General features: G+C 39.3%; 31 protein-coding genes and 3 long non-coding RNA genes across 75 annotated transcripts; 19 read left to right on the top strand and 15 right to left on the bottom strand.

Moving 5' to 3' along the window:
- The first annotated feature begins 2,170 nt into the window (after nt 1–2,170).
- On the top strand, nt 2,171–21,174 carry slc16a5a (solute carrier family 16 member 5a). 2 transcript variants are annotated; one of them, XR_010925018.1, is made up of 6 exons: nt 2,171–2,394; nt 9,088–9,557; nt 14,192–14,335; nt 15,651–16,490; nt 18,720–20,527; nt 20,564–21,174. XR_010925018.1 is itself a non-coding variant. In XM_067577257.1 (5 exons), the coding sequence occupies exons 2-5, from the start codon at nt 9,191–9,193 to the stop codon at nt 18,989–18,991; spliced, it is 1,623 nt and encodes a 540-aa protein (XP_067433358.1). In that variant the 5' UTR covers nt 2,171–2,394; nt 9,088–9,190; the 3' UTR covers nt 18,992–21,174. The 2 variants fall into 2 exon arrangements, 1 of the variants encoding a protein (XP_067433358.1); XM_067577257.1 differs by having other exon boundaries at nt 18,720–21,174.
- A 3,342-nt stretch (nt 21,175–24,516) lies between these two features.
- Nucleotides 24,517–41,482, top strand: tap2t (transporter associated with antigen processing, subunit type t, teleost specific). Its single transcript, XM_067576063.1, has 12 exons — nt 24,517–24,637; nt 25,601–26,149; nt 27,870–27,984; nt 28,109–28,239; nt 29,651–29,856; nt 31,016–31,213; nt 31,864–31,992; nt 32,112–32,303; nt 32,428–32,601; nt 34,820–34,979; nt 36,131–36,267; nt 39,909–41,482. Exons 2-12 carry the CDS (start codon nt 25,645–25,647, stop codon nt 40,101–40,103), a joined length of 2,142 nt encoding a protein of 713 aa, XP_067432164.1. The 5' UTR covers nt 24,517–24,637; nt 25,601–25,644; the 3' UTR covers nt 40,104–41,482.
- Nucleotides 41,483–42,776: 1,294 nt separating this feature from the next.
- acsf2 (acyl-CoA synthetase family member 2) lies at nt 42,777–80,589 on the top strand. The gene is made up of 16 exons (XM_067576064.1): nt 42,777–43,131; nt 47,744–47,939; nt 50,801–50,929; nt 52,255–52,308; nt 52,400–52,518; nt 53,571–53,733; nt 54,422–54,517; nt 54,994–55,145; nt 60,481–60,572; nt 60,757–60,833; nt 72,750–72,857; nt 74,006–74,157; nt 74,332–74,473; nt 77,640–77,750; nt 77,861–77,929; nt 79,935–80,589. Exons 1-16 carry the CDS (start codon nt 43,010–43,012, stop codon nt 79,995–79,997), a joined length of 1,845 nt encoding a protein of 614 aa, XP_067432165.1. The 5' UTR covers nt 42,777–43,009; the 3' UTR covers nt 79,998–80,589.
- Nucleotides 61,136–70,360, bottom strand: chad (chondroadherin). The gene is made up of 4 exons (XM_067576065.1): nt 69,313–70,360; nt 66,210–66,373; nt 65,326–65,483; nt 61,136–64,203 (listed from the first exon to the last, which is right to left on the bottom strand). Exons 1-3 carry the CDS (start codon nt 70,096–70,098, stop codon nt 65,342–65,344), a joined length of 1,092 nt encoding a protein of 363 aa, XP_067432166.1. The 5' UTR covers nt 70,099–70,360; the 3' UTR covers nt 61,136–64,203; nt 65,326–65,341.
- A 1,371-nt stretch (nt 80,590–81,960) lies between the features above and the next one.
- armc7 (armadillo repeat containing 7) lies at nt 81,961–87,077 on the bottom strand. Of its 2 annotated transcripts, XR_010924826.1 has the most exons (4): nt 86,863–87,077; nt 84,279–84,422; nt 83,191–84,147; nt 81,961–83,004 (listed from the first exon to the last, which is right to left on the bottom strand). XR_010924826.1 is itself a non-coding variant. In XM_067576066.1 (3 exons), exons 1-3 carry the CDS (start codon nt 86,939–86,941, stop codon nt 83,801–83,803), a joined length of 570 nt encoding a protein of 189 aa, XP_067432167.1. In that variant the 5' UTR covers nt 86,942–87,077; the 3' UTR covers nt 81,961–83,800. The 2 variants fall into 2 exon arrangements, 1 of the variants encoding a protein (XP_067432167.1); XM_067576066.1 differs by having other exon boundaries at nt 81,961–84,147.
- A 2,419-nt stretch (nt 87,078–89,496) lies between these two features.
- On the bottom strand, nt 89,497–101,847 carry LOC137172136 (protein NLRC3-like). 5 transcript variants are annotated; one of them, XM_067576408.1, is made up of 9 exons: nt 101,743–101,847; nt 99,436–99,610; nt 97,738–97,979; nt 95,752–97,654; nt 94,689–94,862; nt 93,481–93,654; nt 92,280–92,453; nt 91,520–91,693; nt 89,497–91,232 (listed from the first exon to the last, which is right to left on the bottom strand). In XM_067576408.1, exons 2-9 carry the CDS (start codon nt 99,564–99,566, stop codon nt 91,187–91,189), a joined length of 3,018 nt encoding a protein of 1,005 aa, XP_067432509.1. In that variant the 5' UTR covers nt 99,567–99,610; nt 101,743–101,847; the 3' UTR covers nt 89,497–91,186. The 5 variants fall into 5 exon arrangements, with proteins under 5 accessions (XP_067432509.1, XP_067432510.1, XP_067432508.1 ...); XM_067576409.1 differs by having other exon boundaries at nt 99,436–99,574; nt 101,637–101,814; XM_067576407.1 differs by having other exon boundaries at nt 101,637–101,813.
- Nucleotides 101,848–107,683: 5,836 nt separating this feature from the next.
- On the bottom strand, nt 107,684–125,796 carry ndel1a (nudE neurodevelopment protein 1-like 1a). Of its 3 annotated transcripts, XM_067576030.1 has the most exons (10): nt 125,694–125,796; nt 122,183–122,279; nt 118,005–118,158; nt 114,206–114,354; nt 113,607–113,743; nt 113,245–113,418; nt 112,324–112,418; nt 112,022–112,167; nt 111,767–111,801; nt 107,684–108,908 (listed from the first exon to the last, which is right to left on the bottom strand). In XM_067576030.1, exons 2-10 carry the CDS (start codon nt 122,266–122,268, stop codon nt 108,895–108,897), a joined length of 990 nt encoding a protein of 329 aa, XP_067432131.1. In that variant the 5' UTR covers nt 122,269–122,279; nt 125,694–125,796; the 3' UTR covers nt 107,684–108,894. The 3 variants fall into 3 exon arrangements, with proteins under 3 accessions (XP_067432131.1, XP_067432128.1, XP_067432130.1); XM_067576027.1 differs by lacking the exon at nt 111,767–111,801; XM_067576029.1 differs by lacking the exon at nt 111,767–111,801 and having other exon boundaries at nt 107,684–108,905.
- Nucleotides 125,797–126,804: 1,008 nt separating this feature from the next.
- Nucleotides 126,805–166,393, top strand: tex47 (testis expressed 47). 4 transcript variants are annotated; one of them, XR_010925021.1, is made up of 12 exons: nt 126,805–127,024; nt 128,977–129,049; nt 129,572–129,675; nt 129,775–129,839; nt 131,195–131,273; nt 131,671–131,805; nt 131,925–132,072; nt 132,238–132,295; nt 143,508–143,616; nt 144,499–144,534; nt 160,759–160,847; nt 166,077–166,393. XR_010925021.1 is itself a non-coding variant. In XM_067577258.1 (9 exons), exons 1-8 carry the CDS (start codon nt 126,812–126,814, stop codon nt 132,273–132,275), a joined length of 855 nt encoding a protein of 284 aa, XP_067433359.1. In that variant the 5' UTR covers nt 126,805–126,811; the 3' UTR covers nt 132,276–132,295; nt 133,548–133,670. The 4 variants fall into 4 exon arrangements, 1 of the variants encoding a protein (XP_067433359.1); XR_010925019.1 differs by having other exon boundaries at nt 143,536–143,616; nt 166,077–166,392; XR_010925020.1 differs by lacking the exon at nt 144,499–144,534 and having other exon boundaries at nt 143,536–143,616; nt 166,077–166,392.
- Nucleotides 133,772–242,930, bottom strand: LOC137172686 (rho GTPase-activating protein 44-like). Of its 5 annotated transcripts, XM_067577256.1 has the most exons (22): nt 242,581–242,930; nt 177,927–177,966; nt 177,219–177,338; nt 175,661–175,737; nt 174,315–174,426; nt 173,762–173,838; nt 169,817–169,934; nt 168,988–169,056; nt 168,793–168,874; nt 166,745–166,872; nt 163,817–163,928; nt 158,764–158,845; nt 158,588–158,668; nt 155,804–155,917; nt 154,281–154,372; nt 153,225–153,405; nt 149,872–149,889; nt 148,458–148,649; nt 146,424–146,954; nt 145,362–145,477; nt 143,515–143,898; nt 133,772–139,052 (listed from the first exon to the last, which is right to left on the bottom strand). In XM_067577256.1, the coding sequence occupies exons 1-22, from the start codon at nt 242,631–242,633 to the stop codon at nt 138,895–138,897; spliced, it is 2,937 nt and encodes a 978-aa protein (XP_067433357.1). In that variant the 5' UTR covers nt 242,634–242,930; the 3' UTR covers nt 133,772–138,894. The 5 variants fall into 5 exon arrangements, with proteins under 5 accessions (XP_067433357.1, XP_067433356.1, XP_067433355.1 ...); XM_067577255.1 differs by lacking the exons at nt 146,424–146,954; nt 148,458–148,649; nt 149,872–149,889 and having other exon boundaries at nt 242,581–242,927; XM_067577254.1 differs by lacking the exons at nt 146,424–146,954; nt 148,458–148,649; nt 149,872–149,889 and having other exon boundaries at nt 154,281–154,375; nt 242,581–242,926.
- On the top strand, nt 191,659–195,488 carry LOC137172331 (uncharacterized). The gene is made up of 2 exons (XR_010924945.1): nt 191,659–192,219; nt 195,033–195,488. It is a non-coding gene; the product is annotated as an uncharacterized lncRNA (long non-coding RNA).
- Nucleotides 242,931–247,760: 4,830 nt separating the features above from the next.
- Nucleotides 247,761–256,122, top strand: stx4 (syntaxin 4). Of its 2 annotated transcripts, none has more exons than XM_067576925.1 (10): nt 247,761–247,967; nt 248,371–248,475; nt 250,016–250,115; nt 250,417–250,491; nt 250,573–250,643; nt 252,085–252,193; nt 252,710–252,783; nt 253,250–253,387; nt 253,467–253,577; nt 254,650–256,122. In XM_067576925.1, the coding sequence occupies exons 1-10, from the start codon at nt 247,938–247,940 to the stop codon at nt 254,725–254,727; spliced, it is 891 nt and encodes a 296-aa protein (XP_067433026.1). In that variant the 5' UTR covers nt 247,761–247,937; the 3' UTR covers nt 254,728–256,122. The 2 variants fall into 2 exon arrangements, with proteins under 2 accessions (XP_067433026.1, XP_067433025.1); XM_067576924.1 differs by having other exon boundaries at nt 248,368–248,475.
- Nucleotides 256,123–256,312: 190 nt separating this feature from the next.
- On the bottom strand, nt 256,313–291,189 carry srcap (Snf2-related CREBBP activator protein). 3 transcript variants are annotated; one of them, XM_067576916.1, is made up of 34 exons: nt 291,137–291,189; nt 289,490–289,567; nt 286,053–289,096; nt 285,228–285,269; nt 284,589–284,858; nt 282,805–282,990; nt 282,562–282,702; nt 282,253–282,445; nt 280,475–280,644; nt 279,663–279,756; nt 279,404–279,493; nt 279,015–279,188; nt 278,621–278,862; nt 278,233–278,410; nt 277,976–278,112; nt 277,600–277,769; nt 274,618–274,947; nt 274,102–274,288; nt 273,813–273,982; nt 272,672–272,823; nt 272,219–272,434; nt 271,902–272,066; nt 270,517–270,672; nt 269,919–270,233; nt 268,394–268,560; nt 267,114–267,427; nt 266,825–267,027; nt 266,410–266,579; nt 266,037–266,233; nt 265,075–265,189; nt 264,510–264,635; nt 263,902–264,078; nt 263,531–263,614; nt 256,313–262,830 (listed from the first exon to the last, which is right to left on the bottom strand). In XM_067576916.1, exons 3-34 carry the CDS (start codon nt 288,855–288,857, stop codon nt 257,902–257,904), a joined length of 13,065 nt encoding a protein of 4,354 aa, XP_067433017.1. In that variant the 5' UTR covers nt 288,858–289,096; nt 289,490–289,567; nt 291,137–291,189; the 3' UTR covers nt 256,313–257,901. The 3 variants fall into 3 exon arrangements, with proteins under 3 accessions (XP_067433017.1, XP_067433019.1, XP_067433018.1); XM_067576918.1 differs by having other exon boundaries at nt 270,174–270,233; XM_067576917.1 differs by lacking the exon at nt 285,228–285,269.
- Nucleotides 289,503–296,890, top strand: LOC137172478 (uncharacterized). 2 transcript variants are annotated; one of them, XR_010924989.1, is made up of 3 exons: nt 289,503–289,590; nt 296,556–296,632; nt 296,804–296,890. It is a non-coding gene; the product is annotated as an uncharacterized lncRNA (long non-coding RNA). The 2 variants fall into 2 exon arrangements; XR_010924988.1 differs by lacking the exon at nt 289,503–289,590 and adding an exon at nt 291,396–291,483.
- On the bottom strand, nt 292,221–313,639 carry fbrs (fibrosin). 4 transcript variants are annotated; one of them, XM_067576920.1, is made up of 18 exons: nt 311,840–313,639; nt 307,176–307,352; nt 306,541–306,567; nt 306,426–306,455; nt 306,105–306,153; nt 304,768–305,122; nt 304,423–304,658; nt 302,816–303,111; nt 302,644–302,688; nt 302,327–302,425; nt 301,536–301,604; nt 301,284–301,322; nt 300,729–300,800; nt 300,457–300,610; nt 300,013–300,093; nt 299,642–299,725; nt 296,716–296,932; nt 292,221–295,274 (listed from the first exon to the last, which is right to left on the bottom strand). In XM_067576920.1, the coding sequence occupies exons 1-18, from the start codon at nt 312,140–312,142 to the stop codon at nt 293,681–293,683; spliced, it is 3,927 nt and encodes a 1,308-aa protein (XP_067433021.1). In that variant the 5' UTR covers nt 312,143–313,639; the 3' UTR covers nt 292,221–293,680. The 4 variants fall into 4 exon arrangements, with proteins under 4 accessions (XP_067433021.1, XP_067433020.1, XP_067433022.1 ...); XM_067576919.1 differs by having other exon boundaries at nt 301,536–301,619; nt 311,840–313,638; XM_067576921.1 differs by lacking the exon at nt 301,284–301,322 and having other exon boundaries at nt 301,536–301,619.
- A 3,442-nt stretch (nt 313,640–317,081) lies between these two features.
- On the bottom strand, nt 317,082–319,574 carry mrm1 (mitochondrial rRNA methyltransferase 1 homolog (S. cerevisiae)). Its single transcript, XM_067576923.1, has one exon. The coding sequence runs from the start codon at nt 319,348–319,350 to the stop codon at nt 318,199–318,201; it is 1,152 nt and encodes a 383-aa protein (XP_067433024.1). The 5' UTR covers nt 319,351–319,574; the 3' UTR covers nt 317,082–318,198.
- A 1,724-nt stretch (nt 319,575–321,298) lies between these two features.
- On the top strand, nt 321,299–325,792 carry chmp2a (charged multivesicular body protein 2A). 2 transcript variants are annotated; one of them, XM_067575986.1, is made up of 6 exons: nt 321,299–321,455; nt 322,507–322,674; nt 322,772–322,951; nt 323,043–323,173; nt 324,660–324,721; nt 324,827–325,792. In XM_067575986.1, the coding sequence occupies exons 2-6, from the start codon at nt 322,507–322,509 to the stop codon at nt 324,946–324,948; spliced, it is 663 nt and encodes a 220-aa protein (XP_067432087.1). In that variant the 5' UTR covers nt 321,299–321,455; the 3' UTR covers nt 324,949–325,792. The 2 variants fall into 2 exon arrangements, with proteins under 2 accessions (XP_067432087.1, XP_067432088.1); XM_067575987.1 differs by lacking the exon at nt 321,299–321,455 and adding an exon at nt 321,458–321,591.
- A 1,080-nt stretch (nt 325,793–326,872) lies between these two features.
- msl1b (MSL complex subunit 1b) lies at nt 326,873–338,122 on the bottom strand. 4 transcript variants are annotated; one of them, XM_067575982.1, is made up of 9 exons: nt 338,101–338,122; nt 332,519–333,194; nt 332,194–332,393; nt 331,049–331,410; nt 330,887–330,951; nt 330,690–330,757; nt 329,920–330,044; nt 329,747–329,819; nt 326,873–328,768 (listed from the first exon to the last, which is right to left on the bottom strand). In XM_067575982.1, exons 2-9 carry the CDS (start codon nt 333,137–333,139, stop codon nt 328,678–328,680), a joined length of 1,605 nt encoding a protein of 534 aa, XP_067432083.1. In that variant the 5' UTR covers nt 333,140–333,194; nt 338,101–338,122; the 3' UTR covers nt 326,873–328,677. The 4 variants fall into 4 exon arrangements, with proteins under 4 accessions (XP_067432083.1, XP_067432082.1, XP_067432085.1 ...); XM_067575981.1 differs by lacking the exon at nt 338,101–338,122 and adding an exon at nt 333,723–333,856; XM_067575984.1 differs by lacking the exon at nt 338,101–338,122 and adding an exon at nt 333,723–333,855 and having other exon boundaries at nt 331,091–331,410.
- gip (gastric inhibitory polypeptide) lies at nt 334,006–340,230 on the top strand. Its single transcript, XM_067575988.1, has 5 exons — nt 334,006–334,209; nt 334,556–336,570; nt 338,132–338,269; nt 338,347–338,437; nt 338,524–340,230. The coding sequence occupies exons 2-4, from the start codon at nt 336,485–336,487 to the stop codon at nt 338,435–338,437; spliced, it is 315 nt and encodes a 104-aa protein (XP_067432089.1). The 5' UTR covers nt 334,006–334,209; nt 334,556–336,484; the 3' UTR covers nt 338,524–340,230.
- snf8 (SNF8 subunit of ESCRT-II) lies at nt 339,992–347,036 on the top strand. Its single transcript, XM_067575985.1, has 8 exons — nt 339,992–340,298; nt 341,484–341,534; nt 343,252–343,390; nt 343,515–343,619; nt 343,786–343,858; nt 344,739–344,880; nt 345,197–345,271; nt 346,345–347,036. The coding sequence occupies exons 1-8, from the start codon at nt 340,245–340,247 to the stop codon at nt 346,480–346,482; spliced, it is 777 nt and encodes a 258-aa protein (XP_067432086.1). The 5' UTR covers nt 339,992–340,244; the 3' UTR covers nt 346,483–347,036.
- On the bottom strand, nt 346,881–356,561 carry calcoco2 (calcium binding and coiled-coil domain 2). Of its 3 annotated transcripts, none has more exons than XM_067575977.1 (15): nt 356,450–356,561; nt 355,223–355,427; nt 355,030–355,132; nt 352,772–352,932; nt 352,428–352,553; nt 352,216–352,341; nt 352,019–352,135; nt 351,834–351,931; nt 351,660–351,729; nt 350,201–350,371; nt 349,931–350,119; nt 349,698–349,814; nt 349,416–349,605; nt 348,373–348,398; nt 346,881–348,082 (listed from the first exon to the last, which is right to left on the bottom strand). In XM_067575977.1, the coding sequence occupies exons 2-15, from the start codon at nt 355,412–355,414 to the stop codon at nt 347,918–347,920; spliced, it is 1,851 nt and encodes a 616-aa protein (XP_067432078.1). In that variant the 5' UTR covers nt 355,415–355,427; nt 356,450–356,561; the 3' UTR covers nt 346,881–347,917. The 3 variants fall into 3 exon arrangements, with proteins under 3 accessions (XP_067432078.1, XP_067432079.1, XP_067432080.1); XM_067575978.1 differs by having other exon boundaries at nt 346,881–348,079; XM_067575979.1 differs by having other exon boundaries at nt 355,238–355,427.
- A 3,489-nt stretch (nt 356,562–360,050) lies between these two features.
- On the top strand, nt 360,051–378,671 carry ttll6 (tubulin tyrosine ligase-like family, member 6). Of its 2 annotated transcripts, XM_067575411.1 has the most exons (17): nt 360,051–360,232; nt 364,271–364,455; nt 368,198–368,359; nt 368,607–368,644; nt 369,926–370,044; nt 370,491–370,621; nt 370,717–370,873; nt 370,958–371,101; nt 372,498–372,583; nt 372,684–372,909; nt 373,984–374,162; nt 374,325–374,513; nt 375,751–375,910; nt 376,262–376,645; nt 376,774–376,839; nt 377,318–377,453; nt 377,916–378,671. In XM_067575411.1, exons 3-17 carry the CDS (start codon nt 368,199–368,201, stop codon nt 378,137–378,139), a joined length of 2,400 nt encoding a protein of 799 aa, XP_067431512.1. In that variant the 5' UTR covers nt 360,051–360,232; nt 364,271–364,455; nt 368,198; the 3' UTR covers nt 378,140–378,671. The 2 variants fall into 2 exon arrangements, with proteins under 2 accessions (XP_067431512.1, XP_067431513.1); XM_067575412.1 differs by lacking the exons at nt 360,051–360,232; nt 364,271–364,455 and having other exon boundaries at nt 368,274–368,359; nt 368,604–368,644.
- Nucleotides 378,672–379,368: 697 nt separating this feature from the next.
- On the bottom strand, nt 379,369–410,879 carry LOC137171489 (uncharacterized). 6 transcript variants are annotated; one of them, XR_010924768.1, is made up of 7 exons: nt 410,354–410,879; nt 407,218–407,313; nt 403,488–403,646; nt 388,916–390,135; nt 382,580–382,744; nt 380,202–380,261; nt 379,369–379,720 (listed from the first exon to the last, which is right to left on the bottom strand). It is a non-coding gene; the product is annotated as an uncharacterized lncRNA (long non-coding RNA). The 6 variants fall into 6 exon arrangements; XR_010924766.1 differs by having other exon boundaries at nt 379,369–380,261; XR_010924767.1 differs by lacking the exon at nt 380,202–380,261.
- LOC137171484 (homeobox protein Hox-A3-like) lies at nt 380,845–399,368 on the top strand. Of its 3 annotated transcripts, none has more exons than XM_067575421.1 (3): nt 380,845–380,983; nt 397,473–397,860; nt 398,779–399,368. In XM_067575421.1, exons 2-3 carry the CDS (start codon nt 397,566–397,568, stop codon nt 399,360–399,362), a joined length of 879 nt encoding a protein of 292 aa, XP_067431522.1. In that variant the 5' UTR covers nt 380,845–380,983; nt 397,473–397,565; the 3' UTR covers nt 399,363–399,368. The 3 variants fall into 3 exon arrangements, with proteins under 3 accessions (XP_067431522.1, XP_067431524.1, XP_067431523.1); XM_067575423.1 differs by lacking the exon at nt 380,845–380,983 and adding an exon at nt 393,415–393,518; XM_067575422.1 differs by lacking the exon at nt 380,845–380,983 and adding an exon at nt 396,248–396,422.
- On the top strand, nt 382,743–385,282 carry hoxb6b (homeobox B6b). The gene is made up of 2 exons (XM_067575425.1): nt 382,743–383,911; nt 385,014–385,282. Exons 1-2 carry the CDS (start codon nt 383,458–383,460, stop codon nt 385,277–385,279), a joined length of 720 nt encoding a protein of 239 aa, XP_067431526.1. The 5' UTR covers nt 382,743–383,457; the 3' UTR covers nt 385,280–385,282.
- Nucleotides 385,305–387,909, top strand: hoxb5b (homeobox B5b). Its single transcript, XM_067575420.1, has 2 exons — nt 385,305–387,177; nt 387,632–387,909. The coding sequence occupies exons 1-2, from the start codon at nt 386,544–386,546 to the stop codon at nt 387,877–387,879; spliced, it is 882 nt and encodes a 293-aa protein (XP_067431521.1). The 5' UTR covers nt 385,305–386,543; the 3' UTR covers nt 387,880–387,909.
- On the top strand, nt 400,745–402,336 carry hoxb1b (homeobox B1b). The gene is made up of 2 exons (XM_067575424.1): nt 400,745–401,300; nt 401,611–402,336. Exons 1-2 carry the CDS (start codon nt 400,745–400,747, stop codon nt 401,919–401,921), a joined length of 867 nt encoding a protein of 288 aa, XP_067431525.1. The 3' UTR covers nt 401,922–402,336.
- A 675-nt stretch (nt 410,880–411,554) lies between the features above and the next one.
- skap1 (src kinase associated phosphoprotein 1) lies at nt 411,555–443,934 on the top strand. 3 transcript variants are annotated; one of them, XM_067575419.1, is made up of 13 exons: nt 411,555–412,871; nt 414,573–414,678; nt 415,221–415,246; nt 415,389–415,502; nt 428,516–428,596; nt 429,422–429,505; nt 429,597–429,721; nt 430,369–430,432; nt 432,089–432,292; nt 434,788–434,838; nt 434,990–435,099; nt 443,134–443,237; nt 443,633–443,934. In XM_067575419.1, exons 1-12 carry the CDS (start codon nt 412,832–412,834, stop codon nt 443,224–443,226), a joined length of 1,098 nt encoding a protein of 365 aa, XP_067431520.1. In that variant the 5' UTR covers nt 411,555–412,831; the 3' UTR covers nt 443,227–443,237; nt 443,633–443,934. The 3 variants fall into 3 exon arrangements, with proteins under 3 accessions (XP_067431520.1, XP_067431519.1, XP_067431518.1); XM_067575418.1 differs by having other exon boundaries at nt 411,559–412,871; nt 415,392–415,502; nt 434,785–434,838; XM_067575417.1 differs by having other exon boundaries at nt 411,560–412,871; nt 434,785–434,838.
- A 578-nt stretch (nt 443,935–444,512) lies between these two features.
- On the bottom strand, nt 444,513–453,623 carry snx11 (sorting nexin 11). 2 transcript variants are annotated; one of them, XM_067575415.1, is made up of 7 exons: nt 453,437–453,623; nt 451,669–451,708; nt 451,024–451,110; nt 449,208–449,308; nt 448,273–448,368; nt 447,888–448,112; nt 444,513–447,693 (listed from the first exon to the last, which is right to left on the bottom strand). In XM_067575415.1, exons 2-7 carry the CDS (start codon nt 451,690–451,692, stop codon nt 446,397–446,399), a joined length of 1,830 nt encoding a protein of 609 aa, XP_067431516.1. In that variant the 5' UTR covers nt 451,693–451,708; nt 453,437–453,623; the 3' UTR covers nt 444,513–446,396. The 2 variants fall into 2 exon arrangements, with proteins under 2 accessions (XP_067431516.1, XP_067431517.1); XM_067575416.1 differs by having other exon boundaries at nt 451,669–451,703.
- Nucleotides 453,624–454,658: 1,035 nt separating this feature from the next.
- Nucleotides 454,659–460,919, top strand: cbx1b (chromobox homolog 1b (HP1 beta homolog Drosophila)). 2 transcript variants are annotated; one of them, XM_067575426.1, is made up of 6 exons: nt 454,662–454,861; nt 456,568–456,650; nt 456,999–457,173; nt 457,412–457,565; nt 459,648–459,742; nt 459,889–460,919. In XM_067575426.1, exons 2-6 carry the CDS (start codon nt 456,596–456,598, stop codon nt 460,028–460,030), a joined length of 621 nt encoding a protein of 206 aa, XP_067431527.1. In that variant the 5' UTR covers nt 454,662–454,861; nt 456,568–456,595; the 3' UTR covers nt 460,031–460,919. The 2 variants fall into 2 exon arrangements, with proteins under 2 accessions (XP_067431528.1, XP_067431527.1); XM_067575427.1 differs by lacking the exon at nt 456,568–456,650 and having other exon boundaries at nt 454,659–454,861.
- Nucleotides 460,920–461,384: 465 nt separating this feature from the next.
- On the bottom strand, nt 461,385–472,499 carry nfe2l1b (nfe2 like bZIP transcription factor 1b). Of its 2 annotated transcripts, none has more exons than XM_067575413.1 (6): nt 472,323–472,499; nt 470,550–471,354; nt 469,227–469,448; nt 465,634–465,723; nt 465,367–465,525; nt 461,385–465,168 (listed from the first exon to the last, which is right to left on the bottom strand). In XM_067575413.1, exons 2-6 carry the CDS (start codon nt 471,105–471,107, stop codon nt 463,801–463,803), a joined length of 2,397 nt encoding a protein of 798 aa, XP_067431514.1. In that variant the 5' UTR covers nt 471,108–471,354; nt 472,323–472,499; the 3' UTR covers nt 461,385–463,800. The 2 variants fall into 2 exon arrangements, with proteins under 2 accessions (XP_067431514.1, XP_067431515.1); XM_067575414.1 differs by lacking the exon at nt 472,323–472,499 and adding an exon at nt 471,445–472,316.
- A 1,958-nt stretch (nt 472,500–474,457) lies between these two features.
- Nucleotides 474,458–481,719, bottom strand: cdk5rap3 (CDK5 regulatory subunit associated protein 3). Its single transcript, XM_067576339.1, has 14 exons — nt 481,560–481,719; nt 481,286–481,331; nt 480,435–480,566; nt 479,599–479,699; nt 479,408–479,456; nt 478,770–478,948; nt 478,501–478,637; nt 477,849–477,993; nt 477,397–477,504; nt 477,168–477,249; nt 476,986–477,074; nt 475,193–475,398; nt 474,866–475,037; nt 474,458–474,596 (listed from the first exon to the last, which is right to left on the bottom strand). Exons 1-14 carry the CDS (start codon nt 481,563–481,565, stop codon nt 474,531–474,533), a joined length of 1,518 nt encoding a protein of 505 aa, XP_067432440.1. The 5' UTR covers nt 481,566–481,719; the 3' UTR covers nt 474,458–474,530.
- Nucleotides 481,720–484,419: 2,700 nt separating this feature from the next.
- Nucleotides 484,420–492,457, top strand: prr15lb (proline rich 15 like b). The gene is made up of 2 exons (XM_067575699.1): nt 484,420–484,590; nt 490,658–492,457. Exon 2 carries the CDS (start codon nt 490,685–490,687, stop codon nt 491,018–491,020), a length of 336 nt encoding a protein of 111 aa, XP_067431800.1. The 5' UTR covers nt 484,420–484,590; nt 490,658–490,684; the 3' UTR covers nt 491,021–492,457.
- Nucleotides 492,458–493,460: 1,003 nt separating this feature from the next.
- On the bottom strand, nt 493,461–497,866 carry pnpo (pyridoxamine 5'-phosphate oxidase). Its single transcript, XM_067575697.1, has 7 exons — nt 497,460–497,866; nt 496,356–496,480; nt 496,162–496,261; nt 495,306–495,359; nt 495,075–495,203; nt 494,926–494,996; nt 493,461–494,818 (listed from the first exon to the last, which is right to left on the bottom strand). Exons 1-7 carry the CDS (start codon nt 497,679–497,681, stop codon nt 494,653–494,655), a joined length of 867 nt encoding a protein of 288 aa, XP_067431798.1. The 5' UTR covers nt 497,682–497,866; the 3' UTR covers nt 493,461–494,652.
- Nucleotides 497,552–503,370, top strand: mrpl10 (mitochondrial ribosomal protein L10). The gene is made up of 6 exons (XM_067575698.1): nt 497,552–497,610; nt 499,150–499,244; nt 499,474–499,646; nt 500,910–501,074; nt 501,494–501,638; nt 502,778–503,370. Exons 1-6 carry the CDS (start codon nt 497,567–497,569, stop codon nt 503,002–503,004), a joined length of 849 nt encoding a protein of 282 aa, XP_067431799.1. The 5' UTR covers nt 497,552–497,566; the 3' UTR covers nt 503,005–503,370.
- The last annotated feature ends 2,321 nt before the right edge of the window (nt 503,371–505,691 follow it).

Raw genomic sequence — 505,691 nt, 5'->3', positions numbered from 1 at the left:
GAAAATGTCATCATGAGTTTAAACCACAAGCCCGCCTTGGGTTTCTGTTGCCGTTGCTTATTTGCATATATTTTCATTTTCCTGGGGTGAAGTGAAGGGCGAAACCACTAAAACTCAGTTTAAGCTAACTGCAGACACTATAGTGAAAAAGATGGAAACTTATTCAGTTCATGAAAGTATAGTTATACCATATATAATATTAACCACCACTCCGACACAGTGAAAATGGTAAATTATCTGCACCTACAGAGCAGAAGCTAGTACAGAGAAAAGTCTAGAACTGCAAAGATTAGTCAGTGAATCGATTGTTGAATTAATCGCCAACTATTTTGATAATCAATTAATCATTTGGAGTCATTTTTTAGGAAAAAAAAAGTCAAAATTCTCTGATTTCAGCTTCTGAAATGTGAATATTTTCAGGTTTCTTTAGTCTTCTATGACAGTAAACTGAATATCTTTGGGTTGTGGAGTGTCAGTCAGGACATTTTTCACCATTTTCTGACATTTTATGGACCAAATGACTAATTGATTAATCGAGAAGATAATCAACAATTAATCGATTATGAAAATATTAGTAAGTTGCAGCCCTAAAAAAGTCAGAACTAATCAATAATAAAAACAGTCAAAATAATGTATGTAGTGAACTCTATATAAGCAAAAGCATGTGGGCACCCAAATATCTCAACCATGTGACACTTCAACATCAGTCCAAAACCATGAAAATCTACATTGTACGGCGCATGCTCACAGCCAAAACACACACAACTACCGAGGACTGTAAGCTGCCTCCTAATGGGGTCATGTTTACCGTGTTCACGACAAGAATCCATACGAACGCCCTCCTCTTGTAGTATTCACGACTTCAGAAGTTGAAATTTTCTGAAAGCTGTTGAGTTTATGAGTTGTGACGTGTTGTTGACGTTTTCCAAAATGGCGGAGGTCATGGAAGTTCATTTTTTGGTGAATGGTAAGTTAATATATTGTAATTTTAGACATATTTTTTTCTCAGTAATTGTCTGAGGAAAATATATATGAGGAAAGTGTTGATATTCCCAATGGCCTCATCTTTTCCCTTGCCCTATGCACCCAGAGTTTCTAGCTACATTGATTATCAGTTAATTTATATGTATATAAAAATTTGTCACCTTTGTCGTCTCATTTCTTGTTCCTCCACATGATGTTGAAATACAAAGTGAGTCAACATTTCCTGGAAAGAAGCGAAGAATGACAGAAGAACAAGGGGTCTTTTGGCATCCATGTTTCCTAGCAGCGGTGTCCTCACGACTTAACCACTTGAACGCTTATTGTGTACACGACTTCCTGTGTCGTAACCACAAGCTCAGGAGTTCCATGTCAAGCAAGCAGGTAGCTCCGGGTCTGAAAAGTGAAGCCATTGCAGAAGTGCCTTAAACCTGCATTCTCTCTAATGGCTATCAGGGGACGACTCCACTAGCTCCAAAAAGAAGTCTAATTGTATGGAAGTCTATGAGAAAATGACCCTACCTCTCACTTGATTTATTAACTCAGTAAACACTTTCCTGATGATAGTATCACATCTTCTTCAATATATCATTGTACTCATTTTGTAAATTATGGTCCCATTTAGAATAAAATAGATGATAAAACAGGGTATGCTTTAGGGCATAGCTATGTTGTGATTGACAAGTCGCTGCCACAGCCACAACATTGGTTAGGTAGCATAACTATGGTGTAACCCCAGATTCATAGAGTATAGGCATAGCTGTAGCTGTCACTATTGCAGTGTGTTTTCAGTTCATGAAAGTTAATTGTAACATTTTGTTTTGATGGTGTTAAGCCTGTTTTTTGCTAGCGAAAATTAGCATTAGCATTATCACAGTTAACTATAGAATGTAATGCACCTTGCTAACCAAGCTAGCAGCTAGCATTACCGTTAGCTCCACCCTATCGTCCAAATATGGTCGCTTCTGGCTCCCAAAATCGATATGTGGATATTTTTTTACAGTCTATGATTTGAAGGCTAGGGGAAAAGTGACGCCACACCACCGGGGCCCCGGGGCCCCACAGGAGGTTAATGCGGCCATGCTACTGCTGCATACAGACTGTATTGCTGCTGTTAGAGACCAGCTGCCTTTAACTTACCACAGACCAGCAGAATAACAAGTGTCCACCATTAGGGCTCATTAAGCAGAGTCTCAGGCCTTATAGCACCTCTTGGCTGCCTGTATTGTGGTGCCGCAGGACTCGGGCCTGCACAGCATAGCCCGCATCCCGCCCCTCCCAGCCGGCCTCACCAGTCTCCTCCCACCGTGAGCTGGAGTTCCATGACGAGCAGACCCCCGACCCACCGCCTCTGCTCCGGCAGTCATCGAGGAGCGACCGCGCCTGGACGACCACTACCATCATAAAAAAAAGGTGAGAGATTAGTGTATTTTTTAAACTTAGAGACTCACGAAAGAGGCTCAAATTACAGATTCACATCGTTTTCATCGGAAAGCGCGGATCAGGCAAGTAAAAATTGCTGAAATAAAATATTTATGGACATTTATGAATATTTTTAGAGCGGTAAAGGACTAGGAAGATGTTGTTTACGGAGCTCCGGTGATGTGGGGACTGTATATCCGTGTTTATTTGGGCTTTTCAGCTGTAAACAAATCGATATAATTTCGAGTAGCTACATGTGCGTGAACGTGTAAAAAAGGGGGCTTCGTGTTTATGCAGCTGAAGATATGTACAGATATATTTAATGCTGATAATGCTAATTATGTGCTGTATGTGCTGTGTACAAACCACATTATTGACATATAAAAACAGGCGCTCTCATCCCTCCATGGGCTGTCCCACATGAAAGATCAGCGGCTCAGCATCACTTTTATTTGATAACAAGGGAGTAATATAGTCTTCCTTACTGATTCCACCATCAGGAACAATTAGACGTGAATAACAGGAAACATGTGTGCAGTGTGCACAGAGGTGAAACAGAAAATAAAACAAGATGCTATTGTTCAGAGGCGGATTTAGTCATTTGAGGGGCCCAGGCAGACCCTTTCTCTAACTGGGAATGTTGGTATTGGCAATGGTAGAAGAAAACTTTTTTCTTAAGTTGAATTACTAATACAGTAAAAATACTGTGAAAGTACTGCTTTCAAATTTTTACTTAAAAGTGAAGGGTGAAAGAGAGGTATTAGTACGACAATGCACATAAATCTACTTAACATCTGTTCAAGGTGGAGCTTTTAATTCTTACCAGTAATATTTATCTGTCAGGTATATGTAGTAGTACAATGTTTTCCTCTGAGGTAGAAGTAGAGGTATACAGTTGCATATTTTTTAAATGCTTTAGGGGCCTTTTGTTAGTTATTTCAGGGTAGAATGAGTTAGAATTAGGGCTGGGTAACATATCAATATATCGATATATTGATTTCATGATACGAGACTAGATATCGTCTTAGATTTTGGATTTCGTAATGTTATGATATGGCATAAGTGTTGTCTTTTACTGGTTTTAAAGGCTGTATTACAGTAAAGTGATATAATTTTCTGAACTTAACAGACTCACAATATCGATAGCGAGGTATTTGGTCAAAAATATTGTGATATTTGATTTTGTGCATATCGCCTAGCCCTAGTTAGAATAGTAACATAATTCAGTGTTTTTCACATCTAAACATCTTAATAAATCTATAGCTGTTTGGGGGCCTTTTAGTTGGGGGCCCCAGGCAGCTGCTAACCTTACCTAATGGTAAAGTCCGCCCCTGTTGTTGCTGTATTTGTGGCTCAGACTGCTCAGATATGTGAAGTCTTTCCCTCACTGATCTGTTGCACACTCAGCAGTAAGAGCAATAGAGGAAGAGGAAGAGAGTGACAGGACAGAAGGACAGAAGTATGTAGATACCCTTGTCCTGTTTACATAGGTTTGTCAATGTTTGTGCTGTTTTTCAGGTTTTTTATTTTCCTGGAGTAGACCAGAATCTCCCTTTGCAAGATCTGCCATTCTCAGTGTTTTTCCAAATTAATAAACTTCAGGTTGTTGAGTGCATGTAATTATATTTAAATTATGTATCATTAATTATCTCATTATTCTAAAAAAGAAGCTTTCTCTCCTTAAATTATCATTTTAGTACATTTAGCACTATTCACAACTATGAAACTATGGAGCCTTCAGCAGCTTCAACCTGCATTTTCAAGAACTTCAGACACACAGTTTCTAATAGATTCACTAGAATCTGAAAGTCAGCTCCCAGTAATTTTGTAAACTAATCCTCAGATAAGAAATTCCTCAGTTAACTTTTAGTACTTTTCTATTTTTCAAACAACTTGTAGATTCTGGTTTACACAGATGAGCAGATGAAAGTTGATTGTTGACATGTTGTTGTTATGATGATGTTTGATAAGCCTTTTTTTTTTTTTTTTAGTTTTTTGGCTCTGCCTGCACATCTCTTGTGACTGTATGGATATTTCTTTGTGTTTTAACCTGTTGTGAATATGATTTTTTTATAATTTGTCTTCCAGTTTGATATTCTGATTTCATGTTAAATTTCCAAATTTCGTCAGATTCTTTTAACCATCTGGACGAAAACATATTCTGTCTGGGGCTATCATCTTTGTTTGGATGAGGAAAACAAAGTGCAACTTGGGAAATAGGTTAACAGATGGAATATTTTTTTCATCCAGATGTTTATATGAGTCTTGAGAGTTTTTAGTAACACTTTCAGAACAGTTTTAAGTGTTGTTTAACAAGATTCTGGGTTTGTCAAAGGTCACCGGTATTTATTTTTCAGAAAATCAGACACTTAGCTCTGCGACTTGGAGGTAATGCTGATACATGAGACACACAAACTGGTCCCAGGTTTCAGTTAGGCCCCTTATTTCAAGATAAATGTTAATGCTATAGAACACAATGATATTTTATACAAAAAGAACTGGTTTTCCCAGTTTGGTGTGGAAGAACTTCACCAACTTCAACGTCATTCAACAGTCATTCGTCTCCCAACATCAGTGTTGGACCTCACTAATGCTGTTGTGGCTGAATGGGAGCAAATCCCTGCAGCCAGGTTACAAAATCTAATGGAAAGTCTGAAACTAGAAGAGTGGAGTTTTCATACAGCAGCAGATTACAGAATCTTACTGTTGCTGCAGCTCAGTTTTCACTGTTTCAATTTACAAAACTCTTAACACAAAACAGTATATTTCTAATATTAGCCTCAAAATCTCACATAACACCCAAAATGAAAACATCTGTATTAAATAAGGTAACGTATCATGTAGTAAGTCTGTTATTACTGTACATGAAAATAAAATGGCCATTATCAAATGTTGTCAAACAGTAAATAATTCTCCTAAAAACAGTCAGCAGTGGTAATTTCCTCAAGATTATACAAGTAATGATAAAAAATGTGTGCAATCGATACAAAAGTCAGTATTTGAAATGATGTTGAATAAAAATTGCTTTTGAAAACTTTAATGTTATTTGACAAATATTCAATAGCTGTAAATATAGACAATGCAGTTTGACTTTTACACAACAGTAAATCTTATGTTCATGCAAGTCAACATGACTAGTTTTACTTCACTGCTTCAGTTTCTGTTCCGTATTCAAATCTGAGATACTTCAGTTATATAACGTACAGTAAATCTGTAATAATGCTGGAAAGAATAATACAATAACTGTTTTTACTGTGATTACTCACAGTATCAAATGCCCAATACATTGCAACGTTTTGACTGTAATCAAAAGAAAATAAGATGCATTTCTTTTACCCTAATTAGCTGCTATATTACTGCTGACCAGTGTAATGTTGTTAAAGTAAGAAAAAATGTACTGATTCAGTGATCTGTACCGTTATCAGCACTGATACTTGTGGTAAAATGAGGTGTCTGTATTCTGAGCACTTTGTGTTTCAGAAGGTAAGAATTTCCCAGTAGTCAGTTTGGATCTCTTTGGAGTTTTTGTATATTGAGACATTTAAGCATTTGTAAAATACTGAAATTCCCATGTTCAACAATAACATAATGGTTTAATTTTCATATGTTTGGCCACACACTGTGGTGCAAATGGCTGAGTGCATTAACATTAGCCAAGAGTTATATTTTCAGGAACATAATCTCAGAGGATGTTGCTCTGCTCAGTAGTCGGTGCATTTGGAAATGATATTAAGTGTCTTTGGGGAAAACTCTGCTGGAACATTTGCACAGAGGGCTATTCATTCTCGCGTTTTCACAAGTGCATGCAGTCTCACGCTTACTAGATTCCCTTCGCTAGATTCCCTCCCACTTCATTCGTCCTTAAACCTACCAGACCTCTCCTTTGTTAACTCGCTCACAGTCTGACTTGCAGACAAAGACCTTGACGTCTGGCTTTCTTTTAATTTAAACTGCCGATTGAACCAAAATGATGGTTTTTAGTCCTTAAGTATACACAGGAAATATGTGAGGCATGCTGCAGCACCTCAGGGCTTTCATTCTGCACAGGAGACTAGCAGTCATTTTATCAAAGATTAGATCATTTTTTTCATTTTAGGATGCACAAAACCTCATTCACGCCTTTGTTTCCAGTCAGCTAGATCACTGTTACTCTCACTTCCCCCAGAAATTAATTTAACTTGAGCTCATTTCTGTCATTGTTCCATTCACTATTTTTTATATAGCTCCACATACTCCTGTTTATGAGGCTGCTGACCAGCTGACTGTCTCAGGCTGAAGACAGAGGCCAGTGAGACATTTGGCATTTGGACTCCAAACTCGAAATACGAAGAACATCCTTAATGTCCTCCTTTAAAACTCTATTAAAGCTGTTCTGATCAATATTTTTTTATATAACATTGAATGAAGTTAGTATGTGTAAAGGGTCACATGTAGAGAGATATCACCTCAAACTGCACTTCCTCTCAGCTTTACAGAGCATTTTAGTGTCTTTTAGCTCATTGTTTTGGTTTTACGGCCCAAATGTTTACTGTTTTGGGTTCACTCCCACCTCTCTCATCGACCTCATGTTTATAGCTGCAGCAGTCAGCTGTTTTCAGTAACAGAAAAACCCTGATATGCCCTCTGTACATTATCTGACCAGCACCAGACAGCAGACAGATAAAGTTAGCGACTAACTGGTAAACATAGTGGAGCGTTTAGCGGCTGAAGAAATAGTCAAGTCAATTTATTTGTAGAGCACATTTAAAAAACAACAAAAGTTGACCAAAGTGCTTTACAGAGACTGAGAAATACAATTAAATGAAAACACAGACATAGTTATGAGGATTTACATCTTAAAAACACAACAGCATTGCACAGAGAACAAATCCTTCACAGAGAGTAAATAAATAATAAAATGAAAACACAGTGTGACCATTCATGACTTCCTGATGAATATTAAAAGGCTGAAGAAAAGAAATGGGATTTAAGACGGGTTTTAAAAATATCAGTCGAGGGGCAGGATCTAATAATGAGAGGCTAACTGTCAAGTCAAGTCAACTTTATTTATATAGCTCAATATCACAAATCACAAATTTCCCTCAGGGGGCTTTACAGTTTATACAGCAATACGACATCCTCTGTTCTTAGACCCTCAATTCAAATAAAGAAAAGTCCCTAAAAAATCCTTTAACAGGGAATAAAATGGAAGAAACTTCAGGAAGAGCAACAGAGGAGGGATCCCAGAATACAACATAAATGACAGAATACAGCACTGAACAGGATAACATGATGGATTTATAATATATATGAAGAATGTCATGAAGATGACACCAAGCAGCCTTCAGGTACCACCAGAACAGAATAGGACCTGAACCACATGACCTCTATCAACATGAAGACCTGGCAAGACGACAGACTACACATGCACACACAGGAGAGACTCACATCACACCGTTCACATACACAAGAGAAGAGAAATTACATTATTCACAGAGGAGAGACAGAAGGATAAAGACGTTCAGAGAGACAGACATGAGGTGGGGCTGAACTCCTGCAGGATTGCGAAACCAGATCTAAAACCTTAGGAAATGCCATCGATATTGCTGGTCCAACAAGAGATGCCTCAGAGACAAGAGAGGACAGGAGTAGAAAATAGAGAGAGAAGAGAGAGGAGAACACAGCTTGGACTCTCATGTGCACGTGGAACAAACAAACAGAATATCAGAGAGATGCAATAGTTAAATTCATTGAGACAGAAGCCGACCTGCTGTGCAGTACAAGGTCATGAAGTACTCAGTTAAATTTAGGTTAAAGCATTTCACTGGCAACCAGTGAAGAAAGACCTTGTTTTGAGCCAGCTGCAGGTGACTGATTATTTCCCATTTACAGAGAATTACAACAGTCAGTGTGGGAGGAGATAAAAGCATGTGCTAAAGTTTCCCAATCCTTAACAGAAAGAAATGGTTTTAGTTTTGTAAGTGGTCCAAGATGGAAGAAGCTGTTGCTGATAACAGAGCTGATTAATTCATCAAATTTTAAACCAGAATCAGGGATAATGCTGAGATTTCTTGCATGGACATTAACATTCAATTTTAGAGGCACACGAGTGTTTACTGTGGTTTTGAAAAAGCCTGAAGGGCCAAAAATGAGGATTTTTCAGTTTTATTCTGGTTTAGCTGCAGGAAGCTTTTTGCCATCCATGATTTTATATCGTCAGTGCAGCACAGCAGGGAGTTAAAACAGCTTGGATCACCAGAATTGTGGGGGCGGGGAGTGGGAGGTATAGCGGGGTGTCATCTGCAATAGCAATGATAAGAGATATTAGAGATATGCAAACACCACCATGCTAATATGCTCACAAGGACAATGCTGACATACTGATATTTGAAGAGGTCAAAACTACAGCAACACTTTGAAGTAGTATAAAGAACAGCTTGTGATCCAGTGTTGATGTTTAACAAGTTTTATGTTCACCATGTTCACCATATTAGTTTAGTGTGTTAGCATCCTAAATATGCTAATAAGCGCTGAACACAAAGTACATCTGAGGCTATAATACGACCTGATGTTGGTGGCATGGTGACAAGTCAGGTGAACACCAAAGTTATTCATTGACCCTGAATGTTTTTACCAAATTTCATGCCAATCCATCCAGGTTTTGTTAAGATATTACACTCAGAACCTCTAATGTTGTCGTTCCAGGTGTGCTTAAAGGTCGCTGCAGTTATAGTGACATGGACAGCAGGAGTCATTACACACCCTGCAGAGCTAACACAGGAGCCTCGCCTGACCTGCCAAGCAGAAAATGACTCAGAGAAATGGAATCAGAGGGACGAGTGATCACTGCCTCCACTCGGAGGCCTCCATGGTCCGTGAGCGCGCCAACGGCATGGAGCACGATAAAGTTCAAGAGGCCATCGACTGTGAGTTGGAGGAAGGGGGCCAGGGAGGTGAAAACAGAGACTCTGTGGCTGTAACGGGAGCAGTAACAGCTCCTGATGGGGGCTGGGGGTGGGTGGTGCTGGTTGCCACTATCATAGTCCTGGCTTTGACCCTGGCGTTCCCCTCCTGTGTGGGAATCTTCTACACTGACTTGCAGAATGAGTTCCACGCCTCCAACAGCGAAACCTCCTGGGTGCCCTCCATCATGACGTCAGCGCTTCATGCTGGAGGTAAGATGGGCAGACCAGGAAAAAAACTAGGTCTCTATTTAGTTAGTTCTCTATTTATTTAATGTGTGACCTCAATTACTGCACCGATTACATCAAATGACCTTAAAGGAGGAGTTCAAGTGTGTCCTGAAACAAGTCATACACTCAAATGAGTTCTTATTGACCCTTGTGTTACAGTCTTTTTTAGTTTTTAGTGCCAAATTCCCTCTTTTTTCAATTCTTGCACTGCAGCTGAACAGGAAAACACTCCACTTTATTTGACTCAGATGACTGAAGATATTATTTCATTATCAAGTACAATACTAGTGTATTACAAGGTGTAAAAGATGCCCGTTAATGCCCCCTGATCTGGAGGTAATTTGAGTTTCTACCTGCTGGTTTTGCATTGTAAAGAACCCTGACAGAGGGAGGTTGGGTTTGTTTTACTGTCTTGCTGTTTTGGTGTTGATTTAAAGCAGATTATTACATGAGAAAGTGTTGCCTGCTTCTTCCCCACAGCCCTGGGTGACTTTGAGTAATCGACACATACAGAATAGGGTTATAAAATTAATAATAATCCAAGATTTTAAAGTGACTTCATGTAACTTCAAAAACATAACACGGCACATTAATTCTTTTTCAAATGTAATTTGCACTCATAAGAAATTAAATGCACTCTAGCTTAAATTAATAGACTCAGGGGGTTTTGCTGCTGCAGCCTGACTTGGTCTGGTATGACCAGAAGCTTATGCTAATGTTAGCAATGTTGTTTGGCCTAAAATGTCAGAAAATGATTTAAAAAAATTGTCAATCACTGTTTCCTAAAGCCTTAGATGCAACCTTAAAGTCTTGTTTTGTCCCGACCAACAATCCACAACCCAAAGATTTTCAGTTTATTGTCATAGAAGACTGAAGAAACCAGAAAACTTCACATTTGAGAAGCTTGAATCAGCCTTTCTTGGTCTGTATGACCGGAAGCTTATGTTAATGTTAGTAAACCTTTCATAGATATGTCTGGTTACCTACATTATTGAGTTTTCTGACCACCGAGCCACTGACTTTATGACCCTTCATTACTTGTGCTATTGTTGAGCTGTGTTTTAGCATTTACCATTACCACATAACTACCACTTATGACTGCTGTAGACGCTGTTACGAAAGTCACACGGTTACACTTTATTTTCAGTCTTCCTGTTGAGCATTTATAAGCAGTATATAAACATTTAACAAATGTTCATAACACACCATAATGCAGTTATAAACTGATATAAAGTGTTTATTAATCTACAGTATTTGTCTGCAATTTATGTTTTTTATATTATTACAACTGTTTTACAATATTATCATTGATTGATTGATTGACTTTATTCAATACTTTAAAAAGAAAACATGCAGCAGCCATCTTCTCTTACACATCATTCATTATCTGTTTATACACCACTTATAGGGGCCCACAGGATGAGGTATTGTTGTTGACAAATACATTAAATACATTACACTTAAATGTACTTACAACTACATGTAAGTGTGTTAAAAACCATCTTTATGTACCTCCTTATAAATGCTAAATAGGTGGACTTAAAATAAAGTGTTCAGTACTTATATTATATATGTATCTGTATGTGTACTCCTATAGTACTATAATAGATATTTTTATGGTTTTATGTAGGAAATTATGAGACTTTAAGATTTCAGTTAGGGCTCTTTCGGATGTTTTCATCTCTTGTGTATTATTCACACAAATGTCAGAATCCGATGATCATAAAGACGTCTTTATCCTCTCATGGGTTAGGGTTAGGGTGCACGTGCCTTCAGTGTGGTTCACAAACGGTCTATCTTTACTGTCAGTAATGTGGTCTTCCTTCCTCTATGACGCAGTCTTATCAACATTATTTAACAGTCATGAAAGAGGGAAGTAGTGTGTTCTGTGTAAAAGTCAATATACAGGATCGAGGTGCATGTCTGGCTGCTATACCAGTTTTGTGTTTATGATTTTATGATGTTGCATCCTGAATATTGTATTTAGTGCATGTAAGGGGTTTGTTAATTTCCTGTCTAAACTAGTCAAAAAGAGTAAGGAGATGTTGTTAGTCTGGCCATGCAACTCAGTCCATGAGACTGATATAATATATCACAGGGATCAGAGACAGGGTGTTTGAGATGTTAATCCAAACACTTGCTGTCAGTTTTAAAGTGCAAAATCAACAGTTATTCTTTCAATGTAAAAACAAAAGTGAAGTGAGTCAAAGTCATGCAACATTCTGCAACGTCTCTATCTTATCAGATTGGTTTGATAATGTTCCTCCCTCCTCTTTCCACCTCCCCTCCACTTCAAGTTGAACCGCAGCTCTCTGGTTGTTGTTCACTAACTTTCCAAATGTATGAAAAATAACCTACTGCACCCTCTTTTCTTTTTAATCAAAAGATTAGGTTACGTTAGACAAAAACACTTATTACTGGTCTGTGACTTTGCAATGCTGTCAAACTTCAACTCCTCTTGAAAACACAGCTCCAGGCTATGTTTACACTGCCTGGATCTCTGTTTCCTTTAGTTTTTTGTATCGTATGTGGAACAGATCAGTTATGTATGTAAACAAACAGCTGCACACATCTCTGATTTTCCCAGTGATAAATATAATGAAGTGAAAATGAAATGACGATTCAGTTTGATTATCAACTCTGGGTAAATATTTTATTTACAGTATATGTGGAAATATTTCTGAAAGGATTTTGATTAAACAGATTAAGAGAAAGATGCTAGAACTGTCCTGCTGTGGGCTTCAGGAACAGCACTACTGTCCCAGCCAACTTTAACTATTTTCTTGATTAATCGATTAGTCGATTGGCCTGAAATAGTAAAAAATGGTGAAAAATGTTGATCTCTGTTTCTCAAAGCCTGAGCTGACATGCTCAAATGTCTTGTTTTGTCTCGACCAACAGTCCACAATCCGAAGATATCCAGTTTACTGTCAAATAAACCAGAAAAAAGATAATTTTTTTCTTTAAAAATACCTCTAAATGATTCATCAACTACTCTTTGCAGCTCTAATCAAAATGATAAATTATGAACAGTTTGAAAGATCATGATCTCTAAAAGGCACAACAAATTATTGCATAAAAGTTGGCCCATAAAATTTGTTTGTGCAATTTTAAATGAAAAATCACAATGCCAAAAAGTCACAGGTAGTCACTAAAGGGGTGCAGGGTTTTACATCATACATCCTGCTGCTGTAAATACTTTTACATAATTAAACTGTGTGTTGAAAATAGTCCCCAATAAATGCACTATTTACTCCTGTTTAAGTAACATTTGCTACAAACTACAAGTTTTAGGACATTTATGAGCCTTAAAAAAATAAATCGATACACTTGTGACCCATTTTCAAAGATTTACATAGATTTCAGTAGGAATTATTGGACTTGAGTGCAACAGACAGCGTAGGAAAGTTGTAAAGTATTGAAAGACAGACTAACACATTGTCGGTTTTGGTCTTTTCATGCGATTTTTTTGACAATAAGAAAAATATAGAATAACACAAGACTCATCTTTAGGTAGCTGTATTTTGAACAAACTAGAGATATGTGGAGGGACTTTTCTACCACTTTAGGAGTATAGACAGTTTCAACAGTGTGGGGGAGAGATGTGGGTATTGTACTCAGTTCTCAGGGTGTTTTTGGAGACAGGAATGCTTTGATCTTAGAAATTTCCCCTGAGCTTACGGAAATATGACAATAATCTCAGGTTTATCTTCGTTCAGCTGCTCACAGTTCACAAAGGACATCTGCGAAAGTCCGGAAGTGATAGTGTCCAGTGTGAAGAATCGATTCAGCTTATCAATTGAAACTAATGTTATATCTGCATAGAGCTGACCTCAAGGTAATAACCAAAAACAAGCCGATAAAGGATAGTATAATTGTGATGTTTTAAACTGTTTGCAGAACATGTTTTATCTGGCGTTGAAGCTACTTAAGGGGACATTTAAGTGAAAAATTGCAAATGTTAGGGTTCAAACACTTTGATTAAATGCTTCAAGCTCTTTGACACCTGTGTGTTTGGCTTACATAAGCTCATATAAGTCTCAATATTATCCCCATCAGTACACTGCAGCCCTGTTGCTGAACAACAAAGCAAGAATGTGTTGAATTTACTACCCTTTCGTAGCAACCTTTAACCAATATACACCACTGTATTTAGTGTCGAACCTTTAGAATACACAAAGTGAAACTTCCTCCTCCGGTAAAAGTTATTCATTGCCAGTAGTTAAGATAGTTAAGTAATTAGATGGTGGGAAAATTTGTTCTGTAGCATTAATTGTGTCCTGAAACGTTACGTCATCTTTAGAATATATTGACAGTTTGATGGGTCAATAAAAAGCTGCAGCACAGACTCAAACAAGAGCAACTTCAGGTACACACCATGTGCACACATTGGTCTTTCATACCATAATGTATAGTGTAAAGGACTAAGTGAGAGAGCATATTTTCAGCTTTTAGTACTTAAAAAGGTCATTCAGACGGTACGGATTACCGCCTAGCACAAGTTATGTGAAACACGTTGCAGGATTAAGAAAATGACCTCGCCTCTGCGAGCATAAGCCTTTGCTCATTTCACCTCCAGTATGCATTAAACTAAGAGCATTACATTTCATCCACAGGTCCCTTTTGTAGCGTGTTGGTGGACAGACTTGGTTGCCGGGCGACAGTCATGTTGGGTGGAGTCCTGAGTGGACTTGGAATGGCTGCCAGCTCATTTACCCAGTCCATCACGGAGCTCTACATCACCGCGGGGGTTATTACAGGTCAGCAAACATCCAACAAAGATTTATTGTACCAGCTGACGCTTGATGACTGTGGTTACACACAACTGTGCACTTCCTGCCCAACAGAGAGCAGCAGGCAAATTTAGCAACTAGCTGGTGAAGAAAGTGGATCCATCAGCTGAGGAGAGATTTCTTTCTCAGGAGTTGGTGGAGACCAAAACAGAGACATTGAATGAATGAAAGCTAATGTTGCAACTCATGTAGACAGGCAATTATTAGCTAACACAATAGTAATAACAGCTTTATAAAGCAATAATATGAAGAGTTTTTCAGATTATTGTGCAACTCAGCCTCCAATTAAATCAAAATTTTAAAAGTGATTTCTAGTTTTATTACAATCTGGGTCTCATTTTTGTAGTTTTGGACATCATTTCTATCAGTTCTTTACTTGGTGGGAGCAATCATATAATTTTAGCCAGGAATCATAGCCAAAAAGTGCGAAAATAAAACCCAAGTTGTAATACAATAAACCAGATTCACTACATCCTAGAAATCATGGATACCCCTGACCAAAGATTTTCCTATTTGACTAATAGTCGTTAGTTCAAGCCATTAGTTGACTAGTCGTTGCATGTTTATGATATTAATTTAATTATTTATATATATGTTTTGTGGGGCATCAGAAAATGGTTTGAGTTCCAGGGTTGAGAAAGATGTTATAAATAACATTGTTAACAAAAAATATATTAAAATATGTTAAGATATAAATTTAACAAGCGCACACACAAAGTGAGCCAAATGTTAACGACAATGCTAACGGCAAAAGGATAAAGGCAAAAGTTAACGATTCTGAATGTGTCGCAACAACCTGCAAGGAGACTGAGTTACCTTTTCTCAGTCCTGTTGGTCAGTTAGTTTCATTAAATCCTCCCGTCTATCATTTTAGGTGGTTTCCCAGCTGTTATTACAGCGGACCCGGCTCACTGACTGAGTGATGAAGTTACATTGCCACGTGTCTTCTAGGGTTTTATACACTTTCCTGCCGTATATTAAGTTTTTACCTAATTATGACAAGTCGTAGCTCACAAATTGAGTTTGAGGGGTTTCTTTTCCTGCAACTAACCGACCAATGAAAACTTGGTCGACTAAGACTCTCTCAACGGTTGGTCGACTATTAGGCGGCAGCCCCACTAGAAGCACAGCGTTGTACAGACTACTTCATATTGGGCTGGGAAGGATTAGTCTGAAAATTACACATCTATATAACTACTGCACAACTATTCTACACCTAATTTTCTAAATCAGTTAACACGATACTACATGTGATGATAAAACTCTTCTTTCTTCGTTACAGGACTTGGTTTCTGCTTCAGCTTCCAGCCAGCTGTGACAATCCTTGGGCACTACTTTGTGCGTCGACGTGTGTTTGCCAACGCCATGTCCTCCACAGGCACCGCGCTGGGCCTGTGTACTCTCCCTTTCCTGGGTAACTACCTCCACACAGAGCTGGGCTGGAGGGGAAGCTTTCTTGTTTTGGGGGCCGTCCTGCTTAACTGCTGCGTGTGCGGAGCGGTGATGAGGCCCCTCCAGGCCCCCAAACGTCGAGGCCAACCCCTGATGAACCACGGACCCCCTCCGCCAGAGGTGGAGAGTGTGAAGAAGGGGAAAGGAAGGGTGAGGACGATATGGAGCTGCCTGGCGGCTTCCCTCAGCAAACACATGGCCTTTGATCAGCTCCGCAACAACTCACGTTACCGTGTGTTCGCTATAGGCATCACCTGGATGATGCTCGGGTTTGTGGTGCCCCTGGTGTATCTGGTTCCTTACGCCACAGCCCACGACATGGAGCAGGGCCGGGCCGCGATGCTGCTCTCCATCCTGGGCATCGTTAACATCGTGGTGCGGCCGCCGTTCGGCATCATGTTCAACATGCCCTGGTTCAAAGGGCGACACATCTATGTATTTGCCTCGGCTTTGTTGGTCAACGGGCTCAGTAACAGTATCTGCTGCATCGGGCCCAGTTTCTCTGTACTTCTGAGTTATGTGACGATCTATGGGCTATCCATGAGCGTTGTGGGATCCCTGATGTTCACCGTCCTCATGGATACAGTGGAGATGAGCCGCTTCCCCTCAGCTTTGGGTCTAATCGCTATAATGGAGAGTGTCACACTGCTCATCGGGCCTCCACTGGCAGGTAAAGTAAACCCACAGAGAGCGAGGAGAGCAAGAGATTGAGAGGAAAGATATGGTGATAATGTAGGACACAGTTATACATTATAATTGTATAATATATAATCACATTATAATAAAAAAATGTTTTTTGATGATATACTAGATGGAAACTGCCTCAGTGTGGTTTTACAGGCTTCAGGCAGATTGAACTTTTAGGTGTAAACTGTTTTATTCATGGAGAAGCTGCCCTGGAGGTAAAAATAACCTTAGTGGTTGGGACCCCTAAAACACAGTCCCATACAACATAGTCATAATATACAGATTTCACTACAGTATACACTAATTGTCATAATATATTGTTTTCAGTTAGTGTGCAAGAAATTACTTTTACTAAAAGGAAATGAGGCAATACATGCACAGATGGACAATGTTACACGACTGCCAATTCAACAATTACATTTTCCCAAAGATTCTTCAAGTTACCATCTACAATTTATTTTTATGTTTTGCAGTTGTGAGCAGCTCCTCTTTTCATCTTGTGCATCACGTTGTAATTTGATCACACTTCATACTCATAGCTGGCTTAGAATAAACACAGCCAGAGAGGAGATAAAGCTCGCCCTCTTTTCCTCTGATTAACAAATCAAACATCCTGAACAGGAGAAACTTTCTTAGAACTGTTAGCAGTCTGTTACTGGGGGGGTTCGGTAAGTTCAGTTGCGGGTTGGTTAGTCCCTGTAGTGGAAAAGGCTTGTTAGAACAAAATGTACCAGTATCAGTATCGTTGGCATGACCTTGAAGCTCAGTCCAGCTTCTTGCTGCATGTCCGTCTTTTCTGTCGAAATCTACCATAGACTATAAATCAGAGAAGAACATTGAAATAGACTCAAAAACAATGCAAAATTGTGCAAAACACACACGTGTAGTCAGAGGAGTCTGCCCTGCACATATGTTTTCGTGTGCTGTGGGGCGCTGATTCTGCTTGTGTGAATTTGAATGGCAGAACTACAGGAATAGAAGGTTCAGCCACTCCTGCTCCAGGCGGTTGCAGTAAATAACAGCTTGCTCTCAGTCAATCTGGCCGCTGCACAGAGAACAAAAGAAGCCAGTCTGTGCTCCATTTTGGAGGAGTGGAGGTTAGCGGCAGCAGAGTGGTTGAAAGGGCAGAGGCTCTCTTTCAGGGCAGCTTCTGTCTCAGATGACAGGTATGCTTCCCCCGTTAATGTGAGGGTATATAACCGGACACAGTGAGAAGTCCCAACAGAGTTGCTTTACACACGCAGCCAGTGACCCAGTTTGCTTCCCACAGTATTTATATAATTTAAAAAAGGGCTGGGTTATCAATATAGCACGCAGATGAGTTGCTTTTGGAGCTTAACTGCTTATAATCATCTGAATAAATCATATTTAAAAAGGGGTAATTTTCTTATTGTTTATTTTACAGGGTTGTCATTTTCTAGGAGGTTTACTGAAAATTACTGTAATTTGGTACTCATTATAGGGAAAATAGAGACGGTTCAGACAGTCGTTTGAGTTGAGTTTATAGTTTCCTTGAAAGACCTGCTCTATTTAAACCAAAGTAAATCTTTATTCATTGTTATTTATTATTAGAAACTTTATTCTTCATATTTGTTGCATTGTATATTTTCTTGTAGACAAATTTCACATTTTTGCATGTTCGAGTCAAGTCAATTTTATTTTTATAGCCAAATATCACAAGAAATAGAGCAAAATGACAAATATGTTCCACTGACCTACTAAAGGACTTAAAGTCTGTGGTCACAAAATGTTTTGGTTTGTGACCCCTTAAACTGAAGGAATGTGTCCTTGCGACCCTTCTTCAATGGTTGCACCAGCTGTGACTTGTTTTTTCCCTCCTTGTTTTATTTGGATAATTTCAGTTTCATCAAATTATTCAAGAAATGTGTTTTTTCTTGACCTCTAAATTTTTGTCTTGCAACCCCTTACTGGGGTCTCGACCTCCAGACTGGGAACCACTGGTCTAGGTTACACTTGCAATTAATTGGAATTAATTATTTTCCAATGTACCAATCATCACTGTCTCAATTTTTCCTATAATTAGTGCCCAATAATGTGTCTTTTCTACAAAGTTTCAGTTGAATTTTACTGTCAGATATCAGTTCCTTTCTAATAAATTACAGGAAAATATGAGGCCTGTAAAATAAAGTGTCATCCAAAAAGATAAAACCTAAAATTTTGACGTTATTGATGATTTTTCTTGTTGTTGCAGGAGCCCTGGTTGACAGAACAGGCCAGTACTTCCATGTCTTCTTTGCCTGCAGCGCCGTTGTTGCCTCATCTGCCGTGTTTCTCATGGTGTCATTTTGCTGGCTGGATAAAAGGGACAGGAAGTCATCCAAGCAAGGTCAACCCTCCGCACTGCCCGACCCAGCGAGACCTGCTGTCGACGTCGCCCCTGGCTGCCAGTACAGCAGCGTGCCCACAGAGGGAGACAAAGACAAGGCCTCGGCGAACGGGGCAGAGTATATCACCAGCCTCTGAACCTGCTTACACACTGTGTGTCACCCTTAACACACATCACACTCTGGGTCTGACAGGTCTGCAAATAATTCCTAATGTTTGCACCAGCTCGCTCGGTGTGCCAGATGTTCAAAATTGACTCTTCTGTGGTTGACAGCACACCTGATTCGGTCTGAACTGTCTCCATGCGATGAACCGTTGCCATCTGGTACGCCATAAAAGTCAAAACAAATACTACGAATAATTTGCTCTGTTTGACCCAGTTTAAACACTTGATCCTATATACCAAAATGAACAGATGTGCACTTACAACTACAATGTGATTGTACTGTTTATTGTAATATGCTGCTGATCTTATCTATGTGATCACACAATCTATCATACATGAGGTATCTCACTCTATCAAGCTGCAAACATGATCCTTTGTTGAGGAAATCTCACAAAATCCTTTCTAGATGTTTGCTAAAGTCGTAGTTTTTGATGATTTATCAGTATATGGTGAGCTTACAGACGAGGAAAAGCTACACCCAGAACAACGTAAGCCAGTCATATTTCTACAGCAGTGGTTGTGATGAAATAACAAGCACATTGAGCAGTAATATCAGCGGGTGAAATCAAAGTGATGAAAGCAAAGTGAGAATAAGCATTGGCTTCCAGATTATCAAGAGTTAAATGATAAGAATGGTGTTATTCTTCTAGGCTTTTCTTATTGTCAACAAATCTCAAAAGACCAAACTATGTGTTAGCATGGCTGGAGTAAGTGTGTATCAGGAACCGCGCAGTGCTAACACAGCTGACTACACTAAGGCTGCAACTAACGATTATTCTTGTATAGTCGATGAAGTTTTTTTGTCTCTATGATGCCAGAAAACACTGAAAAATGCTGTTACAATTATACCAACCAGTACTGCTATCTTGGAACATAACTGGATCCAGGTTTGTAGTGCGCACAATTACTTTGTAGTAGTTTTGTTTAAATTTATTTAGGAATAAATACCTAGTAAGCACAATATTGTTTGAAATGATAAACTGTATTTTGACACAGGGCACCTCTTCAACTCCGTACCTCAAGATTAGGTAATAATCACCAGATCCTCACACAAAATAGCACATGCCGCCTGCGCTGACCTGACTTGACAGCTCTTTGCAGCACGTACACAAAATGTTCCACCAGCATCGTGAACCATACAAGCTGATAAACACACATTTCACAGGGCTTGTCGTGACTGGATCCAAATGTTAAGGGTACTGTCTCTGCCAACGCTTAAAAGTTGTGAAAAGATTAAATTAAAGGTTAAAGCACAGCATCTTCATTCTTTGATGCTGTTTGATTATCAGCTGACAGAGATTCAACGTCATACCTGATACCTTGTTTGCAGGGGAGTTTTCCTGCACCTTAAAGTCTGAGGCCCCAGTGTCTCTGAACTTTTCACCTTCCCTACCCCGTATGTGGCGCTCAGGTACAAGCCTGCTGGTTCCTGTTGCAAAATCTTTTAAAAATGGGTCACAAACTTATACTCTCCATTTTTTTAAAAAAAAAAGCCTAAAACAGCTGTAGTTTTTAGCAAATGCTACTCAAACAGGAGGAAATAGTGCATTTGTTGGGGACTATTTTCAGTGGCGGATTAATACACAGGACAATCGATTTGCATTGATTGTGTATTTTTAATATAAATTTACTGTGTTAAAGTGAGGTGACATTGACATGTTACATTTTCAGATATACTAAAACAGAAGAAGATTTAAAAAGTCAAAATAAGCTACAGTGTGTGTTTTCATGGTAATCAAGTGCAACAGTGCTGCTCATTGATGTGTTTTTATCAGTTTTTGGACAACAATGGAGCTCTAAGGCACAGAGGAATAAGCTATATCAAGCTTTGGATGCACACACAATACTTGTTAGTAGGTTAGGGGCTGCAACTAACAATTAGCTTCATTATCAATTAATCTGTCGATTATTTTCTTGATTAATTGATTAGTCGGTTGGTCTATAAAATGTCAGAAAATGGTGAAAAATGTTGATCGCTGTTTCCCAAAGGCCGAGATGCAACGTAAAATGTCTTGTTTTGTCCCGACCAACTGTCCACGACTCAAAGATATTCAGTTTACTGTCATTGTCTTGGTGTTTTGGTGCATTAGAAGAAAAAATAGAAGATAAGAAAAAATTCAAGTGCCACAAAGACCGGTGATCATAAATATTTTAAGTGGGTGAAAAGAGCTGTTTGAGTTTAAAAAAAAAAAAAAATAAAATAAAAAATTTATATATATATATATATATATATATATATATAAACAATAATAATAAAGTGCTTTACACCAAAAAAGACATAAAAACATGTAAATGTACATAAGATGGAAAATGAAACCCACTTGATAATATTACTAAACATAAGATAAAATAAAGTGAAAATACGATATATAGAATACATACGTCAGTGGTGGTAATCTGTAAATCTGCACCTCGGTCTCTGAAGCCATGATACGATATTAAGATATTGACTGAGAATGTGCGAATGTTCACACTATACACAGTACATATAATGTGAAAATGTAATTATACAAAGAATTGAATGTAAGAAGCTGGAACGAGAGAATTTTAGCATTTTTTTTCTTAAAAATTTATTCAAAACGATTGATCGATCATCAGAATAGTTGGCAAAATCTGCTGACCGATTAATCGACTAATCATTGCAGCTCGGTAGTAGATCAATTCATTGTTTGTTTTGGTCTTTTAACGAGATTTTTGACAATAAGAAATATGTAAAATATCAGCAGTTTTCCTTCAAAGAGCTGTTACAGAAAGTATTTAATCAGCCAGAACAGGATACAGCGAATTATAGATAATATGTCTTCTTGACATCTTCATTATCTTCGAAGTAGGACTATAAGTTTTCAATGTCCTGACCGTTGTTCGGGCATTAAACGCAGCATGCCGAGTATTTTACAACCATTGTTGATGAGTATTTGATGCCTGAGGTCATATTGAAGGTGGATATAAAAATACTCACTGTCACATGTAAGAAGATGAAAATGTACTGTAGCAGTAATTAATCAAGTTGTTTTTTTTCCGGCATGCTTTTCATTCCTTAATGGAACAGTGCCTTTTTATATAACTGATGTATTTGAATAAGATAATCTACAACCACGAGATGATTTCAAAAACCCTTTCAGGGACACGGAGGACAGAAGCAGATGATTTCATACTGTACGCCAGCTTGTTGGTGGTTTTAAACATTTTGTGATGTGAATGTTTCGAAGGCACTGAGATTGACAGGATTTATTACGCTGTTTACCTTCAGTTCCAATGAGAGATTTCGTGTGACTGCCTTATCTGTTGAGTAATTTAAGATATCCAGTGAGAATATCACACTAGTACAGGTTTGAACAAAGCTCTTTTATGACAGATGTGACTGAAAATAAAATAATATACTTTTCAGGTACAGTATAAGCTGTTTTGCAAGTGTAACCAGAGGATTTATTAGTCATTTTCAGAGGCTGTTTTGCTTTGGGCCAAATTATTATTATAAATTCATTATTTATACATTGTGAACGGGGGGGAATAAATGTTTAAATATCAAAAATGTCTTCATGTGTTCATGCATCCAAATGTTTCTTTTCTTTTATTTAAACTTACACTGAAGCTGCAGATGGGATATTAAAGGCATGTATATGAGTTTTACTCCAACAAAGCAAAGCAAAATTATCAATTGTGGGAAAGCTGGTAATTCCCTCGGGAACCCAAATGCAGCAGACTCACTGTGCGGAAATTACTGTACTTTGTGGTGATCTAATTTTACATTTGTTCAGGAATATGTGCCACCAAAGCAGGATATGAACTGAGTGTAAGGGCCTAAAGGCAAGTCCTGCAGGTTAATCCAGACCCACAACAGGGTCATAGGATACTAACGCATCAATGACATACAGTAGTTTCTCCTCTACAGTGAAAGAGTGCATTGTACATGTGATAAGTTACTATTTGCATGGGTCATTGATCATTCTATATATTTCTGCTTCTCTAATGATCAAGTCTCTGCTGTTTTAGTTCTGCATACTCAAGTGTTAAAGGTAAAACAAATAACAAAAACCTTGTTTCTCATATTTTTTTGTGTTATCAGACTATTCTTGTTTTTTTAGAATAATGCAAAACAGGGAAATATCAGAGAAAATAAATACATAGCAGCTATGAAATTACAAAACATACAATTGAAATATATATATATAAAATGGGTCTCACAATGTCTTCCAACAGGATGGCAGATTTTCATGCTTTGTTGTTACAAAGATTGGTTTAAGGATACTTAAGTCAATATATATTTATGTTATCTAATATCACGAATTTGCGTCAGGGGGTTTTATAATCTATACAGCATTCAACATCCTTTATCCTCAGACCCTCAATTAGAATAAATTAAAAAACCCAAAAAAACTCCTCTCTCCTCTCTCTAAAAATTCTGTTTGACTTTGGAACCAATCCTACAAGATAAAGTTTAAAGAGACTTAAGGACAGGTTCACAATTTTCAAGTCGGTTTAAAACAACAGTCAGGTGTCCATATGAACAGTGAAAGAGGTTTTCCTCACTGTAATCATTCCTCCTGTTCATACATGGCTATTAAAAGATCCTTCAAATGTACTTTCGGTGTAAGTGATAGAAGCCAAAATCCACTGTGTGTCCACACAGTCCTTTAAAAGTTGATGTGAAGCTTATATGAGGCTTCAGCAGTCTGAGTTAGTCATATCAAGTGGATATCTGACACATTTACAGTCTTTTTAGCATCAGATTCCCTCTTTGTGTTTCCACGGACAGTGTTTCCCTGTTGAGCTGCAGTGGAAGTATAGTAACAAAAAGAAGGACTTTGGCACTAAAAAGACTGTAACGTTGAAAGATATCTACTTGATATGACTCATTTGGACAACTAAAGCTTCATATTAGCGTCAGATAAACTTTGCACAGAAGGAAGACTGTGGATTTTGTCCCCCATCACTTGCGCTGTAAGTGCATTATGAAGGGATCTTCTAATGGTCAGTATGAACAGGAGGAATGATTACAGCTAGAAAAACATGTTTCAATGTTCATTCGGGCTCCTGACTGTTGTTTTAAGACAGACTTGAAAATTTGTAAACCTGTCCTTCAAATTCAAAAGGCCCACTATATCATTATAACAAAATAAATATTTTAGAAAATATATAACAATAACAAAATACAAATGATAACATAAATAATAAAATACATAAAACATGTAAAAAAAAAAAATTTTTTAATGAGGAAATTGAGTTAAAATATGATTGAAACCATAGACAGTATGGACTATATGGTTTAAACATGTACAGTCCGTGTCTTTTTTTTTTCTTAGGAAGTCATGACCCGCCCTACTCCGTCTCTGATTGGCGTACCCTGATATTCTTACCCTATCTCTAACCAATCTCAGTCCTCATGACTAAACCTAACCAATCAAACAAACGAAGGCAACGAGAAGTAGCCAATCAGAGGCAGAGTAGGGCGGGTCATGAGTTCGCCACCCTAGGACAAAAAAATATGGCTTACACCGACATCAAGTGGTCATAAACGAAACGACCGTTACTGTTACTGATTTGTCTTAACTGAAAATGAAACTAAAAGTAAAGCCAGTAGCAGCTAACCAACCGTCGACTGAAAGGGGAAATACTCGGTAAGACACACAAATTATGTATGATAACCGTAAGTTTATGGACATATTAATGTGCCACAGGTTTGTCCAGTTAAATGTTAAACAACAGGAAGGACAGTAGTGACCTAAAATGTTTTTTACGAAGTGATATTGAAGTTGTAACACCAGCTAAGTTAGCTTGCTACAGTATGTGCAAAAAGCTAAACAGATGTTAGCTTGTGATTCATTCTAACGTTATGAAGTTATGATAGTTCAAATGATATCATGTTACAGGTGTAGTTGATATTTTAACATGTGGAAAACGTCACAGGTGTAGTTGATATTTTAACATGTGGAAAACGTCAGCTAAGACGTCAAAAGCCAAAAAGGTTGGAAACCACTGGTTTCATCTTTAACAATGTGTTGTATTTTAAAAGCTTGTTATATTATCTATTGTGCCAAATCTTCATCTGAAAAGTAACTAAAGCTGTCAAATAAATGTAGTGGAGTAGAAAGTACAATATTTCCCTCTGAAATGTGATGGAGTGGAAGTATAAAGTAGCATCAAATGGAAATACTCAAGTAAAGTACAAGTACCTCAAAACTGTACTTAAGTACAGTACTTGAGTAAATGCACTCAGTTACTTTCCACCACTGCCTACAAAGCATAATAACCTCAGAAAATATAATGTATTGTTACAGATTAAAAACCCCAAAGTATATAAATTAGGTAAAATTAACATTATCTCAAACAGCTGCATCATTGAAGTGCTTCTTACACATTGTGTCTCACACACCTCCAATGAGTACTTTTACTTTTTTATGTTTAAGTACATTTTGCTCCCAATACTGCTGTACTTCTACAGTTTGCAGGACTTTTGCTTTACTTGCAGTATTTAGTATAGTATACTATGCAGTATTTGATGCAGTACCACCAGCATAAAGTGATCACTAGGATGATCTATGTAATCAGTAGACTTTATAACTTTAATATGTGTGTTTCAGGATCAGATTCAGCTTCTTGCAGTCTGTCCGTCTACCAAAGGAAAATGAGGGAAGTGGCAGTATGCGGATCATTCATCCTTTTTTTTGATATGGTGCTGAGTTCGGCACTGTGGGCTGGACTGGTGCTGCTGGAGTGCTCCAGCTGTGGTGGACTGGCAGGTGTGTGGGCCTTTGGGGCGGTAAAGTGGGCCGCTCTGCATTTTTTCACTCTTACACTGACTGATGGAAAGCCCGAGGCTGTGCTCCGCAGGTTGGTAGCGCTCCTCTGCCTTCTCTCTCCTGCGTTTGAAAGTGGACGGATACTCATGGCGCCTCCCTCGGAGCCTTACACCGGACCGACTCCTAACCTCAGCATGCTGCTCCTGGGCCCCTTGTCCTCGTTAATGGCCTGTATGATTTGGGAAAAAGGCCTCTGCGGTGATGGAAAGATGAAAAAGGACGACCAGAACCTGGATACTAGGCGGTTGCTTATGAGGGTGTTAAAATACTTCAGACCGGATGTCCTTTACCTGATTGCAGCTTTCAGTTTCCTCATCTTAGGTGTCATCTGTGAGTGTGAAACATTGACATTCTATAGTATATGTTATGGTTTACCTGCATACATGACCTGATAGCATTTTACAAAGCATTAACTTTACAGTTATACATTTGCAAGATAATAGAAAAACCGTTAAAGGATAAGGACGACATTATTCTGTATTTTTCTTACTGTCAACAAATCCCATGAAAAGACCAAGACCAACAATGTGTTCGTCCGTCTCGAGATATTTTCTCCTGTGTTAGTAAATAGTGCGTTTGTTCGGGACTGTCTCCAGCTGTGGACTAATATACATTTAACGTTCTAGTGAAGGAAATCCTCATTGAGATTAAAAATCTCTTTTTCAGGAGCGTCCTGGCAAAGAAAGGCAGCTATAACAATGAATACAGACAAACAACATAAAACAAATTACACAAAATATGTCTCAAAGTACATCACAATATCACAGTGAAACATGGCAGTCATAAAATACAATTCATTCCAATACAATCATACAACATATTACATCGTAAAGACACTTAGAACTCCTTAAAACAACCCAGTAGCTGTTAAATCCCCAAATAAGTGAAATAAAACGAATAGGATCAGTCTAACCACAATTAACACATGCAACTAACACATGTAGATTCTAAAATACCCCAAAACATCAACATTTTAACCTGTTTAACCAGGAAGTCTCTTGAGATACATCATCTCTTTTACAAAGGAGACCTGGCCAACATGGCAGCGAACAACAGGTGTCACAAAGTTACACAAAAACACATTAATCAATCAACAATCACATCCAACACAACAGAAAAAGGTACATATGAACCAATTAACATGTATAAATTACAGTGATGAGGTTATATTCCTGGGTCAAGCCTAGTAACTAAAGTGGTGAGTCTGATACATGCATATATAGGTTATATAGGTTGTCTCTATAATCTAATACAGTTAAAAATGTGGGCTGAACAGGATTTTTTCTTGCAGCAAAGGTTAAAACATAATTCTCAAAGAGGAACCAAATTTCGCCTAATTAAGTGCAGAACTGTTAATAAATATGAGTCCAGAGGAATGGAGAGCCTCGCTGTTCACACACTTCTGTTGGATAATTTTACAAAAGTGAGTGCTTTCAGGATGAGCAAAGGTGCTGCAAGATTTGTTCATTGACATTATTTATTGTATATTTTAATACGGTTTTAAAAAGAGAAAAGTTATGTTTTCAGACACATCCAAAAAACTTCAACACGCTGTGATTTTCCAGCTGAGTTTTCAGGTACAAGGTGAAGTCAGAAATGTCAGCTGTCAGATCAAACATTGGAAATATTTGTCAGTGTAAACAGAGCTCAAAGAAATGCCGATTTGTGATAAGCAATACTGTGAAATTTGAGTTCAATGTGACATCAAGAGACAAACAGATAAGACAGTTGGATCAATTCATTGTTGGTTTTTTGATCTTATCATGGAACATTAAATAAACTACAGAATATCCCCAGACTAGTCCTAAAAGGTGAAAACCGTGAAAAACATGATTCTCTTCTGGCTGAGAAAACGCTTCAAGCCTTGAATTTAAAAATACATGGTGGTTAAAGTAAAAACAGCTCTGATATTTTTGAGGCAACAGAAATAATATGAGATATTTGTTAGAAAGTTTAGCGATTACTTCAGTAAGAAGTAGGATTAACATTGTACAGTATATAAGTTATCATTCCTATTCACCTAATCAGTGTCATTCATCTCTGCTAACAGGTGATACATTTATCCCGTGGTATCAGGGGAAGGTCATCGATATGCTAAGAGGTCAATTTCTTCATTCAAATTTCTATTATGCGATCGGACAGCTGACTCTTGTCTCTCTTGGAAGGTAATGAAACCAAACTGTTTGTATATTTTCCTTTGTGTTCTCCTGATAACAACAACAACATAATGACTAATCAATCACCTGTCTGATCACAAAAACATAATTTTCACTGTCTCCATATGAACAGCGCTCTGTTCTCTGGCTTGAGAGGAGGCATATTTATGTGCTCCTTGGCTAGACTGAACAAGAGATTGAAGCATCTGCTATTCCACACCCTCCTGCAGCAGGAAGCTCACTTCTTTGACGAGAACAACCCTGGTGAGACGGACACAGTAAACACACGTCACTGTTATTATATTTCAAGAAATATAATAATGGTGGGTAAAGAAATCTGTTTTTAGAAGGTGCCCTACACGGCCATTAGTATGTGGATACATGAACAGTACATCCATATGTGGTTGTTGAACATGTCATTGCATATTAATCTGCTGCTATGAGATTTTGAAGCCTGGCTACAGGGATTTGCTTCCATTTAGCCACAAGAGCATCAGTGTGGTCCAATACTGATGTTGGGGGGATAAAGCCTGGCTCAAGTTCTTCTACACCAAACTGGGAAAACCATTTCTTTATGGAGCTGGCTGTGGGCACAAGGGCATTGTCATGTTGAAACAGGGAAGAGCCAAACAAAGTTGGAAGCTCGCTATTGTCTAAAATATTATTGTATGATGTAGCATTAAGATTTCCTTTTATTGGAACTAAGGGGTCCAAATCAAATCAAACAGCCTTAAACCACATACATTTGGCCAACGTGGGAACCCAAAAGTTGTTGTTATTAGAGCTGCAACGATTAGTCAATTAATTGGCAACTATTTTGATAATCAATCAACAGTTTTTGTCTTTTTTTTTCTTACAGTTTCTCAAATGTGAAGCTTTGCTGCTTTTCTGTCTTTTTATATAATTGTACATTGAATACTTTTGGGTTTTGGACTGTTGATCAGACAGAACAAGACATTTGAAGATGTTACCTTGGGTTGTAGGAAATTATTAGTATATATACTAATAGTATATATAGAGGCATTTTTCACTATTATCAGACGTTTTATAGAGTAAACAATTAATCGAGACAATAATCAGCAGATTCATCGATAATGAAAATTAAAATAATTGTTAGTTTCAACCCTTAATCGACAGAATATTTATCAGCAACAATTTTTAGCATCTTAGTCATTTTTTTAAGCAAAAACGCAGAAAACAAGCTGGTTTCAGCTTCTCAAATGTGATAATTTAATGTTTCTTGTGATACATGATAGTAAACTGAATATCTTTTGGTGATTGGTAACTATAGGTGGACAAAACAAGACGTCTGAAGACATCGCCTTTGACTCTGGGAATTTATAACAGTCAATCTTTACTATTCTCAGACATTTTATAAACCAAATGATTCATCGATTAATGGAGAAAATAATCGGCAGATAATGAAAATAATTTAATTGCCCTAATTGTTATTAATGGCTATTATAACTGATCTATAAAGCATCATTTAATGATTTAGTAACCATTAATAAAGTACAAATTATAAACCTCTCATGAATGGTAATTAAAAAATGGGACCAATTTGATAAACAGTTTCGACTTTTACTCCACAATCTCTAACAAATGTTAAAATATTGAGACTTAGCTGCCAGTTAATGTTCTTGAACTTTAACCTTTCCTCCATCTCAACACGCAGGACGTCTTTCCTCCCGCCTGCACTCAGACGTGGACAGGATGGGCCGCACAGTCGCGCTGAACGCCAACGCGCTGGTTCGCAGCACAGTCAAAACCCTCCTCATGCTCACTGTGATGTTACGCCTGTCCTGGGAGCTCACTGTGCTCACCTGCATAGAGATGCCACTCCTGGCCATAATACAGAACAAATACATCACCTTGTCCAAGGTAGGTGTGATGAGATTGGACTCCTCTTAACAGTAGAAAAAGTTGTATTGTGTTGCTGACATCATTCCTCTGTGAAGTACAGCAGTTTTTTCATCATCACAAGTCAAGCGTGCTTTTCTTCAACAATACATTCAAACACAGTTCTCCCAGCGAAGGTTGAGATTATGAATCACTTTGCTGATTGGAATTGTTCAGTTCAGCTTAAAGATTCATAATCACTATGTAGCTTGTTCATTGTTTCTAAACTAAGCAGTCACATCATCGTTTATAATGTCGTCTATAGTGAGGTCAGCCTGTTTACATTCAGTTTAGTGCCAAACTAGGTCTAAGCAGTGTTTATAAGGTTAATAGCTCACAGTATCGGTATCAGCAGGTCATGAAAAGTCATAAAGTATTGAACATGTGGTATTTAAAAGGCTTTAATTTAACTTGGCGAACCCTTCAGAAACCCTGAGCTCAGCAGCAACATATCTGCAACAGAGTTATCATTCGCCTGCTTGTAATAAGCTTTTAACCAGACTAGGAAGTAACTTACTGTGTACCACAACTGAGCTGACAAGAGTTCTGTCATCGTCCAGTAAGGGGAGTTCTAACACTGAAAGACGCTGCTTCGGTCATGGGATGCTTCTCATTTGCCTCCTAGTTTTGCTTACTTATATCCTCGTGTCCTCCTGTTTCCTTGTGTCTTTTAGTCTAAAAATTGGGAGTTATATGAGAGTTGGTTTTGTTATGTATTTTATCCTCTTCTGTATAAAACTGCATTGCTGTTGTGATGCAGTTTCAGACTTCTGTGAAGGATTGTATTGGTTTGTTCTCGCTCAAGCCTCCTTAGGGATCGCTCCTCACTCCTCCCTCTGAACAGAGATAAGGGAAAGTCCTGAGCTGATTTCCTGATCACCTGAGGAGGCATGAGCAGCACCCCAGGTGTTAAAGAGATGTTCCCACATCCACTTAACACCTCATATTCCCAGATGGAGGTTAATGAACTGTACCAAACAATATGAAAGAACAGCAAGTGAAGAACTGAATTGAAGAGTGACATGAAAGATGGAAGGAAGGAAGAAGGAAATGACTTGCAGCACATGTCAAGAAGAAGCATCAGTCTGCTCATGTGCAGCTCTTTGTCCACTGAGTCCGTCTTGTTTTCTTTGTGAAACAGGAGCTGAAAGACCAGATCCAGGAATGCCACGCTCAGAACAAAGATCTGGCCCACCAGACCATCAGCGGGATCCAAACAGTCCGCAGCTTTAAAGCAGAGACAGATGAACTGAGGAGGTATAATAAGGCTCTGGACCAGATGGGCTCTATCAAGAGACAGTCAGGAATCTACAGTGCAGTTTTCCTCTTAATACGGAGGGTAAGATTGTTAAATGACTTATCAAGGAAGTTAAAAGACAGCTTTTAATTAATTGTAATGTCACAAGTATGGAAGCCCATTTCAACCAAGAGGACAAAGAGAATATGAAAAATTAGAAATGGTGAAAATAAAAATATGCATGCAGATCATGAAATAAGACTTTGCATCAAAGCAGTTATTAAGTCAGTTTATTTGTCCGTTTCACTTTTTTCATTTTATTATAAATTTATTATATTTCATCATAGTTCTGATTTTCAAAGGTTGCTTTTTATTTAGTTTTAGTTTGTTTTTTTGTTGTGAAAAAAAGGTTGTCAACAAATATTTTTTGTCATGGCTTCCATTGATGAAATGAACACTGCTGAACATGAACCGGACCAGAATGAAAATGCAAAAGTGTTTATTTTTTTCCTTTTTATTCAGACCAAATGAACTAAACTACAAAGAGACCTTAGAGTAGTAGTAATAGAGTATTTCATAATTTTGACTTACTGTATGTGAGTTCTTTTCTTTCTTGGCAGGATTGGGCCTCCGTATCTTTGTGCTGCTCAAATCATGTTTCTATTTGGTGTTTTCAGGAGCATGTGTGATTTCTGTCGTTTAGTACGTTTTGTAAGTTGATTCATTTCTGTCTCTGTGCTCTTTTAATTCAGATGGTGAGTCCGGGGATAAAGATAATTATGCTGTTACAGGCCCGCAGTCTCATCTCCTCCGGTCAGCTCAGCATCGGTAGTCTCGTGTCCTTTTTCTTGTACCAGAAGCCCATGTCAAACAATTTAAGGGTGAGATGAGCTACAAATATTACACACTGCAGAATCTCCTCTTTGTATTTGAGTTGTAAAATACTGTGTATATATATAATGCTGTTTTTATTGATGAAGATTGCTTGTTTTTGTCACAGGAAATTTTGTATTGTATTGGAGAGACCGTGTCAACAGTTGGAGTCATTTCCAAAGTGTTCGGCTATCTTGACAGAACACCGAAATGTAAGAAGGAGGGAGATTTGGCTCCTAAGACGCTGCAGGGAGGAATTGTTTTCCAAAATGTTACCTTCACCTACCCGTCATCTCCTCAAGATAAACCTGCACTGAAGGTAACTGTTTAACAGGCTTTAAGTTTAACACAGTGTCCTATTCTATCATTGCATTTAGAGTAGTGTTAAACATTAATCCACAGTTGGTCAGTGGATCATTACATTGTTAACGTGTTCTGTGCAGTCAGTTTCTATGGAGCTGAAGCCAGGGAAGATGACAGCACTGGTGGGTCCATCGGGCAGCGGAAAGACTTCCTGTGTCAGCCTCCTGAAGAGGCTGTATGAACCTCAGGAGGGACAGATCCTGCTGGATGGAGAGCCACTGCACCATTACAAACACAAATACTTCCATCGAAAGGTACAGTCGACTCGGTGGAAGGAGGCTTAAATCACTGCCCCAAATAAAATCATGTAGGAATTAGAGAACAACCAGTATTTTGACTAATTGGCTCATCGCAGATATATTATGTTGTGTCGGTGTATAAACCAGCCAATAAATTACAAGAAACTGAATCACAGAAATGCTGAAGATATGTCTTGAAACAGCGTCACCAGTTTTTTAACTGTAAGACTTCCTGCCCAGCACATTTTACAGCCACCATTGTTAAAAAAACAAATTTAAAGGAACCTTATCAAAAAATTTTTATCAAAAAATGTTTTTGGTTGTTTAAAGAAAATGTATATCGGTCAATATTTCATCATATATCAGATTATTTAAACTCTCAAATTTGGAATCGCTCTCAAAAATCTTGTATTTCGTTAAATCTGGCACAAACATCCACTTGAACTCAAGGATGAACTGATTAGAATTTGGGGAGTCAAAGGTCAAAAGGTTACCATGACCTCACAAACCACGTTTTTGGCTGGTTAAGGTTAATAACTCAAGAATTCAAAGTTTCACACAAATGTCTAATAGGATAAAATAATGAAGTGATGATATTTTATATCCAAAAGGTCAAAGGTCAACTTCTCTGTGACATCATAATGTTCTGCAAAAACACTTTTCTGGCCGTTATTCAACGCCATAACTCAGGAGCTGAGGGGGAGATCGTGACCATATTTCACATTTGCTCAGATACTGAACTGTTGACACTAATCTCGGGTTCCCATCTTGAAACTGTGGTGATTGTTTAGATCTTCTGTGCTGCCGGGTTGAAGATGTGTGTGAAACATCCTCGTTTTAGAATTTGTAGTTTCTTTGCAGCGACATCCATATCTGAAGCATCGTCTACTGTCATGGCTACAACTATGTGTTCTGTCAGAATCAACTTTATTGGCCAAACATGTGAACACATAGAAGGAAAACACACTTAATACCTTTTTATTAAATTCCTTCAAAGTCTTCACTACAAATATTATATGAGTCTGGACAGACATGGATGTAAACTGCAACTTTGGTTGGCAGAAGAATACCACCAGGAGGCAGTATTTCTACTTTTGTCTTTTTTTTGTGTAGATTGTCGTAAGTGAAGTTTATTTATTAAAAACCTTTCTAGATCAGTCGTCACAAAATGCTTCACAATACAAACAAGACATAAAATACAAACACAATTTAACAGCAATAGATAAAGTATAGATGAAATACATTAAACTAAACAATGACAACTGTTCCATTCACTGTATCATCATCCAGCAGTGTGTTTATATGCACTTCAGTAACCAAGTTACAGTCGGCTTTCTTCAAAAAACTGAATTCTTAACTGTTGTGTAAACGAGAAACCCGGTTACAAAAGCACTGCGTCATGTCTATTAATCCAAAGCTCATACTGGTACCAGTGTTGCACGAATGTTGCATTCAAGTCATGTATATATAGATTGTAATTACAAGCAGCCAAGTGGGAAAAACTGTTCCTGTCAGAGTTGCAATATCAGGAATTTCTGACAGCTGTGATATCTCCCACTCTGCAAAAAGAAACACAGATGTGTCAAGAAACAATATTAACACTAATACAATTCAGATAAAAAGGAGCTATACACTGTTTATTTGCATCTGGTTTTACTTGTTAACAAACTGCTACAAACATTATAACATAACAAAAAAGCATATTTAGTGTATTAATCTGGTGTTACTCGTCATAAGAGGAGGTTTCTGTTGGTTTTCTGTTTCTATGCCTAAAGGCTCGTCTCATTTGAAAAGTTCTCCTGCTAATTTATTCCCTTCTCTCGGCCTCAAGGCTTCTTCAGTGAGCTTCTCAGTGTGAGAATATGAAGACTGAAATGTTTTTGGCTGTTTTAATCCCCTTTGTTCAAATGTATAAAACACTGTGAGTTTTGTGAGTGCAGATTATTTCTTCCACTCCTGTAACAGTTGGTTCAGTTAGATGCAGCGATCTGGAAAAAAACCTGACATAAGGATCAGCTTGTTGAACACGTTTCCTTCAATCAAGAGACTTTGTGCTAAAAATGAATTGAGAAATACAAACCTGCAGATCTGTGACTCAGGCAGTTGGTCTTCACCAAATCTGATTTACATTTGCTAAAACATCATATTTGCACTATATTTACTCCATAAATAATGATCCTGTCCACCAGCGCTGCACTGATGCTAATATGTGTTTCAACTTCATTTCTTTTAGGTGGCCGTGGTATCCCAGAATCCTGTGCTGTTCTCTGGCTCACTGAGATACAACATTGGATACGGCCTGAAGGACTGCACTATAGAGAAGGTGAAAGAAGCTGCAAAGAAGGCCAACGCTGATGCCTTCATCTCTGAGCTGGACGATGAATATGACACAGGTACACAGGTGTCACACACATAAAGAGTACAAATAGATTACTATAGTTGGGCATTAATTGTGCTAAAATAAAACTTTTTTAATGCAGGAACCATTAAAACCAATCAGTTCTGAATGCTACAAATAGTTATATTTTTTAATCATCATTTAATCTAATAATTCATTTAATTTAATCATTCTAGGATAGGAGTCTAAGATAAAGTTAACTGTCTATTGTCATTGTTTCATTACTGATTTTATTGTCCATTTAATCTAATTAAGGTGCCTTAGTATGTAGGTGTTTTGGTGTGTTAATAGTCCCTTTAATGCAAGAGTTAAGTCATTACATATAATGTTTTTGGACTAATGTATAAGGACATTTAAACAAATGAAAATACACTTATGCTAGAGATATTTTCATATGTTTAATAAACTTACTTTGTAGGAATTTGTTGATTTGTAAACATTACACAGTAAAAAAACAGCAGTTAACAGACAGAAAATACTTACTGTAAGTCTGTAAATGTACAACAGAGATAGTAACATCATGTGTGGATAAACACAGACAGCTGCATCAACCTTAATCAACCTTACAGCAGCCATACAGCCCATGGCCTTAAAGTGACATGTTAACGTGTTTGTTATACAACCAGTTGTTTCAGGGTAAGTGCTACTATGGAAGCGAGATGTTCTGTTTTTTTTACTGCGGAGTATTTTACCTGAAGGGGGATGATTGAATAGAAGGTTTGTTGGGTCTGAGGAGTCCTTTAAAATGTAAAAACCTGTCCGCTGAGTGTGGATCCTTATCTGTCTTAAAAAGAATAGTCTTTGGTTAGCTTTTTTCAAGTTGTCCTCCCATTTCAGGGGAGAGGAGATTGTAGTCCCGAGGAATGTGTTATGACCCACTCTGATCCACCACTCATACAATAACAGACAGAGTTGGAAAAGTAGTTTAACATTAACTTTTAACAGACATGGTCGTGGCAGACGTGATTCGATGAGGGGAAAGTCTTTGTTTATAGCTGACGGGCAGCGATGAAAGGCCACAATGCAGAAAGTAACTGTTTTGGTGATAATTTAATGATTGACTGAAAAACGGGACGGCAGGAATGGGTTCATGCTTCAACAGTTTGAATAATCTATAATCAATATATCCATTGTTATCGTTCACAGATATAGGAGAATGTGGTGGCAAGCTTTCAGGCGGACAGAAGCAGTGCATCGCCATCGTCAGAGCTCTGGTTCGAGATCCGCAGGTCATCATACTGGACGAGGCCACCAGCAAACTGGATGTTGACGCACAGCACACTGTAAGTAAAACATGGTCATAACATAACAGGAGCTCATTGATTATTATATTTTTCCATTACAGTTATCCTATTTACACCAGACGCAATCTGAATCTGGATACGTTATGAAGTGTTATCTCAATTCAGTCCATATTGCGATCGGGTCTCAATATGCAGATTAGGTAGGCGGAGCTGCCGGACTTCTCAACAAACGTGTTCCAACACCTTGAACTAAGCAGCACATTTCCTTCTTGCTACAAGGACGTACATCATCTATTTTTAAGTAACATCTTACGAGGGAAGATACGCCGCCTACTACCTGTCGCTTTTTTACAGATAGCAGGAAGAGGTGGAGTAAGATGACCTTTAAACTTGTTTTTTTGTTGTTGTGGCCAAACTCTACAGATTGCATTCACACCTGGCTGAGATCTGATGACAAGCCATGGTATTAACATGTGATTTATATCTGGATATATTATCTAGATAAGGGGGGAAAAAAGCACCAAAAAAACTGAATTTGAAAGTTTATTCTTGGAAATATTAACTGACAAAACCACCGCAAGGTTTATTTGTCCCCAGTTGGTTTGGGAATATACAGTGAAACATAGGACACCAATACACAAACAGATTATATAAATACAAAGTAAAAACAGGTGAAAAACATAGAGCACAAAAGTTAAAACAATTAAAAAATATACAAATTATTAAATATTTAAAATATAGATCTTGAGTGGATATATTTGCCTCTGTTATCTTTTCTTCACAGAGTTTATATGAGAGATGACAGAGAGGTATGAAAGAGGTTTTATAGATTAAACTGTATATTTAGTTTTGGCTAAAGGAAACATTGAATAGACGGAAAAAACTGTTAAACAAAACAGACTTTTCTGTTGCGTGCCAGTGATTTTGCTGCAGAAATGTCTCTTTAACATTAAACATTCAGGACTAAATAAACAACAATTTAAGTTTAAGTTTGGAGAAAGAAGAAACTTCTTTAACCCTCAGAAAGTCAGTCAGTCTGTTCTATCCAGACTGCCAGATTTGATGGATGGTGGTCGGGCAACATCAGCAGATGTAAATACTGCTGAATCCTGATTGTTGCATCCTGTTGTTGAGTCCTGCCTACTTCAAACCAGTGAGCAGAGCACAGAGACAAAAAGAAATAAAGAAAACTCCTGTTTTCCGTTTTGCATAAATTTAAGCCTCCAGGGCTTTGAATGCAAAGTGGGAATGCTATCAGACCACATCTGGAGGTGGTCTGTGTCGCTTTGTGATTAGATCTTAACCAGGTGTAAATACCATCTGCATTCCCAAGAAAAAAACCCCACCGAAAAGGTTAAAAGGTCACTCTCTCTCTAACCCTTCCTTGGCTAAAGATATCTGAGTGCAGACCTTACAAGAACACTGCATTTTTAAATGGGGTCCAGATTAGAGCCTTTATACCATTTTTACACTAAACAATACCTCAAACCATTTCCATTAGTCATTACCGTGTTTACCGCCGTTTTCAGAGGACATCATGAACACAACACAGTTCTCCCGTCTTTATTAGCTGTTTTATTTTGAGAAACCACAAGAAAATGCGCCTTTTTAACGCATCAAACAGGGACAGCAGAACCAGACAACCAGCTCCTCTGTGGTGTTTGTTAGTACTCATGTGGAGGTGGTGTACAGACAGGCGGGTGGTGCTACAGTGTTTATGTTCTAATGTTACTGTTTTTTAACTATTAACATTTTTGCTCTTCAGAAAGTATTATAAACAGATGGTGGGATAACAAACTCTGACTGTGAAAGAATCCAAACATGTCACACACTAAAATTCAATTCATGAAAGTCTGAGAGGTGAAATATTGTAGATACAGTGATTACAAGTGCAGGTTCTTTAACAATTAATATCCAACACAAATCAGGATATGCATAGAATCTCAGAGAAAGAGACATTTAAGTCATCTCAAGTCAACTGTCTCAAACTTTAAACAACCAGCCGGCTTTTGTTTGTGGTGTTTTTTGTGTTTTTGTGTCACTTAATTTGCAGGATGCAGCAATATATAGTACTCTGTTCAGTTTGTTCGGTTTGATTAAGCCCAAAGCAATCATTGTGAAAAGTAATTTAAGGTAATGCTTTATTTTACAGGTTCTTTAATTTTATACTAATTTCCTGGAAGTGTTTTGTGTAATTTGCAGATATTTAAAGGCACATTTTAGGACATTTTACAGAAAGGGTGGTGCAATTTGCTAAGAGAAATGGGGAAAAAAGTGTTAAGTTGGTTTATATTTGGGTTGTAGTTCTTAATTCATAAAATCATTAATAACTTAGATTCTTAACACTTCATCAACAGAGGTGTAGTTTTGTGTGTCAAACAATATATAAGCATAATAGGTTGTTATAGCAATGTAAGTAATAATTTTACAGACAAAATTTCTTCTTAATGACCATTAAACAATAGAGACCAGAGCCGAAGCATCAAAATTTAACAGAATTTATTTTCTTGTACAAGAAGGAACGTTTCACAATGCAACACACAGGATGAGGTTACAAAGAAAAAGGCTCCCAGAGGAGCGCCTACAACAGGGTTTTATACACCTTAAGCGGGCGTTACAGTTCTTTTCTTAATCTATCAAAATACAGACTTATAGATAACGTCATGTCTGTTTTCAGTTCTCCTGTCCAGGAGCCATCTTGCCCAACTGATGCCCAGATGACATGTCTCACCCTTTTTTCCAACGAATTTTCATTTCTACATCTTCCTCTCTACAAACATAATTTAAAACTTCCTTTAACTGTAGCTGATGAGTCTGCTGATGTTGCAGAGTTGCAGTACAAGACAGGAACAATTCATCATGATCTATGTAAAATAGTAGCACACATATACAGTGTAATCATCATTTTTATATCAGAGACCCCTTACTTTCTACTAATGTCCAGGACATTTTTTCAACAATTTCCTAAAAGTAGCTGCTGTGTAACTGTTAATTCTTAAGACATTTATAGTTTGACACAAAACTACACTGAGTATTTTGTGTCTGCTTCAGAATTGTTAAGAGTCTAATTTATAAAGAATTTTTTGAAAATTAACATGATCATTATTATTAATATGAATCCAAATATGAGTTGGAACTTAAATACTAAACCATTTCTTAGAATTTTTACCAAATTGCACCACCCTTTCTATAAAATGTCCTAAAAATCAACCATTTAATACTTTCAAATTACACAGAAAATTTCCAGGAAATTTGTATGAAATGAAAGAACCTGTGAAATAAAGCATATCCTAATTTAACTGTATTGTAGCACTAATAGTCAGAAAAGTTTGATTATTATTGTGATAATACCATTTACTGTGATATTTTTGGCCACAAATGTAGCATGAAAATTTGATACCAGCATCAAAGTAGGGATTACTGGCACAACTTCACTTAAATCCAACGTGCACGGAGAAGAGAAATAATCTGAAGAAGTCAAAAAGCAACACTTAAAGAACATCTTTTCATCAGGTCAGGTGTTGGTTTTATGTATAACAAGTGTTGCAGGAGTTTTAACCTCCTCGATCTGACAGCGTTTTTGGTGGTGCATGTAGACCTCCTTTTTTACATTTCCAGACAAGATATCCAGATACAGATATCCGTAACTTGGCATTTCACTGTTGGTTTCTGTATCTCAGGTGCTGCAGGAGTTTCTGTCTTGTGGTCGGACAGTTCTGGTGGTGGCTCATCAGCTGAAGACTGTGGAGAAGGCAGATCACATCATCTTCATGGAGAAGGGCGTAGTCGTGGAGGAGGGGACTGACGAACAGCTCATGGCCAAGAGAGGACGCTACTATCGTCAGAAAGAGGAACTGTTCTCTTCAGTCAGCTGAGAAAAAGGCTCAGTTTGTGCTAATTTCGGTTAGTTTTGCTTTCGACGGGCCGACACCCATTAACCGATGACTAACCGGTTAATTTTTAAGAAAAGTTGTGACGTATTTTTCGTTTGTGAGAGCTGTCCGACAGTCGGCGGTCAGAGCTAACGTTAGCCTGACTTTTAGCTCATCCTTCTTCTCCTCAAAGTGTTTTAAATGAGTTTAGTCACAGTAGCTCTCAATGGCATAAGGTACTCGGGCTCAAGGTATAAATATAAATGATAATACGACCCTGCTTATAAGATGACTCCCCCCCTTTTCCACCAGCTGTTTTTTTAAAAATAACATTACTTTTTGAATATAACTTACATCATAGCATAGTTACATACTGACACACTCTCCTGCCAGGCTCTTGGAAGTGGTAAACAAATTATTTTCTCCGGCAGTTAGCATTTACAAGGCTGCTTGTTTATCTTTTTGAGCTCCCTATCATCTGTCCGGTGGTATTTGGCAGCTTGACATATTCCGTTTCTGCAGTAGAGACGTCTAAAGACGCTTTGGATTTGTTTTCACTTGTCATGAATTTATTTCCTCCGTGGCAGAAAAACATGTGACACGAGTCTTCAGAAACTCCTGCGGGTTAAACTGGACTAACAAAATACTTTTAGGGGTGACTGACCCTAACACTCTCACTGTAAACAGACTTTAGGACACTTTCCTAGCAACATTAATGCTACACACAACCCATAATGCAACACTCCATGTAGAAGAAGATATTGTGAACAAATCACTGTCTAGCTGTTAGCGGAGTGTGTATGCAAATTAACCTGTAGACTGACATGAGTAACCGGTCAAAAACATTCTTGGCAGTTAAGCGATTAACTGTTGACATCCTTAGTTTGTACATATGCTTAAAACTGGGTGACTGAAATGTGTAAATAATTCTCCTCACCTGGTAACCTGCTTGTTTTTCATCATGTGCGGTGTGAGGATATTTGTTTGTGCAAAAATTATCTATATGAAGGGGTAGGAACATGCATGTTTCATGTTTGCCAAATATGAGTATTATTTATGTTTTTACTTGTCTGTCGTAAAGATCTCAGAGTTGGATGTCATCAGACTGACCAGAGAACAGTTATGTCACCATGACAACAGACACATCAGATTGATGTTAAAAGTTTACTTTAAATGAACCTCTAATGTTCCAGTGAGTTCATCAATTATGAGTTTTCTTTTAATGCACTTTTGTTCTCAGTCATTAAAAATGTGTTTTTTGTCTGTAACAGAAAAAAAGATTTAAATTTTGCAGGTGGAGGAATGTCTTTACCATCATGATGTTGTTTTAAGATGTTTTAAAAATGTTTTAAGACATATAAACACTCTACATTGATTATTAATTTGTGTCTAATATGGTTTTTCTAGTTTAATTATGATGTCTCCACCTTCACTGTAAAGTCAATTCTCAGTGTTTGTGCTCTGGAAGTTTCAAGTTTCCACATCACACTTGTTTAAGTTGCATAATGAACCAGGATTGGCTCCAAACTAGTTGTGATGTCACAAATCATGCTCGTAGGTCCACGTGTTAATCTGAGACTTTAAAGTGAGCTCAGAGAAACGTTCCTCCTCCAAACTGCACAGAGAAGCTCAAACACCCAACAGAAGGAACAAGAAGAAAGACACATTTTTGAATGGAGGCTTTGGATACAATCTTAATAGTAGAATCAATTTGTTATTGGTTTTGGTCTTTTCAAGGGTTTTGTTGACAATTAAAAATATATAGTATATCAGACTTGTCCTTCAAGGTCCAGACTTGGTATAATAACTTTAGTGGTAAAGAAGCTGTCAGCTGTAGTGGACATTGTGCATGAAACCTGCCATGAGCTAAACTTCACATACTCAGGTCAAGTTTGACCCATTTTTACGTTGAATAGCAATAAAAACACTAAACACCTCCTGAAAGTTTAAACTTTTCCTAAGTGACCCAGAATATAGAAGTCTGTCTTAAAATTACAGTCAGGAGCTCAAATGGACATTGAAACGTTTTTTGGTTTTTCTTGCTGTAATCATTCCTCTTGTTCATACTGACCATTAGAAGATCCCTTCATAATGCACTTACAGAGTAAGTGATGGGGGACAAAATCCACAGTGCTTCTGTGCAAAAATGTATTTAAAAGTTTATCTGAAGCTAATATGAAGCTTCAGCGTCCAAATAAGTCAAATCAAGTAGATATATTTCAACGTTACAGTCTTTTTAGTGCCAAAGTCCCTCTTTTTGTTACTATACTTCCACTGCAGCTCAACAGGGAAACACTGTCCGAGGGAAACACAAAGAGGGAATTTGATGCTAAAAAGACTGTAAATGTGTCAGATATCCACTTGATATGACTAACTCAGACTGATGAAGACTCATATAAGCTTCATATCAACTTTTAAATCCATTTCTGCTTAAAACAAGGACTGTAGTATTTGTGTCCCTTCAGTTACAATATAAGCACATTTGGAGGGGATCCTTTCATGGTGCGTGTGAACAGGAGGAATGATTACAGCAATAAAAACCTGTTTCAATCTTCATTTAGGCACCTGATTGTTTTAAGACAGACATGAAAAATTGTGAACCTGTCCTGATACGGTGTGGATGTAAGCTGTTTCCTTGCAGCGCTTGGCGCCACCTACAGGACCTGTAAGCAGGATCTGCTTCATCAGAACACATTGTGTTAACACCGGTGACGGATCAAGGTCCGAGCACGGAGATAGTCAGTTAGTATTTTTCCCCAAAACAAGAGGAGCTTCCTGCCGCATTATCAGTCTGGTTGTTTCCTTCAGTGCACAGCAGACGACCTGAAGGATCTCCATCCGTTGACTGAACCAGACTAGCAGCTGAAGTTTGTGCAGAGAGGCGCGGTGATCTGCGGCAGCTACACACAATGATCCTCAACACTGCGCTTTGCTCCAGATCTCTGCGCAACAACTTTGTTTTTTCCAGAACTGTAGATGTTTTGCGGAGACCAAGGACACGTCATCCATTGGCATTAGCTGCAGCAAGTCGGTGAGTTGCTTAAATTAGACTAATTTCTGGACAGAGACCTCAGATGTTGTACCTGGAATCTGCTGGAGTCACTGTCCCAGTATGTGGGTGGCAGCCCCCAGTGTTCCAATTACCACTAGCACCACTGTTGCCTTCACTCCCCACAGTTTTTCTAGCCCCTCTTTCTGCCCTTGGTATTTTCTCTCTCTTCTCGTGTTCCTTCTTCTTCTTCATATATATATATATGTATATATATATATATATGTATATATATATATATATATATATATGTGTGTGTGTGTGTGTGTGTGTGTGTGTGTGTGTGTGTGTGTGTGAAAAAAACAACCCAATATATTCCTTTAGACACACATTATGTGTCACTACTCTGGTATGTCTGTGTAAAGTCAGTGTGGGAGTGATGTCACAGTGTGAATCACAGGAAGGAAGGGGTGAAGGGGTAAAAGAAACCCTAGTGCGGTGTTTTTGCAGCAATCACTGCTGATTGTTTTTATGTAAATTAACCGAATTGTTTTCTCAGATTGCATTTATTGATATTGTGTAAATGTTCAGATTATTGTGTCCACCCCGTTGCATTATTGTAATACCTTCAACAATGAGTGCATTAACTGATTGTATCGGTTATCTGTCAGTTTTGCAGCCTGCAGATCTGCACACTGAACAACACTGAGATGACAAATGAAAGTAAAAAAAAAAAGTCAAGTGTTTTTATGTCGGAAAGCTGCCACAGGAGTCATTGTGACCTGGCAGTAACTGGCAGAGCTGGCAGAGAGATTATTTTTGACATTTTGTCTTTATTGTTCTCAAGTACTTCGCTGTGGTATTGTTCAGATTATTGTGTTCACCCACTGCATTATTGTAATACCTTCAACACTGAGTGCATTAAGTGATTATATCGGTTATCTGTCAGTTTTGCAGTCTGCAGATCTGCACACTGAACAACCCTGAGATGACAAATGATAGTTAAAAAAAAGTCAAGTATTTTTATGTTGGAAAGCTGCCACAGGAGTCATTGTGACCTGGCAGTAACTGAGAGTTTATTTTTGACATTTTGACTTTGTTGTTCTCAAGTACTTCGCTGTGGTATTTGCACTTCATGCTACATTATACTTTCTTTCCACCAACTTACATTTATTTGACAGCTTTAGCTACTTTTCAGATGAAGATTTGACACAATGGATAATATAACAAGCTTTTAACATACAACACATTGTTAAAGATGAAACCAGAGGTTTCATTTCAATAAATGTTCAAAGATCCAATATTTCAGCAAAAATCAAAGAATAGAGAAAAAGTCCAAAAAACTGAAAACAGATTTATGTATCAGAACTTTGTTTTTTCTTTTTTCTTCTACAACAGTAACATGCTGCTCTAACACTGATGCTTCAGTATTAATAATCTAATGATGTCATATATAATAATATATCAGTCAGAGGGACCAAACCACTACTTTTACTGCAATACTTTAACTACTTCAAGCTCATAATACTTATGTACTTTTGCTGTAGTAGGATTTTTCATGCAGGACTTTTACTTGTAATGGATTATTTTGGTACTTTTATTTAAGGATCTTAATACTTCTTCCACCACTGTTTCTGCGCAATTATCCAGTACTTCCCCATGTGTGTAAAGTTGTATTAGAGTATTCCTCATAGTAGTGTGTATAACCCACTGTGAGCTGTGGGGCATCCTGTTTTTCTGCAGTGGTAGCCCTCTGCTCCATCACCTCCCTGAACATAAAGCAGACTGAGCAACTCGTTCACATCATAGTGAATGTGAACGCTCCCTGTGTAGATATAGAGGACTCATTCTGAGGTAATGAAAACATGATTCTTATTTTCACAGGATTGTATATTAATTAAAACATACTTATGAATATTATATTCCATTTCTGCTAGTAGATCCCTCTAAATCTTACACACTGGTCCTTTAAGTAAAGGATCTGAGTACTTCTCTCACCACTGATGATCACTGCATTGTTATAGAGGCTATAATAGTAGTGTTCACTTTAACACAATTAAAATACTACTTACATGTACACATCAATGAATCAGTATTAATATCAACACTCTTACCCTATTTTGAGTCTCTGTGTTGAAGATGGGTCCTGGGTCAAATATAAATTTAATAACTATAACATTTAAGGTCATATTGCTCTTGCAAGGTACACATTCCTAAATGAATTTGTAATTTAAGCAGCTATAATTTTTTTATAATAACATTGTCTGAGCTGACAGTGTGTAATGTGTTGGTTGTGACTTGTAGTGATGAACCTACAGAGAATTATCAGTGACTCTGCAGCTCCCCTCGGCTTTATGGATCATGCCAAACTAAGGGAGTGTTTGAGATCAGTCATTATTTGACAAGCTAAACATAGGTGTGTGTTCTGAACTCAGTTGACAAACACCCCTGTTTACATTCCCAGAGTTTTGTTGTGCTTTGATTATTTTCTTCCTCATTCTTCTCCCACACTAAATAACATGTGTGAGGGAGACACTCTAACTGCTGTTTGATTGAGCCTTCAAAGGGGTAAAATTGGTCAAAAGTGATGCAGCAAGTGGACCAAGACATCCTGACTTTTATCCTCCAAAAATCCAGGATCCTACTTTTCCCATAATGCAACAATAATAGCAGTATTTCGATAGGTTTCCCTTGTCTGGTAAACGTCTGAGGCTTTCAAACTTCATGCTCAAGTTTGTAAAGCAGGACTTCTGTTAAAATGTGTAGTCTCAGAGCTTGAGCCATGATCATCAAGTTCACATTGTTTCAACTTTATATCTGAATTGTACATAAAAATCAATTTTCAGTGTTTTATGAACAGCTGATTTTGAGTCGTATTGATTCTTCACAGTTTGCTGTCAGAGTTAAGAAGTCTTAATGTTACTGATGCAATGAAAATAAAGGATTTTTTAGCATTATAAAGATACAGTTTGAGGTTGTATCTCTGTCACACCATTATTTGCAGTACAAAAACAAGTGTCCCTGGTCATTTTTTTATGTCTGAGAGGTTACATAACAGCCAAACCAGTTTGAATCCATAACTGAACCTTTATCATTTCCTTTATCACTTAGGCTATCAGTTCAACAAATGATTAGGTCACATTGCACTTCATTACAGCGACTCTTCCTCCTGATAATTGTTTTTAGAAGAGGTTTAAAGGAATTCAATGAGGTTGCAACCTCATCAACAGGAGTTTGAGGGCCCTGATAGCAAATAAATAATCTCTTTGTTTTAAGTCTAGATTGGGGTAAAGATGAAAGAATAAGTAAAAATTTTCTTCAAGTCAGAGAACAATGTTTTTTCTGAAAAAATATAAAGTTTATAAAAACAATTCTGTATTCTTCATTAACATGATAATCAAAAGTAAAACTTAATTACATTTTTGGCAATAAGCTTAAAGGTGCAATATACGACATTCAGCCCCACTAGATGTGGCACTGTAACACCAGCATTGCAGACCAAAATAAAATATGTGTGTCGTTTATTCAATAAAGTTGGAAAAAAAAAAAAAAGCGATCCCTGAACCAAGAGCTCACGAAACTCAATTCTGTCACTGCATTGCCTATTCCTCGCCTGAAATGTTCAGAAACATATTTTAGTGTACTGGTTAGCTGTAATATGAGAAAGTTTGTGACATGGCAGCCATGTTGAAATTGGACATAGAGGACAAGGAGGGACTAACATTTACACACGACGGAACCGGCTATCGGTTAGCGATAACAACATACACAGAGGGAATGTGACTTAATTCTCTGTTGTTTGCTGTTATCTAGTGGGGCTGAATGCGGTATATTGCACCTTTAATGGAAGGGTGGTATCAGGTTATCGGATTAATCATTAACATCTATTTATACTACTTTAATGATGCCAACAAGACTGTTTCTGATGTTTGATCATGCAGTTGCAGGAAGATACAATCTTGGGTAGCGCCTAATGATTATTTTTATTGTTGATTGAGCTGCTGATTTTACTTATTTATTTTTTTGATTAATCAATTCGTTTTTAGACCACAAAATATCAAAAAATAGTTTTAAAAATGTCTGAGTCAGCATTTTTAAATCTCTTGTTTTGTCCAAAACCAAAAGACAATGAAATTACCATCAGAGAAGACATATATTTTTCACATTTAAGAAGCTGAAACCAGTGAATTTGGCATTTTTTAAATAAAAAATGACGAATGATTGATGGATTATCAACATTGTTGCTACTTTATTTTCTGTTGATTAATTAACTAATTGTTTCAGCTCCACATCCAGGTTTTACGTGTCCGTTTTTCAAAAATGTCAGATTGTTGACTTGATGCGTAAAGTGGGGTGTCATCAGCATAGTAGTGAAAAGAAATGTCATGACTGTGTATTATTTGGCCAAGTGGAAGCATGTTGATTAAAAGATTGAAAGGGATCTGATATAGAGCCTTGGGGTATTCCACAATTCAATTATAATATTACTATACTGTAGTTCTTCCTTATTCAAACCTGTCATACATTTACATTTATTCAGAATTATGCTTAATTTTGTTAAACTAGCTTACAAATAGTTATATCTCTATATGACCTGTGCCTATGGCTAAGCTGCCATTATCTGAAACCTCTTCTAACTCCTGTTTCCCTGCAGTGGCATTCATGTGGACTATCCGCCCATCATCCCAACTCTAACTACCAGCTATGCCCACGGCACCTCTTCCTCAACTTTGCTCCACACCACAGTAGGAGAGACCCTGCTGAAGACTGTTGAGCGATGGCCTGACCGAGAGGCCATGGCCTTTCTACACGACGGAGTCCGCAAGACGTTTGCACAGTTTCAGCAAGATGTGAGTCCTTTCTTCAAAAGCAGATGTGTCCAGTTAATGTGCCTAACCCTAAGTGATAAAGACCAAAAAGACCACAACATAGCATTTTAAGTAAGAAGTACGTGTTAACATAAATGAAATCTCATTTGAGATCTGGGTTCTTTCTGTACAAGATATCTAGTTAGGATTGGTTGATGTTAGATGCCGAAAAACCTAAAAGCAACCTACAAATTGTGGCCATGTTTACATGTTTTACACAAAAGCCAAAAACCTTGACTTAGCTCTCGATAATATAATATTGAAGTCTTGGTGTTGTCGTCTTCTGGCTGTCTACTGAGCAACTTGTTAATTGAATTATGGCCATTAATCTAGATTAATGGCCATAAATCAATTAGAATTATAAGATATATTGCATGTTTTGGTGTGGCTCTGGGGATGGCAGTTTCAGCCTGCTCGGTTATTCTTTTGTCTAGACTGAACTATCTTAACAACTATCAGATAGACCGCCATGAAACTTGGTTCAGATATTCACTTCCTGCTCAGGATAAACTGTAATAACTTTGGTTGTCCAGTACTTTGGTTTATGACCATCAGCCTCAGCTGCATGTCGTGTGTAGTGGTAATTAGCCAATGCTAGCATTCTTCATGTTAGCATGATCAGCTGTGCTTACTGTAATTACAGTCTCACAGAGCTGTTGGTGTGGCTGTTGACTATTAGTCTTGTTGTGTAAAAAGGTACAGTCTTCAAATATCTCCTCATCTGGTGAGTTCAATGCTGTGCTTTATGAATATATTTATCAAAACTTGCAGCAAAATCTAAATCCTGGTTTTGGAAATGAGAACATCTCCAGGCCCGTACAACTTTATGACCTATATAAACTTATAGGAAGTTATGAGTTTATGGTTTGCCTCACCTGCTCCTAAGAACAAACTCCAAACCTATAAAATGTCAACACTGGAGTCCAAAAATGCCTGTGGAAAGACAAAAGCCAAATTACTTTTTACATTCTATGGTTTATATGATAGTGATCTAAAAATAAACCTTAAATCTCACTTAACTAACTAGCTGCAACTCTGTTTTCCCCTTTTATCTATGAAAACAAAAGTCAAAACATCACAAACATGCATTGTGGTATTCTAGTAAAAATTAAACAATCTGTGTCTAAATCAAGGACAGGGTAGCAGGCAATAAGCTAACTTGCTGTCATGCTCTCCTGCTTTGCTTTCAGTATGATCAAAAGCTTTTGCACTGGGTTTCACCTCTCAGGCAACATAGAGATTGGCCTATATCACTGTTTGCAGTTGTTGGGGCCATATGCAACCTGAGAGGAAGCCTGAAGGCACTACTCATGGCTAAAAAAAAGCACTGCCACCTCCTCTGCATGTTTATTGTGTGAAAGAAAAATATGAAACCCTTTCATAACATTTCATTTATGTGCAAGCAGGGACACAAAACCACGAAACCAAAATGAGAAACTTATGACAAGACCATCATGTGAAGTTGTTTTTGTGTCTTAAACTGCAGGAATCGCAGAAGCATATTCATGACTGTTAAATGAAGAGTGCAAAGAGTGATCAGTGCTTTGTGAATCAGTTTGATTAGTGTTTAGAGTTTAATGTGCAACTCGTAGACAGCCGGATAAACTCATGGCTTTGGATGGAAAATGCATCACGTTGTCACGCTTGTAGGTTTTCAGAGAAAAAAATCCAACAGTCTCCTGCATGTTCAGACCGTGAACTTTCACCTATAAACCCAAAGAAATGTGGAACACAGCGTGGAGATTTCACAAACTCAAAGTGATAGATTGGTGTTCTTGACCCCACTCAAGGCCAAACAATGTTCAGATATCAGGTGTCATATAAAACATCTCATTACCTGAGTATATGATATTATAATTTGTATAATCCTTGCTTTGCTAAACATAAGGTATACATGTTCTGTTTCTCCTTCTTACTTTGTATTTACTGAAGATTTAATTTGTCTTTTTGTTGTTATTATTATTCCTGCACAGTGTGGTGCTATCTCTACTCTACGTGGAGGCATGATTAGTTGTCCCTCGTTACTGATTAATGGTTTATTGGTATCAGTGATTTTCTTTATATATTGCTGAACATCATAACTGTTTTAAGAAAATAACCATGCTATTGGAGAGATTTTATTCTGTATTTTTGTAATCATGAGCTTTGTTTGGAACAAAACATTTTCTTTGTAAAAACATATATTTGTTTCAATATCTCTAAACTCACTTAACTCTGTCTATGTTGAGTTGTTAGACTTTGCTCTTATGAGGCAATAATTTGATAAAAATGATTCACTGTAATTCGGAGCAGTTATAAAACCAGGTGTTTTATTACAAATATTTTTGATTAAAGGTGATTTTTCTGAAAATGTTCTTTAGCATAATTTGGTTTTAAAATAGGAAAACACGTGATGTTGCTGTTCTGCAAACTGGAATGAAATGTTTGTGCTGTTTTTAAGAAAAATATTCCAGCAGTAAACGGAAATTATTCAGAATTGTTACCAATCTGAACAAGTTTATTGTGTACTGGTTGAGCTCCATGAGATGACTCATCTGATTTTCATGTGACAAGTCATCACATGTCAAAAACTTTTCTGTACTGTGCCAACAAAATGCCCAAGCAAAACAAACACACAAGAACATTGCTTTAAAGAATGCAGTAAGAATTATTTATGAACTTGGTATAATCCTGGGTGACAAGTTTCTCTCCTTACAATAACAGAAGATAACCTATTAAGAATACCTAGACCTTGGTTTACTATTAATTATGTATTTGAAATATCCGTTTGTGTACTGTCGTGATCTCCTGCAGCTCCTGTCAACACACAAGTTTAACCTGTTTGTGCGTCGATGTGTCTGCAGGTGGATCAGGCTGCAGCCGGGCTGCTGGCACTTGGACTGCAGAGAGGAGACCGGCTCGGCATGTGGGGACCCAACTCTTATGAATGGATCCTGATGCAGTTTGCAACAGCCAAAGCTGGCATCATATTGGTGAGTCAAGGCTGCAGTAGAGTGTATGCACATCCTAATATTTAATCAGGTGTTAGCAAAAAGGTGAAACATGTTTTAGAGAAAGACACTTGCACTTTGGATAGTACTGATGCTGTTAGAAAGATTTATTTAGTACAGCTGTGACGTTTCAACATGACACCTTCATTTGTTACTCAGCAAGTGACCCAGAAGGCTCATATATACTTCTTCACCTGACTCAACTCAGATGTGAGTCCCAGATTAAGGCCCCACCATCAGCTATGTCACCATATAATTAATCCAGAAAATATTTACAATATTTACAATATACAAAGTTTGAAATCCAAATCAGTTAAATTAAAAGTCTGGTGATATTCTGTATTTTTCTTATTGTCAAAAAGTTCCCATAAAAAGACCAAAACCAACGATAAATCCATTCTACTAACAAGGGGATGAAAATTAAGTCAAACTAAACTTTACTGACTCTAACTACCTGTATCATTAGCTATAGCAATTTAAATAGTCCAGAACTAAAATGTTTAGAATAAAAACAATGGAGGAGTTCACTAAGAAATATTGGTGACTTCTTTCAAGAAGTCGCTAGATTTGTTGCTAGGTGCTTTTTTGGAAAAAAGTCACTAAAAGGGTCTTAAAAGTCACCAAATGTGGTGAGAAAGTTGCTAAGTTTACAACACTGATAACACCGTCCAGCTGCCAGAAATACTCACTAGAGCACCAAAAGTGTATTGATCTGCAGCTGAAAATAGTACCCCAACAAATGAGCTTTTTACTCCTGTTTGAGTAAAACTACAGTGCCCAGCTGTTTTAGGAAATTATTGAACCTTTTTTGAAAATGCTTATTTGCAAGCTATTTTTAAACTTTTACATTGAGAGACGGACTAACACATTGTTGGAATGTGTTGACAATAAGAAATATATAGAATATCATTAGTCTTATTCTTTAATATCAATCAACTGACAACATAATAAATCTGTCTTGTTAAGAAAATATCACTCAAAAAGATTTGGAGACGGTTCGTAATGGGACAAAGGGGATATTTTTTGTATGTTGTTGCTTTTTGGGTCTTTTTCTTACAAGTTTCTGAGAAAAAACTTCATTAAAATATTCAAGAAGAAAGAAAAGAATTGAAAGAGTAATGAAATTAATTAAATGACAACCAATCACCAATCAAATAGCTACGCAAAATGGAGGACAAATAAGTGTACAGGTCATAACGTTGCATCATATCTCATTTGTGCTTCGTATATTGTCTTTGCTTCGACTCTGGTCCAGTTTTAAGTCAACCTTTATATAAGTAACTCTTTATAATTTCACCACCCAACAGGTGTCTGTGAACCCAGCATACCAGCTGCAGGAGGTGGAGTTTGCACTGCAGAAGGTGGGTGATTTAACATATCGATTTGCTGCTGTGACATATAGAGATTGTATCATATTAGGAAAAGGTGAATCCTCTGTCTCTCTCGCCACAGGTTGGGTGTACAGCTATAGTGTGCCCTTCGCAGTTTAAGACTCAGAAGTACTGTGACATGCTGAGAAAGATATGTCCAGAGATCGAGTCATCCACCCCAGGAAACATCAAGAGTGCCAGGTACAGTCACAAGGTGTTCACCTGTCATTGGTCTTAACTTTCCAGTAATCTGCATGTTTAAGTGATGGAGGACTGGAGGTATTCAGATCCTTTACTTAATTAAAAGTACCAGTACAATAAGTGGGAATATATCCAAAACAGTAATTCTCAAAATAAATCATAGAGGTCATGAGATGATTAACGAGAGAGTTTTTGGACTTTTTCTCCAATCTTTGATTTTTGGTGAAATATTGGATCATTTGAACATTTATTGAGATGAAAGCATGTGAGAAGTTTAGAGGGAAAAATCACTATTTGGTGGAGCTGTTAACAACTCATAGACATGTGAAATGTGACCCCGACTACACGCTGCTTTTTGTAAGACGTCAAAAGACAAAAAGGTTGGAAACCACTGGTTTCATCTTTAACAATGTGTTGTATTTTAAAAGCTTGTTATATTATCCATTGTGTCAAATCTGCATCTGAAAAGTAACTAAAGATGTCAAATAAATGTAGTGGAGTAGAAAGTACAATATTTCCCTCTGAAATGTAGTAGAGTGGAAGTAAAAAGTAGCATCAAATGGAAATACTCAAGTAAAGTACAAGTAAATGTACTCAGTTACTTTCCACCACTGCCCAAGTACCTCAAAACTGTAACAGCCAAGGTGGTTTGCTATTGGTGACCGAAAAAGTTTACCAACATGATACTCAAGTGATCTTGGCGATTCCATTGAAATGAATTTGTTTCATTACAAAATTCAGTTTTTTAAAATGCTGGGGTGACTGTGCCTTTAATTTTTATTTTATTTTTTTTTTGTGGTCTGTGAAAAATTTCTTTGAGGGTGGACGATGTCTCTGGGGCGATTTGACCTCCAGCTACAGCATGTTATTTATATGCATTTCTTTCAGTTAAGATAAACAGAATATGTTGATTGAGCAACAAACCATGCTGGTTTAACATAGAGAGACAGAGTCAAAGCTGTCAGATGTTACAGTATAACTTGGGGGTGTGAAAGGTTAGCGTTATAAAACATGATCTACATTTGTGTTTGTTTGCTCCCCCCCCCCCCCAGACTCCCAGATCTCCGCTCTGTGATCGTTCTGGACACCCGTCAGCCAGGAATGCACCATTTTGAAGACGTGATGCAGGCGGGCAGCAGCCAGTACATGCAGCAGCTTCAGGATCTGCAAAAGAAGCTCTCATTTGATGACCCCATAAACATCCAGTTCACTTCGGTAATTGTTGCATAATTCCTGATAACCTTAAGGAACCTGAAAAGCCCTAAGGAAAGTCTGGCTTGTAATGTAATGTAATTTGAGTCCCATGATTTGAGTGCTGAGGTGTGGCAGGTTTTTCTCCTTTCTGGCTGAATGTCCAAGTTTTTCCCAAGCCTTGAGGAAGTCTGCACAGTGGATTATAGCTCCCTGAACCTTATTAGACTGAACAGGCAGCCTCATGACCCTTAATTAGGAAAAAAAAGGCCTGTACTTAAAAGTTGTGCTGATCATTGTTCCATGACTGAAATGTTCACTTCTCTTTTTACATTTTTCACACTTTGTCACATTTTGGACATATTAATAAAGTAAGTAAATGAGCATTTTTCCTATGTTATAAAGTATTCTACTACTTCATTGTATACTGTATACAGTATAGGTACAAAATGGAAGACATCACAGTCACAGAAATGATAGAAATAAAAGAAATAAAGGTTTGGTTTAGTGGGGCAAGATGATCCCATCTTACCTGACAGCTCTAATTCAAAAAGTCCTTTACTTTTAATTCTCTTTTTAATCTGTATTTACAAAGGAAGAATAAAATGTTTACTGTATAAGATCACTGACTGTCTGTTGGCTTCATCGTGTTTAGAGAGCAATAATTATGTATTTCTAAATACACTAAGTTATTCCTAATATCTGTCACCAGGGCACAACTGGGGCTCCAAAGGGCGCAACATTATCTCATCACAACATCGTCAACGATGCCTACTTTGTTGGCCAACGAGTGGGATACACCTGGAGGGTGAGTTTGACTCAAAATGTTTCATTAACCTCTTCTGACCTGTGAGTGTCTTTTTAGGCCCCAAAATTCTTCATTCAGAGAGTTGATGAGTGGAATAGGGATAGGAGTCCTAAATTTAATATATAGTATATCCATGAAATTGCAGAATTGTCTTAGTAGCCAAAGCTAAAATATAGTTTATTCCTGTGCTATAGGGCTCCATTGTTGTCCAAAATACTGGAAATACTCTGCAGAGCACCAAATGTGCATTAATCCACATCTGGAAATAGTCCCTGACAGTAACATTTGCAAAAAATTACAGTGTCTAAATGTATTTTAAAAAAATTAAACTATATATTTTTGAGCCATTTTCCATATCCACCATTCTCTCAAAAGAGAGGGAAAATCAGTTGCACAGTTTTCATTTAGTACGTGATTCCTCGGGTGCATTTGACAATTTGTTTTACCCTTTTTGTCTCCTGATTTTGTCCCTTTAGCCTCACACTCGTGTCTGTCTGCCTGTGCCTTTGTACCACTGCTTCGGCTCTGTGGGTGGTGGGTTGTGCATGGCCGTGCATGGCCTCTCCCTGGTCTTTCCCTCTCCTGGGTATGATGGAAAAGCTAACTTGGCAGCTATGGAGAGTGAAAGGTAACATCAGAAGTCATTAGCCAGTTCCATAAATTTGTTATTAAACTAAGAGTAAAATAAATATGATCAAAGACTTGAAAATGTGCTAAGACCATCGCTCGCCAAAGACGCCGGCATCCTCGGCCGACATTACCGTCTTTCAGAGGCTGTAGTGAGCTCAGTTTCATGCCACAGTGAAGATTGGTATCATATGAAACTAGAAGAGCTACGGCATCCATTGGTACCAACTGTGTCATGCTAGCTTGTCGGGAAGGGGGCTAAATAACGCTGCAAAGTTAGACTAAATTTTGGCGAGGGAAAATTTTGGCATCGCCATTTTCAAAGGGGTCCCTTGACCTCTGACCTCAAAATATCTGAATATAAATGGGTTCTGTGGTTACCCACAAGTCTCCCCTTTACAGACATGCCCACTTTATGCTAATCCCATGCAGTGGGAAATGGTGTATTTGAATATTTCTGCACACTGGGGTCCCTAGACAATTGTGGAATTGCATAAATTTGGTCTGACTGGAAAGCTCTTGTGGATTCAATGAGCCCATTGTATTCATGTGTGATGATGTTAGTCCCCACAGTAGCCATTTCATTGTAGTGAGACTGTTTTCTGAGACTTGACCGCACTGTATAAAATGATTTTGACCTCTAGGATAATCACAACCTCATGAAACTTTACAACCACAAACTAGAGACTGAGGGCATTCAGAGGATGTATATTGACGTATATTGACAATAAGGGGATTTCTGAGCAATTTCAAGAACAGAAGTCCAATCAGCAAAAAATGCAATTCTTAAAGAAATCTCCAAATATCAATCTTGGTGTCTTAATGTGGTATTTTGGAGGGATTTTTGACCATTCTATCAATTCTTGAGTGGTCAAAAATGGTTACATTTTGTACTATATCTGTGTAATAATGGTGTAACAACGCAAAAATTGCTGCAAAAATGTTCAAAGCTCAGGCTCCCAGCTTTCAGATGATGTGTATCACTTCTATGTGGCATATCCTGTTGACTTGCTTTCAAAAAAAGGGACAAAAGGTGGAGGGGAGTGGAAGAGGTTAATCCTGCACTAGGCAAATGGTCATGAGCTTTAATACACTGTAACAAAGGATTAAATGAGCCTTGAATATAATCACCAATTATGCTGGTGCAGCATTGTACTGTAATACGTAGTTTAGAAAGGGACGCTTTGTGATTTAGGCTTATTTCAAATTAAATACCGATAATTAAATCCAAAGGAATTCAGTCTTTAAGCTTGGTCTGACTGCACAGAGGTTGAAGGTATGGAAACCGGTTTTCACACATCTCATGATTGAGATTGAGGTTACTTTTACTTAATTAAAAGTAACAAAGTCCATATTATAAAAATACTAAAAGTCCAATATTTATAATGTTACTTAAAGTGATTGTAATCAATATTTTTCATGATAACAATGTATGAGCTGTGTGTATGTCAGTGTGTAATGTGTTGGTTCTGGCTCATAGTGATGAATTTACAGAGAATCATCAGCGACTCTGCAGCTCCCCTCAGCTTTACAGAGCTTTAGAGTGAGTTTCAGCTCATTGTTTAGCTGTCTGGCTGCAACTCTCAGCGCTGTCACGGTGTCATTTTTGGCATGAAAGGTCTAAAAATACTGTACACTACCTGCTCAGCACCAAATGGCAAACAGACACAGTTAGCTGTAGACTAGCTGGTGAATATAGTGGATCATTTAGCAGCTGAGGAGCCAGATATTTCCCTCAGGAGTTGTTAGAGAGCAAAAACAGATGGACAGATTCACCAGGTGGACAGAAATACGACTCCAAATGGATGATAATGTTGCTCCATAACTGCTGGATATGGAAATAAGCAACTGTTTGCTAGAGATAGATTTCACAAAGAGAGTATTTGTCTATTAAGAGTTTATTCTTGAATCACACAGCCGGATTCAATACCTTTACTTAGACCAAGAACAAATTATTTAGTGTAACAGTCATCTTTATAGTGCAAGCCGCAACCATGATAAATATAATGATAATATTGAGTCACCCTCAGATTTGTCATTCAATTAATACAAAGGTCTTTCTTTGTCCAATTCTTTATCGGTGGCTCTCCCTGTGGGCTGAGGGTGTTCTTTCCTGTTTCCTGAGAACAAATTGGACACTTTCCCAAGGAACAGATGACATACACATCACATGCACGACAAGTGAATCATGAAAAATCCATCAGCTTAAAATATGATGATATGTCAGTGTTGTGGTTACAGCCTGTTTCTGCTGAAAACAAGTGGACAAAAAAAATCAGTTGATGCAGATTTAAGTAGCAGCACTGACATATTAGCAACACTGTGTACTTTAAGTATCAGAGTTGAAGAAATTTAGTCACAAGAGAACATGAGTAACTAGTGTGTGTAGTTCCAGTTAGAGTCAAGGGTCAAATTGCTGTATGCTGTTCCAGTGCAGTGTCTGGTAAACATTAGTGTTGGATACTCTTATATGGACATGTCCTGAGTGGAATCAGATATGGCAGACAAAGAGGAGGAATACAACATCTGCATTTCTCTACTCAATCTTATGAAAGTAGAAAACACTTCCAGTGGTTAAATACTCGCCAACAATCAATCACCAGCTTTTAATATTTTGTTTCTTTACAAATAATATAAAGTCCTCAAGAGAATATTCATATTGCTATTGGATCTTCAGCCTTTCATTGAAGTTAAATGCGACTCTTATTTATGGCAGCCTCACTTCTAAGATGTTTTTATAGTTTTACCTGCTGCAGAATTGAAGTGAAGAAAAAGTTTCATTCTGAGAAAGAGAAATGTAGAAAAATCGCATGCTTCCGTTTGTTTTAATGAACTTACCGTCTGTCGCAGTGTAAGCAGTCAGTAGTTTTATATCTTCATGTATTCTTAATTAAAATGTGTTGTATTCTCAATTTTAAGTGATATTCTAAGACGTATTGCCAGTCTATAAGAACAGGGATATTTTAAGTAGTAAAAAACATACAAAACAGTATAAATGGTATAAAATAAGTGGTCAAATTTGTGGATTTTTGTGTGGATGAGGATAAAAAATAAAAGTTTTCCATTGTTTTTAAAATCATAAATAATGTTGTTTTTTTTTAAATTTCTATACAAAATAAACCATAGCATTAATAACAGTCATTATAAACAAGGATTTTCATAACTCTGGAACAACCCATTAGTCCGAATAGGGGAAAAAAACTAATCTGTGGGAATCATGGGTGGATAAGAATATTGGAAAAGTTAGTGTGTAGACAGAGCATTTTTCGGTCCTTTAAGAGCTTACAGATGATTTTGGCTCAGTGGACAAGAGAGAGTTTTGGAGGTATCTACAAATAAGGAGCTGCATAAATAATAATGGTATTATTATACACCAGTTAAACTTTAAAGAATGAGACTTGTAGATGACAATTATTGTTGGTAGTGTAAAAATTAAACAGATACTTTTCTTCATTTAATGTGGGAATATTCTTTAGTTTCTCCTTTTTGTAAACAAATAATGAAAAGTATTGGCGAGTGGTTGCAGAGGCCATTGCCAGAATCCCCCCCGGTGTGCTTAGCAGGAGACCGGTCTCTGGGTATATCTAAAGTAAATTTTGGCTTACATTGACGGGTTTTATTACTGCTTCAAGGATTGCTCTCCACCATTGGAAGAGCCAGACAAAACCAGAACTTGCTGGTTAAAATTAATGACAGACATTGCCTCTTTTGAATCTCTAATTGCAAGGACTAATAATTACCAAGGAAAGTTTTATGAAGTTTGGTCTAATTTTTGGTTGTCAAGTCAAATTTATTCATAAAGTACATTTAAAAACAACCCATGATGACCAAAGTGCTGCACAGACCAGAGCAAGTAGGTAAAATCACAAATACGAGACACATCGACATAAAAAACAAGGCACACAGACAACACAGAGGCACAAAAATCAGCCACATCATGAGGATTCAAACACTAGCGAATCAAAGTCAGTTTGAGTCTAGACTTAGAAGAGTCGATGGAGGAGGCAGATCTGAGCTGTTCCACAGTCTAAGGGCTGCAACTGCAAAAGCGTGGTTACCCCTGAGCTTTAGATTAGATCGCGGGGCAGCCAGGAGTCCCAAATCAGCTGACCTGAGGGACCTGGAGGTAGAATAAGAGGTTAGAAGGTCTGCGATACAGGAGGGAGCCAGCCCATTAAGGGAGAGAGGACAAGATAGGGGTAATATGGTCCCTCTTCCGGGTACCTGTCAGGAGCCTGGCTGCGGTGTTCTGGACCAGTTGCAGGCAGGACAGGGATGACTGACTAATCCCAGTGTACAGGGAGTGGCAGTAGTCCGAGCGGGAGGGTATAAAGGTGTGGATGCGTTTCTCGTGGATATGATGTATATAAAAGGAAGTAACCTCACAGGAAGTAAATATTCCTACAATTTGTTTTTTTTGTTGTTTTTTAAAGGAAAATGTGCTACCTCACGTATTGATACATGGTGCCCCCTTATTTTTTATTTTTCATTTGTCTCCACAGTTTACTGTTTGTTTTGTTTTCTTCTGTTTGTTGTGTTACTTATTTTTCATTGATTTACTTCAGCAGCTGCATCATTATGTTTGTATATATTGAAAAAGTTAATAAAAACTTTTATTACAAAGACAAAACAAACCACAAAAAAATAATCAGGTTTTGTTTTCTTGACAGTTTTCTCCTTGTTACGAGGTATCAGCTGCTGCTTTTTGCGGTTATAAGGACCGTTTCCTTTTTTTTGTCAGAAAAGAACTTGCTTTCCGTGAATGAAACTCACCCACAAACAGAGCCGAACAGGTCGCCTCATGTGGACATTTTAAGGGTGTTGATTATGTGAATGATCAAATCTCACAAACAAGCGAGTTACAACAAGTTTGTGCAGTTAAGAGAGTTTGTTGAATCTGACTTGGAACACTTAAACCTCACAGTTTTAGGGTAAGAATACAAAAATGTTCTTGCATGAGGCCCAATGTGTAGACTGTCTCCTAAACAGCAGCACAATGAAGACTCTATCTAGAATAAGTTGTACTCACCTAACCCTACATCTCGTATCTCTTTCTTGTAAAAGAAACAGAAGACATCATGTTATCTTGACTGTGGAAAGTACAGACATAGCAAAGAGATAGTGTGTGTACATCCCATAACAGTTTAGATCAGGTGCAGGACGACAAATGACATGAAGGAAAAAAGCAGTGTAGCTTTTTGGATTGTACGTTTCAACCTCACCAAGTCTTCATCAGGCCTAAATACAGATATACACACACAAAAATTTTTTTTTTGCAGGTTTATTGTTGCCGTTTATCAGATGCACTCTGTTCATTTGTTCCCTTTTCCTCACAGGTGCACCTTCATCTACGGTACCCCCACCATGTACGTTGATATGATCAGCCAGCCGGATTTTGATAAATATGACTTGTCGTCAGTGGAGGCAGGTGAGAAAAGGCTGAAATGCTGCTTCTGTGAGACATAACAGCTGAATGCTGAATAATTATTTGATTACTTAAAATTAAAGCCTTTGGTTTCTGCTGTTTTTTATGTCTATGTATATATTTCCCTCCTGTAGTATAGAGTTTATTCCATATGTCCAATGCTCTTTTGTTTGTTTTTGTGCTGTAGGAATCATGGCGGGTTCCCCTTGTCCTCCAGAGCTTGTGAAGAAGGTTGTTTCTGTAATGGGCATCAAGGGAATAACAGTGAGTGGATCTTACCATAATAACTTCAATATTAGTGTTTTTAAATTTATACAATCAAAATAAAAATAATCTAATTTATCCCACCAAACAACTGTGGCTTTGCATTATAACAAGATGCAATTCAGTTTTGAAACACTAGGGGGAGGCAAATCTTTAGAATAACATCCATTAGATTTAGCAACACCAGACTATAAACCCTGTTTTTGAATTTGGATTAATTTTTATAAGATCTCAGACTTTTAAGGCAGATATCCAAAGACATTTGACATTTTGTAATGAAAAGTCAAAAGACAAAAAGAAGGCTTAGTTTAGTAAAAGGTTTATTGGATGTGAGCAGTTACCACTTCCAAAAGTCCAGGAAATGTAAAAATATTGAATAAACATAAGATATGCTTAAAGTCTACACTCGTCAGTAACCCTCATATTTGTTTTATATTTGTGCAATAAACTTTTTCCTTCTGTTTAAATCATGTTTTTAAATGAATTTTAAAATGTTAAGTGTGATATGAAGAATTTGCATGACAGTAAAGACAGTTTCTTTGTATAAATCATCTTTTTAGGTTTAAAGTCCTGAATTCCCATGTGTGTTCTTTCTTAGCTGTGTTAAAAAATGAACTAAATGCAGTTTTATAGGTCTACTATGTGGGATGATGAAATATTTTAATAAATGGAAAACGTATTAAGCTATGAAATGTGGGTAAGCTATTAACTTTACCCACATTTTCAAGTCTTTACTGTCTTTTAAATTTCTTGGAGAAATAGGTCTTCAGTCACTCTATCCTTTCTGTAACTATATCGGGTGTTTTCTCAGTTGATGAGGGGGTAAAACTGACATCATAAAGCAGAAAAGAGGGTACACAAGAGCGTTGATGCCTGCCTGAGCGACATTTGTAGGATGCTTAACAGTTAGCTTATAGTTTGAAGGAGTATCTTTATCTTGTTTGGAGCCATATCTGGCCTGATGATCAATTCTTTATACAGGTAACCAACAAAATAAAGGAGCATCACCTGTTTTAGAAACTTCACCTCAAGTATCTTAAAACTACACCAATAATTGTTTTTATTTATATTAACAGTGGATCAAATTGTTACATGTAATGTTAAAGGTATAGCTCGTAGTGACAAACCCAACTCTAAGTAGCCTTTTAGCCTCTTTTAGCTTATTGTTTCTGGCCTGTAAACTCCAATTTCATCAACCTCGTTTCTAGCAGCAGCACGCCCCTGTTTGCAATAACTGTACACTCTGCCGAGCTCCAACACACAGACAAAAGTAGCCGGTGAACGTAGTAGAGCATTTAGCAGCTAAGAGTTAATCTAGACCAAAACAGAGCTAAAATAAGAGTGAATATTGGACTTAACATGCATCAGGTGGCCGAAAATGAGACTTCAAATGAATGCTAATGTTGCTCTGTGCCTTCTGGATGACGAAATAGGCGACTATTTGATAAGGTGATGATATGTCAATGTTGTGCTTTTTCCACTGCCCCCTTGTGGCCAAAAAGATAATAATATTTAAAATAATGTAGCTTTAAAGTTACAATATACAAGTTCTGGAAACTTGATACAAGAGTAGTTTTAGGCTAGAAGTGTGTTCACGTATTGATTGTCAGCTGTGAACTCCCACCCCTGGCTTGGCTTTGGCAGTCTCTGATTGGTTAGAAGGTTGAGGTTCGCTTTAAAGTGGAAATAGACAACTTTTTTGCTTTAACTTATCATTTATGAAGTGAATGTTGATTGCACAGTGTAATGGCTATAGAATAATGACACCATTGGCGTTTAGATTGGTTTCCTAGAAGTCTCGCTGTCACTATGCAATTCTGTCTGCCACCGGGTACGAGCGCCCGGGAAAATGAAGGCTCAATTTACGGCACAAAGGAAGTGTGTCAACCATTGCGCAACCAAAAGAGGAAGAGGATAGCACTTTTGTTTTCCCCTGTAGCTATTGATAGCTATATCTCAATAATTTGTTTGATGGCCAACCTCTTTCTATTGTCTTATTGCTATATGATAAATGTGGAATATTGCACAGGCAAATCTGATGACACACTTCTTATCTGCATACGTTATGTATACTAAGTATACTACCTGAATAAACTTGTCTTTTGATTTCTAGAGGGCCTTCTTCCAGTTAGCTATGGTAGCTAACAGGAAGGAAGCCCTCTAGAAATCAGTTAGCTAAGCTAGCAGCCCTACAACCACAGAACACTGGATCAGTATCCAGTCAGGCTGATCTACTTGTTCATATGAAAATCAACAGACAGAAAATATGTTATCACCATCTCTATTGTGCAGTTTATTTCATTTTGTCAAAACATAAACATGCTACCAACCCAGTTCGCTTTTCTCAACACATACTAAAGAATTCTGCTTTCATGTCTCCATTATAGATGACATGAACAAACAAACTCACACTTTTTCTCCAAATGTTTTCTTCTAATGTTACTCCCTGCTCCACCCTGACACCAACCCCTGCTGTAGTAACTTGTTTGTGTGAAGCAATAACGCTACTCAAACTATGTTATTACTATGCGATGCACATCATTACAATAGCTTTTGCCTGTTTCCAAATTCAATATAAAATTGTGCAATTGTACAATTGTTCAGTTCTTCAGTGAACATGCTTCTTTCATCTCTTTTATTGGCATTGATCATTTCTTCACAAAGCTATGCTCTGAGGAAAATGATCTGGTTGTCTTTGCAACAGCAGCACAAACAATAATGCCACTTGGAAACGCCAGTGGGGGAAAGTTGAAAAGTCGTCTGTTTCCACTTTAAAAATTGAGAAGGGGAATATTCTGTACTGCTGCCAGACTGTTCAGTGAGCCTGAGTCACAGAAGCCTTTGACAATATGCTTTGGAGAACATTTCAACAAAAAAATATAAGAAATTACTGCACCTTTTAAGTTTATCTAGTTTATGTTTACATTATTTTCAGGCTAATTGAGACACTGAAACTTATAAGGAGAATACAATCTTCACTAAAGAACATCAACTTTTTTTGTATTCACTGTTCTCGGGAGGAAAAGGCAACACATTTTTCCTCTATAATCTCTGTGGCTGTTGTTAATTGAAATGCATCCTTTATTTTGATGTTTACCTGAATGTGGTACACTTCCACTTCATACTTAATTCTTCATCTTTGATATGAATGAAGGAAAATGAAATGAAAACATGTCTGAGGTCCATAAAGCTCTTCATATGTTTGCGTGTGAGAGAGACAGACAAAGAGTGAGCATGTGTATGTACAGTATGAAAGTGTTTGACAACATCTGGCAGATGAATAGATGGACAGTCTCGAAGTAGAATGAGTGAGCATTGCTTTCTTTGCACATGTAGCCGGTCACCTGGACAGACTCCTCCTCAGCGTCTCCTGCGGAAAAGACACACAATCAGCAGCCAAATCAAACAGTCTGCCCTCCAACCAGAGACCCCATGACCTGGACTTGGTGTACTGGACCCCAGGGCCAACATGGAAAAGTTCACACAGGGACAGAGTGGAGAACAGAGAGTTCTGCGGTCAGGAAAAGAGAAGGGAAAAACAAAATCATGCAAAGCCAACTCTGGGCTACTCCAAAACCACCTTAAACCTCGTGGTAACGCCTGAATCCAGTGACACACTGTGCAGGAGTCCAGCTGAAAACTGTACACCAGACCATCACAGGAGGGGTGTGATTTTAGACGTGAATAGAGGCTGGAGTGACGAACAAAACTATACCTAAAGTATTTGCAAAGGTTGTGATCAGTGAGGGTGTCACTTTAAAAAACAGAACTACTATTTAACTTTATTTAAAGGTCAAGTGTCTCCATGGATGTATTTGGAATTGCAAAAACAGAACAAAACAAAACAAAAAGATAAAAGTGCATTTAAAAAAGAATATGAATGATTTATGAGCACCATTTAAAGCCCCTTTGTTAAGGATTTTAAAATTTCCATCTCTGTGACTCCTTGTGGTACTGTCAAAAAAGACAGTATAGTACACCACTAACCAACCCCACAACTTTAGGCACTTTAAAGGGGATGTATCACTCACATTTCCAGAAATGTATTTATAATCTGGGGTTTTACTGGAATATCTTTGCATGATTTACAGTTTTAAAAAAACTCCTTATTTTTCTTATTCTGGGCTTTTATGTAGCCCCTCAGCCCCCCCTTCCTCCCCCCCATCCCATCCCGGTGAACCCACCTTGTTCTGATTAGCCTGCTGATGTCGGCACAGTAGAAAAAGACGCTGCAAATGAAGCGTTCAGAGCGGGCTGAAGCCCTGGCTTTTGACTTGCAAGTATCGTTCTTACATAACTTCACCTCATGTTTTGGAACTTTTTACCATGTTTAACATCTGACATCATAGCAGTAACAGAAAACCACTAAAAACATAATATGTTCCCTTTAAGATAATTTAACTTTCTGATCAGGAGTTATATTATATGATTTTCTTTGATGTACAAAAATATGATTCTTCTTTTCTCATCACGTCATCGGCTCGTACTGTACCTGTTCAGCTGTGTGTTCAATGGCGTGTGCCCTTTTTGGCTCTCTTCTGCTTGACTCTGCAGCTACTGAAGGCGGTGCTGTCTCTGACTTGCTTGCCTTTCTGCGGAGGTGGAGAAGCACACACTGCATCTGGACGATTGCGGCTCGCGTCCATCCACCTGAAGGGTAGAAACCAAAAGATGAGGAGTATTTGTGAGGGCTTAGAGGGTTGGACAACTTATATAAAGAAAGAGAAGGGCTGCTTATGTGAGCATTAAGATACAGAGCTTTTTAGGTGATATTATGTCAGTGTCTCTTTATTTGTAGCCAGTGTCTCTTTATTTCTAGTGGTGAGGCTTTGGGGTCAATTCGTCACTTGACCAGTCCACTATTAGATGGATTGGTCCAACATTTGGTACAAACATCGAAGGTCCCTAATGAAGATTAAGCCTAATGTCTTTGGTGTTCACCCCGACTTTTCATCTAGTGCCACCAGCAGGTTGACATCTTTGGTTGAAAGTCAGGTCTTGACTACTATTGGATGTATTGTAGTCATGTTTGAGCTCCCCCTCAGCATGAATTGTAAAAATTTCAATGATCATCTAACTTTTCGTCTAGCACCATGTCAAAATTTTAATTTGTCTGGTACTTTGGTTAAATCCAGATACCTACAAAACTGTCACTCACATTAGACTCAGCTTTACTTTGTGTTTAGTGCCAATTAGCAAGTATTAGCATGCTAATACCGTATACTCAGACAGTGAACATGGTAAACATAATACCATGTTAAAATCATTGTTGTGGGCATGTTAGTATGCTGATGTAAGCATTAAGTGGCAAAGTATCACCTAAAAGAGCCACTAGGTTGTATAGTTTTGTCTCAGTGTTTCAGGTGAATCTCTTACTTGCGTAGTGGAACTAGCTGGCATGTGCAGCTCCATGGGTTGTTGGAAAGGGTGACGTTGGTGATGGTACCAAACTCAAGGCTTCTGGGAAGGGACTTTAGCTTGTTGTTGTCCAGGTGTAGTGACTTGATTGCTGTCACACCAGTAAATGCACCATCAGAGAACTAGAAAGATAGAGAGAAATTCAGAGAAGTTATTTTTCATTTTTATGTCACAGTATTGAGGGATCCCTGTTAGGATAGATTTAAATGAGCTCCCTTGAAAATATTCTTTCTTTCATTCAGAAAGAGCAAAACATTTTGAGTCTAGACTTGCTCTTTGTCTCGCATTTAGCATTTTTAATTCCTCTTCTTGAATGTTATAAAGAAGAATGTTTTTAAGGGAGTATCTTGCACTGTTGTGAGTCTTTGAGAAACAGTAAGTATCTACAATTGTTTGGACTCTGGAGCACCTGTATTGGATTAAATCTTTGTCATAATAATTGAATAATTGAATTGAATTGAATAATTGAAAGGCTCCCAAAAATCAAACAAACAAACAAAACTCAATTTAAAATGAAAGAGAAAAATAAATTGAAACCAAAAAATGACCTTAAAGGAAAAAACTTGTGAGTTGTTTTGGCCTTGGATTCTAGGGAGATTTTGTTCAGTTAATATGACACAAATTCATGAAAGATGTGTGTGTGTTTAGCACACTGGAAAATTTTAATTCACTAATAGATACAAACATCAGGAAACTATTGGTGAGCTAAGCTTGTACACAGTGTGCATACAGTGTTGTTAAAAACATGGCGCACATGTCATGCTGACCCATCACCACCACCCATCCTCGTGTTTGTCAGAAGGCAGACAGATGCAGAGTGGGGTAATCTCGCCAGTCTTGCTCTGGCATGAAAGACTCCTCTCATCCTTCCTTCTGCACTGGCTCTTGTGTAAACATTGACAGTTGCGGGGCTCCTTTTTTCCACTTGTGCTTCATATGCATCTGCGAGGGTGCTAAAAGCTTCAGAGAGGTGCTAGATGAACCGATCTGTGTTGTGTCAAGTTTAGTCTCCTCCTGGAGGAAGAAGAGGGCGGATGAGAGAGGAGTTAGACTTTGAAGGGTTGTTTTATGTGAGTCTGGCTGTTTTAAAAGTGCCCTTTGGAAATTTCCACTGTAGAGCGACGAGTAGCTGAGGGTATGGTATTTTGAAGCAATGGAAGATGGATGACTTCCAGCATGGTCGGGGTGTTTTCGCTCACTGTCGTCTCCCTCTTTGGGCCGCTCCTTTGCCAGGAAGGCTCGCAAAGGGCCCAATTGTCCATTCAACTGGGGCGATGGCAAGCTAAAAATATTCCTCTTCATGGACTGTGGAACACCCTGCCTCTATTTACCTGTCTCCTAACCCCTCCTGACCTGTTTACAAGACCCTCCTAGCGAAAGTAGAAAACACACCTCGCTGAAAATAACACTTGTGTAATAATTAGACCCAGACATGCTTGGCCAAGGTCCAGCAAACAAAAACACTCTAAAAATATCTGCATTTGGCTGGAAAATGGCTCAGTCTCTCCGGCCATGTGTGCCGTCTCCTGCTGCTTCCACCTGGCTCTCGCACAGTCCCAGCGTGAGAAGGTTGTTATTTTACAGTTTTCCCCTTCGGGATGCCTCCATGCTGTGGCACAGGTACACTCAAATGTCGGCTTAACCTCAAGTATGAAGCAAATGTGCTCTCAGGAATGTCTGAAAAGCACTGTAGCATGGTATAGCATAGAGTTTATACTGTATACATTCATTACATAGCTGTGGTAGAGCTGGATGGAAGATGGACGTCTTACAGTCAAACATATCTGATCAGATACCATGTGGCAGGTTGATGTTTAGGATGATGAAGGATGAGAGCAGGACGAATATTTGTCATTGAAGTACTCAAACACTGTGTAATGATGCTTTTGACGATCTCAGATTACACTTTAAATTCAGGAGTGACCAGCACAAACATACAGTGTTAAACCACCAGTGATGAAGCAAGATATTTAGAGCTGCAATGATTAGTTGATTAATTGATTAGTTCCCAACTATCGAATTAATCAGCAACTGTTTTGATAATCGATTAATTGGTTTGAGTTTTTTAGAAAAAAAATCACAAATTCTTTGATTCCAGCTTTTCAAATATGAATATTCTCTGGTTTCTTTAGTCTTTTATGATAGTAAACTAAATAATCTTTGAGTTTTGGACTGTTGTGGACAAAACAAGACATTTAAGGGTTTTCTTTTTTTCATTTTTTTGGTTTTATTTACCCAGTTTTTGAGATATCTGTCTCTAGATGTCTGCCTCCACCCCAACACAACGGAGTAAAATGTAATTTGAAAAGTTCTTTCCAGAAATAAAGCCCCCATTATTTAAGATAATCCACAAAAAAACACTATTTCTGCCAAAGAAATAGTCCCTCCACCTATCTTTTCAGTGCATTCACCTTCATTTTATTGGGTGGAGGCAGAAATCTTCAAGACAGGTTCCAGCACATGTGCATCCTGAAGCTTTACCCAAAACACATTCCATTGAGATGGAAAAATACATCATCACTGAGCCAGATGCGGAGGAAGCAGAATCATACAAACCAACTGCTGCATTAGGAAGATTCAGTTACGCAACTTATGTAAATGTTGGTTGGTTATGTTACTATTATGGTAGTCAGGACTTATGATAGAACTAGTGTAGATGCATCCATTAACACCAGACATGTATGTTGTGCACAAGATTAGAAAAATGCCTGTAGGCAGTCTGTGAGGGGTGTTGGCTGTTGGCAAGTCGGTACATGTAAATATGCTGACGAAATATAGTCTAGATGCCAGACCAAAACAAATAAACAAATATTAAGACAGACATAAAAAAGACCTTTTCATAAGATTAACACATTATTTTGTTCTTGATTGAACTATTTTATTAAAAACCGAGGATTAAAATCTTTGGTATAGGAATTATAAATTACATAATCCTAACATATCTCTATAATTCTTAGCTGAAAACCAATATTTTTAGCTTTGACTGTCTACCTTTTAGGCATTAGATATTAGAATCATGCTAATTCTGTGTAGTAAATACCAGGTGAAACCACTGACTCACCCTCTCCAGACCCATGTTGTCCAGGTGTAGTTTCTCCATGTAGCGCCCAAAGCTCTGGAAGGCGTTGTCTGGGATGGTCTTCATGGGGTTCCTCCCCAGCGTGAGTTCCTCCACCACACGCAGTTTGCTCAATGGCGCGCTGGGATAGGTGGTCATCTTGTTCCTATCCAGGTGAAGTATAGCGAGGTTCTCCACATCGTCCAGACAGCCCGGCTGCAAGGTTGACAGTTCGTTCCCACTCATGTGCAGCCAGCGCAAGTCTTTGGCACCTGTGAAGGTTCCCGCCCGCAGCTCACGGAGGTTGTTGTCATTCAGCTGTAGAATAAAAAGGTTGATCATGGGTGAGAAGATGCCCTTAGCCAACTCGCTGATCTGGTTCCCATCTAGGTAGAGGTAAGTGAGCTCGGTCAGGTCATCGAAGGCGCCTGGCTTGATGCTGCTGATCTCGTTGTTGGACAGGTAGAGGTAGATGAGCTTCTTCAGCCCCTTGAAGGCTTGGGATCCGATCTCTCGGAGTTGGCAGTGCTGCATGTGTAGAGAGATGAGTCCCTTGCTATCGCTGAAGGCCCCGGTGGGTATGCTGCCCAAGTTGTTCCTCTGCAGGTTCAGCAGACGGGTGGCCTCCGACACCCGAGGGATCTTCTTCAGCCCGACATTGTCGCAGATGACGTGCTGAAGGTCGCCGTGGCAGTGGCACAAGCTGGGGCACTGGCTCGGGGCACCCTGCACTGCAGGACCCAGGACCAGGAGACAGGTCCCCAGCAACAACCAGCTCACACAACGCATCCTGACAGACTCCTAAATGTCCGCCGACTTTGTTAGAGTGTCTTCCAGTCTTTTAGCAGAACAAGAAGATGTAAAAAAAAATCCTCTGAGAGAAGCAGTGCCGAGAAGTGTAAAGAGGAAAGGCAAAAGGTTGAACTGAACTGTGTTTGTGTGTGTGTGTTCAGAGAGAAACAGACAGAGAGAAGGAGTGTAAAGGTGACTGAGCAAAGGTGGGCAGTGCAGAGAGACATTCACTTTGAGAGGAGGATGGCCAGTCAACAGAACACACATGACTATTTATAACATTTACTTGAGGAAAAAAACTAGGAGGGCTTGCCAGAGTGTTAGAGCGAGAGGTTTGCAAGAGGAAGTCAAGTGTCTATGAGAATTTAACCCTAAATGAGCAGGAAGACGACGCTCAGTCTAGGCTAGTGGCTTCATTTTTGCAGGAGTTGCATAAACGCTCAGACAAATCATAAAAAAGACACATGCTCATGCATCCGTTTTTTTTGTTTGTGTTTCTTTATCATTTTTACATCAGAGTAACCTTCAGGTATATGTTTAACAATGTGGCTCGAGGTCAAGTTCGATCTGTGCACGCTGCCAGACGTCTCTATTGTTTTTCAGTCTGCGGTGGCAGGAAAAGGAGCCACTCCTGTGCAGCTGTTTTATAACCGATAATAGTCTCCAGATGGCTGGCAGGAGGAGAGATGCTGTTTCAAGTCAAAACAATTGCAAAAAGATACTTCATCATGCCAGGAATGAACGTTTGAGATGCCACTTTACATTCCTGTATGCATTCTTTCGGTCTTTTTCCTCAGAAAATGAGCATGGGCGTTATGTAATGTAGTGGTCATTTGCAGTCAAACATGTGAGTTGTTACTGTGATTGTGTCTGTCAGCGTTCCAGTGCTAGAGATGGAGAAGCTTATGAGTCTCTTGTGAAGTTATTTTTCAAAGTCTGCTGCTGCTGTGAAAAAAAAAAGGACTTATCCATGAAAAGTTACCAGTCAGATCTGAGAACAAACTTTGTTTTTGGTGTTCTTGATACCTACTTGAGTATTAAAATAAAACATAGAAAAAAATGAAGCAGAAGTCTTGTTGCCTGGCTATGGTCTGTGGATAGTTTGGCTAAGATTGATGGACCCACCCAGGATAAATGGAATCTAGAGTTTACTTAACAGATCTAACATTTTATTGGGAATATCGTCTCCTCCCTGATTTTCCAGGTAACCTCCGCTAAAATGCTGTGCAGGTATTATTTGTCCAACAGACATGAACCTTTCTGCCTTTGAGTGTATTTACACCTGTGAGCAGTGAATTTTATGTCACCGATCTGACTCCTTCCTCTTCGAATATTTTCTTTTTCTTCTTTCATCATGAGTTTATCTCATCTCTTGTTGTAAAGTCTGAATCAGCAAAGTAACTCTATCAGTTATCAGATAAATGTAATGGAGTAAAAAGTAGGAAATGTAGAAAGTCTCCAAAAGCAGAAACACTGATGAACATCAGTTGAATTAATGTATTGGTTTTACAGCTGAAACAATTAATTTATATACAGAAAATGTATTGGCTACTACTTTCATAATGGATTAACCATTTGAGAATGTAAATTCCAGCTTTTGCAATATGATGGTTTTCTGCTTTTTTCTGATTTTATATCGATGTAAACTGAGTATCTTTACATTGCCATTGACATTTTAACACATCACTTTGTGAACTTTCATTTAGCTGGCAAACCCACTGGTTGTACTCTGTGTATCTGACCTTCAGGTGTGTGTGTGTATGTGTGTGTATGTCTAAGCACAATATATGAATGTATATGTTAGTTTAAGTGGAGCTCCTGTTGGCTGAACAGAAAGGTGTTTTTTGCAAAAAAAGAGAAAATTTCTTTTCTTTATTTAAGTTGTTATTAAGTATCCTGGTATTGATTATTAATTATTAACTTAATAATTAACTTTGCAAGTAAGCACAATTTGTTGGATTGTTGGTTTGCGAGTTGTAATTTAAGATGGGGAAAGTCTGTCAGTGGTGTGGCTTTCGTCCAGCAGTGTGGTTTCACTTCTGTACATGCTGTCTTTACTTCTTTCCTCTATTATTTTTACCCAATTTGTTTAATTTTTTCCTGCTTCTTCCAGTGACAAATGGTGAATTTTGCTGTTAAGGAATGTTACTCAGTGTATATTTTTCAGTTTTGAATGAGAAATAACTTCAGAAAGGAAACCTTTATTAGTTCAGGAAATTATGTTATTTCTGTCACCCATCCAAATACTTTCAGGTTCACCTCACCCCAACAGAGAAAGAGAAAGATTTTCTTAAGGCTCAATCTCTGATTGTTTGACTGTCATGTTTCACCTTCTCTTGGCTAACAGATCACCTGAAAAGCCCCCACAGTACAGTGAGCTAAGATCTTTTTGTTTAATGAACACCCTAAAAATATTTCAGACAATGCAAAAAAGAAGAGAAAGAAAAGAAAATAGGTTCTGATAAAAAAGAACGATAGACGTAAGAGATCTCTGCGTCAGGTGTGCCAGTTGTCAGAGGGGCACCACATACCTCACTGAGCTCCTAGGCTTGCACTTGTTTGCTCCTGTGGAGTTATGAAAACCTCTGCTAGACTATCAAGAAAAGATGACACCATTGTGACATGTGGTTTGTGTTTGTGATTGACAGCTTGGATATGGCACCACGGAGAACAGCCCTGTGACATTCTGTGCTTCACCGGAAGACAACATAGAGAGGAAGTCCGAGACAGTCGGGTACATCATCGACCACTTAGAGGTACCAGAACGTGGTTCACTATAAAAAACAATGATTAAATGACTGTGAAAATATATATATGCTATTAAGAATATTTTCCCAAATCAATATATATACACTCAATGGCTACACAGCCAACCATGAGGCACAAACTCAATGCATAAAACCATGCAAAACAAATGAAACATCAGAGTGGAGAAGAAATGTGATCCAAGTGACTCTGACTGTGGAATGATTGTTGGTGCCAGATGGGCTGGTTTATCTCAGAAACTGCTGATCTCAGTCCTGCTGATCTGGGATTTTCACATACAACAGTCTCTAGAGTTTACAGAGAAAAAACTGAGGATGAGGTGGAACCGGAGATATGCAGCCGACAAATCTGCAGCAACAGTGTGAGGCCATTATGTCCACATAGATCAGGAATGTTTCCAGCACCACAAACAATTCACATTGTTCTGGTGGGTGTTTTCTAAGTAATAAAAAGCTAATAAGTCGGCCTCTGAGTGTATAACACAATATGGAAAAAAAAAGGCTGACCTTTTAGTGTGTTTTTTAGTTACCTAAGATTTTCTCAAACTTGTGTAAAAGATCTTTGAGTATCTTAAAAACCACTCTATAAGATTCTTTTAAACATTTATCCCTACATGGATTAACTCCTGCCTACATTTCCGAGCTACAAAGCCCTTACACAACCGAGTGGTCACTTAGGTTATCCAACCAAAACCTGTTGGCCATACTACATGCCAAAACAAAAAAAAACAAAAAACAAACCCAAAGGCGACTGTGGTTTTGCTGGGCTAGCACCCAGACTTTGGAACAATCCCCCCCCCTCCCATTAGATCAGCTGAGTCTGGTGACTAGTGGCTGTATGCTTTCTGTGTTCATATGTGCGTTATGTCTGTATGTGTTTTTGAATGTTTTTTTTCTGTCCTCTTTTTCTTTCTGTCCTGATTATTATTGTTATTATTATTAACTCTTCATATGTGTAAAAAGGAAACTTTAAGAAGTAATTGTGTCAGTTTTTAATTGCATTACATTTGCTTGGAAGCCATCAATAGCACAAAATGATCCTGTCATCACAAAATGGCTCTACTGAAAGTCCATACATGACAATATTTGCTAAATAAAAGTATTAAAATGTTAAAAAATATGAATCTACTGCTCCACAGGCTAAAATCGTGGACCCTACAACTAGAGAGCTCGTACCTCTGGGATCGTCGGGGGAGATTATGATCAGAGGCTTCTGTGTGATGTTGGAGTACTGGGGCGACAAAGCAAAAACCGAGGAGGTCATCTCTAAAGACGGCTGGTACAAAACTGGGTGAGTATTCTGTACACTGCTTCATACAATATGAACCAGAGCAGCAGAATAGAAAAACAACATATGCTATCTGGAGTTACAACTGATGACAGAGGATCTGCAGCATTTTGTGTTTTGTTTGATTGTGATTTCCAGTCCAGTCACTGATGTTTTAATACCTCTTGTTTCCTGCAGAGACATTGGAAGCATGGATGCGTACGGCTACTGCAAAATCGAGGGCAGAATTAAAGACATGATCATCAGAGGAGGAGAGAACATTTACCCGGCTGAGATTGAACAGTTCCTGCACACGCACCCAAAAGTGAAGGAGGCACAGGTGAGCTCAAAAAGCAACAGCAATAACCATTTTATGCACATTTTGTTGCTGCCAAAAGAAGAATCTGCACACGTATGTCCACATTTGTGACTTTCTCTGAGAGTGGTATTTGCAGGAGAATGGTAAATGCCAAAACATAAGTATCACAAGTAAAGAAAAGTCAGCAAGTCAGCAAAGTGACACAGTAATGTCAGTTATACAGCAACATTAACATTGACTAACATTAGCCTCAACGAGCTACCGGTCATACCAGGCTAAGTAAGGCTGTAAGGCAAGGCAAGTTTATTTGTATAGCACATTTCAACAACAAGGCAATTCAAAGTGCTTCACATAGAGCATAAAAGGCATTAAAACAGAATATAAAAGCAACACAAGTAAAAAGACATATAAAAACAATTAAAAAGTGTTACATTTGGAAATAAAAAAAGAAGCTAAAAGGGGAATAAGACAGATAAAACAAGAGAATAAAAGTAACAGTGCAGTGTAAAATATTAACCGTTAATGTGGTTTAATGAAAGGCAATCAGAAAAGTCTTCAGCTGCGATTTAAAAGAACTGAGAGTTGCAGCAGATCTAGAGTTTTCTGGGAGTTTATTCCAGATATGTGGAGCATAAAAACTGAAAGCTGCTTCACCATATTTAGTTTTTATTCTGAGGACAGAAAGCAGACCTGTCCCAGACGACCTGAGAGGTCTGGATGGTTCATAATGTAGCAGCAGATCAGAGATGTATTTTGGCCCTAAACCATTTAGTTCTGTATAAACCAACAGCAATATCTTAAAGTCAATTCTTTGACAGACAGGAAACCAGTGTAAAGATCTGAGAACTGGAGTGATATGATCTACTTTCTTGGTCTTAGTGAGGACTCGAGCAGCAGCGTCTGAATCAGCTGCAGCTGTCTGATCGATTTTTTAGGGAGACCTCTGGAGACAGCGTTACAGTAGTCAAGTCTACTGAAGATAAATGCATGGACAAGTTTTTCCAAATCCTGCTGAGACATAAGTCATTTAATTCTTGATATATTCTTCAGGTGTTGGTAGGCTGACTTTGTAATTGTCTTAATGTGGCTGTTGAAATTCAGGTCTGAGTCCATGACTACACCAAGATTTCTGGCTTGGTTTGTGGTTTTTAACATTACTGATTGAAGCTGAGTGCTGACTTTTAAACATTCTTCCTCGGCTCCATAAACAATTACTTCAGTTTTGTCTTTGTTTAACTGAAGAAAATTCTGGCACATCCAATCATTAATTTGTTCAATGCACTTACTCAACAATTGTATTGGACCATAGTCCCCTGGTGATACGGTTATGTAAATTTGTGTGTCATCCGCATAACTGTGGTAACATTTTATTGTTTCTCATAATCTGAGCTAGTGGGAGCATGTAGATGTTGAACAGAAGAGGCCCCAGAATGAAGCCTTGGGGAACTCCGCATGACATTTTTGTCGGCTCAGATGTGTAATTACCTATAGACACAAAGTAGTCCCTATCCTTTAAGTAGGATTCAAACCAGTTTAGCACTGTGCCAGAAAGTCCCAACCAGTTTTCCAGTCTGTCTAGTAATATGTTGTGGTTGACCGTGTCAAATGTGGCACTGAGATCTAGTAATACTAATACTGTAATTCTGTCACTGTCGGGGTTTAAGTGTATGTCAGTGTAGACTTTAACAAGAGCAGTCTCAGTGCTTTGATGTGGTCGAAATCCTGACTGGAAGACATCAAAACAGTTGTTTAGTGCCACAAAGTTGTTCAGTTGTTGAAAAACAGCTTTTTCAATGATCTTGCTTAAAAATGGGAGGTTTGATATGGGCCTATAGTTGCTCATAAGTGAAGTAACTAGAGTGTTCTTTTTTAAGAGTGGCTTGATGACAGCAGTTTTCAGGGCCTGTGGGAAGACACCTGAGAGTAGACTCATAATTTCATTTTGTACAATGAGGTCTTAGTGACAGAAGGATAAGATCATAAAGTCTTGACTTGACAATCCATACAAAGTCAATTTGTTGGCATGAAATTTGCCTGATGAAGGTCTGAGGACCGAAATGTTGTTGATAAAGTGAGTCCAAGAAATGAACAGTGTGCAGGATTGTTTGGTTTGTGTCTAGAGACAAGACACCTGGTGGAACTGAGCGATACCATGTGTTTTACTGCTTATAAGTTCAACTTTTCATCTGTAAAAGAATGAATGTTATTTCTTCTTTCAGAAGTTGTCAGACCTATGTAAAATTTAAGTCCCCTTTCACTCAAAAATGTTTTTTCACTTCTTATTCCTTCAGTTGGATGTTAAATTCATTCTTTTCTGTGCAGAATGATGAATGTGCAGAGTGTGTTTTCACATTCATCTGCTGAAGGAGGAAAGTTTCTCTGCTCTCACCTTAAATCTGAGTTTAACACGTGTACCTACGAGCATGATTTGTTACATCACAACTAGTCTGGAGCTAATCGTGGTCCAATATTCAACTTACACAAGTGTGATGTGGAAACTTGAAGCCTCCAGTGTACAAACACTGAGAATGAACTTCACAGTGAAGTAGGAGACATCTTGTGTCCAGCAGTTAAACTTTTGAAATTAACTATATCTGTATATTCATAGATTCTATATTTTTCAATGAGGGAGAAGGAAGAGGTGTAATGTAGACTTTTTTGTGGAAAAAGCTTATCGGTCACATATTTCAAACATATTATTATTAATCCAAGCAGAGCATTTTTAGATATCTTACAAAATGTCTGGAGCAGATCTTTAAATTCTTGGACTTCTACCTGAGGATTTAAAAATGGAAGACTGAAAAATCCTCTGTTCCTGATGTGGGCTGACTGGGTCCGCCCATCTTGCCCAGTGTCATCCAGTTTTCTAATATGTTTCTTATGGAACATTTCCTGTTAAGTGTTACATTAACCCAAGAGAAAGACACTTTATTATCAAATACTTGCAGGTTTGTAGAGCTGTCATTTTTTCCTACTTAATTTTTTTTTTTTCTTTTTTGCCACTTTGAGCCTTAGCTGTGTGTCATGAGTGCAGTAATCTTCACATAAATGTAGTTTTTGCCATGAAATAATTGAGAATTTGTATGTATTTCTGATTATGTTTCCGTACACTATATGTGTTGACTTTACTGTTTTCCCCTGTTCCAGCAGAGCTACATGTTTTTTTTTGTTTCTGTCTGTTTGTCAGGTGGTTGGAGTGGATGATCACCGTATGGGTGAAGAGGTTTGTGCCTGTATCAAACTGATAGATGGACAAGACTGCACTGAAGAAGAAATCAAAGCTTACTGCAAGGGACAGGTGAGGCACAATTTAATATTTCATAATGAAAAGGTATTATTTAATTCTTTATCTTCCTGTCAGATGATTTTGACTCATGCTCCTCCTCCTTCTTCATCTGCTCTTTTCAGATTGCCCACTTCAAGATTCCTCGCTACGTACTTTTTGTAACCAGCTACCCACTCACTATTACTGGAAAGGTAATTTCCCAAATCCCAGCCTCTCAGCTGAGCTCATATATTCCTAAATACAGTATAAATGACATGAATACAACTTTATATTACTGTGTTTATTAAGATGATATGAGTAAAAGAACAGTCAGAGCTATAATTAGCAACTGCTGTAATAGTCTGTGATAAATTAGGGAAGGGACGAACACAAAAACATCCACTCCCTTCTGCTCCTTGTGTTTCTCTCATGGGACACTGTTTAAAGTAATTTACTGTAGACATGGCGTTGTGTTTGAACAGCCTTGCCCTGCATGCCCCCAGACAGGAGGGAAAGGGAGCTATTAGCTAGTCTGCACGCACACAATGTTCTGTTAGGTGAACCCAGGAGGGGCAGCAGACCTTGTCCCCCAAGCAGCATGTCAGATCAACCGGACTCCCTTCAATTCAGTTTACTTTATTTCACCGGGTTAATCCACTCAGTGTTAACGGTGCTTTCCAGAGAATTCTGGGTATCAACATAGGACACAATAAAACAATTAAAATACATCAAATAATAGCATTAGTCAGCATACTTTCTCAGTGAAGTGTACTGGCATCCAGATTTCAGTTTACATTTGAAAGCCTGCAGATTAGTTTGTTCCCCGTCTAGCTGATTTCAGATAGTGGCAACAAAGTACTGCAGGCTGCTCTTGAACGGAGCATTTTTGGCAGCAGGGATTTTCAGAAGATGTGAATCCCCCCTCTCAAAAGTGTTTGGCCAAACTGTTCTGTTTGGTCAGGGAGAGATAATGTGATGAACAGACACAGTTACTGCAATTCTGTCTGCAATAATAATTATACTAAAACTTAATTTGTATAGCACCTTTGATATATGAGATGCAGCCCAAAATACTTGTACTATGTACAATGAAAGAGATACATGAAATGTATCACTTTGTGTCCCAAATGGGAATGTTTATTTTAGTGAATTCAGTAAATGAAATAGTCCGACAAATGAAGGTATTAAATCACATTGATTAAAAAATCCTGCAAATCCAGTGAGTTAAGACCAGAATCTGACTTTTTGTTTTACTATATGAAACTTATTATGCCATATATATAAATAAATAAAGCCTACAAAACAGAGTTAAAAACCCAACCAAACCACACTGACTAATTAAAGCTAGTTAAAGCTAGTCGGAGAGCTGTAGCTAATGCTAATTTACTCACTTTTTCCTGTTTCCTGTAATTGAAAAATCATCAAATCTTGATGCTCCAACATCTTAGTAACTGAGTTTGTTATACCAAATAAATAACGCAGTAGCTGAATCAAATCATAACAAAGACAAAACACTAAAAGATAAACCATCCTGCTAGAAGCTAACTTAGATGAACTAGCCTAGTTTAGAGCAGTATCTCATATTATGACTCTTTGTTGGGGAGGAGTAGGTTTTATAGCTGTTAAATCTTCAAACTTCAAAGCTATGGCGCAGGATAAGGGACAAAATTAAGACTAATGAGATGTCGGAAGAGGCTATATCCTTTCCGAAGCCAGCTACTGATCTGGCCAATGATAAGCCGGTGATGAGAGATGAGAAGCCGATTATTCATTCGACCAAGTTGGTGATTCATGCGTCATTTCCCACTGCTGGCCTCTCAGTTACCAGCGCTGGCTTATCGCTGGCCAGATCAGTAGCTGACTTTGGCAAGGACATAGCCTCCGCCAACTTCTCAGTGGTCTTCATTTTGTCCCTTAGTCTGCACAATAGGAAGCAAGAGAGGAAGTGATACCTACTATGGTATAATCAGTGGACCTATAGCTAAATCTCTGACGGTTTAACAATTTCTAAATCCCCTAATGGTATACATCGTCATGTTGCCCAACTCTGACTGAATAGATTTTTAGTTTTTGTTCATTATTCAAAAATCTTGGACTTGTATTCCCTGAAAATAACATTCAAATTGTTGCGTCCAGTTGCAGTCTTCTTCACCACAACTTACAACCTGCAGGAACAACTTACAAACAGATTTACCGCGTTCTTCTTTCTCTTCTCAGATCCAGAAGCAAAAACTAAAAGTGGAGGCTGAGGAGCAACTGGGACTGAAGAAAGGAAAATGACAGGCCATAACTCATCCTGTATATGGAGGGAGATTAATTACTCCATGTTGTATCCCACAAACACCAGTTGGGATTACAAACCCGTCCATCAGTACATTTTAGAACCTCTTTTTTTAAAAAGTGTATTAAAGATAGCCCTGTGCCTTCTTTAGACGTGATAGATGTGTATAAAGCCATGTTTTGAGCCAAATGATTGTGTATCTTCCTGTAACCAGCTGTTAACAGATTATAGTCATTTTCTACATTTTTCTTACGATCAACGAATCAAATGAAAAGACCAAAACCAACAATGAATTCTATTAATAAGTACTGTGTGTGTATCTGAAACGCATAAGAATGACACTGTTGTACTGTTCCTTTATCACTATAAACACATGCTGTGGTTTATTTTAAGTCAATAACACATGTACTGATCCGCTGCTGTAAATACACACCGGAGCACCAAATGTGTATCGATCCGCAGCTGAAAATAGTTCCTAACAAATGCACTATTTACACCTGTTTGACTAACATTTACTGCAAACTACAGTGCCCAGCTGTTTGAGGAAATTACTGAGCCTTTTTAAAAAATTAAACAATATATTTTTATATATATATTTGTAATCAGTTTTTTAAGATTCACATCTTCATTAGGAATGGATGGGCTGTGGGCCGAGAGCCACACACGGAGCAGGGAAGTCAGAAAGTATTCAGAGAGACCAACACATTGTTTATTCAGGGCCCTGTTCTTCGTACGTGGATAACCGAGTTATACAGATTAAAATCCTAGCAATTCAACTTGAGTCTGGATTTTTTGGTTATTTGAAGCTGTCTTAAAATTAATCTCGAACTGTTGTCATGGCAACACGTCTTTAAACCCAAACCTGCTAAAGTGCAGGCTTATTGACTCTTAGCTGGATCATAACCAAAGTGTTTTAGGATAAACCTCAAACATGAACTAATTTTCAGATAAAAATGTCTCACCTCTTCAGATCTATAATGAAAGAATGTTGATATGATTTTAGATGAGAATATCCAGGTTATTGATATTTTTTTCATCATTTATCGGTATAACTATCAATTTATCAATTTTTATAATGAAGAGTTACTCATACATGATACAATATACAACTAAATAAAGCTTTGTGCACTAAAAAGGAATTTAGTTTTGGATATTCTGACTGTTAAAGGACCAACTGAGCCAGAACATAACGTTTAGTTTGACATTTGAACAACAAAACTTATTAAATGATTAACTGCAGAACTCACTTTGCTGAAAGTTGTTAAAGCAGTTAAAGGTGTTTTTAAAAGGTTTAATTGTGTGTGATGAAAGTGTGGAAAGAGTAGAAACATTGCGGAGCACAATGTAGAATAAAATAACAGCAGTAACAATACAGGATCGCACATAAAAATCATACTTATGTCAATGAATTTATTGCCCCAGTGCATGCTGGGAGGATTCCCAACACACCCACCTCATTAAATCGCAATTACATGATCAGCGCCAAATTAGCTGGATGAGAACTGACAGGATTATTTTAGGCTGCAACATACAGCTTATTAAAAATCAGTGCAGAACTTTTTGTAATTGTTGAATCACATTCTCTATTGTTCTTTTTTATCTAGCAGAATTATAAAAATCTTTTTATACATCAACTTGAAATAAACTTTATACCGCATTATTAAAACCAGGCATGGGTGTTTCTCTTTTTACGGGAAGAATTGAGGTATTTTTATTGATCTCAGTGGCAGGTGTACGCCTCTTAAGCCTTTGGAATGTCTTTGTGGTGTTTAACAGGACCGAGTATCACAGACACACACCCAAAGCTGTGAAGAATTTCCTCTCGAGTCTGACCCGAGTACATGTGCAGCCTACCTGACGCTGGGCTGAAGGATCGAATGTCGTTTTCTGTCTAGACCTGAAGGACTCAGCCCAGAAATAGCTCTTAGGAGCCCAGAAGAAAACAAACAGCACTCCTGGCTCTTAAGAAAGAACCTCAAGGTTTATTTTACATTTTTTATTTGACATATTTTGGGTTTGGATCGAATGTCTCAGGACATGGTATTCTTATGTTGAGCGCCAAGTGCAAGAGGCAACCAGTTAGCTTTAACCTACTCCAGGTCTGAGGAAATCACTTCAAACCCAAAGGAATGTACATTTTTGGGGTGAAAATAGATGGTGAGCCTGTTTTTACAAGCATGACTTAGTCGAGAGATGTGGCCAATTCTCTCTATACACTAAATTGTCTTCCTGCTGTTTTTGTGCCTATAGTAATCAATTCTATTAACTAATTAACTTATAGTCTGTGTTGCCAAAAGCTGATACTTCAAGAAAAACTGTCTAGTCTCCCTCGTGTGGTAAGAAAGAGCACAACACTTCAAACTCAAGCATCTTCTCTGACATGTACAACTGTGGAAAAGCATTAGAACATATTGACAGGCTAAATCTATTTTCAAGGGAATAAAAGATGCACAAAACAACTCAAGATGTCAACAAAGAAAACAAAATATGATGCTCTTAAAATGACAGGATCCTTACAGGTTGTGATCAGATTTTTGTCACAGCCATCACTGTCCTGTTCTGCTTTTTACACTTGTTTCAGTCTTTTACATGTGTTGTAACATGACAGGAATCTTGTTTTTGTGTTCTGAAGTCCCAAATACTAATAAGAACATTAAAAGTTCTAAATCTTAAACAACACACTTCACGGTCAATCTATGTGGGCAACTAAGAGATATCTTAAAGCTAACAGTGTTTTTCCAACTTTGCAGCAACAGTTTGAAGATCTTTTTCAGCTTCAACATGACAAACAGTGCCTCTGTGCACAAAGCCAGGTCCAAAAAAAAAGGTTTTCCCAGTTTGGTGTGGAAGAACTTGACTGGCCTGCACAGAGCCTTGACCTCAACCCCACCCGACATCAATGAGCCAGACCTTTTAACCCAACGTCGGTGTTGGACCTCACTAAAGCTCTTGCGGCTGAATTGGAGCAAAATCCCTGCAGCCAGGCTCCAAAGTCTGGTGAAAAGTCTAAAAACCAGAAGAGTGGAGACTGTTATAGCAGCAGATTGAAGCCCATGGTTTTGTAATGAACTGAATTTGTTGGTATTTTGCGGTGTGCACTTTTGACCATACCACGTAAGCTATTATACTCTCATAGAGAGCAGACTTTCCCCCTATCCATTGTAAAAAAAAACAACCTCATTAAAACCTTACAGCAGCTGTAACGTCTTAGTCTTTGGGCAGTGGGATGCCGACTGCCGTCTGCTGCTGTCCCTGCATCTGCTGCTCTGCTCGGGCCACCTGCTGTTTGCTGCAGCAGTCCTGCAGAAACACAGCGGCCAGGTTGCGCAGGCGGGGGCTCTCTGACAGGGAGAAGCGCAGCATGCACTGCAGTATGGCCGGATCAGTGATCTCAGAGCGTGATGACGACGTTGTGAGGTTCATGAGGGTAGTGATGGCTGACAGGATGGTCTCCTCCCTCTGGCTTGACAAACAATTTGTAACCAAGGCGATCCCACCGAGCCAGACCTTTTAACCCAACGTCGGTGTTGGACCTCACTAAAGCTCTTGCGGCTGAATTGGAGCAAAATCCCTGCAGCCAGGCTCCAAAGTCTGGTGAAAAGTCTAAAAACCAGAAGAGTGGAGACTGTTATAGCAGCAGATTGAAGTCCATGGTTTTGTAATGAACTGAATTTGTTGGTATTTTGCGGTGTGCACTTTTGACCATACCACGTAAGCTATTATACTCTCATAGAGAGCAGACTTTCCCCCTATCCATTGTAAAAAAACAACCTCATTAAAACCTTACAGCAGTTGTAATGTCTCAGTCTTTGGGCAGTGGGATGCCGACTGCCGTCTGCTGCTGTCCCTGCATCTGCTGCTCTGCTCGGGCCACCTGCTGTTCGCTGCAGCAGTCCTGCAGAAACACAGCGGCCAGGTTGCGCAGGCGGGGGCTCTCTGACAGGGAGAAGCGCAACATGCACTGCAGTATGGCCGGATCAGTGATCTCAGAGCGTGATGACGATGTTGTGAGGTTCATGAGGGTAGTGATGGCTGACAGGATGGTCTCCTCCCTCTGGCTTGACAAACAATTTGTAACCAAGGCGATCCCACCACTCTGCAGGATGATGTCTCTGCATTCAGGGTCCATGCTGAGGTTACATAGCCCCCCTGAGAACAGGACACAAGAGACCTCACTGAAGTAATGAACACTGATTGTTTTGCTTATGTAAAAACAGTAGGAGAGGGATAGTGTAGAGTATTTTAAGGAAAATTTGTCATTATATGGATGTGATACTCACCCATCCCAAACTCCACAAAGTTCTCATTCTCCTCAGTGAGCATGTCCAAGAAGAGGTCGGTCACCTGCAGCTCCCTCAGATACTCCATGTTCTTCGGGTCGTACGCAAAATTGGCCAGGTTAGCCAGCACTTGCTCCTTTGCCTCTGATGTAATGAAAAGATATTGTGTTATGTGAGCAACTTAAAGAAAAACACACCACTAGAGAGCACTAACAGGTTGTATTTTTTAACTGTAAGATGCTCCACTCAGAAAATATCTTTGTCGCAATTTTTTAATAACCTAATTTAAGGGATCCTTTATTAATTAGTTAAAAAAATGAAGTTAATAAGACATAACATTTTAACCCTTAAATATTGGAATTGATATTTGATATATTATTGATATGGGTATTTACACTGCATCCTCCTGTATATTTAATACTGTAAAAATGTGTGGAAACAAACTGAAGCTTTATGTTTAGTTGAGATAACAATGAAAATGTTCTCACTTAATTCAGGGTTCCCGTCACAAAATAGTTACACTGATTTATTATGTTAATTAATTAAGTATTGTACGATTTAGGCCCCATACTTTGTCACGTCGAGGACAGTGTTCTTTACAATTTTTCCAGGGAAACTACAGGCAAATGAAATGCTCTGTATGAACAAACTAAGTCACTGTTATACATCCTGTTCTAGAGGGAAAATACAATCAAAATAAAACAAATTTCTTAAGACGAAATCAGTCATTTTGGACAACATAAATTACGAGTATATACACATAAGACTGGACTTGACTTTCTAAACAATTCTTTTTGTCTGTATTATTGCTTAAATAATTGTTATGGATTATTTACCTTAATTTATTTTTACTTAATTTATTTTTCTCTAGTTTTTTGTATTGACGTTTTGATTTTGTTTTTCTCATTTTTCATTCAAATGTTCATTGAAACTGTGAAATAAAGGATGAAAACAAATATTTTTAGATGCCCTCAAGCAAACAACAACAGAAAAAAATTCTTGTGTGCAACAGTTACACTTTTGAAGTGAACAATGTTTGATTATTCATAGATTCAGGATTTTTTCAATAAGGGAGAAGGAGTAAGTGTTATAATAGGTAATTTAACTTTTTGTGAAAAAACCATATCAGACTCAAACTATTATTCCAAGCTGCCATTTTTATGTCTGCTATGAGTCTAGACTGCTGGGGGACTTCCCATAATGCACGGAGCTCCTCTCTCCCTCTCCATCTGTATACATTCATGTATCATTAATACATGTTACTGATTTTGCATCTTCCCCCGTAGTTTTGTGCTTTCCGACCGACTGCTGTCTAGCTTGACGTTCACCATTGCTGCTATTATTATTAGTCATATTTCTGCTATTGTTGTTATTGTTATTGTTATTATTGTTGTTGTGCTTCTCTGTGTCTCTCTCTCCCCTCTCCCCTTAGAACTCGGTTCTGCTCAAGGTTTCTTCCAGTTAAAGGGGAGTTTTTCCTTGCCGCTGTCACCAGGTGCTGCTCATGGGGGAATGTTGGATCTCTGTAAATTAAAGAGTACAGTCTAGACCTGCTCTATGTGAAAATTTCCCTGTGATAACTTCTGGTGTGATTTGGGGCTATATAAATAAAATTGATTTTACTTGTCTTAAAACATGTCTGGAGTGGATCTTTAATAATAGTTGAAAAATCTCAAGTGTTAGTCTGTGTATTTAAAAACTTTTTAGACAGCAGTTTCTAATGCTGTGTTTTGAGTGATAGGAGGCAACTGTTTTGTCTACATTATGGACTGAGCCTTTAAATGATTAAACTAGCTATTTGTTAAATAATACTCTGTTAAAAGCTGCAACAATTTGTCGATTAATCGATCAACAGAAAATGAATCGTAACTATTTTAATGATGGATTAATCGTTTTGGGTCATTTTGTAAAGAAAAAATGCTAAAACTCTGTTTCCAGCTTCATAAATATAAATATTTACTAGTTTCTTTAGTTTTCTAAGATATTAAATTTAGGGCTGCAGCTAACGATTATTTCCATTATCGATTAATCAATCAATTATTTACTCAATTAATCGATTAGTTGTTTGGTCCAGAAAATGTCAGAAAATAGTGAAAAATATTGATCAGTTTTCCAGAGCCTAAAAATTACGTTTTAGACTGTTGTTTTGTCCTCAACTCAAAGATTTCCAGTTTACTGTCATAGAGGACTGAAGAAACCACAAAATATTCACATTTAGGAAGCTAGAATCATTTTGGACTATTTTTCTTAAAAAATGACTCTAAACAATTGATTATCAAAATAGTTGGCGATTAATCTAATAGTTGACGACTGATTGATCATAACTGTTGCAGCTCTAATTGAATTTCATATCTTTGGGTTGTGACTGTTGGATGGAACAATAGATATATTAGGTTGCATCTTTGGCTTAGGGAAACAGTGATCAACGTTTTTCACCATTTTCTGACATTTTATAGACCAAAAGACTAATCAATTCATCGAGAGAATTATCAAGATTAAATGACAATGAAAATAATCGTTGGATACATCCCAGTACTGTCTATGGTTCTTAAGATCTGCATTTAGGAAACTTTACTGAACCCACCTTCACTGTCTGTGTCCTGAAACTCAGTGACCAGAGTTTGTAAATATTCAAACCGGTCAGACGAGCCTTTCCTCCACATCTTTACCAGGACTTAAAGCTGTTCATTTCACCCTTTTCCAGCAGGAAAACACCTACTTCAACAAACGTAAACACACGTTCATTTCAAGCTAGCTCATATTTAGGTTCGTCCCTTTAATGAGTCCGACAGAACTACGGCTTCTGAAAAGACATGTGTTCCTCTTTAAAAAAACAAAAAACAAACAAAAAATCCCCCCAAAAAACAGCGATATAATAAAGCCTTTAATATTAGATTAATATTATTATTATTAGATTTTAATCGAGTTTACACATTCAAAACAGTGCTATATATATAATGTGTGGTAACCTAGGTGGTTATCTGGTTTCATAAAACTGGGAAACGGAAGTGAATGATACGTGAGTAACTGCATGACAGGAAGGAACGTCACTGAAGTAAGCTTCAGATTGGAAGTTAAGGGAAAAGTTAAGGGAAATTTAATTTAGTGCTGAGCTGAGCTGAGCGACCGCTTCTCCTTTTTTTGCACCTCTTACCGTTGTGAAAGCGTGTTAGATATTTTAGGTAAAGCTTTAACGCTTTCTGGGAGCTCTCTGCCCCTCTATGTGCTGAATCTCAATGGGACTCTCCTGGTTAAATAAAGGTTAAATAAATACATGTCAATATTTTGAGAAAAAAGTCATATTACAAGAAAAAGTGGTAACATTTAGAGACTAAACTTATATTTTAGTTATTGTAATTTTATGAAAAGAAAGCAGAAGCCTTGACATCACTCCCTGTCTACTCCTCTGTTCCACTATCTTCTGTAACTCAATACAATCTTCTGTAATTCCAACATATTTGAAGCGTGTTCCTGGAGCTTACTTTCCATATTCAAAGACGAATTGGCTCCACTACAGCACTTGAAATCAGAAGTTGAAACAACTAACTTTTTTGGCATACGGCTCCAATAAAAAATCACCAGTGCAGCAGCTGACATCATATCTTGGTTTTGTCCATGTCTGTAAAATTCACAAACACACTTCTTAAGTCAATTTACGGTAAAATCTTCTAAACTATCTCTGTTCTGTCCATTACAGTAATGTCTGAACTACCCACCCCTTGACTCATCCGTGGTCTTGCATCTTTTGGAGTGAAGAACACAACATACTGGTGAGTAAGTAAGTAAAGGTGGATTTACATTATTCCAAATGTCAGCGGGAATTTTTTTGAATGAGGTTTTCTTACTTCTGGAACAGAACCTGGAAGTTCCAGTTTCACTTCTGTGCTCTACAGTAGTTGAATTTGGAGAAAAAAAGTAAAAATGTGAAAATGAGAATAGAGTAAGATGGAGCTTTAGTCACTGTGTTAGTCTGAATTGGTGAAACTTGCAGCTTCAGGTTATTCACACTCCCCATTTTGACAACTCCCATCTGTGTTTTACGACAGAGAATTTAAATTCTTAAATACTGAGGCATTTCTCATAATTTTACAACTTAAATTATGAAAATTGTGAACTATTAAAACTTTTTCCCCCAGATTTCTTTCCCCAGTGGCTCTAATACTTGTACCTATTCACACTTATTATCAGTCATCCCCAGTTCAAAAGAAATGTGATAACTGACCTGCTGCATGTAAACTTGTTCTGGTTTCTTGTGTACATGTAGTCAGAGATGTACCTGCACAGGTGATCAGAAACCTGGAAAGTATTACAATCATACCAGCACAGCAGTATGCCTGTATGAAGACTCTGGTCATATGAAATGAATGAGGTGGACAATAAATCTAATGTGTTTATTTTGTATGATAAAGAATAATTTATTGAATAACTAACTGTCACTAATGTTGAATCTTTGTTTTGAAATCAATTAGCACTGAACTGTAGGAAGTAATGATGGCAATATGTTTAAATGGTTTATTAAAACATGCTGAAAATGAAAATAAAAACTGTCTATACATTATGAAGGTCACCTTTTAATGACACTGCTTACAGCTAAAGAAAGACTTAACTAAAAGTGTGTACAAGAGAGTCATTTCTGTGGTGCATTCACATGCTAGTGTGACAAAAATTGACATTAGGGCGTTCAGGGTTGCATCTTTTCAGAACAGTCAAAAGTTAAAGTGACCTTTACCTACCTTTAGAGTGTAAAAGTTAAAAAGGAACACACAAATTTGGTCACTTCATCAAGAAAAAAAAGCTACTGTTTCTCAGTTGGGTGTCAAAACCCAGAGGACAGAAATTACTACAACACCTGAAAGCACCACAGGAAAAACATCAGCTATCACAGAGCAGTCTTACAAGTTTTATATTATCATCACTACTACTACTAAATGTTTTTCATTTTTACTTTCAAGAAAAACCTGAAACAACTTATGCAATGATGAAACAAAGATGCTGGTTGAAACACTGACAGTCGATATGAACAAGAACATGTTCAGGGGCTGTAATCTCTTCTGCAATAACTCAAGGGCAGCAGACTCATTAATGCACTTATTGTAATAATGCAAATGTTTACACCAAGAGCTGAGATTGAACAAGCTGTGGAGAGAAAGTTTAGTCCTGGGTGCATCCTGCAGCTAGTGTACATTCAAGACACCTGAATAAAAAGAAATACACTGAAATCAGAGAACAAATAAGCTTTATTTACCACTACCAGGCCTGAATTAAATCTGTCTTTATATCTGACACCTTGTGTTACATGGGGTGAGACAATCTGTGGATATCACAAGGTGCATGTTAATAATAGCAATAATACAATCAGTTACAGAATTCATCAACAAACAACAAAGGTGAACTGAAACTGAACTCAAAGTGCTTTACAACAAAAGAAATTACATGAACCAAGTGCTTCACAAGAAAAAGACATAAAAAGAACATTAAAGATTCAATATTTAGTCTATTGTCATTTTCTTGTGTATTTGTATACACAAAAAAACAAAATGCTGTTCCTCCCGGCCCACAGTAGTGCAACAACAACAGAAATAATAAAGATATACTAAGCACTGTGTATAGCACAGTGCATTTAAGTGCATTTAGAGAGAAAAAATGTCTCAGTTCAATATAGACAGCTCTTGCATGTCAACGAGTTACCAGCACTGATGGGGGACTTAACTGCCAGTTTGCATGTACAACGCATCAACTAATTTGTATGTAAAAAAAACATGAATGTGACATAAGATGGAAAAAAATATACTTGATAACATTAATTAAAATAAGATAATATACAATGAAAATACAATACATAGAATGCATATTTCAGTGGCATACCTCACTGTGGATCTTATCTGTGTCAGGCACAACCCGAAGCTCCCTCAGAAAGAAACCACACTTAGTGGTGCTGCGTGATGCACTTGATAATAAAAATAAGATAAAATAGATAAAGTGAAATTAAAAATACATAGGATGCGTAATATAAGGTCGAAGATAAACCCACTGATACATCAAATAGAATACATACAATAGAATAATAACAATACAATATAATAAAAACAAAGTTAAAACATAATAAAAAATATAGAAATATAGAATATATAAATAAAGTAAAATACAACATTTTAAAAGACGTGCAATAGTGCATAAGTGTGAGAAAAAAGCTAGTTAAAGGCTACAGTGAAGAGGTAAGTTTTTAGCTTTCTTTTACAAATATTTAGCGAGCTGAATTCCCTGATTTTCTGCAAACCAAGTAATTTTACTTTTAATATTCTTAAAGTAAATCCAGATGCCACATTATAGGTCCTGTAAATTAACGGTTGTAGTGCAAAGTGGTTCTGCAATAATCTGCAGTGTTACTCGGATTTCAACAGATACAGATGATCATATGTTTGGAAGCAAAAGGCAGGAGATAATAGTTGTAGACCTTAAAAACTTAAATACAAATACATGATTTTTAGAATTCTTTCTAAACAAGCCCCTGCTGAAGATGGTCCAAAATCCAGACTCAGGTCAGGGAGGAGACTGGAGGAAGTGGTTGTGTGGAGGAGTCTCAGTGTGTCTGCAGAGACTGTGTACAAAGACAGAGCAGCAGCAGAGCAGTCCAGATACACTGATGATACTCTGTCAGATCCAGAGGAACACACAGGGATGATGGTGGACTTGACTTTGTGTCTGACAGTGGAGCTGTTCTCAGATCAGTTCAGACTGCAGCACTGAGTTATCTCCACTTCTTCTGATTCCTCTGTCACTCATTGCTGGATGAAGCTCTCCTCTCCACTCTACCTCCCAGAAACATGGCCCAGTCAGAGCCTCTCTGCACACAAATTGCTGCTGCTGCTTCAACCTCCCTGGATCTTCAGGATACAGCTGATCCTCTCTCAACACACACTCCTGGATGTTTCCTCAAACTCGTCAAAGCCCCAGCTGATGAGAGAAGCAGAAACAACAGAGGTCATGAATCAGTGTTAAGTGAGGCTCACTTGTCACCTGTCACCTGTCAGTGAGTGATGCAGCACATCCAGTATAAAGAGCAGTAGGGACTTCAGTCCTGTTCAGACCAGAAGTGGAACAGCTGTGCAGCGTAGCCAGCCACTGATAGGTTGATAGGTTGGAGGTTCACCAGGGAAATACTGGATGTTTGCTTTGAAAATAGCTGTGTTTAATACAATACTGCTGAAACCAGCTCTGAATGACTCTAACTGTCTACTGACCTCAAAGTATCCAGTCTACAGTGTGGACTCTTCATAAGCTCAGACAGCAGCTTCACGTCTGAAACCTGCAGCCTGTTTCCCCTCAGGTCCAGCTCTCTGAGATGGGAGGGGTTGGACTTCAGAGCTGAGACCAGAGACGCACAGCTGATCTCTGACAACCAGCAGTACCTCAATCTGACAAAAGAATAAATTATGTCACTTCAGAAGACAAAGTTCCTGCTTGAAATCATTCAGTGTTTCATAATCTGTTCAGAGATGAAGAAGATTTAGAATGTAGAAGTTTAGAAAATGAAAACTCCAAACAATAACCCAACAGGATGCAGGTTAAAAACTGTCAAATACAAACAGTGAAAAAGAGCTTTCATTAATATTTATGACAACATGCTGCTGCTTCAATAAAGACGCAGTGAGTGAACAGTAAATTAGCCAGTGGAGCTTTTTTAAATGTTATATTAAATAAGAAGACCAAAAAGATGCTCAGTGTGGATCAGTATAAAGTCTATGTGGTCACAGATGTTTTAATGTTTTTGAATTTAATTTAAACAATGATCTGAATGTTTGAAAATATGTTTTTAAAGTGTTAACTATGGTTTAAAATGAAGAAATTAGATAGTATTTAAATATTTGAAAACAACATTTGAATGTCTACATCTGAAGGGGATTCTACCTCATAAACCTCATCATTAGGTCTGCAGTTCAGTGTCACCACAACTTTCATGTCATATTAATCTCAGCACAGACGTAAAAAATGGTGTCTGACCTCAGAGTCTCCAGTCTACAGTGTGGACTCTCCAGAAAATCACACAGCAGCTTCACTCCTGAATCCTGGAGGATGTTGTTATTCAGCTCAAGCTCTCTCAGATGGGAGGGGTTGGACTTCAGAGCTGAGGCCAGAGAAGCACAGCCGATCTCTGACAACCTGCAGCGACTCACTCTGAATAAAAAATAAATCATGTAGATAAAAATCCATTATAATCCATCAGACCCAACATTATTATGTCCTAATCAATGAGCTTTTCACTAAAATGAGCAGATTGACTTTGTCATTGTGTTATTGTGGATCATCATGTCAGCCTTTTACAGACATCATCCAAATGTCACCACAACATTCAGACACCTATTCATGTCAACACAGATCAATAAAATGCTGCTGACCTCAATTCAGTCTTTAATAAGGGCCAAATCAGACATGTTGGATTAAAAAGCTTGTGCATTGCTTTTATTTATCTTCTTACTGTAAATGGTAACAATTAACATGTAATTTCATTAAAAACTCTACAGAATTTGAGTAAATACAGAAAAATAATATAAATATAAATAAAAATATATAAAAATATAAATATTTTTCCTCCTACTAAGACACTTATTTCTCACCACAGATTTACTCTAATCCTCACAGCTGACTGACTCTGATCAGTGCCAAACACCAGAATTTCACATGACTTCGCTTTTAACTGTTGGTGCAGCTACACAAAGTGACATAATTTTCTGACATGAAGCATCATGCACATGTTGAAATGTCACCTGTCATGGGTAGCAACTCAGACATGACTAAAGATACAAACTGCATTTGCAGATGTGATTTCCTGTCTTTGTCTGTACTCCTGTATAACAGTTTTAAAGTGTATTTGAGAGTGCTCTCAATGTTTAATATAAAAGACATTATTCCTGAAAATGCAACGAAAGTCCCATTTGGTTGACAGATTTGAGTTATTCACACATACTAAAAATTATAAGCATTAAATTGTCAAATAATTTCAATAGTTTTCTTACAAATATCAGACACTTTCAATAGTAGACTAAATTCAAAGTGAAACCAACTGTTCAGGGATTTTGGACTTTAAAAAATTTAGTGAGTTAAAAAAGAAATGAATCAAATTGAATCTAAAACTTCTGTTATGAATTTAAATAACTGGGTACATACAACATGTACTAAAGGAAAACAGAGTCAGTGAACTGACCTCAGAGTCTCCAGTCTACAGTATGGACTCTCCAATCCAGCAGACAGACGCTTTAATCCTGAATCCTGCAGGCCATTGTCACTGAGATCCAGCTGTCTGAGATGGGAGGGCTTGGACTTCAGAGCTGAGGCCACAACTTCACAGTGAGTCTCTGAGAGTCCACAGCTAATAAGCCTGTTATTACAAATTATATTATTTATTATTAAAATATACTAAAATCATACACTTTTATCCTGAACATAGGCACTATGCATTGTGATGACATAGCCAATTGTGTTTGGGGGGTTCAGTAGCTCCATATAGTGCATATGTGGCAGGCACTGTAAATTGCTGTTTATTTTTAATAAAATGCTGACTGTCAAAACTTACTCAAAACAAATCCTAAAGTCCTGAAGTTCTTCTGCTGGATTTGTATTAAAGCTAGAAGGTGAATGATTAACTGTAAAATGTAACTTTTTTTTTTACAACTAAACAGAATAACTGTGTTCATAAGTGTAAACACACTAACTACAAAGATTTCTTGTTCTCAAAGTTTTTGTTACAACTGAAGAACAATTTTTGTGAGAATAACTAGTGTACAATTTTGGCAACAAGCAGCTGTAACACAAGCTGGTTAGGTCTTCTGTTGATCCTGGAGTGGACTGAAAGTAACAAAGCAGACATGGTTTTACAGTAGATTGTAGTAATCCATACAGTCTTGCCTCTCTTGCCTTTTCTCTCCTCAGCTCTCTGTGTTGCTGCCTGTCTCACAAGACCAGTGTAACTTCTAAACAAAAATAAGCTACATTGATTTAGGATAAATAATATTAGTTATCGTATTAATATCAGCCACAACAAACAAATAATTATCAGTTTTTGTCATCAGCAACAAAATAGTGTGTTCTCAATTTTTAATATAAAAGATATTATTCGTGAAAATGCAATGAAAATCTTGAACTTTTTTTTCTATTTGTTTTACAGATTTGATTTTCACATTTGTTCTAAAAACTATAAATGTTAAATTGTCCAATAATTTAAAGTTTTCAGACCCTTTTGGTTGTAGACTAAATTCAAAGTGAATCCAAATGTTCAGGCATTTGGGATTTTAAACATTTTTGTGAGTTGTGAAAAACAAATGAATCAAATTTAAATCTGACACTTTTGTTATAAATTGAAATAATTGCGTACATACAAGATGTATAAGATGAAATCACAGTCGGTGAACTGACCTCAAAGTCTCCAGTCTACAGTTTGGACTCTCCAGTCCAGCAGACAGAAGCCTCATTTCTGAATCCATCAGGCTGTTGTTGCTCAGATCCAGCTCTCTGAGATGGGAGGGGTTGGACTTCAGAGCTGAGACCACAACTTCATAGTGAGGCCTCAAGAGTCCACAGCTAATAAGTCTGTTATTACAAATATATTACATTTAAATATGCTAAAATTAAACACTTTTATCATAAATATAGACACTATTCACTATTCAACTGCATGGGGAGTTCTGTCCTTTTATAGACACTATCACTATTCATTTTGATGACAAAGCAAATTGTGTTGGGGGTGGGGGGTCAGTAGCTCCATATAGTGTATATATGGCAGGCACTGTCTGGTGTGATAAAATGCTAACTGTCAAAACTTTTTAAATACAAATCCTAAAGTCCTGAAGTTCTTTTGCTCTATTTGTATTAAAACTAGAATGTGAAGGATAAACTGTAAAATGTAACATTCTTTACAGTTAAACAGAATAATTCTGTTCATAAGTGTGGGAGCCAAGTTACATTTATGTATGTTTAGTTCAGTAAATAAGTGCACCCCTTATTTTGTTCCCTGAAATTCCACATTGCTGTATCTCTAATGTAAAGTGATACATGCTTTGCAGCATGCACTATACATTTACAATCAATCAATCAATTTTTATTTATATAGCGCCAAGTCACAACAAAAGTCATCTCAGGACAGTTTTCACATAGAGAAGGTCGAGACCTTACATTAATTTACATTACAATTTACTGTAATAATTATATGATTGATGTAATATTGGCTTAAGGATGTTCATACTTTGTTTGCCAATGACTTTCAAGACTGTAAAACGATCTTTTAAAAATGTTGTGTATCTTTGTTACTAGATAAAAGTGTACACCATTTCGAGCCCAAATAGGCTCTTCAGAATTGGGTACAAAGGCTAAAGGAACTATCTAAAACTTTTTGGACTGAGGACCTGGACATGAGAGATGTGTGTGTGTGGGTGTTCTGTAGTAATTGATTCATAATGTTGGTAATCACATCTGGACTTACACAGCCTTTCTGCAGTTCCTCACAGCTGGGATCAGTCTCAGTCGTCCCTGGTCTGATATGTTGTACTTTTTCAGGTCCAACTCATCCAGAGGCTCCTCTGACATCTGCAGAATGTAGGCCAGAGCTGAGCAGTGGATCCCAGAGAGGTTCTTCTCTGATTTATTCTCTGACTTCAGGAACTCTTGGATCTCCTGATGTACTGAGCAATCATTCATCTCCATCAGACAGTGGAAGATATTGATGCTTCTGTCAGGAGAGATACCACGAGTGTTCATCTTCTTCAGGTTGTTGATGGCTCTCTGGATGATATTTGGCCTGTTCTCTGTCCAACCCAACAGGCCTCCTAAGAGACTCTGGTTGGACTCCAGAGAGAGGCCATGAAGGAAGCGAACAAACAGGTCCAGGTGGCCATTTTTACTTCTGAGAGATTTCTCCATGGCTCCCATCAGGAACACATCCAGAGATGGGTCATGGCTATCATTGTTTCTGAAATTAGCAGAAGTCATCCCGAGGAAATACTCTGGTTCTGATTCCCTGTGTATGTAGTATTTTCCCAGGAAGTCCTCCAGTACCTCTGTGTTGCTGCTGGTGTAACAGTGGTACATGTAGACTGCAGCCAGAAACTCCTGGATGCTCAGATGAACAAAGCAGTAAACTGTTTTCTGGAAGATCACACTCTCTCTTTTGAAGATCTCTGTACAAACTTCAGAGAGCACCGAGCCCTCTGTGACATCAAGACCACACCGCACTAGGTCTTCTTGGTAGAACGTGATGTTTCCTTCCTTCAGGTGTTCAAATGCCAGCCTCCCCAGCTTCAGAAGAACTTCCCTGTCAGCCTCCATCAGCTCCTGTGGACTCGTCTCATGTCCCTCATCACACTTGTGCTTCTTCCTCTTCATGTGAGCCAACAGGAAGTGTGAGTATAGGTCAGTCAGGGTCTTGGGCAGCTCTCCTCTCTGGTCTGTAGTCAACATGTACTCCAGAACTGTAGCAGTGATCCAGCAGAAAACTGGGATGTGACACATGATGTGGAGGCTCCTCGATGTCTTGATGTGTGAGATGATTCTGTTGGACAGCTCATCATCACTGAATCTCCTTCTGAAGTACTCCTCCTTCTGGGCATCAGTGAAGCCTCGTACTTCTGTTACCCTGTCAACACATGTAGGAGGGATCTGCTTGACTGCTGCAGGTCGTGAAGTTATCCAGACAAGAGCAAGGGGAAGTAGATTCCCGCTGAAGAGGTTTGTCAACAGCATATTGACTGATGACTTCTGCATGACATTAGACACAACCTTCCTGTTCTTGAAATCCAGTGAAAGTCTGCTTTCATCCAGGCCATCAAAGATGAACAAAACTTTCAGGACAGCAAGCTCCTCTGCTGTGACCTTCTGTAATGCTGGATGGAAAACATGGATCAGCATGAGAAGACTGTACTGCTCATCTTTGATCAAGTTCAGCTCTCTGAACGAAAGCAGAATCACCAGACTGACATCTTGGTTTTCTAAGCCCTCTGCCCAGTCCAGAGTGAACTTCTGCACTGAGAAGGTTTTTCCAATGCCAGCGACACCGCTCGTCAGAACGACTCTGATGTGTTTCTGTTGGTCAGGTAAGGAATTAACGGGTAAGCCTTTGTGTTTCTTTTTGGCTGGTAAGACTTTGAAGATGTTGTGACACTTAATTGGAGTGTCATGGAGGGTCTTCATCTTGGAAGCTCTCTCAAGCTGCTTCACCTCATGTTGGGTATTAACCTCTTCACTCTGTCCCTCTGCGATGTAGAGCTCAGTGTAGATGCTATTGAGGAGGGTTTCACTTCCTGCTTCATCAGTTCCTTCAGTCACACATTCACATCTCTTCCTCAGACTGATCTTATGTTCATTTAAAACCTCCCAGAGAGCATCATTGACTAAAAAAGACAAAAATGTGAGACTAAACAAGCACAATCTGATATTTATTCATAATTATCAATGGAAAGACAATCAGTCTTACTTTGTACAGTGCTGCTCTGACTGTGTATCTGCAGTCCAGGTCTTGTTCTGGATCTTTGTCCACACTGGAGACAGGAGAAGTCTCCTGATGAAGCAGACTGGTCCCAGTATGAGGTGATGCATTGTCTACAGAACCAGTGTCCACAGTTGATAGAAACTGGATCTTTCAGGATGTCCTGACACAAAGAACAGTGGGACAACTGCTCCTCCACAGAAACACCACTCTTCTTCCTCATCCTCTTTCTGTGAATACATTACTTTTTTTACTGAAATGGTTTGTTGATTGTTGTTGAAATATATTAAGATTTGGCCACTGTCTAGAAGCTCAGACAGTCACATAGAACAGTAAAAGTGTAGCTCCTTTTCTGAAAATGGTGATTAATTTTATTTAAACTCTCCTGCTTTCATAAACACATATTTAAGTCTTAGAAATGAACATAAAGAGATTAATTTGTCTCTCTACTGAAAACAACCCTTAACTGTGCTTCCTATCTGGTTGTCTTACTAAATATTTAGTGATCTGCCTGTAGTTTGTTATTAATACAAACTCAACACTTCCTGCCGCTGCTTCACTGAAAAAGTCTCCATTAAAGAGAGCTGATTATGTCCTTTACTGCTTACGGTCCTTTTTGGTAGCTTAGCTTCGATTAGTTAGGTTTGAACTGAGATTAGAAGTGCTCTAATAATTTTGGTAGACCGGCAGTCTAAGACACACTACATGTAAAAGTGTCTTACATGCATTAGTAAGGTCCACTTGCTAATGACTCAGAACTATAAACTGCAAGCTCTGAATCATTAGTAAGTGGGCCTTTGATCTTAATTTTCTTCACCATATTTTACATAAGCAGTTAGCTGAAGAAAAAACTCAAACACACATAATCAACGTGAGCAAATCTTCTCTACAAATAACTTTTTCACCTCATGTTGCACAATTATGATATGCACTGATTCACCATGACGTCTGGTAGCTCATAACAGCTGATCTGAGGTATATTTGAGTAAAAACATGAGAAAATGAATTAAAAAGTTGAAGCACATTCTTTCAGGTTTTGAATAGTTGCAGATCTTTACAGTGACTTCAACGTTAGGGCAAAGATGTATGAACATCTTCTTGAAGCAGGTCTGAAAAATTAATCAAAATTTTATCGAAATCGCAATATGGTCTACTGAAATTTTCAAATTGCAGGAGGCACAATATTTGTTACAGGCGAAATGTGTGTCAAAATACCATTTTAAATCAAATATTGTCGTGCTGCAGAGATGTCCTGGCCTACACATCATATTCTACAGACTTAAACATGTTTGTTTGGAACAGATCACTGCAAAAATCACATCATAATCATTTTAATATGTTTCTCAATGAAAATGAGAATAATGATCTAAAAATTATCATTCCCTCTAATAACACAAATCACATTGCAGCTGCAATGTCAGTCAAAATAATCACAATTAGATATTTTTTCGTTTCGTTCAGCCCCATCTTGAAGCATAAATTCTGACATGGAGGTTCTCAGGTTGCTACAGAAATACTATCTGTAGTGTCTATAATAATCTATATTAATAGTTACATACATTACACAATACATCTATTATAGTAGTTCTGCATCATGAATAGAAATATTTTAACAGAGCAGTTTGTCTTCATCCTCACTGAATCATCTTCAAACCAGGTCAGTTTACAGTAGAAACAGTCTCTTACTCTGTGTCTGGGGGTCCAGGTTCATTACTGAACTGCACAGGAAGACCTTTGGACCGGTCACTCTTCATAGACAGACAGCTGGATACTGGAGACTCTGCTCTGTCCTCCTCTTCCTCCACACAAACACTCATCTTGTAGACTTCAGTTAATGTGAGAGGTAAACCAGTAACACTGACTGTGAGATTAGAAAGCAAGAGTCAAGAGAAACAAGTCTGTACAAGAGTCAAAGCAATGACAGAGAAAATGGGATATACCATAAAAAAAGAAGTTAATATCTTCCCGTTTTCTTTCCTCTCTTTATATCCACAGAAGTTCAGTCTTACTCTTCTCTGTTCTACAGTCCTCAGGGAGGAAAATGATTGAGACTTAATGATAAAATAAGAAATAAGAATGTTTTACAGTTTTTCTCGATCGCTTACACACTATAACTGGACCTATTAACTAAATCCCCCAAACCATGACTCCATCTACCAAAAGACAGACCCATTTCCCAAAATTATAAACACTATTCCCCGGTTTTCAGTCGTGCTCATTTAGGAAGCACTGGCATTCAATATCATTAACTCAAATCATCACAGCTAGAATCCAATTAACACACAATTCCCCAGGTGGAAACACTAAGAGTCAAAACTCTTCACGCACCAATCAGAGCCTCAGGTTAGATAGATGAGAAGGCCATGGGTCAGTTCACTTGTTTTGAAACAATGGATCCACAAAGACCTAAGGCAAAATAAATGTGATTTCTTTCTTTATGGACAAACTTTTTATTTCCTTCATTACTTTATATTGGTAAAAACATGGAAATTATTTTTACAGTATTACAATATGTTCTTTATCAGTTGTATATTTTTACAGCACATTTACTTTTTCACTCAATTACAATTTATTTTACTACAGTACATTGAGGAATTAAAAATGTATATGTGTTGTGTCTTTATATTGTGTTCATCATGTAAAGAGGTTGTTCTAGGGGAAAACCATAAGAACCATTATTCATTGCATTAACAGGTTTTAACAGTAGTGTTTTGAATTGATCTCACCAGTGTATAATAGCTCTTTTGTAGTGTTTGTGTATTTGATGGCTTTTGTGTGATGTCTGAAGGCAAAGCTTGGTTTAGATGTGTGATTACATGGTTTTGAGTGGAGAATTTGGTTTTGACAAAGAAGTCTGAAGTTTGTGAAGATTATGCATTTGTCTTTAAAGAAGCATTCCTCAATGGGGGTGGTGCAGCCCCCCAGAGAACATCGGGGGGCACTGGAAGCAATAAGAAAGTTGAAGTGTTCTTGGGGGGCATTTGTGTGTGTCTGTTTTTAATGTCAGTTTAGTCCTATATATAGTGACTTTGCATTTCTGTTGCTGCTGTAAGAAACAATATTTTGTCATATTTAAGATATAAATCTATTCTAATGCTGTTCTGATTTTTTTTAAATTATAATTCAAAAACCCACAGATCTTTAGTAATGAAAAAGAACCGATAAGAGTATTGATAAATACTCTTATTTCTTTCTTCTGGTGTTTCACTCATTCGACCAATGCAGTCAACAAAGCAACATAACTCATCACTATAACTACCATCTCTACTGTTATCAGATCAAGTGTTCTTTGAGGAAATCTGATGACAGAACAGCAGCTGAACTCTGGAACGAAAAACCTGGAACAAAAGTCAAATATTAACAGACTTTATAAATCTTTATCAGTTGGATGTATGCCTTTTATTCCAACAAGGAAATAAAATGTGCTGGAGAGCGGTAAGGGACCTGGATAATGGATACGCTGGCCCAAAAAAGGTTGACAACCACTGCCCTAAAGCATTATGTGAACTGTTGTTCAAAAACTCAGAACATGATTATCCTTCAAGTCAGTAATGTGTATGTCTGGTGTTTGGTTACAACTGGTATCTCTCAGAATAATGTGACACAAAAGACCAGATTGCATCATTATACTATTGGTGTTAGAAATTGTGATCGACTGACCTGCTGCAGATTTTAAATAATTAAAAAAAAAAAAATTCTTTAGTAATGAACAAGAATGGATAAGAGTATTGATAATACTCTTATTTCTTTCTTCTGGCGTTTAATTCATTCCACCAATGCAGACAACAAAGCAACATAACTCATCACTATAACTACCATCTCTACTGTTATTAGATCATATTAACACCCGCAGACACAAACATGATGAAAACTGTTGGTTACGTTACCTTTAGATGCTGAAAATAATCTGAATCAAGCTGATGAGTGAAGGTGAAATTAATCAGCAGTTTCAACCAGGAAAGCAACCAGAAGAAGAACAAACATGTAACTCACCGCAGGAGGTTTTTAAGGTCTGTTGATTCACAAACAGTCTCAATTCTCTGTATTAATCTTTAACCTGAAGTGTTCTATAAGGAAATCTGATGACAGAACAGCAGCTCTGAACTTTGGAATGAAAAACCTGACAGTATAAATCTTTATCAGTTGGATCATAAAGTCTGGTGTGTGCCTTTTATTTCAACAAGGAAATAAAAAGTGCTGGGATGGCATTAACACAGTCTGTTGTCATCCGGTCCACATACCGTGTGGAATGACGACATTTGGGCGATCCGGTCCTGCTTCCCAGATCTGGGCCACAAGCAAGCCGTATGTCAACCAAGAACAAACAAGATAAACAAGAACTGGCCCACATCCAGAATTCACATACCTGAGAGCACCACATCTTTACCAAAAAAAGGCACATTTGATTTGATATAGTTGGGCCGTATTTGCTATTTTACATGTGGGCCATTTCAGGCTCACATCCATCTTGTCTGGGCCAGAAGAAGGCCCGCAGAGCTGCATCATTACCTGAAGTGGCCCACTTCTGTATGCTATCTGGGCTGGCCAAAAAAAGGTTGAGAACCACTGCCCTAAAGCATTATGGGAACTGTTGTTCCAAAACTGAGAGCATGATTATTCTTCAAATCAGTGATGTGTAGCTACGTATGTCTGTTGTGAAATAGAGCTATTGGCTGGTGTTTGGTACCGACTAGTATCTCTCAGAATAACTTGACACCAAAGACCAGCCAGTAGCAGATAAGCTGTTCAGTAGTAGCTGCTTTCACCAGACAATTGCAGCATTATAATATTGGTGTTAGAAATTGTGATCGACTGAACTGCAGCTGATCGGACTTATTTGATACATCACAACATCACTGAGTGGAGACAGATTACAGAGTAAACTCAAGTGGATCACTCCCAAGTTTTATATTTTATTTGTTTTCTGATTAATCTAGTTAAAAATCTGTTCATTGTTGGTCTGAAAATTAAAGTCAGGGAGAGTCTGTCTGTCAGCAAGAAACACATTTTAAACACATTTATATTTTACATAATTTATCGTAATTTCCATTCAGTAATATATGACGCTGAAAATTCCTGAGTGTCAGGTTTGATAGGCCTATAAGTTACATAATTTCATTTTTCCATGAAACATTTAGCCTAATAAATACTTAACAGTGTTCAAAAGACACAGATCATATTCTGGGTTATTAAACAATGAATTCACAATCAGAATATCAATAAATACAGACTCAATTAGGCTAATTACTAAATAATACAAACGCATTCTGCCAGTAGGAATGGTTCCTGTGCCTCTGAACAGAACACAGTACACAGTATAAATACAGAATGCAGGTTTTTATTCATGTGCAGGTGTTTGTTGAACAGGTAACAGGCTACAAAGAGAACTGATATGTGCACCTTTATTAGTATTAGCACAGTTCACATGTGTGCAGACACAAACTCAAAAGTCGCTCCAGCTGTTAAAGTCGACTGGTCCAGCTGTGATCAGCTGCCGCCGTCATCAGAAACGGACGTCGCTTCACGCGACGCTTCAGAGGAAAGGACGTCTCATCCATGGATGTATAACGAGAAGTAAAGAGTTCTCTTTATACATCCATGGTCCCATCTCTCTAAAAACATACTTCCTCGATTCCTCTCTCCTCGCATTGTTTCCTTGCGTCTCTCCTTACATCCTCAGTGGGAGGAACTAACGCGAGGATAAGACGCAAGTGAGAGAAACGTGGATGCAATTATGGGACTTGAGATGTACCCATGGTCAAGATGTGAAATCTCCTTTTTTGCATCTTCAGAAATAGAAAGTGGGTTTCATTCAGCGTTAAGGCTTCACCTAAAATGCCTAACATGCCTTTACAACAGTAAGTGCTGCAAAAAACAAAACAAAACGGAGAATCGGTCGCTCAGTTCTGTAAGTTAAGTTTCCCTTAACTTTTCCCTTAACTGCCGAATCAGAAGCTGACTTCCGTGTCGTCAAGAAGAGGAGGTGTGTAGAAGCTGTTCTGTTAGCTAATGGTCACTTGGAAGGTCAGCTAAAAATCTCATGTAGGTTAATTTTCTGTTTGTATTTCGGCGTGTAGCCACTTTCCTGCAACTTGGCTATAATGAAGCAACACAATCTGTCCGCTGGGAAGCGTCTGACGAAGCCAATCTTGTTTGGGACGCTGATTGTTGGACTAGCGACTGCTTTCTTTAACAGGTGATTTATCGCATGTTCTGTGTTTCTTGGCTTCATTATCATCTGGAAATCTTGAATATTTAACGGTAAATTGGCTGTTTCAAGTGCACTTTGGTCCTCTGTCCTTCACACGCTCCTGCATGCTGACAGTTGGTGCCATCTGCTGTTTATTCATTAAAATATGAACGGACAGGTTCACAATTTTTCAAGTGTGTTTTTAAACAACAGTCAGGTGTCCATTTGAACAGTGAACGAGGTTTTCCTCGCTGAAATCATTCCTCCTGTTCATACTGGCTATTAAAAGATCTTCTTCAAATGTGCTTTCAATGTAAGTGATGAAGGCCAAAATCCACAGTGTGTCCACACAGTCATTTAAAAGTTGATGTGAAGCTTATATGAGGCTTCAGCAGTCTGAGTTAGTCATGTCAAGTGGATATCTGACACATTTACAGTCTTTTTAGCATCAAATTCCCTCTTTGTGTTTCTTCGGACAGTGTTTCCCTGTTGAGCTGCGGTGGAAGTATAGTAACAAAAAGAGGGACTTTGGCACTAAAGACTGTAACGTAAAGCTTCAGATAAACTTTTAAATACGTTTTTGCACAGAAGGAGGACTGTGGATTTTGTTTCCCCATCACTTACATTGTAAGTGTATTATGTAGGGATCTTCTAATGGTCAGTATGAACAGGAGGAATGATTACAGCAAGAAAAACATGTTTCAATGGTCATTTGGGCACCTGACGTGAAAAGTTGTGAATAACTCCTTCAAAATAATAATAATAATAATGATAAAAATAATAATGATTAAAATATGTCCACAGACATACAGATATCATTCAGTATCTGGATCCAAGGTGGGTTTTTTCATATGAATATTCCAAATGATGTAAAATACAGAAATAAGTAATAAAAATAAGTAATAAAAGAAAATTATAGATAATAGATAAACATTTGAACACAACAGCAAAACAAATATTTTTTGTCACTGTATAAATTAATTTCCACCAAAAAGCCATTTATATTAGAGGATAACTCAGAAAAATAAGGGGGTACTCCACTGATTTGGTATTGCACTTAAATAAAGTTGGGGGACAGATTAAAAAATAATTTATGGTACAAATCTTTGCAGCAGAGGCTGAGATACCCTAAATTTTAGTCCCTATTCGTGGGCCAAGCTCCAAAAGTCCTGGATCCTACATTTCCCATAATGCAATTTGATGGTGTCTTTTGTTGAACCCTTCCTCCAGTTCTCTATATAGAGTTGCTGTTAGAAATTTGTCCCCAAAGCAATGCCGGGTTAACCCTGATGACATCATAATGACATCACAATGACATCATCAGGGTTATTTTCTCAGTTGAGAAAAGCTGCAGCAGAGCAACAGAAACCATAAAACTGCTTTCATACGACGAGTAAACTAAATTTCATGTGTAAAATCGGTGGAGTGGCCCTTTGAAAATATGACACTGACTATAAGTCACACAGTTACACAAGTTATTATTACATTCAAATTTACGTAGCAGAATCAACAATTTTATAAAAATAAACTTCTGTATGTCTGTCCAAAACCTAGACCATAATGGGCTCCATACAAAAACTACATTTTTCTAGAGCTGCAATGATTAGTCAATTAATCGATTAATCACTTTACAGAAAATTAATTGTCAATTGTTCTGATAATTGATCAATACTTTTGAGTCATTTTTAAGAAAAAATGTCAAAATTTTCTGACTCCTGCTTCTCAAATGTGAATATTTTCTGGTTTCTTTATTCATTCTTCCTTCTATGATGTAAACTGAATATATTTGAGCTTGTTGACTGTTGATCAGGTAAAAACAAGACATTTGAGGACGTCACCTTGGGGTTTGGGAAACTATTAAACTATTAATCAAGAAAATAATCAACAAATTAATCGATAATAAGAATAATTGTTGTCAATAGATTTTTGAAAGTCATATTACAGGAGTTGATATTATGTAAAATCTTCAAACAGATTTCCCTTTTCTTATTTTAAATACAAAATAATTTGAAATGTCATAGCCATGCCTTACAGCAGTCAGTGCCGTCTAATTGTGAATTCCTCCTTGTTCGTCATTGTGACACTCCTTCCTCCATGCAGGCACAGGTTCTTTGAGGATGTGGCAGAGATCAGGGCCCAGGAGCGAGCACGCAACGATGCCAAGAGGATGGAGATCCTGGAGAGGAGACAGAGGCAGATAGACGAAGCGGCAGAGAAGAAGAAAGGAGGGAGCAGCTGAGCACAGCAGACCTGAACTATTACTGACCTCACTGTTGTACCACAAAATACTTCTGGGCCAGAATATAATGTTGAGCAGCTCTTCAGACGTGGACACTACATATGCGCGACTGTACATAACCTGATACACTTGTGTAAAGAAAACCTTGAGATAATAAGGTTTATAAATACTACTGGGCCTGCTTTCACCGAGAGATCTATTAATTCATCTTCACATCAGTTTCCAGTAAATAAGAAAGCACAGTGTATGGTTTGTTACAGTGCTGAAAACGTCTGTTGTGCAAGAAGCCAAACTGTTTATACTCTGATAAATGCAGCATCCGTGCATGACATCAGGATGACTTCAAACAGATGAATTGAAAATGTAATTGAGTATTTTGTGTCTGTTTTGAGACATGATTATTAGTGATTAAATGACCAAAGTGCTAAAGGTCAGATCAGCTCCTTTTTTATTGTACTTACATGTTTGTCCAGCAAGGGGCGCTGTTGATTACAATTTAACAGCCCATATCAGTGTTTTGGCAAGTTTTAAGCACACATACATGTTTTTTTGTTTTTACCTCCGGTGGCTATAAATCATCTTTACATTTTGCTGACCATTTCCAAATGTATGCCTTGTTGTTTTAGATGTTGAGATATATTTTTTCCTTCGCTGGCAGATTCTTGCTTAAGTTGTCTAATCTTTCAAAATAAACATAGAGTGTGCATTAATTTTTGTCAAAGCTACATAATTGTTGTGAAGCAAAGCAGTGCTGCAATAAGCAACAATAATATAACTTTGACATAATGCAGGCTTAATGTTCTCTGTGATGGATTAGATGATTCTAACAAGTTTAAAGAGTCTGCTGATGGATTTTCATGTTGTACAGAAATGAATGTAGACAAATGGCTACCTGGAACAAAAGGAAGAAAACCCCCAAAAATGTGAAACACACCAGCATGATTTACAACATGTAAATATTTTCATTTGATCTCAAGTCTTGGGTACATTAATTGAGTGCAATCAGATCAGTGTAACTAAACAAACCTGTGAACACACATATTAGGGTCAATATTAGTTATCAAAAAAGTTTAACCATGTTTAATTTCATCTTATGATGAAACAATTACTTGACTGATTAGTCAGTTGATAAAAGATGAACAAATTTAATAATTGAGTTTGTTTTTGTACTTTTAAGTAATTTATAAAGGGAAAAAAATCTAAATATTTGGTGCTTCAAGCTTCTCAAATATGAGGATTTGCTGCTTTTGTCTGTTTTATATAATTGTAAATGACTGTCATTGAGTTTTAGACTCTTGTTAAGACAAACCAAGACTTTTGACAACATAAAATTGGGCTCTGGGAATTTGATTTAGTTAGAAAACAATAGGTTTTCTGTCATTTTGGATACTAAATTAATCAATTAACCCCCCAAAATTAATCAATAGATACTGAAAATATAACAAAATAATAGTAGCAGGTCTAATTTCCTCCACAGAAAGAACCAGTCAACATTACAAAAGTAATAGATGGAGAATAATTATATATTTTATTAAAACATGCCATAAAAGAAATCTGACATAAATCAAACCTACGAACAATAACAAACAGGCAATATTGCACTTGAATAAAAATGAAAAAAAACAAACAGATTAAGTTCACACCCTGGATCAAAGTGCTTGCTGAAAAGTGTACAGTACTAAAAATGTTTTTTTGTTTTGTGTTAACTTGGAAAAAACGCCGGCTTCAGCAGGATAAAACATTTCGACTACAGAATCCAAGAATGCTGGTTAACTGGTCTGAACACTACGACAGCTGTAATTAATTCTGCTGCCAATAAATAACGATCAATATGACCAATACTGTACACATCATGTCACATAGTTCAGAAGACAGATGGTCTGTTAGACTCACTACAATGACACAGAGACTCCCTCACATGTTAACAGGAAAATCACTTGAGTCCTCACCTAAACATCAGTTATTATGTTTAAAACATTAGCCTGTGAGGCTCATATGGTGGACATTTTTAAAACATCAATAATTGATGGTGACATAGACCATGTGGCGCACAATTATTCAGGACATTTGCACATGTGCCAACCCATTAAAACCTTTTTTTTCCCCCCATTCATGGGCTTTGTGGTGGATGTGAGTGCACTTAACTGTTACTTTAATTGAAGTTATTGCTGTAGAAGGAGTGAAAAAAGCTGTTTAAATTGTTAACTGTGTGGTCAAAAATTCCAACAACAAAAAAAAAAAATTTAAATTGCATATCATTTCCATTTTAAGATGATATGGTGCACTCAGTAATTATTTCACAAATCAAGGGAGATCCTGAGGGAATCTTAAAGCGTGTGTCAGAGTAGAGACGACTGTGTCATCTTTATACAAGCCGGTGAGCAAACAGCATATACAGTAACACATAAAATATACAGACATGGACACATAATTACAGCAGGAACGAAGCACAAGTGTTGAGTCAGAGCAACAGACACAGAGAGAGTGAGAGAAGGTAACAGTACATCAACGTTTTACAGTATTAGTCATTAGTGTTGCATCGTTGTCTGGGCCTCCTTTTATTACAGTAGATGTGAGTTTCTGTTGCGGGATGGATGTGTTGGGTAAAAGGGGGGCGGAGGGGGGAGTTACCGTCACACAGTGAGGGGCACTAAGCCAGGGGAGGAGGCAGCAGGAGGGGCGGTGATGGCTGTCAGGGTACCAGTTTCCAGTCCGTTCACTGTCCTGCTGCTGAAAAAAAAAATAAAACAAGAGACTGACATCAACCCAGGAAGGTCAAAACGTTAGATGGATTAATGATGATACCAGAACCAATGGCCAACTAACCCATTACCTGCTGCTGACATGATAATGGTCTGTACTGGATTAAGTTAAGATTCTGTTGTTTTTAAAGCACTGCATGGACTGGTACCAGATTATCTTTCTGAACCCCTCATCACTCAGATCTGCTGATCAATCACTGCTGTGAAATGGTTTGAAACATCAATTCATGCCAACCTGAGCAAATATGCATCTTTCTATTGATGTTGTAAGTTATCACGCCTTGTCTAAAATTCACTTTACATTCTGTCTGAACACACGCTGAGATTACAATTATGACATAAACCAAAATGTTGACTCTTAGTGAATAATAAGTCAAAATTATTATTATGCGAAAAGTATGGCAAGTCAAAATGTTTTTTTAAAAAACCCCAATCGAAAGTCAAAATTTTGACATACTTCCTATCTCATAAATTTGACTCACCATTTTTGTCTCTGTAACATTTCATCTTTTTTTTCTTGGCAGAAATGGGCTGACAGAGATTCCATAAGAAGGATGGAGATGGGAATTACAGTAAAAATTTATCAAATTGTCAGATAAACCTCTCATGTCCTTCTTAATGCCAGTCTCTCAGTTTGACATAAGCTTCAGTGTTTACAATCACTGTCAAATCTCCACCTCAGACACACTGACACTTTCCAGTAGCTGCTGCCAACACAGCACAAAGCACTGACCTGAGCAGCAGCAGGTCACAATGTCATTCTGTCCTCATTATTTACTCAAACTGTCTCCATCTCACACACTGGGGACGCTACAACTACTAGATGGATGACTTCATGTGCTGCTAAAAATGGGACTTTATCTCAGAAACCGGGAAGGAAGTTTGAGGGTTATCCTGACTGACCGGTCGAACCGCTTCCTTTTGTGAGTCGTAGTTGGACTATGATCAGTATTTGTAGCGTGGTTTAGGCCTGAGTCATGACTCTGGGAAGCTTTCACACAACAAAAATTGCTTCAACACAATTAATTAAAATGTAAATAGTAGAAAAATAATGATCAAAAGGAGATAATTATGTGAGATCAAATGGCTTTTTCAAACCTGTACATGAACCTGCCTGCCCTGAAAGCAGATGCCCTTGTGGTTACGCGTTTCAATATGTATAATCTGCCTCTTTATTCTCTCTCACACAGCAGAAACACTATACACTGTCACACTGCCAGTCCCTGCTCTCACCAGCAGCCTTACACAATAAGTAACTGTTGTCAACACAATAGATAGGACAGTGACACAGCAGCATAAAATGAGACGGAACAGCACTTTTACCAATAAATATGATTGACTATTAAAGAATAAGAGTAAAACCAAAAATGAATTGATCCTATCAACAAGTATCATTCGTGTATCCAAACCTGATATATCTCATTCCACTGTGCTGCAGCTCCAGAGTCTAAAACTACACTATCAGCTCTGTGAGGCGACTGACATATCACGTTTTAAGCTGATATGTTGAACTTGTTAGAAAACAGTTGCTTATTTCCGCATCCAGCATTTACGGAGCAACATTATCATTTATTTGGAGTCGTGTTTCTGTCCACCTAGTGAATATAAGTCCAATATTCACTCTCTTCTAGCCGTTTTTGCTCTCTACCAACTCCTGAGGGAAATATCTGGTTCTTTAGCTGCTAAATGCTCCACTGTGTTCACCAGCTAGTCTACAGCTAACTGTGTCTGTTTGCTGTTTGGTGCTGAGCAGGTAGTGTACACTGGGTTTTTAGAGCTTTTTCTCAGAAAACAGCTGCCTGCTGCGGTAGAAAACCACACTAGAGTGCTGAGAGTGAACCAAAACAGTAAAGTTGCAGCCAGACAGCTAAACAATGAGCTGAAACTTGTTATAAATCTCCGTAAAGCTGAGGGGAGCTGCAGAGTCGCTGCTACTTTACAGAATCACCAAAGTTATTACAGTTCATCCTGAGGGGAACATGAATGTCTGAAACTAATTTCATGACAATCCATCCTGTTGTAGAGAAATTTAACTGTAAAATACAATTGATGGTGGCACTAAAGGACAAGTCAAAGGATCACCAATGTCATTAGGATTCATTGTCTGGAGACCATGAATAACTGTGCTAAATTTCATAGCAATCCATCCAAGAGTCGTGGAGATATTCCAGTCTGGAAAGCGGTGGACCAACTGCATCCCTTGAACCACACCGCTAGCATGGCTAAAAACTATAGCTATCTTAGGAATTATTGAGCCTTTTTTCAAAGTTTAACTATATATTTGTGACCAAAAGATTCAAGTCTTCAGAAGAAATCAATTGAACTGGAACTGAGTGCTGCTGACAGGGTAGGGAAGTAGTTTTGGTCTTTTCATCAGATTTATTGAAAATAACAAAAATATAGACTAAAACCAGTCTTATCCTTTAATGACAACCGGTAATTTTCCCAAGTTTATTGTTAACAGGAGTTTCACTTTCATCAAGTTTCTCTTGTATCAGGCTTGTGACAAATTATTATTATTCCTATAAATAAAAGCTCTTTATGTTAGTTAAGAGCTTTTATTAACTGCTCACACTCATACATAGGCAAGAAAGACATCTATTAGGTCAGCTTAGAATATAAAAGGCAAGGGGGAAATACCAGCACCATTACATCACTACCACCATCACCTCCACCCTTGAATAGTTAGTGGCGAGGTCATCTAACCAACAGTTATGGTTATTTCTACTGTATGAGCTCTACATGGGAAAAGAGCCTTGTTATAATCAGCAGCAGCATGCATGCGCCCCACCACACTCAGTTAACAGGCGGAGGAGCTACAATTACCCAGAATCAATGCAGGGAACGTGACCATCTCTGTCCTGCTGGGAAAAATGCACACAGGTCTCAGATACCTTCGTCATCCAACACATCATCATCCACATCACATAATCTTTTATCATAAGACATCCTGAAAACACATCTGACAGGAATGATCTATCACATTACACCGTAGGATTCTTGTCATAAATTATCCCTGACTCATGACTAAGAGAGGAAAGATGTAAGAGCAAAGGCAGGTGGGTGTTTGGTTTCACTTACGCTTTGTCAAAATATGATGTATGGAGTGACTGCGAGTAGTTGGCTGTGTTTGCGTTGAGGATGTTGCTGTTCTCAAGAGCGTACGCCTTCCTAGCCTTCTGGTCCTTGGCAAAGTTCCTGCAAGCAGCGAGTTTGGACTCCAGAGCCTGAGGGGAGATATAAACAGAAAATGATGCTCTCCTTCACACTGGAAACACAGGGACTTTCTACAGGGAGTGGGAAGAGAAAAGGTGACCTGAAACTGATGGATAAACAGAGATACTGTACAGTGTTTTTGAGTGCAGTAACGCAGAATGACTCACCCCAACTTTCCGGAGTAAATCACTGACGATGTTGAGGGCTGATATTCTTGCAGAGGGAGTTAATGGTGAGTTGCTGCTGTAGCCATTTGAAAGCACTGTACAGAGGAGGGTGAATGAAAAAGATGAATCAGAAGATGACGTTTTCACTGTGAATGTCAATGCATCCCAAGAGCAACTAGCATGGATAAAAATACACCAACATGTATTGGCACACTCTCATTCCTCGCTGTTTTAACAAACTGTATTTTTACGGCTTTTTTATCATGGATGTATTATAAGACCTGGATATTAGACTCAAAGATGGCACCCATTCCATCGAATGAAAATTTGTAGTTTGGGGCATAAATCCAAAAAGTTTTCTTGATTTTGGGTTTGGCTCCAGTTTGCGTGTCCCACTGCACGTGGTCCCGCTCAGCCCGCAGACTTTGTGTTGGAATGACTTCACAACATTAAAATCGCTTTTCTAGCAAATCCAAAACTTTCATGGCTTAAAAATTCACAATACAAAGAGTAATAATTGACATTGTTAGCAGTTTGTGGTATTCTTTAAACAGTTTTACAGACTTCTCTTTTATAATGGGGATTTTTCTCATTACACTACCACGAGTGGCCACTGGGGGAGACTGGCACAATGCTGAGTAGTGGAGCCATATCCAGCTCTCTTCATACAGCCATGCCTTTTATTCTTAACCATTGACTTGTATTCCTGGAATTGGATATTTTATACCACACCCTACCCATAAATAAAGGCACATTCTTTCCTTTTAAAAATCACTTCTCCCTCCCTAGATGTGTCCATACATGAAAACAACAGCAGGCTTCAGGGCTCTTAAGTAAAAAACATCTCAGATTTCAGAGTTTGTACCTGCATGCTGAAAAAAAAAAAAAAAAAGCCCTCAAGGGAAGACAGGCTGCACGTACCTGTTGGGTTGGCAAAGGCGTTGTCCAGACCTTTACTCAGTGGGGTAGCAGGGAGAGAGAGAGAGGCCTGTACCGCAGTGTCCATCTTCTCATTGTCCTGTGTGGGCGAACTTGGAGCGGACATCCTGGATACATCTGACTGTCTTTCACGAACAGCAAGCTCCTGCCGCAAGTCTGCAAAAATAAAAAAAGATAAAAAGAACTGCTAAGGGCACAAAGAAATTTGTACAACTATGTGGGAAAGTAGATATCTTAAATTGACACAGTTCATCAGTAAGAGGGGAGTTGCGGCAGTCGTATGTTAATGAGGTGAAGCGGTGACTGACAGCTTAGCTCATTAGTAAAATCTAATCAATAATCACCTCTGGCTTCATCCTTTAATCTTTGTACAGAGACCAGAAGCGACTCCTTCTCATCCAGCTCACTTTCCAGGAAGGCATTCCTCTCGATGGCCTGGTTCAGACGCTGCTCGAAGTTCTCCAGAGACACGATAGTAGCTCTGAGAAAGAAATGGAGGAAGCAACATTGAGAGAAAAAAAACAAACAAAATAATGAATTTCACAAAATCTAAAAAAAATGAGCATTTCATTCAACACAAATAAAATGTCAAATAAAATGGGCTTCCCTTCTGTGAGTCCTATCTACTCTTTTTGGACTACTCAAGTACTGATAAGTGATCAATATCTCAAGGTTGTGCAAGTGCAGCATTGATTTTAATCAAATTCAAGCCAGCAATCAATTGCATTTGAGCCATTTGCTAATTGTAACAAGACTCGCACCTCCTGCAAATTTTCATATAGATTAAATAACGATCACAAAGTGGCTGCACTAATGAGAAAAATAAACACCTTTGCATCAGGTCAAGGTGTTGTGTGGATGGTAAATTCAGTGACACGCAAATGCTACTCAGGAATATATTTTCTTATTTTTATCCTAGTGAGCGTCAAGAGCAGAAACAAACCTTTTGGCTCTTTCTAAGTCGTCGTTGGACTGTTCAAGCTCTCGGACATATTTGTGGAGCTGCTCCTTGATGCTGCGTGTTTGGCCAAGGTCGTCCTCCAGCATGGAGATCTGCTTGTAGCTCTGAGAATATTGCTGCTCCAGCTTCTCCTGAAGGGCAAGACAGGACAGGATAATGATTACACTTCATGTAAGACCGAAACACATTTACCAGCTCCTGATGCACACCATTTAGATCTTATCATCCATTTTTCAGTGCTCCCCGCATTTTCCTCCTCTCCACTGTTAGGCACGGGATGTGAAGTGTGACCTATATATCCACCAGCTCTGGGACAATCAGCTCGATAAATACTGCCGGGCCTGTCTGTAAGTCTGACCTATATCTGCTGTTACTATAGTGTCTGAATCAACTGCAGCAGGTCACACGTGGACCAGACAGACCTCTGTTTGCTCCCTCATTCATGAATCTCATTCAGCAAATTCCATTAACACACAATGAAAGTCCAGTTAAGATATACAGTAATTTATGCTGTAATGTGCTTTGTATGGTGGTTCTGAGGTGCAAAGCACAACATTGGAGGAAAAACATTAATAAAATAAAACAAATAAACAAGTCAACAAAACACAACACCAAATCAGGAAACAGCATTTTACAAAACACTATAGCATTTCAAAAAATGAATGAACAGGAGATGATTTTCTTAGTGTTTCATATGTAATGTGTCTTTCAGAAATTTTGACATTTTATGAATTTTGTGTTCCCCCTTATTTTTTTTGTGTGGTTTTTCTGACACATTCTGAAATATAGTCTTTTCAAAATTTCATGTTATCTGTTATCTGTAAACATCCCAATTTTTTCTGAAATGTCATGTCTGATTACTGAAAAATTATTGTTTTCCAAAATTATATATTTTCTAAAACATTGTCTTTTCTGAAATGACAGTATTTTCTAAAATGTGGTCTTTACGCTGTTGTTTTTAAAAAAAATTATTTATTAGTTCTGTTAAATGTTGTCTTTTCTCAAGTGTTTTGGTGTTTTGTGACATATTTTCTGTGATATGCTGTATTGTTCTTTGATTTGATCATCTATTTTCTGAAATGTCTTTTCTAAAATTTTGTTTTCTTAAATGTAATTTTTTCCTGAAATGTTGTTGTGTTGTTGTTTGATGCTGTTTTGTTAAACGGTGTTGTGTCCTCCGCATACAACAGTAACAGGAAACAACCAGAGGTTACTGTGTCTGATGAGCAGAGTCGAAGATGAACAGGTGAGCAGTGGGGGGTTCGAATGCAAAGTGGGGCTAATTTGCATATTTATAATCCTGAAATTCTTAATGAGGGCAGAGGAGTAGAGGTGATTTAAAGATTTTAACAAGATAATTTAACTTATTTTGCAGAAAAAAACAAAATCAGACAATATATCAGACACAATATATTATCTAAAGCAAAGCATTTTACATGGCTTAAACCATGACTAGAGGGGAACTTTAACAAATGCTGTGTTTCAGTAATGCTGCTGTGTTTTGCTCCTCAGAGCCACTGTAGTTTGTACAAAAAACAATGGGTGAAAGTATCTGATCTAACCCAAAATAAGGAACAGTTTTGTATTATATAGAGCAGGAATGCATCTCTGAAAAGCCAACAGTGCATTGTTGCTCCGAAATGAGTGTTTTTTGCCCAAAACAAGGTTATGTGTGAAGTGTACTGTTTGTCTGGAAAAACAAAACCCGACAGACAACCTGGCACACACATCTCATCCCAGCTGGTGACTTTACTCACCGGGCTGGAAAAATGGACAGAAAAATGTGCCACCCGCCTTTTGCTAATTATGGAGCGAGAATAAGAACGAGAGACACAACCTGATGCATTATTTATAAGAATCATAAAGATCAGCTGCATCAGTATACAGCCCACTAAGGACAGAGCAGGTGTTGGTATGATAAGTGCTGAGACTGGAAAAGAGAGGTACCTCAGCACTTCATGAAGTGAGATTAGCATTTAGATAGCACATGGATTCCCAAACTATTTCATCTCCAGGACTATTCTCCTCACTGAGTCCAATAAATCACATCATAACTGTCTGAGTTAGGCCTCCAACAAGCACAGACCCACAAGAAATGACAGTGTGATATTCTTCCCGAGGGCAACCTTTTATTTTCCTGGTCATGGGACAAGGTTTTATTACCAGCCCTTATACTCTAGGTGCAATCTCAATATGAGCCTGTGACCCCTTACATATAACCAGGACGAAGCTGCAGGCTCACCAGAAAAAAATACAAGTGCATCACAAGTGCATCGAGGGCAGCAGCAGCAGCTGTTACAGCCTGACTTCACTTCTCCTCACTCTCAAGAGACTGCACTCAAGGACGAGTGATGATATAAGATGACTGTAAAAAAAAAGCATCAAATATTTATCATATGGGTACGTATGGAGACGTACTGTACTTACTTGGTTCAGAGCTTAATGTATTGTTAAGATTACATACATATACATAAATCTGGTCTCATCATAAATCCACATTCACAGACACAGTCACATACACAGCCAAGTCCTACTCTATGTATTTTTGACTATTTTTTAAATCTTCTAATCAAGTCAGGATTCATTAACTGAGACGTGTGGACTTCCATTTTAAAAGGTATGGTCATATTACACTTCTGTCCTACGAATATTTGCTCAGGGTGATTTCAGACACAGCCATAGTGTCTATGACATGTACGCTATTTGAGAAATGCAACATTTCGCTGTCAATGATGATGCAGAGTGATGACGATTAGTAAATATCCAAAATCTCAATTTACTGCTCATTATTGAGTAAATTTTCCTTTTTATAGGGAGAAGTGAGGGAGTGAACATAGAAGTGATTTCAGATAAGTTATAGCCTAAGACATAATGCTCCATCAGTCAGTTACTCATCAGTTTTTGTATGAATTAAACAAACAAGATACAGTGTTTTACTTAGAGAACTCAAGAGGTGCTGTTAGATTGATTTTGTTACCAAAATGTCAAATTATTCCTTTATTTCCTGAGAGTGCTTTCCATCACACAGCACAGCAAAGTAAAATAAGTAGTTCACCTGTTGGAGGTGTGCTGGTCGTCTGCAGCTCTTCATCAAACATCATCATCAAGGTGGCTGTTTCTACTTGTACTATTCCTCCCTGCATTATTTCTAACTGATCCGCTGAACAAATAGATCCAAATATATATATGTTGTAATATATGTTGTTGTGTCGACTGGTTCTTAGTGCCATAAACGAATCTCTGCTAATTCAGTGAGGAACATGTTATTTAGTCACTTAAAAGCTTTAACATGATGCAGTAAAGCAGGAAATGTTGGGTTTGCATCAGCGGTAACTTAACCCTGATATGGCTGCGCCTCAACAGGCTTCCGGAAAGCTGGCCAGTCAGAACAGAGTGTGCTCATCAGGAGGCGGGCCTTAAAGAGACAGGAGCTAAAACTGCCTGTTAGAGACAGAGGCTGAACTGAGGGGCTGCATAAAACAAGGTTTTTTTTGCAAAGATAGTGGAATCTGAGAATAAAAATATAGAGCTGGAAATGAGCATAATAGGTCCCCTTTAAGTAGCTAACCAGATAAGATGCACAGGTGGACACGAAATTAACTACAAATACACACACAATTAAACTGTAGCTCATTACAATGTCTTTATCAGACGGGACTACTTTCTCACCAATACTGTGTAAAGTGGCAACCTGAGCCAATAAAACACTTTCAGTGTTGATGCAGAGACACAGATCATTTCATTTATCTTCCCTGCTCTTTCAACAAACTCTTGCCGTTACCTTGAGTGTTTCGACATCATTCTTGAGTCTTTGGTTCTCAGACTGCAGGTCCTTCATACGATGCTCAGCCTGGCCCAGCTGTGCTTCCAGCTCAGCCTCCAGCTCCCTGCTTCCCTCCTGGAACTCCAGCAGCTCCTCTTGAGCCTCCTGGCAGCTGTGGGAAGACAGAAGAGACGGCATTAACCAAGAAGTTGAGACAGAAAGAGGTCAGTATGCAAACAGCCTGGGAGACATGGCAGGTGGGTGCATTCAATTGGAAAACAGCTTTCTAGTGCTTTATTTAATTTTATCTTTATGTTATTTTTGTCTGGCCACTGGCAGGGGGTGGCTTAAAGTTATGCGTAATTAAGGATGTGGCCACTTTGAGTGACAGGTGGGTGCCATCAGACGCATTGCTACCACATTGATTAGGTAACGTAACCTTGGTTTAACCCCAGATTCAGAGTATAGGCATAGCTGCAGCTATGCCTATAGCTGCAGCTATGCAGCTATAGGCATAGCTGCAGACCTTCTACAAAGAAGGAAACATTTGTGAAAAGTCTGAAAAATAGGTGTTTTCAGTTCATGAAGGGTAATTTTAACATTTTGGTTGTCAGTCTTGTTCAGCATTTGGTTGTACTAAAAGACCCTCTAATAAGTCCGCTAGCGAAAATTAGCATTAGCATTATCACAGTTAACCACAGACTGTAAATGCACCTTGCTAACCAAGCTAGCAGCCAGCATTAGGGACAGCTCCACCCTCCTGTCCAAATATGGTCACTTCTGGCACCAAAAATCCAAGATGGCGATGGTCAAAATGCAAACTTGAAGTATCAAAATGGGAGTCCATAAATCAATGGGTGTCGTCAAGGTAGCTACGTCCATTATTTTTTAAAGCCTATAATCCAAATATAAAGAGCAGGAATTGGGCAGCAACTCTACACATTAATCACCACGTTTTATGTGGATGTCCAATCAGTGCTGAGGGTAAATATAGTCAATTGAAGCAATTAATTCCTCAGTGCATGCTATATTCACAGAGAAAGCTGAGTTTTCCTGCTCGTGGAGCTGTGCTGTCAGTGCCTACATGTACCAGGATGCATTGTGCACAAGCCTCTGGCGCCCAACCCCCAAATGCAGCCACAGTCTCGCCCAGTTTTTGTGAAACAAACAAAAACCTGTCAGAACACCAGAGTGAACTGACTTGGTTGTATGTGATATTTTGACAGTTTTATCCTGTTTATGTTTATCCAGATAGACCGGTCATTCCCAGGAACCTGATTTGAGTGTTTCATTAAAAAAAAAACATTATATATGTGACCACTGTACGGCTTTACTAGAAAGTGGTGATTATGTAAGTGTCTGCTGATATGGCCATGGATGAGCACAGATGGCCGCACACAGACCTAGCTTTCTAAAAATGGTAACAGGAATAACCATCATGTGACCTTCAGTGCCAGAGGTAGCACAGAGCCAGAAAATCAATTTACAAACACTTGTGTTCAGTAAGGCCAGGCTTTGAACCGGTTTCACTTGGAAAAGATTGGCTGTTACCAATTTACACGCTGGTGCTTCCTCTTCACAGTTATCAACCTGCATTTAAAATACTCCAGCGTATGAGAGTGGCTAGTGTGAGGGAATCAATCCTAAAGCAGGCAGAACATTTCATGACACTTGATTTTCTGCATATTTAACACAAGTTTGTAAAATTTGTGGTTTTTCTCACCAATTGTGTTATAAGTTAATGCACAAGGCTTTTAAATCAATTATTGTTCTGTTGTTAATGGCTTGCAAAGAGTCTTAAAGGGACAGAAAATCCTATAAAACGACATTTTTATATCCAGTAAACAGTAAAGTTGTGAGCCATAAACCAAAACAATTAGCTGAAAGACGCTAAAAAGCTTTGGTATGGCTGAAGAGAGGAGAGAGTCAGCAGCTAATTATCTGTGGATTTCATATTCACATCACACAATCATTTATTCCCTTGTTATCATAAAAATATTGGATTATTTTAATATGAACTGCCTCAATATAAAAACATTAATTTTACAATCATAAAAGTATTAAGAAAAGAAAATTCCTACATCAGATACCACACACAAACAGAACGGAGGCGGCCTTGACTTTGCAGGAAGCTTATTGTCTAGAGATTCTTATATAACTGGGTGTAGACCCGAGATTGTTTCCTTTAACACAGGGTGTGAGATTCCAATCAGTTGTTCTTAATCAAGCGAATGGCTATAAGATAAGATTTCAGCTTGACAGCTAATTTTAGTAGCCCTTAGATCATTAAAATGTTGTGTAATCACAACAGCAAACACAGCAACAGTACCATTACATAAACCTATTCAAAGACAGGAGGACAAAGAAAAGTGAAAGCCTTTTATGTTTAATGTGAAACAGGAGCTGTCGCTCGGGGGAAAAGGGAGAGGTTTCCACCGGAGCTTTCACTGCTCGTCTCACACAAGACTCGTGACACTGGATCTGTCAACGATATTTTTAATTCAAAGAGTGAGAATGGATGACTGAAATCCAATGACAAGATAGCAGATGAAGCATTCCTGAGGTGGTGCATTGCTGAGCTGTCGTTCCCACAGACACAAAGAGGCTGTAGAGCTACTTGATCTAAAATCTGATAGTAAATCAATGGCAAAATCTGAGTCAAACGTAGTTAACAAAGAGGTACCTCAATTCAAAAATACAGAGATTACAACCAGACATCACTCTCAAATTGACTGTCTTGTAATACACTATATGGCCATAAGTTTGTGGACACCCAAACAGAATTGGTGAACATGTCATTCCAAAACCATGAGCATTAATCTGGAGCTATAACAGCCTCCACTCTTCTGGTTTCAGGCTTGTTTTTCTCCCATTCAGCCACAAGAGCATTAGTGAGGTTCAATACTGATGTTGGGTGATAAGGTTTGGCTCACAGTTCATCCCAAAAGGTGTTGGATGAGCAAGACACTGAACCCCAAGTTGCTCGTGATGGTCAAGCCAGTCCCTTGCATGCATTGATGTGTGAGTGTGTATGTGAATGGGTGAATGAGAGGTGAAAATTGTAAAGCGCTTTGTCTGTAGAAAAGCGCTATACTGTATACAATACTGTGCAAAAGTTTTAGGCACTTTAGATATTTAGATTCTTATTTATAATGCAATACCATCAGGGAGGCGTCTGATCTGTCCCAAATTTATTCTGCAGCGACAAGAAGAACAAGGAGTCCTGCAACAGATGGTTCGGCCCCCACAGAGCCCTGATCTCAACAGCATGGTCAGTCTGGGATTACATGAAGAGACAGAAGCAGCTGAGACGCCGAAATCCACAGAAGAACTGTGACAACTTCTCCTAGATGCAGGAACAACTGACCTGCTGAAAAACTGTGTGCAGGTGTAATGAGGAGAACTGCTGGTGTTTTAAAGGCAAAGCTGCTCACACAGCAAATACTGATTTCATTTAGGTTTCTGCTGTTTGCTGAACTTTGTATGAAGCTAATTTATAAATAAAAACAATTTATAGCATTTTTGTATGCATCCTAACTTTACTTTTAGTACCTAAAACCTTTGCACAGTACTGTAAGGGAAGTCCATTTACCATTTACAATGGTGCCCATATAATAAATATAGTGTACAAGGACGGTAAAATGAAAATGTTTACATCAAATGTTATGATTATTACTCAGTCTCTTCAGTTAAGCATGTGATGATACCTCAAATTACCTCAAATGTTCCAAAAATGATTGATCAGCCTTTAAAGTACAAGACTTAAATCAATTGCCTCATTTTACAGCTTTTGTACTGTTGGGAACACTTGCTTGTTGATACATGTGTGCAAAGTATGCAAATGATTAGTAGAAAAAGCCATGCAACCAATTGGATGGTTTTAGTGTCTCACACACACACACACAGACAAACAAAGACTAGTTGATAACTGATGACATTTGTCAGAATTATTCACTAAGATGGAAAAGAAAATGGAAAATTGGGTCCAGGTTGAACTAAGCAGATTTTTTTGTTTTATTTTGCTGCCTTTGTGAAGTACTTTGTCGTGTGGATTTTAAAAAAATCCTTTATAAATAAAGATTATTATTATTATTTTTATTATTCTTTAAGCTAAGTCATTGTTACTGAAGAAGTAACGCATAATGTCAGACTTTGACTGGAGGAGAAACACATAATCCACAATATGAATCACATACCTTGTTTTGTACTTGAGGGAAAGAGCCTTCCAGAAGTCAATTTCCTCGTCTTTTGAGGAGAATTTTGGTATCATATCCGTTTCCATTGCAAACAAATCTGGAGAGGAAGAAATAAGGAAACAAGAGTCATTACACCAAGATTAAAAAAGGGAAAATTTATAACACAGAGCTTTGAATCTGCTGAGACAAGCTGATGGACCGGATGATCTATCAACATTCTCCAGTGTGTCATAGCAGAGAAAACTTCCTTGTTTCGTCTGACTTCTTATAACCTCATCTCTGAGCCTGAAAATCTCTTGGTATCTAACAAGGCTGGAGAAACAACATCAAGTGAGAAACTGACTTAGGAGTTAATTATTTCAAACAACGGCTGGGAATTGATAATGAAAAGCACTCCCTCCAGATTCCCAGAAGCACTGATGAATACACAACAGAGAGAACCACATGTTCCTCAAAAAGAACAGATGAGACATTAACTACACAGCTTCAGATCAATGTTTCCAAAATGTGCTCCTACAGGCAAGACAGCATTTTTAATTCGACTCGTACTTGTAGCTTTGCATACATTTAAATACATATTAAACTGGCCTTAATGAGAGCCCACTGACATTTTATAACACTTGAAATCTCTGATATGGTTAAAAATGCAGCACAAATGTAGCTTTATTTCAGCACATGTCTTTAAGCAAACTTTGACATTCAGCAGAACAATGACGGGAGCACTTAATTTCCACTTGCTCAGCATACATACTGAGAGTAAATAGCAAATTTTAAAGGAGAAAACACAGTTCCCGGAGGTACCACTGTGGCCAGCAGCCTCATTCATCACACTGACTCATAATTAGAGTGAAAGCTGGTGTTAAATCCCTGAACACCAAACTAGCTGTGAGCAAGAGCAGATGGGAATACGACCAAAGTCTAAATGAGAAACTAGTGAGTCTTAGGAAAGCTGTTGTCATATATTTGTCCCCATTAATGCGCTCCATCTGACTTAAGTAGGCTAGGGACACAGAGATACTCTCAGCCAACAACACGACACAACAAAACCATTTGACCCAAATAATGTTAAACAATGTTTTTGCTCTCGTGGGAAAACAGGCTGCTTTCACTTGCTTTCCATTTTGTGGCCACAGTTGAATTAATGGGAAACAAAAGTTGGGAGAAAAGAATAGTTAACCTGTTTACTCTTGTTTACAGTCATTATGCTAAGCTAAGCCTGCTGACTATGCAATATTCTCATCCAACTCTCAGCAAGAAAATAAATACGCGTATTTACCAAAAAGCCAAATTATTCCTCTGAAGTTATCAATCAGTGGTTAGTGGATGTTGTCTTAGAGCGAAAACTTTGATACAAAAAACAGAAAAAACTGAAGAATTTCCTTGTTTGAAGGAAACAAGCCAAAACTTTTAAATGGAAATTCTGGTTTATTTCAACCGGATGTATTTCTCATAAATGTGGCCATCGTGGCTCAATGGATCATGCTAACTTTCCTCTCACCAGCTGCATTATAGAGTGTCGGGAGACGAGGACTCGCACAAAATGATCAGAGACAAACGTTTGAAATTATTCACGTAAAAATCACATTTATTTGACAAGCTGTAGGAGGCTCACACAGCTCGCCCAGACAAACGTCGTTTTGGGCGAGTCCTCGTTTCTATAAGGAAGCTGGTGAGAGCAAAGTTAGAATGACACATAGAGACACAATGGCCACATTTATGTGAAATACGTCAGGATGAAATAACCCGGAATTTCCCTTTAAGCACAAAAGCAACTGGGAATTTCAGAACACACTAAAATAGAGCTGCAACGATTAGTTGATTAATCAGTTAGTCAATCGAAAGACAACCAAAAAGGACAAAGGTACTTTGTTTCCAGCTTCTCAAATGTGATGATTTACTATTTTTCTTTGTCTTATATATTCTTACATGTTTTGGACTGTTAGTCAGACAAAACAAGCTAATTAAACATTACCCCGGGCTTTTTCACAATTTTTAAGCATTTCATTGACTTAAATAATTAATCCAGAAAATAATCGTTAGTTGCAGCCCTACTTAAATACACTTTGTTGAATTTGTGCATGTCCAAAATCCTGGTGTCTTCACTTAAAGACCCCCTCTAAACATGTTTTAAGATATGTAAAAATATTCATCTCGTTAAAATCCTTAAAATGACACCTAACCCTTCTCCCTTGTTAAATATTCCAGAGTTTATGAATATGTAAAGATGGTTCATTTCAAAAGTTTAACTGCTGGACACAAGATGTCTCCTACTTGACTGTAAATTCTCAGTGTTTGTGCACTGGAGGCTTCAAGTTTCCATATCACACTTGAATAATTTGCATACTGGACCACAACTGGCTCCAAACTAGTTGTGATGTCACATATCATACTCACAGGTACAAAAGAAACTTTCTACTTTCAGCAGATGAAAACAGTCTTCTAACTCTGCACAGTGAAGCTCAAACATCCAACAAGAAGAAAAAAACAGTTTTGAGTGGAGGGAGACTTTAAACTTAAAGTGCAGGAATAGTTCTGCACAAGAAAAAAAAAGAAAAAAAGAAATGGGCCATCGCTCAACTCCACCACTGCTGGAAAGCGATCATGAATAAGACTGAGGATTAAAAGTTGAAGTAAAGTACAGGAGACGGGAACAAGGTCTATGTAGTGTACAGTGTCACAATGCATAACATTGACCTCCTGCATGCACGTTGTAAAGCCACATATCCACTTGACATTCAATAAAAACACTTTACAACCACTGAGGGACAAGAAAATACAAACTGACTTCAAACAGAAATCCATACAGAGCTTATAGCTGCTCTTACAGTGAGTGACTTCTATACGTTGCCCTGTGAAAATTCATTCTGTCATACACTGAATAATTCAGATTCAGATTATATTCAACCACCACAGCACAGCCTAGGGGGGAAACTGAAATTGTAGAAGCAAAATGCAATAAAACATATATTGAGAGCTTTTCCTGCCCCGGCTTAATGTTAAATATGATACTGGCCTATGGATTTATATAATAAAGAAATATCTGTGATTAAAAAGGGTGAGCAGGCAATTGGTCCTCATGTTTCTGACTCTATGACACAAGACTACACTATAAAATCTTGACTATTTAGAAATACTGATCATAAAATCATACTTGGTTAAGGTTTTAATCCCAAAGAGAAACGGAAGAGACCCTGTTGAACACTGATTAGAAACCATCACAACCAGTAAGGAGGCATTACTAGAATATTTTCTTACCGAATAATATATTTAAATAAATGCACTGTAAATACCTCGAATGTAATCATTATAACATAAAACAGGACTAAAAATGACAGCAAGATAAGCGACTGAAAACAGACACATGATGCTGAGCTCAGCTGTCAAAACTGGGTGTGCAAATTCTTCCCGAACAAACGATCCTAAAACAGCCAACGACATACTGGTTCTAGTGTCTTAATGTTCTTGTTTTCACACCAGATATGAAACGAGACACATTATAGTGAATTGTTACCTGAACATCGCCCCGTACAGAGATGTTTATCAGTGCATTAAGCCCGCTGATGTGAGCTGCTGCGGCCGAGCGTCTCCTCCTCTGCCGTCTGTCTGTCTGAAGATCTCCGCTCTGCTCAGCGACGTATTTAAAGGAGAATACACCCTAAATCACAATCTATGGTATTTATATGTGTGGAACATTTAAATTTTTGGTTTGATTTAAACTCTCATGTTTTCAGTAACACTAATGTTACTCACTGTCTTAATCTTAAAGATATAATTTGTTATTATGACAAATCTTTAAACTGTGTTGTTTTTTATTTCATTCATCTTTACCCACAAACAGAAGTTTTTAGGTTCCCAACCCTCTTCCCCTCTTTTTTTGATTAAGTTTAACTCTCTTGCTCTTAAAAACAAATTTAAAAAAAAGCAACAGCTTCTTAGAATAATACAGAAATATCTTCTCTGAAGATCACTGACTCTCTATCACTGAAGTCAAATGAATCGCCCTTTTAAAATCGTTCTTATCATTTTCCCCCTTATTTTGAATATGTATTGGTCTCTCATTGCATTGATTTATTTTGTTTTCATCTCTTATTTTTTATATTTATTTTTTGCACTTTAGGTGTAAAATTCTAATTAAAATGCCCATGTAGTTGCACTCTGATTTCCATTTGAGTTTGATGTCCAAATAGCGCAATCACAAATTCAGTTTTAGGGTGGATTTTCCCTGCACAGTTGTGCTCACGCGCCTCAGTGCTGCTCCGCACTGCGCATGACACGCAGATAATATTAAATTAGCCCCATCTGCTGGTCGTCGACTCGAACTGCGTTTGGTATCACTGAAATACCTTTACTGGTATCAGTTACAATGTTTTTATTATCATTATTATTTCTTTGTTTTATTACTTTTATTATTTTATCACTATATCTGCTCTATTTTAATATATTTTCTACCTTTTTATCTTGCTTCTACTGCCTTGTGATGTACTTTGTAACATATGTTTTGCAAGTACATAATAATAATAATAATAATAATAATAATAATAATAATAATAACTGGGCATCACCAACTGGGCAAACCAGGAACCTGCCCCCCATCTTTTGCTCTGTTGTTTATTTTTGTTTTTGTTTGTTATGTTACGTCAAATGCGTCTTGACGTCAGTGACGAACTCGTTGCCGTAGCAACCCACAGAGAGCGGAGACCCAAACATCCCCCGCTGAGTGCCACCATGGCCACTTCGCAAAAATCCACAAACTTTTCATCCCAATCTGATGAAAGATACTCGGAGGAGGAAGGAGGAGGCACAGTGACAATGTTTGAAGTGTTTGACGGGAGAATGAGAGAGGTTTGTGCTGAAGCCTTTTAACGGTAACCTGTAGTAACGGTTATCCTAACTAACGGTTATCCGACTGCCCACAAATGAAGCAAAAACTTAAAATAAGGCCCAAGAACATTTGCCAACAATCATTAAATTAGGGTTACTGATCACCTAAAATGCTTATTTTTTATAAAAATATCATGCCAGTACCCCTATTATATATATAAGGCAATATATTACATTGAAATAGGTCAATATATCACGTTTTTAATAGCAATTTAAATTAGTGCTTTGGTAGCTAACATGTCCCAAAACGGGTGTTTGGAGAAAAAAGAGCAAAATAACTTTGTTTTAACGTTGTAATTGTAATAACTTTTGGGGTTTTTTTTCTGGCACACTTACAAAGGGACCTTCTGGTTCCTAATTTAAACTGAATAAAAAGTTTGTAAAAGGATAATGTAATTAGTTGTCATCAGTGGTGGAAAGTAACAGTACATTTACTCAAGTATGGTACTTAAGTACAATTTTGGGGTACTTATATTGTACTTGAGTATTTCCATCAGATGCTACTTTATACTTCCACTCCACTACATTTCAGAGGGAAATATTGTACTTTCTACTACATTTATTTGACAGCCCTAGTTACTTTTCTGATTAAGATTTTACAAAAAATAATATATTTTAATATTCTAAATGTTGTTTAAATTTTATGCTCTTTTTTAAATAAAAAAAATGCGCTTTGAGCTGCATTAGTGTGTGAAAGGCGCTATATAAATTATATGTATTATCATTAATATTATTAATAGAATTGTATGATACTTATATAATATGAATGAACTGACATGTAATTTGTTAGAAATAAAAACAAACAATATAATAAATATACTGTAATAATATAACACCCTAAAAGATGCCAGTCTGCATAATTAGTACTATTACTTTTGGTGCTTAAAGTACATTTTGCTGACGATAATAAATACTTTTACTTAACATTTTGAATTCAGGACTTTTGCTTGTAATGGAGTATTTTTAGACAACAGTATTTTGGCTTTTACTTAAGTAAAGGATCTGAATATTTCCACCATCTGAGTGATAATCTGGTAAGTGAACAGCAAATACTGAGTGTACATGAGGCTGGTGTACAGCACAGTTTTAGTCGAGTTTTTCAGATCCAAATTAGTAATTCTAGTTTGTTGTTCTTTAACCCACATATCATTGCTCTTATCATGAAAACAGTTTATGACAGTCACTCAGATCTAACACAGTTCATCGTCTTACTACACCATCCTCTGCCATCCTCATCATACAGTTCCTCCTCCTATTGTCCTTTATTACCTGAAATACAAGGCTGTCCTGGCCTGTGATTGGCTCCTGTGTTTATCGTGTACGTCTGTAATCTCACCAGAGTGCAGCAGGCTTCGTTTTATAGCATCTGGGGAACAATACGTTTCTAGGATATAAGCTTTTATAAACACTGAAGGCAGGCAGCTCTCACTCAGTGCTTGAATTGCACAAACGGGAGAGGGTGAGATGGAGAAAAACAGCGAGCAAAAGATTGGCCCATTGAAAGCAGAGGAAAAGATGGAGGAAGAAGCTGGGACTAGTTTATTTCACTATCTTATGGCACAGAGGAAGGATGTAGAAGAAGATGTGGTTTGTATAAAATAACAGACAAGAGGAGATAAAGTTATTGTACAGATGCATATTCATAGTTCTGTTTTGGAAAATGTTGATTGTTTTCCTAATTAATTCAGAGATCTTTTTCCTGATAGATACTGGATTTAACTGATTGTTGTGGGTAATGCTGCAAAAAGTGGAAAACTAATGCAAAGTAACCTATTATTATGTGCTCAATGTGTGATCAAGCATGATTTAAGTGTCTCATTCCATGTTTGCATGAGGGCAGGTCTGTCATTTCTGCACACAATTCTGCTTTCATTGCAGGTTTTTCTAAGACTTTTTCCTCTTTGTTTCCACAGAAGATCGTGCTACAGCGGCTCATAGTGATTGCTCGGCTCCCCCGCGATCTCGCTGACAGGACAGAACTGGGAGGTCAGCCAGCAATTACCTTAGAGCCACGAATACTGAGAGCACAGCTCAGTGGTTGATAACAACATAACGCCACTTCACTGACAACATCTCCTCATTCTCATCAGTGACCTAATCACCTTATGCCAGTCCAATTTTCCGTTAGGGGAAATGAAGGGTGATGGTGTTCTCTTGGACAAAAGCTGATATCTGGGAAACATCAATTCGTCACTGTTAAATTCGAACAATTTTCCAACACTTAAAATCACTAAAATGTGCTGCAGCTACTTTCTGCGCAGTCAAAAGCTCTCTTGTTTGCCTTGTTTGGATGTTTTCATAAGTTTTACACTTCTGCATGTGAATGAGCCCGCAGTGTGTCCTTGAAAGAGCTTTTTTGTGGCTGCTGCTTAATGAAACAGAATAGAAAGCCCACAATAAAAGACCCAGGAGAGACTATGTGTACAACAGAGCTGAGCTCTCACGCTGACTGCAACTGCCTGCTTCCAACAAACACTATAGACTGTTCTGTTGCTTGTTTCCACACAGCTCATTATGAAAAACTCAACTTTCAGTTGAGCAAGCTGTACACGTGGGATTACATGACGGGCCTGCTGCTGATTTATCCGTCCTGTCTGCTTCATGTCATTGAAGTAAGTGTTACTGAAAACAAAAGTTCAGTCAGTCTATGGTGAAGGTTCATTAATATGTGAAGTCTTGTATTTACGGTTTTCTGTGTGTGTCTCTTCCAGTCTTCCAGGGAGGTTCTGGTTGCTGTGTTGAAAGACCTTAAAGATATGCAGCAACAGTCAGACGGGTAATGATGAAGAATAATATCATATATGCTATAGTGTTGTCATACAATCCACTTCATAGTACCGTTCATCGAAGTTTTCCTGTTGTCTCATGTAAATTCACCTCACATAGCCAGTTTATCAAGCAAATATTCATCATGTGATGTTTGTTGCGTGTACTCTACTGGCATCAGTAAATATCAAAACAAGCTATGATGATGTGTGTGTACACTCACAAGAAGAAGTGTTCAAATGCTTTCAGTATGAAGCAGACATCTTAAAAGTTTAATTATTGATGCTTGATTACTACTGAATATTTTCTGTGATTTTTCCATCCCTGTGAACAGATCGATGTGACTATGGTTCAACAGAAGATCTTAACAAAGATAGAAACAGATTAATTAAACTGTAAACAAAACTAACAATACTACTACAGTATGTACAACCGTCCAAACATTGTTAAACAGTGGTGGAATAAGTACTGAGATCCTTCAGGTAATGCAACAATGTGAAAATATTCACAAATTACAAATCAAAGTCCTTCATTCAAAATCTCACTTCAGTTAAAGTACACAAGTATTATCAGCAAAATGTACGTAAAGTATCAAAAGTAAAAGTACTTGTTCCGCAGAAAAGAGCCTGTCAGTGAAATATTATTATTACATAATGGATTAAACTACAGGCAACATCCAAAAAGATAAATCTGAGAGACAATTAATGACGTAGAAAATGAGAAAAAACTTAGTTCTGCTACACAAATTTGTATAAATATTTTGGACTTTTCTCTCGAAATAATTGGAGAGTTTAGCTTCTTTGAGCCTTGAACAGTTATATCAACCAAACCATCTGAGAAGTTTAGAGGGAGATTATTCTGTGGTGTAACTGCTAAAAACTCTGAAATGTAGCGATGGGCCCCAACTAGACTCTGATTTTTGTAAGAAGTCACTCCAAGACAACCAAAAATGTTGTGAACAACTGGTTTTATCTTTAACAAAGCCTTGAATTTTATTAGGTTATCCAGTGTTTTGTATGTAAAATCTAAAATTTCCTTCTGAAATGTAGTGGAGTAGAAGTATAAAGTAGCATAAAATTGTTGATAAATTTAACTGTTGTATATTTATCTGCTTGTTCATTAGTTTATTTATTCATTCGCTATTTTCTTCTTTAAAGTATTATATTTGTCCAGAGTTTGATTTTAAATGTGCTGTCCACTTACTGTATATATGTGTTTCTTGTGTTTTCTTAAATGTGTAACTACAGTATGTCCATAAACCTCCATGAGGAATCATTATAGAGCAAAGAAAGGTTCCTAACATTTGTTGATCTTATATTATACAGCATATGAACCCATACTTATTATTTTTACATTCCCTTTTAGTATTTTGCTGGAAGCTCCCAAGGTTGTGTTCATGGCACATAACCCTCAAAGCAGGCTGTTCCAGCAGTGGAGCTACAAGGTTTGCTTTTTATCTTTACTTTCGATCTTTGAAGTTTCATTTGTATGAGGCAAATACAGCCGGCTGACAAATTAAATATTTTAGTAAGGTGTTGTTCCACCACCAGCCTCCAGATCAGCTTCAATGCTCCTTTTAAAGTCCGTGGAGCTCTACTGGATGGATAAACACAGTTCCTTCAAAAGATATTCCCTCTTTTTGGTGTTTAGTGTCTGACATTTTGTCCTGTAAATCTCCTATATGTGCTCAACCAATAGAAGGCCTTAACATAGGATCCATATCATACTCATCAAACCATTTCAGTCATTTCCTTTAATATGTCACCCGTCTGTGTGATTTCCTTGTCAGTTCTGTATGCATGACCATCGTTTGACTGAGTGATTTATGTTTCTGATTGAAGGTGCTAAATGCAGATCAGGTGGCCGGGGACCTTGAGGCTAAGGGAGTTGAGGATGAGGAATCGAGCACAGAGACTCTGGTTTGCTGCGTCTTGTCAGCACTGCAGAAACTGAACGAACAGCTTGAAATATCTAAGGTGTGTCCACTTTTATGTAATTTATAAGAGTTTCTGTAAACAAATTCATACACAAATCTCACCTATTTGTTTTCCTGTTTTCACCACTATTGAATAATCCTGTCTGAATGTGCTCTAAGGCCCCTCCTGGATCCGTGCTGGATGAGACTCCGGAGCTGATCGTCCCTCAGGAGGTCCTCGACCAGCTTTTGGCTCGAGAGGAGCTCCAGAGCCCACAACAGTACCTGCAGGCCTACAACTCACCCTTAAACATCAGCATGGACTTTGGTAAGAGGCACTCAGAGTACATTTCAGTTGAGTTAATAAAATTATTGTGACATCATGATAATTGAGTCAATTTCTGTGATGAATCAGAGTGTTTATAAGAAAGAAGAAAAGGGAAAAAAGCTACACAAAGTCATATTTCGCTATGTTGTATATTCTGATCTCAAGGACAAGTCATTCGAAGCAGCTGCCTCACCACAGTTTAACTTTTTGAACGAAATTAAAGGTAAGGACTCATCGTGCATGTTTCATCATTTAAAGGGTCAGTTCACTTCATGCAGATGCAGATTATTTGGGTTGTATGCGTCCAGGTTTTGAGAATATCTGTCTGAGATTTGAGTTTTCACAACCATATACAATGCAGGTGAATAGAAATGTGTCTATGATGCTCACAGCTCTGAAAAATGACATTTAGGTGGTAATATCCTCAATAAACAAAACAATATGAAAATGGTTGACAGGGACGTCTGTAGATAAGTTAGAGTAACAGAGAAATTGTAATTGGAAAGCAAAGTTTCTGTTGAGTTTTTAAAAAACTGAGGGAAAACGTATGTATTCTAGTGAGGTGCTTGCAGACAGACATCAAAAAATGGGAACTCCGATGCATTTATTTCAAACAATGAAGATCAACATTTTGGCAAACTGCCTTCTTCAGGATGTAGAATATTCCTGAAGAAGTGCAGTTTGCCGAAAGATTCATCTTCATCTGTTGAGTTTGTACCACGCTAGCAGCATCCATCTCTTTGGGCCAAACTGAAATATCTCAAAAACCACTGGCTGGAAGAAGAGTTTTGTACAGACATTCATGGTCCCTAGAGGATGAATCCTACTCCTTCGGTGATCCAATGACTTATTCTAATACCACCATGAGATTTTTTGTTATTTAGTGAAATGTCTCGTCAAATTTTGAATGGATTGCCACAAAATGCAGTACAGGTATTCATGGTGCCCAGAAGATGAATCCTACTGACGTTGGTGATCCTCTGACTCTTCATCAAAAATCAACAGCAAGTAAAAATTTTCACTTATTCAGTGAAATACCTCAATATCTATTAAAAGGATTGTTCCAAATATTATTTATTTCCTCACAAAGTCCCTAGCATGGCTGGAGACTCTTATTTAAATGTCATTTTTCAACGCTGTCAGCTCAACAAATTCCATTCACCTCCATTATCTGCGTGACTAGATACCACTAGAGGTAAGAGAGAAAACGAACTGACGCTTCATCTTGTGTGATACTATTTTCAGTTTTTCTCTGCATTATATTGGTTGCTCTTTTCTTTGCATGAAGCACAGCCTGTTTTGATCATGACTAAACAGGTTGTAAGGTTGATGTTTATCAGTAAACACACCATGGTTGCTTGTTGTCATAATGGACTGCCTGCCAGGTGCTTTTCAGCGCTGACACTGTCAGCCACTTTACATTTTGATTTACCTTGCAATTCAAAAATGTAATTGAATGTTTTATGCCTCTGCAGAATGTGTTTGGCCTTCACTAAAGCACCTTGGATGTGACTGAAGGTTTCCTTGTAGTGAGAAATCACTGCAACCCAACCAGACAGTTTTATACCAACGTTTAATATATTGCAGCACTTTGGGTACTCTTCTTCTTTTTTTTATTTGCTTTTTGGTCCCAAGATGCCTCTTTCTGAACACCATTTTTTACATTTATCATTCATAACAAAAACACAGAAAATCCAAGTAATATAAAAACATTTTAATAGTTTTGACATTCGGATGAGGATTTTTTTTTTTTTTATCTTACACTGTGTTCCACTTGGTGACTGGGAGATAGCATGTCCAAGAAAAGGCATTTCCTCTTCACTTCAAACTTTAAAGAGTCCACAGCGTCACTACAGCTCGACACAAAGAACTTTTCAATCTAAAAAGATTCCTTGATCACTTATTTGTTCCCTTTTTATTTTGGCCCCCTTTACTTGGAACTCAAACTTGAGCAAAAACAAAAAAAGATGATTGAAGATGTATTTGCAATGGCTGCATGCACCACAGTGTAATCTACAGAGTGTACGGGTAAAAAACAAACCTGTATGCAGCATGTTTTTTCTTGCTTGCTGACAGGAAAGTCCATCTATGATTTCAGTTGAGAGTCAGAAAAGTTTTTAACCAGATTTTATTCCTCTGAAAGCGCAGGATTCTGGCCACAATCATCTTCTTTTCCATCATGTTAGCTGAAGATATTTTGGTCTGTGTTTTGAGTCAAATGTGCTTTTTCTTATTTGCTATAGATAAAAAGGGTGGAATGTACTGTATTAATGTAACACAGAAGGTGAAAAACAAGCAGTAAATCATGAGTGATTCAAATAAACTGTTGGCAGAATCGATGGGGAGTTTGACTGAAAAAGGTCAAGGGTAGCACTGAATTATTTTTCTCTTGCAAAGGTCGATCTATTCACTTATAAAAAATAAATACAAGCACATTTATATAGGACCAAAAATGAGACATATTTCATAGGCATGGTTAAAAAGCATGCTGCTGAGTTTCACACAGGACAATGTCGAATTAACCCCCCCTCCCGCCCCTCCTCCCACCCCCTGCAAATTGGTCATAACACACTTTTATTAAATATCCCTCCACCCTCTTTTACTTGAAACTATGTCCACAACACACACAAATCCGCCTGTATCACAACCTATGAGGTGAACATCGTCTATCACCGGTACATTCCACCTATTCATGTAAAAAAAAAAGGCCTTCGTATTTTAGTGCTCAAAGGGCATGCTTGCAAAAGCTGTAATACTGGAAACTGTCTCTGGAATCTCTCGCTGACTGTCTCTGCTCGACAGGATTATTGTCAATAAAGTTGTGTTTGAAGAATACTGTATGTATGTACAAGCCTTAATCTGAAACCCTTTAGTACAAAACGAAGAGCAGCACATTGTAACACAGAAATCCAGACAAAGACAGGACAGACCATTCACCTCAGCACAGCCAAACTGCAACAATAACTTCTTTTTTAAAAAATGTTTTGTGTTGTCAGCATGAACTTCTTTAAATATTTAAATTGTAAATACTGGTGATAGCATTTCATGCTGTATTGATTTCAACTCATCTGGAGGAACTGATTGACTTCAGTTGTTGGTATGAATTGTAGCAGAGCTGAAACGGTTCGTTAAGTAATCAATTAAAGTAATTTTTCAACACAAAACGCCAAATATTTCCTTGTTTCAGCTCCTTTATTGTGAGGATTTTCTTTGTCCCATGTGATAGTAAACAGGATATCTTTTGGTTTTTGAGTCGCACAAATGACCTTGGTCTGTTTTCTGACATTTTACAGACCAACGACAATTAATCAGCAGATTAATCAATAATAAAAATATTTTTTTGCAGCCCTAAATTGTAGCAAATGTCTAATTTTTCTTTGATTCTGTAGTTTTTCTGCTGGTGAAGAAAGTTCTTGCATGCTCTAATTTTAAAATTACTTAATCTATCTTATATCTAACATGGGGACATATCTGTGTATGTCTTTTTTATTTTTTTATTCATGTTGTGGAACTGAGGAGATTCGTTTTCCGCTGTCTAAAAGTCAAACTTTAAAGACAGTGATGCAGTTTCCTTGCAGAGTGTCTCTTAACCTCTTAAACCCTGTTGACCCTGTAATTGATCCCAACTGCAGGTTGTGTTAAAAAAGGATTGTGCGAACCCACAGAAAACTATTTTAAATTCTAAACAAAATCCCAACATTTTCAAAAATATGAAATATGCCAGGTTGAACTATGTGGAAATGTAAAAAAAACAAACAAATTATACACAAGAGTACTATTTGCAATATTTTTAAATGGTGTGGACAGTTTTTTCTAACTGTAAAGCTAAAATCAGGGTTCAAGAGGTTAATTCTGAAGTAAAGAACTCTGCAACACAAGCACTATCAGCAGTTTTTATTGAGAAAATCTATAAACTAGATTTAACCTGGAGTCAGTGCCATTAGAGCTGCTTTAACTGTGCGAAGTCTACTTGATGTTATTTCGTGTGAAACTGGAGATATTGTGCTAGAACCGGCAACATTATAATATTATATGTACACTATAATGTTATAATGTTCATCATCATTTATATTTTTCAATACAGTATTTGTATATATCTATATATCTATATATATATATTTAAATTTCTCCCCTGTCAGTATATACAGACCATGTATGTACAGAGGTTTCAATATTTACAAAAGTCCTGTGAATAATATCGCTCTTCAACAGAAAGAGGATGGTAGAGCAGCACAGTGACTTTGAGGCCATGTGTCGTGGATGCACTGATGTTCTCAGGACAAAAAAGAAAGTCTTACAAATCTGGATAGGTCACAACAAAACCCACCGCAAGGCAAATAACAAACGGCTGCCGTCATAAGCAAAGCTCGTCACTCCAGTTGAACTGATTTTCAAGTCTTACTTTTGATTTCTGAAAAGATTTTGATGCGACAGCAGGGAAAGTCTGGTCCCATGTTTGAATGCTTCCCCCGCCCCCCCCTTCCCCTCAGATGAGATTCATGTGTAGCGGAAACAATCACAACCCTTTAGACCTAGTAAAAAGTATTCAGAAATATATCTGTATAAATACTCTCATCAAAATAAACACATATACACATATCTTTGCACTTGCCTCTGGTTCACCAATATAGACCAAAATACCAGCGTCATCAGACAGTGCTGCACTGTCAGAAAAAAAGGTGCGCACGTTTTTGCCAGTAGCACCTTTTTTTTCTGGGAGTGCGTCAAGACTGTTTTCAGTTTTTTGTTATGATATGATAGGATGTTATAATACCTCAAGGCAGGAGGACAAAAACTTGTGCCTGTACGTTCTCACTCAGAGGTTTCCAACATTTCTCTCAGCTAAGGTCTTACCAGGGATGATTCTCAACATGCTTGTTCAAGGTTTTCCCATATGGAGCCTGGAGTGTGCCACCAGAGATATTCAAGACTTTTATATTTACTTGTTCAATTACAATCATTAAAATAAGTGAAACATTATATAAATTTGCATTTAAATTATACAGTGTAAAACAATATAATTTGCTAATTAATAATAAAGTCCTTATTCTGCGCTAATATTAATTTTAAACTAATTTTAAAAAAGGCTTTTAAAGTTTACATTTTGTTATTCAATTTAATGTGCGTCTTCTAATCATATCCCATCTCACAATTCATTTGTTTCTTCTGTTAAAGCTGGACTATGTAACTTTTGACATACCACTTTGATTAGTCGCACAATGAGTGGTTGATTAATCAATAAGTTGATTGAAAGATAATAAATCAGCAATCAACAAGGACAAAAGAACTGCAGCTTGGCACAAAGTAGTACAAACTGTTGGAGAAGAGTTGTTTCAATTAGACAATGACTGCTAAGAAATACTAAAAGGCTAAAAACATAGCTCAAATATTATCGGGACACGCACACAGAAGCCCTCCCTTGTTGACATTGTGGTGACAGTATCTATAGATCCTTGTCAGCTGGTGTCAACACGCCCACAGTGACGAGCGAGAAGTGGCGGAGTGATTTGTTTACTTCCGACGGCCATTCTGTTGGCACACTCCAGCCTCCACACCCGCATATTCTTGTCATTCTGTGTCTTCAGCTCCTCACAAATCCTCACTTGACATGAAAAAATTAAAAATCCCATGCTACCTTGCTCGCTGCCAAAAATAATTATGTGTAATCACATGGAGTTTTTTTTAATTTTTCAACTTGCATTTACAAAATTAATTCCAACCCTTCCATTTTTGTACCTTTCATAAACTATGTCTCATATATTTTATACTGCAGCTCCCTGACAACATCACCTATATTCTATCTGGAGGAAACTGTATCTTTATAGCTCTCCTGTAGATACAAAATATGATCTGACTTGATTTATAATGTTACTCATATACTCTGAAAATGTACAGTATAAACAATAAATATTCAGTGATTGAAATCCTGATTGAATGTAAATATAGAGAAAAGTGTGATTGGGCGTTTAACCTCTTTGCAACCTGGTTGTTATTTCCTAAATGTCTAAAACATGCATTCCTGTTTATGCTCGACACCAACAGTGCAACATCACGTAGTACAATTACCAAAAACATCACACACTAGCAAAATACACACACGCACACGCGCACACACTTTCCAAAACGACATACTGGCACACTCACAGTGAACGCTCAGGTGGGATAGAAATTCGGGGAGGGGGTTGTGGCCACCACATGCCAGAGCGAGGCATTTCAACGGGACGCCCCTGAGGAATGGAGGAGGAACTTGAGATGGGAGAGAGAGAGAGAGAAGAAGAAGAAGAATCGGCAGGACAGATGTTGTTCTTCCTTGTTAAAATTCACTCATGAAAAGCAGCAGCGAAGAGCACTCATTCCTCCCAGTAGCCTCTTTCCAGTCTTGTGTGTGAAGTTAAAGGCAATATTGCAAGTGGATCAAATAAGGCAAAAAGAAACATAAAACATTAAATAAAAAAAACCCCAAACATTTCCTAAAAATCAAAATGATCCAGCCAACGTAAAATGTCAAATTCTGTGTCCGATCAAAAGTCTCCTGACAGCATTGTCACTAACACCTCCTGATTGTGAGAATGGACATTTCTTTTTCTGTTATTTTATAGAAGAGCTTGTTTTTACAACTCTGGATCAAGTACAGGTGGTGAGGTGTGAAGGTGAGATCCAGAGCGGTCGTTGAGGCTGAAGCGACCAAGCTGGAGAGGTGAAAGGTCGACGAATGAGTCTGGGGGGGGGGTTTTGAGCGAGACGGTGCAGCAGTAGCGTTGAGTTTCATTTAATCAGCCCAGCAGGAGGAGGAGGGGAGGGGAGGGGGGAGACTCAGTGACGTCATAGCACTGTGCTTTCAGACTCTTCCTCTGACTCCGCTCTGTTGTTGGTCGACTCGAGCAGCGCCACTGAGTTCCTGAAGGGGGAGATGTGGGGCAAGTCAAAAATACCGTCCAGTTCCATGTTAATGATGGGGATGTCCAAGTTGCAGAGGGAACCTGGCGGAGCACAAACACACACAGGATGAGCAGCAGAAAGGAGAAAAAAACCCCACAATGTTAATTTGAATAGAAACAGATGTGTTGAGTGAAACAGATCATTCCAGATGTGGGTTCATCGATGCTGGATGATGTCACACACAGCATGTGGGTCATCAGAGGTCCAAACCAGAGTTACAGTATGAATAAATTAAAAAAATGCATGACAGGGTTGCATGATATGACTGCTACCTTATTATACTGGACAATAATAATAAATGCTACTCAATCTCAGTGTTTTGCACCAATTTAATACATTAAATGGCCAAAAGTATGTGGACACATGAGCATTGCAATCATATGTGATTGTTGTACATGTCATTCCAAAAACAGGGGTGTTAATCTTCTGCCAAAAAAACTGCCCCAGTCCAAAAGTACACAAAAGTATGCCCCCAACCTCTCAGATCTTCATAACAGAGCCATCACTTGTGTGGCACATGACCCTGCGTGCTTCATCAATTCATTTTTCAATCTAGATACAGGACAATTAGATGGAGAAGTTGTGTCCCATCTGCTACAGTGGTTTTAAATTCCATTGCCCGCTATTCACAACATCACATCTGTCTATGTTTTGGAGGTACATGTACTCTAATGCACTGTGGAAACAATTCCCCCATGAGGACAATGATAAAATATATCTATATCTATGTGGATAGGGGTATCCACATTTTTTTGGCCATGTAGTGTACTGTATGTGGATTATTAATTTGTTAATTACCAGTACAAACGTAGGACATTTCTGTTTTAATGTAGTAATGTCAAGCCAATTTTGAAAGCACAATGTTAAAATTTTATGCAAAAATGTTGCATAAAACTTTCAAGTTTCACTTGAGGAAATACTGTGTTCAATGATGGAATGAAAAAAGCAACAATAAAATATTGAAATATTGCAGCCAAAATATATGGTATAATATATAATATGTCAAACTTAATGCTTAATACATTTGAATTTAAGTAATTCATCCTCAGTGGTTGCAGACACCCGGATATGGTGTCATGTTTAGTAATAAATCAGGACTGTAATAATCAAGCACTGCTTTTTAGACAGTTGCATCTGCAGAAGTTACACTCCGGGTCAAAATTTACCAAATTTGGGTCAATATAGCACCAACATAGTGGCTTACATAGAAAGCCACTCAAGACGAGGTGTTGTTTTGACCTAGTTTTAGTGGTATTTTTTTATTTTATTGTCGGGTTGTTTACCCAAACTAAACCTTGTTATATTCTACTGTTTTTAAATTTACAGTACATGTCACTGTTTGTTAATGATTTTTAATTACTTTAGTATCTTTTAAATGTCATATTCACATCATTTTATAGGAAAAACAATACATTTGTGACAGTTTTCAGCTAAAACTTGAGCTTTTTGTGTGTAAAACTGGGTCAAAATAACCGATGTTCTAGGTAAAGTTAACCTAATATTGCATTGGTGCTATATATACTGTATATATACCCAAACTGGGTAAAATTTTGACCCAGTGATTTTTAGTTTGTACAGTGTAATGACAGGGTAACTCCACTGGTGGAAACTACAGTAGACGTGTGGTGGTGCAGCGAGTATCACTATTAGCATCTATGTTGGCTAAAATAATAGACTGTATTGGATATTTGCAGAAATGTCAATATCGTGCACCCATAATGCTTAAACCTGATTCAGACATGATCAATGAGCATTAAAAACGACAACTAATCAATTCTATAAACACGCTGTCAAAACCCAAAAGCACAAGATCAATTTAGTTAGTTATACTTATGTATAAACTAACACATTGACCTCAGTTTGATACAAATAACAGCTACTTCTTTGCCTCTCTTGTGAGAATGATGACATCCACGGTGTAACGAGTGTGATGGACGACTGGACACTGAACAGACAGGAAGTGTGTTGACCGAGGAGGAGCGGTGGGCAGTGAGGCACAACATTGTGGAGTGGAGTGGGAGTGTGTGTGGGGGGGAGTGGAGGAGGCAGTCAAAGCCGAAGGGAAGGGGCAGCCGGAGCAGGGCATTATGGGTGGGAATCTTAAGGGAAGAAAAGGTTGCAGCTTCCGCCCCGGTCTGCTTAGACTGGACGGTCCGACACGCCCATGTAAGCCATGCATCGCATCAGTCTCAGCCACCATGCAAAGGCCAACAAAATGGGTTAGAGGTGGACTGAACACAGTAGTTCATGTTGGTTTATACACATGGAGAAGTCATGTATAAGAACATAAGGAGCAGGGTGTAGAAGCTGCCATTGAGCAGTGAATCGTTCTCTGCATCTGCTGGCAGCTTCACCCTACTGTAAACCGGCTCCGTGTTGGGGCCAGGATGGCATAGACGGGGGTTTGGAAGGGTGGGGAGGTGAGACTTTAGCACAGGAACTCCTGCTTACCCTAAAAGTCCCTCTCACAAATAGAATCACACTGAACCTCTCGCCTCATACCGCTGTAAGTGAGTCAACAAGAGGGGAAAATCAGACAAAAAACATGGTTAGAAACTACCAGTGATGATGAGAATCCAGCAACAGCCAACAAATAATATAATTTAGTGCAGATTTATGTTGAGATTCCAAAAGTGACCAATCAGCCTGATAAAGTTACTATTACCTTAAGGATAAGACTGGTTATTCTATATTTGTCTTATTGTCAACAAATACCATCAAAAGACCAATAATGTGTTAGTCAGTGGTGGAATCTAAAAAAGTACATTTACTCAAGTACTCTGCTTAAGTACAGTTTTGAGGTATTTTATTTTTAGGTACTCAACTTTATTTCACAGCTATAGTAACAACATGTAGCTACTTTTCAGATCAATATTTTATATGTAAAACATATGATCACTTTATAAAATATCCATTGTTGTAGATCTGACTACCCAACGGTATAATTTGTAATAATTATACTATGTATTAGCTCCCCATGACAACATTAATGTCAATCAGAATCCGTATTTATATTCCAATAATGTATACAGTTTATGATTGATACTGTATTTCATGACCTAATCTGGGCCATTTTCCATAATGAGTACCTTTATTTTGATACTTCAAGTACATTTTGCTGCTAATACTGATGTACTTTTTATTAATTAAGACTGTTGATGCGTGACTTTTACTTATAGTGGAGTATTTCTTCATTGTAGTATTGCTACTTTTACTTAAGTACTTCTTCCACCACTGGTGTCCTTCACTCAATACTTTCTGACTTTACTACCCTTTCTGTGGCACTCAGTCCCAAGCCGTTGGTTACTACTGAAGATGCAAAAACTACTGAAGATGCTTTAAAAACAGGTTACAAATATATAGATTCATTTTTTTAGAAGGCTCAGTGATTTCCAAAAACAGCTGGGCACTGTAGTTTTTGGCAAACGTTACTCAAACAGGAGGAAATTGCGCATTTGTTGGGGACTATTTTCAGTGGCGGATGAACCTACATTTCAGGCTCTGGTGGGTATTTCTTGCAGCAAGATGGTGTGTGTGGGATTGAGTCAAATAAACTACAGTGTGTGTGTTCATGGTAATGAAGGAACATGTCACCCAGTGCAACAGTGTGACTCACTGATGTGTTTTTAATCGTTTTTGGACAACAACGGAGGTCTACAACACAGCGGAATAAGATATATCAGACGATACTTGTTAGTCTGATCAATTCATCGTTGGTTTTGGTCTTTTCATGGGATTTGTTTACAGTAAAAAATACAGAATATCACCAGACCTTTAATTAGTATGCAGTGAAGTTTAAGTGTATATATTAGATGATATATAATGTGTTACTCTACACTACATTCATGGAATATTTTATGCTCTCAGATGAGCTTTGTCATGTTGAATTCCTTGTTATATTAAAACCCTTCACTCCATGATGAATATATATCTCAATCTGATAAATAATTTAGCAACATAACTCCACTGTCCTGAAAACGTGTTCCTCTATATCCTTGTATATATATGTATATATATATATATATTTGTATAAAATGTGCAGTTTTGTTACTTTAACATATAAATATCAACAAACTGCCAAATAAAGAAAATCCTTCATCAAAAATAGAAATTAGTTTCTTATCAAAAGTACTTGAGTAAGTTTATAAGTTGAAATACATGTTTTAAATGTGTTTCTTGTAATTCAGTGAAAAGGGGCTTCATGTCCTTGATCTATTATTAACGTTATCTTATAAAAGCTGGTGGTCAAGCAATGCTGATTGTGGATGTTGTATTGAAGTGCACAGCATAAATTAATTTATTCCATGTTATTTATGCAAAATACAATATAACTCTGATAGATGTAGTTTACTAAAAGGACATTCATTTCTGTGAAAATGTAATAAAGTAGAAGTACAAAGTTCTTAGAAATGAAGTGCCTCAAAGCAATTCTTAAATACAGCGGTCCAGTCAAGGTGCACACATGTAGTGAAATGTTATCCTCTTTTGTTTTAAAGACCTTACCTGTGGACATGCTTTCCCCAGGAGATAAACCATCCAGGAGACCTGCTGAATGCTCCAGAGGCTGGGGGCTGCTGCCAGGAGTGGTGGGGGGCTGTGGAGGAGGTAAGCTGGGTCTCTGCCGGGGCGGTTTGGGTGTCGGCCTGGCCTTAGTGAGAGTCCCGGCCAGCGAGGGCGGGGAGGAGAGAGACGGTGTGGTGGCCATCTGGATCTGTCCCGGGGAGCCGATGGTGGCGTACCCCTGTGGGTAGCTGAAGCCGTATGGGGAGGGGGTGCTGGGGGGAGTGGGTGACAGGCTGACTGGAGACGGTTGACCTGTCGACTGGTCGGACATGGCTCCTGTCTGGCAGTATGGACCTTTAGGTGGGATTGGGGCCAGCTTCTTTGCTGTGGTAAGACAAAAAACCCAAAAAGGTTATGGACAGAACTGCAAGACTTGCAAGATATTTCAGCTGATGCACCAGATGGAGCAGAGGTGCTGTTAGAGAACGGCACTGAGCTGGAAAATAATTATCTGAAGGAAAAAAAAAACGTGTTATCAGTTGTCTGGCTGCATAAATGATGGATTTTAAAACTTATTTTAGAGTTAATTAATGATCATCGAGGGATGCGTCTCACTAGTCTAATCAACCCTGTAGATCCACCAGTAAAATTACTCGTTAATGTGAGCATTCATTAGTAGAATCTGTAATTCTGCTTCTCCTGTTTTATAGCCTACGATCTGACAGTTAAAATGACAAGTTAGGTTGTGGCATCTTATTTTCTCACATACTGTATGGAAAGCATTTTGCTGGATATTTATATCATAAGCAGTTGGCTTAAATGCAAGCTGAAACGTTAAGGGGATAAATGACATGATGATAGATTTTATTTGACAACAATTAAAGTATATACAAGACTGCAGTCTGCCAATCCCAACATACAATTGAATTGTTGAGGATAAAAAACAATGAAGCTAAAAGCTTATTTTCATCGTGGTCCTCTCAGGAAGAAAGAGGGTAAGATGGCAGACGTTCAAGACAAGTAAGAGTTATAGCAGTTTTCCTAGTTTTTCTTGTTTTCCTCTTTTGAAACCATGAGCACAATTTTCTAGACTGATCTGACATGAGAAGATCCCTACAACTTAAAACTGGCTCATTTACAGTGTTGTTCTTTTAAACTGAATTTTATAAAGCTGATTTAGAGATTTAGAGATTTAGAGAAAATAATTGAATAACAAATGTATTAGTTTTCTTAGACAGTGGAACAAGAGGGACCTTTAATATGTCTCTCTGTTTATTTAACCTTGTGCTGCTGTAGCCTTTATGTTGATATGATTGCAGCTTAGTAACATTGCCATCATGACTGTTACAGAAAAGTGACTTTGACACTTATTCAAACTTGGGCTGCAACTAATTACTTTCATTGTCTATTAATCCTTATTTTCTCGATTAATTGTTTTCTGTATAAAATGTTAAAAAATATTGAAAAGTTCCTGTTATAATTTTGTACAGCTCATGATGACGTCTTCAAATGTCTAGTTTTGTCTAATCAACAGTCCAAAACAGTCCAAAAAAAGATATTCAGGTCATATATAACACAGTAAAGCCTCAGATCATCACAGTTGAGAAGCTGCAACCAGCAAATTTTTGCTTAAAAAAATGACTAAAATGATTATTCGATTATCAAAATAGTTGCCGATTCATTTTCTGTCAATCGACAAATCGATTAATTAACTAAATTTGGAAATTGCCAGCAAACAGAATCTACTTAACAAGCTGCATGTCTGAAAAGGGGGCTTTCAAATGAGATTAACAGATAGATGATGTTATGGATTCAGTGACTCATACAAGAAACAAAGGCCTGATTACCTCTCCTCAGGGTGTGTGGGCTGTGCTCAGAGTGCTGTGGCTGTCCACAAGAGGTCACTGTCCCCTGGATTCCCTTCTGTCCGATCACCGGAGACAGCTCCTTGTTCTTTAGAGTACTGAGAGAGTGAAGAAAGAAAAACACGCTCCAGTCACAAGCTGTCCTGTTCATCTCACTCCTCTTTAATAATAATGTCAACCCTGTTTCCATGAATCTCTTTAAAAAAAATATGAGCACCCATAGTTCAATGTCAAATTGCCTGAGTGACCACTGCTGCAGACGGATGTGTAGTCTATACTGCGGTGCAGCAGAAACAGTTCAAAAGATCCCAAATAAACCCTGATGGCTTAATGGATTTTCCTTACTTTTACAGTGCAGTGCAGCCAGAATGCCAATGGGGAAAGGGCTTAAAGTTCAAAACATAACCAGTTTATACTCTGAGTGACTGACAGTCTCCGGCTCTGACTTTCAGCAGATGAGGCATGGATGGATGATTGAAGCTGCGAGGATTTAAAGCCGGGGTGGATAAATGCAGATGAACGTCTTTGGGCATTTTTCCAATATCAAACACCATGGTAATTTTGTTAGTTGATGTTGCTTTCCATCTTAAACATGCATCATTGTATGTGTGTGTGTGTGTTTTCATAGTGAAGGTCTGATCTTGCAGTGCACAACTCAGGGCTGACTGGGCCCACTGGCATGACTCATTAACGCCCACTTTTATAATGGTATTCACCGAAAGCTTTGAATTTCCTTTGTTGCCTAGCAACCGGCTCCTGAATATCCTGGCAACATGGAAAGTTATGGATTGCATACATGGCTATTTAATTAAAGATGGATTTGATAATGAAACTCCTAAAGAACGATTGATTTCAATGACTGACGGATTGAAAACCAAAGGGGAATAAAAAAAGACAGAAAATAGGGCGGAGCTGTCGGGAGTATCTGAATCTCACCCATCCCTCTTTCTCCTCACATCATCCCTCTCTCATGCTGTCCCTGTGGGGCCTCTCTTCATTTGTGTGTGAATTGTACGAACGAGTTAAGCAGGGTTCTGTATTTACCTAGTCGGCTTGGCTCCTCTCTCTCGGTTACAGGCACAGGCTGCCCATGGAGGGGGAGCAGAGAGGGGGGTGTTGGGGGGTTTGGGGGAGCTCAGGAACAGATCGTGGCGAGTAAGAACGAGCGGGGGTTTGATGTAAAGGGTGGAGCCATTCGTTTCGGACGGGGGCGCATGCGGAGCGTCGGACAGGGAGGCCTGTTTGGGCAGGTGCAGGGAGTTGGGTTTGGGGTTGGAGTTGACGTCAAGCTGCTGAGGGGAGGGGCAAAGGGAGTGGGGGAGTGAGGCTGGGCTGTAGCCAGAGCGGCGGAGGGGAGGGGACTGGCCGGGAGGCACGGATTCGGGACTGGGAGCGACGGGACGCATACCCGGGGGTGCACGGGTGTAGAAATGGTGGTGAGGGAGCGAGAAGGACGAGCAAGAGGAGGAGGAAGAGGAAGATGAGGAGGAAGGGTAAGGGGGAGGCGGCCTCTCCTCCTCAGGGGAGGGGTAGGCATAACAGGAGTCCGACCAATTGGAGGATGCATCATCCGAGCTGCAATGATAAAAATACCAAAGTTTCATGGGGAACCGTAGTGGTCTTCAGAGGCTGAAAAGCTGTTAAAGTGGATGAATTCATTAGTATCTAAAGGAACAAGAAATGGGATATATTGATTTATAAGTTTAAAGGATGATGCTGGCGATTTTCTATATTTTTCTTATTGTCAACAAATCTCATGTGCAGAACCAAACTAACAATTAACTCATCCTACTAACAAGTATTGTGTGTGTGTCACAAGTCTGATATATCTTATTGCTCTGTGCCGTAGACCTCCGTCCTATTAAAAACACGTCAATGATAATGAAACATGTTCCTTCATCATGAAGAGTTTGGTCACATTAGTTTGTCTAGAAACAGCTCCAAAGACTAATAACAGCGATCACATTTTCAGTCTCCAGAGAGCAGTTCCTTGTACAGCAGACACCAGGATCTGTTTATAGTTCTTCGTTAGCTTGTTGTGCTACATATCACGACCTCTTGACTTTATACTGAAGTTCTCTGACAAATTGGTGCAGTTTCTAAACTAACTACGGCAGCCATTGCCTTTGTGGCGAAGGAACATGTCACCCAGTGCAACAGTGTGGCTCATTGATGTATTTTTAATAGTTTTTGGACAACAATGGAGGTCTACAGCACAGAGATATGTCAGGATGTATCAGGCTTCAGGTACAAAAACTATAATTGTAAGTAGATCAGTTCATTATTGGTTTGGCTCTGCACATGAGATTTGTTGACAACACGTAAAAATATAAAAAATTGACAGCTTTATCCTTTAAGTTTGGTCCATTATGAGGGAGGGAAATCAGGCGAATACTAATTACTGTGTTAGGAAGAGAAGTAAGGGCTCCAGAGGGAACAGCACAAAGAAAATAAAGAATAGGTGCTCATGAAAGTCTTTTCAAATCACGAAAATGAAATAAAACAGAAAAGTCAATCACCTCATCCATTGCAGGGCCTTGCGACAATGGACTGTTATGCTGTTAATGATGCTTGGACTAATGGCAAAAACAAAACAGATCATTCATGCACATGCAGCAATGAGCCATTTCTACTGAACTACGGATGAACTTTTCTCAACTTTTCCTACATTTTGTTATGCAAAACTCAACAGAAGTGAAAGTCTTTGCTTGCACCATATGATACACAGTATCACCACTCAAGCAGAAAATGAACTCCACACATGACTCTACACATTCAAGGATGAGAAATATTTAACAAAGAAACTTAAAGAGCAGTCACAAAGTATGAAATGACATGCTTCATCGGGAGCGAGACAGCAGGGTTCACACAGAGGTGACGAGGTGAGAGGATGAGCAGTTTGGAGGGGAAAACAGCAACAGACAAGAAGACGTGGGAGAGCAGACAGCGCTGTTCTGTCAGTTGCAGGACGCAGCAGCACACGCGGCGGGGAGGGGAGCAGCAGCAGGTGGGAGGTGGTGAGGGGGTGTGTGGGAAGGGGGGGGGGTGAAACAGGAGGACGGGGCACAACAGCCTTACCTGGCTCGGTCGCTGCTAGTGGGAGGAGGGGTGGGGGAGGGGGAAGCAGAGAATTCCCCAGGCTGCTCGGGGATGAGAGCGTCAGAGGGCGGGTAGGGGGGATGCACGCTCGGTGGCGTGGAGGAGGATTTACGCGTAGAAGAAGAGCCCCTGCGTGACACCCAAGAAGTGTCCATCACCCTGACACCCATGCTGCAGTGGGACAGAGATGCACAGCCAATCAAATCAAAGGAGGGCGTGTGTTGGTTCAGGGGGTCAGGTTTCCACACCCTAAACAGATCGTCCGGGGTGAAGTTGCCCCTCGCGTGCTGCTGGAGAGGGATCAGCTTCTCTGTCCGTCATCTACACCACTAGTGCTTCAAAAAGGCCTGACCCTGGATCAGCTTCTAGGGTCACTCTACTTCACTTATAAAGCCTTGTATGGTTCCACTTATGATCCACAGCATGCAAGAACATTTACTATCCCCTTTTTTATGACACATTCTCCTTTATGATAATGGTGTATGAGTGAAATGTAAACATTTTTGGAAACTGCAACACAGCAGCAGTTTGAATGAAATGAACAAAAATAGGATGCATGTTTTGGTCCCCTTGACATTATAACTGCTCCTCTCAGGCCAAAGAAATAACTTGATGGAATAGTTTGGCATTTTGGGAAATTTGCTTATTTGTTCTATTGTTGAAAGTTGCACAGTGGAAAAGCAGCATGTAAGCAGAGCAGCTTCAGTGCTTTGTATGTGTCTACACAGGATGCGTTCAGGCGCAGTATTGAGTGTTGGTCACTGGCATTTTGGCAGCGCTCAGAGCCCAACAAACAATTACTGTAGTTATTAGTTGGTAAAACAGAAAAAAACAGACTTGAAGCATAAAAATATCCTTCAGGTAAAACATAAGCTGTTATGCGGCCTGTGTTGACGTCTGTATTTATTTAAAAACATGGCTGAAACGCTGTGACATATGAGAAGACCACTCTCACATCTCTATGGTAAATATATACAGCTACCAAGCTGCTGGATCCAGCTACATATTTTAATAAGCGTATTTCCTAAAATGTCAAACTATTCCTTTACAGAGAGGAAAAACAGGGGCTAACTTAACCGTAATGTTGGCTAAGACTGCACAAGAAGGAGCTATTGTACTCACAGGCTGAACAAGTCTATCCAGTGCCAGACGTTACAAAGATGCTGCTTAAGTAAACACAGAGAGAAAGGCCTGCTTTGTTCATGTCACCCATTTGTCAGCCCTCTCTCTGCAGGAGACATTGAACTATAGGAGTCCAAGTGTCAGGCAGACCTGACCGGAGCATTAAACACACATGACAAATGAGAGACAGTTCCTGTCAACGTGCAGCTGAGACAGACATGATGAACAGACCGATGGGAGGATGACTGGAGTAAAAGGATCTATACTGTACCTTTGTATCTTCCTAATGCTGCATTGTTAAAACAGAGACAAGCAAAATGAGGACAGGAGCAAAGATCATGGGGGACAGAGTCTCCCCGGGCTCATTAATAGCATCATTATCAAAGCGGCGACGGAACTTTGGCAGGATAAACTTTTGAGACAAGAGCCAAGATGGAGGAGCAGCAGAGTGGAATGGGAAGGCTGTCCTGACGGGGGGCTGCAGGGGATGCGAGTCATGCTGAGTGTAATGAGGAGAGCGATTTGAGGGGTGAAATGTGCTCTCCCTGAAGTGCTTCAACCATGAGAGAAAATTATTGCTTCATTTAGCCCTAATTAGGTCAAAGTTTCCCTAATGAATTCAAGACAATCCCCCCAAAACAGTGGTTCTTTCATTAGTGTGGTTTCTTTGTGATGATGACATACCGGTACATCATGCTGAGAGTCGGTGGTATTATATGGCCAAAAGTATGTGGACATGCACTTTTTTTTATCTGGATCTGTTTCTTATGGTTTGGGCTCTCTTGCTCCAATGAAGGGAAATTTAAATGCTACAGCATGCAATAATATTTAGACAACAGTGCAGCTCCAACTTTCCAGCAACAGTTTGGGGAAGACCCGTTCCTGTTTCAATATGACAACACCCCTGTGCACAAAGCCAGGTCCATTAAGAAATGTTTTTCCCAGGTTTGTGTGGAAGAACTTGACTGGCCCAGAGCCATGATCAAAACACAATCCAACACCTTTGGGATGAACTGGAAACAAGCTCCCAGAAACAGAGCTGGGTTGTGTGGTCACAGATACTCACTGGCCAAAAAGATTTTTTTCCCATATGTAGTGATTATAAAACAACCTGCTGTAAAGAAAAAAAATCAGATTAACACCCCAGAAATTACTCTGATGACTCTGTATTATCAAAATTTGAGCCATTAGGTCCAATGAAATTTGAAACGTCTCAAAAAGCCGCATGTACAGAAACGTTTTTTACATATACAGTACCAGTCAAAAGTTTCAAGTTTTCCTTGAATGAGAAACTTTTGACTGGTACTGTGTATCTATTGAGCAACTATCATTGGAATGAACAGGGCGCCATCTTGAGATGCCGTTTTCTTAATATATTGCTGATTACAATGCAGAATGTGAGCCAGACCTTAACATCATATCGGAGTTGTCGTTAACACCAACTTCCAAGTCGTCATTATGTCTGGGAAACTCTGAGTTTTCTGAAAGTGTCGATATATCAGACTCGGTGCTTAATAGTACAGAAGTACTTGAAAATGTAGCAAACAGGGACGCCTCACGTCAGCCTAAATCCATCATTCATGGTAATTAAACCCACAGATATAACGGATATACTGTTATAGTATATTGTCAGTGCACAGTATTTTTAATCATTACTCGACCAACTCTGTCTGTCTTTGAGTTGTCTAATAAATGCTCGCAAGCAGTAAACATGAGGATCTTTCCCATCTTTCCCATCAATCCCATATGACTTGAACGCAGCATTATTGCTCAACAACAGTGTTGGACGTCACTGATGCTCTTGTGGCTGAACAGGAAAAATTCCCAGCAGCGAAGTTCCAAAATCTGGTAGAAAGCCTGAAACTAGAAGAGTGAAGTCTGTTATAGCAGCAGATTAACACCCCTGGTTTAGGATATGTAATCCTTGTCCTGGTGTCCACATACTAATGGCCATATAGTTTATTTTCTGCAGAGACAAGAGTCCTAAAAATCCTTAAACTGCTATTTATTTCCATCGTAAGTTTAAAATGATATTTTATGACCTAATCTTTTACACGTTAAAGATAAAAATGTCCAACTATTTTCTTTCACTTTCACACCGTTTGTAGTTTTTTCTGCCCTGTATGTAACCTTGTACGTCTTACACTCTGTCCAGGCTGCGTATAAAGATAAAGACAGCAATGATGATTTAATAGAACGTTTTTATTCCTCACATTACAGGGATACGGATCCCCAGAGGAGAAGATTTTAGTGTCTGAACATCAATTAACTTTTAAGAGGGATGTGCACTAAGTAAAACATTTAAATGTGACGATCAAGTTAAAGGCAGAATGAGTAGGATTTTACTAAAAAAAAAAACATTGTATAGACTCTTACAAAAATAATCCCTCTCAATCATCACTTACGACCCACTAGAAGTGTGTGGCAGTGTCTATATCTGCGGAGACTCTGCCCTCTGCCTGAATTCTCTTATTTTGCTGTGTTCAGGATGTTTTTGGGCTTCAATGCAGCCCGCCAGCCAATAACAGGCACAGGGTGTGAAGGCGGGACTCGATAAAAACATAGCATGCTTGTGGTGTCATTGTCGCTGTTGTGTTTACAAACCACAACCAAACAAATCCTACACATTCTGCCGTTAAGTTTCAGCTGTGTCCAACCCAACATCTTAAATACATAAAAACTGAGACAGCCTCTCTTTCAAAGGAGCAGAAGTCTCGCTGTGCTGAGCCCGCTGCTTCTGAGGAGTGTTGCTATTGAAAGCGAAGCTCTATTGATCAGACCCAGCACACACTCGGTACAGGTTTAATTAGCCAGGCTACTTGTGGTCCCACGGCCGCAGAGCTCAGACTACCCACAGGGCCTGATAACACCGAGAGTGAATTAAAGCATTAAAGAAAGAGACACAGAGACGGACAGAGAAAGAGAAAGAAAACCGAAGACTGGTTTTCAGCTAATCCTCCTCCACAGTGTGAGGATTGTCAGATTCCTCATTTCACAGACTAAATGTCATCTCTCTCTGTGTCTCCCTGTTCTCTAGGCTACATAAAAAGCTTAAAGGCAGGTACTGCAGATAAAGAGTGATGCACTCTCCTTTCTGTTCACCTCATAGTGAAACTGAGCTTTTCACCGGAGTCACTTCTCACATGAAACTTTGGTAATCACCGCGGGAATTCTCTCATTCTTACTCCACACGCACGACCCTGTCAAAAGGCAGTCATGTGGAAACTTTACGTGCCTCGTAGTGACCTTGTCTAGAAAAAATGTAAAGCTAACATGTCAGCTCAGCTGTCAGTTAGGATCCGCCCTGAATGAAGCTGTAAGTGCATCGCAGAGGTAGAGAGGTTGCTGATTGATTGCAACATGAGTGTAAAGGAGCCTGCATACTCTGAAATAAGTGCTTGCCCGACCATTTCTTTAACTCTCAGAAAATGACGAGCCGATATTCACACACCGCTCTTTGTGCCATGATTGGTCAGCTGTGTGGAGGACTTCTCTCTGAAGCTCTTTTCTTTCATTCTCGTTCTTTTCATCCTGTCACTTTTCACGTGAACAATCAAATGCAACACCATGAATGCCTGAAAATGTGCGCCGTTATCCTCATGTTTAAACTACAATATGTCGTACCCGTCTTTTTTATAGAACTCCAGCATCATGTTGTCTGTGGCGACGCTGAGGGGCCGTCGGCTCTGGTCGCTCTGCCTACGATCCATCTGTTCCATGTCCGGAGACGGCATCGAGCTGTAGTTGGCATTGTGGTTGGTGTGGACGGGGCTACCGTAGTTCCCCGTGACGTTGAACTCAATTTCTAAGAAAGACAGAAGAAACAATTCAGTATGTTGTTTTGTGCAGAAACATAAATAGATCTTTGTATACTTTCTTAAGCCTTGGTATTTCTCTCCAGTGTTGGAAGAAGTACTCAGATAAGTAAAAGTTTACATCAATGTAGAAATACTAAATAATAATACTGATATATTATTATATATGACATTATTAGATTATTAATAGTGAAGCATCAGTGTTAGAGCAGCATGTTACTGTTGTAGCTGCTGGAGGTGGAGCTAGTTTACACTACTTTATCTACAGTTAGCTAGTTTAGTCCAGTGGTTCCCAACCTAGGGGTCGGGCCCCTCCAAAGGGTCACCAGATAAATCTGAGGGGTCGTGAGATGATTAATGGGAGAGGAAAGAAGAAAAAACAAAGTTCTGATACACAAATCTGTTTTCAGTTTTTGGACTTTTTCTCTAATCTTTGATTTTTGGTGAAATATTGGATCATTTGAACATTTATTGAAATGAAAGCATGTGAGAAGTTTAGAGGGAAAAATCACTATTTGGTGGAGCTGTTAACAACTCATAGACATGTGAAATGTGACCCCGACTACACACTGCTTTTTGTAGGACGTCAAAAGCCAAAAAGGTTGGAAACCACTGGTTTCATCTTTAACAATGTGTTGTATTTTAAAAGCTTGTTATATTATCCATTGTGTCAAATCTTCATCTGAAAAGTAACTAAAGCTGTCAAATAAATGTAGTGGAGTAGAAAGTACAATATTTCCCTCTGAAATGTGATGGAGTGGAAGTATAAAGTAGCATCAAATGGAAATACTCAAGTAAAGTACAAGTACCTCAAAATTGTAGTACATGTACTATATCTATTTCCTCCTCTATTATCCCTCCTTACCTCCAGGGAAGAACCAGTCGGCATGTTGGATGATGGGCTCGATGATGCCGACGATCTGCAGGGAAACTGTCGTCATCATCTCTGTGATGTTGCTGCTGCAGACAGAAAATAGACAGAGACTTTTATGATTGGACATAGAGGAAAAGTAGCTGTCTGGATCATAAGAATTAACACTCAGGCTGTGATTAACACATTTTCATGATATTACAGACACATTAAAAAGAGAAAATTAGAGCCATTTCAAAAATGTGGGCTATTAAAATACTAATTAAAAGTTAAAGAGGGATAAAAAGTTTGTAAGATTTACACAGAGATATAAAGGAGGTGTCCTTCACCCTTCCCAAACTGCTAAGTCACCATCATGAATGTACTGTATGATAAGAATAGCCTCCTGGAGATGTGTTGGAGCTTTGTGCCTGCTGGCCATTTTGTTATTAGAACTTGTAGCACTTTGAGCTCTGAGCAGCATCATGAAAATCAGCAGCTCAATTTTTTTTTCTGCAGAGAAAAATGAGAAAAAGAAGCTGAGCTGTGATGAGAGAATCCCTGTGGATACGGAGTCCTTCTCTTATCTGTCTGTCTTCTTCATCCACCGAGTTACTGCATGAAAAACAGATTTCTAGGCTGAACAGGAGGATGCAGAGCTGCTGCACCCACCCCAGCATGATAACAACCAGCCACAGCCACTAAAACACTAGAGAAAAGACACAGTATATGAACTATTTCAATTATATATTCGTTCAGTTCATTCTCTCTGTGTTATACAAGACATAGGAATAAATTAATTCATTGTGAATCCTACAATGTTGTAGGAGTGCAGTGCTAAGTTAGTGGCATATTCTTTTAAAATGTATCTTCAAGAGGACGTATCATGCACATTTCCAGGTGTATATATTTGTATTCTGGGGCTCTGCTGGAATATCTTTGCATGATTTACAGTTTAAAAAATTCCTTATTTATCTTATACTGGCCCTTTATGCAGCCCCTCAGTTCAGCCTGATGAGCCCACTCTGTTCAGATTGGTCAGCTTAAGGAAGCTTCCTCGAGCTCCGGAGGCTACGTAAACAAACAATGGATTTCACTTCTTTTTCTCGTTCTTTACTCAAAATGTCAACTTCTCAAATACATCCGTAAAAGTTTGAGCCAAAATCCGATCCGAAATATGCAAATATACAACAACCTTAGCGACAAAGGCTACGGAACAGACATCTGTTTGTGAACGTGTGTGCATGAACTGATGACATCACAAGGAGGACGTGGAGGTAATATTGCAAACGAAGTGTTCAGAGCAGGTTGAAGCCCTGGCTTTTGACTTGCAGGAAGCATTTTTACATACGTTCACCTCAAGTTTTGGAACTTTGATCACGTTTAATATCATAATAGTATAAAACTAACAGAAAATCAGAGCATGATATAAGTCAGCAGATTTTAAGTTGCTCTTTAAAGTTTATATTGTTACACAGAAGTCAATAAGCTAACTCATTTCTGTATAGCTGATACTGTTTGTACGAATGCTGTCTTACCCTTCGTTGTGCGTCCACAGCAGGTTAGGTCCGAGGACAATAGCGATGTTTCCAGGTGTCATCTTGTTCACATCCTGGTATTCAGTCAGTTTGGAGAGGAATTTGATCAAATATCTGTAAATAGAGAAACAGGACATACTGTGGATCAGTCAATGAAAACATTACATTCATTTGGCAGACGCTTTTATCCAAAACAACTTACAATAAAAACAACTCCTGTAGGAACAAGGAAAAAATTGGTGTTCAGCACAACAGTCATTTGGAGTCGTGTTTCTGTCCACCTGGTGAATTTAAGTCCAATATTCACTCTCTTTTAGCTCTGTTTTTTTCTCTCTACCAACTCCTGAGGGAAATATCTGGCTCTTTAGTTGCTAAATGCTCCACTATGTTCACCAGATAGTCTACAGCTACCTGTGTCTGTTTGGTGTTTGGTGCTCAGCAGGTAGTGTACAGAGGCTTTTTAGAGCTTTTCCTCTGAAAACAGCTGCCTGCTGCGGTTGAAAACGACCCTATGAGAGCGCTGAGAGTGAACTAAAACAGCCGGACAGCTAAACAACGAGCTGAAACTTGCAGTAAAGCTCTGTAAAGCTAAGGGGAGCTGCAGAGTCGCTGATAGATCTCTGTAGGTTCATCACTATAAGTCACGCCCAACACATTACAGTCAAACAATTATAAAAAATATTGATTTTTTGATAGCCGCTTAAAGCCATTGAGTTCTGCTAGCTTAATGTTGTAGCAAACTGAGCTAATTCTCCTTTTTCCTGTGTATTTCATTTGTGTAGGAGCTGGAGCATGTGGTGGTGTTCACATGGAGGTTCAGCTTTACTATTTTGTCAGAATAAATTGAGATAAACTCAAATGAAAATGAGATGTGTAAAGTGAGAAACGTGGGAAATAACAATGAAATACTGGGTTATACTTGCTAATCCTATGGATGACTGTGGATTTCGGCCCCCATCACTTACAATGAAAGCACATTTGCAGGGGATCACAGAGGAAAACCTCTTTCACTGTTCATACGGATACCTGACTGTTGTTTTAAGACAATTGCGAACCTATCCTCTAAAAAAAAAGGTCAGTTTCCAACAGACTTACAGTGTATGTAATGTCGATTTTTGATTTTTTCATTGTGCTACATCAACACTTGCCTTCCACAAAACACACTGAGCTAAACCATATTATTTCAGTACACTATTATTATCATTATTATTATTTTTTCAGTCTCTTCATGGGGGCTCTGAGACACAAAAATGGGCTAGTGGGTTTCTGTGGCTCTCGGAGTGTAGCTGAGCTGAATGACTCATCCAGAGCTGAACTACAGTTGAATGAACATCAGGCAGCTCATTCCAGCGAGCAGCGATCATCTGGACAGGTCTGACAGGTCTTCTCAGAGGAGGACTGTCTAAAAATACACCCTATTTGTGCGATTCGATGATGACACTGACAAGTGCTGCACCGTCTCGCTATTTATCCCCTCCTCTTCCTCTTTTTGCCTCTCCTCCTCTCTCTTTTGATCATGCGACAAGCCCTTCAACCAATATCTAACGCTTGCCTTAATCCAGCTGCAAATAGAGTAACGCTGAGCTGCTGAAGAACTAGATAAGAAATAAGAACAGAGGCGTTGTTCCCCCTTAAATATTTGAGATCGGATGGCTTTAGAAAGTGTTAAATAAATATTTGAGATTGGATGGCTTTAGAAAGTGTTAAATTGTATTTTCACAAAAGGTGTTTTAAAAACTCTTAATAGTATAGTATATAGAGTCAAGTATATTAGTTACTTTTCTGTATGTTTTCATTCGTATTCGACTCTGACTCCCCTCTCTGTTTAGACTACTTGGTTCCTTCCAGCTAGAAAGCTCTACATGGTATCAGTGACGCTTGTAGAGCAGTCCTGTAGACTCGTTGTTAAAGACAAAATGAAATAAAAAATCAATTTTCCCAGTTTTAATCCCATGTCCTGGGGTTAATTGTTCAGTTATCGCTCATTATGCCAATTGTAGTATTTTTACTTCCTGTCAAATGTTTTCAAATGTTTGAAGACTCATCTTGAACTCAGGGGCGTGAACAAAACTGTATCCAATCAAACATTAGCTTAATGCACCCATCATATAAAACCATCTTTGACCGCTTGTGGGTTGCAGAAACTGCAGAACAGAGGAAAGTGTGTGTCATATCAGTGAAGAAAAACTTCAGTATTCATTCATTTCTCCCTCATCCTCCTCCTGATCTAACAGGGCAGATAAGGGAGGTCTGTGTAGAAGCAAACAGTCCTTTACAGCTCAGTTTCTTTCTGCAGCTTTGACTTTAACCGCAGTGTGAGTTATGGATAACCAGCTGCATAAAGCTTCAGAATTTCCCTGTTTTAAAGTGACTTTAGCATCAGTGGTTTTAATTGTCACCCACAACTAATTAACATTAGCATTAACATTGTCCTTTTCTATTATTAGAAGCTAAATTATTGTTTTTGTCAAAACAAATTGAAATGCGTGTTATAAAACAGGGGATGGATATAAAGAGATTTTTCACAAAGAGTAAATAGTGTCAGTAAAATAGCAGCTAAATGCTTGTGAGCTTTCTTTACTTAACATTAAATAATCAAAGCTGCATGGCTAGCTAACCAGCTAATTAGATATAGCTAAATATAATGTTAATAAGTGACATTCAACTATAGTAATAAAGTTACAAATAGGAGTCGGTTTTATCATAAACATAGAAGCCAAAGCAGATAATTACTGGTAATAATTTGGTTTGGTGTGAAACTGAGAAACTAAGAAAGTGACTCACTTGAAGTTGTTGTTGTTGGCCGGGGGTAGTTTCTCGCAGGCATTGAGGAGAGCCTGAAGTCTCTTGTCTTGGTCTTGAATGCTGCAGGACCACAGAAAAGATGCGTTAAATTTCAGGATGATAACATATGAAGGTCTGTACTGATAACAACGAAATTATACTGAAAAGATACACACTTGGAGGCCTGGATCCAGTCATTGTAGAGTTCAAAGGTCATTAACGGCTCAGGGAGCTCCCGCAGGTAGGACTTCAAAGCACCTGGTGAGAACAAAATCATAAGATAAGATAGCATGTAGGCATTTATGTGCAGTATCTGTGCAAATATAATGCAGATGTAACTGCGTGAGCTTCAAGTTCATAGCATTGTGACGTTAAATATGGGGTTACAAGGGGAAAAACGGTTATGTACTATTTCGAGCCCTTGCAGCCTCTTGCACTCGAGCACTTGCCAGGTGACGTCAATTAAGTCCTTGAGGGTTCAGGGCTTAGGCCTTAGGGGGGACATGGGGATTGAGCCAAAGAAAAGAAAGAAAGAAAAGAAAGAAAGAAGGAAGAAAGGAATAAATAAGGAAAGAAAGTAAAGGAAGCTGGATGATGATAAATGAGGCGAAACCAGCTGTGAACTGATGAGCACTTCAGCAGCTCAATACAGAATCAATTCAATGGGATATACTGTGTTTGATTCAAGCCTCCATATCACAAGAGAAGAAGAACAAACAGCAGCTGCACTCAGAAGACTGATGCAGGCCTGTATATATATGTATATATATATCTTACTGTATATGTCAGTGATTGTATTGTTTTATATGTCAGACTCAGACCTTATATTTGTGTCTCATTTACCAGTTAGATTGTCTCAGTGCTTCCCTATAGCGACCAATATCTTACTGGTGATCAGACTGGAGACCAAACAGCCAAACACTCTGTCAGGGTGAACAATTGTGCAGGTAAACTTGAGAGCGTACTAAGCAGTGATGTTGAGAGCAGGAGAGACGTGTTTACATGCACACAAGAAACCAGGTTCTTCATTCTTGGAAGCATGGTATGCTGCGTACCAGCAAGCTCTGGTTGTGGGGCCCTGGGGCAAAAGTTTGATCCCTATTGACCCCTATCATATTGGTAGTACTCTAGAGCTGAAATGATTAGTTGATTGGCAACAATTTTGATAACTGATTAATTGTTAATCTTTGATTTTTTTAAGGCAAAGTTGCCCAAAAGTCATTGGTAGTTCATTGGTGGTTCAGTATATTTTCTAGTTTTCACAGTTTTCCATTATAACAAACTCAACATCTTTGTGTTTTTGACTCTTAGTCAGACAAAATGAGTCATCTGAATATGGTAACTTGGGCTTCAGGGACTCATGATCAGCATTTTTCACTATTTTCTGACATTTTATACACTTAACAATCAGTTGATTATTAAAGAAATAAATTCTCATAAAAAAGAAGGGGAGCTGTGAAATTAAAAAAGGCAAATACAAATAAAGAACACAGAGAAGGCTTGGACCAGCAGCTAATTAGTGCTCTCACTTTTTTGCATTTCACAGCCCTTTTCCCTTGTGAGTATTTTCATTGACCCGTCTGGGAAGCCCTTTTCCCCTGTCTTCCATTGATTAAAGAAAATAATTGTCAAACCTATTGATAGTAAAAAAATAATAGTTGGTTGCAGCCTTACAGTGCCTCTCATGGTGGAATAATATGACCTGTTCCTCAGTTTTCTGTTTGCAAGTTGATAAAACACAATTTTACAACAAATGAGTTCAATATAAACTAAAGTAATTAAAGTCTTAAAACTTTTGACACAGAGTCCCTCTTCAACAGCAGGACCATAAAATGGAGGATTCTAGCAAATTTTCAATTAATCAAATTATGTAGACACAAATGATCCGGAGAAAAGCTATGAGTCTGGGGCAACAAATACATTTCCCAGTGGTACCTGTGCCGTGACTGTGCAGAAAATGTCTCATCACGTGCTTAGAAATTATACAGACCCAGATATCTAGTACAACAAGCAGTTCAAAACAAATAGAAAACTATTTCTGAGCTCTGTTTGATCAGGACTGGTGGGTGGCAGTGTAATTTTCCAGTGCTGAGGAGGAAAACGACAGCTGACTGGGTTTCTCTCTGACTTGTCTTCTTCTCTCTCTGGTCTGCTGCATTCATTTCCCTCAGGGATGCGTGGGATGGATGACAAACAAACCAAGTCAGGGCATCCCTCACTGGGAGACAGCTTGGAGGCTGCTGTTGTTCTGTCTGAGCGTGTACGTATACATGTCTGCCTGTCTAGATCTGTGTATATACACAGACATGGAGTGTGTGATTGGATTAAATAAACATATTAAATGATAAGGCTGGTGATTTTCTATATTTTTATATATTTATATCTGTGCAGAGCAAAACCAACAATGAATTGACCTACTTACAAGTATTGTGTTTGTATCTAAAGCCTGATATATCTTATTCCTCTGTGCCGTAGACCTCTGTTGTTGTCCAAAAACTATTAAAAACACGTCAATAAGCCACACCTCTGCACTGGGTGACATGTTCCTTCATCATGAAAAGTTTGGTCGCGTTAGTTTGTTTAGAAACAGCTCCAGAGACTAATGACAGCGATGACGTTTTCAGTCTCTGGAGAGAAGTTCCTTGTGCAGAAGACGCGGTTCTGTTTACAGCTTTACTTGCTTGTTGTGCTACATATCACAACCTCTTGACTTTGTACTAAAGTTCTTTGAGAAATTTACAAAGTCAAGAGGTTGTGTTCCCGTGCATGTACAGTAGCGTTTGCCTTAGGCAGCATTCAGACCGACATTAACTCTGCGTGTTGGGGGTGCCAACACAAAGAGCTCCAGCAAAACACTGCAGGGTCGTCCAGCGAAAAAGTTGAACCAGGCTCAACTTTTGCTGCAATGCAACATGACATCATCCGGCAAATAAGATTTATGCAAGTGCATATTGGTGGATTACTTTGTAACTTGAGCACTGTATCCGAATGTATCTCACACTTTCCAGAGTTGTAAAATCCTGCCTGTGAGTTTTACAAACTGCTGTGTGGTATTTTGGTGTCTGAAAAGCCATCTGTAGCTTCAACTGGACTTCCTGGATTGTATTTACTTTAAACAACACACTTCCCTCAATGCAACCCCTTGATTTGTTTCAACACAGAGCTGTTTCCAGTCTGAATGCAGCCTTACAAGGAACTACTCTCCGGAGACTGAAAACATGATTGCTGTTATCAGTCTTTGGAGCCGTTTCTAAACAAACTACCATTCCCAAACTCTTCAGGGTGATGGAACATGTCACCTAGTGCAGCAGAGTGGCTCATTGATGTGTTTTTAATTATTTTTGGACAACAGAGGTCTATACCACAGTAATCTCTATAAACAGATATCTGCATACAAATGCAGAATCTGTAGGCGATTTTGGTTTGTAGTCTGAGTAGTATTGACCAATCACGTTAGAGCGAGCTTTGGTTGCATGCAGGTAAACAGTCAATGTGGAGAGCAAAAGAGGCAGAACACATTGGCTGAAATGCAATCTTGGAACCCATCGGCTATCGTCTGACGACAATTTCGCTTTTTATTAGCTTTTTTTTAATTTATCTGCATTCATATGCATATATCTGTTTATACAGATTAGCCGAAATGTTGTCTGGACCATCTTAAGTTACTAATCGGACTGTAAACAACAACCAGTGCACGGAAGAGGAAGTCTTGGCCCAGATATCCGTTATCCAGATATCTGTTGCCTTCAGAGGCTAAATCGTCATCAGAGAGCCGATGGGTTCAAAGATTAACGGCACAGAGGAATAAGATATATCTGACTTTGGATACACACACAATACTTGTTAGTAGATCAATTCATTGTTGGTTTGGCTCTGTACATGAGATTCACTCACAATAAGAAAAATATAGAAAATCACCAGGCTTATCCTTTAAATGTAGGGAAGTATGTTAAACCCACAGAAGATGCTCCTCTACAGTAGTTTGCTATATTTATGGAGCTGCTTTTGATTGAAGCTGATGGAAGATGAACCCCTGCACGCCCCCACCCCCAACCACGATCGCTGACCCCCAACCCAGTGGGACCAGCACACAAATTAGATTTCCTATTGGCGCTAACCCAGTTTAATCTGGAATCATCAGAGAGGGATACGGCATTGACTCGGGATTCATCTTAACGCTCTCTCTGGTCACTCCACATGCTCCAGTGAACACAGCTGATTGACTGACTTTAATTTGATGTTTAATAATGAAACATATTGTTCCTGATGGATGAAAATATTGTATCTCCAGACTTTTGTGCGTTTCATGTTCAGCTGAAATATTACCATCTCCATAAATTACTCTGACATTTTTTTTTTTTTTTTGAAATGCACGGTTTTCAAGCTAAAAATATTTTCCACAGCTCCTGAAATGTTTTGGAGTTTTTCATCTGACAACAGCATTATCCTGCAGTCAGTAAAGATGCAGCATCCTTAAAAACATATCAACAACAGCATCATAAAAGCTTTGTAGTCAGTCACGGTTCTGATTTAAACGCGAGTCAGTGACAAGCAACAGAAAGCAACAAAGATAATAGAGTTTGTTTTTTGGTGCAGCCTGTGCAGAAGATGAAGAATCATTTTGACAATAATCCCAGTTATATTTGGAGTTTATCACTATGCATTTTGGCAAAGTTTATTGAATATCTCTACTAAAAAAGACAGAGAAGCAAAACGTTCTGCTTGTTTTGATTCTGATGTTCTTGTAGCAGCAACTGAATCCTAATCAAGTATAAAGTAATCTTTTAACTCTCATGTGTCGCACTTACATAACACTTTCAAATTAACCTCCAGCAAGAAAATTAACTGCTGAGCTTGACGTATGACAACAGCAGAATCAGTAATATGTGAGGATTTACTGAGGGGCAAACACAAGTTGTGAAAAACATCTTTAAAATATAATGTAACAGAGAGATCTCTTCAATGCGGAGTGACTGCCAGATCATTTGGCAGCTTAATTACGATGTTCATTCCCATAAATTGTTTTTTTCCCCTTCGTGTGGAAGTGAAGGTGGGAGAACAGATGTCTCAGTAATACACAGACGTGAGGGAGCAAGCCAGAAATGTGCAGAAATTAGATTCCTAAAGCGAAATGGGTGCCAACTCATGAGTCTACCCCTGTGAGGAGAGTTTCAGTTTCTAGATGATGGTTATTAGTTGTCATGGCAACAGATTAGGTTGCATGCTCACCTGCGATGGCATGTGGGTCCGCGGAGTACTCCTGAACGTCTAACACCCCACAGTCTAAAGACGCCTTCAGCTTCTTCAGTTTGGAGGCTGACGGAGCGATTCTGAACAAACCCTGAGACACAAAACATGACGACACGAGTCAGAGCTCACGATGACAGTCAGGAGTTCAATGAAAAGATTGAAATAAAAAGAGATAATTGATTACTGATACATAAGAGGGCAGTCAAGGGAGAAATTAATGAAAAAGTACAGACAAATACAGTATCTTACTCAAGGATATGACAATGTTTCAACCAAGAAAACACCATTTGTGGTCAAAATGTCATATTTTATGTGCAGATAATCGCTACTTGCCAGCTGCAAAGAATTAAAGTATGTGCATGTACTTATTTTCTGAACAGGACATGACAGAAAAGATGTTAGTCAGCAAAATAAATACAAAATTTAATGTGTATTTTTATTCAATTTATAACTGTAAAATTCCCCAAAATAGATGCTATTTACATCAAACAAAGACAAGGTGGTAAAGGATAGTGGATGTTTTGTTTTTGGTAGAAATGAAATTACAGTATAAGATTATGGGCACTCCAGTGATTTAGTTTTGCACTTCTGTAAAGTTAGAGACTCACAAGAGACAGATTTTAAAAAAAAGAGTAGTAAAAATCAAAGCCGCTGAGATGTGGGTCAGTCTCCAAAACCACTGAATCCTACATTTCCCATAATGCAACCAAAAGCATAATTTATCCACTCCACACCTCCAGTTTGTGATGCAGGCTCTCTGTGAATTTTATGATATAAATTTACAGTCTGCTAAATGTAAAGTAGGGATTTCTGGCACAATGTCACCGAAGTGCACGGAGAAGGAAAGAAGTCTGAAGCAACACTTGTAGTATAAAGAATATATTTTTGATCACAGATAATAGATCAAGACATAACAAAGTTGTTCTTTATACTACAAGTGTTGCTGGAGTTTTGCCCCTTTCATAAAATCCTCGTCTCCAAGCCTCCAAAAATAACTCTGATGACATCACTATGAGGTCTTCAGGGTTATTTCTATTTTCAGACTTGCTCCTCTGAGCAACAGAAGACACTGTTTGTTTTTTTCACAGGTCGAGTAGAGCTTCTTATTAAAATGTATACAGATAACGTCAATGAACTGATCTCACATCACGCTCATCAAACACAGCAAATGTCAACAGATAAAGCCTACTGTCAATATATATACATAACTCTTATTTCTGATCAATTTCCCTTTTTAAGTTAATTTAATTTGATACGATTATTTATTTAAAAAAATATATACATCTTTATTATAGTATATTTATGTATATTCCAAAATGTTGGGCAAAAATATCAATTAAACACTGCATTTCTAGTTCTTTACTTAGACTAACAGTTAGAACACGTAGTCTAACGAGCCAGTTTCATCACAATATCTTAATGTTAATTACCAGAACCATTAAATGTACTGTATAGCCTACATAATGCATGCAACAGGGTGGTTGCAGCTGTGCCCAATAATTATAGGGTTGGAGGTTTGATTCCCAGCAGTCTTTGAGCAAAACTGACCCAATGTGTGCTTATGAGGCGAGGAAAAAAATGTAAGTTGCTTTGGACAAAAGCATCTGCCGAATCAGTTTCATGTACATATAAAGAGCACTGACTTAGTTTCAGTTTGTTTGATTTTTTGGTTGAAGAACAAAGTAAAAACTCGATTGAACCTCAACCTACGTCCTCATTGATACATATCACATTCACAAAACCTATGAGACATTGAACTCGACTGCTAATGAATGAACAGCAGCAGTTCTGGCACCAAAAGGATCAATTTGTGTTTCCTTAAATCAATATCTTTCAGCTGCCAAACATGTTAAATAGGATGGGACCTCTGAGTTCTGCACCACCATGAATTAACTGGATTGTCAGCTTCACGCTGCATTCACACCATATCTGGCAATGTGACACCTTCCCACAGGGTTGTGTGGAGGTGTAGTCATGTTTATTTATGGTTCAGAATGTAATCACCGTGAGACAATCAGAAAATAATGTCTTATTTTTCTGAGTCACTGCTTTGTTTTCACTACCACCGCTCCCTCTCTTCATTCACTCCCTAGTTCGCTCATCCACCGCTGCTCTCTCTCTCTCGTCTTTTTTTACAATGAGTCATGAAGTCAACAGCAAACTTTACTTTTAAAGTTATCAAACTAAGAAAAATGTCCACCCCTCTTCCTAGTAATGTCTTTGTCCTCCCTCATGGCAGAGTACATGGTAAACCAGGTTCTTCTTTCCGTTGGTCTGATCACCGGCTTTCATGATTGGCCTCTGCAGAATTGATTCTAGTTTAACTTCTTCCTGCACGGCCACTGTGGTTTTTTCCCTGCACCCCATGCGGTCCTCACTCCCACAGCCTAAACACACTGCCCCCATTTAAATGAAGTGGAGGACTGACGTTTTTCCCACTTTGCCGGATTTAGAGTGAACGCAGCCTTAGATGTTAAAACTTTCTCTGCACTATTCTGCACAATACCGCAAAATATTATCCATAATGTGCAACAAATATATTAATTAAAATGGAAATGTATAATGATATATTTGTCTTTTTCCTTTAATCTCATAATGATTTGTTGATAGAAACATTCACTGCGCTCTCAGTATTTCTCCGTTAAACAATCGCAACACGCTGAGCAATTAAAGCTGCACAGCTCGCAGGACTGATAACACAAAATTAGGACATTTATTACCATCGCACATTAATTAAACAGCCGAGGATTATTTGTTTCGAGCCTTAAGCAAACTGCTTTGAGGAAACCAAACTGCTGCCTGGGCCTTATTAGATATCATTTCTTTTCAGTAATTTGTTTACTGAGTCTGTTGGTGTCATTTAAAAGCAGTCGGGACAGATGCAGTATGTGTGCGGTGGAGTCTGACCTCCTCCTGCATGCCACACTCCAGCAGCATGGTGACACAGGCCTCGATGGGAAAGGCAATATCCCTCCCGCTGAGCGCTAAGTGCTCCTCTAATGGTTTCCCGTAGCATGGTTTCTCCACCCAGGACTCTGTCAAACACAAACACACACACAGTGTTACACACACACACAACATGCAGAAGCAGCTCTACTTTGAGGATGCTGCTACCTTCCACTTAAAACTAACACTGAAAGTTACCAAAACAAATAGGAAATCTATTTTCTGGGTGACCTTAAAGGCCCTGAAAAACATTTCATTAATCAGCTTCTCACTATGGGTGACAGACACATTATTATCTGCTGAAAGATTTGTGTTTTTTGTTTGTGCTGTTGTCGCTCGTTTAAAGGGAGCGGTGCTCTGTGGGGAAAAAGGTGATGCCACAAATCTTCACAGAACAATCAGAATTAAATAAAAAGAGAGTCACAATCTGACGACAGTTGAATATAAGTAAGTTCCAGACATCGAGCTGCATCTTCCACTTGGTGATGTTGGTGTTTGTGTTTTGAATCTGCATCATCCAGCCTGATAATTACACTTAATTAACGTTTTATTTCAATTAACTCATTCAGCTTGACATCGTGTTCATCATAGCAGATTTCTTGATGGGAAGAGGGGGTGTTTTGTCTTGTTTTTCCCCAATCAGTCGGTAGTGAGTGACATATCTGTACCTGCAGCATCATTTTCAGTCATCAGGGAAGCTGCAGTGGTTGTTGCTGGGAGCAATTATCATTTGTCACAAACATCAAAGAATTATGCAGATTTAAGAGTTTCTGTAAGTCAATTTACAACAAACTGCACAGATCTCATCCATGCTCGTCAACATTTATGTGGTAGTTTTATTTCATGGTCGTAGCTTGCTATGAGGAAGATGATGTCCTAATTCTTAAAATTACGAATTTGTAATTGGTTGATTGTTTCTTTACCTACTGGAAACAGTCGTCAATGACAACAACAGCAGATCTGTTTGAATACTGAACAAATCAGAGATGTGTGTGGCGATTCAGAGCTGGATGTCTCTTATCCACCTACTCTAATATCATTATGTACAGCAGCTAAATAAAGCTTTAATGGTTAGTAATATTACATGATTAATTAATACAGCAAGTCCCGGTAACTAATATCATAAACATTGTTTTTTCCACATCAGATATTCAAACTTGTTGCTCCAAGACAATTTTTTTAATGTATTTTTTGTTCACTGCTGGTGATAATGAAGAGGTGTATAACTCGGTGTACTCATGCAAGTATAATTAGCTGCTGTATTGTTTTACTGTCAGTGTGGTTTTTGTAATTGCAGCAGCAAATTGAAAAAGTTCAACCATCGTCAGCTCAGATGGCAGAGAGCGCTGACGTGACCCGGCTGTCCGTTACACTGCTGTCTGCTGGTTACTTCACTTTTATTGTTGCTTATTAAGTCACAATTATTTAAGGCTTTAGAAAAATATTAAACATGCTTCCAACAACAACAAAAAAACATGTTAGCTGAAGAGGAAACTGGCTAATTTCTCCCAGTTTTTAATAGTACGTACAAGGATTTTGTGCTAATGAGTCAAGAATTACAACTTTCACTTGTAACAGCCAGATTTCAGTCCAGTTCAGATCTGTATTGTCCCTCGAGAGGAAATTTGATTTGCAGTAGAGGGTGAAAACACAAACACAACACACAGATACAGCAAACAACCAAAAGAAAAAAACAATATATCTGTTTGTTAAAAGTATCAAATGATAAAAAATAATACAAGACGTTGAAAACATAATAGACCACTGCTGCAGCTCCATTCTGACTCAACACTTTGTGTCAGTTTGTTTTTAGTGACCACTGTGTTGTAGCTGTAATTCAATCATCTAACTTCCGAAAGCAGAACCCCAAATTATTTACAGGCGATCGTATATGTGTACAAACTAACATGGACATATTGTTGTTGTGATGTGAACTGCAGCAGCACAGCGAGGGGTTGGAGAGGGGACAGTGTGTGTTTGTGTGTGTGTGTGTGTCGTCTCAAACTCACCCTGATGAGCTTTGATCTGGGGCAGAATACTCTGAAGCAGCTCTAACGACTTCCTGTGATACTCTGCCTGGACTTCTATCAACTGGGCGCAGAGACAGAGAGAGAGAAAATGAGACCAGAGAGTCTCTGATGGACCTGCAGACTATTTTTGTTTCTCTTCGCTCATGTCACAGTCTGCAGAGATGTTGTACTTACTGTCTGGAAGTAGCTTGCATAGTCAATTTCTTTGGCCACAAAACTGTACATGTCTGCTGATAATTGATCCTGGAGGGAAAAACAACAACATATATGAGCAACGAGAAAAGATGAAAGAGTTTAATACATCCTTTTATAAGGTAGGTAGGAAGCACAGGTGTAATTAATAAAACAGATGATGGCTGTAAGCTCCTGGGTCCTTTATTGTGCATGCTGGCTCTTTATGTAGCAAAGCCTTTGTGGTTGTTATTAGTTGCACCTGTGAGTTTCCTGCTATGATAATTCAAAACGTCTCCTGAGAAAAATGTCTATAAATAGTAAAAGTGTAGAATATAGTACTAGAAAGCAGCCAGAGAGTGCACACCTCCACTAACGCTGCACCATCCTCTATTTATATTATATTATTTTACATTTTATAAAATATGGGATCCTTTTCTGAACTTTCTATCTGGCTCTTTAGCTGCTAAATACTCCACTATGTTGTTTGGTGCTGAGCAGGTAGTGTACAGTGGGTTTATCAAAGCTTTATGTCCAAGAAAAGCCGCCTGCTATGGCTGGAAATGACACTACGAGAGCAGTGTGAGTGAGCCAGAATAGTAAAGTTTAGGGCTGTAAAACTAAAACAATGAGCTGAAAGATGCTAAATCCTCTGACCTGATCATTCTCTGCGGGTTAATCAAAAATAAGTAACATGATAGTGAGTGAGTAGTAATAGCAGCAGTTTGGATACCCTAAATCTTGAATGACTGAATGATAAAGAAAATACGCTGAATGTGCAGTATTATGGACATAAACTGTTTATTTATTGCAAACAGAAGTGATTACTGACTCGACAGATCTCCATGCGGTTGGCTGCCTCCTCCATCTCTTCCCTGAGGTGGTCGGCCTTGGCTCCCGTTGGCTGCAGGTTACTGGACAATCCTGAAGACTTGGTAGACTGATAAAACCTGGAAATAGTAAATACGTTTTTCAGAATTAATATATGCAATATATATTTTATTTTATGTAGATTTGAGACTTTTAAATGATGAAAAAAATAAAACTGACGAACCAACAGAAGGTTTGACATTTTTATTTGCTTTCAGCAGCTCCAGATTTTTGTTCCTCAGAGAGAAAATCATCAAAACAAAACGAAATCTGACAGCGACTCAAACAAAACGACAAACAAAACAAACTGTTTTTATAAAAGGTGGTGGATCACTTAAGTCTTTGACTGACAAATTCCAACTCTGGACTATCATTATACCCTCATTCATTCAACTTAAGCTATTTTCTCTTTTAATTCTCTCTATCAAACTCTCCTCTTCTCTCTCGCTCTGCCTGTCAGACTTTCTGTCTGAGCGGCCTGAGTGGAGATAATATGTAACGCTGCCAGAGGAGCTCAGCACACAGCGGGATGATGGGAAAACTGTCTCAGATTTGGGTCACTAGAAAAAAAAACAAAAAAAAAACGAACCAACTAACTGGACTGACTGCAGTGAGGAAAATCGTATTTCTCCGTGTCACTGCTCATAATGACACTGAAATGACAGCAAATAAGGTGAGAGAAACGATGGTCCTAAAGTCTGCATTTTAAGAATAACATTTTTATTCAGCATTGATTTCTGTGGTTGCTTGGAATGGATTAATAAAAACACAAGAGAATGAGTCTCAAAGTCAAAAATGCAGAAAGTTCAGCTGCTTTTGAGCTACACCTTCTTTCACCTTTAATTACAGGTATTTTTCACTTGTTTTGAATGTATATTCATTCTTTGTACATCTAAAAATCTGTGTAAGTTTGAGCTACAATCATGATATAATTTATGGGGAAGTTCACCAATTTTACCCAACAAGATCAGTTTACCAGTCAGCAAGATTATCGCTCAGGCTGTGAAAACATCGGCTTGGACTCGGTTTAGACTGCAAATATTAACAGGAAGCCTGCATGAAGCCTTGTTTATGCTTCATGCAGTAAAGGTGCATGTGCCAAAAGTGACGTCATCGCCCCTCTTGTGTGGAGCACGTAAGCTCTGCAAGTTGTCACGATGCGTGGTCGTGCACCTTTCCAATTTTTGGGATTAAGCGCCTACTGTGTGCTCGGGGCTTTTCATTTCCAGATGGTACACAGTACCAAGTACAAAGGTAGACCGGCTGAACAGGTACACCTGCGCAAACATCTGTATGACCCTTAGTTGCGAAACCACAGGTCATGGAAATTCATGGAAAGAGAAGCAACAATCTCTTCTTGTGTCGCTTTGTTGTGTTCTTAAGTCATAAAAACAAGAAGTTTTCCTCAGCATTGAGTAGCGTTTTGGAGAATACTGCAACAGAGGACACGTTGAGCATAAAAGCCTCTGTGTGCAAACAAATCTAAACAAACTGGGGATGTATTTGTCTTCTTCCAGTCACTTGCTACTTGCTACTTGTCTTGCCTCACTTGTAAGTTGCTTTGAACAAAAGCATCTTCCGAATGACTAAATGTAATGTAAATGTAAGTGAAAGAGGGAGACGTTTTCAAGGCAGGGAGGGTCTAATGAAAAGACTATGTTGAGTTGCATTATGGGAAGTGTAGGATCCAGTATTTGACCCGTTCTAGGCACTTAAAATCTGAATATCTCTGCCTCTGGTGCAACACATTTGATGATAGTTTGACCGTTAATCTGTTTCTTGCAAGAAGCCCGACGTCATGGAAGAATCTGAAGCCATAAGCGGTAATGTCAAACCTATAATCAACCTTTGGGTGCAGCTCTACAGTGAGCAAACCTTCATAATGTTAGAAATGCTGCACAAAATCTTGAGCAAAATGAAAATCTCTCTTTAGCATAAATTGTTCATGATTCATACAATGTAACTGAGATTGAATCGCTTGGTGGTCTGTGGTATTTGAACCCTGGGAGGCTGTGAAGATTGAGTCTAACAGCATGATGTGCTCAGTGTGAAAGCTTATACTGAGGAGCACTGCTGTGTACTTCCAACCAAACCTTTCTACTGATAAAGGTCTATTCCTGATATAAATAATACATATACTTTATTAAGCATGTACATTTTACTAACGGGGGAAAAAAGACTTTTTTAAAGAGAACTTTTGGTTTATTTAATATTTCCTCCCCTCTTATTGCTTCTAATAAATATTTCAATTACTTTTCTGATTGCTTTCTGTCTGGATTTATCCTCACTGTTTGTATATGTAAGTCTATGAGAAAATGACCCTACTTCTCACTTGATTTATCACCTCAGTAACCACTTTACTAATGAGTTTATGGTCTCAATCGCTAGTTTCAAGTCTTCTTCAATACAGCATATAGCCAATAGCCAACAGAGCAGGGTATGCTCTAGGGCGTGGCAACCATGTGATTGACATGTAGCTACCATAGCGACAACATTGATTACGTAATTTAACCATGGCGTAACCCCAGATTCACAGAGCCGTAGCCTTAGCTGTCGTTATTTCAGTGTGTTTTCAGTTCATGAAAGTTAATTGTAACATTTTGGTCACCTAAAAAGTTCAGTTCACTTGTTCAGTGTTTGGTTGAACTAAAAGACCCTCTAATGAGTTGGATGTTCAGTTTTTCCGGTAGGTACATTTTGTTTTAATGGTTTTAAGCCTGTTTTTTGCTAGTGAAAATTAGCATTAGCATTATCACAATTAACCATAGACTGTAAATGCACCATGCTAACCGAGCTAGCAGCTAGCAGCTAGCAGCCAGGGTCAGCTCAACCCTCTCGTACAAATATGGTCACTTCTGGCTCCAAAAACCCAAGATGGCAACAGTCATACTAGTAGTTTCGTCATAGTGGCAGCAGTACACTGTCATACTTTTGTATTTGGACAGTTTGAACTACAATTCTGTTTGAATTTCCCGCTTGAACTTGCATGAAAAAACTTTGGGATGCTCAGTTTCATTTATGAACTCTGAGTTTCCCTTTTGACAAAACCTTTGACCAAAGACCAAAAGTTTTGTCTTTATTATTAAATACTTGCATTTTTCTCTACATACTTGATTCTTTTGGCCTTTTTGCACCTCAGCATTGCTAAGTGTGCTGATAAATGTCTGAAGTACATGTATGACACGTTAGTTGATGAATAAATGAACAATGAATATCAGCACAGAGCATGATATGACCTATGAATTAAAGCAAACAGCATGAATAGTATTCTACGCTATCTGTTTTGATTTATCCTCAGTGTTTGTAAAATGTTTTTATCTGTGGAGTTTATTTTGTATTTTGACCTTGGGAACCACATTTCTTATTAACATTTCCATTTTGTACTTGGATGAAAAAACACAGTATTCTCTATTTTATTTATGCGCTCTGTCTTTCCCTTTTGTCAAAACTTTGCCCCGATGAAGGTCGAGTGACCATAAATTTGTCTTTGTTATTGAATAATTGTATTTTTTCTCTTCATATTTGATTCTTTTTTTCCTTTTTGCTCTTTAGCATTGAGTGTGCTGCTAAATTTACAGAATACATGGCAAACTTTTTAAAAAATGTCCTCTAAATATGTAAACATTAACTTACCAACAAAGATTTGCTGCCATATAGGAAACTATTTACCTATTCTTTAATAATATCAGCACTTAGGATGACATGACATATAAAGCAAAAGGAAACATCTGGCTGTAGGTGAGGTTTTCACACTTTATCCAGGCAGACATGGTTAAAACCTCCCTGCGTGCAATCGAATCCCATTAACATTCAGTGGGAAGCTTCAGGACCAGTCCATTCACAGGGGATGGGATTTCTGTTTCTCACAAACACACACACACATACACACATGCAGTAACACACTTACCGTGTGCGCGCAGAGTCCATGTCCAGGACCAGTTTTGCTAAATGTTTCCTTTGTTTCTGGATATTTGGGATTTCCACCTGAGAAGACAGAGTTTAACTTCAGTCTGTTGTCTGTTGGTGTGAAAGAGGGCGAGAAACAGACTCTGTATTGTCGAAGGCTTTGCACCTGTTGTAGCAAAACTGTACTAATTACCTGGTCTCATGAAGATTAGTTTACCGGCTAATTAACAGACTAATCAGAATGAGTCCCATGTTTATCCCATACTAAACACATGTAGAAGTAGCCCTGTGAGAATCTAGATTCCTTATTTAAATCAATTTTTGGCAATTTCTATCCCCTTATTTCTTCAATATCCTCATTTTTGAGCAGTCAGTGGCTACTTGAAAACATTTTCTGCATGTAATTATCCTTAACAACTTCCAATCTAATAAATTAAATCACTAGGAGTGCAGTTTGGTGCCTTTTTCTAATCAAGCATTATAATTTGTTGTTGCTATTAACTTCACTGGAGTCCATTAATTACACAGGGCTTCACACAGCGTTGTTTACGTACCTCCGCAAGGTCGTACAGAGGCTCGATGACGTCTCTCTCGATGGTGACTTCGAACAAGATGAGCTCCTGAGCAAGTCTGTCCTGCGTCTCGCCGCAGAGCTTCAGCATCTTCCTGCAACAGACAACGGGACCGAACAACACGAGTGAACACACAGAAGAGAATGCGTCACGATGTGAAATGTAGGTCTCTGAGGCAGCCGCAGTTCTCCAGGGGTGTTTCTACACTTCTTTTCTGATATTTATGCACAAAGCCCTGTAGTAAATAAACTAAATATGATGCATATACTGTATGAGTCAATACAGCGAGATGATGCAATACACTGAAACTCACTACAGGAGGAAGGCAGTAGCATCAATATAGCTTGACAACTGACAGGTTTTATTGTAAAATGCTTCATTTCCTGTATTTTTCAATTTCAGTAACCTGAAACCAAAAGAAAAACACTCAGATGATTTTATCTGCAGAAGATATCGCAGTGGCAAAGGAGTCAATAATGACAATATTATTCCATTGACTGTTTTTTCTGTCATTCAGACGTCAACATTGAGCTCTTGAGAAATAAATTTTTAAAGCTCTCCTCAGATAAAAAAAATATGTTTTTCTTCTCGTTCCTTCAGTCGGATGTTTGAGCTTCATTTAGCAGAATGATGTACGTGCAGAGTTTGTTCTCACGTTCATCTGCTGAAGGTGGAAAGTTTCTCTGAACTCAACTAAAATCTGAGTTTATGAGCGTGTTTTGTGACATCACAGCTAGTTTGGAGCTAATCGTGGTCCAGTATACAACTTACACAAGTGTGATGTGGAAACTTGAAATGAGAATGGACTACAGTGCAGTAGGAGACATCTTGTGTCCAGTAGTTGTAATTCTGAAACTAAAAATGTTTGCATAATAATAGATTCTGGATTTTCCAATGAGGGAGAAGGATTAGATGTATTTTTATGAACTTTTATCAAGTTAGCTGAACGTTTTTTTGTGGAAAAGTCATCTCAGACACCAATTATTATTCCAAGCAGAGTATTTTTATGTCTTAAAACATATCTGGAAGGGATCTATAATCTTATTAAGGCGTTCCTGATTAAATAAAAGGTACAAAAAAAAAGTAAAGAATACTAGAAGTAAAATAGAAGATGTTTACATCTTACAGTGGAGGATAAGGTTTGTCCTCATCTGACTGTATCTCTGGACATGAATGGAAAATCAGCTCTAGGTGATACAAACATTCCTTTCCATGTCAGCACTTTTGGAAAGAAAACACTGCCAGTGCTACAGGTAATCAATGATTATATAGATTACTGTGTGTGTGTGTGTGTGTGTGTGTGTGTGTGTGTGTGTGTGTGCGCTCACCCTAGTAGAGACTCGTCGCCGAGCACCGCCGCCCCCTCCACCATACATTGTGCTAGTGTTGTGAGAGGAAGCTTTTTCTAAACAGGAACGAGCACAAACACACAAACAATCGATGAATCAGCCGCGACGGCTCCTGAATGTGTCACTCAACACTGAAAACTGTGATAAACAAATGAAATGAATCACACACAAACTGTAACACACATAAATACACAGAACATTTGATTTCAGTGCAGGATCGCAAATCATCAACTTGTTAAATGTTTGCTATGATTCAGGAGATAAGAGTTATAATTAAGTTTCATATCTATTTATTTATTCATCAGTTATTTAACTAACCAATCTTCTTCTTCTATTGTTCTCACCACAGCTTCTTTCCCAGCATGGTTTTAATCACCGTGTGAGCTGTGAGTTTATTCATGTAGGAGGTTACTGTAATAGTCATGTTTATGTTACTGCATGGTTTCTTTAATGTGCTTTAATGTGAGTGTGAACATATTTGTTACTTTTCTGTTTCAAACCCACCTCCTGACAGGAAGTTGGATCACCTGACCAGCTTGTTTGAGCTACACTGCTGCACAATGAATAGTTGATATTTGAGCGATTTGTGTGCATCAGCTTCTCTGCAAACCTCAGCGACGTACAGCTACTTACTGATATTTTTGCACTGTTAAAGCTCCAGCCATATATATCGTATACATACTTTATATTATACATACAGCATACAGCTGTTAGCTTCAGAGATCTAGTCAGAACTCTAGAAGGCGGCGGATGATTTTAAACAGGAAGAAACGCTTGTTTTAAGGTCAGACAGCTCACTTAGTTACTGTGTACGTTTTTCATGACTCTGTGATCAATACTTTAGTGATCAGCTCCGCGTGTAGTTTCAGTGAGCTGTGCAAACTGATGGCTTTGGGTGGAAAATGCATTGTGTCTTACGTTACATTTATAATTTTTTTAGAAGAAAGAAAAATCCAACAGGTGTGCAGAGTCTCTTATCATGATCCTGCCGGCAGAAATATTCTATTATCTCCATTATCTTTCAAAGTTACTGTTGTTTTAGTAACAAATTCCTTCTTTTTATTACGATCCTTCCACTGCAGCTGAACAGGAAAACACTGTCCATCGGGACACAATGAGGGAGTTTTTACTAAAAAAGATTTTAACTGTGGCAGAAATCCACTTTATTTGACTAACTCAGATGGCTGAAGCCTCATATTATCTTCAGATAAACTTTTAAATACATTTTTGTTCAAAACGAGGACAACAGATTTTGTCTCCCATATGTTCTAACAGGATCTTCCGTTGGTCAGTAACAGGAGGAATGATTACAGCGAGTAAAAACTGTTTCAATGTTCATTTGGGAACTTGACTGTTGTTTTAAGACAAACAGAAAATTTGAATCACTGAAAATGCTTCAAATCAGGTCAGACTATCTACATGTGGTCAGTTATCTGTGGGAATGAGACAGAGATGAAATCAATGAAATAGACCCAAAGAGCAAACAGCAGCTGTGTTTTCAGATGGATCGTAGGCCTGAGTCTGGGTTGCTTCTCACCGAGGGTGACCTGACAGACTTCTTGTCCACATCCACGCCCTGCTGGCCCTGCAGACAGGCGGTCAACTTCTTGTGTGTGCTGTGGGAAACCTGCTTGACCAGCTCCAGACGTTTCTCCACCTGACATACACAGAAAGAAAGAAAGAAAAAAACAGTGGACAAGCTTCGGTGAGAAGTGGAATACACACTCATACTGTATATTGTGTAACTGACAACACATTCCCACTCATCCACAGATAACGTTAGTTTCAGGAGGACCTGGCTGGCAGTTACAGACATGCATATGAGGCACTTAAAGCCTCAAGCATGAACAAAATCTGATTAAAAAAATACAGATGCTGCAGCTTTCTGTCAGAGCTGCTTGTCTCTAAAAATACTGCAAAATATGGTCTACTCAGCTGTATACAGGACCATTACCTGTCCAACTTAATGCTTCTCACTTCATTATTAAATGTTCCACTCCGTGGAACTGGTGTCGCTGCCACTGAGGGCGTCATTAATCAGATCAATTACATCGCTGCCCCGAGTCAATCAGTGGGGACGTTCAGCCTTTTGTCTCGCAAAAGAGGTTCAATTACAGCACCTATTAACTTGGCCTGAAGGCAGTTCAGAAAGCCATTTGAAAAAGTAATTTTATGATTCTGAGACTAAGATACTGAGGGACGGCATGCACACAAACACACTCAAAAAAAAAAGATTCATTAGTACCTGTAATAGATCTTCACTTAAAACTTCTGTTTTTTCAGCCCTGTTGAGAAATAAAGAAAAAAGAGGCTGTTAGGGTTCAGTGGGGAAATGTTAAATTACATAACTTGTTACTGTGGGAACTGAGCAACATACTCCTCAATCAATGTAATGACATCATTTGCTGAATTTCATTTCTGTGCACATTAATATTAATATTTCAGATGCAGCCTGGAGCTAATGGTCTAACAGGAATGTTTCACAGGACTGATACAGAGGAAACGCACAACTACAAGTTCTCAGGTTGTAAATCTGACAGAAAATGCTGCCTGAACACATGAATGTAGAAATCAGTCTCTTCTTTACAGTAACAGTGACAAGAGCATCTCCAAAAATGATGATTTTTAATTTTTGTGATGAAATGAAAGATTCCTTTATGAGTCAAGAAATTCTTACATCACTTGAGCCAAAAAACTATTTAAAGATAAAGTAAAGATAAACGTTTTAGTCAATTAAATGAATCAGAGCTGGATAGTAAACACTATACAGTCTCTACTGGCCTCAAATCAAAGACAGTGAAGTTTAAATCCAAAATGATTTTATCTTATAATGTAGAAAATGAAGCAGAGCCGTGACATACAGCATACCAACTGATAATAGAATAACTGCCAGATAATGTAATTACTAGCTTAAGTATGATACAATGTCACTCTACACTGGATGAAAATACGAGAAAGCTTGTTAATTAATTTCCACATAATGTAATAAAACAATTAGATGTTCAACAAGACAAAGAGTTTACAGACACGCTGGCTGCTCTGTGGGGATGAACTCAGACGCAGCAGCGCTTCGAGCTAAACGACAACATCATGGTCACCGGTTTAGCTTACCATGCTAGTATGCTAACAATTGCTAATTAGCACTAAACAAAAAGTACAGCTGAGGCTGATGTGAATGTCATTAGTTTTGCAGGTATTTAGTCAAAAAAACAATATATTGAAAAGTTACAATTCATCCTGAGGGGAAACATGAATGTCTGAACCAAAATTTCATGGTAAACCATAAAATAGTTGTTGAGATATTTCAGTCTGGCTGCTAGCATTTCTAAAAATCATATTACTGTATAAGGCTGGTATTATTTTATATTTTTCTCACTGTAAATAAATCCCATGAAATGAACAAAACCAACAGTGTGTTGGTCTTTGTCTCTCCCGGCTCTGTCTGTGACTCTCAGCATCAAGGTCACAAATATATGGTTTAATTTTTAAAAAAGGCTCAGTAATTTCCTAAAACAGCTGCGCATCGTACTTTTTAACAAACGTTACTCAAACAGGAAGAAAAGGTGCATTTGTTGGGGACTATTTTCAGCGGCGGATTAATACACATTTGGTGTTTTTTGGTGTATTTCCAGCAGCAGGACGGTGTGTTTGTTCATGGTAATGAAGGAACATGTCACCCAGAGCAGCGGTGTGACTCACTGACGTGTGTTTGACAGTTTTTGGACAACAACGAAGGTCTACGGCACAAAGGAAGAAGATATATCAGACTTCGGATACGCACATAACACTTGTAAGAAGATATATTCATTGTTGGTTTGTGTCACTTCGAGGGATTTGTTGACAATCAAAAAAATATAGAATATATATCTGTAGCTTTATACTGGAACCAATGATGAATGAGTGTAGTGTAATAATATCATGTACAATCCAGCATTTACAGAGCTGTTTTTGTTACAGCTGTTCAATTTTCAGTTCCTGCAGGCCATTTTTGAAAAAAAAAACACAACATAAATATTGATTATGAGTCACATCGAGACCTTCAGGCAGGGATACAGAGCGTGAGGTGTTAAAGCAACGTCGATCGCCTCCATCACTGCCTTCACATGGCCACAGATGGAGACTGACAGCTGGACCTGGATCAATGTGGATATTACAACAGGCGAGGCTACAAGGAACTGAAGGTTAATCGTAAAGTACGAGATGCACTCTGGAGGAAAATGTTGCCTGGAGTGTCGATGGCCTTTGAAGAACATTACAGCAACGCTGTAATGTAACTTGGTGCAGAACATCAAGCTACAAAAGTCCACTTGTACAGAAAAAGGATTAAAAAACAACAACAACCTATTCAGACCAGAAGCTGAGATCAACACTCTTCTGCTTCTCAGAGAAAATATGCTGAATACATCACTGGGAGAGTATATATCAAACAAATATATCAATTAAGATTAACATCAGTCTGTTAGATTCAGAGCAGTAGGTAGAGACTTTACTGCCATTTGCTTTATCAGATTAAAAAAGGAACAAATTTACAAGAAATTGGATTAAAAATTTAAAAGAGTCTCAATGTCTGAGAGAGAAATTACATTATTTACAACAATTATTTACAGCACTTCTAATAAAATACTGGAACAGCAGTTTAATTTTGGATTTTTGCCAACACACATAAAATAACGCAATTTTTGACAACATTTATTTAATTATATATGTAAATACTGTATATTTAGTAGATACCTTCAGCCAGATTTACTGTATGAGTCATATACTGTTGTTTACTTATACTGTGCTGTATAATAATGAACATGTTTTAAGCTACTCTGGAGGCATAAACTGTGCTTTAGGACCTCATTATACTGTTATATTTCATTAGATGGTATATTTGACACATTACAGGGTCACTTAAGTGTTTTTTCATTAATAATAATTAACAACAGTATATGACTCATACAGTAAATCTGGCTGAAAGTATCAACTAAATGTCCAAATATACAGAACATACATATATAATTAATTCAATGTTGTCAAAAATTGTGTGAAGGATTTCCTACACTTCCCTATTCATCAATCCCAATAAAGACAGTTATTCAGCTGTACTTGTAGGTTTTACATGGAGTTGGAAATAGTGTAATAACAATAGTGAGTAAGAGAAATGTTTTCAGCCATTATTAAAATTCTGGTCCACCGCTTTACAGTCTGGCAACATTCAACATCCTCGATTCAGAAAAGGAAAAACTCTTTATCGCTCTGTAACACCTTTATGGGTTAAAAACAGTATAAACCTCAAGAAGAGCAACCTCTCCCTGGACAGACATGAAACTGATGTAGTATTAAACGGAAGTAGAAGTAGTATAATTGCAATATGGGGAAACAAAATTAGAATATCAAAGATGGAACTCCATTGATTTTTCCACCACTGCCTGATTAATTCGCTACTTTGGTCCCTTCTTACATTTCCTTCAAGCTCAGCAGATGAAAACCCAGCTCTCAGCTTCTTCTTTCACAGTAAAGAACTATTCAGCTGCCAAAGGTACAGCAGGTTAAACAATTAACACTGCACACGTTCAGTGCAGTACCTGTGAACACAAGCAGACGAGCAAAAACCAACATGAAGCTACAGCTGAGGTTTCTCGAGGTTTCTCTCTCAGACACACTGAAGCGATTCTCTGTCTGCTCTGATTCAGCTCTATAGACACTGATTATACAGCCGGCTGCAATCTGGCCTCTCTTTCCTAAAAGCCTCTTAGCATTAAGATTCTTTTTATTGCAATGTTATCTTCAGTTAAAGTACCTGCGGGAGGTCTGGTTTCATACGAGCCTGTTCAGCTGCAGTCGCAGGAATTCCCCTGAAACCTGTGACGCACCATTTTTTAAACACTGATTTCAAAAATATGTGGTCTAGAAACAGTATCGGTCAATGATTTATACCCTGTCCTGTTTGCTCTGACAATAAGCACAGGAGCCTGTTTGGAAGTCATGCTCTTAGACCTGCAGTATATTTCAGTTTTTGATTCTCTCTGCAGAAAAAAAGCATTGATTTTTTATAAGTTATGACGTTACTCTCTGCTGCCATAAATAATAGAACTGATAGACATATAAGTTCGAGTCACCTGACGTGAATATCTTTGGCCCTGGAGGTACAAACCTCCAGTAAAACAGGTAGAAGAAGTTTTACAGCGGCTCTAAATCTAGAGTAAAGTGGACTGTTGTCAAGTTTATTATGTTGAAACTCTGAGTGACCAACTGCTCGTAAAGTCAGAACAGCTCAGTAAAATAAAAAGATAATAATAAAGTTACCAATTTCTAATACAGCTCCCTTTATAAAGGGTTTAAAAGTTGTAACTAATGGCTTTATTAATTGTTAATAAATCATTTACTAACGCTTTATAAACCAGTTATAAGCCATTTTAACTCATTAGGAAAATCCCTCCAATGATTGTGATCATTTATTAACATTTTATTAATCATTGTTGTAAATTGGTTGTAAATTCCTAATAATTTGTGAGTCAAATTCCCCAAAAAAGCTCTGTAATTTGGAAATAACCAATAATAATAATATTAATAATCAACTGATTCCACTTAATTAGTGGCTGGTGTGATATCTCACCTGAACATGTGTCTACAGTCAAACATGAAATTCAACGTCTATGAATAACAAAGTTTCCAATCATGAATTGATAATAAATCAATATTTACTGTGGTTAAAAATGTGTTTAAAAAGAAAAAAAATCATATAATTTCCCCATAAGAAGTACAAAATTATTTGTAGGAAACTTTCTAGGACTGTTTTGGGAAATATACAGAATGTCTCCATAAGTAGTAAAGGGTTACCACATTTTCAATGGTTTTATTCATCTTTATTAATCATAAGAAACCTGAAAACCCTTTAATATTGACTTACTAACATTTAACATTCCTAAGGAATTTTTACAATGTCACAACCCAAATATTTTTCCTATTAATGGCTTATAACTGATCTATAAAGCATTATTTTATGATTTATCAACCATTGGTGAAGCCACTAGTTATAACTTAAGTTAAGAAAAAGCCATACGATAAAAGCGAGTCTTAAGAAGAGATTTAAAAGAAGATACTGAGTTTACCTGCCTGAGATCTCCAGGCAGGTGATTCACAGCTGAGGGGCTCAACCATCAGTATGACCTGCTGGAGATCTCAAGCAGCCATCAGGTTAATAAGGAGTTAGCAGATCACAGATATAAGCAGGAGCCTGATCATTCAAAGCTTTAAAAACAAGCAGCAAAATCTTAAAATCAATTCTAAAACTCACAGGTAAGCAGTGACGGGCAGCAAGGATTGGTATAATGTGGTCGCTGGCAGCAGCATTTTGTATAAACTGCAGTCTTTGGATGTTTCACCTACTTATACAAGATTAAAGTGTATTGCAATAGTCAAGTCTGGAGGAGATAAAAGCACAGATGACCTTTTCTAAGTCTGCAGAGGAAAGAAATGACCTGATCTTTCTTAGCTGTCTCAGTTGGGCAAAGCAGGACTGCAACACTTTTATATTATAAAACAAACAAAATCTTAATGAAATAAAACATAATTGGAGGCCAAAAATCAAAACTGCCTACATGCTACTGAGTGCAATGACTGATATGATCAAAAATCCACTATAATCCGGAAAACAACATCTTATTCATGGATGTTTTTACAAATGAATCAACAAAATAAACACGCTCAGATCATGAAACCTCAAACATACAACAGTCCTGTCCTTTCTGACTGAGAACAAACACCGAACCAATCAAGTCTGTCTTACCTCACTTGCTGATCAGCACAGACAACACATCCCCTCTGACTGTATCCTGACACAAACAGACTTTAGTCTAAATTAAAAAAAAAAAAAAACACCATATTGCGGTTGGGTGGACTTACAAAGCCGTGCTGTTCCTGCGTGAGGCTCTAGTCCTGCTGATCTGCAGCTTTCTCTTCCACATCCCCCCTGCTAACAGGAGGGAAACCAACTGTTTTCAGGCAGCAGTCGAATGGCAAAAAAACGAGTGAGTAAAGGGGGAAAGTAGAACGACAGAAGGAGGAGAAAAAGAGGCAGTGAGGGGGAGGGAAAACTGAAGAATGAGACCTGACTATCTGGTCCTTTCACTCTTTCTCTCATCACCAACCAATCTCTCTATCTCCTTTTGCCTGTAATCACACTTGTCAACAGGTTGGATTGCACAAAAACTGATTTATAGATTGTATGTTGCTGTGTATGACTGCACACACACACGGACACTGCAAAGGAGAAAATAACATAAACCTTAAAGGGGATATAACATGCACATTTTCAGGTCTGTGTTTATATATTCTGGGCTCTACTAGAATATCTTTGCATGATTTACAGTTAAAAAAAACTCCTTATTTATCTTATACTGGCTCTTTATGCAGCCCCTCAGTTCAGCCTCTGTCTGAAACAAGCCGTTTTAGCTCCTGTCTCTTTAAGGCCCCACTCTGTTCTGATTGGTTAGCTTCAGGAAACTCAGCGACGTCAACAAACCATGACAGAAACTGCTGCAAAGTGGGAAGAGTTGTTTCAAGCACCCCTTGGTTCTGTAAGTAAAAATCTCATCTATTTGTCCTATTGATAACATTAGTGACTCACAGTTTGATCCCTTCTATGACTTGGATCAGCATGAAACTCTCCCAGTCAGAACAGCACAGTAAGATGTACAACTGCATTAGAAAATACCTGGTTCTTAAGTAAAAAGTACAAGAGTGTGTACATAAAAATGTTGAGGTAGTAGTTAACTACTCCCAGTGTGTATTTCAGCAAGAAAGAGCCAATCATCAAGCTTAAAATTTGTTTTGGTGTGCCAATAATGGCGAGCAGAAGCTTAAGATTACTGTATTGAGAAAACTGATTTTACAACCTACAGAGTGAATCAGTTTACTTCTAATTTCTGGTTCACTTTTGAGTGAAATCAGCAACTATGGCTGTTTACAACTTCAGCAACAAAGTGTTTTGAATTCATTGTGCTCTGATTCATGTCCATGGTTTCTTCTCTATAGAAATGGCGGCCGAGGCTCATGGGTATTCTTAGTCATCCATCAAAATCGCAGACAAAACCTGATTTCTAAGAAATAAATCTGAAATAATTAAAAAACGGTGGTCATAATATAAATCTATAGGATCGTTACATTAACCGGGAGAGTCCTGAGTTTCTATGTTTATTAATACTGACGAGATTGTTTAAAGAAATATGTGAAATGAGAATACAGAATGGGGATATACACTTCCCAGCTCTATAGTTGTAGGATTTCACTGTTTTTTCTCATTCTTTTCTTGAAATGTCACCTTCTGAAATACATCAGTACATGTTTGAGCTGAAATATGCGAGTGGACAACGCAAACAACACATGGGAAAACCTTAGCAACAACCTTAGCAACCAAAGCTACAGAATGGACGGCCATTAATGGGCATATATGACGAGCCGACATCAGCTTGTTGGCAAGGTACAAAAAAATGTTGCAAATGAATCCTTCAGAGCGGATTGAAGCCCTGAATTTTGACTTGCAGGGAGAATTTCTACATATGTTCACCTCAAGTTTAACATCCAACATCATAACAGAATATAAATGACAGAAAACCACAAAAAGTACGACATGTCACCTTTAAAACAAAAAAGTAGCTTGTTAAAGTTAAAGTTCAACTTTATTTGTCCCTAAAGGGCAACTGGTTTTGTACTATCCTGTCATCCCCCTACATAAAGTATGACCAGCATAGCATGACAATCAAAATACATCAGTGAATCAGCGGCAACAACATAATCATAAATCAACATTAACATCATCCTACAAGTAGGCCTTCATACTCATGATGGGTAAGCTATCTCCTTTTCCCTGAGTTGAGGAGGGTGATGGCTGTTGGGATGTTTGTATCTGTTTGTCTTGACTGAGAAGGAATCTGAAGTGGGTGCCGGAGGGTCTGGATTGAAATTCCTGATGAAGAGGATGGGTGCAGTCAGACAGGATGTAATTTGCACCACCTGGCTGTTAACAGACAGGCTACTCTACTGGACACCCGTAATTTTGCTGCTTGTATTCATTATTTTAGCTATTGCATTCTTCAGTTTGATATATTTAGACTGTCATACCAACAGCAGAGGGAAAGTTTTTGCACCAATTTAAAAAAATAATCAACCACAGCCCAGATAGCAAAATTACTGTGGCCAAGAGCCGGCCCCAACTAAACACTTTCAGCACTTTCATCCGGCCCACATACTGCGTGGAATGATGGCACCAGATCTGGGCTACAAGCAAGGCATAGCAATGCTGTATGTCAACCAAGAACAAACCAGATAAACCAGTACCAGCACACATCCAGCGAGAGCACTGCATCTTTACCAAAAAAGGCCCACATTTAATTTGGGATGTTTGGGCCATGTTTGCTATTTTACATGTGGGACATTTCAGGCTCACATCCATTTTGTCCGGGCCAGAAGAAGGCCAGCAGTGCTGCGTCATTGCCTGAATTGGCCCACTTCCGTGTGCTATCTGAAGGGCCATGACCTCATTCATCATCATGAAGGAGAATGAATATAACTGAGTCATCTGCAAACTTCAGGATTTATTGGTTCTCAAACTGGCCCCAACAGTCATCTGTATACAGAATATGAAGGAGAGGTGAGAGGACACGGCCCTGGAGTGAACCCGTAGATGAGCTCCCCTGACGCGCACTCATTCACCCTCCTGTGTGGACAGGAAGTCAAGGATCCAACCAGCCAAACTAGAGTCAACACTAAAGTAGTTAGAGAGTTTATACCCCAACAGGTGGGGTTCAATGGTGGTGAAAGCTGATGAAAAATCAATAAATAACAGCTTGGCATGAGTTTTATTGCCCTCCAGGTGTTTGAATAAAAGGTCAAGCAAGGTGACAGTAGCGCCCCGCCCAGCCCTGTAGCCAAACTGAAACAGATCAAGAAGGTGTTGAGTTTTGTCCAGAAGTTCCTGTTTTATCAGTTTCTCAAAGGACTTCATGACCAAGGAGGTCAGAGCAACTGGCCTTTAGTCATTCAGGATTTTGTGGTTGTTCTTGGCAACTGGAATAAACTGTTTCCATAATTTTGGAACCTTCTGCTGGCTGATTAACAACATAGAGATGTAATTAAAAATGGGACCTCGTTGCTCTGCACAACAGGTGAGCGGGTGGCTCCCAATGTTATCTGGGCCAGCTGCTATATCTTTTATATAACAGGAGACATTATTGACAACAACCTTAAAAACTATTTCATCGATCTACTTGAACATTGCATGAAGTTCTTTAACAATAGGGAAATGATAAAAAAAAAGGTGGACAAACAAAGAGAAGCACCTAGCTGCTGGTCGCTGCATGAGCTTGTGCCCTTAATTGCTTGATCCTGACCTTTTTAAACCCTGTAACATTTCTCTTTCACCTTCACCTCCCTCCAGTTCGTTCTCATTGGCTGGATTATTATTGATCCGGCTGAAGTGCAACAGCTGGAAGCAGGAGGACAAAAGGAGAGGTCTTTTCTTTCTCTTCCTCCATCCTCCTCAGCTGGTGTCCGTGCTGCTTTGAGCCTCACAATGCAGCTCCATGTCTGGGTCTCTTGTCCTTTTTACTACACACTCCAATTCTAATGCAGCTGTCTGAGCAATTGTGTGCTTTTGTTTGCTTATTGAAGGAAAACTCCACCAAAAATCCTGTTAGCTTGGAGAGTGGCACTGAAAGGTTACTGGCTTGATGCTTAACGGATGCTGACGGCTGTAGTTAGCTGTAATAAATTTTATTACATCTTTTGCATAAGCATGTGTCATAGCCAGATTGGTTTTCTTGCGGCTTGCTTAACAGTTTTACTACAACCATCAAAATAGCAACATGTGTTAGCTCTTTTTTCCTTCAGAGCAGTGTGCAGCTAATACAACAAAACACTGGATATATTATATTAGTGTATGTGCTAAAAGGATGTATTTGAAAATTTGAAGACGTACAGTAGCTTTGATGTCCGCCATGTGGGCTTTGATTGACAGCTGTGATTGACAGTTGGCTCACCTGCTGCTCTCCCCACCTCTGGGACCTGCACAGAGTTGGACTATTGTCACAATATTTCAATAAGTTAATGTTACTTTATTATGATACCATTATGATACAATTAGAAAAATTTAGCTCAAGTAGCTAGTTCAAGTGTGCACTGAGGCTTTGGTCTGAGGTAGCGGGCGTGTTTCCAGAGCGTGAAAGGCAACAACCTGCACTCCTTATTTGGAAGGTCGTGACTCCAAACGGAAAAGACGAAACCGACCATAAGCTGCAACTCTTGGCTTCAAAATGGCTTCAATGCAAATCAACGGGTCACCTCACACCTCACTACATCCATCTTTATATACAGGATATGGACCTACCAACCATCAGACCAACACTGACATTAGGGTGACCAGACGTTCCGAATTACAAATAATTGTCCCAAATCCTGAATCCCATCCTGTTTGTCCCAAAAATCAGACAAACCAACGTTTTGATTAGTTATAACCTCATAAAACATTAATACGGATTGTTGTGGAACATTATTTTGGTGTCGCCCACAGACGGGCAGTTATATCCGTAGTCTACATGAATTATGGCTGTTGTAGTTTTGTGCAGTAGTGCCGTAATAACATTAAACCATCCTGATGAAATGAATAAAATAAAATGAATTTTATGTAACAGATGATGATTTACACACTGTTACATAAAACACAGTCATTGTTTTTGTTGTCCTAACGACAGACAGTTGACTTCATGAACAAAAATAATACATTTTAGCATTGAGTTTTGACTTTCACGTGTTTTAATGTTCGTTAACACTGAATGTAATGAACTGGAGGCCACGCCCGCCCCCAACTCCCCCTCTTCTCATCTGGTCGCCTTAATTGACATCCAAGTCACAGCAACTTTTTTCTGCTGTGTTTGAATATATTATAACCGCTGAGAATCCAAGTTGACTTTATGCTGTCGTCTTCCACCTTTCAAAGCCTACAGGCTGTCAGTATTTGTTACTCGACAGATGAGAAGATGAATAAGTTAGCAACAGTGCTGTATAAGTTTGTGTATGCACTGTGTGGTTTTGTGGGACAGTGACAGTGTGTCTGTTAGCAGAGTCACAGCGGCTCGTTTCTGTATATTGACTTAACCTAATTTATTTCTGACACACTGTGTACAAATCCAGGATTTTTTTTCCTGAGATTTGATGCCAAGTAAATCACTGACAGTCTCACTTTCACTGGATTCATTTCCTCTCTGACAACAAGAAAGTGTTAGCACGATTTACTGGCTCAGTGAATTTAACAACAGGATAATGATGCTCATGCAAACACACACACACACACACACACACACACACACACAATAATGAGCAGGTTAGTAATTAGTCATCATTCCTGGAAGGTGCAGTGTTGTTCTTTCACACACTCAGACACACACAAGTAATCCAAACATGCACACGAAGCAAAGGACATATTCTCATTTTCTTTCCTTTGTGACAGCTGTTTAGATTGCAGGCAGGCACACACACACACACACACACACACACACACACACACACATACACATATCTCTTTCCAGGCATGGTATGACAAAGCTGAAGGTTTAATGCAAACAAAACAAACTGCCTCTCAGCTGCTACAGTGAAAATCACCCAGACAATTAAAATTCAAAGAATGCTTGCTGACTTTTTCTTGACCTCACACATCCTGTATGTATTATATTTGCAAATGTACCTGCATAATACAGTATATAAAGTCTACACAGGAAGCAGATTATTCGAATGTCTTCAGTTTGAACTGTCATGTCCTCAATTACCAGCAGGAGGCAAGATTCGATAATACTTTGACCACACATCTCCCTGTGGGAAATGAATGTATTATTAACTGTATATTAAAGCTAAAGCTGCAGCAAAATGTACCTGCAGTGCTGCTGCATGCATCCTGCATCCTAGACAAAGTGTATTCAATGTCTACCAGAGGTAGAGAGCACATATTGTACAAAATGTTCTCTCTTGTCTTTCAGATTCTCTGCAGGTAGTGCTGAGGAGAAAACTGGAGGACAAAGACAAGTGGAGATGGAAAAATGGCAGAATAGATGTTCAAATTTGGTTCATAGACGATGTAAAAACAGACATTTGGAACGAGAAAATAGGTATAATTAAAGTAAAAGAGTGCTCGGTCTGTTTCAAGTGCAGTATACTGAAGATTCAGGGATCCTTAAGGTTACACTGAAGATGAAGAAACTTCATTGCACTCTTTGAAAGAGCAGGGACAGAAAGTATATTTAATTTAATCGAACATATTGTAGGTTTAACATTCTGACCAATTACAAAATCATCAGCGCGTAGATAATAAAAACTGAATACATGTGGTTCTTTATATTGACAATAAAACCAAATATTCTGGTACATAATGAAATGACAAACTGATACAAAGAGGAGCCACTTTGACAACAATGTCAAAATAAAAAGATTGACCACACACACAGATGCAAAAGGAGCAAAAGCAAAAGCTTTTCAGTCAAAGGATGATCTTTTTATGAAATGTGTGTGTTCAAGTCTGTCTTAAAACAACAGCCAGGTGCCAAAATGAACATTGAAATAGGTTTATCTTGCTGTAAGTGATGGAGGACAAAATCCACAGTCTTCCTTCTGTGTAAAAATGTATTTAAAAGTTTATCTGAAGCTAATATGAAGCTTCAAATGAGTCAAATCAAGTAGATATCTTTCAACGTTACAGTCTTTTTAGTGCCAAAGTCCCTCTTTTTGTTACTATACTTCCACTGCAGCTTAACAGGGAAACACAAAGAGGGAACATGATGCTAAAAAGACTAAATGTGTCAGATATCCACTTGATATGACTAACTCAAACTGCTGAAGCCTCATATAAGCTTCACATCAACTTTTAAATGCATTTTTGCACTAAATGACTGTGCATTTTTTTGGTTGGGTTTTTTCTCCCCCTGAGAAAACATGTATGCCGCTAACATTTCCTCGTGTTTGGCCCTGCCTCTGAGTGCACGTGTGAGGAGAAGAGAGGGTCAGCTGTTGTGTTGTGCTGACATTTCCACTCGGGGGAACGCAGCGTGACGGGGGTAACAGCTGAGGAAGGGAGAGGCTGACAAACACATGGCTTATATTTTGGAAAAAGATAAAAATCTAAAAGGGGACGCTTGCAAGAAAGGACCCACAGGGTGGACGAAATGACGACTAAATACTCAGAAAAGATGGACAGAGGGCGAAAGCTTCTTACATCTCTCTCTCCATCTAAACCTCAGTGTGACTCGCCCTCCTCTCCTCTCTCTGCAGCCTTTGGTAAATTGTTTGACACATGAAGGGCGTTACAGCATCCTGAACCAAAGCCTCAGCAGCACACTCTGTGTTTTACTGCAGCATCAGCTTCTGTCGTCAGAGCTGGGATTCCCACTGGCACAAGAGAAAAGAGAAGGAGGAGACGAGGCGAGGCTGGTGATGAAGAATACAGAAGCAGGAGGAGAGAAGATGATAGGAGCATGAAAGATAACAGATGTGTAAAAAGGGGGTTTCACAGCGATAAATCTTTGGAGATGGAGTGAGAGAGACTGAGAATACAGATTGTTCTCTTGTATAATGACTCAACTCTTTGATTTTTCTCCTTCTTTGGTCGAGGAACTTTGACAGAAGACCAAACACATTTTCTGCCCTATACTTGATCAATAAAGATCATAGACATTAATATTTGTTGAATATTCTTTTTGCTACTGCAATGAAATTCATGACTGCACACTAATTTAATGAACTCAAAAACTTCCACAGAAGAAATCACAAAGAGAATAAAGCAAGTGACAAAACTATTTAAAAATTCTCAGTTGAATCATGATGTTTCTTTCTCTCGATCACAAACATGAGCTTTGGCTGAGTACAGAGAAAAAGCTCATTAACCAGACAACATCCAAATGTTTCACTTTAGCCGTCATTGACTCAACATTAATTATCTACAGCTTAGGGCTGTAGTCTGCTGGTCGATTAGTTGGTCGATATGCTCTCGTCCGACTAAATTCTCATTGGTCGAATAATCTCCGTGTTATTTTCATAAGGAGAAAAGTGCGACATCAACAGCTTTCAAGGAGTAATCCATTATTTCCTGCAGCGGGAGGGACAGACTAACAAATTACCTGTGAAAACAACGGGGGTGTATTCAAAACACCCCCGTTGTTTTCACAACTTTGAACTCGCCCAACCTAATGGAGACTGCTGGGTATAACTGTACTCAACGTTTACTGAACGTTTACTGAATCTGTGTTTCTCCATAATGACTCAACGAGAACCCCTGCCAGGCCAAAAAGTCTTTTTTTTTATATTTGATATCCGAATGAACATCCATTCATTCGGATATCAAATATCGACAGCGTTTGAGAGTCTCTGTGCAGCGCTGTTCCGGTACGTGAGTCAACGTCTGTGTCGTTGCCTGGGAAACCGCGTGGCTCCGTTAGGGAGTATGTTTGCGTAGCGAGTGGGAAAGAGCGAGGGGCAGAGAAGTGACGGTGGATATGAGCGGAGCAGAGGAAAAGGTTAGTAGTAAGTTGTCAGTCTGGCAGTAAATGTACAGTACAGACTACAGTGTGTCAGTTAATAAATGCTAAAAAGTCACGTCTGTTGTTTCCCCAAATGCTGGAAAAGTAAAGGGGGTTAGCTCCAGAGTTAGCAACAATGGGTTAGCATAACCTGAAGATGCTAAACAGAGAAATACAGAACAGAGAAAAAAAAACAGCCCTACTACAGCTGATATCATCTTCCATCTGTGATATTTGTCATCTTAACCGACAAAAGCCACATTGGCTAAAAATTAGAAGTCTTCTAACGTTACCTAAATGTTTTCAACATTGCTCTTTGCTAATAAAAAGCTTTAAGCTTCCTGCACAAGCATTTGTTCACTTTGAATTCATGTATACCTGGGTACATGTAAGTAAAAGTGCGTTTTTATCATATGTGGTTAACCTTGTACAATTTTTTTTTTTCCTGAAATAAAAAAAAACATTTATTTTTTGTGTCAGATCTTAACAAATCTGGTTATTTTTACTGTATGAACCTGGAACAACAAACAAAATGGAACCAGCTACCGGATCACAATTTAAAAGCTTCAACATTTAAACACTTTGAGTAAAATTTTTAAATTTCCAACGTTGGCGGCTCTCAGTCATAGCAAAAAGAACCCGCAGCAGACAACACTGCATGCTGAGGGGCTTTAAATATCCGACCTTCTTATGTTATAACATGAGCTGTAGCTGTGTTCTTATTCAGAACAAGAAGTACAAAGTACAAGTCAGCACTCATGAATCATTTGTGGCCTTGAAATAAAAATAAATAGAAGAGTATAAGGCTCTGGTATGAACAGCAAAAGCATAATAGTGCATGTATGTTTTATGGAGGAAAAGCAGGACAAACAAGATTAAACTAAAACAGTGATTGAATATATCTGTATGAAACAATGGAAACATAATCTCACCATGAAAGATCTGCATTTCTCTACTTATGCAGGGGTCGTGAACAGGTTGACCTTTGGTAAATCTGCATTCCAGTGACGTTTGAAGGGTCAGAGGTCAAAAACAGCACATCTATAGTAAGCTCTGGGGTTGTAAAAGCTTTTATATTGTGATGGTACATTGTTTCTTCACTTTATTTTACCATTTTACAACCTTAATTACAACATCATATTAAAATCTGCTCCCTCTAGTTGTTACTGAAGCTGAGCCAGAGCATGAAATAATAATAAAAAGATGTAGAAATATCAAAAATCCATCTGACAGCCATTCAGAGGAGTAAAAGTACAATCTAACAATAGAAACAGCACTTATGTTCTAACCAATTTTCTGGTCAACTTTTGGCAGCTTAACACTTGATGTTTTCTCCATTGATTGAACACCAACCAGCGTCACCGTAGTTGCTGCTGTTTGAACAGAAAGAACAAACCCAGTGGAGACAGATTAGTTTCATCAGAGAGATGAGAGCTCAGTGCTGCACAGTGGAGCAGATCAGCAGCTTTCTGGCAGTGTTGGAGGCAGAGAGTAGATGTGAAACAACTAACCCAACATGAGATATTCACTTCACAGGAAATTAAGAGCTCTGTTAATATAGTCCTGATGCAGAACCATCATAACACATATTAAAGTCAAAGGCGTTAGCTAGGGAAACTCATGAACTCCTGTTTCAGGACGGGATCACTGGCGCCGGAATAGAGGGACAACAAGACTTTTTGTCCCCCTTCTTTCAGGTCTTATGGTAATAACATGGACTCCATATCTGCTGGACGTGCTAACAGCAGTAGAATATCACCTTAAAATACCTGTATTATATATATAACAGTATTACAGTGTGTTTGCAGCTTGTTTCTGCTGCCAAAGTGGCCCAAAAGAATCACTTATTGCAGGTGTAAATCTCAGGCTGGATATCGTTTGAAATGTTTCTATACCATTACTGATAAACTACACGAGTACTGATACAGAAACATTACTTATTGATACTTTCTCAAGAGGTAAGGCGTTCTTTTTTCATACGATTGTTCTGCCTACATGTCTGATATCGATATTTTACTTAGAAACATATAAAAATGTTATTCTATAAAACCTTTTTTTCATTTAACAAACACCAAAGTTCTGTTGTCTAAACACAAACAGCTGTACAAGAACTATTCCGCAATAAAATACTGTCTGCCAAATTTAGTGAGAAAAGAGAAGTGAAAAGATTATAAATCTGGTCAGATATTCTTTCATAACTTTTGTTATGTGAGAGTTGTTGATATGATTGCAGAAAACTACAGCTTGTAATGTTACTATTCATTAGTTATTTAGTCATTCATCCTAACAAATTTCATACCATTTATTTCCAAGAAAAAAAGAAAAGAACAGTCTGAGAAACAGAACAAACAGTCTGAGCCTCTATTGTTTTTTTTTTTTGTCTCAGTTGCACCATTTTTCGTTCCGTGCTCACCTGTCTGCCAGCTACATGAGCGCCGATCAATACGGCAGCAATCATGTGAGGCTGACAGCGCCTGCACAAGTCAGCTTTAACATCTTTGTTACATGTCTGCAGACTGGTCATTTAACTGTCAGGAGAAGCAGCAGAAGGAGGAGAAAAGAGCGTTATGTGTTGTAATATCACAAATCCAGCAGGATATTCAGGTAAACTGAATATTAATTCAGTCCATCTAATGCAGGGAAATCGGTGTATGATGAGGGGAAAAAACAGTTCAAGGACAGAAAAATCCCCCAGGAGAAATTGTTCCAGGTGAAGTCAGATTACCCAGCATGCTTCTCTTTCTCTCCTCTCTCTCTCTCTCTCTCTCTCCCTCCGCCGCTAACTGTGGGGGTGGGGGTTGCTATGGCAGCAGGTGTTGCAGCGACGGAGCGGACGGACGGATCAAACGCCGTAGTGGAGACGGCGTGCGAAGACGAATGAAGCGCCGGAGTAAAGCGGAGTCATTCTTCTAACGGGAGGCTGAGGTGCAGCGCCGGTGGCCGAGCTGTCATTTGTCACAACAGCAGAACCACCCAAGATGAGATCCGTATCTCTCCCACACACACACACACACACACACACACACACACACACACACACACACACCTTCTTTTGGTTTCAAGGTCATCTGCTCCAATCCAGCGACTGTGGGAGTGGGGGTGGAATAAGAAATCATCATGAAGCCTTTAAACAAGATCCTGGTAAACTGAAGTCTCAGTAAAATGTAAATCCGTGGATCAGAATGCGATCACGTGCACATGAATAATAATGTTGTCAGTGTTTCTTCCTTTGCAGATGAAATAAATAAAACGTCTTTTTAACCTCATTTTATTATTCAACACTTTTATTGAAATATAAAACAGCACACAGGACAGATGTTTCATATCGCCTCCCTCCTCCTGAGTATTCTGAATGAGATCCTCGGACTGTCTGCTGGTCTTGACTCTGCTCTAACTTTAAATAAACACAGAGGTGGATAGAAAAACCACCAAACAAACTGCAGGCTGTCATTGGCAAAGAATGAAATTGATGAACGATAAATCATTGCAGCATCTCCGTGTGGAAACAGGTGGAAATATGCCGACAGTCGTTTTGGGCCGCTGCAGGCAGCCACTGAAAAAGCCACTGTACACTACCTGCTAGCTACAGTTAGCTGTAGACTAGCCGGTGAACATAGTGGAGCATTTAACAGCTAAAGAGCCAGATATTTCCCTCAGGAGTTGGTAGAGAGCAAAAACAGAGCTGAAAGAGAGTGAATATTGGACTTACATTCACCAGACGGACAGAAACACGACTCCAAATGACTGATAATGTTGCTCCGTAACTGCTGGATGTGAAAATAATCAACTGTTGGTTGAGAAGTTCAACATATCAACTTAAAAGGTGATGATATGTCAGTGTTGTGTTCACTACTTGCAGCTGAAATTCCCTTTTTGCAGCCATGAAATCATTTGCAAATATATTATTAATTGTTAAAAGTTAAAATAAACTATTATTGAACAGAAGATGAAAAATATTCTTTGGAGAAACTTCAGAAATGCTCCTTTAGCTGTCGAACCTCTGAGTGGGCGGTCCGGTGTATGAGTTTGATTGACAGTTGCAGGGACACTGAAACACAGTGTAAACACACTTGTGGGTCACTAGTGAAGGACAGACAACATTTTGTTAGCAGTGAAGAGAAGGAACCGCAACATTTAGCATCTGAACTGACATTTGCAGGCAGGTTTTTTAGCTGTTCAAGCTGCTGCAGTTAATTAGCGATCCATCTACAAACTGATGATAGCAGTGCACTTTTCTGGCTCGCTCAACAAGACGAGACATGAAGACATAAGCTAGGAAGCTAATAAGGGTCCACGGTTAGTCAGTGTCACTGTCATCCAGCAGCAGAACAGTGTTGTTTACTGCTTTATGCAAAATTAAATGATTTGATTGTATTTCTGCAAGGAAGCTCTGTCGTAGTAATCTGACAGGCAGGAGGAGCCGTTATGACACCAAAGAAATATAAAATAGTAATTTCTCCCTTTTGAGGTCTTATTCTTTAGAGCACAAGATATTTACAGAGGATTTACAGAGCAGATCAGCATGCCATTGCAGACAAAAACACGCAATTTAATTTGAAATTGGATTTTAAAGACAAACAGTCTAATCCATCTGATAAAAAAATATAACTCATTTGTGCATCCCTGCCGGGCAAATGACCAATCACAATCATTTCCAGAGTGGACTGATTCGTTTCATGGTGTCCTATAAAAAAAACAAAAAAAAAGCATCTTGTTTGAATTTGTGCGTCTGACAAAGGGAAGAGGAATTGTGAATTGTGCATCTGATGGTTTATATTACGACACCTAATGTTTGGCTTTAAATGCCAAATCTGTAACCGCTAAATAAATATTCCATCTGTGCCTGTTTGCTCCGTTCCAACACATGACAGTATTCGGCCTTGTGCTATTTACAGCGGACCACCTTGATTCTGATGTCAGGGAGGCGCTCACGCTGCATAGTAAACAGCCACAACACAACCGCCGTACAGATAACACAAAACAGCCCCGAGCTAAAGCTGCTCCAAAAAGCACAACCTATCAAAATGCCGCTCACAGCCAAAAGTTTCAGGTCCAGCTCTGCAGAGAGTTCGCTGTTTTTCTCAAGGAGCACTAAATCCCCCGGCTTTTCTCCTCTGAATACAATGAAATGGCCTGACTCATTCCAGATTCACCCAGAGCGCCTCGGCCCTGCTGCCCCTCGCTATTAACAAGGCGACAAAACAGAGCAAAGCCTGGAAAAATAAAAATCAACCGCAGGAGGTTTTTTTTACACTTCTTTAAAGCTTCCAAAGATTCACTTCTCACCTCCGGGGAAATAAAGATGTTGTTGCCTTAAAAATAACACTCAACACTTCTTTAAATGGCTGTTTGGAATATTTTTAACCAGATCCAGCTTTTAGGAAGCATTGAGACCTGATTTCAGGGTTTTTACACTTAAGTTTTGATTAAAATGTCTGATTTAAATGTTTCTTTAAAAACTGGGAACTGCTCAGGCAGCTCAGACTGAAACTTTAATGCTTTATGCTTTGATGGTATCAATATTTCAGTACAGCTAAAAATACAGCCGTCTCAACATATTGTAAGAGCGGGTGTGTGCACTGAAGTAGAGCTGCTACTAACGATTACTGTCATTAACGAACTATCTGACAGTTATCTTATCGATTCATTGATTTGTTTTGTCTATAAAATGTCAGACACCAAGTTGACACCTTCAACCTTCAACCAATAAAACTCAGAATATTCAATTTACAGTGATGTAAAAACTGCAGCAGATTGTCACACCGGAGAAACTGGAACAAGCAAATGTTTCTTGAAAAATACCTCAATGAATCGAGTTGCAGTAAAAATAGTATCTGTCGATCAACAAATCAATTCATCAGATTGTTTCAGCTTTACTTTGAAGTCTAAATATGTGCATTAAACTGGAGACTAGGGCTACAACTGATGGTTATTGTGATTATCGATTGATCAATTTACTGTTTTGTCAATAAAATGTCAGAAAATAGTGGAAAATATCTGTTGTGACGTCTTCAAATGTCTTCTTTTGTCCAACCAACAGCCCAAAATCCAAATATATTCACTTTACCATCATGTATGACACAGAAAAGATTCAAATTCTCACAATTGAGAAGTTGCAACCAGCAAATATTTGTCTTTTTTCCTTAAAAAAATGACTAATTGTTGCAACTCTATCAGATATATTACAAAGTAAATGATAATAATAATAATAAAACTTTATTTATAGCACATTTCATTACAAAAAGATGGAGTACAACGTGTTTCACAAAACAGAAATAGGAACATTAAAAGCATAAAAATGTATTTAAAAGGATTTAAAATGACAATTATTACTATCAGTGAGGTCATATACTATATATACTACATTAGAGCTGCAACGATTAGTCGATTGATTAGTCGATCAGCAGAAAAATGATCAGCAACTACTTTGACAATCAAATAAGCCTGGCAGCCTTCAATTCTATATTTACTACTAAAACACACACACACATGGACACACAGACACACATAGACACACAGATAAACATAGACACACAGACACACACACACACAATCATGATGCTCATGTGAGACTGCAGTAACCAGCGTTGCCTGTGTGGTCGCCGCTGCCGCCATGACTAAACTCTCTCTGTCTCAGGCTGTCGACTGTCTCCTTACACAACAACAGAGCAGGAGAACTCACACACACACACACACACACACACACACACACACACACACACACACACACACACACACACACACACACACACACACACAGATGAGCCTTCCTCGTGTCGACATCCGACCCTGTGGCTTTGTTTTCACGTCTTTACACAGCTGGTCTGAACAAGACTGATGGTGTTTCTTGACGCCAGAGACCCTGAAACATGTTGAAATGGACGTTCTGAGGACAACAACCCAAGATTCACTGACTGGACACCTGTGAGCTGCTGCTTTTCTCACAAATACACAAATCCCATTCATTTCTTCTTCTGCTGTTGTGTACTCACTAGAACAGGACGTTCCAAACAGCAGTGGGATTTATGTCACGGTTGTCTCTGCGGTTGAGAGCGCCAAACATCTACAGTATAATGTACCGCTTGTGCTTCTCTTCAGAACAGTGTTTTTGGCTTTTGACCCTTTAAAAAGAAGCAACATGAGTCCCGTCATTACACATTATGTCCTTAATGTGGACGTAAGTTCAGCAGTTCAACCGAAGAGGGATTTTTCCTTCTCAGACTTTAAACATGAAGAAATTACAGAGGTCTAGAGAGGTCAAAGCATCTCGTATTTACAAAGAAAAGCACACATTTAAGAAAAGTAAGACTGTGACACAGATTTTTAACATATTAACAATATGTGACTCCTCAGTTGGGTTGAATATTAAACCTTAATACCTTTTTGGTAGCAACTGAAATCTGCTCTTATCATATAAAGTATGAAAAACTGTCATATTAACAGTTGGCATTGACTGCTTGGTCAGATTCTGACTATTATTTGCTTATTTACTGGCAGAAAATGTTGAAATAAACACCAACAAGTTATAAGTTATGAGATATGAGAATTAGATGCTATAAGCCGTTTCTTCCTGTTTGATTATTTTCTGACAGTATTCTTCTAAGATCTAAATAATTACTTGTTATTTAATTGAGGGAAATTTCTTGTACAGCTGATTTAGTTTGTTTAACATTAAAAAACTGGGAAATCTAAGACTCAAACTAAGAACAAATTATATTGTTTAGTATCGTTATCTACCTCGTTATTTCATTTAACTCCATTATTCAGTTACTTGCTGTGTTAATGTCTGTTTAGGTGAATATATTTGTCTAGTTTTGACCCCGACCAATCAGTAGGCAGTGACCTGAAGCTACAGGAGCATAACTTTGTTCAATGATAATTGAACAAAAATCTGTCAAGTCAAGAAGTTTAATTTTTGTAACTTGCACTTGAAGATCTCCATTCTTATCCCACCTACAAGTCTCTGATTGGTTCAGTTTGTTTTTCCAACCAGCTGGTGTTTCATCCAAATGCAGCAACAAGTTTTAACTGGAATTTACAGTAAATCTGCAAAAGAAAACAGGAGTTAAAGCAGTTTATCATCCACCACCACTGTGATACAAATAGCAAACAGGTGGTGATACAACATTCTCCAGTCTGGTGCCGTTAAACTATTACAGAAGACAAGATGATGTCATTAAAACAGCAAATGATGTTTGTGGAAAATATGATGGAAGTATGATATTTCTGTTTGTTTTTGCATGTATTCATTTCATCACATCCAAACAGATCTTTGGAAAGCTCGAGGTTTGATGTTTAAGTCACGCGCTTCACGTACGTCATCATTTATTTCCTACATCTGTTTCCACTGATCTTTATCACATGTTTCTGTTCAACTTTACACCGATATTTCCTCCTCAGCCCAGCAGGAAAAAAAAAAAAGTCTATTTCAACTTTTTTTTCCAATTTTCATCAGATTTTAGATTTTTTTTTTTTTTAAAGCACAAATTATAAATGCACATAAAAACAAGTGGACACTTAATGAACACCAGATCTATTTGAATCGCTTAGAAAATCAAAGACGTGGGCAGTGATTTAAAGGCCTGGATTCTTCTACCTCTCACATTAATCTTGGGACAAATCGGTCCCTGTCACCGAGGTCGGGAACCACCGCAGTAAAGTACGACACAACTTGAAATTTAAAGATTCAGGAGACAGTGTTTGCATCAGTCGGCCAGCGCAGGTGAAACCTCGCCGGTCTGCTGTTAAACGTCGATATATATGTTAACAAATTCTGCAGGTGCTTTCCCAGAGAAAAAGAGAACATCTGGTGAAGTGGCTGTTCTTCATCAAGCTACAGACATGTTGTGTTTATCCTCCTCCTCCTCCTCCCCTCCCCACCCCGCTCTCACTCTCTCCTCAACAGGAGTTGGGTCGCAGCCAGCGATGGGGTGTACGAGGGTCTCACATATTTTGGCAGGCGGTCCGATGCTCTGACGCCGTGTGTTTTTCCTGCTCATTCACCCTCCCTCCCTCTTGTTTTTTATCTCCCTCCAGCTCCGTTTCTCCCTCTCCTCTCCTCTCCTCTCCTCTCCTCTCCTCCTCTCTCCTCTCTCCTCCTCCTTACATCTCCCTACATTTTTTTGCCGCTTCTGTCTAAGCCTCTCGTCACTCGCTGTCAACCTTCCCGCCTCAGTGAGGAAACACACAGCGTTCTGGCAGCCAAGCTAAGGACAGCTCATTGGACTCCTCTCTGCAGGAGTATTGGGACGGGGAAGGCTTCTCTCCTGCCAAGTTCTCATCATACTCAACAATTGCAGAGGATGACTAATAACTGAGAAGACGGGCTGAGGAGACAAACACCCAGAAAGTTAGAAAAATGCACAGAGGGTGAGAAATTTCTCTAAAAAAAAAACAAAACAAAAAAAAAAATTTATATTCACGTTGGCATCGCCGTAGCCGTGAAATAACTCAAGCAGGTGACAGGCGGGAGGAGACGATATGGAGCGAAGCCCAGGAGTTGTGACAGCATTGTCAAACTGACGCTGGGTTTCTAGTTTTAAATGTTTTGTTGTTCATGCCGCTGAAGGCTCACGATGACAGTGATCTGTGACGGCTGATGGAGTTGTGCAGACTCATCTCTCTTTCTTTCTCTCTCTTTCTGTTCTCTCACATCTTTAGACTTTCTCGTCTCTGGAAAGTGAGGTTAGGCTGTCGTCGTGGATACCGTTGACCTCGTTCACCTCCCCCCTTTTCAGTCGGGCTGTGCAGACAGTGCTTCGCCGCTCACATCACTGCTTTAGCCTCGGTGCCTTCTTGGGAAGTGACATTTCACCAGGGAATTCATTTCTGAGGGGTTCAGACGAACAAGCACACCCTGATCCAAGACGCCGCAGAGGCCCGTTTCACCGAATTTGCAACGGGGCGAGCTGTGATTTGCAACATGAGACCCTTTTCCTCTCGCTCGACTTGTTTCACTACTCAAAACAAACACAATACTTCTGACCTAAGCACCGGATTGCAGGAGTCTGGCAAGGTTATCGGAAAATTTGCGAACAACAATCATAAGTGAAATCGGTGTGTAAACAAATCTCGCAATTGCTTTTTGGAAACTGACCATCTCACATTTGAGTTGCTCAGAGGTTCAAATGGTTTTTTTAGGGGAAGACTGTTGAAAAAACAGATTCACTAAATGGTAGCAAATGTTATCAGCAGCTTACTAGTTGGAACAAACAACATCACAAAAACGAGCTACAGTTTATTGCAGCGATAGTGATTAAAACGATTAACTCAGTTATTATTTCATTATGTTTTGGTTACTAGTGGTGGCAGTGAGCACTGCAGCTGGCGAGGGAGGAGACGATCCTACGCCATCTTTGATCTACAACTAAATTTAACCTTCAAATTAAGGCTGGGCAATATAGATATATCAATATAATATATCGATATCGTGATACGAGACTGTATCGTAATATCGTGATATGACATAAGTGTTGTCTTTTCCTGGTTTTAAAGGCTGCATTACAGTAAAGTGATTATAAACACATTACTGATGATTATTGATCAAAAATGCAGAAAAAAAGCACCTGTAGTCAATCTATATCAAGGTATTTGGTCAAAAATATCATGATATTTTTTTACACACACTTCAGGTCTTCAGACACTTGTTGTATATACAGATTACATAAAATGGAGCTAAAAAATTAGCTTAAAAAAATATTGCTTGTAAACTTGTCAGAATTAAGTACAACTGTAAATTTTTTCTCATTTACTTGCTTTTTTCCAGGAAGTGTTTGTCCTCTGATCACTGTCGTACTCGTTAACAAATTTTACTTCTGATCCACAAAACAATAATCCTCATAATTGGTTGCTTCTTCATTTTCAGTTACTCTCATCAAAAACCTCTGATATCAAAGACAGTTGTGCTCTACAGTGTGTCTGACATGTTACTGTGACAGTTCACTAGCAAAAAGAAACCTTTTCATCTTTTTGTGTAACAAAAGTGACACAACATGAGGCCAAACAGGAAAACATCACTCTCTATTACCTGCTACCTGCACCATGAAAACAACAAAAACACCAGAATTCTTCATATTTTTGGAGAAAAACGTCACAGAAATTATGCATTTTCAACCATTTTAACATTTTGATGTTAGAAATTTGTTAAAATTGAACAGTTTGAGAAATAGAAGAGACTTCAGTGAATAAATTGTTGGAATATTATGACTTTATAACCACCTGACATGTTTTATTCCACCTTAAAAGTCTCTGAGAAAACCATCTGATGACACACAATTAGTCAAATATTCATAAATACAAATGATTAAAAGTTCACTCTGTAACTGTTTCTGTCTCTTGAACATATGTGACTGTCAGTTATGTTCAACTCGACATATGTACACATGAATAATGAAGTGACACACATGGATCCGCACACACACACACACAAAACAAACAAACGTCACGTGTCTCCCACAGCGGGGAGGAGACAGCAGGCGTGAATCCAGGCATTACTGCAACACTGATGTCACTTTTCACTGTCAGATCCAATTAAATAGTCCAACAGCTGTTTCCAGCTCAGACAGACAGTCAGACTGATGTGAGGAGCGCTGAAGTCCAGATCTCTGGGAAGGTTACTGACAAAAATCTCTGACCTCAAGAGGACGTGGAGAGACATTTAATGAGCCACAAACAGGAGAAAAACTCTTATTCATGAGCTTCTCCTCAACTTTTCTCTCTAAAAGACACAATGATGAAGTATAATTCTGGTTTATTCTTTCACAGTTTCATTCAATAAGTCAATAATTTAGGCAGATTATCTAAACCGGTTTATTTAGAGGTAAAACTGACAGTTAGAGCTGTTTTAAGTGCAGCAGGTGGAACCATGAAATGACAGTTTGGGAAAAAATGTTACTGTTCACTTCTGTTTTCTCTTCCAAATACGTTTGACTAATCGTCTGATCATCTGACCTCTTCTTTACCCGTAATATTTCTTTCTTTAGTGATGTCACCGTGTTTCCGAGATCTCAGGAAGTAACTTGTCGAGTACAATGTTGTTTCTACTGATCGGAATGATAATCGAAACACTTAAGGTAATAAAACAGAAGTGAGAGATGCTGGTTACAGGAACTGAAGCTGAGATTTTTCAGTCTTTTTAGTCCTCAGATGCTCCACTGACGTTGTTAACGTCTGACCTCAAACACTCTTGATGAAGCACTTGTCTGTTAATAATCATAACTCTGTCACCTTTAACGCAAAGTAAGGAAATAACAGTGTATCGATGGCTGAAAAATGCACTTTTTTGAGAAAACTAAAAAAAAACTTTTTGTTTTCTTGCAGAATGCTATTTGTTTTTAATGTACCCAATATATAATACAATGTGTTTGGACTATATTACTATATTATGTGTTAACAATACCATAATAACCCTACAAACATGTAAACAATAACACATAATATAGTAATATAGTCCAAAAACAGCATGTTATGTATTGGGTATCCTTAACAAATAGCATGCAAGAATGAACAAGTTTTCATTAAAAAGTGCATTTTTCAGATAGAAGATTTGTATGTTTCAATAAAACCTAAATGAATGACAGGTATGTGAACACCAACTCTACAGGTCTCAATAATAAGTTGAGTGACTATGACTTTTCCTGACGTGTCGACAACCTTGAATATTTATGTCAATTAACAGTAAGGCTGCAACTAACGATTATTTTCATTATCGATTAATGTCCTGATATTTACTTGATTAATTGTTTAGTCTATAAAATGTTCCTCTGAGTACAAACTCTTTAAATGTCTTGTTTAAAGATATACAGATATACAAAAATCCAAAGATATACAATTTACAATAATATAAAACAGAGAAAAGCAGCAAATTCTCACCTTTGTGAAACTGGAACCGACTAATTTTGGGCATTTTTACTTGAAAAATAACAACAATTAATCAATAATCAAAATAGTTACTGATATACTGTATAAAAGTCACACTTTAACAATAGAGATGAGTAGTTTTCACTTCTCATTTGCTTCTATAGAAAGTTAATGAAGTGAGTTGCAATTTGCTTGTGACGCCACTTACACTTCACTTGAATTAAACTTATATTTCAAAATATCCATTAAAAAAATGTGTCTTCAGAGGCAAAAACCACACGTTTCAGCTTCAAACTGAGCTTTGAAATCCTCCTCCTCTACGTATGATGATGCTCTTCTCGCCACAAGGAAACAACAAGTCTCATTTACTGTAAAAACCTCAGAGTCATGTGTCGCCTACAGTACTGAGACACACAGGAGGCAGTGAGACTCCGGGAGAGTTTCACGCATTCCAGCACTCTGAGAAAAAAACACAGTAATTCAGAGCGAGCGTCATTTCTACGAGTGATGACGCCACGATCTGGTGTCTGAAAATCATCATATTATAAAACTACCACAGCACCCACCAACTTTTTATTTTTACATCACTGGTTAATCAAACGCGTACATCTGTTTTGTATTCTCGTTAGGCTGGTGTGGTTTTGCTGTACATGACTTGCTGTCAACAGACTTTAAAATATGATTTGATTTGTAACAGGCATTAAGTGATATTTGTCCTGGTAGAGCACTGATTACACGGAGGGGGTAACATAATGTGCTTCACAGCCAAAAGTATGTGGACGCCTGCGCATTATACCCACATATGATTGTTGGACGTCTCATTCCAAAACCATTAATCTGCTGCTATAACTCTTCTGGTTTCAAGCTTTCCACAAGATTTTAGAACCTGGCTGCCGGGATTTGTTCCCATTCAGCCACAAGAGCATCAGTGGAAAGTAAAACCACTAATCCCAACGGGTCCCAAACTGGGAAAACCATTTCTTTATGGACCAGGGTTTGTGCACAGGGGTATTGTCATGTTGAAACAGGAAAGAGTCTTTCTCCAACGTGTTGACACAAAGTTGAAAGCACATTATGGTCTGAACTGCTGTTATATGTTGTACTGAAGCATTAATTTGAACCAACCAAACCACAAGAAACAGCCTCAGACCAATGAAAGTATCTGGAAAAGCAGCGTCCACGTGCTTTTGGTCATGTAGTGGGAAGATGCTAGTTTTTAATAGTCATATGGTAATATTAATATGCTCTGGTGCTCCTTAATCTTTCAAACTGTGATCAATGTAGAAATGATATATTAAGTTACAGTTGAAAACAAAAGTTCTCTTGATGGAAAATGAAAAACTGAGGAGAACACAACACCCACTATGACGTATCATGCACATTTACAGGTGTATATTTATATTCTGGAGCTCTACTGGAAAGTTTTTGCATGATTTACAGATCAAAAACCTCCTTACTTATCTTATACTGACTCTTTATGCTCCTCGGTTCAGCCTCTGTCTGAAACAGGCTGTTTTATCTCCTGTCTCTTTAAGGCCCCCCTCCTGATGAGCCAACAAACAGTCGTCACATTTAGCTTATTTTTATTGTTCTTTACTTGAAACGGAAACTTTTCAAATACATCCGTACGTGTTCGTGCCTGAATCCGATCTGAAATATATGGTTGAAACCCTGGTTTTTGACTTGCAGGGAGCATTTTCGCTGCTTACTTTCACCTCAAGATTTGAAACTTGAAGTGGAATATGAGGAATATATTAACAATAAACATTATAACAGCCTAAAAATAGCTGCAAATCACAAAAAGCATGTTAAGTCTCATTTAAAGAAGCCATAAAATTGACTGAGAGCATTTCCACTGTAACCTACATATTCTCCATCCTCCTCTGTAAACGATCGCGGGCCTGGTAACCAACAAAAATAGATCTGAAGACACACACACACAAAAACATAACGACACACATAAAAAATAAGAACAGGCTTTGATACACAGCGCTACACACACCCTGCACCTCCCATCTGATGGCGCAGACATATGTACTGTATAAAGTATGTTTAGCATACTCTGATGTGTCCTCGTGTGCATCTGGTTAATGGCTGCCTTGGGAAATCCTCCACTCTCATACAGCACTGAGTCTCTGTCAACAGCAGCAGCAGCTACACACACACACACACACACACACACACACAAATACACGCGTGTAGAATATATACACACACACACACACAGGCGTACACCGTCACACCCAGTCACAAACACACACCGCTTGGATCTAATTTTAGGCGACTCAAAAGATTTACGAGACTCCTCGAGGGACCGAGCAGCAGTACGGCCGGTTCGTATGATTATGATATAGCGCAGTATCAGTACGTGCGTGTGATGACTTTGCCAATGCTGCGGGATGTTTAAAGAGGCCTCGTTCAAGGCAGTTTTCTCCACTAGCTCGTTATGTCATGTTTATTCTTATCTTACTGTACTATCTTATAATCCTTAAAGCCGCTATGATCAATATTTTAAATGAAGAATCGATGAAATGTGTACATGAGAGGTGCTCTGCTGCTCTACTTAGCTCTTCAAAGCATTTCAGCATCTTTCAGTCTTTTAAAGCATACTCTACTACAGATATTGACACAGGAGCAGGTTCATTATTTTCCATTTACTGCAGAGAGAACAACAACAGCAACGGAAACATGAGCTCGGAGTAACTGAATCGGTTTATCAGGTGAAACAAGCGTTCATCAGTTGCTTTAAGAGGCACATAATGAGAGTCGTTACATGTTGTGGTATGTCGTGACTTCACCGTGGCTTCTATTAACTACATGTTTATCAGAAAAGTGACAGGCGAGAGCGACACACTCGTAAACGTGCGAGATGACTACCAGGCAACATTCCTGCTGGGGGAATGTGGTTTTACACCCTGTGCTGATGGAGAGGACGAACAGATAACATAGCGAGGCGTCGAAGTGTATGACAGCTAAGATGAATATGTGTGTGTGTGTATATTCTGTGTGTGTGTGTGGGCGCCCTTAGCGTTATCCTGTCATACATTGATTTAGTTTAACACCCACGGCGCACATGAAACAGCAGGTGGAACTCTTGTCTCACGTCCTCGTCCAGTGACACAGGTAGAAACTCCTGATGTCACATCGCTGTTAGCCGCTGTTCCTCTTACTGTTGTGACTCAGTTTAATCTCTCATTGAGGATTTTCTTTCATCTGTCTCTCTGAGAAAGTGAGACGTGCTCCTGGGCTTAACTTTCCATTTTCTGACATAAATAGAAGTACAGTAAGTATCTACTACAGAACTTAACTGCTATAAAGGATTTGAGTCCTTTGTGATTTTAATTTTTAGCCACCGAAGCAGCATATGGAAGCTAATATCTCATCAGCCTCAGCTGTACTTGTGTTTGTTTGGTTAAACAATATTAAACTACATACCTGCTAAACCTAAGCATATTAATTAGCATGTTAGCATGCGGACAGACAAGTACAGCCTCACAGAGCCACTAACATGTCTATAGATTCTTGTGATAGTAAAAATGAATGGAATGAGTGTGTGTGATGTGAAAGGTTTTGCTTTTTAACCCACAGAGAATTATCATCAAACTCTGCAGCTTTACGGAGTCTTTTAGCCCTCTTAAGAACATTGTTTTGGTTGTTTTTGGTGTTTACGGTCAGACAGTCAAAGTTAGCGACTACCTGGTGAAGAATTTAGCAGTTAAGAGAGCCAGATATTTCTCCAGGATTTGGCAGAGAACACCAGAGCTAAACGGAGAGTGAATACTGGACTTACATTTATCAGATGGACAGAGATATGACTCCAGATGAATGATAATGTGGCTCCATGTCTGATGGATTTATAAATAGGCGACTATTTGGTAACACATTTGCTCTACTGCCCCCATATAACAAATAAAGTTACCCAAAACTCAATTAATACAGCCTTAAGATTTTAATTAAGTTTTGCTGAACAACAACACAAGTGGTAACTACAGATTAAAGCTAAATGCTAAAATGTAGTGTAGCACAAGTATAGAAGAGTCATAAGTCACTGACTCACAACAATATCTGTCTAATATTTGCTAACATGAGCTAACATTAGCCGTAGATACTGGTCACATGTCTCCACTTCCTGCCGCTATGCAAAAATGAAGCCAAAACATCTCCTTTCCGGGAGCTGCCATCTTGCTTGTGTGATGTCATTTGGAGCCAAAGTCTGCGCAGTGGAGTCAGGCAGCGAGATGATGCCCTCTCAGCCGCCCTGCCGCCTGACGGAGGTCTGAGAGCAGCTGTCACCGCTGTCAATCATAACATCAGATCCCCTTTTTATATTGTCAAATAACTAATTAAAAACAAAGTTATAAGACAAAATGAGCACTTGGAGCACTGGCTCATGTCTCATCCACTAACATGAGAGGGGCGACATTTATGACCTGTACTGCTGCCAACCACCTTTAGGAAGCTGTCATGTCGTCCATCTTTATATACAGTCGATGGTCATACCAGACCAATGTGCTGCACTGAACAAGGATGCATTTTATTGCTTTTGAATTCATCCTTTTATTTGTTATATAATAAATGTGCTTTTCTTTCAAAAGTTAGTCTCACTTCAAACGTTAGCGTTCATTGATGATGTTTTACCTGCAACAGTCTTGAGCTTGTCTGAAATAATGTTAATTAAATTCCACTAAAAACCGAAATATCAAACAATCAACAATACTAGAACATATTAGAACAGTAGCACCTCTCCCTAATCAAATGAAGTAAATCACACAACGTACTGTTGAGTGAGGTTATACTGTAGGGCTGGATTTTTTGCAATTTGCATTATTATCATTTTTAATTTATTACCTTTGGCACAGAAACTGGACATTCCGGTTTTGGCTCTTCATAACACACCACCCACTGGGCTAGGCTAAGATGTAAAGATAAACCAGATGTTATCTAAGTCATGTCACACGCAGCACACAACTCCTAAGCTTAACGCGTGTACAGAATATTAAGCGAAGCGCTCTCACGTTGAACCGCAAAGGCCGAGTGTATTTCAAAGCATTTTCTGTCCCTTCATCTCCACCTCATCACCTCATGAAGTAGATTTCATGGGTTCGGTCCTTCAGGGATCATGAGTTTCACGTGGATTCGTCTTCATGAAAAGAGGTGTGACTAAAACATTTTGTGTTCTCAGCATGCAGCACTAACGAATGAGGTAACTGTGTCTTCATGTTTTTTTCACACACTGCCTCTTTTTCTTACACTAGAACACACACATACGAGCACAGCGTGTCTTTCCTTTTCATTTTTTGTTCACTTATCCCCTCTCTCTCTCTCTCTCTCTCTCTCTCTCTCTCTCTCTGCATTTTACTGACACAAGCACTCACTCATTTTTCTTTCATTTTAAGAAACCCCACAACGCCTGATGAAATAAAACAAAGGAGAATTTGTTGCAGATGAAGCAACACCTTGCCTGAGGCTCTTCTGAACTCCTCTGGGTTTCCTTGGACCTGTTACTGTGAGCTCCACAGACACACAGCCCTAATAAAGCATAACCATTAAAACCAGGGAGATATTTATGGCGTTCCCCGCAAGGCCTCGCTTTCTCGTTGCGACCCACATTCCACATTCTGTAACGGTGAAATATTCATCGCTGTTGTCGCTGCTGATCAGGAGAGGAGCCTCAAACAACAAGCGTATGTTGTGTTTGGCAATGATGCATCAGGCGACACTGTATCTGAATATTTTAGCAGACAGACAACAACGTGTCTGTTATGCTCCTCTGGATCTCCCTTCACCCATACTCAATTTTCAGCTTTCAGATTGGCGCTGAACATGCATGTTTTACGCTGATACACATCTAATCATGAGCCAGAAAAGGTCAGTGATGCAGAAAGAAGAAGAAACAAGAGGATGGAGGACAGAAGGAGGTGAAAAAAAGGGAAGGAGAGAAAAGGTGAGAAAAATTCAACCAAACATAATCCTTCGGTCGCTACGCTTCATCTACTGTGCCGGGCACGTTCTGTGTTTTCAAAATGTCAGCTGTGATTTCATCAGGCATCGAAAGGCTCTCCGACTGGGCACCAGATGCCTTTAGAGGAGAAGCCCTCAGGCATTACACAGCATACCCTGGTCCCTCATCTGTCTACAAACACACACACACACACACACTCACACACACACACTCACACATTGGCTTTGTGCAGCACTGGAACAACATGAGACGAAGCCAGAGGTGAGGCTACATAGGCAGCCAACTCTCACTCCCAGCTCGTCACGTACCGAAGCTTGGTCAGGACCCCTTGGCGTCACTTTTTAACAAGCTGGGCAGCCCTTCACCATCATTTTTCAGCATGCAGGGTAGTCCGACAGACTTCTATAGAGCTCCCACAATGTCTGAAATAGGCGCCATGAGACTGATGACGTCTATATAAAGTGACAAATTTCCATATTCGGAGGTGGCGGGTTGGTTGGATGGTTAGATAAACAGATGGCAGGAGACTACTGTTCGCTTCCCGTTTCCGACTGCAGTTTTTAATCACAAGTGGGGACAGTTTTTAAAGGTGCAGTGTGTAGAATTTAGTGGCAGCTAGCGGAACAAACTTGGCATATAATATTCATAAGTATGTTTTAATTAGTGTATAATCACCTGAAAACAAGAATCATTGTGTTTTCGTTACCTTAGAATGAGCCCTTTATATCTACAGAGGGAGTGGGTCCTCTTCCACGGAGGCCGCCATGTTGCATCGCCATGTTTCTACAGTAGCTCAGAACAGACAAACCAAACACTGACTCTAGAAAGGGCCTTTTGCGTTTTTTGCGAGACTCACGGCCACACTTGGAAGAGGAGGGGGAGGGGAGGGATATTCAGTTTGTCGCAATCAGTAACCTCACCACTAGATGCCACTAAATCCTACACACTGATCCTTTAACCACGAGTCGGGACAGTTTTAAACCAAACCGTGATCTTTCTCTAACTCTAACCAAGTGTTTTTTTGTGTTTAACCATAAAACACAGTTATATTTAAGAGTGACTGCTGTGATACTGCATGTTGAAAAATGCCGCTAAAGGGGTACCAAGTGCGTTAAAAAGTAGACACCAATGGTTCCTGACTAAGCTTCTGTATGTGATGAGTTAGGAGTGAAAACATGGTGACACAGGAACTGTTACTGTTCTGCAGATCGGCACAAATGCAAAGCTGATGGAGAGAGAGAGAAATGGAGAGAGACTGTATTACAGTCTTAGGAGGAAAACTTTGAAGACTAACACACCATAGCAAGTCTGTTTCACCACCTGCACTGGGAAGAGCCCCTGCTATGTTATTATGGAGCATATGCTGCTCTACTCAGCTGAAAGTCATTCAGGGAGCTTCGCTACAGGGGGATTTGAAAACAAGTGTTTCCAAGCCATCCATCTTCATAAAACAGTGGCACCTTATTACTAAAAATGTGACTGAATGTGGCAGTTTTTAAAGGGAAATTCCAGTATTTTTTCCTCATAACTGTGGCCATTCTGACCATAAGTCATGCTAAATGCTCTGTAAACCTCTGTATTGTTAATGCACTAATCCCAAATCCTGTTATGCTTCTCTATAGATACCTGATACTTTCTGATATATGATGTTATATTTGTGTCTTAACTACAACGAGCACTGTGCTTTACTGTCTTGTCTTTGACTGATGTTCAATTATAGCGTCTTTTTACAAGAATATTAACGTTAAATACAAATATTATTCAGAAACGTTGTCAGTACATTTTTTTAGCCCTGAATCATGTTCACAGGTATTCTCTTCAGCCCCAACAACCTCCATCATGGGAGACTCAAGATGGCCGACTGCAACCTGCGAGGAGGATCACGTAACTGACACGGGTAGCCAAGCTAGCACTTCAGCTAGTGAGCTAATCTACTATCAACCATCTAGTTCAGCAGTCATGGATGAACTAGTCAATGTGTTATTTATAGACTGATTTGATGAGTTTTTAAATAAAACATATCACGGACACATTATAGTAGGAAATTACTGTTAGAAATTAAATTTGTTGTGTTTTTTCTACGTTGGCATTGAAGTGTGTCCTCTTTGAGATCTGATATTTTGCTGAACAGACTTTCTGTTCAGATCTAATTTTCTTAAATTTGACGTAATACATAAACTGGAGTAATACTGAAGGGATCCTTAAATGTGCTTATTTTGGAGAGAAGATAGCTGCCACAAATGTTTAGTTAGTTTCTCGTCACATCAACGTCTGTAAATGTTTTGCATTGTTCCAAGCACAATTGGTGAGTGCAAAGTTAACAGGATGCATAGTCAGAACGGTTAAAATTATAAGAATAAGACCTACAGGGTTGAAAAATAATTGACCTTGATATCTTTTTGGAGATATTGAACGTTACGCAATAGCTAGTTTATCTAAAATGAATATCTGGTGCTTCTAACTGCCTAACTGACTTCCGTCTGCGAGAGTTCCCACACTGTAGTGAAGCCTACATGTGCAAGAAAGCGTGTCACAACAAAAGCACACTGCAAGCTGAGGTCTTCTCTGCGCTTTTATCAAAAGGATTCCTGATCTCGGACAGTATGTTGATGATTGTGAGCATGAAAAATTAGCTATGAAAGCCAGATGAAAGAGAAATGTTCCTCTAATCTGCCAGAACATCAAGCAATGCTTTCTGAAATATGCTTCTCTGAAACCGGCCGGCTCACAGGGTGTTTGATATTTTTCACACGAACAGATAGATAGTAGCGCTGCTAACATTCCCCAAACTGAAAATATCCTCATATCTGACTGTAACCTGCCACTGAACTGTCAGTGTTCAGTTGCATGTAACTGTACCTCTAGGTAGTACTCTTGTTTACCTACATATGTATTGTTAACACCAGTTTAATATTCTCAGTCATGTGTGAGAGTGTGAGTGAAATGCACTGATTTTATCTAATTTTAGCTTTAAAATGTGAATGTGCGGTAACCTTTCTTGTTCAGAGTTACGGAACTAATTGCTATTTACAGTGTTACATAAATGACATTTTCTATTATCTGTGTTCATCACAGCCTCAGTGAGCAGCATGGGATGTCGCAGCTCTAAACACGCAGCAGGAATCCATCCTGAGATGTTAAATCAAGACGAAAGGAGACGGACTTGACGGAGAGGGAAGCCTGGCTGTGATTCATCACCTGCATCATGTAGCTCCAGGCTGCCTGGACACTGACACTGTCTGGTGAGAATGACCCAGAGGCTTAAAGATGCAGTTCAGGCATTATTTTAAGTTTGTTTACATGCTTATACATTCTAAAAGAGCTCAATAACCACTTATCATCACCTTTCAAGTTGATATGTTGAACTTGTTAGCAAACAGTTGATTATTTTCCACATCCGGCAGTTACAGAGCAACATTATCATCCATTTGGAGTCGTGTTTCTGTCCATTTGGTGAATGTAAGTCCAATATTCACTCTCTGTTAGCTCTGTTTTTGCTTTCTACCAACTCCTGAGGGAAATATCCGGCTCTTTAGCTGCTAAATGCTCCACTGTGTTCACCAGCTAGTCTACAGCTAACTGTGTTTGTTTGCTGTTTGGTGCTGAGCAGGTAGCGTACAGAAGGTTTTTTAGAAAACAGCTGCCTGCTGTGGCCCAAAACGACACTATGAGAGCGCTGAGAATGAACCAAAACAGTAAAGTTGCAGCCAGACAGCTAAACAATGAGCTGAAACTCACTTGGCACACCCAACACATTACACACTGACAGATCAGATCATTATTATTATAAAAAATATCAAATTTAGCCACTTTAAAGGGGCACTTCACAAGTTTTATAAAAGTATGTATATGTAGTTGTAGTAGAGCTCCAACTATTAGTTGATCAATCAATTAGTCGATGGACAGAATATTATTCAACACCTGTTTTGATAACTGATTCATCATTTTAGTCATTTTTGAAGGAAAAATCCCCAAAATCTACTGGTTCCACCTCCTTAAATGTGAAGATTTGCTGCTTTTCTTTGTCATAAATGACAGTAAAGTAAATATTTTGAGGTCCTTGAGCCTAAAATTATATCAGGCATTATTTACTATTTTCTGACTAAGCAACAATTCAATTAATCGGAAAAAAATAGCATATTAATCAATAATGAAAATAATCACTAAATTGTAATATGATTTTTTTCCCTAAGAAAACATGCAATGCTCTTTGTAGCTAACTTCCAAGCACCAGTTGGCACATACAGTAACCCCTCTGATAAGACTTCTGAGTCAAACAGATAAATATAACTTGTCAAGATCTGTGACGGTGTGTTTAATTTATTCAGTAAACTTGAAACTATTTAATCTGGATTTCAACAGAGATCCCTTCAGCTCCTGCTTCTCAAAATGTGCAGCTGTTGTGACCGACAGGTTGAGTAGATGTGAGAAAAGCAGGAAACCAAAAACAGAGAAACCCACTTAGCCAGTCAACAAACTGGGTCAGAGCTTTGTTAAGTGTGTCACAGCTGCCTGAAACCCTCACACATCGATATTTAGATATAACAGACGGCTGAACAAGACGCCACAGAAAATGAGTAAACATCATGAAAAAGAACAGGATTTATTTGTAATTAGAGCTGCGAAGTTTAGACGATCAACAGAAAATTAATCATATTTTATGCAAAAATACCAAATATTAGATGGTTTCAAGTTCTCAACTTTGCTTTTTGATTGATTATTGGGAGACTTTGTTCAATGATTATGAATTGATTAATTATTTTGAGTCTTCTTCAAGAAGAAATGCCAACATTTTCTGATTCCAGCTTCTCAAATGTAAATATTTTTTGGTTTCTTTTGTCTTCTATATTAGTAAACTGAATATATTTGGGTTATGGACATTTGAGGACATCACCTTGGGTTTTGGGAAACAGGAATCATCATTCTTTACCATTTAAGGGCCTTTTTTTGGCCAAACGACTAATCGATTAATCAAGACAATAATGGGCAGATTAACTGATCATTAAAATAATCATTAGTTGCAACCCTATTTGTGATTGAAAGTATTTCCTACATACATTTCTCCATCAATCATCATCATTGTCATTAAACCTGTAATTATTACAGTAAACATGAGTCACATGTGCAAAATGTACAAGATAAACACACTAGTAAACAAGCAATTATGAAATATAATTGCACAGTATACAATCAATTTAGTTCTTTTCAGACAAGCTCCATACTAACCATCATACTGTAGCACTGAATAGCCTTCTGATAAACACTAACGTCCCACTCAGTCATCACAAGCAGCAGCCTCGGGGTCATCCTACATCAATAATGACTGAACGCCTCAGTGATGCAGCCGTCATGTACACAAGAGGACCTTGAAGCAAACTTATGATGACACAAAGAGACGGTAAATCAGCTCAACAGCCGCTGTCACAGTTACAAAAGGATGACAAAGAGCAGTATGGACTGACATGAGACCTGTATGCATGATAAACAGCATGTACAGTATCTATAAGCCAGCAGCTACACAGGCATCAGTGAACCAGAGATTTGTCATTACTGAAGGGAAAAAGAGGGTCTACGGGCTTTTTACTGAGAATAATGAGGAATGAGTCTCATTACACAGCAGAGTGTCTTTATCACAGACATGGATTAGTCTTTAACTTTGTTCACTTCACTAAGAACTGCAGAAAAAAAGGATTTACTGCAGCATCTGTGCAGATTTCTGAAGGGATGTTTTGAAGATTGAAGCATTCTGAAATTTAGCTTCAGTTTTGGTTTATTACTTTCTGGTTTACTGTCAACTGCCTGAAGTAAAAAAAAAAATAATAATCCTGATTTTAGCCAAAAAGTGAGGCCTGTTGTAGAGGCTGTCCTTTGTGCATATTTTAAAAAGGCTTTCATTTTGGTTTTATAATCCCATTTGGTTTTTTTGTTCTTTTTAACATGGTGGCTTTTCTTTTATATTCATGTACAGTGGAAACTGCTTATAGTGATCAATTCCCTCCGGGTCAAATTGATCACTATAAGCTGATGATTATTATAACAGATTTTTTTTTTCTTTTTCTTAATTTCTCATGCAGATTACCATCTAATTGACATTTGTATATTTATTACATGAATATAAAGTAATGAAACAGGCAGCTTTGCTATTTTTTCAATGCTTCTTGTTTCGCTGCTGCATCTCTTTGGCTCGTTTTTTTGGCAGTTTGTCATAAGCTTCATTGAAAGAAAATGACTTTTTCCTTTTCATTTTCCCGTCATGATCTCAATGTGTACGTGTCACCAGCCTCAGGTCACCAGCCGGAAGCAGACGGGTTGTGTGTTGTGCGTTTAGGCTGCGGGGGTGGGAGCCGCAGGGGCGCCGCAGCGAGAAAGTTGAACCAGAATCAACTTTTGGAGAAACACAACCTGTCACGCTGCACAACCCTGCCATGAGGGAAGTCAAAAACATTATTAGGAGGAGAGCGAGCTAGAAAGTGGCTGAGGAGAGCGAGCAGTGGTAGCGAGAAAGCTGGTGAATGAGAGGAAGAAAATGTTATTTTCTAATTGTTTCAAGGTGGTTACAAATAAACATGTCCACATCCCACACCCCCACACAACCCTGCAGAGGTGTGCCGCAACACCTGATAATGGTGCCGCAACCACTAAATACACATCATACGTGTATTATGGGATTGAGGTAAAAAGAAAATATAATTACCATAGTTCAATTTTTTTCCATATGTTTTCATGTATGAAATGACCCAAAACGAACACTGCAGCGGACTATTGATTAGGAATGATTCTGTCACCATGCTATCTTGAATTTTTTAGCACAGCTCTGTTTTTAGTAAGTGTGACAGTCTTAAATAACTGTCAATCAAACACACACACACTGCCAAACACCTGCCTACTGAAACCTGAACTACTTGTGGAGAAATGTTTATGATTTTGTGTGGGGGGTTTTTCTCCTCACATCAGTAGAGTCGAGGTGTTTCCTGAAGCCGGCCATGTATTATAGGAGTTCCCTTTATGACTCAGCTGCTGAGTCATAAAAAGCACCAAACCACTTCTTTGTGTTTTAATTCATCCTTCTCTGTAGGTGCAGTATGTGGGATTTAAATTACATAACACCCAACTATGTAATAACCATTATAAACCTCTGTTCAGCAATATTTTCTGCGTTAATGTTAAAGAGAAAAGCTTGTGATGTGAAGGAGTCTCTAGTGCTGCTAATCCCACTGTGAGTCAACACCCCCATCTGCAGATTTCTGCAGCATTCAGTCACTTTAAGATCAACACTTCAGGTGGTTTTAATTAGTTCTAGTTGCTTAGTCGGTCTGACCAACGCTACAAAAACACAGTGACTCAACTTCTAATGATGTGAAACAAAAAAGAAGCAAACCAGATGCAGTAATTTTATGGTATTTTCACCTGATAAGTGACTCACTGAAACAATCAATCAATCAATGCCAAAAGCTTAATTTCAAATCTTCAATGTTCATCTCTGTACTTGTGTCATATATTCAGTTATTTCTACCATTAGGATCCAAACATTTTCCACCATTTGGGTCTAAGAACAATCTTTCCTCATTCTTGCCGCTGCCAAGCAAAAGCTGATCTCCTTTCATATCCTAAATGTCAGAGACACAGAGTCAAATGAATATCCAAGTCTCAAGAAGAAGCGGGATGGCGGCTAACTGCACCCCTGTTGTGCGATGGCTCGTTACAGAGGCATCATGATATCAGCGGTGACATCTTTATGTGCAACTGTGCCGTCTTATCACAGAGCTGCTCTGCTGATTGCTCTCAAGACAAAAATGTATTTTTTGAAGCGAGGGCAAGTGGAGTGCATGGAGCTAAAATAAGAGGCATCTTGTCAACACTGGGAACACAAACAACTCACGCAGAGGGGTGTCGATGAGGGGTGTTGCACAGTCTCAGCGCTGTCTGAGGTTACCTTTTCCTGCAAAAGCACACTGATTTACTCCTGGGAGGATTTAGTCATCAGATGTGTGATGAAATAACCTGGATCACACTTTATCTGCTTGCATGTCGGTTGTCAAACCGTATTTGAAACCGTTACTTTGTGCACTGGTTCGGACCTGAAGGTTCACAGCAGGAACCTCGTCTATGGCTTTGCTGCAGTGCTTTAAAGCAGGGTGGTGCGAAAAAATGTGTGATTCATCGCACTTCAGCACACTCCCAAAGAATATCTGGCCAGCATGGTTCTTTCAGAGTTTATTCACATGGAAACCAACCAAACTAAGAATGTGTTTTGATGTAGGACAGAACAATTTACTGACAAAAATATATAATAAATGCTTTTTTAAAATCACTTAAAACTACTCTTTGACTTCTTGAGGGCATACAGATCTGTTTAAAACCATCTCCGTTGAGAATTTACTGATATTATCTAAATCTCTCCTCTGTTGTCTGACTTTAAATGACCCATGAAATTGTGTCTGTACTTTCTTAATGTGATGTATGTCTTGAGGATCAAGGATAATGGGACAGGACATACTGTAAGATAGTGAAGGATCATTTTAAAGTGTGAACCAGAGGGAAGCAGTTAAAAGCTCCAGAAAAAAAGTTAGTGAGTGCAGGTTGAGGGTCAGTTTGTATGATTACATCAGAAATCAAGTGTTTATCAGCCCTCTTCTGGTGGAGTGAAAAGTCAGATTAATACAAGGATAATTTTTAATATTTTGACACAGTCAAGCGCAGCCCCAACCAATCCAACGTCGGAAAAGTGTGAGGAGAAGGGGTTTCTGAAGCTATCTAACAAGCAGTATGCTGGCCTCTTAAGAAGTTCCAGGACATTCAAATCCTAGTCTTGGTATCTCTAAAGGTTTGGTTTTGTCCATTAGCGTCCCCCAAATCCTAACATTTTCTACAACAGATGTTAGGAAACTTCACCAGACTAGGGTGCTGATATTGGATGATTATGCAAAACTCTTAATAATGTTCAGCAACATTTTTACATCCAATTCCAACATGTTTCAACTTCCATTTTATACAATATCTGTGCATGGAAGCTGTGGTGTTGTTTAGTTTAAGGAAAGATCGTGGTTATGGCAGCTACACTAAGCTAACTAAGCTAAGCTAAGGTTAAAGAAAGTTTGTAGTCACCGTTAATAAAAGGTACTACACACTTACTGATGTTTGTCTTCTAAGCACTTATCTGTACAGGTTTACAGCTGATGTGGCTTGATAACAAAACAATATTTAATCTTCACTTGTAAGGCTATTAAATACAGTTATCTATGTTTCATGTCTATAATGAAAGCATAGCAACAGTTTCACTACTATACAGACAATACGACAATCACTGGAAATTAATTAAGCAGTGATGCAGGTGAGTAAGTAATGTGACAGTAATGTGACAGTCAGACTTAAAGAGTTTAAAGGTAAAGCTCATCCACATCCAGACTAATTTCTGAGTTTGTCCCACTTTTTATAGTTTACTGGTTGACTCAGTGAACTTCCAAACAAGCAGCAGAATCTTTTCATCTATTCCATTTAATATGAGAACAATTAGCTCTGTTAACCCAGTACAGGCCAAAAATAACACTTTATTGTGGACAACTGCAATGGTTTGGGCTGAAAAGCTTAGTTAGCACATTAGCAGCTTTGCTGTTGTTTACGAGGTGTGCAGACTAAAGACATTTACGTGCCCCTGCAGAGAAGGAAAGACTGATTTTCGATTGTTAAAAGGGAAAAGATTAACAGCTTTGCCAAACCTGAACAAGCATTAATAAGCATTTAACATTATTTTAACTGCTAGTGTGTTTGTGATACGACAATTAGAGAATCTCAGAGGTGTAAAATAAATAAAGAGGTGTGAAACAGAGAAAGCCAAATGTCTACAGTCAGAATTACCTCAGACACACTCAGCCTCCGTCATCATTACACCTGGTTAAGTCAGCTACACTATCAGTATGTTGACATCATCACCTCAGCAGCTCCCGGAGCAAATGACTCAACTGTTGCCATGGAATTCCTGCATAGAAACGAGGCTGTGTGGGGCCGAGGCTTATTAAAGTGATCTACGGCTGAGGAGCGCCGGAGGTCCCTGACGGAGTTAATGCTGGGGGGAGGAATGCATGCTGGGGGGTGAAGGTAAGAAACGGAGAGGGAAGTTTCTCCAGCTTTCCTCCGTTCCCCTCAGGTAGACTCAAACTGTCTCACTCATCCAAGACTCATCATCAGACAGTCATTCGTATCGGCATCTTGTGTTTTCTCAGAATTAATATTCACTAAATTATCCAGTTTGCTAAACCCCTAACCCTGACTGTTGTTCGGGGTGAGAGTGGAGGGTAGTGTCTAGTGCTGCAACAATTAATCGATCAGTCAATCGATACACAAACACAAACAGACTCAACGAACTGATTCAGAGGGTCGGCTCAGTCCTCGGGGTGGAGCTGGACCCTCTGCGTGTAGAGGAGGATGCTGTCAAAACTCCTCTCCATCATGGACGACGTCTCCCGCCCTCGACACAGTGTTCTGGTTAGCCAGAGGAGCACAGTCAGCCAGAGACTCAGAATGACTGAGTGCTCCACTGAACCCCCCAGGAGGTCCTTCCTTCCTTCCTGTGATCCAGATATACAATTTCTCCCCTCTCTGCTAAAGTTGTACAACTTCCACAATCTACTGCCACTACTACATTACATTTAAATGACTGTAAATCACTTACTCTGCACATCTCCATCAGTACTCTGCTGTTAAACTACTGTTACTGTTACTGTTGACCCACGTTATACTTTTCATTCAGTTAACTTTGCACATTACGATTAATTTACTTGCACATTTTTGCTTTTTTTGTCCATACTGTGATTCCACCTCACACATTATTTTTTGCACATTTGCATTTGTACATTTTTATATTCTCTTACTGTGTATTTATCATTATTACTATTTTACTTTTATAGTAGTTTTTACCTCTTTATTTACTTACTTCCTGTTTCCTAACTGTGTGTTGAGCGATTGTAACAAAGCAATTTCCCTGCAGGGATCAATAAAGTTTTTCTGATTCAGATTAATTGGCAAATATTTTGATAATCTTATAGTTTTAGTCCTTTTTTAAACAAAAATGCCAAACATTTTCTGGTTCCAGCTTCTAATATGTTACGATTTGCTGTTTTTCTTTGTCATATAACATTGAATTGAATATCTTAAGGACCACATGCACATTTTCAGGTGTATCTTTATGTCATGAGGCTCAACTGGAATATCTTAAGGCTAAGTAATTTCCTAAAATAGCTTGTCACTGTAGTTTTTTAGTAAACATTACTCAAACAGGAATAATTTGTGTATTTGTTGGGGACTATTTTTAGCAGTGGATTAATACACACTGGAGTATTTCTGGCAGCAGGACGGTGTACGTGGGATTGAGCCAAAATAAACTACAGTGTTTGTGTTCATGGTAATAAAGGAACATCTCACCCAGTGCGACGGTGTGGCTCGTTGATGTGTTTTTAATAGTTTTTGGACAAGATTAGAAGAAAAATACTTTTATTAGGATCGATTCATTGTTGGTTTTGGTCTTTTCATGAGATTTGTTATAATAACAATAATTTATCCTTTAACAGTGATGCCAACAAAACACTTTATTCATCAAAGTAACAACACAAATGCAGACAGACTCCCCCCCCCCTTTATGGTGAAGTTGTCCTCTTCACCCCTGCCCCTCGCCTCACACCGCAGGCTTGTGAGGCTGTGACAGTGACACCTGAGCTCCGAGGGCTTGACTTCCCATTAAAGTTTAACAGACATAGATAGGAGTGGTGGCAACAAAGCAACAGGTACAGTAGAAGGTAGATCGGCTGCTTTCTGGCCGCACCTTCAAACAGCTGGCCGGAGTGTTTTTCTTCTGATTGGACACGAAGCAAGCAGACAGACTTTTGTACAAGGATTGTTTAGTGAAGGAATTTGGGATTTGTGCCTTTATTTATTTCTTATACTTAAATTTTTTATTGGGTTTTTAGATCTGGACATAACAGCATGAGAACACATACAATCTAACACTATAAACAAATAGTTGTCTAGGAGAACTTAGACATGTATAAACTTTCTCTTTTCCAGTTCAGTTACTTGTTCGGCATCATGTTTCATGTAAAAGATCCACTTTTCTCAGTTCTTGTCAAAAATATTTCCTTCAAGTCTCAGCAAGTAGGTCAACTTTTGCATCGGATAGATAGATCTTTCCCTGGAGGATCAGCTTTATGCCATTTTCTTGTTATAGCTTTTCTGTTTTCTGCCAGATATCTATCTTATCTTTGCAAGCCTCCTCAATGTTCCCTAGGTACATCTCAGCACAGTTGTTTGGGATGACATATCCCATCATGTCTTTAATAGTCTTAAGGCTTTAGTTTAGTGCAGCTCCAGAAAACATGAGTATAGTTGGCCTCCAGGTCGCAACAGAGCCTCCAACATGGTTGCTGGCTGGTTGGCTGTCTGCTTTTGATGTGGGGTGTTATGAAGAACCAAGTTATATTCTTCCAACCAAACTCTATCCATATTTGTGACTTAGTGGTAGCACACTGTGAGCATTCGTGCTTTTATATTTTACCACAAGTGAGATTTACATGTTTGCAAGTCATGACAATCAGTGTTGATTGTTTCGAACATAGATGACATGCAAAATAATTCCTCCAACCACCAGGCAACTTTTTCACCGCTATGAGGCTCATACTGTTATTTTAGAGATAAATTATCCCATGAAGATAAACCTCCAAACTTCCATTTTAATGAAATCAGCCCAAGCTACATCTTCGCAACAGTATGATGTAATTTGTGCAATATTTGCATTTGCTTTGTCTTTGAACTGTCTATTGAATTGATCTGTGTTTGACTGAAATAATAAACCCTGAAAATGAAAACAAAGCCTGCTGCATCATTTTCCTGTGTCTGAGATGGCTCAACTCAATGACTCTCCGCTGAGAGGCTGCACATAAAGTACGAGGCCAAAGTCTCTCACTGCGGGGAGTGAAAAATCTCTCTGAAGACGGATATGTTGAGGCGGAGGGGAGTAACAAGAGTGGAGTAACAAATCTTTCCCATTAGAGTGGGTAACGAATGAGTCTGGCTCTTAGAAAGCCAGCAACACAAGATAATGTGTAAATGACGAGGACGGCTTCTCTACTCCATCAACTGAACTCCTAATTTCAGTTTGCTCTCTTTTTAAAGGTGCAGTGCGTAGGATTTAGTAGCATCCAGCTGTGAGGTTGCAGATTGCAACAAATTGAATACCCCTCGGTGGCCATTCTGGGCTACAGTAGAAACATGGCGGCCTCCGTGGAAGAAGACCCACTCCCTATTTAGATATAAAGGGCTCGTTCTAAGTTGATGAAAACACAATGCTTCTTATTTTCAGGTGATTATACACTAATTAAAACATACTTATGAATATTATATTACATTTCTGCCAAGTCTGTTCTGCTAGATGCCACTAAATTCTACCTTTAAAGGATAGGTTTGGGTATTTTCAAGTCTGTCCTGCTGATGTGCCAATATGTGCATGGAAATTGGTTTTGGTCACTGTGCTCTGTATGCTGGCCTTGAAGCTATTTCATCCTGGAACACGACTACACTGTAAAATATGGTGGACCAAATCCACCACATGCATTGCAAAGCTCAGCTGAAGTTACTATGATGCTTCAGCAGTCTGAGTTAGCTAAACCGGGTCAGTATAACCTAAAGTTACAGTCTGTCTAGTAGGAAATTCCCTCTTTTTGTTTCCACAGAATGAAGTTATGTGGTGGAGGGATACATTTTGTTAGTCATGTGTACGTTTGATGATGTTGCACAGCTGATAGTTGGAGTATTTTTGTAGTCTGTGTTTTTGGATACAAATATTTTGTTAGCAGCCTGCTCCAGCTCTGTGTTTAGAGCATTTTGGTGTCGATCTCCAGCTATTCTTCTTGTGCTCCAGACTTCAATTTGCTCCCACCTCTGCGCCTATATAAGACATGAATATGGTTCATATCTGTGTTTATCTGGTGTGTTCTGAAAGAAACAAGCAACGAGATAATGTGCTCCAGAGATTTCCTTTGAGAGATCCTGAATGGAGCAGGTTGTGACTAAAACTGTCAGTGTAAAAGTATGAATAAATACACAGCATGTGGTTATATCTTTAACATGTGAGTAAAATGCCATTTCCTGCAACAAATCTACACACGACTACTAGAAGATATCCCTCCGCTGCAGCTTGGAAAGTAACATTCTGAAGGAGAAAAAGAGAGGGAATTTTGGAAGATACCAACTTGACCCATTTCCACATACATAAAGGTAAAGGCAGTATTGTATTAAGACAGACTTGAAAAAACCGGAACCCATCCTTTAACTGTGCTGCCTCCAACATGCTTGGAGAGTTCAAACAGATCAACAGCGTCTCCTCGATCTGCACTCCATCACAGTTTAGAAATGTTTACCCATGGCTGCCTCAGACTGTCCCTCATCAACACGAGCACTCCGGGATGTTGACGCGATGTGTTTTCTCTGGGACTTCACTTGGCAGCTCGGCTACACTCGGCCTGACAGCTCCGAATGAGACATCAGCGTGCCTGCATCAGACGCGACCACTTGAGTGGAATTCATATTCCATAGCAAGCTCCCAATTAGTGTCCATTACAACAGAGAAAATACTGCAAGAGCTCTGGGAGTGTTATTCCCCCGCCCGTGATGTCATTTCCTGTCATGTTCAGGCTCCGCTCGCATGTTGATGAAGCACTCGGGTTTCAGCTGAGGGTATTTAATGGTCTACAGAGGCTGCAGGCTGTTTTTGAAAGCGAGGTGGGACTCGGACACTGTTGAGCTAATGTTTCCAGGACAGCTCAGTTTGACACACAGGATAGGTGGAGTGTGTGGTTGTAGCCGGGTGGGTAACGTCAGTGTCAACAGAACTGAAGGATCCAGGTTGCCATGGCAACACGGGTGTGTCGCAGGACGCCATGCGGTCAAACACACACACACACACAGGACTTGTGGGCTGCAGCCAACTTGTTTTCTGTCTATATTCATTTGTGCTGACATCAAATACACTATGTGGCTGCTCTTGTTTAGGCTCCTTAGTTACAATGAAGGGAAATCTTAGTGGACCTGCAATGATGCAATGATTAGTCAATTAATTGATCAACAGCAAACTAATAATGGGCATCTATGTGCTGGTTTTAGATTCTCAAATGTGAGAATTTGAAGCTTTTCTTTGTCATTCATGATAGTAAACTGAATATCTTTTGATATTGGACAGCTGATTAGACAAAACATGAGGATGACACCATGGGCTTTACGAAATTATAACAAGCATTTTTCACTATTTCCTGTTTTTTCAACCCGATTAATTGTTTCATTGAGAACATAATCCACAGTTTATAGTATATCATTTAGACAATATTTTAGACAATTGTGCGCATCCAAGTGTGTGGCAATAGTTTGGGATTTCAATGAACAGCCCCAAAACCCAAATATATTCAGTTAAAATGATATAAAACCAAGAAAAGTAGCAAATCCTAACATTTGAGAACTGTTGAATGATTGATGAACCGACAAACGTTTCTAGCCCAAATGTGAACATCAACATGTGAAGACTAACACATGATGGACAAGATGATAAAGTGTGTTGTCTCATTCTTTCCATGTGCAGGAAATGGACAAAGTAACAGTAACTATATTTAAAATATATAACAATTCGATCCAATATTTCCATATTTGTTGAGACTGAGTTGAGAGGTTGGTGATTAAATTGGTCATTTTGAGGCTATTTCTATTGCTGTTTATTGGATTTGACTGTGATGCTGCTTGCCTTTGTCCTTTCTTTTACCTTAACGATAAATTATAATCAGAGGAGTAAATCTCTTACATACATCTTGAACAGATAAACACGCCATCGGACAAACGTGAGCCAACAGAGACGATCCACTAAGACGCTTTATTCTGATTTTTAAAATCTGTTCTGCGTCTGTAGGTCAAAGCCAGCCAATGAGTTAAGAACAATGAGTAAAAGCGCTGGCAAAAGGATCTGCTATGAGTAACGAAGAGCGTTATGAAAGAGACACACCCGACAGCAGTGTCATCAGGTTCATCTGAAGCCTCGTACAACTTGCAACATCTCAGCTGGAGTGAGTAGTTGATGAATGTGCAAATGAAAAAGAGGCTTTTGTCAAACTTTCCTGCTTATTTCCGGGTAAAAGATGAGGATGAAGAATAAAAGACATTTTTAAAGTCCAACTGAAAGCACATTTAGTCAAAAACTTCACTTTTCAGCCAAAAATAATGTGAATATGTTTTTAAATATATTTCCAGGTCTATATTTATATTCTGGTGCTCTACTGGAATATCTTTGCATGATTTACTTTTCAAAAACTCTTCATTTATCTCATACTGGCTCTTTACACAGCCCCTCAATTCAGCCTCTGTCTGAAACAGGACGTTTTAGCTCCTGTCTCTTTAAGGCCCGCCTCCCCATGAGCCCACTCTGTTCTGATTGGCTAGCTTCAGGAGGCTTCCTCTGGCTCCGAAAGCTACGTAAACAAACAGTCTGTGGGCAAACAATCTGATGTCATCACGAGGAGGAAGTAGAGGTAACATTGCAAACAAAGCGCTCATGGCAGGCTGAATTCCTGGCTTTTTTTTAACCTGAAAGTGTCACTTTTACATACGTACACCTCTAGATTTGGAGCTTTGACCATATTTAACATAGACATCAAACATTATAACAGTGTATAAATGACAGAAAATCACAAATAGTATGATATGACCCCTTTAATAGTTTTTTTATTATTAGAATAAAGAAAAACAGTCGTGTCAGAGATTAGTTTGATTGACATTTAGCTGGCAGGCTACCGGTGTTACATCATACTGAACGGAGACAAAGTAAACAAACTGCTGTAGCTACAAGTCATGGACAGACTGTGTCAGTGTGTGTTGGATTTTGATGACTAACCAACTAACCAGACCAAAGTGAGGTAGGTATGTTTACATGTTTAATGTGCTGCAGCTGAATTAGCCATCTAGCCTGCTAACTGATGTTAGCTGCACACTTTTCCCCAGTGAATGTTTGTTTGGCAGCTCATTCAACAAGTTAAGTTAGACAAGAAGTAGACTTTAGCAGGAAAACTAACGTGGGTTGTTGTTCAGAGTCTGTGGCTCTTGTTTCGTGTAGCAGGATGCAATCAGGCTCAGTGTGACCGTCTGCTCTGACTGTGGTAGAAGATTTGATTTGCTGTGTCAAACTCCAGCAACATAAGCAGATGGCGGAACGGTATTTAATCGAAATAATGTGAAACCCTTTTTGTTTCTGATTTTTTCTCAAAGGAGAACACAGGACAAGTGATTAACAGAGCAGATATGTAGCTACAGCAGACAAAAAAAAGGCAGTTTAATTTCAGTTGGACTTTAAAAGGCCGTTTTAAAAGTGTAAAACCTCCCTCCCTGCTTGTAAACCGGCTGATTGATTGATTTCCCAACTTCGTAAAGAAGTAAAACTATTTTCTAAACGGCATGTTGTCATCAGCAGCAGTAAGAACTGAGGAGGTTGGGCGTCTGTCTGTCTGTCGTCTCCTCTGTGGCTCAACAACAACCCGAAGCAGCGTCTCCATCATCGCACTCCAGTGACTTCGATAACGCTCCACTGGCGACGACATGTCCCTTAGTGATTTCCTTGGATTCACCCACAAACCTGATGTCCCAGAAGAACACTGACAGTGAGAAATGTGTCTGTGAGGCTTTTTTTTTTTTATTCCTCTCTTAGACCTTAACCCTAAACGTCTACTGCTGATCTGCAGGATCATAAACCACATTAAGTCATTAAATTTGAAACATGATTCATTTGTATGAGCTTCAGTGTTGCGCAAGGTGAATATATAATCACACACCTCAGCCTTAGTGTCAGCTATTTTTGTCATCGTCTCCTCTTTTTATGCTAATTACCTTCAGGGCAGAACTGTCACAACTGTCATTTCAGAAGAGGTGCTGCGCTTTCATAAAGTTAAGTTTACACTGGAGAGACTGCAAAGGACGTCAACAACGAGAGGAGGGTGAGGAATGAGGGAGACAGAGGAGGTAAATGAGTGTGTGAGGCAAGCAGAGGAAGAAGAATCAGTGTCGATTTTGAGATGGCTGGAGAAGAAGAGGAGAGGTGGAAAAGTCTTTTTGTGAAGAGGTGAGTAAATTACAGTTCAGGCTGCTCAGTTAACAGAACTGATCAAATCATGAGGGAAATGTCCTAAAACCATTATGTACTTTAAAGTCTGTCATAACCTAGACTGTTTATTTCAGACTCACCACTTTTTTTAACAACAAAATTACACAATACACTTTCCATCTTTTCCATCTTCTAAATAATACAGACTGGTGTTTATTTCTTGAGGAAGCAATCTTTGGCTGAGCATAAATAGTGCAGACACCAGCATGCAAAGACTATATTTACAAGAGTTCATTTTTGTTATTTGGCAAACTCATAGAAAGAAAGTAAATTAATTAAACCTGAGTAAATTTGGCCAATATAGCTGGTTAAATCTGCAGCCGCCGACTGCATGGAAGTTATGATTAAAAAAGTTGTGACTCACTCTTTCAGATCATGTTTTTAGTATAAAAATGCTTAATAGTTCAGCTTAAAGTTTACTTATTATGATTTTTACTAAATGCATGGCTGAATCCAATTTAATTCAACTGAGAATTGCTACAAAAACCAAAAGGTCAACCAATTAATCAGCTCACAGTCCAGACCTGAGGTCCAAAATATCAAAGTAGCGTTAAAGACAAACACGTCAGAGGTGAGCGAGGACGTGGGATGAAATATCAAGCACTGAAGTATCTTTAAAGGCGCCGCACGTCCACACAGGTGTTTTCACTCGGCTGAAACTGAAGTTGGGTGGAGTTACGCTACTAATAAGAATGATAAAGATGTCGTTTGTGCAATTAAGAAACAGGAGAGTGAGGGAGATGTCAGTTTAGTAAAGTCTGTATACATGAGGTCTAATCAGCCAAAATAATTACAATCACCTGTGTGGGTTTATCGTGGATGTGCAGAGCCTTTAAAATATTTATATTTGTCATATTCATCTTTATCTGACAGTTAATTATGATATAGATTTTAGGTCATATTGTCATTTTGGGAAATATTCTTATTTGCTGTCTTTCAGAGAGTGAAACTGTTATCAATCTCAAGTCTGTGCATTAATGAGCTGGAGTCAGTTAGCTTAGCTTAGCATAAAGACTGGAAGCTTGGCTTTGTTCAAAGTTCAATAACATGCCTGCCAACATCTCTTATGTTGTCTTATTGATAGTTTGGGTAATCCACACATGACAAAAGTATAAAAAAAACAAGAAAACAGCTGGGTGCAGAGACTTTATGCAGCCTCCTGACATATAAGACTGCTACTAAATAAATCGTTTGGTCTAAAAAATGCCAGAAAATTGAAAAATGTCTGTCACAGTTTCTTTAAAATCAAATTCTGAAGTAATTCACTGTCCAAAATCCAAACATATTGAATTTACTATCACACAAGACCAAGAACAGCAGCAATTCCTCACAAATGACAAGCTGGAACTGGGGAATATTTGGCATTTTTGCTTTAAAAATGACTTTTAGTTGCTGATTATTTTTCATTCCACTGACTGATGGATTAATTGATTAGTCGTTGCAGCTCTGTCCTGAAGGCTTGTTGTCAGAGTGAGGTTGCCGGGTGCCATCATGTCTCTACAGAAACCAAAACCAAATCCTGTGCTCTCGGTATTTACATCTCTTTTCATGTATGGATTAAATATATGAAAAAAAATATGTTAATAAGTGAGCTTAACAGGTGCTGTTTCCATGTTTGCCTCCAGTCTTTATGCTAAGCTAAACTAATCACATACTGACTGCAGCTCTGTGCTCAACACACAGACATGAAATTGACTTTGGTCTTCTCATCTCACTCTCTAAAAAAATCAAGTTTAACTATTCCTATAAGGCTGCTAACATCCCTCACAGACTCATATTTACAGTGAAACCAGCAGCTACCAACTGCTCGCTGGAATTCATCATTAACACACTCTCATCATGATTAATGAGGAAGAGTGGGACAGGTAGATGAGCCTCATATATTCATGCACACACACATATACCACTGAGCCCTTGTGTACATATCCACTGGAGGACAGTAATGCTTCTAATGATCTAATAAAACCTCTCCCTCCCAGCGCGAATCAACACCTCCGAGGAGCCCGGAGAGATGCAACACTTCACGCTGTAAACATAATGTCATCCGTGTCAGGTCCTGTTCCTGTCTCTTCTTTTACCCTTTAACCCCCGAGCAGCTTGTGGCGGCCGTGCAGAGACCGGGCCACCATTAATAGTGACCTGAATTATTTCATTTTGCTCCCAGGACCGCACGTTCCCACCGTGTTTAGTGTCTAAAGCAGCCTCGCTATGAATACTAATTATTCTCCAAATAAAGGGCAATCAATTATCAAATCCTGAAGATGTTGGAACACACACATACTCGACGCATAATACAAGCAAGACTACACGCACCGTGTTTGACAAATGAGTTCATTATCTTTCAGCTGAATGGCCCGGCAGCCGAGGAGGATAAAAAACAGATCAGCATAATTTATGTTTGCCTCTATGGAGCCATTTGTACTAATCCAAAGTTTATATATACTGTATATACAAGATGGGAGCTCTTTATTTGAACCAAACAGGTTGCCAAATGTAGAATTTCTCTTTGAGAACAAAACACTGAAGTTCAGCGATGACAAACTATTCATCAATGAATAGTTCTGGTCATTGTTTAAGCAAAAATGCCAAATATTTGATGCTTTCAGAGTGTGAAATTTGAGAATTTGCAGCTTTTCTTTGTCTTATATTATCGTAAATTCAACTTCTTGGGGACAAAAAGTCACTTTGGACTCTAGGAATTTGTCATTTTTCACAGTTTCTTTATGTTTTACAGATCAAAACAATTCAACAAAAAAATAAGAGGAAGATTAACTGATAATGAAAATAACTGTTATTGTTAGTTGCAGCCTTTGTCACAACAACCAACACAAATAGCTGCGAGAGACTATAAAGCTCTGCAGAGTCACATACAAGTAGTCATGTGATCCATCGTTAACACATCTATTAATTTTGTGTAGAGAGTGATGCTGCTCTCACTGGGCTCCCCTGTATGAATGAATTACTTAACATAAAGTTTAGTTTTTATCTTTATTTCTGCGTCATGTCAAACATTTGGTCCATATCCAACATTAATAGGGATGAAAAGGCACCGCTATTTACAGAATATGCATCTTCTGGTTAAATATATACAAAGAATATAAAGAAGCATGTGGAAAAATAAACTGTGAACAGAAACAAACTGTTACATTTCTACAGTTTATCTTGATAAAAGGCTTTTTTTTCTCTTCTCTCAGGTTTTCTACAAGTAACTAATTTATCTGTTGTTTGTCTTTGTGCATCATCCATAGTTACAAAATCAATATCTATTTTTATTTTACTAAACAAAGCGTTGTGCGGTTCTATCATTCAGACCGCAAACTGAACAAATCTGCTAAATATCGTCCAGTTTGAACAGTAAGTGGTAAAATAGCAGATCTCAGCTGAGCACAATCAATATAAATATTGATTAAATCTGCATTAAAGTAATCACAGTGAGCACTTCATGTGTCATATGTCTTGTTATGACTCAAGTCTGCAAAGGCTCAGTCAGTCCGGTTTAGATTTGTTTCATAATCATTGAACAAAATCTCCCGAGAATCAAACAAAACATTTACAATAAAACTATATTTGTATTAAGAGTTGTACATTTGATTACAATATTCTCCACTTTTCTCTCACTGTTTATTTCTCTTTTGCCGTCAGTTGTTTTCAGTTTTGCTGCTGAATTTTTCAGTTCTGACAAATTGGTCAATTAGTTTTGGTCGATGGTCTGAAAGTGCAACAACAAGCAATACAACTTCAAATTAATTCACCTCACCGACTCTTTCTTTCTCTCACAACTAGCACTCCTTCATTCTACAGCTGGAAGTAACAACTACTTTCATTAATGATTAAATCTGTTGATCATATTCTTGATAAATTACTTTTTTGGTCTAAGAAATGCCAGAAAATTGTGAAATAGTTGAGATCACTGTTTCCCAGAGCCAAAGCTGACGTCCGGAACTCAAAGATATTCAGTTTATTGTCACAGACGACTAAAGAAACCAGAAAATATTCACATTTAAGGAGCTGGAATCAGAAAATTTGGACATTTTCTTCTTAAGAAATGAATCAAAATGATTAATCGATTATCAAAATAGTTAAATTTAGATTTATTTACTCGTTGGCAACTAATCAATTAATTGGCTAATCATTGCAGCTCTACTTAATTCTTATTAAGTTTTGCTTGGTTATTATTAGTAATTATAAACAATCATATAGAAATATTGTCCAATGAATAATAATTATTTTTTGTTTGATTATTGGGAGATTTTGTTCAATGATTATCAAACAAATCTACCTAAAACTGTCAAAACATCGTGAAAGAACTTATCACAAAACAACAGATATGCTTATCAAAGTACAACATATTAAAGCTGATTAATCAATTCAGTCGATTTTGAGAAAAGCAGCAACAATTCTGATATTCGATTAGTTGTTTCAGTCGCTTTTCAAGCAAAGAAGCCAAACGTTTGATGGTTTCAGCTCATTAAATGTGAAGATTTGCTGCTTTTCTTTGTAACACAGGATATTAAAGACAAATATATTTGAGTTTTGGACTGTTGGGCAGGAAAACAAGGAATTTGAAGACGTCACTTAGACTTTCAATCTCACACAGAATCTGCACTTTGTTGCTTTAATCATGGATCTCAGCATCAAACCGCTCTGCTTCCTGCTCCGAGCAGCAGCCTCTTGCCCGACAGATTAAACCTTGTCACAGACAGGAGCAGATGTCTGTGAGCATGTCCGGGCCACCGCAGGGCAACACATCCTATGTTCCTCCCTCCTGCTGATAAGACGTTGAATAAAAACCTAACAAGCGTGGCCGGTTTACACAAATTCTTCCTCAGGTCTCATTGAAGTGAAGCAGAAAGTAACAACCGGCCGGAAAATGCCGTCAAGGACCAAAGAAAAACAGGAGCGTTGGAAATAAAGCCACAAGAATTCATCAATCAGAAAGTTACTGATTGTTCCTGCAGCCCAGAATATGACGGGAGGGAAAAGAATAATGCATGAAACGAATAACCAAAAATAATGAAGCCATTAAGGGAAGGCCTGTTTTGTGGCTATGAAAAAACATGCAATTTACCGCGCTCTCTTCAATCACCAAAGCTGTAACAGACTGACAGTCGATAATGGTTTTAGGGACTGAAATGAAATGTGTTTGAGCAAATACAAACAATACTTTCTGGGATCTTGTCGCCTGCAGCTTGAATGCTACACAACGACAATAAGAAACCATTTCCAAGCCTGTTGACGGAGATTATAAATCCATTTTCTAGCATCTCTGTAATTGATTTTTTTTTTCTGTTTTCAGTCTTATCTCACCTTGACATTCCTCAGCTTCCTTTGCTGGACCTGGATTCACATCTATTTTCTACTTTTATTAAGAAATCTCGTCTGTCTGCAAACCAACAAGAAAAAAAACGACCGGTCTCCTTCATTTATCACCAACACAGAAAAAAGTGAACAAGAAGATGAGTTAAAACGAGACGCGGTCAGACATGAGTACTGCAGCATTTTTAGTTTTTTTTAATTGTATAGCACTTTTCATACAGTAGTTGTAACTCAAGATGCTGTACACATAAAAAAAACCATTAAAAATACTTAAAATGCATTGCACCAGATTGTACGAAGGGTCGAGTTAAGATTTAGGCTTTTTTTAATATGTTTTATATTTTATTTCACTTAGCCATAACACAGAAAAATACTTTTAATGCAGTAACTATCAAGTTAATCGTTAATGCTGAGTGTAAATGTGTCTAAAGTTTGCATTCGCTTTTATTTTATTTACCATGAACACATCGGTGCTTCATTTGGAAAAGATGCTAAACACATGTAAGACGCGGAAATAGTCGTCTTGACAGTAAGACGACGCTCAATTCTCACATAACTGACCACATATTGGGAATCTAAATGGTTACTTTCTTGTCTGAAAACTATTAAAACCTAATAAAGTGATGTATTAACAGTCCTGGAGTGCTCTGTTTAATAGTGTGCATGTGAAACACGACTGTGTCCACGGACCTTCCTCACGTTGGCGCTCTCAGTGTCGGCGCCTCCGTGTGAGACGTTTTGGTCGGTAAATGTGTGTTTTAAAACTTATTTCGGGGCTGCTCTCACTCTCAGTCTCACAGAAAGTGAACTGGGCTCGGGGCTTCACCATATAAGAACTGGATGCAGCGTTGGAGGCGGGTCCCTGTTCATTCTTATGAGAGTTACTCAGATAAAACCAAAGAAGCCACTTCCTGCTGTGAAGACATTACCAGGATGAACAAATACTGCACGCACTCTATGGGCAGAGCACACGCAACAGAGATTTCCGAGCTGACTAACTTCCAGTTTATCCCTCAGCTTACTTGAATGGGGATAAAATTACGTGTGATGTGTGACTGTGTGACTGTGTGGCTTGTCTAGACTTTCCAAATGTTTTTGGACTGAATGGATCAAAGTCGGATAGTGAAATGAGTCATATCATGAGGATTGTGATGCTCAAAAAAATGTCTCATCATTTTTACAGCCGCTCCTTTTTTCCCATGATTGTATGCAGGAAAAAATGCTTTTTGGGCCCCCGTCAGACCAGGAGGTTGTAATTACACAGTTTGGCCACTATGTCAATTAGGTGCACTTCCTGGAGGTTTGGGCTGCATGACGATAGACAGACATGACATGACTGTAGAGGAGCTGTAAACGCCCCCTGATGACATAATAGAAAACTGTTTGCACTGAATCATTTTGAAAGAGCGACAGCCAATGGGAAAACTCCAACACTGGGCCGTCTGACCAATGGTGTAACTTCATCACTCACTCAGTCAGTCAGTGACATTCGGGGTTAGAGGGCTGGTCAGCGGCCAGTCCGGCCAAATACGCTGCAGAAGACGTGACAGAGCCAAAAGAGGATTAGATCTGTCCCCTTCCTGCCATAACCTCGCTGTGCTCACAGAGAGTTACACATTTTCATTCAGTCACACAGTTTACGCAGCATTACACAGGATTAATGGTGCAGGCTGACTGTTTTGGAGATGAATTTAACTGTGTCTGAACCTCTCTTGACCTATATCCTTAACTGGAGCAATGCGGCAATGTCGTCCTGGGGGGAGATGCTTCATTAGTTTGAGGATGCTCATGTGTGTTTTCTTCACAGGCTAATAGAGGAACATTTTAGAAGCTCCAGCTGTCATTGTAATGGTACAGAAATGCAAAATAAATTTAATAAACTTCCATTTTATTCCATTTTTCACAATCCAAATCAAATCCCTGGACCAAAATGTGAGTGGAACAAATACACATGTGAGTGAGTTAAGTAAATACACTGAGAAAAACAAAACAACTGAATGAAATTCAATTAGATATACTGATTACTGAAATTAGATTTAGAGACATTTGTACCAGAGTCAATATATTTAGAAATGAACATGGAACAAGAAGTATGCAGAACCAGATTTCCTCACATATATTGAAAATGGGTTGTTAATAAATCACAATGATGGATGTACAATAAATAGAAATCTATAGAAATCTTTTGTGAGTATTTTGACTCGCTGTATTGAAAATGTTTGGTATTTTTTTCTGTTGGGGCAAAATCTGTGATAAAAACTGTGAAAAGTGAGATGAATCACACATGATGAGCATTTTACTCTTCCTCTTTTGGTTGTTGCTTTAAGGCAAACTGTCGTTGTTGTCAGGTGCAGAAAATCTAAAAATGACTCAAAGATGCCAAAATTCTCATAACTCAGGACAAATCCAGAGTTTGGTGCACCCAAAGCTGAGTTTGAATCATACAGCACATGCATCAGTGCCAAAGCAAACTGATTATAGGTATATAATTATAGATATATCATTTTTGTATTGTGAATCATACCAAACGAAAGAAGGTCACAAAAAGGTTGTGAGTAGCAGTAACAGGGGCTGTCTGTAATTGATCTCAAAAAACATGTAATTAAAGTATTTATGAATTCTCGTGATACATTACTGACATCGTTAATATAGAATGAAAAATCCAACTGGTTGCAAATCAGCTCCAAATCATTTCTATTATGGAAAAAAACCTTGAAACTATGACAAAATGACCCTACTGGCAACAAGTGGCTATTACAGGCTAACAGTAAACGCTACAACCATGTGCATAGGTTTGCAACTAAACATTGATTTAATGTTAGATTAATCTACCGATTATTTTCTTTATAAGTCAATTAATCATTTAGACTACAAAAAGTTAGAAAAAGGTGAAAAAATGGAATTGACAATTTCTCTGTCGCCATGGTGATGTCTTCAAACAGCTTGTTTTGTCAGACTTAGATAGAAGATATTTAATTAACTGTCATATATGAAACAGAAAAATGTCAAAGCTTCACTTTTGAGAAGCTGGAACCATCAAATGTTTGGCTTATTCTCTTTAAAAAATAACTGAAATGATTTATCAATTATCAGAATAGCTGCCAATTAATTTTCTGATGATCAGTTAATCAACCAATCAGCTCTAGTTGTGTTCACAGCAGCACAGGAACAGAGGACTGTCTCAGTAATGTCAGTTACACAGAAATATCTTTCTAGTTTGCTATTAAGAGCCAACATTAGTCAGGCTGAGTTATTATTGTTTATGAGTTCAAAGTTTCATTTTTAAGAGGAAGAACATGTTATTATTTAATTCAGAAGTTACATGGTTTCACTTTAAGGGCTCTTTAAATCATCGACTGTCTTTGCTTGGTGTAGTTTAACAGTCTTCTCTGAATCCAGTAGTGCAGGATTTAAGGTCACAATTAAATGAAGTCTCTGAGCCTTATAACAAACAGGTGATGTGGGCTGCCAAGGTCATGCAGGAGATATCACCAGTTACCTGTGTGGCCAGCAGTCAGGCGTCGTGTTGGAGTTTCTGCCCTCTAAATATGACTAATTGGCCCTGCTGTTCTGCTTCTAAGGATACAGGTTAAAACTCATTACTGGGATGTTCTGCCTCGCTGGGCTCTGGTGCTCCGGCTCTCAAGCAGATGACAGGAAATAAACAAGCACCTGGCCTACCACACACACACACACACACACACACACACCTATCAGACCGTGGTCACTTATGGGGACTTCGCATAGACTTACATTCATTTCCTCGAGACTTTACTTAACCCTAACCATCACCACTACTAGCCTAAACCTAACCTCAACCTAATCCTACCAACCCCAAAATCAGCTTTTTCCCAATTGGGGACACAGCTTTTGTCCTAAGTTCAACAAGCTGTCACCAATTAACTGGTCCTAAATCTGAGATTTGTCCCCAAAAGTAGCCTATGACAGACCACATACACACACACACATTTTTGTTTATTTACTAATAAATGATTGGTTGGCTTTATCTGCTTAAGTGCATTACAGCTTTTTGTCCCTTAGAGCTCCAGTAAGGAACAATCCCAGTCATTTTTATGGGTAAACGTCCTCCGGGTGTTTCTGATACCTCTGCCAAGTCCACACTGCTGGGCATTAGCTGCAGTAATACCTTTTTCATTGATTGTCTGCCTGCAGTCTGAGTGTGGGCGAGCAAGGCGCAAGATAGCTTGACACAAAATCCTCTTGGTGTGCCAGCCTCGTCAGTTACAGCCGACAGCAAAGTAAACAAGCGGCCCAGGTTGTGATGAACTCACAACACCTCAGAAATCCACACTTTATGCATGACAGGCTGCAAATCAACCTGTTTTCTGATCCTCTTTGTTGACTCGCCTGAGAAAAACTCAACAGTGATTCTGTTTGTAGGTTATGCAACAATTACGAAGGGTTTGACAACATTTGATCCAAACTGCCTAGGGCGCAGTGTTGACACACGACATTGACTTTCAGTTACGAGCTAAGGGTGGGGTTGACAAACAGAAGGAGAGACAAAGACTCAACAGCACCTATTGAAAACTGAGCTGCTGCTACACCTCTTCAACTGGAATTCAACGGGATTCCTCTGAAGCACAATCCCATTTAGCCCCGGGGCTCAAAGAAGCTACAACACCAGTGACCTCCTGACAGAAAACTCCCATTCACTTGTGTGTAGTTCTGTAGCAGAGATACAGGGGTTGAGTTGCACTTTGCTTCATGATAAACTGCACGTCGTCAAACTAAGAGAGCCAAAATGGGTTATGTACTTTTTGGTGGATAATTTAGCGAGCCTCAGGTCCTGGCTGAGAGATTAACAAACTCTAGATTTATCTGTAGCATCAAGCCCTGCAGGGAAAAAAAACAGACGCACTGATAACAAATAAATCACATAAACCTAAGCACATTAATCTAAAGTGTTTTCACATTTGCATACTATCTGATGCAGCATCGTGCAGTCAGGATTTAGTAGGATTAATCACTTCTACATTCATCAACCATGACGTGTCACCATGTTTGAACAGTACAGTATGTGAGGCACTAAATACTTGGATTTTAACTTCCAGGATTAAAAAAAAAGCTTTTCGGAAGCTCGACACCAAACACCAAAAGTTATTTTGTCTTTTTTCTTTAGACAATGATCAGTTGTAGCTGGCTTTCCCAGGGGTGTAGCTAGAGATTGTGGACCCCATGTACAGGAGGGGACCCCCCTCCCCACTCAACACACAAATATGTGTCCAAAGCCTCCAAAGACAATGTTGTGCTGTTTGCCAATTTCACTGTAATGACAAAAAATCTGAACTGTAAGTCATGTGAAAGACTTTTGACAGAAATATTCAGTACAAAAGAAGCAGCTGTAAAACTGTTTTAATTTCCAGAGCAACACAGGTATTCAAAAATTACTCTGTTATTCATAATCTGGATATATTTAAAAGCAACTAAGAGCCGCAGCACTGTAGTATTTTCATGTCATTCATGTGTGCAGGTAGTCAAAGAAAGACACTAAAATGCACATGATTTATGGATACTGGAGGAACATAAATAAGCTTTTTTCACCATATAGTACATGCGCTAGTTATTTATAGAAATTACTATTATTTATTGGAATTCCCCAGGTTCAATCCTTGGGCCTCTTTTATTTAGCATTTAAAAGCTATTTAATGACCTGTCATGAATATGCAGATGACACCCAAATTTACCTACATCTGTCAACAAGAGACTAGCAGTCCTATAAGATACTGTCAGCAAGTGCATTGAACAAATTAGTGATTAAATATGACTGAACTTTCTTCAGCTGAATATAAACAAAACTGAAATCATTCTGACTGTCAATTAGTGTTTGCACAAAAGAAGAAAGTGCTTATCATCACTCCCTGTCTTTGAAATCCAAAAACCAAGTCAGATTCTTGGTGTCATTCAGGACTCAAAACTATAACTGTACAGTTAGATGAAAAGATCAATACCAGTCTGTAGTCTCTAGTATCTGTACGCTACATGTTAAGCTAAACCAGGAGATGCTTAGCTTAGCTGAGCTTAGTGAAATAAATTAACAATGTAAAAATTAACGTGTTACTCGTTTGTTTTAATGTTTTTGTTTGTATTGTTATCTTTGGATAGAGCCAAGCTACCTGTTTCCCCCTGTTTCCAGTCTTTATGCTAAGCTAAGCTAACCACCACCTGGCTATAGCACCATATTTCTGCATACAGACTTGAGAGTGGCATCAATGTTGTCATCAAACTCTTAGCAAGAAAGTGACTAAATGTCATCCCCAAAAGTCAAACTATTCCTTTTAAAACATAGTGTCCAGACATACACTTTTATTTTCAGCAGATTAGCTTAAAACAAAAGTCTTTCCTCGAGACAGGAATATTAATGTAGTACTGTTATACTGGAGCATCAGTGTTAGAGCAGCATGTTACTGTTGTAGCTGCTGGAGGTGGAGCTAGTTTCAACTATTTTATATACAGTTAGCTAATTTATGGTTGTGTGTCACCAAGTGGAAACCTCCAGGGCTGAAAAATTAAGCCAACGCGGAAGTGCCAAAAACTGCAGTTCCTCAAATGGCCACTTGAGGCTGGCTCCAAAAGCGAGTCAATCTCCCATTTTAAACTACCCAACTTTACAGCGGAAATAAACATGTTTACAGCCTGGTACAAAAAAGTTGTCTTTTGGCAACAATGTTAGTTAGGTAGCATAACCATGGCGTAACCCCAGATTCATTGAGTATAGGTGTAGCCATAGCCGCCACAGTTACAGTTCAAAAATTAGCATGAGCATTATCACAGTTAACCATAGATTGTAAATGCACCATGCTAACTAAGCTAGCAGCTATCCACTAGCGTTGGGGTCAGCTCCACCCTCTCATCCAAATATAGTCACTTCTGACTTCTCAAAAATCTAAGATGGTGAGGATCAAAATGTAAACTCAAGGCTTCAGAACAAGAGTCTACAAACCAATGGGTGACATCACGGCGACTACGTCCATTATTTTTTTAGTCTATGGTTATCACATCATAAAACATAATTATTTTGTAGAACAAGCACAATGAAAGAACAACGCGTACAAATTTTGCAAGAGTTTGGCAAATATGGGGTAACCATCTAGACACGACCCTAGTTTAGTTCTGTAGTTCCCAACCTAGGGGTCATGGCCCCTCCAACGGGTCAGCAGATAAATCTGAGGGATCATGAGATGATTAATGGGAGAGAAAAAAAGAAAAAACAAAGTTCTGATACACAAATCTGTTTTCAGTTTTTGGACTTTTCCTCTAATCTTTGATTTTGGTGAAATATTGGATCATTTGAACATTTATTGAAATGAAAGCATGTGAGAAGTTTAGAGGGAAAAATCACTATTTGGTGGAGCTGTTAACAACTCATAGACATCTGAAATGTGACCCCGACTACACACTGCTTTATGTAAGATGTCAAGAGCCAAAAAGGTTGGAAACCACTGGTTTCATCTTTAACAATGTGTTGTATTTTAAAAGCTTGTTATATTATCCATTGTGTCAAATCTTCATCTGAAAAGTGACTAAAGCTGTCAAATAAATGTAGTGGAGTAGAAGTATAAAGTGGCATCAAATGGAAATACTCAAGTAAAGTACAAGCACCTCAAGATTATACTTAAATACAGTACTTGAGTAAATGTATTTAGTTACTCTCCACCACTGGATGTCATCACAGACATGTCAGTGGCCCTGGGTGATCCGTGTCCTTACTCCCCCAGCAGGGTGCCCCGGGGCCGCCCTGCGCTTTCATTGGTCAGCGGGCAGCAGCGCTGCGCCTTGGGTACCATGTCCGCTCCCTCCTCATCTGTGTGCGGATACGCTCCTCCCCGCTGAGCCCCCATCAATCACACAACGCTCACACTGCAACCGTGACCTGCGCTGACAGTTAATGCTTTGTGCAAATCAAACCAGCTGAGCAGCAAAAGCCCATCGAGTGAATGACTGAAACGCTGCACGCTGGCAGGCAGATTAACAGGCGACAAACGCATCCACATACACATCCGATGTCACAACCGCAGCTTCTTACCTGCCCACTGTTTGGTTGGCGAGCTGTCTCATTCGGTTGAACTGCTTCTTCATCTTGTGTTTTTCTGCGTTACCACCGGGCGGTAGAGCTTCTCCACATATCTCTCATTGATAGAATAAAGTCGGATCACCGCGCTGGTCTATGGCAGACGAGGAGGTTCAGTCTTTAAACATCCAGTTTGTGCATCGCGGCGGGACAAAAAAAAAGGAGGAGAGAGCCACAGTCGAGTTAATTTCTCCTCATTTTTGCTGATGAGGACGGTGTGTCTCTGTCATCCGCTCCGCTCCGCTGCTCCAGAGATGCTGGACCAATTTCTCTCTCCCTCTCTCTCCCCTAGCACTGACAGCCCGCTGGCGACACGACGCTCTGCACCGGTGCATCATGGGAAACGTAGTCTACTAAGAGTACTTCCCCACCACATAGCCTACATTAATTTGTCCTTAATTAATGTAATTCCCAATTTAAAATTAATTAAAGTGGTTATTAAAGGAAGAGGAGAATACATTAATTTTACATTATTTACACTTTTATTAAAACTACTTTCCCTACTTCTTATTTTAAAGTTATATTAGGAGGCTAATTTTCACTACATTAAATCTGATTTAATTAAATTTATAATTATGGTGTTTAATTATTAATTATAATAAATATAATACTGAATCATAAATATACACTGCATGTATGTATTTATATTATAATTTGCATCTTAACATTATTTATTAAAACTACACTTAATCTCAAAACACTTTTTTTTATGTTTTGTCTTATATATATATATAAATTAGGAGGCTAATTGACTTTGCAATTTAAGAAATAAGTAGTTACAACTTTAAAAAAAATTTAGTTATATATTTACATAATTATTTAGTTCTGCGCATTATTTATTAAAACTGCTTATTTCTAATTATAAGAGTCTGTTAGCAGGTAAATTTTCTTCTTTCTCTTCAAAGCAAGGAAGCGACTGAGTGCATCAAATTTAATTAAATTTACAAAATGTAATTTATTTATATTATTATTTGCATAATAACATTATTTATTAAAACTCCTCTCAAAATATTTTATTTGGAGGCCAATTGTCTTTGCAATTAAAGAAAGAAAGCAATTATGTTGTTGAGGGTTAGGGTTAGGATGAGATGTTGAGATCTTCACATTAGTTACTAAAGTCCTCCTTAATCTCAAAACTACTTCTTTCTTACTTTTAAGGTTTATTAAGAGGCTAGTAGTATTTACAATCAAAGCAAGAAAGCAAGTGAAGACATTAAATGTAATTAATTTTTTGATTTACTTTACAAAAGTGTATTTATTTATATTATTAATTACATCTTCACATTATTTATTAAACCTCCTTTGTCTCAAATTATTAATTTCTCATTTCATGGTTGCTTATTCTCTTCTTTTTCTTCTCTGCCATCAAAGCAAAACAAGCAAACAAACAAACAAACAAACAACTCCCTCGTCGACTGTCCACCTGATCAGACGTCTAATCAGATAAAATAATCAGAAACACCTGTCGGGGTGTGTAAAGGGCCTTTAATCTTTAAACTGACTGCAATTTAAGGTGATCCAGAAGAGATCGTTTAATGTTTTGATTGATGAATGAATAAATTAATGGTAATTTCACAAAATAAACCATTAGTACCCTTGTAAGCCTTGCATAAAAGACATAAAAAATAAAAATTAAAAAATAATATTGCTGCAATGGAGAAATTTAATGGACACAATCATGTGTTTTGGCTAAAATTTCTTATTTTATACCTTTAATGTCCTTGGATTAGAGCAGAGTCGACTCTAACTAAATTAATTTAGCTACCAAACAAAGCCTTCAACTGTTGTGATAAATGTCAGCAGCATCACATGGCTGCCCTACAGTATATTATCAAGTCACATCTGGATTATTTACTGTTTTGCAGGTTTGTTATCTGAAAGGCCTACTTGAAATGTCAAGCATGTTGGTCCAATCAGTCTCCAATAGATGTATTTATAGCCCACAGAAAGAAAATGTCAGCTTGAATATTCATAAAGACGTCGTTAATTAACAATAAAGCTTTAAATGTCCATCATTTTCAGTCTTGATGACATGTTTAAAAGTCCTGTTTAGCTCCATCTTCATGTCCCTGATGTTAAGTGTGAACCACAGCTGGTTGTATGTGTTGCAGGTTTTGGTGCAGATGTGCAGTTTGTGCAGGCAAACAGCATCATCTTGTGGTTGTGAGAGTCAGTGATGTTTGACCTGCAGGAGCTGCAGTGACGCCACCGTCTGTCCCTCTGGAGGGAGGTGAAGATAAAACGTAGCAAATAAAACAATATGACAATGCAGGACATGTGGCACAATTTGTCTAAAACCATCTTTTACAACACAGACAGCTGCAGAAGCCTTGACGAGGCTCCCAAACTGTGACAGATTCAGAGACACTTAGGCAAGGCAGATTTATTTATATCGTACAATTAAACAACAAGGCAATTCAAAGTGTTTCACATAAAACACAAAAGGCATCAAGACAGAATCTAAAAGCAGCACAAGCCCATGTAAAAAGACATTTAAATACAATTAAAAAGTGTTAAATTGGAAATAAAAGAAGCTACAATAAGACAGATAAAACAGGGGAATAAAAGTTACAGTGCAGTTTAAGATATTAACCCTCAAATTTGGTTTAATAAAGGCAGCAGCAAAGAGAAAAGTCTTCAGCTGTGATTTAAAAGATCTTAGAGTTGCAGCAGACCTGCAGGTTTCTGGGAGTTTGTACTAGTTTTCTTCCAGATATGTGGAGCATATCTGGAACAGGTCTTTGAGGGAACAGTTTCAACACATACTTGTGTTAAATGACAACACATTTTGACTTAAAATGTATTGAGATGAAAAGAATAATCAGTGTATAAAAGGACATGTCATTTCTAAGAGTGTACGCATTTGAAAGACTAATTAAAAGAAACCACTAGAGAGTCAAAGCTCACGTATTTATTATTAGTAGTTGTTAATTTGAGTCATGCATATGCAAACACCTCGCCCACACAGACATACAAGATACGAAAGTTTAATGGTGAAGCAGAAAACACTTGTCAGAAGAGAACATAACTTCTTACATAAAACATTTTTAATAAACTTTGAATAAACTTTGTCTCTTTCTCCTACAAATAAAAAGTTTCCCTTTTCTAAAACACAAGTGTTTTTTTAATCATCCAACAAGAAGAAACCAACAGACATGAAGGATGTTATACTTAAAAGTATGACCCTTAAATCATTATATAATAAGCAATAAACCATAAAATTGACTTTAGATTGTGCTCAGTCTCAACTAAACAACAAACAACCTAAACCTTCACTTAATTAACCATGTTTGAGATTAAAAATCTATTTTCCAGGAGAGTCCTGGCCAACAACGGACAGAAAAATAACATGAAACAAAACAATACATAACATGTCGAAGAATCTTAAGTTAAAAACAAAAGCGATTATATTTATTCTTGATTATAAATCATGAATAAAATGTCGACCAAAACCCATAAAGAAGACTGTATCAAGAAACAAACTAAATAGCATCTTTAAAACAACCTAAGAGCTGCCTGAAACCATAAAACAAACAAACAAATAAACAAACAAACTGATTATTATCAGTTTTGTTTCTGGGAGTTTGAGGCTCTAAAGTGTAGTTTACATTTTATATTTTAGAGTTACACAAGTTGGGATTTTTTAATGCAGATACCAATATTTGTGAGACTTTGTACTTTTAAATTTATCAGGAAAAGACAATTTAAGCAGCACATAGCTGAATGAATAAATACAACGTTTCTCAACAATAATTGAATTCCCGGAGGAGGAAGGAGGGAGAAAACTGTTAAACCATCTTGTAGAAAAAGTCTGGAACTAACAAGAATTTTAAATGAGTAAAAAACAACAACAGTATAAACTCACTGAGCACTTTATTAGGAACACAGTCTAATGTAAACCAACACAACAGTTCTGCCATAAATTCTACATTCATGAAGCTTATACATTTTCAGTTTTTGTTGACATCGTCAGAAAGGTGATAATTCTACTTTATGTTTATTATTGATGCTGTAGTGGGTGGTGGTGGTGGACTGGAGTGCATTATATTGAAAAATGTTCCTGATATTTTGCCCCCTACATGCATGTTATACTTACACCACATCAAGTGTTCCTAATAAAGTGCTTGGTGAGTGTATGTATCCTTTATATAACAGTGGAATTTGAAAAATAATAGAAACATTTTTCAGATCTGTTTCTTTGACATATAACCTCAGTATCTATGATGTTCTGGCTGACAATTTTGAGGTACTTGTACTTTACTTGAGTATTTCCATGTGATGCTACTCTATACTTCCACTCCACTACATTTCAGAGGGAAATATTGTACTTTCTACTCCACTACATTTATTTGACAGCTTTAGTTACTTTTCAGATGAAGATTTGACACAATGGATAATATAACAAGCTTTTAAAATACAACACATTGTTAAAGATGAAACCAGTGGTTTCCAACCTTTTTGGCTTTTGACGTCTTACAAAAAGCAGTGTGTAGTCGGGGTCACATTTCAGATGTCTATGAGTTGTTAATAGCTCCACCAAATAGTGATTTTTCCCTCTAAACTTCTCACATGCTTTCATTTCAATAAATGTTCAAATGATCCAATATTTCAACAAAAATCAAAGTGTACAGAAAAAGTCCAAACACTGATCAGATTTTTGAATCAGAACTTTGTTTTTTCTTCTTTCCTCTCCCATTAATCATCTCACGACCCCTCAGATTTATCTGGTGACCCTTTGGAGGGGCCCGACCCCTAGGTTGGGAACCACTGGACTAAACTAGCTAACTGTATATAAAGTAGTGTAAACTAGCTCCACCTCCAGCAGCTACAACAGTAACATGCTGCTCTAACACTGATGCTTCACTATTAATAATCTAATGATGTCATATATAATAATATATCAGTCAGAGGGACCAAACCACTACTTTTATTGCAATTCTTTAACTACATCAAGCTCATAATACTTATGTACTTTTACTGTAGTAGGATTTTTCATGCAGGACTTTTGATTGTTACTGAGTATTTTTACATTACTGTATTGGTACTGTAAGTAAAGGATCTGAATACTTCTTCTTCCTCTGTATAAATGTGTAAATATAAACTCCCCGCTGGGCGGCGCTGATGAGTCACTGTTTGAACCGCAGTAGAAGAAGAAGAAGTGTTGCTGCTCTAGAGTTTACTTGTTGAATGACACTTAAAGCAAAGTTTACAGTGTTTACAGTCATCTTTACGAGCCCTGAGAACAACTCGCCGCACTTCTGCGTGGAGTCGCAACGTCTCTGACCTCCGACTGAGTGTTTCATTGTGAGAAAATGCGGGACCGGACTAAAGAATTAGGAAACGTGAGTTTCAGTTAAACGGCTAACGTTCGCAGCAGCTAACAGGCTAACCTGCTAACTTAGCCAAGTTCACTCCCTCAGTCTAATAACGGTGGTTAAAATCAGCTTTCAACCGCGACAGCTTTGAATTTAAAAGGAAACCTAAACAAGCTACTGAAATAGCAATGTTAAACAGTCTGTGTGTCGGAATGTTAACTCTAGCGGTGTCTTTATTCGCAGTTTCCGTTTCAGCCCCCTGTCTTTAAAGGATATGGCAGGCCGGGACAGGGCAGGGCTGCTGCTGGAGTCTGTTGTTGTTCTTGAAGATGGAAAGATCCCCAAACATGCGGAAACATTCACTGAATTTTCTGTTTGCTTATTTATTATTTTTATTATTATTTCTTTTGGGGGGTCAATCTGACAGCAGAATGCTGAGGCTTCAGATGACGATGAGGAGGGCAAAGCTCTGATGATCAAACCTGGACTCTCTTCAGCCAAAGAGGAGAAGGAGAATGAAGCCTTCTTTAAAAAGGTAAAAATACTCTAAATACTAACTTTAATAAAGTCACAGATCACCTGAAATCAGCTAGTCTGGTCTGAGCTGTGTCAGATTTCTCTGTTATCACCCATTTATTACAAGAAGCTTTTTTAAATTAACTTTTTCAATATATATAAAACATCACGAAACACAAGACCACTTATTACAGTAAATAAATGAAAAATAAGTAACACAACAAACAGAAGAAAACAAAACAAATCTGGGCAAACAGAATTAGCCACAAGTAATAGAAAAGGAAGAAAGAAAAAGCAGTAAACTGTGGAGACAAATGGAAAAAATTAAAAAACAAGAAAACAAATTGTAGGAATCTTAACTTCCTGTTAGGTTCCTTCCATTTATATACGTCAGGAAATAAGACGAAACTTCATGAAACTTTCCTTGGTAATTTTTATTATCAAGTGTGTCTTAAAACAACAGTCAGGTGTTCATATGAACAGTGAAAGAGATTTTCCTCGCTGTAATCATTCCTCCTGTTCATACTGGCTATTAAAAGATCCTTCAAATGTGCTTTCAGTGTAAGTGATGGAGGTAAAAATCCACAGTGTGTCCACACAGTCATTTAAAAGTTGATGTGAAGCTTATATGAGGCTTCAGCAGTCTGAGTTAGTTGAAACACTGTGAAGCTGTCCTTTAACTATCATATTTATGTGCATTTACATTGTTTAACTGAGAAAAGAGTTCATATTCATCCAGTGTTGAGGCTCAAAGTAGAAGAAACAATCTTGTCTGAGACTTTGTGTTTTGTAAACATTGCTCTCTGCTAATCCCAGTCAGGGAATCAGTGTTGTTGCCGTACTGTCTCGTGCATCATGAAGGTGTACGACAAACCTATGTGTTACTGTAGGATATATTGCAAAAAAGGGTTGAAACTAATTATTATTTTAATTATCGATCAGCTCTGTTGACAACATAAAGGAACATCTTGTCTCTTGTCTGCTGTCGCTTTGTTTGATTTCACCGGCTTGGAAATTAAATCACATAACTGGTTCCCTTTTTGACAGGTTGTCACTCCGGTTCTGTTCTTGTGATATAATTTATTTTTACATTCCTGACCTCAGTCCTGTTTTTATATTAACATCATTGCGAGTGTGTGTGTGTGTGTGTGTGTGTGTGTGTGTGTGTGTGTGCGTGTGTGTGTGTGCGTGCGTGCGCTTTAACATGTGAAGTCATGAGTGCAGAGACTTTGTGTGATGTGAACTTTAGATAACCTGAAGTTGATTATTTTGTTAAATAAGTCTATAAAGTGTCAGATAATAGTGAACAATGCCCATCACATGTTCCCAAAACCCCAATGTGATGTTTGTGACGTTTCAAATGTTTTGTTTTGTCCAAACCAAAAGAGAATTTCCAGTGTTATACAGACAAAAGCAGCGATTCCTCACATCTGAGCGGCTGTCATCAGCAAATGTTTTCTGTTACTGGTGATTAATCGTCTAATTCAGCTCTTCTGTAACATACGCTGCTCCGTATAAACCTTAAAACTTCTAAACTACAACGTATGTACCCTCCTCAGGCGCAAGAAATTCATGAGGGGCTGCAGAGCCTCAAAAGGATGGTGTCTGACCTTGAGAACAAACAGAAAACTGTGCTGGGTGTGGCGCTGCCAGAGGAGAGTGAGTATGTTCATTTAGACCATCAGCTGGTCCAGACTTGGTTCTGATCATAATACTCATAAATACCTGTCAGACTGGATGACACCTTCTTGTTCTCTTTAATGAGAAAGTGTGTCTGGTTCTGTATAACTGAAACGATTTCAATGATCAAATAAAGATTTATCACAGAAAAGTTTTGACGGTTTTGCCTTCAACAGAGTTCTTTTCTAAAGTTTGCTGTCTCTCCTCACAGAAAACACTCACATTGTCTGATTCAGGGCTGTCGGGTGTTGATGTTAATGCTGTTTTCTTCTTTTGTTAGGTATGAAGAAAGAGCTCCAGACTCTTCGAGAGGAAATAAAAACGATGGCGAGCCAGATCCAAAGAAAACTGAAGAGTTAGTATTGTTGACCTACAGTTAAAACAGAGTTTTCCCCCCAAATAAGTTGAATTATACTCATCAGTTTTCTTTCCACAGGTATTGAACCCAAGAAGGGAGAAGAGGATGGAAAATACATACCCATAAATGTTCGGATGCAACGGACCCAGGTTGAGCCTTAATTGTTGCTTTTATGCTCTAACATCGTAGTCTGGAGTCTTGTAAGATATTAACTTGTGTTTTAACATCACCACCTCTTAAAATATCAGAACTTTAGTAAACTTCAAGCTGCATGAAGCCTTTTTATTCCACCAATAATCAGAATAAGAACTCAGTCAAAGAGGAGAAACTGGAGAATCTGGCTCGTTGTGTCGGAAATTTACTTCAGTTTGAACCGTTGTTGATTAACTTGTTTAACATGTTAATCTGTAAACACTCCTTCAGTCACTTTGTACATTCAGATTATCTAAACTCTTTCCTCACATGCTCAACGTTGGTTGATTTCATATCATGGTGGATTCTGCAGGAGGTTTGCTGAGTGTGGAGCCTGTAAACAAGACCTCTTAAACAATATTTCTTAATTATGGTAACACACTGGTGGAATCACAAGAGATATCATGATTTGGATTAATTTACAGTAATTTTGGAAGTCAGAACAGGTGTTGATAGTTAAAAGTTATGATGATAAATGCTGAGAGAATAGAGCAACACAACTTTACTGTCCACCAGAGTAGAAAACTGCCTTTGTCTCACAAAAAATATAAAAGAAAGATAAGAACATGAAACATTTACAAGAAATAACATACAGAATGAATGAAGTAACAACAAACCTCTGAGATAAGAAACCCTGAAGTGTGAAGTTCACTACAAGTAAAAAACATAGAACATCATGTAAAATACTGCAAAGCAAGATTTGTTTTTTGAGTTAAACATGTCGATGCACTTTAAATAAACTCGGAGACAATTTACATTTGTCAACAGCAAATTTTGTCGTAACACGTAAACAGAGTAACGATCACTTTAATATGACTGGTTGTATTAAAATCAGTGAGCCAGACTGCTTTATGGGAATATTTTGGACATATCTGATTGTAAGGCTGCAACTAACCGTTATTTTCATTATCGATTAATCTGTAAATTATTTTCCTGATTAAATGATTAATCGATTAGTCGTTTGGCCTGAAAAATGTCAGAAATGTCATCATCGGTTTCCCAAAGCTCAAGATGCAACTTCAAATATCTTGTTTTGTCCACAACTCAAAGATATTCAGTTTATTATCATAGAAGACTAAAGAAACCAGAAAATATTCACATTTAAGAAGCTGGAATCAGAGATTTTGATCGTTGTAGCTGTATTAGATTTCAAGTAATGTTGCATCATTGTGATAAAATACTTCATTGGATCAGCCAGAAACAGACATTTTCTTCTGGTTATTGTATCTGAATGTTGAGAAAGTTTACTGTATAGATCGATACTGAGATATAAAATACATTTATAGTGACAGAGGATTTTATCCCCACTCAGTTTGACAGCTTGTTTATATTTGGATTAAAATCTTGAATCTTTTAATCTACCATAAAGTGACTAAAACCTTTATTTTCTCTCTCCAGCACGGTGTCTTGTCCAAGGAGTTTGTGGAGTTGATGGGTCACTGTAACACCATCCAGGCTCAGTACAGAGACCGCAACGTGGAGAGAATACAGAGGCAACTCAAAATCAGTGAGTGAATGAAACACGGCTGCAAGTTCTTGTATTTTTCTGACTCGTGGTCTGCGGTGATTTTCAGGGAGATCAGTTTTACTGAACACTTCCCCCTTCGCTGCGACCTCAGTGTGTACTGACGTTGTGTCATCACAGTTTCTCATGACACCTCATGACATTTGTCACGCCTTGTTCTTTCTTCCTCTCTCACTTTCTACTACACACTGGAAAAACAAAGTGTTAATGCTGCTGATATATTTATATTTAGTTGTAGTGTGTTGATGGAAAGCATTTAAATGGTGCTACATTTAAAAATGAAGGTATTTATTCTTAGTTTTCAGTTTAACAGAAGAGAAAAAACAGTTCAGGCTTCAAACTTGAGGTTTAACACAGTTCTCGCTCTGATAAAGGAAGTCTTTTGATTTCAGAATAGAGGGAATTTTTTTTTTTTAATTTTCACTTTTAATATTTCTCCTGCAACATTTCCCAAAACATGAAACACAGTCTGATGACCTGTTGCACTTCTCACTTCAGCCGGGTCCAACGTCTCAGACGAGGAGCTGGACGCGATGCTCGAAAGCGGGCAAACAGATGTTTTCACTCAAAATGTGAGTACACGCACACACACACACCCTCTTTAGATGAAACACACAACCTGTCGAGATGAAAGGCGACTGTTGAATGCACGCCTGCACGTTGGAAACCACAAAACAAAGTCCCTCCTGCAGAAAAACACGTTTTCAGTTGCAGGTGTTTCCACCAGCCGTCTACTACTAGTCGCAGCAGTGACTTTACATGAATGAAATGATGACAGGTTTGCTCTGTTGTAGCCTCTCTAGTTGCTCAGACTGGACTACAGATTCGGTAAGCATGTGGAAAGAAACAACGTGAAGCCCCCTAGTGATGTCTTTAGTGTCGCAGTAGCTCCTAGCGTGAAGAATCCTGCTGCTTCTGATGTGGACTGTCCTAGATGAAACCCTCAAACCTCACGACTGTACAGATCATTCTGTCGTCTGTTATCGTCCCACAATGCACCACAGCTAAAACACAGCACGTCTGCACTGTGGTCTACAGATCCTGATCGATGCTAAAGCTACAAGACAGGCGCTGAATGAGATCGAGTCCCGGCACGATGAGATCCTGAAGCTGGAGAGGAGCATCAAGGACCTGCATGACATGTTCCAGTACCTGGCCATGGAGGTGGAGGCTCAGGTAAAGCAGCTTTAATTAGAAAAAGTCTCTCCCGCATGTTTTTTTAAGTCTGTCTGATTGTGATGTTCGTCTCCTGCAGGGGGAGATGGTCGACCGCGTGGAAACCAACATCAAACAGTCTTCTAACTACGTGGAGAAAGCAAAAGAGAACACAGAGAAAGCAGTCACGTATCAGCAGAAAGCACGAAAGGTATCATGTGGTTTCACACACACACATACAGAATGTGAAAGACACCATGAAATGAACTTGAACTCACTAATACCACCCAAACTCTGTGCTCATGTCGTTTTGAATGGATGGTAGAAATGAAAGATCCCCATGTTTACAACAAAGCAGGTCATATGAGGGATAGAAATGAAATATATTGACAATATAACCAATCAATTTTGTTTTAATTACCTTGAACTTTGGCAGACATGAGGTATCCGTGTATATAAAAGCTTTCATAAGAATCCCAGTTTCCCAGTTGTAATTACAACTTGGGTGTTTACGTCAACGCTACTTACAAGTCGGAAACTGGTTATTATGGTAATACTGATATGACATAAACATGGTGTTCACTCTGAGCTCTCAACCCACTTGTGTCGTCGCTGTCAGTTAGTAAAACCCACAATAACTGATTTTTTTTTTGTCAGCTTGTTTTCAGTGAACACAAAACTGACACATCATCAGCTTCTAAGTTAATATGTTGAACTTGTTAACAAACAGTTGCTTATTTATCATTCATGTGGAGTCGTGTTTCTGTCCACCTGGTGAATGTAAGTCCAGTATTCACTCTCCTCTAGCTGTTTATACTCTCTATCAACTACTGAGGGAAATATCTGGCTCTTTATCTGCTAAATGCTCCACTATGTTCAGCAGCTAGTCTACAGCTGTGTCTGTTTGCTGTTTGGTGCTGAGCAGGTAGTGTACAGTGGCTTTTTAGAGCTTTTTCTCTGAAAACAGCTGCCTGCTGTGGCTGAAAACGACACTATGAAAGCGCTGAGAGTGAACCAGAACAGTAAAGTTGCAGCCAGACAGTTGAACAACGAGCTGAAACTCACTATAAAGCTCCGTAAAGCCGAGTGAAGCTGCAGAGTCGCTGATAATTCTCTGTAGGCTCATCAGGTTGTTTTAGACTTAACAGTGATCCCTCCCTGCTGCGCCGACTTCCTGTTTCAACAGGAGTTAAATAACCATTTCACGGTGTCTTTGAGGTTGCACCTGTTTCATTTGATTTGCATGTTATTGAACCTTTTTTGTGTCTCTTCCTCCGACGCAGAAAAAGATCTGGATCGCGATATGTTTGGCCATCCTCATCCTCATCCTAGTCATCTCGTTGGTTACAACCTTCACCTGACACCAGACAGTGTTCGTCGGCTGTAGGACGGTTTGGCAGAAGCACATTAAGGGTCCCCCTTTCATGTATATACTTTCAGCTCACAGGATGTGCGGGTGGATTAGTCTGTTTTCATCCCTCTGCATTTTTCTTCTTCACATTTCACATTTATCTTCCTCTAACCCTCCTGTCCTCCTAACGAGCCTCTTTTTTTTGTGCTCTTTTGTTGTTTTAACTCACAAACAAGACTACAATCTTGCCTGAATTTCCACTTCCACTCAAGAGGTAGTGCTGCTGGTTTATTGAATCTCCCCCATCAGACAAAGACCAGGACAAATAGTGAACTGTTACATCAGTGCCCCACCCCACCCCAAGCTTAAAAAAAAAAGAGGAAATAAGTGTCCTTGAGTTCCTCTTGAGGCACAATGCAGTATTGAAACCCAACACTGGCGCTGATCATACTATACTCAGGAAAACTGTGCGTTGATTCTTGTTACGTTGTTGTTTATGAATGAATTGGAGAAGTAAATAACATTTTATAGAGTAGTGCTTTCTTTTATAAATGGGCTAATATAATTGTACATAACCTATGTTGCTGATTAAGACATACTTTATGCAGATGATTTTTAAAACAAACTGCTGACATGTAACAAGTGTAAATACAGAAGTTTGTGAAATAACAGCCCCCCCCCTTTTCTTTCTTTCTTTCTTTTTTTTTTTTTAATCTTTTGAATTTTACAAAAGCGTCTCAGCACTGCATCAACAGGCCCAAGGCCGCTCTTACTTTATCCTACCGGTTTTGTATTTATGATTTGAACATTGTTGTGTAAGCTGCTACCAGAAAAGTTCTGCAACAACACATAATGAAAGAGTTTTCTAAACTGTGCCTTCTCCTTTATGTCCATGTGAACAGCTCAAGGTGAGAATGTTGTGCACTAAAAGTTGTCAAGAAGGGATGGAGGGAGTTTTTATTCTTTTTTTTTTTTATATATATATAAATATACGTTTGAATTCACCTTGGTTTATCCTGATGCCTATACGACCCCCATTAGACCTTAAGACCTCAATCTCTCTTATTTTTCTTCACCAGTTTGTCAGAGTGCACCATGTTTCCATTTATCGTCGCTATAGTTAAGTATTTTCTGTGGACTTCAGTGGGAAAATCCCACATCAGTAATGTGTAAACACCCATCAAAGGAGATGAACAGGCAATATGACAAATCTGTGAAGAAAAATGAACCAAAAGTGTACATTTTAAAGAACGTCTCGCCGCATTCGGAAGCAGAAGAGTCGTCCGTCTGCAGAGAAAGACGTGCGGAGCAGCGACTTCGCTACTGTGTAATATTATGGCTGTTGAACTTGCATCACTCATTTTAATGTAGATTTGTTTTTAAAATAAAACTGCCATGTTCATTATCCTGTTTGTCTCGTATCATTAATTGAAAGCTTTTAAATCACAGATTAACTATTACAGAGAGGATTTAGATTTAGTATTTCTGTAGAAAACCAGTGTAAATATTTTACATTTAGCACTTAATTATGACACAAACCTGTAATTCAACCATAAACGTAACAAAATCTTCAACACAATGAGAAAAATGGCAACTAATTTTTGGTCTTTTTATTCAACTGTAATTGTCTTAACTTTTCAAGTAAAACAATGTGGAATTACAAGGGATCAAAGGAATGCAACAAATAAAAGAGACAAATCAAAAAAAAAAAAAATAAGACCATCACCATAAACTACCCATCCCCCTCAAATATCACCTTTGCTCCAAAAGTAAATCGACAATTTACAGTCATGTGGAACTGTACCAGTAATTTTATTCACATATTTTGTCCAAGTATTTTTTTTTTTTCTTTTTTTTAAATATTTTTATTACAGGAACGAAGAGCAATGAAGTGATGGTGACAAAAATTCAGGTGAAAAATAAAACATTAATTTGGTAGCACTAACGCACAGGGTGCTTTTTCCTTGATGTTTTCCGGAGATTTTCTTTCTTTTTTTTTTTGTTTTTTTGTTGTTTTGTTTTTTTTCCGTTTGGCTTTTTAAACGAGAGAAGCTCAACACCCCTGCTCCAGGTGCTTCACAAGGCAATCTAAGGTACAAACCCATTTGGCCAAAGAGGCACTCTTAATATCAATAACATTTACTTGCCCTTTTAATATAAATACATGACAAAGTGGACCGCAACATTAACTGCCTTTGGGAAGATTAGGAAAAAAGAAATTTGATTTTTGCTGCTCTCGTGTCTGTGGTGTCAGTGAGAGAAAGATGTAACGTCTTCCGAGACAATTTACTACTTAAATTAATACATTTCTGAACTGTAGAGATACATTGTGAGGTAACAGGAAACCAATTAATTGACTGAAGTTGATGTAAAAACGTATTACTACACCACAATGTACTCAAATAAGCCGAGGGCCACATTATCAGATGTGCAAATGAGAAAAAATACAAGGCTGGATTTAAAATGAATCCAATGAACAGAAACGTTTGACATGAAAAAAAGGGGCCCAAGCAAAGACAAGCTCCAGCATAGTGCAGCAAAGATCACATTGACAGATCTGTTCTCTTCCTAAATACCCTGGAAGAAATCATAAAATATGCATAACTTATCAACTGACTACAAAGAAACAATAGTCAGGACAGCTGACGAAATCTTCAAAACCAAACTTTCTAAAACCTCCAACTTACAATACAGCTGGTCACTCAAAAGTTACTGTCACACAAATGACGTTTTCATTTATAACCCTTATAGAGGGCGCTGTATAATCCCATCTTAATCCAGTCTTTAAATGATTACAGTACATAATGTGAACTAACAACTTGCTTTTATTACCTCTTGCACCTTTGTCCCCCCTCAGTCTCAGTGGTGAATTTCTCCACTGTACCATCTTTCTGTCTGTTTACGGACGCACTACCATGGCGCCGCTGTTTTTTACTCTTCAGTCCAGCATCCCTGAGCCTTCCCCCAGCTGACAATGGCTGAGCTGGTGAGGGGACCAGCTCCAATTGGAAAGGGAGAGGGCCCCAAGAGGCAGGGAGGAGGTCCCTGGCTTGTGCAGCACTCAGTTCCCTTGCATTCGTTTGAGTGCAGACAAAGCAGCAACCTTGGAGGTCATGACGTGCTCTTTTAATGTGCTCTGCGACAACACTCTCGCTTCCGTTTTTTTTTCCCTTTGGCACTCCGATCATGTCTTGTTGTGACGATGTTGACCAGAGGAGGAGCGGGTGCTTGCTGCCGGCGACCTCGCCTGCACCGCTGCGAGCGCTGCGACGCTACGCAGCACCCTGTCTGGTGTCCCCTCAGTTCCTGAACTGCTGGTCACCTCCTGAGAGAGCCGCTGAGACCTCCTGCTGTCCGTCCGGCTCTCCCTTCGTTGGCTCTGCTTCTCCCTTTTGTCTCTGCTCTTTCCCCGCTCCGAGCTGCGGTCGCGCTCGCTGCCGGAGGAGGTGGCGCGGGAGCGGGACTCTCTGTGCTCCGTGTTCTGAGAGCTGATGCTGTGGGTCCGCTGGCTGCTGTTGCTGCTGCTGCGACTTCTGCTGCTGTGTCCGCCGCCGTCGCCCTCGCCGTCGCTGCTCATGCTGCTGCAGGCGCTGTGGCCCCGGGATGAAGACTGCGCATCTCCGTCGCCTTCCTTTCCCCTTGACGACTTCCTACCCCCCTTCTCCTTTTCCTCTGGTTTAGACCTCTTGTACTCAATTTCCAAGGGGGGCACAAGCGAACCGGGACACTGTCTGGTGGAGCGGGAAGCAGAGCGGCTCGACTGATTGGGCGTTGATGGTTTACTGCCATTGTTTTTATTATTAGTAAGATTTACAGAGTTATTCTGAGGAGAGGCTGGTACACTTTTGCTTTTAGGCTTTTGGTTCTTGTCTGAAGAGGAGGCAGAGCAGGTCCCAGGGGTTTTTGCCCCCGAGTCTCTCCGAGTGGTGTGGCCGGGGGTGTCCACCCTGCCTTTCATTGCTAGGAGCTTGGCGGCAGCGTTGAGTGCCGAGCACCTCTTCCCCAGAACTTCAGGCTCAGGAGGCAACGAGGGCGCGCTGTTTGTCTGAGCTTTACTGTCTTGTGGTGGCTGAGACCCTGTGGACTTCCTGGTGGTCCTAACAGAAGATGTATCGCTGCCAGACTCTCCGCCCGTGGACGTGTTGGCGTTGTTTGATGCGTTTCTATCAGAGCTGTGTGCAGGTTTCTTTCCTTGCCGGCTGTTGCCCTTTTCCTTCTCTTGGTCTTGTAGCCTGCGCTTGGCTGAGCGAGTCAAGCGGTGCTCCTTCCTGCTGTCGCTGTCGGAGTCGGAGGAGGAAGAAGAAGACCTGGAACGTCTTCTCCGAGAGGTAGCAGAGGAGAGCTCCTTCTCACTGCCTTCCTCTTTTGCGTCCTCTCCCTCTTCCTTGTTCTCCTCCTTCCCTTCTTCTGAGGTGACATCTGTTCGCCTCCTCTTGGCAGGATGTCTGTTCTCATACGTCCTCTTGTGGTGAGCATGACGAGTGAGGGTCGATGTCGAGCACCCAGAGGATGGCGAAGAGGAGCGAGTGGACTCCTGGCTGCTCTGCCGACTGAGAGGCCTTTTCTGAATGGGAGTTTTCTGATCTTGAGTAGTTTGCTCCACTGCCTGTTGCTTAGGTTCATCTTTCTGAGGGGCAGTTGCAGTTTTTGCTTCTTCCTCTGCTCCTTCTCCTTGTGTCTCAAAGTCTTTGGTCTCAGAGGGACTCTCCACTCTTCTCTTTTTAAGCTGAGACTTGCACATGTCCTGCTTTTTCTCATCCTCCTCCTTGCTAGTCTTCGCTTCAGCCTCCACAGCATCGACTTCCATTTCTGTCACCCTGTCTGGGTCACTTATATTAGATGCAGACGCTTTCTGTGTTGGCTCTAGAGATTGTCTCTCTGATGAAACACTAGAAGAAGCAGATGAAGGTACCTGTGGGAGGGTCTCTGTCTGAGCTGTTGTAGACACCTCTGGGGGAACACCTGTGGACGCAGAGTTTTGTTCTTGTGGTGAAGTGACTGTGGGGGTTGGGGTGGTGGTCACAAGAGGAACTGTTTTAATTGTAGAGACAGCTGCGGTTTCTGCTACCGTTGCTACAGACACAGGAGCGGCTGTGGTAGTAGACGCTGGGGCGGTTGTGAGAACATTTGTGGTAGCAACTGTTATGGCCTCTTCTGGGGATGATGTAGTTGTGGTGACCGTTGTGAATGGAGGTGGTGTAGCACCTGTGGAAGTTGATACTGGGGGCGGTATCTTGACAGTCTTTTCTACAGTTGCGGCAGGTGTTGTAGAAGTGAGTTCTTTAGAAGGGGCTTCCGCTAAAGGCGTTACTTTGACTCCTTCTGTTGGGAGTGACGTAGGTACTGCAACTGTCTTTGCTGGTGCTGTGGCTGTTACACTAGAAGACACTGTTGCTGGGGATGGAGTACAGATTGGAGTAGGTGCAACTGGAACGGTTGTTACCTGTGCAGCCACTTGAACTGTTGTTGTTGTTGGTGAAGTTGATACTGGTTTGCTCGGGACTTTGGTAGTTGTTACATTAGTCCTTACTTGGGTTTGTGGAGTTGGAGCTGTATTTACAGCAGATGCTACGACTGTCATCACTGGTGGTGATGTAGCAGCATTGTCAGACATGGTTGGGATCGTGTTGGTGTTTGAGTTTGCTTGCACTGTTTTTAATGGCGTTGTTATCATAGATGTTGTAGATTTTGATCGATCTGCTTGAACTGTTGTTACCGGAGTTGTTGTAGTTGTTGCTGTAGTGGGGGGAGACGTTGAGGTTGGTTTTGGTGAAGCTGTAGCTGAGCTTGATGACGTAGCTGAAACCTGGGAGGCAGCTGGGGCGGATGTTACAGTATCTGGGGTAGATGTTGCAGGTGGCAGAGTAGAGGCTTGCGGCAAGTCCTTTACTGCAGTAGTTTTAGATGTTGTGACTGCTTTCACTGTAGTGGTGACTGCTGGTGTAGCGCTTACTGTTTTTGATATTATGGTGGTAGGTGTCGTGATCGCTGCGGCAGGGACTGATGTTGGAACTTCTTCGACAGCTGTGGCAGACGACACATTGGATGTCGTGGTAGCAGCTGATGTGGCAACTGAGATGGTTTTGGCAGAGTCTGGTCCTGTCGTCTTCACAGTTGTAGAAACTGAAGGTTTTGGCTCTACAGGAGCTTTAGAAGCCGTGGAAACCACAAGTGTCGGTTTTACACCTGCAAGAGTTGAAGAGACAGTGCTGGCAGGTGGCGATGGAGCTGTGGTAGTGGGGGTTCCAGTGACTGGGTGTGTGACAGAGGATGCGGAAGAAACCTGGGTTGATAGTGTGTGTGGGTCTGGAGCTGAACTAACAACATGAGCTGGGGCTGGTGTGGACACAGGAAGGGTTGAGGTCACCTGGGCTAAAGGTGCAGTGAGTGCTTGGACTGAAGCTGAGTCTGGGGTGGAAGTTAGATCTGCTTGTGTTGTGGAGTCTTGAACTGGGTTTGGGGCGGGGGCTGAAACTGAGGCTGAAACCTCAGTCTTAGTGTCCGTTTCGTCAGCTTTGGGAGACTGGGAGGCCTGACCTGAACTGACGACAGCAGCTATAGGGGTCTCTGACTGGTGGGGAGACGGGACTGTTGGCTCTGTGCTAGCATCAGTTTTTGATATACCAGATATGTCAGCAGTGGTGATCTCTTTTTTAGAGTTCTGTCCTTCAGAAACAGCGTCTGGCATCGTTGTTGAGTCTTTGCGGGGACGACCCCGCTTACGTTTTGGGGAGAGAGGGGGGTTCCCTTCCTCGTTCGGCGAGGTGGGTTGTGGGGAGGCAGTCGCTGTGCTGTCAGGCTCAGATAATCTAGGGGGAGTTTTAGGGGGCCGGCCCCTCTTTCTTTTCAAGGGTGTTGCAAAGGAATTCACACTGGACTCTGTAGAGGTTGAAGAGGTGTCTTTGCCTGGTGGTGTGTCTGTTTTCCTGGGCTGGTTCCCTCCTCTTCCTCTACCCAGATGAAGCTGCTGCTCTCCCAGCTGAGCAGCCATGCGAGATTCAGTCTCCAACCTGCGCCGTACAGGAAGATTTCTCAGCACGGGCATGTCAGGTGAAAGATGTGGTGGGGAATATGGGGGATAACTTCTGACAGGCTGCGAGTGCACAGACGGACTCGGGGTAGAGTCTTGGTCCTGAGGAGATTTGGTAACAGTCTCTTTAGGTTTGTTGTCAGGGCTTGGTGACGTGTTGTCTTTGTTTGGTTCGTTGACAAATACAGCAGCGTTCTCCTCCACTGTCGCCTCCTCTGAAGAACCTCCACCTCCAGTGCCACTTCCTCGCCTCCTCCGCCTTCTTGGCTCCTTATCCTCGACCACCGTGACCAGCCTCCCTGGAAGTTTCCGCAGGACTTTGGCCGATGGGGAGTCTTCAACCAGACCCCGCAGGACTTCACCGTCTGCTGACTGACGCTTGCGAGGTGACCGGGAGCTGGTGGAAGGGGGAGACATGGCACTTTGGTCTTTGCTGTCATCGTCTTTTGCCTGATGGTCCGCTGGGCAGCTGGATTCCAGCGATGACTCAGACACCCTCCTCTCATTCGCAGACTCCCCCTCCTTCTCCTCTCTGCCGGCTTTAGAGTTCTTGCTCTCCGTCTCCCCAACACACTGTTGTTTCCCTCCTGGGGGAGAGGTTGTAGGAGGGGAAGGCACTGGACTGGGATGGGAGCGGTTTGGTGGCGTCCTGGTTTTGGTGGTCTGGTGATCTCTGGCAGGAGATGAGGCTTTTGAAGATTTGGAGGAATCTTGGAGCTTCGCTGATGACGAGGTTTTGTGATGATCTGTACGGGACGGGGTGGTAGACACGGTAGCGGTGTCTTTGGCAGCTCCTCGTACTCTAAGACCAAAGCGGAGTCTTTCAGGCACTTCTTTCGGCGTAGTGGGCTCAGGCTCAGTTTCGGGCGAAGCTCCACGCAGCCGGCCGCTGACCCTTGTGGAGGTGACGACCTTGTCTTTGTCCTTGGGTTTACGGCCTCGGCGGGCGGGAGCTGGCTGAGCAGGCTCTGCAGAAGCCGGTGATGACAGGAAGTCATCATCGTCGTCATCAGAAGAAGCGTGAAGCTTGAGGCCCTCCTCCTTGGCCTGGTCCAGACCCTTCCTGGCAGCCTCCACCTGTTCCTGAACACACAAACAGGCAGAACAGAATGTTACATGTATGCCTCACGCTGATGTTTTGGTTGTGTTGGTAAAGAACTTAAACATCTGACAATATCACAGAAAATCCAAATAATTAGAATATTTATTTTTGGTTAGAGGGAGTTGATTCATTCTGAAGTTTTGAATTTTAAATAGTAGTGGCCATTACAATCAAGTTAACCAGATATTTAGTGACGCTAAAACAATTAGTCAACTAATCAATCAGCTTACCAATTAACATATATTGTTAGGAATATGGCATTTTTGCTTGAAAAATTGCTGAAACTATTATTGATAATGAAAACATTTGCAGATTCTGTCAGTTGACTGATCATTTCATCTCCTTCTCTTGCTCATATTTTTCCTTTCTTTCTCTATAATAAACCATCTAGTGAGACTGTGTTTTCAAAGAAACTCATCTGCTATCATGTATCTGCTATGGTGAGCACATATTGAGAACCACAGGTTGGATTTCAGAGTAAATACCTTTTTAATCAATTATCTGATTGACAGAAAATTAGAAGACAACAATATTGATAATCATGTAATAGTTAAGGTCATTTTTCATGCAAAAATGCCAAATATTTTCTGATTCCAGCTTCTTGAATGTTGTCAAACAGCAAAGTTAAATTCATTACATAAGTTTTAGAGCGCTGAGCTGATGAGATGTTGAACTGTTTACCTCAGCTTGTTTCAACTCTTCTTTGCACACATCTTCTAACGAGGCTTCCAGGAAGTTCATGGCGTAGCGTTCAATGGGAGTGAGCTAGGGATAGGCAGAGATTATGGTTCATTAACACAGAGTTTATATAACTCAGCATAAACCAACTATACAGTAATAATGCTGTATGTAACTACTTAAGACTTGCATAACAACTCTATACAAACAGTGCTTCTCTGCATGGGCTAATACCAAAACATTCTCACAAGCCACAAAGAGACATTATCAATATTATTATTATTAATACAGTGCAGCCATAGAAGAGCTCAAAATCAATGTCTCATCCTGGATTTCAATGACTCATTCAATTAAAGAACTGCACGATGATTTACCTGCTCTACCAGAGCAGCTATCTCCTGCTCGGCCTTGGAGAGCTCCTCCACTTCCTCCTGTTCCCCTCCATCATCCAGCGGTATGTTCTCGTTGAACTCCGCCAGCTCTGCCACCTGCTCTGCTTTGGCCTGAGAAGCTGCTACGATGTCCTCCTCATCCTCCGCACGACACAGAGCCTGCAAGATTGCATCAAGATTATCAGGTCGTCCGAATATCACCGTACCGTCCAGACATGTTGAGGTTGCTGAATGTTGTCGACCTTCACGTCAATCTGTCAGATTTGAGCTCAGATCTTACGTAGAGCAGTTCGGTTTGGAAGTTTAAAATCAGCATGATTCATCAAATACAAAGAAACAAGATTTTATTGTCTTTACTGAACACAGAAAGACAGGATTCTCCAGGACACGACAAGATTTTGGTTTTGCCTTCTACACTAAATCATTAAGGACAGAAGTTTTACATCATATTAAAAAGATCATTCAGCTTAGTCCTGGACTTTCAAAGTTCAAAAATGATGCAAAAAGTGTGTCAGGTTTGGATATTTCCCAAATGTTGGGCGCTAAATATACAATATATGTAAGTGCATGTTGCATATGATGCGTCTAACCTGCTCCAGAATCGTGGTGCTCTGTTTGTTGACGGCTTCCTCCTCCTCAGCGTGGGGCACTGATAGCTCCACCGCCATCTCTCTCTTCTCCCCGTCGTTCATATCAAACAGCTCTCGGATGGTTTGCTGAGGAACAAAGTGGAAATGAGACACAAGAGGTTCTATGTACTTGACGAAGACAAAGCAGAAGAGGCACTTGAACTGCCTGATGTCCTCACATCACCATAATACATTCAACAAGACCAGTTAATGCTAATGGGAGTCGTTGATCTAAAGCATTAATTAGGAAATGTTGTAAAGTCAGCGTGCTTCAAACAGCACGAGTGATGTTAACTTAATTGAAAGGGAAAGACAGCAGAGCCTGTTTTTCTGCAATACATTTTTTTTCTTTATGTGCTCAATTAGGCTTTTAAAACATCAAAGACACACCTACATGTTTGTGTTTGGACAATTCTTATGATTGGATGCTGTGACATGATGTACAACTAAGAAAAAAAATAAAATAAAATAAAAAAAAAAAATCAGCTGATTGATGGTAAAATATATATAATTTGTAAACTCCTACCTGTTTGAAGAAGGCAGTGGTAAAGTTTCCTCCTTCGATCGCCATATCTCCCAGCATCCTCTTCTGGTTGGCTTTCTTTAAAATGTTCTCCTCCACTGTGCGCTCGCTGATCAGCCTGCAGACGAGCAGAAAAACAACATGCACGTTTAGTTGAAGTCATATTGCATACAGCAGTCTTAAAACAACATAATAGAGCTGCAACTAATGATTAATGAAGTAATGATGAGTCTTATTATCAATTACTCTGCAGATTAATCGTTTATTTTATGAAATGTTGAGAAATAAGCTCAGGTGTCATCTTCAAGTTGCTTGTTTTGTCCAACCAATAGTCTAAACCCCAAAATATTCAACTTACTGTCATATATGATAAGAAATATGGCATAAATCTAATAAACATACATTTTCCTTTCCGCCTGTATAATAAACCATCTAGTAAGACTTTGTTTTCAGTGAAACTAGCATGCTATCATGAAGAAGAGGGATTTAAAAGAGTAGCATGTGCCATTTAACTATGGTGAGTTCATTTTATTTGTACAGCCGATATCACAAATTTCCCTCAGGGGGGGAAACCTAAAGAAGAGGAACAGAGGAGCGATCCCTTAAAGAATAGACCAAGATAATACAGAAATACAGTTGGATTTAAGACCTTTTTCACTTGTCAGATGTATCTAATATCATTCACAATAGCTGCGTTGCATTTAGGCGTGCCAGTTACAGGACCATGTTCATGCTAACTCACTAGCTTACTGACACATGAATGGATCACAGCCATCATTTATGTTATTAGTTACAGCTAAACAGTTACAGGAAGGTAAGTATGGGGACTTCCTGGGCCCAGCAGACTACTACACACATATCTGACCTGTATTACAATGAACCCAAACAGATCTACATGATCCAGATGAGCAGCAGTAACCGTCACAAATACTTCGCTAGTGTAAATGCACTTTTCGATCCGTCACCTGTAGATGTGGACGTCTCGAGTCTGGCCGATACGGTGGCAACGGTCCTGCGCCTGTGCGTCCATGGTGGGGTTCCAGTCACTGTCATAGAATACGACTGTGTCGGCCCCGGTCAGGTTCACCCCGACGCCTCCGCTGCGAGTCGACAGAATGAAGCAGAAGATTCGTCGATCTGCGTTGAAGCGCTCCATGAGGGCCTGAAGGAGGAGTAAGCAGAGGATAAGCATCAGAGGCAGCTGATTTTATTCCCCCCAGAATATTCTGTTGAACCTTTTTCTTTTCTGTATTTGCAGGCCGATACGGTAAACTTCATTGTATTTTACTTGGATATAATTCTATTTCCTCATATGGTTATTTGATAATCAGTACTAACCTGTCTTTGCTCCACGCGAGTGCTGCCATCCAGGCGGAGGTAGATGTGTCCGTGGTAGTTGAGGAACTGCTCCAGCACATCTAACATGCGCGTCATCTGAGTGAAGATCAAAACTCTGTGGCCTCCTGTCTTCAGCTTTCGCAGCAAAGTGTGGAGTGTCTGCAGCTTACCTGCGTCGGGGAGCATCGCAGGAATAAAACAATATTTAGGAAAAACAAACAAAATAACCAATAAAGCAGAAGAACAAAACTGGCAGATTATACAAGCTTATAAAACTTACTTTATATTTACTTTGTAGCTAAATAATTAGCGACTGTCATGTTAAGATCAGATACAGATGATCAGCGTTTGCTGCTGTGAGGTTTTTGTCGACTCTTTCTGCCTTTAGTGTCAAAAATGCATCTTGACAACTTACCACAGTCGTACTGTATGAGCCTCAGGTCCGGGAACTGGGTCCTCATGTAACACTGGATGCGGTGCAGACTGCCGGTAAGCGGGGTGAGTTGAGTCGCGAGCATCGAGGAGAACACGGCCTGCTTGTGGCTCAGAGAGGGAGGAGGATGGCAGCAGTGCATGGAGATCGGAGGAGCCTCCACCGGGGGAATCGCAAATGTAAACCTAAAAAAAAAAAAAAACATCATCATCAATCTTTCCTCTTACGTAAAAAGCTCTTGTATCCCCAGTAGAACCAATCAGTTATCTACCTGTCAATAATGTCACTGAGCAGCTCCAGTCTCTCCTCAATACTGTTGATGGCGTCTCTCACAGAGCGACTCTGAAACCAGTGGTCGTACTTGTTTTGCCACTGCGAGAACAGACAGCTGCTGTGGCCCGATCGGCCCCACTCGCCCTGAGGGCTCAGGGCGGCCGGTGAGGGACGGGGACCGGGCAGAAAAGTCAGGAAGTCTAAAACCTCTTTGCCGTAAACGGGCTTGGCGCCGCAGTGGTGCTCGTTGACTCGAAAGATGAAGTCCAGTTTGCTGTCGCGCTGCTGCTTCTGGCTATCTGCCAGCCAGGACTGTCGAGGGAGAGGATGAACATGAGTCACGTAAAGAGATGGCGGATAAAACTGCATTTATTGTTGTAAAAGTAAGAGAAGAACTAGCTGAAGTATCGTATCGGCCCAAATATGAGACGGTATTTTAATCATATTACGTTTGAAGAGGTGGGAGTCGTCTTATACTTGAGGACCAGAAATGTACTTATTTACATCATCAGAAATTCTTTATGAATGGAGAAAGTACACAGAGAGTGTTGCATTATGGGTCGTTTTTAGCCTTAATGCTGCTAGGTTAGCAGCTGTCTTAAAGTGTCTTGTGTCTAATGTTTATAACTTTTATAGTTTATGTATTTTAGTTACGAGTCACCTTGTTTTAATTTTTGGTGTTTTACTTATATATCAGCGTGCATTAGTCTCCTGATCCATATTTACCATCCTGTGTGTTTATCAATCACTTTTAAAACACTCTGAATTACATTTGACTTGTATGAAAGGTTCTATATAAATAAAGTTGGATTGATTGATTGAAGTCTGTTCATAGTGAGTCTGTTAAGGGTCAGTCAGCTCTTAAAATGTTTCATTAGCTCAGTTTAACTTGCAGGAGTTTCTGAAGGCTTGTGAAACAAGTTTTTCTGCCGCAGAGGAAATAAATTCTTGTGAAAACGAGTCCAAAGTTTATTTACAGCAGAAACCGACGAAGGACTGAATCTGTCAAACTGCCAATTACCACTGTGACAGATGATGATGAGCTCAAAAAGACACAAACAGTCTGAAAAATGCTGGAGGAAATAATTTTGAGTGCTTCCAAGACCCTGACGGGAGAGATTCTGAGTGTGTGACTTTACTGTGATGCATCTTCAGAAAGTCTTTTTCCAAAAACAGGTGTTGGAAAAGGGGGGATGTTGTTTTATATTTGGGCCAAAACGCTAAATCTTTGCTGAGGTCTGTTTATGATTTCAGGATGGAGACGAATGATTTGCTTACCACATAGAAAGGAGAGCGAGGAGGCGGACGAGGCACTTTCCTGGGTGGAGGGTAGGCTTTTGTGCCTGTACTGGACCTCGACTTTGTTGTAGCCGGTGTTGGACCGCCGCTGCCGTCACGTGGTGCGGACTTGGACGCAGAAGACGAGGTCGTCACCTGAGCTGGAGCTGAAGAGAGGACAAGAGGACAAAGCAGAGCAAACATGTTGGAAATCAGTTGATTCTGCAGTATGAAGAGACGCTGATGTGCTTTAGAGCTGATAGTCAGTAAAATGTTTAAGTTCTCTTAATATCTACTGATGGTATAAAGCGTTTATGGTTGAAATAAAATGAAATTAAAGTGTAACTGCAGCCTTCAACGACCATATATGGAAAAAGTACAGAGATGATGCCTTATTTTAAGAGTGTCTAACTATACATAGTGATAATTACACTCTGTAAATCTGCACTTAGTCTGTAGATGTGCGTTAGAGCTGAATTTAACTCAGTATAATCAGGGACTGGGAGTGTTGCAGAGTGGGAGGAGATATTTCAGGTGCCTCTGGTTTCCCACAGACAACGTTACGTGACTCACAGTTCGAGCACGTCTACGACGTGATTCGTCTCGGTTAAATCATCAGTACAAAAGATGAACAACACATGTTAGAAAATATCTGGTTCTTTGATACAAAAAAGGTCCAAGACGGAGGACTTAAAAGATTTCAGGGGCATTTCAGCAAGAAACAAACAGATCACTGAGGTTAAAATTAGGTCACGTTCGCCACTAACAGCAGGAGGAAACTAAAGATTATGATGTTGAGGAAACTGATTTTATAATCTACAGAGTGAATCAGTTTAATTTTAATTTCTGGGTCACTTTTGACTAAATTCAGCAACAAAGTGTCTTTAATTCATTACGCTCTGATTCGTCTCCATGGCTTCTTCTCCGTAGCAACGGCAGCTGAGGCTCATGGGTATTGTAGTATTCTTAGCTGTCCCCCAAAATCACAGACAAAAATGAGATTCCTCAGAAACAGAAGGTGAAATAAATGAACCTGGTGGTCCTGATATAAACCTAGAGGATTGTTACAGAATCCTGTGTTTCTATGTTCAGTAATATTGAAGAGATTGTGAAACCGCTCCCATCTCACAACTCTATTATGAGTGCTGCATTATTGGCAGATGACATGCAGGTTTTAGATGTTGGATTAAATTAATAACGACCTGACTGCAGCCCTGCAGAGGATGTCTTCTGACTTGTTACCTGCCTCAGGCCAAACAGGATGTCTACAGTTTTTTTTTTTAAATATTTCTTTGATGTATTAGAAGGCTGTCAACCACATAAAGTATAATATTATAATATAAACTATGTTTCAGCTTATACAACACACTGCACAAATCTGGTAGGGGATTAAAAAAAAAGTGGAGTTGGATGGTAGGGAGAAAAAAAAAGTACTAAAGATTAGTTTCAATAATGATCTGACCCAGTTCTGCTCGCCATCCGTGCATACAGCGTTATGAGTTATAGCTCGAGCTCGATCTCTCACCTGGCTGCTCTGCGCTTGATGGAGGAGGCTGCACTACTTTGAGGACAGGACGAGGGGGTTGGGGCTGGTTTGGGGTGGTGCTGGGGATTCTGGGAGGAGCTATAGTGTAGGTGGCGGTAGCAGGACCGGGGGTGCGCTGGGCGATTTGCAGTGGAGCAGTGTTTCTGACAGGGGTGTGCAGGGAAGGGGATGCCTGAGGAGCAACACGAGGGGAAGGGGCCACCGCCAGAGTGGGCACGGGCCCGCCCTCCTTGCCTGTTGACTGACGCACAACGATCTTCACGACCCCGGGGCTGCTCACCATGGAGGAGGGCACTGAGGGGAAAAAATCAAAACATACGAGCTGAGGATCAATGAAGTCTTATCTTAAAAGAAACAAAGCTGCTTAAATGGTGTTTAAAAGAAAGGATTTAAAATCGATTTGAAAAGGATAATATCAAAAAAAAAAGAGAAGGAAAGAGATCAAAAATAAGCAAAATACTTTTGACCTTAAGAGTCAACACTTCTAAAATCATATGGCTAATTAAGATATATGATTAATGTATGGAAATTGAGGGAATAATTGAGTGAAATAAAAAAGAAAGAAGGAGGATGAAACCTTGCGCAGACGCATTGTGAGGCAGCCGATTTCCAGCAGGACTAGCGGAGGCGGTGTTCCCGGCGTGCGTGTTGGCGGCGCCCTGGACGGCCACCTGGGCGGGCTGGCTGATGAGGTGATGCTGCACCCTGCTGGACACCAGGTGCATCACATTACCTGCGGAGCGAGAGCGAGTCAGTCGTCTGGTAACCACATTATCAAAAAAAATCATACATAATCATTAAAAAAAAGACTTTAAAGGACCAGTGTGTGAGATTTAGTGGCATCTAGTGGTGAAGATACAGAATACAACCTCTTCCAAGCGTTTAGGAGAAACTACAGTGGCCGCGAAACTCGTGAAAAATGGAAAAGCCCCTCTCTAGAGCCAGTGTTTGATTTGTCCCTTCTGGGCTACTGTAGAAACATGGCGGCCTCCGTTGAAGAGAAGGTAATGATAGATGCCACTAAATTCTACACACTGCACCTTTAATTATTCTTATATTAATAGCCATATTTTAGCAAATATGACACATCAAATATAAAACTGTATATTCATGGAACCTGAACCCTGTAATCCTGATTTGTTTGCTTAATATCGTGAATGTGTGTTGTGTTTTAGGGATCAAAATTATTTCACGGCATTTAATTTTTTTGTATCTGTTAAGCGAGCAGCGTCTTGTTTTCACTGTAAATTAATTATGCTGCATTCCAGCTTTGAAATGTTTAAAAAAAAGTAATAACTACTTTAGTTTTCTTGGATTCTGCCAAAACATGAAGGCAAACTTTAACCATAATCCGTACTCTGGCTTCAAACCAGACGCCAAAGTACAAATTACACCACGTGGCATATCGCCATTCACATCAACTATTTTGACTTCGGGTAAATGTATTATTAGTATTATAAGTATTTATAACTTCTGTCTCTCTGCGCACACACACACACACACACACACATTACACTTTCATGTAAGTCTCTCTAGCCTCTGGTTAGCATTTATAAGCAGCATATAAACATGATAAATGGTTTATAACATACTATTATATGGTAAATTTGTCACCAATATTGACAATTTAATTATATTTGAAGACATTTTATATTATTACAACAGTTTTATTATATTATCATTAATTATCTGTTTATACACAGGCCTCTACTGCTGAGTGCCAACACGAGTTAAAGTTGTTGACAGATACATAAATAAACACTTATATCTGCTAATAACTATATTATAGTGTTATAAACCATGTATACATGTGTTATATGCTGCTTATAAATACTGAATAGCAGGACTAGCGAGCACAGTGTTGCCATATCCAACCGTTCCTCATCATTTGGTGCATGAAAGATGTGAAAAATCCTTTATTTTATATGTTCACCTACAGTGAGTACACACATCTCTACCAACCTTGAACTGGGCGTGCAGGAGCTGCTGGGACTTGGTGGATCTGGGCTCCAGACAGAGTCAGCTTGTTGCCCTGAAGCTGGAAGGTGACGGGTTTACTGCCCTGACATGACGACACCGGTCGGCCTGCCAAGGAGGCAAGCTCCGCAATGCTCACTACCTCGCCAGCTTAGAAACAGGAAGAGGACGTGGATTAGAGACATTTGTACACACATGTTACTGTACTACAACTACTACAACAACTAATACTAATACTACTACTACTACTAATACTACTACTACTAATACTACTCCAAAAAACTGAGGACTGAGGTTCTTACAAGGCAACCTAGCCTGCATATCCGGGCTGAGCAGAACCCTCTGGGGCATGACGCTGCTCGGGTTCGGACTCGGATGAGCCGGGACGCTGGCTGCGCAGGGAGCGGCGGGAGGCCGTACGGTCAACACGGGTTTGGGAGCGCTGGATCTCACCGCAGTCTGAGCTGTAGGATGCATGGGGGGGCGGGGAGCGGGCGCGGACGCCACTGAACACACGACTAAACGGGGAAAAAAAAGAGAAAAGTGGAGAATGGAGAGAATAATAATCAGTTTATTTCATTCGAACTAGAACAAAAGCAACATCTATAGAAGTGTGTTTTTGAATATTTGCATGTTTATATCTTAAAAATAAATATCTAAAATGATCAAACTACTTTCTAGGATAAATTCATAAGTATTTCTGCTTCCTGTGATTGTATTCATGCATTGTTTTCCTCTTTTTCTCTTTCACTTGCCTTGTTGAACTACAGGAGCAGGTGCGGGAGTTGATGTGGTTTCGGTGGCTGGAGGAGGTTTGGGGGTCTGAGCTGCAGGCGGCACGGAGCAGGTGGGTTTGTTCATCAGCAGGACCGGTCGATTGTCGCTTTTAGGAGGAGGCTGGAACATCCTAAAACAGACAGACACATGAAAGATTAAACGTCAGAATAATTATTTGTCTTGCGATGTAAATTCTACACTCATCAATACGCACCGATTATACATCGATGTTCACTTCTAACTCCTAGTTGAGCTTCTCCGAAATGCTCATAAAGCTCTTTTTATGTTAAGATCTTAAAATGAGATTTGTTTAGTGAAAATGCAGAAAATATAGTTTATATAATATAGTTATACTTTGTGAAAAATAAACATGTTTTTCTACAATTCATCAGTTTGAGCTTAAATTGTGATACACAAACTTCCTTAAATGCAGAATAAAAATCTGCTTTAAATATCTAAATATTTAAAAACAAGACGGGTAAACTAATAATAATCCGACTGAGCTTTTAGTGCCAGTTTTTAGTTCTCAGTTTAATTCAGACAAGGCAAAATTTTGGAAAAGTTACATGATGTTTGATAAAAAGCCCAAACGTTTACTGTACATAAACACTTCAGTGTATAAAACGTTGGCTTGTAGAAAACTAAACAGAAGAGATGAAAACAAAAAATCAGTTTCACTTTCTCATCAACCGCCAGCAGGATGTTTGCTCTGTCCGTGCTGTGGTGTTGATGGCAAAGTCACAATGTTTTACTTTTCATTTTCTATTTCTTGAGATGAAATTCTTAGTTGGTGAATTTTTATCTTGTGAGTAGAGAGAGAGAGAGAGAGAGAGAGAGAGAGAGAGAGAGAGAGAGAGAGAGAGAGAGAGAGAGAGAGAGAGAGAGAGTCCTGACTGCCAAATGTTGATCAGCTTTTCTTGGCTGATGCACTGAGTTGTTAATCGAGCTGATGGCAGTCTGAGGTGACCTTTAGAAAAGCGCCCAAGTCACAGAACAGTACACAGCATTGTGTAACTGCTCTAACCAGAGGTGAACTGATGCAGCCTCGTTTATATTTTCTCTGCACAACTCGCAGCTATAAAAAAAAATCTTTCAAGTATTCGTAGCTGCACTGCGTACCTGTTGACCTTCATGCGGACTGGTTTGGGTCTGGGAGGTGGTTCGGGGGATTCCACGATCTCCTGGATTAGTTGGCGGCTGACCTTGTGGCGCGGCAGGAAGATATCTGCCTGGTACCGGGATACGCGGCTCTCCAAACCAACAAGGTCAAACATAGACAGGTCGCAGCGCTGAGGATGAAAACACGTGCGGTATTTTATTAATTTATCAAAATAAACCATTCAATCAGAATCAAATCCTCAATTTTCTGACCAATTTAAAGCTTTTTTAGTTTTCCAGTAATGCCGACCTTGAGCGGGGAGACCTCCAGAGCGTCCTGCACCAGGGAGGCCATGTGGAACACGATGGGCTGCGTGATGAAGGGTGACTGGATGGGTCGGGGGTCAAACAGGTTGGGGTGGTTGCACACTTTGCGGAGCTGCATTAGGATGTTAATCACAGACATGAAGTGACCGCTGGCCAGCGTCTCCCGCGTCCTGTGAACCAGAGACAGAAGGTGATGAACGGAGAAAACCGAGCTGCTAATATGAACAATATAAGAGGTAATAATAATAATCAAAGGGAATAAAGGTAGAGAAGGTGTGTGACTGCAAGAAAATGGAGCTTGGATTAATGCTTAAGGTGGAAATAAAAGAGAAAAACAACTCTATTGATTTTCCCAGTTGTTCTTTGCTTGATATCTACAAATTAAAAGACCAGACAAGCTGCAAATAAGAACAAAAGAAGAAAATGTTCCAGTACAAAAACAATCCTTTCTTCCTGCTGAGAATCTTTTAACATCTTTGAACACAACTTAGTAACTCACGAGGCCTGTGCCATGAAGTCGTCGTAGAGAAACCGTTGTCTCTTGGAGAGGCGACATCGCACCACGTGCTCGTATTTCTTGGGCATCTGTTTCTCCACGTCGACTTTGATCCTCCTGAGCAGGAACGGCCTCAGCACCTTGTGGAGCCTCTTCACCAGGCCCTCGTTGTACTCCTGGCTGCCCTCGATCATCCCCGTCAGCGGGTTGGAGAACCATTCTTTGAACTCGCGGTGCGACTGGAAAACGTGGGGCATGAGGAAGTGCATCAGAGACCACAGCTCCATCAGGCTGTTCTGCAGAGGCGTTCCCGTCAGCAGCAGTCGCCTGTGGCTGTAATACGGAGAAATCAGGGAAGAAGTTTAGGTAAATATGCAGATTTTAGATGACTAAGGCGAAGATTAAACTTGCATTCTTAGATTTTTGGTCACTTAGGCATAAAAAGCTGTAAACACAACACTGAAATATTATCACTTTATGAAATTTTACACATTCAGCAGTTACGGAGCAACATTATCATTCATGTGGAGTCATGTTTCTGTCCACCGGGTGAATATTCACTCCAATATTCACTCTCTTTAGGCTGTTTTTACTCTCTACTATCTCCTGAGGGAAATATCTGGCTCTTTAGCTGCTAAATGCTCCACTATGTTCACCAGCTAGTCTACAGCTGACTGTGTCTGTTTGCAGTTTGGTGCTGAGCTGGTAGTGTACAGTGGTTTTTTAGAGGGTTAAGAGAGCGCTGAGGGTGATTCAAAACAGTAAAGTTGTGGGACAGAAACCCAAAACATGAGCTAAGATGATTAAAAAAAAACCCCAAAAAACTGTAGAACCGAAGGGAACAAAGGTGATAATTCTCTGTTGGTTCATCACCTTTCATGTGATCATTTGGTCTGTTGTTAATATAAAACTATTGATTATAGCATTTATAAAGTGTCTATGAGGACCTTGAAAAGCGCTTTATAAATAAAATGTATTATTATTATTATTATTATTATTATTATTATTATCAATAAGGTGAAAATAAACCTCTACAAATTAATTTACATCATGTATGCTCATAAAACACAAAATAATTGGTAGTTAAGTCATTTAAATTGTAGTTTACATGTGTTTCCTGATTCTTATCCCTGAGCGTCCATGTTTGTAGTCCATACATCTCAGTGGACTACAAAACCCTTGTGTGCAGGAGTTGCATTTGATGTTTTGTGTCAGTCGGCTTGTATACCTGCAGCAGATCTTTTGTTTAAAGCGTCGACATAATAAAAAATCTGCTCGTGTGCGGAAGCGGCTCTCTGGAGCTCAACCTTAACGGTGAGAAATCACCACCAGCTGGAGCGGGCAACCAGCCAAACGATGGCAAGTTAGTCTAATTACAGCTACTTTAATACCAAACCATTTCAATTTTATAGCCGCATTCAAAGTCAAAGACTAACAACCATAAACATGACTAACACTAAGCGACAGCTCGTTTTCTGTCTGCTGAATGCGCGCTGACTGTTTGTGACAAGTAACGGCTTACAGATGAGAGACAGAGCAGCATCCTTGAATATGTACTCCCACTGTGCTTGGAAGCACTTCACACACAAAGGAGACTTTTTTTTCCATTAAGCTTTACTTGTTTGCACAACATACTTGGTATATAATGGTTACTTATGAGGCCTATTCAGATTTTCCAACAACATATTTGATTTCCCAAAAGAATGCTGGTGCCATCATCATCTCAATCTAGTGGGTTATAATACCACAGAATGAGCAATAACATGTATAATATGTGCCATCAGTGTGCAGTTATTTCAGGGAAAATGGACACAAGATCTTTGCCAAAAAATAATACTGAAAGAGAAAGAAACGTGTGAATCACATGACTGTTCTGCTTTCTGTTTCCATCAAAAAAAACCAGCCTGCAGATGATCCAATCAGTCAGTGATGAAGGTGAAACTTCTTCTACACTGAATGCAAAACAGCTGCAACGACTAGTCAATTAATCGATCGACAGAAAATGAATCGGCGACTATTTCAGTGATCAAATAATAGTAATCATTTTTTAAAGCAAATATAGCAAACATTTGATGGTTCCAGCTTCTCAAATGAGAGGTTTCTGTGGTTTTCTTTGTCTTCTGTGATTAAAAAAACTGCATCTAAACTCACCAGAGACTTTATTAGGAACACCTGCGCAGTCGAATGCAGCAGCTCTGCCATAAATTCTACTTGACATTATTAGAAAGGTGATAATTCTACTTTATGTTTAATATTGAGGTCGTAGTTAATCAACTAATCTAGAAAATATTCTGCAGATTAATTCAAATTAAAATAATCGTAATAATCAGTTGCAGCCCTGTGTGTGTGTGTGTGTGTGTGTGTGTGTGTGTGTGAGATGCATAAAGCTCCTTCATCACTACATGTATGTTTCAAACAAGCGACACTGAAATTGTTTATTTTAAAGTATTTTAAAGTGTTTTTGTGTTGTATTGTATTGGAACAGACCTCTAGAGAAACATTACTATGATAATCCTAAAGTAGATCTGTAGTAAACTTGATATATTGACCACGAGTGCCAGTATCTCCTCCTCCCACCACATTTATCAAGACCTGCTGGGAGACTGTAGAGAACATGCATCATCTTAACTTCAGCATGTTAGAAAAAAAGGTTCTTCATGGCAGCATGTCAGCGTTTCTTTCAGAGTACAACGACTCTCCTGTTTAAAGTGCAGGGACAAAGTACACCAAGTGTTTATGCTTTGAGTTCAATGGTTTTTGACAGCTTATGCATGTCCAAAGAGGCGAGAGCGCATGTCCTGAAGTCATGTTCCAGCATTGAACCCAAATCACTCATGACATTGTATCTGTTAACAACAACGCTAAGAAAACATTGCTAAATTCTTTGTGTTGCTCCTTAAAATTTGCAGATTTGAACCATCAGCGATTCCACGTCATCTGTTCATTTAGTCTCATTTAGTCTCTGATCGACTCAGTTCTACCGACCTGTTGAAGTTCAGGAGACTCTGCCAGCGTTGAGACTTAAAGTTCTTGATGTTTTGCGCCTCGTCGAGGATCAAGTACCGCCAAGACTTGCGCCGGAACGCCTGGTGATCCTGCAGCACCAACTTGTACGAAGTGATGCAAACGTGGAACGCGTTAGGCTTAGTCCAACCCTACGAGAGGGAAACGGAAAACAGAATGATTGAAACGTGTTTTTGTCTTTATCGTCATTCTTTGCTACTTTAGGAAACCAGTGATTAAAATAACAAAAGTCCGACATAGATAACTTTAATAAAAACCAGTTAGCTTGGTCATCATTAGCAACAGCAGTTCCTTAAATACATTAAATCACACCTAGAAAAACCAGCCAACTCATTACCTGTCTCTTCAGTTTTCTCTCCTTCTGGCTGCCAAAGTAAGTGAGGATTTTAAAGCCAGGACACCAGCGTTTCAGCTCCATCTCCCAGTTCAACATCACACTGGTGGGGACGATGATGAGGTGAGGGCCCCAGTTACCTAAACACGAGGAGAGGAAGAGACGAGTTCAAATACTGGATAAAAACACTCCCTATAAACTAAAGATTAACCATGCAACTGATCTGGTATTTGTTCCTACAGGCACAACAAGTCCGTTACCTTTCTCACAGGCGAGATGAGCCAACAGAGCGATGGTCTGGATGGTTTTGCCCAGTCCCATCTCATCAGCCAGAATCCCATTAAGCTTTTTCTCGAACATGGTAACCAACCAGTCGAGTCCGATGTGCTGGTATTCTCGTAACGTGCCGTGAAGCAGGAACGGGATGGGGGTCTTGACCTTTTATTGGAAAAATAAATGAGAAAAATGTGTTTCAGGAGCTGCATCGGATTACATTTCTCCACTTTACCAAACAAAAAGTACATGTAGTCTTGCTTTTATAACTCTCTGCTCTGGAGGATCTTCTATTAAAAGTTTCCTCTAGTCACTAAAAAAAAAAAAAAGACATTTCAGGAGGAATAAAAATGTCTTGTGAATATCGGTTCTGACCTTCGTCGTAGCCAGAGTGTAGCCTTTAGGCTGCAGGCTCTCTGCAGTAGCAGCGATGTGGCTGATCTCCTTTTTTGGACGTGAACTGGAGGAAGGAGGGCTGTTGTCTCCCTCCTTTAGCAAAACCTCCATCCCTTCATCTCCGTTGTCGTCGTCGTCGTCGTCGTCATTGTCCTCTTCCTCCTCGCTCTCCTCTTCATCCTTCTCGCTGTCATCCTCCTCTGCGCTGTCTCCCGGCGAATCTGAGAGGTTTGAAAGAAGAAATCATTTAAAAAGTAAAGTATGGAGAGGGAAAATATTTCCTCCTCTGGAGAAGTTGCTACGACGCCGGCTTGTCAGAGCGGGAGCGGATATAAAATTTACATGAGATTATTTCTTCAGAGCTGATTAATACCTGAGGAGGAAGTGTTGCTTTCCACATCACTCTCATCTTCCTCAGTCTCCACCTCCTCATCCCCAGACACCTCCGAGTCAGAGCTGGCTTTGGAGCCGGATGCAGAAGGTTCCTCAAAGTCTGAGGCGTACGCTCCTTTGTACTTCTCCAGCAGCTCCTCCATAGTCATATCTCCTACAGGAGGGGGAGCGGAGACGTGTCGGGTTAGAGGTTCACTATTCACATGCACATATACAGCACATGGATGCATTAAAACACAAGAAGAGCAGCTATGCAGAGGCATCATCTCCATGTAGTATCAAGAAATCATTAATTAAAGAACGTCAAAGCAACACACAGGAAGTAATTCAACGTGAGCGAGCACTCTATTTTTTTTAAGAAGCACCTACCTTCTTTGGCTAAGTCATCCAGTTCTTCTGCATGATCTACATTTCCTTCTACCTTCTCCTGGGCTGCTATGGTGTCCTCCTCATCCTCAGCTGAAGATGAAGATGGGAAGAAAAAATAACAAAACTTCATTAACAGACATTCTTGGACTTTATTTCATCACAAGAACCAAGAAAATATTTAATTTCAGGGCCTTCAAAGAAAATATTGTTGCAACAGTTGTTGCTGTTTTCTCTCATCCAATACCGAGAGTAATCTTACCATCCTCTTCATTGGCAGTGAATTCACCATCTTCCTCTTCTTCCTCCACCGATGAAGAGGATTCATCAGAGCATTCTTCGTCTGAGCCGGAGTCCTACGTAATCCAATGATTCAGTGATTAAATGAAACGCAAACATCTGCGGTTCCTCCGTCTAAGCACTCGCTGCTTATTTCTCTTTGCAAAAGCAACAATGCTTCAAACAACAACAGGCCGAGTTCTTCAAAAACACACCATCGCTGTCATAAGACATGAATTTAATTATATTTTTGATATATTACTACTAAAGATAACATCTGTAAAGCCTCACACTGTTTTATTATTGAGGAAACAACTATTAAAATATTTTTCTTCAGCCTCAAATTTATTGGCTTTTTTATAATTTAATAAACAGCAACAATCTGGCAATTACACAAGTAAAATAATCTACTGTTATGAGATGTGATTAGTCATAAAAGCAAATAATCACTCTAGTTTTAGAAGTCCCCAGTTGAAGCGTATCCACACTAACTATTTGGAAAATGATCTTTTAAAACTTTAACTTTATTGTCCCAAAGCGGAAATAATATGTCCTGCAGCCAAGAAAACACAAGACCAATAACCCTTAACACTACAAACACAATAAAATATGTAAAATGTGATAAAATCTCTGCTGAGGGAACCATAAGTGTTTATAACAACTATGACTAAGTAGAGCGGATACAAAACCTGATTAATCTAACATTTAAAACAGACAATATTTAACATTCAACCTTTGTTTTCACTTGCAAATATTTGGTTTAGATAAATGAGGTTTGTAAAAGAAAACAGGTACCTGAGGCAGTTTGAGAGTGCTCAGTAATTGGTCCAGAGGCAGCATGCCCTCCTCCTTCAGCAGTTCAATCTCCCTTCGATGGCTCTCAGCGTCATTACCCTCCTGCTGCTCCTCCACCTCGATGGTCTCCTCATCATCCTCCTCCTCACATGGAGGCTCAAAGTCTCTGTCTGCATAATGAGATGAGAATATATTTGATTTCTAAAAGAGAAAATACACACCGACTCTCAGATGAACGGATATAATTTGTGTCTAGACTGACTGCTGCAAAGGGAAACCTATTGGATTTTTTCTCCATTGTGTCTTAAAATAATTTGAACATTGAAGCAGGTGTTTTTGCTCTCTGTAATTATTCCTCTTGTTCATATTCACCATATTCAGATCCCTTCATAATGCACTTTCAATCACTGTAAGTGATGGAGGACAAAATCCACAGTCCTCCTTTTGAGAGAAAATATATTTAAAAAGTTGATCTGAAGCTTATGAAAGGCTTCAGCCGTCTGAGTTTAGTCAAATAAAAGTGGATTTCTGACACATTTACTGTGTTTTTAGTTAAAAATGTCTCAACAGACAATGTTTCACTGTTCAGCTGCAGTGGAAGGATCGCAACAAAAAAAAAAAAAAGACTCATGTTAGCTTCAAATACATTTTATGCACAGCTGTGGATTTTCTACCCAGTAACATACATTATAAGTTCATTATGAAGGGATCTTCTAACACCCAGTATGAACAGGAGGAATGATTACGGCAAGAAAAAAAACATTTGACTGTTGTTTTAACACAGACTTGAATCACTTTGATGCCTTATTATATCTCGGTGTGAATAAACTCTTGTAATAAAAATCATTATTAAATGATACGTTTCTCTGGGCTGCATCATCCTGAGTGATAGTGATTTGTATGGTCATTATTTCCTTTCCTTTTATCTGATTATTAATATTTTGGTTGATTGCTGGGATCTCTAGACCTCTCCTTTATTATCCATTGTATTGTCTATTTAGAGTAGAAGGTCTGATAAAGACCCTGCGAGGTCAACACGAGTCAGCGTTTTATCCAACACAACCAGATTAAATAAAAGGCTTTTAATATAAACTCTCTTTGCTCTGCTTCAGAGTGCTTGAAGAACGTTTATTCTGTCACCAATTGTTTCACTTCTTTTGGCCTCAGGAAGCAATTTTGTTAAAACACAGCGCTAACACACACACACAATAAAGGTTTGAGTTTCAATCAAAGAGATTCTTGATGGCTAAGCAGACCGTTATTGCACTTTAGCACCACAAGCTCCTTGTCGGATAATAAAACGAAGGTGGGACCGAACTACCGTCGCTAAGAAACGAACCGCTGCCAAGTCTGTCTTTCCTCTGACTGAGCAAACGTTTAGACTTAAGTTGCTGCTTTAATGGGCAGCAAACTAGTTTCACAGGTTTAACAAGTCTCGAGCTTGTCGGTTACAGCACCCTGGATGTGTTGTGCCAAAAAAAAAATGTTTTATTACATTGAGAAAGATGCATTGAGCTCCAGTAACCAGGTGACATGCATGGTTAATTCTCTCCGAGATAAAATAACCTTGAAAACAGTCTTTTTGTTTCCATTGAGCATTTTAACCTGTGTGGAAGCTGAAGAAGAATTCAGCCATTGGTGTGTAACTATGACAACGTCCCCGTCTGAACCAATGATTCAGCTCTGAAAGCAGCCTCAGTACTGTAACGTGGAGGCAGCGAGCACTTCATATTTCTTGAGTTCAGGTTTTATCAAAAGAAAAAAAACTAAATCCTCACCGTCCTCATCGACGGGAGGTGCCACAGATGTTTTAGGAGGCGAAGGGGCTTTTTCGGCCGGTCTGGTGGGCGCCAACGATTTACTGAGGAGGTCCGAGTATTTCTCCGTCTGTCCGACGATGAAGTCCAGCTGAAGGTCCAAAGCCTTCTTCCTCTTTTCCTCCAGTCTAGACTGCTGCTTGTACTGCACCACCTTTATGGACAAAAGATAAAACATCACATAAATAAATATATTCTGTCACAGAAAGAACGAAAACAGTCAAACACAGGTTTCGGATCCTTTCGGTTTCCGGAGCCTGGAGCCTGTACCTTCTCAACGCTGCTCCAGAAAGCCCGGACCTCCTTCGCGATGGAGGAGGCGACTCTCCTGATTTTAGCGTGTTCGTCTCTCTTCGCCTTTTCTTCTTTTTGCCTCAGCTCCTCGTGGTGTCGCATCACCATTCGTACCACCTGAACACATTCAGAACATACGGTAAACATCATCAGAAATACATAAAATACATATAATATATCTAATCTACACGTTTCCTGACTGTGTGAGACTCGTCCTACCTTTCTGGCCACTCCTCTCTTCCACCGCCTCTCTTGGGCGAAGTCCGCAGAGAGCCACTGCATCTCCTCACACAGGTAATCCCAGTGAACTTTCGGCCGCGGCGGCTCTGTCAGGCGGGTGAGACGCTTCATTGACCAGAAGCCCTCTCGCTTCAGTGCCTGGGTTCGATGCTCTATGTCTGCTTCCTACAGGACACAACGATCAAACCGCTGAGTAAATCATGTCAACACTTTAGTGTAGTTACAGCAGAGTTATGACACCACTGAGCTGCGGTCGGTAGGTTAGGAGCGGCGTTGAAGAGTTTCTGCAACATTTGAACACAAGAATTTTGATTATAAGTCAGTGAAGAGTTTCTAACGGAGCACGTCTCTCCGGTATGATCCACGGCTGAGACCAAATAGAAACACCAAAGTCTAAAGGTTATCAGGGATTGAATGGAGGGAAAGCTTCCAGGTGTCGACAGTCTTGGCGGCTACTTCATCTGCAACTATTTTGTTAATTGATTAATTGTTTCAGTCAAACAAAAATGCCAAAAATTCTCCACTTCAAAGCTCTCAAAGTGAGGATTTGCTGGTTTTATTTGTCATATTTGAAACTAAATTAAATATCCGAGTGTCAATCAAAACAAGCAAACCTCTGAGAAATTGTGAACGCCATATTTTAACATTTCGGTGACTAAATAAAAATAATCTGCAGATTAAATCGATAGTGAAAATAATTGTTAGTTGCTGCCCTTATTTTAATCACTGTGCTCTCGAGCCGTAACGCACTGATACTCTTGATCATTTACATGACCAACGGTCAGTTAAGAAGACTGGTGCTAATTTGCATCTAATCATAATGAAGATTTTGATTAAACCTTTATAGAAATAGAAGAGAATTCAACAGAATGCTTTTATTGTCATTGCACACAGTCGTAGCTCCTGAAAACAGATTCATCCACACACACACACATCCTGTCCATGCAGGCAGGCGACCGCTAAGCAGATAAAAAAATGTAAAAAGATAATAAAAATAAATATTAGATATTTATATTAAGCGCTACTGCAGCTGTGAGATGTAAATGCAAAGTGTACAGATGTTATTGCACGTTCACAATTCCCCCGATTTGATAGTGTTTCAGTTCTTTAGTGCTGTGTGTGTGTGTGTGTGTGTGTGTGTGTGTGTGTGTGTGTGTGTGTAGTGTTAAGTTGGGGGGGGTTCGGTGTTTGTGCAGTTCAGTTCAGTGAAGGCTTTCAGGTAAACCTGTTTTTGAGCCTTGAAGGTCCTGTAGCGCCTTCCAGACGGGAGCGGAGCAGAGAGATGGTGAAACGAGTGTGTAACATCCTTCAGCGTGATTTAATGAGTGAAACTGGCAAACGAAACTCAAATATGTGTTTTTAAGGTTTAAGTTCTGTATGATTTCAAGTGACGGCAAATCAATTAAGACTCTGCTCCAGGAGGTAAACATTCTTTGTTGTAAAACTGAAACCAGCAGTTTGTTTTGGTGATTTCAAATTTCAAACTTCTGGAGAAGCCTGTTGAAGGCATCGATATCAGTCGTCTGAGGATGAAGTGAAAGGCTGAAAGGCACCGCGAGGAAGCTCGAAAACATATTTTCCAAAAATACACAAAAGATAAATATACATAAAATCACACTGGCAGCGTTTTGCGGTGCATCCAACTATCTTCTGAACATTCAAAGTGTCTTATTTGGATTTTCTGACTCACTAAACATCGCTGGTTCTTCTCGGCTCAAACAGCTTCCTCACTACTGTCAACAAACATCTGAGCGATCACTCACGTGTTTAGCCAGCTCCGCCATGTCGGTGTGACGTTCTCCGCGGGGTCGTTGAGGAGTAGACTGATCCGGCGGGGAAGAGGAGGAGTTGTAGCCGCTGACAGAGGAAGGAGACACGAACTTGCCGTGAGGACCCCGGAGAGGTGAGGACTTCTCCCGCCGCGGGGTGGACCAGTCGCTGGCGGGCGAGGGACCCGGGTAGGAGGAGGACGAGGTGGAGGGTGAGGCGGGAGACGAATTCACTGTCACCCTGTCTGCTATCCACTGACGTACCTAAAAAAAACGAGGGAGACGGATGAAGAGAAAACAATTTAAAAAAGAAATAAATAAACGGATGAAGGTGAAAGCAATAAGATTCACTACGATAAACAGCCACATGCATGAATTAGATTATAGCGCTCAGAAGAAGCATGAATTAGGTTAGAGCAAGCGTTGAGGAAAAAGCATTTATTAACTGGGCATCAGATATATTCTGTCAGCTTTCCTTTCATGCATTATTGTAAATCATAAAATAGCTGAAGTCAAAAATGCTCCACGTCATTAAAAGTGACAGTGCCTGACTAGGAAGTGCTTGTGAATAAATATCCTGTAAAACAAAAAACAAAAGGAGCCTAATCTGAGCGTCTGCCAACCACCACTTACCTTTAGGAACAGTGTCTTTCTGTCTGTCCTGCTCTGTCCATGCTGGAAAACACACATGGCTTAGCATGCGGCCAACTCAAAAGAAATTAAATCACTAAATAATTTAAAATAAAAACACTGTTCACACCAGTATCATCATCATGATGGACAACATGCAGAATGATGCCGTATTTAAAAAGAGTATAAACATGCCGGCATACCTGATATGAATCACAGATGCATAATGACATGATGGCGTGTTTCTTTTTTTAAAGATGTGACAGTGACAAATATTGCTTTTGTTTTCGGCCGAGGTAAACCTCCTAAAAACGATTTCTCTTCTCAAGTTCAACTGTCACATATTAAAAACTACAGAGTGGCAGCTCACCGCGACCTGTAAGAAAAAAAGTTGTGTCGTTCCTCAGGATGCTGAGTGTGAACTGACCAACTCTGCTTTGGTGCATCGTTTGGATTAGAAAGTAAAAATCAGCTTTAAAACAATAAGAAGCACCGAGGAACAGCTAACGAACACATCTGCATCACAATGAAACAGCTGACGACATGCCCAGATACAGATTTTTACATTTATCAAACACTGTCTTCTCTTCAACTCTGCCCTTGTTTTCAGGAGTCTTACACAACAACCTTAATTTTGCATTCAAGGACGACCACTTTGGTTTTATCTGGCCCAATATTCAGCCTTTTTCAAATTCATATCATCTGTCTTCCTGCCTCTAGATCCTCAACCCTGCCAAGACTCATTCTCTCTTCTGTCTAGCCTCTTCTGTCTAAATCTCTGATTAAAATGGATTTAATAAACCGATTTCTCATCCTCCGTGAAAATACCTTCTGCGACGAGCTCGGGGTCTCGCTTTCCGTTTTGTCTGCGTCCGGTTCTTCGTCGCTGCCTTCCTCCGGGCTGCTGACTTGTCCTGAGGTGGCCTCGGTTTCTCCCAATGTTTCGTCCTGCTCCATCTCTTCACACTCTTCCTCCGCGTAGAGGGAGTCAAGCTGGCTGACGGGGTCATTAGACGCCGATGCTGCGAGCATGTCGAGGGTGTGAGGAGTAGCGGGTGGGGTGGCGACATCTTGGGACGCGGGATCTGCTTCACTCGTTGAAGTTTTAGTAACAGTTAAGGCCTCGTTGTTAGATTTGCTTGTGGAGGTTGTGGGGGTGACAGACGCAGCCTGGTGAACTGCGCCGCTCATAGTGGGCTGCTGCACCTTGACGGGAGGAGCCGGTGCAGGAGTTTTATTGACGGGGAGCTGCGTCTGGTCTTTCTGGCTGCTGAGAGCCACGGACGCGCATAAAGAGTCCGCTGCTGCAACAGTTTGGGGAAGGCACTCCTCAGAAGCCGTTCCAGACCAAGAGCTGTGGGCATTGGCCAGCTTGTCGGCTGCATTCTGTTGCTTGGACACCTGTGCCAAAAGGGAGGGTGGGTGTTTCAGGAGAGGAGTTTCTCCCGGTTTAAGGAGGAGCAGCTTTGGATTTATAATACCAGAAGTGTGAGTGATGAAAGCCTCTGGTTTGGTTTCTGCGGTCGCAGCAACATTCTGCGATGGAGTCTCTGACAAAGCAGGGGTTTCTTTGGTCCCTTCGTGTGAAGAAACACAAGCCTCGGGCTTCGTGGCACTTACAACAGTGACTCCTGGGGTCTGATTTAGAGAGGGCTGACTTTCTACGACGTGCACTGAAACAGAAACGGACGATTCCATCCCCACGTCCTCACTGGTAACCACTGGGGATATGAGAGATAATAAACCAGTTGTTGCTTCTGCTTCCTGTTTTTGAGAAACTGTTTGAATTACAGGAGAGTCACTGACTGCTGCATTAACATGTGAACAAGTTGTCACGATCTGTGCACCAGTGTCTGTCTGTTCAACAGTGAATGAGTCAGCTGTAACAGCAGCTACTTCAACTAAGCAAACCTCACTTGAGTTAGCCAATTCAACAGCTTGGTTAGCGTCCAATACCAAATGCTGTCCGACAGCAGCTACCCTTGTGTTTTGTACGGACAAATTATGGGAATTATTGTTAGTCTGTATTTGATTTGCATCGTGTGATAAAGGCAAGGGCTGCTGGGAAATTATGACAGTTCCACTTTCATTAATTGTGTGAATAGATCCTACGTCCTCTTTGACAGTGTACTCCTCTGAGTTTTCTAGTAAAGCGTTGAATAAGTTCACCTCGTATTCTGGAGAGTGAGGCATCTGTACGCTACTACTGGCACAGACGGTCTCCTCAGCAACCTCTTCAACTAAGCTGCAAAACTCATACACTTCTACAGGTTGAGAGTCTAACTCAATACCTGCCTGAACACCTTCTTCATACAGCTTTGGTTCTCCAGATGTGTGCTCAGAACTCAGCTGGTTAACAATGGCGGCCTCGCAGACGCTGCCGTCTTCTCGTTGCAGGAGGTAACTCTGATTCAGACGCATGTTAGACCAGTCCCCGCTGATGTGGGTCCCCTCCCTGACAACCACTATTTCTTGAGCGTCAGCAGAATGCACAAGCTCAGCAATCAGTGGCGTCTCTGTTATGGGAACTTGGTCGGAGGGATGAGATGTTTCTGTTTCAACGACCTGCTCTGCTTGCAGTGAGACGACTACGCCCGTGTCAAACAGAGGGGGGGCAGCAGAGGGTTTTGAGGAAGTCTCTTGCAAGGACTCTGGCTGGGACGTGAAGTCAGATGTGGCCGTGTCAGTTTGTTCTTCCCTTGTGCTACTCTCCACCTGTTCTCCTTCGAGGGGATCACAGGCGCTCTGGATGTCTTCTCTGCCAGCTGTGCTGCTGGACACTGAGCCCGCTTTACCGGGAGAAGTGTATAATCCAGGAAGCGTTTCTCTTGCCTTTGGGGTCTCAAGTATTTCAGCTGAGGGAGGTTGTGTTGCTTTGTGAGAAGTGTCAACAAACTCTTTAACATGCTCGGACATCTCGACTGACTCCAAAGAAATAGCTTCCTGTATTTCTCTGGTATCATCTGAGATCTCCTTGATGATTTTAGGTTGTGGTTTTGACAGGTCAGTTTGTCCTCTCTCACTATTGTCAGATACGGGTAAAGGGAGTGGAGGCGATTTTGAGTCCTCGTGACCACCTGCTGACTGCTTCGTAGCCCCATGTTCTGTGGCGTCTTGGGCTTTAAGACCAATACTTGATTGTGGGACAGGAGGAGATGAGGCTGTGAAACACATTTGAGATTGGGGTTGTGAAAGAATATTTCCGCCTGTGTGCTCTTTTCCGCCAAGTTCCAAGTTTGTTCCAGTCTCTGATTTATATTCCAACGTGACGGACTGTTGCTCCTTTGTCCCCGTAATAACAACAAGTCCAGCACCTTCTCTAGGTGGCTGAATCTGGCTTGTCTGGCTATCTGAGTGGCTTTTCTCTTTATTAGTTTGTGACCCGTATTGCAGCTCTTGCACTGTGCTGTCAATCTGTGTTTCCGAGGCAAGAGGAGGACAAAGGGGGGCTGGAAGCCTTTGCATCTCAGCGGAGGAGCTACAGTCCTCAGTGAGGGATGTTGGCATGGACCTCGCAACTCCAACAACTTCGGCAACGCTCTCCTCAGCGGGGACTTCCTCCGAGGCGCCGACCTTCGCGTCGCCGCTGATCGGGAGAGTCTCAGGCAAGTCGGTCGGAGGGGCGTTCTCCATGACAAGGAATGCTGAGTCGTTGCTCTCCGGCAATGGCACAGTGGACGGATTGGTGAACGGAGGGACTGGGCGGGGGGCAGCTGCGACCGGCTGCGGGGCATGCCGAGGTGACTCCCCAGCCACATTCTGTGCAGCCTGGGGGTTGCCACCCAGCACATCCACAGCCGGAGAGGCACGCTGCCGCACCCCCTCCTCCCCAGAGCTTCCTTCCTCTGTGCTTCCCCGGCTACACACTGCACCTGGGGGGTGACACAGTTTGTTAACAAAGTGCCTGGACAAAGTGGGTTATTTGCTGAAAGGCTAAAAATGTAAAGGGACAAAAAAAATAACTCAGCACAAACAAAAAAATACTTTATAGAAAAGGTAGGCAGTGCTGTTGCAGTGTTTTTTCCCCCCTTCAGCTACAGAACATGGTATTCTTCTCACCGCCTACCAGCCATTCGACTCACTATCATATAAAAAAGCAGAAAGGCATGCCCTACATTTAACTTCAAGTCAAAACAATATGATTTTTTTGTAGAAAAACTTGAAGCCTGTGACCAAAAGAAAGTCCATAAGCAGATCCTCAAACGTTGAGCATAATGTTACATTCAGAATTGAGCGTGCACATGTGCAAAGCCACAACTTCTCACCTGTCTGTGGTGTGAGACACAGATCTTCTGTGCTTTCTACTTCCAGGATGCTGAAATTTAGGGTCCCCTCCACATATTCTGAAGAAGGGAAAACAGAAACGGTTGGTTACTTTATTCATGAAATCAAAAGATATCAATATCTCTCCACTTGACCAGTGGAGAAAAAAAAACTCTGCACAACTATATGAGGATAGTAAAATGATAAGTTATGTCTGTGTATGTGTGTGTAGGGGGGAGGGGAGAGGGTGCAATAAAGAAGCTAAAGCAAGAATATGTTTCATTAGATATCTAGTTAGTAAACAAAAATATTACAATGTGTGGGACGATGAGTAACATCACGTCACGAGAGCAGCAGAAGCAGCAGCATCCAGATAGCTCGACTAGCCGACTACTGCTTGGACTGTAGCTGGTAGATTTGGCTGTTTGAGTGGGTCTCTTGCAGCAGTATTTTTTTTATTTTTTTTAAAGAAAACAATGCTCCATGAAGCGTTTTCTAGCTCCAAGTTGCATTTTGCTGCAGTCGCCCACAGGAAGGTGCTGGGGGATCCTGCAGCACGCGCTCTCAAGCTAAAAGCCGGTGACCGAGCGCGCGGGCCTCCAGTCATTCATTTTATCCTCTCTTGAATGTAAATGTTGTACATTATGACGAGTTGTAGCCACATAATAATCTATATAGAGAAACTACATCTTTATATAGTGGTTATATGTGCATTTGGCTACGTAGATGAGATGAAAAGCTTACACACGTATCGACTTTTCTTTTGTATGTGAGCGTGGCAGTGATACCACGAGCTCGGAGTGGTGTTCTTGGTATAAATATAGTGAAAAAAGACTGAATTAATGGAGTGGTAAACGCCTTATCGTTGCCGGTTTGGTTAGCTTGGCGTTAGCTTCTACAACAACACTGCTTGGGTGGCACTCTGCTGCTAACTAGCCAGCTACAGGAGTTAGTTAGTAGGGTGCGTTCATTGGACGCGCAGGCGCCTCATCCCACCCGCAGTTATGTAATACTGTAAAGCTTCAAACAAGCCCGTTTATGCCGGACACAATTGATAAGTTGCTTCGCAGTGAGACAAAAAAAAAAACACCCCGAAAAGTCGCATTAAAACCCGCTTCTGCACGAACCACAGAGGGGGACAATCACTCGTGACGTCATGGCGTGGGGTCAAATATCTTTCTCCGAAAATAAAATCAGTTAAAATTATTCCTTTTTAAGTAATAACACACGTTACTTTTTACCCATATGTATATATAAAACGAGCAAAAAAATATTGTTATAAAGTTCCATATAAATTTTGCAATGATCAAACGGGGGATTTAGGGGGGACCCGCTCTGTCCCACGGCAGGCTCTTTCGCAGCGACAGCAGGGAAAATAATGGCTTTAACTGTCAGTTAGTTCGTTAACCGCAGTGCAATTTTGGGATCTGTTTTATGTTGCGGCTTTATATTTCGGTGTCCACTCGTGGTTCACTGTGATGATAACAACTATCGACACAATCCGCTCAAAGTACAAATCCAAGCGAAATGCAGTCTGATTGAGTCCTTTACGTTAGTCTGAGCCCCCCCTCAAGTGCCCCATTACTTCCTCCTTGTGCCCCCCCTCCTCCTCCTCCCTCTCAAGGCCGCCATCTTAAGTTCCCACCTACCTGAAATTTCCGACCGATTTTCTTTTACTAAATTCTCGCTGAAGGAGTCGTCATCCGTGTAAAATCGCACTCAATCCGTAAAGCCAGTAATCCAAACTGTCTCCCGGTACCCAACGAGGTACCACTCGGTCTGTGGGAAGAAGTTAAAATACGGACCGGGAGAGACTGGGTTTCGGCGCAGAATGTAGCGGTCGCGGGGAGGAGACTTTACGCAGCGAAATGGTGGAGGACCGCTGCTGCTGACAAAGTACAGAACACACGGTAGTCTCGCGAGATCACGTCAAGCGCGCCACTTCAAATTTTTTTGATATTTGATTTACAGGTTTAACCGTTATTTACCGGTGCAGGTGAGTTTAGAACTATTAATTTGTACTATTTCGGTTCGTTATCAGAAGACGGCTTTCTGAAATATTGCAGTGTAATGCGTTTCTTTGTTTATATACCTTAATAAGCACTGCGAGAATTACATTAAAATGGCTGTGATAGTTCACAGCAAAATTAGTTTTTGTTAAGTGATAAATTGATGAAGCAACAGGTTACGATAACTTTTTAAAATTTCTTTTGGAAAAACAGGAACGGAGGCTTAGAGGCTTGATTACATACATATACAAGTCCTCTTTATTTGCCAATAAAGCCTGGGGTAAATAAGTAGAGTACTTTCCTGCTGTTTCCCTTTAAATGTAGGATTATTAATATGACATGTTTTTCAGATTTTGTGACATTGTGTGTGAAGATGTAGTTCAGCTGAATATAAAATATCATTTATTAATTATAGAGCTTAAACAATTAGTCAACTAACAGATAATGTAGGGAAAAATGCCACCAATTCACTGGTTTATGGCTTCTAAAAATGTAAATATGTGTTAGATATCTTAGTTTTAATATCTTTGGACTGTTGGTTAGACAAAACAAGCCATTTAAATATGTCAACTTGAGCACTGAGAGATTATTTTTCACTATTTTCAGACCAAACAATTCATGGATTCATTGAGAAAATAATTCACAGATTGCCACTAATAAAAATAATTGCTTTTTTACAGCCTTAATATTTAAAGATTCAGAACAAAAGACCCACACAACAGAGTAAACAACAATTCATTTAATAATTATTAATCTTTGTGGTCTCTAGGGGAGGGGTTTGAAAGGTATAAAATGGTCATATTAAAATAATCGACCCAGTCTTTCCCCTCTCAGTATATCCACTGTCTAGTTGTCTTTTGACACAAGTCCTTATATGTTTTTTTTTTTTCAGTTCTTCAGCAGATGTCCCACTTATCCATGTATATAACTTATTTTTGTTGATGAAACAACTTGACAGTTCAATGTACAAGGCTCCCATAGTCCCATAGTAACACACAACCAAGGACACACAAGCAAACCTCTCTCTCTCTCTCTCTCTCTCTCTCTCCGCATTATAAAGTCACCGATGAGATCCTTGAAGAGGCCAGAGGTTGCAATGGATACGGCTTAATGTTCACAAGCGTTAAAAAGTTTTCTGTGAAGCAAGCCTTTTGCTTTGTCTTTTGCATGATTTGAAACATATTACTACCTGGGGAGAGAGTACTGGTTGATACCCGAAACAATGACAAATAACATAACAGTGAATATATTTATTATTATAGAAGATAATTAATGTTAAGAATAATAATTACAAAGGCAATTTCTCTAGACTACTATAATCTGGTCCTGCTCATATAGTCAAGAGGAGACTGGGAAACAGTTACAGGAAGCTCTAAAATACTGTGTTCACTCACACAGTGTAGCACAGTTCATTTCACCATTCATCCTTTGAAAAACAAAAAAAAAAACAAGCCAAAAAAGGTTGAATCTCATTATCAGTGAAGCTGAGGGCTTGGGGGTTAGATTTTTGGGTAAAGCAGGAAACTGAGGTACGATGCTTACTGATCCTCATTTAAATGGTCTCATCAGTAATCTGTCTTTTCACAATGACATAAAGACACAAAAACAGAACAGAAAGCACCACTTTACCACTGTATTTCTAGAAACCCTCATCCACAATACCTACACCGGGGTTGATTTATGTAGAGGAGGCCTTTATAATATCCCACGAGTTAACCGAGCTGAGGATGAACCCTTGACACGTTTTCAAAAGTGTGCATCCCTCTGGAAGTCATTTCCAATCCACCTGGAAAAGGCTCGCTTATAAGCATGGATCATAATTCACCTGACAAATGAAAAAAGCTGTCCTCTGCCTCTTCTTACAGCGTTCAAAATTGAGTACTGTAATAACCGACAGCCGATAGAAAATAAAAATACACCAAGATGCACAGAAACCATGTACCTTTAAATTGCACTGATAGAACCATTGGGCATATTCCAAGTCACACTGACGAGTCTTGCATTTCCCTCCCTACCATCATCTCCACCCAGTCGTGGTTACCCTTTGTTGGGGGTACTGGGACTGGTTTGGTTGTGTAACTCACAGGGCAGGGTTTAGTAGTTTGCAAGAGGAAAAGGGGGCAGGTTGAGAGCAGCACAGTGATCCTGACATTTCCCTTAATCTCCTCCAGTGTTGTCCCTATACTATCTGGACTCTCCATCTTTGTGGGCGCTGTACAGTGCCAGCTCACCTGGCCCTGCAAGTCTAGAACCGCGGGGAGGTGTGGACGACCGGCTGGTGATGGACGGAATGAGTGGAGGCGGTGCCCCCACTGCCAGAGCTCCCACCAAGCCTGCAGGGGTCTTTGCCAGGATGCCATTGGGCACACTGTGTGGGTGTAGTGGGCCTAGACGAGAGTAGAGACCTGCGTGATGCTGATGCCCGGCTGCTCCTGGGGGTAGTTGGTGTGAGAGAAGGCCAGGGTGGAGCTGCTCCAGGTGAGCAGCAGTAGCAGCATGAGAGGGGCTTGAGAGGTGAGAGCCAGGAGGAAGGTGTGGGTGCCCGAAGTAGCGAGCCCGCTCAAAGTCTTCCCTCAGGATCTGGGCACGCTGCTCCTCGTCCATCAGCCCTCCTCCTGGAGGTCCGAGCTGAGGAGGGCGGTCAAAGTGATGGGCCATCAGGCCGAACTCCTGGCGGACAGAGTTGGAGGCAGAAGAGGTAGACGTGGAAGGGTGGTGAGGGTTGGCTGCTGCAGCTGCAGCCGCTACAGCCGCAGCCCTCTCTGCTTCCAGAAGGCGTTGATGCTGGAGCAGCCGGGCCAGATGTGGATCGGAACGCAGGGCAAAGTGAGGGTCTGACCGAAGTGCCAAAGCCTCCCTACGATGCTGATGTTGCTGCTGAGCTGCCAGCTCCCTCCAGGGGTCCCAAGTGAAGCTGTGTGGACCCTGTGATGGTCCTTGTTGTGGACCATGGGCGAAACGTTCTCCACCTGGACCCACTACCAACCCTCCAGCACCTGCCGTGCCCCCCAGATACGCTTCAATGGCCCTTGAGCGGTCTAGCATGGCAAGGTGTTGGTGGGAAGAAGGATTTGGAGTGGGCGGTGGGAGGGGAACACCAGGAGTAGGAGTCAGTGATAGAGAGGAAGATGAAGGGGTACCAGATCTGTGGTGATGTGGATGGCTGTTAGGGCGCTCAAAGCTGTGGTTGGGTGCTGGGGGAGGCAGGGTGATGGGGATATGCTCCGGCTCCTCTTTTCGCTCCTCTTTGACTTTAACTGGCGGGAGAAGCAGGGGAGGTTTGGAGACAGGTGTGGTCCGATCAGACTTCTTGGCCTGAGACAAAGAAGTGACAGAGGCAGAAGCTGCGGAGGAAATAGGGAGGTTGCTGTCTCTTTGGGAGTGTGAGGGTTCATTGTGGAGGCTATGTGCTGTCGGGGCCAGTGGGCGGGGGTAAAGGTCCAAAGGAGATGGGGCTGAGCGGTTGGAGGGTGGGGGAGTAGTGAGCACGGAGGATGAGGAAGACCGTGGTCTGTCCCTGTCTGCTACTAAAGACGAAGGGCCAAGAGGAGGCCCCCTTGAAGACACTGTCGGCAGCGGCCTCTTGTCCCCATCTCTGTCCCGCTCGCGGTCTCTGTCTCTATTTAGGCTGCGTGTCAGGTCCTCAATAGGCCCGCTGCTGCCCCCCAGGGCACTGCTGTGGCCATTAATGTGGGAGACTGGCGTGCTACTGCGAGGCTTGAAGGAAGGAGCAACTGGAGACATTCTCACAGGTTGTCGGCCATACAGCATATTATCTCTGCAAAACACAACGTGCACAACAATGATCAAAATTATGTTTTATAAAACATCCTGTAAAGTTCAGAATACGCCACAATTAAAGCAGTTGGAAGATATTTAAGCCACATAATCAAGTTCATATTGGCTCATTATATTTTTTTAAACCAACATTTTTATTGAGGTTTTGCTGGAAATAACAAAAATGCAGTGATGTTCAGTTGTTGAAGAGCGGTATGAAAATAAAACAGTGTGTATACACTTTATGAACAATAAAAGAAGAAGAAAAACAAAAATAATGGATCATTTTAAAATTAAAACACAAAATTAGCAACACTTAAGTGAATTGTGTGGCTTAAATAAATGGACATATATATGTAAAATAGAAATTTAAATTCAATTTAAAAAATACCTATTTATCAATCTCACTTTACTTAAAAGGCATGCTGTGTAGGATTTTCCTAAAAAAAACAATGTATAGACTCTAAATCATCATTTATGACCCAGTAGAAGTGTATGGCGGTGTATTTATCTACAGAGACCTTGTCTGCTTCCTATATTTTCTTTTTTTTTTTATGATTACTTCGGTGTGCTCAGGACGTTTCTGAGCTTCAACCTTTGGGCGTTGGGTGTGTCGCCCCCAGCCAATAACAGCATGCAGGTTGTGAGGTCGGGACTCTATAAAAACGGAGCAACCAGGTTACATCGCTGTGTTTTTTTATGTGCCTCAGTGTTTTTCCCTAAATGCTTTCAACAGCGGCGCAGCACCGCTACTAAATGATGAATGCTGCTGCTGAAATTTCACATTATAGCTACATAATCATCTCCACAAACGCAAACCGCGTGCCCTTCGTCTGCTTCAAGCAGCTGACCAGAGCTTCTCCATCTCTCTTCTCTGCTCTCTTGTCTATGTCTGTTTGACCGAAGGCGGGGCTGAGCCACACACACACACACACACACACACACACACACACACACACACACACACACACACACACACACACACACACAACAGAGAGGCCACAGCGGACAGGATGAAGCGTGGGCCAACTTTGAATGTTGTGTTTACAAACAGCAACTGACAAACCCTACACAGTACGCCTTTAACAACTCATGTCGTGCTGCCGATGAGATTAAGTGGCAGCATGATGACGTGAACAAGCAGCGATCCACAGTATTACACTTCATTTAAACAATTAACAAATGACTCCAAAATAAAGATTATGAGAAGAGACATTTGTTGTATTAAATCTATTTATGGATTAAAATGTTTTTTTGAGTTTTGCTCATTTTTGCTTGGCAGGTCGTCATCTCACTGGGAGATCTGCAGTTACAGGACTGCCTGGAGTAACGTCTGTGCATCAGTACAACCACTAATAGGTAACTAATACTAACAATACTAATACTTAAAGTCAGTATTAAAGTACAGTCCTTCAAAGGAGAAAAGCAGTTTAATGTCATACCTGTCCTTTTCATCTTTGATGTGGGGTATGTCTCTCCTCTCTCCATCCTTCCCTCGATCCCTCTCGTCCCTCTTGTCCGCCCCTTTAGGCCAGCCAGGGCCGGTAGGGAATCCAGACGGGCCGCCGTGTAGGCGATTCCACGGGTCATGATGGTTAGGGGTGGACAATCCCCCGACCACGCTGGCTGGTGAGTCTTTAGGGCCAAACACGGAGCCCGCTGCAAACCAAAAAAAGACATTTATTGTTAGAAACCTTGTGTAAACAAATGTTTTTACCTTAAAATGTTCAAATTCAAGTATTTTACAGAACTGTTATTGCCAACTTGTGGAAGTAAAAAGCAGATTTTTACAGCAGGTTTTGTTGTTAGCTTGTAATACAGTGAACATGATTCTCATGAGTTCTTACAAGTTAAAAGTAAAGTAAAACCACAATTTGCTTTTATTTAACTTAAGTAACACAAGTCAATTTCTTAAAAACTCTAAACTTGCTTTTATTGCTCGACTCACAGCACGCACAAAGGAAATCTGGGTCAGAACAGACGGGTATGTACAAACAGACCAAACCTCTTACAACCCTTACATTGACGTGGTTTAGCTCTGAGCACAGCTTTGACTAGTCGTTCTAAGACAACTTATTGATGGAATAACCTCCCAGTGAACCATGAGGTTTTTCCGATTTGAAAGAAATGTTGAATAATCCCCGCTTTCACGTTCTACTTTTATTTGAACTGCTTCCAGTCTTCACAGCTACTCAAATGAATGCATCCAACCTTAGACTTGTATATCAATGACCAGCACAGCCAATCACAGCGTGTCTGTGACAGAGTGACAGCTGAGCTGTAGCTACACTGTGAGCTGGGAGAGGAAAGCAGCAAGTGATCAGGACAAGTTTCTCCTGCTCAGAAGTGGAGGTTGAACCAAATCAGTGCTTGGTCAGATTCTTAATAATCAATCACATTATTCTTGATTTTAATCATCATCTAAATAATTCAGTAATCTGCGACATCAACAAAGTTTTGGTTATTGGTACCAAACCTCAGGTATTCTACTGGTACCAGTATTTTTCCAGGCCTAGGTTGTAGTTGCACTGTAGTAAAGGGAGGAAGAGGCTCTGTTGAAGCTCCAATATGCATTTATGCTTTTATCAGAACCAGATTTCAGTTCCGCACAAAGTATCCACTGTGTTGTTTGACGGGTGCTAATAAGAGACTTCGGAGAAAACTTAAATGTCAACAGTTATTTTTGGGAAAAGAGAAACTTTGTAAATTGATTCATGTCCTAAAATGAAACCATGCATTACTGCACAGTCACAACAAACACGAGACAGTATCCATTTTATATTTCCTTTTTCTCGCTCACTATGAATTATGGATTATAATGGCTTGAGAGGAAGATAATCAGCTATGATAATAAATCTATGCCATAAAAATGACAGGCTACCATTAAGGTTTATCAGTTTGGATCAGCTTTGGCTGTGCCTCCCCAGTTCCTGTTTGCAATACTGCCAACAGTTATAACCTCCAACACAGCAGCGGGTCACCTGCTGAATGAGAATACACAGTAGAAATACCGACTATTTATATTTTCCCTTTACTTTACCAGTACTTACAAATAACCTGCTAAATCCACATTCATTATCTTAATAGTCTATTTGACTTCATTCTAAGATTTTAATGTAAGATGTTGGACTGTCCTTCATGATATTGTTTAGTATGTTGTTATTGTCATGTATGTTAATCTGTGACTTCTTTACTGTCAGCCTCTCCGCTTTCAAGACGTCTACAACAAGGATGTCAGATTTATTTTGGGTCTACGAGGCCGCTGCAAAACTTGCAAAGAGCGACGCTACAGAGCTCATTATTACATGTACAGTCCAGTCGTGGTGTGAAATGCATCGCTTCCTGTGCACTTTGCACTGTTTTGAGCAGATTTGCTTGGCAATGTCAACCAGGATAGGTGCGACTCAACAAGCCACGACAAGCTCAACATCATTTCTCATTAGCAGATTACAGAGAGTTTCTCCAATCACAGTAAACCTGCAAATTTGTTTTTTTACGATACGCCCCCCCTTAGACGGATGTGTTAACATTTAATAACTTAAAAAACATGACATATTCCACTACACGGGTTGGTGAACTAACTGTTATCCACCCACACGCTCTATCCTTTAATCAAAGGCGCCCCGTCAACTTTTAACGAGTTCCTAATATTATATTTACACAAGTGACGAGTTGTAATCATCACAGACTCCAAGTACTCGTTCACACAGGTGTATAGCAGCGTACTCTTCCTTACAGCAGCTATGATAATGACAAAGACTCAAAGGATAGTCTGGATTTTCATGCAACGCTCATACTCTATATGTATATGTTGATTTATTGGTTGCTTTATTCATTCCTCCTGTCCGTACTGGCCATGAAGAGACACTTTGATAACATGGCTATACTTTATAAGATGGCAAACAAAATCCACAGTATTCTGTGCTATAATTAATTTTAAGTTGAGCTGAAGCTAATATGAGGCTTCAGCAGATAGAGGGAGCGTGTCTGCTGAAGCATAAAGTGAGTGTCGTCCAAAGTTACAGTTGGTTTATTATAAATTCCCCCCGTGTGCTTCACATGACAGCATTTCCTTGTTGTTTTGTGGTTGAGAGATGCTTCCTGGTAGTTGCTGGTAAACATCAGTAATACATCGCTTCAGACTGATGAAGCCTCATATTAGCTTTAGCTGAACTTGAAGATGAGGACAGTGGATTTTGTTTCTTACACTTCTCATGTTAGGAGGAGGATCCCTTCATCGCCAGTATGGAGAGAGAATCAATTAAAGCAACTAATAACTCTTTAAATGTACATATGGCATTAGGACTGAAAATCCACACATATCCTTCAAGTCTTTTGTTTCAAGAGTAGGGATACTGGGAGACTGACCGAGTGTTGGGCTACCAAGTCCTCCAAAGGCACCAGAACCCAGGGCTCCCAGCGGGGTGAAGGGTGGGGATCGGCCATACGGATCTAAAACAAAAGACGCAGATAAACAGGAAAACTGAGTCAAAACTTCATGGAGTTTTACAGTATTTCTGCACAGGCTTCAAGCTACGTTGAAGCTTCTGGCTGAAATACCATGTGATGACAGTTTAACTGTATCACAATGGTAGCAAAGGTGACATTTAATGTTATGGAAACTATAAATATAGTTTTTTTTCCATTAACCTATAAATGGGTAAAGTTATGGAGGTAAAAATAAAATCTGTTGTGGGCAACAAGTGGCAAACAGGTGTGCCTTTCTCAGCTGCTCTTACCCAAGTGTGCAGCTGGTGCCAGGAAAGAGGAGTGCGGCGTTGATGGAGATATGAAAGGAGCTGAGGACGGATTGACTGCACCTGAGGGGGAAGAAACAGTCATAAAACAAAAAGTGTTATGAGTAATCAAATCAAGTGCATCAAGTTAATCTGGCACACTTCATGCCGTGACTCATACAGCGATGCCACAAGAGCCGTCAAACCTCAAAGATGTGAGGACAGGATGATAATGAAAAGTGGTAAAAGAAGTGTTTTAAGAAATTAGTCAAAATTATACGTTCAGAAGCAAAATACTAAAACAAAACTGAGTAAAATTCACAGCTTGAATCTTTTTTTTGTCATGTAGCACAATACTCATTGTACAATTTCCTGAAGTTATTAAAGCAACAATAAATCAACATTCTGTCAGCTGTTCTTCATAGACCAGATTGTTCAGGCATGTACCTGTAGCTGAGAACAGACTGGGAGGTCTAGTCAGGTCATGAGTGGGAGGCATGGCTCCTCCTATGGGTCCCAGCGGGCCCAGTCCACCAGCTCCGGGAAGACGGGCCAGCAGGTCACTACGGAAGTCCAACTTGTGAGGATCAGCCTGCATCAGCTGCAAGAGACACGGCGTGTAGACAGGTCAAACACTCTCTCTGTCTACTTTAGGTTTATTTCTACAATATGTACAATCAGGGAGATTACAACACGTGATTTAAATAAAGAACCCGCACCTTTACTTTTTTCTGATGGCTTAGAATCATCCAGGCCACATATACATGCATAGCACACCATTTTCCTGGTTTCTGCAGAGCACAAAATAAAAAGAATCACAGGGGTTTACTATTGTTATGACATGAATCTTGCATGTACAGTTTTAAAGCCTTTGCACACAGAGTCAGATGTTCCTCTTGTTGCTCAGAACTGACTTGTCTAGCATCTCCACAAGGTTGGGCTTTTCCAGCTGGAGATAAGGTTACTCTCTATGGCTACATAGCTGTAGTCTGGGATTATTTCAAAGAATTAAAAAAAAAATAAAGTAAGTGAAAAAAGCAAAAGTAGCGATACAAGAAAACCGTGGGGCAGAAGAAAAACAACCACATACAGTATTACATGTGTACTTTCTGGGTCTGAAATGATCTAACTGGGTGTGCAAGGGCAGAGAATAGACCAGTAGCAGTAAGATTACAAGTGAGATTAGTGCAAAGAGTGAGTGAAGCAGTGAGAAAGTAAAACAGGCTGAAGGTTTTGAGGAGCCAAGGGATTCAAAAACATCTGTTTTTGCTTACATTACTGATTTTCAACGATGTCCCAAATGGATCAGTTAGCTACAAGAGAGCAGAATTGTAAAACCACTTTTAATCAACATATCTCACGCTTCTTCAGGAATAGTTTTGCACTCTTTACTGCACTGACTTTGCCCGTGTTGCAGCACAACCTGGCCTAAACCGGATCTCCACATTAGAATATTACTATGCAAACAAATAGACATCTGTAGAACTTTTCTCATAACAGGTTGTAAGTATACATGTTGTCCTTACCCTGGGGTCTTTGGGCTGCAGGTGGTGAGGCACAACCCCGAGCCGCGCGGATATATCAGGACCCGTTCCCTGAGGGACAAGAGGCTGTCACACACAGCACAACACATCAGCCACAACCTACTGATCAACAAGCCTACAGCTGATAAACATCTGGCACCATTCGTCCCTTTAGCGGTGTCAGTTCCGCACACAGAAGGCTGCAACTAATGCTTCTTTTTCATTATCGAGTAATCTGCTGATAATTTTCTTGATTAATCATACCATCAGAAAACTGAAAATGCCATCACAATTTCCTGGCGCCAAGGTGACGTCATCAAATTTTGTCTGAACAAGTGTCCAAAATTCAAAGAAAGTCAATTTACTTAAGAAAAGCAACACATTTTCATAAATGTAAAAAAAATGTGTTGCTTTTATTACCAAACGCTTGTCATGTTTGTTTAAATATGACACATCAGTTGTCTCTTTGTTAGGAAAACACGTTTTCAGAACCTGCACATCAGATCGACTTTGTCATGATGACAAAGTTCCTGCTGCGTGAGGTTGATGCTGTCTGATAAATCACTCTCCAGTCCTTGTGACATCGTCCGTGACATCCTAATTGTTATGAAACATGCTTCATATTTTGAGCTTTTATCAGTGCAGATAATCAAATGAATCCAAATGTCACTCTGACCGATGTCGAGACAGGTGATGTCTTACACCGGGTAATGTGAGATGTCCTCTGACAAAATGACTTCTAGCAGGCGCCCGGGGGGAAAGTAATACAGAGACACCAGGAGAGTTCTTCTCACCTTTGGCTGAAAGGCTCCTTGCAGGGAGCTGAAAGGCCCGGTGGGAGGAATCACAGGCTGGATACTCGGCACTGAGGGCGGCGGGTAAGGTGGGAAGAACTACCAGGACACAGACACACATATACATACAGTTAAATGACAACTGAGCAAGCTTATTTAATTAATACTGTTGTTTTTCCACTTTAAACCTTGCTATCATTTCAAATGTTTAAGGGAATTCTGAAAAGTATATTCTCAGACAGGTTTTATCATTTAATCTGATAATCTGTAAAATATCACCATGTACATGAATCAACAGGATCATACAAGGTACTTACAGGGTGTCGGTACAGCCCGTCCATCTTGCCTGGATACTTATCAAACTAAAAGACAAAAAAAGCAGTGCATGGGTTAAAACATCTCAGAAGACTGAGTTTAGTCCACATTCCAGCCACGCTGGAATTTCAAGTACGACACAGATGTTCAGCATAACAGCAGAGAGCATCTCACCAGAGGCGGTGCGGTAGCTGTGGGGTGCAGGAAGGGCGTGAAGTGTTGGTGCGTGTGCGTGTGTTGGTGCTGGTGGTTGTGCTGATGGAACTGGAAGGCCAGAGGCTGGAGGCTCGGCTGGTTCTGGGACGTCCGGCCTGACGATCCCGGTGTGGAACCCGATGCTGACGGACCGCCGGGAGTGGAGCGGCCCACAGCTCCTCCGTTGTTTTCAGCCCCTGGGACGCTGCGTCTGCCCTCGCGCTCTTGTGCATTCAAGAAGTGGGAGTTCAAATTGTGGCGCAGTAATTCCTGGTCTATAGTGTCAGGAAAGGGAAAGAAAATAAATTGAATGAGGTGAATAATTGAAAATGAAACACCGTTCACATCACTGTACACAAGAACTGATTTTTAAGATCTCCAAAATACAATACAGTCAAAGATGCAGCCTCTGCTTTTTATAAGCAATACAACACTTCACTGCAGTGTGTCATGTGATCAGACATCGGTGTACAACTTCCTCAATAGCCCTGACAAACCCAGACAACCGCCAGAGGAAGTCTGGGTTTGATTTATTTTGGTAAAGTATTAGTCATTCATGCACACGGCTACAATAGATCAACAGACTGTAGCAGCTAGAGGTCGACTGATTAATCGGTTTGGCCGATTCGTCAGCGCCGATAGGATGTTTTAAAAACGATCAGAAACTTTGTTCCGATAGTGGCCGATGGCTGCGAAGCCTCCACCGGTCACGCGTGGATGTATATCACCATTTTGCATGGCGACTCCATACAAAGTCAAGGTAATCAGGGTTTTCCCCACCACTGAAAGAGTCAGGTGCAGCACCTAAGTGTTTTTTCGCTGTCATTTATGGTCACACTGCTTCTCTGTCTCCTCTGCTCTCTGTGTTCCTCACACACACACACACACACACGGAGTGTACAGCAGCAGAGGGGCGGCGGCGGAGACAGTGAACCAGGTGAAGTGAAGATAACTGGAAGATTACACTAGTTGACAACAATTACACCTGTAACTGTAAGTGCAATAAAACCATTGTGAGCAAAAAGCCAATAAGTAATTTATCAAGCCACCTGTTCAACAAGCACTGACATTTAGAACAGCAGCATTTCCACCTGCTCTATCCACAGCCTCCCAGTATGTTTTACACAACCACAGCGTACTTTGCAGCAAACTGTTATGAACAAGCTAAAACGAAAGCTGTCTGTAACTGTTTATCTTTGCCATGAATCTTAAAATTTGGCAAAATCTTCCAAACTTAACCACTGGCTGAGACAAACCAGCCTCTCCTCCCAAACCAGTCCATCCTCCTCCTCTGTACCAGCAGTACCTGCAGGCTGTGAATCACACCAGCAGCAGAGGGAAGAGGAAAGACTGATAGTGACTGATGTCTGTGTTCTTCATGCTCTGTAAACTTCAGTATTTAGATGTCAGAAATATTATTTTACTGACATTGTAGACTTGTTTCCAGTGAAATATTATTGAGTTTATATAGTGACTTTAGGGGGCTATCCTGCTCCAAACTATCAGTATTACATCAGCCTGTAGGGGTCCACTATGGGTCGACCTCTAGTATCAGCAGTTCAAAGTAGCATTCCTGTTGACCGTACCTGCTGCTGTTGAGTGGGAAGGACCTTGTAGCAGTGGGGGAGGTGGAGGCAGGCCAGGCGAGGACGTGAACAGGGCCCCAGAGCTGGCTCGGGATGGGGGTCGAAGGGGCCCTGAGGATCCTGCGCTCCGGATGTAGGGCAGAGACACACTGGTGGAGGGAGTCGGGGGCCGCATGGAGGATGAGGAAGACGCAACAGATGAAGCAGATGATGGAGGTTTGACCGGGGTGTTGCTCCTGAGAAGATAGAAATAGAGGATGTTTGAGCACAAGAGCGTTCACGGAAAAAGAATGAAGCCGGTAAGATTCATAGTGAAAAGTAAAAAGACGCTCTTTGGTAACAGACCTGTTGTTGATGTTGTAGATGGAGTGAGATCGTCCAGGCAAAGTGAGGAAGGGCTTGGGTTTGGAGAGCGGCGGGCTGCTGTTGTGGCGGCCGCCGTTACCGTTCATGGGGCTGGGCCGGGGGACCGTGCCCGAGGCTGCGCCCGGGGAGTGGGAAGGCAGGCAAGAGAAGGGGGCAGAAGAGGTAGAAGAAGAAACAGGCTCTGGGAAATGCGGCTCCAGGTTTTTCTCCTGACTTCGCTCTAGGCCGGATACTCTCGGGGTCACCATCAACCGGGAGACGCCGCTCCGGGCCGGCAGAGTCGGGCAGCTTTTGCCCATGGATGTGCCCATGTTTGAGGGGGCCGGCTCCACAACTAAAGAAAAGAATAGAAGTCAGCATTTTGCCTCTCCTGTACATCATAAACGAAGAGAAACATGAGAAGGACCTCAAACCAAAAACATGGAAGGTTACAAGTGCAAAAAATTGGATCTAAATGAATTTAATATAAAGGAGACCAAATATGATGCCCTGATAGTTGAATGGTTAAGGTTCATACTACATGAAACGTCCCTGGAGCACATTTCACCAAATCTGCAACATGCAAGCTGCAACTTACAACATAAGATCATTTCCTCTGAATTTTAACACATGTAACTAAACACCATGTGAGACTTGAGAGTGACAGTCATTTATGAAATGAGACGGTGGCGCCGTTTGCGATCTTGCATGTAAGCAGTGCTTGCAAGTCGCTTTCATGAAATGGGCCCCTGCTTCTTGTCAAACTGCTTTCTGTCTTCCCAGCATTTCTATTCGTCTCTATACTGTCCACTGTTCAATTAAGGTGAAAATACCCAAAATATTATATTAAAATATCAAAATCTGAAAGGAACCTAAGACAGTCAGAGCTGGTCCAAAATAGACCCAAGGATAATGACGCCCAAGCTAAATGTAAATAATAGAAAAAGAATAATAAAGAAAGAAATAAACAATTAAACAGTTTCTTGGGAGGATGATGATGATGATGCACCACAACCTAACTCACAGCTTTTGGTCTTGATTACTAGTAAACAACTGGCCTTATGATGACCCGACCAGATTTAGTCATTGCAAACTAAATCCAACCTCTAGAATACCAAAAAAACATCCCTTTCCACATCATATCACATCATTGTGTTTGCTGTATTTTCTGATCATTTTAACATTTTCAGATAATTTATTCAAATCACAGCCAGACAGTGTCCTTTTGAACAATACAAGAATGAAAACAATCCCCCGTCTACTTGACTAATTTTCTGTCAGGATCTAAATATAGCCTTGTGAGGGTCGTTTCATGAATGCGGACTGCAGTCTCATACCTTTCCTTGTGCTGACTGTGAACACTGGATCCATGTCATTGTCGGAGGCCTAAAGTCGGATACAAAACAAAGATTTCATTGGATATGACGCCAACATATTAACTACCAATTTCTTATACCACATGAATCTCAACATATTGCAGAGCTTTAGTATTCAGGAATACTGTCTGATGTCTTTTCACCAAGTAGTGGCAACAAAGTTTCATCAAAAAAAAAAAAAGACAAGCAGTTCAGACTGTGCTATGTGTCACGCATTCATTACCTAATAAGAAAAGCCTGCAATTAATATTGATAATACCACAGCAGCTGAGCGGTACGCACCTTGTCTCCTGTATCACTCTCAGTGTCACACTGAAAGAAGACAGAGAAAAGCATTCAGATTAGAATCTATTAGAATATTCAACTGTTTCACTACAATATTAGAAAAGAAACTTACGATGTATCCAGTCTCCAAAGGGTGTCCCTAGAACAAAAAAAGAACACATAATATTAGCTCCAGTAGTTTTTAGTGGCTGTAAATAAGGATAAATGGAAACATTTTTATCATTTACATCTTCATGAATAGGTAAACCGTAAATTTAACGTTGTGCTAAGTCTTTCTCATGCTTTCTATTAGTTAATCATTATTGTTAATAACGTCTTTTCTTATTTTAATTGATTATCAATAACACTCTGTATTTGTGTTCTGATGTAATAATCTTGCGAGGACGCCAGTGGTCATTAAATTGGCAGTTAATGGGGATCCTAATAAAACAATAGAAACAATAAAACAGCGATTAAACTTTAGAAAGGTGACATATGTTTACATAACACCATACTTCCTGGTTGTAACGAATCACCCTGCGCTGCCTCATTAAGAAAAACACCCTTGACTGATAGATGAATTCATGTGATAGCGTGAGTGTAAACCAGTTTCACCAGGTCATTTTCAATGGCAGCACCGCAGCAATGTAAACATACAGTGTGACTGTTTGATCGGGAATAAGCTAAACATCTAGCGTGACAAGATGATGGTGGATCAAACCAAAAGATTAAAGTTGCCGTGACGGGAGTGATAAATCATCGGTTCACCTCTATCTTTCTCCTCTTGTTTCTACTCTTGTTCCAACAGCTGCTGGAGTAGCTGTGTGGAGCTCCTTCCTCCGGCTCCGAGAGAGGCCCTCCGCCATTCTCCTCCGGTCCTCTCTTCCCCTTGTTCCTCCTTCCCAGCATGTCAGTGCGCTGACTGGGCTTCAGAGAGCAGTCCATCTGATAAGAAAGGTGGGGGTGGGGGCGGGGGGATAGATCAGTGTTTACATGTCCATCAATAAGCATGAATCAACCACAAGCTGCATGCTGATTAACGTTCTGACAGACTGGATTTCTGTATAGCTTCTACGAGTGATTACAAATATAGGAAACACTAGAATGATGTGATGCAATACAACAGCCTGCATGAGACTGTTGCATCAGCTCAATTATACAGCATGTATTTTGTGTTGTCTTGGACCGCCTTTTAAACACGTTTCTAATATTGTGTCCACCCTGTTTACACATATATAGATAAGCAAGAAAAAAAAAATGAAGAACAGCTTAAAGCCAGTTGAGTTGAATCAACATCTCTCTGACACAGTGTCAAGAACAAAAAAATCCACAGAAGTTGTATTTACTACAGGACAGTTGGATTAAGAGAGCAATACTTCCTCTTCCCCACTTATCCGCCCCAAGGGCTTAAAACTATAATCTGAGGGGTTATGAGATGATTAACAAGAGAGGAAATAAGTAGATTTCTGACGTTTGTTTGTTTGTTTTACTTCTCCAGGTCACAAATAAATATTAAAGTATAATAATTTGAGAGGGGAAAATCTGTCTTTAGTCAATGTGCTCATAGTTATGTTTAACCTGTGACGATGGGTCTCACACAGGGACGGCTTAGCTATAAAAAGGTCACAAGTAGGGCTGCAAATAACGATTCTTTTCATTATTGATTATCTGTTGGTTATTCTCTCGATTAATCGATTAGTTGTTTGGTCTATAAAATGGTGAAAAATGTTTATCACTGTTTCAACATCCTCAAATGTCTCGTTTTGTCCCGACCGACAGTCCACAAGCCAAAGATATTCAGTTTACTGTCATAGAGGATTAAATGTTCACATTTGGGAGGCCAGGATAAGAGAATTTGGAAATCTTCTTCTCAAAAAAATGACTCAAAACCATTAATCAGTAATCAAAATAGTTGGCGATCAATCAACTATTTGTTGCAGCTGTAGTCACAAGCTAAAAATGTTGGGAACCACTGACTTGGTGATGAATCTGCAAATTATTTTGATAACTACTTCGAGCTGCAACTAACGATTATTTTCTCTATTAATCATTTGGTTTATAAATCGCTGTTGTTCAGACATCAATCGAGAATCCAAAGATATTCAGTTTACTATCATATAAGAGTAAAAAAAGCAGCAAATCCTCACGAATGACGACCTGGAACTGGGAAATGTTTGGATTTTTTCCTTTAAAAATGACTTAAATGTTTAATTGATTATCTAAATAGTTTGCAGGTATGTTTCTGCTGATAGACTAAGTGATCCTTTAAGTCACATTTTCAAGCAAAAGTGCCAAATATTTTATGATTTCAGCTTCTCAAACGTGAACACCTGCTGCTTCTCCTCGTCTTCCATTACAGTAAACTGACTGTTGTTGGGTTATCAAGACATCTGATGACATCACCTTAGGCTACAGGAAACCAAACAATCAATCCAGAAAATAATAATCCGCAAACTAATTGATGGTGAAAATAATCTTTGTATGCAGCTCCAGTGAACAGCCAGTTTGGGAACAAAGTGGTTCAAACCTCAGGAGAGTTGAGGAGAACAATGAGGAGGAAAATAGACTCGTTTGTATTAAGTGAAATGTAAAGGGTGATCACATTACATTCATTCAAAATACATATGCAATCTAAAAGATGTTGGATATATTACACAGCTTAATTTCAGTTATTAGATGCATAAAAAAATAAAAGACGTAAGCTTAAACTGTCAGCCATTTTATTATTCTGTTTAATAGACAGATTTGGTTGTTTAGTAGATAAATCAACTCAAACCCAGGTTGCTACAAATCTTTTGTCCAAATGGTGGAACGGTTAGTTTTTCAAATAAATTATTTTTTTTACAGAATAACTGCAGGCTGATGTAAAGTTAATAAATTCAGGCAGGAAATTAGAAATTCAAAAGGGAAATTGCCACATTCCACCAGTAAATACTGGTGGAATTTTTTCGATGGTATGTTTACCTTTTTCTCTTAGCGGTTTCATATAGTAACAAACCATCATTCTTAACATTCACTGGTTCATTTGACTGTTAACATCGAGTTACCCATTAAAAAAGTGGAGGTGTGTGTAAATAATAGGGGTGTAACGGTTTGTGTATTCCTCCCTAACTGATCGGTACATGACTTTCCTCAGTGCGGTATGCTCCTTCATCGAGACAATTACTGTCAAAATGTTCAATAATCCTCTCACTCCGACATGCGGAATAATAATTCTAGCGGTTAAGTTCCACCCAGAACGTGCACCGCTTAGCTGTAGCGTACAGGTAGCATGCTCATGGATGTATGCTCGCCGGCTTAGCCAGGTTACCCTGGTTACCCGTGCTCATGAAGTATTGCTGCCATTATTATTATTAAAATATGTGCCGTTGTCCCCGTATTAAAACAATAACGCGTCTCTCCGTCCCCCTTCCCTCTCTGTGACGGTCAGCTTTTCACTCCACCTTTGAGCGAAGCCGTTCGGAACAACTATAAACACGTTTTATTTCTGACGTGGTCAGACAACACGTCGTAATAACCAGTTCTGAGCGACCATATATAAGCATAAAACAGCTGTCAGCGGGTGTCCTGACTTCCTGCCATGAACTGAAGGCTTGTTTTCCTTTTACTCTGCAGCACAACTAAACCGTTTCAGTAATAGTTACGACCAATGAGCCATTGTTGGATGTTTATATTTTTTAAAATAAAAGAACCGAAATATTATTTTCTGCCTTTCTTTTTTTCCTGCTGTACTGAAAACGTACCAAACTGTGACCCCAAAACAGAGGAACATACCAAACCGTGAGTTTTGTGTACCGTCACACCTCTAGTAAATAAACAGGTTTACAACATAACCTGTTGATTTATAATTTGTTCTGTCCTGACACAAAGGTCAAAAGCAGATACCATCAGATAAGATATATGAAAACCTAATTAAACTGTCCTGAAGGCAGATTAACTAATATACATGCTAATTTAGGACTCCACATACCACTTTACTTCCCTGTCCCGTCTGACAGATAGACAGCTGACCTGAGCCAGTTAGGAATGAAAAGTATTAGGTGAAGAGCCCTGGCCTAAGTATTTTAACAACACCATCTCTGTTGTTGAGTAACACACAATTATACTCATGTGGATTAGTTTTTTTTTCTGAAAAGCCACTTGGCAGCTCATCGACACCTCACAGAATTAGAACATGAATAACTAAGGCCTCTCCAGAAACCATCAGAGGGATGCCTTGGGGTTTTCGGGTTGGCCTGACAGTGGATTGCTTTTTCCAAGCAAGGAATGGTGTTAAGAGTTGAGGAGTTCAATCTGCAGCCTTTTCACACCTTTGGCTTGAGGGAGGAAGGCTTGATTTGACATTATGGACAACGATTTAAAAATAGTCATCTGCTGCTCTGCACATGCCAATCAATTAATTAGGGGAAACGATTGTGCCAGTTGCCTGCAACAGAGGAGTCATCCATCACCAGTGGTGGAGAGTAACTAGGTTAATTTACTCAAGTACCATACTTAAGTACAATTTTGAGGTACTTGTACTTTACTTGATTGCTTCTATTTGATGCTTCTTTATACTTCCGCTACCACTACTTTCATATTGACATATTGTACTTTCTACTCCACCATATTTATTTGACAGCTACTTTTCAGATGAAGATTTGACACAATGGATAATATAACAAGCTTTTAAAATACAACACATTGTTAAAGATGAAACCAGTGGTTTACAACCTTTTTGGCTTTTGATGTCCTACAAAAAGCAGTGTGTAGTCGGGGTCACATTTCACATGTCTATGAGTTGTTAACAGCTCCACCAAATAGTGATTTTTCCCTCTAAACTTCTCACATGCTTTCATTTCACTAAATGTTCAAATGATCCAATATTTCACCAAAAATAAAAGATTAGAGAAAAAGTTCAAAAACTGGAAACAGATTTGTGTATCAGAACTTTGTTTTTTCTTCTTTCCTCTCCCATTAATCATCTCACAACCCCTCAGATTTATCTGCTGACCCTTTGGAGGGGCCTGACCCCTAGGTTGGGAACCAATGGACTAAACTAGCTAACTGTATATAAAGTAGTTGAAACTAGCTCCACCTCCAGCAGCTACAACAGTAACATGCTGCTCTAACACTGATGCTTCAGTATTAATAATCTAATGATGTCATATATAATAATATATCAGTCAGAGGGACCAAACCACTACTTTTACTGCAATACTTTAACTACATCAAGCTCATAGTACTTATGTACTTTTACTGTAGTAATGCAGGAGTTTTACTTGCATTGAAATATTTTTATATTGCTGTATTTGTACTTTTACTTCAGTAAAAGATCTGAGTACTTCTTCCACTGCTGTCCATCACTTTGTTTGTATTTCAGTGGAAATAAACGCTGTTTGAAGAGTGACAGCTGATGCCTGGAAGTGAAAACCTGAAATCTTGACGTTTACCTCCAATGCCTCCAGGCTGATAAAGCTCGCAATAGCGAAGCCATCAATGATGTCTTCCTCGCAGGACACCGACTCTCTCTTCCTCCGGCGCGGAGGCCTGTGTCTCCCGAACCCGGGTCGGCACTCTCTCCCTCCGGGACCCAGGACACTGTTGGTCCCACAAGCCTCCCGCTCGGAGCCTGAGGACAGTGATGTGGCCCGCTGCTCGGCCAGGTCCACTCGCCTCCTCCGCCGCTCCCTGTCGCGCTGTGAACGGGACCGTCGGCTCTGCCTGAATCCAGTGCTTCGGCTCGGGCCCTCCATGATCAAACGGCACCCCCTTCTGTAACTCCAGTGACACCAAAAGGCACTTAACTCAAGTCCCGGTCCGGCGGAAAAGCACTGAACCGCAAAAGAAACACCACCACACAGGCCCTAGCAGAAGAGCCCCGGTTAAAATGGCGTTAACGGAACCAGTGGCTATTATTTACCGTCCTTTGACAACAGTCTTTTGGCATCAGTGCCGTTCTTTCGGCGAAATTTGAGTGTCATCTCACTGAATCTGAACGTAAACTTAGCTCCACATGGGGGGAAATTTTTAAAACATCCGCGGCGTTCACAAATGTCAGGACATGGCTGCTGTTTGTGTCTGGTAGACGGCTAACAGCAGCTAGCCAGCAAGAAATTCAACCTACAACCAAATAAGTTATACGCATGTAAACAAAAAAAGACAAGTCTTCTTTTGTTGCAGACAAAGCCAGACGAATCTGCCACTATGTCGATTTCAAAATCAAAACTACGCCAATGTTGGCATTGCTCAATATAACTGTTGAATTTCCAAAATTTCTGCACACGCTGACAAATTTATTTGCCTGTTAGCAAAATGATCCGGTTAGCTACTTAGCAAGGCCAATAACCTACATATCCCGACGTTAACACACCGGCTGCCGTGACATGACTCCGTGTTGACTTTAAACGTTATCGTTAACTTAAATTACTTCAAATCTGATCAGTAAAACGTGTCTAAATTAAAGTAGTTAATGCTACAGCCAGCTAACGTTAGGTTAATTAGCTTTTTTGGGGGGGATAGCATGAACACGGCTAACTCAATACATCACAATATATTTAGCCAGCAACCGAAGAATAAACATATATTCTTCAAAAGGTGTCTGGAAACACTGACAAGCCGGACAATACACCAAGTAGCTAACCTATTTAATAATCCGCAGCCATGAGATTATATTTTCTGCTGCCGAAACGTTGATGGCCGAGAGTAACGGCTGGATTCGCATCACATCAAAAGAAAGACGTAACGTTAGCTCTCCGGGCTAGCTGGCAGCTGTTAGCCGATCAATTTTGTAGTAAAACGGGGTAAAAACGGACGCTTTTAAGCAACAAATCGCCCGCAGAGTAACGATATATCGCTTCTCCACACACAATTCCTCTTTCGTTGCTCCTCCGTCATAAAGAAAAAAATCAAGGCCCGAATATTAAAGCCTCGGTGTCGATTTCCATAAACGAGGGTGTCGGCCGAGCCCCCGCCGGGCCGGGCAGCTCCTTCATGCAGCCTCCGCTGTGTAATCCAATGTTTGGGGAGGAGAAGTTGGACCTCTCTCGCCGACGTTTCCGCTCAATTGATTTCTGTATCTCGCTAAATCCAGTGTGCAGATAAACACACAGAGGAAAAACACCCGAGCGGCTCCGCTGCTGCCCTTTCACAAGTTTCCACTCAATTGTAAATTTATCGTGAAACGCTGGGAGACACAACCCTTGTCAGCCGTGCAGTGCATTGTGTGCGACAGTCTTCTTCCTCAGTCATCATACTGGGCTTGTTGGGAGCTCTGCTTGTGCATACTGCCACCATGTGGAAAACCCTATTTTTATCAAATTATTAACAAATAGCATGGTAAATATATAGTAAATACACAAACAGCAGTGGTGGAAGAAGTACACAGATGCTTTACTTAAGTAAAAGTACCAATACAGCAACGTAAAAATACTCCATTAGAAGTGAAAGTCCTGCACTGTGACAAATTTCCCTGTAAAATTACAGTAAATTACAGTGCATTTTTACATTTTTTTAATGCCACTACTGTAATCTACACTAACAGTTAAATGCTGTAAAAATAAATAAAATTAAAATTAATTGCAGACATATACTGTAAATAACAACGTGTCTTCAATCTTAATGGTCCAGTAATGAGATCAACTGAGTTTTACATTTAAAAATGCATAACCCTTAACATCTAGCACAAAAATGGATGAGCTTTATAGACCTGAACATTTATTCAAAGGCTTTCAGATATATCAAGTATATTCAAGTGTGTTTGACATATAATTCTCAAAGTTCATGCCCTTTCAAAGGGGGTTAATGTAAATCTGTTAATTATAATATCCTGAGCTGTCAGCAGAACTTAGTTATGAGTCTAAACAGCAACTGCTTTGCAAACTATTGTTTAAAAAATAGAAAAGCACAAATAAACAGAAGGATAAACAATTTATAATGCCTTCAAACGTCCTCTGTTATAATTGGCAGACGGTCGGCCTCCAGGCTCACAGCTCACTGAGCGAGAAAGAACCAAGAATGAAAATCAAATACAGAGTGAGAGAAAGAGAAATGAAACAACTGAAATGGAGAGAAAAACATTTTACACAAGAGGGAAACCTGACTTCCCTTTATGAAGTGACGTCAAGTTCTTCAGAAAAGTGGTGACGAAAATTCACTGTGAGCTTGTCTGTCTTCTTAGGAATTATTTTCCCCGGCTGGCCTTCGTTTCCTTCTCAGGATTAGTCACAATGAAAACAACATGTAAAAAAATCACCCATTATGTCCTAGGTTTTAGTACAATTTGGTGACAAACTACAGTATATTTGTAGCAACCTGAGCTAAGGTAATATTCTGTCTTTTGGGGCTCAGCAGCATAACATATCTAAATCAACTTGGCTACATATCTGAATAAACTTCAATTGTTATGTACTTTACATAGAAGGATATTATTAATTATGAAATGCAAGTGGGATAAACAAGGTGTAGGTATAGACCAGGCTGGACTATCGGTAGCATTCACAGACGTGTAGTTCAAGAGAAAACAGTCATCCAAAAATAATCTTTAAACTAGACTCACAAGCAGCAGTGAGAATAATGTTTAAATACCAGTAATTCAAACTTCCAATGGAAGAAAACTACCTGAAAATGCTCTCTTATGCCTGCCAGGTGTTTGCTAGGATTATATCAGTTTAATGTTAGCAAAAATTAAACATAGTCACTAATTGAGTAACAAGATTAGATTTTCTCAGTATGATGTTACTGAGCTTTCAGTTTGATTCCACAAAGGAGGATAAACGATGATTATATGATATTGATGGTTACACGTGGCTTCTGTCCCTCCATTACTGCAGCAGTAAAAATTAAAATACTGTATTTTACCATCAAATCTTACAGTAGCCTACTGTTAATGTCTGTTCTTGGTTTTGGCTCCAAAAAGCATCAACATTTACAGTATTTTACCGTATTTTGAAAGAACAGTAACTTACTGTTAGAATTTGGCTGTATTTTTACAGCAATTTATTACAGTATATTTAAGTATGAGCTTGATGTAGTTAAAGTATTGCAGTAAAAATAGTGGTTTAGTTCCTCTGGCTGATATATTATTATATATGACATCATCAGATTATTAATACTGAAGCATCAGTGTTAGAGCAGCATGTTACTGTTGTAGCTGCTGGAGGTGGAGCTAGTTTCAACTACTTTATATACAGTTAGCTATTTTAGTCCAGAGGTTCTCAACCACTGGACACTGACAGCTTTCCAGATATAAGATGATGGGTTTCTTTTACACTATCATAACAATAAAATGACATCATAAAATTCAAGGCCAGAAACCAGCGGGGGATTCAGTGTCAGAAACATACAGGCCTTATGATTCATTGTGTTATGATTGGAGGTTTGAGAAATTAGCATTATTGTTTGTCCAATTTACACCATATGGCCAAAAGTATGTGGACACACTTGTTCCTATGTGTATTTTAGTCTGAGGCTGTTTTTTATGGTTTGGTCTCAGTCTCTTAAATCCAGCATATAATTATATTTTAGACAATAGTTTTTAACTGTGTGACGACAGTTTGAGGAAGTAGGTTTACACATACAAGGAATTTGCCTTGGTGTTGTGGTGCATAACGGTCAAAAAATAGAAGGGAAGAGAAAACACAGGTACCTATGAAAAGTAAGAGAAAAATACCACTAACACATAAAATAGGCGATGTACAATTAAAATGGAAAATATTGTAAATATAGTAAAAAAATATATATTCTAAGTAAAAAGAGCTGTTGAATTGTACAAGATATTAACTGGCAATGTGTTAAAGTTCACAGTAAAAAAACCATAAATGGTACATTTAATGCGCAAATGTAAAATTGCAAATAACTGCGTTAATGTAACGTGCCATCATTCAATGTGATGGTTTCACACAGATTTATGCAAATTATGACATTTTTACATTAATATAACGTGTTGTGTCCAGATCCAAAAGAAATGGTTTTCCCAGTGTGGTGTGGAAGAGCCTGCACAGAGTCCCCATCCAACACCATTAAAATGAACTGGGATGCGGTCTGGGATCCAGGCCTTATCACCCAACATCAGTGTTGGGAACTAAACCCTGCAGACAGGTTCCCAATTCTTGTGGAAAGTCTTCCCAGAAAAGTGGAGGCTGTTAAATCAGCAGATTAATGCAGATGGTTTTGGAATGACATGTCCAACAATCACATATGAGTGTAATGTTAGCGTGTCCTCACACATTTGACCATATAATGTATGTGACACGATACATGAGGGTACAAACTAAAGGCTGGTGGTTGTTGGTAGTAGTATATCAGTTGTTCTTAATTACACATAGAAAATAGACTGTTTATACATGTACACTTTTTATGTAAACGGTTGTCACCAAGATTTTAATACCACCAAGTCTATGAAACATTTTTCAGATTTTCTATGTTCATTCAACTGTTAGAATATCATTTTTCAGTTTCATCCCCCTACATGATGGTCTGTGCTGTTTCAAAGCCTTTTTCCACAATATCAAGGAGTATAAATCCATGTAGTTTAATTTGTCTGTTAAATCTGAGACTCAGAACTCGCCATGTGTAATTTGTATACTATATATACTCCTCCTCAGGTTGTTAAAACCCCCCAAACTCCCAGAAACGTCAGAACAAAAAGACAAAAACAAGTAGAAAACATGACAAATACTGTATGTACAAAGATGATTATGATCACATTTTATTTTATTCAAAATAAAAATTCCAACTGTTAAGACCTCCTTATTAACTTCATTTCACTTTACACACAACCAGTCAGTGGAATTTGTTTTTCATACAGTGTGGAAGCAACATAAATAATATCACAGGACTGGTAGAATAAATAATCCTGTGGCTGTTTAAAGTGAGCAGCAGAGCAGCATTTTCAAGGATAAATCTCTATGTTTTATCTTACAGTCAACAAATCCCATAAAAGGTTACAAATATATTGTTTCATTTGATTAAAAAAACAATAATTTACTGAAACAGCTGGGCACTGTAGTTTTTTGCAAACATTACTCAAATAGGAGTAAATAATACATTTGTTGGGGATTAATACACATTTGGTGCTCTAGTAAGTATTTCCAGCAGCAGGACGGTCAATTAGTCAATTAATCGATTAGTTGATCGGCTGAAAATTAATTGCCAACTATTTTGATAAATGATTCATCGTTTTGAGTCTTTTTTGGGGGGGTTGCAGCTTCTCAAATGTCAATATTTTCTGGTTTCTTAATTCTTCTAGCATAGTAAACTGAATATCTTTAAGTTGTGGACTGTTGGTCGGGACAAAAGAAGACAAGTAAGGATGTCACCTTGGCCTCCGGGAAACAGTGATCAACTTTTTTCACTATTTTCTGATATTTTAAGGACCAAACAACTCATCGATTAATTGAGAAAATAATCAACAGATGAAGTGATAATGAAAATAATCGTTAGCTGCAGCCCTATGTGGGACTGACTCAAGATAAACTACAGTGTGTGGCTCATTAATAGTTTTTGGACAACAACAGAGCTCTATGGCACAAAAAAATAAGCTATCGGACGTCAGACGCAGAGAAAATACTTGTTAGTCGGATCAATTCATTGCTGGTTTTGTCCTTTTCATGGAATTTGTTAATAATAAGAAACAAATATCACCTGCCTTATCCTCTAAATTTACAGTGGAATATTCAATTTCAGTACATCATCAGATATAATCACTCACTTACAACACAACTGTTCAAATGTCACAATACACACATTAATTGTGCACATATTGATTCAGTTTTCTAGCTGATTTCCTTCCATCTTTGGTCAGTGGTCATTATCACGTCGACTTCCTGGAGGACAGCAGAGAGTGCAGCAGAATGCCCGTAGCCACAGAGACGTTGAGAGACTCGATACCGGGGAACAAGTCTCTGCCAGCTGGGATGGTGAGAAGACTTTGGCACAGAGAGAGCAGCTTCTCGGACAATCCTTCCCCCTCACCCCCCATCAACAACAACGTGGGTCTGGTCATCTGAAAGTCTGAACACCGGGTGACAGGAATCTGGCGCTCCTCTGCCTCGGCTCCGACGGTGCCAACCACCTGCCAGCCCTGTGCCACCTTCAGCTTCAGCATATCTTCAAGGTTTTCATATCCGTACACCCCGATCACCTCCATGGCGCCTGAGCTGGCCTTGCTGACCACCGGGGACAGAGGACAGCTGGAGCGAAGGCTGCTGGCGACTCTGTCCACGCCGAGGAAATACGCAGAGCGCAGGATGGCGCCAAGATTCATCGGGTCCTGAACTCCTTCCAGGACAAGCCAGAGAGGCGTGGTGTTGTCTTTTCTTTTAGTTGCAGAGTCCTCGGTGAGATAGTTCAGTGGACTAGCTTGTAGACAAACTCCTTGGTGTACTCGCCCTGCAGACATCTTGTCCAGATCCTTCTTACTGACCCGCTGGACCTGTACTCCTCTCCGATGAGCCTCCTCACACACCTTTAACACAGAGGCCCTGTGAGAGGCCTCGCCATCTTTAACAAACAGTTTACGGGCCTTTCTTCTACCCTGAGTGAGCGCCAAGACACAGGGAGCGATGCCAAAAACAATCTCATAGTCGTCTGCTTTGGAGTCCTGTGTTGACCTCTGTCTCGCCGGCCGCTCCCAGTCCTCAGAGTCCTCCAGGCACAGTTTCCTGAGTTCAGATGATACTCTGTAGTCGTCTCTCGTCTGTAACCCTGGCTTCTCATTCCTCCAGGTTTTACTCACAGCTGACCTCTCATGGTCAGATGCCACAGGCTTGTTTAAGTCTTTTAACACACTGCGTCGTCTCCTCACTACTGGTTTGATGTTGCTGTCCTCAGAGCGCAGGAGAGCATGTGTTTTATGGTAACAAGCAAACAGAGAGACTTCTCCTGTGACTGATACAGGCTTGTATAATCCTCTAGTACAGACAAGTAGCATCTTGTGCTGATGTGCAAAGGTGAAAACCCACATATTAAAACAGTTGAAGTTTGTCCAAAGGCACCTGGAAGTGTAGCTGTCCCACAGAAACGTGATTCAGCTGCCTCAGAAGATCAGATTTCACTCAGTATCTAACATGATTAATAAAGTCTGAACGGTGTTACCTTTGTGCATCAATCAACACTGACTGTACCAATACATAGCTGGTATGTTTGCGGCCCTTACAGAGTTACGCACATGTGACATCCAGCTGCGTCAAGCGCGCGAGATTATGACAGGAAGTCGAGCGCTTTTACCTATAACATAAAAGTCTAACGTTTGCTATTTGTGGGGAAAAAAATATATATATATAAAAAGTTTTAAAGCAAAATTCACAGCCCATCTAAACAGTGAAAGGAATTATACCTATAAGAGTCTGCATATTTCCTTTGTATATATATATATATATATATATATATATATATATATATAAATCTTTATCTTCATCGAAAGCACATTTGAAGGGGATCTTTTAATAGCCAGTATGAACAGGAGGAAGAATTACAGCGATTACAATAATTAAAACAGACTTGAAAAACTGTGAATCTGTCCTTTAACTAACTCTAGCTTATTATCTATAGTTTTTTATCGGAACAATGTCAAAAGTAAAAGTGCTCATTATGCAGAGAAGCCCCTTTTAGAAACGTATGTTATTATATTTATACTATTGTATTATGATTGTCGTTATTAATGCATTAATTTATTAGCAGGATGTTTGTAACTGCTCAAAATGATATTGCTGCTGTATCTTTTACTTGTGAGTAAGGGCAGTTAAAATTACAATATTTCCCTTTATTAAATGTAGTAAAGTAGAAATATAAAGTAAAGTGCTCTTGCATAAACTTGAACATATATCTCCTCATTTATAATACATTTATATACCCAATGCACCTACAAATTATACATTTTTATTATTTAGTTTAAAATACAAAAGGTGCAGTACATTTTACTCATCACTGTATATTTGAACAGACTGTATATACTGTACATAACCACCTATTGTACATACATATGTACATATATATTACCTGTTGTATCTGACCATAAGTAACATGTCTTTTTTTTAACATTTAATATTTATCTCATCACTCTTCACTTTTCACTTTTTCCCACTATTTGTATCCTGTTTACAGTTCACAGAAACAGTTCACCTGTATTTCGTCGTTCCTTGTGTATATTTCTGAAGATTGTTGTGTTGTTATTCTGTGTAAACACATCGAGAGCCACTAAACTGGAGTCAAATTCCTTGTATGTGTAAACACACTTGGTCAATAAATATGATTCTGATTCCCATTTATTAATCACTTTGGATAAAGGCGTCTGCCAAATGAATAAATGTAAATGTCAATGAGAAATTGTGAACTTATCCTTTAAGTGTCTATATATTGAATGCACTTTTTTCACTGTTATTACTGGTTGTAGTTAAAGTCCGCCTCCAGTCAAACGTGTTTTTCTTCTTGCTTCTTCTGTTGAATGTTTGAGCTTCACTGTGCAGAATGATGTATGTGCAGAGTTTATTTTCACACTCATCTGCTGAAAGTGGAAAGTTTCTCTGAGCTCATTGAAAATCAAATTTTAAGGAGTGGATTTGTGACATCACAGCTAGTTTGGAAGTCAATCCTGGTCCAATATTCAGGTATTAGACATCTTATATCCATATGCATAGAATCTGTATTTTTTTAATGATGGAGAAGGAGTAGATGTCATTTTAAGGAATTTAATGAGGAATAGTTTTTGTGGAAAAACATATCAGACACAACTTATTATTCAAATTAGAGTATTTTATATACATCTTACAACATGTCAGAGGGGATCTTTTGATAAAGGATCTCAGTTCTTTTTTTTTTTTTTAATGCCATCGCTTTCTGAATAAAAGGTTTATTTTGAAAGCTGTAACACCTGCACAAACAAGCCGGTGTCCATTTATTACGCACGTACGCAACGACGTCATTTCCCGGAAGTGAAGCTATCGCAACACGGAAGCGGAGGAAAGAAAACAAATAATCGTTCAAAATTCTTGTCGAAGTCTGAGGAGGACGCCCTAAATAACATCGTTTAGTTTCTGGATTAGTGTCTTCTTAGAACGAGCCTGGTACAAGGTGAGCAGGACTGAGTTTTTTTGGTCTTTGCCGGAAGGGCCGCAGAGATACTGAGTCAGTCCGACATCTGAGAGCTAAAACACGGCTGGAAGCAGACTTTAATACTCCTAACAGGCCTCTGCTCACATAACTAACAGCTGAGTAACACTCCTCACTTTAACATGACCCAAACTGTGTCACAGACTGAGGAACAAACTGTTTCTTGTGTTAGTTGACAGGAAAGTTCAAATTAATCCATTTTACTTTGACACTACTGAGAGTTTCTGATGTATGTGGTTAAAACTAACGATTATTTTCTTCACCTATCAGATTGTCAGGTATTTCTTTTGATTTATTGTTTAATTATTTAACTTTACGATTAGTTGATTAGTTGCCAGCTATTTTTGGTTATCGATTAATTGTTTTGATTCATTTTTTAAAGAAAACAAATCAAAATTCTCTATGATTATTGCTGCAACAGTTATTTTTCACCATCGATAATCATCTGTCAATTATTTTTCGCCGGTCGTCTCGATAACTTATTTCCCAAAGCCCAACATTTGCCAGACTTTAACAAAAATGTCCACAACTCAAAGATATTTAGTTCGTTGTCAGAGATGACTGAAGAAACCAGAAAATATTCACATTTAAAAAGCTGGAACAAGAGAATTTTAGAATTTTTTTCTTTAAAAAAATGACTCAAACAGATTAAACTATTATCAAAATATATCAAAATAGTTGATCGACTAACGTTTATTTTCTTTTGGTCTGGTGGACAGAAAAGTTAAAATTAAAATTCCTCCATTTTTACATTTACACTATTGTGGGTTTTAGATGTGTGCAATTAACGATTATTTTCATCATCAATCGGTCTGTCTGGTATTTTTACCATTAATTATTTAATCATTTAGTTCTGATTAGACCTGCAACGATTAATTGATAAGTTGCCAACTATTAAATTAACCACCAGCTGACATAATAATACATCTCAAAGGGTTTATCCTGATATAATAAACCAGTTATATATTAAGTTTGATTGTACTGACATTTTGCTTTTGGTATTTTCCAACAGATGGAATTCTTGTTTGGGAAGAGGAAGACTCCAGAGGAGATGCTGAAGCAGAATCAGAGGGCGCTCAATCGGGCCATGAGAGAACTGGACAGAGAGCGAATGAAACTGGAGCAACAGGAGAAGAAGATCATCGCTGACATAAAGAAAATGGCCAAACAGGGACAGATGGTGAGAAGAAGGAGGAGAAGTTGTGTTTTGTGAGGAGATCATAGTTTGTAAAGAGAGAGAATCTAACAGCCATGTGGTTGATTTTGATCTTTTACAGGACGCCGTCAAGATCATGGCCAAGGATTTGGTTCGCACAAGACGCTACGTGAAGAAGTTCATCATGATGAAAGCCAACATTCAGGCCGTCAGTCTCAAGATACAGACGCTCAAGTCCAACAACAGCATGGCGCAGGCTATGAAAGGCGTCACCAAAGCCATGGCCACCATGAACAGACAGGTCCGCCTTCGCCGTTAAAAACTCACTATGTGGCGGAAATAAAGGATAAGCTTCCTGTGTTGACGGTCTCCTGTTTATTCCATCTCCACAGCTCAAACTGCCTCAGATTCAGAAGATCATGATGGAGTTCGAGCGACAGAGTGAAATCATGGACATGAAGGAGGAGATGATGAATGACGCCATCGACGACGCCATGGGTGATGAGGATGATGAGGAGGAGAGGTAAGAGACAAACAACAATCAGCTCCACATTTGTGTACAAATTGTGGTTTTTAATGCTCTTAATTTAACATTTATTATTCATTTCATTAATTACTTCTCAAAGGAATGTCTGATATTCCTGCTTCCTAAAAACAAAACACATATAAAACCTTATAAATAACATATAAACACTTTTTTCTCACTATTCATACACAGTCCAGACAGTAAGTATTTGGACAGTTATACGTTTTTGTTCTTTAGACGCTTCAGTTTGAAATAAAGTAATTGATACAACATTGAAGTGCCAAGTCTCAGCTTTAATTTAAGTAGTTTTACATCAATATAGAAAACGCTGTGAGGGAGATACATCCCTCTTAACACATAGTGCTCAAAGCTTATGGGTTCAGACATGATTGGACACTTGCCTGCTAAATGTTTCTTGGGCGGCTGTTTATGTTTCAGTGTTAGTTTGTGCACAGAAGAGCTCACACATGGCTCAGAACTGATTGAGATGGAGTTGTCTGTCAGTGTGAAGAGTCAAGAGGTGACCATGCAAGTGAAGAAGATGATAATGAGGCTGGAAAAAAAAGCAAAAACCTATCAGTGAGATATCAAAGGTTGCTGGTTATGTTGTAACAAAGCACAGGAAACTTAGTAAATGGCAAACAAGCTGGTAGACTGAGGAGCACATGTGTTGCAAGGTGAAGAAAAAGCCCTTTATGACTGTGCAACAAGTCGAGATTGTTTCCAGGATGTTAGTTTGCATGAGAAAAGACTTGACAACCATAACCTCATGTAAACTCCTGTTAAGCCTCAAAAACTGAAAAAACAGGTCGCAGTTCACAGAAACATACAAAAAGGAAGCGGTAGAGTTCTGTGGACTTATCAAAGAAAAATCAACCAGAGAAAAAAAGGAACAACTCATGACCCAAAACACCTGCTCTGTTGAACATGGTGGTGCTTCTGTTAAGGCTCCCAATAGATCTGACGCACACAACGTTAATTAATGATTTCACTGCTGACAGAAGCAACAGGAGCAGATTCAGCCAAATCAAAACTCATTGAACAACATTTCATCATCATTTATCAGAGCAATCATCCTAAATATACGACCAAAGCAACCAAAGAGACAACAGAGAAGATCGATAACACTCTCACATCTCTGTCTGGTTAAAGGATAACGGTGGTGATTTTCTATATTTTTCTTATTGTCAACGACTCTCATCCTACTTACAAGTACTGTGTGTGTATCCAAAGCCTGATATGTCATATTCCTCTGTGTCGTAGACCTCTGTTGTCCAAAAACCGTCACCCAGTGCAGCAGTTTGGCTCGTTGACGTGTTTTTTTAATAGTTTTTGGACAACAACGGATTGGCTTCGCACATGATATCTGTTGACAATAGGAAAAATATAGAAAATCGCCAGCTTTATCCTTTTATATATGAAGCTACAGTATGATTTATTAGTATTTTCTTTGACATATTTCTGTCTCTTTCTCCTCGTACAGTGACGCCATCGTGTCTCAAGTCCTGGACGAGCTGGGTCTGAATCTGTCAGACGAACTGTCAAGTAAGGAAAATCCTGCACAGTTATAAAAAAAACAACAACTCTACATCTTCTCCGTGTCTTTTGTCTGATATTTACAGCCCCAACCGCGTTTTTTTTTCGTTTCAGATCTTCCGAGCACCGGCGGCAGCTTGTCCGTGGCCGGAGGAAAGAAGGCCGAGCCCCAGGCCGCCCTGGCCGACGCAGACGCCGATCTGGAGGAGAGGCTGAATAACCTCCGAAAAGACTGAACACGCAGTAACTGACGAACAGACGAGCGCGCCGCGGCGAGGCCGTTAATACAGATACAAACATACTCTGATCTGTGTCTATAGATTGTTTTTGAAGGGGATAGCTGGCAGAACACTGGCTGTCTGTGTAGCGATGGTGTATGGCTTTCTTTTTGAGGTGTTTTCATTTTGTTTTATGCGTGTATTATGTATTTTATCAACAAAAAAAAAATACAAGGGTCATTATCCTCCGTAGGTCTAGTAAACTCTTGTCACGTTTAAAGACGTTGCCAAATGACGCAAATTCTCTGAAAGTGAAAATATATTTCACAGTTTGTGTAAATACTAACTCCTCAAGGCATATTTTCACAATTTAAATTAACACTAAAATGTTTAAATGAACCCAAATGAGAGCTGGTAACATTACAGAAGTTTTTTTTATATCTTTGACAAATGTCAGCACTTTTTGTACATCAGGCTAGTGTGATGTTCTGTGTACGCAGGACGTCGTTACATAGTTTAAGTGATAAGAAGCGTTTCAGATGGTGTTTGATTTGCGAGAGTTGACAGCTGTCAGGTTGAAGATGGTGTACAAAAAGTGTATCATCTCAACATCTTTTTTTTTTGTGTTTAAATTCACTAATGGGATGGTTTATCATACAGAAATATATAGGTGAAGGATGAAAGGCAAAGAGAAGTCTGGCTGACTCCCAGAGAGACACTCCAGTTGTGACCTGTCAGTGGTGTTTTTAAGATCAGCAGGATTTTCACCAAAATGTTCATAAGGAGTCAGCGGTGTTTATTTTTGAGATACTGTCCTGTTTCCATTTTCTTTATTCAATAAACTGTTTGTTTTTTTTCCAGATTTAACTCGCTGGTTGTTTGATTAGAGAAAAGAACTTGACATGGAAAATGCTGCTCAGCCTGTGAAACCGGTTGTTTCATATCCTCTGTGGCTGTTTGTCAAGGCTGAGAAAACCCCCGATGATGTCATAGCGATGTCATCGGGGTGTGCACCGGTTAGGTTTGTCATGTAGCAGGAAGTGCAGGTGTTACATATCAATCAGCTGATTATCAAACATTAGAGATGCTGTTTGAAACTTTTTTCTGCACAGTTCATCACTTTTACTCACTTATTTAAATACATTTTGGTCCTCAGACCATCAGGAAATATTATGTTAAAAGTTTATATGAAGCTTATAAGAATTAATATGTATAGAATTAAATATAATTCCCTCTTTCTGTTTCCTCAGATGGACAAAAAGAGGGGCTTTGACACTAAAAAGACTTTTATTTTGAAAGATATCTACTTAATTTGACTCATTTGAACGGCTGAAGCTTCATATTAGCTTCAGATAAACTTTTAAATACATTTTTGCACAGAAGGAGCACTGTGGATTTTGTCTCCCATCACTTCCATTATAAGTGCATTATGAAGGGATCTTCTAATGGTCAGTATGAACAGGAGGAATGATTACAGCAAGAAAAACAGGTTTCAATGTTCATTTGGGCTCCTGACTGTTGAAAAACTGTGTCACCGTCCTTTAAGAATGATTTGGTCAACCAATCAGAGGTCAGTTCTCATGTTAGTAAGATTTTTTTTTCATGTGTTGTTTACACAGCAGTCACAGGTGCAGATATATTGATTAATATTAGCTTATCACACATTAACTGGTATCAGTATCTGTTGAAAATGAAGAAACTGCTGTTCAAATATTCTCAAGGTCACTTTAAAAAGGTTTCTGTTACTATTTTGTGCACTAATCACATATCTAGATCACATAACTAAAAATGTTTGTTTATATATATATATTTTTTAATGAATATGGGTCAATATATTCTTTTGACATCATCAAAAATCAATAATCTGTTGGGCTCTGATCACGTTTCCCATCCTACCAAACCAAAACACTTAAAGACAAACAAACCCATATAAACATATATATATCGTAGACATGTTAATTTTATTCCAAAAAAATTTAACTTTCAAAACTGTCAATTTGTCAACATACAATCATAGAACAATATTGAATGTACTCAACACTTCTGACATTAAATAATAAAAAAATAACAGCCATGTTTTATGTACATTTGTTTCTGAAAGCTATGTACAGAAAAAAGAATCAACTTTGTTTTCCCAAAAAAATCTGCCTACACACACACACATATATATATAGAGATATATATGTATATATATATATCCGCTCGGCAGGGTTGAAAGTATTGAAAGCCGCAGAGAGCCGTTGCATCATATGTGAACAAGTCGAGCGAAGGAAGAAAAACACCGGCAGAAATCAAAAACACTGCGATTGGAGGGAGAGATTAACTGGCAGCATGTTAAAAGAGCATAACTGGTTGAACATCGCTAGAACTACAGCTAGAAAGCTTCTCTTATCCTCTAAAAACAGCTAACCTTGAATGTCAGCTAACTGCGTCCTTTAAAGAGACCGATGCATACACAGAAATCGCCTAATATTTACTGGATGTATAAAGCGTTATTTGTAAAGATGAGAGGGGGGTGGGGGGAGGATACGAAAAGTGAAGATCAGGAACAGTACTTTTAGTTATTCTCAGATTGCCTTTAACGATGAGGCAGCAGCCGTAGAGTCATGCTTTCAACAACAGTATTATGTAGTTTCTGTAGCCCGATGAGCAGGGAGACGTCTCCTTTTTAAATCGGGGTAAGCCATGCTACCATCTTTTTTTTTTTTATTTTATTATTTTTTTTTAATTGAAACGTGTTTTACAGCTAAATAGAGTCCATGCAACTCACATTTAAAAAAAAAAAAAGAAACAAACAATAGAAACAAAACCAGGGATCAGAACACTGGGTTTCACTCCTCTGCCTTCATTTTCTGTGTCTTCTTTTGTTGTCATGAAAACACAGAACAATCATTTGGTTGCGTATTTTCCTCACTATGAATCGGCTCAATAACTGCATTTTTTTTTTAATATAATCATGCTGAGTGTGGCTCAAAACTCCTGATATCACACTTACACATTGATAACATCTTATTCGGAGTTGTGTGCGAACAACGATAGAAGCGATACACAGCACAAGTCAGGTTTTGACTTTTTTTTTTTTCCTAGGCAGGGAGAACGAGTGGTAGGACGATCCAGAGCTCAAGTTCAAGCTCTACTTTTCAGTCAAAATGGCAACCAATGTGTTTTTTTTTTTATTCCCCCTCACATGAATGAGCTCAAGATTAGAGTCCCCCCCCCCCCCCCTACAGCCCCCCATCAGTCCACATCTGTTTAACAGAATCCATTTTGGATAGCACAGCTGCTACAAAATGTGTTTCGAGCATGTTACAGAGCATGCATGTAACTCTTGGTTCATGTTTTTTTTCCAGAATACAAACTGATGTGTAATCTTCAACAGCTGCTAACAGGAGAGAGGGAGGGGGGGGGGGGGAGGGAGGAGGGGGGACGGTAATCTTGTGGTGTCGAGGGTCTCATTGGTGTAAATGAGATCAAGATTATGAAGGACACCCTGATGGCGCAGCTATCTCCCGATCGCCATCCTCCTCCCTTATTCTGCGGGAGATAAGCTGTGGGGGGGCTGGGGGCGGGGGGTCACATGGAGACCGGAGAGAGTCGTTTACTCTCTGAAAGCAACAGCAGTTATAACATAGCAACTGGTGACTTCTTGTCTTTTTCCCCCAACCAGACAAGACAAATGAAGCGTTTTGTAATCTGGGGCACGGAGTGGCAATCTCGCCTTCTTGTTAACAGCCGCCGCGTTGGGTTTCACTTCCGACAGGTCCGGTGAGGGGTGTGTTTTTTGGGCACCTCGATGCGACATCGGCTCCGGTCGTCCAGCCAAGGCAGCTCAAAGTTCCTGAAGGAAGAGAGAACATTTTAATGTTGATGAAGACTTCATGTTCCTGCCTTCAGTTACAGACAGGTGACAAATGAAAGGAAATATAACGAATTAAGATACTTCCGTGCAGTGCTGAATGATTTGAGGAGCATAAAAATGATACGAATCATCTGCTGCGGACGTTAACAGTCACTAGATCCAAGGTCAACAGCTATTGGTGATTTTGAAGCCATGTGTCACTCCTCACCACCATCTAAAGACCAAATGAGGGACTATCTTTTGGAAGAATCCCTTCAGTAGAGTTCAGAGACCTGGAGAATCTGTAGCCCCGCAATATTGCCATGAAGACCCCTCATTATGTTGGATTTGCTTTTTCAAACATATGTGTGTGATATTAGACAGCATGCTGGCGTTCTGGAGGCATGATGCGAAACACAACATCGTCAGGGTCTAGTGTTGACTTGTTTTACATAGACGTCGATTCGGCAATGTGACCTCTGCTGCTGGCTTAACGGCGGAACAACAATGACCCCCCCAATTCAGTGTTTGCATGTTTTATACAGAACGGTGTCTTGAACAGGCCGTGTAAAAAGGGGCTTGTGATGAGGAGCACTGACGTTGTTCTGGAGGCTCGTTAAGTCACTTCGTAGGTTGTTTTTTCCTTTAATTTGTCACCCGTCTGTATATAATGAACCTTTTAACCCTGTGAGCATGAATCTTATAGCCAAGGCTTAATCATAAATGATTAAAATCAACACCTTATCATAAACTTTAATGGATTTAAAGCTGCTTTCATCTGATGCCTTCTTTATTCATTTGTATCATATACTCATAAAAATGTACTTTAGGATTCCTGCAGTGCAGAATCAGTAAAGTAATTCAATGATGAATTAACAGCTTTATGCAGACTCTGTGTCAGCCTGAGATAATCACACAGTAAACATGACATGAAGCAGAATTAAAGAAAAAAAACACATAAATGCAGCTCCGACTTACTGTTGTGAGAGTTTGGGCAACGGTCGGCCGAACGCAACCACAGGCAAGAAGGGAGTGATCACGATAGTTTCAACTGGAATTAAATAAAAAAGAGACAAATGAGCATCAATCCATTTAAAAAAACATCACATCAGTTTGATTCTGCTGTTGGATATGAAGTAAAGCAGATGTACCATCTTCGGTGTCAGGATAGAAGGATGAAACCTCTGGTTCGGTCTCCTGGATGACTTTCTTCCTGTTCATGCGCTGCTGCAAACGCTGAAACATGCGCTGCTCTCTGATTCGCTGGATGTCCCATCTGGAAAACACACAAGATTATTAAAAAAAGATTTTAAAAAAACAGCAAGAAGAGTAAAGAGGAAGGACTGAGTGAGAAATCATAGCAGCTAATCAGAGTATAATACAGCTGATTAGTCATATGTTTACCTTGTTAATAGAAGATATTACATAGTTAGTCCTTTACTAAGCTCTGGACATAATGCAAATAATGTTCTTAAAAAAACAATAAATTATCAAAATTGTTGCCCATTAATAGTTGGAAACTGATCAATTAATTGACTAATTGTTGCAGCTCTATTAAATCAGGGCAGAAACTGTCAGAAATAATGAAAAATGTCCATCACAAGTTCACAGATCTTCAGATTTTGAGTTTAATGTAATTATTATTTGGTATTTCCCTCCTCAAATGTGATGATTTTAAACTTTCGTTTTGTCCAAAGATGACTTAAATAGTTGTAGATTCATTTTCTGACTGTGGATCAATCGATTAGTCGACTAATCTTTTCAGCACTAACAGTAGACGTAAAAGATCAAAATGTTTGACTAACGCTCGGTGTGATTATGCTGAATGATGGACATCCACCTAAAAAGAGTCAAAACTCAATAACTGACAAAATATTTATTAAATTCTGAAACCAAACAGCTGAGAGTCGGCGACCGGTACCTTTTCCTCCTCTTCTCATCCAACTCCAGCTTCATGTGGCGCTTCAAAAACACGTTGTCGTCCAACGACTTGATGGAAAAACAGGTTCACACATTCAATTCATTAAACAGTCACAAGCTTTAGGTTCGAATGTGAGGTAACTTTTTAAAACTCTACAGATAAAATGATTAGATTTGTTCCATTCAGACGTGTCTCACCTCAGGGGGGTTAAAGGACGAGTCCTCAACCAAAGGCTCTATATAATTTTCTCTCCAAGATGGAACTAACACGAAGAAAGAGGGGAAAGGTTAATCATAGATAGTGTATTCAGAACATTTGAAAGATATAGTGATTAAAGATGGTATATAGGTTAGGCTTACAAACAATCAGCATATCATGTACTACATGAGGAGTCCACTCACTGGCCACCTCCTCCTCCTTTTTAGGGGAAGTCTCACGCAGAGGGGACAGAGGAGGTTGGTTCCAGCAACAGAGATACATCTCTGTGGTAGACATGAAGGGCAGATCTTCCATCTGACAGCTCAGCTCAGGCTCCTCTTTGCACGGGAGCAAAATGTCCTTTTCTGCCCCTGACCTCATGGGTACAGTCTTCTCTGGGGTTTCCTTACTGCGCAGCTCTCTTTGATTGGGAGAGCCGGGCTGAATCTCAGGCTTCTGGGGGCTCAGCTTGGTGCTTTTGCCCCGCGATTTCTGGACTTTTCCATCTCCAAAGCAAGATTTCCTGTGTGGGAAAAGGAAAATAATTAAATGGTTGTTTGGATTGAAATGACTTAGAGCTGCAACGATTAATCAATTGACAGAAAATTACCAGGCAACTATTGGGATAATCTATCAATCCAGTGTTTTTTTACGAAAAAAAATGCAAAAATTCTCTGGTTCCAGCTTCTTCAATGTGAATATTTTCTAGTTTCTTCAGTCCTCTATGATTGTAAACTGGATATATTTGGGTTTTGGACTGTTGGTCGTGACAAAACAAGACATTTTAAGTTGCATTTTAAACTTGATAAAACGGTGATCGTCATTTTTTCATTAATTTCTGGCATTTTGTAGAATCGACAGATTCATCAATAATGAAAATAATCATTAGTTGCAGCCCTAAAGTGTGTATAAAGGTATTACAATATGACAAGAGTATTCAGTCATGATTTCTACCTTTTTAATTTTTCACACACAAATATATATAGTTATGGTTATATCTCTGGTCTCTATTCTATTTGTATTTATACTATTCTATTATTTATATCTGAGTTAGATGATTTAGTTACTGTATATATTTTAGCCTTTAATTATATTTGTTGCTTTTTTTTTTTTACCTCCCTCACTGTTTTCATATTCTGATTTATATCAAGTGGCTGCTGCAACACATTAATTTACCTTTAGGATTAATAAAGTACTCATGATATCAATCTATCTATGATCAGATAACATTTTCATCATTTAACTGGCAGACTGTAATTTCTCTCTGTCGTTAAGCTCAGCGCCGTCTGCCGATGTTCTTTTTTACCTTTTTTGACCTTTGCCGCCTCGACTGAAGTTGAGTGGAGTGGATGGGTTGGCCTGTGGACTCTCCTCCACATCCAGATCCCACATGTCCTCTTTGTCCGGCGTCCATGGCTCCAGGGGCTGGAAAAGGCGTTTGTCACGCGGCGGGTCCTTTCTTGTGAGCTGCAGGCGGCGCTCCATGCGCTCGATACGTGCAAGCAGCTGCAAAAAGGGGATGAAACGGGCAAAAAGGAAAGTAAAGACTCGATTTGTGACTAGCTTGAGACAAAATCAACACCTTACATTACCACACTGATATTAGCTTTAAAAAAAAAAGTTAAACATACTGTCTCCTTGTCTGCTTTGAGCTCATCTATCTCCTTGTCTTTGGACTGCAGCTGTTGTTGCTGTTGTTCAATCAGGTCCAGTTGCAGGAGGAGAATCTGTCGGAGGCAGTTCGCCTGTGTCTGGGGATTAGTGGGGGTCTTCCTGATGTTCCTCCACTTGCCCTCAGAGGAGAGTTCAATGGATGCTGTGCCGAGGACTCCGGGGACAACCCCCTTCGCACTGTCATCAGCACCAGCATCCTTGGGGTTATTGTTCAAAGCCATCTGAGGGTTATCCATGTTGTCAACAGAGAGGGGTTTACCTTTCACCGGGGTTCCCTCACCCCCCATTGGTCTGACAGGGGACAATATCCCCACGGTTTTATTGTCTCCTTGAACTACTTCTGCGACTGTGGCAGCGAGGGAAACCTTGCTTGTCATGTAATTCTGGTCTAATTTGCTAGATTTGCTCGGGATCTCGCCCCGCTGTAAGTCTGTGATGTCTATAACAAAGTCGCAGGACTCCCTCTTCAGGCTCACAGGACCCACAGTGGCGGCTCCAATGTGCGTTTTGTCCAAGTCGACGGTGTCAGCGGTCTGCTTGAATCCTCTGTGTGGAAGCAGGGTCGCTCTCAGAGTCATGACAACGACTTTTCATCCTGCAGATATTCCCCATGTGAACTCAGGAGCTGCTATCCTGCAAAACAAAAGACAAATAATGACATTCTGTGGTGTTATTGCTGGCTGGTTGACTGAAAAGGTGTCTGAGCTGGGAGTAAAATGCATGCACCTACTACTTATACTTGGACAAACCGGAGAAAAAGCATGCAGAGTGTGTCTGATCCCTAACATCCTTCTCCTAAAAAAATCGTTCGCAAGCTAAGCTACATTAGCGCTGCAGTACAAACACATTTCGCACACAAACTAGTCCTGTTAAGAATAATTTAACACTGTTGTGCGTGTGGGTAGACATTACAGTGCCTGGGCTTCACACAGGGACTCGGGAGTGGCTGTGTAGGACGCTGGCAGCAGCCTTCTCCTCCATTTTGGTTCTCGCGAAATCATGAAAAACAATAACAGCTAGCTAGCATGCTAACGCTAGCCGGCTAGTTTCACCAACAAAACGACGCGTCCGGAGAGAAGCTGTTATAACGACCGTGTTGTAATATTTATACTCGGAGCGGACTTGTTTTTACTAACGTGTAAATGTGTGTTTTGAGCTTACCTCGACTATGATTCAAGTCCACCTGCAACTGCCTTCATGTTCCCTCCTCAAGACTTGTTTTAAAGCGCCGACGACTGCGCATGCGTAATTTGTTGGATGGCCATTTCTTGTGTTTTGAAGGTTTTTCATCAGACGGAGGCAGCAGAGGGAGACAGAGACTGTAGACTGTGGTCTTTATATGCAGTCTATGAGGGAATCTATGAGGGAGACTTATTAACAAACATATACACAAACTAAATGGGTATTTGAAAGCTACACAGTACAACACTACAAGCCAGTGTAGCTAAATGCATGAAGTATAATTCATTTGCAGTCGTTCACGTTGTATAATGAAAACCCCAATTTGGGGGGTATTTCCAGATTTCATTGTCTTGAGTGCAATACAATTCAGCGCGCTAAAGTGTCCGCTTGTTCCATTATCCAACTTGTACAAAGAAAATTGAAACAGGAAGTCGGGAGCCGGAAACAGAGACAGCTCGCCTTTAAAGTAAAGGTTGCACGTTTTGAAGCGTGTTGGCCGCAGCTCAATTTAGGGAGAGCTACAATAAATAAATAAACAAATAGACTAAATAATGAACATAATTCTTCTCTTCTCAAAAAAGAAGAAAAAGCTTTTGCACATCATATGGATTATTTGCTGTGTGAAATGTCAACATACATGGGAGAAGTGAATTAACTGGACACTCTTCAGTCATACATGTTATTAGGGATGTTTTGACAAGCATTTTTGATTTATTAAGCTCATTACATTACCACCAATGTGTTTGTGCATGCAAACTACTAAATAAAGAATTGTAAATAATATAATAAATGTCATGTGTCCTATTTGACAGGTGTGGGATCTCCATTATCCCACATACTGATGCATAAACTCATCCAGTGACTGCAGCAGGATAACCTGGAAACAGCCAGAGGAAACTAGCAGCTGGTAAGTAGAGAGCAGAGTAGAGTCCATCATTCAGACAGTGACACATTTAAGTTGTTTTGAATGAATGGACGTACTGACTTGGTTTTAAGTAGTTTATTTTTTGTGTTTACATCCATATTGGGTGAAGAGTGGAACATACTTCATGCGCAGACCCTAAATAAATGTACTGTTTTTACCATGCATTTATGTAATATATGTGCAAAAACTATATGTTAACCAACAGTGCCGATTTTCACATATTATTGAGCAAAGTGACATAGGGATGTATAAATATATTCTGTATTCTGTTCTCAGTATTCACACATGCATATGTTGATATGTTGATATGTCTGAAGTAGTTGTACAAATTGAATATATAACAACATATTTAAGTGTAATTTCATAATATACAATATTAATTATTTGATATAGGATGACAGAATAGCATAAGGTATTGTGATATACGGTATAAAATTAGTACAATGTGCAGTACTTTCAGACACTTTTAGTACAGAGTGGTACAGAAGGAAGCTGGTGTAAATATTCATCTTATAAAATATGATGCAAGACTAAATTATCTCACTATCAGTGTATAAAGTAGATAAAATTAGCCTCACCTCAACCTGCTAACACATATAAATGCTTCTTACACATGAATACATCTGTAATAATAATTTAATAATGTAATAAATATATAGACTCTATATTTATAGTCTGTATTACTGATTATAGCTAAAAACGCTGAAAGGGACCATTATTCATAATGGATACTAATTTTTATACTTAAGTACATTTTGCTGAAAATATTTCTTCACTTTTAATACTTAAGCATAATTTTGAATGCAGTTATTTTATTTATACAGTAACTGAGTGATTTACGTTGTTATTGCTACTGACGTTAAAGATCTAAGTGACTCCTGTCCTGTCTCCCAGTATCTCTCCTCTCCTTTACTATCACCTCTCTAACCCTGATCCTGAGTCATTAACAAGTTCAAAAACACAAGAGTTGGTTGTAACACATTATGAGAAGCAAGAAATGTAAGAACAAGTGAGTAAGATTGACTTAAAGATTTAAAAATAGAAGCTAGAGGACGATCAGTGTTGCTGACATCAGGCTGTTTGTTTCAATTTAGTTACTTCACAGTTCACGCTGAAGAGTTTCTACTGAACTTTATAAGATCCAAATAAGAAAAACATTTGAATTTATGGATTTTTTCTTCTCTCAGATGAACAAATAGACTATTGATAAGTTAAATTAGACTTTCAGTGGAAGGAAAATTTCCCTCCTTCTTATTACCTTCAGTCAAACATGGTGATTAAAAACATTTTTATCTTCATGTATTATCAAAAAAACCATTAGTTTTCCATGTGCTGCTAAAGTGCCACTTTTTCATTAGTTTAATGGTCTGTGAATGTTTCCTGTGGGTTGTTAACTCAGTATCAACGCTTTAGGAAAATAAATCTATTCCCTCTCCGCAGTTATTACGGAGCTGCTTATCAGTAGTCACCTGTGTATGTGTGTTTCATTAATGCTTTAATGTGGTGGAACTAAAATGTTTTTCTTGCTCACTTTCCTGCTATGACACATAATTCCTCTGAGAAAACTGTATAAAAGCCACATTTTCTGAAGGCAACCAACCAGGGTAAGTAGCTTAACACTTTCTCATCGCCTGCTTTAAAGAAATCTACATTTTAAAGGTAAGAAACTATTCTTAAGCAATGAATTATATGTTGTTGTGCATACTTAAGCTACATTATATGTTCACCTGACTTCTGTGTTAGTTAAGACAAGGACATTATTCTTGATTTACTGTCATTTAATTTAAAAAATGCCTGTTTTTGCCTCAAGGTCACCATGAAGGTAGTGCTGTTTGAACTTTTGGTCATCTGCCTGCTTGGAGCTCTGCATGCACGAGCAAAGACTGAACCTGAAGAGATGGGGTAAGTCTCATAAAGCCAACATGTGCTCTAAATTTGCTTTTTAGCCTCATAAATTAAAGAATGAATACATTTTAACCTTTAAAATGATCACTCCGTAAGTCAAGGCTGTTAAGTCTTAGTAATAATCATATTTTTCTTGCAAAAAAATGAGAAAAGTCACGCATACTGTCTCAATCAAGTTAAATGATGTATAATGTATGTAAATGGTGTGTAATAAGATAAAATAGACTTTATTTTCCTGAAGGAAATTTGTCTTGGACGCATATCTGCTGTTAAAAAATATAAATAACATAGTGCATACATACAGCAGATGCACAGACTGCCATCAACAAACAAATTTTACACTACCTGTCATACAACACACCTCTAGTCATCATATGTGCAGTAGTATTAAAAGAGTAGTAGCAAGCATTTACTTAAACATTGCGTTCTATGACCATCATCAAGTATATGAACAAGAATCACATTGGTTTCATATATATACAAAGATGTGGGGTAAATTATCCAATCAGACTAACTGACTGCATTTATGCAGAATATATATACAGTATATGGAAGTGATGTAATGCTTATCAATATACCTGATGATGGTGATGTGGATGAATAAATACCAGCAGTATAAATGAGACAGTGTGTGGAAGTTTTTACATTTTCATTCAAGTTGTGCTGTGCTCCCACAATCACCTGTGAAATATCTCAGTTTTTTCTTTCATGTAAGCGTTAATTTGATGTTTTTTGTATTAGAAAAAATAGAAAAAACAGCGAACCCTCATACTGTTTTGTGATAAAAACCATCACCGCAATTCTTGCTGTGTAGTTTTTGCAGCAGTGATGGTTGGTTGAATCCCACCTGACCTGGTTTTCATCATAGTTTAAATTCTATTCATAATAATAATAATATACTAATATATAAACTTTATTTTTATAGCACTTTTCAAAATAAATGTTACAAAGTGCTTCACAATGCAATAAAAACATAAAAGTAAAGACAATAACATACCTATTAACACAGTCCAGCGTTAAGTTAGATCAGAACAAATATAATAGAGATAAAAGAGCACAAACATGTACAACAAAGATTTAGTATTTCGTAAAGCATTTTCATAAAGTTGTGGGGATTACATGAGACAATAAATAATAAAAGAATAGTCAAAATTGATGCAGCAGTGGTGGAGATATACTGATTTTTAGTCTTAAGTATTGTCTGGCTCCAGAAATGCTGGATCCTAAATTTCCCAGATTTGCAACTCAGTAGTGTCTTTTATTAGACTCTCACTGCCTCCTGAATGAGCTCATTGTTCAAACTCAGCACCACAAATTTGTGTTGTAGGCTTCTTTACAAATGACATCACCACAGAAGACACTAAACAACTGTTTCTGGTTGAGTAGCGTTACTCATGACACGTAAACTGGACTTCATGTGTAAAATAGGTGGACTGTCCCTTTAATATCAGGACATTCGCCTCTTGCAGGAGTCTGTACGGCTCAACTTAAGTCCACTGAATGGTTTATCAGACAAAACAGTTTTACCTCATTAATTTTATTCCTGTCTTTTGTCAAGTCTCGATGAAGAGGAGCAGCACTTGGCGAGAAGATACGCTGAGTCGACCATTGCCAGCGAGATGAGCAAAATCATGGATTCAATGGTGCAGAAAAACTTTGTCGACTTCTTGCTCAACCAGAAACAGAAAAAAAGCAAGTAAGTCTCTGAATGTGGAGACAGATTTCAAACAACAACAGATTTATGCGAGTGATTAATGCTGCTCTCACATTCAGGCCTGCTGCTGTGGAGGAAGATGCAGAGGAGCGTCAGTACAACGACCTGCTGAAGCTCAGTCTGCACGAGAGGCAGAGGAGAAACATCTAGGTGTGTTTTACCTCATTTAGAAACGGCTTTGTCGTTAAATATTGTACAAACTGTTTAATACAACATCTCACTTTTTGTTCTTAAAGGCTCCAATAAAGTGCAGAGATGCTCATGACGAGGATTCTTCTGATGCTTCCTGACATTTTAAAAGCTTCGATGTGTTTAATCTTATGCATGTAGTGAAATCTTGTCATGTTGCAAAACCTCCACCTGTAATCAAATCATCACACAGATAAATAAAATGATATGAGAATAAGTGAAGTAAGTAGCATTTCATTACTTCTCCACTACATTTCAGAGGGAAATATACGTTTATCTGACAGCTTGTTATGTCTCAGAAGAGGATTTTATACACAAAACATACAATCAACTTCAAATATGATGCATTTTTATAGAATTAATTACCCAAAGGTATATAAATATAGTTCAACTTTGACCAGCTACAACATTAAAAAATTTAAAAATAAATCAGTGATTTAATACAAGAGTATAACACATAACATCTGAAAGCAGAGCAATTTTACTTATTATACTTATAGTAAATTTTACTGATAAAATCTCTCTACTTTTACTCAAGTATAATTTTGAATGCAGGACTTTTTACTTGTATTTTTACACTGTGGTGTTACTACTCTGACTAAATTAAAAGCTCTGAATACTCCTTTCACCACTGTTATGTACCAGTGTGTAATAATAAAATATAAGTAAATCAGTGCGTTTTTAAGAAGTCTAATTGTTTCAATCAATCGATTCATCTGTTAACTTTGTTTTGATTACTGGAGTTTTTATCTTATTTTTGGCTTCTGACGTCTTACAAAAAGCAGTGTGTAGTCGGGGTCACATTTCACATGTCTATGAGTTGTTAACAGCTCCACCAAATAGGGATTTTCCCCTCTAAACTTCTCACATGCTTTCATTTCAATAAATGTTCTAATGATCCAATATTTCAGCAAAAATCAAAGATTAGAGAAAAAGTCCAAAAACTGAAAACAGATTTGTGTATCAGAACTTTGTTTTTTCTTATTTCCTCTCCCATTAATCATCTCACGACCCCTCAGATTTATCTGCTGACCCTTTGGAGGGGCCCAACCCCTAGGTTGGGAACCACTGGACTAAACTAGCTAACTGTATATAAAGTAGTTGAAACTAGCTCCACCTCCAGCAGCTACAACAGTAACATGCTGCTCTAACACTGATGCTTCAGTATTAATAATCGAATGATGTCATAATGATGTCACTACTTTTACTGCAATACTTTAACTACATCAAGCTCGTAATACTTATGTACTTTTACTGTAGTAAGATTTTGCATGCAGGACTTTTACCTGTAATGGAGTATTTTTACATTGTTGTACTGGTACTTTTACTGAAGGATCTGAAAACTTCTTCAACCATTTGAGAAATCTGCCAAAACCACTGAGAAAAACTGTAATATGTTCATGTTAATAAAGTTCAAAGGTGAAAAAAAAGCCTGTTATATTCTCCAGGACACCAGGGGGCAGTGTCGGTGACGTCACATACCAGGAAGTGCTTCAGTAACCGGTAATCAAAATGGAAACAGTTGCACTAAAGTAGCCTTAAATCTTGCACTTATGAACCTTTATTTACTGAAAATCTTGCGTTTAACTTTTTTCCTGAATTTAAAGTAATAGTGAGCTGTACCTGTGAGCGCTGACGTCACCGAAGAAGCCGCAGCTCCTTGCATCTCCGCTGCTAGCTTAGTTATCTGACTTCTAACGTTAAAAATAGTCTTAGCCTGACATTTACACATTTCTGGTTTTACATTTTGGGACCAGACAGCAGCAGAATGCATCGGAGAGGTGTCGGTGCGGGAGCTATTGCCAAAAAGAAGCTGGCAGAGGTTAGAAAACGTTTCTGTTTTCACACATAAACTCAATTTACGGTGAATTACGGTAATGTGGGACAATTTCCGCCGTTGGCACTTCAGCAGTATATTTTACTAGGAAGCCAGAACATTATATCCGCACGCAGTAGCTTTCTGAAATCCCCTAAGTGTTTTCTAACCATATCAGATAACTTATGCGGATATCACACTCAGAGAAGAACAGCCCACAAAATTAGCACCAGCAACCAGCCACCAGCTGGTAAAATGGCTGCTAGATTTGCTTCACTCACCAGCCAAAACAACAATGATAATCTATTGAGTGGCTTGTAAAAATTTAACATTCACTAGTCATTTTGCCTCTGGACAAAAAAGTTCATCTTGCACCCTGGAGAAGAAATGGCAAATACAGTTTTCCTTGTGCCAAATTGTCTCAGATTATTTGCATTTCCTGATGTGGGACAGTTCAGGCTGAAATCTGGGACTCACTGGGAGGCTGAAAGGTCTAAATCACCTTAATTTATACAATAAAAACTTCTCTGGCCAGTAACACTCAAGGCCAAAGTGCATGCCCAGGTCATTTCAGTAATTACAATGTTTTTACTGTTACATATAGTATAGTAATATATTAGATATTAATGTAATAACAATATAATTTGCAACCTGCCTAAAATAAGTAAAAAATAAGCATTTCAAGACTGAGACCCCTGAATAACTATTAGTTTTATACATTTAATGTACTTCAATGTTCAATGCTTCACCAATTTAACAACATAATGACTGTCCCACATTTCAAACCACATTTTCTAAAGTGGGACAATGAAAAATTGTCTGAAATAAAACAATATCATATTTTAATGCATGAATATATCATAAACACAATCTGATAACAGTTGTCAACATTGCCTCATTTATGATTTATATCCTTAACAGTTACTGTTACTGACCTTTGACTTGACTTCACACGAAGAACTTCCTGTTGGAAGATCGCCTCGCCCCAGTCTATGGCATCACGTGTGTGAAGTCATGTGATTTCAATTACATGACACCCCAGGTTTAATTTGACAACAGTCCTAATCAATCGCATTTCATAGAAAAAAATAGATAGATGCGATCGAGCTTAGGTGTCCCACTTTACTCTAATTCACCTGAAATATTAGAAATGTTTTCTTGTTTAACATGTTTGTTTGTTTTTCCGTTCAGGCCAAATATAAAGAAAGAGGAACTGTTCTTGCAGAGGACCAGATAGTTCAGGTAATGTGTGTGTGTTTTGGTATTTTATATATTTAAACACTGTGAAATTCTTACATCTCTTTAGAGCTGCAGTGATTAGTCGATTAGTCGATCATCACATCAACTATTTTGATAATTGAATAAGCATTTTAGTTATTTTTTTAAGCAAAAATGCAAAACAGTTACTGGCTGCAGCTTCTCTAATGTGATGATATATGAGGCTTTTCTGTGTCACACATGATATTAAACTGAATATCTTTGGATTTGTTCAAAGATATTTGTATTCATCTTTGAGCAGTTTGGTTGACATACAGATAACAATCAATCAGTTGTTGCTCTGTGTAAAAGACCGAGCTGTTATACACAAAGAGTCACAGGTAAACGAACAAAGGGGTTAACACACAAACAACACACTACAAACTAACCACAAATAACAAAAAACAGGACAATTTATCAAGACATTAAATTATTTAAGTATTAACCAAAACAAAAGTACCAAAACCCAATATAGTGTAAAGAAACAAGCAAAATATCTGACCTTAGAATTAACCCCCCCGTGTGGCGGGTATTTGGTAGAGTCTGTTTGGCCACATCCTGCATTTAACAGCTCTGCTTTATGAAGTGAATCTTTTGCACAGTCTTTTAACAACTTAAGAAACAAACTTAACTAAAGATAAAGTAAAGTATTGACTGTGCAAAAGTTAACTTAATCTGCACATCACAAAAGAGAACTAATGTACTGTCAAAACTACTAAATAACATATAAATATGATGCATAAAACAAAAACTGTGTGTGATGTCATTTATCTGTTGCGGATGTAATGTGATGTTCCAGAGATAAAGTAAACAAAGGGTTACAGTGTGTAGCTGCGGGTGTGGCAGTCGCAGCTGATTTAACAATTATAAAGCCAAAGGATGTGTTATACAGTTGTTTACTTTATATTCAATCTGCACATGATAAAAAGGACTAAATGAAAAATTAAAAAAAGGGAAAAATTGAACAATAACTGAGAAGCAAATAAGGGAGAAAAGAGTCTAAATAATCCCACCAAGGTTTTTTTGTGTATTTTAAAACATTCACATTCTCATTTGTGTGAAACTGAAATGTTATAGATGGAAAATAAAGTTTGTCTTCTAATTTTAAATAAGGGGTTTATAATTCTATCAATGTGAGAAAGTTTGTTTCTTAAAGCAAATCAAACTTGTAAGGTGTTAATTAAGTCATCCAACCACATCTTAATGGTTGGGATGTTAGTTTTATTCCTATTTCTAATTTTTTTTCAAGTAATCAGTGAATAAGAAAGAAAAAAAGATTAATCTGAGCTGATGTCAGACTCATTGTTGGTATTTATTAGATGAGGATGATGAGTAAAGGATCTGGTTGTAGATCAAAAGCGCTGAATTTTAACATGTGAGTAAACAATGACTTCAGGTTGCTTCTGTGAATATTGGAGGAAAATCCAGATCGATTTGGTGTAATTTTATTTTAGCATAATGAAGTCTATGTAGCATCTCAAATTGACTTAAACAGCATCAGCATCTTTGGATTTTGAACTGTTGATCAGACAAAACAATGGAAACAATTTTACTGCCTGAAAACAAAACATTTATCACTGTTTTCATTTCATTAATTTAATGTTTTAAGAACTGAAACTGAATTTCAGAAAATGTGCTTAAACAGCAGAGAAAAATTTCAAAGTTGATATAATATATTAAACTGTTTCTGCTTTTCTGACAGATGTCCAAGCAGTTGGAGACCTTCAAGTCTCACCTGGAGGAGTTCGCCAGCAAACACAAACAGGAAATCCGCAAGAATCCACAGTTCAGGGTCCAGTTCCAGGAAATGTGTGCCACCATCGGAGTTGACCCGCTCGCCTGTGAGAACAATTTGGAATATATCTGTGAATTCAGAATATATCTTGTCTTATTTGTGGTGGTCAGATCATGTGTTTTAAAGCTTAAAATAACTTTTTTTAAAAACTTGTTTTGTGTCTTTTACAGCTGGAAAAGGTTTTTGGTCTGAGATGCTCGGAGTCGGTGACTTCTATTATGAGCTTGGTGTGCAGATTATTGAAGTGTGTCTGGCACTCAAACACAGAAATGGAGGTTTGTAATACGACCCCTGTTGTATTTTGACATTTTTTGGCAACGTGGTCCACACGTGAACGCAGTACTATGCATTGCAGTCAATCATGAACGCCAGCGTGCTTTCAGACACTATAATTAGCAGCGGGACTGCCTGTGACATACTGATGTGAGTATGTTCTTTCAGGGCTCATTACTTTGGATGAACTCCATCAGAGAGTACTGAAAGGAAGGGGGAAATACGCTCAGGATGTGAGCCAGTAAGTATCTCTAAATGGGATGTTCATGTAATAGAGAAATGTCAACTTTTCTCTAAAGATTTACACAACACCCTTTACAGTATTTATAGTTTCTTTACATAAAGTAATTTAAACGTCATATTTGAATCATTTAAACACATAATATGTCATTTCTGCCTCTAGAGGTCTCTCAATCAAAAATAAAACAAAAGACGGAGTTTGATGATGTTGTGAAGTAAAGTGGGATCATGGGAGTTGTTGTCTTCATTGTTAAACAACCAGTTTCTCCCAGTTAGGATTCCTTCAGTGTTTGAATTATCCGCAGAGGTCTCCTACTCTCCAAAACAAACATACACGGAGATTAAAACGGGTAAAAACACTGAATAAAGCAGTTACACATTAAAAAATAAATAAACCAGCGTTTCTTTGACGCTGGTCGGCAGACGGAGGACGTCCGGGACGGACTGCTAGCTTAGCTGCTGCTAACGTTTGCTCAGCTTGTTCCTCTAAGATCCCAACGTCCGATGACTAAAATCCTTCATCTGGTTAAAAGATATAGTTAAAAGACGACCAAGATCTTAAAAATGTATCATACAAATGTGGTTTAAAACTGAATAAAGTTTATGACGGAGTTTCTGGCGGGCAACCACAACGCTGACGTATTATCTTGTATGCGTATAATCTTTGGTAGACGCCATTGACCGGTGACCAAATGAAACGGACCGTTACCTTTATTAAATTACTGATTTCTCTGGGTTTGAAAATTGTTTGAAACATTTGGGATAATATAAGTACACAACTCAACAAAATATATAACATAGGTCAAGTTGTTTTTAGACATTTTAATGCGTTACATGTGTCAGATGTCGATCATTAAAATGACAAAATACGTGTTTCCCAGAGATGACTTGATGAGAGCCATAAAGAAACTGAAGGTCATGGGAAGCGGTTTTGGGATGATTCCTGTCGGTGGTTCTTACCTGGTGCAGTCGGTCCCAGCAGAGCTCAACATGGATCACACTGTAGTCCTGCAGCTGGCTGAGGTAAGACGCAGCTCCGGCGTTCATTATAAACAGCTTTACCATTCAATTAAGATACGTCTTGTTTGTTTAATACAGATTTTTCACACAGATTTGTTCTTCTGGTTGTGTCATCAGTGATATTTTCTGCATTCTGAGCTCTTCATATAAGTTTTAGCCATGTGGACCTGAACTTATAATAAATAAAACCACAAAATACTGTGAATGAGTGTGAATTTTAAGTAATGTCAAATCAGTCTATACAAATATGATGAAGCTTGTCTTGTTCTTGAGTTCACTATTCATATAAAGAGGTCATGACTTTAATGTGTGTTTGTAGAAGAAGGGCTACGTCACTGTGAGTGAGATCAAGGAGGGTCTGAAATGGGAGAAGGAGCGAGCTTGTCACGTCCTGGTAAGTTCATATTAACACATTTTGACATGTCACAGTAGGTGTGTGAATCATTAAATTAATGATGACTGAGGGTCCTGTTGTCGTACATGCTGACTCACTGTCACACTCATGGCTTACTGGACTGAATAGAGCTGAGCTTTTTTTTTATTGTGTGATAGTAACAGCTGTGCTTTTCCCACCATGACAAGTCAAAACGTCTGCTGTAGAAAAGACCTTTTACATGACAGCAGTGATGGAAGAAACACTCAGATCAATACAGCAATAATAATTAATGAGCTTGATGTAGTTAAAGTATTGCAGTAAAAGTAGTGGTTTGGTCCCTCTGACTGATATATTATTATATATGACATCATTAGATTATCATTACTGAAGCATCAGTGTTAGAGCAGCATGTTACTGTTGTAGTTGCTGGAGGTGGAGTTAGTTTACACTACTTTATATACAGTTAGCTAGTTTAGTCCAGTGGTTCCAAACCTAGGGGTCATGGCCCCTCCAAAGGGTCACCAGATAAATCTGAGGGGTCGTGAGATGATTAATGGGAGAGGAAAGAAGAAAAAACAAAGTTCTGATACACAAATCTGTTTTCAGTTTTTGGACTTTTTCTCTAATCTTTGATTTTTGGTGAAATATTGGATCATTTGAACATTTATTGAAATGAAAGCATGTGAGAAGTTTAGAGGGAAAAATCACTATTTGGTGGAGCTGTTAACAACTCATAGACATCTGAAATGTGACCCCGACTACACACTGCTTTTTGTAAGACGTTAAAAGCCAAAAAGGTTGTAAACCACTGGTTTCATCTTTAACAATGTGTTGTATTTTAAAAGCTTGTTATATTATCCATTGTGTCAAATCTTCATCTGAAAAGTAACTAAAGCTGTCAAATAAATGTAGTGGGGTAGAAAGTACAATATTTCCCTCTGAAATGTGATGGAGTGGAAGTAAAGTACCTGAAAATTGTACTCAAGCACAGTACTCCAGTAAATGTACTTAATTACTTTCCACCTGTATGACAGTGGAAGTTGTTCTGTTTTAAAGTGCACCACCTTTGAACTGGACTCTCATATTTCCAGGATCACTTGCTGAAAGAGGGCTTGGCTTGGTTAGACTCTCAAGCTGCCGGAGAAGCTCAGTACTGGCTGCCAGCTCTCTTCTCTGAGCTGACCTCCCGTGATGTCACACCAGAGGAGGCCAATCAGATGACACCTTAAAGGGAACGACCCGGACTGTGGACTGACAGTCTTTTTAAGAGGCATGTCGGTAAACAAAATGTGCCAGGCGGAGCGGCTCATGTGATGGAGTTGGCGGGTTTACTGGAACTAGGCACGCAGCGTAAACTCCCTCTGAGATCATTTTCTGGACACACGGAGGGAAACTTTCCTCATCGGACTCTCCGCAGTAACATCTATGCAACGAGTGCACTTAAAACTATTACAGACTCACTGGAAGCTGCTCGCTTTCCTTCACACTGCATATGAAAGTCAGATGTTTTGTTGTCTCGGTGGTGACGGTTTACGGGGTTTAATGATAATGCTCAATGTACAGAAGCTGTAATTATGAAAATGTTTATGTATAAACTTCAACTTTTAAAAGGAAAGTCTGCATCCGCTTTGTTTGACCTCATTTTTTATTACGTCAGCAGGAGTATTTAAACGTGCTTACAGTCACTCATCTGAATTAATCTTTCACATAAATTCACTCGCTACATCACACAACCTCACATCAACAACTCAACTCATCATATACATTTTTTTTTTTTGAAAAATTAACAAAAACTTGGTAAAAGTAAAATAAAACATTTAAATCAGTATGATCTCACTATAGAGAGACAGTAGGTGCAAAGCTTTACTGTATATGAGTGATTGTGGTTAATGGAGCCATGCTTTTATTGTAAAGTTTCATCTACTTAAAGGACCATTACCACTATTTCTACATGTTTTAACCCAAATCATTTACAGCTTACTGCTGACTTTTCCTCTAAAGCACACTCTAGTTTCTTAAAATGTTTTATTTCTGCTCTACAAGCAAATTTAAACTTGCTTAATTGTCTGATTTTATATTTTTATCTTTTTATCTCATAAAATGTTGTTTCACAGCTCTCAGCATCAAACTCTTTGTGCTGAAAGCTGTTCACATATTCTTTGATGAGATATTTTTGATTTTAAATGTCTTCTTGTGACATTTTCCTTTTCAGAACTTTTGCCTCTTTTGTTTTGTTTGTTTTTAACAATTATAAAAAGAAGGGTTGCATTTCTCAAAGTAAGAAAAGTATCTAAAAAAAAAAAAAAATTCAAACAATCCTCAGCCAAGTTGTGCAGTAATACGGTGCTTCAAAGCTTTCAAAACAGTTTGCACTTTGAAATACATTATACAAGATAAGATAACATTTGACCACATTAAATGAGGACATGATGTTCGCTGTGATGGATTACACAACTCAAGCAGCACATGACGGACACTGTCGGCTGAAGGTAGGAAAAAAAACAAAACTCGAGTGCGTTTTAGGAAACAGTCAACATGAATCTTTTAGTCCTTTTTAATTATCACCACCCAACATGTAAGACTTGTTTTTTATTTTTTCCTCTAGAACCTCTGACTCATATCTAACTGCATGTTTTTTTGTATTTTTTTGGCCCGGTGAAGCTCTCACAGCTCGTGACTGTAGACGTGATCTTCGAACACGGACTGCTCCATGTTGTCACAGATCATCGTGCAGAAGGGACACACTCGGTGACTCTGCTCGTGCTGCTCCAGTTCGTTCTGGGTGATGCCCGGGAAACTCTCCTGGCAGTGGCGACACACCAACAACTGCTGGAACAGAAATAGAGAACACGCATTAGAGGGCGGTAACAGAAGAGGGGAACTGGATTATGTTTTAAATCCCGCTGTAAAAATAAACTGAAAAAACGCTGCATCACTTTCAGGCTCTGTGAGAATATCGATGTGAGGGCAGGATTATTTTTTTTCATTAATGTGTTGTTGAGTTGCTGAAGGTTCCACATCTAAATTAATCTAAATTAACTAGTGTCAGAGAAATATGTGAATGCATTTATAGCAAACACTGACTGGAAATAGATTGGAATTAGATTTTTTTGACATACCTCCTCCTCTGGTTCTCCACCGCTCTCTGCAAGGAAAGGGAACATCAGACAATTAAAATAATCATCATTAATAAACATTATTTGTTGTTTAAAGGCATCACAGGTGACTTTCACTGCTGACTTTTTCACGTCTATATATATATATATATATATAGATAAAATCCTCTAAATACTGATCTATATTTATTTATCATGATATAGTGAATTTTCTGAATAATCAACCACATCCGACAGTCTTCATGCTTAATTGTCGTCACGTAACCCAAGTGTTGAACTTCAGTGACGTGATAATTGGGGGTCATATTCAAGAGGAAGATTATGATTCCTGTTTATGTTTAAACATGTTCTGCAGCGTCGGAGGTGAAGATCCTTCTTGATCTTTCTCCAGGCGTCCGCTGACTCCTGGCCGATGACTTTGACCTCCTACTCAACTGATGCAAAGTCATGTGATGACGTTTGACAAACTTGCTGATGAAAACTTAAAAGATGAGTTTGAAAAACGCTTGTAAATGGGCCTTGAGTTGAGATTATTTTGTCAGAATTTGCATCATTCAACTCGATGAATAAAATAACCAAACAGATTCGTCTGTTTTTAGTGAATCCTAGAAATTAAAAAGCAGACAACTAAAAGTTCTTCACACATTTAAAATCCAGTATTTCCATGAAGCAGTTCTGCTGATTGATCTGCCTTCATACAACCATAGATATTGAAGGGAGATCTACCGCTGTACAAAGTTGTGACAAACCTAAATGTCTGCCCCAAATAACTGGAACATATTTCCTCGTTATTTTAATTTGTTGGAGCACCACAGACCAAAATCCATTCACCTCTGTTGTACTGTGGCAGCAGAGGTCTAACATATCTCAAAACCGGAAAAACAGGAAAGAAACACGCAAACTTGTAGTGGTAAGTGGAAAATTCTTTGGCTTTTTATGTGATTTGAGTGAACTGACCCTTTATCTTCTAGATTGTGGTGTTTCTCTGCTCTAAAAAAACAGCCTAAAAATAATTCCCACCTTTGTGTGAGTGCGTGAAAACTCACCTATGGTCTCATACAGGTTCTCGCCCTGCTCAGGTGACTCCTCCTGTTGCCAGTCTTGGGTGGTTGAAGCGGCTCCAGCTGCTGCTGCTGCGGTGATGTCAGGCTGCATGTACACCGAGTCGGAGGAGGGAGGAGCTGCGTGCAGGTCGGCGTTGACTCTGCGCAGCTCCTCGATGTCGACTCTGAGACCCTGACAGAATAAATAAATACAGTTGAACAAACAAGCACCTGAAATAATGAGATGACCCTTTGAACCGAGGACAGAAAGCATTTTAAATGTACCTCGTTCTGTCTAATGAGCTCCTCGTTCTCACGTCTGACAAACTTTATCATGTGTTCCTTCTCCTCGATGATGCCGTCCTTATCTGCGATGGCTTCATGTGCCTCTACCAGTTGCATCTTTAAAAAACATATGAAGGGAAACAAACTTCATTTTTTGTTTCAACGCACACAGAAGACAAATCTGACTTAAACACTATAAAGGCCAAAAATCTAAACACAGGTTTTGAGTTCACCTCCTGTTTGCCGCTTTTCCGTTGTGCCTGCTCACACGTCATGGCTACACCGTCCAGCTGCTCCCTGACCTGCTGCAGCTCTCTCTCCAGAAACTCAGCTCGTGTCTTGGTGTTTTTGGACTCCTCCTTCACTACCACCAACTTCTCCTGAGCTTCCTGCAGCTGTCTGAGCAGAGTCTGACACTGAGCCTGAAGAGGACGGAGGAGAAAGCTCAGTTCATTGTTGCTTTTAAAAGAATATCATCCTGTTTTAAAAATCTGTTCCTGTACCTTTAGATCTTCATCTTTACTGCTCTGCTGCTGTGTCTCCTGCTGGCTAAGCCTCCTGCACAACTCCTGGTTCTCTCTCTTCACTTCGTCCATGTTTTGCGTGACGCTCTGCAGCCGTTGCAGCTCCGCAGCGAGCCTCTCCTTCTCTTTCTCGCTGCTCTGAAGGTCAACCTGGCAAAGGTAAAGCACTCGTTTGAATAAATGACCAAAGCTTGAACCTCATGTATTTACAACTGTGGCATTATTATGTGTCTCCTGATTATGATGCGGTGCTCAGCTTTACTGGCAGAGAGAAGTTAGAGGTTACGGTCTGTGCTTTTATCTATATGATCTGTTCTTACAGGATGAGTCTGCTAATATTTTATTTTTTACTTATTGCCAACAAATAATGAAAACACCAAAAACAACAATGAATTTATCCTATGGACAAGTATTGTCTGTGTATCCAAAGCCTGATATCTTATTCTGCTGTACCACTGAGCTCAAATTTTATCCAAAAACTATTAAAAACACATTAATGAGCCGCACCGCTGCACTGGGTGACATGTTCCTTCATTACCATGAACACACACACAGTAGTTTATTTTATCTCGATCCCACAGACACCATCCTGCTGCCAGAAATACTCACTAGAGCAACAGATATATATTAATCCGCAGCTGAAAATAATCCCCACAAAATTCACAATTTACTCCTGTTTGAGTAACGTTTGCTAAAAACTACAGTGGCCAGCTGTTTTATGAAACTACTGAGCCTTTTAAAAAAGGAAACTATATCTACAGTGTACTTTATTAACACCTTCAGTAGGAACTAACAGGCTTGTGGCTGAAAGCCACAGACAGGAAGTTAGAGAGTATTAAGAGACTTATGATTTTGGTGTTGTCATGGGAACCAGCCTTATGTTTTTAAAGAGGACATATCATGCACATTTCCAGGTCTATATTTGTATTCTGGGGCTCTGCAGGAATATCTTTGCATGATTTACAGTTTAAAAACTCCTTATTTATCTTATTCTGGCTCTTTATGCAGCCCCTCAGTTCAGCCTCTGTCTGAAACAGGCCGTTTTAGTTCCTGTCTCTTTAAGACCCCCCACTCTGTTCTGATTGGTCAGATTGGTCAAACTTCTCAAATACATGTATGTACATGTTGGAGCCTGAATCTGATCCAAAATATGAGTCAACAATGTGAACAACATGGAAAAACCTCTGCAACAGAAACTACAGGAAGGGACGGCCATTTGTGAGCATTGCAAACAATGTGATGTTATCACACAGAGGAAGTAGAGGGAACTTTGCATTCAGAGCAGGTTGAAGCCTTGACTGTTGACTTTCACTTAAAGTTTTGGAACTTTGACCATGTTTAACATCGATATCTGACATTATAACAGTATATAAATGAGAGAAAATCACAAAAAGCATAATATGTCCCCTTTAAGTGTTGCACATCAAAGCAGATTTACCTGCAGCAGCTGGATGCTGTCTTTCATCTTGAACAGCTCTCTTTCTCCTTCTCTGAGTTTGGAATTAAGCCTTAAACACACGAGAGACGAGCGTTAATGGTCAGAAAACACGATGCAGCGAGACGTTGTCTATTTTATAATAAGATAATGTAATAATAAGCAGACTTAACTCACTTGGCAATCTCGTCACTCTGATCTTCAATCTTCCCCCTCAGCTCCTCGCGCTCCTCCTTCATTTTATTGATCTTGATCACAGCTCGATCGTATTTCTCCTGAGTGTGTTGAAACAAAAAAAAAGGTGGAATGACACAGAAGACCGACAGGCAGAACTTTTAACAGCACAATAAAATGATATTTACCTCGTTTTGTCTTGATGCTCCGTCTAATCTTTCACTCTGACTTTTGAGTTTTTGCTGCTCATCAGCGTTCTGTTGCTGTATCTCCATCTGCTTCGCCATTTGGACCAAAATCTCATCCTAGATGCAAAAACATAAAAGTTTTCTCACTGATATTGTAGCTCTGATGATAAAACGTCACATAAGGACTCAACACAAACCTTCAAGCGGTCCGTTTCTTGCTGTTTTTCCTGTAAGTTGTATTTCAAGTTTGCATTTTGCACCTTGATTTGATCAAGTTCTTTCTCCAGTTCAGACTTTTCTTTCTCTTTCTGTCCATTCTGCTCCTGTGGAAATCAGTCAAACTGTATCAAAGTTCAGTTCCTATTGATCTATTTTCACACAGATGTTGCGTTAAATTAGATAAGCAAACCTTCAAACCGTCGACTTCTTGCTGCTCCTGCTGCAGAGCCTTTTTTAAGGTTTCGTTTTCCTCTCTTATCTGATCCAGCTCCTTCATCAGTTCAGCTTTCTCACGGACGCTCTGCTCGACTTGTTCCTGGGTTCAACAAAACACATAAAGTCAATATATTAGCTTTATTTACTTTTGAGAGACTTATCTGGTTTTTTTCATTAGACACACAGCTGCTGTTTTTTTTAACACAGAGCTCTAAAATGAATCCACAATTAAAGTTTAAAACTGATATTCAACAACAGTCCTATAACATTATCACCCTGTTCAACTGGCGTTTTACTGTAAATCTGTTCATTGATTACCTGTGTTGTGATCACCAGCAGGTCATCATCCATGCTGCTCTCCATGTTTTGCTCCACTGGGCTTTTGAAACAGAAAGGGGTGCTGGCTCCTCGCACTTGGCCAGTACTGTCGACGTAGCAGAACTGGTAGAACTCGATCTCGTCTTTTGGCAGGTAGTAATCTGATGAAACGAGAGCAGAACGGCCGGATAGAGGTCTTCATTTTATCTTTATTTATACTGTAGGACTGCAAATAGTTATTATCTTCATTATCAATTGATCTGTCAAAATATCCAATTTACAATTAATAGAGGGGAAAAAAGTATTCAATATTTTATAAAAATCCCACACGAGAAAAGTCCAAAAAATAAAAACTTTGTGAAGCAGATGATTTTTCTTCTTTAATGAAAAGGAAAAGTTCACAATGTTTCAAGTTTGTCTTAAATAAACATTAAAACAGGTTTTGTAGGTTGCTGTAATCCTCCTGCTCATACTGGCTATTTAAAGATTTCTTCATAATGTGCTTTCAGTGATGTAAGAGGTGCAAGAATGTACTTAAAAGGTTATCTGGAGCTAATATTAAGCTCAATTCACATGGATATCTACGAGTCTTTTTAGTGTCAAAGTCCCTCTTTTTGTTACAGTCTGTCCACCGCAGCTCAACAAGGAAACAGGAAGAGGGAATTTTGTACTTTAAACACTGAAACTGTGGAAAATATTCACTTTATTTAACTAACTCAGACAGCTGAAGCTTCATATAAGTTTAGATAAACTTTTAAATAAATTTTTGCTCAAAACAAAGACTTACAGCAAGAAAAATGTATCAGTGTTCATTTGAGCATCTGACTGTTTTAAAGGAGACTTGAAAAACTGTGAACTCGCCCTTTAATCATCTCTCGACCCCTCAGATTTATCTTGTGACCCTTTGGAGGGGCCCGACCCCTAGTTTGGGAACCACTGAACTAAACCTAACTATATATTAAATAGTTAAAAGTAGCTCCAGCTTATCACTTATCATCATTAACAATAAAATAATGTGATAATTTATTAATCACAGAACAAGTATTTTCACTTTTGATACTTTATGTAAATGTTGCTCATAATTTTGCACTTTTAATAACTTTTAACAACAACTTGTGTTAAAAGTGTTTTTACATTATTGTATTAATACTTTTAAAGATCTGAGTATTTCATCCAAACACTGTTGGGTGTTACTGTGTCATCTAGAAACTATGAAAGGTGACCTCAGCATAACGTAGGTCACCGAAAACGAAAACAGAATCTAACTGTGTAGTTTGCATAAATGATCAGATATGACGGAGCCGAACGTCTGTTGTGTGTCAACACTGCAGAGCCGGAGGATCAGATCATCACACGCAGCTCAGAAACACAGATTTAAAAACCTTGTAGCTTTAATTTAAACTGTTTACACATGAAACACTGACAGAGTTCAGAGTCACTCAGTACATTTACTCAAGAACTGCACTTAAGTACAATTTTAAGGTACTTGTACTTTACTTGAGTATTTCCATTTTATGCCACTTGATACTTTTTACTACATTTATTTGACAGCTTTACTTTTCAGATTAAATTTGACATAAAATAACATAATGATAAGCTTACAGATTATACTGCATTGTTAAAGATTAAACCAGCAGCTTGTGGCCCTTTAAAAAAAAAAAAAATCTGTGTCTCAGTTGCTTCAGATGTCTGAGTTGTTTGAAGTTACAACAAAGAGACATTTTCCCCTCATGTGCTTTCACATAAATAACAGTTTGAGGAACAAAGACTCTGCAAAGATTGAAGAAAAATGCATCCAACTTTTTTTTTTCTTCTTTCCAACACAATCAGTCATCTCAAGATCTCTCAGACTGATCTTGTGACTCTTACAAAGCAGCTCGAACTAGCTCCACCTCGAGCAGCCACGACAATACTCTAATACTCATGCACTGACTCATCACTGTTAGCAATGTACTTAAAATTACATTTATGTCATATATCACTCACAGCCTGGATTTCTGCAAAATGAGTACTTTTACTTTAATACTTTTAAATATATCTAGTTGGTAAAACTTCTATGCTTTAACTTAAGTAAAAGTATCAATACCACAATGTAAAAATACTTCATTACAAGTAAAAGTCCTGCATTTAAAATCCAACTTAAGTAAAGGATCTGAGTATTTCTTCCACCCCTGCAGATACTTCCGGCCGGCAGTGTGCATCATAAACATGACAACACACTATCACACCGCAGCAGTAAAAGTGAAACTGTGTCTTACCCTTGAAAACTGCTTGTTTAGTCACTGACTGTTGCCCCGTCACATCCTGACATGGTTCCACCCACACAAAGGTATGATAATCCTTTGTTGTGCTCCACCCCACCTGTATGAGAAAAAATAACAAAAACTCAAGACAGATATTCCCTAAATGCATCATACACACATTAAAGTAAATTCAACTTTGTTTCCTCACCTTAAAAATACCCACCCAGTCCCTGGGGTTGGGCTGGAAGGCCTCGGTGAGGGCGTAGCAGCAGGTCACGGGGGTCGCGGGTGGGTATGAGTGCGGGATGTCGGTGAACACCACCTGGGAGAAAGTGCATGTAAAGGAGTCGACTGCTGCTGCTGCTGCTGCTGCTGCTGCTGTGTCAGTGGAGCTCTCCATGCTGAGATTCAGTCTGCCAAAAAATATTAGGAACACGCTGTGTTATGTTACTGTCACATCGTCTAGATGTCTTCAGTGATATACAGTGGGAAAAACCATGGAAGATTTGTGGTAAATATAGTATCAAATAACACGTTTAAGGAAGTGTCTTTCAACATATTGCATAGAATTTATCTGTTAGAAAAGATTCAAACTAGATATTTATATTGATTTTTGTGGACTACACTGTTTTTTCACTTAATATATACAAGAATGTCCTGTATTGATGTAGCCAACTGTTGAAATAGATGTTTGATGTGATGCTATATTTTAGTCAAGATAAGATTGAAAACAACATGTTGAATATGCAAAATAACCAAGTCAACTTTCCTGCACTTTATTAGTAAATTTAAACAAAATAGCAGCATTTTATCTGATGTTAACAACAAAAAAAGCCACTAAGACCTTTAAGTTAAGTTAAGTGAATATAATAAACTGCATAACACAAATCTTTTTTGTTTGTTTTTGTTTTCTATTATTGTACCTCTGTATATGAACATGTGCAATAAAGAAAGAGAGAGAATAATCAATCAGTGTGTCAGTAAACACATACAGACTGATGATGAGACATTTCATGAGTGTGACTGAGGACAGCAGGTGCTGTAAGCAGCCTGTTGATGACAGAAAGCAGCACTGCTGTTTGTCCTGCTAACCTCCTCCTTCCTGCTGTTGTTGTTTTTCTGTTTTTGCGCACTTACAATTTGTTTTTAGTTTTTCCAAAGTCATCCACCATCATCTCAAAAACACTCAAAAACACTTTCCTAAAGTAAACTCAATCGTAAAACAAGTCCCTTTACCCGGATACCAAATATAATCTGTTATATAAACTTTTAAAATGCTGTTTAGAATAAAGAAACCGAAAGTGAGCTGGCTGAAAAGACCGCACCCGTAACATTTTATATTGTTTGCTGTGACAAACAATAATGTCTCCAGTACAAACTGTCATAAAGAGCCTAAAATTATGTAAATATGTTCGTATTAAAACATAAGACTTACATATTTGCTGTCACTTGTCTCAGCACCGGACACGACCGTCAGCTGCGACCAACCCAGCCGCTTTGCTGCGTTCAAGTGCTGCTCGGAAATCTGTTCTGCTGGGCTGTAAATGCGACATACGACACAAAGGCTGTATTTTCAACCAAAGTTCAACATTGAGTTTACAAAAGCAAGGATTTTTTTTTTTTTACACAACAATACTAAGCAGTATTTAACAAGAAATTTTGCTATAAAATAGTCATTTTATAAATTGAACATTAAATAACACTTTCACAAAGAACATAGGTTATTCAAATATATAACATGAAAATAAAATCGTCTTTACTACAGTTCCTTAATCATTACGTAAAATAAATATAACTAAAAGAAAGCGAGGTGTTAAAGGACATCTGGCACATAAATAGTACTTTCTAACCAAATAGCTTAAATATATATATTATATATATGTATATAATTTACTTTACAGGTAACTTTTCTGTTTTCTGAAAGGAATTTGGACATTACATTAAAATGATTTAATCTTATATGAGCAAAAATTCATTTTCAAATAAAAAAATGTATTTATCTAAATCAACAACTCCCCCCACTGGTAGTTTATTTTATTTTATATGTCGTTTAGAATTGTAAAATTGTGATGGACTATTTGTTTTATTTTCTGTTTCTTTCTTTTCCTACAATTACTGAAATTGCAGTCTAACCTCTGTGCAATATTCTGACCAATGATCGTATATACAACCTTTTCGTGCTTTATACACACACACACACACACACACACACACACACACACACACACACACACACACACACACATAGTTGTGTATGTATGTATGTATGTAGCCTATATATTATATATTTTCCATATATATATCTACATACACACACACATATATACATATATATTCAGATTTTGTATTGCTTTGTATATTTTGTTATTGTATTTTATGTCTTTACATATACATATATTTATTTGCTATTTTTCCAGCCAAAGTATTTCACACAATTGTATAACCAGAGTGACAATAATCTTGAATCTTTTACTGATATTTCCAAGTGCACTAAAAAGGAAGATTTATATTCGCCTAAATGTAAATAAACTGAACTAAAACAAAACTAGGTACTTTTTAGTAGAACTACAGGCAACATGGACGAGTAGAGAACATGAACATTTCAAAATATTTTCGGTGCTTTTTTTATTTATTTATTCTTTTAAAGTGCTAAATCAACAACAAAATATCAAAAAGTGGACTTTTTGGGTCATTAGGCTAAATGTAATAAGTGATGACATCATGAGTCGCCTGCACATACATGACAGTTAAACACGACGTCAGACAATCTCAGATATCTGATTTTTCATGTGTGCTCAAATCAGATATTGCTGCGTCGTTCCCGATTGTACCTGAAGGCACCAGAATATGGGTTAAGTGCGTGCGTCTCTAAAGTGCATTATGGGAAGTGTAGTCTCATTTGAGAACACGTGCTCTTCGCTCCCTCCTCATGTCTGGCAAGCTCAGGATGTGAACACAAGAGGGAACCAAAACCCTTTTATGTCCTGACACTGATCCTCATTCTGTAAACACGTCTTTACACTTTAGACTGTTGTAATTATATAAACTTAAATATTGGTTTAGTTTAAACAGCAGTGTTGTGTTGGTTGTATTTTTTTATTTGTCACCTGCCTTTTCTATTTCATAACAAATCTGTAAAAAGAAACCAAATGAGGTTTCAGGACTGAACATCAATTAATTAATTCCTCAACATTAATTAGGACACTGATAATAAATAAAAATAAATACAATTGAGAATTAATTGAGATAAACTGCAGCTGGAAATGTGATAATATACCTGATAATAAACCCACAGCAGTGTTCATGGCATTCCAACTGACTGCAAGTGGATGAGCTTATATTGTGGACATGATTTTAAAAACATCAACTCAATAAACAAAAACAAAAAAACCCACAACATATACAGTACCAGTCAAACGTGTCCTAACTTTTGACTGGTACTAAAGGCTATATATACTGTATACTTTAAAAAAAAAAAAAAAAAGGCATCCATGATATTAAAATGAAGACATCTAAAAATAAATTAATAGCCAGTAATTTTTTAAATTACTTTTTGTGATGGAAAAGACATAAAGCGTTTTAACCCGATAACAAAAAAGCATTTTGTTCCAAATCTCATTCAGTGACATTCAGGAAGTCCAGGTCACATGTTCATGCTTCAGGCTTTGCTAGGTCAGTCTGTATTTTGGCTGCTGGTCAATTATCAAAACTACGATGAGTAGTAAAACATATTTTTTTTCATAAAATAAATAATCAGAAGGCTTCTTAATTAGTTTAAACATTCATGTTGCACCTTTGGTCACTAGTGACGTTTCAATCAGCTGTCAAAGATAAAACACCTGAACATGATTAAAAGGTCCATTTATTGATTTAATGTAGATTTACACTTTGAATGCAGTTTTTAAGAGGTCAGTAACAAGGTTCCTCTTGGGTTGACATGACAAGGGGTCCCAGCTAGACTTTGCTTTATTTTAAGGGGTCGCAGGCCAAAAAGGTTGGAAACCACTGTTTTAGATGATGTTAGTATCACACCTTATTTACCTTGCACGTTAAGGTTTTCACAGTTCAACTATAAATGCACGTTTAAAAGTCTCACGTTTTAAAAAAATTGTATTTTATCTTATTTGTAGGTTATCTATTGTACACAAAATAGGCTCTGTGTCGTGGAAATGATGAACATGATTGATTAATCTTATTTATCTGCACATGTTGCATTGTCTACTAGTTAACTTATCGATTATTGTCTTAATTAATCGGTTAATCGTTTTGACAACAAAATGTCAGAAAATAGTGAAAAAACAGTCAAAACCTCCCAAAGATATTCAGTTTATCATCATGTTCGACAAAGAAAAGCAACAAATCATCACATTTGAGAAGCTGAAACCAGCTTATTTTTTCATTCTTGCTTAAAATCACAAAAACGATTATTCAGTTATCAAAATAGTTGCTTATTAGTCTTCTGTCGAATCGATTAATGGACTAACCTTGCAGCTCTAGAAAGAGGACTTGTTTTATTTGAATAACTTGTAGAGGCCCGATGAGGTAAAACACTAACCGACAGGAAATGAAGCACAAATTAGAAGAAAGTTTGACCAAAAAAATCACAATTTTGTGTGTCCAAAATATGTTTTTTCCGTATCCTATCCTGTATCTCACGACCCCTATGATTAATCCAGCAACCCCTTCTGGGGTCCGGAACCCCAAGTTGGGAACCACTGATCTAAAATATTTAGTATTTGTGTGATGGAAATGATGATTTCCTCTTGAATGTCGGAATGAAATGACAAACAATCATATATTATTAACAATATTAAAGTCCGTTAAATTAAAAATCTTTTTTTAGACTGAATGAATACATTAGATATGTTTAATTTAAAGTTTATTGGTTATAAAGCACATAAACTGCAGGGTGCACCTGTGGATGACCCTGTACATCTTTCCTCATCGGTGACCCAGCAGCCAATCACACACGAGAGCTCTCACACCTCCTGGCTCATGATTGGCTGAAAGCGAAACGGGCACCGCAGTGGGGATGCGCGTGAGTGGCTCGAGTTAATGCCATGTTTCATTCATGTTTACGTTTGTCTGTTTCAGCTTCACTGTGCGTCCAGCGGAAACTGCAACACACGAGCCGCCGATAACAGCACTAACAACCGGACAGAAAGCTGCAGGTTGGCGCTACACACCGGGAACGAGAGGACACACCTTTTATCTAACGGTAACTTCAGCTCTACGACGTTTGTAGCCGTTTAAAAGTTGTTAAAAGCTAAAGCTCAGCTAAAGGCAGTTAGCATGAACTCGCTCGCGCTTAGGGGAGAAGTCGGCATTTCGTTACCATAGCAACAGCACAGTACATACATAATAAGTCATGTTGTTAGTTGCGATGTTTTGCTTGATTTGTTCAGTGTAAAAGAAACAAAGCTCAAGAAACTGAATTAAAACTAAAAAACTGAACCTGTGCAGCTTATTAAAGAAGCTTAATGATTCATAAAAGAAGAATTCAGAGACATTTTGTGTAACTTTTTGGCTCTGGACGACATTAAAGTAGCATCTGTGCGAGATTCAAAGTCTTATGAGATCAGATATGGATTGATATATAATCACAGGAAAGCTTAATTTAATTTTATGTCTTTAAATTGACATTTTATGGCATTTAACAGCTTACTAGTGAATGGTATGTCACACTATATTCTATGACCTCAAAGAGTTTTACTGGTCACATAGGGCTGCAATTTATTAATTATTTTCATTATCGATTAATCTGACTGCTTATTTTCTAGTCTATAGCCTAATTACTGTTTCCCAAAGCCCAAGATGCAATCTAAAACGTCCTCATTTGTCCTCAAAACAGTCCACAACCCAAAGATATTCAGTTTACTATCATACAAGACTAAATAAAGCAGGAAATATTGACATTTAAGAAGCTGGATCAAGAGAATTTTGGCATTTTTTCTTTAAAAATGAGTCAAAACAATTAATTGAGTAATTGTTGGAGCATTGTTTTCATTATTGACTAATCTGCCAATTATCTTCTCAATTAATTGATGAATCATTTGGCCTATAATATGTCAGAAAATAGTGAAAAATGCCTGTTATGATTTCCTACAGTCCAAGGTCTTCAAATGTCTTGTTTTGCCTGACCAACAGTCTAAAAACCAAAGATATTTACCGTAGTTTACACTGATAGAAATCAGAGGGAAGCAAAAAATCTTGGCATTTGTGAAGCCAGAGACAGCAAATATTTGGCATTTTTGCTTAAAAAAATGACTAAAATGATTAATCAATTCCCAAATCAGTTGGTAATTACTTTTTTGTCAATTGACTAATCATTGCAGCTCTAGTCACATACTGTATTTTAATAGCTGTTATCAAAAATAATGAAAATACTGTCTATGATTCTATCGAAGTACTACAGCTCGGGTATCAGATATTGATAGCTGTTATAGCAGAGAGATGATATCTAGTAGATTTGTCTGTACAGCAACACTTTCAGTAGTTACTCGACCAACCTTTTTTTTGTCATTGTTCAATCTAGTGTAATCTGAGGAGTCACAGATTTCAGTGCGACACTGACAGCTGTGTTAACTAGCGATTCGATTCAACTAATTGATCAGTTGTTTGGTTTATAAAATGTCAGAAAAAGTTGTTCAAGTCCAAGGTGACGTCCTCAAATGTCTTGTTTTGAATATATTCAGTTTATCATCACAGAAGACTGAAGAAAACAGAAAAATTCATATTCAAAAATCTGGACTCAGAGACTTTGGACATTTTTTCTCACAAATGAAACAATTCATTGCTTACCAAAAAAATTGGCAGCTTATCGTTGCAGCTCTACTAGCTACCCAAACTCTTATACAGATATTATAAAGTGAATGTTCTCTCTGGTCCACCTGCTGTGACTGTAACCAAAACTGTTTGCTCCAGTAAATTACTTTTTCAGGTTTCTCCACATCCTTGATCTTTTAAAAACCAGAGGGATATATATTTTTTCCGACTTTGGCATTGAGCCATAAAGGTCTTCTTCCACGGCCAACTGGCAGCTTTGAATGTTCACATTTCGTTCAGCTATTCTCTCTATCATCAAACATTCACCACGCTTAAGTTGCCTTAAATTCTTTATTTCAAGCCTTTTAGTCACACACATAACCCTGTTACACTAATACGTACACTATATAACATTAATGTGACCGTGTAATTTCAGTATCTTCACTCTCAGGCAGCTGCTTATTATTCACTCTGGAGTAGGATGTTGGGACTACAGGTGCAAATTATCCGTTGAGCTAACCCCGGTACATTTACTGTGATGTATGCATGTTGAAAGACTTATACTTGGAGCGGAGAAGTGAAGCCCTCTTGAGGGAAAATCAGTTTCCACACAGGAAGGACGGGAGGCAGCCAGATTTTTGTGGCTTCAACTTGCAGCTCAGCTCCAGGTTATACTGAATATGAACTACGTTTCTTTATGATAATGGAGTTTACTGTTCCTTTCTCTGAAGGTTTGTCCTCGTAGTTCATATTTATATGTTTTACAACCAAGACATTGAAATCAAACAGCCACAGTTTTAATAATGCCAGAATTTTTTTGCATGTTTGCTACAGGAAACGAGTGAATGGTGCACAGAACATAATGTTTTAAAATGGTGATTTCTGATCTTGCAGAACATTACTCAAAAAGCTGTACTTATTTACAACAAGTCCTCCAAACTAAATAGGTAGTTTGTCATTACCTTTTATGTTTAATACTGTATCACACCTGAGACATGCTGCAGACGGGGGACAAATTAAAGGAAAAACCAATATAAAGTGTCTTAGTACGGTGTTGGGCCACCATGTGCCATCAGAACAGCTTCAGTGCTCCACTTTAAAACTCTTCTGGAGAGATGAACATCATTCTTCTTTTAGAAGAATGATGTAAATTCCCTCATGTGGTGTTTTGATGATGGTGGTGGAGAGCGCTGACTAACACCTCAGTCCAAAATCTCCCATAGGTGTTCAACTGGAATGAGATCTGGTGACTGTGAAGGCCATAGCATATGATTCACATCATTTTCATACTCATCAAACCATTCAGTGACCCCTCGTACCCTGTGAACTGGGGCATTGTTCATCCTGGAAGAGACCACTCCCATCGGGATAGAAATGTTTCATCATAGGATAAAGGTGATCACTCAGAACAACTTTGTACTGATTTGCAGTGACGCTTCCCTCTAAGGGGACAAGTGGACCCAAACCATGCCAGCAAAATGCCCCCCAAAGCATAACAGAGCCACCAGATCCCCTCACTGTAGGGGTCAAACAGACCTGTACTGGTTTTTCATTTAATTTGTCGCCCGTCTGTATATTTTGTTTATAAGAGAAAATTGCGCAGGCCGTTCCTCCTACCACCATTTAATATCTCTCCATAAAAATACACCGTTGTCACATTAAATTATAATTGGCCTGCTCTGTAATTGTATGAGGGCCCATCGCTCTCTCTCTCCTCTTGACACACACACACACACACACACACACAAAAGCTTTTCACTCATACAGTTTTTAAACACCTGCAAATGTACGTACAGTGATGACTTGTCAATTCATCAGCCAACTTCAAAAGCGGAGCCTTGGCAGGTGATCTTTAAAGCATCATAAGAAAGACAAAAGGTAGATAAGTGAGTGTGGAAGGGTGTAGGTTGTCACCTAATTATTAATTCATGTTGATTGACTGATTAATCAGTATATAAATTGGCCACTTTGTGCTTTTCGTCAGCCTCACTAACATCCAGTCTTGTTTTGATCTGATCGATATCTGTAAGCTGCCATGACAACAGCGTCCTGTCCGTCTACTGTCTAAGTGCGTGAGCTTCTACCTGCGCTCTATTTTTAATGTCTTCAATCTAAGACGGCGCTTCAACTGAAGGTACTCTGTTTCAACTTGGCCAAGAAGATCGATGTACTGCCTTCTCACTTACACCACACGCCGCCACGCCGCTTTTCAGCACAGATTTAAATTTAACAACTTGAAGTGTTGAAAAGCTCTTCTCCTATTTCAGTGAACAAATATCAGGGATTATCCCTCTCCTGTCGCTCCCTGCTGAGGTCTCCTGCTCATTCTCTCTCCATCATGTCAAGACGGATCAGGTGTTTGTCCCCACAGTTTGTAATTGGTCACCAGATCCACCGCTGGGCCTGATGCTTGACTGTGTAAGTCAATCTGAAGTGAGCCATCCTTGTGATGATACAAATCTACTCTGTTTTTTTTTTGTTTTTTTTTAAGAGTCCAGAAGCAGACGGTGCACAAGGTTGAGATGTGGCTCATTGGTTTGTCTAATGAGGAGTGTGAAAGCATCTTAAAGGGCTCTTGAAACAAAGAAGATTCCCGTGTCAGAGAGGTGCAGCGGCAGCGGGACCCGAGCTTCTTCCAACACCTGTGTCCTCACAAATGTAGGCTTACCAGTGCAGGTGAGTCAGAGTCATTTCTCAAATGTGAGGCTTGACAGTGAAGTTTAGAAATTTGCTCAGCTGCCAATTTAAAAGGTGAATCCAGCTAAAACTAAAACAGTCTAATACAACAGTGCTGCAATAAATCCTACCTGCATGAAGGTTATAATGTTCACTTTTAGTTGAAACTGTTTTATAGAAGTGCTGATTCAACCTAATGGTGCTTTTGGAAGCTGTAGTTTGTGCTTTTAAACATTATTGCATTATACTGAGAGGTGTTTCTAATATTTTATCCACATTGTTTATATCAAAGTAGGTAGACTAAATATTACATTAAATTCAACAGTCTACAGCCTCAAAAATGACCAGAAAGTTAAATTAGCGTCTCTCTAAAACAGCTAAAATACAACCTGAACATTATAGCCTTCATGAAAGTGGAATTCATAGCAGGGCTGTTCGATTAGACTGCATTAATGCAATTAATAATGAGTGTTTTGCATCACTGAAACCAGAGTGATTGTGATTAGTAATTAAACAATTAGTAGATTATGAATAAAGTGGTTTTTAATGATCATTTAAGTCATTTATCTAGTAAAAGCAGAGAGCATTTGCCTGTTACTGCTTCTCAAATGTGCAAAGATTTGCTGTCTTTCTTTTTCATATCATTGCAAATTAAGTGGATTTTTGGACTGTTGTGTGCAATACCAATTTGCAATTCTAATTAGAGATTTTGAAAATGTTTTTTATATAGAATTTAAATGGGACCTATTATGCTTTTCCTTTTTTTTATCATATATATATGTTGTTACATTGTCGGATATTCATATTAAACGTGGCTAAAGTGTCAATAATGAGGTAAACTTATGTAGCATTAATCCCTGTGAGCAAAAAGCACCGGCTTCAGACTGCTCTGAACTTTCGGTTTCCAACGTTTTTTTCTACTTTCAGCTCGAGTCGACGTCACCTAGTAACAGATTTCTTTATATGGTCGTCTGCTCCACGCACAGTGCATGACTCCACTGCTCCGCTACAATAACATTATGGCATTTTTCTATTGTTTTGGGGGTAGACACACCAAGCCACGACTCCATTGTACAGCAGGGCAAAGTAAAATAAGTTACCTGTTGGAGTTGTGCTGGTCATCTGCAGTTCTTCATCAAACATCATCATCGCTGTTTCTGCTTGTACTGCATTATTTCTAACTGATCTGCTGAACAATTAGCTCCAAATATCTCCATATGTTGTTGTTTTGACCAGTTTAGCACTGCTAACAAAGCCGCTGGTAATTCAGTGAGGAACAAGTTTCATTTCCTGTAAATTCTTCCCAATAAATGTCTCCCATTATTTAGTCATTTCAAAGCTTTTAACATGAAGCAGTAAAGGAGAAAATGTTGGGTTTGCATCGGCGGTAACTTAACATGACTCTGATGCGGCTGCCCCTCGGCAGGCTTCCTGAAAGTTGGCCAATCAGAACAGGGTGGGCTCATCGTGAGGAGGGCCTTAAAGAGACAAACTGCCTGTTAGAGACAGAGGCTGAACTGAGGGGCTGCATAAAGGGCCAGTATAAGATAAATAATTGATAGATGAAGATAATAATTTTTGAACTGTGAATCATGCAAAGCTACTCTAGTGGAGTACAAAAAGCTGGAAGTCAGCATAATAGGTCCCCTTTAAAGGTTTATCTTTTCTTTCAGGCACTTTTGTCCAAAGCAGCTTAAAATAAGTGCGTTTAACCTGCACAGCAACAAGAGCTAAATGCCAGAAATTACAAATGTCTAATCTTTGGATTGTGTTTAGCGCTGCAGTTTGTTGTTTTTAAAGGAAATTGGATGCTAGTGAGTGTTAGCATAGCATGGTGTGTCTGTCTACCTGCCTGAATGTTAATTTTTTAATTTTTAACAAGTGACAAAGTCATTCTTACGGAGTCCAGTCATTGTTTGTTGAGGACAGATAATACAAAGGTGTTATTCGTGTACCTGTTGTTGTCGTACGCTGAGGGAGGATCTTGGTGAAATCATTTGCGGGGCTGTAACCGTATCCGGGCTGAGGTCAGTGGGGCGTCTCGGCCCAGTGTAAAGCTCACAGTTCATGGCCAGGATTATCCAGATCATTGGATCAGAATACTGTTACCGAGCACTGTAACCTCCCACCGTGTACCTGGGATGTCCCTCCTTACTGCCACCACCAACCAGCCCCCCCCCCCAGTACTCTATCACGATCATTACCAGGAATTAACTTGACCTCACCTTCACCCCACAAGACACCAGATAGGATGCAGAGGCGAACAGCTGAGACGATCGCCGGCCACTGTGCTCCGGTCAGAGTGCAGACAGACATTTAAGAAGGAGAACACACAAGTGGAACTTAAGTCACCTACATTTATTCCTATAGACTTTATCGTCTTCATCTTATAGATGAATGTGCACTTAATTTATGATAAAAGAGACGTCTCAGTCACTCCAAAGTGGTTACAATTTTTAAAAATGCTTTTAGCATAGAGGGTCAAAAAATGGGAGAGGTTTGGGGTGATGTATGAGTAAGGATAAATCGATTAGTCAAAAGAAAATTAATCAGTAACTATTTAGAGATTCAATTAATCGTTTGTCATTTTTTAAGCAGAAATGCCAAACATTCTGTTTCCAGCTTCTCAAATGTCAGGACTTTTTACTTTTCTCTGTTTTTTATTGTGTAAACTAAATATTTCTGGGATTTATACTGTTGGTCGGACAAAACAAGACATTTGAAGGCGACACCTTGGAATTTATAACGGGCATTTTTCACTATTTTCTGACATTTTATAGAACAAATGATAATTGATTCATTTGGAAAATAATCAGCAGATGAATCAATAATAAATAGAAATTAGAGCTGCAATAATTAGTTGACAACTATTAAATTAATCGCCACCAATTTGATAAGCGATTAATCGTTTTGAATCATTTTTTAAGAAAAAAATGTCCAAATTCTCTGGTTTCAGCTTTTCAAATGTGAATATTTTCAGGTTTGTTTTTTCATCTATGATTGGTTGTGGACTGTTGGTCGGGACAGAACAAGACATCTTTGACATTTTTCACCATTTTCTGACATTTTGTAAACCAAACAACTCATCTATTAATTGAGAAAATGGTTATGAAATACCTGAGACATACAGTATGTTTCTGCTGTGTTAGACAGTTGCTGGACATTTGTTGAAAATATATGTGATGATGAAAAGTCTCCTTTTGAAACTTCAACAGTCAGAGTTTAATGAAAAATTGGACAAATTTAAGTCGTATTAGTGTAAAGTTTACTTCACTCACACGACTTTTGGTGTTGTATTTGTGTCAACATTATTGAAGTCAATAGAATTTAAGTTGTAAATAACTTTATGTGGTTATTTCTGTAGCATCTCTGCTCCAGTAGCTGTTGCTGTTTATCTCTTCTCTGCCGCTGTCACTGTTTGTATCCATCGTGCTACAATAAGTCTTGAATGCCGGTGTGTGACAGCGTGCCGACAGCCGGAGCACTCACCTGATGAGAGAAATGGAAACGGAAACATGATTCCATGCGTGCACTTACAGCATGTACTCTGTTCTGTTTGATTGAATTTCATTGTGAGGCTGTACAGCACAGCCCATTAAAAACATGTAAATGAGTAAATGAAATGGACATCATTTGTTTTCTTTTTTGTCCACATTATCACAGAAGCTTTTTTTTTTTTTTTTTTTTTGCTATTTGCTCCTAGTCAAATGAGCACATTTTGTCTTTGTTTGTGCGCATCCAGGATGGGTTTACCCGTGGACAGCCCAGACAGAGATGATGATAAGCGTAAATATGAACAGCAGGGAGAGGGAGAGGTGGAGGGAGACGGGGGCGAGAGCCAAACCAGAGCCCCCGCCTGCAACCCTGCAGCCATCAACAAGAAGAGGAGGAAAAACAAGAAGAGGTACTTTACTGCCGGATCTCCTCCATTTGCACATCTAGAGATATTTCCCCATTGCAGGTATATTAACGCCGAGCACCTCGACAGTTATGATTTTATAACTTGTCCTGGAGGCTCCTTTTAAGTTTTTGTTTTCTCACTTGTCCTCATCATTTTGAAAAAGGAAAAGACGAGCGTAATGAGATAACCGTAGGCCCTTGCAGCAAAGCAGATGTCTGTCCCTCTTTCTGTCTCTCTTCTCTTCCAGATGACTGTGTATCAACCTAACCAGCTGCAAATATGAAAGTGGTACGTTTGTACTAAATTATGAATGTTTATTATTATGTCATGTAGCACAGTTGTCTATGTTAAAGGATATGTTCATAAATGTTCGAGTCTGTCTTAGAACAACAGTCAGGTGCTCCAGTGATCATTGAAACAGGTTTTGCTGGCTGTAGTTGTTTCTCATGTTCATACCGACCTTTAGAGGATCCTCCCCTAAACTGATTACAATGTAAGTGATGGGAGACTAAATCTGCAGTCCTCCTCCTGTGCAAAAATGTATTTAAAAGTTTATTTATAGGTAACATGAGGCTTCAGCTGTCCAAATTAGACAAATCATGTATATATCTTTCAACGTTACTGCCTTTTTAGTGCCAAATTCCCTCTTTTTCTTACGATCCTTCCACTGCAGCTGAACAGGAAAACAACGTCCTTCGAGACACAAGGAAGGAAACTTTTACTAAAAAGAATCTGTGGAAGATATTTACTTTATTTGACTAACTCAGACGGCTGATGCTTCACATAAGCTTCATATTAGCTTCAGATAAACTTCTAAATACATTTTTGCACAGAAGGAGCACTGTGGATTTTGTCCTCCATCACTTACATTGTAAGTGCATTATGAGGGATCTTCTAATGGTCAGTATGAACAGGAGGAATGATTACAGCAAGAAAAACATGTTTCAATGTCCATTTGGGCTTCTGACTGTTGTTTTAAGATGGACATAAAAAATTGTGAACTGTCCTTTAAACTGCAACATTCAGGACATTTATATCTATAGAGACTTTAGTCTTGTAGAATGAATTAATTGAATAAAACAGATGCTGTTTATGAACATGGAAAACACAAAATATAAGCCAAAAGTATGTGGAAACCCTGTTCATGCTAGTGTTGTTCATGGTTCAGGCACAGCCTCTCAGTTTTAATGACAGGAAATCTAAATGCTACAGCATACCATGACAGATAATAATGTGCTTCCAACTTTGTGGCAGGAAGACCATTTCCTGTTTCAACATGACAAGGCTCCCATGCATACAGCCAGGTCTATAAGAAATGGTTTCCTGAGCCGATGTTCTTGTGGCTGAACGGGGAGTAAATCCCTGCAGCCAAGTTCCAAAAACTGTTGGAAACCCTGAAACCAGAAGAGCAAATTATCAGCGTATTATCTTATATTTATGATTGATCTGTAGCTCCTAGATCAGTAATTAATGCATAAAACCTCGAGTCTTTGAAACACATGCACTACAATAATAAACACACACATGCTAATAGCAGTAAAAATACTCTTTGATGTATGTTTGTCTCAGTGCGGCGTGCTGCCCGTAGATACGGCCTCAGAGAGGCGGCGGAGGCTGAAGACTGGACGCTGTTCTGGACCGACTGCTCTGTGACTCTGGACCGTGTTAAAGACATGAAACGTTACCAGGTATCCTCCTCCTCACATCCCTGCTGTCATCTTAAAGGACTCATTTAACTGAATTCAATACTGTAAAATAATCGTCTGGTAATTCAATTTATACATCTGGAAATGAATCAGAAGAAATCAGTCACTCTGCTATTTCAGTGTCATTTATCCGCTAACCTGTGAAATAATAAAGAAATATAGATTTCTGTAGAGATTATGAGATTGAATAGTTTTTTTTCAGGGCTCAGTATTCATGGCTCATAACGTTTTTTCAGCTCTAGCAATCAGTTTGTAATCTAACTGGGTGATTCAGAGCAGTTATTATTCAGCAGGTCATAACCAACGTACCCCGGTCTTCTCTTTGAGTATCAGTCTTACACATAAAACAGTCTAGTATCAATAGTCCTCACATGCCCACAGAAAACTTCCCATGTAAACAACTGTGAGCGTTTCGTTTGTCTTTGCAGAAAATAAACCATTTCCCAGGGATGAGTGAGATCTGCCGCAAAGATTTACTGGCGAGAAACATGAACCGCATGCTCAAGCTTTTCCCCAAAGACTACAACATCTTCCCCAGAACGTGGTGCCTTCCCGCAGAGTCAGTTTGCACTTTTCACCGTAACTTTCTCTCTTTTCAATTTGTCTTTCTCAAAGTGTCTCAAACATACTAATTTATCCAAATGTACTTTGCAGTTACAGTGACTTCCAGGCGTACACCAGGGCCAAAAAAAGCAAAACGTACATCTGTAAGCCAGATACAGGTTGCCAAGGAAAAGGCATCTTCATCACCAAATCAAGCAGAGACATTCAACCTGGAGAACATATGATCTGTCAGGTTTACATCTCCCGGGTGAGGATCTATAACTACAACAACACACATACACCAGAAAACACGCATGATGAAGTTTAAACGTGCGTTTAATTCCCTCCCCAGCCTCTCATAATCGACGGGTACAAGTTCGACCTGCGTATCTACGTGCTGGTGACGTCATGTGACCCGTTCAGCATATTCATGTTCAAGGAAGGACTGGCTCGCTTCTGCACCACAAAGTACAACGAACCAACACACGGCAACGTGGTAAGAATTAGTCCAGGAGAAGTCTGGTGATACTCTGTATTCTTCTTTTTGTTAAAAACTCATAAAAAGACTAAAACCAACAATGAATCGATCCACTAACAAGTATTATTAGTTGATATATTTTATTCCTCTGTGCCATCGAGCTCCATTGTTGTCCAAAAACTAGTAGTCTCACAAAACTTGTTGAATATTAAATAAATTACAAGAACATTGACAAAAACAGCTCCTCGCCCACCATGTTCCTGAAAATAATAAGAGACATCTTCCTCCGCGTACAGCCGGCCTCTTCTTCTTCTTCTGTTGAGTTTTATGGCAGTTGGCATCTATGATTGTTGCATGACCGCCATCTGCTGGACTGTCTCTCGCCCATCTATTCCAGCATTGACATGACATGTGAATAGTGAAAATCACTAGCGGTGCCTGAAAGGTTGTTCCAGTAATTTACCGGGAACTTTGTCTGAAAGAGGCTAAAAACACATCAATGAGTTATTCTGTTGTTCATTACCATGAATACACACTTTAGTTTATTTTGACTCGATCACACACACACACACACACACACACACCGTCCTGCTGCCAGAAATACTCACTAGAGCACCAAAAGTGTATTAATCCGCAGTTGAAAATAGTCCCCAACAAATTCACTATTTACTCCTGTTTGAGTAACGTTTGTGAAAAACTCCAGCGCCCCGCTGTTTTAGGAAATAACTGAGGCTTTTTAAAAAATGAAAGTGTATATTCGTGACCCAGTTACAAAGATTTATTTCTTAAGTAGAGTTACAGTCAGGCCTGAGTGCCACAGACAACATGGGATTTGTTGACAATAAGAAAACTACAGAATAATGTTAGTCGTATCATTTTAAGGACAAGAAGGAGTCATTGTGATGATCAATATCCTGTATGTTACAATAAAAAGTGATATTTGATAATGTTGCATCATTGGTTCTGGAGTAAATAACCTGAATCATCATGATTACAAACAAAATAATGAGAAAAAAATAAGAATTCAGTAAAATCCAAGCATATAGTTTGACACTTGCTTCATTAAAAGTCTGTAGTTCATGTTCTTTGTTTCAACCATTCACTGAAAAACTTCAAAGACAAGAATGAAAAATGCTAAAACACAATAAACAAGTTCAGCACAATCATATATTAATGTGCTCGTCAGGCTCCACAGCTTCAACTCAATTAACTAACAAACAAAGGCGGTTTGTTTTAAATAGAGCTGTTTATTCTGAGCAAATTAAACACAGTAAAATACAAATTATTTATAATATTTCTCTAGTGTATAATTGGCTCCACCAGCCAGATTTTAACTCTGGTTTGACACAAGAATAAACTGTAAATATAACTGTATGTTTTTCTTCTTGTCTGTGATTTATCTCTCCAACGTCAGGAGGACGTTTGCATGCATCTCACCAACTACTCCATCAACAAGCACAGCGAGAACTTTGTCCGTGACGAGGACACCGGCAGCAAACGGTACATAAACACCGCAGATGATGAACTTTGTGTCTTATTATTATGACTCTCAAATATCGCAGGTTTATAGTATGTTTGTTGTTTTGTTTTTGTCACTCAGAAAGCTTTCAACGCTGAACAAGTACCTGGAGTCCAACTGCTGCAACACAGAGAAGATGTGGAACGACATCGAGGACGTGATCGTAAAGACTCTGATCTCCGCTCATCCCATCCTCAAGCATAACTACCACACGTGCTTCCCCAACCACACCACCGGCAGCGCCTGCTTCGAGATCCTGGGCTTCGACGTGCTGCTGGACCACCGGCTCAGACCCTGGGTCCTGGAGGTGAGAGACCACGATGCCCCTGTTTAACACACAGTGTATTAATACATAAATATACATATTATCTGTTACTGTGACCTTCTCAAGTTATAAACAGTCTTTTGTATTAATGCAGTTTAGTGCAGATGATGAGTTTGTTTTTAACATTTTCCCTCTTTTAGTTCCTCCTAAAGTAGATTTAGTGTTTTTAGAGTTTATTCCACACAGTCTGACAGTATCATGTTTGTTCTGTTAAAGCTACATGATGTTTACACTGAGTGAAATATTCATGTTCATTTACAGCTGCACCAGACTGCAACTAACCATTATTTTTATTATCATTTGTTGAGCTGTATCGATTAATTGATTAGTCCACTGACAGAAATTTAACCGCCAACTGTTTTGATAACCGATTAATTGTTTTTAGTAATTTTATTAAGACAAAAATATCAAATATTTTCTGGTTCCAGCTCCTCAAACGTGAATATTTTCTGGTTTCTTTAGTCTTCTGAATATCTTTTTGATTGTGGACGTTTGGTTGAGACATTTCACCATTTTAGACCAAACAATTAATCGATTAATGGAGAAAATAATCGACAGATTGATCGATAATTAAAATGACAGTTAGTTGCAGCCCTGATTGATTAATGTGCTGATTATTATCTCGATTAACTGATTAATCATTTTTTCCATAAAATGTCAGTAAATATTATAATTTCCCAGAGTCAAATGTTTTGTTTTGTCCAACCAACAGTCCAAAACCCCCCATATGTGACAAAGAAAAGCATCAAATTTTAACATTTGAGAAGCTGAAACAGCTAAAACAGATCATTTCTGTCATTTTTGCTTAAAAAAAGTAACTAAAACAATTATCTGATTATCAAAATAATTGCAGATTAATATGTTGTTGATTTACTAATGGTTGCAGCTGTATTGTCGATGTCTTGTGCAGCAACATATTTGCTCCACGTTCAGCCAGACAGATCTGGCATCTTTGGAAATTTGGGGATTTCCACTAGAATCTAAAATAAAGCTTTTCATAAAGAGGTTTAAAGAGTTAAAATGTTTCTCTGTGTCTGTATGTGTTTGTACGTTCAGGTGAATCACTCCCCGAGTTTTACCACTGACTCGCAGCTGGACCGCGAGGTGAAGGACGCGTTGCTGTACGACACTCTGGTTCTCATCAACTTGGGCGCCTGCGACCGCCGCAAGATCACCAAGGAGGAGCGACGCAGGGTGAAGGACAGGCTGCAGCAGAACCGCTCCAGAGAGGCCAGGTACGCCGCCGTCACATGCAAACAGCGTGTCAATGTTTCCCCCTCAAGGTCATACATTGTTAAACAGAAACAGCGCATCCATCCTCGTTCGCTTCCTGTAGACAGACAGTATGAAGGTTATTATTGCTGTGTGTGTGTGTGTGTGTGTGTTTTACCACACAGGTCAGAGGAGCTGCGTCAGTGCCAGGCTGCCACGGTGCAGCAGATGGAGCGGTACGAGGCCAGACACCTGGGAGGCTTCAAGAGGATCTATCCCAGAGAGGGAGGCGAGAAATACGACAAGTACTTTAAACACAGCAGCTCGCTCTTCCAGGACACGGCGGCGTCCAAAGCCAGAGAGGAGTGTGCCAGGTAACACGCGGCGCGCTTTCAACACCTTCAGAGCAGTTCAGGGAAGAGCAGAAGCTCCACGTCACGCACACGGAGATGTTTTACTGCTCGGACGACAGGAGGTTGTGTAAAACTGTAAATGTAACATGATGTAACTGCTCGTTTATATAATCCAGACCTCTGAAACGCTGCGTCTCACATTATTTTCAGTGATTTAAATAGTCTGAAGATTGAATCATGAGGTGAAACAAAATTTCAGTCTAATTATCAAGTTAACATATAGAGGATGTTTTTATATTAAACTCTGCTGATGCTGAAACAAATTGTTGATTAATTGATTGGTCAACAGGCAAAAAAATTACATAACTGACAAGCTTGATCATTAATTAATCATTGAAGTGATCTATTAAGGAAGAATATCATCATTCTTTAGCTCCAGCTTCTTAAATGTGAGGATTCGTTCTTTTCTCTTGTTTTATTACATTATAAATTAAATATCTTTGAGTTTTACACTGTTAGTCGGACAAATCAACATATTTTAAAATGTCACCTTGGGCTTTGGGAAATTGTGACGGATGTTTTATTGACTAAATGATAATTATTGAATCAATAAAAAAGACAAAAATTAGGAAAAAGCCATGATTTTTTTTGACAACCACATTGTGTTTTATGAAAAGTAATTTCACTGCTGTAAGTTTTGGTTGTTCATAACCAATAACAAATATTGTAGGAAAATAGATGATTATAAAGAAAATCATAAAATATAATTGATATAAATAAAATACAACAGAAGCATCATTATAAAACTGAATGATACAGTTCAGGAACAAAATTGCTAAAATAATGTATAATAAAAGCAGAACTGGACATTCGGGGAAAATATTTATTTTAACCACAAACATGGAGAATAACTTATGATTTAAACCATCACACACTGGAAATATTCATCACACAAACCAGTAACAAATGCTGCTAGATGGGAAAAACTTTGACATATCGGTGGAGAGTTGCTCTTCTTTTCTTCATCATTACTGAAGCATTTGATTTCAAGTATATTTTTATTTATATGTATATTTATCCTCTAATGAGGGGGGTAAAAACCAACAATTTAAAAATAAGAAAAAATAATAATAAAGGGAGTTTAATTAAGAGTAAATTATGTAAAAATCTCTTCACTTTCTATCAGAGATGCTACAGTTTCTCTTCTGTCGTGTTTGTTTGTTTGTTTGTTTGTTTGTTTGTTTGTTTGTTTGTGGAGGCAACAACTGCAGGAGCTGCGTCTGAAGCAGGAGCAGAAGGAGCGAGACCAGAGGGGTCGGAGGAGAGAGCTGCAGGGGGAGACGGCGGGGGAGCGAGTCAAACCGCGCCGAGCGCAGACGCAACCCCCCGACTCCAACTGTGACTGTGACCCGCAGCCGGTGAGGCTGTCTTATAGCCGTTAAAGAGTGCAGAGTCCACATGAAACCACAAGAGGGAGTCAAAAAGCTTTTGTCCTGTGATGATGAATGGTTCATATTCTGGCTGACCCCTCACAGTAAATGCACACTTACACTGTTTTAAATTAGCTAGAATAATATTCCCGCAGATTATTTTCATTGGCTGTCTCTCATTTCAAATTCAAATATGTTTTATTGTCCAGACGGGAAAAAAACAAACGGTGTTATCAAGGTTATTCGGTGACAGTAATTGCTAATATATTGTAAATGCAAACCGGTGGCTACACATACAGTAAGGCAATAAAAAACAAATTGAATCAAATGTCTCCGCAGCTCCTCACCGAGCGCCCTCTGTCTGGTCTGCTGGAGGATCCTGTAGCTGCTGCTGAAGTCTGGGAGGAGAAGCAGGAGCAGCAGAGGGAGGAGGAGGAAGAGGAGGAGGAGGAGGAGAAAGAGGAGAAGAAGACAGAGGAGGAGAAAAAGGAGAAGAAGACAGAGGAGGAGGAAGAGGACTTAGAGGCGAAGGAGGAGAAGAAGAAAAAGGAGGAAGAGGACATGGAGGAGAGGGAGCGGGTGGAGGCGCTGCTCCAGAGGAAGAAACTACTGCAGGACCCCGCGGTGGTGGATCAGATCTACCGGCTGCTGCAGGACGTCAACAACGCCGTCCCCCATCGGCCGAGCAGCAAGCGGGCTCATCACAGACGACAGCAGACCAAGGTGAGTGTCGTCATCCTCAGTGTGTCGCTGTTGTTTTTACTTATTGCTTCTTGTTGATTAAATGATAAATAATAATAATTCTGCTTCTTTCATCCTTCAGTCTCTTTACTGGTTTTTTTTTATTTCAGTTGAGCTCTTTGACGCCGTTTTCCCAGAGGACTAAACAGCAGTTCTGCACTCAGATCTCACGGCAGGTACGTGATCAGAGAGACAACAAGACCAGCAATATTTATTTCTTTACATAAATTAGTTTCCTACAAAAATATATGCAAAAAATAATCCTAAATTCAGATTCAGTCACTTCAAAAGCTTCTTGTTCGTCCTTCATTTTTCCTCTAATCATTTTCTAAGAAGCAAAAAGGTTAAAACATGTTTAATCTTTATTCTGTTTCACACTAAATCTAAATGAATAAAGCTGCAGGTTTCCCCCCAAAAACAGAAAATGATCAGTTTTATCTCTGAATATAAAGACCGGCTGTATTCCAGCGTGAGTCCACATGTGTCACAGTTTAGATAAACAACAGTCAAATCATAACATCAACAAATGATTATCAGTCAACAATCAAGACTTATTAACTGTATAAATGGTTTGTTTAACGTTCAGGCTGCTCAGTTGTAATCCTCAGTAGTGAATGAAACTCATTGTGAAGTCACATCACCGCTGTGTTGCAGCACGTCTACCCCCACATGACTCAGCAGCGCTCGCTCCGGCCCTCAATAGACCAGAGGAACCCCAACGAGCCGGAGAGCCGCAGCAGAGCGGGAGAACCACGGAGGACCATCAGCGACCAGCGGGTACACTGGCCAGGTGAGCACGACAACACGTCCACACGACACGGCTTTTATTTGTGATTATTATAGAGTTTGAGCTTCTTATTTTATTATACAATCAGTGTTTTGCTTGTTTATGTGCCAAATATATAAACTAAAAACTGTATTTTTTTAAAAAAAATGAATGTAGCTGTGAAACAAAACGGTTTCTGTATAAAAAATGTCACCATTACAAAAATGGCCTCAAAAATTTAAATGAACTTTAGGTGGAAACTGTGATGAAGCAACATTTAACTTGGAAAATGTTAAAATATGTATCCATGACAACCACAGATGAACTAAACTGAACTTCAATAATTAGTTTTTTGACATAAAACACCTCTAATAGTGAAGTTTTGTGTATTTTGTTTGATACTTTATTACACACATAATTTAAAAACTCGGCAGCCTGATTTCTGTGTATTTATGTTTTTTCCTTCCTGGTGTTTTGTCTCCTCAGTCAGCGGCTCCTACGCAGACGCCCGTTCCCGTCCCGGCGTCCCGATCATAAACCACGTCCCTAAAGGAGGCCTGCGCTGCTCCTACGCGTCCCACGACCCCACCGCCCTGCAGAGCCTGTTCGTCATCTCCACCCGCGCCCCCCTGGTCCGGAGGCCTGGCTTCTCTCACATCGTCCGCAACTCCGTCCGCGGCAGAGCTCCGCAGCACGGCAAAGGCCAGTGAAGGAGCCACGAGTCAGGACCCCCAGCCACGATCCCCATATGTGAAAAAAACCTGCTGCTCTTACATATAAACACAGGAGGAGGAGGACTGGAGGTAGAGAGGCCTTAAACTGGGAAAAAAAGCAGAAACACACTGTGCCTACGACTAATATCTCATGTCTGTAAATAGATTTATTTTTTATATATATCTGCAGTTGACTCTGCTTTGCCACTAAATCTCCAGCTCTGCAGAAACAACATGATGAGCTTTGTAAGGTTTTCTCTTCACACATATAAAGCAAACCTACAGTGCCAACATGAAGCAGACGGGCCTGACGGGACGCCTCACATCCAAACTTACTGATTTTTTGGGTTTTCGATCGGCTCGAGGACTCATGAAAGTATTATTAGATTAATATTAAAATTATATAAACTGGAGGATATTAACAAATAAAGGCCTGCCGCTTCTTATCTCAAGGAAATGTGTTTGTGCAGTCGTGTATTCAAACTTTATTTGCACTGATGGTCAATAAATTTTTTTTTTTTAATTGTGATTTAGTTTCATCATCTTTATTGAAATTTTTTTAAATCAAGAAAATACACAAGAAAAACTTCCGTTCTTTAGATTTTAAAAGATTTCATTTTTTAAAATGTTTTAATATTTTAAATATATATTTATTTATTTTTATAGTTTTATTTTTCATTAATGTGTGAAGATGAGTTTGTTCCTGTTTGGCTTCATCTTGACGTTTTCATTGGGAGGTAAAAAAAGAGGTCATAAAGTTTTACAGCTTCCACTTTCTTTGTTCTGGTCGCAGAAAAGACAGAAAAACACACAAAAAACACAAACTGCTGCATCTCAGACTAATATTAACCTGGAAGTGTATTAAAGATGATTTTTAATTGCTCAGAAAATAATTGGACAGTAATTAAAAACATTATTATTATTATTATTGTTATATGTACAGTTGGTATCATGCAGAAGAAAAAAAATTTAAAAAATAACGTTAAATGTCCAATTAAGCATCTAAACCTATAAAACTGAAATTAATCGACTGAATTGAAACGAAGAGATTTTAATAAACATATTTTTTATTAATTAAGACTTTCACCAGCAGACACAACGAACATTTTTTTTCATTTTTGACTGAAATATTACAGAAATTCAGTCAAACTTTAAAAAACAAACATTAAATTAACATTAAATAAACGTCCTGACAGACGCAGTTATGGCTTATTTTTCCACTCACAGGCCTTCAGAGAGAAATAAACACAGTTTTCATTAATTAGCTTGTTTCCATTATTATTTTATATATAAGGTTACATTTATGACTGATTGTTAGATAACATACAGATGAAATTAAAGGCCTGTGATGCTTTTAATTTAGACATTTACTTTAGAAACATATACAAAGCTTCACATTTTACGGGATATTATATTACAGGCACTTTGTTGGAGTTTTCGTCTCCTGGAGGCCATAAAAAAAAGAAAAAGGAAAAATGAAAGCGAGAGGGAATGTGCTGCATTTCAGGAATTTATGGTTTTATTGCGTCTATAAATGTCGGAAATCCTCGTTGGAGGTGAAAATCACAGGAAAGCCATCTGGAAAAAAAAGCCAAAACGGAAATAAGATATAAGAAATGATAATAAGCTTTTAAAGAATTTATTTCAGCAGAAATGAGTCTGTAAAAAGTTTTAATCTTGTACTTTACAATCTTCATAGAAAGTTAGTGACCTTAAAATCCCTCCTTCATGACCGCAAATAGCCTCTTTGGCCTGTGGTCAAAGCCGCATTGATCTGCTCTGACTGCAGGAAACTGCACTTTAAGAGAGGATTATAGTCTTTAATGCTAAAGTCTTTCAGCCTGAAACTAAATCATTTAGGTTAAAAAAAAAAAAAGAAGCTCAATCATCAGCGTTTGAGGTTTTTGAGATTAGACTATTAATTTGTTAATGAAGGTGAAACAGGTCACACAAGGTTTAAAATCCAACAGAAATCATCTAATATTGTGTCATATAAGTCTTTAAATATCAATATAACACTGCAGCTGTGATGAAGGAACAAAAACAAAGCTGTACAGACCTTCAGAGTCACAAAAAGGTTGAAGTGCAGCAGCTCCGGAAACACAACAACAACGTCAATCTCACACACACACAAAAATATAAAAACCATTCATGTATTTCTGAATCTTTACACTTTTATCTTTAATCCAGCAACACATGTAACACATTTCAGGCCTCGGAGAAGAAGAAGAAGAAGAAAAAAAATAAAGATGGCGATGAGAAAGCACGTCTAAAGCACAAAAACGGCTGCTGTTTATGAAAATTTACAACTTTTGCCGTGGAAGTTTACGACTCGCTGGGCTCCGGGATTGGTCGCTGGCGGTCATGTGGACAGCAGGAATGGGAACTTATTTCCCATGAGGTTATATTGCAGCTGCTGTTTTTTTCCACAGGCTCATTCATTTAACACTAGTAACACAACCTCTTTTTTTTTCCTTCTTCTTCTTGGGCGCTTTTGTATAAGCTATGTCGCGTATATTGCAGACGGTGTTGCAGTGAAAACCGGCGGGTGCGTGATTTAAAAAAAAAAAAAAAAAAACTGGACGACGGAGCTTCTCTCTGCGCGATGCGTGCGTCACGTTAATGTGGCTGCACTTGTGCGTGAAAATGAAGGATCTGCTCACTCCTGGATGGTGGGATTACTTGCATGAAATCATTTGAACAAAGTGGGGGATTTTTTCTTTTTTTTTTTGATGATGGTGGTGGTGGTGGTGAAGGGAGGAGAGAAGGATAGAGAGGAAGCGAGAGGAGCTTCCAGCAGAGTGGCACCCCAACACTGGAAATGATGGATTATCAACAAAGGTAAGGGCAACCATGTTTCTAATCTGCCAGCGATTAACTCGGCACAAGAGCGCCGCTGCAGACGTTGTTGTGGCTCAACTGTCACTGTAGGCCTGATGTTTAGATTACAGGAAACGAGGAGGATCAAACCTTTAAAAGAAATGGCAATTATCCAGTTCAAAGCGTCTGTTTTTCTTACGCTGTGACGAGTCATTCACAACTTCTCTGTGTTTTTAACCCCTGAGATGCTGCAGCGACTTCAAACACAAACATCTCAGCTACAAAAAAAATGTGCATAGCTGCATGTTTAAAGTTTAAGGCCTAAAAAAAAAAGAGTGTTATATGAGGAGGATTCGGTTTCTGCTGCAGGCCACACAAGCTTGATTTTGGTGATGATGATGATAATGATGATGATGGCCATGCAGGGCCTATGCTGCTGCTGCTGCTGCTGCTGCTGCTGAGAAAATGCTTTTCTCCAAAATAAAATTAAAAAAAAATCAGCTGCTTTTTATTCACATGTCGCTCTGCTGAGACGTTTGATTCTGTTTTATATTATTTTATATGATTTTATTTCCTCTTTTATTTCATTCTGTGTTGAAGCTGCGCGGCGCTGTCGCCTCATCGAGCTTCCTCTGTTTCCTTTATACGGATATTTTTAAATGCTGAGTGAATATTTGCTCTGTTTTTGTCTTATTTGTGATTTATCCAAATCTATCGAGTTAATAATCGCAGTTTTAAACACGCTGTTGTGTTTCTGAAGCTTCTGTGGCGGTTTTTTCTGCGTCTTGTGTGATACGAGCAGTCTGTCAGTGTTTTATATAAAAGCATCATGTGACATGAAAGCTTGAATGTGTCTCCATGTCTGTGTTGTAGTGACTCTCTAGTTTGGACACTGTGTGGCTCTTTCATTTCAACACTTTCCCCAAAAATGTGCAGCAGCTGCAGAGGTCTGCGGCCTGGTTGAGGCGGAAACAGGACAAAGATTAACATATTTTATAATGTACTGGTTTTTTATTTTTTTTTATTTTAAGATTTAAATATTTAGAAACATTATCTAAATAAAAATGTTCACATCATGAGCGCAGAAGGTTTTAAGCAAAAACCAAAGACGGAAAAACAGCATTATTCATGTTTATATGAACTAATATTCTGCTATATTTGTATTTTTCTCCTTTTATCCATTAAAAACACAGATTAAATCATTATATTAAGATTATATTAACAACACAGCGCTTTATTTCGTTATTCTTATTTTATTTGTTATTAAATGTTGTAACTATTCCAATGGAAAAAGCTAATTAGAATAAAAAAAGTTCTAAATTGAATTATAAACATCATAAATATAAATATTTACACTTAAATTAACACATTTTACAATATTTTTGTATGAAAATCCTGTAACGTGATGTTATTAACGTAAAAAAAGAAGAAGAGGCCTTAACCGCAGGACCGTGATGATCAATAATTATACTACTAATAATAAGAAACTAATATTGTTTAACTGATAGATGATAATAATACTGATAGCTGTTAACAGTAACATTAATTGATCTGATTAATTCATCCTGAACACAGTTATTGACAAGTGAATAATTGATCATCCAGATAAATACTTACAATCTCCAACATTTTTTGGAAAATGTGAAATTAGAGTCCACTTGTTCACGGTGCGTGATGATGATGATGATGATGGTGATGATGGTGGTGATGGTGATGATCTGTGTGGAAGCGCGTGTCCCTCCTTCCTTGCTCTTTGCGCGTCCTCGTGGACGTCAATCACAGCTGATGAGGGAGAATCAGAAACATCAGAACCTCAAAACCTTCTGAAGAGTGAAAATATCAACATTATTGGCGCATTATTTCTGCACCCAGTTTAGATTGAAAATCGATAATCATGATAGGATTGGCACTTCCGGCGGCTGCATTGAGGATACAGTGTGTTTATTAGTTACAGTAGATTATTTTTTGACGTGATGGAAGTGAAGGTTAGAGGCGGGGGAGGAGACAGAGAGACGGACATTTGTGCGTAAAACGGAAACAATGCGCAAATTGCGCATTTTGGTAACGTGTGTGTGTGTGAGAGAGAATCTGGTTTATTTGCATTGAACGAAATAATACTTCACATCCAGATGCTTTATATACAGTGTGTTATTTTTCTTATAATTATATGTGTTTCCATGAGTCGCAGCATCTCTCTGCGACTGTGTGCGTGAGCGTGCGTAAAGACCCGACAGGCTCGAGCGCTTCATTTCGATTCACAGGGGACCCCTGCGCGCAACAAGAGCCCCCCATGGGTGCAATAGTGCAAGCACAGACGCCGGTGATTGGCCAGAGGTTGATCAGATGGTACACTTCCCCTCTGTATTCAGTGGCACCTCACAACCCCCCCTTTCAGCAAAAACCAAATCTCCGATAAAGTAATGGCAAAACCACTTGGACTATAAAAGACAACAAATCATATTCCTCCGGAGTATATACACCCCGTTGTCCACCCAATGAGTTCCTATTTTGTTAACTCAACTTTTCCCGTGTCTCTACCGGGAGGACAGGACTCTCTCCTGGGTCAGATACCGTTATATTCCTCGGGATACACCGATCCGTTAAGACACTACTCCAACGCGGCCACATATGGAGCAGCCAACATGCAGGAGAAGGTTTACCCGGCGTCCTACTACCAGCAGACGGGCGCAGCGGCCGCGGCGGCCATCTACGGCCGGACCAGCGGCGGAGCGCCGTGCGACTACAACCCGGTCGGGACTTTCTACAAGGACGCGGAGGGCTCGTGCGCTTTCTCGAGCCGCGAGGACCAGCCGCTGTTTGTCACTCAGGAGCATCAGCGGAGCAAAGCGGAGTGCCCCGAACAGAGTGTCAGCATGAGCAGCAGCCTCGACGACAAGTCCTCCACTCTGATCTACCCGTGGATGCAGAGGATGAACGCCTGCTCGGCCGGTGAGTACAAACTCTGCGTTTTTTACTGTGTTGTTGTCACGCTGCCTTGGAGGTACGAGAGTCCTGCTCCGCGTGATGAAGTGAGCCAGACCTGTCAGCTGCTGCGAGACTGTCTCTACATATTTAATCACGTTTTTAGTAACAATAAAACAGTAAACAGTTTGGTGATTACAGAGCTTGGAAAGCAAAAAAAAAAAAAGCAGGTTTAGTGATTATAGTGATTGCGCATGGATCTTCCTGCGCCTGAGGGGCTTTGGCATCATCATCACATACATACACGAGCGCACGCGCGCGCGCACACACACACACACGCACGCACGCACCTCACATACAGACTGGGCCTCCATCAGCCGAGCTGTAACTTAAAGCTCTCAGCCCGCGTCACATGGCACCTCAGAACGGATAAATATCGCAGAAACGCTTTTTTAAATATGGCGCACTTTTGAAATATAAACACAAAGAAAAATATTAACATCATTGGAGATTAAAAAAAACAAAAACAAACAAGTAATATGAGCTTTGTCCACTATTACCTCTGACTGACTGTAGGCTACTGTAATGTTATAAAACAATACAGCCTACTGATGTCACAAGAGAGAAAATGCACCATGAGGTCACTTTTGCGCACCACAGACACACAGCAGCCCACATTAATGACATCATTGAGGAGCTTTTTAAATATTTAAAGGTCATTATAAACTCACTATCAGGCGTGTTATAGCTTTAATACTGAAATAGTATTGGAAATACAGTGAAATTATAGAGTATATTTAAAAATATATGAATATAAGCTACTCGAGTGGCACCATCAGACATCTGCGCACCTAGAAGAAGATAGTTTAAAGGATTATTATAGGAGAAAATACAATAAAGCACAGATTATTACTATATTATAATTTACACAAATCAAAACAATATATTTATATGTTGTAAGTATGAGATTTGGAGTTGAAATAGCCTACACCTGAAAACACTCTGATTGGGTTTTTTTTAGATACACCAGCACAGATTTTGAGCGCAGTTTCATCTCAATTTAACGCAAGCATTTAATGAATTGAATAACTGATGGATTTATTGTTTTGTTTTGTTTTTTCATTTCCAGGCCCGTTTGGCAGCAGTGGCCGCAGGGGCCGACAGACCTACACCCGCTACCAGACTCTGGAGCTCGAGAAGGAGTTCCACTTTAACCGCTACCTGACCAGGAGGCGCCGGATAGAGATCTCGCACGCCCTTTGCCTGACCGAGAGACAGATCAAAATCTGGTTTCAGAACCGCAGGATGAAGTGGAAAAAGGAGAACAAACTCCTCAATCCGTCAAAGACACCCGAAGAAGAAGAGGAGGAGGAACAGACGGAGAAAAAGAGCTAAAAATAATAATAAGAATAAGAAAGGGACACTGGAAAGGAAGGCATGTGTGTGTGTGTGTGCGCGCACACTCCTTAAAAATGAAATGATGTATTATTTCTTTGTAGATAAAATGCTGCAAAAATCCCATTTTAGAGACGTGATAGAGTTTATTTCAGTATCTGCACGGTGATGTCTGCATTAGGTTAAAACCAGGTCCTCCTCTGTTTGTCTTTGTGCTCGTGTCTTTATTTAGGGGACTATGCAAAATCCGCCCAAAATGTACATAATTTATAGTGTTTAGTTGTTGTTTTTGTTTTTTTGGGACACTGTTACCTCACTGTTGTAGGACCCTGCTGAGTTTTAACCATCGTTTCCCTTCATGGCATTAAAAAAGAAAGAAAAACAAAAAGAAAAAAGAAGCTTCGTCCTTCATTGTACATCTTGTGCTGTGTTTGTTCTGTGGTCTGTAGGCTTGTTGTTTACATCAACAGTTATAAAAAAAAATAATATTTGTACAGATGTTGCAGGAAAAAAAAATGTTACATGTTATTTATTGTTGTTCACCATGTGTTCTCAATGCACATCTGGATATTGTGTGCAATATTTTGTTTAGGAAATTGTACATAGAAATAAAGGCTTTTTGATGTATATTGGAAAATCTTGTGGCGTCATTAATACTCATGAGAAAAAAAATACTTGTTATTTACGTTACTGTTGTTATTATAAAAGGTGCTGTGATGCTTCTGGAGTCACAATAAACCCATAAATTCACACTAAAGCTGCGTAAAGATGAAAATAATTCGCGATTTGACGCACTGCGCGTTAAACTGCCAACACCTGCGGCTGATAAGTCTCAGTTATGTGTTACCTGAGCATTTTGTGGCCTATATTATCAGTGTTACATAAATGATGGATGACTCCCGGGGCCCTGACAGCGCGTCCCGGCGGAGCGCTGCCCGGCCTGTCCGGAAGATGGCGCTCTCTGCCTGCGCGGTATCTCGGGAGCGCAGCGGGGAGGCACCATTGACTGGAGCCTAACGACCATTATTTCGTCATCATTTGTAACCATGGAGCATGAATTACCTCTTGAAGTCATCAGTGAGGATTTACGACTGGTCAACAAAGGCACGTGATTCCCGAACGCGCTCCCATATTTGGCCGCATACCTGGCAAAGTACAGTAGGGCTTCATTGCTTATAATTCATGATTGCATCCATAAATCGTGCAAGCACACAGGATTATAGCGACAAAGATCTACAAATCGAGGCTTTAAAAATCCAAGCAAATGAGCTCGTACTTTGTAAACTCGTTCTCAGGGCGCTATCCAAATGGCTCCGACTATCAGTTACTAAATTATGGGACTAACGGCGCTGTGAGCGGCTCCTTCAGAGACCCTGGCACCATGCACTCCGGGTCTTTCGGCTACAACTACAATGGCATGGACCTAACCGTGAACCGCACCAACACCGGCAACCACTTCGGGGCCGTGAGGGAGGATGCCCGGGGATTCGGGCCGGACGCGCGGTACAGACAGACACCCAACTGCTCGCTCTCATCTCCAGATCCGGTGCAGCAGCAGCAGCAGCCGCCGCCGCCGTCGTGCGCCTCGGCCAACCGTGAGCCGCTGGAACTAAAAAGCCCATCTCCTCCGTCTGACCGGAGCACGACCTCGACCGGCAACAGTCTCAACAAAAGCAACAGCGGCGCTCATTTCACGGAGATAGAGGACGCCGCCGCCATCGCCTCCGAGACCGAGGAGAGCGCGCACAGCAGCGGCGGCTCCAACGCGGCACCTCGGGCGCAGCAGCAGCAGCAGCAGCAGCAGCAGGAAGCCAACGCCACCTCTTCTACTCCCACATCAAATGATTGCCAAACGCCACAAATATTCCCCTGGATGCGGAAACTGCACATAAGCCATGGTATATTTACACATCTAATAATATTTGGTTTTGAAGGATGTCACGCTGACGGTGCGTCATAAATCTGTCAAGTGTTGCATGAGTGAGCAGGTCGGTGTGGATGAGATGAGATGAAGGCAGTGTTCGTAAAGTCTTTATGGGGGTTGTTGTGCTGTCGTTGAGGGGTTGCAGGTTAACAGTCAGAGAGAGAGAGGATGGGGTTGTTGTTACATGTGGATCTTTTTTTTGTTGTTGTTTGTTTGTTTGGCTGCCGGCGCGAGCTTGAGATAAGAAGCTGTTGTGTGTGTGTGTGTGTGTGTGTTTATATGTGTCGTGTTGGTTGCATGTTCATTACATGTTGCACAAGTATAGCCTCAAACTCTCTATCTCTATCTATCTCTATCTCTTGCTGTTGTTGTTGTTGTTGTGCAGCTGCTAATTCTCTGTATATTTATAAAAATATAATAATTTATAGATATGACTGGACCTGACGGGAAAAGGGCCCGAACCGCGTACACCCGCTACCAGACGCTAGAGCTGGAGAAAGAGTTTCACTTCAATAGGTACCTAACCAGACGGCGGAGGATAGAGATAGCCCACGCCCTGTGTCTTTCCGAAAGACAGATCAAAATCTGGTTTCAGAACCGCAGGATGAAGTGGAAGAAGGACAATAAACTGAAAAGCATGAGTCTCGTGACGGGTGGGAGCGCCTTCCACAACTGAATAACTTTGGAGGAGAGTTAAAAAAAATAATAATAATAATAAAAAAGAAAAAAAATGATTAAAAAAAGAAAGAATTCCATGAGTACTGTAAAGCTATTGAAGAAAAAAAAAAGCGCAGCACCTTCCAGCATGCTATTGTGATAGAAAAAGAAGTATCCTGTGGTCTTAAAATGCCATTTTTAGTTTGCTGTTGTTGTATTATGATAGCTTAGATGTTCCTATTTGGGGAGGAAAAAAAAGAAAACAAGATGTAAATATTATTGGGGGTATTAATTAATGAATTGTCCATGCTCTTTGCTCTCTCTCTCTCTCTTCTCTCTCTCTGTCTATATATATATCTTGAAGGTGTTTCAACTTGAGCTCTTTATTGTAACTTCTTGACGGTCTAACAGGAGTAAATTCATTGTACAGAAAGAAAAAACAAAAAAAAAAAAGTTTCCAAACCATATGCTGCTCTTCATTGAATGTAAACCTAATGTATTTCGGGGCCATTCAAAGCGCTTTAGTGTCAGTTTTACTGCTATTTTTTGATCTTGTGGCCAGATCCATAAACTTTCATAAGAAAAAAAACAAACAAGCCAATGTGTAGCTCTAGGGGTATTTTTGTGCATCTATTATCATTGTTTAGAACTAATTATGAACAATGCAAATGTATTCAACCTGTCAATGTGATCAATTTTTTTTTTTTTTTAGTGCAAAGGGTTATTCTGTGGATAGGCAGTGATGTAAGCGGTTTTTTTTATTATTGTTTTTTTTTTCTTTGCGCCAATAAGCTTTTTGTATTTGTAAGTGAACTCATAGCGCTTGGAAATAAAAAAGTTTCTCTCAATTTTTTTTTTTTTTTTTTTGCTTTGAATGTGTCTCCACTGTGTTATCAATTAGAAAAACACAAAGTCAGGTCAAGGTTTTAGGAGGAGAAGCTGCGTAAAAGTCTGAATTAGTTGTTAAAGTGTCAGATAAACAACAAGATTTTAGGCCATATTTATTGGTGCAACTATTTAGCAGAGACAGGGTGAAAGAGTTTTTAAAATCTTACCTCTTTTTTGCAGCGAGATGTTTGCCATGTGGTAGAAAAAAATGTTTAAAAAAAAAAAAAATCCCCCTAAAAAAAAAAGAGAGTGGTTTGGCTTTACAGGTGTGTGTATAAAGCTAGTCAAGGCTGAAGTTGGTAAAAATCCCCCCTTACCAAAGATTGTATAGGCCTATATTACTTACAGACTGTGAAAAGTCACGTGAGGTCCATAAAGTTGGTTTTATGGTTTTGGGGAGTAGACAATGTACTATATAATTCACAACCTTGAATGAAAGTGACGGCTTAACTGCGTGGATGGGACTGCAAAGGCTGGACTGTGGTGTCCAGTCATGTTTAGTTTGAGCTGCTGGAGAGAAGAAAAAAAAAAAGTTTCCATAATAGAAAAAAAAAAATATATATATATTGTGGCTACTTGAATTTTATTTAGCAAATATGAGATTGGATTGTGTTTTGAGTTTCAAAAGTGGTGATAAAAACATGATTTCTCTCATGTTTACACACGCGGAAGTGCTGCTTTATGTTTGATTTAAATGGAAATATGAGTTTAGAAGTGGCTCTGCAGGCCTTTCTGGCTCAGTGGTGCAAATACTGTTGAGTTTCACATATTAAAATAAAAATAAAGAGTGCTTTATTTCTGGCACACATAATATTATTGAAGGAGGGAGGAGGGGAGAAAAGGGGGCAGCTTTTGTGGAGCTGCCATGAAACGAACTTGAGCTCTCGGAGTGATTTTTTATCTCGATCTGTCAAGTCACCGAGCGGCCAAAGGTGAAGTCTCGGACAAACCCCGGAGAGCTGGACACAAGCAGGCTTCACTGACTTTAAAGAAAGAAATGACGAGCCTGTAATGTTGGGCTTTATCCATCAGCAACTAATAAAACATAATGACCTCATCAACTAAGTAAACTAAAAGCTGCCAGGATTTTAAATGTAATATTTCCAAAAAGTCTTTTTCATTTCAGGTATATAAAAAAAAAAAGTTAAAACCAGTGGTGGTGCTATATGGGTCCCAGACATTTTCCAGATATTCATAACTATTAAGTGGCAATTTAAGCAGCGTAATGAGTATTGCATATTGATAGGGGTAATCTGGACCCGGATCTCATGCATAATTCATGGCGGCGGGATCATCGCTGGGTCAGTAGACGATAGACTGCAGCCGCAGATGCGTCAGGCTTTGCAGTGTCACCACCGAGACTCCGGCCTGGAGACACTCTGTGTTCCTGCACAGGAGACAAAAGACTACAATGAGATTTTAGTTTTATTTTTTTAATGTAGTTCTGACTCTTGCTGCTGTAGTTTGTGTTAAAAAAAAAAAAATCAATGCAAACATGCTGCAAACATCTGTTGTGTCGACTTTTCTTTGCAGGAAGATTCATTTTAGAGTCAGAAAATAAGAATTTAAAGTCATGCAAACTATGCAGAGAATAATCAGGTTGTAGAGGGAATCATCAAATAGGCCTACTATTATAAACCTGTTTGTTTTAAAGAATAAAAACAATTTAAACAATATTTCCACATGCAGCTCCACTTTCAATGCCATTAATGTAAATAATAAATTATTATTTCAGCTTTAAAATTGAATGCAAACCATAAAACTCTATTTATTTAACATTTAAATTGAATTACAGGCTAAAAAGCTCAACCATACCCTCCTTTAAACCAGCCAACACTTTCCCGCCCTTTAACGCAGATTAGTTCATTTAAATCCTGATGATAAAAATACATGAAACATCTTTTTATTATTATTATTATTTTATTGTGGGGGGAAGTTTAGACGCTCAACATCTGGCAGGCTGCTGTTGGAGGTGATGTAATGCGTGTTTGGAGGCAGCAGAGGGCGCCTCAGACCGGCCAGGCCGATGATGGATGGTTCTTTTTCTCCCCCCGGTTCAGCTCTTATCATCGGGGGCAAGCAGGTTAGAGGCAGAACAGAGAAGAAGCAGAGTCTGTTTATCTCCTCTCGCTTTACCCAGGATGAGAGGAGAGTATAAACCTTTAATCCCTCATACTTTGTCCTGAGAGCTTTTTCTAATTGGAGGTTTTGGCCTCAAAATGTCTTTTTTTAATGTAATTCTTATGAATTATAATTCTACTACAAGTCAGATTGAGACTGTTCATCAGCTTGAATTTGCTATTTATTTTTACTTTATGATACTTTTTGAATCATCAGTAGTAGAAAGTACTTTTTGAGGAGTATTTCTACTTGGCGCCACTTTATACGTTTCCACTACATTTACCTGACAGCTGTCATTACTTTATATGTCAAAAGTTTATAGAGATCAAATGTAAATCAGTGTCTATTTGAGGCTGTTTCAGACGTTTAAGAGCTGAAATGTTTGTATTTATTGTTTTTATGATACATGATGTTGATTTTCATCCGAGCTGAAGATGAATTTATACTTTTGTGCAACAAAAGTAGAAAACAGTCCAAGTTTTTTGTTTTTTTTTGATCTGAAATTCCCCCCAAAGAGACATTTCCCCTCTAAACTCCTCACATGGTTTCAAATTTAAAACTGTTAGAGGCCCCGAAAAGGTAAAATGATCCAGTATTTCAAAAACAAGCAAAGATTTGAGAGAACAACAGATAAATACAAATATACGTAACAGAACTTTATCTTTTTCTCCCATTAATCAGCTCACATCCTCTCAGATTTATCTTGTGACCCTTTAGAGGAGCTCGACCTCTGAGTTCACTGTGTCTGAAGTAAATAAACTAACAACTACAACCTTAAAATGCTTATTAAACATTGTTGTATCAGAAACAGTCTGATAAAATCACTTACAGAGGACAACCTGTGTACTTTTACTAGGATTTATACTTCTACGATGTTGTTTATGTATTTTTACTTCAGTGAAGGATCTGAGTTCTTATAATAAGAAACATGAGACGAGAGCAGAGATTCAGAGGTTTGGAGCCAGAATATAAACTAGTGCATGTGCAGTTATATGATCAACTAATCAATAAAAAAACAACTCTGTCACTTGTTACAGTGACACAAATATAACAATACAACAATATAAACCCTGTAAATACTCGTTATAAATAATGAGTGAAGAGATTTTAGTGTGTTGATGATTTCTCTCAACGTTGAGAAGATAAAATGAGGTCATATAGTTATAAAACATCTATTTCAACCTGTGTGGGTTTTACAGCTGCATCGATTAGTTGATTAATCGATTAGTCCATCGACAGATAATTAATCAGCAACTATCTTGATGATCTATGAATCGTTTTGAGACATTTTCAAGTAAAAATGCTAAAATTCTTTCATTCCAGCTTCTTAAATGTGAATATTTTCTGTTCTTTTTAGTCTTCTGTGACAGTAAAGTGAATATTTTTGGGTTGTGGACAAAACGAGACGTTTTAAGTTGCGTCTTCAGTTTTGTGAAACAGATCAACATGTTATAAACTAAACAATTAACCGATTAATCAAGAACATAATCGACAGATTAATCGATAATGAAAACAATTGTTAGTTGCAGCCACACAGGATGGAAGTTCTTCTTCTTTGGTTCCACTTTACATGAAGGGATTTTATGATTCTATTAACGGTTAATAAATCACTAATGTTTTTATAGATCACTGATAAATCTATTAATAAGAATAACTTTGTGGTTGTCAGGTTGGATCATCTGATCAGGACCAAAATCAATTTATTAACAACTTATTAACATTTACGACTGCAGACTTTATTAATGACTTATCAATAAATATAACAGAACACTGAATCGCTTATTAGAAAGTGAGAAACTCATAATAAACAACCAACATTTATAACTAAATAAACATCTTATGATCAGCTTATAACTGCTTTACATGATTTATTAACCGTTAATAAAACAGTTAATTACAACTTATAAACCATTTATAAAGAGGAAATATTCTGGTTTTTTCGGCTGAAACTGTAAAATGTAGAAATGTTGAAGTTATATTTGTAATATTTGACGGGCGTATTAGGATGATTTAGATGACTGAATTATTAACGGAGGCTGATGACCTGTCATCTATATATACCCTGTAGATCCGAATTTGTGTAAATATAGCAGCAGCCGCAAGTTCGCATCTTGGGGATTATGTAGGTGATGACGCTTCACCTGAGAAGAAGAAAACGTCCAATCAGAAGCTCAGAAAAGATGGAAAATAATAACTAATAACTCTGCTGTAAAGTGAAGCTACTGATGAGACTGTTTGGTGTTTTCTGGTCCTGGTTTTATGTGCTGAAAATGTCAGGCCTTCACCAGACTCAATAGGCTCCTCTCTCCCCCCCCCCTCCTCCTCCTCCTCCTCTTCTTCTTCTCCTTTTTAGCAGCACACTCTAGCAGAATATGACATCTGTGAAAGTTGCAGGACAGACCCTCAATGTGGGGCTTTGTTCAGCACATCATTTGTCTTCTTTTCACTGGACCGTCTGGGGGTCGAGGAGGAGTTTTAGTTTGAAGGGGAGGGGGGGTGGTGGAGGGGTGGAGGGGAGGGGGGGTGAGGGGGAAATGTGAGGAGGACTTCAACAAACAGCGTCAGATATATATACACACACACATACCGCTGACTCTGGACTGGACGGAGAATCTGTCTTGATGTGAAGATGAGATCCGAGGGGAAAAAGTAAGTTTGCCAAAGATTTTTTTTTTTTTTTTTACTGAGTGTGTAGACAACAGAGGAGCAGAGGCACAGTCAGGGGGGGTTGGATTTGATTTGAAGGGGAAAAAATCAGGTTTAAAACTTCTGTTTACATGTTTTTTTGACATGATATTATAGAAAATGATGTTTTCTTTACTGACTTTTAAAGTATTTCACCCTAATTTTATGTAATATGAGCCTAAAAACTATTATATACACATTTATTCTGTTAATGTTTACTTTATTAAATGTATTTTGCTTGTGAGAAATGAAAAGAGACAGAAGTTGCTGTTACTGTTGATTCAACTGTCTTTGAATGAATTGCGGGCAGTAAATCCTCCTCCTGTGTGGACACGTGGTTCCTGCAGCTAATTGCTTGCAGTGAGAGGTTGCAGTGAGCTGCATTTGTCAGCAGGCCTGCAGACTGAATAGAGGAAGAGGAGGAGGAAGGAGGAGGAAGGAGGAGGGTGGAGGAGGAGGAGGAAGGTGGTGGTGGGTGAACATGTCCGTCACAGATCAGACAGGCAGCCTGAAGAGTGTGGAGCTCGTTGTGATGATGATGAAGATGTTTTCATGTCTGAATCACTGTTTCTGTCTTTTCTGACTCATCACATCAGTTCATCTTCATCACCTCTGCCTCATATTAGAAGATTTTTTTTTTTATTTTTTTAAAAGACAGATTTTCTTTGTATTCATGTCACTTTTTTTTTTTTATACCACTGTATCGTCTTTCTTTGAGATTTGTGCAACGTGATGCATAAAAGGTGGATATAGTGAACACATCTACCTCTAGCTGGGTGCAGGACAAAAAATAAACAGGAAGCTCGAGAGTTTTGACCTGCGAGGTCGAGTTAAGTCAACATTTTACACTCTAAAAGTCACTGGGTTTATATTTGACCCAGTTTAGGTGAAGCCACTCAACACAAGAGGCTGTTTTGACCCAGTTTTACTGTTATTTTTATTTTACTCAAACTAAAGCTTGTTAAATCTTTTTAAACTGACATGTCACAGTTTGTTACTGATTGTTAATAACTTGTGTATCATTTGAATGTCATATACACATCGTTTTCTGTCAGAATAACCTAATTCCTATTAACATAGTCTGCCTGCTGTGTGGACCTAAACTGGGTAAAAGTTGAACCCAGTGATTTATAGTGTGTATAGGCCATCATGGAGATTTATGGGGCATGTGCGATGTGATGCATACAAGGTGGACCCAACCTATATCCGGGTACAGGTGCAGGACAAAAAAAAAAAAAAAAACAGCAACAAAAAAAGGAAAAGCTGTCTGCACACCGGAAACATGCAAGAATTTATCACAACGTTTGACCTGTGAGGTCTTCCTCCGTCAATTTTTATTTGTATAGCCAAAAATCACTAATTTACCTTAAGGGGCCCAGAGGGGGGTTTTACAATCAGTGCAGCATACCTCTATCCTGAAACTCTTGATTTAGTTAAGGCCAAAAAAAAAAAAAAGACTCTTTAACTGGGACAAAAAATTGGAGGGAACGTCAGGAAGATCAACAGAGGAAGGATCCTTCTTCTGGGACGGAAAGACAGGAAACAGACGTGTACACAGAATAGTGGAGCATTCAACAAGAAACAAGCCAGGCACAAAAATGACAGCTCCACCTACAATTAGGAGAGATCACGTGACACGGAATAACACTCCCCAATCAATATGTAGCCTACAGAGAAAACACACAACACTTTACATCCATGTCATAAAGCTGCAGCTGTGGAATATAGCAGCATATAGATACAGATGTTGTATATTTGGGATTTTTTTTTTCTCCCTCCTGCAGCAGCACGCCTCACAGATCAAAGACGTCCATTTGTGTTAATTAGTTAAATATTACCTCTAAGAGCCAATCAAAGCTATCGAGCAGAACGTGACGAGGAGGAGAGATCAAAGCACCGCCAAAAAAGCCTCCGATCGATCCTCTGCAGCAAATCTGATCATGTGAACCGAGTCGGGGGGGGGGGGCTCGTTATAAACTTCTGCACTTGCGCGTTTTGTGATGGACGCTGCTGCTGACCACACTGTCTCCTCTTTACTTTACAGCTTTCAAACCAGGCCGGCCTGATCACTCATTCAAATTACACTTTGAAAAAAAAAAAAAAAAAAAAAAAAATCTCATTACATAAACAAGACGTAATGGTATGTGAATGTAATGGCATGGCGCAGACTAAATAGTGATAGCTTTCTTTTGCAGGAGTGATTTATAGCATCTTTCTGGCATCAGTCCTAAACTAGATGTTTGAATTTATTATTACAGCGTTGGACAAGATCCCAGGTCTGTTTAAAGCAAATAGAAATGTAGCTGCTTGTGTGTGTTTTCTTTCTTTCTTCTTCTACGGGAACAACTTAAAGGAGTCAGAATAAAAATAAAAAACAAGCCTTTTCATTCATGCCTCTTAACAGCTCGTCTTCCTTATCTAAATCCACTCACAATGAGTCGGTGTCAAAATATTTCAGCTGTGCCTCCTCTGTGCTGAGCCACCTTAATGTTTCCGGGTTTCTCTATTCAGCTCTAATTGCTATAAAGATGGAGAGATTTTCTCCATATAGACGCGCGTAAAAAATAAAAGGCTTTATCTTGATCGCAGGGGTTGTTATTAGCATACAAGAAACTGCAGCTTGCATGATCAGCAAGAAAGAAAAGAGGGTTTTTTTTTTCTCTCCTCTCTAACACACACACACACACACACACACACACACACACACACACACACACAGTGAAATAGTATGCAGGGCGGTGTGAGCTGCAGAAACACTGTCCACTCTGCTTCTCACCCTCCTGGCATGCAAACCATCACATCATCTCTTAATGCGAGAAGCCGCAGCCTCTGCAGGGGGATTATTCTAATCTGGCACATTTTACAAAGGTGAGAGGAGCCGGTTGTTTATCTTCGTGTACGGGATTGTTGTTGTTTTTTTTTGTTTTTTTTTAATGTAATGCGGAATGAATGTAGGTTTTTTGAAGGTAAGGCAGCCGGGGTGTTGTGCCGCGCGCTCCGGTTATGTGTCTTTATGATTTACGAGCCTGACTCCAGCCACGGTTCAAGCAGAGTTCATAAAGCTGCATGCCTCCAGACTTATTCTCTCTCTCTCTCTCTCACACACACACACACTCACGCTCTTCCTCTCTTTTGCTTCATAATTTTGCTCTGTTTAATTTCAGAGGAAGGGTGGATTTAATTTAATTATAGATATTGTTTAATTCGCGCTTTGTTTTAATGTAAAGAATAAAAACAGCTGCAGCGCACAGAGGCTTTCTGTATTATTTGCTGTTTGATGGATGTGTTTTTTTGTAGAATGTGATTATATATATTTGTTTCCCTTGAAAATGTGAGACAGGACAATACATTAACAGACTAAAGGCTTGTTGTTTATTGAGGCCTGATGCCTAATTTCAGGAAACACACTATTAAAAGCAGAATAAAAAGAATATACTCATATTTATATTAAATGTATTTTCTTTTTATATTCCTATTTATGTGTATGGATGTCTGTGTGAAGACTAATTAGTGTTATTGTTTACTATTTATTCTTCTTCTCGTTTCCCTCCTGAACCAAACAAAAGATTTAAAGAAATTATCTCGTTTTATTAAACTAAAATCATTATATATGCTTTGTGTTACTGGAATTATCGAATAAAACTATGAAATATAAAAGGAGCCTCGTTGTAGGCCAGTGAGGTCACTAATTGCAGCGCGTAAATTAAAGGAAAATAGTCCAAATTCTGCACAGATTTTGGTTTATTTTTGTTTCTCAGAGCGTCTTTTTTTCCACCAAACTCTCCATTTTCATCGCCTCTGTGTCAAGGAGAAGCTTTGCTATTCATGTCAGCACACTATTGAGTTGATAAGATGGATCATTTAGTCTCCTCCCTGATTTTGTCTTCTTCTTTTTTTTTTTTTTCTGGATCCTCTCAGGCCAGAAGCCCGCGGCTCTCTGGAAACCTGCCATGTGACATTTGGCTGCCAGCGCTCCGTCAGAAGGTCAAAAGGGGCCCCGGTGCACATTTAATGGAAATGCAGAAAAGCGGTACAACACACAACAACAACATCCACCACTTCTTCAGCGAGTCTTTGCATCATCATCATCATCCTCATCATCATCATGAGGATGTTGTCAGTGGCTGCTTTGGCTGCACGCATCCTGCAGCAGCAGCAGCAGCAGCTGCACACCGAGTGGACACGTTGCAGCTTCCCCGGAGGTCAAAACAGCAAAACGCCAAGTTTACTATGAGCAAAAAGATTTTCCCCTGGATGAAAGAGTCCAGACACGCAAATCAGAAAGCAGGAAGCAGGAGGATGGCAGGTCTGTACGACGTGAAATTAGCTGGGTTGGAGGAGGAGGAAGAGGAGGAAGAGGAAGAGGAGGAGGAGGAGGAGGAGGAGGAGGAGAGGGGAAGGCAGCGATTGCTCTCAATGAGGCCTTTTCATTCATTGCTCCTCTTACGTAGTTAATTGAGGAAATTAATATGTAGCTTATATGTTTCCTCCTTTTCGAGGTCAAAAGGTCACGTGGCTATTAATTAAGCTACAGGCAGAGATGAGGGAGAAAGATAAACATGCGGGCTCACATCATTTGATTTGTTTTAACATTTATTTGTAGCTAAAGCACTTTTTAAAAAACAAAACAAGGCCTAACAGGAATAATAAAATAACTGATTTTTGGGAAAATACAAAGAAGAAAGTGACAGTAAAATTAATGTCGAAATGTAAGTTTATAAAAAAGAGTTTTTAGTAGAGAAAACAGAATGAATGAATGTCTCCATTTAAACTTAAAGTTTATTTATTTATCTCAAATCACAAGTAGAGCTTTACAATTTGTGTAAAATATAATAAACAGCCTTTATCTTTAACTCAATTCAAAGTTTCTAAATAAATAAAACTCAAGATATAATTAAAAAACTAATAAAATCAACCTAAAGGAGTCAAATATCCACCAGCTTCTTAATTTACTGTCAGAACATACAATTAAAGAAAGCTAGATATTAGACATGATAATATCCAGACTCCTTCTTAAAATATCGTAACTCCACATTTAACCTCTGTCTTATACCTCAGTCTGTTTGTTTTTTCTCTCTTCTCATTTTTGTTGATTTGTTTATTTGTGTCTATTTTCTATAAATAAAAAAGGAGGAAAAGAAAGACATAAAAGCATGTGAGGAGCTCCTGTTTGCTGCTGACACCCCCCTGACCTTCCTCTTCTCTCCACTGTTTGTCTCGACAGACTGCACCGTCAACGAGAAGTGTCCGAGCGCGTCCCCGACCTCCAAGCGGACGCGCACCGCGTACACGAGCGCGCAACTGGTGGAGCTGGAGAAGGAGTTTCACTTCAGCCGCTACCTGTGCAGGCCGAGGCGGGTGGAGATGGCCAACCTGCTCAACCTCCACGAGAGGCAGATTAAGATCTGGTTCCAGAACCGGAGGATGAAGCAGAAGAAGGACGAGAGGGTTCAGGGCCTCCCCAACACCATCTCCACTAACACCTCCTCCTCCTCGCCCCCGTCTTCCCCCTCCGCCCCGGGCAGCCCCACTCTATCGAGCCTGGGTTATGTCCATCTGGGCGGGGATTACCGGCCGGCCTCCCCTCCGCTCAAGTCCCAACAACACCAGTCCCAGTCTGCGTACCCGGCAGAATACTCCAAATATCCGGCTTCAGGCTTCACGCACGGCCCGCAGTTTGACGCGCAGTATGACACGCACAACAACAGCAGCAGCACCGCCAACCAAAACCTGGATCTGTCATATTTCTCTCAGAGCTGCTCTCCTCAGGACAGAATCATGCAAGCTCCAAAACTGACTCATCTGTAGCAGACAAGATGTCGATTTCTGGAAACTCCTCGACTCACCACGAAAAAAAATAATACTTCCCCTTTAATTTATTTGCTGATGCATGTATTTTATGATTATTTATTGGACTAATTAACCTAAATATCAGTCTCAAATCCTATTTATAAACATTTATTCATCTTGTGCAATTTTAATTCATTGTGTTGCTCTAAACATACTTTCAGACACATTAATAAGTGTTTTAATCCACCTTTAATTTAAAACAACAATGTTCACTGTTGTTATTTAGGCGCCATTTGTTGAGATTTCAACCCACGCAGAGCTCCAACAGGACTAAACACTCCTCTGAGAGCCTTAATACACCGAGATAACCGTAAAGCAGCTGAAACGTTAGAAAAAAAACAAACAGCAAATCTTCCTCTTTTTTTTTTGTTAAAGCTTAATTAGCACTTTAGCTCTATAACGTCACATTAACTTAGTTAATTACAGGGCTCTTATGACTGTGGACGTGATAGGTGTTGGAAAGATATTATAATCTGAGTGTCATTAACTCTCAAGCACGTAGAAAGAAAAAAAAAACAGCCTATATGGTTCTTAAACGTGTCTTTGTTCTTTTATGGGCAAAGTGGGCCACACAAGCTGTCTATGTTTAAAAAGAGCGCATGATGGATCACTCACTTCACTGCAAAACTGTCTGATTCAGGAGAAGCTGCTGCGTGTTGCTGAGGAAACCTGCTGAACAAACTCACGTATTATTTTTTTTGTTGTCGAGCTCAAATTTTGCTAAACTGAAAACGAATTAAATCACTGCACATAAGAGAAAAATATCACTGCTTAGACAGACTATAGGCCAAATATTTAAAAATATATTCACATGACATCAAATTAATTTACCAGTCTGTAAAATAACTTTTGGCATCTTCAAGATAAGTAATAATGCATGTTGTGCGCCGTATTTTTCTATTTTTTGGAGGCCTTTGTTATCATAACTATTTCTAAATCACTGTTATTCTCATTAATTATTATTATGTTGCACTATGTTGTCACACATATTTTAGAATTGTCATTAATTTGTCATTTGGAGCTGCTTCTAACGCCGCAGACTGAAAATGTGTCTGGATGTTTGTGTTCTTATCAGATGGATGAGCGAGTTTGATTGAAGCATTTGTCATGTAAATGCGAGCCGTTTGATGGACGAGCCCGCAGACTTGACAGAGTGCTGTAGGTCCTTTGCCATTGGCGTTTAGCGGGTCACATGGTGTGTCAGGAAGGTGATATGAGGGTGGAAGGCACTTTTACAGCTTTGACATACTACCTAGAAGGTTAGGGCACAGGGAGCACCGATTAATGACCGCTCAGGCTTGATCGACTTCTGAACAAACAATAGGCCCCAAAAGTCCAGGATGAACTCCTACTTAGACTACCCAGTGTGCAACCGGGGAGCAAATATCTTCAGTGCCAAGGCCGGATACCACAATTTAAACCATGGATACATGTCGTCCAACTCGTGCGCAACAAGTGATAGTTACGCACCGGACGGGCGCTTAGTTGCGGCGACTTCTGCGCCACATCAGACTCCGAACCTCCCTCTGCACCATCAGACACACGTCAACTTGGATCTGCAGTTTGCAACACCGGCGGGGAACTCCATGTACGGGTCACATCTAGAGTACGGACATCACCAGTACGGCCTCGCTCCAGAGCAGGACCGGGGCTACGTTCACGCGCAGGTTTCACCCCTCGGAACAAACATGGCTCCCTACACCGGGGACAGTTGCGGGCCTGGAGTTGCAACAGGCAGCCAGTATCTACATTTTGGAGATCAGAGGCAGCAAGAATATTCAGAAAGTGTTTACACGAGGTTGCCGCCCCAAAACAAGGAGAAAGATTTGGACCATGTGGAGGAAACTTCTAAAACATTCGACTGGATGAAAGTGAAGAGAAATCCTCCTAAAACAGGTTTGTTCATCCTCAAGACAAAGTTTGAGTTATAGAGCTCAGACGTGCAATTTAGAGAAGTCATGTGAAGCTAATATTGGCTCACAGCGCGCGAACTGTGCGTAAAAACACAACCCAGTTGACATAATGAGGCCTAAGCGTTTTAAATTGTTCTGAAAAATGTATTTGGCAACTAACGTTTTGCGCATTCTTCTGTTCATTCTCACATTTTTCATTCACATCTAAAAGACATACATTAGTTCCATGACTTTCTTTTTTTTCTTCTTCTTCTTCATCATCCATTCATCCATTTTTTCCCCTCCACCCACAGCTGTCCTGTCAGAGTTCGGGGTTCCCGGCCAGCACAACGTGATCCGCACCAACTTCACCACCAAGCAGCTGACCGAGCTGGAGAAAGAGTTCCACTTCAATAAATACCTGACGCGGGCACGGCGGGTGGAAGTGGCCGCCAGTCTGGAGCTCAACGAGACGCAGGTGAAAATCTGGTTTCAGAACCGCAGGATGAAACAGAAGAAACGCGAGAAACTGGGCTGCGTTTTGTTGACCGGTCCCGCATCTGTGGAGAAACTCTCAGGCCCTGAAACCTCCCCAAAGTCCAAGGGGAAAGACTGTGAACCATGACTTTTTTCTTAAAAATAAATAAGACTGTGGGGACTTGAGCAGATTTCCACATCTCTCTCTCCCTCAAGTTTCACCAGAATAAAATGGAAACATTCTTGTGGACTTGTGAAGTATACAGGGTATGTCTGCCTCTGCTTATGTGCTTATAGTGCGTTGGTTACTGATTTGGATGCTGAGAAAACTTTTGTCTTTGAACGGATGTCTTTCATCCGCTCTTGTATTTTTTTTTTTGTAATCTTCCTATGAGTCCATGCTGTGTTTTTGTGTTGGGGCACTCAAGTGTCATCGTTTGCACTATTTATTTACAGGGTATTTTCCAACAATTGTTGAGATGATTTAGCTTAATAAAGTCTATAAAATGAAAATAAAGAAAGTGGTTTCAAAGTGTTTGCTGTCTCTAATCAACCCAAACTTTTAATTTTGAAACAGAATTTATTCACTTTGACATTTTTAAATAAATATAATGTATAATAAATAATAAATCTGAATGTTTTTGAATCACACCACAAACTTCTTTTTTTCTATATTACCTTCCATTAATAGTCTCACCAAAGTCCCCTCTTGCATAATGTGACAAGAGGAATCTTTCACAACACATGGGGTGGTTCCCAGTGACCTTTTCACCTCCAAATACCTCCAGGGGCTCTAAACATGACAACAAACTCCAGGGAGCCAGGTCTCACCCTTGATTTGTTACCCAAATTCTGCTCGGACACACAGCTGACACAGGTTGCAATGACATCCCTTTGTATTTTTACATCATTTTTCCAGTTCAACTGGTTTTTTTATTAGACATCTTACCTTTTTTCCTTCTAAAAAAAAACTGGTAATTTAACATCTCGGTGCTTCTTCTGGCTTCACCTTTAGCTAAACGTTTGCCGGACCTGACCACCTAGTTTCATCTGATGCTTTAAAGGGGGAAGCAGCAGTTTCAATATTTGCACTGGGTGTTAGGTTTGCACACACACACACTTTCTGCCCCAGCAGCACTGGCCTGTCGGTGCCCTTTTTTCCTAAAGCTGAGGTTCACACAGAGTTCAGGCACAAATGAATGCGGAGTCAATCTGTCAAGACACCAGAGTGGCTCGGAGAAGTCGACTCTAGGCCGCTCATACTTTAGATTTTTTTTTTTTGCAGGTATTGTTTTTAATGTGCCGTTTCATCAATGTTCTAGTTTGTGCAAACTAAAAACTGCTCTCTGAAGAACATGTTTCTAGGAAATGGAAATCGGTAATCATTTGAAATATATCTGCATGAGTGTGCACTTCTCTCACAACTATATTAAAAATTAATACGGTTCCACGAATAGAAGTTACAGTTGAAATACCATACGGCCCATTACTGTAAATTAGAAAAGGCTTGAGAGGTTTGTTGTCATGCATTTTTTTTTTTTAAAAGCCAAAAGCTTCCTCTTCAGATGAGTCACAAGGCCAAGGACCGGGGAGGTGACGATCGATATGGTGAATAGTGACGGATTCAACGACAAAAAAAAAGGGGGACGGTGCGGAAAACAAGTGTGGGACTTCATTCCAGAGGTGTGATCCCTGCCATCTCTGTAGGTAATACCTCAGCGCTCCCAGCGGGCTCTCCATCTGGAGGTGTCAGAATCGGTGCTGCAGCCAACACCACGGAGACAGATGTTCAGCCGGGAGAGAAGAGGAGGAGGAGGAGGAGGAGGAGGAGGAGGAGGATGTTTTTCACCTTCGGATCAGCTTCGCCTTCTGCCTGGAGAATGTAGGGCAAGGAGAGGAGAGGGGGAGAAAATGGTTAATGGACGCGGACGGACGAGACAGCGGATCCTATATGGGCACAAAAATAATAAACCATGAACACCTGACTGCACAAACAGGACGCCTATTAATATATATATATATATATAAATATAGCAGCCATCCTCTTTCCCCTCTGATATCTTGCACATCTCCGTGCCCCCCTCCGCACTTTGTTTGAGGTCAACCCAGTGCTGTTTGTACCCCATGCTGCTTGCAGTTGTTGCAGGCTCTTTTACAAGTCTATTGCCAGGCTCACTTCCTTGGTTTTCTACCAGTTCCTCTGTCGCATGTCACTCTGCAGGGTCCCAGAGCTTCAAAGGAAAACTAGATAGAGTATTCATGGGGATAACGGGGGGTTGGTCATCTAAGAGATACCACAGAGGAGTCATTTTTATTGGCAGATATCAAACGCGGCTATTTGAGGTCAACGGCATTTATCTGTTCGTGTGTATGAGACGAATTTCCACCAAACGGAGCATATTGACAATATTCTGATATATCAATAACATAAAACATGCATCATTATTAAGGGACAGAAGGATAAAGTCATATTTCCATCTGGTGTTTTATTACAGTCCGCCAACTTTCATGACGACAGAGAAACGGCTGACCAAAGAAATATTGCAAAAGAAAATAGTAAAAACTGCAAAATTGAACCATAAAAGCAAACAACTGATATTTTTTGAAGAAGCAGACGAGGCAGAAGGTATCCTAGACCCCCGAACCCAGCAGCTCTATGATGTTTAAGGTAGAAATATCATTGCTTTAATGGAATCCATACACTTTATATTAACCATTTCAATGAAAACTCTACTTTTTTAGCACTTCTTCAGATGGTGTAAAGATGTTGGAAATTAAAAGAATCACACGTGTGATTTTGCTCTTTCGATTTTCACTGATATTAATTTAATTTTCAATACTTTCCCGCCGTTATCGTTCAGTGAAACCTTTCCGTCTAGTTATGAATGGCACAATCTCTTCCTCCTTTGTTGTGGCATTGAGGCTCTTTTTAGCCCAGCCTGGGAGATTCTTGACAACCATCCCCCCATCCGAGTCAGGCTCTATTGGATCTGGAAGCGCCAGCCGACCTGAAGCCCCAACCAGCCTCCTGGGTCCCCTCCACCCCCACCCCCTTGCGACTGCATCCTTTCCCCACTCTATCAGCATAGTAACTGAGAGAGACAAGTGACTTGGCCAGGGTTAACGTCTTAATACTCCCTGGGATTGCCTCCAGGATCCAAATGGCTACCCCTAATAGTTTTCCTCCTCCGTGTGCCTGTCAGACTGCCATGACTATATGCCGTAAGAAAAACAAAACTAGCAGAGAGGCAGAGTAACGAAGCAGCACAATGAAATAATGAGGGGCGGTGAGGAAGGATAGAGCATCCGTGAGAAGGGTTTTGGTGTAAAGATACGAGTCGCGGGCGATGCTCAGCGTCGTTGTGACGGCGTGTTGATACTTTGCATGGAGAGTCTGTACACTTGAAATTAAACCAGCTCCTTCCTTTAGAGCCCAGGAGGAGGAGGAGGAGGAGGAGGAGGGGGGGGAGAAGAAACCAGAACTCAATCAGTGTCACGTCACATGGTTCAAAGCGGCCAATTCGATGCTGCCAGGAGGTTGAGAAATGCAAGGTGACAGTTCATTTTACCAGTGACAGTGTGTCGGTCTCGCTTGCTGGTTCCCCAGTCAATTCCCAGCGAGCACTGAAGGTTGAGTGTTGCTGGAGACAGACAGCAGCTACCTCCCTCCCTCCTCACTCCTCCTCCTCCTCCTCCTCACTCCTCCTCTTCGCCACCACCACCACCACCACCGCTCTCTCATCGACCCCGCTCTGCTTTGTATTCCAATTAACTGGACAGAGGGAGAGGCGGCAGTGTGCAGGATCACAAGCACTGGCAGACACATTCTTCTGGCCTCCTTCCAGTCTCTCAATCCCACTACTATCAATAGCGCGTTGCCTCCCTTCCCTCTTTTTTTTTTTTTTTTTTTTTTTACCTTCCCTTTCCTTTCCTTTTCCCCCGTTCCTGCCTTCTCATCTCGTGACAGGGGCCAGTTGTTCCAGGGGGATAATTCATAGATTCTTCTTTAACAACTGCCTCTAGGGACAATGTCTTGGTAATGAAAAATAGGTCCCTCTCATACATTCATATATCACGTGTAATAGAGGTATGTAATCAGTCAGTCGAGTCGACGCGCCGCTAGCTGTAACTGCTATCCTTAACAGACACCTCAAATAATGCTGAATTAATATTTTGAAATGGCTCATATATCCTAACATAATACAATTTGGATGATTTTCTATTCAATGCTCTCAGGGGCTAACATCGATTCGAGTACAAGCTGAGGTAACCCCCCCCCCCCACTCCTAAACCCCCCCTTTTTTTTCCACGAGTCAGTCAATGTGTGTCTGACTGAAGGTTGTAGATTTAGCGGCCACACATTTGCTCCTCCGTCTTTTGTGTCCTCAATCTATCATCACTTTTTTTTTTTTACCTCGCCGCCACCGAAGCCCCCCTACGCTGACATATGTTTGAGCAATGGGTGGGTTGGGAATACAATGATTCTAAAGGAAATCCGAAAGGTAAACTACCTCTTTTTTATCTCCTCGAGCAACACAAACAAGAGACCCTTAAAAGAAATCAGGCCGGACACCTTTTTTTTCGTGGAGGGTTTGAACACTCGGTGACGTGTTTCCAGCAGATATTTGCTGTTTGAAAAAGGGTGACAGCTACTCTCGCTGATTTATGTGAATAGTTCAGATTTTAAAACAAGATAATGTGAAACTTTTTCTTGAAGTATTATAAGGATATTAAGGATGATAATTACACATTTTTAGAAGCGAATGCCTCATTTTGAGTGAAATCATGCCCTTCAACCACTAAACTTCCTTTTCTAAAATAAAGACAAACAGAGCCTGAAAGACAGGCATGGGTGCTTCACTGTTTGTCCCTCTGCTCTTTGCAAAGAGTTCCTGCCTATCTTGAGAATGCAATGTGATGTGTGTGTGTGTGTGTGTTTGCAGGGCAGGATACACACACTCAAACACACACACACACACCCTTCATGCCCTGAGGATCCTCCTGACTCTCTCTCCTGGCTCTATCAGATCAGAGAGACCCGCTGTCCCTCCCCACACCGCAATGCAAATGAAAAGGAATGCGCTGATAAAAGGCCAGATCCTAGAGATGAGAGGGCAGAAGGAGGACAGAGGCAGCGAATGCTAAAGGTGGAGGGGTGGGGAGGGGGGGGGTTGAAGAGCCTCTTGGGGAGATGAGAGGTGGCAGAGGAGTCAGTGTTGGTAGTAGCGGGAGATCATAGCCGTGCTCCCCCTCAGCGGCGTTTGATACAGGGCTTTTGTCGCTCTTTCAGCGGTGCATTGTTGGGTGGTGTAATCCCCGTCGGATTACAAAGGGCTTCCCTTTTCATATGGGGCTGACCCAGCAGGCAGGTGGCTGGGGCTCTGTGGAGCTGTCAAGGGGAGGGAACCTCTATTCCAGGAGGAGGGGACCCCAGTTCCTCTTACCTTCACAGGGGCTTTTTGCTGGGAGGCCAGTCAGCCGCAGGTCAACGTGGGGACAATCCTGACATGGGACTCAACTCGCTCTGACCCCGTGGCTTCCTGTAGAGAGGTGACAGGGAAGGAGACCGTCATGAAATACTGAAAAATACAGACAATGATCAAAATATTACAACACACTGAAGGAAAATTGCTATTTTTTTTTAAAAATTTACAATGTATGTAGGGCTGCAACTCGCATTTATTTTAATTATTGTTTAATCTGCTGATTATCTTTTAGATTCATTGATGCTATAAAATGTCAGAAAATAGGTTAAAAAATCCCATCACTGCCCAGAGTCCAAGTTGAAATCTAAAAATTGTTTGTTTTGTCCGACCAGAAGTCCAAAACCAAAGATATTCAATTAACTCTCACAGAGGACAATGAAAACCAGTAAATATCCACATTAAAGCAGTCGAAACCAATTGATTTTTGGGACTTTTTTTAAAGAAATTGACTTAAATGATTAGAACAGTGGCCAATCACTTAACGGTCGATTGACTAATCAGTTCATCAACTGATTGTGTAATTGATGTAATAAAAAAACAATAATGTCCACACTATATGTCATTTCGATTGTGGTCCTTGATGTAAGTAACAAAACGACCAACAAACCTATAAAATCAATATCTTCTATAAATGAAATCACAAGCAAAGTAAAAAAGCAAAACTTCAATTATAAAAATAAAATACAAATTATAAATGGAATAAACTGAAACTTCCAATTTTCCCATAAGTCATAAATTTGACTTTCTTTTTAAAGATGTGATGTCATCAAAGCCCATTTATCCCACTTCCCGGCACCACATTTACCTAAAGGAACAAGTCCTCATGTTGGTGTTAAAGCAGACATCAGCAACACCAGCTCAGTGCTCCAAACCTACGAAGGTGGTCTTGTAATCTAATCGGGGGGCTTTGTCGTTATAAATGCGAGTTGTACGGCTCTATTATTCAAGCATAACCACCCAAGCTGTTGGGATTTCTGCTTCAAAGCCAACACAACCCTGACTAACCTATTATGAGGAGATCTATCATTCATATTTGAGTGTTTTCCCAGACATTCAAACTGAGCAGACAAAACATGTCAAAATAATAGAATCCGTCAGAATAAAACACCTGCTTTCTTGCTTTAATTAAAGAAAAAAAATCATTGAGGCACCTAGAAAACATCTGCGTTTTATATACTTAAATAAAAATGAATTAAAAACTTAAACCCAGTGTGCAGTGACCTGTACAGACACATATGATTCAAAAAGTTGCGTATAGACGATTCATGTTGTGTGTGATGTTGCCGAGGATGTGAAACAATCATCTCCAGCGCTAAACGTTAGCTTGATTACATATTCTGTATTTTTGATTACAGCGTTAACACAGCTTTGATTGATATTCAGTGTATTGTTTGGATGTGAGCGGCGTCTGATTGAGCTTTGGTTACTTGATGGCTTTGCTTGTAGTGTTTCAGGATACAGGATCAATAAGGCGATAGTCAGGCCCACCACTATTTCTATCTGTATTACTGCTGCTACCACTCCCTCCTCTACACACACACGTGTGTGTGTGTGTGTTAAAGCTCGGCCCTGTCACACACACTGCTGTTCACCCTCTACTGCTGATATAAACCATTCATCCACGCCCTGTCAGATATAGTGAGGGACCAATTTGGTGATGCTACATTCATTCATTTTGTAATTTTTTCATTCATTTCTGATACCGTATTTGCCAAAATGAGGTTTTTAAGGGTGAAGATAATGAAAAACTGATTTTGTCGGCTAATTGAGCTTTTTACTGTTGTATTTCCTGGTTGAATCAATTGCATCCTGCCCTGTTGAGATATGTTTTCTTATTTTTATGCAAAAAGCAGCTGTATGCCACTGGATTTTCATTACAGGGCCACATCTCAGATTTACAATTTCACCACTTTATAGATGGTAGAGCTGCAACGATTAGTCGATTAATCGATTAGGCAACTATTTTGACAATTGAATAATCTTTTAGGTAGTTTTTTTTTAAGGAGAAACTGCCAAATATTTGATGGTTTTGGGTCATCTTGGACTCTAGGAAACTGTGAAGGGCATTTTTCTGTGTTTTTGATGTTTTATAAACCACAACGATTCATCGAAAACAAATGAAATGATAATTAAAATAATTGTTAGTTGCAGATCTTGATTGTAAGAACATGAAGGCAACATACGCACAAATGTCATGGAAAAACAAAGCAAGTGTAGCACACAATTAAATTACTTTAGTTTAAAAAATAGTTCACACCTTTGTTGTAACATTAGGTAGTAAATATAGGAACTTTGAAATAATGTCATTGCCACCAAAATACTGATTGAACTAAGGCTGCAACTAGCACTAATTTTCATGATTATTTTATTAATGTATCAGAGTGTTGTTTGGTCTATAAAATGTCAGCCTATCACAAGTTCCAAGGCCCAAAATTCAAATCAGTTCACTTTCATAGTGGACAATAAAAATAAAACAGAAAATATTCACATTTTAGAGGATGGAACAAGCAGATATTTGCTTAAAAATTGATTAATCGATTATCAAACTGTTTCCAATTAAGTCCCTTTAGATCGACTAATCGTCTAATCTTTGGAATTTACAACTTCACCACCATAACTAGCATTAACTTCGAAGGCTGCCAGTACCTGAGCAATATAGTCAGTGTAACATACAAATAAAATATATCACTTTAAAAACTGATTCACACTGTTGTAGTAACATTAGGTGGTAAATATATGAACTTATATACTTAAATATTGAACCAAAATATTGCTGGAATTAAGGCTGAAACTATCTATTTTCATTATCGATTAATCTACCACGTATTTTCTTAATGAATGGGTTTATTGTTATGGAAAAGAGTGGAAACTGCCAATCAACAAGTTTCAAGGGCCTAAAATGATGCCTTCAATGACTTGTTACATCCGCCCCACAGTCCAAAACTCCAACAGTTCACTATCATAGAAAAATATTCACATTTGAGAAGAGAATACTTGCTTAAAAAATGACAAACAATTAATCGATTATCAAATTGTTTCGATTAACCCAACTGTATAATCGTTGCAACTCCGATTTACAATTTTACTAACGTACCTTAACTTCAAACGTTGTGAGTCCTTGAAGGCAACATCCACACAAACGTCCCCAAACACAACAAATGCATCGTCCTACTGCTTTTAAAACTAATTTCCACGTTTTTTTGTAACGGTAGCTGGTTAATATATGAACTTACTCAGAAATAATGTTGTTAAATGACGGATTCTGGCTGTCTTTATTTCAGACAAGCTAACGAGCGGCCTGCCGTTAACATAACTTCAACGTTAGCTAGCTAACAATAGGCCTATTTTAGTGTTAGCTGCAAGTTGACGAGAAAAACCGTTGGCCACAAGTTAACGTTAACCAACCGTTAACGTTAAAACATCTAAACTTGGTGTGACTGGTTGGAAAATTAAGGTAAGTACATTTGCATTTGCTTTCAGGAAACACACGTCGACTTGCAACAGGCAGCAGAGGGTGACTTACAGCTACCCATTTCCGGCTGATTAATAACAGTTAACGTTAGCAGGTTAACAGCTCGGCCCTGCGACTCCATAGTAAACTGTAAACGACGGTTAAACCAGGTTAGCTTAATGATTACTGGTAGAAAGTAACTAAATACATTTACTCAAGTACTGTACTTAAGTACAATTTTGAGGTACATTTGATGCTTCATTATACTTTCTACTCCACTAACTTACATTTATTTGACAGCTTTAGTCACTTTTCAGATGAAGATTTGACACAATTGATAATATAACAAGCTTTTAAAATACAACACATTGTTAAAGATGAAACCAGTGGTTTACAACCTTTTTGGCTTTTAACGTCTTACAAAAAGCAGTGTGTAGTCGGGGTCACATTTCACATGTCTATGAGTTGTTAACAGCTCCACCAAATAGTGATTTTTCCCTCTAAACTTCTCACATGCTTTCATTTCAATAAATGTTCAAATGGTCCAATATTTCACCAAAAATCAAAGATTAGAGAAAAAGTCCAAAAACTGATCAGATTTGTGTATCAGAACTTTGTTTTTTCTTCTTTCCTCTCCCATTAATCATTTCACGACCCCTCAGATTCATCTGCTGACCCTTTGGAGGGGCCATGACCCCTAGGTTGGGAACCACTGGACTAAACTATCTAACTGTATATAAAGTAGTGTAAACTAGCTCCACCTCCAGCAGCTAAAACAGTAACATGCTGCTCTAACACTGATGCTTCACTATTAATAATCTAATGATGTCATATATAATAATATATCAGTCAGAGGGAACAAACCACTACTTTTACTGCAATACTTTAACTACATCAAGTTCATAATACTTATGTACTTTTACTGTAGTAGGATTTTTCATGTAGGACTTTGACTTGTATTGGAGTATTTTTACATACTTTTACTTAAGTAAAGGATCTGAGGATCTTCCACCACTGCTAATGACCATTGATAGATAGATAGATCTAAATAATGGTGAAGAATGTCCATGCAACCCAAATAGTCTTGTTTAGTCCCGTCCCAATGGTTCACAATCCAAAGATATTCAGTTTACTGTCATAGAGAACTAAAGAAACCAGAAAATTTTAGCATTTTTTTCTTTTAAAACGACTCAAAACGATTATCAAAACAGTTGCTGGTTAATATTCTGTCAGTCGTTGCAGCTCTATGTTATGTGGAACAGTAGTCTTAAGGCTGATCGCTGTTATTGCTCTATAAAATAGTGCTTTAACAATGCAGTATTTAGAAGAGTAAACAAGCTATATTTGAGGCTTGAGATAATCTCTTCAACACACCAATAGGCTGTTATTTAATCATAAAAGTGGGACAAAGCTCTACTGTATAAACATATCACCTGTGGTTGAGTCTTTCCATTAGGTCTAACTCTGGAGGATTTAATGGCTCAGACTGAACAATACATGGTCACAGGCTTTTAGGTTAAACAAACAAACACACAGGAGCACCTGACTAAATACATGACTTTGTATCAGTGGTATGAGGGGCTGTGAATGTGTCATAAAGGAGGCATAAAGGTCAGAGATGACTCATGTGATTCATCTTGATCATGTCCGTGGTTTACCGGCCTGCTGTTCTCTTCTCTCAGTAGTTTGTATTGCTGTTTGCATGTTTGCAGGATCCCCTCTCAGGCAGCGCCGCTGCTGGTCACGCTGAGGGCTTTTCTCTCCCCATCAGTCAAACCTTGTCATCAGCCTCGACTGAGAAACTAGAGTGCAGAGGAAGTTGTCATCCGTGCACCTGCTCCACCCCGTTTTGTGCAAATCTTGATGCATGCACGGAAGTTAGGTTTCAGAACAATAGGGCACAGGTGGTTAGATGCAGTGCCAGTTGATCTGTGAGTGAGTGAGTGTGTGTGTGTGTGTGTGTGTGCTAGACTGTTTGTTATGGAGTTGTAACAGTATGACAGAGGCTGGGTGTGCATAGGTAGTCTTGTAGAGCAAAAAAATCAAAGTGTGGAAAGGCAGAAAAAGTCTGAAAAAGTCAGAGAACCCAAGTGTGTCGAGTTGGACAGGTGAAAGTCAGGAATGGGGACAATCCCAGATGACATCAGGAGGCTTTTGGACGGTAATGTTTTTGTCTTATTTTTACTCTTAATGCTCGTCTTTCTTTAAATCCTGTTATTAAAGGATAGTGTAACTATAGAAATATAGTGTAAGTAGTCGATATAACATTTAATGTCATTATTCTACCGGTTGTTTACATTTAGACATTTAAAACATAAAGTAACAACCTAACATATATTGTGTGGCGTCTTTCTTGCTCTTCTTTATCCTGTTGGTCAGAAAATTTTCCTTTTACAACATAAAAAATGTCATATTTCCATTGCCTGGTGATGTAAGCTGTTCCCGGCATAGTTGCACCATTGCATTTACTGCATTTGCATGAACTGCCAGACCAGCAAACATGGCCTTTGGAGGAGCATTTGCATATTTTTTTTAGCGCTTTGTGTTATATGGGTGTGAGGACGTAAAGACATTGAATCAGATAAGTTAATGTGGACCGACCTGTTTGCCTGCAGCATCATCATCATCAGCTCAATTTAGTACAAACGGTGAAAGAAAATATTGATGATAAGCACTTCCGTCTGTATGGATAATTGAAGAAGTTATATCTTTGGATTTCCACTTTTTTTTACAAGTTAAACCACTCAAAGAATAGTTTTATGATTTCAGGAAGCCGGCCCTGAGGAGGCGTTGTAGTGGAACAACTGACGACTCAGAGAAAGACTCTGATATTTGAAAGATTATTGTCATTCATTTGCATCAGTGAGACTTTACTAATGTACTCTAAGAGCTTCTGTTTTAATGATACATACAGCACAAGGAACAAGCACTAAAGCGATTAATCGTCGCAGATAGAGCTGCAACGATTAATTGATTAGTTGATTGACAAAAAAGTTGTCCAGCTTCTTAAATGTGAATATTTTCTGGTTTCTTTGTCCTCTCTGATAGTAAACTGAATCTCTTTGGGTTGACAAAACATGATATTGTAGGTTGTATCTTGGACTTTGTTGTTGTATTTATTGGGATCATGTAGAATATTAAACATAAATGTTACCATTTGATGTACTACAGAGTTAGCTTATAGCTGTTGTTCATCCGCAGTCCCTTCAGCAGGTCACAATTAAAACAGCACAATAACAAACAGTACAAAACACAAAGGACACATAATACAGAATACAAAGGTAGCTCATCACATACACTCATAATATCAACTAGAGATTAATAATGGAAGCTTGTCAAATTAAAAGCAAGATTATTTGAGTTCATGAGAAGACCACGAGATGAACTTTAGAGTCAGTGGTTACGGAGCCGAGTAGCTTTTAGCAGATTTTTTAATTTGGTTTTGAACGTAAACAGTGAACAACATTTTTCACCGTATTCTGACATTTTATCGATCAAACGACTAAAATAATCGAGAAAATAATCAAAGGATTAATCGATAACGAAAGCAATTGTTAGTTGCAGCCCTAGTCGCACAGGAGCGTTCATGATGCAAAACCACAGTTCTTAAACTTTGATGACTGACTGTGATCAGCGACATCAAATCACCTTATTTTATCTTAGTAGATAATTAGAGGATGTGTTGAGGGATAAAACTTTACAAACAGAAGCCTGATTATGTATTTGTGTTTATCATTCACACTGTTTAAATGCTTGTGTGCTCCATTAAGAATCATGTCCTCATTTTCTTACCCCATTACCTGAAAAGTCTTTTGAAAAGCATGTAATGAACACAATGCTTACTGTGTTCTCTGCTCCTCAGACTGTGAGCTGTTTGTATCAGACATCCTTCAAGATGAGGACCTCAGCGAGAAGACTCAAGAGACACGACTCGTTTTACTGAATAACTTCAGGGTGGTCCACACAAGGTAGGATTTTACCTCTAAAGTCAACATTAAATCAGTGTTAAAGAAAGCTTCTTTACCACTTAAGTGTCACAATGTAATTTCATGAAAGCAACATCTAACTTTTACTTGTAACACTACACAGGAACCGTAATTATTGCTGTAATGGCTTTAAACACAGAACTCATTCAATGTGATAGCGTCACCTTTGAGACTTCATTCTTACTCTTATCTATTAAAAGAATCATCAGAATAATTTCATCTTAATGTGATTTAGTTTCCAAACATGATGAACAGCCTGTGAACCCAAAAAACTGAAAGTCTTGTATGAAGTGTGTTAGTTTACACAGGAAACAACCGTCTCCACTGATGTTGTCTGCACTGCACGATAACAGACACATTGCACTGGTAAAGCGAACTTGTGGTTTTGTGGTCCTCTTTGCAGGAAACAATTACTAAATTTTTCGAAGCAAATACTGGAGCTGAATATGTCTGTAAACTGAGAGCACAGAAAATACTTCAATTCAACGTAAGATTTTGACTTATGCTTGTTTTTGATTCTACAGAAACCCTCAGGAATTCCCCTTCCGAAGTAAGTAAAACACCCCGATCTCCATCATCACAGTATCACATTCTACACTGAGCTGTGTGTTTTAAAGTCTTTTTTTCATATTTGACTCACTCCCTCCTTTGCTTTATCTCTTTATTTCACACACACACACACACACACTCAGCAGACAGGGAAGAAGACGGTTCCGATGACAATCGCAGTTCCAGTCTGGGTCGCTCTGCCCAGTCAGACGATGCTTCGGTAGCTTCTGACTACCAGGATGACGGAGCCGTTGAGTGTAAGTTAACAACAGTCTTGAGTCCGATTCCTGATGTGTTTATAAGCTGTTGAGGCAAAGATCTGAGCTCTGAAAGGCCTGATTCTGTCTCTGCGGAGCAAAGCAGCACTAATAGGAGACACTAGCTCGTATTATATGTATAGTTTTCAGCTCATATCATCTAGTTAAACCAAGGGGAATGAGGTGAAATTTAACCCTAATAATGAAACGTACACGTCTATATTGTCCTTTGTGAACATGTGTCTCTGCTGAGAGGCGACGGTGTACGAGGAGTTCTGCACCAACAAAGGAAAAGGTAAAAAGGAGGAGTTATTGTCACAGGAGGCGATGCGGCATTCCCCTGAGAAAAGTGCAGTTTTAACACGCTATCCTCACTGACACACCTACACCTCGCCACAGGAAGCGCAGGCGGATCTTTTTGCTTGTATATTGTTGCTTATCCTCTTAATTTGACACACACACACACAAAAAAAGACAGCCCACATCTGTGAAATCTCCTCCTTTGCTGGCCTCCTACCTTGCTGTGCTGACATCAATGACTCCTCCTCCTCCTCCTCCCTTCTCCTCTCCCTCCTGGCCAGTGTGCAGGTAGGCTGCCCTGACGCTGGAGAAGAGGAGGAGGAGGAGTAGGGGGGGGTCCAGTGGTTCACAAAGGCCTGATCGGTGACCTAGAGCTCCCTCCAGTGGCCGATCCTCTGCCGCCTGATCTTTTCCCCCCCTTGAGGTGCATGTGTGGACTGTGGGAGGCATGGAGGCGGCCCACACAGAGAGGAGGCTTTGTAGCTGCGGGCTAATGCAGTGATTGATTGACCCCGAGCCCCTCTATTCTTTCACAACCGGGTTTGAAATACAACACTGTACCTGAGGGGCCATGTGTGTTCCATCCCTCTCTCCCTTTATCAATCTTTCTCTCGATCTTCCCCTTTCTCGGACTTGCCCTCCCTCCCCGTTCAGACTTTTTGTATTTCTGACTCTATGCGCCAGCTAATAGCCCTTGACGTGACATGCCGCAGGTGGGCATTATTGACTCGGCCGCCTCAGGTGCCCATCTCTACCACTTTTTTTTTGGCTCCTTTTCCTGAGGTAAAGCTAGAATCACGTGGAATCTTCAGAAAAAGAAAACATCGCTGCTGTCTGCGGTTGTTTTGTGATACCGGTAGTTAACGCCAGCTGGATGTCGTCAAAAAATTATCCCCCTTTTTATTTGAAAACGGCTTAATGAACTCTTACGTCCTCTGCCCACAGAAGAGTAACTGCCGCCTTTCTCCGCAACTTTTGGGACAAATAGAGTAAACAAATCACAGCAGATGGCGGGGAGATAGACCACAAGACGATCATAATTCACTTTTTGAAATTGTTGAGAATAAACAAAGCGAGATTTCCTCGGGGCAACGAACAAAATCTAAATCTGAAATGCTTTAAAAAAATTTCCCTTAAGGCTATTATAGTAACACACCCAACTACAAACTACACCGTCTGCTACTGTGGAATGTGATGGTTGTTAAAAGCTCCAACATGGTGTCACATCATTGTCTGCGTTAAATGTGAGAAATAGCCAATTACGCAGCATCACCACAGACTTCTCTTTCTTTTATTTGCAGTTTGAAACTAAACTGAATAACTGCACTCAAAACCCCCCCCCCAAAAATACACATTTTTATTGTTGGATCAATAATCATAACATTTGACTCTGTAAGAAAAACATGCACCTCACTGCGCTGTGTCTTTTTTTTTTTTTATTGCTGGGGGATTGCGACCGTGTTATGGTAGTGAATGGCCTGTGTCCTCACTAAAAGGGCATGTGGAGTTCATAGTTCATTCTCTGTTCACTGCCAGTTGAAAGAAACGGCTCACACTTTTCTGCTGGGCGGTCTGTTTCAAGAGAAGAAGAGGGAGTGTTTGTGGAAAATAATGGCATGACCACTTAATGAAATCAGTGACATTTTAGGAGGAAGAGTCATCAGCGGTGACGATTCTTTAGATTGTCTTTTATTCCCTGAACGCAAAAAAAAAAAATCAGTAGAAAACCTTTGTTGTAAAAAAAATAAACGATGAATTTGTGATTCAGAGAAAAGCGTTCGGCTTTAAAGAGAAGGTAGAAAATTGAGCTTATTCTTTAGAGTTTAATCGTATCATTTTATTCGAGCCTACTGTACACAAAAGAGACTTTGTGACTGGGAGAATGTATTATCCGTGGTAATCGACTGCCTGCCTTCGCTGCTCTCTGTTCCCTAACCAGAGAGTGAGTGAGTGTGAAGTCGATGGCTGCTTTTACACGCAGGAGGAGCCTGTGCGCCGTTTGATTAGATGCGGTGGCCTGTTGTCTTCAGCGGACTGGGTGACACCAGATTTGTAATGGCTGACAGGAACAGATGGAGCCTCCATTGTTAGCCCGGGTGTCTGCATGGTAATGTGAACTGAGTTTCACCCGCCGACCGCACCGGTGACCTGACCGCGCCTGCAGCCTCACCCCAGCCTCGTCTGCTGCTCTCTCTTTTTTAGCACCTTCCACCTCTCTCTATCTCTCTCTCTCTTTCTCGCTGCTATACGGGGGCTCACACACAATTTCATTTTCATTTTCTCTTCCATTCCAGCACATTCTTGCATTCATAAACAAATATAGGCACAAATTTTCTCCCTCTGGTGTGCAAGAGTCCCTTTTTACACACACACACACACACACACGTACAAATAGACCCCAGGAGACAGCCGTAGATGTGAGGGCTTTTAGCCCCGTCACGCTGTTTGCAGGTCAAGTTTATGAAGTCGAAATGGCCTGTTTGTTTTTCTTTGATTGGGGAGCACCGCTGGGCGCTCGGGGATGTTTGCTGGGAAGCTGCGGCGATGACAGAGTACCGCAGGAAGAGCTTTGTTTCAGGAGGCACGCGGGGAAAGATGGCGCTTTCCGATACGTCTCCCTCATCTTCTTTGTGATCGTAATGATTTTATTATGATGTACCGTACCAGCCTGTATTTGCTCAGGTTTGGATTTTGGCCCTAAAGAATTAATTCACAAAAACTTTGACTCCGTGTGCTTTTTATTTTCTCGTCTACTCGTTTTATCTGCTTGATTATTGATCCTTTTCAATTCTATCATCTGACCTACAGTGTGATCTTATCTAATCCCTTAATTTATAATAAAAGTCTTATGAATCTAATTAAATTTGACATACAGGCAGTGATTTTGATTATTGAATATTCTGTTTAATATTTTCTATATTAATAAGAAAGTAGTTTCCTATCACATTAGACGAAGAAAAGCAGCATATCCTTACAATGGAAAGGCTCCAGCAAATTATTATTTGTCATTTTTGATGGAAAAATGAATTAATCGGTTGTCAAAATAGCTGCTGATTAATTTTCTAATCGATTAATAGATTAGGCAGGTTTGCTCTGTTGTGTAGGCCTGTTTCAAGAAGGCAGGAATGTGATTCCTGTCAGTGATTACTATCCCGACTCAATTTCCTGAACCAATTACTGGCAGCAGAATGCAGTAGGATAACCAATTTTAAGCTATGTGTCGTCATCGCCTATTTCTCATTTGAATACGAGGAGCCAATATACAGTAACAACATTATCACACCGAGCTGGTAAATCGAATATTAAATCTAAATTCTGTCATTTTGGCTGAAGCTTGAGAAAGCTATATAAAGTGAAGTGCTTTTGAAAGTGCGTCTTGGCTGGTGGAATAAGGGGGGAAAACGATGCCAGCTGACGGATTGATGCTCCATTAGGGGGTTAATCAGCAGTGTTTTAGGTGCCAACTGGCTCTTGTGTCTGTGTGTGTGTGTGTGAAGTGAAGTTAATTCATTGAGGATCTTTAACATAAAAAAAAGAGCAAGTTTCCGGGTGCTTCACAGAGGAAGGAATGATGTAAATAAACATACTTATCAGCATTTATTCCGCTTTTATCTGCTCTCCTTTCACATGCAGCACCTGGAAAGTATTTTGGGTCTAGCACAGATGACCTCCTCGCAGGTTTGTCGGCCTCTGGTCGTGCTGTCTGCCCACTTACTGAACTTTTGACCTTTTGGCCTCTGGTTTTGGTCAACCTGTGACCCGTCTGCACTCAGCCCAGAGTTGTGAGTGAGTGATCGTCCTTCCTGTCACACACAACGCCCATCAGTCACAAAGTTTCTCCCGGACTCGGTCATCGCGCCGTCTACTGTATGCATCCGTCAGAATATCTGCTGCCCGGAGATTAATTTTTCACCGCGTTCATCGGTGTATGGATTTTGTGACATTTGGATAGCGGCTGCTCGTTTGCAAGGAAGCGAGGAATATGTTAATGACCCTCCCCTCCCTCCCTCCCCGCCCCTCCTCCCCCTACTCTCTCTCTCTTCCTCATTCTCCTTCACTCTCCTTTCCTTTTGCTCCCTCGGTTGCTGCCTCTGTGCTTTTTCTACAGAGACACACACACACACACACCCATTACGAGGCAGGAGCAGGCTCTGTGCATCGCTGCGACTGCTTGCCATCAGGGTTCAAAAGTTCACACTATTCCCCTAGGGCTACTGTGCTGCTGCAGATGCTGATAGTCTTTTCTTTCTCTCTCTCTCTCTCTCTCTCTCTCTCTCTCTCTCCCGGCTTGCCTTTCTCTCTCTCTCTCTCTCTCCTCTCTCCCTCGCTGTTTACACTATTAATCTTGTACACTCTCTCTCACACACTCACTCACACTGCCTGGCAAGAAGAGAGCGGCTTGAAGGGGGGATTTGGACGTATTTAACCGAAGGGCATCCATCACTCTCATCTCCGGCTTCACCCCACCCCCCCTCCACACCCCCCCACCCCTCCCACCCACCAACCAAAAAAAAAAAAAAAAAAGCCACACCGTGTATTTTTTTTTTTTGCATCCTCCCTGTTTGTAAAGCCTGCTCTGACGACGCACTTCTCCCCTCATTTGCTTTGTTTTATTGTTGCATCGCATATAATTACATCCCCTCCGTTGCCTCTGGTGTAGCGCTAGTGTCGAAACCCGGGGAAAAAACAGGCGAAGGTAAATGTGCGGCAGTCCATCTGTAAAGAGGCACATAGGCAGAATGCAAAGTGGGAAGCTGGGGCAGGGTGGCTCCTAATCTCCCCCAGAGCTGTCAATGTCACAGACAAATAGCAAAACTATCAGATGCGGCGGGTTCACCCAGAGGTTAGCGTTCCCAGGTACCTCCTGCATTCACTCCCTCTCTTTTCTCCCCCTGCCTTGCAAATGAGAATTTGATTTTGCCCTCCACTGGAATCCATTTCTGGAGATGAATGAAGTTTCAATGCCAAGCCCAGGTGGCCCCGCTGATTTCTTAGGGAAATAAATGGAGATGGGAGAGATGTGTTGGCCTATACACAGACAGTGACACGACGGCTCCCCGATGCCTCTGGGATCCCTCTGTTTAATTGTTGCTGTAATGTAGCACTTTAAGGTCATTAACATGCCCTTGTGGAGTTATTTGAGGATGTTGAGGACGCATCCCTCTTTACACCGGGGGTCTCCGCACGGCTGGGAGAAGTCAGCGCTGTGTGTCTGTTGCCAAGTGGGACAGAGCTGCCGTGTGATTGTACGCTGTTGGGAGATCGCTTATCTACAATGGAAATTTTTTAGCCATTGATTTATAGCGACCCCGCGTTCGTAGGTTAGCTTATCTCGAAGAAATAGAATCAGTTTGTGTGGAAAATAATTCATGAACTGAGAAAATAGTGCAGGATCTTTGTCCTGTAGTATGAAAACTGTAATTAGTTTTATTTAAACGAAACAAGTGTGAATTTAGATAATTAACCTTAAAGTGTTAATTCCTAGTAAGAAGTTTAAACAGCAACATTTAGTAAAATGCCAGATTTAAATTAAAAGGTTAAATTATTATTGTTGTTTTATAGCAGTTCTGGATATTTTGCAGGATTTTAGTGTTCAGTGATTGTGATTTTGGTTTCCCGTGTGGTGAAACTGTAAAAAAATGTGTCATTTTTAAAAGACTTTAAAAATAGTGGGAGAGAAATCCCTCAGTAATGACCGTCCTTGCAGTTTTAATAATGCGTAATATTTTCTGATGAATACATTTATATATCGTCATGAAATCAGTTTGAAACGACTTCTGTGGCAGTTTCACTCATAAGAGTTTGATTTACTGTTTTCCTGTTAATGAATCGAAGCAAAACCAGATTCTTTTTATTTTGTTTCTGATTTATTTATTCAATTATTTATTTGTGATTTGTCCAAAAAGATGATATAAGGAAACTTTTTTAAAAAGTTTGTGATGATTTAAAAAAAATGAATAATATTGAAAAAAACCCACTATTTTCACAAGTAATTTTATTTATTATTTCCCTTAAATGTTAACTAGTTTTATAACAATGTGTTTTACTAAATTTAATAAAGTTAGTTACTGGCATTATACTCAAATGATTTATTTTACTGTAACTGTTTCAGAATGATTCATATTTTCTGCAGTAAAATAAGGAAACAAAGCAAAAAAAGAAATGCAAAGTAATTATTTAACTACTTCTTATATTTGTTTATGAAAGACTGAATGGAAATCTACTAAAAATATAATTAATATACTAATTATTAGCACGTTCCTGCACATTTTTAAGAATAAAATTAAAAACAGTAAAATTTATGGTGCATTTAATTGGGAAAAACGTGCTCAAATTAATATTAATATTAATGGGGTTTTTTCATTACATGAATCATAATAAGTGTAAAAAAATCCATAATTTGAGCCACTAAAAATAATTGAATTAAATGTTTTTATTTTAAGCATCAGATGAAAGGAAGACACAGATTTCGATGAGTTTTCGGACTTTATTTGTCTTCACAGAAGATTTCCTCTGTAACACCTGTTGCCTGTTGATTTGCTGGTGATTGATTGCAGGAGTTAAAGAATGATAGCACCATGTAATTGGTTTATTGGTATAATACGTAACAGCAGTGACCGTAAAATAACAGCGATTTATATAAAAAGGTAATAAATATGAGATATTGCTAAGAAAGCGGAGCGCAATAACACCGGTCCTCGCCAAGATATTTACCTACCATTACTGCAAAAATGATATTTAAAGCATTTTAGTGCAAATAGAAGAAGCGTTTTAAAGTTGCTATGACTGTTCATTCAGAGGGTAAGTGTGTCGAGTGTTTTTCCCTCCAGGCTCTCTCTCGTTGACCGTTATATCTCGTTTTTATCACCGATACGCAGGCTCTCCTGTGGGCCTGAACTCCTCCATTGTTGGTATTTATATTCTTACTACTTTTTTTTTTTTTTTTTTTTCTTTTGTCGCTGCCAGTGAAGCAGCTGAAAACCATCCCCAGCGATTAGAGGATCATTGTATCTGCAGTTAAGCATTTGAATAGTGGTAGTAAATCTACAAAAGGGAAATTCAGGGTCGCTGTAGACGCTGCTTATGGCTGCCCAGGGGGAAGCCGGTGTCACATAGTAAATTTAGCCCCTTAGTGGCTTTACACTGGCCGGTGTGTGATGTTTGAATGTAGGAATAGAGCGAAAAAGGAGCTTGGAATGACTTGACATCTATTCCAGCGTTGAGGTACAGAAATATTTGTTTTTTTTCTTCCAAATTGCATCAAGCATAACAGATTTAGTCAAACATTAAAAGAGTAAAACACCAGACATCTCTGTAAGGCATCAAAGTCCAAATCATTTAAGAAAAACTTATGATATAAAATGTTTACCTGATCATTTCTGTGTATATTTAAGTTTTTATTCTGCTCTGTTTGGGCTTTTGGCTTCAGTCGGCCAAAAGCTTTTATCTCAGGTCGGAGATTTGTTGTTAAACCTGATCGACATCCTTGATCCAAAAAAAAAAAAAAAAAAAAAATCCCAAATCACTCCTGCATAAATTCCCGGTCCCATTAAACATTATTAGACGACGATACCGGCATCATGCAGCCTGATATAATGCACTGCATGTTTTCTTTGGTTCAAACACATGCATTAGGAGGTCCTAAACACGGTTTATGTATCGATGACTGAAGTCCTAATCAAATCAGGGGGAGGAGAAGAGGGCAGGGAAGACATTCTGCCCTTAACCTCAGTGCCTCTCAGTCTCTCTCCTCCCTTCTGACGGCCGCCTCGCTGGAGGGACGCGCAGCAGAGGCCTCCTACTGTAATGAGGAAAAATGTATCAATTTAGCCCGGCCTGAGCGCAGATTGAGCGCCGAGTGGGTGAAGGTGCACTGAGTGAATCCTTTTTCCTAATCAAGGACAGTATCGAAGAGGATTGCGGTCTCACTCGCTCCTCCGTCTGTAGAATCAGCAGCATTCCTCCCCGCAGCCCCCTCAGGGCCGGGGAGCCTCTCTCTGCCTTCTGTTTCACCTCATCAGCAGAGTTCACGCGGGGGTCAGGTCCTGCCCCCTGATGCTGCATTCAATGCAATACCTCTCGCATCGAAAGGCGCTGTGAAAGCCCCCGCGCTCAAGGACTAAGCAAAGGAGAAAGAAAACATATGATAACTTGCTGATCTTGATCCATACCTGTGTTGTGAGGGGGGGGGGTCACCTCCTCTACTTGCTCTTAAATAGAGAGATTAATCCTACTCACTGCACAATGTGAACTTATGTATCTTCATACTTAATACGAATAAATAACTGGCAGTATATTGTTTTCTCTGTATCTCTGGATTAAAAAATAAAACTCTCCCTGTAGTTTATATATATATATCTGTGTGATGAACTGCCATATATTTATATTTATTCATGAGGGCCAGCACACTTTAGATAATATCAATGTGATGTAGATTTGTCAGATTTTGATAAAATTATTCTTTTCATCCACAGTTTTTGTGTATGTTGATGTTAAGAATGAAAAAGAAACAAGCAAAGACAGAAAGCAGACTAAGACTGAAAGAATCGAGTCGACTGAGGAAATGAATCACAAAAATCCACAAAATGCACTGGTTTCAGCCTCCTAAATATAAGTGTGCTGGTTTTTTTAGTCTTCTGTAATAGTAGAATTAAATGTCTTTGGGTTTTGTCCTGTTGTGGCAACAAAACAAGCAGTTTAAATATGTCAATTTGAGCTTTAGAAACTTCTGACAGACATTTTTCACAATTTTATGACATTTTAAAGAAGAAAAAGCAGTGGATTAATGAAGAAAATAATCAACAAATGAATAGATAATGAAAATAAAGTTGAGTTGCTGTCCTGCCAGACAAAACATCAGCACACACGAAGAAGAAAACAGCAAAAATGAAAAGAAACCCAATGAAATGAATTAAAGAGCAGAGAACTACAGAGCACATGACGATTATAACTTTACAACTAAACATCTCAAAAAGACTTTAGATATAGTGTATAGTATAGTCGTACGAGACTAAAGAAAGAGACTTTCCAGCAAATACTGAGGAAGCATGGCACACACACACACACACACACACATTAAAACAAAAAATAGAGCAGCCACACAAGACAACCAAGAGAACCAATATTAGACATCACATATGGCACGCAGGCTTCAGATACATTAGATCGACAGTGATGGACAGGGCAAGATGAAAATATTATGAATCGTCTTTCCAAACATTTGTCTCGCCCCACGTGGGATTACAAGACACAGCTTGTGTGTCAAACACCAAAAAGTATAGCAGGACGTCTTCAACACACACATATAGAGCACATTACACTATTTATACATCTGCATCATTTTAGGTTACACATGTTATTGTATAAGATTTCAAAAGAATAACAAAAGAAGAAAGACACTTGCTACAAGCCACATGTTTGTCTTGATAAAGGTCTTTTTTTTTCCCCCAACAGCTCACAGGCTTTTTCCAAGAAACCGGCAAATATACAGTAAACGTTTCCATAACTGTGGATAAAGTAGCGGTTCAGACCCCAGCTTCTGGACGCACACGTCCCCCCGCTGGGACTGAACCCGAGCGAAGCCGTTGCTCCTCTCAGCCTTCCTACTGTCACAAGCAGAAGACACTAAAGAGACCGCTTCTTTTTTCCTTCAGCGTTTTCCATCTTCTGGAGCACCATCAACATCTTCAGCGCATTATTTTTTTTGTGTTTTCATAACATCTTTGTTGCATTTATGACCACCGTTAGATATAATGTAACATATTAGTCCTCCCACCCAACCATTTCCCTTCATTTTGATTCACTCTCTATCCAGCCTTTGATTGACTTTCAGCCTAACTAAAGTGGATTTTAATGAGAGAATACATTAACTCCCTCTGGTCATGCTAACATAAATCAGCCTTTTCTTGTGGGATCAACTGCTGAGCTCATAACACCATGCTGAGAGAGTGTGAATAACCAAATGAGAGATTGCGACTGTGGCAAACCGCTGGCAGCTCAGATGCATTGTTGTGTATCTCCCCCCCATTCTCAACCCCCCCACACACCCTGAGTTTAAAACAAATTCAAGACAGCAACAGAACAGAGCACGTATCAGCACACAGGTCAGCTCGAAAACACTCCTTTATCAGGATCAATTAAACACATATCTCTAGAAAATATCTATTGATTATTTCCTCCTTTCCTTTCCATTTGGAAATGGGGGGGAGGGGGGGTGTTGAGTCAAACCTTTTTCTCGCTGATGACCGTCGAGAGCTGTTAGTTTCAGTTAGCGCGGGCCCCCGGTAGCAACTCCTCACCTTGATTTACGAAAACGTGACGCGACGCTAACATCGCATCTATCCGCGTCTCTTTCGTTGGTAATTGCACTCAGCTAAATAGGTTACGCTGAAATATCAATAAATTGCCATCAAATTAATGTCAATACCAAAGCTGTGGATGGTGCTAATTAAAACGCAAAAGGGATGAAAATGAAGTCATGGCATTGCCCTGAATAATTGATAACGCAATTTATGATTTTTATGAAAGAGTGCCGTCTGTCTGCGATTTTGATGAGGCCTTAATTAGATGCATTAATGTGTCTCTCTGTGCCTGTACTCAAACTCCAAACTCAAACACTCATGATGGTTGTAGGGATTTTTTTTTTTTTTTTAACACCCCTAAATTACACACTTTCAAATAACATTACCTCTGAATATCCACTTAAACCTGCATTGGTCCCAAAGAGGTGTTAGCGTGTGTAATTTTCATTAAAGGAGGCATTGTTAACTCCGAGCCAATCAGACTCTGCTTTTATTTAGGGTGGGATCAAGGACTCGGTGGATGCTTTTAGGTCATGCTGCTACCCTGTGGAAGAATCCAGAACTATTGCGTACGTGTTCCCATTTTCATCACACAAAGTCGACGTCCGTTTCCACCCGTTTGTGTCCTTGTTTGGGATTCGTACAAAAGAAAGACAGTGAAGTGAGCTCAGGTCAGGCCCCGCCGCAGAGGTGTTAAGCACGCATGAATGTGTAATGTTTATTGACTCAAGCAGATCAGAGCGATCCCGTGTTGATTTTGCACCTCCTCGTCTATTAGCCGGGCTCGACCTTTGAGATAAATGAAGAGCGAAGGAAGCAGATAGATGAAGGGATTAGAAGTGGGCCGCAACAGGGAAGCAGACCCAGAAAAAAATGGACGGACTGCCGGCGGATAGATGAGGTGGGGGAGCATAATGACCGCTGTTTGTTATGATGTACTGAATCGGGTTCTCTTTGACAAAACAGTCCTTAGCACCTCTGTATTTATAGTGTCACCGGTCAGTACATCCACAAAGGCAGGCTGATGATATGTGAGCGTGTTAGTGCCGTGAGGTGTCTGGGGCTCTGCTCTGGAATGACCCGCTCATCTGTCAGGCCCACGAGCTGAAGTAGTGCGGGGTTATCGGATCACCCGCCGGGCTTGTTGTGAACTTAAATCTCTGGAAAGTTAGCCAAGCAAAAAGCCAATATCAGCTTTTATTTTTGCTCTCTAGATCAAAGTTATTCGGACAAAACTCACTGAATTCTGACAAGAGAGAAGATTCGAAAGGACGACTCACAGAGAGAGCATCACACAGCTTCAGTGTATGCTGCTTTTTCATGTTGCTGTGTTTTTATGAATGAGAAAGAGCTTCCTGTTTGTCTAATGCCGGGGGGACGCTCTCTGTTTAAACTAGGAGGCTCTGTTACGGGATGACATGTTTGGTTTTTCCCAGCAGTTAAACACGTCCTTTCTGAGGGGGGGGGGGGGGTGGACTCCAGGCATTCCCCTTGTCATCAGCGGTCTGAATGGAGTGTCACACTGACTAACGTAAATGGTCTTTAAATTGTTGCTGTGTTTCAGACTAGAAAGGCAGCTCTAGCTCTCCCTCTGCTTTTTTTTCCCTGCAAGGCTAATGCCTGTTGAGTAATGAATTCAGAGGAAGTTGAGCTTTATTTTTGACACATGGAAAATCCAGGTACTCCTGGGTGGAAGTTGGTGCTCGAGGCCGACCTGAGGTCACATTAACAAGCCTGAAAAATGGGACAAATATGCAGATTTTTTCGTTAGAACCTCCAACATGGAAACAGCTATTTAAAAAGCACTTCCCTCCAACAGAAAGTGCACAGTAGGCTGAATACTACGTGAAATGCATTGTGCTTTGTTTGCCAAACAACTGCACTAATTTACTTAAAGCTCTTACAGTAAGTATTGTCCTATCATGTTTAAAATTTGACATTGCAAATTAGAGAGAGTTGTTTGAATTCCCGCAGGAAGGTCGCTCCCATTAAAAGTGCAATGTGAGCAGATGAATGGACTGCAGTGCTCAGCAGCACTGTAAATGTATTGATCTCAGTTTCCTAAAGCCAGCAGGGATGTATTTGATCCACAGCGTAGAACACTTTATATTCACGGTGTGTGTTGCCTTGGGAATGAAGCAGGTTTTAAGTGAAGCCTATTAGGAGCTAGTGCTGAAACAATTAATCGATTAGTTGATTGACAGAAACAATTTTCATAACATTAGTCATTTTTTCAGAAAAAAAAAAAAGCCAAACATAATCTGGTTCCAGCTGCTCAAATGTGAAGATTTTCTGTTTTTCTCTCTGTGATATTATTGTGAATTAGGAACAAGAAACCTGAAGAAGTCACTGTGATGAGCATTTTTCATTATTAAAGATCATATTAACTGATTCATCTGCTTGTGTTCACAGACTTCGAAGACATCTCTCCTGTGGCAGCTCAAGACCTCAACAACATCTTGAAGCAAGGCTACTTGGAAAAGAAACGAAGAGGTATAGATGTCAGCTCTGGGTCGAGTAGCATCATAAAGTAATACTGACATATCAATAACGTAGTTCAGTGCTGTTTTTATGTGTTCAAGTTGTCCGTCTGTCTCATTCTCATGAATGCGATATCTCAGGAACGCCTGGAGGGAATTTCATTACATCTGGCACGAACGTCCACTTTGGACTTAATGATGAACTGATTAGAATTTGTTGTTCAAAGGTCAAAGGTCACTGTGACCTCAGAAAAACACATTTTTGGCCGTAACTCAAGAATTCATACGCTAATTATGACAAAGTTTCACACAAATGTCTAATAAGATAAAATGATGAAGTGATGACATTTTATATCCAAAAGGTCAAAGGTCAACTTCACTGTGACATCATTCTGTTGCAGCCAGACTGTTGACTGGATAAAACAAAAGAGAGCAGCCTCCAGTTTAGCCTCTTTGCTTTAGCTTCCAGTTAATGTCAGGATTGATTTTAAGGTTTTACTCATTACTTTTAAGGCACTACTATTAACCTGCACGCAACAGCAGATCTCACAAAAATAACTCAGCTAACATCTAGATCTAGACTTAAAACTACAAGAGACTGAGACTGGAACAATCTTCCTGTTTAAATTCATCTTGCAACATCACTGAATTCCTATAAATCCCTAAAAAACTCATTTTTATAAACTTGCTTTTCTGCATTAACTTTATCTATTTTTTTGAGCAAAATAAAACAAACCATTATGTATGTTGAGATATTTATGTAAAACTTGTTGTATATGAATTTCCAGTCTGCCATTTTCATCTATTGTCAATGATCCCTGTGCACTTCTGTCTTTAGACCACAGCTTCTTCGGCTCAGAGTGGCAGAAGAGATGGTGCGTCCTCAACAATTCCATATTCTACTACTTTGGGACTGAAAAAGGTTTGTTTGAAACGCCAACATACAAAAAACATTAGACAATCAACATAGAAGGAACCAGATAACAGCCTGACATGTGCTCTCGTCCCTACAGATAAACAGCAGAAGGGCTCATTTCACATCAATGACTACAGTGTACAGCTGGTGACCAACCTGAGAAAAGACTCCAAAAAAAATGCCTGTTTTGAGCTCTACGCTCCCGGAAAACGGGCTTTCCAGGTCTGTATAACCACAATAAGCTTGTAACAACTATTAACTGCTAGTAAGTGAAATCCTGTGAGTGAATTTAAGGGAAGGTTTATAGATTGTTCGGTATTATTTTATTGTAGGTAATTCTCCCTTTTTTCCAGTGCAAATATCCAAATTACAGCCCAACCGATACATCAGCATTATTATATACATTATCAGCCAATTGTAGCTTTTCATAAATATATCGGTATCAGCACATATGTTGTCCCAATAAGTAGAAACAGTGTCCACATTCCTCCAGAGAGCACTGACAAGTTAAAATTTTCCACTGTAAAATATCCTGCTCACTACATAATCTGGGTCACAATTCATTAAATACACATTTAAGAAATCCTAATTAAAAACGTATATAAATATATATATATATTCACTGCATTCTGCTCAATTATAGCATTATTATACAGTCAGAAAGAATTTATGTGTCTACATTGGATTTTATAGAAACAGATAATGGTATTATAGTAGTAATGTCAGATATTTCAAAAGGGAAAATGTCTCTGTTAATATTATTTTGTCTGCTAATTAGCCTCAGAGATTAAAAATCAGAACTCTCGCTTCTATATTAATGCAACCTCACATGTGATGATTGTTTTTACCTCTTCTCTTGTTCCCACCAGTTCACTGCCAGCAGTCCTCTGGAGGCCACAGAATGGGTGAAACAGATTAATTTTGTACTTAGAGGTAAGACTGTCTGTTTGTTTTATACAGCACCTCCTCTCCCCTCTTCTCTTGCTCTTCCTAAGCCTCAAGTTTCTACATTTTTGTCCTGTTTAAATATTTTTTGGTGGAGTTTTTTCTTATACATTTATATCAGGCTATAAAAATAAGATTGACTTAACTGGAGTTGACTTTTTAATTGGAAAATACAGTTAAAGGAGTCTAAACCTTCCAGCCTTCTTTTTTCTCCGTTTCCTACTAAAGTTTGCTTGTGTATCTGAGGGGCAGAAAGGTCAGAAGGGAAAGAGAGTCTTTTATCATCTCAGACTCAGATGAAAACCACCCGATCCATCACCAGCTGCACACAAGCCCAACACAAGAGTCCCGAATCTCCTCATTCGACATGTCACCCACCATGTCATGTAGCTCTACTACACCCCCCTCCCCACCCTTCCTCTTCCTCCTCCAACCGCTCCTCCTCTAACCCTCCTACCGAATTCCAACTTACAGGAAATTGATTGGTAGATGTTCTGGTTATCCTCCAGTGACATTGATTTCTGCTTGGCCGCTCGGTGTACGGCGGAGGACCTGATACCCTGTGTTGCAGCGGCCAGTCGCCTGCAATGAGACGGCTCCTCCATCTGAGCGAGCGAGTCGTGCCTCGTCTACTCTAAAATGGGCTCGGGTCGGGCCACTGATTTGCGGGAAGTAACAGACACTCGGCAGTTTGTCTTACTTCCTTCCAGACTGGTTTTTTACTACAAAATCTGATGTAGAACATGTAGATCATTATTTACCCTCTTCAACTCCTGAATCTACCTGAGAACAAGGCTCACTTTTCTTTTCAATGTGTACTTTTGGACATTTTTGTGGCTCCTCTAAGGGCTTAATGAAAAGTCTGATTTTAATGATAAACAAAAAGTATAGAGGAAAGAAGGAGACATGTCAGTTTAATTTGTATAGCTCAATATCACAAATTTGCCTCAAGAGGCTTTTTCATCCTCTATTCTTAGAATAAGGAAAAACTCCCTAAAAAAAAAAAAAAAACCTTTAATGGGGAAAAAATGCAAGAAACGTCAGGAAGAGCAACAGAGGAGGGATATGCAAAGTATGAAAAGAGTTGGATCTAAACTTGTGCTGAAACAGTTGACAGAAATTGACAGAAGATTAATCAACAACAATTCTGACATCAGATTAATCATTTAAGTCATTTATCAAGCAAATATGCGAAACATCTGTTGATTCTGGCTTCTAAAATCCAAAGATATGCTTCTTTTTTGTTATATATCATTGTGAAGAGGCTATTTTTCACATTCGTGCTGTCTTACAAAACAAGCAATTTGAAGACGTCACCCCGGGCTCTGGGAAATTCTAAAGGCCGTTTTCACATTTTCACGTCGTTTTCTGAAATTTTATAGACTCAACAATTAATTGCTTCTAGGAAAATAATATCATCACCTGAATAAATCATGAAAATAGTTATTTGCAGCTCTAATCCAAGCCTCTCGTGTTCGTCACTGCTGGCGAACGGCACGTGTTCCAGCCTGTTGTGCTGCCAGGACCCCTCCAACATTTCTCTTACTTTACCCTTTAATGCATGTGTGTGTCTTTCGTGCCACGCCGCGCTCCATCTTCATGCTAACGCCGGCCCATCACGCCGTCTCTCCCCTTCACTCATAGATCTCAGCTCCAGCTCCATCCCCGTCGATGACGACGAGGAGGAAGAGGAGGACGAAGAGGAGACCTATGATGACATTGAGGGGGTGACCGGCCCTCCCCCTCCTCGGCCGGTCGGCGCTGCCCAGGCCGTTCACAAACACGGAAGAGGGCTGGAGATGGGAGAGATGGACGAAGAGGACGAGGATATCTATGAGGTGCTGCCAGGTATGAGGATGTGGTTAACCCAACACACACACACACACACACACACACACACACACACACACACACACACACACACACACACACACACACACACACAGATAAATAGACAGGAATGTGCTGGACACACAAACCTTCATGATACTCAGTCAAACAATTGGACACAGTCTCTCTGCTGCTTCACACAAAATCAAAGCCCAAAGAGATTCTTTTTGCCACAAGAAATATTTCTGATGATCTCTCGCTGGCTGGGAAATTCGTGTTGCCAGGTGCCTCCCTATCGGCCGCAAACAGCCAGACTGATCACTCACTTTAAATCAAGCAACACTAATAAGCATGTCAGGACTCACACACACACACAGAGCAGGAAAAGGGGGGATGATTCTCCGTCCACTGGTCTCTCTACTAATCTCACAGAGAGCTATCTGTTGAGAAACATGTTGTTGAAATCAGCGAGAGCCTGGTATTTCCGAATGCTCTGTCATAGAACGTCCAATTAGCTAATGTTGCCAGGCAACAAATAGCCCACAATTCAATCCACTAAGCAGAGTTTTGGCTAAAATTGCCTAGCAACAGCAATTTAGTTGAAAGGATAGTAAAAACCGCATGTCTCAGGGCTTAAAATAGTTCTGGAGCTCTTAATGTCACATCTTTAATAGAAATTAAAGTTTGATTAAGAATGTTGCATGAAAGACCCCAGATCAGTTCATATGAGTCCCCACTGAGGGGAGGAGGGGGGGGCGGGCGGGGGCAGGCGGGGGGGGGGGGGGGGGGGGCAGTCCCATGTGTCAGGGTGGCTACAAGATCCCGAGAAGGACAAAAGGGGGTGATCCGATCTTCTCAGGGCCGTCGTCCATCACTCTTTCTATTAAATAAGATACATCAAGATTCAGTTTCACTCAGTGAGTACATTACCTTTGCCAAAATCACTGGTGAGAGGGAAATCACTCTTCAAACTGTCACGCTGGCGTTCAAAGCCATCTGGGAAGAGGTACAGACCCTGACCACAGATGGCATATCGAATGACGGGCTCTTTCGTTCACTTTCTCACCCCTTCACTTATCAATCACTCCGCACCTCACTTTACCTCACTTACATCTCCTACACTCTGGTGTAGATGCTGTTAAATTTTAAGGTTATTTTCACTGACAAGACGAAGAAAGCTGCTCGTGTTTGTATTTAAATAATCTTCTTGACAAATAGAAACATTCCTGTTTTCTTTACAGTGACTTTATCTTATTAATTTGTTGTTGTGAATGTTTAAGATTACTTTTCAACAGTTGTCAGTCAAGTTTAAGATAATTTTCCTAAAAGTTGGTAACCAAATATTAAGATTTGTACAAAATCAGCTACATCTTCCTAGCAAGGAAATGCTGAATAAGATCGAAGCATCATCTTCTTCCAGGTGATGAGCTCGCTCCGTTTTTTGTCGGAGCAACAGTCCGAACGCGGCTCAGGCAGAATGCAGAGCGATGGAGGTATTGGCTCTGGTGCTGATGACTGATTTTATTGACTGGAAAATTAAATCACTTTGATATAGAAACCGTTGGCCCATAGCGGTGGCCTCTCAACTGAAGGATGCTCTTCTTTACAGCAGTTGAAGAATGCTGAACAAATGTTTGGATCCTTTGCAAACAAAATTAAAATCTTTTTTTTTTAACCTTCTTTTAGTGTCATAACAATATGCTGCATTTAAATGTTTTTAAGAGAAGCTTTACTTATGCATAATTAATAGATTTATAAAAGATTTAGCAGTTTAAAGAAAAATATGAGTAATTTTGTGCTTGAAACATCGCTCAAATTGTCGATGCCGATGAAACTTTCTGCATCCAAACACAAACATGATCTGACATACTGTATGCATGTGGATATACTGTGTGTGTGTGTGTGTGTGTGTGTGTTCCTTCCTGCTCTTCCTGGAAGCAGAGGCGCAGGTTGTGCTGGAAGGTGGATAGTGTTGCTGGGTTGCTGTCAGCCCGCTAGTGTTAAGGATGGATGTGGGAGACCGAGGGGAGGCATATCACTGTGTCACATCTCAGACCACCGGGTGCCACGCCCCGCAGTCAATGACACGTCCGCCTCTGCGCGCCTTTAACGACCAGCCTCTTTTCCTTCTCTTCTTTCCTCAACTTCTTCCTGCATGTGACTCTGATTAATTAGAACAAATTGATCCTCATCCAGTCCATTCTGGTAAAAGAGTAATTATCATTTTGCGTCACGTGGAGAGACACATCAGACACTGGCTCCAGATTCATTTCATTCCTCTATTTTGTTCTGTCATTATATTTGAATATTTGTCTTTATGAATCAGGCTCGCAGCAGGTAATGTTCCTTATCAGTGTTTGGCTGCTTTTTCCCTGTCAAATGAAAAAAATGAAAATGTCAGATATCTAGTTAAAAAAAAAGCTTCCTGCTCATAAAAGTTAAGTAGGACAAAGATAAATGTTCTGTCTCTAATGTAATTTTGTTGTGTTTGATGTGTTTTGTTTGTCTAGAAGAGGATTTTCCAGATCCGACAGATGACAGCAGCGAGATGAACAACAAACCAGGTCAGAACCTTATTACACTTCTCCTACTAATAATGAACAAATCCCAATTTTCAACCCAAGAGCTCACAGCAATCGGCTCGTTTGTCTGAGACGTGAGAAAAGAACATCGTCTCGTTCTTTTATTTAATTTGTGCTCTTCGTTTCCTCCCAGCTTGGTCATCAGATTATGCTAACTACTACCAGGGTTTATGGGATTGCCAGGCCGACGAGCCGGACGAGCTGGCCTTCCAGAGAGGAGATCTCATCTACATCATTAGCAAGGTCAGCATCGACATCTGCACAAAAGAGAATAATCCGAGAGGTTATTTAAACTTCTCTCGTTGATTTCCAGACACACGTCTCAACACTTCTGTTACATTTCTGCTCTCCAGTTCATCTCTAATGGGAGCCGTTTCCCAGATCACACCCTTGACTCGTAAACACAATTACAGGAGCAATTACAGTAGTTTAAAATGAGCAAAATGTGATGTAGAAGTGTAAAAAGGGGTAATTATTTAAGGGTTAAACAACATCAGCTCCGGTAATCACTTTGTCCTCGTTTACTTCCCGAACACGCTGATATCCCCAACATCTAAATTCCTCCGTCAGTGAGCACTCGTGTCCCTGATGCAGCAGAGAAGCACCGACAGTGGCGTTGTCTATTGGCGGGCCACTAGGGTGAAGTGCCATTCGGGGTGCTGGGTAATGGTGCTGTTGTTCATTATGAAGCCTCTATCACAGGGGTTAATTGAGTAGGCAGCCATGCGAAGCTCTTCCTTTTCTGTTTGACATAAACTGCAGGTGAAGCCATCCTGCATCTCAGCTCTTTTTCCCTCAATCTATTTCCTCGTGTTTTATGGCCATCTCGTAGTTACATGCAGAGTATCTACTAGTGAAAAAACCAGCCTACTCGAAATCAAGGGCTTGTAATTTGGGGCACTTTTACTCTGCTGCGTACAGGGACTTGTTCCCAGACTGTTGCTATTGGTCGATTTGAAATTGAATCATCATGTTCTGTGTTTGGAATAAATTATGTGAAGAGCAGAGGGAGGAAGACAATACAGTATGTTCAGCTTTTTTTTCTTTTTTTTGTTAGTAATTATGTGGTAGAGATCAAGAAATGATGTTTTCTCGCATTTTTAATCACAGATGGCTTTGAATGGTTAATAAATAAAATGAAGCTACTGAATTTTAATCATTTGTAATATTTTATTTTCAGGCCGCTTTTGTACATAAACAATTAGTTCTTACTTTTATATTAAACTGAATAAATCAAGCTTGAGGTTGAGATGGAGAAATAAACAGTATCTGTTTGTGTTGAAGGAATCTTTTGTTCCAAACAGCAGATTAGGTCACAGGTGAAAGATGCTCTTCACAGAAGATGGACCTTTAATTGAGGTTCTCTTGGCAGTACCAGATTAATGAGATGCCAGCCTTCTCCGTCTGTGTGTGCTGGTTGATAGGGGAAAATGTCAAAACAGCCATGTCCATTTTTCACACAAGGATGACAAAGGCACCACACTTGGGATGAGGGGGGGGGGTGAAACAAAGAGGACCTGGCTCTGTGCTACAGATCGGCCTCAAACAGCCTCAGCCCTGCCTGCCGTATCACTTTTCACTGTATGGATTGGATTACCGCCTCGATGGAGACCTTAAAAGCAAGAAAAGTCCAGGTTGGAAGCGAGACGTCGTCGTAGAATCTCACAATCGTAATGACACAGATTAGTCTTGTTTTGTCAAGCTGTATGCTGAAGTCATAACATAGTGACAGACTACAAGAGAGTATTCTAACTATCCTCTAATGGATTTAAAGTGAGGGTCTGCTCGTAAATTATTTAAAAAAGTGATCTCCGGACTGCTTCCGAATGTTTGGTTTCGTGTGACGACGCGACGACTCCACCCGTGTCCCGTTTTGCGTCCTAATAGCATCACATTTCCCTCATGAATAGCATTATTTGGATTATAGCCTGTAATCGGCTATTTATTTTAATGAGCCCTTGGGGAGGGCTTCCCTGCGTCTTCTGTGTGTGTACACGCGGGCCCCGCTGGCGTTCAGTTTTACGGGGGATTCCTGAGAACCCTGACCTCGATGAGTGAAATACGGGCCCTTGGCTAGAACTCAAGTCTGTCGCTTAACTGGGGACCCAGACACATGAAATGGCCGTAATAAAACCAGGGCCCATAAATTCTCTTAGAGGGTGGGAGGCCTGGTTGTCTGTGCTGTTATGTCAACACTGACCATAATTACAACGTAATAAGGACACGCTCTAAGTGCTAAATCAATGGTGCTAACAAACTGTTATTTTTAAAGCTGGGATGTGATTGACTGCTGAAGTGCAGAATGGGATAGCCACAGGCGTGGTGTCATATGGCTGTGAACTGAGGAGAACATGCCGATTGTATAAAAGGCCGTCATCCATCATTATTGATCTCTCACTTACTGTAAAGTGGGGGCATTTTTACTGTATTTGTGTTTTTTTTTTCCCCCCTTGTGTGTTGCTGCGTGTGTGTGTGTGTGTGTATCTGTGTATCACTGACAAAGTAAATAAATTAGGAACCTCACAACTCATGTGAATCCCATTAGTTCGAGAGAGTTAATCTCGTAGCGCGCCTCTGCCGCCGGTTTCAGCGATGCCTAACTTCCCTTCCACACAGAGCTCGATGGCGATGCTCGGCGCTCTGATACATGAGATAGAAACGCACCGTGAAATCCATCTTGTGATTTTTGCTCTGGCATTTCATTCCTGAGAGCTTGCATTTTTCTAATGCGCATTATGGCTTTTCCACTGACATTTTAGTGTGTGATGACAAATACCGGGGAGCTCCGTTTTTTGCAATATCACACCCTCAGATCTTTTAACGCGATTTAAATTGTTGAGATGTTTCACAATTTCCCGCCGCATCAAGATCTAAACTCCATCATAGGCCGTAACATGCGAAGGCATATTTGTTATAGGATTTACAATGTGTTTCACCTCTCCCTGACATGTGTAATGCCGGCCATGTCCCTCACTAAACCATAAGGTTGTCCTGCATTCTTGCCTTTTAATTTATGTATCCAGAATCAAAAGATGTGGGCTCTACAGGTCAGCTGTCACATTCCTGTATTCCCACAGGCACTCATGGAGAACGGCGGGATGGAGTGGGAAGAGATTTATGGCACAAACCCATCCAGGGTCCTTAAAACTCTGGCAAGCGCCGCTGCCACCTCTCCCCTCTTCCCCTCCGTCGTCCTGCTCGACTCTCTTCCTCCATGCGCCGTCCAACCAAAACCCAGAGAGGGGGAGACGGGCCAGCCAATCCGCTGCGTCTCCCAACATTTGGCCAAAGTGTTCAGCTGCAGCTGCTTGTTACAGACAACGAGAACGTGGACACCACTGACACCTTGTGGTGGTTTCCAGCTGTTTTAACAAGGACGGTTTTTATTAAATGACAACTCATACAAACACAGAAAGCTGATTTACAGCGTTATAGATTCACTTGCTGTGATTTACACTAAAATAAAAACACAAATGTTGAGATTAAAAATAGGAATAAATTAAAAAAGCTCACCACATGTTTAAAGGTTATGTCATATTCAATCCTGCTACCTGTGACAGACTTTATTTAGGGTCATAACAGGCTTATTCTCTGTTTTACAAGCCGGTTTGGCCGACTGCCCACAGGTCACATCGACTGAATGCAGCTGAAGAAAAGGAAAAGTGGGCAAACAATCAGATGGGAAAAGTCAAGCAAGAGAGACAAAGAGGGGGGATCCCTTTATTCTTTTGTGTGAACCCTGTCCCCCCCTCTCTTTTCTCCTTTTCTCTGTCACACACCCATTTAAAGACCCCTAGCTGCTATTGTGGCCATAGACACCAAGACGCTATAGACAGGCAAGACATCCTATTTACCACCCAAAGTAGCAGGGGGTGAGTCTGGGGTTTGGGGTCATGCAGGAGGCAGCGGTCATCCCCCGGTCAACTACAGTAGGTCATTATTCAGCCCAAGCCAATAGCCCAGAACCGCGTCCGAGCAACCCACCCCCAATCTATTCTGCTTAATTATTATAAATGAGGGGCGGCGTAAACAGCCATCATTACAGACACTCAGTGGCATACACAAATCCACTTTAAATTGCTATTAAGTTAAGGAGCTATCTGTAATCCCAGGCGTGCATTAGAAAGGAGCGAGTAGGTTTTCTTTTTATTAAATCTCATCGTCCCTGAGATATTTTCAAACGTTCTCATGCTCTGTCATGTTTCCAATTTGAAGCCAATTCACTGATTTAATTAAAAGCCCACTTGGAAAAAAATGGACACTAAGTAGCCATTTCGATCTCTGCTTGTGCAGAATTATCATCCATATTTCTGGATGAGTTTCGACAAGATTTTTTTTGGCACAATCTTCGTACGGTAGCTCTGAAAATAAAAAATTTTCTCCCTCCGCAGCTTCAGGTATTAGCAGGACATTGGGGATGTACCTGTGCGAGCGGCGAGGAGGGCTCGCTAACCTGATTTGCGGGTTACAGATGATGGTTTTCTCTCTGGCAGAGGTGTCCATGTTTCTTTGTTAGGGTGACCAGTGATGGAACAACTGCAGAGAGCTGCAGTGTATCTGATGAGTCTATGTAGAGGAGAAAACGACAAAAAAGAAAAAAACAACAACAGAGGATGCAAGTGGAAAAGCTGCTACAGGAGAGATGGAAAGAGAGGAATAGGAAGAAAAGGAGGGAGGTGGGGGGGGGGGGGGGGTTGGAGATGAGGAGGGAGGGAAGGAAGGAGGGAGGGAGGGAGGAAGGGAGAGATTGTAACACCCAGGCGGCGGGTTCAGCAGCAGGGCAATGAGAGACTTCCTGCGCTCCATCACGCCCAAGGCCTGCCTCAGTCAGCTGGTGGCCGAGGAAAGATGCCTCATGTGTCAGGCTTATTAGCACTCCCCCTAGTTTGTATGCATTTGGGATTGTGTGTGTGTATCCGTGTGTGTGTGTGTTTCATCTGCGAGTGTGTGTGTTATATGTGAGAATAAGATGAGAAAAGGAAAAAGAGGAAGGACAGAATTTCACATTTTCACACAAAAAGGTGCATTTTCCTTGAAGAGCGAGATATCAAATCTGTGTTTTATTTTAGTTATACAGCGGCGGCGGCGGCGGCGTGACACGACACCTGCCTCGCCCGTTGTCATTCGCCGCATCCAGCCAACCTCGACTCACCTTCTCCCTCGCTTCAGGCTCGGGTAGCTGTCAATCCGTCCTCCGGTCGGGGAACATGAGCGATGGGCCTATCAGGATGCCACCATTAGCCAGCCCCCTGAGTGGTAAATAAACGATTGCGCCGGTACACTGCAGGTGTTGTCATAGCAACCCACTCTCAGTGCCAGCCCCGCCCACGCTCATTCTCCCCTCTCTCGGCGGAGGAGTCACCGGGAGGTCAACGAGTCAACGTGCCGCAGCCGCCACGACACGGCGCTGTTTGGCCCCCCCTTTTCTCTTTTTTTTTTTCCTCCCTCTTGCTCCCACACTGAGTCAATTTGATCTGCATCCAGGTTGCAGCAAACACAGGGGCTGACATGTGTCACCTCTCACGCCGTATCCCCTGACAACGTCCTAATAAGATACAACCAGACCGTTACCCCGACTCAACCGCTCACGGACGCTTGATTCTTCTCACCTCAGAGCATTTTGGAGAGATTTAACATTCATTCACACAGACACAATGAGCTAAAACCTCCTCTTACCCCCCTAAAACCTTGTAATTTTCAGACTTTAAGATGCAAAAGAACACAAAAAAAATTAACTGAAAAGACAAAAAAAAAAGAAAGAGGGAAACAAACAGAAGGAAGAGGACATTGAGGAGTTTGCATAGTTTTTGTCATTTGGGTAATTTACTCTCCACGCCTCCTGGAATGTCCCTATTACAGCAGGTGTACTCTGGATGAACCCATTTCAAGTATGAGGAAGATGGACTCTGCACGCCTGACAGACTTCCACCGCCATTGGCACCCACTCTGTGATGTAGCAGTTGTATTAAAATGGCGGGCGCTGCTGATAATCCAAAAGACCTTTTCTCGGGGAGAATTTGAGACCGACTGCACAGATGGGCCGCGGAGATAAATAAAACTCTGTCACTACGGTTGGTGGAATAGTGCTGCAACGCCCCCAAGGGAGAGAAAAACTGTTTCGTTTCCTCTCTCCGATGCCTTTGCCCCCCTCCCGTCCGTCTGTCCCCCCACCCCCCCCTTTTTTTTTTTCCTCCTCCTCTGTTTCACGTTCTCTCGATATGGGTACCAGAGCCGGGCTTTTCCCCTCTCTCTGGCCTTATGAGGAGCATAAAAAGACCATTTTGGACTGAACTTTCCCCCCCTCCCCCATTGTTATGAGCTCAAACACACATTGAATTGTCAGTCAGAGGTTGTCAGAGAGCCAAAATGTACTGGAACATCCCAGTCAGAGCTGTCAGCGAGGCTCGCAGCAGGGGGGGGGGGGGACGATGAGGCCTGGATGGACAATCTGCTTATTGTGGGTACCTGTTTGTGCTGTAAGAACACTTAAGTCTTGCGGTTTATCACTGTCCCAGTCATCCATCGTTTACTCGCTGTCCAGAGAGAGCGCTCATTAGCCGCAGGCCTGCCTCTCATTCCTCTGGTCTGGAGAGAAGTGTCAGGTCTGCAACGATAGGCCGAAACACTTTGACAAAACACCGTTTGTCGCGCAGGATGAATGTGTGTTTTTACAGCTAGAACCTGTAAGAACTTCTGATCTAAAGCACATCTAGAGCCATCTGGTGTCTGTCATCAATGGGGGAAAACTTTTATATATATGTGTGTGTGTGACTGCTTACATGTTGCTCACACGTCTGTCATATGTGCTCGCGTGTGTAGTCGAGCGTTTCATCTTCTCCTCTGCGCCGCGGAGATAAAACGTTCACGCAGCCATTCTCAATCTGCCGGAGGGGAGAGATGAGTGTCCAGGCTCTCCGTTCCATCAGGGCGGGAAAACGACGGCCGGCTGGTGCCTCCTCTGTTCCTCTGCTGGGCTTTAACTCCCCTCTGGTCTTTGGCCAAATATTGATCCAGTACAGATCTCGTTAGAGCCCAACTGCTGCGATCAGATGATCATATGATGGTTGATGTGACTCTTGTTCCTAAAACGCATTAAAGGACTTGAACAAATGAATTAAATATATTTTTTCTTAACTCCAGTTTTCTGTGAGGAAACTGAAACACTAAAAGAAAACCTGAAATTTGCAAAATGTGTTTTATAAATCTGGAAAATCTCTTTTATTTTTAATTCTTTAAGGCTTCAACTATGAAAATATTTTCACTGACAGTTATGTTGATTATTTTTAGATTTAACTGTGTTTGAAGGATAATAATTTAACAGTGATTTTGATTCTGATTAATACACATCAATTCATTTTGATATTTACAAAAAGTGTAAAACAAATATAAATTATAAAAAAGCAACTTAACAATAATTAAACACATATAAACCTTAAATTAAACCTTTATTTAAAGGTTTTAAAGGACAGATTTTTGTCTAAATTATAATTTCTTCTTCTTTAGCTCTCTGTTAGTTTCAGTAAAAAACAGATTTTATTGTTTTATTTATTCACATGTTGTGTTTCAATGATGAGAAACACCTTCATTTTATTTCTAGTCATGAATTTAATTGATTGAAACGTTTCAAATTGTTGCATAATACAGATATATCTACAACCCTTTAATTTAGTCAATAAATTACCCAAAATTATAGCAAATATCCACCAGAAGTTACAAAAAATCCAAAGTGATTCCTAATAACATATTCAGTTTAAATTTAAATAAAACTCAGTTGTTTCTTTCAAGACTTTCTTTCGTTGCGTTTCATCTGTGAACGACACCCAGCATAATATTTTCTTTTACACACGGACGACTGATCCTGTTTCTTTCTTTTTTTAATCACAGAACAGAAATGAAGTCTCGCTCTAATTAGTCTGGGAGAACTCGGCCAGGTGGTGCTTATGGCTTTTTGAGCAATAAAAAAAAAAAAAAAAGACGTTTTATTTTAGACAGTCGCTGTCTCAATAGTCTTGTTTACCTTTTTCCCCCTAATCTTTGAATGAAAACCTCGAGGCTAAAGCACCTGATGTTCAGCAGAATATTGTTCATGTTGTTGAGTTTATACAACACAAGAACGATTTTAGCCTGATGTGTTTTTTTGTTTTTTTTAGTGGAGAAGGATTTTCTGTCACTGTCTTAATAATATGAGATAAAACTGTGCACCTGCTTCGTTCACTCGCTCTTTGACGCCTTTTTGGAGACTCACTGTTCTTTATTTTTTTAAAATTTTGGCTGCAGGAGTACAACATTCACGGCTGGTGGGTCGGCGAGCTGAACGGCACCGTGGGTATCGTCCCCAAGGACTTCCTGCACCCGGCCTACATCCTCTGAGCTCCCAACAGGTACCGAAGGCAGCGCTCTCTCTCTCTCTCTCTCTCTCTCTCTCTCTCTCTCTCTTATCATCAGCATTATGGACCATTATTGTGGCCCTAATACACAGAAACAGTCCCCCTGGTGCTCATCCAGACTGCCATTGAGGTATATTCAGCCCGTTGACCTGCCGTTTATGGCATCTGCTGGCTGGAAGAAGTACTGCATAAAACAATCTGAACGGTGCAATGGGTGAGAATAAATATGTGCAACAAAAGCGTGATTACAGCGTCAGTTGTCCTATTTAAGAAAATGATTCCCTAATACCGTTAGATAGGCGCAGCTTAAAATGAACACTGAATTATTAATGAGCGTTTGCCTGATAGTGTTTTTTTTTTTCTTTCTTCTTCTTCTTCTTCTTCTACAGAGCCGCTGCCGACACGTCCAGCCATGAATTCCACCGACAGACGCGTCAGACAATCTTTTGTAATTTGGAAATTATTCTCCGTCATAAGACGGTAAATTTTATTTCATGTAAATGTGCTGCAGTACAAACTCTTTAACGTACACTATAAAACTATTATTATGTGCTTTCAAACTATATTCATGTTCAAACTAGAGCTCAAATGATTAGTCAATGGATCAATCAACTGGAAATGAACTGTTTCTAATGAGAAGTCTGATGATTGATTAATCATTTAAATAATTAATAAAAACTATAAAACATTCTCTGGTTTCTCAAATGTGAATATTTTCTGATCTGATATCTGTTTTATATCAGTATAACTTCAATATCTTTCAAATTTTGGATTGTTGGAATTTTTAATGAGTGTTTTCCAGGATTTTCTGACATTTTATTGACCAAATGATTAATAATGAAGCAGAAATCAGGAATTAAACAGAATAATTAATAATGAAAGTAGCTGCAGCCTCAGTGCAAATTAATTAATCATTGTAGATTGATAACATGTATCAATTCACTATTAAAGATTAGAATAAAATTATCAATATGTGGATTGATGATATTTCTCTCAGTCAAGAGTTTTTCAGTATTGACATATTTAGGAAAAGTCAACAGATGATTAATATGTAAAATATTCCAGACTACACAGTGTCAGGAGTTTAACAGAAATCTGAAAATATAAATACAATTTACTACCTGATCAGTTTGGTTATTAAACAGGTTTGACTTACAGCCACTAGGAGGCAGCATTGCTCCAATATGTCATCTTTAAACCTGAGATCTGTTGGGTGAGACGACATTATAAGCTTGAAACCACAGAAATAATCACTCACAAGTGTCGCAGTAACGAAGAAAAACAGTTTTTATTTGAAATAAAACCAGACTATATTTTATATAATTACACAGACGCAGTCACTCAGGTTATCAGTCCCCTCGTTAGATCCACGTTATAAAATAGAGATGTCCTTATAAAGAGGCGGCTTTTAAAAAAAAAAAACTTTTTAAAAGCAACTCAACTTTGACAAACTACATTTACAGTGTATAAACAAAATAAAACCCGGAACTGATGATCGACCTGCTGCGTCTCATGGCTGTGACAGTTTAAAATGACTGAAACACTGACGATCAATAACAATCAAAAACTAAATCACACAAAATAACAACGTCAGCTCATTTCTATGTGAAACAGCTCTATAAACTCTGGGTCCCTTTTTTTTTTTTAATGAAACAGAACCGATTAGAAGCACAAACAGCAGTAGTGTGAAAACAGTCAGTCAGAGTTCAGACTGGTTGAATTAAGGCTGATCATTTAAACCATGTGAGTCTATTTTCATGTAGGCTGTGATTTAACGTTTTAAAATAACTTACGCTCACTTTAACCAGCTGTAAAGGTTATAAGAGGCAGTGTTGTATCCTAAAAAAGGAAACCAGTACCTGACTCAAACCACCTGACAATGACGGAGCGTAATGTGTGAACTGTGACGTCACCGTGAAGGTGTGAATCATGTTTCCTCTGTAAACAGTTTCAGAGTGTCATCAGGCTCTCGGGGCTGAAAGGGGGCTTCCCAAGTGTTAACTATTATTAATCGTTCAATATGACACGAAATATCAAAAACAGGCCCGTTTATTAGTTTTTTTGTGCTTTGTGGAGCTAAAACGTTTTATTCTTTTCCTTCTCTGATCCACCGTCAGTTAATAAATAAATATCAGGTCGACTCTGCTGCCTGTAAAACATAATCTGCACGTACATGTTGAGAGCATTGCGTGCGAAGAGGTGAACTCACGGAGTGTCGGTCTGCTCTCAGTCCAAAAACTAAACTGGTTTAATGTTCCAGCACTAAAAACGCCAAAGTCCGTCCCTGACTGACCGACTGGGACAGTTAAACCAACTTCATCAGTCGCCTCAGCGGAGCGTCGCCACTTCCTGTATCCTTCCTTTCATACATGTCATATGTAACCTTTTCTTGTTTTTATCTGTAGACAAAGTCGTGACATGTCTGCTATAAATTATGCTTGGCGTCATTAACAGGTTTGAACAAGACATGTTTTTCTGTTGAACAGAGGTTGAACAGCTTTTCTCAGCTCACATTCTGAGGATTCAGTAGGACACAGATGTTGACTGAAATAATACCTTGATTTTCATGTTTCACATGTGTGTGACTTCATTTAAATGTATATTTCTGTCATAATTTGTCTCTCGGATGTTTCGTTATCTCCACAAACTAACATGACTACATTTCAGAGCACATTTGACTTAAAATGTAACTCACAGATATTAATTTGATCTGTTTATACGACAACAAAACCTTTCGATCTGGTCAGAAAAACCCTAAATCAAAGATGCATGTGTGTTTTTGTGAGCTTGGGCACCCTCTGCTGTTCATAAAAAGCAAATCATCATCTAGAACTTAGATGTTGGAAAAACAGTGCCAATATTTACTGTACCTGAGTGTATATGAAGGTTTTAAATTTAAAATAAGATATACACTGTTTTTTTTTTTTTAAACGTTATACCGACAACATAAGTTTCAGTGATGGGACTCTAACGGAGCGGATCGTCTACATTTTTAAAGACGTAATGAGCAGATTTTCAGGAACACGACACCCAGTTTATATGTTTATATGCGTATGATCGAATGTGTCTTTGGCAGAGAATAACTCCCATGATCCATTGCTGCGGCTCAGTGAGAGCTGTGTAGAGACTTGAAGGTGCCATTCAGCTGTTAAACTAATGCACCTCCACCTCGTGAGTCTCCTCTGAGGCATCCAAAGACAGCGAGGACAGGGTTTCCTGCTCCGCGCACCTACTGTCAGCTAATTCGGGAACACGGCTGGTCTCCAAGATGCTGAAGTCGCTGTTTTCGGCCAAATCTCCGCCAGATACATTTGAGCCGACGTCCAAAGAGTTGCTCAAGTCCCTGATGTCGGCCATGTATTGCAGGTCTTTCTCCTCAGAGCAGCCGTTCATCTGTAGGTCCAAAATGTTCCTGCTGCAAGCCTCAACTTCCGACCAGTGAGCGACCTCCTCAGGAGAAGTCTTCATGTAGTCGTTCGCCGCTTCCGTCTCGTCACAGATGCTTTCTTCATCGCTGACCTTGACGATGCTCTCGTTGGAGGACGGCAGCGACCGGCTGTCCTCGTCGCTGTCCTCTTTAGTCCTGCTTCCATCCACATCCACTTCCTGCTGAGCTTGCTTTTCGTCCATCTGTTGAACGGCGTCACCGCAGTCGACCTCGGGGACACTGAGCTCATTGTGATTCACTTCATGGATTTCTGACTGAAGTGCTGTCTCCTCTCCGCTCAGCAGTTCATCACTATTCTCTTTGTCTCGCTCGTCTGGTTTGTCAGGCTCCTCGGGACAGGTGACCTCTGTAACGTGACCATCAGTGACACTGCTGACCTCAGGGATGGCGTGATTTTCTAAAACCTGCTTTTCAGGGCAGACGTCCTCCAGAGTGTCCTCCTGAGATGCGGTGAGGTGATCTACACTCTGTTCCTTTGAGTCTGTAAAATCTAAAACCGCAACAGAATTCACACATTTTTCTGGAAACTCACAGCTGACATTTTCTATATTTGTCTTCTCCGTCGTGTCTGGATGAGAAACCGTCTCTTCTATTGTATCTGACCTCTCCTCGCTGACTGTACGCTCCTCCTCGAGCACGCCGTCCACCGCACAGTTCTCCTCGAAGCCAGTCCCCATGGGCGAGTGCACCTCCACTGGAGTCTGAATTTGACAGCTCCTCTGCTGAGTCCGTTCTCCAAGGCTCAGACTCTCAGGTGTTTCGTCATCCTGTCTGTCGCCCAGAAAAAAAGTCACCTCTGTCGGGTCGCAGTCCTCAACCACGGCCTCTAGATGGTTGAGCTTCTGGAGGACCCTTATAGAGGATTTCTCCTTGTGCTGCAACTCAGCTGTGTCTCTATCATGGAGCTCCAGTAAACCGTCGAGAGGGTCAGAGTCACCGCATGACAACAGCTCGGGGCTGTGGGTGTCTTCATTTTGTAGGCAAGGTTGATGAGGAGCTGGGCTGTGGAGCGAGGAAGAGAAAACATTTAGTTTTACTGGAAAGAAACAGCAACATTCAATTTCAAAAGAACAGGAAGTTAATTCTATATTTACAAAGTTCTGGTCCATATGAGGGGCATGAATAAATCTAAACAGTAAAAAGGTTTTTTCCACGTCATTAGTTCTGTATCAGTAGTTCACATCCCTGCCTCGTACCTCTCCATCGACTCATAAGAAACAGTCAGACTCGGCTCCTTGATGGAGTCGTCCTCCTGAGCCTGAGCCAAGCCCCGATTGGACGAGGCGTAGGTGAGGATTGCGTCCGTCACCGAGTAGGGAGTGTGGCCCTGCACGCAGTCCTGGATGTGACCGACCGGCAGCTGGGTCTGCAGGAAGAGGTGGAGCTGGCTGTCTGACAGACACACCGTCATGTTCACCACTCTGTGGTATGGTACAGAAACATACACTCAAGATTAATGTCAACAAAAGATTTTATCATTAAGTTACACACAATAAATGTTTACAGCAGATTAACAGATAATATCTAATCTGATTTTTTGTTCTCATGAAGAACAAAACAAAGAAAAGAACAAGAACTGACTTGTCCAAGAAGGTCTGAAGTCCTTTCCTTCTCCTCTCCAGGAAGTCCTCATTGCTAAAGGAGAATAAGGATTTTCCTGGAAGGTCTGGGACGGGCCTGGAGGGATGAAAACAAGCAAAAAGGGTTTATTCTCCATCTTTGTAGTTTACAGCATCTTTGCTAAATGAATTATGTTACAGATGTGCCATGTAGGTGATGGAAAAACCTTGGAGAGGACCGACGGCACTGAGATAAATCTATGTTAAGAGTAACCTGGTGGAAGCTCTTTATAACACAGGAGGAGTACATTACTAAACACTTGTATCTGTTTATTAATATAAACAACTACATTATACTGTGTTACAGGCTGTTTATTAACTGTTTATATGTTGCTTATAAACACTAAATATGGAGGTTAAAATAAACAGTTACTGGCATCAACAAGATGTATAATTTTCTGAATATTTCCATCAACCAGCTTTTTTTGGTCACTTCAGGTCAGTGGAACAAGCTGTAAACACAATATTGACATATTATCACATTATAAAGTTCATATAGTGACTGTTTTTGCAACAGTTGCCCATTTACACATCCAGCAGACACAGTCCAACATTCATTTGGAGTCATGATTCTGGCCATGATGAATCTAAATCCAGTATTCACTCCCCTTTTATCTCTGTTTTGGTCTCCACCAGAAACACATCTGGCTCTTTAGCTGCCAAATGCTTCGCCAGCGAGTTGCTAACTGTGTCTGTCTGCCCTTTAGTGCTGAGCAGGTAGTGTGGGGAACAGTGGGGTCATCAGTGTTTTCATTGATGAAAAAGCATTTTTGGCTGTCATGTAAAACTGGCCCCGGGGGCCTCGGATGACGCACCACTGAAATGCTCACAGCTATCGACCCCGGACAGGAAGAGCACTAAACCGGGATGAGCTGCTTCCTCTTCACGTCTACTTACACCAAACCGGCGTTCTTCTGCAGCTTCTTCTTGAGCCAGACAAACTCACTGTAGCGCCGCCGCACACAGGACGTCTTGGCTGTGAAGGCCTTACTGTTGGTCTGGGAATGGAAACAAAAAGGTGTGTATTATAGTTTATACTACTGCAATGCACAGACAAAACCAACGAGCTGATGTTAAATCCCATCAAAAGACCAAAACCTCCTGCTGACAAATGTTCTCTGTGTATCCAAACGCCTGATATATCTTATTCCTCTGTGCTGTAGCTGCGTTTTTGTCCAAAAACTGTTAAAAACACATCAATAAGACACACATTCCTTCATCAGTATGAACACAGATTTTGGTTCAACCCCACACAGACACCGTCCTGCTGCCAGAAACACTCACTAGAGCAACAAATGTGTGTTAATCCACAGCTGAAAATAGTCCTCCTGTTTGAGTAACATTCGCTAAAAACTACATTTCCCAGCTGTTTCAGGAAGAGACTTTTTAATTATATGTTTGTGACCCATTTTTTAAAAAGACGTAGGAACCAATGAGCTCAGGCTGAGTGCTAAAGGCGAGGTAGGAAAGTGTTGAGAGACGGACGCGTTGATGGTTTTGTTCTTTTCATGGGATTTGTTAACAATAAGAAAAGTACAGAATAACACAAAACCATTCTACTTAATTTTACAAAATGTTAAATTTATTTTTGTGACTGGGATGATTCACGCTCCAGTTGTTCAACTGTTGCTGATCTAACAGCAGAACTAACACATCGTCACATGTCAGATTTGTTCCAGTAATGTGTCACAGAGTCCATTGATGTTTGCATAACAAGCGACTACCTTCTGACGACCCAGAATCAATTACAAGCTGTGTTGGTAAGTTTCCATGTCATTAAAGTGAATTCCATTAGAGGAGAAAAGTCCTCAGAGGCGTATTTTCTCCGCTGTGACTCCCCTCCTGTTTCACTTGAAGCCACAGTAATTAGAGATGGTTGGAATGTCAAGAAAAATAAAAATGATAAACTATAAACAGGAAACCTTTACCTTTTAACTGTGTTAATTTAATTAAATTCAGGCATGCCCTGTCTGTTTTGGAGGAGCTTTAAATGAAACTGTGCGAATCATTATTGTATTATTGTGTGTATCCCCATAATTACGCGTTTCAAAAAATGTGCACAAAAGTTTAAATGAATGCTGGGAACAGAAGAAATGATTTGCTAGAAAGTGTTTGTGCAGAAATAACTAGAAGATACTAAAGAATGGATCAAACTGTCAACACTGCCAGTTTTTTCTATATCTCACATTTACCAAAGCAAAGCAACCACGACTCAACAAAATGACATTAGATCATGTGAGGTCACATGACGTCCTCCCAATTCCATGAGTCAACACCCGCACATCCGTGTAAGCATGGAGCCTTAACTGCTGACACAGCGTTCTTAAACACAGACAGCTGCCAAGACGACGACAACATCAACTCCTGTCCAAACACAATGTAAAGAAGGAAACTCCGCTCTCACAAATGGTTGGGTTCAGTTCAGCTGAGATTGACAAATGTCTCAAAACTCTTATCAAACACGTGTTATCTGAAGCTCCAGACGATGTGATGTTGACTTCTAATGACTTTGTAGTAAAAGATTAGTAGAAACCTACATTTGGTTTGGATTAATGTCAAAAACTGCTACACTGGTTTAAAATGACAGGTAATTCTTGTCTGGCAGGAAACTCTTTAAGTATCAACAAAGATTCGACAGGAAGGCAACTTTTCAAAGCCACAAACCACAAAGACGAGTCAAAGTTCTCACTGTTAAGAAGCTTTTAATACTTACATGTAAGAAAATCTTAAAATCCACATATGAATTCCATGAGCCTTCGTTCTGAATGCGGGGATCCTGAACCCGCACTGCAACAAACTCCTGAAGGGCAGAAACAAACAAACAAAGAAAAGCAGTTTCACAAGTCTTTAAAATAGAAAAAAAAATAAATATATATATATATATATACTGCTGTAGTGTCTCTAACAGATTGAGATCTAGATTACTGTGAAGACACGACACATGCCTCCTCTACACTGAGGCCAAGTTCCTCATACGCTTTTTAAACACATCAATGGACGAATTGTTCTTTGGCATTTGTTCTGTGGTACTTTCAAGAGATTCAAGAGGTTTTATTGTCACATGCCCAGCAACGTTGAAGGCCGTGAAATTTGGCTTCTTTGAGCTTCAGTTCAAATTATAGTGTATAATAAAATGAGAGATAAATATAATAAAATGAAAGAGAAAAATACATTATATTGCACATTGTTGGGCAGGTGCCGTATTGCACATAAAAGATGAGACGTTTAAAAAAAGGAGGAGGTGTATCGCTGCTTGGTTTTCTTTTTAGGTTTCACTAACTCAGAAGAAATGAATCTTGGTGTGAAATTTAGAAGAGGAAGAAGAAAACAAAAAAAAGGGCAACAGGAGGTTACTTACATCTTCTTCTTGATTGCTGATCATCCTACCGAGTGCTGCACTGCACACAGAGAGGAGAAATCAATGAGAGGAAATCATTCAGTTAATCAGGATAAAACGCTCTCACAACTGTTATGATGATGATGTCCTGAGCTGATGACTCATCCTTTAAAAGAGAAGCTGAAATCAACTGAGTCACTCTCGCAGCAGAGTTTGTGTCTTCACCACTCAAAAGAGCAAAATATTTAAGACTCTTGAGAGCCAGTTGAAGAGCCAATCCTGAAGTAGCAGCCTATTGAACAGCCAAATACTGTCCAGCTGGTAGACCAGGACTCATTTAAACCAGTATTATCTATTGTAAGCTGAGTACAATGTATTTATCTGCCGGTGCTTCCCCTCTGAGATAGAGAAGTGGTAATTGTAATGACATGCCACTGTGTTAAACAATAGTCGTAGTGGTTTTTCAGGGAATCTGACGCTTGGTTTGTCTGTAAAACAGGGGTGCAAGTAACGGTTAGTTTCATTATCGGTCATTATGTCTCTGTTTGGTCTATAAAATACCAGAAAATGGTGAAATATGTTGATCACTGTCTCCCAAAGTCCAAGACAATGTCCTCAAATGTCTTGTTTTGTCAACAGTCAATAACTTAAAGATATTCAGTTTACTATCATAGAAACCAGACAATATTCACGTTTGAGAAGCTGGAACCAGAGAATTTGAGAATGACTCCTAATGATCAATTGTCTACTATAAAACGTCAGAAAACAGAGGGGGAAAAAATCACAGAGGTGATGCCTTCAAATCGCTTATTTTGTCCAGCCAACAGTCTAAAAACCAAAGATATTTAGTTTATAATGAAATACAGTGAACAAGATGTTGCATTTTCCCTTCCCTTAAATTAATAATCGATTGTCAAAATAGTTGTCAATAAATATATACATTTGAGGACAACATCTTAAGCTTTGGGAAACAGTGTTTGACATTTTCTGACATTTTATGGACCAAACCATAAATCTGAGAAAATAGCCTAATCGACAGATGAATTGATAATGAAACTAATCTATAGGTGCAGTCCTGCATGGGTTTCAAACAGAAAGTGAACAATTAGTGCTGCAACTAATGATGTACTGTTTCCCAAAGCACAAGATGTAATCAAATGTCTTTTGTCCAAAACAGTCACAACCCAAAAATATTCAGTTTATTGTCATAAATGACTAACGAAACCATAAAATATTCACATTTTAAGAAGCTGGGCTAAGAATTTGAAAATTTTACTCTTAAAAAATGACTCAAAACGATTAAATCGATAATCAAAATAGTTGTCAATTAATTTAATAGTTGGCAACTAATCATTAATCGACTAAGTTAATTGTTAGAGCTCTAAGTTATAAAGAAAGAGAAACTAACTTTCATCACTTATAACCACAGTTACTGACACTTGTAACAACTTATTTATTATCCATCAAACAAAATGTTATGCTGTGTTTTAGTTGAAAGGACTTGAATCTGTTTGAGTTTTAAAAATAACAGTCAGGAAGAAACATAATGTAACACCTGATTGTTAGTGTAAATTAAAAGTCTTCTGACACTGTGTCAATACAAAATAATATAAAGAGAAAAAGCATCTTTAAAAGCTCCACCTAAAGTACTGATAACGTTGTGTCAAGACTCAAAAACCACTAACGGCTGTTTAACGGTTGATTAGTGTTCTGGCCTGAGTGATGAGACTTATGAGCAGGAAACATTAGCTAAAAGCTAACATCCAGTCGACGTGCTGGCTTTACTTACTTTCACGAAGTGTGTGTTAGCTTCTGAGGAAGTATCCAGCCGGCTGTCGTTGTTGATGTCGTCCCGCTTGTCGACGTTTCTGCTTTATTTGAGTCCAAAGTCCTCCAGTCCAGAGGCTTGTTTTCCCGAGCGGCTCCTATCTCCATTTCGCAAGTCACACAAGCAGCGACGTTACGTCACACGGTGACGTATGCTTCCGGTAGTGTGCGCGCAAGCGTAAAGGAAGGCGGGGCAAATATCCAAAAAATAAACAAAAAAATGCTTATTTAAATTAATTAGAAAGTAGTAATTTTTGACTTGTTATCTCATAATTTTGACTTATGATGATTATTTTTATTTTTGTCATTTCCAGTGGTAGAAATGACAAAAATAAATGTACAGTGAGTACATGTGTGAGTAAATGTACAATAAAGACTTATATAAATATTAAAAAAATCTCATTAAAGAAAACAAAATAGCGATAAAAAAACAACAACAACAACAGGGGGATAAAGAAAAAAAACCCAAAGACCAAACCACTACATTTACTCAAGTACTGCATCTTGTACTGTTTATGTTTATTTCGAACATGTAACAAATAAGTAAAAGACACAAAAACAAAACAAGAATAACAAATAAAATGAATGGTAGACATATACTGCGAACTCTCAATAAACAAATTCTCATGAACAACATAAATAAATATTACATGCCCGAAAAGAAGTAGGAGGAAATATACACTTACATGGTCTTACCCCTTCCTAATAGCTCAATTAACTAATAAATAATAATATTTATATATTTATACTTCCACTCCCCTACATTTCAGAGGGAAATATTGTACTTTCTTCTCCACTATATTTATTTGACAGCTTTAGTTGCTTTTCAGATGAAAATAATATAATGGATAATATAACAATTTATTTTATGGGCTTGTGTACCCTTTAAAATGTACTTCATCATTAATAAAGATATTTTGAAATTGAGTGTTTTTTTTAATTAATGGAAAAAATAAGAAAAAAAACCCACACTGATTTAGATAAATGTATTTGATTTGTTTATTTAACGTACACATATCATGCAGAAAGTGAGAGGCGTTTCATTGGTCCAGTCCTCCTTTGCGCACGGCCCGCAGTCACAGATCTACACATCACACGCGCGCACCATGATTGGCTGCTGTGACGCTGGTGAGTAACATCCACCCGCTTTGAGATCTGCGAAGCTGCGCCATCGTCCCGCTCCGGCGGACTTTTTTTTTCTCCCTCTTCTCTCATACCAGACGAAGGGGCGGAAACGACACATTTCGCTGTAGTCAAGCTAGCGGCTTTGTCTGTATTTTGACAACAAAACCGACACAAACACCGACGTTGTTAGCGTGTATTTAACGAGGCAAAGGTGTCGTTTTATTTCAGTTCGGGTGGAGCTTTTAAAAGCAGTTAGTCATCGGTGAGTTTAATCTTTGCCTTCCCTCCAAACGTGCTGTTTCGGTGACGTTAGCTAGCTGTGAGGTTAACGTGCATCGTTTCAATGAGAATGAAAAACCAGTTGTTGTTAGCCGACACATTATGTGTGACCGTAAATAATCATTATAACCGACAGTGTGTTATATTAGTGAGCTAACGGGAAAGCAATATGGAGGAGACAGCAGCTAGCTGAGTCTCTTCGTTTCGAGCCTTTGTCGTGTGTTTTCTTTTTTTCGCTAGCTGATAGGAGCAGCAAAAAATATATATTAGTAAAATCTCTAAATTGAGCATGCAGAGGGCATTTTACACTACGACAATGCTAATTTAAAGTGTGTGTAAGCCTGGCTTTATTCTAGCATCTCCACACTAATGTTAATGATACATGCTGTACGCTGCCGCCAGGTGTTGTTGATGCTGGCAGTAACTGGCACGGCCATAAATACCTGCTCTGTCTGCCTCTGCTTTATTATCAATGAATAAAGTGACAAATATGCAGGTAGCTGACGTGCAATTCTGTTGTTAAAGGTTAACAATGATGCATTTTAGTTAGGCCCATATTTTTGTACTCCAAATAAAATACACTTGTAACCCCCCCTCCCCCCACTTGTACTTTACTTGAGTATTTCCATGTGATGCTACTTTATACTTCCACTCCACTATTTCAGAGGGAAATATTGTACTTTCTACTCCACTACATTTATTTAACAGCTTTAGTTACTTTTCAGCTGAAGATGTGACACAATGGATAATATAACAAGCTTTTAAAATACAACACATTGTTAAAGATGAAACCAGTGGTTTCCAACCTTTTTGGCTTTTGACGTCTTACAAAAAGCAGTGTGTAGTCGGGGTCACATTTCACATGTCTATGAGTTGTTAACAGCTCCACCAAATAGTGATTTTTCCCTCTAAACTTCTCACATGCTTTCATTTCAATAAATGTTCAAATGATCCAAAAAAAAAAGATTAGAAAAAAAGTCCAAAAACTGAAAACAGATTTGTGTATCAGAACTTTGTTTTTTCTTCTTTCCTCTCCCATTAATCATCTCACGACCCCTCAGATTTATCTGCTGACCCTTTGGAGGGGCCCGACCCCTAGGTTGGGAACCACTGGACTAAACTAACTAACTGTATATAAAGTAGTTGAAACTAGCTCCACCTCCAGCAGCTACAACAGTAACATGCTGCTCTAACACTGATGCTTCACTATTAATAATCTAATGATGTCATATATAATAATATATCAGTCAGAGGGACCAAACCACTACTTTTACTGCAATACTTTACATCAAGTTCATAATACTTATGTACTTTTACTGTAGTAGGATTTTTCATGCAGGACTTACTTGTATTGGAGTATTTTTACATACTTTTACTTAAGTAAAAGATCTGAATATTTCTTCCACCACTGAGTGATGGTACATGGGTAACTTTAGGCAATGCAGATTAGGCAGTCTTTTTAAAATATAAATCTATAACTGGGACAGAAACATTATACGATGGGCTATAAAGTTATCAACATAACCAAGTGTATCAAATATCTACTGCTGGTAATCTCCATTGGCTCACATTGTCACCCATGTGTCTTTTCAATAAATCAATAAATCTCAAATTCCAATGCTGTTTTCTCCTCTCTACCACATTGACTCCCGCTCGCTTCCATCATGCAACAATCTTGACGTTGACCAGAGAACCTGCTGGTCCCCAGGTCTACCTGATGAGTATGAGCCTGACTACAGAACCCCCTAACGATGGTCCCACTGTTACAGAAGGTTTTATACATCATTACTTTCTAACATAAATTTCTCTGTATCACTTGTCCTTGTGCGGTAAGGTGTGTGTCAAGAGTCGAGGAATGAATATACTGATGTGTGTCTACTACATGGCACCATAAATGTTTGTGACCCATTTAAAACGACACTCAGCAGACTGGTTTCCCATCTAATTGTGAACCAGATAAAGTAAAAACCTTTCCCAAAACACATGTGAAAATGATCTTTTAACCATGTCAATGAATTTTAACGCTTGCAGGCAATAAGCGTTTTTTCAGATTGAAGGCTCAGCAGCAATTAAAAGACCGATCGTCTTCAGGATCAGTAACTATCTGCTCTTTCCTCCAGCGTCTAACCCGGCAGAGACCAAAATGACTTCGCCTGAGCCGAAGAAGGAAAAGAAGCCAGAAGATGTAGCAGAGGAAGAGGAGGAGGAGGAAGAATACGTAGTGGAAAAGGTCCTGAATCGGCGGGTTGTGAAAGGGAGAGTAGAGTACCTTCTCAAGTGGAAAGGCTTCTCTGAGTGAGTGTTTTTGGGGAATAGATATTATATATAATACATGTCTTTGCGTGTATAATAAATACTTGGTGTGTTATGGATTATTCTGGTTCCATTCTGTCTCTTTTCTTATCATTTTTCTATTCACACAGTCCCCCAAATCAAAGAGTGCATTAAAATTATAACCGAGAAAAGAGATACAGGCATATTTAACAGATTAAATTACATAAAAACTGTATTTTTAATGTACTTATGTCGACAGTGAAGATAACACGTGGGAGCCAGAGGACAACTTGGACTGTCCGGACTTGATTGCAGAATTTCTGCAGTCCCAGAAATCAGCACAGGAGGGAAAGAGGAAGGCGGCCGGAGAAGCAGAAGGAGATGACAGTAAATCAAAGAAGAAGAAAGACGAAGTAAGTCCCAGTTCTGTTCTGGAAGTGGTCGGTGAGTCTTACTGGTATTTGTTTGGTTAGGATACAAAAACAGTAGGCTGAATAACAGCATCTGTCTTCTGTCGCTGTGAAGGGATGAAAAGGATTCTTGTTCTTCTGTGCAGAGAGCAGCGTCAATGTTTTTTAATAATAATAATAATAATAATAATGATAACTTTATTTGTGTAGCACCTTTCATACAAAAAAAATGCAGCTCAAAGTGCTTTGCAATAAAATAAAGTACATTCACCAAGTGCTTCACATAAAAAAAAAACGTAAAAAAACATGTAAATATACATAAGATGGAAAGTAAAACCCACTTGATAATAAACAGAAGATAAAGTGAAAATACTTCAGTGGTAATTTGAGACTTAATAAGCAAAAACTCAGAAAGTATTTCGCCATGTTTACACAGTCTGTAAATCGGCGCCTTGGCGTCTCTGCAGCGATAAGCAAACAGAACCTCCCTCCTTCCAACGGACACAGACTCACCTCTGCTGCTCTCACATCTCAAAACACTGACGTCATAATAATAATAATCTACCGGGTGAAAACAATTGATGATGTTATCAACTTTAATCTCGTTAGACCAGAAAGTTGCAGTGTCGTATTTCGTGATATGATGAGTTTATAATATTAGTTCTATTAAATTGTTTCAGCACGAGAAGATGTTACACTAAAGGACTTATTGACGATTGATTTGGCAACGATAACGACAAATATCGGCTTTTGAATCCCATGTCTTAGTCTTAAACTCCTTAGACAGAATACTGAGTTCAATTTGAGTAATTGCCAGATGTCGTATTATTCTAAGAGCCCTGAAACACACACAGAGTCTCCAAACCGCGACGAACGAGCACTGATGAAGAGTTGCACTTGAACGCACCATAATGACTCCTGACCACCAACACGTAAATTAGCAAATAACTGTCTGTGTTTTTAATCCAGTAAACATTGTGGAAATATAATTAAAGTAGTTTTGACAACAGTGTGAATCAAAAAAGTCTCAGAATATGTAAAACTGTTAAACTTTGTGAAGCTTTTCTTTGCTTTGCTGTTTGAGTCCTTTAACTATAGAAGAGCAAAAGAAAGTTTAGAGTAAAAACATTATTTCATCTACACAGCAAGATAGAAGCATTTTTTTTTGCATCTTTTTGTTTGCAGAGCTGTTTTAAAATATTGCAAGGACAGAATGATAGAACATAAAACAGCTGTTTTGGTGATTTCAGGCTCCACCTCCACATTTCTATGAGGTCTCAGGTTGAATCCACGTTTCTTCACTGGTCTTGTTTTTAGCCTCATGTGGACTTTCTGCAGACTTCACTCATTATCCTCAACTCATCGCATAAGAAACGTGATGCTTTAGTGTTTTAAACTGCTGACACAAAAATATAAAACTTACAAGTATGATCATGTTGAAACAATATTTAAGTGTAAAATATTGTACAAATATGCAGAAGAAGAAAGAAAGGCTGCAACTAATGATCATTTTTAGAGTGTTTTTTTTCTGAGCAGAAGTCTAAAATCCCCAAAATATTACATTTACTATCATGTAAGACAAGAAAAAGCAGCAAATTCTTCATCCAAACAGATATTTTTGCTTTAAAAAATGACTCAAATGGTTAATAGATGATCAAAATAGTTGCTGATTAACTTTGTCGATCGACTAATCATTGCAGCTCTAGAAGAAATAAGATGGATTAAATGAATATTATTTTTTAAAAGTGACAATAAAGAGCTGTGAAGTGAGAAATCTGTCTCATCAGGGATTAATGTAGACTTGCAAATCTTACTCCTGTTTCCTTTTTTACTGATTAGCATTTAGAATTTATAGATTTCTGCAGGCAGCTTCACACAGAAAACATATGTATCGCCATGTGGATCCACAACTTCAATATGTCCTAAATATTTCATGTTTTCACAGCAGCAGTGTCCCCGTGTTGATGAGCCCGTTCGTCTCATCTCATATAAATAAACATAGTGACCTTTAAATAGGTAGTTAGTGTCATGCTGACGTTATGTTCTGTGCTTGACTGAAGTAGTGTTTCGTTCTTTGATCCTCAGACAGAGAAGCTAAGAGGCTTCGCTCGAGGTCTGGATCCAGAAAGGATTATCGGCGCCACAGATTCGACGGGAGAACTCATGTTCCTCATGAAATGGTTCGTACGCCGTCGTATTGCACAATAACTGCGTGGCAGCTGGTGGAACTTAATTACCCCCCAGATGTTCGGGAATTAAAATGCGTCATTAAATATTTGTCTGCATCAAATGCAAGTCTGTTGAATTTGTTTGTTTGTTTTAACAGGAAAAATTCTGACGAGGCTGACCTGGTCCCGGCGAAGGAGGCCAACGTCAAGTGTCCGCAGGTGGTCATCTCGTTCTATGAGGAGCGACTTACTTGGCACTCGTACCCGACTGAGGATGAGAAAAAGGATGACAAAAACTAACACAGGGCAAAGGAAAAGAGAGGAAAAAAAACTGTAGTTTTGAACTTCATTGTACTTTGGACAGAGGGGTCTGGGGGGGAGGGGGGGGGGGCGAGGGTGATGATGAGGGCAGAGACAAGCAAGACGCCATCGGACTCATTCGTCTTTTAGTGTAGTGTCACTTCATTTGATTCTGCTTTTATCTGGATATAATCTAAATGTATATATACGCTTCAGGTTTGCCTAACGAGACACAGCCCAACAGAAACGTCAGTGTTACATTTTCAGTCATGTCTTAAAGGTGCAGTACGTAGAATTTAGCGGCGTCTAGCGGAGCGGACTCGGCAGAAACGGAGTATTATAAATATGTTTTAATTAGTGTATAATCACCTGAAAATAAGAATGACTGTGTTTTTGTTACCTTAGAACGAGCCCTTTACATCTACAGAGGGAGCGGATTGTCTTCCATGGAGCCCGCCATGTTGCTACGGTAGCCCAGAACAGACAAACACTGGCTCTAGATTTTGCGTTTTTCGGCCGCCGTAGATTCTCTAGACGCCACTAAATCCTTCACACTGCACCTGTAAGAGTTGCTCGACTCTACTTCGGTATCATCTTCTTGTTTACATTCGATGCAGTGATTGATCATCTTGCTATGACATCGTATCAGCTTGGTGATGTTTTTATTTTCATCAGTGTGCCATAATTCTTCTTCTTCTCTTCTTTTTTTTTTAACTTGGGACATTGGTGCTTTTGAGGGCAAAACTGTGTTCATCTTAGATATTTCCTTAGGACTTGTTTGTTGTACAGTTATGAACCCTTTTCAGTGGTTAATTTGGTCCTTGGTAATCTTCGTAGTGTTTTTCATGTCTTGCTTGTCGGTTTTGGAGAATAAACCACTTTTTGTTACCGTGCTGTTTCACGCTGGTGTCACTTTTAATGTAACAGGATCGTTACCTTTTGGTTCTGGTTCCTCTCACTCCTGCAGGACCTTTCCAAGAAGTGAGTTACAAAAATTATTGTAGAGCTGCAGCGATTAATCAACTATTTTGATAATCGATTTGAGTCATTTTTTTAAGAGAAAAGACAAATTCTCTGGTTCAAGCCTCTAAAATGTGAATATTTTCTGCTTTCTTTAGTCTTTGAGTTGTGGACAAAACAAGACATTTGAGGACGTCTGGGAAACTCTGATCAACATTTTCTAATTGATTAAAACAAAATAATCGTTAGTTGCAGCCTTAAATTACTGTAACAAATCCAAACTCGGAGTTCCCCTGAACATCTGAAAGCTCAACTTATCCCAATAACTGGCTAAACAAGCTCCCGTCGTACAGCACAACGCACACCATGACAACTAGAGCACAAGAGTCACAGGTGAAAATAAAAACACTTTATTAATCAATAAAAACAATTCTTGATTGCCAGCAAATATCTCAAAACAGAGGGAACTACATCCAAACTCAAAAGCAGAGGGTGAGACTGTTATGGAGACATTTGACAAACTACATAAATCATAACAAACACAAACATGGAAATATTTACATAACAAGACAGACAAAAAAAAAAAAAGAAAGAAAGAAAAGTGCACTAAGTAGTAGCAGTACTAAATAGTCGGTGTTGCACTGGGTTACACTGAGGTGAATGTTAACCAGTTTCATGCCTGAATATCACATTTAATGAGGACATTTCTCCTTTCAAAAACTATTTTTGGACATCATCTTAATGTGTTGAGTTCTGTTCAGCCTCTTGTAAATATTCGAGCCTATTAAGTGCTATCTCAGCTGCAACAATTGACCTATTTTTTTTTTTCATTTTTATTTATTTATTTTTTTTAAAAGGGTGATGTAGTACATGTACTGACGAACTTCATTCAAATAGATAATAGCACTTCTACTTTGAGAACAGTTTTTTTTTTCCTTCAGTTCTCAAAACCTTTTTAAAGTGAAAGATAACGAGATTGTGTGGAAAATAAAGGCATTTGAGTCAAAGTGGCCACAACACACACAGTCGTTTCACACATTCAAAAGTACCTTTTTTTTTTTTCTTTTCTTTTTTAAACATTTCTCATTTAACAACTTGGCTCACTTTGTCATCAACACAAAAAACTTTGAACATAGGACTCGTAATATTTAAGCCAACAGCTCGGCTTTTACAGCAGTTAAAAAAAAAACAATTAAAAAAAAAAAAAAAAAAAGTTGGGTAACGTTGGCAAATTGAGTTACTTAAGAAGGGAAATCGCTACACCACAGCGACAGCCGAGTCTGCTTCAAGTTAATGTTGAAATAAAACCAAAAAAAAACAAAAACGGGGCACCCAAGAGGAAGAAGAAAAACAAGATATGATCAATAACTTTGATCTGTGACAAGCCTGGTGGGTTTGATCACAGTAATCTCTCTCTCTCCTCCTGAAGCTCCCGGCCCATCATCACACTTATCTTGAATTCTCCTCTTGTGATTTACAGGCTCTGCTCAAAAGTTTCTCCAAAAAAAAAAAAAAAAAAAAAAAAAAAAATTCAAAACAGAAGGTGTAGACTTCTACATAAAGCTGATGTGGCTAGACCTATAACCTTTATACTACAGATTATGAACAGTTAATAAGAGCCTTCCCTAAACGCAGCTCCCGTTATTTAAACCTGCAGCGAAGGAATAGCGACAGACACGGCAAAATGCATATAGCCAAGCCTTTTAAAGACAAATTACAGTGCTATGTATAATTTATAAGGAAGTTGATACATTTTGCAATGCAGTGTGCCTCTTCCCTAAAAAAAAAAATAAAATAAAATAAAATAAAAAATAACATCCATCTGCTCCTCTCGCAGGACTTCCAACCTTTCAGGGCCTCTTTTAGCAGTGGCCAGCCCGGGAACACACACCCGTGCGCTCTCTCTCTCTCTCTCTCTCTCTCCGCCTCCGACTCCTTCTCGTCTTAACATCCTACTTCCCGCAACCTCCGTTTCCTCTTTAGGGCCTTCTAAAACTCAGACGCCGCCGACAGACTGACTCGAATAACTGTCGATAACAAAACCTACAGAATTAGAGTGCAGTGTTTGTTTGAGCGTTGTTGTTTTTTTGTTTTTTTTTTTAAAGATGTATACAGATCAAATGATGATGCACCAAATACAACCTTTGGTTAGTACAGGTGTTAATGGCATCCTAAAAAGATGGACTTTCCTTTAGCCTTTGGTATCTAAAGTCTCACAACCATAGATGCTGCCTGAAGAACTTAAAAGCCTCAGTGACTTCTGACAATCACTAAAAGTCTCCAGGGTGGGATGTGATCTGGTAGTCCTTTAAAACCTTCGGTGCATAGGTATTCCAACCATCCTTGTTGACAGTGTTTGTTTTTTTTTTACTCCCACTTTTCTTGACACCAGTCCCCTTCTTTTTCTTTTATTTTTTTAACCCCTTACACAACCGACAAATCTTCTCCATCCTCTGTGGTTTTGGTGCAAAAGGATCAAGAGCAGCTAACATTTTTCTAATAGCTCATTTTATGTCCTTTTATATCTCCCCCTCTTCTCCTTGCTTGTTTTCCCCCCTTCTAAATAATGAAATATCAGTACTCACACGAGGAGCTACTTCTGCTTCAAAAGTTGTTTCCAGGGGGGGGAAAAAAAAAAACGTAGGAACAGAATGAAAAGGGAAAAACGAATGCAGGAAGAGTAGCCAACAATGCCATTTTTCTACTCACCAGAATCTTCTTAAAGGAAAAAAGGACATCTCTCTTGCATCTGCAGAAATCTTTCTTATTGATTTAGCAAAGTGAAAGAATAAACAGCAGTTTGCCCCCCCTCACTTCTTTTTGTCTTTTTGTTTTTTCTCGGGCTTACGATTCTGCTCTGCAGTTGTCATGCCTCGGGGCATGATCAGCACGCTGCCGTCGGCGCTGTACTGGAGCGAGTACTCGCTGGGCGGGTAGGGCCGGCCCTCCTCGTCCCGTAGCTGTGTGAACACCTCTTGGTACAGACTCTGCATCTTCTGCTTCATCTGCCGGATGGAACGGATGAACTCCATCTTCTCCTTCAGTAGACGGGCCTTGTCGCGCCTCAGGTCTTGGACGCCCTGCTCCAGGTTTATGATGGTGTCCAGCTTGCGCTTGCGGCAGTTCTGGGCCGCCATCTTGTTCTTGCCGCGCCTGCGGATGTCGCGGATGAGTGCTAGCTGGGGTTCGCTCAGGTGGTGCTTGGCTAGGAGCTCGTTGAACTCCTCCACGGGCAGGTTGATGATCTTCTCGTTGGAGAAGGGGATCTTCATGGCCCGGGCTCGGCGTTCATCGCGACTTGAGTGCTTGTCGAGTAAGTCCTGAGGAGGCTGAAGCTTTGAGCTCTGTTTGTCCCGGACAGTCTTCTTGCCGGTTGAAATGGGGAGCTCCGGGTGCTCTGAGAACGCGGAGGACAGCGGCAGGTTATAGGTGTGATTGTGGCTGATGCTGTCGAGCTGAGGGAGGCTGTGGAACTGGGAGGGGTCCTGATAGCTCATACGGCAGAGCTTGCTGTACCCGGGCTGGTAACCGCCAACAGCGCCTTCCTCTGGCTCCACAGTGGCCACCTCAGAGTCAGTGCTGTACCCCACAGCTCCCTCCTCTGAGAACGTGGCAGAGGTTGAAGAGGAAGAAGCTGCGGAGGAGCAGGACGTCTCGGAGCTGCTCGGGGAAGCCGGGCTGTGGCTGGAGTCCAGGGAAAGACCGGAATCTGAGTCGAGCTCGTCCTCCAACTGGGAAGCCTGAGCCTGGCTGAAGCCCTCCTCCATGGCGAGGTCCAGCAAGCTGATCTCGTCGAGCATGGACTCCTCCAGCAGGGTGCTGAACGGATCTGGTAGGATAGGCGTGGATGTGACGTTGTTACTGGAACTGTTGATGTGTGGTGGGAGAAAGATCCCGGTCAGGTTAGTGGCTCCGAACGTGGAGTTGATGTTGGTGGAGTTGCTGGAGGACACTCTGAGCATGGTGGTTCTCGGTGTGATGCTGCCAGAGTCTAACTGGGTGTTGAAAATCTGTGGGAAGTCTTGGCTGCAGCTGGGGAGGGAGGCCTGGTGAAGGCTGACATCCTGGTTTATCGGTGTGGAGCGAGTAGAAAGTTCAAAGTTTCCCACCGGGTTTGACTCGGTTGTCCCGCTTGTGTCGCTGCCGCTGCTGGAGTTGGTGCTGTTCACTTCCATTGCCTTTGAACACAAAGATGTTGTTATTATTATTGGGAAATCTTTTTATGCTTCATAATTATGAGATAAATCTGTATTTCATTGTGTTGAACTTTGAATCTCTCAGTTCCAAACAAACTAATATTAATGGTGTCAGGACAGAGAAATACATCCCACAATTTCAAGAAGAGCTATAACGTTTTTTTAAAGAAGGGGACATACTTGTAGCTCCATGATGGCCATGATGTCTTGCCACTGCTGCTCCAGGTCTAACTGTGGTTCTGCTGGGGGCAGCTGTGGAGCCACTGGGAGGCCCTGAGATGTAGAAGGAACTTCTTCAGTGGAAGCTGATATTTCTGGAGTGACGACCGGGGCTGGAAACTGATCGAAAATGTTGTGCACATTAAATAAAAACTCTGATAATTTTACTGTTTTCCACAGCAAACGTTATATAAACAACATTTTAAACAACAAATTGTATGTTTTTACCTCGGATTCTTCTCCAAAAGGGAAAGTGGCCTCTAACAGCCTTAAGCATTCCTGTAGAGACAGTGACGTCTGTGAGCCAAGTCCTGGGAGCTGAGTAACAACAACAACAACAACAACGTACAGATTAAGTCAAAAATATCGATTCTTTTCATAAACTGCAAATACAAACTCTGTGTGAGTATCACTGTATTGACAAAAGTACGATCTCTTCATTAAGACAATCAAATTCCAGCCTCAACGTCGTTATCTAAGTCAAGTTCCAGGAAGCATATTTCCAGGCCTCAGAGCCGGAAGACCAGCAGATCTTTGTTCTCTAAAAACCTACTTGTTTGGGAAACGTATCCTTCATTCATATTGTTGAGTTAACCTGTCCTTTACATTTTTAGTGTTGTTGTTTTGTGTCTTGAACACGGCTTGTAGATTTCAATGTTCGAAACTGACAAATGTTCTTAATCTGACAGAAGTTTTCTCTCGTTTTGTTTTCACCGACGCTTGACTACTGCAGTCAACTCACAGCTTTCTGGTTAATGTGATAAAAAATAAAGATAACACAATCATGCTTTTAATCAGTCTAGGTAAGTAAAAAAGAAAACAAAAACAAGCCTAGGTCAAAACCTAGTAATCTAGTATATGGCTGGACCGACCGTCTATGGTCAACGTGTGACATTGTGGCCAGTATGTTACTGGGATAGTCAGTGGTCGTGGTCCCAGTAATATTTACTGAAGTAGCATCACGACATGGTTAAGCTATGTTTGAGTAAAAAAAAGGTTATAAATGCAGCTGCAAGAACAATATTTTCCTCTCATACCTTGGATGTTTGATTTGGAAGAGAACTGATTTTATTTAATTATAACTATTCTAATTATTATCTAATTATTATTAAGTCCCACTGCTCCTTCATCGGTTTCACTCAGCGGATGTCTCTGGTTTTTCACTCTGCATTGAGTGTTTTGTCACACTGATTATTTGGGGTTTAACTCCTTCATGCCTCTATGCACCTTTTTTCCCAATAAGGAGGCTGCAGTGAGAAAGTTTTTACAGCATTTTGGGTGCAATTTCAGAAGGCTTATCTCCGCCTGGTTACATTTAAATCAAGCGCACCTGCAGGGCAGCTTCCCCACACTAAACTGATACAGCAGCTTTTGAGTTGTATGTTTTACCTGCAAGACTTGAGTTTTAATGCCGTTGTTCATCGTTTGTGATGTGAAAACGTTTGCATCCTGGTGTTAGTTCAGTTTTAAAATCCAAACACACTGCGGGACGTCTCTCCTGCCGTCTGCTGACAGCGCTGTCAGCCGGAGAGTCGATCACACTGGACGGTAGAGGAGGAGACGCAGAGACGCTGGTGCGCATATGTTTAAACAGAAGTTTAGTCGACTTCACTGCATTTAACACCGGAGCTGAGATCTTCAGAGGTCGGAGCAGAAACACAGCTTCCATCATCTCGCACCGATTCATTTTGAAAGAGTAACAGCCAATTGGGAAACTCCAACAAGGCTCGCCGACCAATGAGGTAACCTAATCACTCACTCACGGACAACTGTGGTTTTAGGGCTGACCCTGATGTTGCGTTCCAGCCAGAAACATCATAGATGCTCCTCATGTGTGCGCCAACGTTTTAACAATGATTACATTTAAATGGAGAACTCCACCAATTTTACACATCAAAGTATGTTTACAGGTATTAGGGAGTGCTACTGCATCTGTCTACCAAAGGAAGGAATCTCTGTGTATGTATGTCCTTCACGAATCTCTTGAACCGTTCATCCGATCAACTCGACACTTGGCGGGTATATGGCTGGGGACCCAAGGGAGTGCAGTGTCGAATTTGGTGCAATTTGGACACACAATTATAATATAACTATAAAAAACTATACGATATTAATAAACTTTGAATAAACCAGCGATCATTGAGCCTCTCCGCTCCGTGCAGGGACAGGGCGGAGCTTCACGTCTCTGCCGACTGACTGCAGCGTGTCGAGGAGAACAGAGACGAGGCGTGACGCGAGTCAGAGAAAAACAAGCACAAAAAACATCTTTTAATCAAGAGCGGACACTCTGACCCCGTGGCTAGACAGAAAGCGCAGCGTTAGCAGCACGTTCAGCAGATCATCAGCGAGTTACTACAGAGGAGGCGTTCGGGTATGTTGTTACGTGTAGGTCACCCATGTTTTGGAAGCACTCAGAGCCCAATACACAATAACTGGCAGTTCAAAACCAGTTTGTCTCATATGTTCTGAGACTGTGGTGACTGTGAAGCGCCACTACAGACAAAGCACAATTCTTTGGAGCAAACATACCCACTAATATCCGAACTGAAGGCACAAGAACGATGTAAGAGCCAAATATGATCGATCCACTTTATTTTAGGATGCACGTTATTTTAATTTTAAATGCAGCCCTTATTTTAGGCCACTTGAAATGAGAAAATATCATTTATTTAATATTAGAATAACTGAACTAGTATATGAAAATAGTTAAGTATAGTAGTTCATCACTTGAGTCGGTGTCGGTTGGGGCCGAAGATGACAAGTTTGAAAATGATATAAATCTGAGGGTGTGGAGTTAGAAATACGTGAGGTTACCAGACCTCTGTAGCTCCTCGTCTCTGCTGGAGGCTAACAGCTCCACGCTACATTAGCTGCTACTAGCATAACACACCTAAATCCGAGTGAATCCAGTAGAGCTGCATTCTGGGTAATGTAAGCGCCAGGTTTTGACAATAAAGAAGAATGTATGGAATAAAAAAAGATGATATCCCTGAGTCTGCTGCATCGATTAGATCATCTCTTCAAACTGTCCATCGTAAGTCTGACGATGTTACAGGAGCGTAGAGCTGCAATGCCAAGTCGATCGACAGAAAAATATTCTGCAACTGTTTTGATAATTGATTAATCTTATGTGTCATTTTTAAAACAAAAAAGCCAAACATTTCTCAGTTCCAGCTTCACTAAATGGAATAATTTTGGAATTTTGGATGATCATTAGTTGCAGCCATGTAGAAGTGCGATGCTAAAGCTACGTGCTAACTATGCAGCAGCTATACAGGGACAACAGAAGAACAGAATGGGCACAAATGACGACAGGTTTATCGTTACCTTAATTTTTAAAATCTTTTTTTGGCTATGATGAGGATATAAAATATTCCCCATTCGCATTTGTCACATCAGCATTACTGTAAATGTCACTAACTCTGAGCGGCCATTGTCTTTGTTGTCAAGCTCTGAAATAAATGTTACGCTGTAATACCACAACTTGGTAAAATGAGGTTGTTTAAGGTTTTATAGCTCACTAAAACTTAAAAGTATTCCTACATCAGACTGCAACAGCTTGATCTGCTTGATCTTACCGTCCACTGTCTGAAACCGTTATAGATGCACATAATTCTTCAACTCGCAATGTTTTTAGGGCAAGAAGGTGAAAAGGAAGTAACTGGAAGTGTCTCCGCATGAATAAAAACAAAATGATCTTTTATCACCAGTGTGCTGCTCCCAAGTTTCCATTTTCTTTTTATGTAGTACAAAGCAGTTTAACGTACCACCTCCCACATGACAAAACAAGAAGATAAAAGAGGGCCGATCGGTCTACAAACCTGCTCTGGAATGCTCTCTCCAGTCTCCCCGTCCACTGGCTGAGCTCCTTGTAAATTCACTCCATTTCTCCAGCTCTCTTGTTCCTCATTCCCGTCTTTGTTCTCTGGTGGGTTGGGCTTCTCCTCCTCACTCTCCTTCTGACGGTTGCTGTAGTTGAACACTTCTCTTCCTGCACCAAGGTCGATGTCCTGTCGCCATAGGATGTCAATCAAGTCAATGTCCTGGAAAAACAGATTGCAACCATTGAAAAATGGCCCTGTATACAGAGAGAAGGTATTTTAATAACCAGGTATTGTTTAGGTGTGAAAAGTATTAAACTCATACTGTAGCAAGGTACAAATGAAACTCCACATATTTAGACTATGTATGACTGAATTTATCTACTTATTTGTGATAATTAACTCGTACTTATACTGTTTATCTTTCAGACAACAAGGTTGGATCATTATTTCGTTACAGTCGATCATTTTTGGAAGGCGAGGGGGGGCAGATCATGTAATAGAAATGTAGTCAGATGATGCAACCATGACATAAACACTTTGGCATGGTAGTTATCATGTGACCAAAAATAAGTCTCGCTTCATTACAGTCCAACAATGGCTTTGTGTGACCCCTAACAACACTGTACCACTGTGACCATTCTGTGTCAGTGTTCTCAGATCATTTAAAGTTAAATTGAAAAATAATCTCTGGCAAAAAAAGCACTTTCACGTTGAAATTTGTGCCGTTTTAAGAGTTGAAGCTATGGCGGTTGAGTTGCTGTGCATTTCAAACTTGCATTCTGATGAACAAGACATATGTGATCAGAATCACAGCTGTGATGAATCTGACACAACTGGTTTGACTAAAAATATCAGACACTGATAAAAGACCAGGGGTGTGGGCCATGAATGATATTGGTGTGAAATGTCACCTAAAATTAGATTATACTTTTTCATTTTTAGGAAGACTGTTTACTCCTGTTTTTTACGCTGCTGTACGCTAAATCTTAATGAAACTTTTTAAAAGAAAACAACAGTAGCTGATTGATTGATTTAAGTTGTCACAAGGTGTTTTGAGAAAGAAAAGGCTTTTCTATATGACTGATTTGTGTTATTGTTGGTGGCCACTTGGCTTCTGATGAGCTCCACCTGAAAGATGAAACATTTACATCCAATGTTTAATTTCTCAACTGTTTTAACCCAAAAATACAAGATAAACTCCTCAAAATAATGAATGGTGGGTTAAAATGATGACAAAAAACATCTGTCAAAAGTAGGTTTGCCCCCTCTTTTTGACAGATAGTCCCCCAGGTGTTAGCAGGCAGAAACAAACTGCAGTACCTCTTTGGTGAGGTCGTCGTTGCCATCCCTGCTTTCTTGCTCCTGGTTGCCCTCTGGGGCCACGGCTCCCAGGCTGCCGTCCGCTGCGTTCAGGTTGTACGTGGATTCAGATGCTCCACTTCCTCCCCTCATGGCCGGGGTAGCGTCAGGGTTGTTAACGTCCTCTAGGCCGGCCCCATTGTCCAGGGTGATGCTGGGGCTGGACTGGCTGCTGGCGGACACCACAGTCTCAGAGTCACGATGCACTAGCCAGGTGTTGAGCTCGGTACTGGGCACAGAGAGGCGATCCAGCTGGCGCACCTGGTTCAGCAGCCGCCGAGTGGTGAAGAAATGGTCCAGATCCACACTCTTTGGATGGATGCCATAGCCGTCCAGCGTGTTGCGCAGGTTGTGAAACTGTGTCTGGGTGTAGGCTGAGCTAGGGCCCAGGATGATCTCTCTCAGTGGGGGCAGCTGATTGCTTAGATAGGTGTCAACGTCCACCCGCACCCCAATGAGACTCAGAAGGATGGTGAACTGAATCAGGCCCTCTGTGAAGTACTTTTTCAGGTAAAGCATTTCTTTACAAAGGAACAAAAGGTGAAAGTAAAAAATAAAAACAAAAACGGGGCCAACTAGCTTGGATCAATACTTCTGTACAGGACTGAGATAAACACATGAAAAACAGTTTAAGATAGTCAGGGGGAAGGGTCTTCAGCAAACAAGTTTTAAAGATGTTAAAGATCCAAGCTGGGGTTTCCACTTCTGAGAGAGTCCAGTTTGTGTTCAAAGCTTTGTTCTTCATAAGGTTCTCGTCTTCCAGTTCCTGACAAGAGTGAGAAATTACATTTTATTGCTCCACTTTAGAAACACAGTCCTTTCAGCCTTCAGACACCACACAAGTCTTATTACCTACCTAACATTTGCATTAAGCACATGTTTATGGAGAGAAAATCAGGACTTGCTAGCCCACTGCAGCCACTCCTCCATCCTCCCCAGACTAGAGAGAAGTGATGTCGGCTCGCAGGAGAGATGATGAACACCCTGCTATAGGCTTCACCCCACCCTTGACAGGACAACTACTTCTTGTGGGTGCTGCTGAAGGTGAATGAGGGAGTCGAGGCTGGCTGGGTGGCTAGCTCAACGGCAGGCGGCAGGCAGGGTCCCTCCCTCCTCCTATCTTCGTCCTTATGACGTTAACCGTTAGCTACCTTGTGTGTTTTGACACCCGGCTGCTTCTATCACACACGTATAATCACCTTCTTACACAAAATATGTCTTTAATTGTAAGATAACTTGCTTTTCTGTTCACCGTAGAAAAGTGACAGGTACCCGTCTACTAGCATCAAACAATCTCCCTAGCAACAAGTGGTGAAAAGATGGCTGACACATCGAGCAGCCAATCACAGAGCTCAAACGAGCCAACGACACATGACTCCAGATATTCCCAGCCAATAGAAATGAAGGGTGGGTGGGGCTTAAAGAAATGCTAAACTACTATTGGAACTCCAAAGCCCTAAATACGTTGCTAGCCGTGCGAGCTAGTTTGCTGCTAATAACCGTTCAACTACTTTAAAAAGTGACTAATATCACAAACAAGACGTATTACCGCATCCGGTGACACACACATAAACACTACCAGCTTGTCTGTGTGTCCGCTAACGTTATCTTATGACAAATCACTAAAATCCACGCATCCGTTTACGCATTAGTTAAATGAAAACCTGATATTAATACTTACGCATGAAGACAATTGCAACTCATGCCCCCCCAAAAAAGTCCACTATGACCTACCTAAAAACTGTAATTAAAGTCCCGATTCATTAACAGCTCCACAGTTGTTGTCCGATATTGCATTCTCCAGCCTTTCCTCATTGAATGGCCCACCATGACTTGCAGAATTGCTAGCTGGCCCGGCTAGCCGCTAGCAGCACCGCTTGACACCAAAACACGCTTTCACACAGCGCATGCGCAGAACATTCTAGTAAGGCAAGCTTTCATCAGCCGACTGAAAATCCCCTGAATTATATTACACAAGATTATACCAATAAAATAAGTCTTATTTTAAGATCTCATGTGGCAAACAGTGGTGGAAGAAGTGTTCATATCTTTTATTTAAATAAAAGTACATCAATGTAAAAATACTCTATTAAAAGTTAAAAGTCCTGCATGAAAAATGCTACTTAAGTTAAAGTACAAGTATTCTCAGCTTGATGTAGTAAAAGTATTGTAGTAAAAGTACATAAGTATTATAAGCTTGATGTAGTTAAAGTATTGTACTAAAAGTAGTGGTTTGGTCCCTTTGACTGATATATTATTATATATGACATCATTAGATTATTAATACTGAAGCATCAGTGTTAGAGCAGCATGTTACTGTCGTAGCTGCTTGAGGTGGAGCTACTTTATATACAGTTAGCTAATTTAGTACATTGGTTCCCAACCTAGGGGTCTGGCCCCTCCAGAGGATCACCAGATAAATCTGAGGGGTCGTGAGATGATTAATGGGAGAGGAAAGAAGAAAAAACAAAGTTCTGATAAACAAATCTGTTTTTAGTTTTTGGACTTTTTCACTAATCTTTGATTTTTGGTGACACATTGGATGATTTGAACATTTATTGAAATGAAAGCATGTGAGAAGTTTAGAGGGAAAAATCACTATTTGGTAATTAACAACTCATAGACATGTGAAATGTGACCCCGATTACACACTGCTTTTTGTAAGACGTCAAAAGCCAAAAAGGTTGGAAACCACTGGTTTCATCCTTAACAATGTGTTGTATTTTAAAAGCTTGTTATATTATCTATTGTGTCAAATCCTCATCTGAAAAGTAACTAAAGCTGTCAAATAAATGTAGTGGAGTAGAAAGTACAATATTTCCCTCTGATATGTAGTAGAGTGGAAGTATAAAGTAGCATCACATGAAAATACTCAAGTAAAGTACAAGTACCTCAAAATTGTATTTCAGTAAAGTACTTCAGTAAATGTACTTGGTTACTTTCCTCCACTGCTCACTGGTAATATTACACAAATTATACCGATAAAATAAAGATTTAAAAACTACATTGCACAATTTTTCAACTCAAGATTTTTAGATATTTTATAATTGTACATACATAAAAGCATTCATTTAATTTTTGAGTCACAAATGTCATTTTACACTATTACTATAAGTATACAATACAACATTTTTCAGTTTACTAGAGTTTTCTGATAAATTTCATATTAGATTCATTATTTAAGTTATTTAAAATAAAACCCATCTTATGAATTATTTATAATAGAATTTGGAAGTTACATAAAGTCTCTTCATCTTACCTGTAATAAAAAATGTGTATATTTAAGTAATGTGGTTCAGAAATGATCCTGCTGAAAGATATTTAAGTAGGATAACAATGCTTTATTTTGATCCTCCCACAAGAATTATTTGTGTTTTATTCACAATGTAAAAGGTAAGTAATTTACTTGTTTTATATTATATAATAATGGTGCCATGTACGTCTTGGTCTGGTTCATATGTGATACATATTCATATGATATAAAATAATATAAAAAGATTTGTTTTTCTGTAAAAACTAATTTAACCAAGCATTTAGATGATGCATTCATAAATGGATAAATAAAAAATCAGCACTTACAGTATTATTAATGTTATACACACACTCATACAAAACACATGCATGAGTCAGTTTTTACTATTTCTTGGTTTATGAATTTTAGCAGGTAACTAAATTATATACATCACCATCAGGATCTCATAAGTATTACAAGTTACTGTTGCTTAAAATATGAAAATAAATATGAAAACATTGATCAGGTTTAATCAACAAACAGTAATTTGTTGATCAGTCAAAACAGGTCTGTTAAAATGATTTTCAAAATGTTTCTTACCCAGTATTAATCCAAAATATTTATCTTGACACAAGACTTTAAATTAAATACCACTTTTATTTCTCCTTGTAGATCATGACAAAATACTTTTGTGGAGTCTGTGGGTCTCGTTATATATTGACCCCCATGAGGTTGACGGGCCTGTTGTGGTATCGCTTTGAAATATCTGCTTCAATCTGCAAATACAAATGACAGTAGACAGTCAGTCATTATTGGCAATAATATTAATTATTACTGACGAGTCTCGGCTATGAGGCTTCTAACACAGATGTAATGATCTCATGACAAGTGTTTAAATTTACAGAACTTGATTATCTGCTTCCTTGGTTTATTGATTTCTAAGCGATGAGAAATAAGCTGCACTGACCTTGACTGAACATTTATCATCTCTGCTGTATAATAGCCAACCTGTGCACATAAATAAATTAAAATACTAATTTAATACCTGTTTCTGGAGTTCCCGGGTGCATCCCGCCAGCAGGTCAACACGAGGCTCCAGTCTGGACTGCTCCTCCAGGGCTTCCTGCCGTCTCTCAACCATCGTGGAGCTCTTCAGTACCAGAATGTCTGCCTGCTTCAGTTTCTGTCTCAGCACCTCTGACACACGTTCAACATACCTAAAACACACACATTTCATATGAAGAAGAATGAGAGAAAGCAGATTTGTAACATTTCAGGAGCAAATGTCAATTCTTTCTACTCGAGTAACATCAGACTCTGTGATTTACGCTGACTGAAGCTGATATTCTCATGATCAGCTGTGGCGGCGTACCGTGGCGACGCCTGGATCATAAACAGGTGCTGCATCCGAAGGGAGGTCAGCCGGCCCAGAAGGTCCTGCACCACTGACAGCATCTTCTGGACGTGTTCACGGGTTTGGCCTTGGATGACGGAGGGGGCCAGCTGGAACTGGCTCATGGCAACCACATCGGCCTCTTCTCCCATCTCACTCATGCGCTGGGTGAGGAAAACTTCCAGCTGCACCGACACACGAAACCAGCGTCACTACTTTGTTTTTTGTATGAACTCGATAACAAATACAAAATGCTTTGTTTTTATTTTATTCCACATTTTATTTAAGCTTTTAGTGTTCCATTGTTCTGTGAAGCATTGTTTAATTGTTTTGAAAAGTGCTGTACAGATAAAGTTATTATTATTATTTTACATGTATTAATTTCCATTTAACCTGCTTTTCTGTGACTGTACCTGCTTCTCCCTGCAAGTTCAAACAAATACTGTGAGTTCTCTGCACTAATATTTGTTGCTTGTGTGCTGTAAACCAGTAGTGCTTGTGGTTTGCGGTTCTCGAAAACTGGTTTTGAATTTGCACACGTAAACATATTTAATTACTACCTACAAAAAGGTTCAAACCTGCAGTAACGTTTTATGTCCACATGGGGGCAGCAAAAACATGTTGTCAACGTTGACATATTATCACTTCATAAAGTTGATATAACAAACTTTGGTCGACTCCTGAGGGAAATATCTTGCTTAACAGCTAGATGCTCACTTTGTCTGTCTGCTGTTTAAAGCCCAGCAGGTTGTGTACAGTGTGTTGCTTTTTTTGATGAAAAACAACAAAAAAGATGAGTGTGAACCACAAGGGTGAAGTTTCAGGCTGTAAAACCAAAACAAGGAGCTGAAAGATGCTATAAATCTCCGTAGAGCTGAAGGGAACAGATGAGAATTCTCTGTACGTTCGTCACTACAAGCAACTCGTCACATATACAGTACAATTGATTGAGCTATTGTTAACATTTAAATATTGATCATAGCAGCTTTATGTATCCACATACTGTACATGATCCTGTTTCGTGTAAGTCATCATAATCTGCAAAAGCAAACCATCCACATCTAAGAATATTCTGCTCATTTGTCAGTTTTACATTTATTTATTTAATGTTTATTTGTATAGGGACAAGTATAGAGCATGAACAGTATTTATAGCCTAAACTAGTTTGCAATGTACGTCCCTAGATGGGCTTTTAAAATACATTATAGAAAGGTGTCAAGTTAAGCTCTGCAGATGTGAGTCAGTCAAAAGTTTATCAATATATATGTATAGTAGAGCTGAAATTATTAAAATTTATCAGAAACTGAAATGATTCATCCATTTTGATAATCTTTTTTTTTTCTTATTAAGTAATTTATCACACAAAAATGCCAGACAGTCATTGATTCTAGCTTTGAAAATGTAAGAATTAGCAGTTTATTCTGTGTTTTATATCACTGTAAATTGATTATCTTTGGGTTTTGAAGTGTGGGGACGAAACCAGCAATTTAAAGACATTACCTTTGAGCTGATGGCACCTCTCACCATTTTCTATTATTTACTACAGGAATAATCCAAAAAATACTCAGTAGATCATTTCATAATAAAAATAATCATTAGTCGTCTGGACACTACTCTGTATCTTTGTTGGTTTTTGGACTATAAATTGTTTGAATGTCTGACATTCCCGCTGTAGCACCACACTGTCACAATCCTGTTACCTTTTACACAAAAATCAAAAGGAAGCACAGTCTCTGAAGGGTAATGTGACCCTGGATGACTATAGTCTTTACCTCCATTAGCTCATCAATGAACTGGCTGCGTGACTGGGAGTTCTCCAGTATACTTAAAGCATCTTCTCCTCTTGCCACCCCATCAGGACCTACGAGAAGACACATTCGTCTTTAGCTAACATACATTTTAAGCTGAGAAGTTTGGCTGAAGGCATAATGTCGATTTGTTAAAAAGTTCTTACAGTCTGTGCCCGCATCTACGATTTCAATTTCAATGGGAGCAACTTCACTGTCCCCCCAGTCAATACCGCCTGCACCAGTGTCCTGCAGAGCGAGACAGACAGAAACTGGTATATTAGAGGAATATACACTTTTTGTAGAGATTGTTCTTACTTATTTCATTATCTAGATATTAACAGTGAAATAATATAAGATATAAAATGAGAACAGAAATGTGTCTAGGCATCATACCTCAGAGCTTGGCTCCAGACTGATCCCCCAGTCGATCCCATCCTCCACTGTGATGGCAGAGGTCACACCCTGAGTGTCCGCTCCTTTGCCGAAGTCACCCCAGTCGATCTAAAGCAGGTTTTAAAACACACAAACACAGGTGAAGAAAATCAGCTGTGAATGGATACATCAAGAGATTTGTTTAACCATTTTTGACATTTGTTGAATAAGTCACATTGTATAAGATCTGCCACATGAGTCCTGAGGCTGCGTTATACAAATGTCCTAACACTGAGATCTGTTTAGTGACTGTGATAATTTAAATTAGGGCCTGATTTAGCAATTTGGACTGTGTAACAAAATATGACAGATTTACACATTTATAAATTAAGTGGTTGTTTCTTTGGATCTAACACAGAAAGCTTCTGTAATATGGCCCTAATCTGAACTTAATACAGAGAAATACAACCAACCATGTCCTCTGTGTCTGTATCAGGAGTTGCCTCCTCCACAACGGGCTTCTCAACAACTGTGGGGGTTTTCCCTGTTCTCCACTCATAAAACGTTGCATTTCCTCTCCTCTGGGCAAATGTCAGCAAGGGCAGCACAGAGTCAGACCTACAAATAGAAACATGTGAGCTCATGTGACAAGAAATTTTAAAAAACTCTTTTCGTTTTTATAGTTTAATAGAACAGAGACATTTTGTGAAGTTTTATTTGAAGGGTTTTACACTTTATTAAGCCTCATACATCTAACAACAGGTTTATTGTATATGAGACTGAGCTGCACAGTGCAGAAACTACGGGAAAAATTCAATTCAATTTTATTAAATAGTGCTAAATCACTACAGGAGTCATCCCAGAGCACTTTTCATATAGAGCAGGTCTAGACTGCTCTCTTTAATTTACAGAGACCCAACAATTCCCCCATGAGCAAGCACTTGGCGACAGCGGCAAAGAAAAACCCTCCTCTAACGGGAAGAAACCTCAAGCAGGACCGGGCTCTGCCCTGACCGGTTGGGTTGAGAAAGAAAGAAGGAGGGAGGGGGGAGAGGAGGGGTTGGGAGACACAGAGAAGCAGAATAACAAGTAACAAGTAATCTGTGTTTTGATTTATATACTCACCACTCGCATACAAAGTTTGTGAAGGCGATGTAAAGTTTAATTTGTTCCTCTAACTTCGCTGTGTCCTTCCCGACGTCGTCAAGAACCGTTGGTAAGTCTTTCACCAGGGCCTGCAGCTCACGAGGAACGTTTTCTCCCTGGCAGAAGCAAAAAAAGCAACAGGATGATGAAGGTCTGCACAGAGAACAAGAGTCTGCACATAATATATAATTCTGAGTGTTGCACAGTGTCAGCGTAGGTGTTTTATGTGTGTACACTCTTGCACTTACTTTGATGCCGTACTGTTTGCAGGCAGCATAGTAGCGCTCCCTCAGGTCTGCGGCTGAGCTCTGGCACTCCACTTCCCGCCTGCTCAGCTCCTGCTGCAGCTGCTGGGCTTTAGCCAGCTGCTTCCTCAGAGCCGGTCCTTCATAGCTCACGTTGCGACTCAGCAAGCTGGCCACCTCCGCTGGGACACACAACAGATTTCTTTTTTATTAAAAGACTTATAAAGGCGATTATTTAGTTTCTATAGCTGGATCTTATTCATCTATATCCTGTGCTACTGATGTGAGGATAACCTGATCAGCAGCAACAAAACTACTGTTTTCACAGTTTAGAAAAAGCTAGTTTTAGATTTAATAGTTTCCAAACCTCACAGTTTTTTTGGAGGAGAACAATAACAAGTCTTGGGGTCAGAATCAGTCTTGCCATATGCTTATTAGAGTCTTTCTATCATGTAAAATGCAGCGAAAATTAAAACTGACAGGCTACTGGATGTTGAGAGAAGGTTGACAACAGGTAAAATGGTCTTGGTGAATTGGTGGACCTGTTTGTCACCACATGAAAGGAGCAGAGCAGTAATGATCCTGCGACCCAGGATGAAGATAGTTCCTTTTTTTTGGTCTTTTTTTCACATTTCACTCACCCAGATAGACATTATCTGCTTCATAAAGGGACACAATCTCCTGCCAGTCCTGTAACAACAGAAAAAAACAATTATAATCCAAATCTTATTAGAATTTATAATAAAGGAATTTGACACAAAAAATCCCCACAGACCATCGATTTGTGATCCACTATGAGACAAACAATAGCAGCTTGTTTGAATCTTCTCACCTTCATCCTCTGAGATGAATATCTGCCAAAGATGTTCTTAGAGGAAGCTTCTGTTCCTTTCAGTATCTCCACGATCCTCAAGCAGTGAAAATAGTGAATGTCTATCAATGAAAACAAAAAAAAATACAACATTGAAAAATAAGAATGACTTTTTCCATAAGTCATAGAAAGAAAAAATTAGTTGATTTTGTTAAAGGACAAAGTAGTTTGTGCCTCTCATTTATGATCATTACATTAGAGTTGGAAAGCTGAATATCTGATAAATGTCCGACAATATCTGACGAGCCCAACAGGTTGTTTGACAACACTTACAGCTGTTTTTAAGGTGTTTCCAGAGTCAGTAAAAGATTATTTACCATCTGGATTAAAAAAGCTGCAACTATTTTCTGATTATATATATATATATATTATAATATTTAAAAACAAAAATGGTAGCTGAAAATGACATATCTCCTTTCTTGTTTTGTATGTTTTCACTATTGTAAATTAAAATATGAAATAGTGGGAAATACTATTAATATAGACAAGTATAACTGATATAATCATTTCATTTTATGTGTATGGGTTTTATTAATTATTGCTTAGACAAACAGGAAAATGAAAATTTTTTATGTAGTACACGTTTTTTAAAATCCAGATGGTCAAGAGTCTGTATGGATTCTAGAAATGTCAAAACTGTGGTAAATGTTAAGTGATAGTCTGGATTTTTCAAAGATCATCAGGGATTCATCTTTCAGATAAATGTATGCTTTAGCTCTGCAACTCCAGTGTAATAATATTAATAATAATAATAATAATAATAATAATAATAAGAGGCAAATACTAGTGAGACCTACAGGAGCCAGAGAGAAGCTGCTTGATCTCTTCGTTCTCTGGCATGTCCTGGATGGCAGCATTGATCTTCTCTCTGATCGCTTTCACTGCACTCTGCCATTTCAGGTTACAGTGACGTCGATCCAGCAGCCAGTCTGTGGACACAGAAAGATTTAAAGGACGGCTTCATAATTTTTCAGGTCTGTCTTAAAACCATAGTCAGGTGCCCAAATCCCAGATCCCTTCATGATGCACTTACAACATAAGTGATGGGGGGCAAAATCCACAGTCCTCCTTCTGTGTAAAAATGTATTTAAAAGTTTATCTGAAGCTAATATGAAGCTTCAGCGTCCAAATGAGTCAAATCAAGTAGATATCTTTCAACGTTACAGTCTTTTTAGTGCCAAAGTTCCTCTTTTTGTTACTATACTTCCACCTGCAGCTCAACAGGGAAACACTGTCCGAGGAAACACAAAGAGGGAATTTGATGCTAAAAAGACTGTAAATGTGTCAGATATCCACTTGATATGACTAACTCAGACTGATGAAGCCTCATATAAGCTTCACATCAACTTTTAAATGACTGTGTGGACACATTGTGGATTTTGGCCTCCATCACTTACATTGAAAGCACATTTGAAGGATCTTTTAATATCCAGTATGAACAGGAGGATGATTACAGCGAGGAAAACCTCTTTCACTGTTCATATGGACACCTGACTGCTGTTTTTAACCTGTCAGCTCGTTTTAATCACCTGTTGGAGGCAACAGATGGAGAAACTGCACAGGACATTAACAGCAACAGTAAACATAAGCCCTTGATTTTACACATAACACATAAAATAAATACTTATATTTGAATAGTTTGTCTTACCCAAAAGCTTGCTGGTCTGTATGTCGATGGGAAGATTTTGAATATTCTGTTGGAAGCAAGAAAACCGTTAAGATATTTATAATTTATACTTTATTTCTCTCAGATACGAATATTTACATTATTGTGCGAGTTACAGCAGCTACGTAGAAAAACAGAAACTAACTATTTTTCTTTACTAAGCTTTGGAAAATGTTCATTTTTCAGACAACTGACTGTTAGCTCGCTAGCTAACATGCTCCTAAAAACGAGTTAGACAGAGTTTGTTTCAGCTCACCTCCATCGTCTCTACTCCTCATCAAAACGAAACCACTTCCAATGTTTTATCTGCTCATTATAAGTTTATTTACAAGCTTTTTTAAATCCAGGGTTGCTGTCAGCGTCCGGTTTGCAGTGTTTATGACACGTTACGAGAAGGAGAGCCAGTAAACGGAGGCGATGTTACAATCGACCAATCACAGCTCACTATGCTAACAGCTGCAGCTGATTGGTGGATGTTTTAGAGCCTGATTGGTGCAGAGCTGCAGGCAGCAGGTAGAGGACGCTGTTGTCCTGTAACTGACTGCAGACTCTGAACCAACTGAGGATGATGAGGAGTTTAACACAGGTAATTTGACGGTGGTGAAAGAAGTATTCAGATCCTTTACTTAAGTAAAAGTACCAATACAACAATGAAAAAATACTACAGTACAAGTCAAAGTCTTGCATGAAAAATCCTACTTTAGTAAAAGTACATAAGTATTCTGAGGTTGATGTAGTTAAAGTATTGCAGTAAAAGTAGTGGTTTGGTGCCTCTGACTGATATATTATTATATATGACATCATTAGATTATTAATAGTGAGGCATCAGTGTTAGAGCAGCATGTTACTGTTGTAGCTGCTGGAGGTGGAGCTAGTTTCAACTACTTTATATACAGTTAGCTAGTTTAGTCCAGTGGTTCCCAACCTAGGGGTCATGGCCCCTCCAAAGATTCACCAGATAAATCTGAGGGGTCGTGAGATGATTAATGGGAGAGGAAAGAAGAAAAAACAAAGTTCTGATACACAAATCTGTTTTCAGTTTTTTGGACTTTTTCTCTAATCTTTGATTTTTGGTGAAATATTGGATCATTTGAACATTTATTGAAATGAAAGCATGTGAGAAGTTTAGAGGGTAAAATCACTATTTGGTGGAGCTGTTAACAACTCATAGACATGTGAAATGTGACCCCGACTACACACTGCTTTTTGTAAGACGTCAAAAGCCAAAAAGGTTGGAAACCACTGGTTTCATCTTTAACAATGTGTTGTATTTTAAAAGCTTGTTATCTTATCCATTGTGTCAAATCTTCATCTGAAAAGTAACTAAAGCTGTCAAATAAATGTAGTGGAGTAAAAAGTAGCATCACATGGAAATACTCAAGTAAAATATAAATACAGTGCTTCAGTAAATGTATTTAGTTACTTTCCACCACTGCAATTTGAATATATGTAGCACATTTCATTACAAGTATACTCAGTGTGCTTTATATTGAAATGCATGTGCAGACACCAACCCATCCAAAGACAATAAAGAACCCACATCCAACCCACAGACACACACATACAATAACTAATCATAATGTTCATATTCATGGATGCTTTGGGAACAGGAAAGACAATGCAGGGGCAAAAGGGGAAATAACAAGGCTAAAACAAATAAATACATAAATAATGAAATAAAACAGATGAAATAAATGATAAGAAATTCAACCTCATATATTTGGTATCTTTGGAAACATTGTGATCTCCACTAGAATCTGAAAATGAGTTCTGTGGGTTTAATTCTTGTAATGATTGACCCACCAGCTGGCAAGGGGACATATTCTGCATATTTCTAGGTTATATTTATATTCTGGGGCTTTACTGGAATATCTTTGCATGATTTACAGTTCAAGAAACTCTTTATTTACCTTATACAGGCCCTTTATGCAGCCCCTCAGTTCAGCCTCTGTCTGAAACAGGCCGTTTTACAACAGTAGTCAGATTTCACTTCTTTTTCTTGTTCTTTACTCAAACTCAACTTCTTAAATACATCCGTACATGTTGGATCCCAAATCTGCTCCGAAATATGTGAGTAGACAACGTGAACAACCCGTGAAACAACCTCAGCAACAAAGGCTACAGAATGGACGGCCGTTTGTGGGCATGTGCAAACAATCTGACGTCAGTTTGATGGAGAAGTTGAAGCCACTTTGCAAATGAAGTGTTCAAAGCAGGCTGAAGCCCTGGCTGTTGACTTTCACCTCATGTTTTGGAAAGTTGACCACATTTAACAGAGACATCTGACATCATAACAGCATAGAAATAACAGAAAATCACATAAAACATGAAATGTCCCCTTTAAGGAGTTAAAAGGGACTTTCTGTAATTCCCCTTTCTTGTCATTAATCCCATCCACAGCATCATACTGTAGACAAATCCCTTACTGTATATTCTTTCACTGAAAACTACAGTAATAACATAACATTTTGATGTCTTGTGAACTCCAAGCTGCATATAAGTAAAAATAGCTCAACACTTCTATTAAATCCCTGCAAGTGCAGCAGCAGCGTCTCTCAAATGGCCTAATATCAGGTCATTTGAATGCTAACCAAACTTGCAAAGTAAGCATCCATTCGCTGTGTGTGATTTTACGCAACCTATGCAAAACATCAGGGGCGCTCACCTCACCCAGATTATCTTTTAGAGTCCTTCCTCTCTCCGTGTCGTTCTCTCTCTCTCTCTCTCTCTCCAGCTTAAAGTAATTACTTAGAGTTGTGTAACAGGAACGGGAAAACTCAAATACAAAGATGGCTTTATTCTGCATCCAAACTCCACATTAAAACAGGATCGTTTTTTTTTAAAGTGAGGCCGATAAAGGGAATTTATTTGCAGTTTTTGGAAAGCTGCTCACCTCTCAAGTTCACATTAACTCTGTCGTCAGTAATCTTGATGTGCGGACTGCCTGGAGAAAGGTTTCACTAAATCACATGGCTGCAACATTTAGTCACTCATGCACTTAGCTGGGGCGGGTTTGAAGGTGTGTTTATGTGTGTGTGTGTGTGTGTATATTTGAGGAGGGTGTGTGCTAGAGTGGAGTCGAGGGTATAGAGGGACAAGGTGAGGTAGAGGCAGAGAGGAAGAGATGCTGCACCTGTGCACGATCACCTGAGAAGAAGAATTACAAAACACACAAAAAGAGAGAGAGAGAGAAAGAGAGAAAGAGAGAGGAGTTAAAGTATTTATAAGCATGGCGGGACAGTTTCACATCTGAGAGAATCTCCATCTGCCAGCTCGTTGTCAACAAGGTAAGAAAACATATGTGTTCACCTAAAGGCTATTTTATGTGTCTAACAAACTAAACAAACTGTTCCTGTTAGTGTTTTTTGTGCTTGGTAACGTGTCACAATGTATATTTTCCTCAGATAAGATCCAGTAACAGTAACACATTTGGTTGAACATACTGACAACTTTATCCTACATTTATAAAATGCAACATGTCAAAGTTTGTCGAGTATAGAGCGATAAAGTTTGCATCTTATTTTTAGTGTTGTCCACCAACTTTTATCCAGATGGCAGAGCTACAACAATTTTGCAATTAATTGCCTAGTTGATTGACAAAAAAATAAATCAGCAACTAATCATTTAGGTAATTGTTCAAGCAAAAACGCCAAACATCTGGTGGTTTCAGGTTCTCAAATGTGAGAATTTGCTGCTTTTACTTGTCTCACATAACAATAAATTGAATATTTTTGGGTTTTGAACTGTTGGTTGGACAAAGCTTGAGTTATAGCAAACTGTGATAGACATCTTTACAGGTTTCTGATGTTTTATAGACCAATCAATTAATAAAAAAAGATTCATTTATTACATTTCATTTGTTTATTTATTTTATAAGGACAATGCACATTAAGTAGCATTTCTGGAAATGTGCCAGCTGGCTAATTTTCAACTGCAGTCCTTTGGCAAGATGTTCCGAAACCAATAAAGGGTTGGTTAAAAATTACAGACGGAAGACAATAAGATGCCATAAAAACAGTAAAACATGATGCATGACACAGTTGGAACCCTACAAGATGGAGACTGGCAGTGTCTGACTTTATGAAATAATATAAAAAAAGGAATTAAAATATTAGAAAATGTAGTTATATGAAAAAACAATAGCTGAGTTTGAGCTGGTGACTATATGAGTGAGAATTATACACATTTCTCAGTCCAAGATCACACCAAACTAAACTTTAATGACTTTATAACTTTTTAATGTTTATTGGTTATTGTTGATGTAACCAGTAGATACATTATAACTTGTTATATAGATGTGACGGCACTTGGAAACATCCAGAGAAGAAACAATTAAAAGGAATTATAGACGCTCATGTTTATCCATTATTAACTTTATTATAAACATCCGTCAAAAAGCTCTTCAGCAACTCATTCAACTTTGCTGCCACGGGTCAACAGTGAAGCTGGCACACGGGACGAAACCCGAGAATCTAATGAACCTTCAGCTCAATTATGAGGGCAGCACGGCCCTCGGTGCCCTTGGAGCCTCCTCTCTCTCTCTCTCTCTCTCTCTTTCTCTCTACAGCTCAAACATTATGTTATTCAAAGGCTTCGCAGCTGGTTAGTGATTTCCAAATGTGGCCACAGTGTTCCTTTCCCTGCTGTGATCTGTGAGGCTTTGCTGAGTGGCTCACCTTCACATAACAGAATACATGGTAACTTATTAAAGAGAACTATGGAGGGCCTCCTTTAAGTCAACATGGGTTTTTTGTCTCAAAGGTCACATCTAAGACAAACATGGAATACTAAAAGAAATATGTGTGCATATTGTACCGCTATGTTCTCTTACTTAACGTGGTGTGAAAGTGCTGCTCTAGCCTCTTTAGTTAGTTTGTTCTGCAGAAACTGGCTGATGGAAAGTCAACAATACTATGTAAATGCTCTGCAAACGTTTGTTATGGAGCAACTTGCCTTTTGTTAAAGACTGAACAACATCAATGGCGGTGAATTCAGCAAGAGAAAAAAGGAGGAACAATTTAAAAAAGGGGCTAATTTTAGAATTACTGCTTGAATTAAACACTTGAAGTAAACACTTTGGTATGAGATGGTTTCTGTGGCCACTGGGGAACTCACAAAAGCTCCTTTTGGTCATCAAGACGATCTGTTACCTGAGTGTCAGGTCAGAAATAAGTGTAATTAAGCATTAATGGGCCAAGACGTAACTTAAGGTCCAGAAGAATAAAGCACAAAGGCTCTTATGTAAGTGTTCAAAGTGTAAAATTACACGCTTAAAGTTACTTCAAACTCTATCACAACATTACATCAAAAATCTCGCCAGTTGTTTCCAACACTGTGTCTTGAACCTTTGCACTACCTGTGTGTGCCCGGTGACTAATATCACATGGTTCAGATAAGAGTAAGATGAGTGTTTCTGCAAAGGGCATGTACCCTTTATTTGCATAGGTGCTCCATGATAAAAATGAGCATACCAGAAGAGGATTTGTGTAGTTCCTGTCAGCCCTCGTGCACTGGAACGTGTTGCGTTGATGAAACTCGGGAACTTTTGTTTATCTATACTATTTTTATGTCATTTGCAGTTCAAAGTTTGAAGTTTATTCTTGTTTTAAATGTACTTGGATGCCGTACTGCAATCCGTAATTTAAAAGCTTCACTACTTTGATGATAAACTTATTATATATGATGTGTTATGGCATGTTACAACTAGAGAGTTTGGTTTTGTGTGATAGATAGATATAATTGTTATCCTCAAGCAGAAATTTGTCTCCAAAGTGTGCATTATGCAAAAAAACAAACAAAAAAAAAACAACCAATCAAACAATTTCACCGCTATACGAGTGCATACATTCAGACAAAAAGACCACTGTAAGTGTGATCTGATTAGCAGGTTATGGAACTGAAAGCCACTATAGCAAAGGGGACAAAACTTCTGCTAAAATGTGTCATTTTCCACCTAAGAGTCCTGGATCTGAAACCATAAAAAAAAGTGAAAAATGGACTGAGGGGGTGTCCAGTGTTACTCATGTGTTACTTTTCCATGTGAAATTATTCAGCATGATGTGATGTAATCAATTTTGAGTGTTTGAATAAAACTTCCTTTAGTAGACCATCAAAATTCACTCTTAGTTGCTTTTGTTTGACAGTTGACATTGGCGATAAAGACAGGAAACATGGGGGGAGAGAGTTGGAGGGGTTTGACATGCAACAAAGGTTCCCCCGCCAGAATAAACCTATTATAGGTGCCATAACCACTAAGCTGCAAGAACGCCCTGAAAGTTCATCTTTGACCTTAGAAAAAAACATTTTTTTAATATAAAATCCACTTACCATTTTTTACAACTCAATTTGCTAATAAAGATTGTGATATGTGGTTGAAAGCTCTGAAAAAAGACATTAATAAGACTTTGAGTTAAGAACTCTCTAGTTGTTTAATCCAACATCAAAGTACAGGTGTTTCCATCAGTTATGAGTGTTTCTAGATGTGTTTATTTAAAGGGGACATATCATGCACATTTACAGGCTCTACTGGAATATCTTTGCATGATTTACAGTTCAGAAAACTCCTTATTTATCTTCTACTGGCCCTTTATGTAGCCCCTCACTTCAGCCTCTGTCTGAAACAGGCCGTTATAGCTCCTGTCTCTTTAAGGCCCGCCTCCTGATGACCCCACTCTGTTCTGATTGGTCAGCTCCCTGAAGCTTCTGCTTGCTCCAGAGGCTACGTAAACAAACAGCAGTAGCAGGATTTCACTTCTTTTTCTTGCTCTTTACTTCAAATAAACTTCTCAAATACATCTGTACATGTTGGAGCCTGAATCTGATCCAAAATAGGCAAGTGGACAACGCGAACACTCATGGAAAAACCTTAGCAACAAAGGTTACGTAACAGACATCCATTTATGGGCATGTACAACAAGCCGACACCAGCTTGTCGGCAAAGTAGAAAAAACCTCTGCAAACGAAGCATTCAGAGCAGACTGAAGCCCTGGCTTTTGATTTGCAGGGAGCATTTCTACATATATTCACTTCAAGTTTATGAACTTTGACCGTGTTTAACATCCAACATCATAACAGTATAAAAATAACAAAAAGCATGATATGTCCCCTTTAAGATATTTTTTAAACATTACATCATGCACCTGTTTATGATCCTCTTCATGTCGTCGAAGACTGAATCAATACTCAGTTAATAAGGAAGTTATTTGAGCAATTATGGCTGCCAGGTGTAGACTGTGTGTCTACATGCGTCCATAAATTTGAATTCCTGTGTCTGGAATCATAAATAGATAATCCAGAGGCCCACTTTTACTTTGTGATGCTGTTATATAACAAGTTTCTGAGCTCCTGAAGTATCACTAAGACAACAGCTTGCTTCTTCATCGGCCTGACTTCATATCAGATCACATGGGTGGGACAGAGGATACTCTTCAGATGCTCATTAATTTATCAGCAGAGAGCAGAGTGTCGGGTGTCCCCTTCCCTCCATTAGGTTACACCTTCAATGTGGCAACAATGAAAAGAAGCCATTCAGGATTACTGTCGTCTCTCTAAGGACGGGTCTGATAGGTGCGACCAGTACAGGAGAATCCAGAGCCGCAGTGTCATTTGTCAGCATGAGCTCAAGTAGGGCTGCATCTACTGGTTATTTTCTCGATTAATCAATTAATCATTTAGTTAACAAAATGTTAAAAATGGTGAAAGAAAAACACATTCACAATGTCTCAGAGCCCAAATATTTAAAATTTGTGACATATATGATAAAAAAAAACAGAAAATCGTCATATTTGAGAGGTTAGAGGTTGAAAACTTTTGGCACTTTTTTCTTGAAAACTAACTGAAATGATTAACCGATTATCAAAATAATTGTTGATAAATTTTCTGTGGATCAACTCATCAATTAATCAACTAATCATTGCAGCTCTAAGATCAAACTAATTTAATAATAATCTATACAAATCATACTACTGGTCTACTGTGTTAAGGCCAAATTTAGACCTGATTTTGAAATTTCCTTCAAGGTTATGATCAATGGTGAAAAGTTTATTTACTCTGTACTTAAGTACAATGTTGACATACTTGTACTTTATTTGAATATTTCCATTTGATGCTTTATACTTGTTCTGCACTACATTTCAAAGGGAAATATTGTACTTTTTACCCCACTATATTTATTTGACAGCTATAGCTACTCATTACTTTACACATTACGATTCTATATACAAAATATAAGATTGTACATATTGCTTTACAAAAACCAACTGACTGCATATCAAACTAATACATCAGAAATAATAATATAATGATATAATATATGGAAATTTACCAATGAAAGGTGCATTTCTTCTCCATAATGAGTAGTTTTACTTTTAATACTTAAAGTGCATTTTACTGAAAGTTTTTGAATGCAGGTCTCTTACTTAAATACTTTTTTTCACTTCTTTCAATAGTTTTTGCTTGTCTTTGAGTAAAATATGTATCATCTGCTTTTGTCATTGGATGCTTCATCAAGCACTTTGTAACACGGGTTTTGAAAAAGGTGCTATAAAGATTCTTCTTCTTACTTGTAATGAAGTATTTTTACATTGTAGTGATGCCATTGTTACTAGAGTAAATTATTCATCCACCATGTTAATGAATATTTACCAGCCACTTTATAACAATACGAGATGCTGATGCTTCAGTCTCACAGAGTTTGCTTCATCAAATTCATCATCAACATCACATTTTATCTCTTCTAATGTTGTTTCAAAGCCTTAGGAGAAAAACTAAGCGCCTTTATTATATGTTAAAAAAAAAAAGTCTAGAATTATTGAAAATATCTGAGGCACTCAAGAAATAAATTTAAAAAGCCTTTAATACTTCATGGCTACTAAGTCATAGTTAAAAACATGCCTACGCATTTGAACCATTAAGGCCTTCATCATGGCAAGTACATGGTACATCATGACAAATAGTCCTTGTCCACACGCATTCAAATTTAAAGATATTTAGTCTAAAAAATATCAGAATCAGCCTTTAAAACCCACCATGTGTCATTTGTGTGTAGTTGTAAACTTCTCCTCAGGTTATTGAAAAATGCCCAAATTTTCAGAAACGATATGGAGGACATCACCTTAGTGTCCTCAATGATATACAGAAGCTACAAGTCTGTTCAGGATGGCAACATGATCCCTTCAATAAATGTAATTCCCAACATCCCATCAAGCAAACAGTTATCTGAAACGTGCAGAGGAGGAACCTTCTCAAACTATTGCATATAATGTATCTTATGCTCACTGAAATATTCATGTCAAATAGCTATAACTATTGTTTCAGTATGTCTTCAGTCCTAAGTGTCTGCTCTGTGCCACACAGGTCAGTCTTCCAGTCTCTGTTGGTGCCATGGCTGACCAAAGCTGGTGGAAGCTGACCTTCTCACGCAAAAAGAAATCTGAATCCAAGGTCCTGTACGAGATCCCGGCCGAGTGCGGCAGCAACACTGGGCATAAAGAGCACTCGAGCAATAATCCCCCTCCGGACCGTATGGACAGCCAGTTCAATGCCAGACTGGAGAAGATTGTAGATAAATCTGCCACCAAAGGCCGCCACGTCAAGGTCTCCCACTCTGGTCGCTTCAAGGAGAAGAAGAAGGTCCGCGCCACGCTGGTGGAGAACCCAAATCTGTTCGCAGAGCACAACCTCAGTGACGAGAACCATAAAATGAAGACTGAAAAATAGCAAACATGGTCACAAGCACCAGAATGCACATACTTGATCACAGTTGTGTCATACATCAGCATCACACTCATAAAAGCTTGAAGGGGTAAAATATGTACTAGCACAACCACATTGGCATGACATTTGCAATGTGCGGGGTGGATAAACATGCACCACACCCAGGTAGATACTGTAACCAGAGGACTCACGCCTAAACAAACAACTGCTATCAACATCAGACATTTACAGAAGTGAGGGGAGGCTAAACAAGCACTTGAGACATTTTTCTTTGAAATTTTGTAAACATTGTTACTCCAAAACTGAAAGTACACTCTTTCAATAACTTTTATGGCCTCATATTGTTGTTATATATCTTCAAAAATGATCTGTGACTCTGCCTAACCTCATGCAAACATCCTTATGAATGAATTGTAAACATGATTGCAATTTAAAAAAATTTTTTTTATTATAATGGATGTAGAGTTTGGGAATAAAACCTCCTTTTTTATGTCCCACACAATCAGTACACAAGGGAAGATAGAGCTTTGCACAGTGCAACCAAGGCAGGAAATTTTTATTGCATTTTTACAACCAAAGCAAATTAAGACTTGATTTTGCTGGCTGTTTCTGAAACACTGTGGATACTCCACAGATTTGTTAAATTAACATTTGTTGTTTATATCATCTTTTCTGAAATCCTGCAAAAAAAAGTGTATTTTGTTTTTAATAAATTTAACAAGATGTGTTATTATAAAGGAGTACTTTGTGTTTGTGTGGTGGCATTTGCAAGCAGAGGTATTTTTGCTGAATTATTTCAACATTAGTGTTATTTATTCTTCCAAAAGTTCAGTATGTCTGACCTTTAAAGTTATGGATAGGATTAGATTTAGTTTACAGTTTGGGAAAGAGTTACACTGAGTTTTGAAGTTGAAATATTCATGTCCAACATTTAGCAGGGAAACTCTCCACTAGTAGAAACTGTGTTTATTCAGTTTTAATGGAGCTAGCTTAGCGGTTTCCCGTTGTTTTTGCTTTGCTCACTGTTTTAGTTTTAATCAGTTATGCTAACATCGAAATTTCCAATGTTAACCTTAAATCAAATGAATAATATGAGAGGGGTCACTCATCAAAAACCTATCAACTTATCACAATTATTACTAATTAAAAGCCAAAGCTAACGTTAGCTGATGTCAACCATTTAAACTTCAATACTTTTGTGTTTTCAGATCATTTCTTAAAAAAATTAGCAGAGAAACTTTTGTTAGACAGTGTATTTATTTAGTTTTAATTAAGCTAATTTAGCGGTTTTTGCTTTAGCTCACTGTTCTAGTTTTGAACAGCTAAGCTAACATTGTCATCGCGCTAACTCATGTTAGCTTGCTGTTTATGTACAAAGTGTATTTAACTCAAAACTGTTTTAATTAATTTCTCCATAGCAATAAACTGAAAATATTGTGAGCTTGTTGCCTGACTTATTAAAACAGTATGGATCAGCATTTTCAACCATAAATCAAGTGACTATTGTGAGAGGGGTCACTCATCAAAACCCTACCACCTATCTATCACAATTATTACCAATTATAAGCTAAAACTAGCTGATATTAACCATTTAAACGTGCATTAATGAATTTTTTTTTTTTTCTTAGGCAATTTTTCGTTAGAGTATTTATTTAATTTTAAAGAAGATAACTTAGTGGTTTCCCTTTTTGCTTTAACACATTAGTTTTAAACGGTTATGCTAACATTACTTGTCAGCGTGCTAACTCATAGCTTGCTATTTATGTCCAAAGTGCATTCTAGTGGCTCAAAACTGTTTTGATTAATTGTTATTCATTTCTCCATAGCAATAAGCTAAAAATATTATGAGGTTGTTGGCTGACTTGTTAAGATAGCACGAATTAATATCTTTCAAGCATAAGTCAAGTAACTATTACATACATTATATAATAATTATTACCAATTATACGCTAAAGCTAGCTGATATTAATCATTTAAACTCACATGAATCAATATTTTGGTGTTATCCAATTGCTTTTTAATAAACTACCCTCCTTATGTAAACATATGGAGTGAAAAACACAACATACTGAGCAGTTACCACACGTTAATCTGTGTGACATCATTCTTTTAGGTTCACCAGGGCAAGTCTGTTATTTCATCTGAGTCTGTGTTGGCTGGTTTTGTTGACATGGAGATAGTAATCAGACACTGACATTTGATAGCAGGTGCCTTGCTTCTACATTTTGTGATAAGACATTCAGTACAATACGTCAGTTCACAGACTGACTGAAAGTGCTATTTAGTCATCCATAAAAACCATCTAATCAGCTGGCAGTGTTTCCAGTGACTACAGTATATTTCTTCTGTTGAGTCTGAAAATACTTCTGTTTCATTGCTCTTTCATATTCTCAAATGTTGCACTGCTGACATCTGCTGGCCACAAAACACACTTAGTCCTGAGTTACAAATTAAACTTTATTACTGGCTGTAATTCAAGACAGAAAAAAATATATTCCTCCATCAGTAAACAATAAACATCAATATTATTCTCAAACAGTACAAGACATTCATAATGCACATGACAGTTGGCACAATCAACATCATCAGCTCTTTTAATCTCATTATTAGAAGGCAATTGGACCCACGGTCATAGATACATCAACACATAATGAATATAAGTCAGATGTCAAGGCTATATGAATAATTTGGAAACACTTTATTTTACAAGTGCCATATATCCCTATAATTCCCTAAAAAGGGGATTATGTAACTTTAAAGTCATATGAAGGTTCCTGGAAAGGACAACTGTACATAATTTGGAACTAATTATAGGGAAAATGGAGACAGCTGTTCAGTATACTTCCAATTGCTATTATAAGATAGAGAATATTTTAGGCATTGAAATTTGTCCACAGGCAAGTATACAAGTCAACACGTATGGAGTATAAAGTTTCCAATAATAAAATAATCACAGATTAATATTTGCGTATAAATTGAGCGATTATTTCAAGGAAATTCCTCTGGAAATTTAAAAAATGCTAATAAGTTCAACTCAACTAAATAATTCCCCATTTTCCTTATAATCAGTACCAAATAACCTTCCTTATTAAATTATTGGGAAATTAGAGATCCATGAAGTAAAGTATTACCACTTATGTCAACATTAAAAATGAATTAAAAGTGAACATTGTGCTTTTCAAAACAGTTCAAGACAAAGCTGTCGAATGACCGACTTTTACTGTCAATGATTATTGAACAAGACCAGCTGGAGTTTGCTCTCCTGTGGCGGTCAGTGCACTTCCTGTAAATCACACAGCCAGCAGCTTTTCATTTCATAACACATGGCAACTGTAAATCTGTACGGCGGTTAGGTTGCATCACATCTTTCTTATCCACAGTTATAGTGAAAAACCTTTACTGACAACCAGAACTTCTCACTTTTAGGTTCAATGAAACACAATGATGTTTGGCCTTGTTGATAAGTTACAGTAGCACCTATTTAATCCACATCAAATAGTTTCCATAAGCACCTACATGAGCGGCAACTTCAAATGAGGTAAAGACGAAGATTTTTTTTTTAAATCAATGATGAGTTCATATTCTAGATGAAATGTCAGTCTTATCCTGTATATGACATCTTGTTGACATACTTCTCATGGAGACAGTCGCTGGTAAACCCAGTCGCCCTCGGCGGCGTGCTGAAACTCTCCCAGCTCGGTCTCTCCGTCCTTCGGCTTGGTGAAGACGATGCGGTCGTGGAGTCTGTTGGTCTGACCCTGCCAGAACTCGATCAAGTAAGGCTTGACGATGTAGCCGCCCCTGTTAGCGAAGCATGTCATGAGACAGTCTGAACATTGTGAACAAGAATCTTAAAAAGGTAAAAATATATCAAAGCTTATTCACTTTTAGTGTGTTTTAGTGCTTACCAGTAGTCAGGCATAGGCACTTCTGTATCCTTGTATTTCTCCTCTAGTTCCGCATTTTTCTGCCTTAGATACTAAAAGAAAGGACACGATGAAATTCAGCCTTCAGCATTTATATGTCACCTATAACTTAATATATTTTTGGTCCTTACATCTCTGTTGGGAACAGGAGTGCTTTGTCTGCTCACAACGGCCCCGATCTGGCTGCTCTTTGGTCGTGAGTGGAAGTAATCACAAGAGCTCTGATAGGGGATCCGCTCCACGTTGCCCTCAATACGAATCTGCAAACCAGAGTTCAAATAAATTCACATTAATTCTATAAGAAACCAAAAAAATCCACTGAAATGATATCAATGAGACAGTAGGTGATGCTGCACTCGTACCTGTCGGTTAAGAGGCTCCCAGTAGAAGACTAAACACGCATATGGATTACTCTCCTGTGGATGAAGGACAGATCATTAGGGCCGACATTAAAGAGTTAAATACCAAATCACACAAAGGAAGCACATAGTGTACTGAAAAAATAATATTTCAGTCATTGACCTTCGTCAGTCATCAACTCAGAGGCCATTTTTGTGTTGTTGTAAGCAAATATCCTGTTTTATGTCTTTCAGTCTGTTTTGTTAAAGATCAACTTGATCCTCTTATCATGCAGTTTTCCTGTATTTAGCATATTGTCATGTATGTATTTGTTATTGTATTCTGTTCCTTTTACATCTGACCTTGTAAAGCATGTTGTTATTGCTGATATAAATAAACTTTATTACTATTATAATTATTATTATTGCTATATGACTCCTGAGATATATAATTTTACACATTTGCAAGTTATGCCAGAGCAATTTACAGAGTAAGGACTGTAAATCATAGTTACAACAGTTATTTGTTAGTTTTATCTGATTTAATTGCACTCACCTGTTATTTTTCTACTACTATTGTTTATTACTTGTTGTATTTGATGGTTTTTATTGGTTTTCTGTTGGATGAGTCTGCAAATGTGTCTGTTTTTGCCATGTTGCAAGCTAAATGATCCCATGCAGGACATTAAAGAGTGAAAGACTAAACTAAACTAAACAGAAGCAGCTATACAGGTGAGCCAGTATGAGGAAGACACCAATTCACAGTGCTAACTTTAGATAAGATTTGACAGTGACCTTATTTAGTGAGTTTTAAGGCCACACAAGATCACTTAAAGAGGCACAAAGAGTCCAGATTGTCAGAAAGAGACGAGTTACTAACCAGCTCATTACCCTTCCGGCTCTCGTAGTTTGTAAAGAATCTAAAACCTTCGTTGCTGTAACCTTTGAGGAGGACCATGCGGGCAGATGGGCGTCCGTCTCTGTACAGACAGAAACACAACAAAAGTTGACACTGGATTGTGAAACCTATGAAAGTTAATCATCACATTCATCTCAGGTGGTGTGTTAACCTACTTGGTGGCCGTGGAGATGCACATAGCGTTGGCCTCTCCAATTGCAGGGCACTTTGTGGCGTCATCAAACCAGTTTCCAAATTGCTTGACTGGATCCAGAGACACAAGCTGACTCTCCTCGAAGCACTGAGAAGAAAATAATCAACTGTATATAAATGCACAAGGAAACAGACACCACTAGTCTGACATAAACTTCAGATTTAACATTTCTAAATATGCTGTACAGTCAAGGAGTCTTTGTCCAGGTGGATAATTTACTGTACTGGAGCTGCAACCAGTAGGCAATTAATCGATTAGTCGTTCAGAGTTTGATAATCGTTTTGAGTGATTTTTTTTTTTAGAGGAAAATGTGCAAATTCTCCGGTTCCCGCTTCTCAATTGTGAATATTTTCTGGTTTCTTTGGTCCTCTGTGATAGTAAACTGAATATATTTGGGTTGTGGACTGTTGGACGGGACAAAACAAGACATTTTATAATTGTATCTTGGGCTTTGAGAAACAGCGATTGACATTTTTCACCACAACTAATCGATTAATCGTGACAATAATCAATCGTTGAATCAATAATGAAAATAATACTTAGTTGTAACCCTAGAACTGGCTAAAATGCGTCTGTGTCACCAAATATGAAAAAAAAACCCTCAATACCAAAAACTACCATTGGTCAAATTTGTGACCTTGATTCAGATAATGTATTATTTTATCATTAAATGATAATTTTACCAATTTTAAACTGTTTTTTAAGTGAACTTCGTGTACAAGCTACTTCCGTTTAGACAACATTTGGCTTCTTCGGTTGAATGAAAAAATGTTCTGTACAAAAACGTGTTCACAATCCTCAAAATAAGATGTAAAATGTTTGCACTGATATCGACAAAACACAAGTTGATACACAGATGAATCGACAATGAAAATATTCATTGGTTGCAGCCCTACAATGCACTTAAAACAGTTGGATTAGATAAAAATAGCAGGCTACACATTGCACATATAGTATATGTGCATCTAACATTGGATTTATGGCACTTTGACCTTGCTGAACAGCTGGTTAAGGTATAAGACTCAGTATATGTCTTGCAGATTACTCAAGTCTTTTGAGCGCTCACCTCCTCGTCTCCTTTGTATTTCTTCCTCATGTCACTTAGGTCCATGCTTGTGCGGTCACTCGTCGCTTTTCTGGTGAATTTCAGTGCAAAATCACTCTGGCGGCCAAATGTCAGAGAGGTTTGGGACGGAAGATATCTACCAAATAAACTGGTATGTCTCAATAAATCCTTACTGAGTATGCGCCTCATGCTTGTCAAATTAGTACTGACGTAACGGCGCATTCTGCATTACGTAAAAACATTATGAAAACGCGCGATGAGTTGTGGAACAGGGACAAATTTTGAGGTTTAACACAGATTTTTACCGATTTTTAAAGTCACAATCTCAAACTTAAGCTTTGGCTGAGTGTAAATATAGAGTTTGTGTACACAGTAGATTTGATTTTACCACCAAAAACCCGTAAAGCGATGATACCGATGATTAAAACTACACAGCGATGCATGACGCTGCGTTCAAGTCATGTCGTACAGATGACCACCGAGCGGGAAAACCGTTACCGCCATTGTCATAGTTGTATCCTCCGGTTAAAAACATCATATTTAGGGGATTCAGGAAAGTTACATATCCCACATTAAAAAATAACTGCATATGTGTGAACAAAGCTACTACAGATGGCAATTACATCTAAATACAACTCAATATTAACATGAATGCATAAAGATTTAGCTAATTAATATACATTATTTAATATACGCAATATACGTTTGTCTATGGATTCACTTGTTAACAATATTCAAATAAACAGCGGTGTAAGAAGTACACAGATTCTTTACTTAAGTAAAAGTATGTAAAAATACTCCATTACAAGTAAAAGTCCTGTATAAAAATCCTACTAGAGTAAAAGTACGTAAGTATTATGAGCTTGATGTAGTTAAAGTATTGCAATAAAAGTAGTGGTTTGGTCCCTCTGACTGATATATTATTATATATGACATCATTAGATTATTAATACTGAAGCATCAGTGTTAGAGCAGCATGTTACTGTTGTAGCTTTATATACAGTTAGCTAGTTTAGTCCACTGGTTCCCAACCTAGGGGTCGGGCCCTTCCAAAGGGTCAGCAGATAAATCTGAGGGGTCGTGAGATGATTAATGGGAGAGGAAAGAAGAAAAAACAAAGTTCTGATACACAAATCTGTTTTCAGTTTTTGGACTTTTTCTCTAATCTTTGATTTTTGGTTAAATATTGGATCATTTGAACATTTATTGAAATGAAAGCATGTGAGAAGTTTAGAGGGAAAAATCACTATTTGGTGGAGCTGTTAACAACTCATAGACATGTGAAATGTGACCCCGACTACACACTGCTTTTTGTAAGACGTCAAAAGCCAAAAAGGTTGGAAACCACTGGTTTCATCTTTAACAATGTGTTGTATTTTAAAAGCTTGTTATATTATCCATTGTGTCAAATCTTCATCTGAAAAGTAACTAAAGCTGTCAAATAAATGTAGTGGAGTAGAAAGTAAATATTTCCCTCTGAAATGTAGTGGAGTGGAAGTATAATGTAGCATCAAATGGAAATACTCAAGTAAAGTACAAGTACTTCAAAATTGTACTTTGATACAGTACTTGAGTATATATATTCAGTTACTTTTCATCACTGCAAATAAGTAACACGATAAAAAAAAGCTAATTCAGGATTGTTTTGCCACTATTATCTGGTGTGATTGTCTTTCTCCCGACATGACAGTGAATGCAGCATTTGCAGCTATCGTCACTTCCTGAAAACCGTTTTCCTGTCAGACATGGCGGCGACCTTGTGTGCAAAATTACTACCGAAACAGGGTAATGTTGAGTCAATACTACCTTTCTAACATAAACTATCTGTCTGTAGTGAATTATTATTTAGTTTCATGTTTTCTGGAGCCAGTCAACGCTCGCAGTATTAATTATAATGTGTCAGTTAAACTGTTAAACTCAGCTAATGTTAGCAGAGCCGGTTTTCATTCACAGCCAGTGGAGCTGCTATCGGCAGATGTTTAACATGTGTTTGTTGGTGTTTGTGTGTTTTCAGGATGGCTTCCCCTCACACAGAGTGTCCGGCACGGCTCCAAGGCTGTGACTCGCCACAAGAAGCCTATGCACATCCTGAAACAGAAGCTCCTGGCTGTCACTCAGTACATCCCTCCTACACGGGTGGTTCCTCCAGGAGCCTATCCATTAGACACCAACAAAGGCCCAATAAAGGTAACATTCATCCCCTTTTTCTCATCATTTCACTAAATATGAAGGGTCAAGAGCCAGAATATAGCGATGCTGAAGTCAGCTTACGATTCAGAGTTAAGGGGAAAGTTAAAGGGGACCTATTATGCTCATTTCCAGCTCTATATTTTCATTCTGGGACTCCACTAGAGTCGCTTTGCATGATTCACAGTTCAAAAAAATCCTTATTTATCTCATACTGGCTCTTTATGCAGCACCTCAGTTCAGCCTCTGTCTGAAACAGGCCGTTTTACCTCCTGTCTCTTTAAAGCTGGAGTGCAGGACTTTTGTCTCCCCCTTCTGGCAGTGAGAGTAATTACAAAAACACTGTTGACACGTGCTTACGTCACAGGCTCCTCCGTACTCTGTCGCTACTGTTGCGGCTTTACAGTGGCAGATAAATTAATTAAAGGGCAAAATCTCACAAGTACCTTGATATAGATTATGTACCAGAAATACTGTTCTAATTATCAAACTTTATGCCTTTTGCACTGTATTGTTTGCTAGTCTAGAATAGATATCTCACATGTTAGATTATCAGACATTAACCTGTAATTTCACCAGGATTTACACACTACAGCTGTTCATTCTCTCCGTATAAGTCAGTCAGTGGAATAATTTGCTTGGAGAAAGTATATATATGTAGAAGGGTCACATTAATTCTTTTTTGGTACTGACTAAAATGTGTCTGTTGCACTAAATATCAAAACCTGTCAAGTACTGACAGCTTTTACACTTTATTAGAGAATTTGAGGGAAAAATCACCTGATGATGTGAGTCAGGTGTGTTTTTCCTATAAGATTTATTGATTATTTTGTCTTCAGATTGGCAGATTGCTCTTTTGGTGCTTATATACAGTACATACGCAGGCCTGTTGTCATTTGCTGAGTGAAATGACTGATAAAGGTCACTAGACTGAAACGTATAGCTGTCAATTAAATTTGCAGTAAGTGCTGACTGTGTGTGGGTGTTTTGAACTATTGCTGGATCCCCGTCACACTTTTCTGTTTAAGTACTGAAAGTTGGTGTTAAATGACTAGTTAGATTTGTATTCTTTATATGAATTTCTTATTTAAACCATTCCTCGAAGAAAGGTGTAGCAAAAATGTCGAAAAACCCCAAATGAAACCAGCTCAGTCCTCACCAGAACTATATAAACACTGTGGGTGATGTTATAGGTAAAAGTAGGGAATAAATACTAATGTTTTACTGAAATCTGCTTCAAACTCTTCTCTGTCCTTCTATCAGGAGAGCGATTTGGTTTTACTCATGAAGAAGGATTTGAAGAACGTGTTCCAGGACTGTAAGATGGTCGCTGTGGTTCAGAACAACGCCAGCAGCGCTGAGGACATGATGATCCTGAAGCACAGACTTCATAAACATAACATCACCGTCAAGTTCTTCCCCAACCAGGTAAAAACTGATACGAAACAACATCCATCATCCAGAGGTTTTAATTTGAGCAGCACAAAACCGTTTTAACTACTGAGGAGCCTTAAAACTGTTTGTGGGAAAAACGAGGAACATAAAGTTTCAAAGTAAAATGTTAAAACAGACAGTGACGGTTCCCAGATATTGTTTTATATGCAAACATTCTGTTTTTTAATTTATTTTGGAATATTATAATTGATTTATTTGTGAAATCCATACTTTTTCTCATCAACTCTGCAGCTTTGAAACTACTGCACATGAGTAAAATAACCATTAATCAAAGGTTGAGAAGAGTTTGACTGAGATCTGCAGTGTTTCCCTAAATATTCATTTTTTTTAGCACATGTTCCTTTGTGGGATCATCAAAGGTTAATCTGATCTTCAACCGTGCTCGTTTCCAGGTGATACGGTCGTTCCTGCTGGAGAGTGTTTACTCCAACATGGCTCCTCTGTTCATCGGTCCAACGGTTCTGTTCGTGTGTAAAGAGGCGAAGGCGAAGGAGATGCTGTCGACTTTGAGATCCAGCCCACAGATGACGCTCCTCGGTATGTTTTTATCTCTAACTTATGCGAGCAAAGAGGAACTTTAAGAATGCAGAATCATAATTTACGTGTGCTGCAAACAAAGATTGCGCAAACGCGGTGAGAGACTTCCTGAACGTATAAACTGAGAATCACCAAAGGCCAAGAAGCAGTTGATAAGACTGTTGTGTAACCTTCCGTTTATTAATCGGATGATTATTATCTTAATTAACTGATAACTTGTTTAGTTTATAAAATACAAATAAATGTCTGTTTTTCTAGAGAGCACATGATGAGATCTTTCCTACCAGCTTTCCAAATTACAAAGAGAAAGACATTCAGTTTACCATGATATAAAAAAGGAAAATATTTATTCTCAAAAAACCCAGCAGAACTGGAGACTTCGTTGCTCCTGTTCTGTGTGTTTGCAGAGGAAAATAATCAGTTTAAGTGGTCAAACTAAATGTTTTTGAAAGTTACAGCTTAAGTTAGAGAATTATTGTCATCTCTGATTATCAGTAAGGAAAATTTGGTTTCATAAAATCATTAAAAGACTCTGAAGAGGAAAGAAATCCTCTTCATAAGATTATTTGCATCTCACAACATTGTTTCGATATTACATCTTCATAAGTAGAGACACTGATAAAGATGTAATAATGATTCTTTTGTTTTTTCCTTTGTAAACGGTGTGTGGATCTAATCTGCTGCCATGTAATCTACTCAGATAACAATCATCACTGCGTAGGACAGAATAAAGGTGAAACAATGGTTTTGTTTCATAACATCACCTCATTGGTGACGCAGCTACTAAACGAGTAAACTGGTAATATACACTTGTTTAGTGGTTGCAACTTGTTTGCCTGAAAGAACAGTTTTATTGCAGCTGTGACACATAAATAAATCATATATTTAGCTATAAATTATGTCCATTGTTACAAATATTTATCTGAGGTCACCAGAACTCAAATTTATATCATCAGACTTCTTGTTTTATCTGACCAACATTCATAAATCCCAAAGTAATTTAATATCAATGCAGAAGTTGGATCAGTCCATTATTTCCCTGCAGAGCAGCTGTGATGTGATGATGTTCACGAGCTTCTTCTTTACCAGACTGCGATGAAAGCAGCTCCCTCATCACCTCTCTTCTCATGTCTCAACAGGCGCCTGCATAGACAACACGCTGCTGAGTGCTCAGGGCGTGGTGAGCTACTCCAAACTGCCGTCGGTGTCCGTCGTCAGGGGCGAGCTGGTGAGCGGGCTGACGATGCTGACCTCGCGCACGGCCGCCATGCTGCAGCGACACCCGGCCCACCTGTCGGCGCTGCTGCAGCAGTACGTCAAACAGCAGAGCGCCGAGGAGGCTCCTAAAGCGGAGGAGGCCACGTAGAGCTTCAGAAGAACTCACTGGGACTTGTTACCTCGCTGATTAGCAGCCGCCTGGGAAAGATGCGGGACCGTGGGAGTTTGCACACTTGAAAATTTATTTCAGCACCAAAATTCACATGGAGGTTCAGCTTTTTAAGATTGGAGAAAGTTGTTGAGTGGAGCAGTTTAATTGGCACTAAATTCCTCTGAATCTAACCAGTGTGCCTGTAGAAGCGCCGCGGCTCTTGTTGAACGAAGGAGTCTGGACTGGTTTCAGTGCACCTCAGCCTCTCGGTGGACGTTTTGAACGGACTGTGCTGTAAAAACATCAGCGATTCCTTTATTTAAGGTTATTGTCATACATAAATAAATCATGTCAACACACAAATTATTTACTCTCAATGGATTTTGTGACTGTTTAATGAGTCTCACGTTCACTTATTGCAGGATGTTGATGTTTATTAAGGGCATTGTGTGGTAAGAAATGGATTAAAAAGTCAAGTATTTAATTGGTAACTTCAGTTTAATTCATAATCTGTAAATGCATTCTGATTGAGACGTGTACAGTACAGTACCAGCTGGTGTGGCGGCATTGTTGTAAGGCCTTAAGTAGCATCATGAAAACCACTCCAGCCAAAATAAACACAAGTGGTCACATATCCTGACACGTTAATCTGCAGATTACAGTATGTTAATCTGGGTCAGTTAGTCTATTATGGCCTGCTTTTCTGGGAGAGACAGACATTACTCACTTCAGCACCTCACTCCTCCGCAAAAGGAATGATTGTCACAGTTTCAAAAACAAATTTTACAACATGAACTCTCTTTTAGGGGAAATTTGGTGCATATTATTACTATTATCAGGTTAGAATAATTACCACATGTCTGAAGATCATTTAATTTTGATATATTCAGCAAAAAACATAAACAGTAGTCGAGGAAGCTCCATTTGCCATGTTTACTGTGTGTGATGTTGAATTAAAATGAGCAACTGCAGTGCATGACAAACAGAAATCACATGTTTCAGTAAATATTAATCTCACATGTTGCTATTTAAACACCACATCCACTAAATTCCACCACCTGCTAGTGTGATGAAGCCTCATCTACCTCTCCTGCGACCCTGTTTTAAAGCTTCAACACGAGTAAACTAGATGTGCAGAGTGATTGGAGGTTGGCTAGATTTACCCTCCACTACATCCCTGCTAGACACTCAGTGTAATTCCAGTTAATGCGGATAATGCCCAGGACACATTGCGCACGGCGCGCTGCCTGCGGCGCGCAGCTCTCCTTGGATTTGGAGGCTGGTCGTGTCACCCGACGACAGAGAGGGCACGGCCGCAGAGATTATGTGGTCAGAATAAATGATCATCTGTGGATGTAACATGTAGGTTTGACTTCTTTATTTTAAATTTATTTATTTAACTGAACGCGCCTCGATGGAAAAACAATTTGTTCGTCGAGATGGTGATTTCACTCAGATTCTTCAACACCAAACGACACTTTTGTTGGATTTACAAGGTGCGTTTGACCGCGATACATGATGAGAGTCGGAGGTGAATTTCAGGTGAGTTTTTTTGTGTGTGTTTGAATAATTATCTCTGAAAACATGACTGAAATGTGAAACTTTTGATTAAATTCTGATGGAAACAATCGAACAAAACCATTAGAATATTAATATAATTTAGATATGACATCTAATACGCAGTAATCCCTGTAGTGAATGCGCTGTGGCCACCTGTTCATGATGTTAAAATATATAAAAAACAAAAACGTTTGGTTGAATTTGTCAGGACTTCCTCTTCACTGAGTGCTGGAACACTGACATCTTAATGGGCTTTAGATTAGAGCCTGTGCGGCCCTGAATAGTTCACAAGAGCCCAAAAGGTCTTCAAGTGACCCCCAACTCACCGTCACCAAGGACGTGAATCAACCAGGCTGCTAATAATGAACCATTCACACTAAAATACATCAGTTTAGCTGTTTCCTGTTTGTGCTTTGCCAGTTAATTGACTCTCAGTCACAAACTTTTACTGCTGTTGGAAGGACATGTGTTTCCATCCAGGTGGTGACAGATTATAAACATTTTCTCACTTCTTATTTTCATTTATTAAACATATTTGTGCTTTTATTTAGTAAATAAATAATCTGGAGATTCTTCGCTTAAAATGTTTGTACTGCAATAAAGTTGACAAATAATAGTGAGACTCATTAAATGTGTTCTCTTCCACTGATGGCAGAGTTTCTGTGTTTTTAGTCATATTTTTTATACCAGAAAAGAGATTTTAACCGCCATAATCTCTATATCTTAACTCCATCCTCTGGCATGATGCAGTTTTTTGGCGGTTGCCAATAAGGCTACCTTCAGCTTGTTTTGTTGGCTACCATTTCCTCATGATGCCCTCTTGACGTCATTTAATCTGTGTGCATGTTATCTCTTTTCTTCTGGGTCAAACATGAGGGCGAATGACTCTCTGACCAAGAATTATTTGTCTGTTTTGAACAGTCCAGTAAACGCCGCCTTGCATTTTCAAATTATTATTTGGAGTGGGATTGTTCTTCATGCTGTAAATAAGAGATTTGCAAAAAAAAAAAAAGAGTTGCATGGACCTGTTTTCTGTGCAGAAGCTTTGCATGAAGCACTCTCAGTTAGAAACTTGTGGAACTTTCTTCCATTAAATCAGATCAAAAACCATTTTCTTACTCGTA

The sequence above is a fragment of the Thunnus thynnus genome, chromosome 20, assembly GCF_963924715.1.
Source record: "Thunnus thynnus chromosome 20, fThuThy2.1, whole genome shotgun sequence".
Lineage (NCBI taxonomy): Eukaryota > Metazoa > Chordata > Actinopteri > Scombriformes > Scombridae > Thunnus > Thunnus thynnus.
Note: the sequence above shows the minus strand (reverse complement) of the source record. Positions and strands in the feature narration are given on the sequence as shown.

What these genes read in the sequence shown, in the direction of transcription:
- tex47 (XM_067577258.1), top strand. Translation starts at nt 126,812, where the DNA reads ATGTTACGTCAAATGCGTCTTGACGTCAGTGACGAACTCGTTGCCGTA. An exon ending in GTCTGCTTCATGTCATTGAA is followed by an intron (nt 129,676 to 129,774) that starts GTAAGTGTTACT and finishes TGTCTCTTCCAG; the next exon opens with TCTTCCAGGGAGGTTCTGGT. An exon ending in AAACATCAGCATGGACTTTG is followed by an intron (nt 132,073 to 132,237) that starts GTAAGAGGCACT and finishes TCTGATCTCAAG; the next exon opens with GACAAGTCATTCGAAGCAGC.
- armc7 (XM_067576066.1), bottom strand. Translation starts at nt 86,941, where the DNA reads ATGTGGAGGAAAGGCTCGTCTGACCGGTTTGAATATTTACAAACTCTG. An exon ending in TCAGGACACAGACAGTGAAG is followed by an intron (nt 84,423 to 86,862) that starts GTGGGTTCAGTA and finishes TCATTACATCAG; the next exon opens with AGGCAAAGGAGCAAGTGCTG. An exon ending in CTTTGTGGAGTTTGGGATGG is followed by an intron (nt 84,148 to 84,278) that starts GTGAGTATCACA and finishes TCCTGTTCTCAG; the next exon opens with GGGGGCTATGTAACCTCAGC.
- nfe2l1b (XM_067575413.1), bottom strand. Translation starts at nt 471,107, where the DNA reads ATGCTTTACCTGAAAAAGTACTTCACAGAGGGCCTGATTCAGTTCACC. An exon ending in ACGACGACCTCACCAAAGAG is followed by an intron (nt 469,449 to 470,549) that starts GTACTGCAGTTT and finishes CTGTTTTTCCAG; the next exon opens with GACATTGACTTGATTGACAT. An exon ending in GAGAGAGCATTCCAGAGCAG is followed by an intron (nt 465,724 to 469,226) that starts GTTTGTAGACCG and finishes GTTGTTACTCAG; the next exon opens with CTCCCAGGACTTGGCTCACA.
- msl1b (XM_067575982.1), bottom strand. Translation starts at nt 333,139, where the DNA reads ATGACTCTGAGAGCGACCCTGCTTCCACACAGAGGATTCAAGCAGACC. An exon ending in TCAAAGCAGACAAGGAGACA is followed by an intron (nt 332,394 to 332,518) that starts GTATGTTTAACT and finishes CCCTTTTTGCAG; the next exon opens with CTGCTTGCACGTATCGAGCG. An exon ending in CTATCCTGACACCGAAGATG is followed by an intron (nt 329,820 to 329,919) that starts GTACATCTGCTT and finishes ATTTAATTCCAG; the next exon opens with TTGAAACTATCGTGATCACT.
- hoxb5b (XM_067575420.1), top strand. Translation starts at nt 386,544, where the DNA reads ATGAGCTCGTACTTTGTAAACTCGTTCTCAGGGCGCTATCCAAATGGC. An exon ending in GAAACTGCACATAAGCCATG is followed by an intron (nt 387,178 to 387,631) that starts GTATATTTACAC and finishes AATAATTTATAG; the next exon opens with ATATGACTGGACCTGACGGG.
- gip (XM_067575988.1), top strand. Translation starts at nt 336,485, where the DNA reads ATGAAGGTAGTGCTGTTTGAACTTTTGGTCATCTGCCTGCTTGGAGCT. An exon ending in ACTGAACCTGAAGAGATGGG is followed by an intron (nt 336,571 to 338,131) that starts GTAAGTCTCATA and finishes TCTTTTGTCAAG; the next exon opens with TCTCGATGAAGAGGAGCAGC. An exon ending in CAGAAACAGAAAAAAAGCAA is followed by an intron (nt 338,270 to 338,346) that starts GTAAGTCTCTGA and finishes TCTCACATTCAG; the next exon opens with GCCTGCTGCTGTGGAGGAAG.
- snx11 (XM_067575415.1), bottom strand. Translation starts at nt 451,692, where the DNA reads ATGATCAGCAATCAAGAAGAAGAT. An exon ending in ATTTTAAGATTTTCTTACAT is followed by an intron (nt 449,309 to 451,023) that starts GTAAGTATTAAA and finishes TTCCATTCCCAG; the next exon opens with ACCAACAGTAAGGCCTTCAC. An exon ending in CAGAAGAACGCCGGTTTGGT is followed by an intron (nt 448,369 to 449,207) that starts GTAAGTAGACGT and finishes TCATCCCTCCAG; the next exon opens with GCCCGTCCCAGACCTTCCAG.
- slc16a5a (XM_067577257.1), top strand. Translation starts at nt 9,191, where the DNA reads ATGACTCAGAGAAATGGAATCAGAGGGACGAGTGATCACTGCCTCCAC. An exon ending in GTCAGCGCTTCATGCTGGAG is followed by an intron (nt 9,558 to 14,191) that starts GTAAGATGGGCA and finishes TTTCATCCACAG; the next exon opens with GTCCCTTTTGTAGCGTGTTG. An exon ending in CACCGCGGGGGTTATTACAG is followed by an intron (nt 14,336 to 15,650) that starts GTCAGCAAACAT and finishes TCTTCGTTACAG; the next exon opens with GACTTGGTTTCTGCTTCAGC.
- cdk5rap3 (XM_067576339.1), bottom strand. An exon ending in GCAAACAGTACGGCATCAAA is followed by an intron (nt 478,638 to 478,769) that starts GTAAGTGCAAGA and finishes TGCTTCTGCCAG; the next exon opens with GGAGAAAACGTTCCTCGTGA. An exon ending in GTCTGGAGCCAAGCTCTGAG is followed by an intron (nt 477,250 to 477,396) that starts GTATGATGCCTA and finishes CTCGCTCTGCAG; the next exon opens with GACACTGGTGCAGGCGGTAT.
- chad (XM_067576065.1), bottom strand. Translation starts at nt 70,098, where the DNA reads ATGCGTTGTGTGAGCTGGTTGTTGCTGGGGACCTGTCTCCTGGTCCTG. An exon ending in ACAACATGGGTCTGGAGAGG is followed by an intron (nt 66,374 to 69,312) that starts GTGAGTCAGTGG and finishes CTATCTTTCTAG; the next exon opens with TTCTCTGATGGTGCATTTAC. An exon ending in CAGCTAGTTCCACTACGCAA is followed by an intron (nt 65,484 to 66,209) that starts GTAAGAGATTCA and finishes TCTACCCTTCAG; the next exon opens with GTGGATGGACGCGAGCCGCA.
- ttll6 (XM_067575411.1), top strand. Translation starts at nt 368,199, where the DNA reads ATGGGTTTACCCGTGGACAGCCCAGACAGAGATGATGATAAGCGTAAA. An exon ending in GTCAGGTTTACATCTCCCGG is followed by an intron (nt 370,874 to 370,957) that starts GTGAGGATCTAT and finishes TTCCCTCCCCAG; the next exon opens with CCTCTCATAATCGACGGGTA. An exon ending in GCACTCAGATCTCACGGCAG is followed by an intron (nt 376,840 to 377,317) that starts GTACGTGATCAG and finishes GCTGTGTTGCAG; the next exon opens with CACGTCTACCCCCACATGAC.
- mrm1 (XM_067576923.1), bottom strand. Translation starts at nt 319,350, where the DNA reads ATGTGGGTTTTCACCTTTGCACATCAGCACAAGATGCTACTTGTCTGT.
- prr15lb (XM_067575699.1), top strand. Translation starts at nt 490,685, where the DNA reads ATGGCTGACCAAAGCTGGTGGAAGCTGACCTTCTCACGCAAAAAGAAA.
- mrpl10 (XM_067575698.1), top strand. Translation starts at nt 497,567, where the DNA reads ATGTCAGAGAGGTTTGGGACGGAAGATATCTACCAAATAAACTG. An exon ending in AAAATTACTACCGAAACAGG is followed by an intron (nt 499,245 to 499,473) that starts GTAATGTTGAGT and finishes GTGTGTTTTCAG; the next exon opens with GATGGCTTCCCCTCACACAG. An exon ending in TCAAGTTCTTCCCCAACCAG is followed by an intron (nt 501,075 to 501,493) that starts GTAAAAACTGAT and finishes GCTCGTTTCCAG; the next exon opens with GTGATACGGTCGTTCCTGCT.
- srcap (XM_067576916.1), bottom strand. Translation starts at nt 288,857, where the DNA reads ATGGAGAACGCCCCTCCGACCGACTTGCCTGAGACTCTCCCGATCAGC. An exon ending in TGGCGGAGCTGGCTAAACAC is followed by an intron (nt 282,991 to 284,588) that starts GTGAGTGATCGC and finishes TGTGTCCTGTAG; the next exon opens with GAAGCAGACATAGAGCATCG. An exon ending in TAGCTGCTCTGGTAGAGCAG is followed by an intron (nt 263,615 to 263,901) that starts GTAAATCATCGT and finishes GCCTATCCCTAG; the next exon opens with CTCACTCCCATTGAACGCTA.
- ndel1a (XM_067576027.1), bottom strand. Translation starts at nt 122,268, where the DNA reads ATGGAAACGGATATGATACCAAAATTCTCCTCAAAAGACGAGGAAATT. An exon ending in GACTTAGAAAGAGCCAAAAG is followed by an intron (nt 113,744 to 114,205) that starts GTTTGTTTCTGC and finishes TTTCTTTCTCAG; the next exon opens with AGCTACTATCGTGTCTCTGG. An exon ending in CGCCTTTGCCAACCCAACAG is followed by an intron (nt 112,419 to 113,244) that starts GTACGTGCAGCC and finishes TCCTCTGTACAG; the next exon opens with TGCTTTCAAATGGCTACAGC.
- fbrs (XM_067576919.1), bottom strand. Translation starts at nt 312,142, where the DNA reads ATGGAGGGCCCGAGCCGAAGCACTGGATTCAGGCAGAGCCGACGGTCC. An exon ending in CTTTGGAGACTGGATACATC is followed by an intron (nt 306,456 to 306,540) that starts GTAAGTTTCTTT and finishes GTCTTCTTTCAG; the next exon opens with TGTGACACTGAGAGTGATAC. An exon ending in ACTTGGTAGCCCAACACTCG is followed by an intron (nt 296,933 to 299,641) that starts GTCAGTCTCCCA and finishes TTTGGTTTGCAG; the next exon opens with CGGGCTCCGTGTTTGGCCCT.
- pnpo (XM_067575697.1), bottom strand. Translation starts at nt 497,681, where the DNA reads ATGCGCCGTTACGTCAGTACTAATTTGACAAGCATGAGGCGCATACTC. An exon ending in GGGAGCCTCTTAACCGACAG is followed by an intron (nt 495,204 to 495,305) that starts GTACGAGTGCAG and finishes TCTGGTTTGCAG; the next exon opens with ATTCGTATTGAGGGCAACGT. An exon ending in CTCCTGTTCCCAACAGAGAT is followed by an intron (nt 494,997 to 495,074) that starts GTAAGGACCAAA and finishes CCTTTCTTTTAG; the next exon opens with TATCTAAGGCAGAAAAATGC.
- hoxb1b (XM_067575424.1), top strand. Translation starts at nt 400,745, where the DNA reads ATGAACTCCTACTTAGACTACCCAGTGTGCAACCGGGGAGCAAATATC. An exon ending in GAGAAATCCTCCTAAAACAG is followed by an intron (nt 401,301 to 401,610) that starts GTTTGTTCATCC and finishes CTCCACCCACAG; the next exon opens with CTGTCCTGTCAGAGTTCGGG.
- hoxb6b (XM_067575425.1), top strand. Translation starts at nt 383,458, where the DNA reads ATGAGTTCCTATTTTGTTAACTCAACTTTTCCCGTGTCTCTACCGGGA. An exon ending in GATGAACGCCTGCTCGGCCG is followed by an intron (nt 383,912 to 385,013) that starts GTGAGTACAAAC and finishes TTTCATTTCCAG; the next exon opens with GCCCGTTTGGCAGCAGTGGC.
- LOC137171484 (XM_067575421.1), top strand. Translation starts at nt 397,566, where the DNA reads ATGGAAATGCAGAAAAGCGGTACAACACACAACAACAACATCCACCAC. An exon ending in AGGAAGCAGGAGGATGGCAG is followed by an intron (nt 397,861 to 398,778) that starts GTCTGTACGACG and finishes TTGTCTCGACAG; the next exon opens with ACTGCACCGTCAACGAGAAG.
- calcoco2 (XM_067575977.1), bottom strand. Translation starts at nt 355,414, where the DNA reads ATGGAGAGCTCCACTGACACAGCAGCAGCAGCAGCAGCAGCAGCAGCA. An exon ending in TGCTGGTGATCACAACACAG is followed by an intron (nt 352,554 to 352,771) that starts GTAATCAATGAA and finishes TGTTGAACCCAG; the next exon opens with GAACAAGTCGAGCAGAGCGT. An exon ending in GAACCTGTATGAGACCATAG is followed by an intron (nt 348,399 to 349,415) that starts GTGAGTTTTCAC and finishes CTTTCCTTGCAG; the next exon opens with AGAGCGGTGGAGAACCAGAG.
- cbx1b (XM_067575426.1), top strand. Translation starts at nt 456,596, where the DNA reads ATGAGTATGAGCCTGACTACAGAACCCCCTAACGATGGTCCCACTGTT. An exon ending in AAGTGGAAAGGCTTCTCTGA is followed by an intron (nt 457,174 to 457,411) that starts GTGAGTGTTTTT and finishes TTATGTCGACAG; the next exon opens with TGAAGATAACACGTGGGAGC. An exon ending in CTCATGTTCCTCATGAAATG is followed by an intron (nt 459,743 to 459,888) that starts GTTCGTACGCCG and finishes TTGTTTTAACAG; the next exon opens with GAAAAATTCTGACGAGGCTG.
- LOC137172136 (XM_067576408.1), bottom strand. Translation starts at nt 99,566, where the DNA reads ATGAGTGTTTGTGTGGAGGAAGAGGAGGACAGAGCAGAGTCTCCAGTA. An exon ending in TCAGAGCAGCACTGTACAAA is followed by an intron (nt 97,655 to 97,737) that starts GTAAGACTGATT and finishes TGTCTTTTTTAG; the next exon opens with TCAATGATGCTCTCTGGGAG. An exon ending in TGTAGACTGGAGACTTTGAG is followed by an intron (nt 93,655 to 94,688) that starts GTCAGTTCACCG and finishes TTGTAATAACAG; the next exon opens with GCTTATTAGCTGTGGACTCT.
- tap2t (XM_067576063.1), top strand. Translation starts at nt 25,645, where the DNA reads ATGAGGGAAGTGGCAGTATGCGGATCATTCATCCTTTTTTTTGATATG. An exon ending in ACAAATACTTCCATCGAAAG is followed by an intron (nt 32,602 to 34,819) that starts GTACAGTCGACT and finishes CATTTCTTTTAG; the next exon opens with GTGGCCGTGGTATCCCAGAA. An exon ending in ATGTTGACGCACAGCACACT is followed by an intron (nt 36,268 to 39,908) that starts GTAAGTAAAACA and finishes TCTGTATCTCAG; the next exon opens with GTGCTGCAGGAGTTTCTGTC.
- skap1 (XM_067575417.1), top strand. Translation starts at nt 412,832, where the DNA reads ATGGGGACAATCCCAGATGACATCAGGAGGCTTTTGGACG. An exon ending in TCAGGAATTCCCCTTCCGAA is followed by an intron (nt 415,247 to 415,388) that starts GTAAGTAAAACA and finishes ACACACACTCAG; the next exon opens with CAGACAGGGAAGAAGACGGT. An exon ending in CCGGAAAACGGGCTTTCCAG is followed by an intron (nt 429,722 to 430,368) that starts GTCTGTATAACC and finishes TGTTCCCACCAG; the next exon opens with TTCACTGCCAGCAGTCCTCT.
- snf8 (XM_067575985.1), top strand. Translation starts at nt 340,245, where the DNA reads ATGCATCGGAGAGGTGTCGGTGCGGGAGCTATTGCCAAAAAGAAGCTG. An exon ending in CGGAGTTGACCCGCTCGCCT is followed by an intron (nt 343,391 to 343,514) that starts GTGAGAACAATT and finishes TGTCTTTTACAG; the next exon opens with CTGGAAAAGGTTTTTGGTCT. An exon ending in TACGCTCAGGATGTGAGCCA is followed by an intron (nt 343,859 to 344,738) that starts GTAAGTATCTCT and finishes CGTGTTTCCCAG; the next exon opens with AGATGACTTGATGAGAGCCA.
- acsf2 (XM_067576064.1), top strand. Translation starts at nt 43,010, where the DNA reads ATGATCCTCAACACTGCGCTTTGCTCCAGATCTCTGCGCAACAACTTT. An exon ending in GAGTGGGATACACCTGGAGG is followed by an intron (nt 54,518 to 54,993) that starts GTGAGTTTGACT and finishes TTGTCCCTTTAG; the next exon opens with CCTCACACTCGTGTCTGTCT. An exon ending in CACTCACTATTACTGGAAAG is followed by an intron (nt 77,930 to 79,934) that starts GTAATTTCCCAA and finishes TTCTCTTCTCAG; the next exon opens with ATCCAGAAGCAAAAACTAAA.
- LOC137172686 (XM_067577256.1), bottom strand. Translation starts at nt 242,633, where the DNA reads ATGAAGAAGCAGTTCAACCGAATGAGACAGCTCGCCAACCAAACAGTG. An exon ending in CGACTGGTTCTTCCCTGGAG is followed by an intron (nt 153,406 to 154,280) that starts GTAAGGAGGGAT and finishes TGTCTTTCTTAG; the next exon opens with AAATTGAGTTCAACGTCACG. An exon ending in ACTAGCAGCGACCGAGCCAG is followed by an intron (nt 146,955 to 148,457) that starts GTAAGGCTGTTG and finishes TTATCATTGCAG; the next exon opens with CTCGGATGATGCATCCTCCA.
- stx4 (XM_067576924.1), top strand. Translation starts at nt 247,938, where the DNA reads ATGCGGGACCGGACTAAAGAATTAGGAAAC. An exon ending in TGTGGCGCTGCCAGAGGAGA is followed by an intron (nt 250,116 to 250,416) that starts GTGAGTATGTTC and finishes TTCTTTTGTTAG; the next exon opens with GTATGAAGAAAGAGCTCCAG. An exon ending in ATCAGCAGAAAGCACGAAAG is followed by an intron (nt 253,578 to 254,649) that starts GTATCATGTGGT and finishes CCTCCGACGCAG; the next exon opens with AAAAAGATCTGGATCGCGAT.
- chmp2a (XM_067575986.1), top strand. Translation starts at nt 322,507, where the DNA reads ATGGAATTCTTGTTTGGGAAGAGGAAGACTCCAGAGGAGATGCTGAAG. An exon ending in TGGCCAAACAGGGACAGATG is followed by an intron (nt 322,675 to 322,771) that starts GTGAGAAGAAGG and finishes GATCTTTTACAG; the next exon opens with GACGCCGTCAAGATCATGGC. An exon ending in TCTGTCAGACGAACTGTCAA is followed by an intron (nt 324,722 to 324,826) that starts GTAAGGAAAATC and finishes TTTTCGTTTCAG; the next exon opens with ATCTTCCGAGCACCGGCGGC.